We start from the raw sequence: 423,414 nt of genomic DNA on the forward strand, positions 1-423,414 counted from the left end.
ATATTTCATTTTTGATTATATCTTTCCATCAGAATCCTTTTTAAAAAATGTACGACCGCAATTCCGAATGTTGTTAGCTTTCAACAGAAAATACATTTGGCTGTAGTTACCAGCTCTGAGAAAAGTGAGCAGTTTAACGAAATTTTCATAAACTGCTCACGTTTCTCAGAGCTGGTCACACTGCTTCAACCAAATGTATTTTCTGTTGAAAGCTACCACATTCATGGTCAGAATTGCGGTCGAACATTTTTCGAAAAGGATTCTGATGGAAAGATATCGTCAAAAGTAAACTAAAATCCAGTATTTAAAAATCGCCCTAATGTATGCTTTTCAGCAAAGTACTGATGCCTCAAGGGGAGGTTAAAGAGATTGACAGTTCACAGATCAAAACTATGCCATCTGTCGAGGGGGCGTAATACTAATGTCACAACCAAATTCCTAAAATCTACACAACAGATATGTAAATTACTATTTTTAGTGTGGACAAAGTTGTGTGTCTTTGGAAACGAGTCTGTTTTTCCTTCGAAGAAACATTTTTATTGACCAATGTTTCGGTTAAAATAAACGAAAACAACTTACTTTTGAATTGCCGAAATTATTTATAGTAATATAGAGGGATCGTTGGTAACTTTCAAAACTATTTTCGGAGCAGACTGTAATTGGTCTCACATCACTTCTATATATTTTTACAACTTACAGTAACATTAAAACATTTTGTTTCCTTTTCCCAAACAACGTAACAGCAAACCAATATTTGCATGCAACGAAACCATATTGCGCATCGCTAAATTAATTATCGATCTAAAACATCTCAAATCATCACAACTTGTGCATTGAGAGAAGACGGCTCGCCTCCTATTATGACAATAACACAACGTATGCTCCATTGTGAGATGTGTTATTGGGATAATTCGAGACTATAACCATTTTTCTTCTTCATAATTTCTAAATTTCGCTAGACCTTATCATATCTTCAATAACTAAGTCGTTTGATGTTTGCATGCAAATGTAGCGAGTTCAAAAAATTCGGTCAAAATGCTGCCCGTGGGCAATATATTTTGATACTATTTTACAAGTGTGCTGACACCTTACAGTGTCAGCATACGCAAAATTTTTGTAACTAATATAGAAAAAGAACAGACAAGGCTGCCTGATGTAAAAATATTTTACCATGAAATTATTGGAGAGACCACTATTTCGACACATCGAGCCTTTTCGAGCTCTAGGAGTTGGAATATTGGAGGTATACTAGTGCGAAAGTTTTTTTTAAATTAGCAATGATCACCTCTACATCACAAATATTTTCTAATTGAAATCCTACATTAGTAGTAAACAAACCAGCTCCTTTGAAATAACACTATATCAACAATGTTTGCAATTAAAAAGTATGTAATTCGTTAGCCATTAGATACAACATTGTCTCACACTAAAAAAATCATACTACGAAGCAATGCAATTCGAAATTTAATTTCATATTTGCAAAAATTCGCTAGACTCTTTGTAGGTTCATACAGTAAAAGGGGTACAGATCATTCGTTTAATTACGTCAAAACGACTTGCCGTCGGTGCAAGCATTTTGACCGAATTTTTTGAAATCGTTTCCATTCTGGGAACACCGAACACATGAAAAATTTGAAATGCTCGTTGGTATGTGTGTGTTTGTTTGCATAGAGGCTATTTAGTCCTGATGAATGATTATGATGTGTGAGCGAAATCTCGTTTTTTACAGGTGACGATTGTGACACCGATGCCGATGTTGAATAAGCAATCCACACGTTTAGAGCGACGTCAATGTGTGTGAAGTTATACTTAATTTCATGATGGTGCGCATTTCGTAGAATATTGTGCATGTACAAAATGATGCACCACATCGTGAAAAAAGATATGTTTTCGTACATATTGACGTCGCTCTAAACGCGTGGATTTCGTTATTTGAAATACGGTGATAATAAAAATTAGATTTTACTTTTGACAATGATAATGTGTGTAATTGTAGATGTAATTATTTACTGTTTTGTTTACATTCCTGGACAATGGAATCCAAAAAGCGGTTTGGTTTGTTCTCTCAAATTAGTGTCAAATTTCATCCAGCTAATATCAAAGCCCGGATATTGCATACAAATTTTTCGAACTTGGAGGTTAGCCCGATGAAATTTGACATCTCAATATATCTCTTTACAGCTACAGCGTTTCAATACGTACCAGTACGTTTCAATACTTACCAGTACGTTTCAATATGTTTCGACACGAGCCGGAACGTTTCAACACGAACCGGAACGTTTCAATACGAACCGGAACGTTTCCGGTACCAGCTCGTTTTGAACCAGGGCCTAATTTGATTCAAATTGGATTCAAACCAAGGCCTAATTTGATTCAAGTTTGATTCAATCTCAGCCGATTCTGAACAGAATCTCAGCCGTAATCTCTGCCGATTTCGAGCAGAATCGTTATCGATTATGAGCAGAGTCTCAATTGATTCCGAGCGCAATAGTAAACGATTCTGACCGTAACCGTAAACGATTCTGAAGAGAATCTCAGCAGATTCTGAAGAGAATCTCAGCAGATTCTGAAGAGAATCTCAGCAGATTCTGAAGAGAATCTCAGCAGATTCTGAAGAGAATCTCAGCAGATTCTGAAGAGAATCTCAGCAGATTCTGAAGAGAATCTCAGCCGATTCTGAAGAGAATCTCAACCGATTCATTGGTGTCTTTTCGTTTCAACACGTACCAGTACGTTTCAACACGTACCAGTACGTTTCAACACGTACCAGTACGTTTCAATACGTACCAGTACGTTTCAATACGTACCAGTACGTTTCAACACGTACCAGTACGTTTCAACACGTACCAGTACGTTTCGACACGTACCAGTACGTTTCGACACGTACCAGTACGTTTCGACACGTACCAGTACGTTTCAACACGTACCAGTACGTTTCTATGTAATACGAACAGAATCGGATGAGATTCTGTTCAGAATAGGTTGAGATTCTGTTCAGTATCGGCTGAGTTTCCGGTCTGAATCGGCTGAAATTACGGTCAGAATCGTTTACGATTACGGTCAGAATCGTTTACTATTCCTCTCGGAATCAATTGAGACTCTGCTCATAATCGATAACGATTCTGCTCGAAATCGGCAGCGATTACACTCATAATCGGCTGCGATTCCACTTAGAATTAGGCCCTGGTTTGATTTAAACTAATATCAAATTAGGCCCTGGGTTCAATCAAACTTTAATCAAATTAGGCCCAGGTTTGAATCAAACTTGAATCAAATTTGAATCAAATTAGGCGCTGGTTTGATTCAAATTTGACCAGCAGAATATTTCAAGTTATGAATCTACTACATTTTTCAATTTTGTTCCTAATCATAGAAGTCTTGATTTCAAGAAATAAATCAATGTCGCCTTTTGTTTTCAGTCAATTTGTTTGTGTAAAAACCGAGTTGTTTGTTTCGATTCGTAATCGAATCTGTTGTAAATATAAACGATTTCAAAAGATTTGGTCAAATTTGTGTCGTATATACATACGTATATTGTAATTATGTGAATGTGGATCTCCTGCAAATGGAATAGTTTTATAGTCAATGTGTACAAAATCAGACCAAATTGTGTGCTGTTTCAAAATTTTTGGAATGCAATGAAGAAGGTAACGAGTAGAGTAATTGCGCAGGTATGGCCAATGAAAAATTCCGACGCTTATTGTTTAGCGAAACGAGAAATCAAGGTTATTAATTGATTTGATTTGGTTGTGACATTAGTATTACGCCCCCTCGACAGATGGCGTAGTTTTGAGTTGTGAACTGTCAATCTCTTTAACCATCCCTTAAGGGATGCAAACCGCGATGGCCCGTTGAATTTCCAATTTGAATTTCTTGGAATTTAAAAAATCGGTCAGAAATGCTGTCGCTAAGTTATTATATTGGCAAATGTTTGACAAGGATCCAACCAGCCAGCGTACAATTAAAAGTTTAAAATTCTACCGGATTTCGATGTAAAAACTGTCTATGTAATCTCATAATCAAAAACGGTGACAAATCGATAAAATGTAAATTAAAATTTTGGAAAGCAATTACAGGTTACATGCTGTGTGTCTGGATAGACAAACGCGTATATACCGTCGAACATTGTCCAACCAACTATAATATATGTATGACACATTAAATACAATTTTTAATTAATTATTTTTATTTATTTTCTGGTCGAATGACCAATACTACTGCCACACCATATTGCGTTTAAATACAACGAACTCTGGTTTTTTATTTTTGCACGCAAAATAATAATAAAAAAATCCATTCCCATACAGCAACATATTTTGTCTGGTGTTTGCTTTTGTAAAACCAAATTTATTTAATTACGAAAAATTATTTTATAGTATCCCATATAGCGTTAAAATTAAATGCCTAGGGTAAAGATAAAACTAATGCTTCTGGTTAATCGGCAATTATGCTTTTGACCATCTCGATTTTATATAATTTTTTGTAGCCCATTTGGGTATTATTGCACACCATCACATCCTATTTAGAATGAGGATAGTCATTTTTTTATTCTCTCTCTCTCCCAACGCTTATGCTGGTAAACGCTTTTTTAATTAAGCAGAAATGTGTTTGCTTTTTGAATGGAAATATTAACTAGCTTATCGCTATCACCATCGTGGCTTACCAATTGATGTTTAAAACTGGTGCAAAATTGTGTGTGTGCTTCGTGGGATGGCACATTGGTTCGTATAAATACATTTTGCCATATTCGATGGAAACTCATTTTATTTTTTATTTTTAAACGATCGACACTTATTACCGAGTAACAAAATAGCTCTGAAAGCTTTTCTAAAACACACAAGCACACCACACATAGTACAAATAAAGAAAACCTTTTAGATCTTACTCGTAAACTCACTCCGTACACAGCAGAGTTTACCTCCGACAAGAAATGAACATATATCTAATCCGACATGAAAAATTCTTAAAGCAAACACATCAAAGCTACCTTTTATGACAATTTCCTTTTCCATATTTTATATTTAGACAGCCAAGGAGTGAATCAAATATTTGTATCAAAGTTTATCTGTTTCTGATAGACATAAGTATATACAAGATGGCAAGAAAAAGAAGAAGGCGAAGAAAATATAAAAAAAATGAACCAAAAGAAAGATTTTTCGTAGAAATGTGCTACAAATGACAACCACATCAGTTGGCGGATTCAATATTATATATAATACCCGCGGAACAGTAAATTGATTTCCAAATAAAATCCAAAACAGGCTTTTACATATACCGGATTTACAATTTAAGGACAAGGTAATTAATGATTCAGTAAGTAGAATAACAAATACAAATCAACTCAATATACAAGTAGGAAGACGTTTGTGATAACAGTAGGAAACATTATTAAGAGGTTACAGTCGTTTGAGCAACACATCGCTCCATGATGGGTTGGTTTAGGTATATAACGTTGCTAAATTGCCCATTTTCTAAGTATACATGTGCGATACTAAATTTGTCCAGCTTAGTGGAACCACACGCCATGCGCCATCGACATGTGTGATGAAGTTCATTTCAATTATGATTCACTAGACTTTTCCCTGTGCAAAATGGTATAGTGGTATCAGGGTACTGTACTTGCACCACTGTGGAATTTTCGGTCTTGAAGTATGCCAGTACTCTCAAAGTTAGGTACTTAAGGCCCGTCATAGGGAAATGACAGGGCAGTTTCCCGAAAATGTGTGGAAAATTCACGGAAACTCACCTCTTATGCTTTCCATTGTATTCGGGCATAGTCTCTTTAGATTGCCAAGGCATTTTTGAACACTAAATACTTTTTACTAGATGCAAAAACAAAAAGTTTCAAAAAGTTATTTCAACATAACTGTGACACTCCGTTATTATAAGTACTAGAATGAATGTTTGCTGCAATTCGGCGGATCTGCTGATGCTTATTGAGTGTTCGCTTAGCTTCATTACCTCACAACGTGTTAAGGCCTGACGGACTCTTACTGAAGCCGAGCGGAGAATTATTAGAGCTCATGAGAGTTTTGTCAAGGCTCAGCGGAGAATTATTAGATCTCAGCGGAGGTTTTTTAAAGCTCAGCGGAGAATTATTCGACCTCAGCCGATATTTTTGTTCGAAGAGATGGCATAATTAGACTCAGCGAAGTCTTGTTAGCTGACTAAAGAAGTGGGAGAGGTTACAATTTTAATAAATGTCTACCATCGTTGAAGTGTCGGACACTTTTTTGAATGAAAATATTTTACCGCCGAAGTGAACACAGCAAACATTCATTCTAGTATTTATAATAGCGGAGTGTCACAGTTGAGTCGATATATTTTCTGTGTTTTTGTCGCGACAAAACAAAAAAGACTTTTTGTTTTTGCATCGAGTAAAAAGTGTTCAGTGTTCAAATATGCCTTGGTGATTTAAAGAGACTATGCCCGAATACAATGGAAAGCATAAGAGGTGAGTTTCTTTGAATTTTTGTGATAAAATTTTCCATACAGTCTCGGGAAACTGTCCTGTCATTTTCCTATGACGGGCCTTAATTGACATCTTGCCTTAATATAGGTTAGATATTATGCACACAACTCATCGTATTTGGGTTACGTCATACGAGTCATTCAGTATGTAACATCGTTGCAGCCACCAAACACATTGCAACTACTCAAATTATGAAGCTAGAAAAATCGCTAGAATTGTCTGACACGGGATTCGAATCCGGATCATTTTGACGGAAGGATAGTACGTAGCCACTGAGCCATCCCGTCCGTAATAATTGTGGCTTTGTCATCTTTTGCGTAAAAATTCAATAATATAAGATACATTGCACTTCGCATCTATAAAATAGTCACCACCGTCCTATTGGCTTTCGTACGTATATATATGTTCGGTACTTGATTTTCCAATTTTTCTAAGGGCATTTCCCAGGCAGGTGCATTTATTCCTTGTTATTTTACATAAGCCGAGAGTTAGACTGGACTAACAATTTTAGAAATTCACATTTTTGGTTGCATCTACCGACTGACAAGAAACTATGCAATCTCCTTTTTTTTGTCGTTAGTAAAGGACAAGGGAAGACACATATTGGCTAGGCTAGAAATTTTGCCACTGCAATATGTTTGTCAGCGCAATTTAGAGAAAAGAGAACACCCTGTCCTGTCACGCAAATTTTTATATATTCTACCACCAATCCTTGAAGCACTGAGATCTTGAAATTTTTGCTAATTTTTAAATCAGCTCACTGAACCGTTATTTGTGCTGATTTGTAATACTTAATGTCGGTTACTGAATGGATGTAATTACTTTTATAATTGTCAAGTCTATTACTTCATTTGATCACATTTTGATTTCAACACGTCTATTGATTCATTAGTCTTAACATATATTTTGCTATATAGAAATACTGTAGCCAGACTGCCAGGCGTTAGCATCTGCAGTGCTGTTGCTGTGGATAGTGCCAGATAATATTGAGCTAAGATCGTTGTCTTTTGCTTGCGGTTTTTTAGTGAGTTGTAGCACCTGTTAGCTTAACACAAAACTTTACATGTACTTGTTCGTCTTTATATAACTTGTTTTACTTACACCGACAAGAATTAGTCAAAGTCGTAAGTCTTTGCACAGCTATACCAACAATTTTCAAAGTCTTGAAACTAAAAGGTGGTGTGAAAGGTCATGCACTCACCAACTATATCCTTCGAGTAATTCCATTCCCACCTCTTGCATAATATGCATCAGCATACTGTTCTCTCTCCTCACACTCCTCACATGAAAAATGGTTCAATTCCATTATGATAATTAAAAGCTTCTTCGCCTCATATTGCATAGTTTGCGTCTGATTTATTATTTTCCAGCATTGATCGTTGCCTTTGTTTTCCGATTATGAGTGTACGAGAATGAAATTTATGTTTATTTTTCTTCTCTTTACCTTAATCTAATGTTATCTTCTCAATAAATCAGATCTGGAAACGGTGTTCCATACACAACACATGTGAACACTAAAAGCTCATTACGACGTAAAAAAAGAATTTTCTTCTTGTCCTTTTTTCGTCTTTACCGAGTTATTAAGGTTAAACAGAGGTGTTTGGTTTTGGTGGCTGTGAAGATGTTTGCAATTTTTGTCAGATATAGTTTACTACTAGTTAACCTGCTAAACGAACGATAATTGTGAAGACCATTTTCTCGGCAAAAATAAATTGAGTCAAACATTAGTGGAAAGCAAAATCCACACCGCCTGAAAGAACAAAGTAAATTTATATTCCGGAGCTTTTCTCATTCTTTTGCTTACCGTTGCGTTGTGTATTCGTAACAAAAGTATACCTCGTTTTCCACGTAGTTATGGAGGGAAAATTGTTAAGACGGTAGAGGAATGATGTATAAATCAGCAGCTGAATGTGTATAAATATTATACCAAACAAAAGTGTGTTCGTACAAATGTGGCAGAGTCAGGAAGTGTATTGAGAAAACCCAGTTTTTGCAGGTACAAAGTAAACCGCTTTGTCAATTAAATGTGAATGATTAGTCAAAGGAATGGAAATACAAATAGAAATGTGGGCTAATAATAAATACGAAAAGGAAATTTAATTATTTATTATAATTAGATGTTAATTGGATAACATGGTTTTAATGTCTGCAGAATGTTTTTTTTTATTTCGCTATCCATAAAAGACACTTGTTTGTTGCGAATCGTACGATCCAAATAAAAATCATTAGAATAATTTTGGCTAAAACATTGCTGTTGTACAATGTCCGAGTGCCATAGTCTCGAGGCAGTTGATTTACGTCGAATGTAGTGCTACTTCAATTCATAATTTCGTTTAGAACGACTCTCTTCCACAGAGATTCACTTCAAAACATAAATTTTAAAGTTATATATTGTACGTATCTTCTCGTAGCATTGTAAATAAGTAGTCATTGGGGTCATGTGAAACTATTTTACGAACACCTGTAATCTATTCCCGTCATTACTGAGATTTTAAACGTTACACCTCAGTCTGCAGTCTCAGGAACAATCTGCAGAAATAAGAAGCAGGAAGAAAATGTGTACGAATGTCATCTGTACAAGTAGTCTTTGAACTATTATAATCTATTACATCTTTTGTTTAAAGTAATCACCTAATATTTAGTCAAATTCTTCTGTTTCGATTGTTGAAGCACATACTTTTCTATATAGGAGAGAATCAGATAGAAGTGTTCATTTGGTACTGTCGTCATTATCGTCAACAAATGAAACAGCGATTGCTGATATATTCAGAGATGAAAAAGTGCCTGATTCTTAGTGGCGTTACAGATGTTAAATTAAAAAGCAACATGACGTCGACTAACTCATTAATGATGCGTTTATCGTCGGCATTTGCAATTAAAGTACGGATTTAGCGTTAGCGTTAGTGTGTGGCATTTAGCGTCAAAAAAATCTGACGTTCTTTATTTAAAAAAAAATTCGGTCCTGAAGTTCAGATCGTTGAACGCTTGCTTCATACGCAAGATAATTTAATTTGGGTGCGTACAACAGAAATTTTATTTCCGAATTTCAATTTGATTTCTCATATCTTGCATTCTTCATTTTCAAAAATTAAAATTAGTCTTACGATCGGTGTGTCCGAAGCAATACAACGTTCAAAAAACAATTTATAACGCTTATTCTAATCTTGGTATCTTATACTAAATGGGTTGACTTTCGACTAAATGGATTTGAACTCATCATGGCCCTACGTTAGTGAAGGGCCGTGACGCAAGTCCGTTCACACTGAAAAATTTGTCAAACAATTTTTCCGGAGAACTAAGGAACATATACACAACTTTTTTGACTTTTCCCCCTCCGCTCCTACTACCCCCTACTTATTTTATTCGTAATCTGGGCGTCCATACGAGTTCAACGAGCTATCACACGCCTCATAAAGTTCAGATTTGGCCGAGATATTAATTTTCAAACTTTGGAAAATCGTATGAAGAAATTCATTTTCATAGATTTTGAAATTGATGAATTTTACCAACCTTTGTTACTCTGTTAATTTGTTACCGCGAAACTTTTTAATTTACCGGTGGATTTGGCTAAAATTTTCAGGGTATGTTAAGGACGTAATTCTAAGAAACTAATTTGAAGGAATTTTTATAAAAGCTTATAATTTCGGAGCTATGAGCGTGTTAAGCTATTGAGCTATGGAACCTATAACTCGGAAAATATGGTAGATAAAAAGTTCGTTTAAAAGACAAATTTATTGAGTTTCAGATTTCAATCGACATGTGTTTCATGGTTTTCCTAAAAAGTCGTCTATTTGGGAGCTATGAGCGTTTTAAGTGCGAGCTATGTCAGCCATAACTCGGAAAATATAGCAGATAGAAAGTTCGTTTAAAAGACAAAGTTATAGAGTTTTAGATTCTAGTCGATACGTGTTTCATGGTTTTTCTAAAAAGTCGCTTATTTGGGAGCTATTAGCGTTTTAAGTGCGAGCTATGTCAGCCATAACTCGGAAAATACAGTAGATTTTAAAAATTTTCCTTCGTCAACATCTGCCATTTTTTGACGCAAACTTTTTTATAATAATTTTCTTCCTAAAATTTTTCTGGTAAGATTTTTGTTGATAAAACTTTCGTGTACTTTCCTTATCAGCTGCCATTTGTGACGTATACCTTTTTGCGTGTCGAATCTGTAAGCGTCACCTACACCGATATCAGTTCTTTTGTAAGTGGATAACAGGACTTGCGTCACACCTCCACTGTAAGTGGTTTTGGGCGATCTCTAACACTCGCTTAATTTGACCAATTTTCGTTTTCGTGTTCCATACAGATCTGGAACTTCAATTTATCCACGTTCAAAAGGACTTTTTTATCACTTCACGTTTTATTTATGCGCATGAATATCAGTCTACGCACTGATCTCCCGTTAGCGTCTAGAATGATGATGATTGGATCGATATGGATAATGCAATCCCACGTGGCGGAATATTTGCTATCCGTATTGCCTGACGAAATTGTTGTGCAATCCAATCATTTCTCAGCCAGGACCGAAATGAAACCACTTTTGATCGTCCAGAAGACTTTATGGAACCTTTATATCTCACTGAAGTGCAAATGTTTAACTTTTCACTGTTTTGTTTTTGGGAATTTTGCATGCATTTTTATATGGAGAAATCAAAAACTCAACAGAAACATAAAATGTGTGTGTTTTCAAAATTATGTGGGTGTAATTCGCGAAATATTACAGTAATTGGAAGGATAAACTTGGTCTTTCGTTTGTGTGTATTCGATTCCTTGATTTAGATATTTAGATATTTTTCATGAGTCGGGGCCGAAAATGAGGGAGTTTTGAGATTTTTCTCGGGTTTTCGACCCCTAACATGAAAAATTTTTTGAGTATCTATTTTGGACGATTGATTTTAGGCACTTTCGCATGTAGCCCTCACTTCGTTCGTGCTACAACTCGCGAAATTGCCTAAAAACAATCGTCCAAAACAGATACACAAATAACTATTTATTGCCTATCCACCCGGAATATTGTTGTTACAAGTACATTTCCCACCCGCGGAAAGCGGTCGTTACATATGGGAACTTTTTCATTACATCACAAGTGAAGGAATATTCATATGAAAATTCATTACATATCAGGAGATTTTCATTACATACCAGCAGATTTTTATTACTTGTCAGTAAAAATGTATCACTTGTCAGTAAAAATGTATCACATGAAATATTCTTTAACACTGAAATGTTATTGCGATGTTATTTTAGTTTTGATATCACAAACTTTGTCACTTGAATTAAGTGCACACCAATCTAAGCAAACTCATTAAAACTTTCGAAAAAAAAAATGAATTTAAAAATACAAAAATAAAAGGGACGGCCATTTTGTCTATAGCCATAATTTCAATTTTTTCAACTTCGACGAACACCAATGACCGCACAATTTTATTTTTGCATTTTTCACTTATTTTCAAAAACACCTAACACTTTTACTTTTATTATCATCTATTCACTTCACTTCACAGCAAAATTTATTGAAACACCACCAAAATCGACAAATATTACGCAAAATATTAATCTAGCACTTCACAAAAACAAAACAGTCGAAGTAGTTGGTCAACATGTCACCAAAACAGTAGTGTTGCCAGTTATGCTTTCGGGATTAATATAATGAAGAAGTGTGAGCCGATTTCATCAGCAGACTAGATTCGTTTTTAAACGTTTCAATGCAACAACAGATATTTTTGTTGTATCGGTAGTATTTATGTTTAGTCTGGCAGTGAATGAAATAGCGCGACATAAATGTTGTGAAATTGTGCATTAATTTAGAATAATCTTTTGATATTCAAGAGTCTGCCAGTTGTCTACTGGAACAGTGTTCCAGGAACACTTTTGGTTTTGAACTCTCAGGTCCTTGGGTGGGAAAATGTACTCGTAGAGATTTATCAGTTTGGGACGATCATTTAAGATCTCGAAACACAGATCTGTTGATCCTTTGTTTCCATTCCCGGTCATCATGTAAATCATGGTAGCCTTCCTGTTGCCGATAGGAACCTGTCTAAGATGTCAGGTCCTATTGCAGCAATTTCCGAAGGAACCACCTCGTAGTCTCCGAGCATCCTGCGTCTTAGTTGAAGAAATTTGGGGCAGTCACATATCAAGTGTGCACCCGTTTCTTCTTCTAGGTCGCAGGAACATCTCGGAGTGTCCGAAAGCCTCAACTTATGCATGTGCCGATTCAGCCCGCAATGTCCCGTAGTCGCTCCTACTACTCTTCTAATGCGATTTCGGTCCATTTTGAGCAAATCTTTGGCCCATTTTTTGTTAGGCTTAGGGAAGAAGCATTTCGTGTGAACGCCTCCGTTATACGCTTCCCAGCGTTCTGCGTGTTTACGCTTAACCCAGTCTTCCAGTGCTCTTTTACACTCTGACTGGGGAATCGGAAGGTACGGTTCTGGCCCGTTTGCCTGAGTCGCCGAGCCTTCTTTGGCCAGCTTATCTGCTTCCTCATTTCCCTCCACGCCGGAATGTCCTGGTACCCAGACCAAATTGATCCGATTGCTCAGACCAAGAAGGTTCAGGTATTCCTTACATTCCTTCACCAGCTTGGAGGTGACTACGGGCGATACGAGTGCCTTGATCATTCCTATATTGTCAAGACATATAAGGACCTCTTCGCCTTGCGTCCCTATAGGCAGAGTTTCATGTGCTCCCATGAGTGCCGCCATGAGGTACGCTGGCGATCTCTCCCAGGTGGAAGGAATTGCCTAGCCCCGTCTCGGGGGCATACACTCCAGCTCCTGTTCCATTTGGAGTTTTCGAACCGTCAGTGAATCTGACTTTACTTCCCCTTGATAGGCCAGTAGGCCAGCCGTTAAGCCAGTCTGCTCTGCCTAAGAAGGTAGCGTCGAATCGCCTCGTGAAGTCAATCACCGGTGTCATCCGGTCTCTGGGCATACCGAAAACTGGGCTTTCTACCACGCCACATATTTTCCCATGCCCTGCCCGGAAGTTAGAAGTCCACAAGCCATTTTGCACCAACCGATCCGCCGTGGCGAAGGCTCTAGCCTGAATTATCAGGTCGAGCGGTGGTACATTCAGCAGTGTCTCCATGGCCGCGGTAGCTGTGGTCTTCATAGCTCCAGTTATGCAAATGCACACTAGCCTTTGAATTTCCCCTAGCTCTTTCCGCGCTCTCTCTATGTCTAGTCTCGGCCACCACACCACCGACCCATGACATATCATGGGTCTTATGACGGCCTCATAGAGCCACAGAATAGCCTTCGACGGCAGACCCCAATTCCTCCCGAAGGAGTTCTTACAGATCCAAAAAGCCGTCAAAGCCTTCTGCGTTTTGTCCTTGACGTGAGCAATCCAGTTAAGTTTGCTATCAAGCGTCACTCCCAGGTATTTAACCTGGGGCGAGAGTTCCACGTTGACGTCGAATAGCCTGATCCTACCCACAAGTTCCGATCCAGTGCGTCTTCTGCTGAAGAGCACCAGGTCGGTCTTTCTAGGATTCACTCTCAGGCCCTTCTCGTGGCACCACTTTTCCACAATCTTCAACGCAGCCCTCACACGGTCTCCCAATGTACTCTCAAAATGTACTCGTAACAACAATATTCCGGGTGGATAGGCAATAAAACAGCATACATTGGATGCTGCTTGGTAGTTCATTACATTCGGAATCAATTTTGTGAACTCGCGAACTCACTCGTGTGGTATTAAGCAACTCGCTTTGGAAACGGTTATTTTGACTCGTCTACACTTGTCAAAATAACCGTTTCCAAAGCTTGTTGCTTATAACCACACTTGTGAGTTCGGCTCGTATCACAAAATTGATCCCTCATGTAATGAACTACCTCCGCAGCATCCAATGTAATCTACTATTATCGTCTTATGCATAAAGAAGTATTTTTGGTTTCACTTTTATGACCGTTCAGCTTAGTAGTCGATAGAAAAAAAGAATAACGATTTTGATAACATCGGATCTGACAATCATTTAGCGTCTTTTTCATTTCCGTTTTATCATTTAATTACCCGCACTTCAGGTGTCCCTCTAACAGAATTTGGATCGTGAATGCTTCATTTAGGTAATTTCGTATTTTATTTTTACCGCTTCAATTCAAATTGTTTGAATTGTTTTTGTCGCTTTAAATTCTTTAACTTTTCATTTTTTCATAAACGTTCTAAAGGTTATTTTTAGGACTAAATCGTGCACCTAAATCTAATTTACAAACTTTAAAACTAATCAGCAAGCTTAAACTAAGAATGACATTAGATTTTTCTAATGGTTACTACGTTCACGATTATTAACATGGTTAGGGATGTAAATATTGCTATATTATAAAGGGAGTAGATGCGACTCTTTATAAAATGAGTCCTTAAAGCATCAAAATTGAATGTGAAAATCTATTTTGATTGACCAACGCAGCCAAAACAAAAAATTTAACAATACCATCAGCACAAGGGTCCGTGCTGTCATTTGTTTTCCAATCTCTACATTCACGATCTGCCCCGGTCAAAGTCATTTAAGAAGATCGACCAACTATTGCAAAACCTTCTCAGCCTCATTTTCCCTCCTTCAACATGTTCAACATTGTCATTGACTGAACGTCGTTACACTAATATCGTATCATGCTTACGCGATATGATTATCAATAAATCGTTTTCACATTCCAATCAAAAATTTGCAAATTTTCATCCAATTAAAATGTAATGTGATTGAAAATGCCACACACACACAATGAAGTTCAATAATTTAATGAAAAAAAAAAACTATCCGCAGATTGATAATGTTGCATACACTGGAAAACTTTTATTTACTCGTTTGTTCGTTCCCCGTTTCCATTGTAATGTGTATTCCGAAATGACAGGGACCTTTCGGAGGGAAAAAATAAATATAAAAAAAAAACAATTTGAAAACTTTCTTCTAAATGACTAAAAACTTTTAATTACAAACATTTTCGAAAACTTTATGGTATATACCGAATACAAAAGTTCCAACAGTCTGTTAAAATTATTTCTTCTGGGAATGATAAGCTTCAGCACATAATAGACCGACATAACTTCCCTCCGTAACTCCCACCACCGTCAGCCAGTGTGCCATTCGCCCCATTCAATATGTGTGTACCTACATAGACAATGACAATTACGTTGACATGATTGGCCTTGTTCGGTCTATTTTCTTTCATTTTATATTATTTCTTGACTTGGTATTTCTCTTATTTCATTATGCTCCGTTCGAATGTGTTTTAATACGAGGACAACACAATGCGATTTTTCATATTATCTAGTGGAAGAATTTCGTCCTACACATTAATACTTTTGAGAAATTTGCCAAATCTGCGAATTTGAGATAAAAGTTTTAAATTAATGCTTGAAATTATTGGATAAGCTTTCGATCAATATATTTTTGAGGGGGGTGTTTTAATGGTTACTTATTTCAGACATGAGCTGATTTCTTTTTCATATTTTTTTCGGTGTCATTTCTGTAGGCAGTATATGACGGCAAGGTGATAGAAAATCTCTTGCTTGGTGACATTAAAAAAATAATGTTACATCCATACCATTCTTGGCTCTTGGGATAATGCTATTTAATGGAAGTCCATTCGGTGAAAATCAGAATATTAAGGGATGTTATTCGTATGTTTGATATTTCCTAAATTTATGTAGAACACAAGGAATGAAGGAATGTCTGAAGAGTGAAATGTGTTTGAAAGCAACGAATCTGCTGAACAGAACGGACGAATGTCTCATTGGGGAATTGTGCGAACGAGAGCTTTTTCCTTTCGGAATAATTATTTCTATTAAAAGCAGAGATTATTGTGAACTTTCCGGTTTATGAGAGAATCAGTCAAAGTAAAATAAACTTTTACTCGAAACACATCACGGAAAGTCGTCAAAACTCATTGACATACTAATAAGACTCATTTCCGTGTAACAGTGTAACTGTTTGAATATTGTTGGTTTGCCAATGTGGTCAGTTTTGTGGAGATTTTACCATATAGTCGCTTGTGGCATGTAGCGGAATGTGTGGCTATCAAACTGCATGAAAATTTACTTTCATTTCGTTTATGATTCAACAAATTTGTACATATAAAAACCGCATTAATACCCTCCTCGTCTAGAAGTTGATTATTTCTTTGCAACTGTTGGGTTGGTCGGATGTGTTAGCTATTTTGGAATTATTTTTTTCGTTAACCCTACATAAACTCACTATATTATCCGAGGGTTGGTCAAATGCTTTGATTTAATATTTACATTTGCAGGGTATGCGAAATATTCGTTCAATTGAAATGCAAAAAAAGAGAATAACGCAAATTTATTCTACGGCCGGTGTATAATCCAATCGAATTGGATTAATGCATCACAGATAAAATCTCGTTTCAAACGGATTCATGAAGGGAATGGGGTACTAGTGGCAAATTAGGGTTGCAATTAAATTGTTGACGTCGCATGGTATACTAAAACTATATATGTTTCGGGCTTAAATATTTTCCACGATTATCTATTTGCTATGTTTGCTATGTATATGTCATTTGATATGATGGTATGCGATGTGATATATGTTTATAACATACGTTGTGTGTATGTATTGCCATGAATATAGTTATTTACATACAAAAGTCGGTTGATATTAGGTCAATAATCACATATTCCTACGGTCTTCGATTCACAATTATACATCTTGTGCCATCACCGAGATCCATATAAAATTTTTCTCAATAAATGCAACTAAAGTTTTGATTTTCGTCACTGAGTTGAGAAAAATGATTTTTTACCCCAGAGTTGTAATAGTTATTTATGCAATTGAGGTGCAAAGTAATTTTTTAAGCTCTAGATGTGTAATATGAGGCCGCAGACCGTGTGTCATAATATACATCGTGAGCCTAAAAAAGCACTTTGCATCGAGTTGCATAGAACGTCTTATGCTACATAGGCATCTAAAGTTTGCAAATTTTGAATATTATGAAGATGAGTGGCATAAAATATACACCACGGTAGAAGTGCACACAATACAAGCAATATTACATTCCCAGATGATATTGGGGTGTTTGCCACACTGCGTATCATATTTGACACTGTTACTACACACGCAAGCACTCCGATATACGTACACATCTTATAAAACCAACGGTGAGTGGTAATGTACTATAATTCAGTATTTACTGATTTAAATACATTTTTCTGTTTTTATTTTAATGGGTTAAGACCCTCTAATCTTGTGTGTCAGTTTTATTTAATTATTTATCGTACGTAAACGAAATGATTTGATTTTGCTTGATATACCCGAACATACATACGTATAATGAATCTCGTATGGAATCGTAAATAAATGTTTTGTAGGGATTTTGTTATACACAACTTTTTGATGGAGGATGACAATTTAAAAACAAAATTATTATAACTTCTTCCAAACGTAAAGACGCTGACGTGGATTAAATGGAATAGCAGCAACGAACGAAATCACAATTCCTAGCTTTCTTCTGGTGATAGAAGGTTTAGCTTGGTAGACGGGACTGCAATGCTCATTTTATTTGATTGCCCGAAACTTGATCTCGTATTTTGTGCTTATGCGAAAAAGAAAAACATTTCCTTATAGCAAACGAAATAATCTCTTTGAGAAAAACCTTATATATATCTCGGTAATAAATGCTTTCGAAATTCCGGTCCATAATCATCACCTTTCCATGCATCCATTTAATGTCGTTTTGAAGGTATTTATTTCACTGTATTCCCGGACACAGTGCAATATGATTTTTTTTTTGGCACGCTAAAGAACCTATTACCTTCAACGAAGGCTAAATTTTTATAAATAAAAATCTTGCATTGACCAGAAATCGAACCATCGTCACCAAAAGGTTTTTGAACACAAAGCAGCGACTATAACCATTCGGCTATAGAGTCACACAATTATACCGAACGTATTGTTGAAGCGTATATACTAAGCATTGACTACTCGCTTTCATTCAACGCGTATTGTCTCGGCCTCGCCTCGGGTCGACAATCGACATCTAGTGCAAACAAAAATACCTACCTTGGTAGATAAATAACTACTAGGCACAAGATGTGCGAAGTGTTGTCACACTCGGTCTGCGGCCTCCCGAGTAAAAAAAAAGTTCTCACAATCGTCTAAATCTGGCGAAATCAGATATCTCAAATCTAGTTGAGTTTTGAAAGACAATAGATTTTGAGACTTGAGATATCTGATTTCGACAGATTTAGACTTTGAGATATCTCACTTCAAAAATTTTTTTTCACTTGGACTTAAGTGACAATCTAGACATCTATTGCATAAAATTATTATTTTACATGATTAGGGATAAAAAGATAAAAAGTAGAGTTTTCGTGTGAATTTTGTTGATCTGAGGCGTAGCCGCGGCCAATTAACTACACGAAAAACAGACTTTGTGCCACCGAGAATTGAAATACGACGGATTTCAATATCGATAACTAGATTGAAATGTCCAAAATTACAACACCCGTTTTCATGGCTTATTACAACACTCAAACCAGTGTTGAAATGAAATTCGTATGAGTTATTACAGCATTCGTTTTAAAAAAATGCAAAGCAACGTGATCGATCAAATTCGAAGAGTGATTGTTTACAGGTACTCAATTATATTATGACTATGGGATTGTATGATTCATTCCTCTTACATCCTACACACTTCCCACATTCAATTGAACCAACGAATTCAATTTCATTTTTGATTTTGTCGATTGGCACCATTGACATACAAGTGGTTAGTTCTCATTATCTGCTTGTGGTGGCACCATATACTTTGCGTGTCCAAGCAGTTAAAGAAGTACTAGGTAGCGTCAATCAAAATTCTGAAAGAACAGTTTAGATCAAATCTGATTTGATCGCAAAGGCAGTAAGCAATTTAGAAGGTTTTTTTTTGTGCATTATATTTTACATACTACATGCGTCAAAAACGGTACTTTTCATGTTTCACGTACTAATTTCGACTTCCAAAGCATGCAAAAACCACTCGGGATAAAAAGATGAAATGTCTCGTTTTCGCGTGTTTATTGACCTCGGCTACGACTCGGATCAACAAAATTCACACGAAAACTCTACTTTTCATCCCAAGAAATGTAAAATACAAATGCTTTTCTGATCTTTCAAACGTGAGAAGCAGAAGCAAGTTCGTGTGAAATGGGAGAAATCAGAAATGTAAAACGCTAATGAAATACATGTATAGAATGAATGGAATGAATTGGATGAAAAAAACCAACAAAAGCGGTAAAAACGTATGTTGATTGTTGAGTTTAAATTGGACAAAATAGCAAAATTCTAATCATAAGATGTTGTGCAACAAAATGACGATCGGCTGTACCTCCACCGTTTTTGATATCCGCCTTCTTGGTACATGACATATGCAAGATTCTTTTCATAACATTTTCATTGTTCATTTGTCAACAGATTGCGAAGTGACATTTCAGTTATTTTTAAGCTTTTCGTGATATCGCAAAAACTGCAGGTTATTTCATTATCTTTGGGAACACGGGTTCTCCAATTCAAATGAGTGATAGATCGTTGGATTCATCTTTGAATTCTAGAGAAGTCACATCTCAAATTTTTTCGATTAATTTTGTTTGTTTTCGGTGCAAAGTGTTCAAAAGTGAAGGCTCGTGAACAGTTTTTCAGCAATAACTCAAGAAATAATTATTTAAAATCATTGTTATGCTGTACTAATGTCGGTCATGGGAAGACGTACTGGTGGAGTGTATGCACTGGTTGGTGCAAGTATACATCCACAAAAGTTATGACAAAAACATTTTTTTTGGACCTAATAACGTTTTACCGTTTTATTTCTTTTTATTGACAAGCGAAAAAAAAAGACTGCTCACCAAATATATAGTGTTCAGAGAGTCCACCTTCTCTGCAAAATTGATGTTCCAAGGGACTGACTGTGTAGTGTTGTAGCTTGCCTCACCCACTATTGTTCCACATATATAAGATCCCAGTACTTCTGTGTTGCAAGCCTACAAAACCTGCAAGTCTTCGGAAAAAGGTTACTGTAAAGTTGAAAATTTTAACTTTCTTTCTAGGGGCTCTGCTACTGAAACAGCGTCTGGAAGTGCAGTCATTTTTATCTACTTTTTTCCTTTTTCCGAAGACTTACAATTTCTGTAGGCTTGCCACACAGAAGACCTGGGATCTTATATATGTGAAACAATAGTGGGTGAGGCAGGCTAGAACACTACACAGTCAGTCCCGTGAAGCATCAATTTTGCAGAGAAGGCGAACACTATATTTTTGGTCATAAATCTTGTGGAGGTATACTTGCACCAACCAGTGCATACACTCCACCTGTAGTACGTCCTCCCAAGACCGTCATTAGTACAGCATAACAATGATTTTAAATAATTTTTCCTAGAGTTATTGCTGAAAAACTGTTCACGAGCCTTCACTTTTGAACACTTTGCACCGAAAACAAACAAAATTAATCGAAAAATCGAAATTTAAGATGTGACTTCTCTAGAATTCAAAGATGAATCCAACGATCTATCACTTATTTGAATTGGAGAACCAGTGTTCCCAAAGATAATGAAATAACCTGCAGTTTTTGCGATATCACGAAAAGCTTAAAAATAACTGAAATGTCACTTCGCAATCTGTTGACAAATGAACAATGAAATAGTATGTTGTGTTACAAGTATTGTAATGTTGATTTTTTCAGCACTAGACCCAAGTTTTCCGAGCGGAGCGAGTAAGGAAAATTGGGTCGTGTGCTGAAAAAATCTCATTACAATACGTGTAACACATCATGCTTTGTGCCAACCGAGAATTGAAATAGACAAACGCACAAAAATTCAGAATTTTCATTGTAAACAATCACTCTTCGAATTTGATCGATCACGTTGCTTTGCATTTTTTTTAAACGAATGCTGTAATAACTCATACGAATTTCATTTCAACACTGGTTTGAGTGTTGTAATAAGCCATGAAAACGGGTGTTGTAATTTTGGACATTTCAATCTAGTTATCGATATTGAAATCCGTCGTATTTCAATTCTCGGTGGCACAAATGTTATGAAAAGAATCTTGCATATGTCATGTATTAAGAAGGCGGATATCAAAAACGGTGGAGGTACAGCCGATCGTCATTTTGTTGCACAACATCTTATGATTAGAATTTTGCTATTTTGTCCAATTTAAACTCAACAATCAACATACGTTTTTACCGCTTTTGTTGGTTTTTTTCATCCAATTCATTCCATTCATTCTATACATGTATTTCATTAGCGTTTTACATTTCTCCCATTTCACACGAACTTGCTTCTCACGTTTGAAAGATCAGAAAAGCATTTGTATTTTACATTTCTTGGGATGAAAAGTAGAGTTTTCGTGTGAATTTTGTTGATCCGAGGCGTAGCCGAGGTCAATAAACACGCGAAAACGAGACATTTCATCTTTTTATCCCGAGTGGTTTTTGCATGCTTTGGAAGTCGAAATTAGTGCGTGAAACATGAAAAGTACCGTTTTCGACGCATGTAGCATGTAAAATACATATAATCCACAAAAAAAACCTTCTAAATTGCTTACTGCCTTTGCGATCAAATCAGATGTGATCTAAACTGTTCTTTCAGAATTTTGATTGACGCTACCTAGTACTTCTTTAACTGCTTGGACACGCAAAGTATATGGTGCCACCACAAGCAGATAATGAGAACTAACCACTTGTATGTCAATGGTGCCAATCGACAAAATCAAAAATGAAATTGAATTCGTTGGTTCAATTGAATGTGGGAAGTATGTAGGATGTAAAAGGAATGAATCCCACAACCGTAGTCTAAATGGCATAAACTATGGTATGCACCTGCACGTCCTAGATCTAGAAGAATTGGACCTAGCTGCCATCCACGACCCCTGGTTTTTTTTTCTGTTATAAAAAGTCGCGCGCTTCATTTGTTTTTAAATATGTTTTTCTACATAAGATAAAACTATCCAGAGGCCATCGCTTGTAAAATGAGATTTGTGTTAATCTGTTGAAAATACAACGCTCATTGGCCAACGAGAGTCGATCATTTAGCCCAACAAATGCGTCACCACTCTGCCCTCATAACCAACCCCGTTGACCGATGCGGTTCATAATGCAAATTCTCAACGTAAAATCGAAATGAAATTCATGCGAAAGATGTCTGAAGTGTTTAGAAAAGCTTTCTTCACTTGAGCATTTACTACAAATGTAGCATAGGATCAAAAGCAATAAATCTTCTTCGTTATTGTGGAAAAATTGTAAAACCACATTTCCTTCTGCAAAGATGACCAGCACAACAGATCGGAAAATTTCGAATGAAAAATCTTTTTATCAAATTCAACGATTCAAATTACATCATCGCCCACTAAAGAAAGATTTCCATTTACCATATTCCATAAGCTTGTGTGTGCATATTCGTTTAGTGTAGAAATATTTCACTTCCTTCAACGCCGGATGTATTGAAATCTGTTCAGCTATAGAATACATTTTTCTGTATGGTGTATATATGCATGGAACGTTACATGTACTTCGGTCAGAACTTTTCAAGTTGTTTAAGTTTTTAAAAGACACACCAGAGAAGAGAGTGCGAGAGAGAGAGGGAGGGAGGTCTTCTTGTGGTGTTTAAATTTTCTTATTTCACACCATAATGGTTAAATTTGTATATAAAATGAATCCACTCGATCATAAAATGGTGTAAAGAGACTGCATTGTGCTTCTATTGTAATGACAATTATTCTGTTATCTGCACGAACTAAAATCAACTCTTCAGACAAAACCTATGGTTGAATGGTGAAGTTTAATACAAAGACGGCGATAAAATCACTTTCGTCTCTGTTCGACTTTCTGTTCAACAATTTTCGTACACAACCTGAATTCGGAGCATCTCGTAATTCCTTTCTGGATTTATTTTCTGAAATTGATCTAAATTGTTTGAATCAGGTGTACTCTCACATATTGCAACGGGTTCATTTAGACTAATGTACAGAAGTGGAATTTGTTTTGCACTGCGATTTTCTAAGATTCGAGACTCAAAGGCAAAAGTTGTAAAGTGCTTGTCTTGTAAATGAAGTCATTACTTAATTTAGGCAACATGTTCTTTCAAGTTCTCAAGTTGCAAGCATAAATAAAACATGAGCGTCTTTACAATTACACAACTGCTGGAACCGTTAATGTTGAAAGGTTGTTTTTGTGTGTATCAGAACGCATCCTCGGCAAAGAGAAAATAAACAACTTTTTTCGGTGAGATTTTCATGTGCATACAAACTATAAATTACATTCTCTCGTCTTTGACATATGAACCTCCCCGGAATGTGTTACATCTACACAGTCTAGCATTTTCGTTTTTTTTCCCTGGTATACAGACGCCGAAGTTCAGTACATAGCTCTGAATGTTTTGATACATGCAGAGAACTCATATACTACAAAGAGATGCTTTTTTCTCGATAAAAAATATTCAGTTCCAACTTCTATTAGAGATGCAGCTACCGGAATGATGCATTATATACATTGACAACACAAAACCGTATTTTTATTTATGTCATTGTTGTTCTTTTTGTAGTTCTTTCTGACTCTCTTCCCAACAAAAATGGTTCCTAGAAAGGATCTTGTAAGTAATCCAATTTCGTTGTAAATGTACTTCCAATGTATTGTTGAAGGAACTGTATACAAAACTTGGAACCAGTTGCGGCTTATTTCGAATAAACATCAACTCTAAGAAAAATATTATTATCCGAGGAATGAATAATGCAGCAGCCACGGAAGTGCCCGTGTCCATTAAAGGTGCACGGGATGTCTTGGATGATTTTCCATAAAACTGACGGGATTTCAGCTTGGCACCCGAACTTTTATTTTTCAGGGTACCAAGGCTTGGATTCAACTTGGATTCAATTTACTTTCCAAATCACCCAAGACATCCCGTGCACCTTTCATAGACAACGGCACTTCCGTGGCTACTGGATTAGAAGATTTTCATCGTTATTGTGGAAAAATAGGCCGATTCCAGTTACACCTTCTTTCGCCGTATTCAAAATAACAATGACTGGTTCTCTATTTCCATTGTTATAGCGCATACGGTGAGTAAACGGAGTGTAGTGTGTTTCGTGCTTTAGTTAACTATCATTGTTAAGAAGCTTTCAGGAATGGCAAGATCTACTACTTCATTTAAGAAAAGTATCTTTAATGATTTGATGCAAAATCTTTTACTTCAATTTTTATAACCCATTGTCACATTTCAGATAACACCTTCCGTTTCTGTTATGCAATGAGATGGTTGTATGAAATTAATTCAGCCGGATTTGTTCCGAAGCTTTTCATTTTCCGCTCATTTCAAAAGCTTACAAATCTCAAAAATCTCTCCGTCAGCGGAAGATTGAGTTTCCCTGGCATACAACGGCAATTTGTGAGATGTAGCGTGCAAGCCTTTAGAACAGATCGGGTGTTGCCTATAATGGGGAATAGTAGATCATACACAACTATCCGAAATATTTGTTTCAAGGGATAAATGTTAACTTATCATTCTAGTCAGATAAAATAGCAGAACATTCATTGAAAATGCAGACCCCCACCTCTCACAATATAATTCCAAGACTCAGATCAAAGCGAATAAACAACAAGTTAGATCACGAGTTCTTACCGCTCTACTATACTGGGAAGCAGCATGGATGCGTTATTGCAGTAAATTTACTTTACCTTTTCCATCATTTCAAATACAAATTAAAATAGAAACTTGTTACTGTAAATTATTATAAAATTAACTCATTCCGTACCATATCATTCCAATGATTGCATTAAATACGTGTAAATTTCGATTGCTGTAAATAGACTTGTGTAAACAGACTTTATGTCTCTTGTTTTCAGAATTTTCACCATGTCGAAAGTTGGTGTAGGTACGTTGTAGCTAAATTTATTTATTTTAAACTTTGTCTTAAAATATATCGAAAACACAAATCGGGATAGGAAAATTGCATCCGAAGTTTGGTTTAAGTTACATCAATTAATTTTAATTTTTGTTTTTCATATTTGTTTTTCTCTGAAAGCAAGATGCTGACGTGATGATTGGAGCATGTCTTAACACTTTTAAATTGCATTCTTCACATGAATGAGCTTACCTTAAGTTTTCATTAGAAAATAGCTACAGTGTCGAGGGGTAACAACAAAAGCGAATGGTGTGACAGGCTGCATTCACCATTGGAGCGAATGAAGGGAAATATGAGCGAATGGGTGGAACAAGCGCCAATTATGAGCAAATGACCGGAAAAATGTAGTTGAATGAAGGGAAATTAGAGCGAATGCAAGAAAATATGAGCGAATGAACGGTAAATATGTGCGAATGAGTGGATAATATGGGCGAATGGCATTCGAATGCGAATGTTGGGACAGGATTTCCCGTTGTTGTTTCCCCTCGTACAGTGTAATTTGTGACTATTCAGTATTCATGTCCCATTATTTTCAAAACTGAAAGTGCCCAAGTAAACAACTCGAATGTTATTAGAGTGTTGATGTTAACCAAAATTTGTAAACAAAATTACAAACTTACTTGACACATAAGACAAGCACTTCACCAATATCTTAATCGAACCTGTTACTTCTGCCTCAAACAAAAATCTTTTACTTCATTTGTTCTAACAAATATTTTACTATAAAAGACCAGAATGGTCAGAACTCATTGCTTAGTTTTGTTCTCGCTGTCCATAACAGATTAAGATTGCACTGTACATGTAATAATGGTACTGGTACACCTGTTTAAGCATACATATCAAAGCATGCCAATTAATTTCTAATTGTTGTATTGCTGGTCTGGTAATATTAAATTACTAAGCTGTTCCGACCAATGTTGAAAAATTTGTATTTCAAGGTAAAAAATGAAACGTATTACCGTTTACATTAAGAATAGACGAATACAAGGATAAACGATGCTGATTTCGGCGTATCACGCCTCATCAGTACACCTATGTCTTGCCAGGACAATGTGTATGTTAGCACGGCACAAACTAGAGTGACATGGTCACGTTGGTTGCATCGGCAAACACACTTTTCGTCACCTGTTTAAAACTTGTTTTTCGCTTTGCTGCTATATCTGCCACATATAGCATTGTTGGATCTCTCACATCCAAACGATTGCGGAGTAATACCTGACCATCTGATGCTGAAATCTGCTACATCAATTTATGGTCAAATTTTACAGCTGACTAATTGTATACTGGTATGCTTCTCAATCAATGCACCAAACAATGAGCTGTCGATAAACTGCTATTTTACCTTCTATTTACACTTTCGTTTAAGCTATAACGCACTTGTTGTAGTGATTAATCATATCCCACAAACTTTCCCTTCACAACGCACATTGAACTTTCCACGGTGGGGCTGAACGAACTTTAAATAAACATGTCGACTTCCATCTCGGTTCTTTTCATAGCTGAGTTAGGGGAGACGTGTACTATCCAACGGCACATGTTGCGGGTGCAACCGCTGAGCCGTTTCTGAGAACTAGGAATATCGTCGCCTGGCTCCGTGGAAGTAGCTGGACCAGTGTTTGAAACTAGAATCGGTAGAGGGACAAATTCTAAGAACAACCATGTAAAAATTATTGCTCTCGGTCATTTGGTCGCAGAGCAATAGAAGCTGAAAGTCGAAAATTCCACCTCTTCAAGGCGTGATGCCACCTCGACGAAGTTCTCGATCAAGCACTTTATTAGCGTTTCTAGACAAGGTTAATGTGCTCTTTCGAATGGCAATAAAAATTTTTTGAAAGTGGTCTCTTTTGGTACATTTTCAGAAAAGTCACTTTTTCTATTTTTCTAAATTTCTATTTTTATGTTTATTATGGTAAAATAAGCAGATATTAAACAATGGATAACTCACGTAAGTCGATGAGACATAACTCAAAGACATTAATTTGTAATATTTGTAAATTTCGTTTTCAATGACCCTAAATTTGCTAGTAGCCCGACCTCGATGCAAAATCTTTATCATAAACAGTTCTTGCTGAGAATCATACATGGCATATTTGGTATCATTGGAAAGCTTAGACTTCAGGCTAACTACTACAAGGTATGTCGTGTTGAAATATTTTAACCGGCAAGGTATGGGAGTAGCCAAAGTTCACCGAGAAAAAAGTGACTTTTCTGAAAATGTACCAAAAGAGACCACTTTCAAAAAAATTTTATTGTCATTCGAAAGAGCACATTAACCTTGTCTAGAAACGCTAATAAAGTGCTTGATCGAGAACTTTGTCGAGGTGGCATCACCCCTTGAAGAGGAAAAATTTTCGACTTTCAGCTTCTATTGCTCTGCGACCAAATGACCGAAAGCAATAATTTTTACATGGTTGTTCTTAGAATTTGTCCCTCTACCGATTCCAGTTTCAAACACTGGTCCAGCTACTTCCGCGGAGCCAGGCGACGATATTCCTAGTTCTCAGAAACGGCTTAGCGGTTGCACCCGCAACATGTGCCGTTGGATAGTACACGCCTCCCCTAACTCAGCTATGAAAAGAACCGAGGTGGAAGTCGACATGTTTATTTAAAGTTCGTTCAGCCCCACCGTGTTTCGTTCTTCATTTTAATCGCAAACATGACATGGATTTCTTTCTTTTCACATTGTTTTCCTTATCGTCAAATAAAAGGCAGTCTCCTTTAAGAAAAAAAAATTTGCATCGTATACTCGATGGCATACATAAAGCAAGAGAGATTTTTTTTTGAAATACTATCTTAATGTAAAACGTTTTAAAATGTTATGCTGTGAGTTTCGGATGTATGCGGATAGAAGGATGGATATTAATGTATAAATTCAACTAGAAGCATTAATTTGAAAAGGCAATGGAAGTTTAAATGCTTGAAGTCATTTTATGATAAGACGCGAAAAAGTTTAAATTTTTTTTTTTCGGCTTTGGTTTATGATGTTGCGATGTGTATCTTTTCGAAAAAAGGATAATATGTTCTTTGACTTTGTTTATGTTCTTGGAAAGTCGAGATATGCGAAATGAACATTTTCTGGTATTGTTTTCATTTTCTTTTCAAGTTTTTTTTCTTCGCCTTTTTTGTTGCTGAATTTTTTTTTTTTGCTTTAATAAAAAATGACACTCGAAATAAATTTGTGAGGAGGTTGTTCATCATGTTTGTTAAAGATTGGGCGGAAGATTGCAACAGGGAAAATGGATATAGTATATTCAGAAAAAATGTAGCATGAAAATAAAGTAATTGAGAAAATCCCTTTTTAACGAAGAAATCCATGAATCCTTACACGTAAGTGCGCTTCAGAATTTGAATTTTAAGTGAACGAATGAATAAAAAATGAACCAAAAAATAAAATTTACTTTTATTGATATGAATAGTTTTTTGGGATTTTTATCCCATTAAACTGGTCGTTATACGTGTGAGACAAAAATTTCGACTGGAAAAAAAATTAAAAAATGTTATTCAATAACAGCTGTTAACAGCTGACAGTGTGGGACAAGAAATATCAGATCCTACATAAAACAAAAATTTGATAATTCCTAATTTTTCATAGTTGTAAGGTATAGACGAACTTTTAAGTGACTTAGACAACATTTATTGTTATGTGGCTTAATAGAATCTATTGGACAAACTATATTAAATTGAACTGATGACGTTAATGATGACGTCATCGGTTATTGACACAACAAAAATTGCTTTTTGAAATGGTTATCTGTCTGTTAAAACTGCTAGAATAAAACGAAGTAAATGATTAGATAACTATCCTAAAAAGAAAAAGTTTCCGTCACATGATCGAGATTGACAAATGATCGATGTTTCTGAGAGTACTGCCAATTATGAAGAGATTGTTCTTACATGCACTCATAATATTCGGGATATTGAATTGAATTCGCTTTGTTTCTGTGCACATTAAAATTGTATTTACTATAGTCAAGCTGTGCTACATTAACCTACTTTTTGATTTACAAAGCCCACACACGAACGTAATCAACTTGCAAATGACTGTGATCGGTATCCATTCTCCATCTCGGCAGCCATTGCGATTTTCCTATCCAGAAATCAGCCATCGATCTTCCGGAATTGTTAACCCATGGCTTGGCACCATTTCCATTAACATAACTATCACGGAAAACTGCGTTCCCTCCAACACCAAGGCTCAAAATTATACCGAACTCATTGTCGAAAGGAGCCATTATAGTTGCATTGGCCCACGGATTAGGTAGTCCAGTCCATCCGAATCCTCCTCTTGCCCAAAATCCACCTGGTCCTGGTGTAACGCTTCCCAAATGAATGCCATCAACGTAGAATTGGAAAAATTCTTTTGTCCATACGAGCTTATAAACATGGAAGTCATCGTCGAAACCGGGATGTTGATTTTTCGAATAAGTTGCACTAGCCCAGCCATCGTGAACCGATGACGGACCAAAGTGTAATGTTGAGCCCATGTGTTCAACTCCAACATGCTTATTGTCCTTAGCTGGATCCCAATAGTCAGTATTTCCTTTCATTTCCATTAAATCCTATTGACGGAAATAAGAATGACGAATAATGGAACAATTTATGACTGACTTTGGATGATGAAGGGAAAATCTTAAGAACTGACTATTTCTCCTGATGCCGGCCAACCACCGTAAATTTTTTCAATTGGAAGGAGCCATAATGAGGAACCAATCCAGTCACCAGTAGGGCCTTTAGCTCTGATTTCTAATGTTCCGTATTTAAATCCGAACGAGTTGAAAGTGTTGATTCGGGCGCTTCTGATGGGTGGAATTGGATTGCTTGGTGTTCCAGTTTTCTTGCATCCCCAATTATTAGCATCCGTACTGAATTTTACAAAAAAAACGGTTAAGATATTCATCCTTTGTCGGATAAATCTATAAAGCTTACCATTCCGATTCTGGAATTTCGACAGTCCCCGATGTAACGAAATTCTCACCAAACTTGTCATCAGTCAAAGTAGGTCTGATGTGAAGGTTTCCATTATTGACGTACGAGTTATTTCGATCATTTACAATCCAATTGAACTGATAGTTTCCCAGTCCAGACATTGTTACGCCATGCTGCCATTTATTCACATCGAAAGTGTCAAAAGTTTCCTGGAATATCAAATCACCCGAACAGAAAGTGGAAGGTGCATGTGTGCCCACTACTGTAGTTGGTGTCGGATTGCAAGCATTTGTCGACGAAAGTGCAATACAAAGCACCACAAAGATTAGTCTTTTCATTTCGTTGTTGTCCAACACTGCAGAAATTTTTCGATTGGAGCGAGTTATTATACACACGAACTTTTAATTATCGATGAAGATTTCATTGTTTCGAAAATATCTTGGCGTAAATGATAAAAAATGGAATATCATGGCGATAACTAAGTGTATTATTATAAAGCAAGGGGCAAACAACGCGGATCCGGTTGTCTGTGCATCAATTTAAAAATATCCGTTCCGATGAAAGCATAACGCGATAATGTTACCTTTTTCTTGGAAAACGAGGCCAAATTACTGGATGCAAGGAACTTTTACATCAAAGAAGCACCACGTCATTCGCATTATCTGTTGAATTATACACATGTCTTTCACCTGGACTGGACTGGGGGACTGGACGACATGTCTACAGGATCGTTTTAGTGTTGTTAATATACAACGGACCAAATTTTCAGCGAAACGCAATATTCAGAAACTCAAACGTGGGAAGGCAGCCTCACAAAGACAGAAAAAACGAAAATCATAAGTCAGAACCCAATTCAAAGTTCACATAGTGAATTGAATAATAAAATGATATGAGAAGCATCAAAGGAATGCTGTTTCGGCTGTAGGTTACATTAGTGGTAAATATCTCAGGGTTTGCATAGCGGAACTGAAAACAAATTCAGAGGGTTTTTTAGCATTACAATTTGGCAACGGGCTGAGGATACATACATAACGCTCGGGGACGAGGACAACTACGAATAAATCATCAAAAACTCCTTTTGAAACTTTAATTTTGGGCAACAGCTGAGATAATAAAACAAAATTGATTTCGTCTTTATTGTTGATTGAAGATCGCGTGTAGATAAAACGTTGCGTCCTTAACCAGGACGTTTGGGATTACTAAAAATACCCCCACCTGAAATGCCTAAATGAACACAAGAAAAATGACGAAAACAAACAGAGAAATCGATTCTCTTCCCTCCCACGGTTCACGTTAAGTGAATTTTGAGACAGAATTGCTGTTTCGACCTCAGGTACTGACTGGCCAGCGTGGTCTGACCATCTTCAGTTGCTATGTCAATACCCTTCACAAGACAGCATAAAATCGCTAAGTTGAACAAGTTGTTGACGATTTTATTTTGGAAAGTTGCCATTCAAAATGGATATTCGGATCAGAGGGATGGCTACTTTGAAAACTTCACGATAGCAAAACTGAAAACAAATTCAGAGGGTTTTTAGCGTTACAATTTGGCAACGTATCCGGTCGATCAAACACACTAAACGGTCGATGAAAAAGATTTCTGACCGGAAGTTTTACTATTTTAGTCGATCTTTCGTTTTATTGGTCGGTAATTTTTCATTTTTTGTCGATCTACTTCTGTCGGTAAATTTGATTTTATTTTCGGTGAAATTGAATAAATGGATGGTAAATTATAATTTCAGTCGATCAAATCAATGTCCGATACTTCCGATTTATTGTACTTGGCCAATATAATGTCCCTTAGAAAAGCGATGGGAAGGCCGTTTTTGACACGATTAAATAATGTTTTAAACTGCAATAGGTGTAACAAGCTTTCCGATTCAACAAAAGCGCTGAACAATTGTTTTTCCACTCGCTGCGCTCGGTATCGTTTTTCTGTGTTAATGAATGTAGAGAGCATTTGATACTAAATAGAACTTTAACACACGTGTTTGCATCCACCATGAAATGGTTGGGTTGTAGACGAGGTAGTAACGAAAATAAACTCTAAGAGAAACGTTCTAATTCTCAATTTAAATGAATGCGGCGAACAGTGGAATTATACACGTCTATATAATATATTATAAAAGCTTCACAATAAAAAGCTTTTGTTATTGATGGATGAAGGGAATCAATCATTTTCTTATAAATTAAATTACCTACTTTCCCCGATTTCTTTATGATGATTTTCCTTTTTCATAGATATTTTTATGTATTTGTATACTTAATATCACTTCTATTTATCTCTCAAAAATATCGTAATGTACGCGATGGTATAATAGACCTTTATAATAAATTCTGATGTGTATAAGTATACATCTCTATCAAAATGGCGCTTTGAAAATGCTTTCGAACAAAGTAAGAGTCATTTGTGCGTGTGTCGTGTGTATACGTTCGTAAGCTCGTAAGATAAAAATATTTTACTTTAATAGACGAAATCAAAATAGATAATAAAAGCAGTTCGTTCATCTTCTTCTGCTCTTATGAATTTTTTTTTTGTGCTAAGGTTTGGATTTTATTTTTATGTCTTATGATTGTGCCATATAAGAATTTTCTTTGGAATAAATAATACATAAAAGAGTTCGCTTATAGTTCGTAAATGGACTTAATACTTAATTTTCTTTAGACTATTCTACAAACTTACGAAAGTCTTCTTTTCATTGAAAACAAAAAGTTAAATTTTCTACGATCATTTCCTGACGAATTTAAATCAATAGGTCACCTTTTGATGATGATGCTGATGAAAAGCAGGTGAAGGCTTCGTTTGAATTAATTTGATTATGCTTTGCAGGCAGTCTACGATATATATATACCTCTGGTTCTTTATATGCCCCAAATTTTCTTCGAAAATCTGTGCGAATAATCGAATCAAAGAATTAAAGTTTTGTAAAGTCACTATAAGATTGTTGAAATCCAAAACGAAATACGGTCTTAGGAATGGAAAGTTGATGAAATGGTTTTAACTTTTTAGAGACGGAAGATCGTTATATGATTATGGCATAAAACTCGAACTTATCTGTTACTTCTGCTGATCTAAAATTATTTCCAACAAATTGATAAAAAGTCTTGTACTTCATTAATGTTAAACACATGTCATTGATGCAATAACAATACTTTCTTAGATAGAGCTCTAAATGGCACCTCACTGTTCCTCAACCCTAGCTCAAAGCTAGCATTGACATAAATAATTAAAATGTAACCGTTGATGCTTCGTATTATGTTTTGACATAATCACCATCTTCTACAAACTTTTTGTAGATTTAGAGTCACTCTCTTCTTCAAATACTTTGTAAAAGGCAGCATGATTGTCTTCTAAAAACACTTTGTAAAAGTAAGCGACACTATACTCTACAAACACCTTGTAAAAGGAAGCAATCACTTTCAATTCCAGATCCAGATTCAATCATTAACTTGCAAATTTTTGATTTGATTTGATTTGAAACATTTTATTTATCAAAAGATTACAGAATTTACAAAACCAAGCAATCAGACTGATAAAATCATTACGGTGCCAACATCGATTAACTTTGATGTAGCACGGAGAAGCAAACCGGAAGTGGAAGCAACCCAGTCGACCCGTCAAAATTGCAATCCACCTTATGCTTGTAGTACGAATGAATTGTGTGTCATGAGTTGCTGCAACGACGAGAATAGCCAGTAACGATCCTTCATCGTGAGGAGGACTTCACCCTGGAACGAAAAATCTCACGAGAATCACTGCTTCTAAAAACGTCTATAAATCTTTCAAATTCTCTACATGCCTCAGCAATCGGCTCATGATAGCCATAAAGCGTTCTTTGTCGAGGAGGACGAAAAACATTAAAGTGACGCAAACCGTAAGGGTGGTCAGGCATATGACGATACGAATCAAATATCGTAGTCAACTTCGGCTAGTTCACTCTGGCCTTCAGCACATCATACAAGAAAAACACACGCGCGTTCCTTCTCCTAGTGGACAGCCGCTCAAGACCCAAAACCCTCCGACGCTCGTCATACGGGGGAAGCTCATAGTTCCGATTTCTCCTTACCGAGTGCCTTAGAGCATACAAAACAAACCTCTTTTGTACAGACTCAATGGTGTCGCTGAGCTCAACACCAGAAGGGGTTAAATAAGTTATGTTTCCCGCCCTGTGACAATAGATTTCCTTCGTCATGCAACATATTGACAATTTTCGATGATTTATGGTTTCTGGGTTAGAAGATTAAAAGCTACAACGCCGTTAACCCGAAGTAGTAAACGCATGTGGTCCAGAACTTCGTTTGTACGTTTTATAAAGATAGATTATGCACTTTCCTAGGAATTATGGGTACGTATTATAAACGTTGTACACTAAAAATTACTTATTATGTTGTGTTGCTTTAGAGAATTTTTCAAATGAATAAACAAAATTTTAATGAGGAGATTTTTGACCAGATTTTTCTCGAATTAATTGCACAGAATTTAAATAATTGGTTTGACCTTTTCTCTGAAATCTAAATTCGACCTATTGCGTCTTTCTGTTACTAGTCAATAATGCTGCCATTTGCTGTATCCGTGCTGTATCCATGGCTTTTGTCAATGCATAAAATAAAATATGTGGGAATGTGGTGGCATTTTTTTCGGCATGATATGGGTCCATAAATATTTGCAAAGTACATTATAGGTTTTGACCGTTTAAAATGATTAATTGGTAGTTTAATTATTATCCAACATTAACTGTACGTATTACGTAAACTAAAACCTTAATTTTATACCAATTTTTATTGGTTTCATGATTACAGTATAGCAACCACTTTTGCAATTAGTATAATAACCCACATTGTTTGAAAATTTTGTTTCGCATTATTATGAATGTATAAATTTGTGTGGTCATAACAAAGCTATAATGTTTTTATAAAGCTTAAATTTCAAACATAAATTTTACCAATAAAAGGTTTGGTCTTTAATGTTTTGCAAAATGTAAATAAATTTTACAGAAAATAGTCACATCAGTGTCTAGATTCACCATATGACCAATTCTATGACAAATAGTGGAAAATTAATTCACCTTGACAGTTCTATTTTGCATTTTGTTTGCACCTAGCACCGTTCGATAATTGATTATGTCAAATCGAATCTTCCGTTTAGATTTAATTTGTACAATAAAGTCGTATGGCGGTACAGTACACCATATACCTAGTGAAAATTAGTACTCGGTAGTATATTTCTGCAGAGGTTCACAGAGGTAGGTGTTAAAAATACGGATCACTACGTCACATATGGTGCATACCTCGTACGTAGCAGTTACGAGTTCGAAACCCTACGGGCAGTTTCTCGTCCTGATTGTAAATAACCAATAAAATAGTTTCTGGGACGTCGGGATCCGGAGATATCCCAATTTTAAGTTAAATGGGAAATGCGTTAGTGTGAGCGAGATAAACCTATGTGACATCATTGCATCTCGCTCGCACCAAGGCATTTCCAATTTAACTTAAAATTAGGATAGCTCCGGATCCTGACGTCCTGGAAACTATTTTATTGGCGATTTACATTCAGGACGAAAAACTACCCATAGGTTTTCGAACTCGTAACTGTTACATCCGAGGTGTTATGTTTGGGATATTTGTCCACTTCCTGCGATTTTATCGCCGATGGTTTGTTTTCAAGTTGTTCGAAGCTTTCGCAAATTCCACCCACATTCACTTAGAGCTAATGTAGAGAAGTAGGAAATTGGTTTTATTTTGGACTTGAAACTTCCAATTTTAACAAGACATGGTTTACGTTTACGTTTACGTTTACGCAAAATCCTATGTCGATAGAACGTCACGTGATCGTGGCTTTGCAGCCAAACAAGCGGAAGACAAGAAATTTGACCACTACAGGCACTTAATGGATCAATTTATTTTCGTCCCAATTGCATCAGAAACGGTGTCGGGGAATCTCGCACACGCGATCATAGTATGCGTCCTTTTACGACATGTAACGACAAGTCATGACTGTGCGAGATTCACCACTTAGATGTGAATCTCGCACACCATGAATTTGTGTGGTGTGCGAGATTACCCTACCCCTCAGAAACATCAGGAGTCATTGGTAAAGTGGGTTTTCAATTATTGAAACAAATCGGAAGCAAAATCAAACAGGTCACTAACGAACGTCGAGCAACAAGTTATTTGATTCAACGAATTTCTGTTGCAATTCAACGAGGAAACGTTGCCTCGATTCTTGGAACTCTTCCTCCATCAAAGAATCTTGGTGAAATTTTTTATTTATAATTTATAAATTGTTGAATTTATTTTGAAAATAAACTAATACAAGTAATTAGAAGCAAGATCGCTGAAGTTACTGTTTACGTTTGTGGTTCTTTGTTCTGTATAAGAAAAGTCAAAGTTGAGGGATTTGGTAGTTCGACTTACTGTGTGTAAAAAAATGTCCAAGTACATCAAAAATGATCAAAATATGGAATTTGGGTCATCAAGTGCATTTTGATTCTGATATTCTTCAATTCTTAACTGTTTTTCATCTTAAATCATCACGAACAAATCAAATATTACATTCTCAGTCTGACTACCGCCTGCACCTAGACAAATTTCCGATTGGCACATTATCCCAATTTCCAGATTCGAAAGAAAATGTCAATCCACCCATCATATCCACCTCTTATTTCATTTCAATAATATAAAGACCCCGACCAAAACGTAGAAGTAAAGAAAAAACTATAAAACTGTTTTTGGCACAGAAAATTTGCCGCACGTTCTTTCTTCTACCGAAATGGAAATCAAATTCAATATTCTCTTTGTGTCCGGGAGGAAGACTATTGCAGATATCTCTCTGCGTTGCGATTTCAATTGTACGAAACTATCCAATAAAAGTTTCTTGTGCATTTTAACAGTTTTTCTCGGCGAATAATGTAACTTTTCCGTAAACTGAAAAATTCAAGCATTTTTATTGTCCTTGAGTATTCCGAACGCATATTTCAAAAAGTTTAAAAGGAAAATAATTTTTTTTTCATCTGATTTTTCTACATTTTCCATATTACGTACAACAATTTCTATATAATACACATTAGAGATCTTCGCCTTTACTCTACCTCCACCTAGAAACACACATATTTTGCATATTTGAATAGGAAATTCAGCATTACAATACCGACTCTTTTTTTTGTATTTTATTCAGTACAACCAACCATACAATATTTCTCTGGAGAGGATGACGAGAGTAAAAAAAACGTAATAATTCAATAAATTTTGCGACAGAGCACGTTAGTCTGGAAAACATTTTCAATTTAACTGTCCCATAAATAATCCTTGCTTTTCGCTCATCCTCAAATGGTTTACACTGTATGTAATACATTGTTGAAAAGTGACAGGCTTCGTGATATATCCAAACAATACAAACAAGATTGAGTTGAAATATCCAAATTTATGTGGAGCACACACCGCGGATCTTTCCTGTACAATACAATATTTTACCATATACACATGCCATGCCGGTAGCCATAATATTAACTTTTTATTATGGATAAAAGTTTAAAGAAAAATATTTCCCATTTTTGTCGACTTCAATGACAATAAAATTTCGATAAATAAACAAATGATGTTGTCTCAGACGTTCATCGGCTCCTAAGTAGACGTATACAAATAGGCGGCATTATAAGAAATAAATGCGACATCGTCCCACTCACACCCGTCGTCGTATATATTATATAGTATAGGACCCACCGATAGCAGTGCGTGAACTTTGATTGATTTTATTTTGTTCGCTGGGGGTGTGATGGAAATTATTTACGGCCAATGGAAAATATAAAGTGTCTAGACTTTCCATGGATCATACACGTAAAATGGTTGTATTTTTGCAATTTGTCTTTATGTAGCGCTAAACAGCTTCATGATGCCTACTAATAGAGACTCATACTCGCATTTTTTCCATTTTCTTTTTTTTTGGTTTGGAGACCATCCGTCTCTTTGCTAAAATGTAATAGGATTGTGTTCTGCCGCGGTAATTTAATTTTGTTTAAAAAACAGATTTATTGTCATTTAAGCCTCGTCGTCTTTTATTTCAGTTATTTTATGGCTCAGCGGTCTAGGAAAAATATGACAATGGGGTGGCTCGACAGACAATTCAATTGGGTCTGTGACACCTTTATTATTAGATCATCAAAACACTCGGATTATAAGTGGGACAATATGACCAAATTTTAGAAGCTGACGATGTAAGTGCACTGAACATTCAAAATTAAAAGTGTCAGACCCAAATCAAACGCAGCGTCGTACATCGGTAGGTCGCGATATTCTCATATCAGAGTGCCTTGATGTTTATTTTTCAATTCATTTGTTCCAAAATGCAAATTTTGAAGCGCACTCACAGTCTAGTTCACTTACAATCCAAATGTTCCCGCTATTGACAGAGATTTTTCAGTTTTTAGTTCATTTAGCAATATTCTAGAAAGTGGGGGAAATAACGATAGGTTCGTAGAATAGTGCCACCGATGAATAGATGCTCTGTCGATAATAGTGAGACTTTTCTGATCAGTTTGAACCAATTATTCGACACAATTTTTGGAACTTGCATAGTTTTGGCTTTTCGTGTCTCATACGATGTACAAACTTCCATAAGCCGTATATGTATGTGACGACGGTGTTTTGAATCTTCTATAGATACGAAGTGCAATGTATCTATATATCTGTTGAACTTGTATCGAAAATTTCGACTCGAAATGGTGACATACTTCATCGTAGTGCACGACCGTTCCGTTTATATGAACTATTACACATTCGCCTTAGTTATACAAAAGATTGAGAGTACGTTTAACAGAGAAACTGTGTACCCGTCTACATCTTTTATGTTTGCGTTAGACTCTACTACCTACATCTATTCCACAACCATTTACTTTCGTGATTCAACTGATTCAACTTAAACCTTTCGGTATAAATGAATAATTTTTCCGATGGCATATGATAGAAAGCTTCAAAAGCACATACTGCTTCCTGTTCGATACAAGTATACTTCCTTCTTATTTGTTATGCATGGCTTTTTTTATATTTCAAATAACTATAAATTCATCCGATTCAGCTAGAGACGTCATCTAAAGGGAAAATTCAAGGAAAAAATATTATTACACCAGAAAAAAACTCTTTTTTTACGGAAAAGGTGATACATAAATTGAAGGCTGTGGTGCAAGTTTTTATGCTGTGTTCTTTTGCGTATAGTTTCGCAAATAATAAAATTCTGGTGGAGAAAGTTGAGGAATGATATTTACGTAAAACGTCACAAATGTCATATTGCGCCTTTTAAAACATTGAACAAAAACGTTGCTCGCGCGATGACAACTTTAAGCTATGGGTTCTGGATAATACAATCTTATATAGTCAAATGTACGTTAAAACAAAAGAAGTAGAAGATTTTTCCAAGCGAAAATTGTGATTTTCACGAGAGGTAACCGACAGGCCGAAATGGTGGCAAATCAATTGCTAATTCCTTTTAATTGCTTTCAATTCCTTGTATTACTTCAATCACCGGATTAACACCTATACTTGCCAGATTCGCCATTCAATTCCTATAATTCCAATTAATCTCTACAATTCCACGAATTTTCGAAATAATTCCACCACAACAGAATAAAGTTAACCAGGCAGGCAGGCTATATTTTTTGCGAATAAAATTTTTCAATTTATGTCAGTGTTCATTTGAGTTCATTATCATACAATGTTCCTGCCTGGTTTATTTTACTCTGCCGTGATTCCAAGTTATTATTCAATTCCATTGCGACATACTTTTTATAAATATAGTTGTCAAATAGAGACTAAAGTCAAAGTTAAAGGAGCGTTTTGTAATGAACAAATTATTTTGAAACGCTTTCGGCGAAACTAAAATTTGGAACAGCTATGTTGCAGCTTCCCGGATACTCTGGTAAATAATTGTAATTGATGGAAATACAAGAAATTGATGGAGTTATAAGGAATTGACTGGGAATACGTAGAATTGATGACGTTAAAAGGAATTGACTGGAAATACGAGAAATTGATGAAATTATGAGGAATTGACCGGTATTGACTGGAAATACGTGAAATTGATGGAATTATAAGTAATTGACTGGAAATACATTAATACATTGTAAGGGAATTGAAAGTAAATTAGACTAAATACATCTCAGTATGATGATCGGAACAAAGGAGAATTTCCGATCATCATACGTATACTTAGTTACTTTCAATTCCTCACAATTTAACGTATTTCCTAGGGATGAGCGGGTTGACCCGAAGATTCGGGTAACCCGCAAACCCGACCCGGCCCGTCGGGTTTTGGGCGGGCGGGTTGTGAGTAGTTCGGGTTGGCTCTGAGTCGGGTTTCAAAAAATGAATTTCGGGTTGGGCCGGGTATTTGAAATCAAAGCCCGAATTAACCCGACGTATTTAAAATGACTATAAAAATGATTCGTTCAGTCATATTAGTTCACTTAGAACTCTCAACAGAGTTTTTCTTAAGTCGACTCGATTGTCGTTCGTTAAATTCTTTGTCATACAGAGTATAAAAGATTAAAAAAAAATTAAAAGTGTAAGATACTGACAGATGTGTCACTGAATGGTATTAGTATATCACGAGTTAAGTAAATTTAAATTTTTCAATCGTAGTTTGCGTGTCGAATCCGTCGAATTTCAGTCTTCAAGCACAAAAATTAATCAAATTACGTTTATCACTAGTATAAGTCCGATTGAAAAATTAATTCACGCCATAAGTGCGCCTTCCATTTCAAAACATAGTGCATATCGGCAATGGAAGTATACACTATGTACATTCATTGCATATCAGGACTTTTTAAAGCACAGTTTTTGACATTAGTTACATGAAGTCAGCAGTATTTTGTCCAACTGTCAGTTGCCAAAATTTAAATTTTTGGAGGACCTATGGCGTGAATTACCTCTCACCGAAGTCCTGAGATCCCGCGCTAAAAAGTAGCAGTTTGTTTTCGGTGACAGTCGACAAGTGATTCTTGCTTGTATGGAAAAAAGTTTTCTCGATATTTGGAAATTCCATACCCTACAAAATATTGTGTTGGTAAATGGAACATTTTTCTCTATGGACTACTAAGTTTGTATTGCTTACTATGGGAAAAAAAATTCCAGACAAACTTGTGAGATTTTTAGTGAACACTAGAAATTTTTTAAAAAAATCGCGTCCATGTTCCATTTACCAACACAATATTTCGTAGGGTATGGAATTTCCAAATATCGAGAAATTTTTTTTCTATTCAAGCAAGAATCACACCGGCGGCGGCGGACACATTCGCCAAATTCTTAAAATTTCATTTTTTAGCCTTTTTAGCCTCGAGTATAAAAACTAAACTCGGTTCGGGAATACCCTTATTATCCCAGTAGTGCGCTAAAAATGTAAATAATTACAAGTGACGTTTGGACGATGTTACGCTGATGTCTTGTAATAAATGTCAAACACTAAGCGTTAAAATGACCCGCTATACTGTATGTTTTAAATAGAAGGCGCACTTACGGCGTGAATATTTATTAAAGTTAGGTGTAATCCTGGTGTTTATGATACTCATAAATTTGTCACTGATCAATTGGCGAAAAACTAACCCCAAAACTGAGTCGTTAATACGTTCAGCGATTTAACTTTATTTAACAATAGTTTGAAATATGTCAGCGCAGCTAGAATTTTCTATACAGATTTTACTGGGCGGGCCGGTTTTTGGACGGGTTTCATATATCTTTAACGGGTTGGGCCGGGTTCGGGCGGGTTAAAAATTTGTCGGGTTTCAAAAGTGTCGCGTTTCAGAAACGGATAACAGGCCGGGTCGGGTTAGGGCGGGTTTTGAAAAAACCTCAACCCGCTCATCCCTAGTATTTCCAGCCCATTCCGGTCAATTCCTTATAATTCCATCAATTTCTCGTATTTCCATCAATAACAATTATTTATCGAAACCGGATACTCCGGCAATTCCTTTAAGAGTGTGTAGTCATTTACCCGAGTCGGTTACCCCTCGACTTTTCATAATTAGTGCACTTCTTTCGACAACCTCAGCATGTAATATATATTATGTATCTGTTGCCAAGATTGTTATTTTGACGTGTAGGACATTTTCGCCAGAGCCGAAGGGGTGGGCAATAATGCCTACACTCCAAAATAACAGTCTGGCAATAGATGCATACCATAAGAGATAAGTAAAAACTCCCTAGAGAGATAAGTTCGAGATTATCGTTTTAGACAGACAATATATATTATGCACCTGTTGCCAAGATTGGTATTTTGATGTGTAGGACATTATTGCCCTAGCCGAAGGCGTGGGTCATAATGCCTACACGTCAAAATAACAGTCTGGCAATAGGTGCATATCATATTTTATCTGTCGAGAACAGATATATCGAGATAAACAAAAACTCCCTAGAGGGATAAGCTCGAGATTACCGATCTAGACATATAATATATATTACACACTTGTTACGAAGTAGTCGAGGCTTGTCGAGACTGATAGTGACAAGTGTGTTTTATCACATAAGCGAAAACGAGACAACAACATAGACCTGAAGTGTAATTTTTGAATTATTCTTCTAGTTCTACGTTTTCGTAGTAGAAAGTTGCTCTTTGTAGATTGAGAGTGGAATCTATCTATAGATTGAGTTTCTACGACGTGTTGTTAACTGTGAACCAATTGGTTTTTCACTAGCCTGGTTATTCAAAAAATTCTGGTAATCCTGGCAGTTTTGAGAGAAGTTGATCTTTGTAGATTGCGTCTGGTCGGTACATTCTCTATAAATAGATTTTAAACGACGGATAATTATGGTTTCAAAAACAATTATCAATCAATCAGGCATTTCGTTCATTGGTCGAACTTGGTGATTGTTCTAATGATGTTCGTTCGATGTTTTTTCATCCGATGATTTGTGTAGAAGGCTGAAAAATGGTTTTGCAAGAAAATTTGTTTCTGATTTGAGAGTCATGTAAGCAGGACGTCTTGTAAATGATTTTTCTGATTTGGAGGTTGGAGCAACTGAATTTCTTCTTCTGGATGGTTGTGAACAAGAACAGGAATAGACTCACGTGTGTGGGCTAGTTACTTCGGACTTGAGTGGTGTTATCACAGTGCGTCTTTTATGAGTCGATTGCGGGCATGTTCTTTTGATTGCTTTATTGTGTGTTGTTGTGCCTTTACAGCCTTCAGAGGGCAATTATACCTTATTTTTCATCCTACTTCCCTGTGGTTCCGTGAATTGACCGCTTGGTTAAAATGTCCTATTTATCTATGACACTAACACGAACACCAGTTCACGTAGCGATCATAGCATGTACTGTGAAGAGGTGAGTTATGGAAACAGCTGTTGAGCACCGTTCTCAGTGGTCAGTGGCCGTCATAACTCAGTTCCTCGAGGCCTAAACAGCTCTGATATCCGGTTAGATGTCACATCATGTGGCTTAACGTCAACTAGCGTTACGATTCTTGTCGTTATTTTCGTTGTAGTTAATGTGCTCGTTGCGGCTTGTCTCGTGTTCACTGTGGGTTTTGTCTTCGGGCAAAGAGCAGTATAACTTCAAAGTATAACAAAATGCATTGCATAACTCGCGTGTATCCACTGACCTCAATTTTCCCTGGGATCAACACAATTTCCACGATAACTCGAATTTTCAACTTTAAATCCCTTGTTTTTAATAACTAGTTCCTCTATGCTTATCGTCTATAATTTTATTCTAAGTCTATAACAGGGTAACAGGGTTACAAACTGTATCGACACTCGTCTGTGGAAAATAAAGCGATCGACAGGAAGGCATAGACAAGAATGAATCAAAGCATGACATATCAGAAATGCTCTTCCCAATTTTATCTTAGAGAAGTCATCTGTTGTCGATGATGATGACAAAAATAAGCGATGTGCTTTGAGTAGTGACTTCATCTATATAGCAATATGTAATGTATGGATGAACTAATGAAGTAAAAGATTTGACATCAAACTTTGAGCTATTTTAACAAAAGAACTTACAGATTTAATAGTCATGCCGAGATACGTTTGCTGTTTCTGAAAGGTTCAGATTTATCAAATGAATCTTACAACATTACACGATTAAGGATGTTTTACACGTAGACAAATAGTTAATCAGGCATCGGATGCTGAAACTATATAAAAGACAAATGTGATCATTTTCCACGTTGTCTACTTTTTATAAAGTTCGCCTTTCATAAGTATAATATCACACAAAGACAGAATCACACTTGTGACCAATTACTGGTAATATTTTCCGACAGTCGGTCTCATTCACTCTCTAATATATGTACCCAATATGGCCGTCATTATGCGGTGCAAGTACAGCGATTTTCAATAACAAATTTAATTTAATTTCCTTTTGGACATGTCGGACACATAAAAGCCATAAACGAAACCATATTAAAAGTCCATCAAATACATATTGTCACATAGTACAAGTAAATTCAATCACTTGGCCATTCATACTCTGCTATCCCAAACGCTAAACCTACACCTCGAAACGTATCACTAGAGAACAAAACTTCGACCCTCAACTCATTATATATCACCCCTCGATTTATGATAGCTCACCGTCACACAAATTACAATTTTGGGACAAATACTGGGAAATTGATTACGAATCGATTGACTGGTGTTTATGCTATCTCTTCCGCTGCGTTTCGCTTAAACTGTATTATATGTGTACACCTCGATGATGAGACTGCATATCTAATTGGAAACTGAATTTATCGGGGTTGATACCCATGGTTCTTTGTTCGAGATATTCGGGCTATACGACGAGTGTGTCTGCCGTAAATTAAGGATATATGGGTAAAAACAATCTAATATGTAACCTCCACATAGAAGGTAACGTTGTAGGATAAATTATGCTATAAGCTACTTTCACATATTTGCCCATCGTACATATTCATGCAAAGCGAGAGAGAGAGAGAGAGAGAGAGATAGAGGGAAAGAGATTGTATCGGAGGAAAATGCACAAAGCCAAACCAAAATCATAATGTAACGTAATCAATTTGATTTGGCTTTTGGCTATTTAGCTAGTCCATCGTTTAAATAGAGATCGGTTGTGTGTACCACCTAAAAGCTAAGTGCTGTATACGCCAAGGTATTCCGATGCCATTGTCAAGTGTAAATTAACCAAATAGGTAGAAATTTCGACAGAACGTTTATCAAAGCGAAATTTCGATACGATGCTGTGGAGAATGCTGTGAGAATAACTGGAATTTTGTAGATGAAACCGTGAATAAGTTGTGCAACACGGAATTGTTGGGTGCTTTGTTTTTTCAAATAAAAAGTGAAATATGGTACGAGGAGCAACAAGTATCAACGTTCAAAACACTAATTTGCAATTATTATTTACAGTCATTATATTTGTAACTGTATGTGTATAATGAGCTTTTGAGGTAAAAGTATGTTGGATAGCTACCCTGAAAAATGGACTTAAGGTGGACGTATCAGGAATGATTCTCTAGACACAAAATTTGAAGAAAAAACTTCACATTCCAATTGGAATCTATTGAAATATTCACACATCTGACACATATGGATTATAGATTTTTGATGTCGGAATCTCTGCTGGATCAGCTGATGAACAATAAATTTTCACATACAATTACACTATCAACTATCACATCACTACTTCTAGCATGAACATAGAAAATATTCGGAGGCTGATGAAATCACCTTCGACACTGCGCTTCTTTTGTAGAGATAGATGACTTGTTTTCGTTGTATGAGTTAAAACATACAATCCTAAGCGGTAGCTCTTGTCACCAAAGCCTCCAAATTTGACACTCGTCAACTCAGTGTTCATGCTATGTACCACGATACAAGCTGCCTTCTTTTTATTTATTTTAGGTTAAAATTTAGCCGCCAATGACTAAGTCCAATTTCATGAAGTCTATTGCTGTTTAGCTTAGAGAAACGCTAATCAATTTATTACTTTTCTCTTTCGAACTATTTTCAACAGTTTAAAAGCAAATCTTTTACTTCAGTTTAAAAAAAATAGATTTTGCTATATAAAGTTGCAATATCCAGAGGTCTATCGCTTATGTTTGTCATCATCGTCGATAACAGATAAATTTTATATTAATCTAGAATGGACGTATGGAGCTCGCGTTAGTTATGTCATGACGTGACGGATGTTTGTAACAAAATTTCAGTTCGAAATTTCTAGTTCTAGTTACTTTAACTAACCATTAGTCTAAATTCGAAATTTCCTTCGAATTGTTAAATCCATCCTCGTATTCTCGTATTCATCCCGCTGTTTGTCTCCTCCTTTACCCCAACTACCACCAAATAATTCTATTCGTAATCTCTATTCGCTTATGATTTTGCCGAGATATTAAATTTAAAATTTTGGAAATTTGTGAAGAAAAAGATTTTCATACAAGGATAGGCAAAAGACGTTATTCTATAAAAATATTTGATAGGGTTTTTAAATGAATCAGTCAATGTTTTGGAGCTACTTGACTGGATTTAGTCGTATTAGTCTGCAAAATCCTATGTTTAAATGAATATTTTATCGAAAAGATGACAGAATATTTACAAAAGAACTGATATCGCCCAGAAACCACTTACGCTGGAAGTGTGACGCAAGTCCCTTTATCCACTTACAAAAGAACTGATATCGGTTGGGGTGACGCAATAAGGAAGGTGCGTCACAAGTGGAAGATGTTGAGGAAATCACTGTCAAGATAAATGAAGAAAACAATAATGGGCCCATAACCTGTTAGATTCGATGATTCCCAGGATCAATTGATAAACCAGACAGATACTCAATATGTAGAACTTTAATGTGAAACTTGTCTTATCCTTTTAGAATCTTACAATTCGACTGACTGAAGAATTTGTAAAACTTTTTGTTTTATTTGAAATTCTGCAAAACGTTGAACATGCTATAAGCGGAGTTCATAATCTGTAAGTGAACGGAATCTAAGTGCAAATAGAAAAAATTTTGATTTGATAAGCATTTTACCCGTTTGAATGTTTCCAGAGTGAGTGGGTAAATTTTTAAAATAACCAGTTGACGTGGTTCATTAAGAAATTCGGCGAACAATAAAACTATTTTTTTCGTTGACAGTTGTTGATTAACCCATTCTGATTCAAACAGATAGTAAGATAGTCTTTCACTTTCAGACAATATGTGGTTCCCAAAGTACGTGATCATAAAGATGTCAAAAATGCTGTAAACGAGTACAACGATTTGAATTATTTGCTCCAACCAATTCAGACCTCGATTCTGTAAATAAAAGAACTCACCACTTCCAGGTGAACACTGAAAGGCAAATACAAAAAAATTTACTTACGAATACGATACAGAAAATCGAACAACAAATACAAAAGCCACTGGTGGCAAATTGTACCCCGAAAAACTTAGATAAAAACGAATCCAACTGTGTTGTCAAGCTGGTCAATGAGAAATTTAGAAAATTTTTATTCAACTCTCCCACTAGAATGCATACTCCTCCAAAGTTTGATGTTTTGCAATTGCATTTTTCAAGTCTTGCCGATACAAGCTGTCTGATGTTTGTCGCTTATCTCCCGATCGTCCTTTAACTGTTTTAATTCCTGTATATTTGATTTGCTGTCCCAGTAATTTGTATCGTAACCCACAGTTTGCCATTAAATACCAAACAATTACGGAGAAAAACAATGCAATTGTCACGAAAATCATTCCGGTAGCTAAGTATAAATCGGCTAACCAATACGCTAAATCACTATTTTTGTAATCCAATGGAAACCCAATATTGAAAAATAATTGTCTCTCATTGTGTGCACTAATGGGCACAATAACGACCGAACTAAATTCAGCAAAATTCACCGAACCGAAAACAAAAACGGAGAATGTTAACAAGTTGTTCAACTTATCGTTGACTAGTGTGAGCTCCTCGCGATCATCGACATAAAATGTGCATACTTGATGCATCAGTTCCAATATATCTGATTTCCTCCAAATTAAATACACCAGCTTTACCAGCAAAACCGTACAATTTATGGAAATTTGTGTGAGAAATATGGTCTCATCTTTGTTATCGCTTAGAAACGCTCCACTTATCACTGATATAACTGCAAGTGAAAAATAAAGCGAATAAAATATCTTCAGTATCGTTCCACGACCAGTTTCCTCATTTTCTCCACTCCAAACACCAATTCGATAAAAAAAGGAAATTAATTTTTCAATTTTTGGATGTATTTGAACCGGATACATTTTCAACGTCTTGTTACCCTGACGATTGGCCCACAAATGGGACTCAGTTACACTCACAAAATGCATTCAATCAATCCATAATTTATTTTCATTGGTGTCGGGTTCAAAGTTTTTTTATTGTACATAAAGTTGCATTTTTTAAAAAAATAAATCCTTTATTCTTCATTCCAATAAATTTCTGTGTGTAGTACAATATATCAACTTATTAAGAATTTCTTTTTAATGAGTAGCTTGAAGGAAATTATAACTACCGCAGCAGTAAAGACCTTTAATTATGCTGTTCGGATTGATATTGACTTCTCGACACTGTTGCATAAATTATTATTTTTCTTATATTGTACACTACCAGTTGAGCGTTTTATTTCAGGAACAACAGGTGAGGAAACACTTATCTTTTCTCACGGTCGTACACAAAAAAATGACTTCTGTACACACCGTACGGCCGAGTACCCGGATATGAGCTCACTCCAAGAGACCTAGTTGACGCTCCTGTGAACCAAATTTCATTAAAAAAAATTCCTGATTGGTACGGTCAATACCTATCTAATAAAGCAAAACAGTCGAAAGCTGACCTACAAGCAAACACTTCTTCACGCCTTATACCTGGTTCACATCAAGGGCTCACGAGTCGGTCATCCAATTTCCATACACTATTTTTTGTCAATCGGTATTGTAAATCCCTTTCACTTGACGTATCACTTACAAGAATACCGTTTAAATTTCCGTAGATTTCTTCGAAAAACCCTAAAACACTTATTGAGCCTCAGGAGGGGTCGACCCACATATGCCCATTTCCCGTTGTGTTTTACTCAAGTTATCGTGTACACAAATTTGGGTTCCTAAAATTACTTCGTAAATTTTTGTTTTATTTGAATGGTATTTCGCACGGGCTTTCGTAATTGTCACTATGTTCAATTTTTATGATGAATATGAATACTTTCATTAAAATTACACGTGCCATACTTGGGCTAGGTGGGCAATAATGTCAAGTACGCAATAGGAAGCATTATGGTAACGGGCGCATAAGCGTAATAGGTGTATCAATGTTACGGACGTCATAGTGCTACGAAAGGATTAGGGTAACGGATGAATTAGGGTTACGTACGCAATAGGTTTACGGGTCGTACTGAGCTCAGTCGCAGCAAACGCTCCGACTGTTCTGACAGCTTGTTTTTTTTAGTACACAGAAGTTATTGAAATTTCAAAACCCCCTGTGAAACACTTCTCCACAAAGTATTCAACGAAGTTAAATATAATTCTCAAAATTAAACGTTATATTTATTGCGTATGACATCACAATCTTCCTTTCTTGATACATTCCGTTAAAGAAAATTGGATTTTTAGACGTGCAAATATGGTACTCAATGCCTAAAAAATGGATTCGATTGCATTCGCAATAAAACCAAACCTACCAACTGGCAACTCAATAATTCAGTGCGAGTCCTCGGTCAACGCACTGTGCTATTGACTTGTGAATGTAAAACTTCCTGTAAGGTGAAAAATATCAACAAAATCTTTTAAAATTTGCTAAACGAAGATGATCCACCTAAGTAACAAATTTATCCATCATTTTGTTATCCATAAATTGGATCTCACGTCGTTTATTATTTTAGAAAAATTTCCACTTTTCAATTACATTGCCTGATTGCCTTTATCTCATAGCAGCCAAACCATACAACATTTCGTTATTATACTCATGTCGAAGGGAGTGAGTTATACTCGTAATAATCGAAATCGCAACCTTAAAACGAATATGAATACATAATTTACAATTTCGTTACCTTACCCATGGCATACGGCGCGGCACATATTGCCGATGATCAAAATATTATGTTTACGTTAAAACAACTCAAACAGGAGAAAGGCAGAAAAAAAACTTTTTTTTGTATATTTTGTTATCAAAAGCTCTATATGATGATGCATGATTTAGGCTTAAAAGCATCCATCAATAGAAATGTATAACATGCACACGCGGGTCTCGCCCCCTATGGAGTTACGATAGGAAGTTGTGTGTTAGAATTCCTCATGTAGAAATAAAGTTTCTTTTTTTATTTTCAACTTTTTAACTTTTTTTTCTTCTCTCTGTGTGTGTGTTGATATTGTCAGAAATTTCGGGTATTTTTTATCGAAAGTAAAATATTTTGTTTATGGGATTATTTTGTGGCCAAATGTTGTTTGGCATTTTTGGGGGGAGGAAATAGAAAGTTTTGTTGGAGGATAATGGTTTGATAATTTTTGATGATTTTTTTAGGTAGATGCTAGTCGCCCGTACGGGCGAATAGCGTCAGTAGTATAAGTAGACTATTCGCCCGTACGTGCGAATAGTTTTAGTATTATAGGCATACTAATCGACCGTACGGACGAATAGTCTCAGTATTATAAGAATGCTAATCGACCGTACGGGCAAATAGTGTCAGTATTATAAGGATGCTAATCGCGCGTACAGCCACCTGCCACAGTGATGATGTTTGGCCGGCCGGCCAAACATCATCACTGTGGCAGGTGGCTGTACGCGCGATTAGCATCCTTATAATACTGACACTATTTCATTGAAAAAAATTATACTTAAATAAAGTTGAATTAAGCGAAATGATATATGTATCGCCACCGTTTACAAACATGATCGTCACCACAGCCAAAAAGTACGTGCCCAGAAGATATAGGAAGGAATTCAAATGAATGAGTTGGAATTTACTATATTTTTCGATGAAAGAGAATCAACAGGCACACATAGCTTAAGAGAAATTTTAATAGGAAGGAATACATTCCGTGCTGGTGCGAAGAGAGCAACCGTCTGTACTGCTGCACAATGAGATTAAGGAAAATTAAAGTCCCGGAGCAGCTAAGGAGCTTCTAAAATAATTGGATGAAACGAGGAAGAAAAAGTTGACTCAAACGGTTGAAAGCATGGACATGCAGATCGAGCAGAATAGCATGAGCTTTGATTCGAAAAAAAAAACGAAAATGAAACCGAATAGAATCGCACGATTGGTACAAACGTTAAAAGCTCCGCACGACAGCGATTTCCTGAGCCGGATAACCAAAAAAATCGTGATTTCCGAAAAAAGACAAAAAAGAGTAGCGAAATCTCCAGATGTTTCTCCACGACGAAGCTCTAAATATCATGAAAAAAGGACGAGCTAGTGGATCTGGATCCGATTCGATCCACCCAGAATTTCTGAAGAATTCTGGACCCAGATGCAGAACATAGCTTGCAGGCTTCTTCACGAACATAATCAAGACGAACATCCCACCACGAGCATTCAAAATAACAAAAGTAATGGCACTTCTAAAACCGAACAAGAACGAAGAAAAACCAGAAACGCTAAAATTAATGGTACGTGTCCTGTACAACCGAATGGAAATTGAAAAAATCCTGCTAGATGACCAAGATGGTTTCCGTACCGGACATAGATCCGATGACCAGGTCCTTTCACTCACCAATTACATCCAAACTGCACACGCAAATTTCGCAAGTTTTTGTACGCCGATGACAAAGCATATGCGTTCCACCACAAAAACAAGGCATCAGAACAGTCGGAGCGTTTGCTGCGACTTAGCCCCGTACAACCCGTAATCCTATTTCGTCCGCAACCATTATACGTCCGTAGCCCTAATAAGCCCGGAACCCTAATACGTCTACAACCCTCTAATGCGTCTGTTACCAAAATGCAAGTCAAGTTGCGCATTGTCAAATTTACTGAAAGTGTTCATTTTTAAAATTGCGCATAGCGCAATTACGAAAGCCCGTACGAAGTACCTTTCAAATAAAACCAACAATTTACGATATTATTTTAGAAACCCAAAATTTTTTGCCAACTTTCCATAGGGTATTCAATTACCTCTCAAATGAAACAAAAACTATCAAAATCGGTTGAGATTTACTCGATTTATGTGCAAAAAGCACTTAGGGCCGAGTAGCGGCCTTAGTGCAAGGGCCCAAATTTGAAACTTTTTTTGCCATCATTCTATTCGTCATTCAATTATCTCGCAAATGAAACAAAAACTAGCAAAATCGGATGAGATTTACTCGATTTATGAGCAAAAAACACTTATGGCCGAGTAGCGGCCTTAGTCCAAGGGCCCTAATTTGAAACTTTTTTCGCCACGTTCTTTTCGGTATTCAATTACCTTCCATAAAAAAATAAATCTAGCAAAATCGGATGAGATTTACTCGATTTATGTGCAAAAAACACTTAGGGCCGAGTAGCGGCCTTAGTCCAAGGGCCCAAATTTGAAACTTTTTTCGCCACGTTCTTTTCGGTATTCAATTACCTTCCATAAAAAACTAAATCTAGCAAAATCGGATGAGATTTACTCGATTTATGTGCAAAAAACACTTAGGGCCGAGTAGCGGCCTTAGTCCAAGGGCCCAAATTTGAAACTTTTTTCGCCATCATTCTATTCGGCATTCAATTATCTCTCAAATGAAACAAAAACTAGCAAAATCGGATGAGATTTACTCGATTTATGTGCAAAAAACACTTAGGGCCGAGTAGCGGCCTTAGTCCAAGGGCCCTAATTTGAAACTTTTTTCGCCACGTTCTTTTCGGTATTCAATTACCTTCCATAAAAAATTAAAACTAGCAAAATCGGATGAGATTTACTCGATTTATGTGCAAAAAACACTTAGGGCCGAGTAACGACCTTTGAGCCCTCCCAACAAGCCCACGTTGCATCTTACCCAAAAACAATGTTCAGCAACTTTGTTCTACTCGTCAATACCTTTCATTTGATATATCACAAGCAGCTATTGCGTGCGTATTTCGGTAGATATCGTCGAAAGACTGAAAAACACCTATAGGGCCCTAGCTCTGGAAGGGCCGACCCTACCATGCCCATTTTCGAACTTGACCTTACTTTTGTCGATACCAATCGGGGAAAAAAAGAATTTTGAAAAAAGGTTGTGATTTACTCTAGCTAGAGGGGTCACGGACGGACGGACGGACGGACGGACGGACGGACGGACGGACGGACGGACATTTTTTTTATTGCGGATTCGTCATCTATGAACATAACCAAATGCTTTGCCCTTACTGTCTGCTTCCAATTCGACGTGTTACAAACGGCATATTAATCTTATAAGCCCCCAGTACTTCGTACGGGGCTAAAAATCCAAGAATTGAACAAAACATTGAACGAAGACATGGTAAATTACGTTTAATACTGCCGGAAGTGGAGATTAATTCCAAACGCATTGAAAACCGTCGCATCGGCCTTTCACCTGAACAACCACGCAGACTCCTTTGAGCTAAGAATCTGGTTCAACGTCTCGTGTCTAAAACATGAATTCAATCCAGCCTATTTGGGAGTCACGCTCGACCGTTCGCTAACTTTGAAACAAGAAGAAAATCAGCACAAGAAAAAACTTGCTGAACAAATTAACCGGCACCACTTGGGGTGTATCCGCATCGTGCCAACAAACAATGAATACGATGAATACTGCTGCTCCTCGTGGATAAACAGCGCACACACACAAAAAGTAGACACACAACTCAACGAAACCATTGAATCGTAACTGGTACGGTCGGATCCAAACCTCTGCCATGGCTCTACGCTCTCTGTGATAAAGCACCACCAGAAGTAAGAAGGCAACACGCTTTTCTAGAGAATACCAAAAAGTCCTGTCGATTCCCAACATACATCTCGGCTGTAATTCCGGAAACCGTCTATCGCCACAGCAACGCAAGTACACGAACACATCTTCGACACCAAAGATTCATGGAAAGTGACATGGGAAGACTCTGGTATGCAAATAGTATTTTTCGTATTTGCCTCGTTAGGACAAGCTTAAGACGTGTCCTGAAAATATTCTGCTTTCGTCACAAGTCACGAACTACGTTTTCTGTGCCGTATGGATCATAATGAGACGAAAAACAAAACAAAAACATTACAACAATTTCAGCTTTTCTTAGCAATCACTTTTCGATCGTAGGTGCAGTGACGAAATACGTGGAATTATGATTCTAAGGCCCAGAAACTCACACTGGTGCAATTTAAACAGAATTCGCACGGGCGAATAGTCGTAGTATTATAAAAGTACTATTCGTCCGTACGGGCGAATAGTGTCAGTATTATAAGAATATTACTCGCCCGTACGGGCGAATAGTCTTAGTATTATAAGAATACTATTCGCCCGTACGGACGAATAGTGTTAGTATTATAAGAATGCTATTCGCCCGTACGGGCGAATAGTCACTACGATTTTTTTATACGTAAGCCAAAATATAATATTTTCCACCGATATTTATTTTGATATTTTGGTAAAGTCGCTTAGTGCATTAAATGGGTCTATTATTACATTTCTGTCAAAAGAATTGATTTCGACCAATTTTATTTTTATTGAATCTATCGCTACAGATGCTTCTCAATAAACAGTAAAATCTATCGCAATTAGCGGATAGTACAAATTGACGTAAAAAAGTGGTACAGTTTGTTCATGTCATGTTTACACAGTTTTAGATATGTCAGAGTTTTAAATGTACCCAGTCAATTAAGTTCTTCCCAAATTATGAATTTTTGGCGCAAAATTTAAAATTTCTATCGCGAATTCAAATATTGCGCAATTTGGGAAGAACTTAATTGACTGGGTACATTAAAAACTCTGACATATCGACAATCTTTAGAAACTGTGTAAAAATGAAATGAACAAACTGTATGTGTTATTCGCACATTGTGCGATCAGTCTTATCTTCACTATTCGCATATTCTGAAGAAAATATTATTTTCTCAAGGTAAAAGGGGTGTCCATAAACGATGCTCACTGTTTTCAGTAGCGCAATCAGTTCTAAATCTTTGATACCTCAATAACTTTATGAATGGGAGTGTATGTCCGACCCCCCCAAAACACCCCTAGTAGTGATAGAACCCATAATGAACGCACAATGTGCGAATAGCACTTTCGGCGCCCGAGTGCAAATAGTCAATATGAACTCGAATGCACCCGAATTATAAAAACTCTCGAAAATGATTAAAAGATCGTTGCTCGCAAGCCGTGTGAATTTCTGCAAGCAATTTCTGAGAACTGGTTGGTTATCGAGTTTTCGACTTCTTTTGATGCAAGTATTTTCACAAAATCCTTTACTTCATTAATTTTTACGTACATTTTGCTATTATAATACCTTAAGACATAAAAATCCCAACTGTAATGTCATTGATAATACCCGATTAGCTAGAGGTCAACACCTATTTTCTACCCCGGGTAAAAATTTCAGTCTCAGTGAGACCGAAAAATACGTAGTCTCAAGGGTCTCATTTCGGTCTCATTGACTTTTTCAGTTTGCGAGAAGTCTCAATTTTAATTTATTTTATGTAAATGAATAAGAATGAACGAGAGAAGCTGAGTGGTCTCGTTTCGACTACTTTTCGAGAATGTTTGAGAATGAATGAGTAGTCTTTTTTGACATTTATTTGTTAGGCGTGATGAGACTGTCCGAGTGGTCTCGGATTTAATACTTTCCGAGACTGGACAAGTGGTCTCTTTTCGAATAATTTTTCCTTACACTTTCCGAGACTGACCGAGTGGTCTCGTTTCGACTACTTTTCGAGAATGTTTGAGGATGAATGAGTAGTCTTTTTAGACTTTCATTTGTTAGACGTGATGAGGCTGTCCGAGTGGTCTCGGATTTAATACTTTCCAAGACTTACCGAGTAGTCTCATTTAAAAAAAAAAAAATCAAATTTTGAGAACGGAAAAGTGTTCTCATTTCGAGAAAATATTTTATTCGAATTTTGAGAACGGAAAAGTGTTCTCATTTCGAGAAAATATTTTATTCGAATTTTGAGAACGGAAAAGTGTTCTCATTTCGAGAAAATATTTTATTCGAATTTTGAGAACGGAAAAGTGTTCTCATTTCGAGAAAATATTTTCTTTCAATTTTGAGAACGGAAAAGTGTTCTCATTTCGAGAAAATATTTTCTTCCAATTTTGAGAACGGAAAAGAGTTCTCAATTCGAGAAAATATTTTCTTTCAATTTTGAGAACGGAAAAGTGTTCTCATTTCGAGAAAATATTTTATTCGAATTTTGAGAACGGAAAAGTGTTCTCATTTCGAGAAAACATTTTCTTCCAATTTTGAGAACGGAAAAGTGGTCTCATTTCGAGAAAATATTTTATTCGAATTTTGAGAACGGAAAAGTGTTCTCATTTCGAGAAAATATTTTCTTCCAATTTTGAGAACGGAAAAGTGTTCTCATTTCGAGAAAATATTTTCTTCCAATTTTGATAACGGAAAAGTGTTCTCATTTCGAGAAAATATTTTATTCGAATTTTGAGAACGGAAAAGTGTTCTCATTTCGAGAAAATATTTTCTTCCAATTTTGAGAACGGAAAAGTGGTCTCATTTCGAGAAAATATTTTATTCGAATTTTGAGAACGGAAAAGTGTTCTCATTTCGAGAAAATATTTTCTTCCAATTTTGAGAACGGAAAAGTGTTCTCATTTCGAGAAAGTATTTTATTCGAATTTTGAGAACGAAAAAGTGTTCTCATTTCGAGAAAATATTTTCTTCCAATTTTGAGAACGGAAAAGAGTTCTCAATTCGAGAAAATATTTTCTTTCAATTTTGAGAACGGAAAAGTGTTCTCATTTCGAGAAAATATTTTATTCGAATTTTGAGAACGGAAAAGTGTTCTCATTTCGAGAAAATATTTTCTTCCAATTTTGAGAACGGAAAAGTGTTCTCATTTCGAGAAAATATTTTCGGAGTTATTTTGTCCGGGGTTAATAAGTCCTAGAGCCGTAGTGCACTACTGTACATAAATAACTATTATTTCTTGTCAAAATAATGCTTAAAAGTCGTCCTGAGGTATTACACTATTCGATGTATAGCAGCACAATGTTTCAATCGTATCTCTTCGAACTATTTTACCATCATCAGAAAGACATTCAAGTACAAATCTCGACTTATGGTTACATATTTTCCGTCGTATTTTGATAATAAGGGGTTTCCTGAATTGTGAACAGCTAGCAGCATATCAAAGCTAATGTTCAAATATTGATAGTTTAGATTACGGTTAGGTAGACCACATTTGCACTAGCATTTACAGCATTTGTTCGATATATATGTTTGAAGATAAGTAAAATAGCATCGTGTGTTATACATCATGCCCAACATCAGATATGAATATTGGCATAATATTTCAAATTAAAAGACGTTGACAGTGAGTGGGGAGGTAAGTGGGGGTAATTATTACGTTTTTGATTGGTAGTCATGGTAACAAATCTGCTCTGACGACCCCGGAGATTATTTATTATTAAATGAAGCCTTTAGACAACAACTTGAAAGCAATTCAATGTTTTTTCTATTTAGTTAAATTTATGTACTGACCTTTGTACATTCGACGGATGGTACTTTGGCAATAGTCGACCTTTGTTTTATTCAGCACAACCAATAATTAATTGCTTTAGATTGAACATTTTGTGTTTACCAATTGAGTTGTTCTTTTAATAAGGTTCTGTTTTCGAGCGTATTATGCAATATATTAAATGCTCTTACTCTATTGATAGAGAATTGATTTTAACATATTTTAGCAATTATTCCTGTCTGCTATTTTAACAAATAGAAATTCCTATTTTCAATATTTAGCTATGAAGTCTCTAGAAAAGACGAAACTTAATGATAATGATTTATAATTAGAAGGACATGTCGGGTGGGTCGAAAGAAATTCAGATTTTTGCCCGAAAACACTGACCTCACATTTTGGGAATAATCACCCAACTAACAAACTACGAATTACCAACGTTACAATAGGAGAATGGAGTTTAGAAATTAAGAGTAATATATATTACACACTTGTCACGAAGAAGTCGAGGCTTGCCGAGTGTGTACTCTATTTTATCACATAAGCGAAAACGAGACAACAACAGACACCTGAAGTGTAATTTTTGAATTAAACTTCTAGTTAAGTAATTTTGACATCCGAACACCGCGCGTATGTGATAAAATCTATTACAATTTAGTACCTTTCGTCATTAAAAGACTGCTGTTACTGAATTATTTTTTCATGAACAAACTTCACTGCTGTGACATTTCATGGGAATAAATCAATGTGAAGTTGTTACACAAAAAAACAGTCCAGTGAGATTGAAGTACTATAAAAAAAAATGTGGCACCTCTACAGGTCAACCGACTAGGCGAATAGTACTATTCAAAAGTAAAAAGTGGAACTATCTTAACGCCGCACATATACAAATAGTTCCACTTTTTTTAGTTCCACTCCTTTTACGAGTGGAACTATTGTAACGCTGCATAATGCGATGATACAATAGTTACAATTTTTTCCTTTTACGAACAAAAGTGGAACGAAAAGAGTGCAAAACAAAAGTAAACAGATTTTTTTAAAAGAGTGGTACTATTGTGGTCGACCAATTCAGTTAGCACCAACAACATTTGTGACGTAATCTACTTGATCTGTTTTTTAGATGGTCCACTCATCGGTAGCGGTAAGCCTGTATAAATGCTTTTAACACAGTGAAGTTGTATGAGTGGATCAGCTGAAAAGCAGCTGAAGCAAAGTATGCCACAGATTTGTTTGAGTTTAACTTTAACATCTTACGTGCGAGGAAAAGGGAGCTGTTTTTAACTTACTTTTTGACTCATTCAATCCTAGCAGTATTAAGAACAATTAGACAGTATTTCAAACTTCCCAAAACGGTTTTTCTGAACATTTTCCATCGACATTATGCGTAAGATTGCTGTGACGTCATCCATAAAACCAGCAACAAAACATTCTTCAGCTTAATGTTCTCATATTAACGAAGTTAATATAAACAAAACTCGAATAAAGTTGTTACATGGTTTACGTTCTACAATTTTTTCCCACATCGTTCAACGGTTCATCATGTTGTCAACAAAATAAATTGAAGAGATGGAAGAAATGTAAAGAGAGTGCCACTTCTATGTCATGAATTTCATGTGGAACGATTGAAACAAACAAAATCCACAAACAGTAGTGGTAGGTTACATTGGATGCTGCGAAAGTAATTCATTACATAGGGCAAGAATTTTGTGATAAAAGCAAACACTCGACTGAGTTTGCGAGTATCACAAAGTTGTTTCTGAAGTAATTAAGTATGTAGCAGCATCCACTGTATTCTGGTTTACTACCTGTCCTAATGTAAGTTGATTTTGGCATTGGAAAATGAAAAAAATTGACCGAAAATAGTCCGATTGTAATGGTCAACTTTTACATGGGGCAGGTAGTAATAGTAGATTATATGGGAGAAATTATGGAAAATTGATATTCACCCGAGACGATTCATTTTACCTTATGATCGCCTACGCTATTTTACATGTTTTTGTTTTCCCTATGGCTTTATTATTATCTCGATTGCTATTTTTGTAAAATTTCGTTAATTTCTCAATTGGAAAAAAAATCGTTTACGATCGATATTCCTGCGAAAACGACGCTCAAAAACGTTATTTGCTGCAAAAGACTCATATTGGTAAGCCCAGAGCAGCCGTTGCTGGAACTTTTTTTCTCAAATTCAACCTGAACGGCGCTACCAGCAAAATTTCCACGAGGTAATTCGAAATCGAGCACAATCGGATCAGCCACATTTGACAAAGTAACATTAACTTGTACTGAGTTTAACAAATGACTAGGGTCTGCAACAGCTACCTTCCAATCATAGTTAACATTGTTTGAGCGCTGGAATTGCAATACAATTGGAGCATTGGTAGCAACAGCTGTTATATCTTCCAGTTGCGTTAAAAATTCACCCGCAGTCAAAAATGCTAGACCTATGTATCTGTCTGATAATAATTCTTGTGGATCTCCAAACGCGGCTCCTCTAACATTCGCTTGTGTCGCAGTTCCAACCGAGTTTCCCTGTTCGATCATTTGAACTGGAGAAAACTGTTTTGCGTCGATATTAAACCTCTCAACGTCGACGTCGATAAACGCAAAGTAATCGAAACGACTTTCGTTTCCTGAATCAACGATGTGGGTGAAAAAAGCAGCAAAAATCGAATGCATTTCATTGCCCAACGAAATACCGATAGCAGGCCAATCTGCTTGTCTTTCGTTTGTGTCTACGGTCAAATTTACCGGTCGAACAAATTCATAGCCCACTCTATCATGCCACAATCTTCTAGCAATTGTATTTACTCTTGTCCCCGTCATTAGTACACCATCAATATATACAGGCCCGGACAATTGACGTTGGTCCAGAGTGGTATAGATCGGCGATGTAGGTGTTGTGGAAATAACATCGCCCACAAACTGCACGATGTATGCATTCGGGAAGAAAAAGTAGGATTTCAACCACCGTAATGATTCAGTCTGAGGGTTTGTATAGTTCATGACAGCAACTCCAGCATTTCCCAACGCAACACCTCCGACAAAATTTTCTTTTCCTTTAAATTGTACTCGATTACATGCTAACGGAGTAGCTCCATAGTTCACGGTTGAACCAGGAGTCAAATACCAATCCCATGCTCCGTAGATGTCGGTATATTCGTGTCCATTCTTGTACGTGTATATAACACCGTCGCTTAAATGAAATCCATACGGATTTTGGGAATTATTGCATTCGGAGTTGGTTGTTCGCCTCGAAAACATTTTTAGAGTAACAATGTAGGTCGAGCCCCGGTGTACCATGTAATCAGAGACAGGGAAAAATCTTGTACCCACCAAACCACCAGGATTCACATTCGTACCGCTATTCAAGCGACCGACAATCTCTTGGAAACCAGCCCGATTTCCCCATGTTTCAGTTCCAGAAAGTAGAATGTCAAAATCGAATCTGATTCCACGCCAATCGGAATACCTATGAGAAATCATTCGACCCATGACACTGTACTGCCACGACAATATAGGAGAGTATGGATCATCTTCGGAATTTTTACGGTAGATAAGCCATTCACTGCCATTGATCACTGTTAGGAACGCTTCTTGTACCGACTGGGGCGGATAAAACGAAGTGCCCTTAGTTTGGTAGAACATCGTCATCATGGTTCGCATAAAATCTGCTCCATAATTTCCGGTATAGACTTGAGCATCGTGCTGCATAAATGTGCCATCGACTTTTATGCCGTCTTCACTTCCCGATGTGTACTGGCATTCATTAAAATATCTATTTATTGCGTCATTTAGTAAATCGGTGTCATTGGATAGTATAGCCAGGTTTATTCCACGCGACGACACATCAAGCATATTGGCACCTTTGTATTAACAAATCATCAATGTGACAAATCATCTCTTTAACATAACATTAAAGCAAAAAACCTGTCATTGCACCCATGCTGCCATTGGGATCTCCATCGATCCGAGCATATGCTCGAGCAATAATTGTACGACAAGCTTCAAGTTGATAGCTCGTCAAATGGGTTCTCATTATAATGCAGGCATTGCTCACCAATCCCGGTATCAAAATCATCTACAGCCGCAAAAGTACTGACATTTTTCAAAGGCACTTATTCACAAACGATATAGCAATGCACTTCACCTGTCCGTACCAGTTTGTATTCCACATACCAGGAGTACCACATGGACAATTCAGATGACCTTGACCGCCACCATTGACACAATCAGTTTCCGTAAAATCTCTATCGAACCACCAATTCAATCCCGAGTTTATTTTGTCGAAAAGGTCTCTATCGTCTTGGTTATAATGCCAAGCGCTGGCCATTGTTACTGTTTTTAAAATTTGGTCAGAACATTCAAACAATTTATATTTAATGTCCCAGACTTACTGATTTTATGCCAATGTTGTTGAGCTGGCCAAGTAGCTCGTCTGAATAAAGCATTGTTAACAAAATTGAAATCCAAACTAAATTTTTATTGTACCTTGCAGGACATCCGGATGTGTAGTCCACATCACTCCAAGTTCCTTCCCCTGTTATCTGATCTCGCCTACGAGAATTATGAGGAACTTTTATTTTAGCAGTTTAAATCCGACCCCAATAGTATTAGGTCTAACTTTCAAGAATTTTTTTTTCGAGCTTCTTGAATTCCTTGAAGAATTTGTGGAAAACTTGACGCAATTTAAAGAAAAACTCCTAAAAGACGACCCTCATTTTCACAACTCTGATCGATCGTATACATACAATTGTTCTGCCAAAGTCAAGTTGTAATTATCAGTGACCAGCTCGTCCAACCTCCTTTGGTATATAAGCTCTAAGTCATCGTACAGATCACTTGCTAATAAGCCCGACAGAAATAACAGAACTATAAAATGCTTCATTGCTGATTCCCGATTGACTTTAGCATCGAAATTAAATTGAAACTTTATGATTGTGCTCGTCGATGAAGAGAAACATTCGATAAGATTTATCGCAGCAGGAAAGCAATAATTGTTATTGTAATTATCTCAACGTGAGAGATAAATTATTTTCGGTAAAGATTCTGACGAGTAAACTGACCGAATAATCGAAGCCCAAGAGTAATACGATGCACACCACGATGTATTAAGTAGACAATATGCTTCGGCGACAGCCGTAACAAATTATTGTCAAAACGTAAGGTTATATGTTGGAAAATTATAATGAGTCAAAGTGATACAAACCTACACACTTCACCTGTAGGAAGATAAGTAGTTATCGGATGGATGACCATTCAAGTTTTATGGTTTTAAACTGAATGAATTTGATAAGAAATGTTACGGTTTCAGGCATATGTCTATGTGGATTGACTAAAAATTTAACATTATGAACAACGACAGTCTGTTTGACTGTCAAACGTTTTCATTCCAACAAGTTGTGGGCTCTCTCTGCAGTGGTCTTGTGAAAGTTTATGATTCGAGAGATACAGAAATTTGCATGCTAAGTCCAATGAAGTAAAAGATTTTGTACAATCTGACCAAAATTACTTCAATCAAAATGACGTACTAAAATCGATGACAATGGTGGTTATATAAGAAAAATGGTGTATTACAGTGTCCTACTTTTCTACTTTGTCCTACCTTTTCAAAATTTGTCCTACTGTACTACGTAGGACACTTCATGAACTTCAATTAAGTAACTTCAAGCGGATTTTGAGCTCTAAAAAATAGTTAAAGTAATTTGCGACCTAAATTCATATTCATATTCGCTTAGATTTTATCAGAGATGAAAGATATTCATGGACATTTTAAATATCCGGTTATTTCCCGACTACAGTGGTTAGCGTGTTTTTGTTTGAACCACGCAAATGCTGTACATGACCATGTATTCAGCACAAGCCTTCTGCAAGATAAAGAGTCGATACAAGGAACAACATCTGGTCAAGGATGGCCATTGACGAGAATGTTATGAATATTCCCATAACTGATCGTCTTCTGTCACTTTCTCACAAATTATCACACTTATTTAGACCTTCAAAAATTAGAAACTGCAGCAGGACGAAAAATTAGAAAAAAGCAGCTAGGACGAGAGAGCTGATCGTAAACATATGGACAAAATATCGAAGAACGACAAGATCATGTCCGGAGCGATAGCGGAGGACTTGACGCAGTCTAACTTCCAAAAAAAGAACGAAGAAAATTTTTTGAGACGCGGCAACTATATATAGGCGAGAATTTAAGTTTCTTTCCTTTGGCCTGTATCACCACAAATCCTATTCTATCTTATTCGCGCTTCAAATACGAGCAAAACGAGCTATCACTCGACTATGTAACTTTAAAATTGCCTGAGATACATCGTTTTGAAGTTGGTCATTTTGATAGAAAATGCACCAAATTAACGTTTTTCAAACAATCAAAATCTTTCAACTTACTCTGTATGTTTCTATCTGTCTATCTGTCTATCTGTCTATCTGTCTATCTGTCTATCTGTCTATCTGTCTATCTGTCTATCTGTCTATCTATCGACGGTCGATCTCGGAAACTAGTCAGCCAATCTCCATGAAATTTTGCAGGAACCTCAGGGTGGGCATAAAAATGAAAATGTGATACGCCATTACCCCAGGAAAAACCAGAATTTTGTTTTATTGGCCTCGAAGTGGTTTCTGAGTGTGGTTTTCGAGGGTCGGGAACGCGTTTTCGGCTGTAGCTTAGCTGTATTGAAACCCTTCAGAGGCGTGTGACCCATCAAATGAAAGGTATTCGTAACACGATTCAAACAAAAAAATAATTAAAAAAATCGGGTCAGATTCGTTTGAGCTAGAGTGATTAGAGTGACCAAATTTTGAGCTACTCGAGCGTAGGATGAAAGGACTAATATTTTTGCGATTATGAGAGATAGAGAGTTACTTTCTTCGGCAAAGTCTCAGAGTTTTACGAGTAGAACAGAGGGGCATATGTGAAAAATGTCGAAAGTTGGAAATGGGTGGGTCAATTATGTTTTTAGCGGTATTTCTTGAATGGTGGCAGATAGAGAGTTACTTTCTTCGGCAAAGTCTCAGAGTTTTACGAGTAGAAAAGAAGGGCATTTGCGAAAAATGTCGAAAGTTGGAAATGGGTGGGTCAATTGGGGTTTTGGAGATATTTCTTGAATGGTGGCAGATAGAGAATTACTTTCTTCGTCAAATTTTCGAATTTCGTCAAATTTTCGATTTTCGTTAAATTTCGTCAAATTTTCGAATTTCGTCAAATTTTCAAATTTCGTCAAATTTTCAAATTTCGTCAAATTTTCAAATTTCGTCAAATTTTCAAATTTCGTCAAATTTTCAAATTTCGTCAAATTTTCAAATTTCGTCAAATTTTCGATTTTCGTCAAATTTTCGATTTTCGTCAAATTGTCGATTTTCGTCAAATTTTCGAATTTCGTCGAATTTTCGAATTTCGTCAAATTTTCGATTTTCGTCAAATTTTCGAATTTCGTCAAATTTTCGAATTTTGTCAAATTTTCCAATTTCGTCAAATTTTCGAATTTCGTCAAATTTTCGATTTTCGTCAAATTTTCGATTTTCGTCAAATTTTCGAATTTCGTCAAATTTTCGATTTTCGTCAAATTTTCGAATTTCGTCAAATTTTCAAATTTAAAAAGCAGTGTTCTAAAACTTCTAAAACGACTGATATCCCAACAAAAATCTCTTCGAGAAAAGTGTGACGCAGTCTTTGAAATACAATTTCTAAAATGAATGATATCGCTAGAGTTGACGCTTTCAGCTTCGTTACGCAAAAATTAAATTTTACACCCAATTTTAGTTCAAACAAGCTGGCTTAGGTTTTCTCATCATCTGCCAAATAATTTTTACAAAAAAAAATTTTGACTGGAAACAACCAAAATTTTACCAAAAAAATCTGCGTCGCAAAGTGGCATATGTTCAGGAACAGACCAGCAAGAAAATTTATCTGCCACATGCGACGCAGATTTTTTTGGTAAAATTTTGGTTGTTTCCAGTCAAAATTTTTTTTTGTAAAAATTATTTGGCAGATGATGAGAAAACCTAAGCCAGCTTGTTTGAACTAATTGGGTGTAAAATTTAATTTTTGCGTAACGAAGCTGAAAGCGTCAACTCTAGCGATATCATTCATTTTAGAAATTGTATTTCAAAGACTGCGTCACACTTTTCTCGAAGAGATTTTTGTTGGGATAAGGGAAATCGATTAGTCAGGAATTGGCAACGTTGCATTTGGCGGAAAAGTTGTTGATCGACAGTAACAAATGTTTGAGCTTTGAGCAAAGCTGTAAATTCCAAAGGAACAGTGAAAATATGTGAACAAGCAGTTGTAACAGCTGCAATTGAGCGAACAAAGACGAAAACCGAAGATTTGACAAAAACAGAAATCGTCAATAGAAAACAAATAAATTTTTGAACCTTAGTTAGAATGTCTGTTATTTTCTTAAATAAATCACAAAAAATGTCCTACGTGTCCTGCTGCAGAACACGATAGTTTTAGTGGTTTTAGTGGCTGGTGCAGGCAATCCACAATATCGGTCCTCATACAAAAAATGCAGAAAAAAACATAGCTAACTCCGACCCGTACGAAACACCTATTCGTATCAAAAGCCTTTAATGTGAAACTCTTCATTTCTCTTACTTCATTTTCTTCTCTGCTGAAAAACTATTCTCCCTTTAAAATCACTTACATTATCCACTCTTTGCCTTGTTATCATATACAACTAAATTGCCGGAGGCAATATAGACAGCCCCGTACGAAGACAAATTTCATAAATTCCTATTTAAACAGCTATATACCGCTATATTTAACTATATTTCACTATAAATAAACATTTCACAGATAAATATATGCTATTATATAGCTCTATATGCCTGTATATAGCTCAATATAGCTGTATATAGGTATATATAGATGTCCGTATATGGAATCCCTGAAACCCCACACACATAACAAATTATTTCCATGTTAACAGAAACTCTCTAAGTATCATTTTTCCCAAGATATTTCTATTTTACTAAAATCCAATATGGCCGCCGGCAGCCATTTTGTTAGGAGACCGGAAATAGTACCGACGCTTTACATTCGTTAATACCTTTCAAACAAAAAAAAATTCATGAAATTCGGTCAAAATTTACTCGAGATATTGTCAAAATACACCACGTTCACTGTACTTCCGAGTAGCCAGATAAGAGCTCACTCCAAGAGACCTAGCTCACGCTCCGGAGAACATAATTTCATAAATTTTTTTTTCCCTGATTGGTACGGTCAATACCTATCTAATAAAGCTAAAACAGACGAAATATGTTCAAATGTGGCCGACCTACAAGCAAAAACTGCTTGCCGCCCTGTGCCTGTTCCACACCAAGGGGTCTAACTCACGAGTCGGTCATCCGATTTCCATAAACTTATTTATAAACTTTTTATCGATCGGTATTGTAAATACCTTTTATTTGACGTATCACTTACATGTTTAACGTTTAAATGTCCGGAGATATCTTCGAAAAACCGTAAAGCACTTATTGGGCCACAGCTCGGGAGGGGTCGATCCAAAATCACTCATCTTCGAACTTAGCCTGTCTTTTGACATTACCAAACGGGAAAAAAAATAATTTTCAAAATCGGATGCGTTCTACTCAAGTTATCGTGCATACAGACGGACAGACGGACAGACGGACAGACGGACATTTTTTTTTCGCGGATTTGGCATCTCTAGACAACCACAATAGGTTTCCCCTTACTCAGGGAGTCCAATTCGACGTGTTACAAACGTATGCGTAAACCCATAAGACCCCAGTACTTCGTACGGGTCTAAAAATCAGGGGAAAAGTATACTGCACTCACAGTTTATACATAAAATACACTCCTCTTCGCTATAAACTGTATACGATCGCTGCTTTGCTTGGCAATAGTATATTTCATTATGTGCGGCGAAAAGTATGCATATCATGAGGGATCAATTTTGTGATGCGAGCCGAACTCACGAGGTATGCAACTACCCGTGTCAAAATAACAGTTTTCAAACCGAGGCGCTTAAATACACACAAGTGAGTTCGCGAGTGAACAAAATTGATCCTGAATGATATGCATACTTTTCGCCGCACATAATGAAAGTTATTTTTTTGCCAATCCCCCCCGGAAAGTGAGAATAACACGTATGTTTGCCCCCTCAGGACAAAACATCAAATTCATTTAACGATTTGTACTTTTACCTCGCATTTACAATTTGCATGTTTTGTTATTGTAGTCTATAATTCTACATTTATAAAATTATTTATCGACATACGGAAAACAAATAAAATGTGAAACAATTTACTTAGAATTGTGTTGAACTTCTCATCACTTTGTTCTAATTTCAAAATTCGCGCGAAATTCGAGGTTAAATTGGCTCACACAACACGAAACATGGGATTTCATATACATTGTCACCATTGTCACAATGCAATGCTCACAATATAAAAGGGATATTTTTGTATGAACTACCACTTGCAAAACCATTGTCTAATAGTCGCAGTGTGCGTGTAACGTGTTTCTCTCTTTTAATTGAAAAATATCGTACAACAATTATCGTTTTGTGGCTGATTTATGAAATTTAATTGAAAAAATTTTGTGTGTGCGAAAAATGGCGAATTCTTCGTCTTTCAACAATATACATGCTGACGAAATCAGCATGGATTCAAATTTGGACGAAAGACCGAATACACCGGACGAGCTTGTTGAAATGGCAGATTCAGCAATGAAGGATCTGTTGTCATCAAAATTAAAAGGTCGATACGAGCAAACACTACGCGAATTCCAAAAATGGCAACAAAAGAATAATACTTCATCCACGTCCGAACGCGTGATTTTATCGTATTTCAATGAACTGAAACAAACATTGTCGGCTGGTATGTTGTGGTCGCGATATTCAATGTTGAAGTCAACATTGAATATATACGAACACGTCGACATTGGAACGTACCCGTCATTAGCTCCTTTCCTAAAAAAACAGTCAAAGGGATACACTCCGAAGAAAGCGAAAATTTTAAGCGAAATGGAGTTGCGCCGATTCATTGACAAGGCCCCTGATGTTGCATGGCTTGATGTGAAGGTACCTAATCTCACTTTTATTTCACTTTTTTTGCAGAAGTGAAAAAGATTTCTGGTTTTTCGCAGGTTGCTTGTATATTGGCTATATTCGGTGCTTGCAGAAGCCACGAGTTCACGGAAATTCTCACCAGTGACATCACCCGATACCCTGATATGTACTACTTCAATTTGCGAAATACTAAAACTCTGGAACCGAACAATTTTGGTGTAGTTGAGCCATTGCTTAGTGTCGTAAAGAACAGAAGTACGAGAATCTTCGGCCGGAACATGCAACGTCAAATCGCTTCTTCCTAAACTACCAAACTGGGAAGTGCAGCACCCAAGTGATCAGCAAAAATAAATTTTACAAGATGCCAAGACGAATCGCAGAATTTTTGGGTTTACCGGAACTTGATCGGTATACAGGTAACCTTTCAAGTTGAATGAAATTTTCGCAAAATCACTCAAGGCAGATTTTTCAGGTCATCCATTTCGTCGGTCCTCCGCGACTTTGTATGCCAACACAGACGCGAGCATTGAGGCGGTGAAACGTCATACGGGACACAAATCTTCTAAGACAATCAATTTTAACCGTTAATTCAATACGATTGAATAAATAAACTTGTTCCTTCTCATCTTTAATTATGCATTTGCGTTTTTCTTATAGCAAAACTTTCCGTCCCTAGAGAAGCAAACCATTTTCCCGCTCTAGGTAAGGAATGATCTTTCCCTCCCTAGGTAGGGAATGAACTTTCCCGAAAGGACACAAATTACCAAAATATCCCTACATGATATACGCACTTTCCGTGGGGGGCAAACATACGTGTTATTCTCACTTTCCGGGGGGGATAGGCAAAAAAATTCGAAATAATAGAATGCCCGCTACAGATGAGATTTCCAACTCTTTCCTTGTCAGTGTTTGAAATGCTCAAATGTAATTCGTTTAATTCTATTATATTTTTAGTTCATTTCGTCATTAAGATAACTAATATCAGCGCTCTATTTTCCTGTGAACCAACTTCATTTCTATATGACATTTCGTGGACATAGGGAAATGCTGTTTGGAGACTAAAGCTCAAATTTAATTGATTTTCTTAGAATTCTATTACATTTCTAGTATATTTTAAAATTACTAACGTCAGCGATCCGTTTTTTTTTTTTGTGAACCAACTTCACAGCTATGACATTTTATGAATACTTTTCCAGAGTCAAGGTATCACCTGAAAATAGAGCCCAAAGAATAAAGTACTGAAAAAAGTGGCGACTCTGCAGACCATCAGAGGTTTCCTATCTATGCTTGTCGTCTGTGAAAGGTTAAACAATGTCTATGATACACAATTACAATAAACGTATCTTGCCTGCTGTAGCAGACAACGTTCCCTTCTCTTAACACTTATCTCCTCTTTTTTTTACAACAATTGCACACCATTTTTCTCGGTAGCCCTTTTATCAATTCATTGACCCTTACATGAATAGCACTTAAAAGACAATCAAAAAAATATATAATTACGAACCTTGCTGCATAGCATCCATAAATTAAAACATTTCCAACGATTTTCACAGAGCCATAAACAATTATCACGAAATTATTTCGTCCTTAAATTACCTTTCTGTCGGCGAACACAATCAAATTGAACTATTTAATTCTTTTAAAGCTTTGAGTCTTCAGTCTACAATGCTTTATGAGTTTAATGAAAAAAAAAACTGATTGACATGACACACATTAGGTGTCGAGTCTCTTTTTTTTGTTTTTATAGAGGAAAAAAAGCTTCTCTTCTCCTCATATATATTAAAAATGATGCAAACACATTGGACATTATTTACGAGACAGTTAAATTGAAAATGTTTGCTGAATTGTTTTGTGTCGTAATTTTGTTGATTTATTGCATTTTAGAAAATGGTGTAGTAGAGATATGTTTTATTACTTCCTTTCATATATTGTGTTATACAGGGTTTTCCATATGAAAGACCCCTAATGTATATTATTTTTCTCGACCTCGTTTACGGCCATTTCCGTTCCGTAGAACAAGAAGAACGCGGTGTTCTTTATTGAGTTAATCTTTCTTTTTCGGTCGCTGGAATGCCTCGTCTTTGTTGAATTCAATGGGGAGACAATCGTTGTATTGGCACAGACCCAACTGCATTATATTGCGTGCTGCGTTGCCGTCTCGGTTCCAATACAAATGCTTTAGCGTTGCCGTTGCATTAACTGTGTAGGTGGTTGATTTTAGTTTAATACGCGCAGCCATTCTCATCTTATCGCCAAACGACCATCGTTTTGTTCGTTCCATTGCAACTCGTTGCGCCCTCTCGAACTGTGTCGGTTTGGGATAATCTTCTGTGATCGGAATCATTGCTTCTGCGATAACTTTTTTCCGTTGGTATGTCGATACTAGATTCGTTGACGTGGAATTCTCAGCCAGCTTACAATTATGGCATAATTTAAGCCGTTCTTTAGAAAACTCTACATCGTCGAGCGTTTCGTAGCATCGACTACACTTCTTCGTTGTACAATATTCATCGATGGTGGCGTCAACATACGTTTGCGGGATCTGCTTCAAATAACGGACGATTGGTGCATTTCCGGGTGACCGCCTATGACCTTTGATTGTTGAATTTGCCGGTGTTGAACAGTTGCCCACGAAGACTACACGTATTTTGCTCGGTTGTGTCGTTGCTTTGTCGTGAACGTTTATGTCGCCAACAATCTCCTTTGCCATTGCCATCATTTGCTTTTGCGTCGAACGAAACTTATCGAACTTTACGTTTGTTACCACTCGTTGCATATATGTGGCTGTGCCCTCGTTGAACCATTTCAGTCTGGAATCCAGAAATTTGATATAATCAGGTGATCGTTGCGATGGCTCTATGGGTTGGCTTTGTCTATCCTTCTGGTAACGTTCATCGAATTCTCCATGCAGTTTCTTGCCTTTTCGTTGACGTCTAGCGAATCCTGTAGTCAAATTTCATAATGTTAAAACCAATTGAAGATAATCAAAAAATCAGGAGAAGGTCTGAAGATGCTTACCTGCTTTATAGTGGTAATCTTTCGATTTGTGCAACACATTGGACTCATGAACTTCGTAGCCGTCGGATGATTTGCTCCATTTCCGTATTACTGTCGCGGCAACATTGCGGACGCCTAAGTCGACACCAGAAACACTCAAATCTTCCATATTGGTGATGTTCGTCAAAGCGGAGACAATTGCTGGATCGGTTCTGGTTGAAACAGAAAATCATTTTGTGAGTATTTCGGCGATTTCATAGACTAAATGTGGTAAACTTACTTTATGGTCTTTGCGTTATCATCATCATCATCATCATCGTCTTCCGATTCAGACTCTGAATCTGAATCAATCACATCGTGTTTCCGTTTCCTATTGCTTGCCATTTCGAGAATTTCAGCTTTGGTGAGTTCTTTTTCTTTCCGTAGCTTGCAATATTGGATTGACACGTCGCTGCCGTTGGTCGTAATCCTTCCTCCAAATTTCTTCGTTGCCGTTTCCATTTTCTGAATGTTGAACAGGAAATACCAGAACGGATTCGTGGTTTTTCTATTTGGATCGTCGTCGATTTGGAGTTCCAAAAATTCGGCCTGATTCAGGATAGCCTTGAATTGTGGAAGGTTTTTCAGGATGTCGAACAATGCTTTCGTGTCAATTGGAAAGTGCATAGTGTGGAAGCTGTTTTGTGGCACGACTATGAAATTAGGTAGCTTTGCATAATGTGTTGCCTCTGGATCGATTTCACGTTTCTTTTTCGTCCCACCAGCCTGACGTTTGTTTTCAGTAGAAGATGGTTCTGGTTTCGACTCGTTTTTTCTTTTTCGTTTGCGTTTCCGTTTCTTTTTTTCCTTTATTATGCCGGCATCAATCAAAGTTTGTTTTCGTGACAAATTGATCTCGTATATACGACGTTGCAACCTTACCATTGCTGGAACCATTTGAAACCAGTTAAGACGTGGGCCATTGTTTTGTGTCTTCTTTTTCTTTTTCTTCGATTTCTTTGTGGTTTTCTTTGGAGCTGCACATTTCCGTTTCCGTTTCTGTTTTCCTAAGTCGTCATCACCATCCTCTTTAAAATCGTATCGAAGTCGTTCAAAATACGATCTGCCGCCATGATTGAAATTGGGAAATTGGCAAATTTTCTGCAATTCGCATATTAGCTCGTGCTGCACTTCCTCTGCTTGAGTGCATTTTTCCGAATCGAATAGGAATTTGATGGTGTGGTAGATTTTGTTGTTGATATCCTTTCGATTCTCTTTGCCACATACGTCCTTCTTCTTTTTCCCATCTCGTAGCTTGAAAGCTAACCATTTCCTTATTCGTGAATATAAATGAGTGGTTATATTCGTTTTGAAATTGGTCGCAAATGTATCCACAATCGAGTTCCACGCATTTTGGGACGTTTCCGTGAAATACGTTTCCACATCGTACTTTCTGCAGAGATCGAAGAACGTATTGTGTTTATCCGGTCGAGGTTTCTTTGCTTTAGCAGTATTTCTTTGAAATTGCTTAAATTCCAAAATCATTTCTTTCCAATTGAACTCTTCTTCGAATATACGATCGATTTCGTTGCCGTTTTCTGGGTCGCTGATTGTGTTGTAGACGTCGAAGTAAACGAGGCTGGAAAACAAAATTGCCAGTTTGGACAATTCTACAGCCTGTTTGTTCATTATATCGAACACTTTCGTCGCAACTTCCGTCTTTTCCGTCGCTAGTGGTTCCAGTACTCTTTGCTTCTTAATTATCGTTTCACCGTCGATAATTAAAGGACGCAGTTTTTGCTTGACCGTAGTGATGTCGAATCTGTTGTTTGCATTCTGTATTCGTCGCCAATTGTTCGTGTCCGTCTCGATGGGTTTTTGCAAAGTTTCTTCGTGAGTCTTCTTGACGTGATTCTTTAGATTGAGGAACGTTGAATAATTGACGTTACAAGTGGCAAATGGACACGTAAATCGGCGTATCGATTTATCGAAAACGTTTCCGAGAAAAATGATTTCTTCGAGTTGCGTTTGTATCACGGCCCGGTTGCCATTTTCATCGTCGTCTTTTCTTTGCTGAGCTTTCGATGCCTTTGACCGTTTCGTTGACGTTGACCGTTTCGTAGTTGCTTCATCAGCATCACCAGCCTCATCAGCACTGTCTTGCTGCGTTTTCGTTACCTTTGACCGCTTCGATGCCTTTGACCGTTTTGTTGACGTTGACCGTTTCGTAGTTTCTTCATCAGCATCACCAGCCTCATCTGCACTGTCTTGCTGCGTTTTCGTTGCCTTTGACCGTTTCGATGCCTTTGACCGTTTCGTTGACGTTGACCGTTTCGTAGTGGCTTCAACAGCATCACTAGCCTCATCAGTGGATGCAGCACGTTTACGGTTGGACTGAACTGGCGTCTGCTTCACTTCAGGTTTCGTTGAAGTGGAGTGAGCCTTTTTGCTCGGTCGTTTCCGTTGCATCTGTTTTAGTTGCGCAATAGTTGCTTCTCCATCCGTGTCCCATTCGGATCCGTATTCCATAGGGGGAGGCGACTGTCGAATGGGTAATGGATGTGCCACTTCTTGCGTACTACCTGTTCGACCGCTACCAATGATGCTGGACGTGGTATTTCGGTGAGAGGTAATATTGATGGCTGGATTAGATGCAGCTGTAGCATTACTTGGCGATGAGGAGCGATCTTTTGTCGTTGCATTTAGGAGAGCGGCATTTATGGCAGCACTACTGACGGGTGGTTTCTTCGGAGCTGCAGCCACATTCGGAAGCTTCGGCGGCGAATCTAGAACGTTAACGTTAACGTTGCTACTGACGGGTGGTTTCTTCGGAATGACGTTCTTTCGTCGGCCTACTGCAGCCACATTCGGAAGCTTTGGCGGCGAATCTAGAATGTTAAATGGTTTTTGTTAGTTTTCGGATTTGCATTATCAAGATTATTTCCAATTACTGTAAACTTTTTTCGTTGACACGAAATCATCGTCTGAATCTTTGCCGTTACCGTTACCGTTGCTTTGACCTGATAAGAAAAAGTTACGAATTTTTAGCAATTTCAATTGCACATTGTGAACAGATTTTCTTACCTCGTTTCTTCGGTTTTTTATTGCCTTTTTGCTGGCGTTGATGTTGCCATTTTCTTTGCCGTTTCTCAATGTCTGTGTCCGAGTCCGAACTTAATTCCTTTGTGTTTTTCATGTTAATTTATTTCTGTAAACATAGACACAATTATTAAATTAAGCGATGAATTTGAGGTTTATTGTTTAGGCTATAGTTTTTTGCCTAATATTTTTGGCTGGCTGTTTTTTATGCCTTTTTTTATACGGCTACAGTTTTTTGCCTAATATTTTTGGCTGGCTGTTTTTTATGCCTTTTTTTTCGGCTAAAGTTTTTTGCCTAATATTTTTGGCTGGCTGTTTTTTATGCCTTTTTTATACGGCTACAGTATTTTGCCGATAATTTCTTTTTTTTGCTTTTTTATTAGTTTTTTCATTATATTGATGTTATATTCAATATTCAGTTTCAAACTTTCCAAACTTTTACAAAGTATCAATTAGATCAATGACTTAATTCACTTTTGCCGAAAAATTGACAATTATTGTTAATTTAAAGCCAATAGAAAATCTATGGCACAATGTTTTAGATACTTTGTAAAAGTTGAAGACTGTAAGAAACTGAATATGATCACTTCACAAACACTTTTTCACACTTAGTCGAGACTTTCAACTGCCTTAACATGTAATAATTGTTTTTTTTACGAAACCAGTCATCACTAGTTTGGTAAATAACTATTGTGCCACCGAGAATTGAAATACGACGGATTTCCACGTCGATAACTAGATTGAAAAGTGCACAATAAGTGATTGTTTATAATGAAAATTAAGATTTTTGTGCATTTGCCTACTTCAATTCTCGGTTGACACAAAACATGATGTGTTATACGTCCACGAACCAATTTTCGGTCGTCAAAAGACTTTGGTCAACAGTAGAACACAACATACTATTGTTACATGCTAATGCACTACTCAAATGCTGGGACATTATACGGAATTTCATATTTTTTGATTTTAACTGTAATAATCCGAATTTATAAGTTGTAAGTCAGTCACTTATAAGTTATAAGTCACATTATTATAAGTCATAAGTTATAAGTCGACTACTTATAAAGTAAAAGTTATAAGTTCATAAGTTTATAGGTCAAAAGTTTACAAGTCGTAAGTTTATAAGTTATATGTCCCAAAGTGTGATGCATTTATAAGTGATTAGTAAGACAAAATTTAAAGTTCAAATACATCATTTTAATTTTTGCGCTAATTGAATACGTAACAGATTTTGGTAGGTAACTTGACCAATGTTAGTGTTAATAAAAAAAATTGTCGCAGAAGACATGTGATTGACGCCATGTTGTCAAAATAAATTCTGGACCTGACATACAAACTGAGTATACCACGTGACATCCCAAGTATACAGCTTTAAGGTATACAACTCCAACCGATACTCTCTCTAGCAAACAAACCCTCAATTCTCTGTGTCAAATACACACATTATTTCTTTGTATTTTACAAACACAGTTTTACATTTTGACTGACTACGCTGTAGTTTACATGTAAATTCCATAGATTACTTGATTCTTTTACCACCTTAATGAAAGTAGTTTGTTTGGCAGAAGAACACTAACATGATTGTACATTGGCAAAGTTACCTACCAAAATCTGTTACGTTTTCAATTGGTTTCTTCCTCCAAGCAACGGTTAAGCCGAACAAAATGACATGTCTATCCATAGAACCATAACCACAACTTATTTTTCTTTGTTATTTTGACAATTGCATTGTTAATAGTGTTGAGGTTATGATTCTATGAATGACAGTTTGATATTTCATTTCACCTATTAGCGCGCAAAAATTAAAAATTTAGAGATGTAGGGTACGGACCCCAGTATTCGGCATAGTTTAGAATATCGGCCACAACAATGGGTTTCATTGGGTTTCATTGTTCTAAACAATAGATGGCCGATATTCTAAACTATGCCGAATACTGGGGTCCGTACCCTATTCGAAATTTATATTTTGATTTTTGTCTCACTAATAGAAGGTTTGCGCACTGTGACATATCTCACTTATAACTTATAATTATAAGTCATGTTCCCATATACAACACATGTAAACATGACTTATAATTATAAGTTATAAGTGAGATATGTCACAGTGCGCAAACTCTCTAATCACTTATAAACGCATCACACTTTGGAACGTATTAACTTATAAACTTACGACCTATAAACTTTTACTTTATAAGTAGTCGACTGATAACTTATGACTTATAGCCATGTGACTTATAACTTATAAGTGACTGACCTATAACTGAAATCGATTGCGTCACGAATACTTTTTCACACTAGAAAATGCGTTAAATTTGGGATGAATGTGGATTACGCGCTCGAACCATATAGATGGCGAAATTAGCTACAACATTCACCACAAATTTTTGTCACATTTTGTATGGAATTAGATGTTTGGACGCCGATTCTTGAAACTTTAAGAATTCGTAACTTGACAAAAAGTATTGGATGACGTGATTTGTTTTTGTTTTTATCAATGCATTTTATCAAATTTATGCTTACCTTCTTTGACCATATTCAATCCTAATTCCCTGAATCGCTAACAATAAAGTGACAAATGAACCATCCAGTCAATGGAACGTTAAATGAAATAAATTTTACTCAATCAAAATGTGTGTACTGTTCATTTATGGAATGATTTGGTTTTGTCTTATTATTGTTAGCGATACGCCTAACGCTATCACTATAAGGTAATGTAGGAGGTACGATGTTCAATTCAATATTATTTACAAATGAAAGCTACACACGTTCGTATTCCGTTTTTGTTTCAGTGTGAAGCTAAAACTTGAAATCAGTTCACTATGAACTACTGAAACTGAGATTGAATTTAGAAATTGGAAAAAAAAAATTGAAGGCAGTACCTCCTACTTCTTTTACCTTGCCTAGCATACCCTACAGGTAAATTGCATTTGATTTAGCAATGTCAATATGTTCCATTACCACACACTAATGAAACATATTTACATCACCAAATCGAATGCAATTTACATCCCTAATACCCTAATGTATGCGTGGCATACATGGAATTTGCTAAATGGGGAAAACTGTAATGTGCATGTTTCCCTGCCCTGCTCTGCTTCCACCTAAAGGCGGTGGAAACTTCAGAATTGGTTTCCTGAAACCAATGATTTGAGATATGGCAGCCTCCACCGTAACGGTAGCCAAGGTTAAAAACCTTGACCATTGTTCCGCCGGTGCAGGTGGAGGGGAGCTAGTGGTCGCCCTAAAGATCGGTCGGGTGCACATTTAGGCCATGAGTTTAAAAGGGAATGAAAAAGAGTTGGGGGGGTAACTAAAAGGAATGAGGCGGTTAATCTCTTAGACTAACACCGTTGGCGCATACCTTCATCATGTCGGGTATGCACATGGAAGGGAAAATCAATCTTAATTCAAAAACATTGTTCTCGTTGTGATCAGTTACCGTAAGGAAAAATTGAAGACAACGAGAACAAAGTTTTTGAATTAAAATTGATTTTCCATTCGAAATGTGAAAATATAAATCGAAGAAATTCTCAAATAGAATTTTTTGGAACGCGTCGAAAATGGCCGATTGAAACGAAAAATTTCTTCTTTTTTTTTAAACCGTTGTCTTCGATTCATATTTTCACAATTTTGCAATAAATTCACTGAATTCAATGAATTTATTGCAAAAATTCGTTCGCCAGACCTGAAAAAGAAAAGAAAAATTAAATTAAAAGTTGATACAAACCTCCGATCGTATTTGATGTTTCCTCCTTTACAAATCAATATGAAATGGCCGAGTCACCTACAAAAGTTGCTAAAAAAACATTCGAAGAATGCAGGGTTGCATCAATAATTTCGATTATGAAATCGAATCAAACGCTACTGCTTGAGTACATGTACATGTTAGAAGAGAAATTTAGAATCCAGAGAGATTCAATCATTTTTGATTGTAACTAGTTAACTACAATAAGACTTTGTTTATCGGAAATATAATGTTCGACGCAAATATCAATTATTTTGCAATTGAAATCGCGTGTTTCTTTCATATCGTTCCATTGTTTCGTTAGGTAATTTGGTTCAAGGAGTACGGAAATGTACATTGTTGAGCTGTATTATTTACAGATTGATTGCCAATACGTTGACAAACAATCAGTTATCGTTCATTTGGACAGCCCCAACCTTCATGCTGCTAATGTGTTGCATGGCAATTATTCAATTGTACATGCACACACACACGTGTGAGTCAAAGTGTCAAAAGTTTCAACTTTTCCATATAAACAATTGCTGGGTGACTGCATTTCAGTGGATCATTTTAATATTGCTCTGGTCAGAGAACCGGAGAAATTGCGTCAATTGGACTGTTTTGTGTTATAGACAATTTGATTTCCTAAAAAACGTTTGGCAGTACATCGTACAGGAGGAACAGAAACAGCAGGCTGTTGGCATTGAAAATCCCGTCACGAATCTTAAGGATCAATGGAGTGCGCGCTGTAAGAGATTATTTACTGTCTGACGAGGTGTTGGCAAACGTTTCCCGACATATTGGCACCAAGGATCTTATTTTAACAGCGGTAAGCTTTATCCGTAAATGAACATCCATCTCAGAAGTTGGACATGTAACTGGTGTTCAAGTTGAATTCACAAAGTATCTTCTGGTCATACAGGAATTCCCACCAGACAAATCAACTCTTGCCAACACGTTCAAAGCTGTCGTCGGTGCATTAAACAAATCATCCGGAAACGAAAAATCGTTTGAATTCGTTCGCGATTTTCTTTTCACACAACTGAATCAGAAGGACATCGAAAGTATGTGGGACATTGAACGACCAATCGAATTGTTGCAATAGTATTGTAGGGCGAACAAATTCGCCGAACCGGAACCGCAATTACTGAACGATGCCGGTAAAAATACAATTCTCGCAGTGTACCATGTCGGCATCTACTGTGATCGCAAAATGTTAGCGGCTGGATTTTGCTTTAACAGATTCTACGACATTGAGAATCCACGGCCGTACAATTTCAAAATAACGCTATGTTCGACTAAATATGTATATGTATATAGTAAAATGGAAACAATTTTCGACAATTCACTCGATTGTACATACGTTGGAGACAAATATCAATTTTTGATTTTTCCTTCGACTTAACAACACGAGAAAAGCTTTTACCGTTGAAGAGACGTGCTGTCTATTCTTGCTCTTCGTAATATAATACACACAACTTTCTTTCTATATATTATTACGAATAAAACGATATTTCGTGATTTATTGTATATTTATTGTATGAAAAGAATCCATGGCAGAACAGAGAAAAAAAACTATTCCACACGTGTCATACCGTGATGATTGATTGAGATTTTTTGTGATCTTTAGAAGATTACATTCTTGTATTTGTACAATACACAGGCACACAACACAATTTCGAATTTACCGGTAGAGATAAAACACCGGTTACGTTTATGTCGTAAATAAATTAATTATTTTTTATAACATTTGATGATTGGGTTAGGATGTTTTTTATGTATTGATCCAGTCAGTACACACGCGGGGCATTTCCTTGCTGATCGATGTTTATACTTTTTACTAATTCGTTGGGTTCGAATTTCATCCGTGCGTCAAAAATCGTTCCTCTGATTGCATAGACGAATGCGAAATAGAATTTTGTTCAGTTAAATGTCTCATTACAGAGAACAAATATACTAGCATAACCATCTATTACTTCATTCTATCCCTGTTTATTAAACATACTGATAAATAGTACATTAATGTCCCAGTGATACAGCACGGTGCTTTGTTGTCTTGCAAGACAGTAGTATACTGGTACTACTACCCCATGCGTAAGTTGACCATTACACAGCAATTTACACCCAGCGAAAATTTTTATTTAATTATATTGTGTTATATAGTGACTCAATATATATATATATGTGTATATGTGAGATGAAATAACTTGTGCAAAAGTTAGCAGGATTATTTTACTGGAAGAGCAAAATGCCTTTATCAATTTTCCTTTTCCAAACGGTATACCATATACCACCCGTACCACATACTTATTCATATATATGTTACGACATTTTCGCTATATATATCCATCCATACATAAATAACAAAAATAGAAAGTTTTTGTACTTCTTCAATGTTATGTATAATTGAAAATTCGGTATGAATGGTCCCTCATAAAATAAGAAAAGTTCCACATATTAAAAGTTTTCAATTATCATAAGAAAAGTTTTCAGTCACACTCCAGCTTTTGTTATATATACGGAACCAACTTCCGAGTTCCGATCAGAAATAATGCCAAAACCACAATTGTCTTCCAATATTCATTGCAATTTTGTTTTCTCGCGCCAAGAAGTACGTTAATAAATTACCACGGAAAACAAACTTGAAAAAACAAAATTGGTCAAACCACATTCTCGTCTAGCGACAACGTAGAATTTTCATTATAGCAGTGCTGTAAAAGTCTTACATACAAAATGACAACGGAAAAATGTTATTTCTTTCGACCACCGTACATTTGGTACATTATACAACACCCATCCATACAAAACACAGCAACAAATCAGCACATACATATATAATATTCGGAAAAGTTCACCCGAAAAAAAGTATCTTTTTATTCACTTACGCTTTGTAAGTAACAATGAAAAGTACTTTGTTTTGGTCAAGAAAAGTTCTTCAAATGTTATGCTTTGTAAGCAACCGGAAATATGACGACGGCCATATGTTCATTTGGGACATTCACCATGTATGTACGTACGTATGTATAAATGATAGAGAATCGAGAAAAATAACATAAAGTAGAAATATACTGGTAATACAGTGGTTGGAAGGATAGAGAACGGCAGAGAAAAAAAAATGTAATTTTGCTAGTTGTGCAGAAATATGTGAGGATTTTTGCTCGTTTTTTTTCTTTCTTTCTTAGTTTATATGGTGCGATTGCCATAACGGCGTTGTGTAATAGAAAATTCTTGAAAAGTATTTGAAATTTCATAAATTTTTGCACAGACTGGAAGTGTTAAAAAATTGTTTTTTGAAGCGAAACAAAAAGCTATGTTAACTCAAAATTCAGCTAAGAAAAACGACAATTGTACAATTCAAATCGACAATATTTTAGGGTTTTTTGGTGCCTGTAGATGCAAGCATTTTAGGTACTGTCGGATTGGACTGACCCTGCCAGCTCTAGCCAACGTTTATCGGCACTGAAAAATTTAAATTAAATTTAAAAATGTATCTTAATAGGGAACCACCGTTGGCCTCTAGCGACACCACAATTTTGTTTTCAGTACGTCATTATTTGCGCTCTATTTTCTGGTTAAATGCCTTCACTCTGGTCATAGCACAAGTCATTTAAATGATGAAATGATCGATTACATTTGAGCTTTAGTTTCCAAACAACATTTCCCTATATACTTATACCTCTGGTTTTTGGCAAATCCACCATCAGCAACTTGTCAGCCATTTCCGTATTAACAGAAGTTAGCATCTCCTTATTCCAAGAGAGAGATTACGGCTGTCGTTCTCTTTCCCCTATTTTTTATCTCAATTTCACCTTATAGAGTCAGAAAAATAATTAATTTTTTACTCGATGGATTTCAGACCAATAAAATACTCCGGAACTCCCGAACAGTAATCGGTTTTTCAATCGGACCTTTATCGGCCGAGCGATAAGGGTTTGAAAAAACGTTTACTATCGTTGTATAATATCCTATTTTAACCCTTTTTAAAGACAATAATAAATACAGTTGTTTTGGTATATTTAACTTTACATACTACTTTCCTACATTCTTCTTCAACTTTCTGTATGATGTTATAATTCTTTTAATTTGATTTTAAAAAAAATAATTAAAATTAGTAGAAAATGCAGATCCCGCGTAAAATATTTAAAAAAATGAACGTATTTTACGTATATATAACGAAAAGTGAACTTCATTGACAAGTTTTGTACGTATGATACACGTAATGTTGTCATTGGCTAGTGTATAGTAAAAGTTAACATATTTAACTTGTGCCGGCTGATATTATAAACTCGAAAGAAATTTTGCTATGGATGAACTTACCGTTATGTTTCTTCAGTAAATAAAAGAAATTTACCTTTTTCTTTGGCGGCATCAAACGGAGATTACATCAAGTGATGAAAAAATGAAACGATTTGCTTTATCGGACATTAATTTTTATTGTGGAATTTTGCAAAACAAGGCACCGTGCATAACGGAACATCACAGTGGCTGCATAACAAACGGGTTCGCTTTTCTTTGGCCTTTGTGCTACACAGCTTGCACCGACGAGATGTTAAACTTTGTTTTGGAAGGTGAATTCCTACGTTGTCGAAACGCACTTCATCAGGTACTGTTTTGGTTTTGTTGTGGAAATTTATTGGTTTTCCTCGACGTTTTCTGGTTGAAAAACCTTGAATCAATTGTTTGGCAAGATTCAAACGAAACGAGAACTGATTCTGAGTGCACTGTACACCTTTCGAAACTTTGTACGCAATGTAGCTGTTGACAATTGCTAGGTCTATAAGGAAGTACAGGATTCTAGGCCACCATTTGACAGATCGACGTCCAACTCCGTAACATTGTTTTAGTTGATCAAATCGATCAACTCCTCCCATGAGAGCATTGTATTCAGAGACCACTTGCGGACAAGGCACCGTAGCTTTCGATCCATCCGATTGTTTCCGTTGCACCGTTGATGTCTCTCTAGGATTATGTAAGGTCGATAACATGCAAACTGCTTTCTTGTCCATCCACTTTGTGGCCGATACATGATTCTTAGTTGCGAATTGAAACTCGCCTCGCTGCATGTTTTTCTCAAATTTTTGATTCTTTTTCATAAATTCAGGCAAGTTTTTTCGAGTTCCTTTGACAGTTCCACAGGAGTAAATTTCGCGCTCCAATAATTTTTCCATCAAACCAACACTCGTAAAAAAATTGTCGAAAGTTACCACACTTTCTTTCTCGACTTTGCTTGTCAGATCGAGCACCACTTTTTCCCCCAGCAGATCGCCTTTCGAATCATTTTTTCCGGTGTATATCATGAAATTGACAATGTATCCAGTGCGAGAGTCGGCGAGGCACCAGACTTTGTACCCTCGCTTTATTGGTTTATATGGTTGATATTGTTTCATAGATGACCTTCCCTTGAAGGCAATCATCGACTCATCCACTGTAAAATATGACGACGGTTGATAAAATGCATTGTTAGAAATGTTTGTCCGTATCATTTCTATTAGCGGTCGTAACTTGAACAATTTGTCGTAAGCTGGATCGGTGCGAGGAAGTTGTGCTTCATTGTTGTTGAGGTGAATGTTTTCTAAAATTTTCTTAAAACGTTTTGACGTCATAACTCGCGCAATAGCTTCTACTCTCAATACAGGATCAGAAGACCAGTAATGGTCTATTGATGGAAGCCGATGAATTGCCATTAGAATTAAGCATCCCACAAAAGCTTTAATTTCTTGATTCGTAGTTTCTATCCAATGTTTTGAAGCGTTTTGTTGAGCGTAGAGGTTTGTTTGGTGTACGATGTGCGTAAGAACGCCTTCATTAAAAAGTTTCAAAAAGAAATCAATTTCTTTCCCAGTTTCGTTCGAGAAAGGAGTTGCATTGAATTGGGCTGATATGTTTTCAAAACACATTGTCTCGGTACCCCAAACGCCATCAAAAAAAGTGCCGATTCCATCCGATTCAAGGTCGGACATTGATTCTGCGTCGGAATACTCACCATCGTCACTGGATACATCGGCATTTCTTGGGAATGAATAAAGACATTGGTCCTCGTCGTCAGAATATTCACCATCGTCACTGGATATATCACCAATTTTTGGAAACGAATAAAAATATTTGTCCTCTTCGTCAGTATCTTCAAAATAGTATGAACAAGCATTTTCGACGCGTCTGCATTCGCTAACGGATGTATCGTCGATGAAGTCGCTAACAGATGTATCGTCGCTGAAGTCGCTAACAGATGCATCATCTTTCTGGATTTGCGTAGTCACTGACACGCTTGGATGCCGACATTTTTATTTTAAGGTTATGTTGTTGCGTTAATTCAACTCTGATTTTTACAACCGAACCATTTTGATCAATGAATTAAAACCACAATTATATTTAGATTATTGTCACTGGATTAGATGTTTAATCAAATTCTTCTCTGTAATTATCATTGTCTAAACCGAAAACGATGCACAGTGTTTATATTTTGTATCCGATCTTTTCTTCGCTGTAATTATCATTGTCTATACCGAAAACGACGCACAGTTTTTGTATTTTGTATCCGATTTTTTAAAAAGCAGTTTTCGTTGTTTTTTCTGAAATTGTCGCACAATTTTTTTTTATTTTTGTAAGTATCAGAGTTCGTTTATAATCACCCGTCATTCGTATACGTCTTTTTTTAAATATAAGACTTTTAACGTATGAGGTTACTATGATGTCGCATTTTATTCAAGCGTAGTGATTTACGTTTTTCGTATTTTGGAGGTGGGAAGTATACATCCCATGGCCTTTTAAAGGGTTAAGATAAGACTCTTATCGCCAAGACGATGTGGGGCAGTTTATTTGACTAAAATCCGTCGAAAACTAATTATTTTTCTGTTGACATTGACATTGTTGCAGCTACATCTTTCAGTGAAATGGCGAACCGTACACTATCAGGTAGAATTGATATAGAATAGATGGTAGAGAAGAACATCAGCCAGCAATATCTCTTCAAACAGCTATCATCTGTCATCAGTCATCTGTTATCGACAGCAACAACATGAAAAAGCGAAAATCATAGCTAGCAAGGCCTTATATAGCCAAAAAGAACGTTGAAATTAACGAAGTAAAAGACTTTCTTTCAATCTTCTAAAATTACTCAAATGAAAGGAAGTACCAGACTCGGTTATTAGACAAACAAGTTCTTTAGTCTCTACTATATACTATCTCATGATATATTCTAACAAATGTCTCTAATTATATTATTGAGGATGTCTAATACAGTTTATTCAATTTACAGCTGCCATTGTCGTTCGTTGTCGTCCACTCAAAAAAAGAAATTGCACTGTAACGTCAACACACACACACACACATTGCTGTTATATTGGCTTCCTCCAGATTTAAATCAGCATTTCTCTTGTCCACAATTAAATTAATTATCTTTATCCCTTGGAACAATCAAAACATGTACAACTGTCTTTTGACCATAACACATCCTACGAACAACTATACTATGCAGTACTTTCCTTGTAATTTTCTCACATGTGTATGTGGTGAAACCCTTGTTTTGTTTAGGCAAGCATGAATAGCCAGAGAATATTACTGGCATGTAACGTGCAGTGTTGAAAAATGCTTTGTGGATTGTGTTTGATATTCGCAATACGGCTATATAAACTAAAAGGCAATAATAGATTTTAGATATTCAAGCAAATCACTGTGTGTGAATGAAATAAAGAGAAAACAACTTTTTGTTCGCATGGATGCTGATTTCTGTCCGACAGAATTGAAACGAAAGACAAAAAAAAATTGACTGAATTATCAATCTCAGCCGAATACATTTGCTGAACTATAAAATCTTGTTATGACTTAGAACAGAATGAAAAAAGAACGTTTTTCTACATACGGCAAGCATAATCATTAGAACTGTCATCGAATATATTACTTTATTAATTTGATGTAAGCATTTTCTAAGTATTGCTGTGTAGGATAGGACTATCTGGAGCTCGATATTTATTCAGTGTTGGCGATACCAACGTCCGTAAGAGGTCAAATGTTAAACAGAATCAGGTCTTACTAAGATTGTCACAGTTTTCGTAGACATTCAAAATATCCACGAAACTCCCACCAGAAACCCTATACAAATTTTTGAGACCAGACGTCTTTTAATAAATACGCCCCGAAATACTAGATGCATAGCACATGATATGCTCGATGTCATTATTTCTCAAAAATCCGATTCACCGTAACTATCCAACCCATTCTCGAATATTGGAACCAAATTCAAAATCATTAGAAATTAATAATGGAAACCTCACGACCAGATTTATGTGAAAAATAAAAATATTTTTCCACTGAAATTGTGTTAGTATCTTGAATTCGCATAGACGACTTCTTCTTTCAGCACAAAGGCAATAAAATTTTCCTCGAACAACTGCATGTGAACAATACGACTAACGCTATTTGTTGAAGGAAATTGAAAACGTCTCTAAATAAATGTGACATTAATTTCCACCGAAGCTTATATCGCAAGCAAACGTTTCTGTGTGGACTGGAAAGCGTAATATAAAATCTGTATGGTTGGGTTTCTATTAGATATAATTCGTCCTATACTATACTATACATTACAATTATTCCATTTTGCCGCACACACATCTATATAATAGACATAATACATGGATGTCATTAGTTCCGATATGTATGTTGAAATAGATTTTCAAGCACTTGAATAGATTGGGAAAAGTATAATGCTTTGAACATTAAATAAATTAAATTAATTTTAATTTATCCGATATCCGATTATCCGATAATGTCCATTCCATTGAGAATGCTAACATCTGACATTATATTCTCCTTGTGGAACATTAAAACTTTTTTTGCAAGCAAATAGAGGAAGAGATTTTTTATGAATGAAATTTTTGTGTTTACTTTTTGTTGAATAAAATAGTCCCATTGAGGTGCATACTTTCTTACAAAATTTTTAAGATGAGGTGTCAAAAATGAGGCGTAAACTCTCAGAATTCTACGAAATTCCACTGAATATTAGGAGAAATCAAATGAATTTCTATTGAATTTTGTAGAATTCTGAGAATGCAATGAAGGTAATACTGCTAAAAGTGATGAAGTAATAGATTCGATAATCTGTTGACGTCTGATGTTTGACTTCCGTTGAATGTTAGCTGTATGTTCTTTGTCAGACATTCGTCGCTCAAATCATTGTTTAGAAAATTAAAGATTTGTTTAACAGTTAATGTCAATGTTGTATGAGTGGATCAGCAGTTTAAACAGCTGATGAAGCTTACTTAGACACAAGTTTGTTGATGTTAAGCAATAAGAAAGCTGTCTAAGTATATGAATTGGTTTGAAATATAAAATCGAAACGCTGTAATCATCTGTTATCGACAGAGACAAATAGCCTACATCGAACTCGATGAAATCTGGTCTTAAGTAGCATTTAATGTGTAAAATAAACGAAGTAAAAGATTCTGTTTAAATCTGTTGAAGTTGTGGTGGTCACAATCCGAGTATGCCGAGTGTGCCATTGAATCAAATCACATCACAGCAAGCAATGAAGTTCCTTTACAAAATGTTTTTTTTGTTTTCATCAAAAAATTGTATCCGGTTGTATCAGAAGAAACGCTGGAGCAACTATCCAAACTAACGTCCGAATCAATTGACAGAAATGATAGCGGATCTGGTGGGCTAGTGAGTGGCACGTGTACACTAGGCCTAACAGCAGCTGTTGTATTCGAAGAAACGCTGGAGCTACTTTGTGCTGTTGATGTTCTGTTCAGCTCGTCTTCATCAAATCACATCAAAGTTAAAGAAAAGGAAGTGGTAAATTCGATTCAATAATCGCATTATTCATATTCTTCCCGCTCGGTTTTCTGCTTTTCTGTTAACAGTCGGAACCACATTTAAAATTCCATTTAAGAAACGATTCTTTTGACTGTAAGTCTATGTTCGTATCTCAGTTCCAACTGGCGAATTAATTGTGATTCCTTTCGTAAGGCGTATGCCACTCAAATAGACAATTAAGATTATCTGAATTATATTTATTTTGAGTTTTATCAATTAGATTTAAGTATTACCCCCACTCATGGAGCTCATGAAGCAGCATAATTTTTCTCAGACAGAGCCAGCAAATTCAAGTGTACAAAATACTTCATAAATAATCAAAAACGACCCAACTAATCCAAGACAATCAAGATAATTGTTACACAAAGCAATTAGTTTTCAAAAACGGAACAAAAAACACCACAACTCAAAAAAGACGTTCATTTATAAAATGTTCATCCGTTAATGTCTTCGGCAATAAAAAACACAAATCCCAAAGACGAAGTTGTCGTGAATTAACGTAGCTATGTGCGAATTTAATAAACTTTTAGATTTGAATGACAAAAAACTTGGGGATATAAATTTCAACTCCAGGAAGGATATAAATATTGTGCCCAATAAAATTTATGGCTATTGGCGTGTACGACATAGGCCTATACAAATCTAACGCCCTTTGACTTAATCTTTTGTAATTTTTTTTTGACTCGCATGATATAATGTCAATCGTCGAAGTCTCTGTGTTTTGTCTTCCATCGTGTAAGATAGCGGAACGTAAGACGATTGCACAGTGTCAACAGTTTATGCCGGGCATAACAAGAGCAAGGGTATATTAGTACTTAACCTGTTGCCCGCGGCAGCATGGGACCAGTATTGTTATTGGGCTTATTACTTCCATCGATCAAAGCATTTTTAATCTCTTGATTTCAAATCTTGTACTTCAATTATTTTAACATGCATCTTACAATATAAAAGACCATATTACCCAGCGCTTAACATTATTTTTGTCATCGTTATCGATAATGTTTGCGGCTGTTGCAAACACTCAAATTTGAGGATAAGTTTCCTCTTACTTGTAGACTGCGACGAACGGTAAATACAAAGACCGGACTTTCTTTACACTTCACATCAATTTATTGAGTCTTGTTCGTTCGGACGGTAATTAACAAGTGCTGCGGTACATAAAAATGTTCTAAACAATGCAAATTTCTACGTACAAGAATGTGTGAGTGTATTATGGCTAGGCAACATAAATTTCAATCTGTAGCAGATAAATATGGATAAAGGATAAATATGCTAGGATCTGTCAAGTAAACCTCTCTGTACAACGTTAAGGGACTGTAAAAAAATACAATCGAAGGAGATAATGTCGCAGGAAGCAGACAAACATCCAAAAATCGTCGGTATTTTTAACATATCTATTAAATTCACTGCAGTTAAGACTTATACGAATCCTTGCCGATTTGTAATCAATCTTCTTCCTACCCTTTTCGCAGATGAATACCAAAAATATAAATGTTGATGTGGAATCAGTTACTTCATGCGATTAAGTATTTCCTTTAATGTAGCCTTAAAAAATCTTTTACTTCATTAGTTTTGACAAAGATTTTGCTATTATAAGATCAAATTAGACAGCCCACATCGATTATTCTTGTCTATCAATGACAGAAGAAGTAGCCGAAAAACGTATAATTGTAGGTTCTTTGTTGCTGTATTCAAGGCTATAACACTGATTGTGAAGGTCATGTAGATACAAGGTTGATGTTGACATATCATTTTCTGTGTTTTAAACTTTAAAAGTAAAGGCTTTGGACTATGAAAATATCAATTTTTTGACATCCAATGACTACCTGATTTTTAAAGTTTAAAATTAAAATTTCCTAGTTCAAAAAAGAAAAGAAACAAGAACCAATGACACCGTAACATTGAATGGAAGTGACATCTCAAATTGCTGCTAAAATCTGTTGACATTCCCAAAACTGGGTTATCCGAACTTTCTTTTTCGAATCTACAACAATTTAGAAAATACATTTGACCCAATTTAGATTCACTCCCCCAATATACCAATTTCTTTACGTTGCACAACGAAAACGTATATGGTTAAGATAGATGTGTCTATATAATTTGGGAAGTTTTTTTTTAAATATCCTCCGAAAATCGATTATATAGATTCCCTTTTCCGTATAAATATCATGCGAGATTATATATTGTACGCGGGCACCCGAGCAAAGCATTTCATTTCGAACAATCGTAAATAATAAACTTACAACAGGGAAAATATTGCCTATGGTACCATCTTATGACTCGCACGATCAGAAAATATATTCGTAATTCAGTGAACAAGGAATTTCATAGTTTTATTGCACCTAGGCACTAAAGTAAATGATCAATTTGCTTCATTACGAAAGACGTAATGCATGTTGTACTATTAGTAATGCAACCTTTTTCATAATGGTTATTCATGCAACTCAGCATCATAATGTCCGAAAATTGCGAATTTTAGGTTACTCTGTTGCATAACACGTTGTATGAATCTCGGTGCAAAGTATTTGTATCATCACTGAATTGCATAAAGTACAATTATGCAACTGAGTACGGGAATGAAATGAACTGATCGTTACCTGGTTTAATCGTATAACGTTCTGGAATATTTCATCCAAGAAAGGAGTGCAGCAAATAAAATTCTCTAACTAGCGCAAGCATTGATATTTTGCCGAGCCGAGGCCGAGATTGACAGCACATCTTATGCGCAAAGATCCGTTTAAGACACAAGTTATGAACCATATTTTATGTACGGCAGTGGGATCACCGATTTAACAAACGTCACTTTTACGCACTAGTGCGTAAATATGATAATCCAAGCACTACATCGATCACACTGCAGCATACACTCGTTATATATTATATGATATTAAGTGCAAAGTACTTTCACCGAGATTCAAACAAAGATTTATGCAACGAGGGCTTCTTAAGTTTGCAGTTTCCAACATTATCGAGCGTGGATTGTGTAGATGTATGCACCAACACAAGACATGATTTTATGGACACTTATATGAAATTTGATATTATACAGACCGACTTGACGGCAGCGCTCGCTGTACTAAAATGCAGCCAAGTATTGAATAAATTCAACAATCTTATCAAATCAAGGACAACACATTTTTATTTGATACATACACGATGTTTTGTCAATCTCGTCCTGCGGACTCGAATAAACCTGACATCTAGTGCGATATAACCTTCGTATGGTTCTTGATGCGGAAATATTGAACTAAATATAGAAAAAGAAAAGCATTATTGATGTAACGTCACTGTTCGATTCAGCATAAATCTTATGTTTTGAAAACAATAACGGAAAATCAACAGGAAGCTTCTCAGTTAAATATGTCCGAATACATTCGTGTTGATTTGAATAAATGTTTATCAAAACTCTACCCAATTCAAAATACGTACCAGACTAAAAATTCATTTCTGCGCTCTACAGCATAAAAATGTTCTTATTTTCCTATACATAGTTTGTTATCATTTTACGACTTCAACGTTTCATCTATTTTTCCAATATATAATTCGATTTCACCAGTGTTCCACCAATCGTTTTATCTTAAACATCTAGTGAGAGATGTAATATTGTACAACTATATGTATGGTATAGTATATACGCTCCATGCCAACAAATAGTAACATCAGAAATGGCTAGATATACTTATATATTCCCGTTGTTGAATTATTCGCGCTGAGAAACCGTTTTCCGTAGCAGTTGAGGGATCATAGAAAAATTAAATTTTTGAAAAGTGATACAATGGATGTATTCAATATTGTTTTATTATTGACGTTCGTTGTTGATTATTTTCTTTGGGATGTTCCTTATAAGTTTTGCTTCGACGGTCTGAGTTCTGTTCTGAGTGTGCAATACGAGGAAAAGGTGATTTAAAAAATAAAATAAGCTATCGCCCTGAAGAGAATTCTTTAGATGTGTATATTGGTGTGTATTAAAGAAATAAACAGAACAAACAACAAAGACATAAATATGAGGGGAGAGAGAGGTTTGGAATTGAACCGTTGTTATTGGTATTAAATCTTTGGAATTGATGAAATGTTGTATAAGAAAAATGAAATTTATTTAAGATTGATATAAAGTTTATTGTAAGGGGTTTATTGGAACGTTTCAACTGTGGAGTTGGATTTGATAAATTCATTATGTTTGCGAAAATGGTTGAGCGGTATATTACACAATGTTCAGGTAAATTATTTATCTATTTCTTCAATCGAGCACCAATCATTGTTCGAGTAAAATGTCGGTAGATAAATAGGGCTCAGCACAACGTACAACAGTATAAGTGGTATATATAGAGTGCAGTGCAGGCGTTTATGGCTCTTTATGGCTGAGTCAGGGCCTATTATAGGGATTTTTTGTCACTAATTTTGGTAATTTTTGTCAGTAATATCTAGATATCTTTCACTTCAGTATTGTTGTCAGTAATTAATTACCTGTAATAGGCGCTCCTCTGACTGTGCGATACAGATATGCTGAGTAGACATTTTGTATTTTGACCTTTGACAGACGGCAAGCATATCAGCACTTTTACTGTAGGATCTATTTCTTGATATGATGTCGTATTTCTGAGAATTTGTTTCAAATCTACTACTTCTTTTGCTTAAACATTTTTGAAAGACCAGGTCTATATCTATAAAAGATTATTGATTTCTGTAAAACAGATTAAGAGAGGATTTGTATTATGTTATCAGGTATGTCCTTTTTATGTAAATTCAGAAAAGGGCACATTTGCTGGACTTAAATTTTCTCACTTACTCATAAGAATATTTTTATCTTGTGTGCGGCGTCAGTAATATTCCCCCATTACTCAGTTTGGAACTGCATGTGCATATTAATTACAAACTCGATTCCATATGTCCTGTATTTTGCACAACTCAGGTACATTCTTTTTGAGGATTCATGAAGTCAAAATTATACCCAAGTCCCTCACTATTGAGAGCCCTGTACCGCCCTGAATTGATCACTTAACAACTTTTTTTTTCTTACAGCCTAATCCATTTCCTTCAAAACAATACAAAGCTGCACATTTTTGAACAGTAATTGCGTCTTCAGCGAGTATTATTATTAAGGTGCCTACTCCTTTCGAGTAGCACGACTCTGGGCCGTGTCAGGCTTAGCCAAAAATCCTTGCAAAGGTGATGAAATACAGTTTCAGATAAAAATAAAATTTGGACAGTAAAGTGAATTGAGTGCTCCACAGGGTGGTTCAAAATTCTCCGAGATAATTCGGTTTTTTCGTATTCTGAACACCTATTTTTTTTTCAAAATTAAAAAGTGTGTAGGGTTTACTTAATTTACCAGTACACGTCATTTAAAAACGAAATAATGAAGAAATTGACAAATTATTTTTGACACTTTTGAAGTATGCTATGAAAAAGAGAACTCTTGCCGGGATATTTATTGACGTTTTTGGACGATTCAAATTGTTTAAAAGCATAAAGTATAGGATTTCGAATTGGCTACAAACTTCCCGAAGAAAGTTTTCTGGATTTTTTAGTATTTTGATCGGATTTCAAGGATTTTAAGCAGAAAAAAAATGAACCTTCAAATCAATTTTACCTCAATTTGCACAATCTTTTGCCTTAGCGGGACGTATCTGTGTTGTATCGTAATGTGTTGTATCTATAATATAAAACACAAACACGGTGCACCTCATCTCACCGCGGTGCACCACGCTTCACCTCGGTGCACCACGCTTCACCTCGGTGCACCACGCTTCACCTCGGTGCACCACGCTTCACCTCGGTGCACCACGCTTCACCTCGGTGCACCACGCTTCACCTCGGTGCACCACGCTTCACCTCGGTGCACCACGCTTCACCTCGGTGCACCACGCTTCACCTCTATGCACCACGTTTCACCTCGGTGCACCACGGTTTACCTCGGTGCACCAAGGACTACCCGATGAATCAGTTGACCGAGCCGGCTAGGGTGTCTTTCTAAAACGACGCGTCAGCGAAAAAGTTCTTCTAATGCGCCCCAAGATACGGTGTGGCAGACTTCACAGTGGTACCTCGGCCTGCGGTTGGTCAGTGGGCCACACCTCCGAGGATGTCTTTCAAAAACAACACAGCCGTCGAACAGTAAGGAGCCGTCCACGCCAAAGACAAAAAATTGCATAATATAAAACACAAAGACGGTGCACCTCATCTCACCTCTGTGCACCACGCTTCACCTCGGTGCACCAAGGACTACCCGATGAATCAGTGAACCGAGCCCGTTAGGGTGTCTTTCTAAAACGACGGGTCAGCGAAAAAGGTCTTCTAATGCGCCCCAAGATACGGTGTGGCAGACTTCACAGTGGTACCTCCGATTGGTCAGTGGGCCACACCTCCGAGGATGTCTTTCAAAAACAACACAGCCGTCGAACAGTAGGGAGCCGTCCACGCCAAAGACAAAAAATTGTTTACTCACAAGTCTTGCTTCATCTAAGTAAAACGAAGCTTAACTTACGTATTTGAAATTTCACAGTGGAGTAACAGATATTCCAAGCGATTTTCTGATATTGTATCAATTGAATTGTACAGTTAAAGTCACTCATACCTCTTCAATTTGCTTGAGTTGTTTTTTGGGTACTCATACCAATATCATACGTGTCCACAAAAAACTAACCACGGGTTAATAAATATCGGACTTACCTTAGCTTATTTATCATGTAGGCGACCCAAACTTCTCAGACGTAAATTTGCACAGATGACACGCATTAGAAAAATCAAAGTATGTTGTTAAATATTATTAGTTTTCAAAAAGATTTACTTTCGATTCAGCTGTCGAAAATACAAGATAATTTAAAAAAATAAAATAAAATTGGGTCGCGTGGACAGAAACTTTTTAGAAAACTAACAGGTATCCGGCGGGCGCTGAAGATTTTTTATAGAAACTGACAGTAATTCAGCCATCGCGTCGTGCAGACGACCTTTTTTGTATAAAAGTAGCCTTTGACTTGGGTGGGCCAGCACAAAATTTTTCTTCCACGCACGCCTATGCGCTGATATATGGCCATGGAAGTGTTAGTATACATAGGGAATTCAAAAAGTATTCCTTAGAAAACTGACTCCCGATGTTTATTATGTTTAAATCACGATTGTTATATTTAATGCAATGGGATGCAATATCGAAGAACATATCAAACCTAACGTCACCTTGCGAGTTCAAACTTATATAAAATCATATCTTTGGTAAAAGCTACAAGATACATATGAAAAGTCCTTATTTAGATTGAGAATATTTTTCACATACTACCTATGATAACGTCTTTTTTTATTGATAGACTAGACAATCAGACAGTAGAGGTCAAAAGAAGGATTGGTCTTGGATGGGCAACGTTCGGAAAACTTAGGATTATTTTTAAAGGCAAAATGAACAACAGTGGTGAACAGGAAAATTGTTGATTCGTGTGTCCTACCGACGCTGACGTATAGAGCAGAAACGTTAACACTAACGAAAGCATCCGAAAAGCTCAAAGCGCAATGGAATATAGTATGCTTGGGATTTCCCTTAGAGATAAAATCGCGAATCAGTCGATTCGGCAACAAATGAAAGTCGTAGACGTGATGGAATCGATAGCATCACTGAAGTGGAATTGGGCAGGACACATTGCGAGAATGACAGCTGACCGTTGGACCAAAACCATAATGAATTGGAGACCACCAATGACACAACCAATATGCAGGCCACGAGAAAGATGGACGAACTCCGATCAAGCTAATGGTGGGGACAAACTGGCAGTAAATGGTAATGGATCGTTCAGAATGGAAAACAAAAAAGGGAGCCAACATTCAGCAGTGAATATCAACGTGATGATTAAGAAGAAAACGAAGACGAACTTATTCGCAAATCATGTCAGAGGCCTTAGAAGGAAAATCTATCAAATTCTATCTATATAAAAAGGCATTATCATAGTTAGTATGTGAAAAATATTCTAAATAAGGACTTTTAATATGTATTTTGTAGCTCTTACCAAAGAGATTATTAGCCCCGTACGAAGTACTGGGGGCTTATAAGATTAATATGCCGTTTGTAACACGTCGAATTGGAAGCAGACAGTAAGGGCAAAGCATTTGGTTATGTTCATAGATGACGAATCCGCAATAAAAAAAATGTCCGTCCGTCCGTCCGTCCGTCCGTCCGTCCGTCCGTCCGTCCATCCGTCCATCCGTCCGTCCGTCCGTCCGTCCGTGACCCCTATAACTTGAGTAAAAAGTGTCCGATCTTAAAAATTTTTTTTTTCCCTGATTGGTATGGACAAAAGTAAGGTCAAGTTCGAAAATGGGCATGGTAGGGCCGGCCCTTCCAGGGCTAGGGCCTTATAGGTGTTTTTCAGTCTTTTGACGATATCTACAGAAATACGCACGCAGTAGCTGCTTGTGATATATCAAATGAAAGGTATTGACGAGTAGAACAAAGTTGCTGAACATTGTTTTTGGGTAGGATGCAACGTGGGCTTGCTGGGAGGGCTCAAAGGGCGTTACTCGGCCCTAAGTGATTCACTATAAATTATCTCATGACATATGACAGATGGAATATTGGTTTCTTCGGCAAAGTCTTAGAGTTTTGAGAGTAGAAGACGGCTGTATTCATGAAAATGTCGAAAAGTTGGACCTTGGTGTTTCAATCAGGTTTTTAGAATTATCTCATGACATATGACAGATGGAATATTGGTTTCTTCGGCAAAGTCTTAGAGTTTTGAGAGTAGAAGACGGCTGTATTCATGAAAATGTCGAAAAGTTGGACATTGGTGTTTCAATCAGGTTTTTAGAATTATCTCATGACATATGACAGATGGAATATTGGTTTCTTCGGCAAAGTCTTAGAGTTTTGAGAGTAGAAGACGGCTGTATTCATGAAAATGTCGAAAAGTTGGACATTGGTGTTTCAATCAGGTTTTTAGAATTATCTCATGACATATGACAGATGGAATATTGGTTTCTTCGGCAAAGTCTTAGAGTTTTGAGAGTAGAAGACGGCTGCATTCATGAAAAAGTCGGGAATTTGGAATTGGCTGTTTCAATTATGTTTTTGGGGTTATCTCTGAACCTACAGGAGTTATATTGCTACTTTTTGTTTCGTTTGTCAGATTATTCAATACCGAAAGAAAGTTGATAAAAAAAGTTGCAAATACGGGTTCCTAAAATTACATCGTAAACTTTTGTTTTACTTGAGAAGTACTTCGTACGGGCTTTTGTAATTGCGCTATGCGCAATTTTAAAGATGAACACTTTCAAAAATGGGCAATAATGTCAAGTACGCAATAAGGTTACAGAAGCATTTTGGTAACGGACGAATATGGGTTACGGGCTTATTAGGGGCTACGGACGTATTATGGTTGCGGACGAAATAGGATTACGGGTCGTACGGGGCTAAGTCGCAGCAAACGCTCCGACTGTTCTGATGCCTTGTTTTATATAAGTTTGAACTCGCAAGGTGACGTAAGGTGTGAGTTAGTTGTGACCGTTATTAAATAAAATTAAAATTAATATTATCAGTACAGCCCGGCCGAAGGCCGGTAATCAGTGCTAGTTTGTGTATAATTTTCCCATTATACTGTGGTAAATCAGAACAATGCATATCAAAAAGCACAGTGCTTTCCATGAAAACTTCAAGAAAATTTGAAAGCTCAAAGCTTTTAACTTAGTGGTAGTTCTGATTTAACACGACAGTACTGTGCTTGAGATGAAAAACTACAACAATTTCTAGTTAACTAAATTTATTTATTAGTTCACAAGTCCACACAAAACATAATCCGAATTAAACAACAAGCTTATAAATATTAAGTTACATTAACTGTGTATGCAACAAATCATTTCAATTATAAAGGTAGGAAGCAACCATAAAAGTAATTTTCATTATAGAAAAAAAAAGTTAACAAATTCAACAAACATATCCAAGTTTTTTTTTATATTTCCAAACATCATTGTGTGGATGCTAGTTCACCCAACTCCTTTTTTTTAAATAAAACTTTTATTTTTCATAAACTCATATCGATCTTCACAATTCTATTTTTCCATTAAAAACAAAGTTTGAATAAAAATTTCTGTTCCGAATAGCGTTATAGCAGTAGAAATTTATGAACCAACCGGTTATAATTTCGGTATTTATTAGTTTTATTTAGTTCTGTCTTTTGAATTGCAGTTACGTGCCTCGAATTTCATTAAATATTATGATGTATTTTTCGGATGGAATGAAAAAACCGAGAAATTGGAAATGAATTTTCCATTATTAAGTTATGTTATTTGTGTATTTTTACCGAATGGGACGTTATACCTATGGTATTCTTAGATGGATGGTGTGGTGCAACACAATGGTGAAACTTATTGGAATTTTTATAGTTCATATTTAGAATGTTTGGATTTAATTTCGTAAATTTAATTGAGCTCACATTAGTTGATTGGATTAAAATGTTTAAGGACATTTGTTAAACATAGCCTAAATCGACCAAATTAATTCCATGTTTTATTAATCGTCCGCAGAATGCCTTAGCTTTACTTTTATTTGAATCATACACATATTAGGGTGTGCCTTTTTTTCCAAAATGTCAAGCCATGCCTGAGGACCCACCTAGTCCGAGTCAGCAAGTTATCTAGAGGATTTTAGTATAGTTTTGACCTAATAGATCCTAATAGTTTTAAATAGGAGTTTTAAAGCATTCTTGTAATAGCTCAGGGTGCCGATTCTCATGAATTTAAGAATTCGGAACTTGACAGTACACGCAAAAAAAGGAAATTTCGGATGTACGTTCAAGACGTACAAAATCTACATTTTAGACGTACATTCTACGTACTAGACGTAGTGATGTACGCATAAAACGAAAAATGTACAAATAATACGTTAAATGTACTGATAACTCAACCATTGGTCTCATCGTCGAAATGTACGTTTTAGCCGTAGCATGATTTACGTTTAAGACGTAGGATGGTGTACATGTAAGACGTACAATAATATTATGTTTGGTGTTGATGTCAAAAGTTATATCTGAATTGTTTCACAAATTATTTAAAAGAACAATTCGATTTAAATATTCATTTCAATTAATTGTTGCATTGTCGTATTGCTCGTTTGGTTTCTAAGCTGTTGGATTGCTTTGAAACGACCAATGTTTTAAAAAAATTCGACGTAAAGATGTAACACGATTTTAACGTTCATTTTAATATTACCGCGGAAAATCAATTTCTTGCCAATAGAACCATGAGAGTTCATCCAAGAAAAAGAGGTTCTTATAATGCGTAGGAAATGGAATTCTATTATTTAATTTTATCACGCGTATTTAATTTTGAACTCTGGCCTTTGATGAGACCATTATACTTTCACAAGTTTCTGATCGGATTCGGAGTTGCCATTGCCAATCAACAAGCCCAAATCCGACATCTAAAAAAAGTGATGATTGAATTCCGACTTGACAAATGGATGCGTTGCGGCTAAAAAATCGGATCTATTTTTGATTAAAACCTTCAATCTCTTGGAGCCTAAAAAAATATAATTACTGCAACAACAACAACATCCGACCTTAACAACTCTAACTTACTCGAAAATTTCAGAACAAGAATACATATTTGGATTCGGTCTCACCAGTCATTATATTGGCTTAAAAGTACTCAGATTTTCTAGCTCAATAGGTTTGTTCCAAATAACTGTAAACGCGAACTTTGACAACCCGAACCACGACGATTTCATCCATAGACGACATAACCTTGGCTTTTCGCTGAAATTTTAAGGCCCCGTATATATAGTGACAGCTCATTTTTCATGAGCAATTGTTTAGGTTCTGTTGTCTATGGATGAAATTTGACAATTCGTATGGCCTTGGAACAGATCTATAGCTACAATTGCATAATAAAATGTACAAATCTACCGAGAATCCTATGATCATGTGTTCTAGATGAACTGTACATTATATTTTTAAAGGAACATGTGGCGAAAATTTCATAAATTATCAATAATAATTATTTTTTAAAGTTTGAAAACTCGACTTCTTTTGGGAGCCTGAAATTTAATGTTTAATCATCAGAAAATATTTGCCTGAATGTTGCTAAACTCAACTCAATTTAAGTTTGCAATTGGTTAGCATTCTACAATTTTAATTGTTCCACAGCGTTCCACATGTTGTCAACAAAAGAAGCGTAAAGAGTGTCGTTTCACTCACAAACGTGTGGAATTGAAGAAGCGTAAAGGCAAACGCTACTTCTATGTGGTGGAACACGCGTGGAACAAATAAAACGAAAGAAACAAACGAAACCCACCAAAATTGCATTCTTAGTGCACCTTAGTGCTAAGAGCGGTCCATCCGATTCGTAACGATTAAGGTGACAACGGTGACAACTGTCAAGTTACGAATTCCTAAATTCATGAGAATTGTCGCTCATTGTTAAGGGATTTTGGTATAAATTCAAGACACAAAAAAGTTTTGGAAAACGAAATTTGCTTATCCAACGGGACATTAGCGAATCTTAATAAAAATGAAATTTAATTGATTTAGCTCTGCTAAAATTGGCTGACCGTGTCAATAGAAGTTTTTTTTTTAAATTGTTTTAAAGTCTGTTTGAATCGAAATTAATTTTTCTTATTATTCGCTAATGTTACATGTCCCGTTTCTGCATTTAACTTTTCATATGTACACTTTGTCAAAACTAGTGGACTGAGTTGACCTACACTGTCAAGAATGACTGTTCCCACGCGACGCTAATTATCTAATTCCACCACGTTTCTCCTAAAGTTGTGAATTAATTTTTTTCTGTCAACTCCACATCGTTTTCTTCCGACACGTCAATTACGCTCAACTTCTTGAACTGAACGGATGAATGAAGTTTATTTGATGCCTATGATTGTTAATGGATCTTTGAATTTGGTGTTTCAAATAATGAATAGAAAAATTAGTCTCCTTTCTTCAGATTTTTTCGTGTATTGCATTTGTTACAGGTGATATGTACCCGATTCCAAAAGCTCAATATTAAAATTCCTATTCCATATTTCATCGAGATTTGGAAATATAGCATTTTACCTGCTACTGACTGATACACAGGACAGACCGAAAATTCCGAAAATCTATTTTAAAGACATGTGCTGATTTGCTGTAACTTCTATAGATTTGCGAACTAGAACTTCATTGTGATATAACAGAATTTGTAGTATTCGATTGCTGAAGGTATTGCCATATGTTTCTGAAGCTAAGGACAACGTATGCCCTTCACAAGAAATAAATGATATAAAGACAATGAAATTGTATTGTAAGTATTACAGACAAATATAATGGACTGTTGCATAGCGTATAAATGGTCATGCAATTGTCTGAAGTAGAACCATTATCAACATTCTCTGTATCAAGTGTATATAGAAATAAAACAAAAAAAGAAAGGATTTTGCTGGAACTGTTAGAATTGGAAAATGAAAAAGGTATCCAATACTCAACTTGCTGAAGACGCATTAATATTAAAAATTACCCGAGAATTTCAGTCACATCCGAGACGTTTGTTTTCACATGGTTTCACAAATGGTGTGTAGTGTATTGGTCGATTGAAGCTTTCGTCCCACTATCAAAGAAAATCAAAATCGATTAGCCTGTAAATGACAGCTAACTAAGAAATTGCATTCAGACAATGCATCATTTTTGAGTGTCGGTTCGTAGCTTTCGGAAAAACTATCCAACTGGCTTTCAATAGTAGTTTGTGTCAACTGAAATCAGTTCCCATTTTTTTTTTCTAAGAAAAAGAAATGCTACATCGTTTTCAATGTTGATAGATTGCCTCAGAGAGTTGGACTGTAACAAGGCTATTATTTATATATGTGTACGTGTATTACAAAGTGTACGAATTAGGTCGATATATATCTGGAATATATGGGGTCAAAGGTTCCAGACATATTGGTCAATGGAAGTGGTACAAGTTCACAATGTCTTCAAACATATATCTAATACGAATGCGTGCCTATGTAAGTATTTTATACGTATCTACACAAGCAGTCGACTTGATTTGTGCGCAACGAGAAAGAGAATAATGTATTTATATTGACAGATGACTTAATTGAAATGTTGTCCAAAAGGACATGGAAAATGTTTAATGATAAATGAATCTAATTAATAACTCCGTTTGGCATTTATTGTGTTCTGATATATGATAGTGAGTGTGCCTTTGTATTTTGCATGGCAATTCATTGGGCATATTTATGGTTTTATATTACTGCTGACAAATCCAATTTTATGTTCCATCCGGTATTAATGTGGGTCCACACATTACCCTATCATGGGGTTATGATCAATGCATTGTACAGTCGATGGGAAAATCACTAGTGCACTGTATGGATAGATATGTAATGCACATGAGTGTGTATAGTGTTATATGTATATGACTCTTGTTCGATTTGAAGTTATGAGTTGGATGATACATAAATTTATGATTATGAATACTCATGTTATCGATGCGTAGTGTTGCGTTGTTTTTTTTCGCGAATTTTCATATTGGTTTACATGCAGTTGGATAAATGTTTTTTTTTTTTTTTGAGATATCTTTTTTAATTGGAAGCGGGAAAATGCATTTCTATCATCGAACAAAATTAATTGGCTCATTTTTGTGGTTGGTTTTATTACTGCAACAAAATCAAACTAATTGAATTCAATGTTTTTGTTTCAAAATACCATAAAAAAGGCACCGCACACCTTTGGCATGTGTTAACTGAATTGGTGAAAGAGCAAATTCGAAACAAATTAAAAACTTTTCTGTGTGATTTTCATTTCAGTTATTACTCGTTAGTAACTGACGTCAATGGAACTAAAATTAAATTGAAAATTTTCCTTTTTTCGATGAAAATTCGTTTTTATGTGAAACTTCTTTAACCCGCTACAGATGTTTACTGTCTACTGTGAAGTACTAGATTTAGGTGTTTTCAAGTGAAATTATGCCAAATTTGTTCAGTTCAAATAAATATTGTTGAATTATTCTCTTGACTGAAAGTCATGGGTCTAACGGATGATAAACACTTTAAAATGTTTGTCACAAAATGTTGACTATGATCATGTTAGCGGGCGTGACGCAAGTCCATTACCAAAAATGTTTTGAAAAATTTCTTTTGAGGACGACGAAGCATATTTACAGCAACTTTTTGACTTCTCCCCTTAACTCCAACGACCTCCAAACTCAGATATCTAGAATCTAAGAATCCATACGAGTTCAACGAGCTATCACACGTTACTGTGTTGTGTTCTCGGATACAAATAAACGAAGTGCAGTTTCGGTAAAAATAATTCATTTATTAATCGATCAAATGACATATTCGATTTTAGTTTGACTTCATGCGATTGCTCGATAACGACTAACGACTTTTGCATATTCTGATAACATTGACATATCGGGCAATCATCTTACATACACATTTGCATGTATGCGTGTATCCAACAACTGCAGCTTCAAAATTAGCCGAGATATTGAACTTCGAAATATTGATGTTTGTTCTTATCGATTGATAACACTTTCTTCCCAGTCACTACGTCAGAGCCGGATTAAATAAGAAAAATCTGGAATTTTCAGATAATGCAAATCGCCTACGTTAGTTAGTTAGTCACGTTTCTATAGATTCCTGAAATTTTGGTTATAGGCTAATAATGACCCAAAAATAAGAATGGAATTTTCAAAAGTTGGAAAAAACCAATATCTTGGGAGCTGGAGCTACTCAAATTCTCCATACAAATGCCATATAAAAGCCAATGTGTGTGTTGTATATTTTAGTGCATGATTCATATCATGTGGTGAAAGGTGGGTGTTGTTTTGGGATGTGTTTCTTGTTGGAAATTGTGTGGATCATTAGGTATTAATTTTCACTAGGTTGGTTCCTAAAATTTGGGTTGACAGATGATTCCTCTGGCACTTCCAAACTTCCATCTTTTTTCGTAGGATTTGTGTTATTTTCGACATAAGTGAGGTGTTCCAACGCTGGTTCCTAAATTTTGGGATGAGAGATGTTTTCTCTGGCACTACCTGACTTCTATCGGATTTTTCGATGGATAAATGTTATTTTCGATATAAGTGAGGTGGTCCAACGTTGGTTCCTAAATTTTGGTATGACAGATGATTCCTCTTGCACTTCCTAACTTAAATGGGATTTTTTGATGGATTTGTGTTATTTTCAATAGAAGTGAGGTATTCCAACGTTGTTTCATAAATTTTGGGATGACAGATGATTCCTTTGGCACTACCTAACTTCCATCGGTTTTTAGCCCCGTACGAAGTGAAGTACTGGGGGCTTATAAGATTAATATGCCGTTTGTAACACGTCGAATTGGAAGCACACAGTAAGGGCAAAGCATTTGGTTATGTTCATAGATGACGAATCCGTAATAAAAAAAATGTCCGTCCGTCCGTCCGTCCGTCCGTGACCCCTCTAGCTTGAGCAAATCACAACCTTTTTTCAAAATTCTTTTTTTCCCCGATTGGTATCGACAAAAGTAAGGTCAAGTTCGAAAATGGGCATGGTAGGGTCGGCCCTTCCAGAGCTAGGGCCCTATAGGTGTTTTTCAGTCTTTCGACGATATCTACCGAAATACGCACGCAATAGCTGCTTGTGATATATCAAATGAAAGGTATTGACGAGTAGAACAAAGTTGCTGAACGTTGTTTTTGGGTAAGATGCAACGCGAGCTTGTTGGGAGGGCTCAAAGGTCGTTACTCGGCCCTAAGTGTTTTTTGCGCATAAATCGAGCAAATCTTATCCGATTTTGCTAGATTTTGTTTCATTTGAGAGATAATTGAATGCCGAATAGAATGATGGCAACAAAAGTTTCAAATTTGGGCCCTTGGACTAAGGCCGCTACTCGGCCCTAAGTGTTTTTTGCACATAAATCGAGTAAATCTCATCCGATTTTGCTAGATTTTGTTTCATTTGAGAGATAATTGAATGCCGAATAGAATGATGGCAAAAAAAGTTTCAAATTTGGGCCCTTGGACTAAGGCCGCTACTCGGCCCTAATTGTTTTTTTGCACATAAATCGAGTAAATCTCATCTGACTTTGCTAGATTTAGTTTTTTATGGAAGGTAATTGAATACCGAAAATAACGTGGCAAAAAAGTTTCAAATTTGGGCCCTTGGACTAAGGCCGCCACTCGGCCCTAAGTGTTTTTTGCACATAAATCGAGTAAATCTCATCCGATTTTGCTAGTTTTTGTTTCATTTGAGAGATAATTGAATACCCAATAAAAAGTTGGCAAAAAATTTTGGGTTTCTAAAATAATGTCGTAATTGTTGGCTTTATTTGAGAGGTACTTCGTACGGGCTTTCGTAATTGCGCTATGCGCAATTTTAAAAATTAACACTTTCAGTAAATTTGACCATGCCCAACTTGACTTGCATTTTGGTAACAGACGCATTAGAGGGTTGTAGACGTATTAGGGTTCCGGGCGTATTATGGTTACGGACGAAATGGGATTACGGATCGTACGGGGCTAAGTCGCAGCAGACGCTCCGACTGTTCTGATGCTTTGTTTTAATGGATTTTGGTTATTTTCGACAAGAGTGAGGTGTTCCATGGTTGGTTCCTAAATTTTGGGATGACAGATGATTCCTCTGGCACTACTTAACTTCCATCGGACTTTTTGATGGATTTGGGTTATTTTCGATATAAGCGAGGTGTTCCAAGGTTCCTCAACATCTGCGCACAATGCGACACCCTCAGCGATATCAGTTATTTTGTAAATAAGATAAAGGACTTGCGTCACATTTACCCTATTAGGGTTTTTTGACTGATTAGAAATAGACTGATTAGAATTTTACATTCTGAGCTTTCGTAACATGGTGTTACACTGTTTCATCGTCTACGCAACAATATCGAATACACATTCAACCATATGATAAAAATGGATCACTAAAAGTAAGTACTGCAACAAACTGCACCTTGCTGTATATATGAATTAAAGAAAAGAAACTTTTTATATCATCAATCACAAATTCTAATTATTAATGTGTGCTGATGCTGAAACAACCAACTGTAGAACGATGTTCCATTTTCAGGGATATGTAGCACTTGATATGAAATGTAACCTTCTTAAATAAGTAAATTGTGTTGGGAAAAACTTTGTTTGAATAGCTCGACATACGATTAAGTGTCATGCAGAAATACTTGGCAAAGTTGTGTGCATGTTTGTGAGTAATGGAATTCACTTTGTATTTGTACGTATGTATAACTCTTGCAGAAAATGTGCAAAATTTCTGTTTCACTAAACTTTTACATTTGTCGTTTTTTAAATTATGGAAACAGCCTCTGAACTATTTCTATGCGCGACATTAATCCGACCGAATTACTTTCCCAGGTGCGAAATGTCACTTTTATTTACATTAACAATTTATTACCCATTTACCCTTGATAACAACCGAAAAAGAGAATTGTAAATGGCCATTTCGACTCGAATAAATATTATCGAAAATTTCGAGAGCGACGTATAGTATCAAAATTGACATTAGGACAATTGAATTCTGTCAATTCTGTCGCCCATACAGCGCTCTCTAAATGACCAGTAATAGTCTAGAAATAGTTACGTTAGAACAAGCCTGATCCATCAGCATAAATGACTAAAGTAAGGCTCATGTTTGTGGTATAAAAAAGTCGACAAAAGGCGGAAAGACATCCGCTATCGATAACGACGACAAAGTTAATCGTTAAGCGAAGACTGGAGATTTCTGAAATTAATTAAGTAAAAGATTTTATATCAAATGGTATGTGATAGGATAGAATAAGATGGGCATGAAAGCTGATGCTTCCCAAGCACCTACGTTGCAAATGTATGTGCATACATATGTTTTAGAGATATTTTACAATTGTAAATCGCAAATGACGTATAATTTATAAGTCAACTTATAAGTTGAAAATTATAAGTCACATCTTCATACGAGAAGTTCTGGAAGGCTACTTATAATTTCCAACTTATAAGATTACTTATAAATTATACGTCATTTGCTCAAAGTGTCGATTAGAACAGAGTGGTAATCGTTAGTATTTGACATTTTAGAATCTCGATTGTGACTTATGTGACGAATGACGGTGTGACAACGGGATTTAGAATCTTGGTTTTTCTGAGAGACCCCTTACGGTCGATAGAGCTATAACTAGTGTTAACTAACAGCAGAGTAATCATTTACGATTAGGCATGCTATGTGATACTTAAAACAAAGGAAGTAGCAGATCTAATCGATATTATGTGGACACGCTTTCCACATGTTATTAAAATCAACAAAACCTCTGCACAAATCAATTCATTACATGGTACAGCAGTGCGAAGATACACAACATTCGTAATGAGAAAAGTAATGTAATTTCGATTTGAATGTGTCCATTGCACATTCAATACCTAAATTTATTGAGAAATAGATTAAGTAGTCAATGGAATTAATCAGTTCAATGAGTACAAAGTGTAATGTAAAATACCCTTTACGGTGAAACGGAAGTTCAAAACTTTTTTTTTCGATTGAATTCCATTTGACATCAACAAACCCAACTAACTGAAGTCACAAAATTAATCTCTTAACGACGCAAGAGAATACACTACCCAAAACTAATTTTCTTTAATTTCATTAAAATTCCATATAAAAACTAAATTCCACCACTGAATGGAAACAAATTCAAAAGAAAAGTGGAAATATAGTACAGCATTATAACGAACCGCATCGTGCATACAATTTACATCAAAACGAAATTTTTTGCAATTACTTTAGAAAATGGTTCATCCATCATTGGTGTTAAAATCATCTTCAATAAAGTATGAAAAACTTCCATCCCAAGCACACACAGAGAGCGGTTTTTTTTGTATTTGTATCAACAAGAAAATAATTGGAGTCATTCTGAAAATTGTACAAACCCGAAAAAGCAACACATATACGACTCGGCAGTGGCATATAATATCCTCTGTTAGATAAGCAAAAAGCTCTTAAAGCTTGAGAACTGTATGTTCCAGACCGTATTTATATACATGTATACACCCGAATGTTATGCTAACAGCAACAACAAAATTCACATAAGAAATGAGATGTAGCAGCCAGAGTACAGAAGTACACTGAATTTTCAGTACAAAAATTTGTTGGCTGCATTCCAATTATGTGCAGAAAAGATATCCATTCTGTGTTTGAATCCTTATTCCTCATCTAAAAAGTCTTCAGGGCTTTGCAATTCGTCGCGTAGACGCCGTTGAAACAACTGCATGTAATCTTTAAATATTATTTTTAAGGATTTTCCTTAACTCTTGCGTTTGAAAGTATATATTTGCTTTTGTTTAAGCTGACGATATCGTTTGAGTTGCTTTGTTTGGATTTTGCAACAAAGAAAATGCAAATATTACTACAAATTCGTATGTACAATTTTTCCTTTTTTTCCATTCTTTTCTCTGAGACACAAGGCAATGCATATAATGCACACATGAAATTTTGAATGTGGTGTATTTTGCAATGTTGCCTCCCTCTCTTTCTCTCTCTCTCTCTGGTAGATAGGCGGCTAGTGTTTCATTCAAAGATAATAAGGCATTCGCATGAAAAAACCCTCTGTTCATATTTTCTCCATGTTATAACACTGTGAATAAATAAAGTTTTTCAAATGAAAAATTGTTAGGATTTTTTGTGATGAGCACGCGAAATTCAAAACGAAGACATAATAATGATATTGTTGATGACAATGGCAACTGTATGTTTGCCTAATGCAGACTAGAGTTACATTATGTGTGTAGAGCTGCATAACATAGAAAAGCTTGTGTCTATTTATTAAAAACAAGGCATCAGAACAGTCGGAGCGTTTGCTGCGACTTAGCCCCGTACAACCCGTAATTCTATTTCGTTCGCAACCATTATACGTCCGTAGCCCTAATAAGCCCGGAACCCTAATACGTCTACAACCCTCTAATGCGTCTGTTACCAAAATGCAAGTCAAGTTGCGCATTGTCAAATTTACTGAAACTGTTCATTTTTTAAATTGCGCATAGCGCAATTACGAAAGCCCGTACGAAGTACCTTTCAAATAAAACCAACAATTTACGACATTATTTTAGAAACCCAAAATTTTTTGCCAACTTTCCATTGGGTATTCAATTACCTCTCAAATGAAACAAAAACTATCAAAATCGGTTGAGATTTACTCGATTTATGTGCAAAAAGCACTTAGGGCCGAGTAGCGGCCTTAGTGCAAGGGCCCAAATTTGAAACTTTTTTTGCCATCATTCTATTCGTCATTCAATTATCTCTCAAATGAAACAAAAACTAGCAAAATCGGATGAGATTTACTCGATTTATGTGCAAAAAACACTTAGGGCCGAGTAGCAACCTTAGTCCAAGGGCCCAAATTTGAAACTTTTTTCGCCATCATTCTATTCGGCATTCAATTATCTCTCAAATGAAACAAAAACTAGCAAAATCGGATGAGATTTACTCGATTTATGTGCAAAAAACACTTAGGGCCGAGTAGCGGCCTTAGTCCAAGGGCCCTAATTTGAAACCTTTTTCGTCACGTTCTTTTCGGTATTCAATTACCTTCCATAAAAAACTAAAACTAGCAAAATCGGATGAGATTTACTCGATTTATGTGCAAAAAACACTTAGGGCCGAGTAACGACCTTTGAGCCCTCCCAACAAGCCCACGTTGCATCTTACCCAAAAACAATGTTCAGCAACTTTGTTCTACTCGTCAATACCTTTCATTTGATATATCACAAGCAGCTATTGCGTGCGCATTTCGGTAGATATCGTCGAAAGACTGAAAAACACCTATAGGGCCCTAGCTCTGGAAGGGCCGACCCTACCATGCCCATTTTCGAACTTGACCTTACTTTTGTCGATACCAATTGGGAAAAAAAAGAATTTTGAAAAAAGGTTGTGATTTACTCTAGCTAGAGGGGTCACGGACGGACGGACGGACGGACGGACGGACGGACGGACGGACGGACGGACGGACGGACGGACGGACGGACGGACATTTTTTTTATTGCGGATTCGTCATCTATGAACATAACCAAATGCTTTGCCCTTACTGTCTGCTTCCAATTCGACGTGTTACAAACGGCATATTAATCTTATAAGCCCCCAGTACTTCGTACGGGGCTAAAAAGAAGAAGAAAAGGTTGTAAAACGAAAAATCCGCGTAGCTCCAATTTGATCTAATCAATTCGAAGGAGCTACTAAAACATTTTACGTGTTACGGCATGTTTCATTTTCATTTACATTGCCTAATCACGTAAAGCATTGTACTTCCGAGGTTCCAAGTTGTGTATTTGATAAGTGGGGTGTTACAGCCCGACCCGAAGGGTAATATACTGTTACATAAAAAACAAGTGTAATTGAAAAATCAAGAAATATTTACACAAAAAAAGCAAGGGTTGAGGGTAAAAGACGAATTTAACATTGTAAAGATATCGTAATTCAATTCGGAAATAAAACAGAAATTGGAAATCATACAACGCTCAGCCATTATTCAATCGTGGTAGAATCAATTTTGGAATAGGAATTGTTAGACTTTAAGCTCAAGAAGAAAACAAATTAAAAATTTGTCAAGTTTGGATAAACCGAGATTAAGAGATTTTAATTCAGAGAAATCATCAAAAAGCGAATATTTTTGCGCACAAATGTAGGCTAGAAATTTGTCAAGGGGTGAGCGCTCTTAACTAATTAAAGGCAACAATCGCTCCAATGCAATAAATGAGTCTTTAGTTCGTGAGAAAGTCTTTCAAGTCGCGTCAAATTTCTCAATGTATAAGGCAAAGCGTTAATGTAGGACCTGCGTATTGCAAGCTACGCTTGCCATAATTGAACAGAACGCTAAGCTTTCTTAGTAGGTACGAAAACCTTGTGTCATATCGGTTGCGGTTGCCCAGAAAATCAATCGAATGATGCGTCAGGTCATGATGCAGCAAAATACATACTTGCACAGACAATGCATGTTTATACATCTTGGGGACATTTAACATGAACGAAAATTCCTCAACGAAAAGAAGACTAATGAGAAAACACATTGGAAGCTTGTGCGTAGCTTTACGAGCCTTTATGTGCAAGGATTGCAGCTGGTCGATCATAGTCTTGTTTGCGGAACCCCACACGCCAACGCAATACGTTAAAATGGGATGTACCGTCGAAAAAAAAAATTCTAAGAGAGAGAGAGATGGTGTTGATGACATCAAAGATCTTGGTCTAACGTACAAGAACGACTTCACCTTCAACATGCACCATGAGCTAGCTTCAAAGAAGGGTCACTCAATGCTGTCATTTATCAAGTGACAATGTTTCGGCCGGTTTGATGTCGACACAGCCAAGATGCTTTACAATTCTGTCGTTCGATCTCATCTAGAATTTGCATCCTCGGTCTGGACTCCACATCATGACACCCACGTTCAGACATTCGAAAGTGTTCAGAGGCAATTCGTCCTATATGCGAACCACGATCGACACATCGACCCAAACGATAGAAGCTATCGCCTCCGTCCATACATCGACAGGTGTACCGAATTGAATTTGCAGACGCTAGTTAGACGGAGAGCAAACGCAGCAGTATTCTTTGTACACGACGTGTTAACCGGGAAAGTGAACTCTCAGGCACTACGTGATAGGATAACCTTGAACGATGAATCAAGAACGCTGCGAAATTCGTCGCTAATCCGGATTAATGCATACCAACGGGAATACCAGACATATTCGCCATTCAATTTTGCCTGTCGTTTGTTCAACTTGGCGGCGACTCATGTGGATCCGACTCTACTATCCCGCGAATTTCGACGCTTTGTAACAGAACTCGATGATTCGACGTTCGGCACATTTGCTACCTGTTAGGTGTTATATTGAGTTTGTTTGAGTTATTTTTTTCTGTTAAACTTCCATTTTCTTTCTTTAAGAAATTTACGTTTTCGTTTTAGCTTAGACAGTGCCATTTCTGGCTAACTTTGATTATTTTTTACTTTTTGAATTTAGACGATGCCATTTTTGGCTATTTTTCTTATTATTTGTGATACAGTGAACGACATCTCAAATGTCTCACTGTCATTTTTTTCAGAGAATGTCATTGTGAATATGCAATGACACAATAAAATTCTCAGAAAAATTTGACAGTGAGACATTTGAGATGTCGTTCACTGTATTCCTTTTTTGCTATTTTTTCGTTTTTTTTTTGTTCTTTCTACCAGCCGGCTAACGGTATAGCTGTTATTTTTGATTTACTTGTTTGTCTTTGGATTGCTCTTTTTTGTACTCTTTTTGATTTTGTATTCAATGTCGGCTAGAAGATAGTAGACATCAATAAAAGGAAATTCATTCATTCATTCAAGTGAACTAGAGTAGTAAATAGTTTAGAAACTTTTAATCCCTGTACTTGAATAGCACAGGTTCTCAATCCACATAAAAGACTTCGTAGCTATGCACGTAAGTGTATGTGTAATCGAGCTAGTTTCGATGTGATTTCATATGGATTGTATTTGTGGATTGAATAACGTTGAAAACAGAAAAAATATTCTAAGCTAAGTTCATCGGGTGTAGCTTACCTAAATGCAAAGTCAGCTTATTGACACAAAAATACTCCGAAACAATCTTGAGATTATGCCTGATATATTTGTATGTTTATATTTATGATAAAACCAGTTTGGGGGTAGTTCACAAAGGACATCGACATGAGGAAAACAAGAGTGAAGATGGGTTAAGTTGTCTTTATAGTGCAGGCAGAATTCCTTGTCATTCTGAATTTAGTAATATAATACATCGTTCACTTAAAAATTTTCCATCGATGAGAGAACCACCTGTAATGTTCAGAGATGATAAGAAAAGAGTGGACGGAGTCACATTGATACCATGGTGTAATGGTCAATTGTTGGTCTGGGATGCAACATGATCCGACAACTTAGCTCCATTATACTTAGGTTTTAAGGTTCAAAAAAGGCTGGTTCAGTCGCGAGAAAAGCAGCAGACGTCAAATTAAACCGTTACAAAGAGCTTTCCGACCAAGGTTATTTCATTTTACCATCCTCAAAAAATTGACCAATATCAATAAAAAAATTTCATGTGCACGACATATCAGGTATGAACATTTTCAAGCTCACCGTGATAATTTTCATTTTTCATTCATGACGTTACACCCGAAACTTGGGTTCCGTATTTTTTGTGATCCACTGAAGATTTGAATTGCATTCAGTATTTTGGTGTGGACTGTCCCATATGGATATGTACCCATCAGCCGAAACCGACACCGAAAAGGTTCTGAAAGGTGTGGTGCGTGTTGAGCTGGTCACAAATCCAGAGGACTACATCGTAACGGTTTTGGAACGGTTGAGGCCTGAATACGTTAAGAAAACGTACAAAATGGAGAAATGGAACGATGCGACGGATTTCCTCGAACAGCTGGCCAAAACATAGCTAACGCCGACCCGTACGAAACACCTATTCGTATCAAAAGCCTTTATTGTGAAACTCTTCATTTCTCTTACTTCATTTTCTTCTCTGCTGAAAAGCTATTCGCGCTTTAAAATCACTTGAATTATCCACTCTTTGCCTTGCAAATAAATTGCCGGAGGCAATATAGACAGCCCCGTACGAAGTCAAATTTCATAAATTCCTATTTAAACAGCTATATTTACCTATATTTTCCTATAAATAAACATTCCACAAATGAATTTGCTATTATATAGCTCTACATGCCTGTATATTGCTCAATATAGCTGTATATAGATATATATAGAAGTCCACATATGGGATTCCTAAAACCTCCCACATATAACCAATTACTTCTCTGTTAACAAAAACTATCTAAGTACAAATTTTACCACTTTATATCGTTTTACTAAAATCCAATATGGCCGCCGGCAGCCATTTTGTTAGGAGACCGGAAATAGTACCGACGCTTTACATTCGTTAATACCTTTCAAACAAAAAAAAAATTCATGAAATTCGGTCAAAATTTACTCGAGATATTGTCAAAATACACCACGTTCACTGTACTTCCGAGTAGCCAGATAAGAGCTCACTCCAAGAGACCTAGCTCACGCTCCGGAGAACATAATTTCATTTTCCCTGATTGGTACGGTCAATACCTATCTAATAAAGCTAAAACAGACGAAATATGTTCAAATGTGGCCGACCTACAAGCAAAAACTGCTTGCCGCCCTGTGCCTGTTCCACACCAAGGGGTCTAACTCACGAGTCGGTCATCCGATTTCCATAAACTTTTTTTTTGTCGATCGGTATTGTAAATACCTTTTATTTGACGTATCACTTACAAGTTTAACGTTTAAATGTCCGGAGATATCTTCGAAAAACCGTAAAGCACTTATTGGGCCACAGCTCGGGAGGGGTCGATCTAAAATCACTCATCTTCGAACTTAGCCTGTCTTTTGACATTACCAAACGGGAAAAAAAAGAATTTTCAAAATCGGATGCGTTTTACTCAAGTTATCGTGCAGACAGACAGACGGACAGACAGACGGACATTTTTTTTCGCGGATTAGGCATCTCTAGACAACCACAATAGGTTTCCCCTTACTCAGGGAGTCCAATTCGACGTGTTACAAACGTATGCGTAAACCTATAAGACCCCAGTACTTCGTACGGGTCTAAAAAAGTTGAAAATTATTCAAAGGATTTGCTGTTGTAACCAAAGCCATTCGGTTTGTTGAAATAAATTTTGTTTTATTCGGAAACTATCGGAAATCACTTCTGGCAAAAATTTACTATTTTCAATAAGGTTTACAAGAAGGCTTTCTACAAACTTACTTACAAATTACAAATTAAATTTCAAAATGAGACATCGATTTTCGATTAGCTGACGGCAGATTCGGATCAACTCTTAAAACATTCAATATCATTTGAATGTGTGCTTCGAAGACGAATTCCGCCGAAATAGATTTCACATGTCCGTAAGTGTTGAGAACTCGTCTGACTAAGTTTTTTAATTTGTCGATCGCTTTGAAACTGCCTCCCGGCAACTCAAAAAAGTATGCACGTTCAGGAAGTGGCACATAATCATTCGTGTAGAATAAATCAATAAGAGAAGTGCAGCCTTTTGATATGCCTTGATTGTTTAAGAATTTTTTTGTTTTAAACTTCGCACACGCATTCAAACGATCGGTTGCACCCTGCATTGCTGTTTTTTTCGACGTTTTCCCTACCCATATCACCACATCGCCGCTAGGTGTAGTAAGTGGTAGAACAAATGCTCGATATTTTGTGTTCGTTTTTGTAATTACCGCCACTCGGGCTTGCATGGTGAAACCTACACCAAAACTACAATTGTGGTAGCGATAAGTATTGAAAGTAAAATACGTCGAGAAACATCGGTCACATGTCCTTCCACCGTGGTGAGTAAATGTCTTATGAAATTCAGCCAGACTCTTTCGAACAACGAGATGACAGACGCTGCATTGCATTACGTATCGATTGTATATGTGTACTTCTTTGAATGTTACTACGACGTCGTCGTCGACGAAAATGATCGGATTGCCACCTTGCATGTGGAACGTCTTACCGAATCTTGTCCCATGACAACTTTAAGTTTTGCTGTTTTAACGACTTCAGCATCAAATTCTTCGTCTGATCCCGAATCATCGTAGAGATCGTCACCTGATTCACTTTCCATTGCTGTTTCATCTTCATCCTCTGCATCGCAATCGTCACCGGATTCACTTTCAGTATCTGAGTTCGATTGCATTTCGGCCAATGCAGTTTCATTATTTTCGGTACAGATTTCCATTGCTGTTTCATCTTCATCCTCTGCATCGCAATCGGCACCGGATTCACTTTCAGTATCTGAGTTCGATTGCATTTCGGCCAATGCAGTTTCATTATTTTCGGTACAGATTTCCATTGCTGTTTCATCTTGATGCATTGGATTAGGTTATTCTTGGTTTTTTTACATGAAATGTTCACTTCAAAATTAGGTCGTGAAACATTCGGCATTTCCGTAATTTTAATGCCTCCGTGCAACAGTTTTTCCTCCAGAAATTTAAGCTCGTTTTCAATCTTTGTGAAGGACATTGTGGTTTTGACTATTTCAGTGTTACGTTTTTGTGACATAATGTTAGGGAATCCAACCTGTTCTTTCAAAACCGGTAATAGGGCAATTGGAGACCCATTTCACTGCTAAATTCAATCTCAAAGGTCTACGAAATTATCTTGAAGAGGAGAATACGTAAACACTTTAATTGCATCGATTTCTTCTCCAACGATCAGTACGGTTTCCGTCCGAAGCGGTCAACTTTGCATGCCCTTGCAAAATTCAATGATAAAGTCAAGGCCGGTCTGAATAACAACCAAATAACCACAGCCATCCTTCTGGACATTCGCGCAGCTTTTGACACAGTTTGGCATAACGGATTAGTGCACAAACTATTGAGCTGCGGACTATCACCGCTTTTATGCAAAATCGTCCAAAGTTTTTTGACCAACCGATCCATGTCGATTAAAATGAATGGAGCCTTTTCACAAAGACAACGCATTCCTGCAGGTGTACCACAAGGTAGCTGTGTCTCGGATATTCTGTTCCTGGCCTATATAAACGATATGCCATCTCATCCGGGCATAACCAAATCTCAATTCGCTGATGATTCTTTGTTCTACCGTACACACCGTCAGTGCCAACTAGCAAAGCAAACCTTCAACTCATACCTCCGTCGCATCGCCGATTATTTCAAATGCTGGAAATTAAACATATGTGAACAGAAGAGTCAAATGCTAAATATTATCGGTCGATGTTCAGATACAAATCGGAAGCTTAGATCAGATGCCAAAATGATGGAAGTTAGCATCAATGGATTGATCATAGAAAAAGTCGACTCTCTACGCTATTTAGGAGAATGGTTCAGCAAAAATGGATCAGCGAAAATCCATATCGACAACGCTATTAAAAAATCCAACATCGTGACCAGTAAGCTTAGACATCTCCTAAGAAGTTCCCGAATATCAAGCAATGTGAAATCCAATTTCTACAAATCAATTATACGACCGATTTTATGCTATGCTTCACCGATTTGGGCAAACCCATCGACTACTTCGTCATCACAAATGGAACGCATCCGGTTAGCCGAAAGGAAAATACTACGGTCTACCACTAACACTAAACGCGAACGAGGCAGCTTCATGTACGCTAACAACTCGACGCTATATAGAAAAGCAAAGACAGTACGAGTGGATCGACACATAGCGAATCAAGCGTTGAATTTTATGGACCGCTGCACTGAAAGTACGGAACCAAGCATCAGCAACATTAGCACTTTTCGCCATGGCAACGATCCCAAATATTTACCAACATCCTTCTGGTCGAAATGGCGTTCAAATGGTACACTATTTGACAACGATAGCTTTCTTGTATTCAACAAGAGTCAACGTGGAGTGGCCCGTCAACTGTACAACACGAACCAATAATCGTAAAAATCGTAAAAAACGGAAATCGTTTGGCCTATGCAAGTTTCGGATTCAGTGTCTCCCGAACATTGCTTGTATGAGCGGTTGGTGAAAAGAAGAGTTTTTCTTACTTGAGTGTGACAGTTTTCTCCTTCTGAGTTTCCTTACATTTTTGCTTTCCTTTAGTATTCAGAAGATTTCTGCTCTTTAATTTTTCCTATTTAATTTTCATGTGCGATACTTTAAAATGAGTCAAGTTCAACGTAAAGTAGAAGGGTTTCCTTTGCCCACAATGATATGTTTTAGATTGTATTTGTTCTATTTAAACAAATAAAAAAAAAAAAAAAAAAAAAAAACCGGTAATAGGGTTCCCAGACGGTTTTTTTTGGGCAGAGATTCACACAATCTGGAAAGGTTTCTCTAAGTGGGCAGTTATCACTCACAAACCAATTTTTACTTCAGTTGTAACACAAATTTTTGCGTGATCAAGTGGCCAGACGGTCAATAATGGAAAACTTAAGTGACAACCTTACCCTAGATGTTCTGGCATCATTGAACAAGATTGACGAAGAATTGGATCAGTTGGATAATCAATTGGTAATTTAAAAAAACGTTAAATTACGAGCGTTCGTCCTCGCTTATATATTGTTTACTTTAGCAGGCATCGCCACCAGTAGCTTAGGCATCTAAGAGGCGAAAATCGTCAACCAATAAGCAATCCAATGGCGTCAATCAAGAAGCGGGTCCAACTAAGCGACGGCGGCGGCTCGGTATGTCAGGACAAGGTGAGATTTTACAACTTTTTGCAATTGAATTTTCTGTAACCGACGAATCGGATCCTGACTCAGTCATTGATATCGATCGATAATTTCCTAGACAGAAACCCCTTAATACCAACCAAAATTGTAACAATAACATGTCTGCCTATGTATCAAATCTGCCTCTACATCTCCTTAAAATATGTCGTCTCTGGACTGGCGCATTTGATTATTTTTTTTTGTGCTTTGCGTAATCGCTATATTACGTCCCCATATCAAAGGGAAATTCACTGCGAACATATAGTAAAAATGTCATTTCTTCATTTATCTAGCTGCATTGCATGCCACCGAACAAGGACCGACTGTACAAGGACTGACTGTACAAGGACCGCCTGTGCAAGGAACGACTGTACAAGGACCGACTGTACAAGGACCGACTGTACAAGGACCGCCTGTACAAGGACCGCCTGTACAAGGACCGCCTGTACAAGGACCGCCTGTACAAGGACTGCCTGTACAAGGACTGCCTGTACAAGGACCGACTGTACAAGGACCGACTGTACAAGGACCGACTGTACAAGGACCGACTGTACAAGGACCGCCTGTACAAGGACCGCCTGTACAAGGACCGCCTGTACAAGGACCGCCTGTACAAGGACCGACTGTACAAGGACCGACTGTACAAGGACCGCCTGTACAAGGACCGCCTGTACAAGGACCGCCTGTACAAGGACCGCCTGTACAAGGACCGCCTGTACAAGGACCGACTGTACAAGGACCGCCTGTACAAGGACCGACTGTACAAGGACCGCCTGTACAAGGGCCGTCTGAAGAAGAGTTAAGAAACCAATTAAGAAAGTAAAAAGTTAACCTATGAGTTCCACCATAGTTATCATCCGTAACTATCATGTGTTAATTAATATTTTACAGCTGTCCTGCTAAAAACATTATCCAAAGCGCAGCTGTGGCTGCTCATGAAAAATCTAGGTCTGTGTTATGGTCAAGGAAACACAACTGTCGCAAGAATGATAACCGAAATTGTAACAACACCGGTTCCAGCCAAATATCACAGCAACAAAGAGTTGCAACTCATGTATTTAGCTCGGACGAACGTCCGGCTGGGAAATTCAAAGACTCAGTCTCTGATCGCTTCAATGCGTCGGATCCATCCGGGTTTTGATGGCATCAAACGACCGGCAATGGATGGAATAATGTGGTTATCTTATGTGCGAGCAATGTTAGATTTTCAAAGTAACAATTACGATGTCATGGAAGACAAATTTCAGTATCTGTATCTCGCGTGGAAAACTGATAAGGAAACCTCCGATAAGCGGGAAGAAATCCTTATCAGATGGAGAATGCTGCAATTATTACCGCAGTTTCGATACTACCTATCCGTAAGAGAGAGAGAGCCAACCATCAGGAAGAAATGGAATCACTCACCGCCCAGCCAGTCTCACAATAATTACGACTTATTTCGTATAGGGCTACGCATTATTCCCTTGACTGTAAGTCAGGGTCTTATGCCGGAAAATACCCTAGAATGTTGTATGAAATGTTATGAAAAACGGAATTGTTTGTCCCAATATTTTGCTTGTATACACGATAACTTGAGTAATTATCAACCAATTACCAATTTTATTTTTTTAATCGACGCAGAATTGAATTCCTGAGGTTATGTTCGAAGATGGGATATGTGGGATTAAGGATCTGGAAGTTATTCCAGGAAAATAGTGTTTTCCACTGTTGGAAATTCAATCAATCGAAAAAGATTACTTTGATGAAATTTGATTTTGTCGGTTATATTATCGCGCATGTTAGTTGGCTATCATGGTGCAGTCAGCTATCACGGTGATAGTCAGCTATCACGGTGATAGTCAGCTATCACGGTGATAGTCAGCTATCACGGTGATAGTCAGCTATCGCGGTGATAGTCAGCTATCACGGTGATAGTCAGCTATCGCGGTGATAGTCAGCTATCGCGGTGATAGTCAGCTATCACGGTTATAGTCAGCTATCACGGTGATAGTCAGCTATCACGGTGATAGTCAGCTATCACGGTGATAGTCAGCTATCACGGTGATAGTCAGCTATCACGGTGATAGTATAGTCAGCTATCACGGTGATAGTCAGCTATCACGGTGATAGTCAGCTATCACGGTGATAGTCAGCTATCACGGTGATAGTCAGCTATCACGGTGATAGTCAGCTATCACGGTGATAGTCAGCTATCACGGTGATAGTCAGCTATCACGGTGATAGTCAGCTATCACGGTGATAGTCAGCTATCACGGTGATAGTCAGCTATCACGGTGATAGTCAGCTATCACGGTGATAGTCAGCTATCACGGTGATAGTCAGCTATCACGGTGATAGTCAGCTATCACGGTGATAGTCAGCTATCACGGTGATAGTCAGCTATCACGGTGATAGTCAGCTATCACGGTGATAGTCAGCTATCACGGTGATAGTCAGCTATCACGGTGATAGTCAGCTATCACGGTGATAGTCAGCTATCACGGTGATAGTCAGCTATCACGGTGATAGTCAGCTATCACGGTGATAGTCAGCTATCACGGTGATAGTCAGCTATCACGGTGATAGTCAGCTATCACGGTGATAGTCAGCTATCACGGTGATATTCAGCTATCACGGTGATAGTCAGCTATCACGGTGAAAGTCAGCTATCACGGTGAAAGTCAGCTATCACTCATGATAGTTTTCTACAACGGTGATAGTCAGCTCTTACAGGCAAAATTAGCATATTTCACGCCATGACATAAAATATTTATAAAATTTTATGAAAAACCAATTTCTGAATCGTTATTCAAATGTATGGAATGACTAGAAAAACAATCAAACAGAAAACTTTAAAACTCCCACGAGTGTGAAGTTTGCGGGCAGAGCGAAGCGAGGGCCGTAATTCGCACGAGTCGTGCTATTTTATTCATGATTAAAGGTTTTGTGAATGTAGAAAGTACCGGGGGGTACATAAGTGTAAGGGAAGAACGACTGCTAGGAATTTCGCGCCGCGCCTTATATTTTGTATAAGGAAAATGTCACTTTGTGGGTTATTGTGAATGACACGGCGCGAAATTCCTCAACACCGGAAGAACGTCTACCGTCCTATTTTATATTGTACCAAAGTGATAGAGTCCTCTAATCGTTCCAAATTCGCATCTTTTACTTTTGTTTAACAATAAGACTAAAACTGAATAATAGACGACTTATACGAGTGGGAAGTTTGCGGGCAGAGCGGAGCGAGGGCCGTAATTCACACGAGTCTCTGTCTATTTATGTATTGTTGATTAAAAGTCTGGCCGCAAATTTACAAGAAAATAGAGAACAGAAAAAGTGGTTTTCCAAAAAACTTGTACTCAAGCGAAGGTTTTATATCAGTTATTTGTGATGTTTCGGAAGATTAACAACGGAAAATAAAATGAAATTGATTAAAAATATATTGAAAAAATTGTCAGTCAAGGGACCTGACCCGCCCAAAAGGTGGGACCTAGTTTATTGGATAGTCCAGTTTTGTTAATATTGTTAATATTTTCATTCGATAAGTCGATTGTTTTCGATAACTCATTAACTCTCATTGGTTTGACGGTGATCATTGCGAATTTAGAGTAAGAGAACAATGTTTCCGATAATATTTAGGTCGAATTAAGTTTTTTTTTGTTGGTGAATTGAAAGAATATTCGTGTTATCTATTTGCATATTGATTCCTGTGAATATTTGACAGGTTTTACAGGCAGGTAGACACAACCAGAGTCAAGAAAGAATAATATATTCTCAGTCTAGCATATAGCAAAAAGAATCGTTTACTCTATGAACAATGGATAAATTTCCATATTAGATATTACCTACTGCTTGCATACTCCTCAAAATAAATCGCCCATAAATTTACAAAATGTACACACACGTACCATTTTATCCACCACATATCTTAAAAGATTCATCGAAGCACGTAATTGCTATTTCAAGCAAATAAATGCTAATAATCATAGTGCACAAAGTACTATGAAAATGAAAAATTAGTGGTGATGCTTAGTATATGGTCGGACAATGCTTTTGCATAAGCAATTTTTCATATCTACACCTGTGATTCATATTCCATTATATTATTCATAGTTAAGTGAATGTAATGAAAACCGCGGACCAGTGGCTATGAAATCGTCTGATTAACAGTCCATGTGTTATATTGTGCTTATATCCATTATGAAGGTTTAAAGTTTAAGTCATATGATTAGTGCAATTATCTCGTTGCATTTAGCAAGTACATGCAGGTATTCATATACCAACTAGAACGTATAGTTAGAATTGTCTATTGGTAGAATATGCAACACAGGAAATTTATGCACATATCCAAATGGTGACTTACTCACTTAAAACACTTCTTTCGTATAATTTGAGGCAACTTGGTATTAGTTTTCTCAATGCGGGAATGGAATGCGCCAGACATCTAATAGTATTTTTTGTTCAAAAAATAATAGTTTGGGTCACAGTGTGTTTCAGAATCACAGTTAAGTACGCGTCTCCCAAAATCCTCGTAAAAAAGATGAAATCCTAAAATTTTGAGGCCGCTAAAAAGCAAAATGCAGTCGAAAATAAAGGGCCAAATGAGAGTTAATAAAATCTGTTTTTCTTTGCCTATTCTTGGAGTGCGTTGAGCTCTGAGATCATTATATACGGCATAATTGTTTTCTTTGTTTGGAACATGGTTACATCTCAGTTTCTATAAGACATCCGATTGAAAAATTTTGAATCGCGAAGTCCGGCATCTAAATGAGCAGATTTTTGACATACAAAGAAGAACAACCAAAATGTAGGAACATGTTCGTTTAGAACCTTGGCCGAAGCTTCGTTAAGTAGGAATACTTTTTTGTGAAGTCACATTTTATGGGATAGAGATTACGATCGTCCGTAGGCTCATTCGGTATGTGTTTTTTAAGTAGGTGGAAGCATATGGTCTTCGGAGCGTTTTGAAAATAGGTTCCCTTTGAAAATGTCAAATATATCTCCAAGGTGTTTAATTTATACTAGGTGAAGTCCTAGCAGTCTACGCAGCCTTCTAATTAAATAGTTATTTATACAACCGAGTGATAAATGCTTTTTTAGGCACTAGATGTGAAGATTGACACTAGAGGCCGTATACAACGTTTTTCGCAATAAAGGCAACGGAAAGTCCTACTTTTCGTCACTTGTTGCGAAAACAACTATTACATGCTTTTGAAACTTAAACCAATTAACTTGTTTTCCCTAGATGTGTTACAAGCCACTTTCGACCCTAGGGAAAACCAAAGCATGTAATAGTATTTTATCACTATTTATTTATTTAGTTGGGAGGTCAAAATTACTTAACTAGAAGAATAATTCAAAAATTACACTTCAGTTTTATGTTGTTGTCTCGTTTTCGCTTATGTGATAAAATAGAGTACACACTTGTCACTATCAGTCTCGGTAATATATATTACACCCAACAAAAATCTCTTCGAGAAAAGTGTGACGCAGTCTTTGAAATACAATTTCTAAAATGAATGATATCGCTAGAGTTGACGCTTTCAGCTTCGTTACGCAAAAATTAAATTTTACACCCAATTAGTTCAAACAAGCTGGCTTAGGTTTTCTCATCATCTGCCAAATAACTTTTACAAAAAAAATTAGACTGGAAACAACCAAAATTTTACCAAAAAAATCTGCGTCGCAAAATGTTCAGGAACAGACCAGCAAGAAAATTTATCTGCCACATGCGACGCAGATTTTTTTGGTAAAATTTTGGTGGTCTAAATTTTTTTTTGTAAAAATTATTTGGCAGATGATGAGAAAACCTAAGCCAGCTTGTTTTAACTAATTGGGTGTAAAATTTAATTTTTGCGTAACGAAGCTGAAAGCGTCAACTCTAGCGATATCATTCATTTTAGAAATTGTATTTCAAAGACTACGTCACACTTTTCTCGAAGAGATTTTTGTTGGGATATCAGTCGTTTTAGAAGTGTAGTCAACACTGCTTTTTATAACAGTTTACAGTTTTAATTCAAAAATTTTACGAAAATCGAAAATTTGACGAGATTCGAAAATTTGACGAAATTTGAAAATTTGATGAAATTCGAAAATTTGACGAAATTCGAAAATTTGACGAAATTTGACGACATTCGAAAATTTGACGAAATTCGAAAATTTGACGAAATTCGAAAATTTGACGAAATTCGAAAATTTGACGAAAATCGAAAATTTGACGAAATTCCAAAATCTGACGAAATTCCAAAATCTGACGAAATTCCAAAATCTGACGAAATTCCAAAATCTGACGAAATTCCAAAATCTGACGAAATTCAGAAAATTTGACGAAAATCGAAAATTTGACGAAAGTAATTCTCTATCTGCCACCATTCAAGAAATATCTCTAAAACCCTAATTGACCCACCCATTTCCAACTTTCGACATTTTTCACATATGCCCCTCTGTTCTACTCGTAAAACTCTGAGACTTTGCCGAAGAAAGTAACTCTCTATCTGTCACCATTCAAGAAATACCTCTAAAACCATAATTGACCCACCCATTTCCAACTTTCGACATTTTTCACATATGCCCCTCTGTTATACTCGTAAAACTCTGAGACTTTGCCGAAGAAAGTAATTCTCTATCTCTCATAACCCAAAAAAATATTAGTCCTTTCATCCTACGCTCGAGTAGCTCAAAATTTGGTCACTCTAATCACTCTAGCTCAAACGAATCTGCCCCGATTTTTTTAATTATTTTTTTGTTCGAATCGTGTTACGAATACCTTTCATTTGATGGCTCGCACGCCTCTGTAGGTTTCAATACAGCTAAGCTACAGCCGAAAACGCGTTCCCGACCCTCGAAAACCACACTCAGAAACCACTTCGAGGCCAATAAAACAAAATTCTGGTTTTTCCTGGGGTAATGGCGTATCACATTTTCATTTTTATGCCCACCCTGAGGTTCCTGCAAAATTTCATGGAGATTGGCTGACTAGTTTCCGAGATCGACCGTCGGTAGATAGACATATAGATAGACAGATAGATAGAAACATACAGAGTAAGTTGAAAGATTTTGATTGTTTGGAAAACGTTTGGTGCATTTTCTATCAAAATGGCCAACTTCAAAACGATGTATCTCCGGCAATTTTAAAGTTACATAGTCAAGTGATAGCTCGTTTTGCTCGTATTTGAAGCGCGAATAAGATAGAATAGGATTTGTGGTGATACAGGCCGAAGGAAAGAAACTTAAATTCTCGCCTATATATAGTTGCCGCGTCTCAAAAAAATTTCTTCGTTCTTTTTTTGGAAGTTAGACTGCGTCAAGTCCTCCGCTAACGCTCCGGACATGATAGACAGATGGATAGAAACATACAGAGTAAGTTGAAAGATTTTGATTTTTTGGAAAACGTTAATTTGGTGCATTTTCTATCAAAATGACCAACTTCAAAACGATGTATCTCCGGCAATTTTAAAGTTACATAGTCGAGTGATAGCTCGTTTTGCTCGTATTTGAAGCGCGAATAAGATAGAATAGGATTGTGGTGATACAGGCCAAAGGAAAGAAACTTAAATTCTCGCCTATATATAGTTGCCGCGTCTCAAAAAAATTTCTTCGTTCTTTTTTTGGAAGTTAGACTGCGTCAAGTCCTCCGCTATCGCTCCGGACATGATAACTAGGGATAAAAAGATGAAAAGTAGAGTGTTCGTGTGTTGATCCGAGGCGAAGCCGAGGTCAATAAACACACGAAAACGAGTAATGGATATTTTTGAGAAATATTTTGAGAATTTTTTGAGAAAATTTGAGAAATAATTCTTTTTTCTCAAAATTTTACAAAATATTTTTCTTGTTTTTCTGAATAAAATTTAGGAAAATTAACTTTGTTAAGGCCATTGGGAAATGACAGGACAGTTTCCCGGACAAGGCATATTTGAACACTAAACACTTTTTACTCGATGCAAAAACAAAAAGTTTTTTTTTGTTTTGTCGCAACAAAAACACAGAAAATATTTCGACCCAACTGTGACACTCCGCTACTATAAGTACTGGAATGAATGTTTGCTGAGTTCACTTCGGCGGTAAAATATCTTCATTCAAAAAAGTGTCGGACATACAGTTATGAAAAGATACGTAATAGCACAATTTTGTTTTCACATCTTTTATTCAATCCACAAAATTTCCCAGCAATGATTTTGAATAAAAATTCGGTCAAATTCAAAAACTCAAGCTCAAATTACATTTAATCACACCACAATTTGATTGACAAAGTTACAGATGCACAAGAGAACAATAAAATTATGTCATACACCAAGGCTGATGCGTAGGTTAAAAGGTGAGGGTAGACCCGATCGGTTTATAAGATGTTTTCAAGTCTCAGTAATTACTTTGCTATATTGTCTACAAGAATGTTTCATGTGTGTATCATAAAACAACCCCGAGTTTCTATGCAAAATTTTGTTTTTAATGAAAGAAAGAGGTGGCATGGTGTTTGTATCGACCGCACATCTGATTATGATATTACATCTCCATTATATCTACCTTATCCTTTATGAGTTTGTTGCAATAATGTCGTCTGGGACAATATCGAAATTTGTGGATTGTGAAGTTTCTTTAAAAAAAAACAAAATTGTGTCACTACCTTCGTTTTGATAAGTGTATTATAAAAATCATGAAACAGATGACAAAGGGTAGCGTATACAGTTAATAATGCTCATCGACCATTTTTTAAAGCTTTACAAGAGCTCAGCGGACATTCTTTCAACGATGGGAGAGCATTTATTAAAAATTAAGCCTCTCGTAAGACTGCACTGAGCGTAAATAAATGTTCGTTTCTCTTTAGTAAGCTAAGAAGACTTCGCGAAGTCTAATTATGCCACCTCTTTGAATAAAAATATCGGCTGAGGTCGAATAATTCTCCGCTGAGCTCTAATAATTCTTCGCTGAGCTTTAACAAACCTCCGCTGAGCTCTAATAATTCTCCGATAGGCTTCAGGAAGTGTCCGTTAGGCCTAAGGAAGTTTCAGGAAGGCTTAATGGAGCTAATCGGACACTCAGCGGAGATCTGCCAAAGCTAAGTGGAGTCTTATTAAATCATTAGGCATCCGCTGATGCTTATTGAGTGTTGGCTTAGCTTCATTGCCTTACTACTACGTGCTAAGGTCTGACGGACTCTTACTGAAGCCTAGCGGAGAATTATTAGAGCTCATTAGAGGTTTGTCAAAGCTCAGCGGAGAATTATTAGAGCTCAGCGGAGGTTTCTTACAGCTCAGCGGACAATTATTCGGCCTCAGCCGATATTTTTATTCAAATAGTTGGCATAATTAGACTCAGCGAAGTCTTGTTAGCTTACTAAAGAAGTGGGAGATGTTACAATTTTAATAAATGTCTACCTTCGTTGAAGGGTCGGACACTTTTTTGAATGAAAATATTTTACCGCCGAAGTGAACACAGCAAACATTCATTCTAGTACTTATAATAGCGAAGTGTCACAATTCACGCCGTATGTGCTTAAAATTTGAATTTTAAGTGAACGATTCGATGAAAAAGTGAACCGAAATAGTATGTTACATACCAAGGATCAAAAAGGTGTGTTTTAGACCCAGGTCCTTAGTCTCCGCTCCGCTTCGCGTCGCTCCATCCCTGGACGTTTTCACCACCGTGGTCTAAAACACACCTTTTTGATCCGTGGTTTGTATACTATTTTTCTTCCTGGAGTACCAAAGTCACATTCCGAACAAAACATAACAACAAAACTGAACAACATACCGGTGCAAAAGCATTCCATATTAATGCCAAAAGTAATCCGTATGAATGCCTAAAGAAGTCCGTTCCGTGTGCATGTATAAATTAAGATTGGCTCACCTAGTTTGTGTATATTACGTAGGTGGAAGCACGGGGTTTCAGGGGGTTTCGAACATTTAGTTTTTTCATGTTGCAGATATTGCAGTGTCAAATTCTGTCCAAGATGTGACATATTTGCAAGGTATTGGCCTTTTTCACAAAGTATAATCAGCGTAACCTTCGTAAAAAGAATCTTGAATCTGACAAGAGCACGTGTGCCAACGTGTAAAAAACAAATGTTCAAAAACCCCTGCTGAACCGTGGCGATCCTCTTGTCAAACGGACAGTACATAAACAAATTCCATCATTTATTCTCACAAATGTCGAAAAATAAGCAATCTGTAGGAATGCCGAAAGACATCCGAATGAATGCCGAAAGCAGTCCGTATGAATGCTGAAAGCAATCCTTATGAATGCATTGTCACAAAACACTAAAAACATTACATTCGCGTACATACAACAACTTGACACATTTGGGAAAGAATAAAGATAGGATCGAAAATGACATAAAATAGTAGGGGAGAATGTTGCTCTTTCGGTACTAAATTTGGTGAGTGAATGTGACGGTTTTGGTACTACAGGAAGAAAAATACATTTCAACGCTTCATTGTATGAAAATGACGCTACGTTAGATAGACCTCCGCACTTTCCATTTTGAATTTGGACCGCACTTACGGCGTGAATTGTGTCGAAATATTTTCTGTGTTTTGGTCGCGACAAAACAAAAAAAAACTTTTTGTTTTTTCATCGAGTAAAAAGTGTTTTAGTGTTCAAATATGCCTTGGCGATCTAAAGAGCCCGAATACAATGGAAAGCATAAGAGGTGAGTTTCTTTGAATTTTTTCGGTGAATTTTTGTGATAAAATTTTCGATACATTTTCGGGAAACTGTCCTGTCATTTCCCAATGACGGGCCTTGTGTCTAACGATGTTGATAATATATTAAACGTTTTTGCTCTCTGGTGACTTTTATGTCTGCATATAGAAACGTTGTTAAAACATGTTTTATGGTTTTAAAAAATTTGAGAAATTTTCAAGAAAGTTGAGAATTTTGAGAATACCGATTTCTCAAAAATAGTCCCTGGCTGAGGGCGTCGAAAAACGTGCTTCAAACATGAAAAGTACGGTTTTCGACGCATGTAGTATGTAAAAAAACTTGAATTTGTCAACAAAAACAAAAATCAAAACCCATTTTGAAACGGGAAATTATATTCGAGGGATTATTTTTTCTGGGTTTACCAATTGGAGTACTTTTTCCAAAAACTTTTTTACCAATATTTTTTCGGATATTACCGTTATAGGTGCATTTTATACGCTTACACGTTTGTATGTGGTAGTGTATAACGATCATTTAATTTTTTTCAATTGGTAATTCCAATACATGGCCATGGTAGAACTGATTTTTTTTAAATGGTAAACTTGGCATAAAATAGCGGTGATTAAATATTTATTCAAAAAATTAACTGATATTGATCATTTTCCTAAGAAATGTTGGTCGTCTTGCATTTATTTAATGGTAATTTGAATAAAACATATTATTGGTAGTAAAAAAAACCAAATAACGATCATCAGAGTCACAATAACTGTTAAAAAAATAAATAAAATTGGTAAATTAAACACTTTATAACGGAAAATTTAGGTTTATTATAGTGGTAAATCGTTATTGGTAAAAACATATTATTTTCATTGGTAGCTTCAAATTGGTAAATCGAAATGAAAATAACGTTTTTTGAATTAAAAATAACGGTGTCTGATCAAGTTTAAAGAAGTAAGTTTAAAGGTCATGTCGAAATTGATAATGGTCGTGTCAGAAAAGATAATGGTAATTCAGAAAAAATATTGGTATTCATATTATAAATAATCTAACAATTAATAAAATCTTAATGTTATTTTAATATCCAGCTCATTTTGCTTTATTTAACGTATTGGTAATGTAGCCGAAAATCATTTTCTTCAAATGGTAGTTCCAAATTTTTTAGAGTTTTCTTTTAGTTAATTTAATGACTTTCCCAAAGTTTATATTGTTCTTCTAGATTTTTCAATCGGTAGGTTAGAAGTAATATATGGTGCGTAACGCAATTGGTATTTTAATTGGAAAATATCGGTAATATTGGTTCGTTATATCGGTCAAAATAATTTTTAATATTGGTCGTGTATCATTTTTCTGTGTTTCGTATTGGTAAATTATACATATTAAAGTGGTCGTGCCTTCCATAGCCATTGGTAATCAACAAATATAATTGGTATTTCAATATAATTTATCAGTAAACTGAAGATTGGTAAATTCCATTTTAATATATTGGTATTTTCAGAATTGGTATTCGTGGTTAAATCAAGCGATATTTTAGGAAAAAATAACGGTATTAACGATTTGTCCGTAAAAAATAGTGGTATTTCGATAAAATTATTGGTAAACGGATAAAATATAACGAACAACTCGAGTTATAGTGTAAAATATTGGTAATGTATCACAAATTTCCTTTTTCGGCAATTGGTATTTAATTATTTTTCACTTAGTGGTAACTACTAAAAATAACATGAAAACTACGTAGAAAACAATGGTAGATTAAGAAAAAATATTGGTATCTTGATATTGGTTCACCGTATTAAGCTTAATGGTAATCTGTAAATATAATTGGTATTTGAATATATTTTGATGGTAAATCAGCCATCAAAAATATTGGTAGATAATCAATATTCATTCTTTTGCTGCTTTTATGTTAATTATTGATAGTATTGCATTAAGCAATCAAATTCTAAATAGAGAGTGAAATCGGATGGATAAATGTTCGTTTGAATTATTAAGCATCCAGCTTTTATACTCTCGTCTGTTGTGTAATAGGTAATCAACTTTCGGCACCCTGGACTTTACTTAATTAGTCGAGGAATGCCTCCAAATAAATTTCTAAAAATCCAAAACTGAATTCTAGATTTTTAGAAATTTATTTGGAGGCATTCCACGACTATTTAAGTAAAGTCCAGGGCGCCGAAAGTTGACAGGCCCAATTATTTTGAATGTGTTAATATTGTTTCACGTTATTAAACGTTTAAACGTAATGGTAATCTGAAAATATTAGAGGTATTGAGTATAATTTTGTGGTAAATCGTACATCAAAACTATCGACATTATCAAATTAAGGTGAAATCGTGATGGATAGTGTTAGAAATAAATAATAACCTATTGTAAAAGTAGCGAACGGTGTTCGGAAATAAGTTGGTCACTATCGGACAGTCATTATCAATTTTTTATGCCGGTCTCATCCGTTGTATCAGTGCTGTACTATAGCTAATAAAGCCATTGAAGTCAAAAATCAAAACTTAAAAATCTATAAAAAATCTATGGACTGTCGACGAAGCCTAGTCATGGACATTTTTTTTCTATCTAATCGTTTACTATAACTCTTACGAAGAATAAATACCGATCTAACGACCCTTGCGGCACTGTGCAAGGTCTAAAGAGCCAGCGAAATAGCATCTGGAATTTTCCTAATTTTCGCGTATCGTCCTGATTCGCATATGCTTATTTTTTTAGTGTAATTCAACTCAACTCAATTCCTAATTTGCGTTTCGCCGTAAAGGCGTTTACTTCATTCCTGGGGAATTCAACCTTTTACGAAATGTAACGTAAAGGAGTTTGGCTCAGAACTCATCTTTTTACGAAATGAATACAAACTTTCATTGTATATAAAAAGCGTTGCACCACACCGAGCGATCCGGCCCATTGCCCCGGAGCGAAGCGGAGGGCCGCAATGCGAGCCGGGCGCCGGAACGGTGTCGGTAACTTAGGAGTTAATTTTTTTTTCTCTCGCATCGTCTAATAATTAGTCTGTGTAACTTTTTTATACATCAAATTTAAATTTTTGCCGTCTATAATTTGGTTCTGTATTTGGATTTTCACGCAAAACATTGATCGACTTTTTTAATTCCTAAATTTCAGTTTGGATTTTTTTTGCTTCGATTTGAATTTGCACACATGACCAATACACACAGATTCAAAAAATATACCGATTGCTTTCATCGACTTACCAATTTAAAATTCGAATCTAACACTTCCTTTGCCCACCTGACCAATTCAACACACATTTGATATATTCAAAAAATATAACGGTACAGCCAATAAAAAGTAAATGGTAAAGCCAACTAAAAATTACGATTTCCCACATTACCAATTACACACACATATACAAGTCAATGGTAATTCCTCACATTTTATCGGTATTTACTTTTATAATAACGGTAGTTATCATAAGAAATGGTATTTTGAATTTTTTATATTGGTAAAAAAAAACAGTTATAACGGTCGACAGCTAACTAATATTGGTACAAAAAATTTGTTATAACGTTCAACCCAACAAAATAAATGGTCGTTTATTACCATCCATTTTGAAACTGGTGGCAGACAATCCATGAACAAATTACACATTCTATTAGTAAAAATGTCATCTAAACGCATGAATTGCAAATCAAAGTTTGTATTCTCACCTTGTCTTTAAAATGTCTATAGCTAGGCATGTTCACTGAAAAATATCATCAATCGATGATAAAATTTTCAAATAATCGATACTATATCAATCGAATGTTTTATCGATAATCGATAAATATCGACTGATAATCAAGAAATATCCACTGAAAATCGAATTATCAGTCTATATTTGCCGATTATCAGTCGTTATGTACCGAATGTCAGGCGATATTTATCGATTTTCAGTCGATATTTATCGATTATCGATAAAACGTTCGATTGATATTGATTTTCTGAAAATATGGATAATCGATTCCAGGGAAATAATCGATATTTTATCAATCGAATGAATTATCGAACATGCCTATCTATAGCACTACTCCTAGCATTAGATCTAAATAAACAAGCGTCAAATTTGGAGGTTTTAGTGCTAAGAGCAACTCCTTAAAGTTGTTTTTATTGTTTTGATTTGACGCATAAAACGACAACAGTCATTTTTTTCAACCTCCTCAATATGTAATGCTAGGAGCAGTGTCGTACCTACGCTTGGAGCAGTGCTATGATATGACACAAAAATGATTGCTTACAGGAAATCTCCGTTGGCCTGTAAACTCTTAGAGTATTTCATTCTTTGCTCTCTATTTTCAGGTGATATAACTTCACTCTGGTAAAATATCCATGAAATGTCCAATGTCCCATATATTACGGGAGGAGGTAATGCCATTCAGACGCGCGGCTTAGCACATTACTTCGATGCTAATGACACCTTCTTTCAAAATGGTTAACTATATGGGACGAGTGGGTTGGCCTGTAGAGGCGCCACATTTTTTTCATATGACTTCATTCTCTGCCGCTTATTTTCATGTGAACCAACTTCACGTTTGCCATTACAGAACAAATGTCACCATATGAAGTTGGTTCACATTCAAAAAAGCACAGTGACAGCAGTAATTTTATATGACAGAATGTACTAAAATATGGGACTACTTCTTAGTTTCTAAACCTCATTCTACTCAAAACATTTTAAAATCGCTGCTGTTTTGTACCCAAAATTTCAATTGACAGCTCCAAAGCTCAAAAACAGCTGAACGTGAAACAACTTGTTCTTTTCAATAGGTTGAAAATTCCAGTTATACTACTGTGCAATGCATGTCCACAAGTGTACGCTGTGCGAGTGACGTTTCCAGATAAATTCCAAAAACATTTCCTTTTCATCAAGATCAGATTTTGATTTCAAAATGACCAATGTGACGACCACAATTCAGCGGATAAATTTTCATTTCAAGGTGACCAATGTGAGCAAGCTGGAAGCAGCCTTTTCGCCAGAAATGACCGTACAAGGAATCCCGTGGAAAGTTCGAGTTTGTAAGAAAACAAATGACAAAGTTATGGGATAATTTGATGGACATTGGAAAGGGTTATGTGAAGGACGATGCAATAGTACTGAATGTCGAAATCGAGGCAGCTGACCCAAACGAAATAAACCAGACCCACATGCTTTGTGCCAATGTTGACAAATGCTGCGATGAACTCTGTTGGTCAACACACCGATTAACCATTGGAAACATCAGTAATTTGATGGCCGTTCGATCGCAACAGTTCCAAATTCGAAACCTTCCATTCCGATTCATTGTCTTGAAGGATGGCATGAAAAATCTCGGCTTTGACCTGCATTCCGAATGGAATTCGAATGCCTCGTGTAAAATTCAAATGACTGTGAAACTGATTTCGTCACGTGCCGACAAAAAGATCGAACAGGTTCGGAACCGAACTATTCCCTCGTTTGGGGTGCTCGGTGTCTCAAATATTATATCATGGAAAGAACTGACGCTGCCACAAAATGGATTCATCCAAAATGACGTCATTTTCATCGAGGTTGATATCAAAGCCTCCCGACCAGACGGTTTCCATCCAAACGATGAGAGAAATTCAACGCCCGACGTGAAGCGGGCAAAAATGGAATGTCCGATCTGTTTTGAGAGTTTCCACCAAAAGAAAATCTCATTTGTTCCGTGCGGTCATATTTTTTGTACAGCCTGCATCACCAAGGTCATCGAAACAAACAACAAATGTCCGACGTGCAGCAAGATGGTCAAGCTGGACGAGGTGCGGTTGGCTTACTTGCCCATGTAGGTTCCGTGTAAATGACATCCAGTCCAAATTTAATGTTTCTTTCGCACTCTTTTTACTTGACAGCTCCGAGTGGGTCTAATGCAACGATATCAACCTAAATTCTTGCAGACAGAATTCTCTAAGATGCTCTTAGAGACTCAGCAATAAAACATTGATTGAACTTGAATTAACCATTAGTATAAGCATATAACTAACCTCATCTACCAACGAATTAATTAGCTGTAAGTGCCCTTTGGATTTAATTTTACTTTCATGATCTAAAAATGAATTGTCGATGGCATACGAATTTGTTATGTTTTTAATCTTTAATCTCTATATGAACTCTAATCAATAAAGCTAACATCTTACAGCTAAGGTGGAACAATCCTATTCTTGTGTACTTGAAGTCATTCAATTTGGTTCATCGATAGCAATCAATTCACATTCAGAAGTTTTCGTAGCAAGCTAACATCTTGTTCGTTTTTTTGAAGCTATCAATATACTCTCAGAAAGCAGTCGAGAGAAAGAAATTGTTTTTACTATACTACTATACTAGGGATGTAAGGTGGCGTTTCCCTCTCTAGGGAAAAGTCTTTACATCGCTCGTAAATTATAAACGTCATACTACACTCGGGAAATAATGTGATATTTCGCATCACGATGAGTAATCGTACATCGGACTGAAGGCCTCTGACATTTTTACTCATCTGGATACAAAATATCAAATTACTTCCCTGGTATAGTAATGTACTATTGTATTATTCGAATAACCCTGAAACCTCGATGAGAACACTATGAATGACATTTAACAAATGGCAACAAACGTAACGCGAACAATCACTAAATCTATTACTTCTGTTACTAATGGGTCAACAAAAGACATAGGGAGAATGGTGAGGTTTCAGAATACGACCAAAAGACATTTGGAAAAGTATCAAGCGCAGACATAATTCTGTTAATTTGAGAACGTACAACCTTCGTCATTGTCAAGTGCATGGTGCAGTGAATTTGAACTGTCAAAAAGTGTCATTTTCATCATTTTCAAAGTCCGAAAAATTTATATGAAATTTTTATAATTTTTTTAGTTTAGCTGGATGAAATTGATACATTTTTGGCATATCGAATGTACTTCCCAGTTTACACAAATCCAAATGCACATGACAATGATCTATTGCAACTTTCGTCCTTAATATTTTTTCTGGTGTTCGGATTTACAAAACCATCATACGTGTAGTGTATCTACACTGAGTAACACATTTTCGGAAAATTACTATGAACCTATGTGCATTGTAATAATGTTTATCTGTCTAGAACGATAATCTCGAGATTATCCCTCTAGGGAGTTTTTGTTTATCTCGATATATCTGTTCTCGACAGATAAAATATGATATGCACCTATTGCCAGACTGTTATTTTGTCGTGTAGGCATTATGACCCACGCCTTCGGCTAGGGCAATAATGTCCTACACGTCAAAATACCAATCTTGGCAACAGGTGCATAATATATATTATCACATACGCGCGGTGTTCGGATGTCAAAATTACTTCACTAGAAGTTTAATTCAAACATTACACTTCAGGTCTATGTTGTTGTCTCGTTTTCGCTTATGTGATAAAATAGAGTACACACTTGTCACCATCAGTCTCGGCAAGCCTCGACTTCTTCGTGACAAGTGTGTAATATATATTACATGCTACATGAGTCGTAAACCATAATTCATAATTCTGATGCACTTCTTTCGTCTTAACTTATAGAATGAATGAAATAAAAATAAAAAGTCACATTTTCGTGTGTTCATTATTGAACTCGCTTTCACCTCGGATCAACGAAATTCACACGAAAACTCGACTTTTCAACTTTTGTTCCCTTGTTATGTAACTGAGTATTATTGCCTGCCCCATGAGAAAGTTTACCATTACAAATTACGCCCCGTGCGAAAATGATCCATTACATGAAGAATATTTTCGGTTCGTTGTACATCGATACATTGGGTGTTGCTGCGGAATTCACTAATTCGGAAACAACTTTGTGACACTCGCAAAAAATACTCGTGTGTTTTGAGCAGCTGGCCTAGGTAACTGCCTAACTATTATCTTTTCGTCAAGTGTGGTTGTATATCCGAGCCGGCGGTGAACTCTAGGCGTTTCTAAGCAGTGAAATGCTTTGGAACTTGTCTTTGTCTTCGTTATAGGAAATGGTATAGTATAACTAAACTATAATCGAAATTATTTTCAATATTTTGGTATGTTGGTGTCATGTTTCTTTATTAGTTTGCAAGCTTTCGTACCAAACGTAACATTTTTGTTCTATCATAATCCAAATGCCGAAACATTAAACTACACGCTATAAAAAGAATGCTCAGAAATTAAGATGAATAGGACGGATCAATCTCGTTATTTAATGAGCCGACGCACAATTTTTCAACTTGAAGGCTTTCTTTTCGTTTAATGTAAACACATATTTAAGTTATGCTGTACCCTTCATAGTAGAAGAATGCTAAAAAATGGAATTGGAAAAATAGACGAAGAAAAAACATGAACATATAGCAGATCGGACAGGGACACAACGAAGTATTTTTTAAACACAAGAGTGATATTGTGGAAGATTAATTCAAATTGAAGCTAACGTTTTGCAATGGCATGGCGATCCGTTTGTACAATCTATAATGCGGGAATATAAATGGAGATTGAATCCGTAATAAATCGTTAATACACAGGAGCACCCTATAAGAAGAATGCTGAAAAAATACGGTTCTTGTGTGCTTTATGTAGCGAGAAAAACTAATTTAAAATTTCAGTTTGTTCCGGCGAATGAAATTCAAAAGTCCTCCTGGGCGTTTTTCAACAAATGTGTAGCCATAATCACGAGGAAAAAAATAGTTGTGTATACATACCTTCGATGTTCATCTAGCAGCTGAATTTTTTGTTCGGAGTGTTTTAGGATGTAATCATGAGATTTGAACCAAAAAATTGTGATGAGATGTACAACAAGACTAAAAGTACTAGTCTGTTGCATTTAGATTGATGTGCATGTTGTAGATATATAACGCGTAAGGGAGTGACATTAATTCAGGACAGCAACGCAGTACATTGTTTGTGATATCCAATGACGTGTCTTCTCGAGGACCAATTGGACCGTGGTTCAGGGAGCTGGAAAAGATAGCCAATTTTTCAGAATATTTCAACGAACACAAATTCTACCAATATTTGAAAGCACTGTTACCACTATAAAGTCGAAATTGGCTAGGTTCTGAACCTTGGAAATTGGTACCGGTTTGATGAAAATATTGGTAAATAGTTATTTATGCAACGTGTTCTTCGACAAGCACGAAAAGTGAACTTTTGAAATGCAAAACATTACTCTGCCTTCAGCTTCTACCTGCTTTCGTAAGATTTTTCATTATGCCAATCATTTGAATGGCATAATGTAATTATTTCGCAACAAGTTTCATAATAATTTCAAAATCCCACTCAAATGTGTGTTGATATATAATCTAGTTTCTTGTGTCAATCCACTCGCATTACGTTTTATTTCTTTATTTTATATGATTGCCGCATGTTAAACTATTGAAAAATTTGAGGTAACCTGATGGGACAAGTGGGTTGGCCTGTAGAGGCGCCACATTTTTTTCATAGTACTTCATTCTCTGCGGCTTATTTTCATGTGAACCAACTTCTCATTTGTCATTACAGAACAAATGTCACCATATGAAGTTGGTTCACATGGATATAAGCGCAGTGACAGCAGTAATTTTATGACAGAATGTACTAAAATATGGAAAAACTCTATTACATTTCTTCTTAGTTTCTAAACATCATTCTCCTATAACACCAATTCGAAATCAATTTCATCAAGTGAGGGCTCTTTGTCTTTACAAAGGTTCCAGAGGTCTGAAAGTCGCCATTGTTGAACGCTCTATAAATGGTCTTGAAATAAGAAAAACCGAAAAATCCACTAAACAACATAGTAAATTCCAAAAAATTCCAAAAATAGAAAATATCTGAGAATCAGATAAAAAACTACGATCCTGGTGTTTTTTTCTTCTGTATATTAAGTCTTACAGTTATGCTCAAAACGTTTGGTGCCTAAGGTATATCTACCTGAATATAAAAATGATCTGCTTGATCGGAGATTTACCTGACGCTCATTTATTTTGTTAGTAAAAGTAAATTACCAGTCGTATCAAACTCCTCTGACAAAAACGATATTTTCCCGAATTGAATTTTACCATCTTCTTAACAACTTCTCGCTAGTAATATTTTTATAAAATAAATCATTTAGCAATTCTGAAAACTCTACCTCTCGCCAGCAGCGCTATTATTTCCAGTTTCTGTTAACGCTCGTTATACGAATTCCTCCGTACACCCTGCAATTTACATTATTCCTTGGATTAATAATGCATTGTTTTCACAATCACTTTGCGCGGTATAATTCAAAGATTTTGTTTTTTTTTTATTTACAATACCGAGAAGTGATAAATTTATGGTAAAATATATAATCCTCATAGTCACCGATAAGTTGTGAAGAGACGAAAATGATGTCACCTATAAGTAACCCAGTCGAAGAGAGATTAAAAACACCACATCATTTACGTTTCATAGCAATGCAATCTAAAAACTTTTGTGGTTGATATTAATTGCTTTCATTCAGTTGTTATGGAACCTTTGGATTTATTTTTGAGTATTAAAAATTATCATAAAATTTAAAGAATTCTTCTGAAATAAATGAATAGATTACTGGTTTTCGGATTTAATGTTGCAGTAATGCCCTTGCCTTTGCCGATACCGTGCCAATATCGTGAGTTAAAATGGAAACGTAAAACTAATAAACAAATCAATCTAAATGTGTAACAACTGACCTATTGCTTTTCATGCCTTTGTTTCTTCTTTCTTGAATTGATTTAAGCGAGTACTTCCACTCTATTCATAGAACGAGAATAATTCAATTTTATAATACCGTACGTGATATTATGATTAAAAATTGTAATAAATAAACAACGCTAACATCAACGAAATGAGGACAAACTGAATCTCAGAAGACAAACGAGTAAATACGGTTCTGCAAAGTATAAAGCATGTTGATGCAATGATTAGCAAATGTTCTATGTTAAGTAAACACCTCGCCCCCCAGTCATACCATTATTTAAGTTAAACATTCGAATTAAAGATCTGGCGAATGTCATCTTATTTTAGGAAAATTGATGATTAAACCAATGAAGTAGTTGACATTGTTTCATCCCATTGAAAGTACTTTGATCAAAAGAAGTAACGAATTGCTTTTGTTGAGGCTGCCAATCAATAATATCATTGACCTAGCCATCTAAAAGGCTGGCTGTAAAGAATCAATCGGGGTGCACTCATCAGTATTTTTATGTCTTTTCTTTCAGAAAAAAACCCTATTGTAGACACTTCATCTGTCTGTCTGTCGGTCCGTCAATGTGTCTGTGTCACAAATCAAAAATGAGACGATAACAGCCTGGACTCAAAATTGCAATTATTTGTTATCTGATAACCGATAGCTCAGAGTTGACACTGCAATTCAAACATTTTGTAGTTGGTAGCAGACTACCAATATTATAATTAACTCCCAAACGTAATTTTCGGCAGATATGTGTACTATTGGAGAGCTGCGCACCAGCTGACGAAATTATTCTTCCTGCTAGCCTATTTAAACCTTGAATTTTTGGTAGTTAACTACCAAACTGGTAGTTGACCACCTTGCTGATAGAGAGGTGGTAGAGATGTTAACTGTTTGAGAGCTGCACACCGACTGATGAAATTATTTGGGCTGCTTGCCTATTTATAATTTGATAATTTAGTAGTTGACTACCAAACTGGTAGTTGAATAATAAATTGTTAGTTGACTACGAAACTGATAGAAATTTGGTGGAGATATTTACTGTTCACAAGCTGGATATCGACTGAAGAAATTATTCTTCTTGCTTGCCTTTTTATAGCTCACGTATTTGGTAGTTGGTATCGAGAAGTCAGAAAATTGAGAGAAAGAAATAAGACCTCACTAGGCTTATAGCCGGTCTTAGTACGAGTCCATGTCTTTGTAAAGACATAAAAATAGTGCAAATTATAGTAGAATGGTGTGCTTTGGACCAGTGATTAATATTGAAACGTAGATTTAAAAACAATTACTATCCCTTGAAAAACCCACCCTTAACACCTCCACCCCTTTTCAAAGTTTTCTGTGCAGAGGCAACTTTAATGAATTAGTGTGAACTGATTTATTCACCTACTGTAGTGATATATAGCTCAAATGAAAGATGAAAGTCCAAGATTTTTTTCAGGATCCTAAAATTTTCCAAAATTTTCCGATTTTCCACAGATTTTCCAATTTTTCTTCGGTGTAGTTTTTAATTTGAAGGTTTAATTTAAAATATCTTCAAAATTTTGTTCTGAAAATGAAAATTTCTTTTTGAGTATTGTTTAGTATTTAATTTGCCACCACTTTCCAGAAGAGACCACTCTTAGATTTTTACAAACGTAGCGGCCAGCTGTTATTTTCGTGTTAAATTTGAGCCATTTTAAATTATTTTTTTTTTGGTAAAAAAAACTTATTTTTTTTAAGCAGATTATTTGTTAAAACTGCTGCAAATAACTAAAACATACGAAAAAAGATGGTTTTTAAACCGTTTCAAAATTTGAACGAAATTAATCACTGGTCCAAAGCACACCATTCTACTATAATTTGCACTATTTTTATGCTATGGAGCCGCACTATCTATTCTTGTTTATATTATACGGAAATGGTATATCTTAAATCTCGGCCGATGCGGTCGAAAAATAACTCAAAATAACTCTTAGAATTCACAAAGATTATCTTCAGGTTTCAGGTTAATTCACGGCAGGTCGAAATTGATTACATCAAGATCAAATCAAAACAGGTTTCAGGTAACTCAGACGATATTCAGGTTAAACCTGACCTGTTTCGAGCCTTACTTACTGCATGAGTAATTGTGGTTTTTCATATTTTTATTAAAAAATAAGTTAACTTTACTTAACAGCGCCAAAACTTTACCTCGGCTACGAAGTACAATTTCCATTATTTGACACATTGGTAAGTAATGTACGGTTATCATACAGTAGCAGTGAAATTTGTTATTTTCATTACCTCCCGGGTGAAATAATATTTTCGATCCACACCAAGTCTATCGATTTAATCTGAAAAACGTATATAAATACAGACTTTTCGATATGAAAAAAAGTGTCCCAATTTTATCATGCGACAATAATGTTACAACGATCGATGTTCCATAGCCGGTTTATACACGTAACACAGCCAGCTCGAAAAAGAAAATCCACCTCAATAAACTATCCAAAATCCGCTGTTCATATCAAAATTGCCCGAGATTAGTGGAATACAATGACCAACTTAGACAATTTCAGTACATAAATCTTCTTCAAACGACCATAAAAATGCTAAAAATTAATTGTTTTTTACGTGATAGCATACAGCTAACGTATGTAATATCACATTTGAAGGCTATTCCGTCCACCATCCATGCATGGGGAAGACAAAATATAAAAGGTCTTGGAATTTGGTCGGTTTTTTTATATCCTGCGAAGTGATATCTACAATTTAATATAGCTCAATCAATGCTCCAAACAAATAATGCCGACATAAATGGAATTAGGGGTAAAACTCCGTACACAGATTAAAAAGCTATATATAGGATGCTTGAAGGATTTATGGACCACGAAGTGGCGTTCGGGAAAACAAAATCGATATTCTAAAAGACAAAATTGATAGACATTTAGAGTAGGAACGATTTATTAATTTGATGGGTGTTCTCTTATTTTTGGTGTGGTAAGTGTGCCTTGTGCACCATATACATGTATATATATGGATATAGATTGTGTATGGTATATTCAACCGATGTGGATCAGATAGATACAATGTTGAATGTATGTTCGGATGAAATACGTGAGAGGATGGCAGTCGTGGTTGTAATTTAAATTTTCTGGGTATAAATTTGGGAGATTAATTCGATTTTGTCGCATGGAACATCATTTTTGGTATATTGAGTTTGTCGTGTGTTTAAGAATGGAAAAGTGTCTCGGGTGCGAGATCTGGTGGATGTTTGCGGAGTAGTATTCATGCCACATCATTAGTTTAAATTCATTTTCTTGACGTTTTCGGTAGAAAATCGTATTATGGGAGGCATATAGATGTGTGTAGAATCGTTTGGCTTTGAAATTGTAATCCATTTTTCACATTGTTTAAGTGACCTATTTAGTAGCAAAAGCTTTTGTATTGTTTCTGTCAATGGATATTTGATATGGATGATGATGCACTTCTCGAGCACGATTGTGTGCTAATGCATTAATTAAAGGTGAATGCTTTAAGCAATGGACCAACATGTCGAAAGTAGATAGCCTGTGTGATCCCATAAATTTCACAGCATCACAACTAATGCATGTTTCTGTATTATCAACGTTGATTTTATTCAAATACAATTTCTGATTCATAGACTTTTCTGGTTTTTATTCAAGTTAAGTTTCTTACATATTTAAAAAGTATTATTCCATCTTAAACTCAAGAGTCAGCCTGCCGGGGCCAAGTAAAATCATGTCCACAATATAGCTTTTACGAATAGACACGCCACGCCTGGTGATAAAATAATGTTGGCTTTCTAAAAGAACAAACGACTTTACATTCAGAATACTGTTTTCGGTGGTGGATCAATTGAGGACAGATATGCATGAACCGAAAAAAAATTATTTGGGAAATGTCTTTTTGTGACGGTTAGTGCATAACTCTTGTCAATTCATATCCCAGGTGAGAGATCAGCGTAAGAAGTGAAGTCGCCCATTCGAAATGATCATTTTACTTTACACCACAAGAACTGCAACAGAGGAATGTAGATTATATTCGATGCTGTGAAAGTAAGTCATTACAATTTTGTGATAAGCTGTCTTTTTGACGAGTAGAGTTCTCTATCCCAAGCCAAAGGCGAATATACAAAGACACTTGTCGAAAAACAGTTACTTAAGCAAGTTGCTCAAAAACACAACTTACTCATGGGGCAGGCAACAAACTTCTTTACAATTACGAAGCCTGCGAATAGTCACATTATTATTGAAAATGCCATTCGCAGGCGCCTGCTAATTGTCACATTATTATTGAAAATGCTATTTGTATGCTTGCTAAGAGGACCGAAAGTAAAGCTGTCAATTCGCGGGGCGAAAGCTTTCGCTTTCGCCCCTTGAATTGACATTTCTTTACTTTCGGTCCTCTTAGCAAGCATACAATAGTACATTGAATGACAAGGGGCGAAAGTAAAAAAATTCAACCGTGTGCGAGAGTTGATGCCCGCGCCGAAGGCAAGGGCCTCAATCGCACAGGTTGAATTTTTTTACTTTTGCCCCGAGTCGTTCATACTATTTTTTTTGATACCAACATCGAAAGTTGATACGTATCGCAAACATCAGAACAAAATGTTGAAATATGAAGGCATTTAGCCAGAAAATGCGGGGGTCCAGGGGGCGGCAGCCCCCTTGGTATATCAAAAATTTAATTATTTTGCCATCACAACAACAACACACAGAAAAATTAACAAATAACTAACAAATCATTCAGCAACAAAAAGTATCAACTTCGTATGTTAATTTCAATAAGAGCACTGGCGCACGCTTTATTTCAATTTTGATCGCAGTACACTTATTGACAAGAGTCGACTGTTACATTATGTAGTCGACTTTCGCATTATGTATATTGACTTTCGCTTTATGTATTCTTTCTTTCTCCCCGCTCAAACACATAACTTGCATTTTTTTACTTTCGCCCCGGATTTCGAGGGCGAAAGTATCAACTTTCGATGTTGGTATCTAAAAAAACTTAATACGTAACTCTTTCGGCCTACTCAATCGATACGTAAATAACTATTGCAGGCGCCTGCTAATAGTCACATTATTATTGAAAATGCTATTTGCAGGCGCCTTACAATTATTGGATTGTGGGATTTATTGAAATCCATTACACCCAGATACGAATTAAAGTCAGCTTTCCAAAGTCTAACGTTGTCGTAGTTTTCATCTTCTTTCATTTCGTTAAAAATTTCTTCGCGAACTTTGAGCTGAACCTGCAGCAATTTAACTATTTGTGTAAACCATATCAAGCAACAAACGGAACTCAATTAAGCTGAACAAAATATTTTATACCTATAATAGAATGTTATTGCTACGATCACACAACAATCTTGTTATCATTACAATTCAACCAAAATTTACCCAATCTAATTTCAAGGATTCAACAAAGAAAATATGCTAATTAATACGACTAACTATTACCAATGCACTGAATTTATATAGACGATAATTACAGCCAATAGTGTAGGTTGATCTGAATTGTAATAAATTTATCGTAAGTAACTAATACCCTTGTGACCAATCAATTGTATATTGCATAAACCATTAAATTAATTAGTGGTAGACTTTGTGGTTGTCGATATTTCCCATCGAAGTCTCTGCAGCTGAAATCATTGAAAATTGAAACGCGTCTCGCAATATTGAGAAGATTCGCCCGTATTCTATTACACATATTACGAGAGGAGAAGCATGAGGACATGAGTAAAAAAACGAATTACGTTCCCATGAATGCAAGATTTTTTTTATTTTTTTTCTCAGCATAATGTTATGTAATTTCGTTCTACGTGGAATATAGTTGTTTTCATTTGAATTAGTACTCCTAATAAAATTCTTTATAGCAATGGTTGCGCGACTGTCATAATGAAAGGATGAATTCAAAAATATTTCATCAAAAAAATGGTTTTCTGGCAACCTGATAGTTTTGCGAAATGAAATACCCTCCAAGTCTAATTTTAAACATTTTATTGGTGTCACAGTGCTTTACGATTTTTTACAACAATATTTCATCTATTCACGACATCGACGAAAACAGTAATCAACAAGCTTAGGCTAATGTTTCTTTATGCTTGCTTAAACTGTTGAAGTAAAAGATTTTGCATGAATCTGTTGAAAATACTTTGACCTACGAAGTAACCATTCTATTGTGATTCTATTGTGATACATTTTCCGTCCATTGAAAGTTGAGGGTAAACTGAAGAAATACTTGAGTTGAATATGACATTCTGTGACATTCAAAGTGTGTACGGGCGCGTTATAAAATGAATTTGGAGAACTGTTCTTCATTCGTAATAGATTTTTGCTTCCTTTGGCAATCAACATGGCTCTAATCAAAGTGTGAGGTCTTCTTCAACACTTTTGCACTTGTGCAATAATTCACCTCTGCTCTGTGGATCAGAAGGAATAAATCCAGTGAAAAATGCAATGAAGGAAAAATGATATTTAAACGAACGAGAAAACTGAGGAAAACAAATTCTATACTCAATACCCGTTGGCTGCTAACACAAACATTATAAGCTTATTCGAAGCTCACGATGGACTTCCGAGATGAGAGGTATGTACGAGCTTTTAAATCAAAATCTTTAGATAAAGCGAAGAGTTTCATTTTGCATAAGTATTACTAGTTCATGCATGTCTCAGGTGCTTCGAATAGTGTTGCGTAAATAAGTAAAGTGAGTAAAGTTTTCAAACTTTTCATTCGAAAAAGCTAATTTCGCTTCCGCAAATACCACAGAATTTCATTATTTTCCCCCCGAGAATATCATGTACCTAATATCGTTGTTTTACTACATCAAAGCAAAATGAACGCATAAACTACAATAAATTCCATTACGACAAGAAAAAAAAAATTCTTTCAATTCAACAGATTTTTGTCCATTTTTAATATCCAAGATGCTGAAAATGTTGGCTGGTATCAAACCCAGAGAAACTATTTGCATCGTAAATATGCTGACAATTTGTGTAATGTAAAACTTTTACAGGGAAATAAGGAAAGAATTTCCAGTGAATTGTATGTTTTCTGAAAATAGAAAGCAATGCCTTGAGAAAAGGAGAAAAAGGTAGAAAACAGTTATGTTCGATGATACGAAATATCACATATCACTTTTGCAATTTATACTTTTTTATTATACTGCTGTCGAGTCAGTATCACAGTAAATATGCTTTGAGTATTGTCAAACAAACATTTAAGTAGAGCGTTTGCAAGCGATCGATTGAACAATCTTTCCTCAATTTTCTAATAGTTTTCTTCCGAACAATGTACATACATCTGGTCAGGAAATAGTGTGATTTATGTAGCTTCTTAGAATTGTTCAACATGCTAGAGGTTCGCGGTTCATCTGGAGAAGGATTACATCATCAGTTCTCTTTTCTCAATTATGTCTTATCTATACCGATAGAATATGTCAACAGAAAAATAATTAATTTTTTAGTCTACGTCCTTTAGTCAAACAAAATGCCATTGTAAAGCATATGACCTCAAGAATCAGGAACAGTGATCAGTGTTTCAATCGGCCTTACATCGGCTTGGCGATAGTGAATCTATCTGTAGAGGTTACATAAAATTGAGAAACGAGAACTGATGCCGTAATCGCATTCCGGTTAAGAGTCCTTTTTAGCCCCGTACGAAGTACAAAGGGGCTTATAGGATTACGATGCTGTGTGTAATTGATGGAATTCAAGGCCGACGGTAAAGGCAAAGTGTTTACCTATGTTCACAGATAACGAATCCGCAATAAAAATTTTCTATGTCCGTCACGTCGATATCTTGAGTAAATCAAATCCGACTTCCAAAAAAAAATTCCCCTGAAAGGTAGTTGAAATAGTGAGGCTAAGTTCGAAGATGGGCATATTCTTTTGGGGATATCTACGGGACAATAAACGATGGAAATGTAAATGAAACGGCAAACGATAGGTATTGTCGATACCAATTCAGGAAAAAAGATTCATTAAAATCGGTTGAAGGGATCGTGAGTTATGGCCCTAGAAGTAAAAGGTTACTCGGCCCTATGTGTATTTTACATAGAACTCGAGTAAATTTGATTCGTTTTTCCTAATTTTTGTTTCATTTAAAAAAGGTAATCGAACACCGAGAATGTTGTTGAAATAAATTAAATTTGGGTCCTTGGACTAAGGCCGCTAATAGGGCCCTATGTGTATTTTACATATAACACGAGCAAATTTCATCCGTTTTTCGTAATTTTTGTTTCATTTAGAAGGTAATCAAAGGCCGAATAGAATGTAGTTGAAAAATTTTTTAAATTTGGGTCCTCGGACTGAGGCCAATACTAGGCCCTATGTGTATTTATACTCAATAAATTAAAATTTTAGGGCTAATTGAAATTTTTGTTTCTTTTGAAAGGAACGTCGTACGGGGCTTCGTAATTGCGCTATGTGCAATTTCTAAGATGTACACGTTACATAATAATTTTACTTTCACTATATTAACGGGCGCAATAGGCTTACGATCAAAGTAGGGTTCGTACGGGGCTCAGTCGCAGCAAACGTCTCCGACTGTTCTGATGGCTCGTTTGTTAAAGTAATGATTATTTATGGCATCGAGTGTAAAGTATTTTATTAGGCTATAGAGCGGTATTACGTAGCAAGAAGCATGTTCAAAAAAATGAAGTACAAGATTTAAAACCAATCTCCTATAACTACTTAAGTCTAAAATGAAGTGATAGATCCGACAGTTAAACTGTTGTTATCCTTGCCGTCTGCGAGGGTAAGGCAGAGGCTAGACAAAAAAGTAGAATTGAATGTAGAGAAAACCATAAAAAATATCCACGCAAAGTGTGTATGGTATCGTTAACATTGCTTAAATCAATGATGAATGCCAATGCCATAGTTGTACAATACAGTCAATAGTTAATTTAGGTTAACTATAAATAGGCTATGGGTGGCTCGCTCAAATAATCAAGTAATTGCTGTAATAAATACACAGGCTGCACTTGGTGCTTGCCAATCTTACTGGTACTGAATTAAATTATCATTTGTAAACACTTGCAATCGCTTCCCAAAATCTAAGCTTTGCTTATGAGGTAAAGGTGCCTCGTCAGATCATGACTGTGTATATTTACTATGCTGTAAGATATTTCGTGCTCACTGTTTGATGTCAGAAGTCAAAAGACTACAATCTATTTCAATGAGGCGCCGCACCACTAAATGATCTATAAACCAGCATGACCTTCTGACGGATGTTCACCTGAAACTGAACATACCGAATCCTTGAAACAAAATTACGAAATTGCTTTCTTTAATATCCTGAAAACATCGAAACAACAGTACATCAACATGCAACAGAGCGAACAGAGCAGAAAATATTTCTTATTGAAGATGTAAAAATCGTTTTATGACTCCTTTATCACTGATGCACTCTATAACCATCAACTGATTTTCATATTATTATATACACATAGTGCCACTTGAAATATATTATAAAGGACACAGTGCTGGGAACCCTTAAAAATGATTCATTTTTGTGTAATAAACACTCAAAATAACAACAACACAGACCGAGAAAAGAACTCATAAAATGTGAAACCAATAAAAAACAACAAAATTTTGTCACACACTGAGTTCGTGCAATTTCATTTTGTTTCCATTAGTCGCGGTCTATCACAGAACAACAAAAATATTTCAAATTCCTTTTTAACTTTTTAAAAACAATCTCAACCTCTCCTTATCGCCACAAAACTGAAAATGGTTGCAAGAATATCTAATTGCCTCACGCATTGAGTTTCGTCTCTCGTTTCTTTTTTTTTGTTACTTCTCTGACAGACAATTTTTCGGTTTATCTATTTATGTTGTAGGTCTTCTTGTTAACCTATTGAGTTGTTTTGAGATTTATATGCGTTCGAATTCATAGAAGGTTTTTTTTTCGTTCTCCAGTTGGAGGTAATAATGTGGATATTATTTGTTGACAACAACGGTGTGTTGAATCTTATATAGAATTTTGTTAAGGTATGACCGAAATCCGTATATAAATAGTATGAAGACACCTAAAATGGGTTATAGACTAGTGGAGACCACCATGAGCCTTTACTGTTAATAGATGTCTTCCTACTTTTTTATTATTAAAAACATTGATGGAGACCATTTTCACAGAAGTATATGGCGGCAGTGTTATCAATTGATTTTTTTGTTGTTTCGGATCGTCGGGACAATTTCTTTAAATCGACTGAGTGAATTGAAAATTTATTGACTGGCTAATAGTCCAGTTCAGACAAAAAAAAAGTTTCAAGTTGTATCGAGGCACATCATCTAATTGTTTCCTATGATCTAGTAGAACAATTTTGTAAAAGAAACTGTGTAAAAATTTTCACTCTCCGAGCTGCGCAAAGAAATTACATTTTCTTAGAATTCGCTAAAAATGTTCACTTTTAGCGAATTATAAGAAAATGAAAATTCTTTGCGCAGTCCGGAGAGTGAAATTTTTTTAATACTATCTTCTACAAAATTGTTCTACTAGATCATAGGAAACAATTAGATGATGTGCCTCGATACAACTCGAAACTTTTTTTTTGTCTGAACTGGACTACTGGCTAATGTCATGACAAAATCATTAAATTACAAATAAAAACGAACCGGCGTCCAGGAAATGAGTCAGATTTATATGAACCTTTATAGATGAATGGAAATGAATTATAATGTGCACAAACCGGAGTATATAGCGCAGTGCATTTATAATGACCGGTTGTTGGTTTTGTTTTTCTTTCATTATAACATGCAATTGAAATTTTTAACATTTCTTTTGGCACAACGAATCTTCGTTCGAACTCGTATTGGGCGCTCGTTTCGCGTGCCACAATTCGTTTTATCCATTGATGACCGGGTATATAATGCTAACACAAACGTTAATCACTGTGTGTTTCTTACCGAGTTCATTCGTTTTTCTTTGTATATATTTATATCAAAAAGTGTACAAGTACACTGTGTGTTTCACTTGACTTAACTTCTTGTACCATCTACACTTCATGATGCTCTTTTCTCAATTTACCTGTTCTATTTTCGCGTGATGATCATGATGATACATTTGTTTTTTTGTTCACACAATCAACATACAAAGGGAAAACTGGTTCTCAAGAGATGCGAGTTTTGTGAATGGAGTTCTTATTTAAGCTGCGTTTGTTGTTGTTCGTTTTTTTTTATTAAGTTTCATATTATTTCTTTTCCTTTTGCTTTACATATTAATAATTTCAAAAACTCGTTTTAGTATTATAGCATGTCGATGTTCGGCGTTTTTTTTATATTAGGTTCAGTTTTATTGGAGCAAATGTAACGTCGTTCGGTACACATAGGCCTGACTTATTCGTATTCTTATGTCTCTTTTATTTCATGCATTTGATTTAAATTCAAATTTGATTTTAAATTGATATTCTCATTTTTCAATTTATGAATGTGAACAATCTAGAATCTACAATCTGAAAGGCAGTCGTTGACTAATTGTATGAAAACCGAAATCCTTTGATTTTTTTCAAGCTTCATTCTAAATGATTAACGTTTGGTATACGTTACGATGCCACTGGGACTGGGTGATTAGTTTTACACATTTCGGTGGAGGAGGGGTCATATCTTGCATACCATCAAATGCTGCAACACTTTGTTACATCATGCATTTTTTCTCACACTCTCAGAAATACTAGAAACTTTTCTCCTATATTTTCTAGTTCAACAGTCCATCTGAAGTGTTGCAGCTGGAAAGGAGCTATTGCTCGAGAAAACAGGAATGTTCGAGTTATTGTAATGATGTTCCGGAGATGAAACGAATCATCTGTGACAAATCTAAATAAAACTTCCACACAAGTTCGAGAATAGTTCTTAGACTTTGAGGTACAAGATTTGGAACTTGACTGGACAAATCTAAGAGGCCAGAGACCACTCATGCTTCTTATACTTTGAAGTACTAGATTTGGCACTTGACTTGAGAAGTCTAAAAAAATTAATACAAGTTAACGAATGGTTCTTAGACTTTGAAGTACTAGATCTGTCATTTGGTTTGAGAGGTCTAAAACATCCATTCAAGTTAACGAATAGTTCTTAGAGTTTGAAGTACTAGATCTAAAATTTACTTAAATTAAAACGGGCACATAGAGCTATACATCCATCTTAGTCTTGTACTTCGAGGCCAATACTTATTAAGTGAATGATATTTGTGCGTTAAAGAAAGAGAAACAATATTCTCTAACCACATCCTTTAACTACTGCAAATTTTTGAAGATAGGTAGCTAGCTCTCACTACTTCTGTACACCGACCTATTCACCGTTCAGTTCAAACAATAATTTTAAACGATGACGAAATAATTTAATTAGATCTCATTAAGGCAGGAAGCAACTTAAACACCAGTCAAAAGAAATAATTCTTATTAAAAATTCATTGCACGCCATTTCAAAGAATTTGAGCTGCTCAAAATTGAAATAATTACAATTAAGGAAATCGCACTTCTACGCTGCTATTAAGTTGGAATGCGAGTGTATCTTTGTCCTCACTTTTAATATAATTTTGTTTGATAAAATAATTTGTCTGGTAATATAGAGGCAGGGCATGGAACTATGGTTAATTTGTTTCATTTTATATATAAACCGGCAAATCTAAACGATTTTATGTTGAATTTGTTTTGGTTTGCGATAAGTTAATTTTCTGATTTTTTAAAAGGTTCGACTTACAAAAGATCTGATTTTAAAATTTTACTGATTATCAGTAGATTACAGCAGAGCCTATGTAAATGAGTATGTACATGTATTGTTTGCGATGTTTGCGGCGTGTGAGCCGAAGGCGAACCGCCTAATTTCGCACACATGTATTACTCATTCACATAGGCTCTTCTGTACTGTTCTTTAATGTGTAGGCATCCTGTGCGTAACAATTTTGCATAAAACAGCATTTCGGAACCTTTCCACTTCTAACCATTTTGAACTAAAATTTCATTTTCATTTAGTAGGCATCGGTTGTGCACGCCATTTCGGCTATATTTAGTTGACTTCTTTGTTGTTGTCATTCTCAGTTTCAGTGCAAAATTTTTGATTTTGTTGTTTTAAACTATAAATTCAGTGTGAAACAAGATCATCGAAAAATTTCCGACCATGTAAATGATCGCGCGTAGCATGTAAATCATCGAAAAACCTAACATGTAAGTTTCATTTACATTCTCATCGCAGACAATGTAAATACAACGTACAGGATGCATACACATTAAAATAACTTTACGTGTTACGGCATGTTTCATTTTCATTTACATTGCCTAATCACGTAAAGCATTGTACTTAGGAGGTTCCAAGTTGTGTATTTGATAAGTGGGGTGTTACAGCCCAACCCGAAGGAAATAAGTAATATACTAATAATTATAATATATTTTCAATGTAGCGTGTTGCTATTACAGCCAGTAAATCTGTTACTTCTGAGGCTAATGTTTGATGTAAAGTCATGTACTTCCTCAGTTTTAACAAAAAGTTTTGCTATATCAGAAGGCATGAGTCTCGGCTCATCGTTGTCGATATTGTCGATCACAGATGGCGAGTCGCCTCGAAAATATTTGAAAAGTTTTGCTTTGATGTTGTATGATTAAACTTTTGGAAACGGCAAGCGAAAACCAAATCTTTGAATCTATTACTTCATTTGTGTAAAGTATCTCTAAATGTTGAAATCTCTCACTTGATGTTGTATGATTAAACTTTTGGAAACGGCAAGCGAAAACCAAATCTTTGAATCTATTACTTGTGTAAAGTATCTCCAAATGTTGAAATCTCTCACTTCAAGATTTTCGTCACACACCCGACTATATAAAAGAACACCTCGATGCAAATTATTGTAAACGGTTTTATTCAGTCAATTGATCTTTCTTGTCACTACACTTACCGCCATTACAACATGAAAGCAAGCTCTGCAGGAATCATCTTTCAAAATTCTTGTAGATTCTTCAAAAGTGAATCACTAGTATCACAATACAGATAGCCAAGTCTCTTTAATTTAAAACTAATCTGATTTTAAATTCCCGCATCTTCCTCAACTCAACTCAGCACTGAGGCCATCCCGAGGGGTAACCGACTGGCCAAAATGGTGGCAAATCAATTTCTAATTCCTTTCAGTTCCGTTTAATTACCTCAATTACCGGACCAACTCGTCTAATTGCCGGATTCGCTCTATTTCCTTTCAATTTCTTTGAATTCCCTTTCAATTCCCTTTCAATACCCTTTCAATTTCTAAAGGTACTTCCTGTCAATTCCTTTTATTTCTTTAATTAACGGATTAACACCACTACTTGCCGGATTCGCCCTTCAATTCCTATAATTCCAATCAATTCCTTCAATTCCACGAATTTTCGAAATAATTGCTCGATATTTTCAAATAGATATAAATTTAAAGTCAAAGTTAAACCCTTAAGCATTTTGGAAAAAGAATCATCAGACTATATCAAGAAAAAATTTGGAACAACTATGTTGTCCTACATTTGTGACTCATTTTGTTAGAATCTTTAATTTTTACTCATACTTTTAGAAGAGATTTTTCAATTTCAATTTAGATTAAACCGTCCAATTGACTGCAGTTTTGTTTAAAATGATTTCACATCGCACATCATTGTTTATTTTAGATAAATAGTATTTTTCGTACCAAGTCAGGAAATGACGAAAAACTTTTGTACCGACAACTGAAATACGACATATTTTGCCATGATTTTTCATTAAGAAATGTCAGTTTTTCCCGAACTATATATCGTGCAGGAATAGTTATTTACGTATATGTTGTGGACGGTATATTTTAAGCAATTTCGCGGATTGTAGCGCGAACGAAGTGAGGGCGACAAGCGAAAGTGCCTAAAATAAACCGTCCACAACAGATGCGTATACAACTTTTCATGCTGAGGACCTAAGTTACGAGAAAAATTCCGTAATTTATGACCAAGGCATGAAAAAAACTTCATTTCTTTACGATTTATTGTGCGGGAAAGAAATTACATGAATTTTTCCATGACTATACGATTGATTAATATGGTGAATGTGAAGTTGCTGTCAAGTAAGTTGCTGTGTTTTGTCTATTTCAGTTGTCCGATGCACAAAACGTTGTTCGTACCTCGACAGGAAATGGATTTGTTCAGCACACGTCAGCAAAAGCCAAAGCACTCAATTTTTTGTTTCGCTCAAGTGATCGACATCGTAAGATTTTAGGCTTTTGAAAAGTTGATGGAATAGATGATATTGTCGGTGATACATTTTTTTGTAAATTTGGTTTGAAACTGGAGTTTTCGCATCGGCAATGCCCCAGCCTAACAGTCCCCCGACGAATATTCACTTGTTTGTTGCGGCTCAAACTCTTCCGTATCTGACTCACAAGAATCCTCTGAAGAAGAATCCTTCAGTGTGCATATTTTGAACATAAAAGGACGTTGGACCTGTTCTAAAATGGAACTGATCAACACTGTACACTGTTATTTAAAATTAAAACAAAAAGGAAATAATGTGGTTTTGCATTCGCTGGTCCTTCTTTCCGATAATCACACTTATCAGCATTTACTCTCATTTACTTTCACAATTCAATTACAATTCTCAATTCCATACAATTCCACATATTTCCAGTCAATTCCTATCAATTCCGATCAATTCCATCAATTCCAATTATTTACCGGATACTCCGGCAATTCCTTTGAGGGTGTGTAGTCAATTACCCGAGTCGGTTACCCCTCGGGCCATCCTTTGTTGGATCCATTGTACTTTTCCTCAACCATTACTCATCTATCATTCTTACACCTAATCGTGTAGTTAGCCAGCAGATCACTTTACTTAAATGTTCTATTTACTCAAAAATGGTTTTTTGTAGACTAGGGCAATTGCCTTTTTTGCCCTTACTGAATTTACTGAGAGGTCAACGCCCTACAGCTGGAAATTAAAATTAATCGAAAGATATTGTTTGGTCATTGCTCTGGACACACTCAAAATAATAAATTCATCCACATGAAAAAATGTCAAATTGCAAAAGAACAGCACCAAAGTTTATATTTTTCCAATACCCTCCCTAGCAACCAAACTACAATTATTAAGGTGGTAGATACGTTTATGAATCACTGCTACTTTGTTCGCTCGTGTTGTTGTTGTTGTGTTTAAGCCATATTAAAAATCAGCGTTTCTCAAACTTATTTTCCCCCCTAAGTCGATTTTTTGAGAGAGTTTGGATGCTAGAGAGAGTATTGATTTTTCTCAATCTCCAACTGCTAAGCCTGACTGAAGATTTAATCATCCCTCTACGAAAGTAACAAAATACCGAGAGGAGAAAAAAAAATCTTATCGTAAACAGAAGTCAATAAACCTTCGACCTGTCAATATTCTCATTCGATCGCCGTAAATTTAATTTCAAAATATTTTTTCACAAACGCAATTAGTCAACGTCATTGTGTCACGAAGGATGTTGACTTAATAAAAATTGTACGTAAATAATAATTTGATGACTGGAGAACATGCGAGAGTCACGTTACCAAATTGAATTCAGCAATTTATCTACTTTATCAGTGCATTGACATATTAAATGGTACACACCATCTAAACCATCATCAATCACTTTTCAATGGTAAACATATAATTATAACCCAGACACACTACTGTGTATAAGCATCGCAGAGAGAAGCAGAGCTTGATACATAAATTTAAACACTCCAATGTTGGACGTGATGCATTTAAAACCATACTTTGGGTAGTAAAAACATCACATTGCAAAACATAGCACAATAATATTGGTTTAGTTTGAACAACACCTCAAAATGAATTGGACTCCACGTAAACGTATTATATATGTATATATGAAATGCAGCTCGATTCAACACCCACACTATCCGACACTCACTTGAATCATTCGATTTAATTTGATCGGAAAAAATAGACAGTGTTGTTGTCGGTTTTATTATACCACCAATCCAATCTATATATTATACACTCCTCTCTTGCCCAAAAAGTCTTGAAAATTCGACAAGTCATTACACGTAAGTCAAACGTACAGTGTTATTGATGAGGTATTGAATGTGCATTTGAGATACGGAACTACCACAAGCATTTTCACATTGCTCTTTATATGTCGGTTCATTTAATGGAATAGGAAATGTAAACTGCAGATTGAACGTCTTGTATAAAATTCCATCTTTCCTACATATATCGAATATACATAGCCATCATTCAACATCCCCAAACTGCACTTATGAACAATGTTATACACTGTCTTAACATGCGTATTTATTTCAATACCATTCTGCTTGCATAACAGATTTTTTTTTTCGGGTAAAATCTGTAGAAGTCAATAATTCTCATGTTGTTGTTGTTGCCGTCGATCTACTTACTTAATGTTACACACTGTATGCGCGTATACATACGCTTGAACATTACAGATGTGGATACACATATTCACAACGAGAAAGGAAAGATGAAAAAAAGAAGAAAAGAAGAAAAAAAATTGTCTCCACTTTATTGCAATATACTCGTAATAACGTCGACGTCATAGTTTCTTTGGAGATAGCCAGGTCGCGTACGCCCGGTACGCCAGGCACACGACCCGAACTCAAAACAGAGTATATATACGCTTAAACCCATGCACAAATCCCGAATCCCTACCATCGATGTCCATTCTCATCGTTCGTGTATATGCGCACCATACGGCCTCGGTAAACGTTCTACACTCGCATTCGATTTAGTTCGTGTTACGCTCTATAGTGATGATGACGTTCGTACCATCGTGTAATCGCGCGTGATTCTCATATGTGTTTTAATAGTAGAATTGAAATTCCTTTTTGGATTTTAAATTATTCAAAACAAAAACCGAAAAAAAACGTTGAATTGAATTGGAAGTGTAATTTGATGTGAACTTATAATCTCATGACGGACTTTGATTGAACTGTAATGGACATGAGCTTAAGACCGAATTAAAACAACGGAAAACCCGAATGGAACTTATAGCAGATGAATGAATTGTTCGAACGCGAAAAGTTTAAAATCGAAATAAACAATATTACACAAGCATATCCTAAACAACTACATAATATATGAGTTCTTGGTTGTTCTGAAAACGAGGAAAATTTGAGGATATATAATTCTGTACGTCGGTGTGTGATATGTCATTTATTTGGATTACCAGTGATGAAAATTAATGTTAATTCCTATTTAGTTGTTTGTGCTAATTAAGGATTAAAGCGAAAGTGATCCTTTTCATTGTTCGGCTCAACGATACACATAAACATTCAATGTGCGTGTATAAATACGCATTATGTCTTTCATACCGAAAAGAAAATGATGACAAGAGATTTTTATTTTATTTTATTTTTTTTTCGTTTTTTTCGGTCTTCTATAACACAGTCATGAGTCGTGGGGTGGATGAATAAAATAGAAGAAAAATACTGAAACCGAAGAAATAAATATATAGAACGGCACATTGAGGAACTTATGATTTTCGGGAGAGCTATAAAAGAAAGTTTCTAATAATAAAACGAAAGAAAAAAAAAATTCGAGACGATGATTCTTAACACAGTATTGATGTTGTTAAGGGTTAGGTTTGCGAGGGATGTTATTATTGCAAACCAAACCGAGTGATTAATGGATTGTTTACATTATCAGAACCAGTGAAATGAAAATCATTATGAACGAACAAATTTTACAATTTTTTTTATATTTTCTAAAAATTTAAAAACGGAACTTTCGCTAACATTTTCGTTTTCCTTTTCTCCGAGCAAATAGAACATTTTTAAAGAGAAATTACAAAAAACTGTTGAGTTATGCTGTTATGTTTGATTCTGTGTAATTAGTGAGTCTACTGATAAAACTCTTGTTCTGCTACAATTAAACTTTCAACGAAAAGAAAACTAGCAAAAAAAAGGAAGAAGAAAAACAATCGGCACCTAACTTTCTATCCGGAAAGGTTGCGATTCTATAAGTACAATCCAAACATTTTTTTTTTCATTCAAAAGCTTTTTGAAGTAAAAATCAAAAAAAAAGAAAATAAATTTTTTGCTGTCCGTTTTGTGCGGTGTATGTTGTTATGTGTTGGCTGTGTGGAACATAAATTTCCTCTCATCTGCTATGCGCTTTTATTGTTGGCGCAGTGTCTGATATTTGGAGATAATACTTTTTTTTGTCCATATATTTGTACTATCCTCGAACTGGCCAGTGTACAACTGTGTTGTTATTTTCATTTGTGTTGTTGTAATAAATTTTCTTATTCACTTTTTGTTGTGTTATTTTCTGGGTGAATATAATTTTAGTGCAAAAAAAAACAACAACCAAACGTTGAACAAAAAAGAGAATATAGAACCGGAGAAGATTTATCTGTGATTTATAACCAGGCTCACTGTTCTCGACTTTAACTTGTGTACATTTCTGTGTGTGTGTTATCAAATCCGGAGTGTTTTACAAATTTTCCGGCGAAATATTTGAGAAAATAAAAAATAAAAGAACGAAGAAGAGTTAAACGTGCTTGGATATTTGTCAAACAAACGATCAACAAAATCAATGTACCATTCACAAGTAGACGAGAAAAACGAGATATATAAGTTGCAAATCGTATTGTGAAAGATAGAAAACGCAACGGGATAAACAAAAGACTTTTTTTTAAAAAAAGCATGAAGCTAAACATGTGGAACGTGCCAAAGCTTACATGTTCTGATATTTGTGATAAATTTTTCTCGTAGTTTCCGAAAGAACTTTTTTTTCTTGCTTTTCTGCTGTTGCAAAGATTAAACCGTTCTCTATTACAATCCGACTGATATACCAGAACGTATATGTATGTCACATAAATCGTGTATCTTCATATAGAGACGTGGATTTGTCATAGAATTATTTATGTTTTTATTTTTTTCACATAATTCAAAAACCATAAAACGGATATATAGCTCAATATAAACTCAACTTTGTGTTGCCGTTGTTTTTTTTTACATTTAAAACAAAAAAGGATATTGTGTGTAAAACATAATAAAATATATTTTTTATGTGCAGTGTGTGCGTTGGGGATTCATTTATCATAACGAAAAATTTGTGAAAAGTATTTTATTCCCCGGGATACCCGAATAAAAATAAAAATTTATTTATTACAAAACGAAAGAAAAAATACGACAGAAAATCGATGATAAACAACCACATTCTGATGGATAACAAACGGATTAAATATCAATTCAAAGGTAAATACAGCATTTAGAGGTTAACCACAATTAATAATATTATAAATTTGATATAGAAGGCAATGTGTCCAAGACCATCCGATCCAATAAGCTAACCCACAATTATAGGGTTGTAATAAAATACGAAATCTTTAACTGACCGTAGACGATTTCTCTGCCATACCGCACACTTGACTGCTACCATTTATATGTATTATAATCCTTTGACCATATATGAGACACAAATTAAGAAAGGACGTGTTAAAGGGTTAACTATCCTCGTATACCGGCCCCATCATACATCATGTCCCAAACTAAATGTAATTAAGCAATAAAATCGTTATTATCACACCAACCCCGACACAAAAATTAACGTTTCACTGGAGAGATAATCGAATTTGAAACTCCTACGCCAAGTTAAATATTTATCAGAACACGCAATCTGTCCAAAAAAAAAATTTTCTTCTGAAAAATGTGGAAAATGTTGGAAGATTTTGTGTAATGTTTCTGAAGGACAATTAGTCATTATAAATATAATACTTGGAAAGTATTTTGTAATCTTCCTATACACCAATTTCGCACCATATAGTCAAAACATCGAAAACTGCTACCCGAAACACAATTCAGCGTATCTCTAGATGTTGTGTACATATATAATACGAGAGAAACGAAAATAAGGTCATGAACTTTAGCGAAACTTATCCATTGTTCGTAATTTTGTGATGAATTCCATCTAATCACCGACACATTGGTTCGCCGTCTCGGGAGGGGTGATGATGACTCTTCTGATAAATGAAGATGTTGTGATGACTGTAATTGAAACAGGAAGGGATGTGATCCCCCAGTACATAAACCGAAAATATAGACTTTCTTGAACGTAATATTAACCTGCATAAAGGTGGGTATACGTATATCTATGTATACACAAAGCAGACCTACTCCAGTAAAATAAATTGAAAATTTAAAAATCAATTTCGTTCAAAAACATTCCTGTGTGTGTTTTCAGGCCAAAGCATAAAGAAAGACGAGGGAGTGAAAAAGAGAGGGAAAATGGGTTTGTGATATTGGCATTGAACATTCAGACTGATCTTATCTTTTGATAACACGTTTTTTTTTTGCCCTTCCTTCTGCGTGGAATGGCTTATGAGTGTGTTCTTGTGCAGCATGAAAAAATATATATTCCGATCGGGAGGGTTAGAAAAGTTAAGGAATATAAATTGATTGTGCCCTCTTCCTTTTTCTCGGATTCAACTGACACAATAATGCTGTAATATAACAACGCCGTTTATATCTGTACGGTCTGTTGTGTGTGTACCATACCATACACGGGACCCATACGAAGTGAGGATATCCGATATTCTAAATGGAATATTTTTTTGTTGTTGTTGGACATAGATGTGTTCGTATGTAAGCATAGGCATTTTTATTTGACATTCGTTCAATTTATTTAATGGCTTTGCACACCCTATCCCAACATTAGTTTGTTTAATAGGTTATTTGCTTTTGACCTTGACAAATATGTTGTGTAGGAAAAGAATAGGACACATTTTCCTCGCTACTAATTATTATTGCTTCGGTTTAATTAAATGTTATGTGGTTGGAAGGTTCTGTACCCGAAAATAATTAACGAAAAAGTTTGGATATTGGAAGAGCAGTCCATGGGTGAATTAATGGATTATGTTGATGCAGTTTCGTTGATTTTATTCCATTAATTATCACTAGGCGACACCTTACCGTTTTTTTCACTGATGATGGTGGCATAGTCGGTCAGATAGTACTCGATGTCCTGAGCATCCAAAACACACATTCACAATCACTTCACTTCAATTCTTCTTAACGGCAATCGTATCACGGAAAATCACGTGAAATCTGTTACTTCCATTGTTTGAAGCAAATCGAGAGTTTGATACAAAATCTTTTACTTCAATTTGCTTAACATTCAATTTGCTGTATAACAACACACCAGCCAGAGCTCATTGCTCTTTGAAATTAGAAAATCGATGTTCGAATCTATGATCGAATTATAAAATCTGTTTGGTCAGCCCTTCCAACCGGACTTTGTCGAAAACCTGATTAGGACCAACGGATATATGTGTTTTATACTCAGAACACCGACCCCTCATCTAGGGCACCATCAGTTCGAAAAGTTTAAAATTGTTGCCAAGTGTGTTTTTGTGCAGGTAATCAAATAAGGTTGATTTCATTCAAAAATTGACAAAGCCTCACACATGCGTTAGATGTGCACTGTACCATCGAATAAGCGACCCTTGTACAAATTACGAATGGAAACTTCAATGAATTGAGTTATTTTTACGTGGCTGAAGCCTTTCAACTAGAGTGTCAATTAAATTCATTACCACGTTGCTATTCAAATTCGCAACATTAATTAACACATATGCAGCTGGGTGCATTGCGTTACAGAATGTAGACGAGGAAAAAAAATATTCTGTTCGATGCAAACATGTATACAACATAATACCCGTCTGTTGTAATACTCTCTTTTTTTGCACCATATCCATTAGAAGATCATTACAAGTGCACTTAGACCTGCGTTATAATGTTAAGTGAGGTACTCAATATTTTGCTATTTATTATACGCGTTGGTAAATTGAAAATGTAATGAGTACGTTTTGAACGTTATATACGATCCTTTAGAGAGCATCCAGCTTCCATTTTATACGTCTATCTTACTTTATTAATTTCGTAATTAAACTTTGGAAGTTCATTGACTGCAACTGGTTATGTGCTTGTTCGTTGATTGTAACTATTCGTGCATTCATCGTAAATTGTTCTGAACAGTTTCCTAATGCGTTGTTGTTGTGTTATTAATGCTAAACATGTCCATTGCACAATTTACTCACAAATAATAATTGGCGGAATATTTTTGCCGAACATTTTATCGATACGTTTAAATACACCATCCGCAGAATTATTCTCAATTTAATTGAAACGCAGCCAAAAACTAGGATTATACACTCGCTAGAAAGTTGTGTCATAGATTTTCCGATTTCGTATCCATAATATGCAATGCAGTCCCGCACAAACGTAGTGTCAATGACCGAATAATTTTGCCACTTATTTATCTCGGGACTACCTAAATAATCATTGTGTGTATGCTAATGCAATTTCAAGAATTCCCCCATGGATTTGGCTTCGGGCCATAATTATGCTCAATTCTATGTGGACCGCAACGGATCCGTTAATTAAGTTGGGGAATGTGTAAAATTTCCGCTCATCATCTCATCGTGCCATTTTATCGTGTCGAATGTCTGTACACAGTCGAATAATAACGAAATTTCCGAATGATTTCATTTTAAGTGCATCCTTATGTCATACACTCTTTTACTCGTGTTCTTCCATTTTATATCAAACTAAAAGCAATATAAACTTCCAGACGCCAACTTTGACACGAAATCCCATTGTCTTTTCCACTTCCATTATTATACATTTTGAATATGCCTTCTCGCTGGCTGACATCAAAAATTGTCCCATTCTCCGAACACACAATTTCATTACGAACACCATATCATCATTATTTTATGCTTCTCTCTGTCCCTCAACTTCTTAAATAAAAGTTTGCTGTTGTGTTTCCTCAATTCCCCGACACTGTTATGTTCGGTATGATGTTTTGTTTACAAAATTTCAACTTTAAATTTCGCATACTTTTTTCCATCTCAAAATTGAATTCGTCGCGATCAGGTTATGATGTCGTATACGAACGGTTTTCCTCATAACTGGAGGGTGGCAGTTTTTGGTATGGTCGGTTTTTATTTTTGTGTTATGCATTCATTCCACTGCGAAAAGACGAGATAAAAAAAATTGGCTAAATTATTTACCAGTGACGCCAAAGTTTTAATTGCATTCTCTCCCTTCCATTCATTCGGGAACTTATATAAATTTCAAACGACTTGGTGTTTAGTTTTTGTGTCGAAAAGAAACTTAAAATTTTTTTCTTTACAAAAATACGACCATCCGTGTTATTAATGCCTTGACTTGAGTTCTCCATAGCTTTATACTTACTTACTAATGAATAATTTATATTCTATTGGGTGAAATAAATTTTCCAGGTTATTGTATGACTCCTTGTTCGTAAGGTGTATTCTATCTCACGTCAGCTTACCTAACCGTGGGTATCGTTACGCCAAATACAAATTTATTTATTTTTTCCCCGTTACACTCGTCTGATGCTGTTCAAAGTATCTTACTTTCAACACAATTCTTCATGGTAGAAAATGAAGCAAATGTGAATTATTAGAGCATTGTATGGTAGTTTTATATATGCATCCATCCACTGACTCTGTGAGGATAAATTCTTATTCACCTTAGTTAAGAGCACAAGCGAAAAGATGAGATAGAAATTCAAATTTCCGTCTGATTTTCTAAATGTTTTATTCATATTTATTTACCTTTTTCCCCGAAAAAGAAGAAGAAGTAAATTCCCCATCTGAACGGCTGAGATATGGCGTTACATCGACCGAACGAACAGTCTTCTATGGATTCTATTGTTTTTTTTTTCCTTCAACTTGAAATAGAGATGTATATAATAATAGAAACACATCGAAAAAGCGGAGTGAAATAGGTTTTCTATTTCCATTTTCGGTTTGGAGTTCTTCTTCTTCTTCTTTTGTATTTATTTTTTTCCACCCCATTCAGAAAGGATTGTGTTTGTAAATGAATTCGGAAGAAGATCCTTCCGGAACGTTGAGGAATGGGCTTACGAAACATCTTCTCATTTGAGATTAGATTTTGATATCTCCAGAAAGGTATCATTCAAATTAGTTGGAGAGTAAATTCAAAACGAATATTGTTAGTGTGGGGATGTTGGGAATTAAAATGTTATTTTTGAGACGATAAAGTCAGATTTTTGCATTATGAGAGTAAGAGAAAAATACGCCTGTCACTTCTGAGAGTGACTACAGTCGGACGGAAAATCTTCGATATATAAATTTAATTGGAAGTCAAAAGAGAACCGTAATCACGAAAGCAATTTCAAACTCGTATTATGTTCGACCACACTCTTGAAAACATTCTTTCAGAGCTCATTTATTTTCTCCACTTTTCTGGTTTTCCATTGCATTTTGATGGGATCTAAACGTTTATTTTTATTGGCACGTGTAATGGAAATTCATGACTTGAATATTTTCCACGATGGTTCGTTTAAAGTTAAGCATGTCCATGGCATTGATATACTCTCCTGTGTGTAGTGATATTTATGTAGTTATTGTTGGTGGCCCTAATGTCTTTTTTTCCACCCTCTCTACAGCCACTACTTGTGAATCAAACCTTTCAGTTCTTTTCGTTTGGCAATCCTTGAAACTTCTTGTTAAACACTTATTGGTGATGTGATGAATACTAACTGATGATAAACTATTTTGTATGAAATATACGTATAGCCGATACAGAAAGAACATTCTCACTTCTTGATGGCTTTAGTTTCTTTCAACAGAAAATTCTTTATATCTTAAAGTCTCTTTCATTCAGTGGCAGCATTTGCTGTAGGTATAGAATTTGGCACAACAAAAATTGTAACGAAATTTTTTGTTGTTGTAGCATCCGATGCAATTTATGGATGTTGATATCGCAAACAAGCCAGCCCCATAGAGCAGAATTTAACCTACTTACATTCACGTATTTCATTGTTTCATTCAATATTTATTCGATTCATACTATTCGTGAATCGACACATAAACATTGTATTGCATTGGGTGTGATACAGAAAATAATAAAAAAAAAAAAAAATTGTAAAATCGTCAAATACTCAAACGTATAATATATACAATAAAATACCCTGCTGACATGGTGTTTTTCCTCTCGCTTCTCCAATAAAGCGCCATTGAGTTATTTAAATAAAATAAAATTTATTGGCTAATATATCAAGTAACGGCAATAAGCTAAGCGTTTTCACGTTTTAAGGGGTAGCAGCGCTTAGCAGAATATATATATGTGTTTTCTAAATAAATTGTGTTCTTGTTGCGATTTGCTCTTTTTTGCGTTAGGATGGAGCGTTGGATATATATTATGTTACTGTATTGTGAAGGGAAAGAGAATTTGCGGTAGTGATACACATTACACCTTGCTGAATGGGGTAACCATGTACGGTAAAAAGTTTTGTTTGCTTGCGGCTAGAAAACGTCTCATTACTGTCTCGTCCAAATCATGTTTTTTTAACATTTTCTGGCCGCAAGCAATACCTCACTGTCTTGCTTGGATTTGTTTTGTTCGACGTGTGAGATGTATTAATTGCCTTCGACTCGAAATACAAATTTCCTCAACAAAAAATATCCCAGCAAGACAGTATGTATTGTAGTAAATATCTAAATGCAGAAAGAAGACGTGAGTAATTAACGAATTATACGAAAAATGAAATTTCATTGATTTAACGTCATTTTGAGCAGTCTATGTAATATAATGGGGATGATCGAATGACTGAACCAATATCTGCCTTAATATTGTAATCAGGGCAAGAATCAGGAACTATCTTTGGGAAAGTATTTCCTAAATTTTCCTACATTCTACTGAATTTTCCTGTATTTTACGGAAATAATTCTTGGTGAAAATTCAGGAAATTGTAGCAAAATGCTTTTTCAAAAATTAGTCTCCGATTCTAATTGAATCAAAATTTCCAATTTATTAATTGTTGATAGCCGTAACCACATTAATTATAATGCCTTCCCGTATCGTTTAACAACGAAACGCTGTCTTATCATTAGTTAAAGCCAAACATTTTCCAAACCTAATTTCTATTTTAACGCTTCAATAAATTATCGTTTAATGACCCCACGAGAGTCCCTAATAAACAAACATTTCCACTTAAGCTCGCATCCAAAAAGTAAAATATAGTTACTCAATTATATTTTTATGTCAACAGAATGCCATTACGTAATTCTCTCTACCTGTTGTTCACTTATATATATTTGTATATATACACATCGAGCCTACACACAACTTTCGATCCCCCTCTATATTAAAACAAGAACAGGTAGAAGAAAATTAATGTTAGGAAGTCGTTTATTAGATGAAGTTTAATCGCAAAACATTGCTGACACATAAAGCGGATATATTCTAACATAAATGTTGATTTTCTTTATCGACATTATGTGTCCATATCATGCGCCAATAATTATATAACAACATAAACAATCATTTCAAATTAATTGTGTATAGTCACCAAGGGTAAAAGGTAACATAGAGAGACGCACAGTGGAAACAATGGGGCAGATGTGTATACTTAAACGGCACGTGTTGCACTGTTTTAAACTATAAACTGTTTGCGTAGTTTATATAATAAGATCAAGCAACAACAACATCATAATTGTTAAAGATATAGTCGCAACCCTTTTATTACCGACGTTAATGTAATAATAGCCAAGTCTTTTAATGATACCATGTAAACCGCTTCATTATAGCATCCTTCAATTACCAATAATTATGTTCAATACGACCAACAAGAAAAACGCCAGAGAAAAAATTCATTTCGTAATTGAACGTCGAAAACAAGAGAGACAATGTATTTGCATACATACTCATGAACACGACGCTATTATTTTAATTACTGGTCATTTGGTCAACCAATCCGTCGATCAATCAATTTTCATGTGAAATGTGTTCATATATGTAATTACACGATGTGATAATTGTTATTGAGCAGCCATGAGCTAATACACATTTTCATAATCCGATTAGCACGCTTCCTTCAATACCTGTCCAGTCGTCGCTTTTTATTTTATTTCATTAATAAAAAGGTCCTTCACAAAAGTTATTCTTTGTCCATCCAGACGATTTGGAGTGTGGATGGAGTTAACTGACCGAACAAAACCCATTATGTACCAGTTGTCTTAAAATCGTTGTGCAATATCACCATTCAATAAACATTAGTAAATGACACCTACTGTTGGTCTCTCTATTGAATTTAATTATTTTCGATTTGAATAATTGCTAAGAGTTAGTGTGGGTAGTTTGAGGTTAAATGCATGTAAGTAACGGAAACGATATGCAATCCAACTTCTGTGCGTTGGATGAAAACAAATTTGAAGTTCCTTTTAACAATGTACAATACAGATAGACAACTCGAACAAAATCAGCAAAATACGGTGAAAACGTTTCACAAAATTTAAAAAAAAATCGTTCGGATACTTGACGATCGAACCTACTACTTCATTTGTTCTAAGTATTTTCAAACAGATTTAAATAAAATCTTTCACTTTATTTGCTTCAACATTTACTTTGTTATCACTCGAATCTACTACTTCAGTGGATACTTACAACCAGATTGAAACAAAATCTTTTACTTCATTTGTTTCAACATTTACTTTGGTATAATAAGGAGACCGACGTTAGTTAGATCTTTTTCCTCATTGTCGATAACAGATGCAATGATTGATGAAATTGACATAGATTCGTATATACGTTGCTTGGAGAACATAAAACTTATTCTAGACGTTGCACGAATTCGGTAAATTGGTCAATTTCAATAGTAATGTTACCGCAATATACACAACATTTTATTGTTGCAAAAAATCATTGGTCCTCTAGCCGGTGACAATAAGTAATAAAAGAAAATAAACAAAAAGTACAAATGAAACCTACCACCAACTGCTGTATTTGTTTATATTCAAAATACGAGTCAATAATATGCCGGTATTATTACACTTGGTCTCATGCGACGATATTTCTTTCCCTTCTTATACATAAGAGATACATGCCTGCTAACAGCAATGAAAAAAAACCCAAGGAATACTCAAAATAATTATCCGTTTGCATGGGTATGGGATTATAAATATATTAGAAAAAAGAACAAAAACTAAAAATAACCTTCGTTCATCGTGGGTATGTGTTATACATATAGCTCTTCACTGCGTTGGGTTATTTGTATTTATTATATCGGTTGGCTGCAGTAATTTGACTCGGAAGAAGGTCAAATAGCATATCGACATGCGATCTTTGCCGTTTTGTTTCGTTTCTTTCGCTGTGTAAACATAGCATATATAATAACGATGCAACTTCTTTTATTTCAACTTTTTTTTTTCTTTATAAATGTTTCATTACGTTACTTGGCTAGCAAGCGTACACCTGTTAAAGGATTTTAGCGAGAATATTGTAGTGGCTTGTCTACACTACTGTTTTGAACACGTTAATTGAATGATTTTTTTTTGTTAATACAGAGAAGGAATTATCAGATCCATCAATTACAATCCAAATAATTCGTTCCACATGCGTTATCAGATGAGTGAAATATTACTATACGTACGCATGTGTATGTATGGTAGCTGTGGAACGAATAATATGAATTGGAATTGAAATTGTTGGATTTAATATGTCCATGGGCGTATTAATTAGCAAAGAACTGTCTTCAGTATACAAAATGTTCGATTTTAACGACTCAATTTTCGTAATTTTAATTGTGAAAAGATTTTTTTTATCGACCAATAAATCACTTAAATAAAATCTCAACTGAAATAACATCAATTAATATCTTCAAACATAAAATTTGCCCGTCTAGACCAGTCTGCAGTAATGTTTTAATTGTCGAATTAATTCTTTGTTTAAAGGTCACCAAAATTTTATATTGTTGTCTTTAATTGAAACGCTGTAAATACCAGAGATATAAAGATTTGTAAAAGGATTATTTAACCTTGATATCAACAAAATTGTATTTTAAAATTGTCACTTTCGTAAATTGAATTATGTAGACAATTTGTTAATCGAATATAATACGCTTGACAAGCCCAATATGAATATTATACCGAAACGCACTAAAAGAGAGAGAGAGACATTAATCCATTCCATAAAATGTATTGATCACCGTCTTAATGTAATAAATCATAAAAATGTATATGACTCCTACTTCTCATAATTCAATTACAAAATCGGTTGCGAAACGAATAAAAAGAAGGGAAAAAAACAGTGCGCTCTGTATACCCATACCCATGAATCAGCTTGAATTTTTTTTTTTTAACTCAGCACTTATGTCAATTACTAGAATTGGCTTTGAAAAATTGTAATGTTGTTCTATCCTATATTCGGATAGGTCAGATTTCAAATCATTTCGGAAACAATTAAATGAAGAGCGAGCTTAATTGAAGAGGATTAAATTTCTGCGGTTACATTCGTAGCATATGACGTTGAGGTAGACAAAATTGCTAAATCACTTACCTTAAACTTCGTCCAACCACTGTAAATATTCCATTGAAATCATCGTAAAACATCAACAGTGAATAAGACTGTTAAGTGGAATGGTAGCTACCAAAATATTGACCTCACAGAAAGCATATCATCGAAAGTAAAGTCCTTGGTTACATCCACTTCCATATGAATTTATTGTATGAGCTAACATAAATCAAAATGCATACAGATGCGACCGAGCGAACGACTACAATATATTTCTCGAGTGAAGTTTCCATTCGATCATATTTGGCTTGTGCTATTCATTACAATCACTTCCAAACACTCGGTAATGCACACTGATTTTGTAAATAAACGTGACAAAGTGTTCAAAGTGAAATTGCAAATTAATTTTCATTTCAATTCAATGTTATTTACATATTCTGTGCGACCGAGCCATACACAATGCATCGTGCACTGTACACCTTATAAAACATTTGAATATTATGCTGTTAAATTGCGGACTGGGTATAGGTGCTTCCATACATGCCAGAGTAAAGTTAGGAAAACAACTGCTAATGCAGTTTGATATGGATTGAAAATGTGGAACACTGAAATACACTTCATTTTGGTGTTGTTTTCCGAAACTGAATGTCATTTCGGTGGAGGCTGATATAATAAGCATTAGATACAATTAACCATTCTATTTCGTTGCTCAAGTGTAAATAACATTCTTCACACTAGTACCATATTTCTAACCGTATTTATTAGACGAGTAACTTTAGTCAATTGTCGTATGTAAAATATGACTGAGATTTTCCGAGTGCAGTGCTGAATATGCAGTGAAGATGCAATCAATCATTCAGTCAGATTGAAAATTTTAATTTATTTTCCAACATTTGTAAGTGCATTTCACCTAAAATATAGAACGGGAGAATGTTTTCAATGTAACTGCATCGCACAGCAATATTGCTTGCATTAAGAACAAATTTAATTTATTTTACCTCTCTTATGCCTCTAGAACTATATAAATTTCGATTAATTTCTTGTTACGTAATAGAGAATATTCACAAAATTCCATACTTTAAATGCAACATTGCAAATACGCTAAAGCAATTTTGTAAATTGAAATACTCCTAAGTACCTAGTGGTAGTACCTTCTCAGTCTCGTGTATAATATAACGAAAATTCTGAAAATTATACTCTTTCACTTAACCGATAATCCTTCGATTTTCGATTGAATTTAATGATATTGGAACTTGAACATTTCTTGTGCTGCTATTCCATGCACCACACTATGCGCCATAAAGCTATACTTGACTATTATTCTGTGTTTTTGAATCTGTGAACACATTATATTTTCTCAGTAAATATTCTAAAGACATAGAGACCAAGATTGCATAGATAAAATCCTTTTAGTGTACGGTTGGAGTATAGAGATTTTTGGAAATAACCATTACGAAGCAAGATAATATTTGATGAATGTTGCTATCACTGAATTTTAATATCTTTCAATTATGCATAAACAATAGAGTAATAACGTAAGAATCCCACTTGCAACCCGATGACTGATGTCGGTTACACGAGCCAAATATTCTATGAATGGTGTCATTCTTTCCATAACAATGGACATCGTTAGAAAGATTCTTTTGCAAAAAATTCTTCGAAGCTTGTGTGGCTGGTGGAAGGTGATCGAAAACCAAAAACAAGCACTTTTCTAACGGAAATTTTTCCGGCTACACGAAATGTACAAGGTCGTGTGAGGTGTCATTAGAAAGGTAATTGCATGTATTTTCGGGACAAATAGTCGTTAGTAGTCATAGAATACAAAGGAACCGTCAGAAAATCCGCCGAAATAATCAAAATTTTACCCATACTTCCAACTACTCATAACTCGTCGTGAATGAACTTTATACCCATATAAGACTATTTGCCCCGAAAGTACATTCAATTACCTTTCTAATGACACCTCACACGACCTTGTATGTTTCGTATAGCCGGAATAATTTCCAGAAGAAAAGTGCTTGTTTTTAGCTTTCACAGCCAGCACCACAAACATCGTCGAAGTTTTTTGAACATGGTTTTTGCTTCTAGGGACCAATATCTATCTACGCGCAAGAATTTGTTTTTCTCAACGAATGTGTTCGATTTCCATAGGTCGTTTTTCAAAAGAATACCTCCATGTTTCAAGAACATTCGATGTTTCATTCGATGTTAGACCTCTTACATCGGTTTATGTAAGCTATCAGTGATAACAGTAATATTCTACTGCACTCATATGTTATCGACGAAGACGTAAAAGATAAACATTGAGCTCTGGCTTGTGTTCTCTTATAGCAAATTGTGCGCGAAATCGGATGAAGTAAAAGAGTTTGTGGCAACTTCAGAAAATATCCAAAACAATCAAGGAGTAGATTTCAACTCATCATCAAGTTCAAAGTAAACATATTCTAAAAGTCTCGCTCTAAAATTCATAGACACAGAACAAATGCGTTCAAAGTGTCTTGTGGCTTCCGGTGGGTCGCCTTTAAACATCGAAGTCGTTAAAATGTTCATTTTGTTGATTGTTTCTAAAGTTATCACGAACACCGTACAAATCAGTAAATCTGCTGCTTCATTCTGATATTTTCTTCGATTTACTACAAAATCTTTTATTTCATTTGATTTAACATAATATTTGCTATAATAGAACACACGCCTGATCTAAATTATCATTTTTGTGTTGTTGTTGATAACAGATGACATTATTATTTATTTACTCGTACGGGTTTTCGATTTACAAACGTTAATAATTTCTACACTCGGTTGCAAACCAAATTGCACTTAGTCAATTAGAAAACAATAACGGCCAGTGATCCTTTGGAAAGGTTCGATGTGACATCGGGAGTTCCATTGAACAGGAAACTTGGCATGTTGTTCTTATTGTCGTTGCATTCCATACCAATTGATTGTAGGCGATGACAAATGTAGCCAAGGGATCCTTTGGAAAGGTTCGATGCGATATCGAGAGTTCCGTTAAATAGGAAGGTTGACTATCATCTGTACTGCACGCTACATCATTTGATTTCGTTTGTAATCGTCGCCGGGAGATCCAATGGATAAGTTCGGCGCCTTGGTGATGATTTTTCCAACAGATGACATAACATATTATAGATATTTAAGACAATGTTGATCAAGTCTTAAACCTGGAGAGTGATTACGGAATCAGTTCTCTTTCCTCTATTCTATGTCAACTCTACCGATAGAGTAAAATTCATTATTTCACTGATAGATGTCGCTACAACAGAAACATAATTAATTTTTTACTCGACGGATTTTAATCAAATAAAAATATCCGGAACAGTAATCAGGTTTTCATACGATGGCATTTTATTTGACTAAAATCAGTCGAGTAAAAAATTAATTATTTTTCTGTTGACATTAGTTTGGTTGCAACGACATCTTTCAGTGAAAAAGTGAAAAGTACTCTATCGGTAGACTTGACACATTATAGAAGAAATAAAATTGATGCCGTAATTCATCTCAAAATTTAAAACATCTATTTATATCGAAGACTGTGGCGCTGGTACACCATTCAGCTGTTTGAAACTTTGCCATTCGTTATGAATCCTGGGCTGACACTCTTCCATTAGTCGTTAAATGACTATAATCCCATGCTTCATGGGACACTTTAAAACTAACACATAAATAATTGATCCTACTCGTTTTATTAAAGAAAAAAAATGTTTTTCTCGTCTTTTTCAGGATTATCACCGAAACTCAACGAAATGACGGAATTAAAGAGCTTAATGTGGACTTTAACATTCATTTGTACAGGTGAGTTTTAAATTACTTTTTTTTCTTCCTTTTCTTTCTTTTTAACCTGTCGTCGCGTAAATATGTTTCTAATCGGATTTCACACAATTTCCTCGTTTCGGTTAAAGGAAAAAGTATGGAAAAAGTTTTCCCTTGCTCGCGTCACTGTGTATGACTCTGTATACATTTGGCTATTTTTTCTTTTCAAAAGAACTCTCTCTGTATTTCATTTCTTGCATTTAACTTTTATATAAAATACTTAAAAACTTTAACCTTTTTTGAGAATGTTTGAACTTTGTGTTAAAACGCTAAAAAGCCGAGAAAGTTTAAATGAAATATAAAAAATGAAAAATTGGAGAAAAATAATACCGCTCCGTAGCCGCTTTATAATCAAACCATTACGCTCATTGTACAATGCATTTAAAAAAAATGAAATTAAATTTTCCACCGACTTAGTGCTCCTAATTTTTCTTGTCATTTTCGAAAGCGTTTAACAGCGACCATTTTCTCCGAGACTACACGCTCGCTGACATTTGCCTTAACCCAGAAAATATATGAAATAATAATAAGAAAGATGTTATTCATAACGCCATTATCAAAGGCCATAAATTTCCCGAAATAACATGTTTTGCCGGACAGGAATAGGGGGATCTAAAACCGCACAACAAAGCAGGAATAATTCAAAATGGTATTAAATTATGAAATTTATGTTGTATATGGGAGTTTAGCTATGAAGATGTATGTTATGTATGCTATGTGTGTATGCTGTGGTGGTACGGTGTTTCTGGTTCATCATAAAATATTCCTCAGTCTCCATAGTCTACTTACATTTATGCTGGTTTTCCATACGTGTGTGTATGTGGAGGGTGTTTCGGTTTTAGTAAAGTTTTTATTTACCGATTCCAGTTATTTAGCTCTCTTCAAACAGTTTCTGTGGACTTTACTACCTAATATATAACTCAAGATTTATACAAAGTCAACTGGTTAACAGCGTTTTAAGTATTTGCACTTCACAGTCTCCCGTAATGAACTGTAAACATAATAAAATAAATTTTATCTCAACTCCAGTCATTTTACATGATTTCATATCGGATGATGGTGCCTCCGTTCCGAAAGTGGAAGCACGCCGACCTCTTGCTGCTTTCGACACCACATTCCATAAATTTTAACTTCTCTCAGTTTGAGTTTAAACGTGACATGTTTCGTCCCTTCGGACTCATCGTCACCTTACGCTGCAGAGCTGTAAAGAAAAATACGCCAAGCTCGCTTTTTTTTCCTTTAAAACTTAAATACCGTAATTTGTGAAGAAGAGGAGCTTTTGCAAAACGTGTCTCCCATTTCACATTTTCGAGAGTTTTGCGTGTTTGTACGGCGATAAGTAAATGTCGATAGCATATAAAAAGAGGAAGAATGATACACGTGCGGTATTTCCGTCTAAATATATTCGAAGTAGCAACGCCCGATGGAAGCGCATATCACAAATCTAATTTGTTATTCGATAACTCACATCATCGTTTTTATTTTGTCATATCAAAACTTCAAACATATGAGATGAAATTTGATGAACACCTTGTGCGTGGAGGTAGTACTCCAAATACACACAATTCTCCGTATTTTGTTCCAATGAGACTGTATGTACCAGCGTACCTAAAAAAAATGAAAATATAAATGAACATTATGATTTCCTTGATATGTCAACTATATGCCAGAAGTTGTGCCAGATGAATAATATATAAGCCGAAAAAGTGTATTAACGTATTTCGTTTGTGTATAACAACGGTACGTTCATCTATATAACTGTTCTCAGATTCTTCCTGCCTATATACTTGTGTCGTTAGTGATTCAGTTCCTATACAACTCTAATGTCGTCGAGGAGATATTTCTGAAAATATCGAGTTACGTGGTCGCCTTGTATGTCCAACATAACATTAAACGGACATCTCTCCTATATGTATGGGGAAAAAAGGAAAACTTGAATAACGTGATTCCAATTGATATTTTCTGCAAATCTGAGGATTACTGCATGAATAGTGGCGCATTCAGTAAATGGATCTTTATCGATGAATGGGAAAACGTTTTCAAATTTGTTATTTTTATTGAATATAAATATTTAATTTTTTTTTCTTGTTGCCTCTGCCTCTCTCTCTGCTTGTTTTTTTATTCTACTTCTTCTTCCTTTCTGGATCTCTCGTTTATTTATTATTGTGTTCATTTGAATATGTCGTTTAATATGAACGAGATTTATTTGCTATTCATATGATGGGAAATTCAAATAAAATCTTGAGATGATGTAAAAAATGTTTACGGGGTTTTGTGTGAGACATTTTCATTTATGATTTTCATGGATTGAATGGATTGGCTTCTCCTATGTGTGTATGTCTATGTGTGTACATGCGATTGAGTTGAATAAGAAGCTAAGAAGCTATTTGAAATTGATGAGTTCTTATTGTTGAAGATGAAGCGCGTGGTTGATGTGTATGTGTTATTGAAAAATTGGTGCGTTTTTTGTGTGTTATATTCCGCTGGATGTGGCGTCTCACATAGTTATGAATGCTTGAATCATTTCATGGAAAATCAAGAAATAGTATTTTACATGCCACAATCGTCGAAAACATGCTACATGCGTTGAAAATTGCACTTTCCATGTTTCAAGCACGTCTTTCGACACCCCTATCCATTAACTTGGGATAAAAATGAAAAGTCTCGTTTTCGTGTTTATTGATCTCGGCTTCGCCTCGGATCAACAAAATTCACACGAAAACTCCACTTTCATCTTTTTATAACTTGTTATGTAATAGTATTTTACATAACTAGTGATAAAAAGATGAAAAGTAGAGTGTGAATTTTGTTGATCCGAGGCGAAACCGAGGTCAATAAACACACGAAAACGAGACTTTTCATTTTTATCCCGAGTTATGTAATGGATTTTGCATGCTGAGGGCTTCGAAAGAAGTGCTTGAAACATGAAAAGTACGGTTTTCGACGCATGTAGCATGTAAAATATTATTACATAACTGGGGATAAAAAATGGCAAAACGTGTTTTTGTGTAAATTGTTTTGATCCGAGGCGAAGCCGAGGTCAATAAAACCACGAAAACGAGACGTTTAATTTTATCCCGCGGTCTGTAAAGAATTTTACATGCTGAGCGCGTAGGCAGCTGTGCTTGATACATGAAAAGTACTATTTTCGACGCATGAAAGAATACACTTCTTTTCTCATCCATCATCATCTGGTGCCGTTGTGCACCGATTTGAATTATTCAAGTCCGCGTCGATTTTTATTGCTTTCGATATCTTGTATGCTTATTAGACTATGCTTCAATCTGCCTCGTGTAATTACACTGTCAATGATCACTCCGTTCAGAAATGCAACCGTGTCTATGATATTATATCAGTTTCCTTTGGCAGCTAGAATGTGTTTTACCTCCCATACGCTATATCTTGTACTGCATTTCCATCGAGTTCACTTTTCTATTCCCTTGCACACAATATCATTTCATCTTAATCACATGCATTATGGCAACAAACGATATCTCTTTAAACTTGATGTAATAAGTATTTGCGCTTTTAAACTTTTATATTATAATATGAAGTTTATGTGTTTTGTGCATGTACGAAATAAATACCTTCTGGCGTGTTGTACTTTACGTACACATTTTCCAACGAAAGCACTATTACAATATAATTTGTTTTCCACTCTTTTTGTTGTTTAAAAACTGTCTCACAGATCTGGTGTGCTTTTTTGTGTTTCTTACGCTTTTATGTCGAACAGAAATGAAACCATTACAATGTAAAAGTGTAAATAATCTAACGTCTCTTTCAATTTTAATTGTATTTTACGTCAAAGTTTTATAATGTTTTGGTGTTTGCTTAATGTAAACTTAAAGATGAACAAACAAGCAGCATTAAATGAACTAAGTTTTATAAAAAGGGAAGAAAACACTGATAATAATCGACATTCAGTTAGTGCGATTTATTAACAGAAGTTGAGAAAGTCGGTTTTTGGTATAGAATTCTGTAAAAGACAAGATTTCAATGATGATTCACCGGGTGAATTTCACCCATAAATAGTTTCAATTCTTATGAAGGTCTCAGAATAAAAGAGATTGTACAGTAGGGTGGGTCGATTTTCCCAATTTTAAAATCCACAACCAGTGGGGTGTGTGGCTTGAAGAGACGAATCGATCTGCATCATTAGTTTTTGATGTCCGATTACTTTTGAATATCCCATGACAACTTTTACGAGTTCAGCGCCTTACTTAATTTTGAGATTTTTGTACATTTTTTTTTTCGTTGGATTCTGTTCAAATAAGTAAGTTGAAGACTTGTAATGATAAAAAGAAGCTTTTTGGAAAAAAATGTGCGAAATTGGCACACTTGTTCCACAATTTTCACATATAAGTTCAAAATTTTCACACAAAAAATCCATTTCGATTCATAGTCTCGGTTTTTGTTGCTATCTTGCAAAGAAAAAATAAAGTAAATAACAGAAATCAACAAATAGTGTGAGTGAGGAGAGTGAGTGGTCCCACTTGATCACATCGTTTATCGAAACTCCTGTCGCGTAGCAAATATTGGTCCGATTGAAAAACTAATTGCTGTTCCGGAGTTCTGAAGTCATGTGCTAGACGCTAACACTTTATTTGCCTAAAATCCTCCGAGGAAAATTTAATAATTTTTCTCTTGATATTCCTAACATTGGATCTATTGTGACGACATTGTAGCGAAGCATTTTCCTATTGATAAGGTAAAAGAATAGTAGACGATAGGCAATGACTGCCGCAGTACCGTTCCAGATGATGTTCCACCTGTAGAGCCCCCAGAAAGACGGAAAAAATCTGCATTTTAGCACCAACACAAAAGTACTGGGTTCATTTATATGTGGAGCGATAGTGGATGAGGCCAGCTACAACACCACATACTCAGTTCCGTGGAACACCGAGGAAGGCGGACTACGAACATCTGCTATATTTTAGTCATAACTATCGTAGATCTACTCGCACCAAGCAGTGCGTATACTCTACCTGTAGGTCTTTCCAAGGCCGATATTCGTACAACATTACAATAATTTAATATAATCTTTTCTTGAGTTATTTCCGAAAAACTGTTTTCGGTACCCTCTGACATGTCTTTAGTTTTGAACGCTTTTCACAGAAAATGTTTTCTTTTTTTTTCAAAAAAGTGAAAGATACTAGCATTTTAATTTTATGTCTGTCTGTATAAAAGTAACCAACGAACTTCTACAGTCGAAAAAGTAATTCAAGCTCTCTAAATCAGTTCCAGAAATTTTTAATTTATTATCAACATCGTTAGACACTTAACAAAGTTAATTTTCTTACATTTTATTCACAAAAACAACAAAAACATTTTGTAAAATTTTGAGAAATTTAAAGAAATATTTCTTAAATTTCTCAAAAAAATTCTCGAAAATAGTCCTTGATTATACGTGAGAAGATATCTATCTTTGTCGGTAGCTTCTCTTCGTTGAACACACGTGAACGAATAAAAAAACAAGCTTGAGCATGTATTGACCCCTCAGCGTCGCTACTTTCCATTTCTGCCATTATAACTACTCTTACTCACTAAGAGTAACCAAATGTGACGATTGTTCATTGTTAGCAATGTAATACAGAACAATCAGAATGTTAAGTTTAATTGTCGGAAGTAATCGAATGAAAGACAAAAAACATTAAATCGATAGTACTATTTGTTGATTTCTGTTATTTACTTTATTTTTTCTTTGGAAGATAGCAACAAAAACCGAGACTATGAATCGAAATAGATTTTTTGTGTGAAAATTTTACCAAAAAGCTTCTTTTTATCATTACAAGTCTTCAACTTACTTATTTGAAGAGAATCCAACGAAAAAAAAAATGTACAAAAATCTCAAAATTAAGTAAGGCGCTGAACTCGTAAAAGTTGTCATGGGATATTCAAAAGTAATCGGACATCAAAAACTAATGATGCAGATCGATTCGTCTCTTCAAGCCACACACCCTACTGGTTGTGGATTTTAAAATTGGGAAAATCGACCCACCCTATTGTACAGGTTGTTTAAATGGTACGTAGGGGTACGTATTTGTAAGAATTTGTAAAAAAAAATTTTAGCACTTTTTTTAGAAAGGCATTCATTAAAATATACGTACACGTTGGTTAACTCTAACCAACGTAAATATTAAAAAAAAAACGTTTTTCTCGGAGTTGCTAAAATATTTTTTTAAATTAAAAAAAAGCCAGCTGCCTATTTTTGCCCTCCTCATCATTCAAACACAATGTCAGGAACAATTTTTTAATTTCGCAACGAAGAAAAACTAACTAGACTTAAGAGGACAGAGCAATATATCGCAGTAATCAATTGCACCGCATGAGCATAGATCACTATACCGAAAGAAAAGTGTCATTAAATCTGTTACTTCTTTTGTTTACAGTATCACATCGTACCTGATACAAAATCTATTACTTCATTTGTTTTAACATAGATGTTGCAATATAAGACCACATGACAGCGCAGATCATCGCTTCTTTTGATTTTTACTGTCGATAACGCATGATAACACAAAATTGTGAAATTTTACTACACATGAACCATTGCATGTGTACATCGATTAAGTGTGATTTTGTTAATTGAGTAGGGAACGCATTAAATGACTAATGTATAATTTGTAAAACCAAATTTTTGATTTATAAAACACTCTCGTTATAGTCGCTATTAACGGGTTATAAAAATAAAAATAAAAAAAATTTCGGGTAAACTTTCGCCTTCAAACTCAACACTGAAATGGATCCGATTGTTACAATTTTCTTTCAACCACAACAGAAATGTTGAAGGTTAGCTCTGGCATATTAAATTCTGTTTCATTTTTCGTGTTGTAGTTTCAAAGCTGAAAGCATTATTATTTTATTCATAAATTCATCATTAAAAGCCGAAGAAGAACATTATGTTAACAGGTGCTACACAATGGGAATTAAGTTGCAGCTGTTAAAAAAATCGTGCGCCAAAGATCGCCGTTTTTGGAAATATATAATTTGCCGGCTGCTACTTACTCTTAAAAATTATTACCGCCATTAAGTTTTATGTACCAAAATGTTAGCTTAAAAACAGACGAAAATCTACCTTTTCATGTTTGATGCATCAAATGGAGCCATCATCCAATGAAAAGAGTTCAAAAATTTCGGCAAATTTAATGAATATCCATGAGCTTATAACATTCGTCCATCACATTTAAAAACATATTGCATGTAATACCACTCAACGTGTTCATTCCTTTAATATATTTCTGTCTGTCCAATTATCCTGAAGCAAAATAACTGAAACTTTCATGGAGTATCCCGTGCAACGATGTATACACACACAGTTCACATCCAACACTATTTATGTCATGATGATGTCGTAGTTGATTACGTAAATGATGATGCTCTCATAGCTGGTATGTTACACGCGCGGATTAATGAAAAAGAACACTTCTTGCACATCTATGCGATCTGTCTGTATAAACATCGTAGCTCTTTCATCTACAGTAAACATACAAAATGACTCTATGTCTATGGCTGTGATTTGATGAGAACTGAAACTGATTGACATTTTATTTGGTCGAGAATGTAGAGTGGTCGAATCGCAGCATAGAATAAGTTATTCAGTACAATAAACTGCATCGGACATTATTTATTGAATTGTACAATTATTTGAACGAATCATGATAGACATTTGTGGCAAAACTGTGACATCCCCATAAATTCATATGAGTCGGAGTTTATTGGTAAATACGTGTCTACGTGTCTCTCTACCCGACGACCGACGTGACTCTGCCGAAAATCTTCAAACCAATTTGAAAACCATAGTGTCCTACGGGAACTACCTATTGCTTCGGTAACACTAGCAAAATATATTCCAAGTTGGGAATTATATACTGGAATGCACAATTTCGTACAAATTTGCGACGATTTTTCATTCGAATTGACTTTTATTCAATTGCAACTTTACGAAATTATATTTTATTCTCCACTCCGAAATGTGTCTCAACTGGTGTGCACATTTCTTATCAATGTTTCTTCTTTCCAACGTGCCTTGCATCCAATGGCACAAGCTGATTTTCGTTTATAATGTGCTCGAGCATATAAATGAAAATTTGAGCTCAATTATCTCTTGAAAAATTAATTAAATTCTCGTTTATATTGATGACGAGCAGGTGATGCTTTTTTTCATTAAATCCAATTGAATCAAATTTTTCCACCTGATTACAATCAGCAGCCAATTGAATAGACTTGCTGGGCTAACAAAAAAAAAATTCAAGGTAAATTTTTAACGCAATCTTATTAAATTCTGGACTCAGGGAATGGGGACCAGAATGTTCACTGCTGACCAATTTTATTGTTATACTCAAAAAATAAAAAATTGTGAGAAGACAATGCATATAATAAAATGTAATTTACGGAGTAGACGACAGATGTACGCAAGGTGAAGCCGATTGAAAAGAGAATAATATTTCATATTTCTGGTGTTTCGTAATATATACGCAGGGTAATCCTTGAATTTAATTAAATTTTATGGAAACACATCAAAAATATCGTATGGCGTTTAAATGACTTCGGATTCGTATTATAATAATCTACGCACACGATTCGAATCTCTTAACATTATTGTCGCACATAATATAGAAATCAGACACCCTGTACACTAAGCGTTCCGGTGCGACGAATTCTCTATCTCTCTCTTATAAAATGTGATAGACTACAATTATTCACATTACTTAAGGTAATATTACAAAATAATGTAATTATGTTACCTTATTATATTTGTAAGAGGGAAAAAAGGGTGAAGTTCTTGATAAACGTTTAGGTTTTGGGTTCTTTCTTAATTAACATTATAATTGAGCTGTTACCGGCAGTCAAAGTGTACCAGCCGGCGGAAGGTTGGGGGAGTTTTGTGTGTGTGTTTTCTATGAGCATTTCTTTTTTATGTTTCTTGTTGCTTATGAAAGAAAAAAAAAAGATTATTTAGCGGGGAAAATGACTATTTAATCGATGATGATGTCGCCCATAATTGGAGTGTGTTTACTTCATGTTTGTGGGGTTGTTTAAGAATTATTTTTGTTTGCCTATCAATTAAAATGTTTTGAGTCTGGTTTCCTAGGACGTTCTGTACGAGTGCATATGTTTCAATTGAGAGTTGAGGAACATCCTTAAGGTCCTTTAGCAGTTTTTAACGATTGTTCCATCTCCATCTTATCGCTAGTGAGCTTGTGGCCCACTTAATCGAACCTCTATCACACAGTGAACAGGAGTTTTCCGAATTCTAAAGATTTTCTTTACCTTAGGAGGTTTTTTTTCGAAAATTCTCTGTTTTTAATTAACGATATTTTAGGGGATTTTTGGTTTTGTTTCTCATCTCTCGATAAGAGCCAGAAATAGTTTTTTGTTCACAGAGGGGGGGGGGGTGGAAATTGGAAATTTCCTACTTTTTCCCCGAGGTCAACACAATGTTTTTCACAACAAGAGCTCCCGAAATTTCAGTTGAGGTGCGAAAATGACTGTTTTCTCGCCGGCCTTGTGAAAAATATATTTTCAAATGGGCGATATGACCTTTTTCTCAACTGAAAAGGCCATGAGAAAATAACGTTTTGTTGACGCTTTGTCTGATGACAGTAGTCCTTTCATGTTTTGACAGGGAAGAAAATAGGTATTTTTTCCCCGATCTGTCAACTTTGTTTTTAAAAATAGTGTACCAGGTTAATGTTTTTATTTCGTGGAGAAAAACGGTTAATCATACGTCGTGAAGACACCATGAATTTCCAACTCGAGTGATGGTTGGTTCTCGCTCTGCTCTAGCCGCAAAACTTCACTTTTGTTGGAATTTTCTATTTTCTTCCCTCTGTAAACAAATAACCATTGGCAAACTAAGGAAATTATAAAAAATGTATCCCGTTCAATTTGTGAACGTCTCAGCTTAACATTTGAGGATGACCATTTACTGACATGTTCAGAAATCGGGTGAATCGAAAAAAGAAAAGATTTTTGAGTGTATGTTCAGTGTAACTTGTTACTTTCAACTTCACCACTTCAATTTGTTTTCCGAAACATTAAAAGATTTCGCAAACGTAAACACTTTTCAAAACTTTTTCTTCGCTAAATACGAAAAATATAATTAAAATTGTTGGTTAAAAAAAGAATTTTAATATTAATCTCAATTTTCATCGTTATTTTCACTGAATACTTTTTTTTAAACAATGCAAAAAGTAAATGTTCGATTAATATGCAAAGTACAAACAATAAAGTTTCACTACAAAATATTAGTTGTGCGCGAAGTTTTCCTCGTTTTCTCTCTCGTCTCAAAAAAAAATTTCTCTTCACACAAACATACAACGCAAACTTTTTGCCTTTTTTTTTCATTTTTCTGAAATTGAAATATTGCAAAAACCAACGATTGTACACATAAAAAAAAACTATTCACCGAAAACTTTTCGGCTTCACTTAACCAAGAAAATGTTTTTTGATTACGGGCCACCTATATATACATACATAGTGTTCCGGGTGTCACATCTACATAAAGAGGATGAGCTCTCTATATATGTACCATACGTATAATAAGCGGCAGCTTTAAAGATTTACCGTATAGTAATGTACAATCTCAAGCCATACATTTCAGCCATAAGCATCACACATGTCCTCTATGTTCTACAAACAGACGACATATACAAATAAAATATCGAAGAAACAACTAAATAAGCATCTCGTGATGTATGAAGAGAGCAGAAGAAACATGAAAGTTTGATCCAAAATAAAATCTTATTTTACAAATACAGACAGAAAAGGGAAACGTATGTACATATATTCAACCCTCACAGTCGTGATACTCCTTTTCTTCTTCTTCTTCTTTTATTTTTCAAATGTTGAACATTCCACTCTCTAACTTGAATTATATATAGACGTGAAAGCTTACGCTTAGTACATAAGTATTAACACTAACCGTATATACAATGTACATCTTTCACATAAGGTGTAGCACTTTTCATATAAGTTATGTATAATGCACGTATCCATATTCACATATAGCATAACGATGTATATATACGGGAGTAGCAACAAAAAAAGATAAAATGAAAATGTTGAGCTACAGAGGAAAAGAAAAACAAAGGCCAAACAAAGGTATAACAATCTATGGTTGCTGTGGGGCTGTTTGTCGCTATGTTGTGACTATACAATTTTGTTAGAAGAAAATCAAAAGCTCATTAGGGGCTTATGTTTACTCATAATTTTGTTCATTGTATTTCGCTCTTAATTTTCATTATAAAATGGGGCTTTTACGTGATGTACGTTAGATATCGTTGGCTTTATTATTTCGAGATCAATGGAAAACCAATTATAAGCGAGTTCAATTACAAAATGTTAAGTACAAAACGATAATGATTTGGTGGAAACGATTTTTCTTTTATTTTTCGTTAACAGTATAATTGCCAGACAAAATTTATGAAATTAAAAAAAAATGTTTAACCAGCAATCCACCCGACAAGCGAGCCAAGTATCATAGACAGCTTTTCATCACTAATTTTCAACATTCATTTTTTTCGTCGTAGCCAAAAAAAACTGCTGATCATAAAACAACGGCAAAAATGTTTGTTTTACATGTTTATGAATAATTTACCAACATTTTACTGAAATTTTGTGTATATTCCGTTTCTGAGGCTCTGTGTAAACATCCACCAAGAGAAAATCGGGTCATTTTCCATAAATATATCTTTAAGGATTTATACACTACGAACACATTGCATGAAGAAAAAAAACCCCGAGACAAGAACTACGTTCTATATAAATTGGAAAATGGAAGACAATTTCGGGGGTATATATTATGTACACATAATGATGGGGTGTCTGTTTTGTTTGACTTGCCTAAACTATTGTTTGGCAGTTAATTCACTGTGACAGTGTCTGCTACATTTTTTTTCGCCCGCTGTTGTTGATTCTTTTGGTGTTTTGTTATTTTTATTACATCAAACAAATAAAATAATATTTTCTCTTTGCTAGTATGAGTTATGTCTGTATATAAAAGGGGGTAGGCGGTAGGAGGACGATGTTATTGGTAAAGATGATAAACATAAGGTGACCTTAATCTCTCGCCTGTGACTTTAAATAAAAATTATTGCACAAAGTTTGCTCTTATCTGTTTCATAATTTTTGATATTTTATGCACAAAGTTTTCCCTGCTTCTTTTGTTAATTTGCTGGAATTGGTACAATGGGAGACATGGCAAATAGCATTCGAAGGTTAAAAGGTTTTCCATTTTATTTCGTTTCACTTACAAATAATCTTAAGCTTTCAATGTTTTCCGTCTAACGTTCTATTGAATGTTCGGAAAGTTTTTCGGAAATCAGCACACCAGCGACATGGTACACTTGAGTACACGATTAATATTGTCATAGTTACAGGGAGAGATTACACTCTTAACGATTGTCCATTGTTCCCATTTTATGCAGTTGTAAGTCTTTGAAAGGCAATAAGTCAATTGTGATTTTGTATATGTCCCAAAATCGTCCGGACCATGAACAAAGAAAAAAAGAAAAGGAACGCACACGCCCAAAGAAGAAAATGGAAATTGTAGACATTTTGTCAAAGTACGACTCCAAAATATAATATCACTCAAACAAAACCATCTACTCCGAACATTATTAAACAACAATTGTAAACAAAAGATCAAATGTTGAGGGTGACCTTTTCGAAGCAAGAATGCTGTATGGAAAATTTATTTTGTTTGATACACACATAATAATAAGGCAGGCAGTATTGTCAGAATGGAGTATACACACCAACCAACAACTATTGTTTTTGCACAAACCTTTTCTTGTTAGGAAATCTGACTTTGTTCTCAATCAAGTTTTAGACTTTGTATCAAATTTCTGTGTGTAATCAAATTTCTGTTTGTGTTGTGTGAAAGCACGTAACATTGTTGTCCCATGTATATTTACGTATAGATTTAACTAACATGCATAAATAGACTTAAACAGTAAGATGTGGAAAGTGTCACAATCATACATTTATAATACCTTTTGTTCCAAATTACAAACCCTCCTCTCCCAACATATTATATAATTTCTCTTTTCGAAAGATTGGACCAATACTTTGTGAATAATACTCTGTTTTGCTGATGACAGAGGAACAGTAGATAAAGGACCATATCGATGCTGGGGCAAATATATATACGTGTAAATGGAAAGGATAACGAATGAACCGTTTTCTCTTCATTGCTATAATACTCTTACACGACAATGCATAGTATGTATTTATAGACGAGTGACTGGATGCTTCGTGACTGTAAAACAATACATGGGATTTGGCCATTGAATGTCCATTTTGTTGAACTTTGACATATTAGATTATTGTTTGTTTGACGGTTTCCATTCAAGAAAATATAATGAAAAATGAAATATCACAGCATAGAGAGGTCGGATGCTTTAACAAATAACATAATGGCCCTTTGATGACATAATACCCGATATTGCAGTTGATTTGATACAAATTATTATCTAAATTAATTATTATATTTCAGTCGAATGTATTTCAGAAGAAAATAATAGCAAAACTCTCACGACAGGATACGTTGACTTCGTTAAAAAATTATCTGTTCCATCACAGTCACCTCAAACCAACGGGTTATTTTTTGTAAGGTGGATTTTTGTTTCTCTTTTAACCATATAACCCAACCGTGAGGCCATATGATGGACAGGAAATAACAAGAAAAAAAATTTATTTCAAACTGGTTTCACGTCCTCTCAAGTATACTGTGAATTAAAAGTTTTTTTTTTCCTCTAAAGTAATTCAGAACCAGCACAGCGAATTACTTTTTCATAAATTGTATCACTAACTGTGTTTCTGTGTTGCCTAAAAATATTCGTTGAGCTCCGTTTGTAATTCAATATCATGAATGACTTTTATTTTTAACATTTTTTTTTGCTGTTGGTTGGTTGTACTCTTGAACTCATGGGGATGTTTCTGTGTTGATAATATTTGTGTTGAAAAGGTGCTATAAGGAATATTTCATGTGAAAATGCTGAAACGAAATATATTTTTTTTATTATTTAAAATGGAGTGGGAGAGAAAAACACAGCGAACGTAATAGCAACATCGCTTCATGAATATTATTTTCTTCATTTCATTTCAAAATTGATTTTTGTGATTTACAATGTAATGCCACCATCCGAAAATGTAAACACTTTTCTTCTCGGGGTATTCGAATCTAGATTATATTCTCCTGCGGTTAGGAGGTGGCTGTAATGTTACCAGAGTGTAACAGCAAGAGAAGAAAAAAAAAGAAAATATTTTATTTCCGTTTTCCGGTGCACGTGTTGTTTCCAAAAAAAAACAACGGTTTGTTTCGAATTTAATTCCGACCGATTAAACGGGTTAAAATTGATTGAAAATACATAAATTTCCCGAAAAGGTTTTTTTTTATTTTTCGGTTTGATATTTTATTTGCTCCCCGGATATATAGTTAATTGTGTGATTTCGAACTGAATTTAATTTCAATTAAAAGTTTAAATAGCGAAAAACGTTTGACAAATACGGTAATCAATTGATTGAAAAAGGATTTTTGTTATGCCAACAATGGTCCCGTTTTTTTTTTCTCTCACGGTATACCTATCGAGATTATATTATTTCAAAAAATGTCAATTTGATGCCTAGTGTACTCTAACTCCTCAAATCATTTTTTTTTCTTCAAAACTTCGCAGTAGTTTCTGTAAACTTTCCATAAGTCAATTTTCTTCTTACTGTCTAAGTTATTGCCGATCAAGTACTTCTCTGACAAGCATCGGATTTAACTTTCGCAGCACTTATCAATTTAACTTGAAAATTATCCACGCCTGTTATTCGTGATTCGTTTTTGGTGGCGTCGATTTTAGTTGGATGACTTGACTTTGACTAATCAATCATGAACGCAGCGATATAATATTTTATCTGTGCAAGTGCAGACGATTCCTTTGCGTTCAACGTCACAAAGTACCTGTACTTGACTGATTATGCATTAGGGTATAACGATCGTAAAGTGAACGAAGAGAGATTGGTGTATTTTAAAGCCATTCGGTTATACACATATCGTTTGTCGTTTGGCTTTGTTATTGTGGGTTTGATGTTCTATATCAAAATTGTTTGAACACAATTGAACGATAGTTCAAAATCCTCTGAAAAGGGGAGTGGATGCAACAGTTTAGAACTAAAATTATTGCCGAAAAAACTTCTTTGTTCACTTAGCGTGTCGATAACTTTGAAGTGTTTTGAATAGTTTGTCTTCTATAAGTTCGGGTTTTCAGAGTTTAGCAGACGTTAGAAAGATTTTTGAATTTTAATCTGACTACTAATCTACTAATCTGATTCAGAAATTCCATCTACGCACTTTTCAGCCATGATTGCGTACTCTCTGATTTTATAAAAATCGCCAAATCCATTCTCGCTTAAAAAAAGAAAATTTTCTCTGAAATTTAAGTTTATTTTACATAAATGAAGAAATCAAGGGCGGCATCAGTTGAAAGCTATTGTCAAACCTAGGGGCGTATAGGTGGCCAGGTGGGAATTTTCTCACACAGACGATCTTTCGTCATGCGGTATCCTTCAACACAAATGCATGAATGAATCATGATCCCTCCAACGAATGGCATATCACAGACACCGTTCTCCACACAGAACAAAGAAAATGGTGCTGTAGTTTCATGGCTGCAAGTGTATCCTACTCGTGATACGCAGGTTTCACGTGCCGGGTCGTACACCTGTCGGTCTGGTCGAAACAAATTGTTCCGTGATTGACACAAGAGTTTTGACATTTTATGTTAGCTTACCTGGTTGTTGACAATCGCATGTGTTCGTCGTGTCATTACATTTCAGGAATGTATGCACGTTGCAATCCAAAATCCATTCGCACGGTTCACCATGAGCTCTCCAGCATGTATCAAACATGTTTCGCGTGAAGCCACTCTGACAACTGCATTGATTGTTTATGCATTGCAGATTTCCCGTCGCGTCACAGCCAGAATTCTCTTCGCACGGATAGCCGTATAATCCAACGGTAAGAACAGCGGAAGCCAACGATCCGATTACAAGAAATTGAATTAAAACTTTCATTTTCAAAAATCACAATAAAATCAAACGGATTCCTTTGAATGCTAAAGGTTTCTTTTGAAGTATGAATGAAATTGAACTGCAGACAAATAAATGTCTCCTGATACACGATAGCTTCTTATATTTATCAGGTACGACAGATAAGTTCGCCTTACACGAATCTTGACTGACTAGATAGTAGCCAATAAGATAATTTAGCATGCTTCACCTACCTCAAATTGTTTCGCCGTTTTATTGTGCAATTATTTCTCTGTGATAGTAGGACCTCTCGGTTCTTTATCTGATCTTGTCTTATCGAGGTTGTGTGCTGGCATTTTTCGTTTTACTTTTATCAGTCTGAGAGTGCGGAATCTCCGTCGTTCTAAGGTTAAAAAAAAACATTTTTTGATGAAAGACCACCATGGTTGTCTGATAACGCAACTTCACAGCGAAACAAATTGTAAATAACTGTAAATGTAGGAAAAGGTGAAATTGGTATGGGACCAATTGAGTACGAAATGTGTGTAATAGAGAAGTGATAGGTACTTCCATTACCATTTTATCTTCGGAATAATCACATAAGTTCGGATATTACATTCTTAATTTTAAACGAATATGTAGAGAAATCCAATTTTTTGATTGTGTACTGCGGGCTCTATAGGAAATAAAAATTCGTTTTTTTTCGTCTATAATATAAAACATCTCAAATTCCGGTAAGTTAAGTACAGTATCTCAATATCATCTTACTTGCCTATAGTCACAAAGAAATGGCATTTTTACAGCGCACCCTCCTCTCCAATGAAAGTCTTCATATTACCTTTTATTTAAAAGAAAAGACGAAAAAAAGACGAATAAAAACAAATTAAATTTCCTCACTTTTGACATACGAATTTTCTTTTATGAATCTCGAGCCGTGTAATTGCGTTTCATTTACCTATACACATTCAAATGTATATTATACACCCAGCAAGCATATCTAGATTTTGTATATATATATTCACTCCAAACGCCCAACACTTTCCACGACGAATAAAATTTTCTTCCATTTTTCAGTGGATTTTCCTTTGTATTTTTTTTTTCTTCTTTCTTTTCTTTTCTTATTTTTACTTCTTCAGCCATAATATTCTACCTTAAGATTCAGTCGACAATTTCACGACGATTCGGAAACAAAAGGAAAATCGTAATGAAATTTTAATTTCTTTTCAGTGAGGAGCTCATTGTTTAGCGAATATTAGCAGCATTTTCTCTCTGTGTATAGCCCACTCATTTTCTAGTATCCAGTAATGTAATACCGTATAAATACATGAACGAAAGTCCCAAGGTTTCTCTATTTATTTTTTACTTTCTTCTTCTGCTTCCTTTATTCAGATTTTGAGAATTTGCTCTATTCTAAGATTAAACAGCTTGAGGCGCATCTCTATACATTACTATCATCCACCCAGCAGACATTCTTTTCAATTTCATTAAATACCTTTTATATTGCAATTATAAATTTAATTCGGAAGAGTGTTTTGTTGCGCTTAAAATTCGATACAGGTGTTCATTTAATGGTGAATTAGATGGATTGCTGGAAATTTATTAGCTCGAATTATTGTTCGGTTTCTTTTCATTTTCATTTAGATGAAGATTTTTTAATCTTTTTTTAATTGGAACGGATGGCTCTTACAGCCAGTTATTGATCTCGTATTTTTCCTTTGTGCGAACGGTTAATGGATTCACCATCGAATAATTTTGCGAGCTCTACACGTTTCGGTAATTTGTCAAGTCTGGCTTCTGTATTTTGTGTAAAGGGAATTGGTTGAAAAAATTGGTGTCAGGTCGAACTTTTCAAACAAATACCATGCTTGTTGAAAAGCATATCAAAACCAGGGCCTATTTTTAGGAGTTTATATTCATGAAATTCTTAAAAAGTTGCTAATTGCTCAATTTTCAAATTTAGGAACTTCTACAGTCAGGAGCAGTGAAATTTGAGCATAAATTTGATTCAACTATTTTTCACTTGATCCACACATTCAATTGAAACTGTTAATACTATTTTATTTATACCGTTGAAACTGCTACACGCATGCGAATATAAACAATTTTGACGATTTCTGAAAACAGCTGAAGCAATATTTTGTTAACAAAGGATTTCAAAAAGACAATCCTCTGAGGATTTTCAGGAATTTTCCAAGGATTTCAGAGGATCGTTTACTGATTCCAGATGGATTTTCAAAGGATTTTTTTTAATTTTCAAGGATTTTCTACTTTTTATTTGATTTTCTTGAGCCTTTTAAAAGATGTTCTATGATGTTCTATGATTTTGTGGATTTTCTACTTTCAGGATTTTCGTTCGTAAAATTTTGGTTAATTTTGTAAGGATTTTCTTTTGGCTAACAAAAGCATTTTCTATGAACATTTGCCCATCGATTAAATTTCTAAAAATGTTCCCTGATTCGAAACCGTCGATGTTTCGATTTTTTTTTTGTTTTGTTTTTATTTTCACCGATTCACAATTTTCTACTTTAACGAGCTATCTCCTGTGCTCTGTCACACATATATCCTAAAATAAATTTTTGTTTGTTCGTCATTCGAAAACCCATTTTCAACAATATATTGTCATTCTGCTGAAAATGTGATTTATGCCATCAGAAACCTAAAATAATGTTCGCGTGCATATATCGTACATACGAATGTTAAATATTTAAATAATACAAAATGTTAACGCAGCGACTACACACACTATACATTTATATATGTGTGTGAAATCACAAATCCGCTCATAAATAGGATTATAATTGTTGTCCCATTTTGTACGAAAACGGAATTCAAGCAGCTTAATCCTTGATTATAATTTATAGAAAAATAAAAATTTTGTCTCCATTTTACACTTATAAACGCATGTGTAGCCCCATGAATTGTAAGCGTGTATCAACTAATCTTGCAATTAAAATCTTTGTTATCATTAAGCATACGCTAACTCATAGTTAGGTTGGTATTAAATGGTTTTTAGTGTAAAATGTTTTAATGCTATCACCATGGTTTTAAATAAATAATCTTTAGTAATGAAATTTATACCAGTAAAATTAGCATTAATATTTTAACAGTTAAATGAAATCGTGTATCGATGGTAGATACTAGGTGCATCATTATCAATATATAATGTTGCATTAGGAATTGAAATGAAAACATCAAAAACAAATAAATGTTAACTTGCAATCATATTGTAATGAATGGGTGGAATTATTTTAGTTCGGTTCACTGAATTTAACCAATATTGTTCATATAATAATTCATGGAATCGATATTACCCAAAAAAAATATTTTTCGATGACCAAACGACCATAAATAAATTATAATGTGAACGAGCACAATGTAGTAGAGGTACGAATTAATACAAAATCAATGTTGCCATTCCATTTAACAAAATACATACTTATAATGAGCTGATGGCAATGTTTTTTGAAAGGCTTTTCGGGGAGTAGTCAAAACCTTTTACAAACTGTGTTGTGGAGGAATTTAGTTTTTTTTTGTGAAAGTAACAACGGATGAGGAAGTAGGACGTTCTTGGCCACACCACTTTATCAGGAGATTAAGTAGATTACGTATAATATTCACCCGAGTAAATACATTTTGCTTCATTTCTCCCATGGACATGGAAACTATATTACTCAACTACGCTAAGCGAATTTTGACAGCTTGTCCCATTAATCTCCCTAGGGAAACACTGAGTTGATCAAAATCTACTACTTTAATGTAATATCTATGTTCACACACCACACTTACACAACAGTACACATTCAATCCTTTTGTCTGAACCTGTGGCTTTAGCGCTAGAGCTCTCGACTCATAATCGACAGGTCCTGTGTTCAAATCCGCGGCTGGGCAAGATGATTTTTCCTTCATTCGCTTTCTATGTAACACCTACTCGTAGATATTCTAATAGTCCGTTGCCAATTCGCAACGTTAAAAATATCGAATGTCCTACTTCAAGCATTTTAATATAAACTTTTCATTATAAGACCACAATAAGCAGTCGTTGCTGTTCCACAACAAAGCAAAGGATTCATCTTGTTTGAGTAGACAGACAGGTTGAGGAGTGTCGACCAGTCCCATAATGGGCAATCTGATAAATTTTGAGTGGAATTGATGTATAATTGTTGTATTTTTGATGTAAAAGTGTTGTACAAGAGTGGTGTTGGGTTGTATTGGAGTGGTGTTAGTGTTGTCTTACTGATGTAAAATCGAGTGAAAACTAATGTGTGGGTGGTAAGGTTGTTGCATAAATTTTAAAATATTCGACCATCGTTTTTACATCACTTATACCACTATTCTCCACCTTAATACCACACTTTTCCACTTTGTTACCACACTTGTTGGTGTATTAGTGTGTTTTAGTGTTGGGTTGGTGTTGTCTAACTGATGTAAAGTAGATGGATTATTGTTGTAAGAATGGTGTGGTTGTTTCATAAAATGTTGCGTTTTAGTCCATCATTATACATTCCCCATACCACATTTTTCCACCTCAATACCACACTTTTCCACTAAAATATCACACTTTTCCACATTAATCTCATTACAAGGTGTTGTGTCCATGTGGTGTAAGTGATGTAAAAGCGTGGATTATTGTTGAGTTCGTGGTGTAAAAAAGTGTTTGTCTGATCTGAATCTACTTGTCCTCAATGTCGTCAGTTCTCTTTTCTTCTTCTCTTTCGATTTAACTTTAACAACAAATACACCACGAACTCAACAATAATCCACGCTTTTACATCACTTACACCACATGGACACAACATTGATACAACACCTTGTAATGAGATTAATGTGGAAAAGATATCACAGATTTAGTGGAAAAGTGTGGTATTGAGGTGGAAAAATGTGGTATGGGGAATGTATAATGATGGACTAAAACGCAACATTTTATGCAACAACCACACCATTCTTGCAACAATAATCCATCTACTTTACATCAGTTAGACAACACCAACCCAACACTAAAACACACTAATACACCAACAAGTGTGGTAACAAAGTGGAAAAGTGTGGTATTAAGGTGGAGAATAGTGGTATAAGTGATGTAAAAACGATGGTCGGATATTTTAAAATTTATGCATCAACTTTACCACCCACAAATCAGTTTTCCCTCGATTTTACATCAGTAAGACAACACTGACACCACTCCAATACAACCTAACACCTCTCTTGTACAACACTTGTACATCAAAAATACAACAATTATACATCAATTCCACTCAAAATTTATCAGATTGACCATTATGGGACTGCTCGAAACTCAGGTTGAGGAAGATAAATCTGAACATGAATTGACCAGAAACCTGAACATTGTGATAAGGCCGGCTATAAACTGATAAAATTGGGATTAGATATCTTTCTGCAAAACAGCGATCGTATCTGTCACTTCTTTTATCTACAAACTCTTGTACTTCATTTGTTTTAACATACGTTTTGCTAAATAACCGAACCCTAACCAGGATTCATAAGTTATTTTGGTCGTCGGTGTCGACAATAGATGACTACATAGTATCTGTAGTAGATACGCTCCAACTCAATTTCAACGTGATATCTACAGTTACATCACAAGAGGTAGAAAGACACATTTACTGAGAATTTCAAAACAGTGCTCTCTTACGATGTTCTTTTGTTTTAAGCAAATGTCTTAACTAAACAAACGATTCAAATGCAAGTGACAACAATGTCCAATACCCTGATTGATAATTATAATTGTAACACTTCCAATTCCAGTTTTGTTAACTTTGTAAATGAACCAGCAGTTCGATTTTATTGTCATTCCAAAGTAGTAGACCGTCTGATTGTTCATTATAATAACGATGTTTCCGAGAAGAATTTGCATGCAGTCAGAGTTATTGAGAAAATTTTCAATATAATTCCAGCTTTTGTTGAATTTAGTGCTGGATTTCAATTTCAGAATAACTAAACTCATTGCTGCTTTTCAATCGATCTGACATGTAATACTTATTGTTTGTCTATATTGGTATAGGATATCGAAATGTTTTCGGAAAAATCCATTTTCATTTCGGATCATATTATCCTACTCTCTGCGTAGACAATAAATGAAATATTAAACATTATTTGTTCAATTAATGCTAATTTCGAAACTCTGATTAAATAGTTGGTGGGTTAATATCGATGCCGAATTGTTGAATTTTGTGTTTTACATTTCCTATTATTAATATTTGAATGAAAATTTTGCCGCAAATGTCTAACGTTTACTAATTATTGAAATTTTCATTTAAATAAAATTGTGGGCACTGGTTGCATACCTTCCTTTCCATTGATTGAATTTTTGAATGCACAATGCACACACATTGGAAATTTGTTAATTTGTTTCCACATAAAATACACGTCTATCGAACTATGTGTGTCCTACTCACTCCTAATAAAACAGTAATAATTTCTGTTTTAATTAAATAAATTTTATATGATCTCAAATGTTACAATTATGCTATTTACCTTGTCACCAGTTACAAATATTGCAATCCACAGTGAAAATTAATAATCAGACAAAAAAAAACATTTTTTTTTTTCAAATCGAACAATTTTATAAAACGTTTTAAACATTAATTTTACTTAATGACCTGAACGAATTATTGATAATAAAAATTTAATGAGCAACAGTAGGTACACACCGAGCAAATAACTTATGAAATTTGAACATACGGTGATTTATATTGTGCTCTCATTTTGTAAATAGAGACATGCCTTTAATTATTATTCGATGTTTAAATAAAATAAACTCTCTTCGCAATTGTTAAACTTTTTTTTTTTGGTGCACGAACTCGCCTTAGCTTTTTGGTTATACGAATACGGGCTTACGTAACGAAAATATTTTGCAATTAAATATTTCGGCGTACAGTGCTGAAAGTGATCGACATTTTTTTACAAAACAAAATTATAGTTTTTTCTCGGACGTGTAATTATATTCTTATGTTCGAAGATATTGCAAAATTTGCAATTCAATTGATGCTGAAAGATTTAACCGAAAATTTTGATTCAAATCAAAATTTCTTTGAATTGAGAAACAACCACAGACAACCATTTTTTTGACGCAAAATGTTAATCTGTAATATTGGAATGTTTCCGAGTCATTCCAATTCAAATTTGTCATTGAGCCTTTCAATCTCAGATTTGAACGTGTCATTTATAACTGCCGCACGACTTCAGAATCCTCTACGTCTCTACATTATTTACTCCATCATCCAAGAATGACTATCAAATCTATTACTTCATTTGATAAAATATGTTTTCAGCGAACTTATACGAAAATCTTTTACTTCATTTGTTGCACATGTACTTTGCTATATAAAGCTATGTTAGATAAACTTGTTATTTATTGTCGTCGTCGTTGTCGATAACAAATGACATGTCAACGTGCTTCTGGGGTGCAATTACAGCTGCAGTTTTTTATATAAGTGGTTTTAACTTATTTTAATATGAAAACACTAACAAATAATTGTGGAATTTCAATAAAATTTTGGGTTCGGCTCGGGAAGTTTAAGCAAACTCTAAGTGCAATTTAGAGTAATTGATAGCTGAATATATTCTTCCTGATCCTGATCCCCTAATCTATTAGCTTTTGATTGATAACAAAGATGAGAAATTTGAACAAAATATGTATTTTTGGCGACTCTTTATCCATTGGATAGTGTTTCAATGCTAACGACTCCATTTCAAAAAAAAATCCTAATTCCACCCCTCTCTCTGTTATTATTTCTTTCTATGAACAAGTGGAAACATTAACTAACAGGTGGGCAAAATCTGTAAAATGCCCAACTCAATTCTACTTCGATTCTTATTATTACTTGAATGACCTATATCTTATAAGAGCAAAGCAGAAAATAATCCACTGCAAAGGGGCCGGTTTATTCCAATGTTTCCATACCATATTTATCCCGTTTACAAATTTCACTTGTTTATTTGACCCGAAAGAAAAACCACCTTTTCATATATATATGCAGTTAATACCGACATGTCCTATTATTATTATTTCATTCACTTTGTGCAAAGCCCTTCGATTCTTTTCATAACCGAATGTTATACAAGCCAAACTTCTTGATCCACTTTCCTTGGAAGAAAAAAAAATTTGTAACAAAAGGAAATACACACATGGTTCAGGTGTATAAGATAACGACAGGTGTCTTAAGGCATAGCCTTAGCCAAAAAAATATTGTGAATATATACACACACCACACATCTTTTACCAAACAAACATTCTCATGCACGTAAGGAATGGTATACATACACAATAAAAGAAGAGCAGACAAGCATTTTATGTATATTATATGTTAGGTTAAGTCAAGCGGCAGGTGATTCTTATTTTTTACTTGCTTTTTAGAATTTCGGTTAGACGAAAAGAAGCAAAAATTTGTTTTGAAACAGAGAACGGTAGAAGGAGATATTATACACCGCAAACACACACAGGTCTGATTTCAAATTCAAAGCCAAATGTTATTTGCTTGAATGCAATGATACCATCAAATTTAAATGTTAAACATAAAGATAATACAACAAAAATAAAATAACAGAAAATGTTTCCATTCAAAAAGAATGGAAAACTAAAGTTTGATTCAAGTCACTTCTTTTCCATTCTTTTGGCTGATTTTTTTAAATTCGTTTACAAGTTGAGTTTAATGTGCGTGGTTAATTGAGCAAACATATACACATCGCAAAGTTGTTCGTGTACCTGTATTGTTTTGTCGAATTTCATTCTGTTTGGTTTTTCTTTCACTTGCAACTATATATATGATCAGGCAAGGACAATTTATCAATCTGTCTGTGTGTATGTCTGCTGCTGGATTTTATTTGAAGACACAAAGGTACAAACAGAAGGGTGTATAGCATGCAACAAACTTTTTTTTGAAATATATTTAATTCACGTGCGGTAGCAGTCCGTGACTGTTTTTCAATAGTCAATTTTTTTTTAAACTCTGTAGAGTGATGCGAGCAAATCAATTTTATTTTGCTTGTTTATGAAACATATATATGCGACGATATGTGGAGGTGGTTTATATGGTGCATACACGTATTATTGTCATGAATTGGCTCAATAATATAAATTTGAATAGAGACAAGGGGCACCATTTTGGAAAATTTATTCGCTTTTCAGTTTTTCGGTTTTTTTAAGGATTTTAAGGGAGGTATCCTGTGTATGTGTTTCCGACTAAACAATTTTTTTTGAATGAATAAATAAATGTGAATAAAGAAGCCGAGTTAAAAATATGGAAATAAAAATTCAAATTTTCATTTTGAATTTCATTTACGAATTTTCCGAACGAATTCATCTATTGGACCAAATTTTAATTTGGCATGTTGTTGCTCATGAAAAGTCAAACTGATGAACAATTGTTTTTTAACTTCAGTTGCATGATGTACGGTGTGTATTCACTAAAATAGTTTCGACAAAAAATTAAAAAAACGGTAAATGCATACCAACAAAATCAACAACAACAAATTTAATTGAAACTTCATGAACCGGTCCATTGTTAATATTCAGTGTTAATTGCGTGGACCCATTAAACATTTAGATTACAGTAGAGGGTTTATGTAGAGTAGAGGACATGGACGATCAATGCCTCAAAATGAGGTTGGCTGTTGAAAATTGGGAAGGGTTTAAAATGATAATTCTATAAAGAAAATGATCGCAAAAAAGTAGAAAAAACTGCAGAAAAGATAGAAATAATCGCAGCGATACACTTTTCTTGTATAAAATCAGAAAAAAAGTAATGTCGTGAATATACAGAATAATATCTCTAGATTAACGAGATAACCCACCCGAAGGCATAACATCTCGTCCTCTCTAAGAGGAGTAGATTGAGATCCACTCAATCAGCGCGTCAGATGACTACCTTTTTATGCCAGTGTTTCATGCACCGCATACCAAAGGTGAGGCCAGAACCTAACTTCATTCTTACTACAATTCCTTCGGGAGTAGTACCCCAACGGTGCTTCCCACAGCCACCACGTTTCAGCCAAGAAGAGGCTCCTCAACCATCGCTGGGCCCGGTACCGATAAAAACCCTCGGGTTGGGTACGTGAGACGTGGGTCTCGCAACTCTCAGAGAGACATCCTGGAATTGGCATTCACCGTTCAGCCAGTAGTACTCATTTTGCGCATGGTTGATTGGTTGGACTTAACGAACTTTGGGCCAGACACCCCGGTCAATAGCAACTGTTCAATCCACCCTACCTACCTACGAGGTCTTATAGAGGCGAGCTCAGGCCAAGGGACTAGAGACGGAGCTCAGGCCGAAAAACATGAGTAAGCTTCTCGTCAGGTGGACCAATAGTCAAAATGTTTGGTACCCATCCGCTCTTAATAAAACAAAAAAAAAATTTAATTGCCGATCGATTTCTTGAAACTTGCTATCGATTTTTTCACTTATTAAATTACCCATTAAGGAAGCAATTCAAGATCTAAAATTGCATTTGAAAAACGATTCAACTAAATCTAAAAACAAAATGTAATCTTCTCATGTTGTATTCATTAGTGCCATCAATGCTTTGTGTGCTCCACCACTTCTTTTCCAATTTAATAAAATTCGTTATTTTCTCACGAAACATTTATCTTTTTCCCTTCGCTATATTATACTGCAGTACAGTCTCTGCTAAATCGATTCACAATGGCTTTAGTGATAGAGCAATTGCATATCAATTGCAATTTGCCAAAGAAAATCGAAAATAGAACAAAAAAAAAGCGAACCATTGAAACCCTTTAAATCGTCTCCGAGAGCACATTATACCGATCAACGACATATGTATACAACATAATATAATTTAACATAAATTGCTGCACATTATTTCCCACACAAAGAAGAAGAAAAAAAATTGTTTGTGTTAAAATTAAATGGAGAAGAGACTTTCCTTAAAATTGATGGGACAGATTACGTAGGGAATTGAATTTCTCTTTCCAGGTTTATGTCTTCGGCTCGTTCGTTTTTTATATATTTCCCTTCCCCTGGCTCTAACTATGTGAAAATGTTTATATTTATTTATGTTGCACATTTTGTCTTTTCAAGCTAAATTTTCATTTCATTCCATACACACTAAACAGAAATGAATAAACAAATTGGTTGGCAAATTGATTTTTGGAGAACAGGAAAATATATTTACGAAAGGAGAGACCAGATAAATTATTGGATAGAAATACAAAGAAAAATCCACTCATTTCCGTCTGGCAGTCTGGCATAGTCATTGAAATGTTTATACAGTCGTGTCTTTTTTGCTGAGACGTGAAACAGGGAGTTCAAATGGAAATCTAATAGGCTAATCATCTTCGTTTAACGTTCATGGGTAATATCAAATCGTATATAGGTCTGTGCGTTGACATATTATTAAAGTCAACGTAAATATTTACGTTACGACGATTATGTCTCGAAAAACAAACACAGGACGACATAAATAACTATATTACACAGTAGCAACTATGTTTATGCGGATTATTATGAGAAATGTGCATAAAGAGAAAAGAAATGGTCTGTCTGCTACGGTGTCTTCCACTTTCTGTCTTCTTTCTTATATTCATAAGTGTTTTGTACAAATTTTTAAATTACAAAACGACAAGAATCGCTTCTATTACACAGTGCATTAGCTTATGAAATGTATCCGACATATGAACCCGTTTCGAATAGATTTTTCATTTTCAGAATAAAAACATTCGACAAAACACAGAAATTGCTCCATAATTATCCGAACCACAAAAACATCCATCTCGTGGTCGTTCCTGAAACAGTTTTTCGTCTCAATAAAAATAAAAATGTTAAAATCAACTCGACAATAGTCAAACAATGAAATGAATCACCTAAGTGGATATCTTTTTTCCATTTATTTTTTTTTTCGCGGACTTTTGGCTTAGGAATAATGTGCAGATGTAGAATCACAAGAAGCAAACACACTTGGTGCTTCTTGTGACTCGATTGTTTTGTTCTTCTCTTCAGTTCTTCGCTGAAGACAAAACAGTAAGCGAAAAAGTAATTTTGACGTGAGACCGGAAATCAATTGTTTAAACAAAGAAACATTATTTTTCATTTCTATATGTTTTATGGGGTCATGACGGTATTAATGAAACATATATTATAGCAGTGGAGGTACATTTAGTTTCGTTGGTTTTTTTCTCTCTCTTATTCTGCTTTTAGTGCTCAAAATTATTGTACACATCGAACAAAGGTATCGACGTTTCGGCTGATTCAGCAAAATTATGAATCAAATCGTCAATTTCGGATTTACGGCAACTGAAAAATTGTCGAAATGTAGAGAACAGTAAAAAGTTTCGGTTTTTATGATTTTGTATTTGTCTTAGAAATTGCTTTTACAAAAACTTTCCGTTCGCTCTGTTATATTTACTTTACAAAATGTTTTACATTTGATTTCAAACTGATGAAAGTCTATAGACATTTTGTATTTTATTAACGATTAACGACTGTGTGCTTTATCTACTGAATGTTATACTATATTACCCGATGATGGGTACAATTAAAGTTGACAAATAACTCTCTCTCACTCCCTGTGTCTAGATTACATTCGAGGGAACGAGTGTTGCGTTGACGGAAAAATAAACAATAAAATTTGTCAAATCTGGTTGTTTTTACTTCGATTTTTATTAGATTTTTACGGCTGGCTTTAAAAGGATTTAAAAATAAAATATGACAACCAATGTAATACATAAACAAGTCATAAAATAGTGGATTCGTGTTAGGTGCCAGCAGGATGTGACAGATTCTCACCAACAAAAATAATAGGTCGAGAGCCAGTGTGCATATCCATCCTTCATATGGCTACACTCTGCAACCCATGCCAAAATTTGTACTTCATTTGTTCTTGTTCGTGCACTTCTTTCGTTTTCAAACATCTTTGTGGTAGCCATGAACATGTGTTGGTGACAGTTCACTTTCATTTTCATTTATGATTCGCCAGATGTGTACATGCATAAAGTACTGACTAACTTCATCGAAATTTTGGCTTGATGACTTGATGATAGCATGTCTAGCACAGTTTTCAAACCATGTAGCCTTACTAGACACTAATATACACACAGGCTCTCGGTCTGATAACGCTACCAGAACAAATTTTCCACCGATCCGACTATACATTATTCCACTGAGCGTTAGAAGGATATACATACCCACATCAACCGAATCGAAAGTTAAAATATGTTTCATTTTTAAGAAAATAAATGAATTTCCTAATTTATTTACCCATCCTGTCAACGTAAAAATCAATGATGTATAATCCATTAGCATATCCTACCAAGCTGTGCAACCATCCATCCACTTGACCCGATGACACAAGTCAACTATATATATAAACAGAAACCATCTATCCTTTCATAATATACGGTTTTCGTTTAAGAGTTGGTATAGCCTAACCATCGCCATTCAAAAGTCATATATAATGTATACAGGCAGCGCCAATATGTGTACGTATATTATGTCTCTGAAATGTACATATAGATGTGTGTCTATACGGATATATAGAGTTCATATTAGTCAGGGGTTTCATATAAATGGTATATATAATGTGGATATAAATGTGTAGACCGGAGAGGGCATTGGTGCAATTTAACTTGACAGCTAAACTGATGAGGATAGCACCATGGTACATTACGGCACAAATTGAATTGGTACGAGGAGGATAAAAGAATATATAGACGGTCGGGGGGAACTAATGAAAAGTACATGTAATTGGTCACACTTCACAGCCCAATATTTTTTTTTTCTTATTGCTTTTCGTACAAGTTCCTCACACAGGCTAACTATACAACAGTTGATATTGAGTCGTACAGTTTTTATTTTAAATTTTATTATTACGTTATTTTGAAGTCAGTGCATGGTATAATGATACAATGACTAAAACGAATAAGGTGGAAAACTAAAAAAGTTCTCACGATTTCTTTGAATAAATGTTATTAAAATGAAATTCATGAAATTATGTTAAATAGGAGAAGGAAAAAAAAAACGAGATCGCGAGCTGATTCAATAAATATTTAAATGGGAGTAGTAGGGAAAAGAAACAAATTTTTTGTTTTCGTTTATTTTTATAATGAAACCCAGGAAGCTCATAAATAGATTCAGAAATCATTTTCGTTTTTGATGAGGACTGTGATTAATGATATTTCGTTGCTACTTTTTTGATAAGATACCGTGAAATGTATAATGTTACAGATGAATTAATGACACAAATAATAGACTTAGAGAGCTTACCGTGCGTCTAAGTTGATACAATAAACCGTACTTAATAGACTCAAAACAGAAAAAGGAAAATCCAACTTGTTTTTTACACTTAATTTGTAGTTCTATTTATTCAATGAAAGAGGTCAATATTTGGAATATTATGTGAGAATAGTTTGGACGATGATGATGAAAAATGTGCTTGTGAATGGGTTCATTTGCATATTTTTTTGATAAATTATTACAAAAATTATTCAATTTTAATTAGAACTGACACATAATTAGCTCAATTAAAAACCATATTTTAATGATGTTTTATTTGCATATTTTATGATTTATATTGATGGACCTTCTGGGAATGTAATTAAAAGTTGCGTGTTCGAATGAAAAACGATTTTTTTTAAATTTATTACAATTTCGAACCAATTAATATATCGGACTGTGACAACAATTTTTTTTGCCTCTGTCAATCACCATTCCACCAGTCAGTCGAATAAAAAATAATTTGATTGCCCAAATTTATCAACCATAAAAAATACATTAGTTTTACATCAGAACGTCCTCCCAAACCAAATACTTCATGCCGATCGTATGATAAACAGTTTTTCTGTTTTGTATATTCCACTTCTAAAGCTTACCGTATTGGCGTAAGAATTAGTGAAACATTTTGCTTTAAATTAAAAAAGTTTAGATAAAATCACGATTTATGACGGGGAAAATACCTGAAAAGGGAACAAAAAAAAATATATAAATTGTTCGGGTTTCCTTAAAATGATAACGTATTCAGAAATAGGAAAGGGACGTGATAATGGTGCAAATACACCAGAGACACTTTTCACTGATAGCAGGCAGATTCATATAAGAAAAGAAGGGAAACATAATTTTTACATTTTAATTATACAAAAAAATCGCATTGGTTTGTGGGACGAGAGTCTGTGTGTTTCTCTGTCACACATTGAATCATTATTGAATCATTATAATTTGTTCTACGACTTTTATTTTTGAACGCTTGAAGAACAGGCCTAGAATATTTCCCACTTAGATCCAAGCTAAGGTATAATTTAGTCCAAAATGATGGATGAAATTTAAAAAAACAAGGCATCAGAACAGTCGGAGCGTCCCGTAACCCTAATACGTCTACAACCCTCTAATGCGTCTGTTACCAAAATGCTAGTCAAGTTGGGCATGGTCAAATTTACTGAAAGTGTTCATTTTTAAAATTGCGCATAGCGCAATTACGAAAGCCCGTACGAAGTACCTCTCAAAAAAAACCAACAATTCACGACATTATTTTAGAAACCCAAACTTTTTTGCCAACTTTCCATTGGGTACTCAATTACCTCTCAAACGAAACAAAAACTAGCAAAATCGGTTGAGATTTACTCGATTTATGTGCAAAAAATATTTAGGGCCGAGTAGCGGCCTTAGTCCAAGGGCCCAAATTTGAAACTTTTTTCGCCACGTTCTTTTCGGTATTCAATTATCTCTCAAACGAAACAAAAACTAGCAAAATCGGATGAGATTTACTCGATTTATGTGCAAAAAACACTTAGGGCCGAGTAATGACCTTTCAGCCCTTCCAACAAGCCCACGTTGCATCTTACTCAAAAACAATGTTCAGCAACTTTGTTCTACTCGTCAATACCTTTCATTTGATATATCACAAGCAGCTATTGCGCGCGTATTTCGGTAGATATCGTCGAAAGACTGAAAAACACCTATAGAGCCCTAGCTCTTGAAGGGCAGACCCTAACATGCCCATTTTCGAACTTGACCTTACTTTTGTACCAATCGGGGAAAAAAAGAATTTTGAAAAAAGGTTGTGATTTACTCAAGCTAGAGGAGTCACGGACGGACGGACGGACGGACATTTTTTTTATTGCTGATTCGTCATCTATGAACATAACCAAATGCTTTGCCCTTACTGTCTGCTTCCAATTCGACGTGTTACAAACGGCATATTAATCTTATAAGCCCCCAGTACTTCGTACGGGGCTAAAAATTGTTGGAAGCCTGAAGCTCTGCTAACAGAAGCTATTCTTAGGAAAACGTTTTCCAATGTTTCCTTGAATTTTTCTGCATTTTACCAAATTTTCTTTTAAAAAAATTCTGTGAAAATTCGAGGGAAAATTAAGGAAAATGTGGAAAAATTCAAGAAAATGTGGAAAAATGTTGTCCCTAAAATAGTCTTTGAGTGTTAGACAAGAGGACAATCCGAAAATTGTATTTTCACTCAAAGACTTTCAATTAAAATTTTGTTTTGGAAGTTCATCCAAATCGAAATGTTTTCCATTTCGCGTAGTGTAATATAAAAGGACTGATACGTATACATAGGCTCTCTGTCTATCACTTTATGTTGGTATTGTAGTGGTGATTATACCGACAATTTTCCGGAACATCAAAACTAACAGAACTTCATAATTGATACTACTCGTCTCTGTTCGAGAATGCCATTATCAATTTATTTTATCCATTTAATTTACCTGCACTTACGCTCTTGTGAGTCCTGTATGTACAATCCAATTTGCGCAAACTTTATTAGATACGTCTTATAAACTGTGAATTTAATTTCGCTATTCTGCTGTGTTCTGTTTTATTTTAACGATTCATCGTGTGGTAGTTTATGAGTATTTTCTGTTATAAAAACTGCTTTTGTCTTGCCTCCAGTCTTTTATTTCCTTTAGTTTTTAATAGCATAATTGCTTTCTTGATTTTGTTAACTCGCTTTTAAGCATCGAAATCGTAAATTTAATTATTTTTTTGATCCGAAAACCTGATGGATTATGCTCTTGTATTAATTTTTATTGCATTAATAAAAACCGAAATGTAACTAATGTCGGGTCGCGGGAACAAGTTTTTATGGTTGTCTTATTTGTCATCTATCTTTTAACGATCGGAATACTTTGCAGGCTTAGTGAAATCCAATAAATCAATAATCAAAAGAAAGAGTCAAAAGAACTATGAATACCCGAAGAAACTCCGAAAATTTCTCCTTCCAATAAATCAAAACGTATTATTCAAACACTAAATTAATCTTAACCTACAAAATTTGATATACGATCACGCCCACCATTCACCATATTAGATCATTACTCATAAACCCGAAAAATTAATAGGAGGTTGTGTATGGTCTAGTACCTAATTTGATGCGATAAAATTGAATGAGAAACGAGAAGTTGAAAAAAACTTAATGTTTTCTTTCCAACTATTAATGTACATGTAAAATAATATAAGAAACACAAAAGCCTCTTCTCAGATGTTGTCATCACAAAACTCAAATCCAAAATGTATTTAAGCAAACGAAAAAAAAACGAGTGTAATCAGATACTCTTTGGAAGATTACACTCACCATCGGTTTTGGGTTCATTTTGGTTCATAATATAATACGTATTTTATCATCTCTTAAATTTATATTCATAGCCATAAAAAGCGGATTCCATAACCATAACACAAAAATAATTGATAGAGACAATCACAAACCGAATTATTATTCATTGTAATTGTCTAAACTGAATTTCGATTACGACGATTTATGTTTCAATGTGAACTAAAAAAACCGTATCTTAACAATTCAGCAATATAGCATGGCACTCCGTCCGATAGACACGTTAAAAAATAATATCTAAAATATACAACAACAAAAAATTAATAGAGAAAAAAAACGCCTCCGCCTTTTTATTGAAAACATTCACAATAATAATAATAATAAATGATTGAGTGACTTGTTTCAATGAATAGATTTTATGAATGAAACTCTGTATTGCCCATAATTTGTATTTTGTAGATGGAGAGAGAGAGATCATTTAAACATTAAGGTGTACAAAATGTTGTTTAAACAGAAAAAAACTCTATATACAAATCGAATGAGGAGATGAAATAAGAAAAACCGGTTGAAATTAAAAAGTAGTTTTATTGCTCCGATGAACGTATATAAAATAAACTTCTTATGTGTTCAATGTTCTGGCAGGAAAGAACGGCGCAGTAAGAAAGTCAAATGCATAGAAACTTAGTAGTTACAAGATTCTACAAACGGAAAGCGTATCATCAATTAATCATTGAATCTATTACTTCTTTTGTTTAAAGTAATGCCTAATGTTTGATACAAAATACTTAGAGTCTACGTGCATGTCAATACTACTCATAAGACCACGGTTTGAAAACTTTGCCACAATAACACCAACACATACAAAGAAAAAGATTTTTTCCACGATTCGTTTTTAACAAAGGTAGTTCTAAAGTATATTAAAACCAAGATGACACCGACTACTCAGAATTGCATAGCCTGTCTTATGAATTAAATTATTTGAAATTCTTCAAAACTCCTAAAAAATTTAAAATTGACAATTTTAAGAAATAGTTTTTAAGAATTTTTAATAATAGGCTGAAGCGGTTTACAATCGCGCTCTAACCTGGCCTTAAATTCTAATAATTCTTGAAACTCTTTGAATATCTTTAAAATCTATTTAGGAATTTTTGAGAATTACGTGCAAATTATTGAAGTTCCTTACCCAAAATAGATTATGTTGCAGCCCGCGATTTGTTCACGAATGACGGTTTGTCATCTGTTATCGACAGCGGCGCCAAATTGAAACGATTAGCTCTGACTTATGTTGCTTTATTATAGCCGATTGTATGATTAAACAAATGAAGTAAAAGATTTCCCATCAATGTACTTAGATTAAATGAAGTAATAGACACGCTAATTATACTAGTGAAATGTTTGCCGCCCGTAAAAGGTGAAGACAAAAAATAAATTAACAACCAAATAACGCGGCCAATGATCATGTTACAAAATAGTCGATCTAGAAGCAATAAAATGTATTTTATATGTGTTTGTCTCTGCCAGAATGTTTTCACTATATGATCCCTTTCGGTTCAAATCTTTTGTCAGACGATAATTAGTTCTTTTATTACTCGTTCCATATTATTTTTTTAGATTTTTTTTCCTTAATTAAAGCTTCAATAAAAAAAGTCTTTTTTAAAAGTCTGTTTGGTGTCCCATTGTTACCGCAGTGAACCGTAGAAACACTAAAAATATTGTAAAAAAGAGTCAATTTACACCAAAATTAGGAGAAAAAAAAACTATTTCGAGATTTTCTTTATTATTTTTCAATATAGAAAGGCATATAATTGAGTCGATGTGGAACTTGGAAAGAAAAAACAATAAAGCGATGTCGTGCAGAGTTTTTTTTTCTAAAAAAAATTATTGTTATGGATGTGCAATGTGGGTTGGATGTGGAAAAGTTGTTAATTCTCATATTAAACAGTCAATTAAAGTCATGCATTGTTTTAATTCAAAACATTGTCCTACTCAACGATCAATGTATAACATTATTGAAAAAAATATCCCATCAAGCCCGGGAACAAAAAACCGGCACTTGATAATTGTAATTTTACAATAAACAACATCATCCAAAACAATATTCTATTATCATAAAAATCCAGCATACGGTTTATCATCCAACATTTTCGTACATATAATTTCGTCTACGGGCAATTATATCCCAACAATCGACAATGAACAATTTTTTTTATTTGCTTACATGATTACAATGTTCCGTCAACAGTGATCCAACGCAGAATAATGAAATGTAACAAAAGTGCAGACGTAGGAGAACCTAATTATGTCTTTGAATGTTTACAACAGTTCTTGTTTGTGGTATCGTCAAATTGCTTATACACAATAACGGTATGTCGCATGCTGTTCCCTGTGATGAAAACCTGTCTTCAATTTTGATTGGCAGATGTTAAAAGGTTTTTTTCTGTATTATTGAAGAAAAAGAAAAAAAAATTGGAATAACAATTTTCAAGTTATAGTTTTTAGTGGCGATGAACATTGGCTGAACATTGGTTATATTATTGACAGAACGTTCAGTGTTTTTCTTATTATCCGATTATAATGTTGCAATATTGAAGAAAAAAATATCCTCTCCGCCAACAATGGAAATTGGATTTCAAAAGAAAAACCACAACAATTTCCTTTCCTAACCGTATTATGTGCTTTTAATTTCATATACACCTAATTACCCGCATGAATAAGTTAATTCATGGGCAACATGCTCTCTCTTTGACGTCGAACATATATATTCCCCTTAGGTTAGATAGATTGGTTAAACAACAAAATGAACAGAAGAGGTACGTTGTGTTTTAATACGGTCGTCGGATAATGCAAATCGATTTTTATAAAAGTTTCTTTTGCCTCAATAGTGAGTAAATTGTATTGCAGGAATTAAACTTATTTTATAAAGGGAGGAAAAAACTGATCAAAATTGCATCTCCCTCATTCGCAGTAAACAAGAAACTTTGGCATTTTATATTTTCCCGTAGAGTTCCGTCGATTAAAACTTTTCTTTCCATACTTTATTATAAACACAAATCCTTCCGAAGGATTCCGTCGACGTTTTGTTAGTTCCTTTTATCCTTGAGCATAACTAACTGTATCAAACCAATTTTTCTTGCATTTCTCGTGGTATTCGATTTTTGTCTCAACCTTGTAAGTGTGGTGATTCAGTGTTTCCATTTTGCAAACGATGCTGCGGAAGACATATCTTTAACATTAATATTATTATGGAAAGCATACCGACCACGAGTGGTGTAATAAAAACAAAAAATTTTCGTTATGGTCTACTGTTTTCGAAATGAAACTCCAGAGAGGATTGATGATGATAATCTCAACGTATACCATTAAATTGGACATGCAGATGTAGAGATGTGCATTTTTTGTATATTCTATATCTCGAAGAAGGTCACGTTAGTCAGAGTCGACTTCGTTATATCAAAGCGAACAGTTTATTATGTGTTGGATCGCTTGACTACTCACTTCCAATAGTATAACTTAAGATTGCCAATTTTGCGGTGTCTTGAGTCCTTTCGATGGACAGTAAAAAGAACCTAGAAAAAAGACCTCAAGTTCGAGATATTTTATTTTCTCCGATTTCGTTTCCTTTCACTACTTTAATACGGACGATTTGTAAAATTCAACTGGATTTTCTTCTGAAATAATTTAATTTATCGAACAAACCAACATTTCTTTACAATATCATGCCATACCCAGACAGAGGCTTATTATATACCGTTGGTATACATATACTATACTTCTTGCCCAACCAATCTACGAAATCCAACATTTCAAATATAGAAACCACATGGAATGGCCAATGCAGACCCACTTCTCACAGATAGTCAAAATGAATTGATCAAATATATGAAACACTTCTTACCAGAAGTCTGAAATATCAAGGTTTGTGTTTGTAACGTACTCATTCCGAAAAGCTAGTACAAAATGATTAAATCAAGCAAACCACACTCTCTGTATAATACTATTTCACATCAGCCAAATATCGCCATTGAAAGTACTGAGAATTCATTCATCGATTTCTATACGTATTTCAACAAACATTTAGCAGATATCTCTCTACTCTCTACCTTTAAACTTACATTTCTGAGTTTCCGTTCGCCGTTCATGTACTTAAATAAATCTTTTATCGAAAAATCACATACACCGAGATTTAATTATATAATTGAGTGAAGTGCTTTGACTTAATCAATGGAGTCAACGAAACACGTAAAATTGCATTAATTTTTTTGTTATTTACGTTATGAATGAACGTATATACATACGGACAGCGAGCTGTAGCACAAGTGCAATGCAACCGTCAATAAATTGTAATTTTCGAAATTTAGTTGTCGAAAACCGGATCGCATAAGAAAATATTAATTGTTTATCGCGACGTTTTCTTGTACGTTAGTTGTATCTTGTATGAAAAGAGTGAACGCATAAATTGGAATAATTCCCAGGAGACTCGGCCGAGGATTCATTAATGCTAAGCAGAACGCAAAATTCAAGTTTGAGTAAATCTGAAAAGTTGAATTTGCAATTTTTTTTTTGTTGCTTCTTCTCATTTATTAATGATATGGTCGGACGCAATATAACGAAAAATCCCATTACATTTGCGATAAAATGGAAAATGTAATAAAAATGTAAAGAGGAGGAGAAAAAAAAATATTAATTCTCCGCATCGTCTTGCATCCGGTGTGAAATCGTTAAATTGGTATAAAATGTATAGTCAAATGGGAAACTATCTAATTGCCTGTCGCTTCAACTGCAAGTGAATTTGTTTGTTTACAATTTTTTTTTTATTACCGCATGTCCAGTGGTGTTCGAACATGCAACGATATCATGGAATTGAAAACATATAGTTAGCTCTTTGCGAAATATTTCATTCATAAAAGTTTTCTCTTTCACCTTCGGAACTGCGGGTAACTTTTATAAATGAGAATTCGATGCTATATCTATTGAATGGTAGTTTTATATTATACAGGATGCATCGGCCGATACAAGACATTGTGTTGCTTCTTCTATTGTTTAACAAAGTGAACACATTCATCTTTCAACTTATCCATTGACTTTATTTGAACTTTACCAAAGAACTAAAAAAAAACTTTATTTGACGGATCAGCAATTATAAATCAGTCCTTAAAACTGTCGCTGCTGGCAGATCGATACACAATTTTGAAATTCACTTGAAATCTGCTTGATGCATTCAGTAGCCAGCTTTATATCAATTATCCCATCGCACAATTATACCATCGTCTCGGTATTTTGAAGTCAATTATATTGCGACCGACACATTTCAACATTGTAAAATAAATGGAATATTATTAATACAAAACTAATTATTCGACAGCGTCGTTCAGAGACCGCAACATTTCAGCAGAAGGTACTATAATGCATAATCGATTGCACTTATATTATAGATACGAAATTACTTATCATAAATCCATCGAAGATATGCTCTTTCAGCGAGCAACTGTTAACAATAAGATTTATAGAAACTAGTGGCTCAATGCTAAATCTACCAACTGTTCTTGTACGTGTTGGTGGGTAGTTGCAGAGTATTATTATATACTTGTTGGATGTGGTTTAAAAAAAATAAAATAACAAAAAGCAAAAACATTATGTGTAGCGCATGATTTTGTGCGGATAAAAGAAATTGATTTTTCTCGTTCAGTTTAACGTTTTTGTTTTGTTTGTTCGTTGCTGCTGTTGTTGCAGCCTAGAATCGTTTTTTGTATTTTATTCAGCATCGAACACGGGAAATTGCCTTTCGGATTTGATATTAAAAATGTATAAACATGTGCTATGAAAAACCGAAGAATCACGGTGAGCTTGAAAAAAGGTTTCACATACTTCTCCACCGAAACCCGTTCATTTCATCAATGAAACACTTTTTCGGTGCTCTCAGACTGAGAGTCTCAGTATCTAATACATTGTTTTCGCGTGGACATTGACCTCGGATTCGGCTGGGATCACCAAATTCTACTTTATTTTTTTGGTTACCTTCTGATCTCGGTGAACTTCCAAAGATTCTCCTGCTGCCAAAAAAGCGAATAAAAGATGAAAGCATATTGGTCGTCGCAATGAAAAGGTGAGAATTGCAGCAGCAATGGATACGTTTTTCGTCTTTCATTCGCTTTTTGGCAGAGGAGTATTTAGCAGTTCACATTGGTCTGAAAATAAGTTTAAAAAAAAAGTCGATGAACTTTCCTCCGACAAATTTTGAGCTGAATATTCCGTGTACCAATCGTACGAAAACTTTTTTCAAGCTCACCGTGTATAACCAATAACCATGCAGCAGCCTTACATCCATTTACCTTTAATCATATATGGATTTACGAAGCGCTTTTAGTTAGTTTTTCCTCTCTTTTTAAACGAAGGTAAAATTAGTATTTGCATGCAGTTTAATGAAGTATAATACGACTTTTCAATTTGTGGCTTCTGATTTATTCATCGCCGCGAATTATTTTTCCACAATATATCCGATACCATCTTGGGTAAGACTTCAACGAACCGTATACCATTTTGTCTGCAGACCATGGTTAATAACAAAGTTGAACGGAAAACGTTTCTATATGCAACCCATACGTGTGTGTATACCAAAAATTTTCATCTTGCATAATTTACCTGAGATGAATTTTATGTTGTATGTATGTACAGCCGGGGTGGTTTAATTACATACATGTATATCTATGTGGGTATAATCGGTTCGCACACCTGTATCATGTTTCCTATCTATTTTTAATGAATCCAAAAATATATTTTTCCAACATTGCCGGGTGCTTACCAGTAGATGAAGATGCAATTTTATTATTCATAAAACTAATAAAAAATTTATTCAAATGGATGTTCTTCTTGTAGTGTACAAACACACACCGCATTCAAGACAACAAAAACAGAGAAAAAAAAGAATTAATTTTGAACATTCCGTAAAAATTGTGGAGAAGACGACGAAAAAAAAAGATGTAAAGGAAGTGTTGGAATGCCAATAACTGTTATGAATAATAAAACCATTTCTATTTAAGTTCATCGTGTTTTAAAACATAAAATGCTTACCATTACCATAAGCAATAAACATAATCCACTACCGATGGATAGTAATGTACATAGGCACAGCTAACAGTTTTTCTTTGGTGTAGCTGGTATAGCCCAATAAATTTCACTTTATTAGTGAAAATATTGAATGAAGTAGCAATTAAGTACTTCGGTACAAATTTGGAGATTTTCGAACAGGAAAAAAAACGCGTATTGTCACCAACGTAATAAATCCAAACGTAGAAGTGAAAAAAATAACATCAACTGAAACGTGGGACGGAACTCGTCTTATAACGAACAAATATATATATTCTTAACACCTTTGAACATGAAACACCAATAATTCGATGGATTAAATGTGTCCAAGTTTTTTCGAAAAACAATAAATTAATCACAAAATGCGCGCATACACAATAAAATCGTCAATTTATTATGGATGATAATCCATTGATGTTGAATCTATACATAAACGTATCTATAAAATTGTACAATGGATGAATGATAGATTTTTTTTCTCTCTCGTCTCTCGTTCCTCCGCTCGGTGTGTATTTTTTATTCATTTTAATGGCATTTCTTGGATCAATAATAATATTCCTCGTCTTCAGTGTTTGTTTGTTTCCATATTCATTCTATTTTTCACGAGTACCAAGTGGGAATTTTTCTAAGGCGATGAAAAATAGAAGGTCAAAAGAACGTCACGTACATTAAAGTTTTCGAATACTCTCGAAAATCCAGCATGTTCAGATAATAATTTGTTGGGAGCTGCGGGAATGGTTCAAGAAAACTACTTTCTAGACCATTATTTTGATGTTTTCGTAATTTATTATAATTTCTTCAACTTAAAGTGTACTGGAGGAATATCCAGCGAATGTTGAAGGTTGGAGTCATCAAAGTAGTAGTAGAATTCAAAGACCAGAGCAATATTGGAATGTCTTATGTAGATTTTCGCTGAAAATTCAAGAGGGAAATGAATAGTTTGGAGGAGATTTGTGTATGCCTATGCCAAATTTGAACCTTTTTCCCAATATTAATCGAGTATTAGGAAATAAGATGAAATTTGGTGTCAATTGGACCACTCGAAATTTCTGTTTTTACCGAATGAACCAGGAGTGTCAACGGTCAACTCTGTATCTATTAAATGGATGAGTTAACCGTCTTTACTCTATCATAAAATCATTGTAAAAAAATATGACCGCAAACGAGTATAAAGGTGAATCGCCAAGTGTAACAGCAACAAAAAACCGGAAAATGAAAACGAAACTACTCTTCCATCTATTTAACACCTTTTACTGACCGTTTTAGTCACCGTTTTATAATTAACTTAATTTATATTCAATATAATTTATGTGCAACTTCCTTCTTACCGTTTAGCTGCGGTCGACATTATAATACATTTTCTTCTCAGACAATTTTGTGTCTTTTGTTTACGATCCCTAATGAATTGCGATGATGACTATGTGATAACGAGAATATTACTTTTTCACGTCTTCAAGCAATGCACAATTTTATATTACATTGAATAATAAGCGTCAAATGAATGAGGAATAAGAAAGAAAAAATATTGAGATAGATAGATAGATATAAACAGCACACAGACACACACACACACAATTTTTAAATCGACATCAACAGCAGAGACCAGTTACTAACTAGTTTCAGATTTTATCTTGTCACATTTATTCCATCAAAATCTCTTGAAATATTAATCGATCAATCTCATCCGCCCGGAGGAAGAGGATATTTATACAAAATTTATTTATACATCTTTCAACATCTTGCGGATGAAATTCTATTTGTACCGGGTCGGGGTTTTTTTTCGGGATAGAAGTTTTAGATTGTCGAATGAATAAACGAGGGCATTTCCCACCATATAGTCTCACCATATTCTACGTTTTAAAACCATTGAGTGTCAGTATACACACACAGCGTATATATGTGTATAGAGACATCATCGCACAGTATTGCCGGAGATGTAAGATGGGAAATGTTTTATGTACAAGACGGAATTGCGAAAATTTTATAAAATTTAATTCAAAAATGTCTGTACAGTTAAATCATTTTAACTGCTAATATAAGGTGATGTATAGCATAGGTAGGTAGCGCATACATGTATAAATTTCGAGCATTAAATGGGGGATAGGAAAAGGATATTATAGATGGATGTCACAAAACTCAATTACCTTAAATTCAATATACTTCCATCAGGTCTGTATGTATCTCTATATGTATATTCGATAGTCTTTAGGTAAACTCGGATAAACTTGACATATCAACGACAAAAATGTTGAAGTATACATGGTATGTACCTGAGCTATATAAATATAAACGCTACATATACCATACAGTTAACGAGGGGATGGTCTCGGCTCGGCTACATTATTGTGGTGGAGTAACATATAGGTATATAGAAGCGGAATAAACATTACAAACTTCCGCCATTGTTGAAATATAACCCATCATCAAATCGGCGTATATATTTCTCTAAACAAAAAGTGATGATGGCTTTTCTGTCAAAACTTATATATACACGAGCAATGGCACCCCATCGAAAAATAGAGGGGTGTCATGACGAATTGATAACAATTAATCAACACAGGTTTCGCATTGATTTATAATTAAGCACACACACAGGAAGAGATTTTTTTTTACTCTATCCCTTGCTCCGACAAGACAAAGTTTGACAGTTTTGGGTATCAATCGATATTGATATGGAAGAACTATTAAAGTGCAAAAAAAAGAAGAACGACGAGTAACACCAAAAAAAAAATCTCATAAAAGGAACAGCCACGCAGCACACATTGTGATGGTCATTTGATGATAGTAGGTTAGGCAGGAAATAGATTTTTTTTTCTTTTTCGGGAGGCCAAAAACCCTTAGTGTAACACCTTCTTTTCTATCCATCTATCTATATGCTTTCGGGTGTATTTAGGCAATTTATACGGACGCTTCGCATGGGGGTAGTATTTAGAAGAGATACGGAATCATGTTAGCAGCATCGATATAAATTATATATGAATTTTGTATAAAAGAAAACATATAAAAAAAACGTATACCGAACGGAACGCGTATTATAAGTGAAAGGGGTTGACAGAGGACGCTTTTATAAAAAATGCAGGATATTTTTTCCAGCTTTTCAAATGGTTTTTAAATTTCATCTAAAATGTGTTTCGCATGAAGATTCAATGTGTGTGTGTATATGGATGTGTGTGGCGTCTATATACACATTCTGTATTACGTAACATGATTTTGATCAAGTTAATGTACAAATTTTGTAATAGTCGGAAAAAAACACACTTTGATATGCGCTGCATAGGACAGACTATCTGGTACATTATACAGTTTCAAGGCTCTGCTAATGAAAATTGATTGATGTACATACATACAGAGAGAGTCAATGTACAGTCGGTTATAATGTGCAAATGAAATGTTCCATTTCATCCTGCTTCGATCTATATTCTAATTCGTTTGATTAATCATTCTAACGACATTAAATTATTAATTGAAAACTAGTTCCACTATACCATCATCCTATTCATAATACCAATCCATAAATTGAATTGAATTATAATCTTTTTTTTCTCTTTCTCGTTTCAGGTAATTATAACATTATTCCGATTGATTCTGAATATGAATTTGCCACTTCAATATGGGGTACGCTTAAAGGTATTATTTTACAAACTATTTGGATTAATTTAATCGTGTTTACTAGGCCGTTTATTAACAATTTTGAATTATTGAGAGTGATGCAATAGGTGCACGGATTAGAGCCTGCTGAATCAATGCGCACGTATAATCAGCGAATTAATTGTAACGAAATTTTATTTGCAAACGGAAGTGATCATTAGAGGTGTGCGGGTGGAAGAGGGGTCGGAAAATGTAGTTATTTGATCACAGAGAGAAAAAAATATTTGCAATTCGAGGGTAAAGTCACCCCAGAAAATGCAATTTCCAACTTTTTTTTCTGTTTCTCGCAATAAAAATTTTCAAAGTTTTAGCAGAGGGAAGAAAATCACTATTTTCTCGCCTGCGTTGTGAAAATTCATTTGCCATGTGTGTGCATCTGGAATTTCTTTGTATAATTTCCTGCAGTGAACGGTCGGACAAACACTGGACGTCCAACAAAACTAATTCATTTTTTAAGAGTAAATTTTGTTACTAAGAAATTGAAGTGTGAAACTACCAAATCCTACCATACTGTAAAACGGTTGAACGAACAGTAGAAAAGACAATAGAAGGCCCGTTTTACAGCAAAGGCTCGTATTTGTATTTGGTAGTTTTACCCTACCTACGTAACAATAGAAAAGCATTTTATATTGAAAAGCGCAAGCACTTCAATATGTTGCATATTAGGGAGATTATTTTGCTCGCTGTAAGAAGTGGACCTTTCCGCCGCTCATCTCAAGTTCACAGAAATATTGAAGCTATAAATTGTCGAGTCATATTCGCAAAGTTTCAATGTCTCATAACCCATAAGTTCAGATGATCTTTCCATAAGATTATGACTTTGATATTCTTTTCGCTATATCAATTCCTCGATAGCCATTGATGGATTGTTTACATTTTTGCTGGCGTAACGGACGTCATTTCAATGTCATTATTATTATTTCTTTTCTTTTTTTGCAGTCAAGTTGGAAAAACAATTTTTAAAATCATTCCGAATCAATATTACCATTTTCTCAATTCATCGTTCCATTTTCTTATGAAAATTTATTTTTCCTTTTTACAAATTTCTTCCGACCATAAATGTGTTCTTCCACAATAGTCAGTAGAGTGATAGGACATGTGGGTGCCGTTGCAAATTATATATTTTTTTTAAAAAGAGGAAAAAATAAAATCTGTCGTCTCATGTGCGAACTGTATATGGACATTTTGTTAAATTTAAGCAAGTCACATTATGGTGAACTCATGAATAAAATAAACCAATCTCGTCGGTCGTATTCTTCTCAGCTTTGCAGATAATATGTAGGTAGAGCCAATTATTATACTGTACTTCACATCATTTTCTTCCAATATCACTCTGAAATCCGATGGAGTATCAGTTAAGAAACTCTACATTTTCCCGATGTTGTATTTTCTATACGATTTGGTACGAAATCTATTACTTCTTTTGTTCAATGCAAAATCTTTTACTTCATAGGGTTAGACATACATTTACAGTTACTTTCTTGTGCGCTCTTCTCCAGGACCTACAGATCCAAATGACAACATTTCACACAAATCATGATATACGCTGTTACGCTTATAACATCAGTAGTAATCAGACTATTTGTTTTCCAGCATTTTATATATAATTTATAGAATCAGACGTTGGAATGGCACTGACAGTTTCGAAACAGTCAGATGTTAAAAACACTCCAGTATCGCTTCATCGAAAAGTTTTCCATTGAATTTCAATATGTCTGCACTAGATTTGTTAAATAAATAAGTTGTTTGATCATCAGTTCAAATATCTTTGCGGAGAACGTCTTCCATAATTCAATTCGATAAAAACGAATCCTTCATCCACAATACGGTGTGTGTGTTTACTGTGTGTATACCGTCAATTATACCACAATATTCAGGTCTTAACCGATTTTTTTTCCCTCCATAAAACCAAGCGATGTATGAGAACTGTTATAATCTATAATAACGTTAAGGAGCATAATTTTTCATTCAATAAGCAAAAACAATCCATACAACAATCCGTACAAATATATTTTACCAACCAAACGTTTCTATATATTATATGACTACCCAGCTTGTGTATAGTTGGAAATATTCCGACGAAAATGGGGAAAGATTGGAACTTCTTTTTGATTGAAACAAGATACAAAAGAGAACATTCCTTCAGCCATAAATAACTCCACATATTTCGATTTTTGTGTGTGAGATGTGAGCGTGTGCATATATACATATATAGATAGATATATTGAATTGATATTACGTATTTTGTGTGAATAAAATGTTTTGTGGCTTTACGATTGAGGGGGAGGAGATATGGAGGACGAGAGGCTGTGTGTTCAGACACACCGAAAGTACCGTGTATACGGTACAGGTGCTGCATCTATGTATATACAATCATTTCGTATGTAATAGTGTGTGTTCTCACAAACTGAAAACGTTTAAAATATTTTCGCCTTTGTGAGTTGTGATATTCTTATGTATCGTTCTCTGTGTGGAAAATTTTTATTTGAAGATTTCCGGGAATATTGTTGAAATATGCAAAGTGGTTTTTCACACCTTTCGTATATATCAATAGAAAATTAAATATATTCGAGCTATTCGAGCTTTTTCGTTTATACATATCAGAGTAAGTATATATTTTCGTAGAAGATCGATTGGAATTTGAGGTGTTAAAGATAAATCTTTTAAAACAATGAGAATTTGATGATTTATATAAAATGCGAAATGATATATACAGATGTGATATGTGTATAACGACGAATATACAGCATCGCATGTTTAAAAATGATATTGGATATGCTGCTTTTAGTTTGATGTCAGTTTTGTATGTGCATTCTACCGCCCGTTTTCTTGTATCTTTTCCTTTGACAACGTCAAATGTTATTTCAAGAAAATGGAATTTATGAAAAATGCTTTGAAGGGAGTTTATAATCTTGAATACTTGAACATTCAATTATGCCAAACTAGAAAAGTATATCGTGTAACAGCAGACTGAGAGCCTGTGTGCATATCGGTCCCTCATTAGGCTAAAAACCGTCTGATACGAAAAACACATGTTCTCGAGCCGAGCGCTACTACATTGTAAATATCAAGTCCATATGGCTGACGAACGAACGACATGGTAGTCACGACAGACGTTTTTTTATTACGATATTTACATTGTTGTCAAAACATTGCCAATGCCCAATTTTCGACTTTGATTTTCTTCGGTTTGTGACTCCTAAGATTGCACACTAAAGAGCACATCCTATTCATGAGAACATATTCTCAAAAACTTTGGCGAGATTTTCTTGAAAATTTATTTCAAGCAACCAAGAGCTTCCTAAGAGCACCTAAAAAACAGCCTTTCAGAACAGTACATCTGTAGGAAACGATGAAGTGATGTGAAATACAAGTGTTGTCGTTTCTACGTTTCGCCTACGACTAACTACTCTTAGCTTCATTATTTGAGAGAACGATGACCAACATCGTTCGACATGTTAATGACAAATTCGCTTTACCGGTACCTCACTTCCACACATCTTGTGTCGACAAAAAAGACAGAAATAAGCGATGACATGACCTACGATTAATGTGGTTTTATATTGTAAAATGAATTATCAACAAATGAAGTAAAAGATTTTGTAGTCAACACAAACGAAATTGCGGCGTTTCTGTAATCAAAATTGGCATTCATTTTAAACCGTGAACTTATGAGACTGATCCCCACATAGACTCTCCGTCTACAATATATATTAGTTTCACTGAGCAATATTTTCTCAATATAATTTTCACACATCTTCGTATATGCGTAACTCTGCATTGAACCCATAAAAATGATGGCAAAAAAATCACTGAACCATATTTGGTATTTTACTTCGTCTAGTTCACCTTCTTCTTCGTGTTACACATCATATTGGTAACAATAACAATTCAATTTTTTTGTTGTTGTTGTTTTTGTTTCATTTAATAAATATGTATCGTACACAGCCTTTTTTCTTCTTTACTCTGAATCTCGTGTGAACACAGGTGAACGTAAATTACACGCGGAACCAAAATAATATAAAACTCTTATAAGATGTAACGTGAGAGCTACCAGACAATATATTGTTACATTTATGTAATCTATTTTTGTCGATAGAATAATAGGATTTTTTTGAGATATTTTTTATTTCTTGAGAGACATGGTCGGTAGAAGTAGGTGTGTATTCGTTTCGATGACTTAAATTTCACAAAAACAAACTGAAACAAATGAGGGTATCCACTGGTTTTTTTGCAGCATGTTTTTGTTTCGGATCCATATAATCCGGTAATAGACATCTTTACCTACAATAAATGGTTTGTGGAATTTTTGTTTTGTTGTTGTTGTTGTTGTGGATCTTTCTCTGTATTTATTTTGATAGGGAAAGTGGAATTAGCCGAATCGGCTATTGTGATACGATAATATAAAGGCGAAATGAATCACCGTACGATTGAATATGTTAATGTTCGCCATGTTCGCCCAACAGAATGAACATTTTGTTCTGTGATTATATTTTCCAGACACAATGACTACGTTATACGCTGTACTAGGATCAAATTTAACCGCACAAGTCCTACAAAAGGCATCCACTATTATTCTTATTATATGGAAAACTCTAATATTAAAACCACATTCTTGAATTTAATAATAATATGGTTTATGGGCTGCCATAATATTCCATATCTTGTACATTGTTAAATACAATACCTCGCTCCCTCTCCCCGTATACACTATTCTAATATTGCCAACTTTTCGCTTGATGTTTATAGTGCATACAGTAAATCCCTGGTGGTTTGAATAACTAAAATGAAAAGTAGTTACTGTGTGGATCATTATATATGTCTATGTAGAGTACGGATTCAAAACACTGAGCGAGAGCATATATCCAGCAAAGCGAAAGAGGTTTTAGGCTGGAGGGATAATGAAAATTCACAAAGGATTTGAATTGTACGTTTCCACAGCGCTAGTTTACATAATTTTATTTAATTAATAACCTCGTTAGTAATTTACTGTAAAATTTGTTTATCTTAATGCTATTTCGTTTCCTTGCAGCACAAAAACTCTGTACTGCGATTGTATATTCGGTACAACAATGCCAGAATGTTTGTTAAACATTTTGCCTTCTGTAGCTTTTTCGCTATAAACATAGCCGATTTTGCTGGATCGCCAAACAGAATGGTTTTCCATTGACGAAATCAAACAAATAAATATCTGGTGGCAATTCTGATTTGATGTTGACATACATTGATTTTAATGAACTCTCGAAACCGGAGGATAAGTAGGATAAAATGAAGAAATAAATTAAATTAAATCGTCGTCGTCTACACATCATGTTCTCAGTATAATCAATTTACGACCATTTAATATAAAAATGTCTTAAATATTAATTAGTTGTGAGATCACTTACATTCAATCCAATAAATTTATTTCGTCATTTTTCAACTTCGTTTTTTTATGGGATTAAGTCAAACCTATCAATTCTATCAGAAACAGGTTATTCATATAAATGTATCGCAGCAAAACGAAGAAAAAAAATTATTTAAAACGCTAACCGTAATTTGTATATTCATGGAACATGTGTCCATTTTTATATATTAGCTTTATTGCAAGCCCAAATTAAATATTCAGAATAAAATAGAGAAAGAAAACCGAGAATAACGTAGCTTAAGACACATTAACATTATATGTATAGTCGAGAAGTCGTTTTATCATAGAATATGTTGGAACAATAACTGAATAAGCCTAGGAACCAGTATAATTAATACACTTTGGATTGGTAGCGCAGAGCTAGAATTAATTTTATCGATTAGATGATTTTTTCATTCTTTCTTTCTCTTCAAAATAAAAATCTTTTTCGATTGTTTTTTGTCTGGGTCTTTTCGGTTTTGTGTTAAACAAAAACTAAATAAACCCTAGACGCTGAGAGTATGTACGTGCAGCTAAAAGACAGAAAATAGGTTCCATTTAAAGCAATTCTCTCTCCCGAATGGACAATAGTCAACATTTTGTTTATATATAACGAACGACGTTGATGGTTGTATGGCTATTAAGAGAAAATTGGATGATATTTTAATGCATTAAATCCATTCGATGTTTAAGTGAATTGTCAGACAAATAATTTTGTTGTACAATCTCTTAAATGTGGCACCTCGACAAAGTTCTGATGCAACTTGGTAATAATTATTGCAATACATGGCCAATTTTTCCGATAAGGATTGATTGATCAAGGTATTTTTACCAGATTTTTACCTGGCTCTGTTTATTGTTAACAATATAAATATACAAAGTGGCATGCCATTCTAATTTTTATTGACGAATGCCTGTCATCAAATCTACTACTTCTGCTGTTAAATCTTTGGTATATTAGGCACGGTATGCATCACGATGTCTATTTGTATACCTGACGAAGTGTGGTCTAAACGTAAAAGTGAAAACAGAAATGAATCAAAATACTTACCCTTACCCGTACCGTACCTACCATCCGGGCTTAATGTAATATAAGTGAAAACTAACCTAGTTTTTGCTGTTTTTTTTGTCGTCGCTCTCGATAACAGCTGCGAGGATTCGTCTTCAGAAGACATTGCACGCAGGCGGCGTAAGTTACTAAAACCATCGCTCATAAAAATCTTTTACTTCATTTGTTCATCCATTCATTTCACTCTATAAGACCACATTAATCGTCGGTCTTTAATTATTTTTGTGGTTACTGTTGATAACAGATGATTAGCCGTTCAGGTTTAACCCTTCAGGTTTCCCAGATACTTAGCGCTACGATTCAATACCGCCCGACAATCGCATAAACATTGTCTTGCAGTTTTCTGTTCTGAACCACTCGGTCAGGTAGATACTAAATTATTCAAACTTTCGACTGTTATGGAGGTAATTGATAAAAAAAATGTATTCGTCCAAAACTATTGGCAATGTTTCTCCTCAATCAGCACTATTTTGCGACACATTTATTTACACACAATCCCCGGTATAAATTTCAATCACACCTCACCTTCATCTTCATTCACTGTAAATTATGATAATTTGTGTATTTCTGTGCACCCTTTTCAATCGCTCCTCAAAAGATTATTACTTTAACACTTTCAACCCATTTGTAGGCAAACAAGTTAATAGATTCATTTACTTACGATACACACCATACATACCTTTATCAGCCCTATTCTGCATAAAGTGTCTGTATAATACTTTCGTATTTCAATAATCTTAAATCTATGCATCCACACATAAAGTATCCACCAGAATGTGTATCGAGCATGCCACACTCACTCCTTCTTTTAAACTGCCCCCCATACATATACATAAAATTACATAACATTATTGAATGTTCTAGTCGGGCCTGGTGGAATAATCGTTCAGATGAAACCATCGTTTTCAGAATATAAGTTTATGGAAGACATAAAATTTACAGGTTGATTTATACATGGGATATACGTTCCACAGCATTACACAAACATATATTATTTATATGTTATAGTAACCACTTATATAAAACATTGTTTTGTTATTCTAATATTTTGAATAAATACATTCAGATAGGCTTTGCATTAATTTTCCCCCGAATATCCATCAGAATAATGATACACGAGAAAACATTCAAACATCTCCAATGAATTTGTAATTAAGCAACCAAAATTTACGTGGATGTCAAGTTTTCGAAACTATATTAATGCCATGGCATTGTCGCTTTGGCGATGGGTTTATAAAGATATTAATTTTGAATTTATTGATATAAAATATTGTCAAGGGTCTCTCTCTCGGATGCAAATAATAATCATGTTTCGCTTAAATTCTCCGAATCGAGCGAGGGAAGCATTATTTATGGGCTTATCTTTTTCGGAATATTAGTGTGAAGCGATAGTAAACAACATTTTGTGTTTGTTTTACCTAATAGGCCGATAAATATTGAAAGGCCTATCCGTATACGAATAAAATTGAACGGAAAGCATAAATAGTTTACTCTACACAGCAAGTGAATAATGGTAATATTTCACACGAGACATGGCCACTACAACTAAGTTGCAATTCGATGATCATTTATCATTTGAATAGTAAACTGAACAATTACTTTGGAATTGTATGATGAATGGGTATCTTGTCTTCTTCATTAGTGAATAGTAAATTACATATCAATGGGACGAATGATGGAATTGGTGGTTATTGTGTGAAATTTGTTGATCCGAGCGGAAGGCGAGGTCAATAAGAACAAAAGAAGGCATTTCCAACATTCGTCCTATTGAAATGTGGTGTTCACAAGGGGGGTTTATTTATTAATGAAACAAATTATGGAAATTGTAGTTCTTTCCCCACAGGGCTTTATTTTGGGGGCTCATAAAAAACTAAGAAAATTCTTAGAAATTAAAATCTCAAAAATTAGCCCTGGTTAATCTATAAAAAATCAACAAAAAACAGTGCCGCTTTTAGCTTTTGGGCGCCATCGGGCAATTGGAAAAATAGGCGTCAATTTAGTAAAGCTAAATTTTTTTTAAGGACCTCTGGCGCCATGTTCTCCTGCTCCACTTCGGGCGCCACGGGCATTTGCCCATTTGGCCCATATGGAAAAGGCGGCACTGACAAAAAACTATTGCCATAGTTTCGGTTTCGACCGAAAAATAAAATCTCACTCACTCTGGCAGCTGCACCCTTACTTAGAAATCAGTCTGTAGTTTTTTACGTTTTTGTTTGTTTGTGTAGATACCTCACAGCCTTTAATTGTCAATAATAAATGAAGTCTGGACCACCGGCTTATCGTGACTTCTGAACCACGCCTCGAAGTATGCAAATACTATCTGAGGAAAATTAGCTGCTTTATTGATATCTCGCCTAAATGTAGGCTAGATATATGTATACAAACTCATCATACTTGAGTTACGTCATTCAGTGTGTACATCCGTTGCAAACTATTTTTTGCTACTAAATTTCCAACACAGGAATCGAACCCGGATCATTTTGGTGGAAGGCTAGTACTTAACCACTGAACCATCCCGTCCGTTGAACGTCCAAAGCTAAAGACAAACAGGACAACTATGCAAACAAGACAGTAACGTACCCTGACATGATTCAGTATGTATTTCTCTGCCATCATTTTTTGTCGTGCAACACAAGCTCAGGATATAACCTTTTCACTGGTCACAGCATGCTCGTTCAACACTGTCATGGTAAGTGGACAGTAAATGTCTCAGATGGCTGTTGAAGTGTGGCTGGTAAACTTTTAAAAGACAAAAAAAAAACATCAGATAATTCAACATCCAACACAAATTTCGTAAAACTTCGTAATAAATTAAAATTTACCAAGGACATTAATTATCTTAAAAACTTTTTTTTTCTCTCGTCATAATTTAAAAGTCATTAAGAAGCATAACAAAATTTCGTAAAAATAAAGATGTAGTTGAAATCAATAAATTCACTCTGTGACAGAAAAAAAAATTGACCAAAAAAAATTCATCGGTTTAATGACGTCAATTTTCATATACCTAACGCTTACAAGACCATCACAGTGCATCCAGTTCCTCTACATGTATAATATAATGTCTAACCATATTAGGATTGTCGAAGGTGAATCACAGCTATAATTGTATTTATTATGGTCAATTTTCGGAAACATCGGATGATGACTCTTTTTTTCCGTTTCTCTCGACTTGGTGTGTGCGGATACGATGGTGTATCTATACGTTCAATCTTCATGATTTTCACATTCAACTAACTCATTTTCGGTCGTTGTTTTGCTGATGTATGGAATGGATTTACGTATAATATGTCTAATATGTTTAGTGATAACATCCAGAAAACTTTATATTATATTAGGCTTGGTGTACTATTGATGAATAATGTGATAAGCATTATATGAACCATGTAACAGATAATATTATGTATGAGTGTCGTCTCTCGAAAGGATCAAAAAAATATATTTCTTCGAAAGATTTTTTCTCTAAAAAAAAATATACGAAGAAGACACCAGACACAGTATCTCTGGTTGGATGAGGATGACATTTTGTTGCGAATTAGTACGTAATAAGTTAATGGAATTTATCTTATGTGACAGGTAGTGTGTTGTCTTTTTTTGTATTAAAGAAGTTTGAAGAGAGTTGTAATGGCATTACTTTCAGAATAAATAAGTTAATCTCTTTCAAGATCAAGAGTTTATATTACATTTTCTTATTCGGTTTTGATAAGTTTCTGTTTTTTTTTATCATTCGGTGTGTCGGTTCTTTCGATAAATCGAATACTATTAATGAATTTATCATCATTCGACATGATATTAAAATGTTCCGAATGGGAATGAATACAAAAATATATCCCGTACCGCGATACGAAATTACTCTTCTATGACATGACATTTTTTCGAAATTGAAATATTCATGATTTTATTGTTATTATTAATTGACTAAATTGAATGGAAATATTTGAATGTAACCCAAAAAAAAATTCTTCGATATCTAAGTCGGTTTTTTTATATATTCGTCTTCTACTTCTCTATGTTGAACAAAATATATTCATTCGGAATGTCAAACGATGTTCTATTACAATGTTAATGTTCTTGTTCATCTCATATATAATAATAATACACAATCCGCACCGGGATACATTCAACGTTTTTTATTAATTGTAACCAAATCGTCTCGGTTGGGGGTAATAAACAACCGAACGATGGTAGAGAAGAACCAAAAAAAAATCCATTTTATATTTCGTTTTTATTATGAATATGAGACGAGGATATACAATAAAATGCGACAAACAAACAACACATGTGGTCGGTAACTGTGTACATATATAAATGCTTGGCATCACATGGACGTGAAAAATAATTCTAATACACGAAAATTTATTCTGAGTACATTTTTGGCACAAACATACGCCCGTATGACTATACGCTATGTCGATTTGCATTACGAACAGTGAGATCTAAATTGAATATTTTGTTCAGTGAATATTATCCAGGACCTGTTATACACTGAGATGTATAGACAGATACTGATTTCTAAAATGAATGAACATCGACCATAATGTCAGTCAATCAAATTGTGACATACTTTATCCTAACAGAATGAGTGAATCTGTTTCTTCTGCAAATGACAAACGTGTCTCTCAAGTCATTGAATCTATTTGTTCTTGTGTTTAAAGTATCGATAATCTAGAACTTCATTAGTTTGACCACATTGATATATAAGAACAGACTAGAGCTAGTTTATCGCTTATTATCGTTCTTGTTGACAGCAGGACAGGAATTACGACATCAGTTATCTTTTCTCTATTCAATCAAAACACTACAGATAGACAACTATTCGCCATTTCACTGAAAGATGTCGCTGTAACAAAAACAATGTCAACAGAAAAATAATTAATTTTTTACTCGACAGATTTTAGTCAAATAAAATGCCTTCGTGTATCACATGATCTCAGGACTCCGGAACAGTAATCAGTTTTTCAATCGGCCCTACATCGACTTGGGGATAAGGGTTTGAAAAAACGTTTGCTGCCGTTTCATCAAATCCTTTTTAAAGACTCTTATCGCCAAGCCGATATAGGACCGATTTAAAAAATAATTGCTGTTCCAGAGTCCTGAGGTCATGTGCTACACGACGACAGTTTATTTGACAAAAATCCGTCGAGCAAAAAATTAATTATTTTTCTGATGACATTGGTTTTGTTGCAGCGACATCTTTCAATGAGATAGTGAATTGTTATCTATCGGTAGAGTTTTGATTGAAAAGAGAAAAGAGAACTGATGTCGTAATCCCCCTCCTGATGACTGTTCGTTTAAATTATAAGATTGATCCAATTGTGATGTTATTTCAACGCCACAAAGCCACAATTTGTTAGTATTTTTTTGAATCTTTCGCATAAAAACCAGTCCTATTTTAGCGATAGCGCTTAACCTGTTACACATGGCAAGCATATAACAAGTATTATTATCAGGTCTATTACTTCTATCGATTAAAGTATTTTAAATCGACTGATTTGAAATCTTGTACTTCAATTTTTTAACATGCATTTTACTGTATAAAGGACCATATTACCCAGAGTTTGTCGTTTTTTTTTGTCGTCATTATCAATAACAGATGAACAGACGTTTGTGACAGGTTAAGATACGTTCCAAATTTCTGATAATTCTTCTACAAATTACATGAAGGAACAACTTATAGCTTTCAAGTTCTACGTCAACATTGAAAATCGTAGTCTCACTAATGAAACTTCGTCCTTACGACTCAATAATTTAAAGTTTATGCTATGGATTCTGCTTTATTCATCCAAATAACGACACGCAGCCGACACGAACTTTGAATCCATTCATTGTAATTTAACATTCTTGGCCACCCATGCTTCAACAACTGAAATACAACTAAAAAACAAATTAACAAATCAATTGACAGTTAAACAGTCGCATTCAAAGCGTAGCCATAAACCGTCTTAATGCTAAAATTAATTGATTAGCTACAGTGGAATTCATGTAAATCCATTTTTTATGGAAAGCAACTGTAACCAAAAATGCTTTAAAATGCTCGAAAATGTACAATATTTTGCTACAAAATCACACCCCAAAATGATGATATGAAACTGAAAGAAAATGACAATCCTTAAGTATTCAAATAACAATAAAAGAAGACATTAAATCCTTTTTAAGTATACCATCTAGGACACCGTCGCCATTGTCGCGCAAAACCATTTTTCCTTTCTCTTTCAGTTATAACATTTTTTTGGTGTGTGTGTGTGTGTCTGTTGATCACCATTGTTTCTACATGAAATGGCGAAGGATAAAATTCTTTTTATACTTTTCGGGGTATTTACTTTACGTAAAAAGAAAAGTAAGAAATTGCTAAGGACAGTAAATGTTTTTGGTTGGAAAATGTGAGTAGGTGGGTGGGTATTAAAAACGTAAAACAATAAATGTACTGAATTCGCATGAATATCGTTGATAATGCTGGATGAGTATACAAGAGAGAATATCAACAATGGTTCTGATAATGAATGGAATAATTAGGGTGAATGACTTTGACTCGTTAATTGAAGAATTTTTTTTTCTTCGTCTTCGAGATGTTGGTTTATTTCTCTGTATTTAATTTATTTCATTTGTTTTGGGCCATTATCAAAGAGAGTTACGGATGAGCATTTTGGTATTAATGGTAGCCGACTGAATGATAAACTGATTTTCTAATTGCTAATCTCAGCTTCATTATATGCCTACAAAGCGTCGGTAATTAATTTTCATTTATTTCTAGTTCCTATTTGGATTAATAAAATATAATTTGTTGAGTGGAAACTACCTGCTAACCGATTCTAAATAATTGAATCAGAGCCAGATATTTAATTTTGTTCGTAAAATCGTAGAGCATCGCTTTCGCCCACTACAAAAACTTCGAGTTTTTTGTTTAATTTATTGAATTTCATGGAAATTTAAATTTTGTTGAAAAAATAATAATTTTGGTCGAACAAAAAAATCACGGTAAAAATCCACAATTACAAATATGAATATTTAATTTGGATTTATTATTTCATTCCATTTCCTATACTGGAACCAATCAGATGCATTCCGAATCGGTTTTCGATATTTATGATCCTCAGTAAATTACCGAAACGACCAGGAGGACGAACCAAATCAATGCAACTCCAATATATTATCCGTATACTTTGTCAAGAATTAACAACTTTCCGATTACTTCCAACAAAATGCCCACAAAAAATGGCATACATAAATCGCATGCAAAAGAGTCAACCACTTACGTATAACATCTCTTCAGCTTTTTTTCACGAAACAATAAAATTTTATTTTATTTTCTTCAAACCACAAAATTTCCATATAGAAGACGTTTACGATTTCTTTTATTGCACATCTGGCTTTAATAAGGCATTTTAATGAGTGCATGAAATTAAATCAATTTAATAAAAAAAAAGAATTGAAAAAGTTTTGTCTATATTCCTGTATACCATTGCCTGTGTACCCCATAAGACGTTGTTGATTGCCATGCGACGAATAATATAGCACAGTGTGCACGATAAAGTTTATCGACTTTTCGGCAAAACATTTTTTTTTCTGGTAAATCACCAACATGTTAACTGTGTGCGTTACTCTCGCAACGAAAGATGATCTCAAAACCACTATTAAAAGTTGAGTTTTTTTTTATCTTCAGAATATCACGAAATAAAAACGAATTAATTGCGAGATGACAGAATTTTGATTGCTCTTTTTGGTCTGAAAGTGTTTTAAAAAACCATTATAATTTGGCGAAGAACAGACGAGCTCAACCAGTCAGTTTAAAAGAAAAAACTAAAGAAATAATCTCCAAAATATGACGTTGATAATTAAAGTTTGCGATATTTTTTTTAATGGAAACAACAGTCTTAACCTTTTGCAGACGGCAAACGTACGATCAGTATAATTATCAACTTCTTTTCATCTAATTACCTTCAACAGATTGGTGCAAAATCTAGTACTTCGTTAGGTTTAACGTACATTTTGTTTTATATGTCATTAGTTAGAGCTTATCGTTTACTTTTGTCGTCGCTGTTGATAACAAATGAATTTTGGTTTCTCTTAAATGACACCCAAACATAATCAATGGTGGCACTTCGATCTATTGCAGAGAATATTAATTCTGAAAATTACGAAAAATTCTTAAGAAGGATTCTTTTGAAAAACAGCCTGCCGAAATCGGACGCATTTTCTAGTCGATTTTTTGATATGTGCCTAAATAGGTATTGGTCCCTAGATGCCAAAACCACTTTCAAAAAAATTCGTCTAAGCTTGTGTGGCTAGTGAGAGGTCACCAAAAACTGAAAACATGCACTTTTCTTATGGAAATTTCTCGTAGGCTAGTAGTTATGAGCAGTTGAAAGTATGGGTGAAAAATGTATAATTTCGGCGAACTTCTCTACATTTTTCACCCATACTTTCAACTGATCATAACTCAGTGAGGATGAATTTTAAACCCAACAAGACCCAATCTGCCCCGAAAGTACATGCAATTACCTTTCTAATGACACCCCACACGACCTTGTAGGTTTCGTAGAATTCTGAATTATTTTTCATTATTTCGGAATTCTTCGGATATTTAAGAATTGAAGATTTCCAAAATAAGCTTTGATCTATTCTTATCGTAGAGAAACAGATAAACGTAAAAGAGAAAAAGCAAATTTTCGGGAATTTAATTCCCCTAAATTAGGCCCTGACTAATACTCCGCGATAATAATGGGTACATTTTGAGTTACTGAACCAATTGAACATCTAGTCATAATCATTTATGAAACAAACAATTAAAAATTTTCCAACGAATTGTATTATTTCCTGTATTTTTAGTCTCAGTGTTCACTCCTAATGATCTGAATTGTTTAACGATGTGAATACCAGAGATACTCTATAGATAATACGTTGTATGGCGCTTATCATTTCTCAATGTAAAGAGCACCGTGTATACACAGCCCAACATTTCATTCGAATTAATTAAAAAAATATCTTCTCGTCCTTTTCATGTTCTTCATTTTATCGCTAGTTTTATGTAATTTCTTTTGAATGCGAAACTTTTCTTTTGTTTGAATTATTTTTTGTTCAAATGGTAAGTTTAACTTAATGATGTGATGCGTTTTATGTTCATTGATATATACTGTACTCTGTGTGTATAACGCTAATGGCATCGAAACGAGAATTAATAAAAATAACCAACATTATAACAACCGAGTCATGTCATAAATTATCATAACATACGGAGAGAGATAAATTAATTGTATTATATGAGACGAAAGTGTACATTTCGTTAGTTAAGTGAATGAGCATTTAAATGTGGCATAAGATTAAAACCAAAATTGATATATTTTTGTTAAATGAAACAGAGGCGGCATCCATTACAACCGCCCACATTTTCCCTTTCAATGATAATCAACAAATTGGATAAGCGACTGGTAATATCTGCATTTTAGTGAATATCTCTTTGGATGTTTCTCTTGTTTTTTCCAAACGATTTTCTTCTATCACATTCACTGATTAAAGAATTATGCGTTAAAGCATAGTACAGGTGGTTCAGGTATATGAGCATTGATCAACCGTGTTAATAAAATACTTAAATCGAATCGTAATGTTATGTTAATACGAATTTATGGTGATAGATTTCAGATATATTACTGCCCGTCAGTTGCTGCTAAATTAGATCAGAACTATTCCCAAATATGTGCACTTCTCAGACTCAATTCAAATCAACGACAATAACATATCCGAGATGGTAGGACGATTTTAAATTTTGCCAATTAAATTTTCTCTTTGCCAGCAAGCGTCTGTAACAAACTAAATTTCAAAATCAATTGCCGTTCGTCAATTTCTATTTGTTCGGGTGATATTCTCTGTAAATTAGTTGTTGCTCATATTGTGCGGGGATGTAATAAATATAATCTTCAAAGCCACAACCACTACTTGTGTACATGTTACGCTACAGTTTAATTATAATATGGCATCGAACCCTCTGTGTGTTGTCGTTGTTCTGTTCGTTGTATAATAATGGCATTTGACGCACTCAACACGCTCGTTTTAATTAAAAAGTGTATTTTAATAAAGACGACGAGACATCCAACCTAAATTTCAGCATCATTTACACCGATCTTTGTTTTCAAAACTATGCTGCATTGTTCGGTTTATATAAAAGAACAACAAAATAAAACAAAACAAAAAAAAACGAAATTGTGTTTAACGTGCGATGCATTTTTAAATGGTGTTAATTAACAAGAGGGCAACAATATGCGGGTCAAGGTGTCAATCAATGCCACACAATAAAAAAGGAACATTTTTTGTTGTTGTTGTTGGTGGTTCATGCGTTTACTGAGTCGTTCGTTTTAATTAAATTTCATGAAAGATTAAGCACTTACTTTAGCTGAACTTAATTGATGACATATCTGCGTTTAGTAAAATTCTAGACGAAGTGTTAATTGCGTGATGACCACTTCACGCCATCAAGAACTGCTTTATTGCATGCATAACAGAGAAAACAGAAATTGATTTAATTTCATGGCTTTGTAACGTAGATGAAAATATGTAATAGATAGCAATGGGTGTGTAAGTGTAAAACCTAAGGGGATGACGAACAAACGGAGCACCTGTTTGTAACCGTTTTTCCGTCACACGCGATAACTTCAATTATGGAGTGCAAAGAAATGCTACAACACTTTCAAAACACTAAAAATTCTATTATGACATACCCGGTGTCGCATTTAAATAATTTCAACGGACGATTCAACATTTATTTCACAAATTTTTAAGCTGCATCGTTTCATACGGCAAACATACGTCCAGTATTATTATCAGGTCTACTACATCCTTCGATCAAAGTTTTTTTAAATTTAAAGTCACATCTTGTACTTCATTTTTTTTTAACATGCATTTTATTGTATAAAGTACCATATTACCCAGGGCTGGTCATTATTTTTGTCGTCTTTATCGATAACAGATGAATAGCCGTACGTGACAGGTTAAAATATGGCCAGCCATTACTTCTAGAGACATACTTTTGTGCTTCCTGGTCTTTCTTTTACATTCAAAATTGATTCTAATACTTCTATTGATCGAAGTATTTGCAGCATCTTTTAGACTTAAAGACCATATTAACCAAATATCATCGCTTATTCTTCTCATCGTTGTCGATAGCAGATGACATCGTCCCATCATCGTCCGCAAAAGGTGAGAAAAATAATTCACAAAATGATAAATCAGCAGACAATTTAAAATCGCGAAAAAATTATAATAAATTCACCCCCGATATTGAACTGAAAACAATTGCTTGTTTACAGATATTTTTTCTCGAATCGTTAAAGTCACAAAATGCAGAGAATTTTATTAGTTTTTGATGTTACCTTTATTGATATTTAATGTGCTTCTGCATTTTATATACATCCAAATGAATGGAAAAAATCGGATTTGTTTTTTTTCCTTCCTGTTCTGTTCTGTGTTGAGTACTCGTACAAAAAAAAAACACATCGAAATAATTCCAAGTGTATATACATAGGATAGATGTTCGCATCAATCCAATGAGAGAACATTGTCGAAAAGCATTATCCACAAACTAAATGGAATTCCATTGGATTCGATTTAAATAACTGAACAAGAAAACGAACAAGGAAAAAAATACGTATTTTTGATTTGAATGCGGATTGGTGTAATGTCAGTATATAATGCATACAACCGACATAGCAGTATCTATAGATCCCACTCTCTGTGCTAGAGATAGAACGAAATCAATCATTGATTGAAATTGGTATTGACATGATGGAGTGTTATAAGATATTGTCTCGTCTAATCATGTTGAAATGTCGCTTATAAATGAAGTTTCGAATTGATCTTGATTTAAATGTCTTCAGCAAAAATGTTATTTTTAGGCAGTTTGGAGAAAATTGAAAAAAAAAAACGAAAATCCACTTATCGAAAATTATTATTATGAAGATATCACACGAACTTATTTGCTGCGTTTGATGCCTTCAGTGCATTCTCAATTAAAATTAATTGCAATTTCATGTAGTAATAAGTTAAAAACTAATAAACTGAGGTGCAAAAAAAACTGCCTTTTTCCGTAGTTCTGTAGATACAGACATTGTGTAAATTAGCGGTAAAACGATATTAAACGACTAATGGTGTTATTTTCGCCATATGTGAAACAATTTCCCCTGAATAAAACATCCGATTTGTTCTACTTTAATGTAATATCTTGAGCGACAACTTCGTTACGTTTTATATGTGCCATAAACATGAATATAATTAGTTTACATACTTAATTAGTCGTTATGTGTTTAGATGAAAATTTTCTCAACGCTGTTGTACACTTGATTATGTTTTATACATATATCAAATAGATCGATTCATGATGTGCTCGTTCATGTATAAAATTCTCTCCGTTAGTATATCATGTTATACCTAAACATTATTCGAGTGGTTAAGTTTATTTGATATCCATTGGAGTAGTTTCCAATAGCTGCAGGAATTATTTTGAGGAAATAACTGAGAGGCGTACACATGTATTGCTTCACTATTCCACTTGCGAATTCCACAGGCAGACGAACGTCAGGTGGTCATCCGGATGGCAAAGCATCTGAGTCAGATTTGTTTGCTAAATTGAATCATGTTTAGTTTTGAGCTTATAATATTAATAAAGTTCCAAGAGCCTAACTGTAGGTGCTGACCCCAGGTCATTTTTATGTTTGGAGGCACATATGTGTATTATGCACGATATGCATAATCATTATTTGATTAAAGAATTTAGTATTAACTACAAAATCTTTTACTTCGTTTGTTTAAACATCGTTTTGCTACTCATAAGAGGGCACTAAAAATTATTGCTTAGTTTTTGTAGTCGGTGTTGTAAGCAGATCCCTTAAAATATTTAGCGGAAGTCTGTTTCCATTTTGCGTTTAAATTAAAGTACTAAAAATTCAAACCATTGGAAACAATCTTCAATGATCATTATGAACAACCCTGACAAAACATTTTTCCAACCTTTTTTCGCACAACCACGAACCATTCATTTCCACTATATTGACGTTACATAATAATATGTAAGACCAGCCGAACCATATTAAAACATAAAAATTTTTATACGCTTTAAAAGCTCTTCCGGCTTCCGAAAAAGTTAAAATTTAATTAGTCATTAAAGACATTGTATACTTCAACTGTTGGTTCGTGCAAACCAAATGCAAACCCAAGGAAAAAGTCATAAAGATCTTGAAATTATTTTCTATATATAGATGTTGCTGTGGCAATGAAAGTACCCCCAGAGAATATTATAGTTAAGTTGAATTAAAGGCGAATAGGCGAAAATTTTCATGCGGTTTGGACCGAAACACAGCAACATTGTTTTAATTCCCCTTTTTTATTGTCATTTCTCTGTGCGAATTGTATTATATATTACACACGGTTCAGTTTGATGGATATTATGCTGTAGACGACGATATTGAAGACGTTTTTATTTATGGATTTTTTTCAGTATATTTACATGCTTATATGACTTTTGGCATAGATCTCTTCTTTATGCTAATGTGAACATCACTGAACCATTTTTGAAATTATCTTAAAACATAAATGGGGACGACGTCTTCGCCGTGCAGCTATTATGTTAAATTTAATATATTACCATAATTTGATCGTAAAAACCTTATTCCAATCTCGGAAAAAAAAAGTTCTCACGCAAATAATTTTCGATAATTTTTTTTTTCCACTTCCATCATTCACCGAAAACCAAAAAATGTTTATAAAAATACGTATAAATCAGGACACAGAATGGAAACTCTTTAATAAAAACTCTTTCGTTTAGCCATTAAAGCGACAACAACACCGATAAGAAGAGAAAAAAAAGAACCACTCATCTAACCAGTCTTTATTGAATTTAAACGAAGCACTGCTGCCCTTTACATGTACAAAATCTCATCATATTACGAGTATATTGGACGTAAACACAAATTTCTTTTTTGAACCTCTTTAAAAAAAATGTATAACAAGAAACACGCAGCAAGATTTGAATGAAGAGAAGGAAGAAGTAAAAAAAAACCAACACAACCCGATTCCATTAACCGAAAGCAAAGAGTAGAAAAAGAGTATCAAAGAAGTCTTTCGGTGGGTTTTCTTTTCTATTACATTATAAGCCATCATCATCATCAATGGTGCTTTAGGTTTTATAGTAAAACCTGATTTTCTCGATAAAATTTCGTACCGAGTGTGTATACGTTTTCATTTTTGTTTTCTCGAACAAGTGTTCGAAGTGTACATTTTCCAAACGGAGAAAAACACACACATGACGAACATGTGTGTTTATGTAGCGTCGCAGAGGCCCCGAAGAAGGACATGAAACACATTTTATTATTTACTCACAATGGAATGAAATCGTTCACAATAATTAGTAACATTGCTGATACATCAAATCGTGACATCTATATATCACATGCAAGGCTTTCATTTTTCTCGGTTTGAAGGATTCGAGACAGAGACAGAGGGTAACAGTTGTACAAGATGTATTTGACCCGCTGTATATACTTACTGATAAAATGCCATCGTCTTGCTAGTTCATATGTTAGCTCATTTAATGTATGAGAAACCATGTTTTCGCTTCGGTTGTTTATTATTTCAACATTCAACGTTGTTGTTTTATTTTGAAAAATTGCACACAGCGTGGCATGCAATATATGTATACGTATATTTTCGGTCGCACTTAAGGCGTGTGTGAACTGAATTATATCTTAACACAAAGAATACAGTGAGAAGGAGAGAAAGATGTTAATAAGAGAAGATCTTGGAATATATTAATTCGAAAAAATCGTTTTTTTTTTCTTCCTTTTCATCTAATGCAGATGATGTTAGTATAATGGTAACTGTTATTTCACGTTTTCTTATCTTCTTTCTTATACATGTTTTGCGCACAACGAGTTAGATATATAAATATAACGTAGAGCAACATTAAGACTAGAATAAAAAGTCAGTGAGCGCTTGTTTGTTTGATAAATGACTATCGATCGATCGACATTGTAGATATCTCTATATGTACGTGCAGAAAAAAAAGGTTTTTTTTTTAAAGAAGAAAAAGTTTTGTAAGGAAATTGGAATTAAAGTTGGTTAAAAAGCAAATTTATTGTGTGGTTGTGAAGAGGATAAGAGAGATTTGAAAAAGTTTTTCATTCTGACCCTTGGCGTTTTGTTGTAAATTGGTGGAAATTTGTGATTATCTTGTTGGTGTATCGGTTTTTTTTTCTTCTGAAATGTTGTTCAGTTGTTCATTTTTCTAAACGCAGAAAAAAAACCGTTTACCTCCAAACAACAATAACCCCAGCTAACATTATATTCGGAAATAATCTTCCATTTTTCTTTCGTCCAAACTTCGTTGCCGTAGACGTAAAATAAAGCTGTTCCTGTGATAATATGACAGGAATATCAATTTATATCCCTCTTCCCTTTTGTAAAAATAAAGGGAGTGACTTTTTGTCTGTCATTTCATAAAAATATAGCGAAAAAGTTTCCGCAATCCTAAACTTCTTCTGTATTAGAAACCCAATAATACCCATACGCAATGGTATATATAGTTTTCCTCGGTTCCCTCTCTCACTCACATGCATCCCCTTTTTAAAACCCTTATCAATTTCCCAGCAACAAATAATAAGTATTTGTAACCCCCGTCCTCTAAATTTATATCCAAACAGGGGCGAAAAAAGTATAGAAATATTCAATAGCAAATAGCTTTTTGCCTTTTTGCCGTATTTTATTTGGTCACTTTAGAGTTAAAGACTTGCGACTATTTATAAGTTGGGTAGATATTTAATATATTGGTCGAGTAGAGGTTGGCATAATTTCGCTTTTGGTTAAATCTCCTTGAATCAGTCAATCCGAATATATCAATTCGACCGATTGAATTTGTATTAATAGAACATCGGAATTGGTTAATTTATTTGTTGTGGGAAGTTTGACCAAATGTTTGTTTGGTAATATTGTTTCGGTTGTGACGCATTTTATCTGATATTTGAGAATTCATTCCACGTATTCTAAAATTATCTTCTAAAATTATCTTAGATGTCCAGGGTATTAATTCCAAAAAAATATTAGATCTCGGTGACAATATCTCGTTAGTACAACCAATGAGCTATCATCTGCATTAAAATGAAAGCCTACGAAGTAAATCGTTTGTGAATTCAACAGTCTTCATTCTATTTAAGTAAACAAATTAGCCACGAGAATGATTGTTTGCCAAGAAATCAGGTAAAAAATAGTTAAATAAATAGAAAAAGCTTTACGTCCAAATCTACCAGATCTTTTCAAACTAACCGTCGTTAATTGAAGATGAAACAAATTTTAGATCATTAGCTTGTTTATCAAGAAGATTTGAAAATTGGTTTAATTGGCTTATCGAGTTTGTCATCAACTTTTAGATGAGTCAAACACACACACAAAAATTGGAGAAATTTACACAAATTAACTCAACTGCAAAATCTTACTGACTAATATGAATATTCATGGTGCCATAAAATTTGCCTAATCGTCTGCGATTCAAAATCGACATTAACGAGTTAACAAGTTCTGTAAAGCAGAATGGAAAGGTAACCTTTTACAAACGTCTAGTAATCTGTTGTAGTAATTTTATGATATTTCTTGTGACTGTTGAAATGAAGTCTAAAGATGTTGATCTAGTATTCAGTTGGTCAATTTTTTTTTTATTTAAAAGAAAATCTGGTGCACAGCTGAAACCACGAACCCATATTTTTCAACTACTCTAACAAAAAATTATGTTTTGTCCATGTAATACGTAAAAGAAGTGATTTGTTATCGACAACGACGGCAAAAAAAGTACAGACTAGCTCTACAAGTTGTTGTCTAATATAGCAGTGAGTATACGATAACTAATGAAGTAATAGTATGTTGTGTTACAAGTATTGTAATGTTGATTTTTTCAGCACTAGACCCAAGTTTTCCTTACGAGCGGAGCGAGTAAGGAAAATAGGGTCGTGTGCTGAAAAAATCTCATTACAATACGTGTAACACATCATGCTTTGTGCCAACCGAGAATTGAAATAGACAAATGCACAAAAATTCAGAATTTTCATTGTAAACAATCACTCTTCGAATTTGATCGATCACGTTGCTTTGCATTTTTTAAAACGAATGCTGTAATAACTCATACGAATTTCATTTCAACACTGGTTTGAGTGTGGTTGGCACAAAGCATGTTGTGTTACAAGTATTGTAATGTTGATTTTTTCAGCACTAGACCCAAGTTTTCCTTACGAGCGGAGCGATACTTGTAACACAACATACTATTCTAACAAACGCTAAGCGATACGGTAAAGAAAAGAAGTAGTAGATTTAATGATATATTATCGACACGTTTACTGTTTGTCAAATGTTAATTAAGATTATGGAATATCTATGCAAAGATAATTTTGACTTCTGTAATTGGCCGTGTAATCGAAACTCTGCTTGTCTGCAGACTGATTAAAACAATCATCGGATTCCTCTAACAACAAATTGCGCAATCAACAACACTGACTCTAAATTATCAATTAAAATAGTTGCGGATGGAAGAGAATCCAAAAACGAACAACAAGTCATTATCAATGTTTAAATGTTGCACTCAAAATAAAATACAAACGGGTTGACAAACATAAACTGCAAACCTATAATGATGGTTACGACGGCAATTACCAACAAAACGGTCAGACTAAAACCAATTCAATCATTAAAAAAACTCCGGTGAAATCTGTTTTATTTTCCATTTAAACCGAAAATCATAAATTGTATTGACCTCAGAGAGGCCGAAATTTTTCAATAACTGTAATTTCATATTTACTTTGTTTGGCTGGTCGGTATACAATCGGTGTATACAACAAAAATTGATCGATTGATATCAATTAATGTATTGTTTCTTGTCACTTTTATGATTTTTTTTTTCGTTCGTTCGCCAATACAATTCCGATGGACGTCGGACACTTTGGTGTGATTGATTGCTTTATAATTTGTTGTGTTGGACGCATATCGGACGAACATTTAATATTGTATGTTTTTGCGAATGTTGTTAGTCAAACACAAAAATGAAAATAAATACAACAATAAAAAAAAACCTCCGAAACAATTGAAATTAATCACAATAAACAATTAATTTGTACAAAAGGTAAATTGCATTCAATTAATTTAATTCACATAATAACATGATGTTGCCAGTTTCCATTGAAATTAATTTAATATTTTTATCGAGCATTAATTTTTGATTAGCCATATATTCCACATCTATGGCATCTATGTAACCAGTTGTTCCATATATTTATTTATAAACATGTTCTGTTAATGGTCCATTTTACAGCTGTATACGTACGAACATTAAATTTAATAAGAGAAAACATTCAATTATGCTATTTATTTAACTAATCTAATAAACTACCGCCGTTGGAACAGCAAAAACAATGCGGATGATGATGGTTCGTTGAAAATAAAATAAAATTCTCATTAAATAATTTGAAATATTTTCGAACGAACAATCTCTCAAGAGCTTAAAACACAATTATTAATCTTAAAGTCAGGCAGCCGCCTCATTCGCTTTTGATATTCCGTCAAACGTTCTCCCACGCTACTTCAAAACAAATCCAGTTTATATGCACTTTTAATTACAAACAAATAATTAAACTAAATTTTTCTCTTCTCCCGATTCATTGTACACAGTCATTAGACGCATATCATTACACACAGTTTTCATGTCTTCAAGTGCATGTTCATTGCTGATGTTGCTGCAAAAAAAAATGTTTTTCCCTTATATTCACTCTGCCATATGCAGACAGAAAAACTTATGTTTTTTTATATAAACATAAACAACAATGGGTGAATATAACCATGTCGAATTTCCCATTCTCACACATCCAGTTTATATAATTTATTAGATGTATAATATGATGAAAGCTATGATAATGAAATCAGTTCAATTATGCATGAATTTTGGTGCTTGTCAAAATTGTATAATTCACCGAATCTTTTCCATGAGTATATTATGTGGAAGCTCTTGTAACTCAAGTTTCTTCGAATCACATACTATTCGTCACGAAATTAATTTGATTATGAATGTGACTAGTAGCTTCGTATTATCTTTAATTGACGATGCTGAGCAATTGAGCTACATATATATGTTTGCAATGGGGCTAATTTTGCCAATCATTACATGAGAGAGATGACACATTTACTAAATTCGAAGTTTGAGATGTAATGTGCATTGAAGCTAATTTTGCCAGTCATTTGCGGAGATAGATGACACATTTAGCATTCTAATTTTCTTTGATAAAATTAATTTAAATTTTCTGGAAGCAATTATTATGTCGTAGTTTCTCTAGAACAAAAGTTTTGTCCAGTGTCTTGTGCCAGTGTTTTGCTGGCTTTTAGGCGAATGACATTTTATCATTTGCTATAAAGTGTCTCAAAAATAAGAGAACAAACGTGGAACCGTTTATAATCACACCATGCACGCATCAAAAACGTTGTGTTCGAACAAATAGACAATTTCCTATATTGTCTCCTCTCAATAAACACATAACTATTTCCTTCTACAAATTGGCTTAACGCTTTCATGTTGCACTAGAGGCGGATTGATTTTTCCTTCTACAAGTTCGCCTGAAAATTTGGTGTTACGACAAGGACAAATTGATTTTTCCTACTACAAATTGGCTTAACGATTTGTTGTTGCACTAGAGCTAAATTGATTTTCCCTTCTTCAAGTCAGTCTGACACTCGCTAAATCAATTTTGATCCAAACGTTGAAAAACCTTACACGGGAAAATCTGTTAGGATTCATCCATGAATGACATCTACGATTCAGTGTTGCCAGACACATTTAAAATCATTTTTTTAATATTTTTTCATACTTTCGAGTTATTGATGATTTTAAATGTTTCTAGCAGCACTGAATCTTGGACGTCATTTATGGATGATTCCTTAAATAAAGTGATTATTTTCCTGTGGCTGCGATACGTGGTACTTTAGAGTAAAACAAACCAAACTAGACAAAAAACTCTCCTAGCTGGAGATGACTGTTTCATATCAGAAATTCCACCGCGTGCAAATAGTGTATTAAAGACTATTGGCACCCGGGTGCAAATAGCATCTACCAGTAATATTGGAAAATGCAGATAGCGCAGAGTAACAATAGAATGCAATTGAATTATTTAAAACATTCAGATTTATTGCCAGACAGAGAGAGAGATAGTTATTTTGCAGTCAGATCGTATAGAACTCATTTGATGTGGAAATTACTAACCATCTCATAAAAGTTTACGTAACATCTTTTTCTCTTGCATCAAAGAACAAAAAACATCTTTTCAACTAATTATAACTTCTCACCATATGCCACGGTTCACTAAACAATCTTTCATTTAAGTATAAAAAAATAATTCAAAATCAGAATTATCCATTGTTATTATAAATTTTCCCTCCCCCCCAAAAAACTTTCGGAAATTATGACTGCAAATTCTTCAAATTCTATGTTCCATAGAACATGTTACATGCACCGGGAAATTCTTAAATTGAAGAAAACTAACTGGAACACATAATACTCTGCATATACGACATATATTTATGTATAGCGAAACCGTTACCCATAACCATCAACAAACATTTTAAAAAGTTCATATTATTTTCTAATTTTATACATTCAACAAACAACGAAACCCCGACATAGCTTCAGAAAATGCATTGTTTTCACAAAAGCCAAGTACCTCATTCATCTCAACATCATCAGCATACAGCTTATGTTTGAATGATAGATGAGCTCGTATTTATATTTCTGTTACGGGGTGGATTTTCCACCATATATAACATAGTTTGTGTATTGTATACGCTATACGAATATTGAAATGTTGATACACATATATACATACTGTACAGGCACACATAACCGTATAATATTGTTTTGTGACGACTAAAGTATGTTTCATGTGATTTTTGTGAAGCTTTTCGTGAAGGGGTGCTCTTATTATAATGTACATGTGTTGTGGACCAAGGACCATATATACGCTTCTATGGATGCTATATAATGTATGGTACATATGTACGACGAAACAAGGAATGTGCTCGAGAATGTGTCTTCTTTTGTTTCTTTTGTATGATGCGATTATATTCTTATAAAATATTCAGAAAGCATTTTCGTTATCAAAATAAGACTCTGTTTAAACTAACATTAAACAAACATTGGTGTACATGGTACCATTCAGCCAATTGGTTTTAGTCTGATTTTCTGAAATCAGCTTTCGCCTAAAGAGGTTTCTCATTAATAATGTAGAACAGAACAGTTGCTACCGAGTATTCATAACAACAGGGAACATTTCTTTTTTACTTCTCCTTCTACTCGTCTGTATACTCTCATTACGTTGATTGCAATCAAACCAACGTCATATTGCATTGGAGATTTTTTTTGTCGACCGCCGACTATTGATTTATCCGAGTTATTTATCTTAAGTTTCATTGATTTGCTCTTAAATGAGATCCCCATAATGTTTACATTCTACGAGACATTTCTGTTCTGTATTGTTGCTGCTATTTGCCGGAGTAAATTAAAATGAAACAGCCAATGGTATGTTCCGTTCAATCTTAGTTGGAAGAAAGTTTTTCTTCTCTTCCTTTTTCGTTTACTTCAAAATAAAGTTTTAGAATCACATACCGCTCGTCGAGCTCGTCGATTCATTTGCAAGGAACCGTCATGGAAGCGATGAAAAAGTGGAAAAACTTTTCAAATTGTTCTGTATTCAGTGAAGAGTAGGTCTTTGTACATCTTGTTGACACATTAACACTACTATTTAAACCAATTATAATTTATAATTTACTTGTCGCATAACTGTTTTTTCTTCGTGGTCTGCGTCTCTAAGTCATCAAATAATAATTCAGTCGGTTAACAGAAAAAAATTGGAATGGAAAAAAAGCGAACTGGAACTCAAATCATTTTATTGAGATACCAATTGAATGCTAATTCGTTTCGTTCGGATACCATAATACAATTATGAACGAAAAATACTCGGTTGAATGAATATTATTGAATAAGACTGTGTGGGAAATAATGTTATAAATGTTCAAACACGACAAAGACTTGTCTACTTATAATAAAAAAAAGAGTGGTGGGTGGACTTTACACAGACTGGTTTTTCTGTTATTATTTCAAATGTAATGTTGAGTAATACAAGCGGTTGTATTTTCCTGAAAAATTGTTATCAAGTTCCGTAGCAGGTTGGTAATTTATATACTGACTGATGATACTGTTGGCTTTGTAGCCAAGTTACAGAACAAAAAATCATCTTCTCCTAGTAACATCATCCTACTCAACCGAATCTGTCACCATTTAAAAGTTATTTTTAAAATCAAGAATTTAATCTGTTTATTCGTGTAGTATACTATAAGCATCAATGTTTAATGCTGTGCAAAATCAATTGTGCAAAATATTTCCGTCGACAGTATCATTTTTAATAAGCATTACCTATGTACGCACGATATAACGTCTTTCGCCATGGCGCGTAATTAATCCTTCCCGATCGCTTACACTAATTTTATTAATGAGAACAATTTTCCCTTTGAACTCTCATTGTACTTAGCCTCGAACAATTCAAAAGAAAAAAGGGTTGACGATACGCTATCGCAGAGTTGCTATACACAGTATCTATTGTATATAGACGGAGCATTATATTTTTTCCCATAATTTTTCCATTAAATATCAACGTAATTTGTTTTGATCTCTTTCTGGAATAGGAAATCATTTAGTAAAAATTTTCCAGCGCGTCATTGAACGTTGTAATTTAATGTTAAATATTTTGAACTTTTGTTCACAAAAGATTACAATGATGGCGTCGTAGTGGGTACAGAATTTCGGGGATTATTTTTTTTGTTGTTTTGTTTTTCGGCTGTTTAAGTTATAATTGGAGAATGTAAATGATTCATTCATGGAAATGATAATTTTCTATCTCTCTCTTTTAATTTGATGCTTGAGTCAATGAAAAAACAAAAGTCAATGAAAATAGAATCAGAATGAGTGATATTGTTGTTTACGTATACAAACATCTTGTCCTGAAAAAAATATTTGATTTTGATGAAAAACGTTGTTCAGCTTTCAGAAACATATTCTCGCAACATTATCCGCTTTGCAAATGAACGTATTTTCTTCGACACAATTAGAGATCTTACTTCATACTAAAAACATGTTTAAGGCATTAGAAATATCACGGACCAACAAAAAATCACAGCGTTTCTCAACTTCAAAGAGATTAATTCGAAACGATTCTATGCCAACGTCTATTTTCAGTTTAAATTCTCAAATCTATCCAATTAATCAGTTTCGTAAAATTTATTTGTTGATAAAGCCTTTAAAATGATTGAGCTTATCTGTGTGTTTTTCGGTGCAACCTACAACAATATGTTAACCAGCATGTAGTAACACGGTGAATGTAAACAAAAGTTAAAATGAAAATGAAAACAAAACAAAAAAAAATTAAACCAAAACCCCACGATGAGATTAACTAATATTTTTTTATCTATTGAATGTGGACGGATGGTATAAGAGACCTCAGGAGATTCTATTAAACATATGACTCAATTTCAATAATAATTTGTCCGCCCATGCTTTAGGAAATATAAAAAATAATTTCGAACATCCATTACCCAACGAAACAACACACAACTGAAATTATTTGCTTTTCTAATGTTACGGTCGCATAGCCTTAATTTGGTCGCCTTTGTACCACTTTTTTTTTCGTCTTCTCTCTTCTGGAAATATTTGTTGTTGGTTTTTTTTATATTCATTTTATAAATTGAAAAAAGAAATAAAATAAAAATGTGTCTTAGACGTGAACGTATTTATTTATGCCTTTTTTTGTACCTACTAAACGTCTGTGTGTTTGCTTCCATTGCGCCGTTGAAAATGGCCCACGCAGTGTTTATACTTAATGAAAAAAAAAATGAGAGTCCAAAAGAGACATGTGTTATATTCCGAATCAAAATGTTACGCGTGTTTTCATGAAACTTCCAAGATAATTTAATTAGAAAACAAATTTATTTCAAATTGTTTTTTGTTGTTGTTTTGTTTCGGTAGATATGTGTCGGTCATTTTCTATGTCAAATATCATTTGGCATTGCGGCTAAGTGTTTAAGTGTCGCATAAAATTGCATGCCTTTGTCAATTATTACCATGAAAATGTAAAAGCTGCAATGCGCGACAATTTTTTTTTGTTTTTATTTTATTTTTTATTAGAAAGTATATGAACCTTAGAGAAACACTCAAATTTCAATTAAATTGTTTTATGTCTTTCGATGTTTTTTTTTCTCTTCTTGCTGTACACACCACGATCTGTGTCGCTTCAAGGAAATATCAATTATTACCGGAAATTTATGGTCAAGTTTAAATGACCCATTAACTATGAAATATATTTTTTTGTTGAGAGAAACCGATTTCAATTAAACTGTAGAATGGAAACATTTAGAGAAAAAAATTAATTAAATTAAGAAGACTTAACTGTTTTCGATCAATTAATTTGAGTAAATTGTTTTACATAATAGCTGTAAAATGTTGAATGTTGAGGTGATTTTTATATGTTTCTCAAAAAAAAATTGGAATTCATTTTTACGATGACGAATATTTTAAATTAAAATGTCATTTATGCATTGTTCCGCTTTCAATGAGCGCTGGCAACCTCTTAACACAATTTTAAAAGAAAATATATTTTGTTATAATTACGGGGCGTGGTCGATAAGAATTTAAATAATTATTTTCCTAACGCATATTAAAATGCTTTTTTTAGCGAATGAGAGGTTTTTACCTCGAGCCGGAGGCGAGTGCTGGAATCGAATTCGTTAAAAAAGCCTTTTAGCATAAGTCAGCAACAAAGTTTTTCCTAAACGACATGGGAAATAAGGGACGAATCAGCGACATTTTAACACTAGTTAGTAAAATGGATTTGATACAACGCCGTTTTGAAAATTAAACCTTTTCATGCGTCGTTTGGGTGACGTAAGATAGGTCTTTCCATTGCTGGTTTACGTTTTACTATTTTCATTTAATTAAAATCAGCCTCGGTTTCAGTTTATACATCAATCTCCTTTTTGAACTCAGCTGTCGGTCTACAATGGCCTGGTGTAGCCAAAACAGCCGAAAAATTGCAGAAAAATTTACCAAAATTTACCAAAAAAGATTTTCTATGAATTTCAGAATGTTTTCAGTTGATTTTGATATTTTTAATTGAATTTCTAATAAAAGGTCCTGAGTGAAAATCTATATGTCTATACCCTCCGAAAAAAGGTGTTTTTCAGCTATGTCTCGTTTATTACCTTCACAATCTACTGATAAAAACAACAACGATTTCGATACATGTATGGAAAAGCTAATTTCATTTTGTATTATGTTTAGGACAGGCAAATATAATTGCTTCAAACAATGCAGGAAAATAATTTCCAAAATTTTAGCCTTTTAATTATTCTCAAAAACATTGCAACAAAGCCCATCAAAAATACGATCCCGCTAATTGGTTAAAGCTAAACAGTACACGATGCAACGTTTTAGCATTTTAAGATTAACAACATAAAACATGTAACAGAAAATCAATTTTCATTTTAAATGATTTCCACCAAAATTTAATATCTCATTGCATTTTACACGAATAGCATAGTCATAGTATGCATCATAAACATTTGCACTGTTAGCCACAATTATAATATTCCTACCGAATTCGCTTCGATTATTCATAGTTTCAAAGCCGATAACCCGTCGGAGTGAGGTGAACGGAGTAAAATTGAGGTAGACAAAAAATGATTTAAAATAAAATTATGGACAATCTGTTACCGTCAGCAACGACCAAAATAAGCAATGACCTCCGGCTCATTCGATCTGATATAATAAATCCAATGTTAAAATATATGAAGTACAAGATTTTGTAGCTAAAAGTAGATGATACTTTCAACAACAGATGTAACAGATTCCAACAATATAAGAGCTACTAACCCGAGTCAATTTTAGTATCTTTTTTTGGCTCCAAATTTTCTCACCTTGGGGCTTAAGTATAAGATAGGGTTATTGTTACTCATATGATACGGTGAAGATTCTCAATTCAATTTATGATTTGAGTGAAGCTGACCATTGCCCGCAGTTCAACCAGATACGATTGTCAATTGTCCTCAAGTTATTCGCTGTCACTCAAATGTCAGGAACTAGTTTTATCCATTCTTATAATTAAATTGTATCAAGTTGTTGTTATTCATTCCGCCAATAAACGAGAAAACTTTGTATTTATTTTGCTTCTCAACTTTTCAACAAACATTTTTATTAAAACTCAAACAATAAATTCACCCAATATTGTAATAAAAACCTATGCACATGAGAGGTACACAACCTCCCTCGGGGGAAGAATATGTCTGCTTTTTAGCTTGCACACTTTTCCATCATTTTTCCTCTTTGAATATTTCATACTTTATTTGACTATGTGTTTACTATGTGCAAAGGAAACCTTGCATACTTAAAGGAAACACATAACTTAAAATGGTATGCATTTCATGTACGTTACCTATGTGATATGCAGCCATAAATATGGTATCCAATTCGCTGGTATATTAGTTGGTAGTAGACGGGTAGAATTCATATATGCTGCAAAGCTCCAGGTGGTAGATAATAATGATATTCAAAGGAACTTGAAATTTGCTTCTGAGCTGCGATTTTTCTTTTCCAATAAAAAAAATGATCAGAAATCTTACTGTATGACGCGGATAATATCTATTTTTTTGGTAAATATAACTGCAACTAATTTATAATCAAATATTACTTCGGGGACGTGACGTCACGTTGTTTCGATTGGAAAATAAATTGTTATACGCGAATGATGCCCAAGCATTGCAGCACGTATTTTCTAAGAAACATTTATGTGACATCGATTTTATATTTTTGTAGAACAATTTTTTTTTAAAGTTAAGTGAAGCTGTCGACAATGTTATACATTTTATGTACCCGAGGTGATGAAAGCGTCGTATTAACACTATTTCATGGAATTACATGGTTGTTAGAACCATATACCACTTCATTTCGTCTATCATTATTCAGGTGAAAGCGTCTGTGCATTTGATATTACCGTTTCTAGAAGATATACACAGACGTATCCTAGTAAATTAGATGCACAAATTGGTTGCAGCTTATTTGTGATTCTAACAAAAGAGAAAATGATAGCAAAAAAACGATGGAACTACATGAACCTTTTCTGTTAAATTCCTTTTAAGCTGCATTGTTGTTAGTGTTAGTTTTGGTTTTTGTGGTTCGATCTGTTGAAGTTTCATTACAAAGGAATGAATTCGGAGAAGATAATAGAAATGTTGGGTGTTTTATATGAGATCTTGCAGATTAATCACATTTATAAACAGCAAGCTTAGTATAATTAGTAAATCTACGGCTTCTGTTCATTGAGTCCTGCTTTAGTGGTCAATGCAAAATCTTTTACTTCATTTGTTTTAACATTGGCCTTGTTATTAAGAGAACATAAATCAAAGCTAATTACTCAGTTTTTGCCATTTTTGTTGTCGATAACAGATTATGATGACTCATTGAGTAATTATATTCATACAATGACTTTACATGGTTCAGTGACAATATAGACTGTGTCTCTATCGAGTCTATAACGTTGATTTTTCAGCACTATAGGTTTGTCTAACAAGTGTTGAAAAAAATCCGAAACCAATGTCACAACATCTCGTATTCTGATTGTAAACTTCTGAAAGATTTCTTAGAATCGAGAATTGATCACATAGAACTTCATACGATTTTGTTCTTAATCTTCGAACCATCTCTTGACTAAAATGTTAATCCAGTGATCGTGATAAAATGTAATCTACTTACCATCCACCAGAAAACATTTCTACAAGTTTAGGCTTTAGATGGATAATTACGTACATAAATACCATATCATCACGGCCACAACAAAAAAAAAATATTTTTCTTAATTGAAAATTACTAACCAATTTACGTTATAATAAATACAAATCAACGTCACTACAGTTTTTGTACAGCCATAGCCGGTCGTATAAACATTTATCGTGATGTGTTACTTTAAGAAATAAATACGAATTATAGAGATAAGGTCTTGGATGAGGTGAAAAAACGAATAAATATTTCGTTGAGGATGCTATAAAAAAAACAAAAGAAATTCGTAATTACCATTGTGTGCTGTACGGATGATATAATAAAAAGTGAACATCAAAAATGAGAAATAAAACTTTCTTTATGTAAACAAAAAATTAAAAAAATTTCTTTCTTCGTCCGAAAAATTCGTTGGTAGACACGAAATTATTATTTCGAAAATGAAATTAAAATTATTATTACCATTTGCTGTAACAACAGCTCTTTTATCACAACACATGGAAAGCGTGCAACATACCAATTATGTAAATAAATAAATAAAAAAAGTTCTTTTAAGTAAAAGACATCCATCGCATCCATATACGCTACGTACATATGTAACGAATGTAAATATAAATTACGTTCAGAATGATACTTTAAGGAGAAACGTTCGCATACAGTGTGCTGATGGTTGTGTGTGGTTTTTCAAAACGATATCAAGTTTGACATGAAAAACGGGAGTAAAATAATGAGCAGTTCTTCTGCTTCGCACAAAGTGTTTTTGCAGCTAAAAACCCATTGTTGACAATAATTAAACTCTGTGCTTCGTAAGTATGCGAATACGAGTACAAAAGTTTCGTCACGGACTCTATACTAACGTGGGATTGTGATGTGAATAAAAAATTATACACAACCGACGACATTATTATCCTGAGACGTCTTTCTCCCGTCTACTGCACGAAATCAATTTTTCCGCATTTTATTTCCATACCTAATTTCTTTATTATTATAAATATACAATGTCCCGCCAGAGTCAAGGCCGATGGCTGAGAAAAAATATGAAAATATAATTAAATTTGTATTAAGTCGCAAGACGGTTCTTTAAAGACTTAATCTTGTGCAGCACGGCATTTGTGTGAAAAATACGGACGAGTACAATTTTGCTGATAAAACCAACTCAAAATGAACAAATAGATCGTGTCTTGTTCAGTTACACCTACCCACAACCGTGAAATTGAAGGAATAAAAATTGTTTTAATTACATACTAATTGTACCTCCTACTTCAATTTTAAAAATTGTGATGCTTTATTAACAACAAAGTAAAGAAGAAGCAGAAGAGAAGAGAAAAAAAAACGTAACATCCGGCGCTTATACAACCGAACAGAATGTGTTCACAAAGTCATCAAAAGAATACTAATTTATCCTTGCATGTATAGTCTCTGAAACAAAATAATTTTTTTTTATTCCATAAAAGAAGAGAAAAATGGAAATTATTATTAAAAACTCCCGACGTATATTTCCCATTATGCTTAATTTCTACTTTATACGAATAATTTCTGTATTAAATGAATTTCTTCTCTTTTGTATATAAAATATATAAATATCCTCCGCAGAACAATAGTGATTGCTCAGAGCATGTTTTCGACATACATACGTAATTAATTCATTCTATTTTCTTACACATAAAATTAATTATAAGGTGGAAATGCAAATGTCTATTTCTTTAAATACCACGTTGGGCTGTCGAATGGGTTCTTCTTCTTTTTTTTCTCTCTTGAAATGCAAACAAAAATTATTTCCATGAAAATATTATTCAACGGTTTTAAGACACTTAAAGAACATTCAACCCTTAACAACATAAAAGTTAAAACGTGACATATGTGATGCGTATGGTGGATATAAATGTAAACACTTGAAGATGGAATTTATTCACTTGAAGGAAAATTTAATTCTTTTTTCCTTCTCACTTTGTAACCATTTTAAATCTTCCAAATCTAATTTCTTCATCCGTTATTTTGACATTACACTTATATTTTCTCCATTCTCTTCTCCCCAGTTTGTATATATTATGTAACGTTCAGGTGTACTATGTATACATACACAGACACATCATATAACTTTATAAAAATTATGTTCCATTCTAAATCAGGATTTAAATGATAATTAATGTAATTAATGAGGAAATTTCAAAGCTCTCAAAAAAACATACTTAAAAGCTCAAGGTCAGAATAAACATTTTCTCTTTCAAGCGAAAAATGTATTTTCTACAGCATGGATAAGTGGCACCATTTTTTTCGGTTATACTTCTATAAAACAGTCAAAATTGTGTACATGCTGGTATTTCCGAGGGTATATTTGGAAAACATTATAAATGCTAATTAATGGATTTTTGCATGGTAAAAGCGAAACAAAACAGAAAGCGTGTACCATATTGAATAAAAAATGATAGAAAAGCCCGTGGGGGTCGTTAATATGGTTCTTCTTCTATGTTTACTTTCGGTTAATGTTGATTGACAGGGTGACACACACATACACATATAATATACATTGGCACAAGATTCCTTATTCGATAATGTCTTTGATGATAATGAAATTGAATTTTTTAGGAAATTACAGATTATCGATTTTATAGGGACAAAAAAAAGAAGATTCATCTCAAAATGAATGCCAATTTTAAATTTTGTGACTTAATATTTTTTGCTCGGTCATTAGTCATTACTACAGCCTCGCACAGAAAGAGATCAATAAAATTTTAGGCAAGGAACAGATCAATTTCCTGGTCTTAAAAATGAAAGAAATTGAATTGTCTCGGAAAAGGGCACGATACTGGAGGGACGTGAAATGGTTCTCAGTCAGTATGATTGGCTTTCCCTTGCATATATCTCTCTCTCTCTCTCTGGTCATGAAGACTATCTGTGAGGCAAAGACCAGGTACTTAAGTGGTGTCAGTGGCTTTCCATTAAATATGTCTCTGTTACGGTATGATATGAAAATTCAGGTTAAGCTTGAAGTTTATGTGTTTTCAGTTTAAGCATTACTGTGGTATATTCATCAGAAAGTCACGTGCACCGATTGAAAACAATGTTGTTTCGATTCATTGCCGTACCCTTTCAAGAGACAATTAAACTTCAGTTGAGTAATTATTTCCTAAGACCTGAAACGGCCTATTCCGAACCCTAATAAAATTCCACGAAATAGCCCACAAAACGACTGAGTAATCAAGCTGAGTAGTAAATTAATTCACCATTAAATGAGATCCGTTTTGCATAAAATTCGAAAAAAAAATAATTAAATTCTTATACGCTCAGCAAAAATGTCCACTTGAAATAAAATCGACAATTTTATCGCACATCATTATAAATGCACTTTTCAGGGTCACGAGTTTTATATAATTTGTGTACATAAAATTGCAAATTTCCATTTCATTTTTTAATGGTAGCTGTGAAAAATGACAATTTATTATTCAAATTAATGTGTCAAATTGGTCGTTTTGTGTCGGTTATTTTTTTTTTGTAACTTCCACAAATATTGAACCAAACTGCAGCGACTGCATTTTATGAATCAATAAATTTCTCGGTTCATACTTAATGAATTGACTTCGTGCTAAATTACTACTCGAGCCTCATTTCACTAGTAACGAAAAATAAATCACCCTGTGCCCCAGTTAAAGTCTATTGATGTTGCGTTCACACTGTCTCTTATCGTATATAAAATACACTATAGCATTACACAGAAAAAAAAATTAATTTAATTTAAAACAACACCTTTCGCAGTACGTCACATTGAAAATTTGTTCAAAACGCGAACAACGTACTTCTCTCATGAATATTCATAGCCGGATTCCGCTCATCCGTGAAACCACCCTAAGGGAGACAATTTTTTTTCATGCGCCATACCCATTTTAACACACTTATTGTACCTATATATACGAATGGTTGATATAAAATAATCGTAGCCATTTGCAACGTAGCAATGTTGTCATTTAACTTTCTTTTTAAAATTGTTTTTAAATGAAATTTTTTCCTGTTTTTCGCGAATATTATCGGATTATGTGTGTTCAACAATTTATATTTAATTGCAAAAACATTATCCTGAATTCAGGGTAGGGGATGTACAAACACAAACAAAACAAAACGAACTCGTATCCAATACCACCGTCTAATTACCGAAAAATTCTCCAACCAAAATATTCTTTTTCATTTCAGTTCTAACAACAATACAACCCTCGAGCGCCCAACAACAAAAGTTTCGAACAACACCGCACGACTTGCAAGTGCTTGAAGGTTCAGAAGCACTTCTACGATGTGAAGTTTCAAATTTGGCCGGACAAGTACAATGGACAAAGGATGGTTTTGCTTTGGGTAAGTTGACTCAAAAATGTTGCTTGTAATACCCTCAAACTATGTAAAATGGACATCTATATCCATTATGTGTGCACAACATTGTAGTATACACATATACACGAATGTATGGGTGATACATTATACAAAAACTTTTGCCTCGCATCATTATCCATTCGCCCTCACCCCACCCACCGATTTGCTTTAAAGGGAAAATTTTCCTTTTTCGTATAGACAATAGTTTTAACTTTTGAAGTTTTCAGATTAGATATGTCGAACGTACGAATGCCATAAAGTCACTTGAAATATGTTCCAGCACACAAATATGTTTTTCGTGCAAAAAGGTCAAAGTGAAATCCGTGTGTGTGTCTTTACATGTTTATACACATTTTCCCATCGAAATCTATAAAACGTAAACTTGATAAGATTTAGTCGAAAAACGGGCAATTTGCATCGACATTGTATGCCATCATATTACTATGATAGTGTTGAGAATACACGTTTCGTTTGATCGTTTACCATCAACGAAATGTTTCGAATAGTTTTCGATATAAAGTAACTTGAACAAAATTTTGGAACTATGTAAACGGTTCAAACTATCTCGAATTTCGGTTGTATGCTATCTATGTGTGCTACTACTTCATTCGCAATAGACGTAAATATTCAGTTTATTTTCCGTCCAATTCTTGAAGTGCCAAGGTAATAATAATTTTCTCTTTTGGTAAAAAAAAATTCGTCAGATTTTCCCACCAAATTCAAATTCTCAAAGTCCAACTGATGTATTCATGTTGCATAACAAGTACGTATACATGTTTCAAAAATATCTGCCTCATTTAACTCAGTTATCCAAATAGAATTTTTGACAGCAAAAGCTTCACATTTGAATACTTTATTCGGCGAAACTTTTTTTTATTGTGACAAAGCTAACTTAACTGCTTTATGGTACTTTTTTTCACTCTCGTATGTCCATTGCCTCAAGTGGATGACACAAACCAAAAATATTCATACTGACAACCGAAAATTTTATCAACTTCATAACATCGCTCACTCGCTATGTTGTTAAGTTAATTTTCGTTGCGATTTTTATTCCATTTTTTTTCCGGTAGAGAAATGTTTTTTTTGCCTTCATTTTCATACCAATGGATCAGTTAGTCGAATAGGAACAAAAACACATATTATGAAGATGAGAGATGAAACATCAACATGATATTTACTGTTCTATGAAAAATATATAAAAATGTTGTAAAGGTTGTCGTCATGTCGTCGTAACAGACACGAGGGTTGTTAAACTTCCATTGTAATGAATTTTGAAATTTAAATATTTTTTTTTTGCTTGAGAAAGTTTCTCACACAGTTTTAATAAACAGAAAAATGTATAAGCCGAACTCACTGAAATGTGAAATCAAATCAAAAAGTCAAGATAACTTTTTGTTATGTGATATAGTTAAGTTTGTCGGGGTGCTGTTGTATTATTATTCTGCCGCCTTCTGTATGTTTATGTTATAGACGAAAAATGTTTATGAAAATTAGTTATAGAGTGGAGATTATCTTGGAAATTAAATTGAGACTAGGCTTATGGAGATGGAAAAGAGCTTTTCGGAAACGGTTTGCAGGAAATGCGAATCAAGTTTTGTTAAATAGTTCGTACAGTTTACAGCTATTTGCATTCACTGTGTATCGTAAGATTTTACACGCCTTTGGTATAATGCCAGTCGAACTTTTGCTACTCAGTTTAGTTACTTACATTTTCACACATGGTAGCCGTGCCGCAATGTGATCATTAATCTGTTTTTTTTTTTGAAGTATCTCAAATACTGCTTAATTTGAAGTCTGCTACTTCATTTGTTTAAGCGTACATTTTGCTATACATACGTAAATTTTTTTCGGTTGTCTTGTCGATAACTGATGACAAGCAGTTTCATTGTCTTGTTTCAGTGTTGTAAAAGTTGCGCTATTAAATAATTTGATTCTTCACAATCGTCACGCGTTCGGTGTAATCGTAAAATCTTGTACTTTATTTGCTTAAAGTACAGACTCTGTGCAGCATTGTGTTTCATGCGAATTCCTCTACTTCATTTGATTAAGGTTAGATTTTACTCTTTAAGAGATTATCAGTATCATATAATCGCTTATTTTTGTCATTGTCATTGTCGGTGACAGATGATTTTAACAGAGATCAGCTCTGACGTTGCAAAAATGTCGGCCAAAGATAATACGGAAATATAACCAAAGCGATCTAAGGCATAAAATGGCGATTTAGTTACAGAATTATGAAAAAGTGGCTATTTACGAAGATGTGCAACTAGGCTCTTACTTTAAATCTAGCTCCGGAAAGGCATCTTCGGGTTAACGAACTGACTCATCGTAATAACTGCAATGTGATAAAAGGATGACCAGTTTGGAATTACGATAGTTTCTAAGTTGAGACCAGCCTATGATCTATCTGTTAAGAAGTCTACTAGGCAGTGCCGGACTGGCTCAAAAAGGCCCTTCGGGCGTTGTATGAAGAAATTTTTCCAAAGAACCTTCGTTGCCATTTCTTCATACAAAAATCAAAAGGCCATTCGGGAATCGCCCGAACGCCCATAGGGCCAGTCCAGCACTGCTACTAGGCTGATGTCTGGTGTTAAGTTGAAATTAGTGTAGCGCAAATTATAATGTACAAGAACCACTTTAGTGAAATCAGACTTTCTACACCAGGCTGCCCTCTTATATGTAGAAGTAAACAAGGCAGTTTCGTAACATGTTGCAGAGTATTGGGAATTGATGTATGTGCTACCTACATTGGCGAAAGCGAATTCTGTCCCCAGAACCCGCCTCCGGATTTTGTAAAAAAGGAGTGCCCGCAATTCAAACAATAAAACTTAGTCACAAACTTAAATAGCGAAATTTTAATTAATTTGCTACTTTCTATAAGATGTCTTTTTCGACCTGTTCAAGACGATTTACTTCCAATTAACCGAGTAATTGATTAAAAACTTTCAGTGGCTCACAAACTTACCATGCTAAATTAAATTTTCCCAATTTATGGCTGGCATAAAATATCCTATGCAAATTTGATAAGTTAACTCCATTATCTCACTCGCCTCCACATATATTTATACACACACACACACACAACACTTCATGGAAAAGTATCCGGGGTAAAATTTACGATATGTGCTTTTAAGATGACGGCGTCAATGAAATAAAACTTACACACGGCTGTTTTCGTAAATAAAATTTAACATTTTACCCACAAATGCAAGCGGAAAATTTTCATTTCAAAGAAGTTGTACTATTTCGCACAGTACATATAATTTTATTGAAAATTTCCTTTTAACAGTTTTGCATGAAGCACACAGCGTGTAAATGAGAACATAAAATATATAGAAATGGTGGTGGTGTTTGCTTAGTCTCTTTCTATATACATAAATTTGTACCAAATACAGCCGCGAACTTTAACACTGCCACACTAAAAACGTACATTCGCAATCTAATGAAAAGAACTTGGTATAAGGTGAATGTGCTTGCAAGAGCTTGTAGAGTATAAGGTTATGCTGTAACAATAACTTCCCTCATACCGTCGTCGTCTTCATCCTCCACTCATTTCTTGCTACACCGACATTATATTGTTATCTTGAAAACAGTGAATAAATTTCCCCGGTTTTATATAATACAACTGTGTGTATAGTACTAACTACTGTTTAAATAAAATTAGCGTCTAAACGCCGTCATAAATTTCGTGTTCCTTTTAAACTTTTACAACCGCACCGACACACCCAAAAATTTGCTCGACATAAATTTTATACGAGTCATAATACAACCAAACACCACCATACACCATCCAACCAGCAAATGGTTGAACGGCGCGCGGTAGAGGGTCAATTTACTCAATTCGGTTAAGTAAAGAAAAATGCCTTTTCCATCTTGAAATTCGGTCATAAATTCAAATTATTTTCCAATATTATCTTTTATGCTCGGTTATGGGAATTATCCGATCAAATTTATTTATTTTTATGTATTTACCCTTTCTAGTTGGATGTGTTTTTTTTCTCTTCTCCTTCGCTTATACTTCTTTTCGGGTGTGTAACCACCCTTAAAAATGAAATTGCTTTTTTCTTGTTACACTTTTCGTCGTTTCTTTCCTTATTCATATAACGAAATCTTACATTACATATTTCGTACATTATTACTTCAATATTGTTGGTACAATCTTGGAATATGCTACTCGACATACACAACATATTACATTTGATTTTGCTATATTTCTATGGACCAGAAGAAAAAAAATGAAAAAAAAAATGTTTTCCTCTACTTACAGGATTTTCAGCTGTGATACCAGGATTTCCGAGATACTCTGTGTTGGGTGATCGAACACAGGGTGTTTACAATTTACGAATATCGAACGCTTCGTTGGATGATGATGCTGAATATCAATGTCAAGTTGGCCCCGCTAAATTGAATTCGGCTATACGAGCCAACGCAAAACTAACAGTGATATGTGAGTATACTGCCTGTTTACAATCGTCTGTTTTTTTTAATGGTTCTCGATAGTTTAGCGAAATAAAATAAAAATTGAAATTAATTCATTTTACCAAAATTCAACTTGAAACTCGACGGCAAACCATTCTAGTCGAAAAATAAAAAAAATTGGCACCCTAACACACAGACGTGCCATATTTGTTTTTGTTTGTTGAACTGGTTCGTAGCTTGATAAGCAAAGTTTGATTCGTATAAAAAAAAAAATTGCATAGCGCGTCAGGCAGGTATGTGTAATTTTCTGTTTGTTAGATGAAAAATATACAAAAAAAAATTAAATTCAATAAGTGTCACAGATTTTCTAGTCACGAAACGTAAATAGACTTGGAATTGACAATTTTTCTTCTTTTTCCATTTTGTTGGAAACGAAACGAGAAGTTTTAATGATTTCGTTTCCGCGGAATTTCCACTGTACTCGAAAACTGTTTCTATGAAATTGTTATATTTTAATGTTATAACACCCCTAGCAACGTTTTGAGTATTTCGTCAAAGAAATGTGAAGAATGTTTGTTGATTCTTTGTCACCGTTTTGTAATTTTAAGCGAACAATAAATTAGTTTCGTTACACTAACTGATCTGATCATCATGGCTATACTACATCCTTCTGCGAAACAGTCAAATTCTGGGAGATTTTTCACGGGCAAACTCTTTACAAATACAAAAACTTTTTTGCAAGCAGTTGAAATTATGCGAAGTGGCGAAGACGTCTCTTCAAACATTTCGATGGTCACTTATGTATCCATTCTCTGTGTGATAGTTTTAACAAACACCAACGGTTTATCCATTTTACATCTAAACCACACGCTCTTCAATTGGAGAAAAAAAAACAAATGATGAAGTGGAAAATCAATTCGATAAAGATACTAGAAAAGCCACTTAAATTGAAAGAGAAAAATATTATCGTTTTTCTCTCGGTCGGTATTACGGTGGTAAATTGTTAACAGACAAATAAATGAAAATCCTTTATAAGATTTCTTGCAATTTGTAAGACATTTTTTTTATCGCATTTTCTTCTTTGTGTATGTTTGCTTATTGAGCATTTTATAGATTCGTTCATTAGCTTGAAGTCTTCTTCGATTTATATTAAATTTTGTGGTACGTATCTGCCTCAGACTTGCCGCTTTAGGGAAACATTCCATTATTATTGCTATCCCAACATGCTGTTTTTCCAGTTGTTCGTTTTGTGGATACGTACATAACATACTTGTGCGATTGTTTATGTGTCATTATTGTATGCCTTTTTGTCTATGCGTGACTGTAATTAGCAAAATAAATTCAAGGTTTCTTCTGGGCATAGATTTTTCTTTTGTCAGAGCTTCCCCTATCGCCTTAGTTTTCTTGTCAACAAAACACATTGGTCTATTGAACACTGGAATAGTGATAATATAGAAAGGTATCTGTTATGCTAACGACGGCAAAAAGAGATACATGTAAAAACAAATGAAGTAAAAGATTTTACTTTCAATCTTTCGAAAATATTTCTATTAAATCTTACTTTATTTAATAAGAATATTTTACTTCATTTTACTGCATTACTGCATTTGATTCGATAATAATACTGGTAATACCATAACCGCGGAGCAGTCATAAATTTCGTTATAATTCCAAAATTTTTGAATGCCTAAGCTTAGGAATTCTTTCGGAATTTTTAGGGACTTTTAGGACATAATTCATAAAAATCGGCACTACGTCAAGTTATGAAAACTTTGGGATTCTGATAACGAACTTCACTAACATGTTCCAATGTTGCGATTTAAAAACTAAATTTTCTAACAAAAAAAAACATTTGACACAACGCCATGTTATTTGGGCATGAAATTCGTGAGGGTGACTCCAGGTCGTTCCTGAAAAACTATTTTTAGACCCGTACGAAGTACTGGGGTCTTATAGGTTTACGCATACGTTTGTAACACGTCGAATTGGACTCCCTGAGTAAGGGGAAACCTATTGTGGTTGTCTAGAGATGCCAAATCCGCGAAAAAAAAAATGTCCGTCTGTCCGTCTGTCCGTCTGTCCGTCTGTCTGTCTGCACGATAACTTGAGTAAAACGCATCCGATTTTGAAAATTCTTTTTTTCCCCGTTTGGTAATGTCAAAAGACAGGCTAAGTTCGAAGATGAGTGATTTTGGAGCGACCCCTCCCGAGCTGTGGCCCAATAAGTGCTTTACGGTTTTTCGAAGATATCTCCGGACATTTAATAGGGTTCCCATTCGTCCTCTTTTTAGAGGACATGTCCTCTTTTTTCATCTTGTTCTTCTTTTTTACAAAAATTCTAAGAACATCACTTTTTTGAAGAAGACGTCGTCTTTGTCCTCTTTTTTCAGCTCTTCTTCTTATTTAAGTAAATTTGATGCTGCTCATACCTAAAGAACCTCTGTCAGAGAATCTCTGAACGGTAATACAACGAAATCTTCATCACAAAAAAAAAAATCGCTCGCTCCGCTCGCATTCTTTGCCACCTCATTTTTTTATACATTAAAATAAAAGTTAGTCATTTTACAAGAACAGCGTAGCGTTGTGTGAGATACCAAAGATCACGCAAGGATAAGGTAAAACGAAGTCTGTAATATGAAGTGGAACTGAGAAGGAATCCAAAAGAATATCAGGAAGATTTCAATGCATATTGTACACAGAATTTTTTGTTTTTAGCATGAACTGGTGTAATGCTCAAAACAAACGAGGCATTGAAAACGTGTTTTGGTCCTATTTTTCATGACGAAATTTTCGAAACTGTCAAATGAAGTTAGAACTTTTTCTATTCAAAATTGCGACTGCTGCATCTGTCAATGAAAACTAGGACCAAAACACGTTTTCAATGCCTCGTTTGTTTTGAGCATAAATTACACAATAGTTGCACAAAGAACATGTACGTACAGTTGCTGTAATTCCGTGTCAGAAATTCACTTTTCGTCCTCTTTTTTGAATGTCAAGGCGTCCTCTTTTTGTCCTCTTTTTAGATGCCGAAATGTCATCTTTTTCAAAATTGAAAAATGGGAACCCTACATTTAAACGTTAAACTTGTAAGTGATACGTCAAATAAAAGGTATTTACAATACCGATCGACAGAAAAAAAGTTTATGGAAATCGGATGACCGACTCGTGAGTTAGACCCCTTGGTGTGGAACAGGCACAGGGCGGCAAGCAGTTTTTGCTTGTAGGTCGGCCACATTTGAACATATTTCGTCTGTTTTAGCTTTATTAGATAGGTATTGACCGTACCAATCAGGGAAAAAAAAATTTATGAAATTATGTTCTCCGGAGCGTGAGCTAGGTCTCTTGGAGTGAGTTCTTATCTGGCTACTCGGAAGTTCAGTGAACGTGGTGTATTTTGACAATATCTCGAGTAAATTTTGACCAAATTTCATGAATTTTTTTTTGTTTGAAAGGTATTAACGAATGTAAAGCGTCGGTACTATTTCCGGTCTCCTAACAAAATGGCTGCCGGCGGCCATATTGAATTTTAGTAAAATAGAAATATCTTGGGAAAAATGATACTTAGAGAGTTTCTGTTAACATGGAAATAATTTGTTATGTGTGTGGGGTTTCAGGGATTCCATATACGGACATCTATATATACCTATATACAGCTATATTGAGCTATATACAGGCATATAGAGCTATATAATAGCATATATTTATCTGTGAAATGTTTATTTATATTGAAATATAGTTAAATATAGCGGTATATAGCTGTTTAAATAGGAATTTATGAAATTTGTCTTCGTACGGGGCTGTCTATATTGCCTCCGGCAATTTAGTTGTATATGATAACAAGGCAAAGAGTGGATAATGTAAGTGATTTTAAAGGGAGAATAGTTTTTCAGCAGAGAAGAAAATGAAGTAAGAGAAATGAAGAGTTTCACATTAAAGGCTTTTGATACGAATAGGTGTTTCGTACGGGTCGGCGTTAGCTATGTTTATTTTATCGGAAACGCGCAAACATTTCCGTAGAAGTCGTTTCAGGTTCAACCACTGAATTTACTTCAAATTTATTCGTGGCTCTTCCTATGACAAAGTTAAACAGAAAAGTGGACAATATTTGTTCACCTGATAGAGAATTCACAAACCGGAAATATTGCGAAATTATCAAACATTTTGCGAAAAAAAAGATGAGATACGGGTCGCTCTATTTTTGCTTTTATTGGGATAAATTCAGGGAAAAAAACAGAATTTTTAGCTTTGTGGCGTTCTCTATTGACTTTGTATTTGTTTATATTTTTGTGCAATAGCACCCAACAATCACATCAGAAAGATACGAATTTCATCCATCAAAGAGTATGTGATATGTAGCGTTGGTTCGGATTACACAGCAACTGTTGCGAATTCCGCATTAGTATGCATCGCTTAGCAAATACCGAAAATAGAAACACTTTAGTGAATTTTTAATTACGACTTTTTTCTCCTATCATTCATTTTTTCCAACTATTTACCAACCATGTCCATTTTTTCGTTTGGTATATCATGGATAAATATGTAAAAAATTCTCTTTGATTCTCGTTTCTAATTTTTTTGTAAAAATTTTGTTCATGGAGTAGCTAGTGTCTAGTGTACTACACCATGAAAAATATTGTAAAAAATTTCATATAACGACATAACAGCACAATTCGGTTGAGTGAAAATGCAGGTTTAGCGACAGTATGTGGAGTATTATGAAATGTTTGCCAAAAAGTATGATCGGGTCCACAATAACTTTTTTAGCAATTGCGTAAAAGACCTTATTATGCAAAGACAACGGAGCGAGCGGAGCGAGCGCGACAATTTTGCAAAATAGCTATCTTCCAGCGCTCGTCGATCTATTTTCTTAGCGCCTTGGGCTAAGCCCATATCCTAATCCCAACCTGGGATTTCCCACTTGTTACCATTAACACTTCGATTCATAAAATGCATAATACATCGCAACACATCTAAAGGTAACTTCGATTTCACTTCAACGTTATTTACATCAAAATTAGCCGAGAATAATTGATGAGACTGCTAGACGATAACTGATTCCAAAGTTCGTCTTACATGTTGTGCAACTATATTTGAGTTTACACTATGTTGCTCTGATACCAACGGAAAGTTGGTTCTTCAATGTTCAAATCTGTTGACTTATATGCTGTCGATTTGTTTTGCTAAAACACTTAATTTCAACCACGTAACTTCGAACCCGATCCTATCTCTACAAACGTAACATGTTCCCTTCGATGGTAATTTTCGGTGTTTGCCAACCAACGCGACTATCGTAATTCAATTGTGATGCGGTTCTGTGATCACAAAATGATTTATTTGCATTGTAATTTTCTCCATTAAAATGTCTCGGAAAATATAAAAATATTCTGAAAAGAATTGAATCTAATATCTCCTCGCTGAAGTAATGCCAAAAGACCAATACTGCATTCAAACTGTTCGCTTCGTTTTCTTTCCCATCCGATGTACATAATAAACGAAAAGAAGAAGTCGGAGTAACGATATACATAGCATAACGTTCGGGAGCAAGAAGAAAATACACGAGAATACATATAATTCACTTAATCTTTCAATAAATTATGTTTCCTAAGTACTTTCAATTTATGTCTTTGCATTTTAAATCCAGTTCTATATGATTTTTTATTACAAAAAAAGAACTCATGCTTCGCGTTGTTGTACTATTTCTGGCTATGATGATTCTGCTGCTGCTACTGTTACACATTACATAACAATTCTTCTATCAAATATATCTACTCCCGCAATGGATTTTCGGGTTTTAGTCTATGTATTTATAAACTCCAATCCGATGTGGAATACACACAGTTGGGAAAAATGGGTATTGTGTATTACTGTACAACAAAACCTCCGAAAATGGTACTGTGTGTTTTGCGAGGAGTACAAGGCGCATGATAAAATATTATTCTCTGGCATGTTAAATTTAAATGTTCATTTGTTATTTATAATATTGCATTCGAAAAGCTCTATGTGCTCTGTGTGCAGCTGTAATGCAAATAATATACTCGTACAATGGAAAATGTATAGAGAGGGGATAAAAAACGGTCTGCAGAGGAAACACTTAAGCTAAATTAGGTCGAAAAGTGTATTCAAGACGTCTAAACATAAATTGCGAAAGTCATGTGAGTTGATATCCAATTTCTATAATGAATAATTTCAGTTATTGCAATGATATAACTTTCAGTCAGACTAGATCTCTCAACAAAGCATTATCATTGCGCTAAAGCTGACGTTTTTTTTAGATACCCTACACCTCTATCACCGAGTGTGTCACTCATAATTGTCTAAATTCTTCAAAAAACGACATGGTCTGTCACTCTCCTTAGAGCTTGACATGCTAAAGTATGAATGACCCTTTAGTATCCTCCGTACCAATAGAATCACGTGCCATCTTTCGTGTGAATCCGACAGTGATTACTTAAAGCTTTTCATGTATGTAAAAGTCTGAAACTTTTAATTACGTTGATAAGTTGGAGTGTAAATATACGAAACTATTAAAAACTCGGGGAAAACAATTTCCGAGACACGATTTTATTACCATACTCGAAAACTATTTCACTTTGGATGGGACGTAACATTAGTTCCTGGAGACGTTTTTTTTTTGAATGAAAGTGACATTAACTTCAATTAAAATTTGCGTTACAAATTTCCTTCCATTTGAATTAATCAGATCTCTCTGTCATCGCATCGAACGGAAAAAATGTAATCTCGAAGTGGAATCTATATAACCAGTAATAATGGCATGAAAATAATAATTTTTCCGTTGACATATCACTTTGCATTGTGTTTCATACCCGGGGAGAATATCATCTTCCCCAGAAAGAAAGAAAAAAAACAAGATTTATACATTTTCAATTCAATGTTAGTAAACTTATTCTATCGCATATTGCTTGTTATTGACCAAATTATATTCATGGGAGGAATTCATTGAATATCAATGAAGTTTTGGCTGGCTGTTGGCATTGATTTGAAAATATGATAAATGATAATGAGAAATGACTGCTGTTAATGCTATCGATGGGCATAACCGTTCCGAAGTTGTAATACTTTTTGAAGTTTGATTTTGAGTGATTTGTTTTATTATTAGTTCGTTGTGTAACATGTAAACATCAAACTAGGGCTGAGTGGTTTCGGTATATATGCTCATCCAATTCGCAAAAAAACAAATCTTCATCGGTAACATCGCGTGATATATTCTAAGATATAGAAATTCGTGTGTTGCTTATTTTTTTTCTCTGGCAAATTCGGTTGGGTAGCCACTCTTTTAATAAGAGTTCACCCTTATTACGTTTATCGTTGCTATCAATTTTCGTTTGTCTGTTGATTTGTACTCATAAACTACATTTATAACAATGTGTTTCTCAACCATGAGGGTTTGTTCCCATATATATATATAAAGGGTGCACACACACTCAGTTGGGCAATGCTGCTATTTTCCAGCATTTCGTGGATCCGTTCATACATGAAACTTTATTATTGTTTCTTTTTGTGGCCATGAACCCGATTAATTCAGTATTTATAATATTGTTTTCGGTCACAATAAACGGAGAATGAGGTTTTTTTTGGTAGTAGTTGTTGTTGTTGCTGTGTCTTGAATACATTATAACAGAGATCGACAAATCTGTAAAACATGGTGTCATTTCCTTTCTTTATTTCGGTTTTGTCTTAATCATTAGTTTCTTACTGACACAATGCTTTTATGTATATGGAAGTGTGAGACTTCGAAAAAGTTTATAATTTAAATTGCTATATTAGACGGTCAAACAACCATAAACACATTGTTAACGACCACATGAATTAAAGTTGTTTTTTTTGGTTTTCCTCTGCTATTTTAAACAATTTTTATTCCAATTTGTCAGGTCTAATCAAATTAAAATAATGTGCAGGTTCGTCGAACTTCAACACGAAGCTTAGTCTATACTTTGAAGGTTACACCAAAAGCTCTTATCTTCTGCGTTTCAATTTTAGTAATCGTTTGCCATTATAAACCTACCAACGTTTTCTTAATTTTCAATTGGGATAATGGTTATGGTAATCAAGCCGTTTAAGTTATTGGTAATAATTTGCATACCGAAAATGATCCCCAAAACAGGCATGAAATCCAAGTGAATTTTCTGAATGGTCTTGACTATTCATCATGTTAGTATAGGTAGTAACTAGACAACTAATTTTTAAAGCTGATATCAACCGAATGAAGCGAATTCTCGAAGGGGCGTTCTTTGCATGTACAGAGAACGATTATGTTGTATATTGGTATTGGGTTCGGGTCAACGAATTTGCGATTGATCGGGGAAAAATTTCGGGTTATCCGAACTCGACTTAATCCATTTTGAAAATTTCCGGTTCAAGTCAGGTTCGGGTCAAACCTGAAACTGAAAGTTTAGGTTCGGGGCTGATTCGGGACGAACCAATTCAGCTTCGGGTTCGGATGAAGTTCTGACGAACCAGAAATCTTAGTTTAGAATCCGTTTCGGGCCAACCTGAATAGAAACAGGCCAACCTGAATCCGATTACAGCCTTACGTTTAAGCGATATCAAATATCATATGGCTCTTGTCTTAAAGTTTACTTTAGCCCAGAATTTCGTGTGTTCCCAAACTCATATTCGAAATCAAATGATTTCACTCATAGCCACAAGACTTTAATTAATAGGAAGCTGTTTTATTGCAATATTTTATAATGACACCGAAAACAATCCATCTTATCAGCGCAAAGCAAAACCGTATAATAAAAAGTTTATTTGCACAAAACTTCCGGACAACATATTATAGTGAGTTAAATAAAATATTTGAATGAAATATTCAGACCGACCTCTCTCTGTGCATAGCATACAATGTGTTTGCTCAACATTTGACCGAAAATATTTACCCATTTAAAGCACAGTTCTTTCACAAAATGTACATAAAATTTTGTTTCAGCATAGTTTCGCCCGTTCCCCAGATTCAAATTATATAAATTATTATTCCCCCAAGTAGTGCACAACTACAAATAACTCAAAACACCTATACGAAATGTCCGTCGAGGCGACCAACATAACTTGTTTTTGAGGGAAAATTTTGTTGTACATTACGTGTCCCCCAAAACCATTTAGTTTTCGTTGGTTTTAAATTATCCACCCGAATACCATTGAATCCGCGCTGAGTGCATAAATTTATAAAATATTTTCTTGCTTATTTGCCGGATGGTTAACTAGTTCGTCTCTACATCGGTATACACGATTTACATCAACTGCATTTCTGGTATGAAATAGACTAAAACAACTGAAAATAATAATTTCAATTAGTTGTTCGGAAAATACGCCACAGAACCGCATACATATAGACCTCTCGACATATTTAGTTCAGTATGGATTCCATATTATGTCTATACACCATAGGTATGCATACCCGCCTTAATTTGGATACAAAAGCTACGAATGTTTCGTTCAATTTGCTTCAGCGACCCAATTACGATACTATTGTCAAGCTTTTAATTTTCAACGGTGTTCAATAATTTATTTCATGCTCAATACGGCCAAATTGCGCTTTCGTGGACGTGGGGATAGGGTTTGTATATTGTGGAATTGCATTGTAAATATGAACCACACAAATTGTATATTATAAATGCGAATGTTCAAGCTATTCACTTGCAATCCGAATTAATTATTCCAATTATTTTGCATGCTAACATGCACTAAAAAATTAAAAAAATTTACAACGTGTAACAACATTAACAAAAGAGCACACTAATTAGAGAAGAAGATTTATACATTTTTAATGGACAGAAATAAGCGTTTGTATGGCAGCCTAATGCCCAGCACTTGTTTATTGCCCTTTGATCATAATGTACAGAAATTAGTTTATAGAACATGTTATAGTGTATGGCAGTGTACATCTTTAGAAAAATATGTTTTTGCTTTGAAATATGTTGCAATTTCATTATAAAAACTACCCAAGGCACCACCCAAGATCAGGAATTTAATTTCTGTTTTAGATTTTGAAATAAATTTCATTTCAATATTAGAGGAAATTTAGTCGGTTTGCCTTGGGCTTCGTGAAATTCATCTTTGTTTCGCTTAGACTTTTCGAGTACGGTTAATATAATGCATGTGTGCATCGTGTTGAATGATTGTAAAATGTACAATACAAACTAATCGGCCTCAAATTTTGGCAACTTAAAAAGTTCCTTATTCTAGAATCTCACGAGCTATGGTTCTATGGTAAGAGCACGATATGAGATGACAGCAATTAGTGCCAAAACTTATTTTTCCGTAATTTTCTTTACAAACTCCCTTCAGTAGCGTAATGGTCTAAATTACTTAACTAGAAGTTTAATTCAAACATTACACTTCAGGTCTATGTTGTTGTCTCGTTTTCGCTGATGTGATAAAATAGAGTACACACTTGTCACTATCAGTCTCGGCAAGCCTCGACTTCTTCGTGACAAGTGTGTAATGTATATTACTTTACTAGGGAGGTAATAGGGCCATTCACTCCCTATGGAAAACCCTTTACCTCGATCGTAAAGTAAAATAGCATACTGCACACGGGAAATAATTTGATATCTCGTATCAAGATGAGTAAAAGTAAATCATGCTGAAGCACGTGTTTCTGCATCGAAAATCGTTCATTGCATGACTGAAGCTTTTTTTTCGATACTCTCGGTTTCGCCTCGGATCAACAAACTTCACGCAAAAACTCGACTTTCCAACTTTACCACACTTGTGACGTAATTTTCCTAATTTGCCTTTTTTAGCGAGTTAACCTGTCACATACGGCCATCTGTTATCGATAACGACGACGAAAATAATGACAAGCTCTGGGTAACATGGTCCTTCATAAAGTAATGTCCATGTTAAAAACATTGAAGTACAAGATTTGAAATCAACAGATTGAAAATACTTTGATCGATTGAAGTAATAGACCAGAAAATAGAAATGGTCATATGCTTGGGCAATTGCCGTCTGTAACAGGTTAAAGGTTTCCAACACAAGCGGCAGGCGAGTCGAGTTCTGGAATTAAATTATCTTAAGAAGCCCTTTAGCATAAATTTGGAACGACACAAAAAATTTTTTTTTTGTATCTCGTGTATCTTTGGTTATCATTGATCCTGGCCTCGCTTGATATCAACAAAGATCAACGTTCAAAACCTCCCTGCCTAAACATTTATTGAAATTTGTAAATTATTTTAGCACTTTCTAAGTGCGACGTACCTAACCTATCCGATTCCGAACACTCAGATTTTTACCTCATTTTATATTTATGAGAATCTGTTTATAATAAAATAATGAATTCGAAGAAACGAACTGACGTGCACCTATAATAATATTAGCACACGTCACATGCCGATAATTTGGTAAAAGAAATCAAATTATTTAAAAATAAACCACCGGAAAACCACATAACCGGATATAACCACTTCAAAAGATAGTAAAACGAAAAAATAAATTCAATAATTTTAACAACTGCAAATTGATTAACTCAAATTAATTTAAATCGATTCGAATGATTGGAAAAATTGTGTGCATGATTGAATGAAATTAATCACAAATTCGAAAATATGTTCGGATAAATCTCACCTACCAACTACTTCATTAAAATTGGCAAATCGACATTCACCGCAAGGTATATCTGTATACATAGAGCGATTAGTGCTTAAGACTAAAATCTAATTTTTCATATACGAGTCGGTGTGGAAGTGACACTTTCGTAGCAAATTTTTCTCATTTTTTTTTCTTCTTTCGTACATTTCCATTGATATAATCGATCTACTAACTATAGTACGAAGTATAAGCTCCCGTGGTATATATGAGCATTTTTATTCCATCGTATTCCGACAGAAAATCCTCAATCCTTGCGTATATATATGTGCAAAACGTATGGATATGAAAAGAGTTACTCTTCCGACTACAAACTCTATTTTAAATTCAAAATGAAGAAATCCATTTCACGTATCTATCTATATATTCAGGACGTATAAATATACGGTGTCGTTGCATATCGCCGGGAAATAAAAAGAAATTTAAAGTTCATTTTTTTCCTGCGAATAGTAAATGTGCGACAAACGAGGATATGAGGCTGCCTGCCAGTGTGGCATGTTGATGGTGGATGAATATACTTCGTTTTGGCGTAATTAATTTGTAGTCGTTACATGGAACAACCGAAGCTGTGTGTCGATGAATGGCTGGCAGTGCTGGGGCGATGAACTGAAATGTAACGAACGAAAATGATGCAACGCGATTACTGCTATGAGTTGATGAATTGCATTATTTTTTGTTGTTGTATCGTTCGGTGTGTGTGGCGCTCGAGAATCCTGAATATAACGACACACACGATATGCATATATAAGTGCAAGTTGTGTCGCTTTTATTTAATTTGGTGTGTTGTGCTGGTGTGTACCTGAAAGGTTGAAAAAAAAAAAAACAACAACGCAGCGAAAGATTAACTGGCTGGTTTAAGGAAATATCGCTATGAAAAATCGTTTCGAATGGAAATTTATCGTGACTATCTTTCATTGCGCATATTCGTTTTATCAAACTGAATTTATTACGCCGGAAAAATGGCAAGGTATTAAGTGGCTTTTGCATGGAACATAAAAAAACGTAGAAAAAATCATAAATTTCATTGCAACACGACTATCAATTATCTCTCGGAAAGTTTGGGCTGAAAAAAGTCTGGTTTCCATATATATAGCAAATGTTTGCTGTGTAACATACACACCCAGCGCGAGAGCGAATGATACCATAAATTCATTCTAATCGTCTCTATATTTTCCAATAAATTTTAAGTATTTTTATACCGAGAAGGAAAATTTATTTTCAATTGAAAGCTTGGTAGAGTCGGCAATTAAAGCAGTTCCGAAATGCTTACGGTGGTGTATGTTACTGAAAGTCAATTCAAATGATGTTCAATAATTTATATCAAATAAAGGGATTTCGTTCGGAGAGTTGAACGATAATTGAAAAAGAAGAAGTTTGAAATCGAAACGATGATTTAGGTATTTGCCGTTACCATGACGAATTCATAAATTGACGATAAGTCGTTCTTTCATCGGCATATGGCTCTGGGAAAGAATCCTAAATATTTTCTTTTATTTCATTCCAACTGCATCGCGAAATCAGGAGAGGGATTTTTTTCAGACAATTGAATTTGTAGAAAACCGTTATTATTGTCAACAATGAGCTTTATGCCTTTTATTCCAATATTGAAAGTTCAGTGGTCCCTTGAGACGATATCTAAATGAACCAATTAAAAGCGTATCGTTAGGTCGAGTACCAGAAAGTTCAGTCGATGTATCTAAACACACTCGAAATTTTTACACTTATTAACCACTTTGTATTGTAATTCCTAAAAAGTATGCATAATCTCTGAAGGACTTTGATCTTTACAGACAAAAAAAAAAACAACAAATTGTAATTCGGAGTTTAAAAGATAATTGTTCCGCGCTGTTTCTTAAATAATTTTTCTCGGAAATGTTTTAACAGTGCTCTTCGGAAACCCTACACACGAACATTTTAACTTTGGACATTTTCGTCTCCCTTCTAATATTTAATCGCAAATTTATCTTGAAACACAGCAATTCTTTTCAATTTCATATTTTCAATGTTAAAAAGATAAAAGTTTAATAACAAAACCGTCTGACGATTATTTTATTTTTTCTAAGCGTTGACGATGACAAACATGTTTTTGCATTTTATTTTCGTTGTCACATATAAGTCTTGGGGTGAAAAAAAAACGAAAAAAGAAAAGAAGCAAAAAAATGATGACAAAAATAAGACGTATGGTAGATAGAAAAAAAAAACATGCTAAATGTATGAGCAAACCATTAGGGTAGAAGTAGCAGCATAGCGTTAATTTAAAAGACGACACGAAGGAATATTTCTTAAAGCCAAAAGCTTTATAGCGATAAGACAAGCTTATTTAAGAGAATTTTGTATTATGAAGTGATGTCTATCTCCCATTCCAAGTGTCGTACGTAACAGATTTGTATGTTACATACTCCACCATCGGTATATATATGTGTACACTTATAAATTGTGGATAAGGGATGGTAAGGTGCAAATATAATCCGCTTTACATATATTTAAACCACGTGAAATGCCGGCACATATATGTGTATTGTAAACGCTGGGTAATACGTAACCAGAAGATATATTTATTCCAGTCTTCTTGTTCTAAAGTTTCTGCAATGGCGGTGTAAATATAATTTTATGTGGCAAAACGAAAGAGATACGTACGACCTGAGGCGAATATAAAGTTGGATGGATATTTTATCAGTGGCGGTGATATACATACTTAACGGTTTAATACGCGAACAGTGAGAAAGAAGAAAAGACATAGAATATGGACTCGCTGTGTGTGTGTTATGATATCTTGTATGTACCGCGCACAAACATGGCCTGAATGTACAAATATTTATAACATTCGCGGCATAAGAACGACGAGAATTTGTATCTAGATATATGTTGCCAAATGAAAATTAGATGTGTCGGTATGGTGTCGGTATGAAAACGTATATATATGTGCATAGGATACAAGTCGATCTGGAAAAAGGGATACGACTTTTATTTGTACAGTGTTATTCGGGGTTCATGATAATAACATTTTAAAACATATTTACGAGCATAACTGTGATAAAATTAAGGGCGAAATTATTATGGCTTATTGTTGGTATGGGCGACGACGGCAGCAAAGTAAGATGAGCTTTGTGTAACATCCGTAGGTAAATAAAACATAGAATTCCACTATAGAACACGCATAAAATTTTAGCAGCTAAAATTTTATAAAATATCTTCGACATGATACATAAATAATGCTAGACACACCATCCAATCTAGAAATGTATTTTAACATAAATGCTAACAGCTTTGAATAAATAAAGTTAATTAAGCGTAGCAAAACAGTGTAAATATTCACTTTTTAAATTGAAAGTGAAAGCTTTCCCATTTTATAATGTTCTTACAGTACAAACGAATCATGTAACACATATGAACACGAAGAGTTCTCTTAGTTAAATATTGAACACATACACACACACCAAACGAAAAACGCAAACAGAAAAACTCTTTTGTACTTTAATCCTAGTCACACAGCCCCAAAGGCATATGAGATACAGACGAGAATATATTCATTAAAAATGTTTTATTGCAAGAACACATTTACCATCCCTGAACCTGAATCTATTTGATGAATTTTTATTTTCTTTTTTCATTAAAACATAAACACCAAAGTTTCAAGTGGTTTTACCCCATCACAATTCTTCCTCCTACGGAACATAATCCAATATTTTTACTCACCCATCTTAAGCATGTTCAGATCCACAACACATACAATCAAGGCCGACTTATTGTGTTCGTGTATATTATACACGTTCACCGAAAGCCAATCTAAAATACAAGTACGTAGTGTTAAGTGTCAAAGTTTAGTAATTTCTATTACCCATAAGAGACTGACCTTGCTTAACTAGCTGGTAGAGGGAAAGCTTCACAAAACTCCAAAACACCATCCATAAACTTTTCTAATATCCAAACACAACGGCTGTTTTGAGTCAATATTATATGGCGTTTTGAAGGATAGTAAGATGCGAAGGAGAACAATATAGACTTATAGCCAGTCGTTAAATCTGTAATCCTATAGATAGGACAACATCATCCCCCATCGTCCCTTCCAATGCTGAAAACCATCGCATAAGTACGAACTATATCACACTATTATTTATATCGATGTAATGCCATTTGCTATATTTACACACAGATTGATGTATTCCCACACATTGTAAGATGGACAATGGTGAAATTAAATTGCAAACGAAGGATTATGTGGGAGGATGGTTATGGACTGTCCGTATATATCAAAAGATATTCATTATGAAATATGTCTGGTAAAATATTAACAAATTTTAAACAATAGAAAGGACTTAAGTCCTACCGATTTATATACGCTTTAAACTCAGTCTGGGTGAGAATATTTTCACAAGAGATGGTTACGACGGATATTAAATTAAACACCATCCTTTCGGCTGAAATCATAGATCTTAGTTGAAGCAAATCTCTTGAGTTCCGGTATAATGCATTGTAATGCGAACAGATAGTATAATAATGTGCTGGGGGATTATATGTACGGGGAATCCTCCACACATAAAAAAAAATTGAAGACGAAAAAAATAAAGTCAGACGATTAGAACGTAACAAGAAAATGATTAATTATTTTCGAAATGAAATCTATTTTTTATAAACTCATGCCACCGACGTCGTTGAGCATTTTGACTTCATATAAGAATGTATTGAACAGGAAAACATTTCTATAAAAGGCAAGTGTACCGCGGTATATTTATCAAATCTATTACTTCTTTTCCTCAACGTATCGTCTAAGTATTTGCTTAACGCAAAATCTTTTATCGCATTTGTTTAACCAATAATTTTACTATGTAATACCATAACAGCCGCAGGTCATAGATTTCTCTTGTTCTTGCTATCAATAACAAATGATTAGCCGGTAGTGGAAAATGTGATACCAATACTCACCAACACTTAGATCTATCAAACAAACTCTCTTAAAAAATTGAATTTGGGTTTAAAATAAGTTTGAGAAACTATGCTTCAAGTAGCAAACAAGTAGCAGAGTTTCACAAACGACTTTACCACCTTAAAAAATTTAGTTTGTTTGCTAGAGAGGGTATTGGTATTGCTCAATCATGTCTCCAATTTAGAAAGAAGCATCTGTCTCCCACACTCTAACTCACGCATTTCTATTTGTGTATGAAAACAGCTTTTGCGACCACTAGATCCTTGTTAAAATTTTTGAAAATAGTATTGTTCGTACCTAGGACTAAAAGTCTTTTTTTAGCGTGTGAGAGGTTTCCAGACAGAGCCGAAGACGGGGTGTGGAATCGAATACGCTAAAGAAGACTTTTAGTCCGTGCCTCGGATCTGTCTGGAAACTTCTCATCACGCTTAAAAAGACTTATAGTCCTAGGTACGAAATGTACTATTTCTGAATATGATCTGAGAGTCACTGTGAAGGTTTGAGAATTTCATAAGGGAAAAAAATCACTCTAGGCTGGACCCATAACTAAATTTTTAAGTTCGTACCGTTGCGTACACTGTAGATAAAATGTTAAATTTAGGAAAATTTGGAAATTAATTCTATCCGAAAATAGTGCCTGGATGAAAGTGATGATATAACAATAGATGTTATACGAAATCTACCCTGGAAAATAGTTGAAATTTTCAAATAAATTTTTTTGGCATATTTTCCCTTTCCCCCCAAAAAAAACTTATTTTCATTACAAAGTGCACCGCACACATTCACTTCACATTGTCAGATAAATAACATGTGGTCGGGACATCTCGTCGCAAAGTGCTGACTCATTTGTTCGGTAAATATTACAATACTTTACTAGCGAGAAGGAAAAGGGAACAAAAAAAAATTCAGAAATACATGTTAAGGGGGAGGCGAAATTAATAACGAAAATCTGTAATGCTTTTATTACGTAAATGGACAGATTTTATCGTCTTTCGGTTTTCGTTTATTATTATCGAAAGTATAAATGGTTGTGTTTTTATGACATCAATAAAAGCAAATCTGGAAATGACGAACTGAAGTGAGCGAGAACAAATAAAAATATTTATATTTCGGCTATCATTTCAGAGGTAATGAGAATTTGTCGCCAGTCTTATCAGTTATTATACTTTCCCTTGTGACATTCGAAGGTATTCAGAAAAGCCATTTTGAGAGCAGGGGAAATCTATTTTTATTCGGCAAACTTAAAGCAAACCACGATTTCTCAGCGATATCATTCCGGCAATGGCACTTTGAAATCCAGCATTGTAGTCCAATGCGACTTCGTTTTTTACATAATCCTGTCTATCGTCCACATAGGAATCATCCAATCCAGGTCCACCAACTAAAGCACCGAATAATGTCTGTGGATTCGGACCCGGATTATTTAGTGCTTCGTCTCCAATACAAGGCAATGGAAGGGAGGGACAAGAACTGCAATTGCAATTAATTGTTGAATAAAATAACTCTATCAAAACTTAGATTAATTACCTCGCTCTGTGATGAGGTCTGGAAGGAGGATCTACGCCGAATCCAACAACAAAACTTCGTCCAGTATCACCAAGTGCGTATCCAATTTGAGACACAGCCATCGCTCTATTGGCTTCAGCGTCAATATTAATTTCTGCAGCTTGTAAGCAAGCAAAAACTACGGTCGAGATGGTTCGTAGTGAACCCCATTCGCTTAGAAAGATTAGGCCCAGTGGCGTTTTCCTAGCATCGTTTCTAACCCATCTGCAGAAATTTTCAGCAGCTGTGACATATTCCGGCTCACTACGTCCAGCAAACCTATTTTTAAAAATTCCGTTTGGCATACATACTTATCAACTGTTCTTTACTGTCAGGTACCTTGCCAATAGTATTTGAGCTCCGGCTAATTTATTATCCCAATCAAAGCTTTGGGGTGTGTAGCCAAAATAGTGTTCATCCCAAAGACTTCTCGCATTTGTCAAATACACAGGGTTGGTTGTGGCTCGGTATAACCACACTGATGCCCACAATAGCTCGTCAGCATATGCCCAAGAGCCATATTCAGGCGACTGTTTAAATTATCATATTTGCAGTAGTACAACAGGAAAATTCAAGTTCTTTTTCTGTGATACGTGATACGTACTTTGTACACATTGTCAGAATACCTTCCTCTATAGTTAAATGCGAAATCGTAGCATTCTATCGCGTGCCGTAGCAGAACTTTCGAGTAGGTAGTATTGACAGAACGGAATACTAGTGAGCTAGCAGCAAATGCTGCAGCGTATTCGCCAGCAAGGTCAGATCCTAGGAAGTAATTCATTAGGAAATAAATTGTCAGAGTCTCTTCGGTCTCTTTTATTCTTGTACCTGGATTTGTAATGTTGATAGGTCCAACAGATGGACGAGCAAGATTTCGGGGCCATTCTTCAGGTCGACCTGACATAATTACATTCGTAACAAAATACTTTCTTAAATCATTCAAGCATTTACCCCAAAAACTGTGATCGACAGTTCCGTTACCAACATTAACCCATATAACATTCGGTTCTGGATGAGTCTTTATCATATAATCCAGTCCCCATTGGAGCATGTCTAACCCATTTTCATATTCTCCAGCTGCCAAATAACCATCTACGTAGTCTAATACACCCCATGCTAGGATAGTAATAGATCCAGCGAGTGGAAAACCAAACTTAACGTGATCGCCAGCATCAAAATATCCACCTTCGAGGTCAATACCTACATCCGAACCGTCGTCAACAAAAGAATCCCATCTCCAGTCCACTCTATTTGTATTCGGAAGTTTACCACACCGTTGTGCTTCGTAGAACCATATTGATAAGCCGAGAACTTCCTCGTAATCGTACTCTTGTTGAGCGGACACTGATGATGTAAAGGCAATAACAATTATTAGAATTAAGAAAGCGCACGAACCCTTCATTTTTAACACTATGCACAAGAGCTTGGCACACTAAATTATCATTTGGTCTCTATAAACGTTTTTGTGTTATTTATCAAATCTTGTCTTGTCAGTGTTATCAACTATTATGCTTCGGTCACATAAATATCTTGGCCAAATGATAGAGTAGCAGGAAACGTAAAATTGTAACAAAATTTCCATTTTTTTTTGATTTTTCAGAAATGCCAAGTGTATTGCGATATAATTATTAGATCTGTTACTTCTATTATTCAAATTATTCGGTAATGGTGTGATACACAATCTTTTACTTCATTTGTATAACATTCATTCGTGTTTCTATTTAAGACGTCACTAGCCCTAGGTCATTGCTTATTTTTGCCATTGTTGTCAATAATGTAGCCGCTTCTGAAAGGTTAACATCTAAATAGATAATATTGGATATTTTAAAAAAATAACTCAAAGTTCAAATAAACACAGCTTCCCTCAGCTCGAGCAGTAACTAATAGATGAATGCGAAATTCATTTTTAAATATCAAACCACACACTTGAAGCGTGTAACTGATAATCAATGATAATAATCGACCTGCTGGCGTACACCAAAGTAGTGATATGAGGAATTTGTTTTTTGGCTATAGGGTACCTACAAAAGAAGTCTCGTAAAAGAAATTGTAATAGATTTGGTCCCGTTATCGTTAAAAGATAAGCTTAACTTAGAGCTTTTGGACCTGATCGTTTCTAAAGCAATTTAGGTGAGGCACTCAGTCATTTGTATTTAGTCACCGATAGGTGGTGCAGAATCAAAAAGAAGGACAAACTGTTTTTCGGTACATTTCCATTGATACTGTGCAATGAAATAATTTTGTTTGTGATGTTACTTTCATTTCAATTTAGTGCAGATTGTAGTTCACGTGGGTATATCTTCTTATCTATTATATGCTCCACTGTTACATTTGGAGGCATACAATAATAATGGGCGTGAATTTTTTCAGCTGCCACGTTCCGCAATTATTTGCTATACTCCAACACTCCGACTGCTATTATTCTAATAATCAAGCAGCGAAACTGTTATGTAATATCATTTTCATTGTAAATGTTGTTCTTTATTTGAAAAACGCCTTTCTTTTGTGGTTGCAAGAGAAATATTGTGTCTGAATAAAATAATGAAAAAATATGGACAGATTTGCATGCAGCTGTTTGTTGATAATTGTATAATAAAAGAAATATACAAAAATGATTCGTTTTGGTTGATTCTTTCATCGACAATTTCAAACAATGAGACAGACTTTCAATTCTACGAAATTGGGAAAGAAACTTTCTTTTCAAAATTTAATTTCTTTCTCTCAAAACGAATCGATCGAATAGTTCTAATAGAGAACTGAATCGGGTTATGCATGCATCACCAACACCATTCCACTTCTAAACAATCGTCATCATTTCCTCATTTCGTTTCGATTCTGTTTCCGAACCAATAAATTTACTTAGAACTAGGCAAAGAGGATTTGAACACACAAACCATACCCAGATTTACATACGAACTTGCTAGGCTAGAAGAAAATCCATATACCAGAAGAAAATGTAGCACAAACAAGTTTTCTGTAACTTTAACGAAAGTGCTAAAGTTTTTCCACATAAATAAAATAATCAAACATTGTCTCTCTCTCTCAATAGATATGTGAAGAAAATAAAAGTCCGGGTGCAACTTCTGACGAGAATGACATACAATTTTCCCTGTGCTAGAAACGAAAGTTCTACAAATTTGACACTTAATCACAATCCAGTGCACACACATTTGAAAATACTATTAACGACTGTTTAACTTTACCAGCTTTGTTGTTGTTGTTGTTGTTGACGCTATATATAGGTCTGTATCGTTTTATAACGAAATCCATGAATAAAACACTTCTTTGAAGTTCCTTCTTAACAAAATGTGTTTGAAAGAACTTTTCGTTTTCGCTCTAATTTTACGAATATACATTACATAATACCGAATGAAATAGCAGTTTATATGGTAAAAAGCCATTCCATTTTATATTGGAGACGTATGCTCGGAGATAGAGAACGAAGTGGTGCTGGATTGTGGTTGATTCTTAGTAGGATATAATATCCTTACGACACACAAAATTATGGTGCTTTGTCTGTGAATCTAACCACTTCTACACATACTTACCATGCACACACAAGATTCAATTAAATTATACGAAAATTTTGACGGTTTATATCATTTCGATCCATTCCTTTATTACAACTCTACGAATCGTATGTTGGAGAAGTGTTGTAAAATTGTTATGGAAAAGTTGGCTACGAAATTATTAAATGGTTCAACGGGAGGAAACTTTTGGTCGGGATGGTTGGGATACATGTTTTTTTTTCTATATTCATATTTAAACTTCCCATATATCACATAAAAGCAAGAAGTATATCATTTCAATTGTCTAAATCGACCCCGAAGAAATAACTTTCACACAGAGAGACGATAAGTCAGCAGAAAAATTTTTGTGTGTAGAGAAGCATTTCAGTTTTCAGTGAATCAGTAGACAATCGGGAACGTTTTATATGGTTATTTTCAAACCATTTATTCAGTGTTCCGCTGTTGAGCAATGTGACATCAACATGGAATTATATGTTTTAAACATTAATATGTATGAGGAAAATGAAGTTTGGGGAGGAAAAAGGAGGAGGAAAAGCGCTCAACACATAATCTCTGAGTGTGTGTACTGCAATGTGTGTAATCCACTGTGGAGTGGATGTATGAAAACATTCCAGTATAGTTGGAGTAGAAGCGAAGTTTCAAGTGCCGTATCATTTATCTTTTGAATATATTTGTTTCTTTTTAATTTCTCTGCCGAACATCTCCGCTGTTATCCAGGAAAAAAAAATTTTAAGGGAATGTCAAGTCGAATATTCAACATGCTTAACAATGTATTTATGTAAAGTTGATAAGCAGAAGTACATATATCTGCATGGCATCCTGATGAATAAATAGAATGCTATTTCTATGCGAAGTATTTATGCAGCAAGTTTTCTCGAGAGTTTCCATTTTTTTCTTTTTCTATTCGCCGCTTCTCTTTCTCTCTGTTCTTCTTTCTTTTTGTGTGATAATGCACAAAATGAAGTTCAAAAAGTTTTGCATTATAAATAAGAAACGTTTGGATGCAATATTTCATTGCAGATGACACCATTGAGTTATTACATGGAATGTTCATAGCAATGGGGGTATGTAGAGTTTTGTTTTATAAAAATTTATGAAAAAACGAGGAAAATTTTAACATTTTTCTTATTTTGCTGTAAAGAAAAAGCAGCACAAAAATGCTTTCTCTGAGAATCGTTTAATTTAAAGTTGTTTAATGATGACCTTTACTTTACCCCATAATAGTTTTGCAGTTTTGTGAGATCCTTAGGAACACTACAGGCTATATATATGTATTATGTACGTCATAACATTGTGGACGATTGTATGGATAGATATTATATTTGTGTTATAATATACACACCACACTCAAGGTTGTTATCCTGTTATTAAAGGCGAAAAAAAGTTTATAGCTCATAAATTATCCTTTAAATGGTGGCGCGCAAAGAAAACAAATGAAAAATTTTCTCAATTTTTTTTCTGTGTGTGTAATGAGTCGGTATAAAAATATTTTATTTTATGGTTAAAGTTTTTTTTTGTGCTGTTGTGCTCGGTGGCCGAAGTGAATAATGCTGTTCTTTTGATAGGAATAATTTTGTTTACGAGCGCGTGTCTAGAAAATATTGTGAAGCTTTTTTGAGAAATGCCTTCGACTTTTATGTCAGATGAAAAAAAAAATTCTGCTCTGAATGTGTTTGCTGAGGAAGGTCGTTATATTCACGATGCAAGAAACCTATGAAGAAAAAAAGCGACTTACTCCGTCCAAAAATTTACAACGTATACAAACATAAACGGTTGGGTCGTTATAATATATATTCCGACGGAGCAATAAACTACCCGAAACACACACACACATTTTGCTATTTTAATAATTCATAATCATGTCGGAAACCTAGTCTCTTGAACAAAACTTAGTTTGATAATTACCCGGCCTAGAATTTCCTTTGTGCACTCCAAACTTATACCGTCAATAACTTAGCGTACATGGAACTAATATAGAACTTCCTCGGAAATTGTTGTTTTCACCTCAATCCGCTTTTAATTATCTTTTGTTGGATTTACTATTACATTTCATAAATATAGATCCTCTTTTCGATAAGTCATCAACCATCGAAACCAATAGTTCTCTCTTCATTAAACCGTCGCCCTCACGAAGTTCACGGAAAAATAGCCAAGTTTTCGTCTATCGTAAAATTCGATGTATTTACGTTACTAGGGAGGTAATGTGGCCTTTCTCTCACTAGGGAAAACCCTTTACCTATCTCGTAAAGTAAAATAGCATACTGCACACCAGAAGTAACTTGATATCTCGTACCCAGATTTGTAAAAGTATCGACTTCAGCCCTTGGATCCTTTTACTCATCTGTATACGAGATATCAAATTACTTCCCTGGTACAGTAATCTACTAAGGCAGTACATGTGTTTTACATTACGAAAGATCGTTCTGTTTATGTAATGTAGGGCTGTGCGTATAATATATTACATCCATTTCGGATGTGCTAAGATATGGGTGTTCAGCACGCATAAAAGCTTTTTATGAAAATTTATGCGAAAAATAATGCTAGGGAAAGCCGGTTTATTAAAATTCGTGTGTATAATATGGGAATCAACAAGTCGAATATTAAAATACAATTTATTTTTTTTTGCTTCGTTGTGATGTTTTACCATTTCACAAAAGCCTAGATTTTTTCTTCAATTTTTTTTTCTTGCTTTTTTTTTGACTGAACACATTTCGTATTCGGCGTTTAATATTAGACTTCTGTAGCGGACATAAATAATACACTCACGACTCACAACATTTTACATTTAACATTCCAGCATCGCATTGTAATTCGTAATCCTTCTGGAAGTTCTTGTTGGTTATGTAATTTTCGCATTTAGTCACTGCGACTGTAAGCCACATTCCATTGAAAGTTAAGTCGACAAAACCATCAGTTGAATGGTTTATAGAGCAAAAAATGATGGGTTTTTGCAGCACTGTGTTTGCAATTAATGAAAATCCCCTTTTCATCAGATTTGTACGAACGCACGGTCGGAGCTCTGACTAACGACCAAAGAAAATCGATAATTCCAATTCCAAAACTCATGTTTGCTGATTTTGTGTGTTCAGCCAACAACATCGTGTAAAATTATATTCACAAATATTACGATTGGCTTTAATCCCATGGGAAAGTGCTGGGAACGACAAGCTACATGATTCAAATTTTCCAAGAAAAAGGCGAGAATCAGAATAGCAACACTTCGCGCAAAATGAAGTGAATTAATACGAAAAAAAATTGTTTAGCGCAATTTTGGCGTTTCTCATCGCATTTTTCGTTTCAATCACAATTTGAAAGAGTGAAAATAATCAAAAAGTAAACGAAGGCAAAAATATGGAATATTTCGGTTTGTTTCTCCATCTCGCCCGAATTCACTGTCAGAAAAAAGCGGTAGTAATCAGAAAAGGAATTCTTCCTCCTCATCGTCGTCGTCTGGGTTTGTGGTGGTGATGGTGCTACTTGAGCATACATAACGAATACAAATATTATGCTATCCACTTGAGGAAACGCATTTATTTTCTCGGATTTACTTGAATTATTGCGTATTTCCAATGATTGTATGAATATTTTTCCTTCTGCGTGAAATATTCCCTTTATTCGCCTTTCTATTTCTAATCGTAATCGAAAAAAGGATTCCTTTCGAATCAATTGTATAACATAAAATGTACGGCAAAAGACGGTACGAACGCTCAATGCATGGCAACTTAAGATTTAGGAGTCTGTTTGTTATCAATGTTAGCGCCATTCAATCGTGAAATTAATGCATGCACGCTTGAAGAGTTTGGTGATTATTTTTATTGTCTGCTAAATGTCTTATAAATTTAAACCCATTGTCGATGTTGTTTATGAGACACATTTATTATCTCCACCTTTTTTTCTTGCAGTCTCTTGACTCTGTTCCACCAGCGGTGTTATATTGCATGGCTGCGGTTGTGACTGGTATATGTACCAACACCACCCAGTCCATGAAAGTGTAAACGTTATCAATCATTTCAAAATTGATTTAGCTCGCTAATTTTCTGTTTTACGAGAAAACTTTCCGACCAGACCAGGTACCCTGTGTGTGTAAGGGGGTTTAACAACTTTTGAGTTTTAATTGATTAACAGCAAGAAATGGGTACGTATTTACATATCCATTCATGCATGCAAGCATAGAGTTGCAAGAGTATTCAAATACATATTTTACAATTTTATGCAAATTCTTCTCATTTATGCAATTTCGTATACGAGCAGAACCCCATAAAATGGCAATGGGTAAATGGAATTTAATGTTTATTATACTAAACTTGTTTGTCGTGCAATACTTTTGCTTCATTCCACTTATACATTATTATATCTACAAAGTTAAATGCTTTAGCTGTAAAGGCATACGGTGCCGAGATATATTTAATGCTCCATCTTTGAGATGATTTGCGAAAACTTGACAAACAAAACAAAAAAATAGTTGAACTTTCGAAAGTCTGAAAGTCTGACGATTACGAATGCTTTCACGACCACACTCTGAGTTTGGGTGGTAAATTCTTTCACTTTGCAAATTCAAACCTTTACCAACTGTCCGACCGCAAAGCCCAACATTCGTCATATATATAAACTTATTATAATAAAACGTTTCGAACGGGAATAGATATTATCTTTGAAGGTAAGACTTAAATTTCACCGAACCGAAATATCTTGGAAAATTGAATTGGAAAATGAAATCGGTACTGTGGCGTTGGCGTACTAGGGATAAAATTATTAAATTCGAGATTCGATTCTATAAATAACTAGAGAAATTTCCATAGAAAATTCACACCCACACAACTTACTATGTGGAAATTTGAAAAATTATACCGACGAGAAAAGACTATTTCAATTTCCACCTTCAACAACCAAATATTTTGGAGTATTTTTGGCTTCCCTTTTGTTCGGAAGTTCAAACAATATTCGGTCCGTTACTTTACCAACATCCTATTACACCCGTACACTTATTCTATTTAAGTTGTGTGCAGACAGTCCCTCTACTAAATACCTAGGATTGTGTTTTACTGAGACACAAGACGGAAAATTATTTTCACTTCTACGCAAGTTTTTATTTTTATTTTTATTGGTGAAAATTATCTTCCATTTTCCGCTTGTGTGACTTAAATAAATTGGTTGTGTTGATTAAAATGGAGATGTGTTGGCAAATGTCAGCTGTAATTTTAGAATACACAACCTAGTTAGTTGATTGTTGTATGTTTTTTCCCCGGATTTGCTATGGATCAGTAAATAGCGTAAAATAAAAGTTAACTGCAGCCCGCCATTACATAACATATAAAAGTAAATCGTCGAATGGATCCAAAACTTTTCGTTTTAATTAATTCGACAAAAGCTTGATTTCAAATTTTAAAGTAAAACTCTATCGTAAAGTGCCTTCAAAACTATCTATTTACACAACTAAATGGTGACTGTTCGTTTGAGTTACAAATTCGAACTGGGAAAACTAAAATTTTCTATCTCTCTCCTCTATAAAATGTTCGAATAAAAAAGTTTTTCATTTAAATTGGACTATATCTCGAATTGCAAAACCTTTGATTTTAATCAAACAAAAACCCAACCAAACCATACAAATGAGCGACTAATTGTAGCTACGACTTTTTGTTTAACAGCTTATCGAAGAGTTCTGCTTTAGTTAAATTGGTTACACAACACAGAGGTAATGCCCTTTTCGAGAGAGAGAAAAAAAACGAGTATATTTTATCGTTTCGACTGTTAGCGAAGCGCTGGTAACAATTTCTCTGCATCGACCGGAAGCAATCGTACAAGTTAACAAAAGACAAATTTAAATGATTGTAATCAACAACCACCAGAAATGCAATAAAAAGTTGTGTTTTTTTATGGATGTGTATACAATGGAGAGATAGGTGGGAAAAGTAAGTGAGAAAACTTTTCTGCAGCGTCTGATAATAAGAATTGTATATGTGGACCCATGGCGGAGAGTATGATAGTGGTTTGTGATGTGGGATACGATGAACTGCAAAAACTTTTCTATCAATTTTTAGCTTAGACACGACGAGGAAGGAATATAAGTATTTTTAACTATAAACACCTTTGTTTGTGTGGAGCAGAAAAAAAATCAAGTTTTCAGCGGTACGTGTGGTATCGAAATAACCCCAAGGGTGCGGTTGTTACAGTAAAACTGTAAGATTGAGCATGTCATACATTTTCATATGCTTGCCACAGTGGCTTTTTTTTACTACAGCTCAAGTGACTGAATATATCCACTTGGAAACGTGGTTAGAACCGCGGAAAGAAAGGAAGAAAAAAAAATGTATAAAGAAACGTATTAAATACATATTTTCCTGTGTATAGTATCCAACGAGCAAAGCCACTGAGACTTTTCATATTCAATGTGGTACGTGTTTTAAAGTGGATGAAATTCCGTTACGAAAAGATCACATAAATTGCTTTTGTTTGTTGCTTACATGTATCGTTCAGACATCTTGTATGCGGCTTTACATTGTAGAGAGCGGGGTAAAAAAAAAAGTGAGAGTATTTCATGTATGCAAATAGCGAAAAATTGCGCTTAAAGGAGGCAAAGGAGGTCTTGTTTAGAATCTTCAAGTCTGCATTTTTTCTGACGACAATGATGCTCGAGAAATTTAACCATGCACATGAATATTATATGTCGAGAAATGTGAAGTAATTGCGAAGTTATACACATGTTATGAATTGCTATGACGTGACGTAGAAATAGTTTCTTTTTTCCTCTGCCGATAATATTGCAAGGGAACGGGAAAATACTTGTACTGAGTACAAAGGCAAACAGAAAATCTACTTCGGATCCTGCCTTCAAACACTGGTGGAGTGAAGGTAATTTGTTCCTTTGGAACATTGGTTCGAGGTTACCGTGCGCTTTAGTTCATTTGATATTCATGTAAACACTTGCCGTCAGAGTTTCAAACGTTAATTAAACAACTACATTAATTTATGCTGTGTTGATGTACAACATAAACAGCGAATTTTATACAGACACACACGCATATAAATGCAAGTTTATTAATAAACAATCCCTGGGCGAATCAAAATTTAAATTTTATTTTCCATTTATTTCGTTTCAGCACCTCCATCAACCATTGAAATCCAAGGATATCAACACAACTCTAAAGTCGAGGTCCGTGAAAATCAGGATCTAACACTCACGTGCATTGTGGCTGATGCAAAACCAGCAGCTCAAATTCAATGGTTCCGCAGTAATGTCGAATACAAACCAGGTATGCAATTTATATATATACTGGATTTTACGGATTTCTGGGAATGAAAGCCGATAGACTGGAAAGGGTGAAGGTGTTTCGTGTGTATGTGGATCAGTAGTATATATAGTACTTGAAAAATTTCTGCGCTTTTATCTTTGCGAAAATTTATTTCTCATGCAATGGTTGAAAATGATGTTGTTGGTGCGCTGTTTCAATTCACCGTAATACACATGATATTGGTTGGGATTGGTTTTGGTTTTCGATTGAAAAGTGTAATGTTGAATGGATTTGACAGGATTAAATTTTCAACAACAAAAACCGACTTATATAATCTTATAATGTGTTTTACTGTGCTGTTACAGATAAAATATATAATCGCATTACTTCAGCTGTATCACAAAGTATCGTATTTGCGCTTCTACGTCTCACTTTTCCTTCATATTTTCTTAGTGAAAATATATTTTTAAGTTGACATTGTGTGGAATAAATGATGGAATCGTAGATATATAGTGCGGTTGCTTGCTGTCACTCCGGTCGCAATGAACCTTGATTCAAATTCTTGTTAGTTTCCTTATTATACGGTAGCTCAAGTTACGGGACAAAATGTTTGTCAGCTATCAAAAACCGTTGTACGGTAAAAAAAAAACAGTTTTTCCTGGTGCTATCTTTCTTCTCAAGGACAAACAAACGCTCAACTTGCTTGAATAAAGGAAACTTTCTTTTGCGAAAGTTCCCTGAGCAGCCGCAACTCCTTCACTAATACTAACTCATTTTTTTGATGAGAGTAAATTATGATTTGCGGAACCTTTCCGAATAAAAAGTCTTACTTCTCATAGCCTTAATTATTTAAAGAGCCTCATATATTGGGTGGAAGAACAAAATTCGAGAAAATGCAAATAACCTTACTTTCGACACTCAATATGCAGTGAGAAAATGGCCTTTTGTTGCCTCTATCTGATGACAGTTCAATAGCACCAATAGCACCAGGCACGGGCGGGCCTAAATTTTCCGGACATGACATCGGGCAACTATATCTCGGGCGGGCATCGAAAGTTAATCGGGCGTCGGTCTAGAGCGGGCTCAATAAATTTCTCAAAAACAACATCTTGTTTGGATAAAATTCATACAAAGAAGGAGCAAGCAAATTAAGTTCGACGAAATACTGGGTAATGAAATCGACCAATAGCTATAGAACATTGCATAATCGGCAGTTGTGTTTTAATTTGATTCTGTTGATTTGATAATATCATCAGGCGGGCGTCAAAAAATTGTCAGGCATGAACTCTGAACTCTTGTTTTCCCATGGGACAGAGTTCTTTCCAACTGTCACTTTCTTTTGAATTTATAAATTGTGTTTTGTGGATAAAAACGGTTATTTACGCTACGCACGGATGAAAAATAATGCGTTCACCTCGAAGAGAAATAGTAAATTCCTACATCACATTTCGCTCTTGTTGGAATTTCCTATTTTCTTCCTTGGTAAACAAATAACTTTTGTCTATCTGAGTCGAGTTTGTAACAAAAATTTTCGCCCTTTGTCTCATGCCTGAGTATAAATTTAGAGCTACATCATATGGAGCTCATACCACTCTGAACAGAGTGCAAGTACGAAATCATTTCGGTTTTCAATTACCTCATCACTTTTTCTCACACAAGCACCCGCACTAATAACTGTAAGATGTTGCTCATAAAATAGTGTTTCGCCGGAATATGAAAATAATAAAAAGTAACCGTGTCACCATTTCGTCGCAAAAAAAAGTATTTATGGACTATTCGGATATATAATGTGGCATATACACATTTTACGATCAGGATATTAACATGACATATACTGCCAGGACATGTACCTGTTTCCTTCCACGAAAAAAAAAATAAACCGAATATATACGTTCGATCTTCCGTCATCAAAATTTCAAGAAAACTTCAGTTTTCTGGCATAGCTTTTTGAGTCGAGCCATAAGGTGTATAATAAAATTCGCTTATAAAAAGAAACAAGATTTTCGCATTACATGTAAGAGCCTTTTTATTGATCGATGAAAAATAGCAAAAAAAAATTGAGTATAAGCACCACCGCAACATATACCTTCATTTCATAATACACCAAACGGAGCTCTGCTTCATATTATATGAATCTGTATTTCTTAGCAAAAGAAAAACGCAACATCAAATCCGGATATTTGTTTCGTTATAATCGTTTTAGATTAATTAAAAAATAAAATTATTCGCATCAACTCAACAGCACCGGATATTACATGTATAAATAATGAATTGTTTTTCTGGTTTGTTATATTCTAAAAAGAAATCGTTCAAACAGATAAATGAAGACGAGTTTTAACTTTGCGTTATTTTATTATGTTGTTCAATTATCCGGTCCAATGTACAGTGTTTATTTTTCAACTGTAAAGCTTGCATCCACCAATTAAATTACATCCTATCGAATAGATTTTTCTAAACACAAGTAAATATGAAATAAGGTTGTGTGGTAATATGACCCGTAATTAGTCAAATCTGAGTTCAGCAACACTCACCGTATGCGGAGTCAAAGAACTCCGAAACACTCGGCAATTTTTTTATTTTTTTTAAACGCTTTTCAACATTTTCCCGAATTTTCCTTCATTTTTCCAAATTTTTTGCAATATTTTTTGGGAAAATCTTTTCTTAAATATGAGAAAATGCTTTCACAAAAAATAGTTCCTGAATAGCACCTACCTTGTAATAACGTGTATCGACAAAGTGAACATCTAATCACAGCAATAGTGTCGAAAAGTAATCACATTTCAGCACAAGGATGGAAATGAATTTCATTGTAGCACCAACCCTATTTTCATAAGAAAACGTTTGACTTTCTTTAAATTCTTGAAAAAAATTTCAGGAAAATTGACGAGCCCTCAGAAATAAACCCTGTCAAGTGTGCCAAAAAGCGAATTACTACAGCACTGCTCGTAGCATGAACACTGACCAATGAATAGACTAGTGTCAAATTTAAAGATTTTGGTGATAAGAGCTACCGCTCATGTTTGCTTGTATTGTATGCTATAACTCATACAACGAAAAAAGATCATCTATTTTTACAAAATAAACGCAGTGCCTACGGTGATTTCATCAGCCTCCGAATATTTTTTATGTTCATGCTAGAAGCAGTGCTGTGGAATTACGCATCACAAAAAAATCTCTATTTATCCCTTAAATGCCACGTTGATTAAAGGTCGCAGTAACTAATGTCGCACACAGAACCACGAGCCCTCACATTCTACTCTATATCGATTTGAACGAATAAATTACAACACTGTAACTGGAATACTCTTAACAAGCGGATAACTTTTCGCATGCAATGCAATCAATATAATTGAGGAGTACGACGCATACTGCCATAATACGATTGTCTATGCCAAAATGATGGTTAGGCTATTTGAATTCGGTGCGGACACTCAGTGCAGATTCGGTTGCAAATTACATTGAATAATTTAAGTTCATCGGTTGATTTTGTCATTGTTTCCAGTCCACGTAATTGTCCAAATTAATAGCCTGTTCCCGTATTTCCCATTACAATTGCAATTGCAATTATATTTACAAATTTACTTTGTAAAACAGACCCACACCGCCTGCAAATCCTTTATAATTCGACATAGAGAGTTGCGTATGCATAATACGGTTATTCCATTTTCTTAATCAATATTTGCTTCTGCCGGCAACGTAAACAATTATTATCTTTGCAATTCCGAAATTCCGTTGTTTTGGTCCATGTTTCGTGATATTCATTATTGCTATCTAAATATATGATTGTTCAAAGATTGCAGTGACGCATAAATTCTGCTTTCCAATGTGTGCAGCAGTCACTTCATTTCTATAACATCAGTATTTTCTGAGAATTCGAAACTCTATTAAACAATTAATTGTTTACGTTCAAATGCAAATGCACGTCGTTTAAACCATCTTCAAACCGAAATAGTCAGGGAAACATTAGCGAAACTACCAGAAAAAAAGTGGAATGCCACGAATATAATTCACTTATTACATCGTTATGAATGCATGATGATATATAGAACCGTTCACAAGAAACGTATAATCTAATTAAATTGTGCTCAACTAACTGGTTTTGTTGGTAATTTAAAATTATTAAATTTTCAACATGTTTGTTGGTCGTGTGTTACAGCTAAATAGATTTAATAATACAAAACGAACATGGTCGGAATAAAACTGTAATATTTTTCGGTTCAAACGTATATTATATCGTGTGTGTGTACGCTGGACTCCGGTGTTGAAGATAAATCCAGACACCGTGTACCCAGTTTCCCTGTGTTTCCACATTCATTTTAAATAACGTTTACGTTCGAAATTTGTTATTTAAATTAAGCTAATTTCTGTATCTAAGTTGTTCTAAACTTGAAATTTGAATAAATTTGCTCGATGTGTATACGATTTGGGCTAAGACTATTTTGCATAATATAGTTTATTGCCCTGTAACTACAACTCCACCAACACCACGAACATGAGTTTTAAATCCTTTCTTTCTTTAGTAGCCAGACACAATATTTATCTATAGATAGTACACCCGACACCATCATCATGTTAATCATTTATTCAAAATACATTCTATTCCAATAGAAAATCGTGAGGATAAGGTGACCGACACAAATGGCAGACGATTTACAACAACATCACGTATTCGGTTGAGTCCCACCTCTAGTGACGATTACACTGAATATTCGTGTCAAGCCAAACACAAAGCACTGCAACCCGACATGCCAATGAGAGCTACCGTACAGTTGTCTGTATTATGTAAGTATATATTTTATGTTTTGTCGTATATATATACCGGTGTCTTTCTACCATATTGTTTTGATTATAATTATTATTAAATTCAATAAATCCACGTAATTATAGATCTTGCGCGACACTTGTAATGCCAGCATCTAGACTTCCATTTAATTACTGAATAGAATCATGTTCAATGAATGAAAATTTTAAGTGGTTTTATGTTCAATGGGTTCATTTATGTGTATCTGAATAACATGTGGTTTTGATGAAATTTTATAGATTACTAAAGGATTAAATTTGTGATCTTGTTAAAATTGTAGGAGAGCATACCTATTTGGAACTAAAAAGCTCTAAATTAAATTTACGCCAGCCACATTGTTACCGCACTAAAACTGTTTATGGGGCGTAGATCCGTTAAAAACGGATTAAACTGAAAAAAAATCTTTCTCGACTTTAATCTCTTTGGAGTGTGAAATATGCTGGGTGTGAATTCGTATAGAATTCAGTAACATTGATAACATAAGAGCATCAAAAGAAAGTGACGATTTCTTTTCAATGTGTACAGAATTGGGTTTCTTGTTCAAAGTCAATCCTGTGCAAAAATTCTAAAGTCATTATCGCCCTAAAGCCAATACGAATTTCACTCAAAACCATACAAGTGATTTAAATACGGCGATCTTATCTGTTATCAACAACGACCACAAAAAATAAGCAATGAGCTTTTGGTAATGTGTCTAATTTATATGAAAATACATGCTAAACATGCTAAAACAAATGAAGTAACAGATTTTTCGCATCATACTAGACGAAAATTCAAATAAATAAAGTTAGAAAACTACTGATACGATGTCCGTTAGCAAAAGAGCTTTTTGTATTCAATGTCTCACAGAAGATGTTTTCTTAGATGTCGACACTCAGAAAATTTCTCTGTTAATTAACCTTCCGATTCCACTAATCAAAGATCAATTGATAAACCTGCCTTACCGCCATTTTCTTATTAATCTTAGCATTTCTTATCATCAATCACTGTGGAACAACGTTACAAATTTTTATTACCCTTACTCGCAGCAAAAATGTACATCGAAACGAAATTGATAAAGATCTTTGCTCATTCGATATTATACGCAATAAGTCAAGTTCTCCATGTATAAGTTTACTTAAGAACAGAAAGCTTAACTCGTTACATCTATTAAATGTTTTAAGTCTACACGTACAGAATATCCCTCACACAGATCGAAACTGTTGTGGAATAGGCAAAGAAAATCGAGCAAATTATAGCACATAAACTATACGAACCACCCTATAAGCCCATATTGCTGAGAACGTTTAATCGGTTCAACATATGTAATCGTTTTATGTGAGAGAAAACATAAATTTAATAATGTTTTACGTGTTTGTATATTAGTATTTTATGTGATGCGTCCATATTGTCGGCGTACAAGTAATGCCATTGAGGAGAACCGTAAAATGTAATGTATAATTTATAAGGACATTTCAGCGCTGACAATGCGTTCGGTTCGCATTCATAGTGATAACACATAGTTTTTGAGTTGAAGAGTTTTTCGAATTGTGAATGAGAAACTGCAAGAGATTCGATTAGGAACATCAAAATGCGAAATGAACAATTGAATTACGAAATCTGGTACTTCTGCTGTTTAAAAGTTCTTGTTTACTATTACATACAAATCTTTTACTTCATTTGTTTTAATTCCTTTTATGCCCTCTGATCGAGGTAAAGTCAATTTGCTGGTCACCAGCTCATAGATGCCATTTATCGAACGTCTGAAAATTCACTGACTCTACTGTAAAACTCATTTAACAGGTGAAAGGTATACAAATTACCAGGTCATTCTCCTGTATGTCTCGCATAATATACTACGACAGTTTACACCTAGAAGAAAATTCGGTTACCGAATCGAATGAAATTGCATGACACATTAAGGAAAATGAATTTCGTTGATCATCCACCGTAAATATGCGTACACTAAGTTAAACAAATTTCCTTGTTACCCGTAAAAACAGCAGTTCCATCAAAATTTAATTTCAAATGATGACACAACCAACTGTTAATGATTCTAAAATAAACCGCATTCGAATCCATATTACTCGGTTTTTCGCAAAACTACCAACACCGAAAACAAAATAGACGAGAATCCATACGTTTATATACAAAAGTGTTGAGCTGGAGCGCACATAAATAAAATATTAAAATGAAGTTAATAAGATCCTACGATCGTACACGTTTTACAAAACTACATATGCAAAACGTGAAGTCGAAATTTTATATAATACAACTGTACGAACGTGTACATGTTGCGTTCCAGGAAGGATATGATAGAAATTCAAACTCTATTCGGTTATTGAATTTAATTATGTGCTACTGACTTTGAATATTAATATCTACCATTTTGCTGGCGGAACAAAATTACATATTTTGTCTTTGTAACATATAAATTTCGAAATACACCACACGTACAGCATACAGTCGTACCATATGTACGAGTTAATATAAAGCAAATTACTCATATTTAATTTAAAATACGTATTTGAATGACATCTGAAAATTCTATTCTGATTTACCTAATTAAATACTCGTTAAAATTTGATATTGCTTAGATGAATGGCATCGGTGCTCCTACATAGGGTATTATATTCCACATAATAGATTGGTTACATTCATGTCCTTGTTTGCTGCTTGTAACTATTTAATAATGGTTGAACGCATACATTGTTTTGGATCCACCTTGTTTTCATTAATCAGTGTGCTTTGAATATGTCTAGTGTTGTCGAATAAAGTTCAAGAAAGCATATACCATAACAACAGATGGCGGTTTACCCCTAATATATCAATCGTCAATGGGTTACGTTATTTTACAAAATGTTGACTCACTTTTCGAGTCAAACCATTGTCGTTTTTTTAGAGTAGTTTGAGAATTGATTAAGTTGTGAATTGCAATTAATTACAATGGCTGACAGTAATAGGGTTCGCATACCCAAAGAGTGTTGCAGTTCGTTTTGAGACAATAGTGTCTCGCAGCCTCAAAATTTGAAATGATTTCGAAAACTGTGCTAAACTATGCAATAGAATATTGTGTACCAGCAGCTCCTACTGTTCGAAAACTGTGCTGACTATTCGATCTAGAACACTCGATACCTCTGCCTTTTGCAAAAGGTAGGTCCTATTGGCAGGCGCCTGCCAATAGCCAGATATTATTATAATGACTATTGGCAGGCGCCTGCCAATAGTCAAAATATTATTAAAATGACTATTGGCAGGCGCCTGCCAATAGTGAAAGTATTATTAAAGTGACTATTGGCAGGCGCCTGCCAATAGCGAGATATTATTATAATGACTATTGGCAGGCGCCTGCGAGTAGTCCAGAATATTAAAATACACTATTCGCAGCGAATAGTGTATTTTAATATTCTGGACTATTCAAATTTACAGCTCAATAATTTCTAATATTTCTCAGTAATCCATATGTTAATTAGCTTTTGAGAATTGCATAGGAAAGTTTATTAAATAAATTTTCTCCAGATGTAATCGCCTATTCTATGAAATGATGTGGACATTACAAAAAGGTAGCAAACAGATAATGACAATCTGCTTATGCTAACCTTGTTGCTTAAATACACACTTGTGAGTTCGTCTCGTAACACAAAATTGGTACTTCATGTAGTGTATGACTTTCGCAGCACCCAATGTAATATACTATTTGTACTAGATTAATGAAGACGACACAGCATATGCTGTGATCAGTTTAGAGATGACCCATTGGAACCTTGAATTTTTCTGCTAGTACTTTTTGTCTATGTATCGCTTTCGCGTTATTCGTCATCTCATCATATTATGAAGTGACTATTCGCACAATGTACATACAAATAGCCTCTTCTTCGCTATTCCAACATTCCAACATTCCAATATTCTTCGCAAGGTCCAACAAAATGACGAAATGAGGCGTATTTCGTCAAAGGATAAATTCAGTAAAAAAAACCGAACACCTTCATCATTCAATTTGTAGAAGGATGAATTCAGTTGATCAATCAGAATACAGAAACCTTCCTTATTCAAGTTGAAAAAGTATGAATTCAGTACCAGACTCGTTCTGTACACAGTTTGTAAACGGATGAGTAAATTTGGAACAAACCAAACTCTTACCTTTTACAGTTAGTAGAAGGATGAATTCAGTTGAAACAAATCAAACTCTTCCCTTACACAGTTTGTAGGAGAATGAAAAACCAAACTCTTTATTTACACTGTGTGTAGAAGGATGGATTCAGTAGAAACAAGCCAAACTCCTTCCTCACACAAATTGTAGAAGGATGAATTCAGTAGTAGGAAACCAAACTCCTTCCTCACACAAATTGTAGAAGGATGGATTCAGTTGGAACAAATCAAACTCGTTCCTTACACAGTTTGTAGGAGAATGAAAAAAACCAAACTCTTTATTTACACTGTTTGTAGAAGGATGGATTCAGTAGGAACAAACCAAACTCCTTCCTCACACAAATTGTAGAGGGACGAATTTAGTAGGAACAAACCAAACTCCTTCCTCACACAAATTGTAGAGGGACGAATTTAGTAGGAACAAACCAAAGTCCTTCCTTACACAGTTTGTAGAAGGATGAATTCAGTTGGAACAAACCGAACAACACCTTTACTCAGTATGTAGAGAAATGAATTCGGTAGGAACAAACAAAACTCTTTCATTGCAAAGTTTGTAGAACGATGAATTCTGTAGGAACAAACCAAAATCTGTACTCCTACAAAGTGTAGAAATGAATTTAGTTGTATCAGACTAAACTTCTCCCTCACATAATCTGTAGAAGGATTAAGTAGGAACAAAACACACGCCTGAACCATATGATTCATAAAAGGTTAATATAGCTGACTATTTGATCTAATTAATATTCTGTTATAAAGTCCTTAAAAATATTTGGTTTCGAAAGCTCTAGAATACGTAATGCGAATAGCATTTTCCTTTTCAAATTATCGTCTGTGCCAATAGTCAAAATTCTATAAGAAAAACTATTGATAGGCGCCTGCCAATAGTCATTTTAATAATATTTTGGCTATTGGCAGGCGCCTGCCAATAGTCATTTTAATCGAAGTGACTATTGGCAGGCGCCTGCCAATAGTCATATTAATAATATTTTCACTATTGGCAGGTGCCTGCCAATAGTCACTTCGTTTGCAAAATTTAATATAGATATTTTGGATAGAATTATAAATGCTGTGCTGCTTCAGGAATACACTAAGCGATAGTTGTTTCTCCCTAGTATGTCTACGTCGGTGGGTATATCGAGATAACGATAGTTCATTAGTAAAGACTATGTTTCTCAATTAATAATGATTCTATTTCGATGGCATCGGGTTACTAGGACTTACTAGTTCCTAAAAAAATGCAAATAGTTAAACAAGAAACGTTGTCCCTTTTTATACAGACTAAATGTCTGAGACCATTTTAAAAATGACTCGTTGGGTGGAACATTCACATAGAACTATTAATCTTAATTACATAGTCCACCGGAACATAACTTTTTTTTGATTTATTTTTAAAATCCATTTAATTGTCTGCTAACACAGGTCTGAAAGCATCGTACAAAGCAATTTTGTCAATCAATTAAATAATTTTTTTTAAAATAAAACTCTTGCAGACGGTGTCGGAGCACCATATATCGAAGGATATACGACTGGAGAAACATTACGACGAGGACAAACTGTTGAATTATCGTGTCGCAGTCGTGGTGGGAAGTTAGTATTTTGTCTTAAATTTCATTTTAATTTCGATAAAACCAAACAAAATACAGTTAAAGTCAACCAAATCTGTGTGTAACTTTGCTCCGACTGTTTTATCAGGTAGTTTACTCATCCAATCATAATGCGTTTACGTTAGGCTGTTACACATGTAAGCATGTGTGACAGTATGAGTGGGACTGCTGGTAAAACAGCAGACGCAAATTAAGGCACATATTTGTTGATTTTAATTGTATATTGATAATTGAATACTGAAGTGAATCCGGTACAAAATTTGAACGGTGCATTTTTTTCAGCCCTCCTGCACAACTAATTTGGTACAAAAACGGTGCACAGGTTAGGATGGCGTACAGGTAAGATCATTTTTACTTACACTTAAAATGTGGTTCCATTAAAGTTTTTACTAATGCTTCTTGGGCTAAACTTAACTGAAGCTCAGCATGCCTTTTAAGTTACTTTGTTGCAACACCATAACGTTCAAGAATCCATTATTCTAAGATAAATTTATTCATATAACGTGCAACAGAATAATAATTTCCTAATGTACATACTAGTTAGTAACAAGCAACACAGATCAGTGAGGTTTTTCATCGATTTTTCTTTTCCTAAAAAAAAATGTTACTTTTCAAACCGACTTAGGCTCTTAGCTTACCGAAGCACCGAAAAACTATGCATAATGTTTGCATTCTCTCACTATCTTGCGCGTTTCATCGGCACACATTACAGCGGTGGATGTGTATTTATGCCCGATTATATACAACACCAAATACACAAGGATCTTTGTGTCGATAATATCCTTTATTTAAATTCAATGTAATTGAAATTTGAGATTCTTCGAATTTACATTCTCGAAAAGCTAACACAATTTAAATGCTAATTTTCCATCCACAAGCTCTAAAAGCAATTCGGAATAGAAAGGCTCACACACATACATATATAAGCAAAAAAGCATACCACACACATACCGTACATACAAACGGTATAATAAACAATTAACAACAAAATATACCAACCATCAATGCCAAGAAAACTCCTCTTTCGGATATCCGGATGGTGCCTGGCTCGAATGTATACGTATTGTAAATTAACTTCTTCTTTTTTTCTTTGGTGGGTAAATACAAAATATGCTTTTGATTTCATCCATAAAGGACTAATTAAGTCCAAAGTACTCATTAAATATTTAGACAAAAATTTATTTTACCATCACCCATAGAAGTGAAAACCACCAACCCCCACCCGAAAACTCGGGCATAATCAAATGCAAAATCCGAAACAAGAATTTTCTATAACCACGAAATTATAACAAAACTACATCAAATATTAAAAACATTTTCCCGGCCAAAATTAAAATGTGTTGAAGATTGGGAAACATGAAAAGTTTTTTTTTCCTCTGTTGCCTTCTTGAACCAAAAATCCGAAAAAAAAAGTTTTTACTATTCTTCGGAAAAAGTGTACTGTGTGGCAAAGCATACACTGGATAGTACTAAAAGTTGAAATTAAAATTGCTTGTACACAAGAACTTTAATTAGTACGGAAACGCTGTACTGTAAATGAAAATATCTGTATGGTGTTGTACTCAAAGGCATGACATCTTTTTTTCCGCATTTTTGTACCTAAACATTTTATATATTATACGGCATTACGGCGAAGTTATACTTCGGTGAAATGCCAAAAATTATTAAATTTGCTCTGTGTATTTCACGTCATCTAAAATTCCTTTTTTTTATTTAACTTTAGAACGGCCGGAAGGCTCTCGGAAAACATCTACACATTTACGGCCGAAGCAAATGACAACAAAGCTCGTTTTCGATGTGAAGCTAGCAACATTATGTCACAGACACCCCTAAAGGTTGAAGTGGATTTAACTGTTTTGTGTAAGTAATTAAGTCCTCATTTCCACAATTTTTTTTTTCCATTTTCATTTTTCCTTGTGTGTAAATTTCGTAGAGATTTTGTATGGAACATGATAAAAATCTAATGTTTCCTTAAGTACGTTGATTTGATACACAGTGAAAGAACTCGTTAGATATAAATATATTAAGTCACTTGTGTAGCTTCATAAAATTGCCGAAACTAATTAAAAGCACTTTACAATGCTGCTATAATAAAGAGAAAACGATTTTTGATTTAATTTTCGATTGTATTACACCCCCACGCCCATACAGTTGCACCTACACATGTATCAATATCCGGACCGTCGGAAGCAAGAGTTGGCGATCCCGTTCCATTACAATGTACCACGGCACCGTCCAATCCGCCAGCTGAAATCAAATGGATGGTAAGCGGGCGGCAAGTACGAAATGCGACATCTAGAACGTCAGTTTCACCCGAAGGTAATATTATTTCCAGTGTGCCGTTGTTGTTGTTGTTCTCGTTTTTTTTTTCTCGTTCAGGGAAACCTTTTGTTGTTGGTTCGGGTAATTTTACTTTGAGATATTTAACGTCTCTTTTTATTATAATAGTAGATTGTACCGCATGTTTCGTTATTTTTTTTTCCTACCTACAATAATATATAAACGTATACACATCCACTCACCATCATGTAATAAACATTAGAAAGGAAACGACTTGGTAGGAAAAGAAGAAAGGATCCAGCTAACACACACAAAAAAAATGTTTGAATAATTTACTTGAAAATAGGTTGTTTAGATAATGAAACGTCCTATTTTTCAAGTGAATTATTTTAAGAGCGTTTCCTTTTTGCTCGCTCGTTTATATATTCTTGTTCTTCTGATTGAGTGGAGTGGAAAGAAATTTTCTTTTTTTTTGTTTAGTAGGAAAATTCACTTCGACAATATTTTATAATTAAGTAGTTTTATTTCGACGTTGTTTCCTTTCGTTTCCGGTGTATAAATGGAAATACACGTTGATGTTAGGAACACATTTTCCGCGAATAAAAGTGGAACACTATAGTAGCAAAGTAAAGACTCTCGAAACGAAAATTTATCTACACATCAGTGGGAATTGCTTGTGAACATTCCTACCTTTTTAAAAATTAATTGGCATTTTTGGCGTTATATACATAATGTAATGCATATCATTACGCTGAGGGTAAATTCCATTGTAGTCCGATCCTGAATGGAAATTCAACATTAACGTTTGGATATTTTCCCGACTTTTGAATTGAGTTGGTTTCGTTTGCTACTTTACGCTTTTCATTTCTTGGATTTTTCTTTAAATATTTTAAAAAGAAATTATTCGAGAAGGTAAGCATACCCCCAATGCAATTTTTTGATAGGAGAAAGGGAATGGCAAATGGTATTTTGCAACTGTTTTGATGGCTACGATGCGGATGGATCTGACGATCTTCGGTGCTTTCCATTTTACAGTGCAGTTCAACTACGTCTCATCAGATGTTGGAGATACCCCCTTTTGAAGTAGTTGTTGCATTAAATCCTCAGAGAAACTTTCCTTGTACGACTTTTGGAACTACTTCAGGGCAAAGTTGACTTTCGAAGTAGATGTCAAAGTTTGTTGCGAAAAATCATCGGGAAAATTTTCCTTTTCCGAATCTTACAACTACGTCAGCCGGTCACCAGACTTCTCTTTTTGGATCTAAAATTTTGTCTCAGTAGGAAGCCGGGTGTCAAAAATCTGTTTTTGCCGAAGTGGTCAATCACTTAAGGAAGCAGGAATGTTATTTGGTAACAGTGCTTCTTCCTCCATATTGACTAACTCTTTAAATCGAAGCTGCCTCTGGAATTTAAGGAATTCGATGCACTGGGAGTGGATGCAGTCGGTGGTGATTCCACTTTCGTACAGATTTTTAGACATGTTATTCCCGCATGAATCGAACACCTTTACTTATTAATACTTGGGACCAAGGACGTCAGCACTTCACTAGGATCATTCTTGTTCGCGAAAATCTAATTCTACTTGGAATATTTTGTTTTCGTTTAAAAGGTAGTAACGCAAAGTAGGTAAACAGACCCGTAAACTGAGCAAATGTCAACGAAAACCTTAGTCAGCGCTCCAAAAATGTACCAAATGTTTAGCGAACACAGTCGTGTGGAATTCCTATTTACGGAATTTAATTTTAAAGAAATAAAGGTGCGAAAATAGGTATGCCAGCACTCGAGGCACATAAATATTGTTTAAACGAGGACAATTTGTTTTTGCTAATCGTTAAACCTTACTCTCGATTACATTCCATTATTAATTTTCCCGTCTCTCTTTCCATATTTGGGGTGAGTAGAATTTCTAATTTTACGCTGTTGCAAAACCGTACACAATAAAATGCTCAAATTGTTCAATATAAAATAACCAAACCAACATATAATCCTTGTTGAAAATTGAATCATCTGATGTGTTTGTTTTTAATTTTACAGGAGGTTGGATTACAACATCTAACATAACAGCTGTGGTTGAACCGAATAAACGATCATTAGTCGTAATATGCCATGGCCTTAATATGCAACTAACTGAAAACGTAGTTTCAACAACAAACGTCAATATACTATGTAAGTTTTAAAACCATTTTCCTTTTCCATTTCTACAGATCTATGTATTTTATGAACGAACATATTATATTACCGCATTTGGAACGTCTCATTTCTAAAGTCGAAATTAATTAAATCGCTTTAATGACGCTATTACACTTGAAGGGTTTACTATATGTTTAAAATGGAAATATGTTTGTATGTATGCGCTTGATGGTTTGATCTATCCTACGCTTTCGGATATAATACAACCTAGATGTTTTATAACACAATTTAAGTGTAATATTTTCTGTATATGTTCGTATGTAGTGTACGTGAACATTTAAAGAAATATAAGTAGACGACATTATGTAAAAATAAAACGAAGTTTTCCCAGAAATGGCTTGAGCATGTGAAGCTGGATGAAGTTGATAAAGAAATATATATACGTACGCATTGTTCGTTGATAGGTTCTATTTTTTGCTTACTTCAATTATTCAAGTTATTCAATACATTAAGGGATCATTCATAAATCCCGTCCTCGTTTTTCCAGAACTAGATCCCTTTTGTTATGATTTTTCCGACATTTTCCGTATACTATCAACGTATGAGCTCCTACTCCCTACAAAGAACCGACGAGATTTATGGATGTCGCCCAAAAAAAAAACGTTTTTATTCAGAAATGAAACATTTACTGGAAATATTTTGATTTTCATAATGATCCTTCAAAATTCCATTATTTCGTTAATTTAACCCGCAGTACAAATACAGAAAAGAGTAATTTATGTAATTTTAAATGGAGACAAGTCAACAATTTCCACCGAATTTATACTCAATAAATACACTCATTGAGTTTACATTATTAATTTTTTTTAAATGAATTCATAATAAAAATTCGTCGAAACGCTTTTATGGTTTGATGAGTTTTAAGCGAATGAAAAAAATGATTCAAGTCAAAAGCACGAATTCATATTTGGATCGATTCGTGAGAATGGAAAGCATTTACAAACATGACAAGTACATAAATGTTAGTATTAATCAGTAAAGTTAACATCTTTGTACAACAATTATAGATTCGCGAATGATACCAAATCTACTACTTCGTTAGTTTAAACAAACATCTTTCGTTTTAAAAGTATAGTTTTTTGTCGAAGCTTTTCGCTTAGTATTGTTGTCATTTAGCCTTTTAGAAAAGAAGAGAAATAGGCTGAAAAATGGAGAAAATTGATCAAATAATGGGAGATCAACAGCGATTTTTGACAGTCAACGAAATAAATCGATATAACCAGACTACTTTGGCTATCTTCGATGCATACATTTATAAGATTTTAGACCATTAAAATGGTGGATTTTGCTGAAATTAAAAAAGTTAAGGCAGCCAAGATCGCTCAGGAAGACTGCATATTCCAATTTATCTCGATGACTATCAGTCTATATAAGTTCTGGGTTTGTACAGTTGTTAATTCATTCGCCGTAAATATATATTTACAACGGTGAGAGTTTCGTTATCTCGTTGTGAGGGATTTTTTTTGAAAGTTGACCAGACTCCGTCGGAGCTATTTTTAGCGTTGCTTTATTTACATGCCCAGATAGCCCTTGGCCCCAAGGGTCTAAAACCGCAGTCTTTTAATTTTAATATTCTTTTATTGGCTAGTGAACTTCCCAAGGAACTTCCACTAAAAGTCGAAAAGGATGTTTTTGGTGCGTGATTTACTGCCGCTATCGACATATATGTGTGGGGTTAATTGGATAGGTATTGTCCAGTAGATTCGGGGCAAGCACAGATATCTTACATGTCCTGCACCATTGTTCGAAAATAGCAAACATATTAATAACCGAGTTTTTTCTAAAATTAATAACTTGCTTTCGTTAATACACATTCACTTCTTACCCAAAAAGTAAGTATCCTAAACCTGTCACTACTCTGGCAAGTATGGTATCATTGTGAAGCTAGAAGCCTGTATTTGGGAAATTCCTTTTATTCTTCGTGCTAAAGTGGAAATTACAGCGCAGGTAATGAAACATTTTCGTGGAGTGCTACTACGAGAAAATGCTTGATAAAGACTCCATTATATTGCATCATTATCTGCATCTGATAATGTTTCGGTCATTTATTAAATCCTAATTATTTAAATGACATAAAATTCTTCAACTTGATGCAGTTAGTAGTTTGCTTAGTAAAATTTATTTCATTTTGTAGTTTTTAAATAGTTCAACTCTCATAATTATATTATCGCTTCCGAACGCTTTTCAGCTGCAGCAAAAAAGTTTATTTTTCTCTAATTTTCAGACAAAAGTAAACTGAATTTCGTTTCTAATTAAAAATTCTTCCTTGGTACAGAAAAAAGTTTTCCGTTTTTTTTTTTTATTATTAATAAACTACATTAGCATTTCCCTCCATTGTTTCACTGTAAATTGCAACAGGACAGAACAATTTGTGATATTGATTTATGATGAAAGTAAATAAGGCTCAGCCCCGCAGGTCTTGCAAAAAGTTGCTCATCCAAATATTCGTTCTTTTATGGAACAAATTAAATTATTCATCGCAAACTATTGTGTATACCGTAAGTACACATTGTCTACTTACAGGTTGAATAACTTTCAAAACCATTACACCGACTATTAAGGGAAAAGCTCATCTCATTCTTTTCCGTTCTTCTTTTTTTTTTCATCCGATTTTCTTTAATCAATTCCATGGAACTTTCAGTCAATCTAATGTTTACCAAAGTTTTTAAGAGAACATGAACGAAAAGTGTAGTTATTAAACATTTCATATTAAAAAACGCTTCCAGGGAGAAAAGGATTTAACTTTTTCAATATTTTCCACTAAACATTTCCAACAAACGAACCATATCAAAAGATGTTTTTCGTATACGACACAGTATTTTGTTGGTTATAGACGTTTTCATCTATTGTATGTTCTCTATCGCCACCATTGAACCCATCGCAGACGCTTTCTGTATTTTAAGGAAATTGTGTATATGCAATGCATACACACGTTTATGTATATATAGCGAGAGTACACGGTACAGAGTACCATTTAAACGCTTTACAACAAAAAAAAAAACCTTTCCTCATGCCAATCTTTTCGATTCATGTCATAATACCTCACAGATAATTATCTTTCGATTTTCTTTCATACAGCATTACATAACACACTTACATTCAATTTGTGTTTAATGTTCTTTCAATATGCGGCTAGGATTTATATTTAATTTACCTAAAAGGCTTATTTATATACACATAATAAAAAACATACACCATCCGTGGAGGACGAGGACGATGGGGTGTATGCGGTGACAGTAATGGGAAAAACGAAGTTGTTGAGAGTTTGCGATGTTCTATCACTGTGCTTCAAACGTATATCTATGTATAATTTGGTACAGAATTGGATAGGATGGGACCGGAGTTTGTGGGGTACATGGAAAATAAACGATTTGTTTCAGGGACGGAAAGTGAGGGAAAGATTTCTGATGATAAGGATGGGATTGTTAGGAAGCTTCAACTTTATTGAGTTTTTTTTCTGTTCGATTATTCTTACATTACATTGTTATAACCAGAATTTAAGTCTCGTCATAATCTACTTTGTTCAATCTACAGGGCATACTCACTGAATGAACTTTGTAATTGAATTGAATACACAATCTTCATTAAAGATACCATAGATACCAACCCTTTTACCATTGAAAATTTTTTGTGGAAAGTAAAATTACTCCAACATGTTTGATGTACAGTCGATGAATGGCTTAGTAATATGAATGTATTGAAACTATTCATCATTATCGTTTTGAGTAAAGCCCATTGAAACACCTATACATATGGTCTAGAGTTTGTCAGACGACTCTGAACATTGATTTCTACTTACAATTCAAGAAATTTCGTCTCATTCCAATCAACTCCTTGAACTCCACATGCTGATCTTAATTTTGATTTTCTAATTAATTTTTTTTTACAAAAATTGAATTGAAACCTGAGAACTTTTGAGAGAACAAATTACAGAAAGCATTGCAAAATCATTCACTACTTTCACATCTAGACATTCATTGTGTGAAAATGGTTTGGTGTTAATTACGTGTGCACTTTCAAACATTGCAGTGTTTTGACATTTTATTTTTCGTTCATTGCTCACCTGCTGTGTATAGTAAGCATAAATAAGCTTCACAGACAACGTGTGTGTTGTGTAATATACAAAATATGAAACGAAACCAAAGTAATTTCACGTGTCTAGCATTATGGAGGTTATCTTGCCTTCCCGGTTATTTGTTTTTACTGAAGGTGTTGTTTTTCGGACGTGTTAACTTCATGTTTTGTTCCAGCTATGAGATTAATTATTAGATAAATGTTCCGAGAAGAGAACGGATCGCTTCGAATGTTTATTTATTCGAATCGTTTCAATCAATTTAATTGTTTTCGATTACCCTTTTTTCGCATCGTTCGTTAACCTTTTTTTACGAAACGTTTGGTGATTTACAATAGAGAGAAAATTCAATTAATTTGCATTTACACAATATCTGAGATACTACTAATTCGACTTTAAATGACCATCACACGCAATGACTAAATTCGATTGTATGTCGACGTTTGAAATCAAATTCTTTGGTTTTGTGTAATTTTCCTATCTCTCACCATATTGACATTAAATTGTAGACAGGAAATTCCCGGAATTGATGATACAGAATCTTGAGTGCAGTATTCCCATGACATCACAAGCTTCGTTTACGGTTTACCGTTACGAGTGTCTATGTGTTTTCAATCCCATTAGTGCTTAATCATTTTATCTTTGCTTCGGTTTGGAAGGATCTCTTAACTTTCTGTAAATGTCTGATGTGATTCATCAATTAGCCTTTTTACTTCAACACTGGTCCCACACAGACCCACACATTTTATAATAAAAAAAGCGAAGACATTATGTGTAGCTTATTTTTTACTGTACAAAGAGATTTGTTTGTGAAACCAGCTGGAGAAAACAACCTACACATCTCAATATGAACATGCACCACTTCATTTGTGATAACATTTTGTACACCTGTCCACTCATCAGAAATTTCGCAATATTCCAAACAGATTCACCACCGCCCATTGAAAATTGTATATGATTTCCGCAGAGGGTCGAGTTATTTTTAAAAAAATGCAGATCTCCACTTCTGACTTTATCAAAAAACCATGCAACGAATGTTAAATCGTTAATTAGTTGCTGAACTAGAGCGAAGATTAATCTAGTTGCACAGCGGTTTCCACACTGTTGATTCATCACATTATGGTTCAAATAGAGTTTGGAAAGAGTTATCATTATACGATCATGAATTTATTGAATGCGCACTTCAAATGATTATCAAATATGTTCTGCTCTCATTTATCTCTTAAAAGTGGAAATATGCTTTAGAACGATTTATAGGTCAAAGAACGCATCAGTATTTTCATAGAAATAGAACTAACTCTTTGCATTCTGCATTTTGCGGAATTCAATAAACATTCGTTTTCCAATAAATTTTTTGTTCCCTCTGTGTGTATATGCATACCGTCCAGTGTGTGTTCGACTGCAAACATATTACTTTGAAGCTATAACTGGCAATATAATGAACAGATTTAAATTTTTAATTTTCAATATTTTCCCGAAACAGCATCAATTCATACAATGTATGGATAGAACGTGCAAAACATAAAATTGATTCAATATGTTGTGCATGTTCATTTCGTATTTGATTTAACACTAAAGTCGATGATTGTTTTGATTTACGTATGTACGTGCATTTATCATCGAATGTGGAGCTGTTTTAATTTAAAAAAATATTTACTAAATCATCACGAACCAATAACATTTTTAATATTAAGTTTGTGTCGATTTTCCAAAACACAAAAAAAAACGCAAAACAAAAAATCAGTAACACGAAACACGAAACCAAATTTTAAATATTTAAAGACAACACAAAATTTTACCCGCAATTTTTCCATGGAATTTCCCAAATAGATTTCCTCCTTAAAATACCGAACCGTGATTAATAACCAACAAAATTGATTTAATCCAAAACATCCATCAAAGTAAAATTAATGTTCAAACAAAGAAAATTTCAAAAATCAAATTTTCCCTAATTTACTCAATCCTGATGGTTATAAATTTTCCGACATAACCATGAACCGTCGCGCATATTTTATATTTTATATACACCCCACCGTCCCCACCCCCATCTCAACCATAACACATTTCAATTCATCGACAGCAGCAGTGTCGAGGCAGTGGGTATAAGGAAAATGTATATTGCTATAGCTATGTACGCTCACTCTCTGTTACGTATATAAAAATAGTTACACGAAAAGCTCATAATATCGTTCGTTCTCTTCCACTTCCGTTCATTTTACATCATTAAAATAAAGCACAGAATTATCCTTCTGTTCCTTTCATTGTTTTATTCTGCTCATTACAAACTCATAGCACTTGAAAAATGCTTCAAACTTGCTTACGTCTGCATTGGCCATATTGTAAAATGGAAACCGCGTTAGTCCCATGACTGTATGTAGTAAGTGTAACTGTAACTGTTGGAGTGCATAATGTCAAATCGGATTGGTCTGAATTAAAAAAGCTGGAAATTTATTAAGATTCGATGTTTTCTTGCTGTTTATCGCAATCGGAATTAATAAAGTTGGTTCTGATTCGTTCTGTTATTATTCGAATTCTTTTAACGTAACATTTTACGGAGAGGTATCATCTGTTATATGGATATGGAATTCAGGAATAAGCAAGCAGCTCTAACTGATGCGGTCTTTTAAGCCAAAGCACATGTTCAAAAAATGAAGTAAACGATTCGAAATCAATCTCTAGAAAATAATTGTAAATCAAATGAAGTAATAGATTCGATTTTAAAACTATTGATATGTTTGTTGTCTTTGAAAGGTTAACCCATCAATTACAGCACCAATGTATCATGATCCTCACTTTCCGTAACAGACGAAATGGGAGCCTGCGAAGATTGCATTAGCTGAGATTATTCTGTTTGACAATAGACAAGCAAGACATATTCGTAGAGTATTCCATTACCCAAATCTCTTTAGGTTATACTGGAACGTCTACAGTTTTAATCGAGGTTGTCTTAATGAATAGGTTTCCGTAATAGGATGAATGATAATTATGCAAATCAAAGATTAATTTGAGAAATATTTGAGAATATTTTCGAATGTGTGTCTGTTGTTAGAACGGCTGCGTTTTTTAAGGAATATACTTTTTAGAGGTAACATGCTTAGAAGGTCAAGCGATAGTTTTTTTGAGGCCTATACGTTGAAAAGAACTGTGCCGAGCACGCCTCAATTAAACAAAGTTTCCATTCCGATGGAATCACTTTATTAGCACTCCGACCAAAAAGTTTCACATAGTTACACCCAGAACGGTTTCTCTCCATGTACGCTGATTAAACATCTAATTAAATGTCTGAGAGCATTTTTAAATGCCTGTTCAGGGTGGAGCATTCACACAGAACTATTAATCTTAACGTAATTACTTGGTCCGGAAATATATTTTTTTTTGTTTTATTTTTAAAATCCAATTAATTATCTTCTACATGAATTTGTAAACATCGTACAAAGCCATTTTGCACATCAATAAAATAATGTTTTTTTAATACAACTCTTGCAGATCCACCGTCTCCACCAATTATTTCCGGCTATGTGGAAGGTTCAATTATACCCGCGGGATCAGTTCAAAAACTGCTTTGTGTATCATCAGGAGGGGTATGTACAATGTCTTTTGACAAGGCATAGCAATATGGTTTGAGAATATTTTGCAACGGTTTTTTTCCTTCTCCGTTTACAGAATCCCCTCGCAACATTGGTGTGGTACAAGAACGACAAAAAGGTAATGTTTATTTGGTACACAATTACATAAATGTATATATAAAGCACACATAATGTTGTATAAACAGAGAGGGAGGGTGAGAGAGAGAAATAGAGAGAAAGTACTTTGATGGGTGAATGCGGGGAGGGAATTTGTTCGACTAACATAAACACAAACGAAATTACAAAACCATTCTATTTTGTGTTGGGATATCTCGTCAATTATTTTCTGTTTGTGTAGTAAAACCCTTTTAGTGTTGTTGCCCTGACTCGGAATTTACTTTTTTTGGTTTGGTATTGGGGGAGAGATTTTTTTCTCTAATTTTTTTATGTTTAAAATTCCATTCATGTTGCATACAAAATTTATTTATTTTCGCGCTCAATTTAATTCTTCCAAAATATTTGCTTCATTCATACATATTCATATAACTCGCAACATTATTTATACACAATTTTGTTGGTCTTGCATCTATAAATGTGTAATGTGTACTATATAGGGCATCTATAGATAGGAAAATATATTTTTTTTAAATTTTATTTTCATTCTCTCTCCTTGATGCAGATAAATTCGGTACCGAAAACAGCCGATAAATCCGTTACGGCTGAGTTAACAATTTTGGCAAATGTCACAGACAATCAGGCGAGGTATAGATGTGAGGCTCACAACAGTGCCACCGAAATACCATTATTTGAAACAAAAACATTGAGTGTACATTGTAAGTATTGCCGTACAGAAAAAACAAACAATTTCTGTTATCTATCGCCTTTTTTGCCGGTTTCGTTTTTTTTTATTTTAAATTAAATTTATTTGATTCGACGTGAAGATGTGCAGACATCGACTCAAATTTAATTACATTTTCAATTTCCATTTTTTTTCGCTACATAGTTGCACCAGAAACGGTGAAAATACGCGTAGAGCCCGAGGAATTGGTACCTGGCATTGAGGCAACGTTGATTTGTGATTCCAGTTCAAGTAATTGCATTTTTTTGCCTATCAATTCAAATCGAAATTTCACGTTTCCAATTTTGTACCCAGGCAATCCACCAGCAAAAATCACTTGGTGGAAGGATGGGATACCCGTTGAAGGAGTTAACGGTACATCAAAATCTGGACTATGGGGTGGAACTGTATCGTCATTGGATTTGAGAATCAATGTTACTCAGGACATGAATGAAGTGGTCTACACCTGCCAAAGCAACAATGAAGCTTTACAGCGAAGCGTTCACGAAGCCATCACTTTGCAAGTCTTATGTAAGTCATACTTTCACGAGAAATTGCAATGCTTAGGTGTACTGACACTATCATTCCGTAACAGATCCACCAAAGTTCGTACCACCACCATCGTCGACAGTCGTAGGAGTTGAAGGTGAACCACTTCAAGTGGCAATGATGGCCAACGCAAATCCCATATCCATTGCATATACTTGGACCAAAGACGGTCTACCGATTCTTGCTTCGGGTAATGGTGTCGAGCGAATCGTATCTGAGGGACCTATCTTAAACATTACCAAACTAACGCGAAATGATGCCGGTATCTACACGTGTGAGGCGGTTAATTCGCAGGGATCGGCAATGATCAATATTTCTGTCATTGTTGAATGTAAGCATAACGGATCTGTGATTCCCGTTGCAGAATTGGATTCAAAAAATTTCATTTATTCGACAGACGGAGCAACGATAAAATCAATATCGGAAAATGTCATTGTTAATCCGGGCGATGAGGCAATGCTATCATGTTCGGTTGAAGGAAAACCATTGACTGAGGAGCACGTGCGATGGGAACGATTGGGCTACGATATGACGGTGAAAACTACTACAACATTTGCGAATGGAACGTCCTTCTTGCATGTTAAGGATCCACAACGGGACGATGTTGGTAATTTCCGTTGTGTTGCTGATAATCGAGTGGCCAATCCTACCAGTCGAGATGTCTTGTTGATTGTAAAATGTAAGCGGAAAGGTTGTGAATGTGTTCCCCTCGAACGATAAATTTAATAAATTCCCTTCCAGTCGCACCTGAAATCGACAAGTCTCTGTTGAGAGCTGCAACTGGTGCAGGTGAAAAGGGTCGTTTACCTTGTCGCGCTCAATCGGCTCCAGCACCGAAATTCTCGTGGAACCGAAACGGTCAGCACTTAAACGTTAATAAAACGTGGAAATTCAGCGTTGAGGTGAAACAGATCGACTCCCTGACATACGAATCGATGCTGGTCATTGACAAAGTTGCCCCAGCTGACTATGGTCTATACGAATGCATAGCACGAAATGACTTGGGGCAAAGCAAAGAGAACGTCCGACTAGACATAACATCGAAACCAGACATTCCGATCAGTTTAAATATTTTGAACACGACACACGATTCTGTAACAGTAGCATGGACACCAGGATTTGACGGTGGCATGAAAGCCAGTTATCGTGTACGATATCGAGAAGCCAACAGCGAACATTATAAATACGAAGACGGATTGCCGAACACGCACAAACTTACCATTACTGGTCTTCGAATGAATACGCTGTATCTGTTCTCCGTGATGGCATCGAATCCATTAGGCAACAGTAAATTTTTACCCGATTTGGCGAGTGCTCAGACAAAAGGTAATTGTTAGTTGTGCTGCACGTTTCACAATAACCAGACGCAAAACTTTTTACTAACATTTTTCTTCGAAACAAAATTTTCTTGTCTTCTTGCTGCCTGTCTGCACGGATACACTTAAAATTCCCGTGTCTCCGTCGCGTTCCAAAATTTCGAACACTCCTAACAAATGACACACATTCCAACTGAACACATGGGAATAACAAAACAAAAAATTGAATTGTGAATGCAAACATTTTATCCATCGCAACGTTAACCAGACGCTCCTCCACCCTCTCAGCCGGCATCATCACTGGGTGGTCCTCCAACAACTAGTGTAACACCTGCTGGCAGCACGTCTGGCATGCTGTTGTTAGTTGGTGTTGCTTCTGGTACAGCATTAGTTTTGTTAAATGTCCTCTTGATTGGTTGTTGTCTGCATAGACGTACACAGAATAGAATCAAGAGAGGTAATTTTCCGTTGCGATAAATAAAACACAATTTATCTGAGAATTTCCTGCCCGGAATTTTCACTTAACGTGTGTGTGTGTGTCTTAGTTATAATGTTAGTTATGTGACGGAGTGGTGATGATGGTATTTTATTCGTTTTGCATTAACCAACCTTTTATGCCCTCTTTGTTTTCTGCCCAATGACAAAGTTTAATTGGTTTTTTGATTAATTTTCAATTTTCATTATGGATTTTAAGTTTTAATTTAATTTTTTTTTCCTTGTGTTAACAGCAAGTCTTTTCAACGTTAAATTTGTTTTAATTTGTTCATTTTTCTATTTTCGTTGTTTTTTTTCTAAAGGGGTAGATAACGTTCCCGCTGAACTATTAGAGAAGGCTGAAATTCCAACGCTTGTTATCGTTGCTATAGCAATGGCAGCATTGGGAGTTCTAGTAGCTAATGTAGCGCTCATTGTTTGGTTTATTATTCGTAAACGTAACAAAGGTTTGTTTTTTTGTTTTTATTTTTATTTTATTTTTGGTTCAAAATCGCCACTCTTTCATTTCATTAATTCGATGGAAATTGTAGAATCAAACGAATAAATGCGTGAGTTGCTCAGAGTCTTATAGCAACAGTTTTGAAATAATTTAATTGGATGCCGGTCAGGTAGTACATACGACAAACGGTGGTAAGGGTAATAGTTATTTACATAGCTAGCGTCGCAACTTCGCCTCGGATCAACAAACGTCATATGAAAACTGGACTGTTCAACTACTCATTTTACATACTTTTGAGTCAATTTTCTTTTCATCGCTAGGGGTGTAATGGGCCACTAGGGATAGCAAAACTATGCAAAATTGATTTTCAAAGAAAGAATCAATTTCGATTGTATGTTGAGGTTACTCCGATTCAGGGTCTGGTTTTAGGAATTCTTTAAAATTCCATAAAATTGTTAAAAAGTCTTTTAATTGGAAATCTATGATTTTTAAGATTTTTTTAAAATTTGTCTTAAAAACAGGCCCTGCTAAGGTTGCTAAATTTGAAACTTGGACACCTGTACCGTGATTTCGTTAAGATCAGGCTATGGTAAAAATTCCCTCACATTTTCATGAATTGTTTTTTAATTAAACCTGAGGCCCGACCTAGCTTGATGTAAATTGGTGACTAAACTGCTGAAAGATTCTTCAGGGCAATTCAGGTCAGATCAAAATTAAATTAATGAGCCTCCGATGAGATCAGGCTCAGGTTAGCCTGATTTGACTTCAATTTGTGGTCAAATTGATTCCATTTTTGATTAAAGTGATTTTTGAACAAACTCACTCTGGATAATATCCTCTAACTCATTAGTATCGACCACTTTAGTATCGAAAAAAAAGAGTATCGACTACGAGTTTACTACTTCATTTAATCAAATTATTTTTGGTAGAATCTTGTACTTCGCTAATTGTAACATTAATCTTGAAATATAAGACTAGACATTCAGAGATTGTCGCTTATTTTTGTCGTTGTTGTTTTTAACATATGACTTGGCTTTAGGTGACAGTAAGAAAAGTGCTAAGGTAAAATTGTGAAAAGGGGTCGTACAAAAGAAAAAAAAGTATCGCTGGTACTACATGTACTGCTCTTAAAGTATCTTATCTTATCGTTATTTTCTTGCAAATTCAAAATTTATGAGAACCACGACGAGCGATTCTACAATTTCTGTCTCTTTACTACATCTTCTAATTAAAATCTAATTTTTTCTTCTCTTCCACCACCAAAAAAAATATCTAGAAGCGTCAAATCAAAACAGCAAATCAGCCACAATAGAAATGTATGCACCAAGTTCATACAACGACACTGTGACAGGCGAAACTTTGTCTAGTGTATCCGAGAAGAGTGATTCATATTCAAATGAGGGCAGTCAACCAGATTATATGGTAATTATTAGCAATGTATAATGAATGTGTGTGAATATACACGAAGTGTGTGTGTGTCGTATGGATATGGTTATACAAAGAAGCGATCTAAAAGGATGTGTATATTATATATGCGAGTCAACCATACCCATAACAAGAAAACTTTCATCTTTCATCATTTGTGCCTTTGATTTATTTTCGGTTCTGATATGGAGATACAATCTCTACATTCCCGACTGTTTTGTTGGACAAGAAGTTGTGTATGCTGGAGTTGACTTTATTCTAGATGCTTTTGATTATTATAAATCCATTGTATCGCTGGATATGTACGGCACAAAGTCCGCATTTGTTTGGAGTCGTCCGTTTGCTATTTAAGTTTTAACGGCGAAATGTATTATCATGTTGACTATATACACATTGCGACACATTTCAATTAATTTTAAAATAAACTCCGAAAGCACTGTTTAAATGCAGCAATGTGACATAATTAGTTTGTGTTCATTAAGAGCTAGTTTCTTAATTCAACTGGCGAATATAAGGATTTGTTTAACGACATTTCAATATATGCATACAGAACACAGCGGAACCTTAATTATTGTAAATACAACGGAGTTTTGAACACCGTCCCGTTACGCTGGAAAAGTTAAATTAGTTTTCATTACACATGGAAAATGTATATATTCAATTAACAACAAAAGGAACTAGGATATTATTCAATTTCTTTGAGTTTCGAGAGCATTTGTGCAAAAGTATTATACTAATAGTATTGATTTTCCGGCTGAGTCTTCAAAAGACTTTCATTCTTTCGTTGTTTCCCTTTTCATTTCTTTTTTTTTGGAAAGTTCAGACCTCCTCTTTATCGGTGAAAATACACAACATGTTTTCAAGTGATATATCAAATATGTCCTTGAACTGAGTGGGTTGAGGTTTTGTTAATACAGCAGACCTTAAGAAAACAGTTGAAGACTTATAAGACTGTATAGCACTGACTAGTACAATAATTCCACTCCGATTTATTGGAAAATAAATTTTGTGGCAAATGGCTCAATCAAAGGGTAATTTGTTCTTTCTACTTATATGGTAGTGTCTACCATAAGAACAAAAAGGGAAGCTTCAGGCTGTTGAAAAGACAAGGAGCTACTCGATATTCCACTTGAAAAAAATTTACGGCTGAGTCCGTACCGGCCATCAGGAATTATTATCTAGTAAACGATAGTTATGACGGTAAATAGATTGATGTTTCGATGTGTCAAGCACAACGTTTCTGACAAAAACAGCTCAGGGATAATAAAAGCTGTAAGAAACCTGCTGTAAGCCAAATCAGATGCAAATAAATTCCTAAGGGAACATCCATCAATTCCGTCTTTCATTTTCATTATTTTCATTGATCCTCTCGCCCGTTTCTTCATACAGAAATGTAAATATTGCGTGAAGAGACAGACCCACTTTCTCACCTTTTCAAAGGGGAATTGAATTTATGGAAGAAAACTCGAAGGAAATGCAAGCACCAACTAATTCTTCCCGAAATGGTATGGGAGTTTCTATCATATTATTCACTAGTGGGAAGAACCGAGAGCAAACAAACTACTAAAAAAATTGACTAAACGTTGTAAGGCTTGGAAAGACTTCAACGTAGTTTTATGATAAACTTTGCTAGCTACAGTTTACGTTCATTTTCTCTACTATGAGGGACAAGAGAGAGAAAAGTTGCTGCTTTAGCTCATTGTCATGTAAAAGTAAAGAATTGTAAGAAACGACGCAATAGTTTGTCCGTTGCCATTGGTATAATTTATTCATATTATACTGAGTTTCAACGACCCTTATTGCGCCTTTACATGTGAATGCATTATTTAAATAACAAAAAAAAATTCTTTCAGGACGAAACAAGAAAGAAAGCTGCATCAACATATCTGGTAGAAAATCCGGACATTCCTCCGCCTCGTTATCAAAAAGATGGGACACTGCCAAATCATCACTATCCCAACAATACTGCAAATTCAGGTAAAATATTTTTATTTCTCTCGGATCCGAACCGAAACTTTGTATTTTGTTGTGTGCCGCTTTTATACTTATCGTCGAAGTAAACGCCAAAATATCGCAAAAGTGTTTCCTGTCAATATATATTTTTGAAGGAAAAAATATTTTTTTCCCTCTCAATCTAATCCAAAGGAAAATTTTTGTCCATGGAATCGCATTGGCAATAATTCAAAGTTTCTAATGTCACATTGATACAGCCTGGAATTGTACATTAAAAGTGTGCTCATTCGATATGGGCATACGTCCAAAAAGTTTCAAAACAATAAATCGCTTGAAGTTTATTTTTGTATCCATCCATCGTAAGCTTTTCGTTTGCTACACATATCTTCGATACTTAAGAGAATACGAAATAAAAACGTATGAAGACGAGACACCAAAGCAGAATGGTTGTTGTATATACATATTAAGTTCGCAGAATTATATCGCTGCTGTGCATTATAATAGTTTTTATGTCACAAGTTTCACGCGGAAAAAAAGTTTCATTTACTTTAACTTAAATACAATAATACCTCCAGGGTGTATCCGTGTGTTTCTATAGTTGGTGTTTGTTGTGGAAGAATACAAAAACGAAAAGAAGAAGAAAAAATATTGGTACAGAACTAAATGGAAAGATTTTCCATCGTCTCTATCATCATTATTGAAGAGTTTTATATTTTCTTGCAACTTTTCTTATTACCACGAATTGCCGTATAAAAATAATTAAAAGTTTCCACTGTAAAACTGAAGCGCACTTGTTGCCGGGGCAGAATAAATATCAGAAATTTTGTTGTTTATGGAATTTTAGTTTCTAGTTTACTGGAGAGACGAAGAGAGAGACATGGAGTGTGCAGTACAGATTGAAATTAGCGTTAAGTGAAATAAGTTGTCTTTATACATTTTCGTAGATAATTACATGTCGGTATTTAGAGTTGGTGAACTGATGGAACGATGAGTTATAAGAAGATAAAATGAATTTCTGTTCGGTTTAATTTTATTTACAACTCCCTCGCTGATGGTGATGATGATAATGTTGTTGCTGTTGTTTATATATACTTTCAGTATTATATATGTCTGCCGCCGTAGCAAAACGTTAATTAACTCATCTGAAGTTACAATTGAATATGGAACATTCTCTATAACAATTTGCACGTAGTTTTATGGAGGAAGAAAATTTATTTGGAATTAAACATTTTAGTTTCGAAATTTTTCGCATATTTTTGCTGCACAAATTTTTTGGTGCAGTGAAAATTTGGAATATTTCGCAAAATATTTCCATGAAATGTGTTTAACTTAACAAGTTATGATGATTTCAATCAACTGAAACTCAATATCAAAAATGTTTTTAAATATAAATATTCCATGCACTAACGCCAGACTCTTATGCACAACGCTTGCGGGTATATTATGTGTGTGTGTTTAGATAAACCGGTACAATGTTGTACGGGGTACATAGATAAATGAATTTTCCCAGATTTTAAACAGTTGCATATGAGTTACTTTATATTAGCTATATGTTAAACTATACGAGGCGGTTTCCATTACATACATATTTCGGTGGAGTGTTTGGTGCGGTTATGCAAATAGATTCAAGCGAAACAATTTTTTTTTGGCTACCACACAGTATTGAGGTCTGACCAATAACATTTCCATTACTTTTTTCAGTGCACACCCGAACATTACCTCATCCACGTCATAACAATCACATAATGGATTCAAGATCCAGAGACGACCAAATGATCGGCAAAGGGTACATGCCTTCGCCATCGCCCGCACCACCATTAGATGGTTCATATTACAATATGAACAGTGATAGATATCTATCATACCCACCAATGGTAAGTTTATCTGTAAGTTGAGTCAATAGGAATAACAACATAATAAGCAATGGGTTCTGTCAGTCCTTTGTAGAAAGGAGATTTAGTGTTAATCTTCTGAACATACTCTTCTGAAGGGAGAGTAAGGGTTTTGAAACGTGTGCTGGTGATGTGTTTGCTGTCAGTGAAGGGTTAATGACAATCGAGATTTCCAATGAGCAATGTTTAATCTTGTACCATGCACTGTGTTAGGTTCATTCTTTCTTTCTTTATTTATTTATTTAATTCATCGAATCGATATAGTAATGTAATAGAGCACAGCATAGCTCCAGTTAACTCAAAATTATAATTTAACGCAAAACAACTCAATCTTAAGTCTTTGTAGACAGTGCCGGACTGGCCCTATGGGCGTTCGGGCGTTTCCCGAAGGGCCTTCTGATTTTTGTATGGATAAATGACGACGAAGGGCTTTTTGAGAAATTTCGCCATACAACGCCCGAAGGGCTTTCTTGAGCCAGTCCGGCACTGTTTGTAGATGGTTAGAGATGCCAGTTTAAGTTATTTTTACCTGTGAGGACAATCACAGGAGAATAATTCTCTGGGGTTATTTGATAGATTTCGTCAGTTAGCACTTATCACTGCTGATCAATGCACACAGAACTTGTACTGCTGTGTCATTATTAAAATCTAAAGCCCTTTTTAGGACCTCCTCTTCATCTTTTATTTCTTTTTACGTTCCAAACAAACTGATCCTTATTATGTTAGCTAATCATGTTAACATTGGAGCTAATTTTAGCTAATCTCTAGCATCAGAACCAAGTTTGATTTGCGTTGATTCTCTATGGTTTGAATAAGTCTTGAGGGTTTTGACTAAGCCGTCCTCCTTCCAACCTTTACCTTTACATTAATCTTACAACAATTCTTAAAAATAAAAATTAAAAATCAATTTCCTTGTAGGACTACCCGCCAATGGAATTTTCAACACCACCATTAGCTATGACCCACATTATGGCACCGAACGGCGGCGGCACATTACGTCGTGGTATGCGCGTACCGCCACCGGACGTCACCCATCATACGAACCATTCGAAAGCACCGCATGAAATGCACAATAATAGCAGCCAAAACGGATCACAGGGGATTAATAATTTAAGTAATTTGTCACAGCTATCGAATTCGGTACCGGTCAAACCGCCCGGCATCCTCAAAGATCCGAACCGGAAGCAGCACAACAATATGCAAATATTGAATGTGCAAAATGCGCCGGGCATCGGTAATAGTTTGCTGGTCGGCGGTTACGATCCGAGCACACACAATTTGAGTTCGTTTAATGCATCGATGGGGTATACGGACGCTGACGGTCATTTAGTGTAGGGCGGTAGATTAGTTTTTGTTTATGTTTTAAATGAGAGATGAGAGAAAAAAAAAGATTTCTGTGAATATATTGAGACGGGGGAGAAATAATTTTCGTATTAAAAATATAAACTTAGATTAGCCGGTAAAAATCAATACGATATCCCAAATAATATTTTTAATAATTAAAATGGAAAATAAATTTAAAAAAACAAAAAAAAAACAAGAAAACTGAACGAGTGAAAAATGTTAAAGATTAATTTTTGATTTTTATTAAAAACGATTGAATTACAAAAAGAACAAAAAAAAAATGTTTATAAAATAAAGTGGATAAAGGAGAAGGCGCCTTTACTGTTGTGTTTTCTTTTTTATATTTATGTAAATGAAACAAATAAAATTTAATGGAATGCAGAGAAACCGAATCTAGACAATTTTTAAGAAACAGAACAAAAAATGGGTAATTCATTGTAAATGATCTCAATATTAAGAAGAAGAAAGAAGATAATAAATCAGCCTCACCTTGGCATCTTAAAAATCGTGAGAGAATTAAATGTGTTAAAAATAAATGAAAAAAAAAATTAAAAAATTAATTTTTGCTGGGATGTGATCTAATTGCTAAAACAAAACAAAAAATTATTAGAAATTGTAAATAAATAAAAATTGCGAATTCAAAAAAACTTAAATAATTAAAATTAATTAACAAAAAAATGGAACGTAAAGAGTATAAGAAATCATTAATGTAATTTGTAATATAAAAAAAAAAAATTTTTGTTCTTTGGTTTATAACACGAATTCAAACCAAATGATTATAAAACAAAATGAAAGAACTCCATCCCTCCTCCCGGCATCACATCAGTTCATCCAATAAAAATTTCAAAGAATTTTTACGAGCTTACAGCTCGAAAGTTTAACGGAATAAAAGTCAAATTGAAATATCTGGTCGTTTTATATCAATTAAACTAAGAATTTAAATAGCTACACACAGTAGACCGAGAGCCGGTGTGCATTTCAGTCTCTTATAAGACCACAGTTTTGAAACCGCTGTCATATTGTTGAACTACGGCGATACGAACGTAGTATATTGTGCAGAGTCAATTTTTGTAGCGCTAGAACGCATGCTACAATAGACAACAATTGAAATCATTTTGCGGAACTGTTGACTTCTAGAACTTCTTGGTTTATTTAAAAGAAAATCCAACATGTCCAAAATTGTGTAAGTTGACAGTTCGCGAAGTGCTGTGATTGTCAATTGTAACAAAACTTATTCTCAGGCGTCATTATATAGTTGAAATTTGGGTCAAAATGAAGGCCATCTGTACCAATTGAAGAATGAAATTCGAAGATACAAATTTTATAGACAGTCGTCGTGCCTGACAGATCAAAAATTTGAATTTTATACTTACCAGGCACGGCGTACTTTTCAATAAAACAAATTATTGTCAGTTGGGATCAATACATTCATTTTGACATCAATTTGGATTTTCTACGATGTGTTGATTGCCGAGATAAATAGATCCACTAGAACTAGCAACTAGCGCTCCGGAATGAAAGTCTTTGAACAAATGTCTCTCGTACTGCGTGTAGTACAATAATATGGTTCCAATGGTTCCAATCCGTGACCATATAACGGACTGATATGCACCCAGGCTTTCGGTCTACAATAAAACACAATGGAATGGATGAAAAGAAAATCTTTTTTCTGTTAAACAAAATATTAAATGTTAAGGTAATTAATGTCAGGGATTGATTTTATAATTCATTTTTTTTATTGCTACGATTGAACCATGTAATTCCATTGTCTCGGGTTTGTTAAAGAAGGGAAACATATTTACGAATTAAGAATTTCAATTACATTTTCCCCCTTTTTTCCATTAAAATTACCGATCCGAATTCAATCAATTACAGTGCAAGCATTGCACCTACATAGAGATTGACGATTGAATCAATTAGTTTGGACTGATTCTGTTGGAAATTAAAAAAATTCTATTCATTGCCATCATATACACAGCTCAATTTCTTGCTGCGATTTGAAGTGAAATGTTTAAGAGACACTTGGAGACTTAATGACACAAATGATTTCTTTTTTTAAATGAACGAAATTGCAGAAAGGTTTCAATCATTCGTTTCGTTGCATTTGTAATAGTCAAACGAGGGATTAATTTAATCGAATTTTGAAAGAGCGAATGTTAAATTGGAACGAAAATTATTTTTGCAGAATAATTAAACCCTCGCTGCTGCTGTTTGGTGAAAATTAGTCTCTTCCACGCTCACACAGATCCGCAACCAAATATTTACAAAGTTCCACTCACAGACTAGGCTTTGGTATTGGTCTTCGACCTACTCCATTCTCGATTTTCTTGCGATGACGGGTCACTTTATAGACGATGTGGCCTAACTGCGGATCCATGGTGGCACCATTACTCTTCAATGAACATTTCAGACTTCTGAATTTTCATACCACCACCCAGCGCTGTAAAAATTCCTTGTCTTCAACTCATCAATATCATTGAATATTCAGTTCACCGATCATCCATAAAACGGGTACAAAGTCGACAAAAACTCATCTCAATCTCTCAAGTCTGTAATGGTTAAAAACAATAATTTTACATCTGATACACCGCGAGGAATTGAAAAGCCAATGTTAAATAAACGGTAGAGTCGTCTCAGCGTATTTACACAATGCCGAGATACTTTTTTCGCTTTGCCGTTTTGTCAAAACGATGCACACACAGTTTCATGGTGGAAGGAGGAATGTAAACAGAAGAGAAAGAAGCTCAATAAAATATGCCAATATTGATTGGTAAGTGCGGTCAAACGATTCGTATTGATAATATGCAACAATAACAGTTTTAAGCGAGTGGATTTATGGTAGAGAAAAATGAAGAAAAGAAGTCAATAAAGTTCAACAGAAAGTTCACTTGAAAGTTTGAAGAAACAGAAACCAACCAACCAAACTGAAACAAATATTTAAATAATTTTAACCTGTCACAGACGGCAAGCATATTAACAGTTTTACTATCTGGTCTACTACTTCATTTGATCAAAGATTTTCAAAGATTGATTTCGGAAATCTTTTACTTCATTTGTTTAGAACACGCTTTTTGATATATAAGACCTTATTTGCTGAAGCCTGTCGTTTATTATTGCTGTCGTTGTCGATAGCAGATGACAGCCGTATGTAACAGGTTGAATAATTTTTAAAAATTTAGTTTCAAACGAGTTACGATTATTGATAGATTTCGTTTAAATAGGCTTAAATTATAAAATGGGAAGAAGTATTTAAACAATAAAATTAAAAACTACAATTGCCAAAGACCTCAGAAATAAGAATAAATTTCTTTTAATTTAACAATTTAGTTTTAAGGAGTTTTTGTTTCGCAATTTAATTTAAAAAATTTTTTTTTTGAACAAAAATTTATTTTTAAACTTAAAAGCTAGTGCATTTTGGTTGACTTAAGTTACACCATTGCGAATATTAATTCAAATAATACTCACTAATCGAACAAAGACTTTTTTTTGTATATTTAATGAAATGAAAACATAGTTTTATCATCCGTTCTACATATTGTTCTTTTATACGATGTATTTTTTTGCCATCGGGAAATGGTTTACATAAATTCAGAGACGCAGAAGACAAACAAATCTTCAACAATTGAAAATAAAATCAAATGGCCAAATTTTGTACAATAAAACAACCAACAACTGAGAGTTTAACAAATTTCAAATCAACATTTTACTCAATTTTGCCAAAAAGAATTTTTATAAAAAAAGTAGCAAATCGAATACGAAAACAGAATTTAAATTTGTAGGACTGCTTGCTGGACTAATATTTTTCAAAAAATAATCCTCAAATTTTGATTTTTTTTACGTTCAATCTCTTTTCCTTTGAATGACAAAGTGCCTTAAAATCCCTGATAAAATCTTTTTTGTTTTATAATCAAAATCCTTGAGTTACAAATCTATAGAACTGTTCATGATAGGTTGATAAATAAAATGTTGTTGAAAGATTGGTGTAAACAACGAAGAAGGAAACCGTAGAAAGTATATTGTTACACCTTTGGAATGTTTTCGAAAAGTTCTTCCTGTTCCTGTTCGTGTTTTTCCCTACATAAATGCCGATTTACCTACTAAACGATGCCAAATTTATGACGATTATGCAGAATTAAAGTTTTTTCTTTTCTTTTTCTTTTGTATTAACGAAATATGTGAAGTCCAGAATTTCGATGGTCACACTGCTTTTAATTATCCAACCGTTTCACTGTCACTCAGCGCCTAATGCGACTCACAAACCTGAATGAATCAATCCTACATAGCTCTGCTCCGGAGTTCAAATCTTTGGGTTAGAATCGCACAGACTATTGTAGCTTTGAAGGGCTTAAGGGAGCTTTGAGATTACTTTGAAATCCAAAAATAATTTACGGTAGGATTCTAAAGCAAGGATAACCTTCGGAGAAATGATTCCCAAAAGATTCGCTAAATTATTTTGAATCTTTAGAGAATTTTAGGGATTCTTTGTGAATTCATTGTCAAACATTAGGCTTCCTGTAGAAGCTCAAAGCTTGAAAGGACCTTTTCAAGCGGCAGTGTAGCAGTTGACAAAAAAGATAATTGAATCAAGGCGAAAATAGTCAAGGACCATCTTTTGCACAACGTTCTCTATAAATGATTTTCTTTCTACAACCAACTACAATGGTGGACGAGTAAACAGAAAACAGTTTAATATGTCATTCACTCTTTTAGAAACGGCCAGTCATCTGTTATCGGTAACAACGACACAAATAAACGTTGAGCTATGGCTGATGTTTAATTTAGCAGAATGTATGACGAAACAAAAGTGGTAACAGATTTTGTGCCGGTCAATAGGCCATAACAAAAAGAGTGACAGATTATCAAGATTTATGTCGCAGACGCTTCCCATTTGTAAAAGAGGAAACGGCTACAAATTAGTGCAGAAGAAGTAATCCATGAAGTAGTACTGCCAGTTACATAACAAACTGAAGAAACTAAATGTGACATTTTGTGAGAATTAGAAGATATAACCTCAAATTTGGCTTTGCACTTCTTTTTCATAACAGAAAGTGAATTAAAATTAGAATTTAGTGCCAATAAATATTTATCGTGTGTCTGAGTCTTTATATTTTCGAACAACGGTCTGACTGTTCTAAATTTCAAAATCAAGGAAAAGAACAACTTACACAAGAACAACGATTAGAATAGAAATGTTTTTTTTTTATTTCTTTTTTTTTTTAGTAAAAAACGATTGAATTTCCAAGGTATAATTGTGATTTGAATGACTATAAGATAAAAAAAATATAGAATTCATTCAGTAAGACATTGTTGATATTAAAAGAAGAAGGGAAAAAATTGAAAATTAAAAGAAAAATTAGAATCCGAACTGAAAATAAAATTTAAAGAAAGAAAATTCATTTTATTATACATTAAACGATAAAATCATCACAAGAAATTTCAATAAATGTGTGCTCTGTATAAATACGTCGTGCAATAAAACATTAAAAAATTAAAATTAAAAATGAAGAAGGACAAGAAGAAGAAAGATCTGTAAATAATCTCTTAGATAAAAAATCCTGTTAAATATTTAATATTTTATAAAAATAATTAAATACAAAAAATAGAAATTATAAATAAAATAAAAAGCAGAAAAAAATTATATTAAAAAAGGTAAACTTTTTAGATAGATATTGTAATAAATAAATTAAAACAAAAAGAAACAGAAAATTAAATTTAATAATTGAAAAAGTCCATCCTTAAAGAAAAGAGTTGCGAATAAATATTTTCGTAAATCGTAAAGTGAAAGAAAAAATTGCTTGTCTTCAATTCCCCCAAAAAATATATTAATCCCCAGATCAATATGTCTTTTGAACTGTGACAGAATTGAATTGTTCCGTTTATGATCAACATTTGATTAACCAAACAATTCACCAATTTGGGCTCACGAAAGCACAGCAAGCAATTATATACTTTGACTTGACGATATAATTTTGTGAAAACATCATAAAATATTGTAAATAATGAAAATCATTTTTAAAAAATTGTTTTTTTTTTGTAACTCCCTATTGAAATTGTTTCCGTTTTTAATTTACTTCTCTAACTTTAATTATTACAAAAAAAAATTCGTTTTTAATTTTATGACAAAGAACAAAAGTAAAATGCAGAAAAAATTGCGAAAAAAAATTATTGTTGAAATCGAGATGTAACACAAAAGTATAGATCTAAATGTAAATTGTTAACTCAATAATGTCTTATGAATTCATATTATTGTAGTACTCTAAGAGCCAAGGAAATACATCTGAGATCTTAATAAACAAAAAAATTACTCTGTCATTAATAAAGAACATTGCATTTTCATTCATTCGAACGACGTGCCTTGCGACATGTCTTTCGATATGAACACGCAATAGAAAATTCCGTATCCTCTTTTATACATAAATGTTCCCAATTCTCAAGAGTTATGATTCCTCGATCATAAGGTGTCGAAAGTATCAAATTTTTCCGTAGTTAGAGATTCACGTCGGTTTTGAATCTCCAAAAATTACAAATGCTCGAAATCAAAAATCGAAAGTCAATGATGTCCTTTTTGCAAATACTCCAGTGATGATTTTATGAATTCAGTTAATACATTATTACGCATTATTCTGCTCACAGTAATTGATCTTATACTCAGACTAAGATAGAATGGAAGATCAAAGTCGAAGGAAAGAAACAACTGCCATTTTCTTTTACCTTTACCGAGACCTTTACAATGGTTTCTTATTGGTAAGTATGACCATGATGAAACAGAGGTTACTTACTAGGGCCGCATCCCACCAAGTCTCTATCGTCATCTTTCACAAGTGTTTAGTCTGTCTTGGTATAACAGGAGGTGGCGATTCAAACGATGGTCTATCAGCAATTCAGCTTATATCAGCTTATGAGCGAAGCGAGAATGAGTCGGATTGGTACTTCAACGTACTTCAAGCATGAGTGGTACTCTAAATAGAGTACTGAAACGGTACATTGTATCAAACAAATTTTGACAGTGTAAAAAAATTTGGAAACATTTTTCATAGAATATGGTACTGTATTTGGAAGCTGTCACTCAAAGGACCTTTGCTTGAAGTGCGTTGATAAAATACAACAGCTGTCAGAACATGTGAGTGCGTTGGTGCCATTCATGAATAAACACAAAAACTCTTCCATATGTTTGAAGAGAATTGAAAAGGTACTACATGAAGTTCGTGCTGTCCATAATTGATCCAAACGTACGCACCCCCTACAAATCCATTATTCCAACCGGTACTCCTTCTAGTAGAACAAATGGTTATACGTTACATACTAATCGTCTGACAATTGTTTCACATTTTACTTTCAACAAAGCACGGCAGAGTAAAATAAACCAGGCAAGAGCGGTTCATTTTCGAAACGTCAAATAAGGGACCTAATTGTTGAAACTCTAACCTAGTCTCGTTTTCGGTGGCCTTTGGCTGAGCAACTTTCCTTTTTACTTTCCTAGAATGTGGTGGTTTTATTAGCACCGACGATTCTAATTCGACTTACACAAAGAAATGGGGTGAATTTATTAGCACCGCCGATTTCTAACTACAAATTGAAACTAGAGATGTTACTCGTCTGAGTGTTCAAAATGTTCTGATCTACAATTATTAAAACCCGGAGATGTTGCTCGCTAGAGGTCTTTCTTTATTGTGATGAATTTTTCTTACAAACTAACGCATTTATACCCTTGTTCAACGGTTACTCGATATGATTTAATTTAAATGACAAAGAAAAGTGACTTAGATTGTAGACAAAAAGTAGAGTGATTTGACGCAGGATTAAATTAAGTAGAAATTATAAATCTTAGATAAAACATTTCATTCCAATTTCAACACTAATACACTGGATGAAAATGAACTCAAATGAACACTGACATAAATTGAAAGATTTTATTCTCAAAAAATATAGGGCTACTAGATTATTCAGGTCACTAGTCAAATCAGCGCTACTGCCTGGTTAACTTTACTATGTCGTGAACAAAGTTATATTGTTAAACTGTTTATTTACAAAATCTGCCGTCTAGAGTAGATTTTAAAGGCGTAAGGTGTACATATAAAGTCTTGAGTCAAGACTCTTGACACACATTCAGAAATCGATGAATAATTTCAGTAATTTCAAATGAATGGGCAACATTTTATATACTTTCAGAATAGAAGGTGTATGACAATGCAGTCAGTGGATCTATTACTTCAATTGTGTAAAGTATGTCCTAGTATTTGTTACAAAATCTATCGCTTCAATATTTAAATCAATCATTTCGTTATGAAATAGAACACTAGTCGTATCTCATCTATTATTCTTGACGCTGGCATCGATAACAGATGACAACAGAACGTATAACAACCAGCAACTGTCTTCTCTCAGATTCAATCAGATTGGTTGGTTAGAATGACCTTAATGAGCATACTCCTCCACATAATATATTCGATTATGTTACAACAACAACTCTCGTACTTAACTACCAAACACAACGAAAAATGTACAGACAGGCGTAATTTCCATATTAAATTTTGTTCTATCAAAGCTTGAAGTGCGTTGTTCTTTCAATGAAAGGAACGGTGGTACTAAATAGCCTCAATACGAACAACACACACTCTACGGATAATAGCGGCAGAGTCAAAATGACCCAAAACTATATCGGCTAAATTTGAAGTTTTTGGACAAAATGATGTATGGACGATTTGTACATTATCAAAAATAAGGGGCACCTTCCATACATTACTTTTCGATTGGACCACAGGTACCACCCGGAACCACCTGGAACCACTTGCAAAAATCAAGCAAAATTTCGACTCTGCCGCTATTATCCGTAGAGTGTGTGTTGTTCGTATTGAGGCTATTTAGGTGGTACTATCTACATATTATTTTTGTAGTCGGTACAAGAAACCTTCTTGAACTCACACCCTGAAAATAGCAATTGCAACAATTGCAAGAGAAAATGACGAGGGTTTCTTGGGACCGTCACGAGAATAGATCACAGGAATTTCTAAAAGAAAATCCCATTTTTCGAAATAAACCAATAATTACGATTAGCAGTATAACACCACATTCAATCCAATGCAATTCCCTCAGGTCATAGACACTAAGCCCGATGTATAAATAGTTTCATTTTCAGAAAAATCGCTAGACACAACAACGCCTGCGGTCTTCTAATTTAGAACGTCAACCACGTGCAATAGCTCATATTCAAAAGCATGACAATGAATGTATTACGTAAGTAATTGGTAAACAAAATCGCTAAAACATTGATTCGATGCCAGATTTGAAGAAAACACGACAGAAACATGAATGACCTTGAATTACTGTTGATAAACAAACTGGCGCAAGTGAGGAACTACGTTAACAGCGCTATCTCATTCTCGTTATATTCCGTCTAGCACATTTGAACGGTTAATTTTTAACATTAAACATTTCAATAATTAAACGCTAAAATCAAAATCTTTTTGGTTCACTTACTTCATTCGTCGACTTTTTTGAAAATAAGAAAAAATTTCAGTTTATTGTCTCACAGTAATTGAACTGGAAATGGGCCAACACGTGAGCGTTCGTCCACCGGAATGTCAACATTTCCCCTTAAATTTGCCCATCTCACGTCGCAACAATATTTGTATCGCTTGCACAATGCAGTTAGACATACGTTCTATCGTTCCTGTCTGTTTTTTCCAACTAACAATTCGGAAAATTCAAATCATCGTATGTTAACCGTATGATTTCGTAGGAAATGGGGAAGGAAAATTTGCTAGTACGAAAATACCGTTGCACTGTTAGCAAATATTGGCAAATTTCGTATTTATTTTCGTCATCAGGGGAATGATTTTATTGTATCAATTAACTGTTAATTTTCAATTCTAACAGTAAAATGTGGAAAGCTGGTCAATCGTAAACTCTTTTACTGTTGATGTTAAACTTACTGCAAACGGTAATCACAATATAATCCGGAAATCTATTTAAAATTTACTTCGTTTCCTACTGTAAAGTCTACATGTCTCGTACATCATCTCATTTTCAAAAGTTCGGAGAGTAATTTTACACATTTTGTAATTGTATAGCAGTCTTCTGTAGTAAAACATACCAATACGAGTGAACTTACGGGCCATATTTTTCTCTCCCACCATTATGTCAAAAACAGATAGAAAAATTTGGGCAGTTTCACGCCAGTATACTAGTCAAAGCACATCGAATGATTAATTGTAAGATCAAAAATTACAACAAAATAATCTAAAAATAAGTTTCTAAAGCACAATGTGAGCACAGTAAGTGTTGCTTTAGTGCAGTTTATGTAATAAATTGAAGAACTCTTACAGGCCCGGACTGGCCATACGGTGAATTCGGGGGATTCCCGATGGGCCTTTTGGATTTTTGTATGAGAATTTTTAATTTGTGGGTCATTTTAAATTGAGTTGCATGGAGGCCCCGATGGGCTTTTTCGAGCCAGTGCGGTATATAATGTGTAAACCCAAAAGTTAAGCCACATCAGGCCCGTAGCTAGGGGTGGGCTAGGGTGCTCTGAGCCTCTTTTGACATTTCGAAAAAAAGAAGATTTTTATTAAATTTCTCCAAACAAAAATATTTCTTTTCGTTCTGAAATGAGCAAAAATGAATTTCTGCAAAGGCTCTATACCAGGCAAAAGTTGACCGATTTTTAAACGTCGGATTCGTTCCTTACATCCGCCGTTTATACAATGACAACAAATGAATGAGGGTGATATGGATTTTTATTATGCGCGAAATTTTTGAAAACGCAAATGATTTTTGTGGATTTTTTTTTATTTTTATTTTTTTTAAGGTATTTCAGGTTTTAGGTATTTAGAGTGATATATATTTGATCACCCTAAATACCTAAAACCTAAAATACCTTAAAAAAAATAAAAATAAAAAAATTTCCACAAAAATCATTTGCGTTTTCAAAAATTTCGCGCACAATAAAAATCCATATCACCCTCATTCATTTGTTGTCATTGTATAAACGGCGAATGTAAGGAACGAATCCAACGTTTAAAAATCGGTCAACTTTTGCCTGGTATAGAGCCTTTGATTTCTGGCAACGGGCCTGAGCCTCATAACAGAAATTGTGCTAGCGTTCACTTTCCTCCCAATAATAACTTTAGTTTTTCAATATTTACAAACAAATTTGTAGTACAGAAAAAACCGCAACTAATTGACAGTGTACTACATGCGCTAGAGTGGAACGAATTTTCTTGCGAACACAGGAAATTTATTGAAACTATCGCTTTAAATTTGACTACATGAAAATCTGTAACCTAGCTAAAATGCATCTTTAGATGCTTGATTCAAAGGCCGTCGCATACCTTTAGTTTCGCTATGTGGTGAGGTTACAGTCATTCATTTCAACCAGTCATAGACTCTGACTCAGAGTGAGTCTGTAGAAATCTCATTAGTTAATTTTTAATGCAAGCTCAATCTTTTCTTGTGAAATACTAATTTTTACGTTAATTTGGACCTCTCAAGGAGTCTGAACGAAAAACTTAAAGCTCATGGCTTAAATAAAACTCAGATAAACTTTTTACGTTTTTAACGTCTTTTATATTCCACATCGTACCGCAACCTAAAGAAAATATTTTCGCTCACGTGGAACGAAGGAAACAAGCAAAACCTACAAAAAGTCAAAACTTTTAGTTCAAATTGAAACTATTAAAAGTAAAACTTTGTTTTTTCAAACATCTACTCCTTGTTTAAGCTTTATGAAACTGAGGCATAAATATCGATTCTATTACTTCGTTCGTTTCAAGAATTTTCAACTGATTGACGAAAAATCTATTACTTCATTGGTATTACATTCAACATGAATTTTTCTGTATAAAACCACATTACTAATCGTTTATTGCTCATTTTTGTCGACATATCGATAGCAAATGAGATGATGTCCAAAAGAGACTAGTGGCTTATGGCTAGTTGACTGTCACTCCTTTTAAAGAAAGTTTGGATACTGAAGAAGGATGACTGGGATTGAAATATCAAATTTTAATTCTGAACCTTTTAGTATTTACTTTTGAAACAAACATTATCGTTCACGTTGCAACATATTGAACCGGCCAAATCGATTCACCCTAATTCTGCACGACTCTCTTTTAACTTTAGTTTGATCTAGGCTGCGACGGAATCAACACGAAGTAAGTTAACGCTCCCGCAAAGTATTTATACGGAAAATTATGAAAAATCATAAATTTCAATAAAATCTCAACCGTCGTCCGCATAAATTTTCCGAAATCATTTTGGTGTTGTGTTTAACGTTTATGAATGAAATGCATAAAAATTAATTGTGAATCGATGGATTTTTTTCGGTTCGCCGGGCCTCGAATATATTTTTGAGCACAGCTCGTATGCCAAAAATAAATTTTTCAGTGGAGAATAATTTTTTACCTTCCAATTAACCGAGCTATGGATAACGGTTTTTTTGGAAAGGTATTAAGTTATTGTTTGTGGTGAATTAATTGTGAAATTAAAAAATAAATAAATTAAATTGCAAGAAAAAGGGAAATTAAGTTGAAATGTGTATGAGGAGAGACGGTCAATAGAAGTGTCCCGGCTTCCGAAAATTTAAATAATTAAACAACGTAACCCTCTCCATTCAGTGAGAAAACATAAAAATGAAAATGAAATTAATTTCTTAAAACGAAAAGAAAAAAATCATAAATTGCAAACCCCTGCAACCTAAAAATATAAAATTTGTAGTTTTAAAATCATCAGTTATGTTTGAGCGACCGTTTATGCGGCATCCAAAAATAAAGTGTACAACAATTCGGTGTGTTCTTGAGACACTATAGCTAACAAAACCATACATACATGTTGGTTGTGTAATGTGGAAATGTGAAAAATATCCGCAGGCCAGACAGGGAAAGCGAATAATACAAAATTCAAAAATTGTTGAATATTTATACACACAGAGAGTTCAGACTGAGTGTGGTTTTTCACAGGATTTTCAATTTTAAATAATTTAAAATTTCTTTTTTTCTGGTTTTTCGTGAATCCAATCTCTAATTTAAGTTTGTTTAGTCTAAAACAACGCATATGAACGTATAGAACACAAGAAATTGTGTATAATTTGAGATAAATAAAATTTAGAAAACCATTAGGTTAAAAATAATGCAAAGCGGATGTGTTACGAGTACACGAAAGTCATTTCAGCAAAAAATATTCTAGAATGTAGAATGTTTATTTAAAGATTTCGATGTTTCTTCTTTCCTTCATATTGCACGACAAAAATCAACCGGTTCAGTGTGACATTATCTGTTTATTTTCTGTGTAAAATCATTCAAGACTAGCATCAAAATGTTATTGATTTAGAAACGAAACTCACGTCACAATATAATGTTTTCAAGGAATCTGTCGATTTGTCAGAACCGCATGAGACCAGTGGGTTTTAAGTGACGATTCATTGGGAACTTGAATATTGATTACACATTTGTCGGATTAGATTTGTTGCCTCGATAAACCGATTTGAGTTTGAAGATAAACATTGATCGATTTTGCTTGCTTGATTCGTTTTACCTGCAAATACGTTTTGTGAATATTTACTCGAATTCACTTCATTTGATTGGCGCCCTGACTAATACAATAGACACTTTTTATACAGATTACTAGTCTACAACATCTTACATTGAATTTCGATTGAATTTATCGTGCTTTGCAGTCTCCATGTACACAAATTTTCCCAAATAAAAATCTTACATTAGATTAACAGAAATGAAGACTAGAATTTAAGGACTTTAACACTTTCGGGTTCACAATCATCAAGTATAACAGCGATGTCATGATTCGGTCAGATATATCTTTGATCTTCAATATTCAGGGGATTGATGTGATTCGAATCTATTACTTCAATAATTTTAGTAACATTTTGCGTTGACAATAGGCTCATTACTTTTTACTACTCTACAGGAAAAAAAGTTTATCAAAATCGGTTTACTAGTTCCTGAGATATCGGAGATAAAGGGCGTGATGTTGCCCTCGATATAATTCCACAGTTCTGTGCGTATGTAAATTTTACATAGTAAAAGTCCTAGATGTTTGTTCGTAAGTCTTTCATAATTATAAGAAGGACTTTTAACGAATTTTGACGAAATGTCAACAGTTTTCTTAAACCTTGAGCTTTATAAATAAGAATTTGAACCTGTCACAGACGGCAAGCATATTAACAGTTTTACTATCTGATCTATTACTTCATTTGTTTTGAACATGTTTTTTGCTGTATAAGAACTCATTAGTCAGAGCTTGTAATAGTTTTTCGTAGAACGATAAAAGTTTTTCAATCTCAAGGGTCATGACGACGCTGTGCTTTGAACATGCACCTTAGTATTATTACATATGTCATTTAGCTCTTCAAGATAACGCAATTTCATAAATAAAATGAAGGGAATAGTCCTTTTAATTCAAATATTGCTTCAAGTTTGACAGTATAACAAAATAAAATGTTTAATTACGTCTTCACTTCGCTATGTAAGGATATCCTAAACAACATAAGAAATACAGGTAGTCATAAACAAGAGGTACAGCCATTAGAATATGATTAACAGCCACACCAAGCCCACCAAAAACCTAAAATCAAATTGAATTTCATAATAGTGAATAATGTGATTAATACGATTCTGTGTGGGTAGTGTGCGCACTGACCGTTTTTTTATTACTTAATCTAGAAAGCATATTCTAAGTACACCTCTGAAGTGAATTCATGTTCACCCAAATGTATCATAAACACTCAAATTTTGAATAATGAAGGACGAAGAGTTTGATTGCACACTAAATTATTTTACGAGCGTAGAGCTCGGTCCTTAATAAACATTCGAGTTGCTTATATTCGAGCATAAACATCTTCTGAAATACGGTTCTTCTTTGCACAAATTTGTGAATGCAAAATTCAGAGAAATAAATTTTTATGTGATTCGAGAACCAAAAGCTTGGGGCTATGCGGGTATAAACAGTATTCACAAGTGAAAAAAATGAAATTCGCCATTGACCTACATAGAGAGTTCCGAAATGAATAAATTTTCGTTGAGGGTTTTTCGAACGATTTGTGAATTTACTTTGCGAAATTTAAAAGCTTTTCTGCTCGTTTCTAATCGTTATCTACCACTCATTTGCCACATTCAAGGTTATTTTATTTGTGTGTTCGTGCTCATAACATTTGGTTGCAACATTATCGATTGAACAAGATTTTATCAAACCCACCGTGTACCGTCGTGTCATGTAAATTAGATTCATGATTCGTATTTCGCATGGCGCTATTTAACCCAGCTCTTATTCAGCAGTCAATTCAAAACTATCGTACGTTCTTATTGTTGACCTCGGAATTTGTATATTCACATCTAATAGAATGAAGTACCTAACTCTTAGAGGGTCGATTCGAATGTAGGTGAAGCTACACAGAAAGACACCAAATCCAAACTTTGCTCTTGTTCTTTAACAGCAGATAAAAAGGTTTGGATTAGATACCAGGGGTGATGAAGAGCTCTAGGGCAGAGTTCTGCCTAATTTTGTATTGTGAAATTAGTAAGAACTCTCCATTTCGATTAAAATTTTTGGCCTTTTTCACCTTTAAATTAATTTAAAAAAAGACTTGCATTTTTAGGACATTTGTGGGTTTTCTGGATCAGAATAACAATCTTGAAAACCTAATTGAAGTAAGAGATTTTGCTATAACTCGGAATCGCTCAGTAACTCTACTTTATTTTGCAGCTACTTTCGAAGATTCTCAGATCAAACGAAGTAACAGTTAGGCATGTTTGATATTTCATTCCATTGATAAAATACAATTACTAAAAGTTTCCTATGTGCAGAATGAGCACCAGCTGAATATCACCAGCTGGTGTACAAACAAAAACACTTTATATTGTAAACAATTCAAAGACAACCTACACACAGTGCATTTCTACGTTAACGTCATCTATGCGCGCACATAACACGAATGAATGATGAATGAAGTAAACACGTTGTTAAGAATGTGTTTTAATTGTTTATCATACAATAAGCGTGTGTTAGTAGATCCAGCTGGTGATATTCAGCTGGTGCTCATTCTGCACATAGGAAACTTTTAACAATTGTATCAATTATTTCCCTAGAACCCGAATCTTGATCAGGGTTTATATTAGGAACTTGATTTACTAAAAAAAAAATCAGGTAAAATTTAGGTAAATCTGTAGATCTAGTCAATTTTTAGTAGCTTTAAAGTCGGGAACATTTCCATTTAAAAAGGTTTTCTTGTTGTGTCGAAAGGCACACGTATTTATGCTCCTAATTTTTATCGCATTGGTTTAGTAGTACAGTTAGAGACAGTGAAGTTTCAGCATGAGTTTGCTTCAGATGTATTTCAGTTCGTTGATCCACACAAACAATCAAAACTGTTTCAGACAGTCTGTTTGTACGTCTTCATACGGTTTTACCGTACTGCCACGCGCGTGCGTGCAGCAGCTTCAACAGTATAAACAAGGATAAACAGTTTTGATTGTATCGGTTGATCAGCTGAAAAACAGCTGCAGCAAATTCGTATTTTTCTTTCCAATGCTTTTATTTGTCAAAACTAAAATCCGTGTGTACAATGTCTACTGTAGACAGTCTACATACCAATAAATGTCGTTGAATTACTCATTCATTATCTTATCTCAATCCTCCTGAAGTCGCAAAAGAAGTTGCAAAATTCGTAAAAGGGAAATGTTTTTTGCAACTACTTCAAAAGGCTGTTCTCTCCCTTATTAGCAGTATAGCTCTGCATAACTTTCATGCTGAAACACTGCCTCTATTTGTAGTTCAGCTACAACTACGAAATTTCACCGCGGTCCATTTAGCATATTAAACGCTTAATTTACATTTTTGCACATTCTCATCAAATTTTGAAGCAAGTTTAAAGTCTCAAAATCACCATCGGGGAACTTTGACAATCAGTCACGAACTCAAAAAATATTTTTTAGACCTGATCTTTTTTGTAAAATAATCTGTGAAGTCTGGAGATAAGATTACCATATGGACCCAACTTTTTATGTACACTGAGCCGACCGTAAAAAATCGATATATGTGATGAAGACCGAAAACGACGAAATTTTCAAAAATCGATCTGGTGGCAGCAGAAAATGAAAGTTTGAAAAAAAAAATTTCTTCCATAAAATGATCAGAGGGACCAGCTGAGTGGATTTCCGGCTGAGCCTTAAAAGAACTAAGACATTTTTAAAAACCGCTACACCCTGACCAGCAGCCCCTTTCAGAAGCATTTTTTATTAAAATATTTATCAAGACCAATGCATGTATTAGGAGCGGACCATTTGCTGCGGCACAAATGAAACTGGTCCACAAAAAACAGCTTACAGCCCATAGTATGGTCCGCAACAATTTCTTAGGGCGAAAAATCAAAAACTGTAGATTTTCGAGTACATTGTACTTCATATATAAAGAACAATCGATAGAAATTCGAATTTTGGTTGAAAAAAATCGATAGATAGTATGAAACGGCCTTAGCTCACGAACTGTTTATTTATTTATTTATTTCATCAATGGCATAGGCCCCCTGACTACTTTCGGTATAATAAAATTGACAATTTGCAAATAACAATTAAAATAATTTAAATAAATTCATTAATAATGACGATATGCTTATAACGTGGTTGAGGAGTACAGCGGCGACTGTTAAGTTCGTTTGCGTTGTTTAATTTTACTGACTGGATGTACTCAATGGCCCATCTGAAAGAGAAATGATTAGCAACAGCCAGTCGACTAGACCAGCAGATATTTGCACAGGTCGAGTAGACCTGGAGTTCGTTTTTTTAAAGTCGTGAGACTCGATTTGGCTAATCATATTCTGATTAGAGTTAGAACCATTCAGTACAATCAACATTTAGTTTAATCGGAGGTTAGGTTTAGGCTGAGTTAAAATTATGACAATAAGTTAGTTCTTGAAAAAAGACGAAATTAAAGTTCAAAATGAAAGTTCAAAATTCACTGGTTATTTAACGTTTCATAAATTCACGAACTACAACGTCGTCGGGCCACAGTTTACTATTGACTATTGAGTGAAAAATGTTAGAGTCAACTGTGATCCGAAACGATACAAAGGAAACGCTGTTTATATCTGCATAGGATGAGAGCAATATCTTGCATGACACGTCTTCAGCCGATGATATTACGTTCTTCTGCAATAGATACTTAACAACGTCCTTCTCGGTAACAGACGGATGAAAATTGGAAACATAGACAACCCTTTGTCTCTCGGACGACATTGAAATATTTGGTGAGCCCATTGAATCGTATCGCGGTCGTACTGTAGGGTTTTCGACTTCATCGGATACCTGTGCAGAAACAGACGGTTTGGTCGGTACATCGGCCGAGGGACTAGAGCCGGCGGTTGGAGTTCCTAGTTCAGTGAGATTGACTTTAAAATCGGTGTTACTTCGCTGCGCCGTGGATAGATTGGTATCAGGCTGAGTGGTCATAGACAGTGGATTTGTTCTACATACACTAGGAGACTTGATAAAAAGAAGACTTTCAGGTTGCATTTCGTTTGCCGACGAAGAATTACTCACTGAGTCGTTTGACTTTGTAACTTCATTTACAACGTTAGCTGATCGGGTTACCAAAAATACGGAACTGTTATTACTCGACGACTTAGCGTTTAGAATCTGATTTCGATTACGATTACGCATATTTTTGGCAGCGATTAGCGTTCGTTGGAGATAAGATGATGACGAGGTGGAATTAAAGTTATTGAATCGAGGAGAAGAAACGTTGCACGAGCGTGTCTGAATTATGCAACCGTCACAGAACCATTGAAGATTCGGCATTTCACGATAGCACAATAAAGCATCTTTACTAAAGTTAACACACTCAGCGTGAAAGGATTGACGACATACTCCATCACAAATAATTTTATTTGGATTGCCATTCCGGAAACAGCCGTCACACACAGCACAATTATTCATTTTCTTGATTGAACGTTAAAACTCAATTGGAATGGAAAAAATATGAAACGTTTTGTGACGATGCAAAATGCAAAATTTAAAACAAAAAACAAAACAGAAGCGACGGGAATCCACTAGTTAGAAAAGCAAAAAAAAAATTGACAAACAAACAAAGGCGGTATTTGTCATCAGCTGGATATGTGAGCGCGCGAATCAAATAAATGACGTTGCACAGGCGTAAACAATTACGTTACAATAAATTATCCGTAGCAAAATTGAAAAAATAGCACTAATAACAATCCACACACGAAAAATCCGATAATTTACAATACAGGACGACCTTATGAATCAAATAAAAAGAAATAAAATTTCAATTAAGAGAATTAAACGAGAAATAAACGAAATAAACAAGGGCGTATGTAAAGCACGTCCAAAGCGTTCAACACTCACACTCACGTTTATTGAGTATTAATATTAAAAAACTGGTTATTGGTTATGTTAAAAAATTCTCTTAAAAAAAATTGCAGAGGTGATTGAATGGTGTCGTAAAGTTGCTGTAAATCTTACTACAGCCTGTAAATACTTTTCATATGCAGATTTAGCAACAGCTGGTGATGAAGACACATAAATGAAAAGATTTGTTATTGAATCCCATAGGTTTGTTCCAAATAACTGTAAACGCGAATTTTGACACCCCAAACCACGACGATTTCATCCATAGACGACACAACCTTTGAATTTTGCTGAAATTTTGAGGCGCCGTATACTTATAATGACAGATTTCAAAAAATTTTACGTATTGAAGTTGCTTCACGCTAATTTCGGCAGCTAATTTTTCATGAGCAATTGTTTAGGTTATGTTGTCTATGGATGAAATTTGACAATTCGTATGGCCTTGGAACAGACCTATTGTATATTGTGAAAATAGAGTTATTGTTTTGTATCTCCAAGTAAATTTACTGCCATCTGTATGCGAATCTTGTTATCATGTACATTTTAGAATTCAAAATTTAAATTTTAAATTCAAATAAATCAGTCTAACATCTAAAATCTTTGACTATGGAAAGAAAAACATTTCACAATCATTATCGAAGCAGCTCTATAGCAACCGCATATTGTACATAACGAAATTTGTCATTACATTTTGATGAATTAATTTTAATCATAAATTATGACAATCTTAGACATTTGTCAATTTTCATGTAGAGGTATCGTTTCGGCACTTCAAAGTTGACACTAATGTCACTTTTTATCAATTCATTGGTATTTCAAAATGGGCAAACTGACCGAAAATAAAAATAACTGAATTGCACATCAGGGGGTTTTATGAATAATTTGATTTGTGACCGGTTCAATTTGCATCGGAATACTGTGTCGTCAGTTATCAATAATTGTAGCAAAGGAAGTAGGAAAATTTCAAATCTTGTACTTCAATTTTTTTAACACGGATTTTACTATATTAAGAATTACATTACTCAGAGCTTGTCATTATTTTTGTCGTCGTTATCGATAACAGATGAATGGCCATGTGTGACAGATTAATTATCAGTATCGTGAACGTTAAAAAACTGAGAAAGATAGCTTACCGCATCTTTTCCAATTTATTTTTATGATTCGAAATCCAAATTTAGGGAATTTAACTAAATTGCGGATATTTCAATTTCGATAATATCTCGTAATATCTATGATACCTCTACATTCCATCGACGTAGGTGAAAGATCAAATTCACACGATGGCATTCATTCTTCATTTGGTTTGGTACATGTACTCTAAAATCAATATTCTGTTTCACATTCCACAAAAAGGGCATGAAAATTGTTAAGGATAAATTGACCCAGTTTTGTCAACCACCTAAGGCAACCAGCAACCATACAATATACAATCATTCATTATGCATGGTATAGTGCCATGAATGTGTCTTTTGAATCGCACAACACTACACAAATATAATTATCGCGTCCGTTTCGAGAATTAACTTCCGTCACCCATTTTACCACCTCTGCTGAAACGATGTATATTTAGCGAGGACGACTAGATTAGATTAGATTAGATGGGAGGGTGTAAGCCCAGCACCTAAGCCTCAGATGGGCCTGTTGTGCTATTGTACAAGTCTCTTGATCATATGGACTGTGATTTTACATCATATCTCTCCCGACTTAGATTGTTCACAAATCGACCGTGTGTTAACGTCCCATACGTTGTGAATTCTCCAAGCCGTGGGTGGTATGCGAATACCACAACCATCACTAATTGACCTGTACATTTTCCCAAAGATGGCGCTATCAACATTGTCATGTTGTAGCTCTTTCTACTATTGACATTATGTCGATATGGTTTCTTTTATGGAGAAAGCGAATGTTGGGTTTTTTGATATTTCCGACTTTGTTACGGTTACGGCTATTAGTTTTAGGTAATAGCAAGTGTCTAATCACCATAGGCCATGAGTTGCCTCTTCGTATAAATCGCCATGCCACCATGTGACTGAACTCGTTCTGGCGTTGCAGGTTGTAGCGTCTGAATGATTCGTATTTCGTCATATCCCTTGACATCCATACAACGTATCAATCAATAGATCTGTTAAACCTCGCGGTCATTTTGGAGTACAAGATAGTTTCTGTATCTTGGGATTGTACCACAGCAAATTTGTAAAAATTTGCTATGTGGTTTTGGGGTGTCAAATGAGAACCCGAAGCGTTTGTACCTTACCTGCACTAAAATTGACTGCCAGATGCCATACGGCAATGTGTCATTTTCGTACATTAATCGAGCACGTAATTTAGCATTAGCTTCTGGTAGAGTCGATTGTTAATCCGTAAACCGACGCCACGAAGCACATGTTAAATAACAAAGGAAATAACACAATTGTTGATATCGCACAATGAGGCGAGAACGACTTTATTGATCAAAGAGAAAATGACCTACGAGAACAACACTTTGACTTCGTTAATAAAACCTTTAAAATAATTTCACCATTTAAACATTACAGCAAAATAAAAACACCAAAGCCGTAAAAGTTGGCACAGAAATTAGACAAAATCGAAAATGAATTCACACACAGCCACACAAAAGAAACACTTTTAGAGAGCAACGCATAAACACGTCCGTTCTCTGTGACTGCCGTTGTCCAAACCGTAGCGAGGACGACATGGTGTACATAAAAATGGATCTATATTTGTTTGCAAGCTGTAAAAACCATTTTTACTGCGATGATTCATAAATGTATACTAAGCCAGATACTGATGATGTTTAACCCAAATTTTGCCCATTCAATCAATTTCTACTAATATGAACCACTGTAGTCAGTTGGAGTATAGACAGTACACATGGTATGTATATACGTTATGCAACATTTTGTATATGCAACGACTTTCTCGGTTTCCCCGATGTCAATGTCTTACTATGCTTCGTATAGATTTAAACTGTGTTTCATAACCGATTTATTACACCGTCTCATTCAGTCAATTCCGCAATTTTCCGTTTCACTTCAGCCAAGTGGAAATTTTATCTTCTGTTTTCCACACACAATCCGATCTGATTTTCTCTTTCGGTTTTGTTTGCTTTCATTCGAACGAAACACACTTCGTCAGCGGCAAATATGTAAACAATTTTCACGTTTTCTTATTTTTATGTACGGTGTGTCAGAGTGTGTGGATTAACTGTAGTTGGAAAACTTGGCAACGATCATTATCCGTTATTTACAAACGAAAAGTTACTTAATCGTTTTATTATATATAAATGCAACACATAATAATACACTTGTTGTATAGTCAACAGCACGCACATGTTATTTTGCGGTTTTATTAGGTGAATAAACCTTGGGGTGAATATTTTCATTTTAATTCGAATATATTTGTTGAATGAAAAATTCAAAACACATTCGCTTCTCTTTTGTGTTTTGCATTCGGTAAGGGTAAGGTGTCGTCGGCATAGCTTAAAAAAATCCTTTCGTTGAAAATCATGTTTTAAAGTGAATATCGATGTCGATAAATGAAGGTATCTACTGGTTATTATTTGCTTTTCAGTGAAGTGATAAGTGGAAGTAAAATTATGGAAAAAATAAATTTGTTTTTAATGGCACAATCTGTGTAACAGGAAGCGATAGTGTAAACGAGAAAATATTTGTGTAGATAGACAACTTGGGTGACGTCTATTGTGACGTCCCTCAAGTAATCGAACAGAAAATTAAGAAAATAAACGAAAATGGCTGAAGCGGAAGGAGGATCGGAGCAGGATGATGTTTCATTCTTAAGAACGGTAAGTTGGTCATTATTTGTTTTGTAGTATTTAAGTTAACGGCAAGCGTAACTTCATTAACCCTTTAGGCATTTGACTTTGACTCGAAGTCTTTTATCATACATTTTGCTATATAAAACCATAATAACGAGAGTTCCTCATTTATTTTTTCTCTGGGACATAAACCAAAAAACCATTTAATATCAAGGCTGTCAAATTTGTCAAGACCCACAAATTATGTAGAATCTATTGAAAACGAAAATGTGATAATTTCTTAATTTTTTTCAGAGTGAATGGAGTAATAGTAGATTACATTGGATGCTGCGGAGGTAGTTCATTACATGAGGGATCAATTTTGTGATACGAGCCGAACTCACAAGTGTGGTTATAAGTAACAAGCTTTGGAAACGGTTATTTTGACAAGTGTAGAGTTTGCATATCCGAGCCGAAGGCGAGGTATGCAACTACACGAGTCAAAATAACCGTTTCCAAAGCGAGTTGCTTAAAACCACACGAGTGAGCTCGCGAGTTCACAAAATTGATTCCGAGTGTAATGAACTACCAAGCAGCATCCAATGTATGCTGTTTTATTGCCTATCCACCCGGAATATTGTTGTTACGAGTACATTTTCCCACCCAATGACCTGACAGTTCAAAACCAAAAGTGTTCAAAAAACACTAGCAGATTCTTGAATACCAAAATATTATTCTAAATTAATGTACAATTTCACAACATTTATGTCGCGCTATTTCATTCACTGCCAGACTAATACTAATAAACATAAACTATAAACATAAAAACTACCGATACAACAAAACAAACAAAAATATCTGTTGTTGCATTGAAACGTAAAAAAACGAATCTAGTCTGCTGATGAAATCGGCTCACACTTCTTCATAATATTAATCCCGAAAGCATCACTGGCAACACTACTGTTTTGGTGACATGTTGACAAACTACTTCGACTGTTTTGTTTTTGTGAAGTGCTAGATTCATATTTTGCGTAATATTTGTCGATTTTGGTGGTGCTACAATAAATTTTGCTGTGAAGTGAACTGAATATATTTTTGTGTTTTTTATTTAATTTTTTTCGAAAGTTTTTAATGAATTTACTTAGATTGGTGTGCACTTAATTCAAGTGACAAAGTTTGTGATATCAAAACTAAAATAACATCGCGAGTATTGTTTCGATTTCAGTCTTAAAGAATATTTCATGTGACACATTTTTGCTGTTAAGTAATGAAAATCTGTTGATAAGTAATGAAAATCTCCTGGTATGTAATGAATTTTCATATGAATATTCCCTCACTTGTGATGTAATGAAAAAGTTCCCATATGTAACGACCGCTTTCCGCGGGTGGGAAATGTACGTGTAACAACAATATTCCGGGTGGATAGGCAATAATAGTACATTACTATGCAAGGGAAGTAAAGTGATATCTCGTATCCAGATGAGAAAAAGTATCCGAGGGCGGCAGCCCGAGGTACTTTTACTCATCGTGATACGAGATATCACTTTATTTTCCGTGTGTAGTACGACGTTTTACTATGCGAGTGATGTAAAGGTTATTGCCTATATATGTAATAGCCTTATTACATGCACCAGCATAGTAAAAGCTTATTCGATTCGTTTTGTCAATCTAGAGAAGACCTTTCATTTAGTTTTTCGATTTGTTTTCAACTGTTGGTGAAAATTGCTCAAAATTAACCTCATGTCAGAGGGTCATGAAAATAGTCTATCGATTATAACTCAAGAAGATAGCATTTTAAAATTTTGAAAAATTGTTGGAATGATACACTTTGAAAGACCTATATATAGAGTATGCACATTTTCCTACTGAGCTGCCGGCTTGCAGTGAGACCTTTCAATGAAACGTCTGCCTGGTGTTAGAGCTGACCTTATTGCAGACCAAACCCTCTAAAAAACTCTTTAAGTTCCACGGCTAGGGTCCCTACCGTGAAAATGCCAAAAATGGCTTTCCAGCGGCGGTTTAAACATCGTAATGTGATGTCAGTGATTGCTGAAACCAATACACAACTTACAGACAGTAATTTGAACTTTTGTTGTAAGTTTTATCATGATGTCCCAAGATGTTTCATTTTGTTCGACGTTTTCGCCATATCGCTTTTAAGAGCCACTTTGCGAAGACGCCGAAGACCAATTGAAATTCAAGGGGGCTCCGGATATAGCTTTTTTTGGTATGGATGGATTCGTTGGACTATAAGTCACTTGTTGAATTTTTTTTTCAAACACTTTTACCTCTGAGAAAAATGTACTATACCGGATGGTGCAAAAGTGTATTTAGGCAATATTCTAACTACAACTAATCGGATAAATGTAAAATTATGGTCATATACTAGTGTCAACAAGGTATAGCAATATCGATATGTTCGAAAATATTCTACTGAGTGGCTGCAGCAGCAATTTTACCTAAAAAATTGACGATTTTCAAAAGAGTCCGTCGGACGGCGTGTAAAAAATTTTGTTCGAAAATTTGTGTCTTATATTCTTCCCTGAACTCTAACCTTAACCTTTCGATTGGCACCTTAAATGAAATGGTCCGACCGCGAAAGTGTGATCTGTTGTCACATTTTTGCACTAAAGTTGGCCTAAGGTCAAAGTTTTTGTGGAAAAAAATTCTTCTACAAGTTACACAGTCTGGAGAAAGCTTTTGAACTGTCTTATACGAGTGGACCAGTTGAACTGAAAAACAGCTGAAGCAATACCCTCTCAGCAACCAAACTACTTTTATTAAGGTGGTGAAAGAATCAAGGTAAATATAGTGAGGAGGTAATGCCATTCAGACACGCGGGCTAGCTCATAAGTTCGATGCCACTGACATCTTTTTTTTTAATGGTTGACCACGATTTACTTGTATTTCACAAAAATATTTTCACTGTCTCACATCAGATGGCCGAATTTCTATTCCATTTTTTGCTTTCAACGAAGGTATGAGATGGCGTTTGTACCGAACTTTCGTACCACCGCACATCTGATTCGGTTATATATGGCATTACCTCCTCACTATATTTACCTTGGAAAGTACCAAGTAGCCTTTGTAATTTACATATAATTACATCGCAGTCAGTCAAAATGTGGAAGAGTGTTTGTAGAATACAAAGAAATAAGGTGTGAATTTGACACAGAGAGCTGAGAGTTTCTTTGCTAGAGAGAGTACTGGCTGAAGAAAACTGCGTCACAAATTATGTTGGTGCTAACTGTACTGTACGTACATATAGATGCTAAAATTGAGTTTACGGAGTGACGAGTTAACAAAAATAGTTACTTATAAATGGCAAAATTGAGTGTGTGGAGTGATGAGCTACTGTTGTACTAAAACTCCTACGCCACATTGTGGTGACCACAAACTTCAAGTCTTGATTTACATTTATCCATAAATGATGTATATGACGACGCCTAGACAACTGAAACTACTTAATAAATAGTCTTCTTCCGAAGACATAAATCATTCCAACATGTCGAATTATAAAAGAATACATAAATTCCAGCGAAAATGGAATTACACAAGAAAAACAAGGTTGACATGCCAGACAGACATAACGATTGTTTTTTTGCCGGTTCCAATTTTCTTAATAGAATTGCGAAGCATAAAAGACAGCAGAAATTCACCAAGAAATATGAGAAAACGAAACAATATTACGATAAGGTGGCCTTGAATAGTTGAATAGTTCAAGGACTAATAATACCAGGCATATGTTGTTTGTAATACAAAAAGCTATATTACGAAAACCTTTACACTACGGAAATATGATGAAGCATTATATTTCCCGGGGGTGAAGGAAATGTTTAATAGAGCGCACACACATTGTTCCTGTGTTAGGATGATGTATGTAAGGTTTCGTTATTGTTTTATTTAAGTAAAGAAAATATTAGGTTCTTGAGATTGCTTTGAATAATTTGTAAAATATGATGTTGGAAGAGGAAGCTTTATTGTTGTCGTTGTTAATGAGACTAGTTTTGAAAGGTGCGTAGCTTCTCTTACATATAAATTACTATTTGTGTAGGTACATTTAACTGTGTCCGGTTCATAGATGGAAAGACAATAAATATCTGTATCGTAGTCAGACACTATAAAAAGTAAAGTTATGGTCAGGGCCACGGCATGGCATGGCCGATAATTAAAATGAGAGTTTAAATGGATAAAGGATAGCATCGATACTCCATCTCAACCAATTTTCCTCGCCAACAAACAAAATTAATGAAACATTCAGGACAATTCGATAGTTCCAGTGTTTGTAAAGTCAAGGGTCTTACGTCTGAAAATATGTCCTTAAGTTCACCATGATTGGTTTTTATGTGAAATGTGTTAAATGTTAGCTAAAATGGAAAATGCTGAGAAAATGACGAGGAAAAAAATTCCTGAAGTTCGTAGATGGAGAATATCGACCGAAAGATCTGGGAGCAAAAAATTTTTTTGACTGGTTTTTTGATGACTTAAATAAATCTGAGTCCCTTTTAGAAATTTTGGGTCGAACAAAATCAATCCAATGTTCAAGGGAGGAATTCATCAGTTCACTTTTTTCAATTCTATTTGAAATATTACAGTTCGCCATTTTTCGAAGGATGTCGCTGCAACAAGCCCGATGTCAACAGAAAATATAATTAATTTTTTACTCGACGGATTTTAGTCAAATAAAGTGCCATCGTATAGCACTGCACCTGACCTCGGGCCTCTGGAACAGTACTTAGTTTTTAAATGGACTAAAATCCGTGGGGTGAAAAATAAATTGGCTTTGTTGCAGCGACATCTTTCAATGAAATGGTAGAACAGAGGAAAGGGAATTGAAGCCACATTCCGTCTACTGGGTGTTATTGCCGAAAGACTATTTCCCTAAATTTTTGTTATGTCCCATAATAATGCATTTCGGTATGCCGATACCTGTCATACCTGTAACCTTACAGAAATATTTCTGACGAACGTGTACCTATTTCTAACGGGAAATTTGATCGATTTGAACTCAAGTTAAGCTGAAGATGGATACAAATAAAAAAAAAAGTTTTTTTAATGTAAAACCCAATCAAATCTCGCAACGAATACGAGGAAAGCTAATTTACATTCTTTTGGTTAAAGTACCGAAAACTAATAAAAATTGATGATTACCTGCAACTCAACAGGTATACTTTTTTAGTCCTCAAATTCAAATCAAGAGGCACAATGCATCAATTTCTGTTTTACAAGAGAGGTAAAGATTCCAAGTATTTTTGGATGGTAGCCCACTTCCTGTGGTATTAGCTGCTAAGCTAAGTCTTCGATTTTATTGTTTCTCTTTCCACAGTGGAAATTCAACTGGAAGTTTTCCAGTCGTTTTTAATTCATTGCACTCGGCCTTTGAAATGTTTTGGTCTTAATCTAGAGAATGGACTTTGAAGTTAAAATGAAATAATGTTTCAATAACTTTTATTAACTTCATCAGTCAAGAGACCACCCATAAGATGGACTTTGTTTTTTGGTTTAAACACAGGAAAATCAAATATCAGAAACGTGATATACTGGGTCACAGTACACTTTATACCCATTCTCCGTTGTCAAAGCACAAACAATTTTTTTTGTCTTCTATTTAATTTAATTAATTATTTACAATTACAGGAAGACATGGTTTGCCTATCATGTACAGCAACAGGCGAACGTGTATGTTTAGCAGCTGAAGGATTTGGCAATCGTCACTGTTTCCTCGAAAATATTGCCGATAAGAATATTCCACCGGATCTATCGCAATGTGTTTTCGTAATCGAACAGGCACTGTCAGTGCGTGCCTTGCAGGAATTGGTTACAGCCTCTGGTTCGGAAACGGTGAGTTGTTGTAAAATTATTTTAAATAAAATTTTATGGGAAAAGAAGTGCGTAAAGTATGTGGTCTAATCGATCGGACGTTTTCTTCTTTTTTTGTTATTTTTTGTTATTTTGCGAAAATAAATTGGGCCGGCGGTTTAATTTTAGTGTAGTAATAGATTTTTCAAAATTGATTTTATTTGTAATTTATTATTTCGGTTAATTTTACAGGAAGGAGATTCATTAGTGAGTATCTAAGGTCATAATCATTTTCCACTTAGTTTTTCTTTTTAAATCGGAAATTGTGACTTTACAACGTGAAGCTGTTTCAAGTCAAGTATTGACGGAAAAAATAACACAATGTTTGCCTTTGAAAGCATTGAGCCGTCCTTATCCCCAGTTGCTTTCTTTGCATTGTTCTCTTCACAGACCACTGAATGTATAATGTTAACCTTCCACATACGACTTGAATATCATCAGGATAATTATTGTCGAATCTGTTACTACTTTTGATTCAAATATTGTCAATCAAAATCTTGTACTTCATTAGTTGCAACAAACATTTTGAAATAAATATTAATGTTAGGCTGATCACATTGCTGGCTTTCTCGTTGTTGTCGATAACAGATGGATTTCCGATAAAATCACTATTTCAGTTATGATGGCTATTACCCATTGCGTATAACCAAGCATATCCTGTATATTGCCTGTATATTGCGAATAAACGGTATAAGTTTTACAAACAAGTTAAGGTGAAACATTGAGGTAATTCAAAAACTAGCACAGTCCACGCTTTAATCCGTAAAGGATTTCGTTAGCTTTCCCTAGATTTTAGTATTATCGAGACTTATAAATCCTCTAAGGCAGCTAATTCAACAAATACCCCAAAGTTCATTATAATGTCAAAGTACGTAACGAAGATATCGCATGGAACGAACCAATCAGTCTCACTTCCACTTACCACTAGGATTGGTAGGAAAACTCACTAAACGTTACCGAAAAACGAATCAAAGCTTTTTATTCAACAATTGAGAATATATTCGATTTCAATAATCTTCATCGTCTCCCTCCAACGTCCAGTGGACACTGTCATAATTTTCTGCATTCAACTCTCTGACTAAAATTACGCTGCTCTGATTGTTGTTCATGCTAACACCAAGATACGATTTTGAAAGATCATTTTTGATGCGGAAGCGATCGCTACCAATATCATCAACTTCAATACTCCATGCGTTATTAATCATGTTATCGTCGTAATATTTGCTATTTTCCATTCGTACAACAAATTCATCATCGTGAACTAGACAAGGTAAAGCACGTAAAGAGTTTCGCTCAAAATTTTCATTTTTTATTGTTAACACAATGCGATCGCTACGAAAATCTTCGTACGATCCGAATTTCCAATTTATTTTATCCGAATCGATTTCGGACACAGTTTTTATGATAAACGAACTCTTCCCACTAGACGAAACGCGTTTGTTTTGTTTACTGTACAAATACTGGTTGTTGTACACGTTTTTCAAATGAAAATAATTTTCCGAGAAAATCCGTTGAAAGACTGAGCCATCCTTTAATTTCCAGTTTTCAAGACAAAACGACGACGTGTGCTTCATTATTGGCATCAACTGGAAGGTTCTGTTCGCATTTTCGCTATTTTCGATCAAATTATACAGTGCGGTAATCGACCAACACATCGCAAGGCCAGAGGATGGGAACAATTTTTCCAAATGTTCAACAATATTTGCAATGGTCGTCCCGTTGTTGTAGTAAATTTTGATTATGAAAAATATGTGTTCCGAACCAAAATTGACATTAAATCGATTGTTGTAGCTGAAGTCCAAGAATGTTTTTAGCGATTTTTTTAACACTGCACTCTTCGCTTTATCTTGCACTTCCCTTAAAAGTGCAACAGCCTCTGTCGATATGTCGGTATTGTTAACTTGTTCATCCACAAAGTACCGTGTAAAATACTCCAAATCCAACCAGTTCAAAACAGTTTTCATTCCAGAGCCAAAGTTATGGCTGAATCGATCCGGCTTTTCTTCGGTATTATTCACATGAGCAAACATATCCAACAAACCATTCAACTTTGTCGCTGGCAATTTTGTTTGATTGAGAAATTCCAGTAACGGTAACAACTTGAGATCGGGTTGCTTTAGTGCTTCTTTTAAAATGTCCTGAACGAAACGGTCATCGTCAGGTGAAATTCTAACTAGTATTTCCATTGCATCACTCGAATGGTTTAGTTGAATTTCCTTCGCCGTTTGTTTAATGAATGAATCGATCAACATGTTGTATTCAAAGTGAGAGACACATTTCAAATCATCATAGCTTTGAGTTGTTTCACTTAGTAGCGTCGTGGATTGCGTGGTATCGGAAAGTACGGAATCGATTAGAAACGAAAGCACCAATGTAATCGACAACACACCAAATGAATTTAATTTCATTTTTGAAAAAACTAAGTGAATGCAAGTCAAACTAGCTGCAAATGTTCGATTAGACTGAGTTAAAAATTCTAATTTTACTGTCGATTAGACAATCTACGTTTTATCAAAGGTCATAACTCCTCTACCTATTTTCGTCTGGAACTTTTTCATTGGTGGTGCTCTTTCATTCTTGTACGATACGATTTTAATGGTAACAAATTAATGTTACAAGTTCTTATTCATCACTACAATTTCATTCGATATGCGGAACAGACTTACAATTTTCATACCCGTCTGCGTCCTTTACCGATTGACTTTTTACTTTTACTTTTTTCCCTCGATGTTCATATGTGCGGTGTGACTAACCTTATTTTCTCCACTCAACGACTTGTCATCTGATGACAGTTCGGGAAAGAAATTATTTATTTTCTCCCCTCTTTATTTGACAGTGAAGAAAAACATTAAATTTTCTTCCCCGAACTGTCACATTCGTTTTTGTTTGTAGAAATTGTGTAATATATTGATGTTTTTGCTTTCGTGGAGAAAAACGGTTAATCACACCTTGAGCTTCAAAGTTGAGCAATTCGCGGCACTTGCTTCACTCTGGCTGTAAAACAACGCCTAAACAATGTTGAATTTATTGAATTGATTTGGTCTAACGTCGAAGAACAATGCAAGAAAGTTCCGTTGATTTATTGATTTTATTTTAATTCCTCGTGTTGAAAGTCTTTCCTTCCAATTCCCTCAATGTTTGTATTCCTCAGATGTGAATTCTTTTTGATATAAATTAGGCAGTTTAATGTTTAAGCATTTGTAACCATCTAAAATTGCCGAAAAATGCTTCATGAGCGATAGTTATTAGCATATTAACACTGACAGACGCCCATGGGCACAGCGCAATCAAGCTCGATTACCGTCAGAGTTTATCAGAGCTGATCGATTTAACCATTAACGAAGTACCTCGATAAATTAACTGCTGCATCGAGGCTACTATTTTGTGGAAAGAGTTAATTTTATCAACCTGAATAAGCTCTGACTTTAATGCATATAGAGTATCAGCATCAGCTAGAAATACGAGTTACATTTTAACCAACAATTAAGTTAGTGAAAATAGAAATCCAGATTTGATGGTGATACGTATGAGGAAGAAAACTTTTCAACAAGCTCAAAAGGCACGAGGATTAAACAACAATGATAAATCTTGTCCCACCGTTCGACCATTCACTCATTATTTCCCCATTATTCGCCCGAATGCTGTCACACCGTCCGCTAGTGTTGTTTTCCTCTCAGCACCATATATTTGAAAGCGACAATGCATTGTCGAATAACGTTATCGTTACAAATTATCCTCAATCAGTGTCAACCTTTTGTGTGCTGAACAGAAGTTCAATCCCCGAATGGAGCAGTTTATTCATAATATTCTAGTTAGACACATTCCAAAACACTTGTTCAAACTATTACTTCATTTGATCAAAGATTTTCAGAGATTGATCAAAAATTTTCAGAGATTGATTTCAAAAATCTTTTACTTCATTTGTTTTGAACATGCTTTTTGCTATGTAAGACCTAATCAGCCAGAGCTTGTCTTGTATTGTTGCTGTCGTTGTCGACAACAGATGACAGGTTTGGCTCTCTGAATTCTTTGGGCAAATGACCTTTTCCATGAACATCGCAATACAAATAAAGAATTCTCTCTTTTATTCGTCATGTTATGCAATCGAACGTCTTATCTACACTTTCTATGTTTTTGAGTTTATTTTTGAGTGGCGCCTAAATATACTCCGTTACAACCGCAATAAACAAACAGATTACATAATGTACATCTATCTTCAATAAACGAACATTCCAACACACTCACTAAAGTAGTCTCGTGCTGAATAAAACAGTCGAAAGCTTAAAATAACAAATTTTGTATTTAAATAGCGCGAATGCTAGCAGATATAAACAAGATTTTGAATTTGGATATCGAAACCATTGACTATCAAGAAATTAATTTTACTATTTTCCACCAGGGAAAAGGAACGGGTTCAGGTCACAGAACTCTACTGTATGGTAATGCCATTCTTTTACGCCATCAAAACAGTGATATGGTAGGACTATTCCTCCTTCCTCGGAAAGCTTTTTTATTTTAAATTTGTTCATTTCCATAACCAAAGTACTTAGCATGCTTATCAACATCATCGTCCAACGACAAATTGTCTTTCGATGTTGGTCTGCAAGAACACAGCCAAGGTGAAGCGTGCTGGTGGACGGTACATCCGGCCAGTAAACAGAGATCAGAAGGTGAAAAAGTACGAGTGGGAGATGATTTAATTTTGGTGTCTGTTGCAACTGAACGTTATTTGGTAAGATTTCATATTCGTTGGATGGATGGACGACGGCTCTAAATCAATTGTATCCATTTAGCACACAACCAAAGAGAATGATTTATCCATTGTGAATGCCAGCTTTCACGTAACACATTGGTCGGTACAACCTTTCGGCACGGGTATATCTCGTATGAAATATGTGGGCTTCGTATTCGGTGGAGATGTGTGTAGATTTCTGCATGGCGGTGACGAGTGTTTGACTATACCAGGAACGTGGAGTCCAGAACCTGAACAGAAGTAAAATAATTTTGCTAATATTTGTTCTGTCTGTTTAACTTAAAGTCCGAATGGAAATTTAGTATCGTCATATATGAAGGTGGTTCGGTAATGGCACAGGCCAGATCACTGTGGCGATTAGAGTTAGCAAGAACAAAATGGTCTGGAGGTTTTATTAACTGGAGTCATCCGATGCGAATTCGTCATATCACCACAGGAAGATATCTGGGTGTGAACGATAGCAAAGAACTTGTTTTGGTATGTCGAGTGAATTGACCGATGAAGGAGTGAAGAAAATTGTTAACGAAAATTCGACTCCCCTAGTTTCGTCATACAGAAGCCAATCTTCAGAAAACAACATTTTGTCTCCGGCAAGAAAAGGACGATCAAAAAATTGTACTCGAAGATAAGGATCTGGAAATAATCGGTGCACCAATCATCAAATATGGTGATTCGACTGTTATACTACAGCATTCAGAAACGGGATTTTGGGTCAGTTACAAGTGAGTTGAAAATTGTCCTTCCTTGTTTCGTGCAAACTTCAGGTCCATTCACAATTTTTTCCAGATCTTACGAAACGAAGAAAAAAGGAGTGGGAAAAGTCGAAGAGAAACAGGCAATCCTTCACGAAGAAGGTAAAATGGATGACGGCCTGGACTTCTCCCGGTCCCAAGAAGAAGAATCGAAGACTGCTCGCGTCATTCGAAAGTGTAGCAGTCTATTTACGAAATTCATTAAGTAAATCAAATTTAAGACCATCAACGCCGTGAAGAGCATTAACAATTCAATTTAAAAATTTCAGTGGCCTCGAAACGTTAACACAAAATCGTAGACATTCGATGTTCTTCCTCACAGTCAACCTAGCCGAATTGGTTGCGTGTTTGGAAGATTTGATAAATTATTTCACACAACCTCCCGATGATATGGGTATAGGACTGAATGGGTACAATAAAACGGCTGACTGATACTCATGACAAAATTTTCCAATTTTTAGAGCACGAAGAGAAACAAAATCGTTTCCGGGCACTGCGCAATCGTCAAGATTTGTTCCAGGAGGAGGGTGTTCTCAATTTGATCTTGGAAGGCATTGACAAGATCAATGTCATTACATCACAAGGATTTCTAGCTGGATTCTTGGTGAACGAAGAAACCGCCACCAACTGGGAATTGATTTCCGGTTATCTGTACCAACTCTTAGCCGCCATCATTAAGGGAAATCACACCAATTGTGCACAGTTCGCCAATTCGAATCGATTGAATTGGTTGTTCTCGCGGTTAGGTTCGCAGGCGTCCAGTGAGGGATCTGGCATGTTAGACGTGCTACATTGTGTGCTCATCGATTCGCCGGAAGCGTTGAATATGATGCGAGATGAGCACATTAAAGTTATCATCAGTTTGTTGGAAAAGCATGGCCGCGATCCCAAAGTTCTGGATGTTTTGTGTTCACTATGCGTGGGTAACGGGGTTGCGGTTCGATCGTCGCAGAACAATATTTGCGATTATTTGTTACCTGGCAAAAATCTCTTGTTGCAAACCCAATTGGTCGATCATGTGGCCAGGTACTGTTTTTCAAAATTTTGTCGATGCTTGCCCGGTTCACTTAATTTTCATCCACAGCATTCGTCCAAATATATTTGTCGGTCGTGTAGAAGGATCGTCCATGTACCAAAAGTGGTACTTTGAAATCACCGTTGATCATATCGAGCAAACCACTCACATGACGCCGCATTTACGTATCGGATGGGCGAATACAGCCGGGTAAAAGCAACACAACGAATAGCATCCTTAGTGAGTACTAAAAGTTTCCTTTGTCCGTAGGTACATTCCCTATCCAGGCGGAGGAAAAAAATGGGGTGGAAATGGTGTAGGAGATGATTTATACTCGTTCGGTTTCGATGGTGCATTTCTATGGACAGGCGGTAAGAGCACAGCTGTCCTTTCAGATCTACCGTTGGAACCGTACATACGTAAAAATGACGTAGTCGGTGTAGCACTCGATTTGAGTGTTCCAATTATTTATTTCACATTTAACGGAGCGAGGGTTCGTTCCAACTTTAGAGATTTCAATCTCGACGGAATGTTCTTTCCAGTCATGAGTTGTTCATCGAAACTGAGGTATGAAATCGGCATTTCCGCAACTCTTTGTCATTCCAAATATTTTTACGGATTTTAGCTGTCGATTTTTACTTGGAGGAGATCACGGTCGCCTGAAATATGTTCCACCAATGGGATTCTCGCCACTTGTACAATGCCTAATGCCTCATCAGATTCTCAGTCTCGATCCCTGTTTTTACTTCGGCAATTTGAACAAGAATGTTTTGGCGGGGCCATTTTTAATTGAAGACGATACACCGTTTGTGCCAAATCCAGTCGATACTGCAACCGTAGCATTGCCGAGCTCTGTCGATTCGATCAAAGAAAAATTAGCGGAAAATATCCACGAAATGTGGGCGTTGAATAAAATTGAGGCTGGATGGACCTGGGGCGAACGTAGAGATGATTTGCACAGAATACATCCTTGCTTGACGCAATTCGAGAAACTTCCGCATGCAGAAAAACGTTACGATTCACAGTTGGCCGTACAAACGTTGAAGTTAGTCGGAGCGATTCGTTCTGTTTTCCGTTTACTCAATTTGTCCTTTCAGAACGATTATCGCTCTCGGTTACTACATAACAATGGACAAACCACCAGCGAGAATTCGTCCCATTCGTTTACCGAACGAGCCGTTTATGCAAGCAAACGGTTACAAGCCCGCCCCGCTAGATCTGAGTGCCGTATCCTTAACACCGAAATTGGAAGATCTTGTCGATCAACTGGCCGAAAACACACACAATCTATGGGCCAAGGAGCGAATACAACAAGGATGGACGTATGGACTGAACGAAGACTCAGATAATCATCGCAGTCCACATCTGGTACCGTATGCTAAAGTTGACGAGGCAATCAAAAAAGCAAACAGAGATACAGCCTCCGAGACTGTACGAACGCTATTGGTGTACGGCTACAATTTGGATCCACCAACTGGCGAAGGGAACGAGGCCTTATTGGCAGAAGCTTTAAGACTAAAGTTTGCAGCGTTTCGTACATATCGCGTTGAACGTAACTATGCTGTAACGTCGGGCAAATGGTACTTCGAATTTGAAGTTCTGACAGCAGGTCCGATGAGAGTAAGTACCGATCTTCGAGTTTTTTTTTTCTAGTAGCTCCGATCACTTCCATTTTTCTGTACGTAGGTCGGATGGGCTAAAGCAGATTGTAGTCCTGGAGCAATGTTAGGTGCTGACGAAACCACTTGGGCATTTGACGGTTATAATGTGAGTAGCGTAGCTAGAGCCATTTTCGTGTGAATGATAGCCATGAAAGTTTAAATTTCAATGAGGATTGAGTAATTGTCAAAATCAGAACTTGAAACACATAAATTTTGTAAAGGAAAATTCCCCGCAATTATTTAGAGACATAAAATTCATGGCGGAACCGCAGAAACTTTTGGGCTGCATTACGATGTAAACGACGTCATTGGTTGTTTCATTGATGTTGCTGAACAGTCGATTAGTAAGAGTCTACTCGTTGAAAAATTGTGTCGTCGATCTGTACCTCACAAATGCTAATTATTGCAAGAAAGTACTTACCACTATGTCGTAGAGCTACAGACAGTACTCAAAATTTTGTGTTTTTAACCCAATTAAGATATTCGGATCAATTTAGAAGCTAACACTTTGTATGTCAGTGAGTCAGTGTGACAATATGGTTGTATATTTAAACGTAACTGCGGCAAATCGACTGTCGTCAAACACTGAACACCAACAGTATTTATGTACACAGTGTGTGACTACACACTTTCTCCTCTTCATTTGCATTAAAATTGTGGTAAATCTGTTAATCTGTCCAACTACTACCAACGGGAAGATCCTAATAATCAATATTAAGGAATCTTCCACAAATGGCAATCGTACGACCAGTTACAACTATCGAATCTGTTACTTCTTTTGTTCTAAGTAAATCACTTGCAACGGCTTGATACAAAATCTTTTACTGCGTTCGTTTTAACGTTCATTTCGGTATAAAAGAACACGTTCAATGTAGCTCTTCGCTTATTTTTGTCGTCGTGTCTGCAGCAGATGATGAGTAACATATCTAAAATTTCTGGAGCAACGTTATTTTTCAATGATAACACTTAACGTATAGATGGTAAATTCGGGTAGATTTACAACGGGATAGAGAGTATTGATAAAATCGAATAGAAAAGGGTTTCAATAACTAACTACATATTGATATCGCTGTAAAGCTGAGGTCCTCCACATTCACAATAAATAATAATTTAATCAAATAATTGCATTAGAGAGGTTACAGCCCTCGTTAAAGTTCACCGAGGTTCCATCGATTCTGAAAAATTTTCCGGATGTCATATTTTCGGCCGTTTTTCATCTAATTTTTTGAAGTTTTTGCCCCGGGAGTACTCGACCTCAGCTTTCCCACAGCTTTCTCGTCACCTTACGGAAATGAAATCCGGACTAAAAAACCCCATTTATCGACTTTTGACTACTTACCACCAGCTTGGTATGGAAGATCCAAAATATCTGACACTGGTTTTGGGGCCTAGGCACCAACGCCTAACTCGGCTTCTTTAAAAAAAAATATCGAAAAAAGCGTCCTCTACATCTTTGTTCGTCTTTTCCCTGGCATATTTCAAATTCATTTAGAAACAACAAAACTCAGCGAATGAATGAAAATTTGAATGCATGAATCAACGAAAGAATGAATAGACAAAAGAATGAATCGGTAATACTTTCAACAGTCTGTACACAATACCGTACGAGATTTGTTACGCTCGTGTTGATTGAACGTGTGCACTTAATTACCGATGAACTGTAGAAATAATATTTTCTGTAGACCAATACACTCAACACATCCATTCCATAGAAAAAAAAAACGTTTAAAAAATAAACATTTGAATGAAAATAAACTTTGTAGGAAGAAAAAGTTTATGGAGGCTCGACCGAGTCTTTCGGAAAGCAATGGGGTCCCGGTGATGTTGTCGGTGTCTTCTTAGACTTGGTTGATCATACCATCAGTAAGATTAAATGAATTTTTGAACAGTCAAACAAACATTATAACGCTTTGCATAGTTTTTTCTTCTTTTAATTTTTAATTTAATAATCTGAGAAAATGCGAGTTTTTTCCGAATAGAAACGATTGTGTTGAGCGAATGGACTAAGTATCCGAAAATGTCACTGAAGACACACATTTTTTATTCTAATTTTTAATATAAAATCGCATTAAGCTTACATGGAATAAAATAGGCCGAGCCACACTTTAGTGAAGGGTGCAGCGCATGTCGTTCAGATTTTATCTTATTTGCATGCTTTTTGTATATCGTTTGCCAAATTTCGTTATATGATTTTACGAATTTTTAATTTAAAAAAAAGAGATTCGAATGCTACTAAAGACAACTAGCTTTGATTAGTTTATGGATCGATCAAGGACCATGATTGCATTCCATGAATAATTTTTGGAACTTGTTTTTATTTTGGGTCGTTGGAAGATGATTTCTTGTCACAAATGCTTCGTTCGATTTTCATAAAAAGAATTTGTTACAGTGGACGTCAGTGAAATTCAGACATGACTTTACTTGAGCGATCTACCAGCTGGTCCATTCATGCAAACATGCCTGACTTCTTTATACGAGTAAAATAATTTCACACATACCAGTACCACCGTAATACAGTGTAAAGACGTATCAGAAGTTTTGTTTGTATGAGTGGACCAGCTGAAGCAAATTCATGTCTAAATTTCACTGACATCGACTGTAATTTAGTCGCTTAAAAATTACTTTAGATATGTCTTCAGTTGTAAATGATTATATTAACGACTAACACAGCGAACTACAGGCATTGCTTATTTTCTTTTAACTTGAGTAACACAAAATAATTCGGAATTTCGTTTAACCGAAATAAAGTTTCTCGTCAGATCTTTGAAAGTCTGTGTCTTATTGCACCATTTAAATTTCAAGGTTTTTCACTGAATGGTGAGCTGTTAATGGACGCATTGGGTGGTGAAACGACATTCGCTGATGTTACCGCCGAAGATGTAGGATTTGTACCGGCTTGTACATTAGGAGTCGGCCAAAAGGCTAGACTAACATACGGACAAAATGTCGATTTACTGAAATATTTCACAACGTGCGGTCTACAAGAGGGATATGAACCGTTTTGTGTGTAAGTTTTGAATCCCTAATAATAATGAAGAGACTTCATATGAAGGTAAGTCTCTCCCCATGCCTTGAGAATCAAATTCATCCAGGGCGTTGAAAGGCGTACCTTTATTTGTCGCTATCGAAAAGACAATAATTAAACGACATTTTTACTGAAACAGAAATATGCGACGACCTGTTACCCACTGGTACACTAAAGATCAACCAATTTTCGAAAATACTGATGACATGATGGACTGTCGAATCGACGTAGCTAGAATACCTGGAGGTGATGAGATAATTCAATTAAATTCATTTTCTCTGCCATAACCAAAGTGCATTTTAGGATCCGATACACCTCCGTGCTTGAAAATTTCTCACAACACTTTCGAAACAATGGAGAAGGCAAATTGGGAGTTCTTAAGATTGTCACTGCCAGTCACTTGCCTGTCTGACTTTATTAGGTAACTTGTTACTGTGTAAGACAAAGAATGCCCCGGTTAATTCAATGAATTTAGTGAACAAGAAAAACGTCGTCGATGGGACGAAATTAAGATAAGACAACACCGATTGCAGTCAGAAATGAATGAGTCTCAGGCAGAAGCGCCAGCGCACATCGATCATATTATGAAAAGTGGTTTTACCATGAACGACCTTAAAGGATTGAACAGAAATTTTGGAGACGATGCAGCCGAAGCTGATGATATGTTGAGATCAAATCCCCAAAGACCACCACGGAAATTGTCGTTAACTCAGAACGGATATGACAGTGCAGAGATGAATGTTCAAATGCAACGTTCGGCCAGCGCGTTAAACATAGAACCATTTCAGCCAGAAGATGGTGCCGCACTGGAAGAGGGTGTTGACAAAAAGAGAAGCCGAAGTCCGTTTAAATTTTTCAAAAAGAATCGTTCACAGAGCAAGGATAAATTTAAGTCGAAGTCAAAGTCTCCAGACGCAGTGAATAGGCGCGGTAATTGTTCTACGATCATTAGTTGTAAAGATTCCTAATAAAATGTTTGCGTTTCAGTAATGGGCCGAAATGTCGGTCCACCTCAAATGGCGGGCAAATCCCCAAAAGTCAAAGCATCGGATGTAAGTGTTAACCGTTCCAATTTTGATCAACCCTTTCATGTTCGCATTTTGTGTTATAGACTGACCTAAAAAATCACGCACATTCGGAACGGCCATCAAACGGCAAGACGACAATGACAGTGAGTGCATTGGGCACTCATATCGAATCAAGTGGAAACGAGGTCTATGACGCTGAATGCATGAAGTTAATAAACGAATACTTTTATGGCGTTCGTATTAATCCTGGTCAGGATCCTACGCATGTAAGAGTTTTTCAGGCAGACACTTCCACATCTTTCTCATATTTCCTAACAATTAGGTTTACGTCGGTTGGGTAACAACTCAGTACCACTTGCATAGCCGAGAATTTAATAGTAAGAAAGTAAGGAAAGGTTCAGTGTTTATCGAAGACGACTATCAGCAAGTGATCGATCGTATAGACCGTCAAAGTTGCTACGTTGTTCGAGCAGATGAACTGTATAACGAAGTGACACAAGATGCTACCGGTAAAGGGGCAACACAGGGCATGTTTGTTGGATGCTTTGTCGATACGGCAATGGGCGTCATAAGATTCACATGCGAAGGAAAGGAAACGTCACATCGCTGGCAAATGGAGCCGGAAACTAAACTCTTTCCAGCTATTTTCGTAGAAGCAACGAGCAAGGAAATCTTACAGATTGAGTTGGGTAGAACGCCAACAACTTTACCGCTATCCGCTGCTGTTTTACCAACCAGCGATAAGCACGTCAATCCACAGTTTCCACCTCGTCTAAAGGTGCAATGTCTCAAACCTCACCAGTGGGCTAGAGTACCGAATCAGTTCTTGCAAGTGCATGCACTGAAGTTATCGGATATTCGAGGATGGTAAGCGTATTTAGCCCGATTCTTCAGCATAGCAAGGCTGAAACTAAATACTTGATTTCCATATCTTAGGTCTATGTTATGCGAAGATCCCGTATCAATGCTGGCATTACATATTCCAGAGGAAGATCGCTGTGTAGACATCTTGGAATCAATTGAAATGGACAAATTATTGGTAAGTCCACTCTTCACGTCAGCCCGTATCATTTCCCTAACTTTCATATTGTCTTACAGTCGTTCCATTCCCATACCCTAACATTGTACGCTGCACTCTGCTACCAATCGAATTATCGAGCAGCTCATGCATTGTGCCTTCACGTCGATCAAAAGCAACTGCTGTATGCTATCAAATCGGAGTATATGTGTGGACCGTTGCGGCAAGGATTCTACGATTTATTGATTGCCCTGCATTTGGAGTCGCATGCTACAACAATGTAATGATGAATTACGCTTAGATTGACTTGAATGCAAACTTTAAAAAATCGTATTTTCAGGGAGGTGTGCAAGAATGAGTTCATCGTGCCACTGGGACCAGGATTGAAAGAGCTGTACCGAGACACTGAAATGTGTCATTCATTGCGATCGTTGCAAACCGAGTCCGTGAGACCCATACTAAGGATGACCGATATAGCGTACGTGAATTCGTGTTTGTTACCTCATTTTAGTCCTGTGTTCGATGATGTTTCCACTTTACAATTTTTTGTCTCTTTGAGTTCGACATGGACCAACAAAAAATTTCATTTTTCTTTCGATCAGTTAAAGTTTTCGAGACATCAAACCATGAATCACACAAGACAAACAATCTTTCATATTCGTTGCGTTAATTTATTTCTCTTTTTTTACGTTTCATTTATGCATCTACACCAACCTCCTCAACCAACTTTGCCAACACGATTATTTCGACTTTGTTTTCGAATTTTTGTCTATTCAACTACACAACAAATTGTTTTGATGAAATTGTACGCATGCATTGCACCCGATATCCGATCTATGTGTACTGTTGTGTTCCCTTGTTAATGAGTTCAGTGAGCCACATTTCCTGCCCCACTATACATCCAATTTAGCACCGGCTGTTTCTAGTGACCAAATACCGACGATTGACTCACTCTATTCGCCGAAATTTGCGCTCGAAGTGGTCAGAACGTTTGTGATGGAAGCGCTCGCCGAGGCCGTCGAAGTTAATCAGGTCCACAATCGTGATCCGATCGGTGGCAGTAACGAAAATCTTTTACTGTGAGTCTTGTGGCAGACACCGTTGCTGTTGATTCGCCTTTGACCGAAATTCCCTTGCTCTTTCAGACCGTTACTCAAACTGACCGACAGACTGTTGTTGGTTGGAATTTTAACCGACGAAGACATACAGAAACTTCTGATCATGATCGATCCAGAAACGTGGGACTCTACGTTCGACAGAGGTAATGAAACATTTCTTTTTGTTGCCACAGTCAGCGAAAATGTTTTTTGTCGTTTCAAATCCACAGAAGGTAAAGACGAACATCGCAAAGGTCTTCTCACTATGAAAATGGCTGAAGGAGCCAAACTGCAGATGTGCTACCTTTTACATCATCTTAGCGATGTACAATTACGTCATCGTGTCGAAAGCATTGTTGCCTTCTCGCATGATTTTGTCGGTGATCTCCAGGCCGATCAACTGCGTCGTTATATCGAAATTAAAGCTTCCGATTTGCCGAGTGCTGTTGCAGCTAAAAAGACGCGTGAATACCGTTGCCCACCGCGTGAACAGATGAATGCCATTTTGGGATTCAAAGACATGGATTCAACTGATGTTGAGAATTGCGTAATGACCATACCGCAACCGTGACTGCTATGGATTTCCGGTTAATTTGATTTTCTCTTATTACAGCCATGTGGTGTGGATTTACGCGACAATTTCATGACTTTCCATGAGCAATTTTTGAGTAAAATTTCGTTGAACGCTCTGGAAGAGCCCGAACCGGAAGAAGAAGTCGAAGAAGTTCCCCAGCCCGGACCATTCACTAAGTTCTACAACTTCATTAATGTCAAAGAAGAGGAACCTGTTGTCGAGCCAGAAGAACCGGAAATAAAGACTCCGGAGGAATTGTTCCGAAAAGTATTAATCAAAACGATTATTGGTTGGGCGAAGGAATCACAGATTGAAATGCCGAAACTAGTCAGGGAAATGTTCAGTTTATTGGTGCGACAGTATGATACCGTTGGTGAAATGATCCGAGCATTGGAGAGGACCTACGTCATCAACACTAAAACCAAAGCTGATGTTGCTGGTATGTGGGTCGGTTTGAGTCAAATAAGAGCATTACTGCCGGTACAGATGAGTCAGGAAGAAGAAGAATTGATGCGAACCAGACTGTGGAGGTACTTAATCGACTTTGAATCGTTTGATTAATTCCATTCGATTCTTCTAACGGAAATACTTTCTTGTAGGCTTGTCAACAACCACACATTTTTCCAACATCCAGACTTGATTCGTATATTGCGCGTCCACGAAAACGTTATGGCTGTAATGATGAACACTTTGGGAAGACGAGCTCAGTCCATCGGTGATGCACCGGTTCAAAGTGAAGGAGGTGAAGCGCCAGTGAAAGAGAAAGATACGTCACACGAGATGGTGGTGGCTTGTTGTCGCTTCCTTTGTTACTTCTGTCGTACAAGTCGTCAGAACCAAAAGGCTATGTTCGATCACTTTGATTTCTTATTAGAAAATTCGAACATCTTACTGTCACGTCCCAGTCTGCGTGGATCAACGCCGTTAGATGTTGCCTATTCGAGTTTGATGGAAAATACCGAATTGGCACTTGCACTGCGTGAACATTATTTGGAAAAAATTGCCGTTTACCTTTCCCGGTGCGGTCTTCAAAGTAACTCAGAACTGGTAGAGAAAGGTTATCCCGATCTCGGATGGGATCCAGTTGAAGGTGAACGATATCTAGATTTTCTACGGTTCTGCGTGTGGGTGAACGGTGAATCAGTGGAAGAGAATGCCAATTTAGTAATTCGATTGCTAATCCGTCGCCCAGAATGTCTGGGACCAGCACTGCGCGGTGAAGGTGAAGGCTTACTTCGTGCTATCATTGACGCAAATAAAATGTCCGAGAGAATCTCCGAACGACGCAAATATCACGAGGAACCAGAAAGTGAAATGGATGCAGATTTCGTACATCCACTGCCCGAAGGTGAAGAAGACGAAGATTACATTGACACGGGAGCGGCAATACTTGGTTTCTATTGTACTCTTGTTGATTTATTGGGACGATGTGCACCGGAACCCTCAGTTATCGATCTGGGAAAGAACGAATCGTTGAGAGCGCGTGCCATTTTAAGGTCTTTAGTACCACTTGAAGATTTACAAGGAGTGTTGGGCTTGAAATTTACTCTGCAACAACAAGCACCAGGGGAAGAAAGACCCAAGTCAGATGTGCCGTCTGGTTTACTTCCGGGACACAAGCAAAGTATTGTGTTGTTCTTGGAACGTGTCTATGGCATTGAGACCCATGAGCTATTCTTTAAGATTTTGGAAGAAGCATTTTTGCCAGACTTGAGGGCGGCCACAATGCTCGATAAAGTGAGTTGCATGCGACCGACGATGTCTGTTGTCAAATTCATTCACTGATTTCTGTTTTCAGAACGACGGCAGTGAGAGTGACATGGCTTTGTCCATGAATCGTTACATTGGTATCTCCATTCTGCCATTGCTCATAAAACACTCTAGGTTCTACAGCGAAGCTGATAACTACGCCAGCTTATTAGATGCTGCACTGCACACTGTCTATCGTTTGTCCAAGAATCGAATGTTAACAAAAGGACAGAGAGAAGCCGTTTCTGACTTCTTAGTTGCCCTAACATCACAAATGCAACCTGCTATGCTGTTGAAGCTATTACGGAAGTTAACTGTTGATGTGTCCAAGCTATCAGAGTATACAACTGTGGCATTGAGGGTTCGTTTTCCTCTCAAGTTTTCGTAACAAAATTTGGTACATCTCTTTCCTCCGTAGCTCTTAACTTTGCATTATGAACGCTGTGCCAAATACTACGGGTCGAGCCAGGCCCAAACCACATACGGTGCCTCGTCTGACGAAGAAAAACGTCTGACAATGATGCTCTTCTCGAACATCTTTGACTCGTTGAGCAACATGGAATACGATCCGGAATTGTTCGGAAAAGCGTTACCATGTTTAATAGCCATTGGCTGTGCTCTGCCACCAGACTATTCATTGCCACAGAAAAACGATGACGATCCTTACGACAACGCTACAGGAAACCCTGATAATCCACAATACAACCCGCAGCCAATCAACACCAGCAACATTACGTTGGACAATGACCTAAATTCGATTGTGCAGAAATTCAGCGAGCATTACCACGATGCTTGGGCCAGTAGAAAGATGGAGGCACAGTGGCAGTTTGGCGATTCATGGTCGGATTCAAGTAAAACACATCCGCGATTGAAACCGTACGGCATGCTGAATGATTATGTGAGTATAAATGACTGTCGTGGCGCGAATAGAATCGCAATTAACGTCGTTACCATCCACTTGCCAGGAGCGAGAACGATACAAGGAACCGGTTCGTGACTGTTTGAAAGCTCTATTGGCTTTGAATTGGTCCGTTGAACATTCAGATGCTGATGCTCCACTATCCCATCGTGGATCAACCAGACGACAATCGAAACCAACTGTTGTAAGTCTTATTTTTTGTTGTACCGATCGTGTCTAATCTATAGTGACAACCTCGACAAAGAACTTACCGAATTACCTTCTCTTTCCAAAAAAATTATTTTCATCCACGCACACGTTGGTAAATACACAAAATGCATGGTATCCAACCACTGTCTTAAAATCCAACCCGGTTAATCCAATGAACGAAAAAATTCCTCAAAAAAGGATTTTCAGGCGGAAGGTAGTAACGCCTTCGATTACAATCCACATCCGGTGGATATGACTAATTTGACACTCAGTCGAGAGATGCAAAATATGGCCGAGAGATTGGCGGAAAATTCACACGACATATGGGCGAAAAAGAAACGCGAAGAAATCGACACATCCGGTGGCATAATTCATCCTCAATTAGTTCCCTACGACTTGTTAACGGACAAAGAGAAAAAGAAAGATCGTGAAAGATCGCAGGAGTTCCTTAAGTATATGCAGTACCAGGGACTCAAGTTGCACAGGTAGTTCGATTACAATTTTATCTGATAAAAGTCGGTCGTTACAAGTGCATTCGTCTCCTCATTAGACCATCCAAAGCAGGCGTGGGTTCAGTCGAAGGTGAACCTGGTGTGATTCAAGCATCCATTGAATTGCGCTTCGCCTATTCTCTGCTGGAGAAATTAATTGCGTACTTGGATCGAGCCACAATCAACATGAAAATGTTACGACCATCAGCAACGTTCAGCAGACGAACGTCGTACAAAACGGCCTCACGCGACATCAAATTCTTTTCCAAAGTCGTTCTACCTCTGATGGAAAAGTATTTCTCGACCAATCGAGGTTATTTCATTGCGGTCGCAACGGCCACGAACAACATTGGTGCTGCCTCTCTGAAAGAGAAGGAAATGGTGGCCGCGATATTCTGTAAATTAGCTAGTCTTCTCAGGCATCGATTATCGGCATTTGGGCCCGATGTCCGTGTAACAGTGCGCTGTCTTCAAGTATTAGTGAAAGCTATCGATGCGAAATCATTAACTAAGAATTGCCCGGAATTCATTCGAACTTCTATGCTGACCTATTTCAACAACACTGCCGACGATTTGGGACAGACGATTGTTAATCTACAGGATGTAAGTGACCTTAAACTTTTGTATGGCAAGCCTCTGTTCCTAATTTTGCACAATTATTTTGAAGGGTAAATTTAGTCATCTCCGCGGCACCCACTTAAAAACCTCTACGTCATTGACGTATGTGAACCAGGTGATATTGCCGGTTCTTACGGCTATGTTTGATCACTTAGCATCATGTGATTATGGTAGCGACATGCTCTTGGATGAAATTCAAGTAGCTTCCTATAAGATCTTAGCGGCTCTGTACACTCTGGGAATAGATCCAACACTGACCAATGATCGCAAATACTTAAAAACAGAAATCGAGCGGAATAAACCGGTGAGTTACTCGGAAAATCTTTTTTTCGTTGGTTTTTCCATCTAATTCAATGTCTCCAATCAGAGTCTCGGCTCCTGTCTGGGATCGTTCAGTTCAACATTTCCAGTTGCCTATTTGGAACCTCATCTAAACAAACACAATCCATTTTCACTGCTGAATCGCATTGCTGATCATTCCCTAGAAGCTCAGGATATAATGGTCAAAATGGAAAGTTCCATGCCAAATCTGGAAACGATCATGGCCGAAGTCGATCAGTTTGTTGATTCCGATAAAACGTACAACGACTCACCGCACATCATCGACGTTATATTGCCGCTACTGTGTTCATATCTACCGTTTTGGTGGTCACAAGGTCCAGACAACGTATCGCCAACGAACGACAACCACGTTACGATGGTAACAGCCGACCATATGAACCATTTGCTGACCAACGTTTTGAAATTAATCAAAAAAAATATCGGCAACGAAAATGCCCCATGGATGACTAGAATTGCAGCGTACACGCAACAGATCATCATCAATAGTTCCGAGGAATTGTTGGTGGACGTGTTTCTGCCGTTAGCCGAACGGATGAAGAAACGGACGGAAAATATGTTCCACAAAGAGGAAAGTATGCGAGGATTTATCAAGTCAGCTGCAGACGATACGTCACAGGTGGAAGGTCAAATACAGACCGATTGGCAACTGCTGGTTCGAGACATATACTCGTTCTATCCGTTGCTGATCAAATATGTTGACTTGCAACGTAATCACTGGCTGAAAAACAATATTCACGAGGCTGAAGGTACGGATCGATTTTCGTGTATTTCAGAATTATGATGCCAATAATTGTGTCCTTGCAGAACTGTACAATCATGTCGCTGAAATATTCAACATCTGGTCAAAGAGTCAATACTTCCTGAAGGAAGAGCAAAACTTCATTTCGGCCAACGAAATCGACAATATGGCGCTGATCATGCCAACGGCCACAAGACGTGGTGCTAATGTGAATGAAGGCGCGCCCGTAACTGGAGGTAAGGTCAAAAAGAAGAAAAAGAATCGTGACAAGAAACGCGACAAGAGTAAGGAAGTGCAGGCTAGCTTAATGGTTGCCTGTCTGAAACGTTTACTTCCTGTCGGTTTGAATTTGTTCGCTGGAAGAGAACAGGAATTGGTTCAACACTGTAAGGATCGCTACTTAAAGGTTTGTCTCGAATCTCATACAAAATTGATGACCAAAACTGATTCGACGATTGTACGCAGAAAATGCTTGAAACGGACGTCATTGAATTTGCCAGAACTCAATTAACACTGCCGGACAAACTCGATCCTGCGGATGAAATGTCGTGGCAACATTATTTGTACTCGAAGTTGGGTAAGAAGGAATCAGAGCCTGACGATACAAGTGAAAAACTACCAACACCAGCAACAGCGATTGAGAAAACTAAAGAGAAAATAATTGAGGAAACGGCCGACCGAATTGTGGCTATGGCGAAAGTATTATTCGGACTGCATATGGTAAGTAATAGTGTAAGAGGTGGAGTATATCATTTCATTTCTGTAATTTTATTTGAGATTTTAAAGTTATCGGCAATCTTAAGAGTAATTGATTCTAGGGATTCCTCTATTTAAAAAGAACAACCTTAGGTTTAAATGTTGCTCTACATCTTCGTTATACTATTAAATGGCCACAGCATCATGAAATGCAATAAATTCTTCATTCTTTCGATCAAATTTTTGTAAGAAAAGGATGGACACGAAATCCAATATTTCAGAAACGGCAAGCGGATCGAGTAATGATCATTAAATCTACTACTTCTTTAGAAAGAAAGTATCGCCTGGTATTTGATACTAAATGTTTTACTTCGTTTGTTTGAACAATACATTTTGAAGCAAAAATTTTGCTATAATATGAGCACTCTAATGAGAGCTAATGGCTTAACTTTGTTGTTGTGGTTGTCGATAACACATGATCCTGCCGTTTCTAAAATGAGCATTTTCAATCCGGTTTACTTTTAATTAAACAAAACATTTTTGTACACGGCGTCCAAACCATTAATTTTCGTTCAAACTGTTGTTACAAACACAAACCGAAAAAAGTGATCCATCGTTTGTCTAACCAATTGAACGTTGTGTCAATTTCAATTCAGATTGATCATCCTCAACAACAAAGCAAAAATGTTTATCGCAGTGTCGTATCGATTCAGAGAAAACGAGCAGTTATTGCTTGCTTCCGACAGGCAACACTTCATTCACTGCCCAGGTTTAGTTCATTGATTTTTTTGTTTTGTTTTGTTTTGTTTTGTCATCGAATTTTTCATTAATTTTTATTCGCACGACTTGATTCCATACATCTTTTAAGGCCAAATCTAACTTATCAATGAACCAAACAAACTAGCTGTGTTTTTTTAGCCCCTCACGAAGTACAGTGGTGCCTTATTTATATTTATGTGCAATTCGCGTCATATCAGATCCTTGGGTTGGACGAAACATTTTGTTTATGTTAAAAAAATAACCATCCGTACCGTCACATCGTATTTTTCCTGTGAAAGGAAATTGGAGATTTACCTGTACAAACAGCAAGCATATGACCAGCATTATTATCGGTTCCATTACTTCCATTGATCAAAGTATTTTTAATCGGATGATTTCAAATCTTGTACTTCAATTTTTTTAACTTTTATTTTACTGTATAAAGAGCCATATTACCCAGAGCTTGTCATTATTTTTGTCGTCGTTGTAGATAACAGATCAATAGACGTATGTGACAGTGACAGATTAAGTTCGACGATGATTTGACTCGGTCAATTGGAATCAGCCTTTTTATAAACTCGACCCAACCCGATCTAAAGGTGTATTGGCCAGTAATTGTTAAAATAACTCGCACTATGATCACGTTTATGTGGTGACTATTCATTTGAAATATTTTAAAGTAATCAGTTAAGGATGCGTCCATTGTCTTCCATTTTCCATGAGTAAACAGTAACCGTTGGTAAACTCAACTTAAAAATTCATCCACGGTCATGGGTACCTGTGTATTGAATTGCAGTATATTCCGGAGAAGTGAAAACTTGTTTACGCGATTTTTGTATTCCGATTCTTATTTTCTTGCCCGTCGAGATGTTACCCACGGTAACTTACCGTACTTGACCCTAGAATTTTTGTTTTCATACTATTTAAGACTACAGTGTTTTATGAGCCTAAAATTCATGTGTTGCGAGTCAATTGTAGATCGAAAACCGTCAAGCTGAACGATATCGCTTGAAATGCCCCATTCTAGCAACGTTTCCTTATCGCTCTAACGATTTCGAAATCTAGTTGCCTGGCTAATTCTACGATCTAAGATAAATTCGTAGCCAGGGAGAATAGTCTTTTCAAGGATCTTGAGGCATTTATTGTATTGCTACAACTTCGTTGGGGGCTTTGTTCATCGATCCAGTTTGTCTGTTTTTTTAGCTTTTCAGTGTTTTATCTACTAATACTTTGACTAAGATTTGTTTTTCTAACATCCTCTGTTTAACAATTCTTCACTGCATACGTAGGCATGTCGTCCTAAGCCTAAACGAGGTAGCTGGAAACGAACACTAACACTTGCCAGAAAGAATGCCGCCATAGCATGTTTGCGTGTTAAACAACTTTATAGGCTTAGCAGGTTAATGTTTCTTTTACTAACAATTTTACCTTGAATGACTATTTTGGGCTTGACTAATTGACAACAAAATTGAAAATGAAAATTTCATTGAGAAAATCCTTACTTCCGAATAGACATCGAGCCTGTAATATATTCGCTCGGACATACTTTGAAATTTGGTTGGGAGCAGAAAATGTCGGACAAGAGGTTATGATTAACGATCTAACAGTAAGTGATGACTGACACACAATTGTCCGGAAAAATTTACACATTTTCTGTCATCCACTAGCAATCATTTGAAGAAGCTGAAAAGCAGAGAAAGCTGGGTGATGAACCAGTTGCGAAACCGGATCCATTGTCGCAATTGGTCGTAACATTTTGCCGTGGAGCAATGACAGAACGAAGTGGTGCTTTACAGGAAGATCCGTTGTACATGTCCTATGCTCACATTGTAGCTAAATCGTGTGGCGAAGAAGCAGAGGAAGAAGAAGAGGAAGAGAGCGAAGAAGGAGAGAGAAGTGCCATTCATGTAAGTTGTTTCTTATCATTTGTACGCATAACAAAAAACATTTCGTTTAACTAACACCTTCTCACTAATCAAGTTTTCTATGGAAATATTCTGGGTAAATTCCTCACTGTTACATTTGATAAACAATGTCATCACCACCCAAACAGCATTCTAAAATTTTTTCGTTTTTTAGCGACAAGAAATGGAAAAACAGAAACTTCTTTACGCTCAAAAGCGCCTAAACAAACGAGGTGTCTCCGAAATGGTGCTGTTGCATATATCTGCCTCTAAGGGCATACCATCAGAAATGGTAATGACAACGCTACAGCTTGGTATCTCTATATTACGCGGTGGTAACATCGACAACCAAATGGTACATTCTGCATGGAAATTACTAATTGTAATTACCAAACGAAACTTCATAAACTTCTCATCCACTTAGGGTATGCTCAACCACCTCAAAGACAAGAAAGATGTAGGCTTTTTCACAGCAATTGCTGGATTGATGAACTCTTGTAGTGTGCTTGACTTGGACGCGTTTGAACGAAATACCAAAGCAGAAGGTAAGTGTGACGATTCGGCGAACACAATTCGCTTCTCTATGTACATACTCATGAAGCATGTGGAAACATAACAAGTGGAGAACTAGTCCGATCATTTTCATTTCTCATTTTCATTCATTCGATCCCGTTCATGTCGTTACAATAATTGACCTTAACGTTTTTTTGTAAATAAGACAATCACAAGAGAGCGAACACTCTTTGTTGATTGTGGTTTTAAAGTTTAAATCTGAAGCGAAAAGTGCAATGATGAACATTGAGAGCTTAGGAGCTTGTTGTGAACTTGGTTGTTGATCGTAATGGTCTCAAAGACCTTAAGCTAAGAGGCAATGAAGCGGAAAAGAAAATACATTCCAGGACTAACGGTAAAGACAAAGAACGTATTTAAACTAAACGACCACTTTGAGTAAAAAAGTCGAAACTTTGTTTAATCAGTCGACATAAATCAGTTTTATTATTTTTGGTAAAAAATAGCCGTTTTCGATACAAGTGAGTTGTGAGATTGCCAATAAACGTCGCATGTACGACAAACTCAATTTTGGGGTCATACAATAATGATATCTACACTACAGTTAAATGATTGGGCAGTTAGGCAGACGGAGACATGACGTGTTGCAAATAGAGTAAATATGTTGAATGATTGATCCAGCAAAACGTGTAGACTTTATTATTGGATGAGTCCCTTACTTACATGTATCGAGGTAATTTGGTTACGAAAAGACAAAACACACCGATTCGGCTTTTCATTTTAACTTTTGTGCGGTTTGTATATAATTATAGTACTAGCGTCCAAACTATTCCATTACGATACTAAAATGACACACTAAATGAACTCTTTTCGTAACCGAATCAATTTGACCTTTCACGGACGACCATCATTATCATCTTTTACAAAATCTTCAAAATCTTTGACTTCGTTTGTTACTTTAAAAGACTGTAAAAGCCAGGCTCATTCGTTAACTTCGTCGTCGATGTCGATAACTCATGACAAAGTCGTTCGTAAAAGGTTAACTACTTGTACTATTGTTCACCAAAAATTCTTTTTTTTTCAAAATTATTTTAAGGTTGGTTTCTTTTTGTCTACACTCTCATGTAGTTTTGCCGCGTTAATTGTTCGTATTGTAGAGTAGAATGTTTATTTTAGTTAGGCTGTTATACACATTCACGCTTTCGTTGGTCGATCACTTTCTTAACAAATCCGCGTCTATTATCCGTTTCCTTTTTCCCATATCCATTAACATGAATCCCATGATTTTTGGCGTTTATTAACAACTTAATAATAAATAAATATTAATTGTTTAGAAACTGTATTGTTGCACAGCGTTAATATTTATATGTTAAACTCAATATATAAAAAAATACACGGAAACTGTGACTGAATTAAATGCGATCGATTTAGAATGAGAAATTTCAATAAAATTGGTGTTATCATCAGGTATTTGGACTGTTCTTGCAACCTTGTCTAATCAAGAAGCACATGAAAACAAATTCCATGATTGTTTATTTATTCAAAGCGAAAAAAAAGACTGCTCGCATACATGAAAACAATTTTTTAGAAATAAGAATTCACTCATTAATGGTACGATCTGTCGTGGTCGATCGGTTATTATCTATCATGCCCGCACGTTAGTTAGCGGGCGTGACGCAAGTCCACTACCAAAAATATTTTAACAAAAATTTTTTGAGGACGGCGGAGCATATTTACAGCAACTTTTTGACTTCTCCCCCTTAACTCCAACTACCCCCAAACTAGGATATCGGGAATCTTCGAATCCATACGAGTTCAACGAGCTATCACACGTTACTGCAGCTTCAAAATTGGCCGATATATTGAACTTCGAAATATTGATGTTTGTTTGAAAATAAGCAAAATTTCATATTTTCAGATAACTCAAATTGCCTACGTTATTAGTTAGTTAGTTAGTTAGTTAGTTCCTATGAAAAAGGACGATTTCGTAACTCCTAAACGTTTCTTACGATTTTCCTGAAATTTTGGTTATAGGTCAATCTCGGGCCCTAGATCAAAATAAGATTTTAAAAAATGGGGGTATGCAAGCGTTTTTGGGAGCTAGGACTCCCGGAAGTTTCCATACAATGCCATATAACAGCGTGTGTTGTCTGTGTGTGTGTGAAAAGAAATAATTTTTTTTCAGCAAGTAATTATGAATTATGATTGGTAAATGTTGGAAAAAGTGTTTTGATGGATTTGCGCTATTTTCGTCATGATTGATGTGTTCCGAGGATGGTTCCTAAATTTTGGGATGACAGATGATTTCTCTAGCACTTCCTAACTTCCAACGGATTTTTCGATAGATTTTGGTTATTTTCGATATAAGTGAGGTGTTCCAAGGTTGGTTCCTAAATTTAGGGATGACAGATGATTCCCCTGGCACTTCTTAACTTCCATCGGATTTTTCGATGGATTTGGGTTATTTTCGATATAAGTGAGGTGTTTCGAGGTTGGTTCCTAAATTTTAGGATGACAGATGATTCCTCTGGCACTTCCTAACTTAAATCGGATTTTTCGATGGATTTGGGTTATTTTCGATATGGATGAGGTGTTACAAGTTTGGTTCCTAAATTTTGGGATGACAGATGATTCCTCTGGCACTTCCTAACTTCCATCAGATTTTTCGATAGATTTTGGTTATTTTCGATATAAGTGAGGTGTTCCAGGGTTGGTTCCTAAATTTTGGGATGACAGATGATTCCCCTGGCACTTCCTAACTTCCATCGGATTTTTCGATGGATTTAAGTTATTTTCGATATAAGTGAGGTGTTCCAAGGTTGGTTCCTAAATTTTGGGATGACAGATGGTTCCTCTGTTACTTCCTAACTTCCAATGGATTTTTCGATAGATTTTGGTTATTTTCGATATAAGTGAGGTGTTCCAAGGTTGGTTCCTAAATTTTGGGATGACAGATGATTCCCCTGGCACTTCCTAACTTCCATCGGATTTTTCGATGGATTTGAGTTATTTTCGATATAAGTGAGGTGTTCCGAGGTTGGTTCCTAAATTTTGGGATGACAGATGATTCCTCTGGCACTTCCTAACTTCCATCGGATTTTTCGATGGATTTGGGTTATTTTCGATATAAGTAAGGTGTTCCAAGGTTGGTTCCTAAATTTTGGGATGACAGATGATTCCTCTGGCACTTCCTAACTTCCATCGGATTTTTCGATAGATTTTGGTTATTTTCGATATGAGTAAGGTGTTCCAAGGTTGGTTCCTAAATTTTGGGATGACAGATGATTGCTCTGGCACTTCCTAACTTCCATCGGATTTTTTGATGAATTTGGGTTATTTTCGATATAAGTGAGGTGTTCCGAGGTTGGTTCCTAAATTTTAGGACGACAGATGATTCCTCTGGCACTTCTTAACTTCCATCGGATTTTTCGATGGATTTGGGTTATTTTCGATATAAGTGAGGTGTTCCGAGGTTGGTTCCTAAATTTTGGGATGACAGATGATTCCTCTGGCACGACCTAACATCCATAGGATTTTTTGATGGATTTGGGTTATTTTCGATATAAGTGAGGTGTTCCAAGGTTGGTTCCTAAATTTTGGGATGACAGATGATTCCTCTGGCACTTCCTAACTTCCATCGGATTTTTTGATGAATTTGGGTTATTTTCGATATAAGTGGGGTGTTCCGAGGTTGGTTCCTAAATTTTGGGATGACAGATGATTTCTCTGGCACTTCCTAACTTCCATCGGATTTTTCGATGGGTTTGAGTTATTTTCGATATAAGTGAGGTGTTACAATGGTTCCTAAATTTTGGGATGACAGATGATTCCTCTGGCACTACCTAACTTCCATCGGATTTTTTGATGAATTTGGGTTATTTTCGATATGGATGAGGTGTTCCAAGGTTGGTTCCTAAATTTTGGGATGACAGATGATTCCTCTGGCACTTCCTAACTTCCATCGGATTTTTTGATGAATTTGGGTTATTTTCGATATAAGTGGGGTGTTCCGAGGTTGGTTCCTAAATTTTGGGATGACAGATGATTCCTCTGGCACTTCCTAACTTCCATCGGATTTTTCGATGGGTTTGAGTTATTTTCGATATAAGTGAGGTGTTTCGAGGTTGGTTCCTAAATTTTAGGACGACAGATGATTCCTCTGGCACTTCTTAACTTCCATCGGATTTTTCGATGGATTTGGGTTATTTTCGATATAAGTGAGGTGTTCCGAGGTTGGTTCCTAAATTTTGGGATGACAGATGATTCCTCTGGCACTACCTAACTTCCATAGGATTTTTTGATGGATTTGGGTTATTTTCGATATAAGTGAGGTGTTCCAAGGTTGGTTCCTAAATTTTGGGATGACAGATGATTCCTCTGGCACTTCCTAACTTCCATCGGATTTTTTGATGAATTTGGGTTATTTTCGATATAAGTGGGGTGTTCCGAGGTTGGTTCCTAAATTTTGGGATGACAGATGATTCCTCTGGCACTTCCTAACTTCCATCGGATTTTTCGATGGGTTTGAGTTATTTTCGATATAAGTGAGGTGTTTCGAGGTTGGTTCCTAAATTTTAGGACGACAGATGATTCCTCTGGCACTTCTTAACTTCCATCGGATTTTTCGATGGATTTGGGTTATTTTCGATATAAGTGAGGTGTTCCGAGGTTGGTTCCTAAATTTTGGGATGACAGATGATTCCTCTGGCACTACCTAACTTCCATAGGATTTTTTGATGGATTTGGGTTATTTTCGATATAAGTGAGGTGTTCCAAGGTTGGTTCCTAAATTTTGGGATGACAGATGATTCCTCTGGCACTTCCTAACTTCCATCGGATTTTTTGATGAATTTGGGTTATTTTCGATATAAGTGGGGTGTTCCGAGGTTGGTTCCTAAATTTTGGGATGACAGATGATTCCTCTGGCACTTCCTAACTTCCATCGGATTTTTCGATGGGTTTGAGTTATTTTCGATATAAGTGAGGTGTTTCGAGGTTGGTTCCTAAATTTTAGGACGACAGATGATTCCTCTGGCACTTCTTAACTTCCATCGGATTTTTCGATGGATTTGGGTTATTTTCGATATAAGTGAGGTGTTCCGAGGTTGGTTCCTAAATTTTGGGATGACAGATGATTCCTCTGGCACTACCTAACTTCCATAGGATTTTTTGATGGATTTGGGTTATTTTCGATATAAGTGAGGTGTTCCAAGGTTGGTTCCTAAATTTTGGGATGACAGATGATTCCTCTGGCACTTCCTAACTTCCATCGGATTTTTTGATGAATTTGGGTTATTTTCGATATAAGTGGGGTGTTCCGAGGTTGGTTCCTAAATTTTGGGATGACAGATGATTCCTCTGGCACTTCCTAACTTCCATCGGATTTTTCGATGGATTTGGGTTATTTTCGATATAAGTGAGGTGTTTCGAGGTTGGTTCCTAAATTTTAGGACGACAGATGATTCCTCTGGCACTTCTTAACTTCCATCGGATTTTTCGATGGATTTGGGTTATTTTCGATATAAGTGAGGTGTTCCGAGGTTGGTTCCTAAATTTTGGGATGACAGATGATTCCTCTGGCACTACCTAACTTCCATAGGATTTTTTGATGGATTTGGGTTATTTTCGATATAAGTGAGGTGTTCCAAGGTTGGTTCCTAAATTTTGGGATGACAGATGATTCCTCTGGCACTTCCTAACTTCCATCGGATTTTTTGATGAATTTGGGTTATTTTCGATATAAGTGGGGTGTTCCGAGGTTGGTTCCTAAATTTTGGGATGACAGATGATTCCTCTGGCACTTCCTAACTTCCATCGGATTTTTCGATGGGTTTGAGTTATTTTCGATATAAGTGAGGTGTTACAATGGTTCCTAAATTTTGGGATGACAGATGATTCCTCTGGCACTACCTAACTTCCATCGGATTTTTTGATGAATTTGGGTTATTTTCGATATGGATGAGGTGTTCCAAGGTTGGTTCCTAAATTTTGGGATGACAGATGATTTCTCTGGCACTTCCTAACTTCCATCGGATTTTTCGATGGATTTGAGTTATTTTCGATATAAGTGAGGTGTTTCAAGATTGGTTTCTAGATTTTGGGATTCAGATTGATTTCTCTAAAAAAAATTAATTTACATAAGGTTTTGTGATGTTGTCGAAATGACATACTTACAAAAGTGGTGATATCAGTCAAAAAACCCTTAAAGGGTAAATGTGACGCAAGTCCTTTATCTTACTTACAAAATAACTGATATCGCTGAGGGTGACGCATTGTGTGCCGTACGCAAAGGTTTCATCAACAAAAAATTGACCCAAAAAATTTGTGAAAGAAAATTTTACAAAAATAAATTTGCGTCACAAGTGGCAGATGTTGAGGAAAATGGTTAAAAAATGTACTGAAAGAATTTAAACGGAAAAAACCGACTAATCTGCCACTTGTGACGCAAATTTATTTTTGTAAAATTTTCTTTCACAAATAGTTTTACTTTAAAAAAAAAAGATTTTGGTTCAAAGAAATCATCAAAAAACGAATATTTTCCCGCCAAACTGTAGGCTACAAATTTGCAAAGGGTCCATTGCTCTTAAAAGGATTTTTTGAGGATTTTCAACGAATTTGAGGTTTGAGGATTTTCTTATTGAGTGATGATTTTCTCTTGAGTGTAGAGGGATTTTTTATCTTTATCTGACCCTCACTTCATTCTAACAAATTCTTTAATTTACTTAAAATGTTTTTCCGTTCTTTTAAATTGAATTTCCAGGTTAATATAAGACCTTGATTTTCAATGTAGCAATAGATTTTTTCCGAACACAGATCCTTAGATCAACATATGTTTTATTTAACGAACCTTTCGCAGATGCTATATCACATTTCACATCAAACGTCTATTAATTGTTCTGATCCACAAAAGATTGATACAAAAACTTTTACCTCGTTAGTTTTGTCATATATTTTGGTATAAAAGCCAAATAAGCTAGTCCTCATCGCTCACTTTTATCGTCGTTACTGGTAGCAGATGGTGTAACTGTCCGTAACACATCAATTACTGTTGATGAAGAATTATTCTTTATCGTGTGTGTAAAGTTTCGAACGGTATTGGCATTAGCCGGTTACAGACAATCAAGGCTTCCCTCAATAGTACAAAATGACAAGTTAAAATGAAAAATCTCCTCTCTAATGGGTGTGTCGTCTCTGTTGCATTTTTTTTGCCTGTTATTCAAACATGTGAAGTTGCATGTACGATAGCATTCATCATTCATATCCGTTTGTAAACAGTTAAACTAGATGAGAGTCTTTCTTTGGGAATTATTTTTTAAATATTAGGCCTAACTGTGGTATTAAAGACATTCCCTTTCGAGTTTTTGTGTCTTCGTCGATTGTATTGTATGGATTAGCTGTTGTCTATAGATTGGAAAAATCAATTTAACTGTATTTGTAACGCTTTGAAGTCAATTTTAGACAAGCTTAGTCATAACAGTTTTTCGAACTATATTTCTTTGAAAACAATAGGTTGGACTGGTGTGTTGGTGTTAATTTTGAGTCGAGTGAGATAATGAATAAATTGTCTTTTCTTTCGTTTATTTATCAAATGAAAAATTATTATTTTGTTGATTAGATATCGACTTGACTATAAAATGACTAAAACTAGAAATCACAAAAAATCAATACTTTTATCGAGCAGTTGCTCGTAGTATCACATTTGTTTTCGGTGTTAATATGAATTGATCCGCATCGAATTTCATTTCTGTACGCATCAGACTCTGATCAACGAGTTCATATCGGAATTTCAGCAAAATGGCTGCAAGACCAATTTTCGTCTGTAATTTTCCCATACGAGCGCCTATGCAATTGCGAGGACCATCTCCGAACGGCCTTGAGAATGGGACACAATTAAATTTCAAGCATAACACCTCCCATTGAAAATAAATATTTACATGTAACACACTCCCTTCACGTTCGGACTACCGGTCGGCGAGTTCTCGAATCTTTCTGGCCGGAATTCCATCGGATTAGAGTAAATTTCCGGATCGCGTTGTATGCCCAACACTGGAATCGTAATGGGAATTCCTTTTTCGATTTTCAAATTGATTCCGGCGAAGGTGTGGTCTCTGCTACTTTCACGATTCAGGATCGGTACAATCGGATATTTGCGCAGAGTTTCGTCAATACACCAATCGAGATACTTCATTGAACCGAGGACATCATATGTAAGGTCATTGACGTCGCCCGACTTCCAGAGATTGTCGAGTTCCTCATGGACCTTTTTCTGAATGTGCGGATTTTTGCTGAGTTCGTACATGCAGAAATTCATCGTTGAACTTGACGTTTCAAATCCGGCCGCAAAGAACACGAAAGCTGAACAAATAAACTAATTAGAAGATTCAGTTGATGGACAATGGACAATATGAATTTACCTTGGGCAGCGATTTCGTCGATTGTTAGTTTCTTTGTTTCACCTGCTTTTTGCTTCTCAACTTCCTGCTCATCGTTCTTGTCCACCGACACATAGCCTTGGTTTTTCAACTGAATCATCAATTGCATGAAATCCTTACGTTCTGCCGCACTTCCACCCTTTTCGCGGAAGTTGATAGTTTGCTTCACAAGCGAGTAAATGAAATCGTCGACGTCTTTATTGATCTGTTTCATCTTTAGCTTTTCGGCAATTTTTGGCACGAAGAATGTAAAAATTTGGAATATTTTTTCTTTCAAATTGACTTCGAATATCTTCGCTCCCATTTTGCGGAAAATGTTTTTCCGATCATTGATGCAATCGTTTTCAACTCCGAAAGCTACGGACGAAATTACGTTGGTAGTGAACCGTGCAAACAGGTCTCTTGAATCAAATTCAAACTTTTTCGCGTTCTGCGTATTTTTCATCATATAATCTTGTAACGTTTTCGCACAATCTCTGATGATCGGATACATGACCTTCAATTTTCCAGATGTAAAGGTGGGTGATAATTTCACTCTCAGATCCCTCCATTTCTGACCACCCAACAAGAAAAGGTGTGCACCAAGTGGATCAACATCTGTGTCGACGAATAGTCCTCGGTCATGGAAGCTCGTAAAGTCTTTAATCATCACTTCCTGAATGACTTCAGGGTCATTTACGATTAGCGATGGCCGATACGAAAAGTACAATCCATGGATTTTGTTGTGCTTGAATCGATTGTAGAAATCGGAGAACGTCTCTCCGATTGATATTTTACTTCCGAAAAATTGACTAGCTATGTCACCGAACAAAAATGTCGGTGCATCGCGTTGTGGTACACCCAACCGTTTCCAATAGTTTAAGTAATACTGATTTGCGTAATAAATTACAGCTACTAAAAGCACTGCTAACACCCAGAACACCATGTTGACTCTTTCTTTGATGTTGACTCTCAGAGAAATTTCAACTGACTGATGTAGAAGAGAAACGTAGTAAATAATTTAAAGCAAAAAAAAGCCTGAGATTTGTCAACAATTTTATTAATTACGAAGAATAAAAATCAACCGACTAAAAGCCTAGTGAGGTCTTTTTTCGATTTTCTTTTCATGGAGTAAAAATATGAAAGTGGTTCTCCCATGTAAGAATACAAAGCTTTGAAGAATTCCTACTACCAAATATTCGAAATATAAAGCAGCCCGAAAATTTTCATCAATCGGTGTCTCTCGCACAGTGAATATCTCTGCCAAATCTTTATCAGCTTAGCAATCAACTACCAATTTGGTAGTCAACTATGTAGTTCATTCAAGATATAAATAGACAAGCAGGCAGCATAATTTCATCAGTCTAGCCGTAGCTCTCAATCAGTGACATTCTTTGTTCATTATCTAAAAGTCGACCAACTAGTCGGTCAACTACAATAACTACCAGCTACCAAATTTGCGAGTTATAAATACACGAGACATGCGCAATTCTAGAATAGTAAACATCTCTGCCGAAAATTACGTTTGGTAGTCAATTATCTTGGTAGTCAGCTACCAAATTTTCGAATTGCAATGTACACTTTGAGCCATCATTTATAATTAAAGTATGTTTGGTGGTGTTGATTTGCTCATAATGGCTTTGCAATTTTGAATTTCAATCCAACTACCAAAACTACCGACTACCAAACTACCAGCTACCAAATTTGTGGAACAGACATACAAAGCAACCATAAAAGGTCTTTTCACTTTAAAGAAAAAATACCTACATACAATCTTGCGCAACAACATGCTCCATATGTTTGATCCACAACAAAATTTATTTGTTTGGCACAAGTAGATTCGTGATAACGGTTTTAAGTGGTTGATCGTTATCTTGCATTTACTTTGTCTTGTTTATAGTGACCTAAAATGAGTTTAGATGAACATTACTAGGACCTCAGTAATCCCTATGTAGCAATGCAATCCTAAGAAACATGCATACTGCGAGCTAAGAAATACCCAGAGGCAATCCTTAGGAAGCTTGGTGAATTCGTCTATTTATGCAAACTATAACTCCATGTATAGTTTGCATAAATAGTTTCTTGTCAAACAAATGATTTTTTCCGGGTATCTATACATCAGTTACTTCGCAAAAAACTAATTTTATATAATCGTCGATTCATCAATATCGCTCAAACAAAAATCGACAAGTCATCATGACTCCAAAATCACAATGTATGATGAAAAAACAACTTTTATCGAGTAACTACAAAAAATATTGAAGTGATTATATGACTTTCGGTATAACACTCGGAGATAAACAAAAATATTTTGCTTTTCATTTTGCGCATTGACAACAACAAATTTTTGAGAGAAGACTTGTAGATAAAGAGCTTTACGGTTGTAGCTGGAGTTCGTGCACACTTGAGTAGCTTTTACACAGAGAAAAAGTTGGATTTCATGTCGAACGATTAAGTTAAAAAATTCATGGAATATAAAACATCGACGAATAAGCATACCGTAAACCGTATCCATTTGTAACAGCCCAGAGCTATAAATTTACAAGATAGAGGTGATTAAACAACTCATATCCCAGATTTTCTGAAATTCTCGTTAGGGCAATAGCTGAAGATCAAAAACACTATGTAACATTGGACGTCATTGGAGACTCTCCAATGAAGAGTGCGTGGGAAGATAAAAAGCCTAATATATTCAGGTTACCAGCACACCACTTCAATTTCTTTAAAAAATTTAAAATTCTAGGAATAAGATAGTACTCATTATTAAAGGCTTTCACTGCATTTTAACACATGCACCGCTATAAATTTTAAAAATGGAGCCGGTTGCCGGTTTTCGAAATTTACAAAAATTCTGTACCGAAAAATGCAGATAGTATGTGTTTGCCCTCTTTATTAAGTGGGCAAATTGAACTATCAAAGCGTCAACGCGAGCATATATTGGTGTAAAATCGTACGAACTGTGCATCTTATACAAACTGATGTTGAGGACACATTTTATCGTACGAAATACCAGTCTAGGTATAATTTGTCTATGCTTCACATCACCAAAAAGTGCTTCGCAAAAGCTACAAATAACGATCAGTTATGACCAGTTCGGACCTGGTGACACCTTTTCCACTTGCTACCAACTTGTTAGAAGTCAGGTTTGAGATATTTCCTGCCTGTTCATTTTAACTTAATTTAATTGGAATGCTGATTCCAATGCAATTTTGTTGAATTTTGGAAAGGAATATTTTTTGGTACAAAAGTTCGTTGAATAGGAAGATTTTCAAAGATTTGGAATCAATTTCTTGAAATTTCCTACTTCCGGATTCTCTTGAGTTTAGGAGAATAAACTATAAAGCACCATCTTGTTGCCAGAATCTGTGCGAAATGAAAAGAATTTGTACTCCACCACTGAACTATCGCACCACCCGTACAGTAAGTAAAGTAATAGCGGTTCGCAAAATAAGTAACTTTGAGCGCAGATCGTTTAATTCAGTCACATTAAATTACAACAAATTTTACAGACAAATTTGTTTAAAACAAAATTTTTCACTCCCATTAATTGTACCCAAACAAACAAAATTTTTTTCTACTCGGTTAATTTGATTCGTGAACCCTCCTTCAACATCCCCTTGCACGTCTGTTCTCTAAATCCACCTCATCAAACATAAAAAAAATATGAAAACGGAAAAGTGTATACGTCGAGTATGGGTTCAGGTTTAGGCTGTGGGTCGGAAGGAGCCGCTGGCGAGAAGAATATGCACGATGCTGAATTTACTTGCGCTCTATTTCGTTTCATTCAATTGACGTGCGAAGGACACAATTTAGGTAAGAATTTTGCGCAATTAATTGAGATCCGGATGCGTACTGACTGAGTATTGTGTTATTTACACAGAATGGCAAAACTATTTACGAACACAGGCCGGTAACACAACCACAGTGAATGTTGTTATTTGCACGGTCGATTACTTGCTACGTTTACAGGAGTCTATCATGGATTTCTATTGGCATTATTCAAGCAAGGTCAGTGTTATTTTGAATACTGATGAAGCGATGGCTCATTGGAATAATGATTTTTCAGGAAGTAATTGATACAGCTGGTAAAGCGAATTTCTTCAAAGCAATTGGTGTAGCAAGTCAAGTCTTTAACACGTTGACTGAAGTCATCCAAGGTCCTTGTTTACTGAATCAACAAGCATTGGCACATTCCAGATTGTGGGATGCTGTACTATACCTAAGTCAATTAATCGAATAGTTTCCCGTTTTAATGTTGTCGTTTCCTTCACTAGGTCTGTGGTTTCCTGTTCTTGTTCTCACATATGCAAAACAAACTATCGAGACATTCTAGTCAAAATGACTTATTGACTGAGTTGAATAACTTACAGAAAGACATGATTACCATGATGTTGTCTATGCTAGAAGGAAATGTTATCAATGGTAAGATCGATTCCAAAGGAATCTGATAAAACGGTTCAAGGTTGTGTAAACTCATAAATTTTGTCAACTCAGGTACCATTGGTAAACAGATGGTCGACACATTGGTCGAGTCCGCCTCGAATGTGGAACTAATTCTGAAATATTTCGACATGTTTTTGAAGCTCAAAGACTTGATTTCATCACCATCGTTCCTTGAGATCGATCACAATATGGATGGTTGGGTGTTCCCCAAAGATCTTAAAGAAAAAATGGAGCTGACAAAGAATTATACACCGTAGGGACAACGGTTCTTCTGATTAGATTTCCTAATTTTTTAACTCATATTTCTATTTATAGGGAAGAAATCGAGTTCATTCTCGTTTGCATGGAAGTGAATCATGAAGGTAAAGTGGACTACGAAACGTTCAGCGATCGATTCCATGAATCAGCCAAAGACATTGGCTTCAATTTAGCGATGCTGTTGACGAATCTGTCGGAGCATATGCCCAATGAACCAAGAATTGCACGGTTCCTTGAAACAGCTGGTTCAGTTTTGAGCTATTTTGAACCGTTCATGGGACGTATCGAAATTATGGGCGGCTCCAAACGCATCGAAAGAGTCTACTTCGAAATAAAGGAATCGAACATTGATCAGTGGGAGAAACCGCAAATCAAAGAGTCGAAGCGAGCCTTTTTCTACTCGATGGTGACTGAGGGCGGTGACAAAGAAAAACTGGAGTCATTCGTCAATTTTTGTGAAGATGCGGTCTTTGAAATGCAACACGCGTCTGGTTTAATGTCCACTGATGATGGCAGCAGTACCACAAGGAAAGAAGCTCAGTATACCTTCATGAGTGAGGAAGACGAGGAACGGTAATGAAGTTCAACCGAAGTGTCCTCAAATTACCAATTTCAAATTGTTTTCGTTTCAGAGCCGCTAAGGACCCGATTCGACGTAGTGTACAGGCAGTCAAAGATGGATTCCATTATGCTATTCATATGTTCAGTCCTGCTAATATCAAATATCAAATAGGCGTCATGCAGACGATGTCCATACCCGAATTGATAATTGGCTTCTTCAAAACATTTTTCTACGCCTTTTACTATTCGGGTTTCGGTGTTTCACAGGTCATAAAATACATCTTCGGCATTCTTATGTCGTTGATGCGTGGCCCGGCTGAAGAATATGTTCAAATAGTGCCGATTGAAGAAGAGAAAACGATGAGAGCTCTGCCAGCCCTACCATCCGAAGAGACAACGGGAACGGTGTCAGCATTTGGTTTAGATATAAGTAAAGAAGACACTGGTCAATACAGAATCGCTCCGCATGAATCCAATCAACCGAGTCCAACGTCATCTATGGAAGAAACCGGTGAAAGTGGTCCGGATGATGCTTCGCCGACTGGTGAACTGAAAGCCGACGGAGAACCAGTTGAACAGCCAATGACTTTAGTAGATTTATTGGGAGGTGACGCAGCGAAACGTGCCGATCAAGAACGCAGTGAAGCTCAGAAAATACAGGAAGCTGCTATGGCCTCAATCGAAGCTGAAGCCAAAAGATCGACTGAGACCCAAGCTGAACCAGCAGCTGTGGCACAAATCGACGTTTCGCATTATACACATAAAGTAGTGAGCTTCTTAGCCAGAAACTTTTACAATCTCAAATATGTTGCGTTGATTTTGGCCTTCTGCATCAACTTCATGCTACTGTTCTATAAAGTCAATGTATTTGGTGAGGACGGCGACGGTGATGGTGATGACGATTTGATTGGATTTGGTTCGGGATCTGGAAGTGGTTTTGGTGGCTCAGGTTCAGGAAGCGGCGATGGCGATGATGAAGACGAGGATGCACTGGAAACTGTTATAGTTAATGAGGACTTCTTTTACATGGAACATGTTATACGTTTGGCTGCGTTCCTGCACAGCTTATGTTCGTTGGCCATGCTTATTGCCTACTATCATCTCAAAGTTCCGTTGGCCATTTTCAAGAGAGAAAAGGAAATCGCTCGTCGGTTAGAGTTCGACGGTCTCTTCATAGCCGAACAGCCTGAGGACGACGATATTAAATCGCATTGGGATAAGTTGGTGATATCAACGAAAAGTTTCCCAGTCAATTATTGGGACAAATTTGTGAAAAAGAAGGTGCGGCAGAAGTACTGTGAGACGTACGACTATGATTCGATATCAAATCTGCTTGGAATGGAAAAGAATGTGTATAAGACCGGTCCCGAAGTAGAGGAACAAACCGGTCTGATTGCCTACATTTTGAATATTGATTGGCGCTACAATGTCTGGAAGGCTGGTGTAACCATTACCGACAATGCGTTCTTGTACGCTCTGTGGTACTTCTGCTTTTCACTACTCGGAAATTTCAACAATTTCTTCTTTGCCGCCCATTTGCTCGATATTGCCGTGGTAATTCCGTCGTTGAAAACCATTTTGCAATCAGTAACGCACAACGGAAAACAGCTAATGTTAACGGTGATGCTGTTAACCATCATCGTCTACATTTACACGGTCATCGCGTTCAATTTCTTCCGCAAATTCTACATCCAAGAGGAGGACGACGAAGTGGACAAAAAATGCCACGACATGATGACCTGTTTCGTGTTCCATCTGTACAAAGGTGTACGAGCCGGCGGTGGCATCGGTGACGAAATCGGCGATCCCGTCGGCGATGACTACGAAGTGTATCGAATCCTATTCGACATAACATTCTTCTTCTTTGTCATTGTCATTCTGCTGGCCATCATTCAAGGTTTGATTATCGACGCGTTCGGCGAACTGCGTGACCAATTGGAAAGTGTCAAGGAGGACATGGAGTCGAATTGCTTCATTTGCGGCATCGGGAAGGATTACTTTGATAAAGTGCCGCACGGATTCGATACGCATGTGCAGCAAGAGCACAATCTGGCCAATTACATGTTCTTCTTGATGCATTTGATTAACAAACCGGATACGGAGTTTACGGGCCAAGAGACGTACGTGTGGAATATGTATCAGCAACGATGTTGGGACTTCTTTCCGGTCGGTGATTGTTTCAGGAAACAGTATGAAGACGAACTGGGTATTGGTGGCGGTGGTTAAGGATTATGACTCTCTGTTCGGTGTTTTATTATTATTTTGTAAAATGACAATGTTAAACGAACGTTACAGATTAGGAAGTAATTTTACGGATTTGTGGTAAGTTTTGAGAAAATTTTTACGACATATTTTCTACTCCTGACAATTCAAATATTGAGCAATTTTATTGAAATGGAATTGAATAAAATGGGATGTTGAAACGATATTACTTTTATCCGAACGATCGATTTCGTATGTTTTTAAATTATTTAAGAAAATTATATTTATTCTGTCACCCGTCCCTCATTGAACTTAGAATTTAAACAAATGAAAAAAGTTAAATTCTTTAAATTTTAGTGTAAATAAAATTTAAATAAAAAAAAAGATCTAGCAACAAAAATATAGTTCCAAAAATATTCTAATTACACATTTGTGATCAATCGAATGCCTTTACAACCAGAAAAATAAATAAATTTAAATTTTTGTCAATGTTTCTTCAATAAACAGCTGTTTTAATGTAAGTGTACCTTTCTTATATGAGTCTATCTATATACAACAATACCATTTCGCATTAAAAATAAATAAATAAAAAAAAAACTTTTAAATTTTAATCAAATTATTAAAACATTTATTTAAATCATAAAACAAAACGTAAAATCAAAAGACCAAACGCAACATTAACGTTAGGGACGGTTTATAACAATTAATGAGTTTCAAAATAAAAAATAAATTGAAAAAGCCAAAAACAAATCTTTGCTATCAATAACCGCTATCCGCGTTCTGTGTTCGTTTGTTGATCGGCGTTGTGCTTTTTGATCAGTGGCGGATAAGGCTATGGGAAATTCAATACCGTGCGCATGACGCTGGAAAAGTTTGGCGCTGGAGTGGTCAATTATTGTTTTAAGAGAAAATTACAGTTAAACAAGGCATCAGAACAGTCGGAGCGTTTGCTGCGACTTAGCCCCGTACAACCCGTAATCCAATTTCGTCCGCAACCATAATACGTCCGTAGCCCTAATAAGCCCGGAACCCTAATACGTCTACAACCCTCTAATGCGTCTGTTACCAAAATGCAAGTCAAGTTGGGCATTGTCAAATTTACTGAAACTGTTCATTTTTAAAATTGCGCATAGCGCAATTACGAAAGCCCGTACGAAGTACCTTTCAAATAAAACCAACAATTTACGACATTATTTTAGAAACCCAAAATTTTTTGCCAACTTTCCATTGGGTATTCAATTACCTCTCAAATGAAACAAAAACTAGCAAAATCGGTTGAGATTTACTCGATTTATGTGCAAAAAGCACTTAGGGCCGAGTAGCGGCCTTAGTGCAAGGGCACAAATTTGAAACTTTTTTTGCCATCATTCTATTCGGCATTCAATTATCTCTCAAATGAAACAAAAACTAGCAAAATCGGATGGGATTTACTCGATTTATGTGCAAAAAACACTTAGGGCCGAGTAGCGGCCTTAGTCCAAGGGCCCAAATTTGAAACTTTTTTCGCCACGTTCTTTTCGGTATTCAATTACCTTCCATAAAAAACTAAATCTAGCAAAATCGGATGAGATTTACTCGATTTATGTGCAAAAAACACTTAGGGCCGAGTAACGACCTTTGAGCCCTCCCAACAAGCCCACGTTGCATCTTACCCAAAAACAATGTTCAGCAACTTTGTTCGACTCGTCAATACCTTTCATTTGATATATCACAAGCAGCTATTGCGTGCGTATTTCGGTAGATATCGTCGAAAGACTGAAAAACACCTATAGGGCCCTAGCTCTGGAGGGGCCAACCCTACCATGCCCATTTTCGAACTTGACCTTACTTTTGTCGATACCAATCGGGGAAAAAAAGAATTTTGAAAAAAGGTTGTGATTTACTCAAGCTAGAGGGGTCACGGACGGACGGACGGACGGACGGACGGACGGACGGACGGACGGATGGACGGACGGACGGACGGACGGATGGACGGACGGACGGACGGACATTTTTTATTGCGGATTCGTCATCTATGAACATAACCAAATGCTTTGCCCTTACTGTCTGCTTCCAATTCGACGTGTTACAAACGGCATATTAATCTTATAAGCCCCCAGTACTTCGTACGGGGCTAAAAACGCAGTCATCGATACAGGCCTCCTATAAACTCTTATAACTTAGGATCAAGATCAATACAATCAGTGGATGAGTCCACCCTAAATACTTGTTATATGAGTATGCTACAACGTGAGTTTAATTTTGCTACATAATGAAACGAACAAGACAATACTAAAGAATGAATAAATCTTCTTAAAACATGTATTTTTCCCAGCTAACGAAAGCTCCTAAAAATCTCCTAAAACCTAAATGTTAAAACCTCTGAAAACTTCTAAAATAGGAAAACTTTTGTGGGAGGTCAATACGATGTTCCCAGTTAATTAAGTGCTTCCACTCTATGATATTTTGGCGCGAAATTTGCTTACGCTTTAGTAAACAGCCTCGAAGAAGCGGGGCTGTTTACGCTTTAGCGGTTTTCGTAATTAATCATAAAACCACATAAGTATAAAAATTATTTGCAAATAACGGCCCACTCGTTAAAAACAAAATCTGGAATTACTGTCGTAAAGTACTATTTAAAACATAGCTAACGCCGACCCGTACGAAACACCTATTCGTATCAAAAGACTTTACTGTGAAACTCTTTATTTCTCTTACTTCATACTCTTATATACTGAAACGCTAGTCGCCTTTTAAAATCACTCACAGTTGAAGAAGAATAAGAAACTGGCAATACAATCCAATCAATGCTACTTATCCCACATGCATTACCCAGGCCCGGACTAGCTCAAAAAAGCTCTTCGGGGGAAAAGCCCTTATTTTCGGGAGACTCTTTCCAATTAGGCCCTCGATTCGTATTACTGATTGTGTAACAATTGTGTAACTTACACACAGTGCCGCTACATCACACGGACAATTGCGACATTTGCCTAGGACACAACGATCTGGGGCGCAAAATTTGAAAAGAAAAATTGGAAATAGCTCAGGTAAATATTCGCTAGTGGAACATAAAAATGTTACAACTAACGAACAATTTATTAAGAAAATTGCGCTCACTTCGCTCGCTAGTGAAAGCAGGGCTTAGTATTGAGAATTTTTTTCTGAATTTTCCGAGTTTTTTCATAATTTTTTCGGAAAATCCAATAATTAAAATTCCCAATAAGCCCTGTTCTATGACCGTTAGAAAATTCCCATTTTTTGTAAATTTTCTGGGAATTTTATCTAAAACCGGTAGAAAATTCCTATTTTTTGAACAATATCTGGGAATTTTATCTAAAACCGCTAGAAAATTCCCATTTTTTGGTAACTTTATCTAAAGCCGGTAGAAAATTCCCATTTTTGGCACAATTTCTGGGAATTTTTTCTAAAACCACTAGAAAATTTCTATTTTTAGTACATTTTCTGGAAACTTTCTGGAAGCCGCTAGAAAATTCCAATTTTTTGCACATTTTCTGGGAATTTTCTCTAAAACCGCTAGAAAATTCGAATTTTTGGTACGTTTTCTGGGAACTTTATCTAAAGCCGCTAGAAAATTCCCATTTTTTGCACATTTTCTGGGAATTTTATCTAAAGCCGATTGAAAATTCCCATTTTTTGCACATTTTCTAGGAATTTATTCTATTGCAACGCTTATTATTGAGAATCTTTTTGAGAATTTTTTTTTTTGGAATTAAAATTCTCAGCAATAAGCCCTGAGTGAAAGTATACAAGTGTTGATTAGGAGAGGAAAGAATTTCGGTGTTTTCGGCAATTTGTACAATAAATGAGCCAATGAATCAGCAAGGAGAATGCTGTAAAATAATACAATTATATTCGAACCAAAAATGGTAAAAATTTGGTTCGAATACATAAATCGAATAAAAAATTAACTGAAAGGCCTCAGTAGGAAATCGAAGAAAATATTGAGAGAATTGACTCAGTACGAAATCGAATAATAAATTGAGAGAAAGGCCAAATTTCTATTGGTAATTAAAGATTTTGCCTATGTTCGCTGAAATTGGCTACATTTGTTTAAAATTTTAAAAACCCTTGTCCTCTGTCCCCTGTCAGGGAATTCGCCTGACTGAAGCATTGCTGAATCGCCCGAATGCTCAATATGGCCAGTCCGGGTCTGGCATTACCAATGTTACCATATTTACGTATGTGTATATGTATGTATTATAACGTGTAACTCGCATGTGGTTTAAATAACATCGTTTGGATTGTATTCGTTGAAAAAACCGAAATCTATTTTTCTTCGACTGTATATTATCCACTCTTTGCCTTGTTATCATATATAAATGATTGCCGGAGGCAATATCGACAACCCCGTCCGAAGTCAAATTTCATAAATTTATATTTAAACAGATATATACCTCTGTATTTACCTATATTTTCATATAAATAAACATTTCACAGATGAATTTGTTACTATATAGCTTTATATGCCTGTATATAGCTTAATATAGCTGTATATAGTTATATATACACATATAACCAATTACTTCTATGTTAACAGAAACTCTCTAAGTACAATTTTTCCCACTTTATATCACTTTTACTAAAATCCAATATGGCCGTCGGCAGCCATTTTGTTAGGAGACCGGAAATAGTATTGACGCTTTACATTCGTAAATACCTTTCAAACAAAAAAAAATCATGAAATTCAAAATTTACTCGAGATGCTGACAAAATATTCCCGGTTCACTGTTAGGCCGAGTTGCCGGATAAGAGCTCACTCCAAGAGACCTAGCTCATGCTCCGGTGAACCTAATTTCATAAACTTTTTTTTCCCTGATTGGTACAAGCAATACCTATCTAATAAAGCGAAAGAAGACGAAATATGTTCAAATTTGGGCGCCCTACAAGCAAAAACTGCTTGGCGCCCTGTACCTAGTTCACACCAAGGGGTCTAACTCACGAGTCGGTTTCTATAAACTTTTTTTTTGTCGATTGGTATTGTAAATACCTTTCATTTGACAAGTGTAACGTTTAAATTTCCGGAGATAACTTCGAAAAACCCAAAGGCACTTGTTGGGCCCCAACTCGGGAGGGTTTGATCTAAAATCACCCATCTTCGAACTTAGCCTGTCTTTTGACATTACCAAACGGGGAAAAAAATTCATTTTAACCTTTTACAGACGGCAAGCATATGACCAGTATTATTATCTGGTCTATTACTTACATTGATCAAAGTATTTTTAATCTGTTGATTGCAAATCTTGTACTTCAATTTTGTAACATGTATTTTTCATAATAAGGGACAATATTACCCAGAACTTATCATTATTTTTGTCGTCGTTATCGACAACAGATGAATAGCCGCATGTGATCAAGATCAAGATCAAGATTTTCCTTTCCTAATCCAAAACCCTTTAAGGATTGTTAAGGCAGATTATTCTAAAATGGTCGAAAGCTAGGATATATTAGAAAGATTCGAGTTTATGGGTCTTGGCCATTATCTCCTCAAATGGATTGTATTGTATGGACAAGCTATTGCCTATAGATTGGAAAAATCAATTTACCTGAATTGGTAACACTTTGAAGTCAATTTAAAACAAACTTAGTCATATCATGGCTAAAACCGGTGCGTCGGTATTAATTTTGGATCGATACGAATGAGATAATGAATGAATTGTCTTTTCTTTCGTTATAAACAAATGTATTTCGTTTATTTATCAAATGAAAAATTATTATTTTGTTGATTAGATATCGACTTGACTATAAAATGACTAAAACTAGAAATCACAAAAAATCAATACTTTTATCGAGCAGTTGCTCGTAGTATCACATTTGTTTTCGGTGTTAATATGAATTGATCCGCATCGAATTTCATTTCTGTACGCATCAGACTCTGATCAACGAGTTCATATCGGAATTTCAGCAAAATGGCTGCAAGACCAATTTTCGTCTGTAATTTTCCCATACGAGCGCCTATGCAATTGCGAGGACCATCTCCGAACGGCCTTGAGAACGGGACACAATTAAATTTCAAGCAAAACATTCTCCATATTGAAAATAAATATTTACATGTAACACACTCCCTTCACGTTCGGACTACCGGTCGGCGAGTTCTCGAATCTTTCTGGCCGGAATTCCATCGGATTAGAGTAAATTTCCGGATCGCGTTGTATGCCCAGCACTGGAATCGTAATGGGAATTCCTTTTTCGATTTTCAAATTGGTTCCGGCGAAGGTGTGGTCTCTGCTACTTTCACGATTCAGGATCGGCACGATTGGATATTTGCGCAGAGTTTCGTCAATACACCAATCGAGATACTTCATTGAACCGAGGACATCATATGTAAGGTCATTGACGTCGCCCGACTTCCAGAGATTGTCGAGTTCCTCATGGACCTTTTTCTGAATGTGCGGATTTTTGCTGAGTTCGTACATGCAGAAATTCATCGTTGAACTTGACGTTTCAAATCCGGCGACAAAGAATACGAAAGCTGAACAAATAAACTAATTAGAAGGTTCAGTTGATGGACAAGGGACAATGTGAATTTACCTTGGGCAGCGATTTCGTCGATTGTTAACTTCTTTGTTTCACCTGATTTTTGCTTCTCAACTTCCTGCTCTTCGCTCTTGTCCACCGACACGTAGCCTTGGTTTTTCAACTGAATCATCAACTGCATGAAATCCTTTCGTTCGGCCGCACTTCCACCCGTTTCGCGGAAGTTGATGGTCTGTTTCACCACCGAGTAAATGAAATCGTCGACTTCAGTTTTGATCTGTTTCATCTTTAGCTTTTCAGCAATTTTTGGCACGAAGAATGCAAAGATCTGGAATATTCTGTCTCTCAAATTGACTTCGAAGATCTTTGCGCCCATTTTACGGAAAATATTTTCCCGATTGTTGATGCAATCGTTTTCAATCCCAAAAGCTACGGACGAAATTACGTTGGTGGTAAACCGTGCGAACAGGTCTCTCGAATCGAACTCAAACTGCTTCGCGTTCTGCGTATTTTTCACCATATAATCTTGTAACGTTTTCGCACAATCTCGGATGATGGGATACATGACCTTCAACTTGCCAGATGTAAAGGTGGGCGACAGTTTCACTCTCAGATCCCTCCATTTCTGACCACCCAACAAGAAAAGGTGTGCACCAAGTGGATCAACATCTGTGTCGACGAATAGTCCACGATCATGGAAGCTCGTGAAGTCTTTAATCATCACTTCCTGAATGACCTCGGGGTCATTTACGATTAGCGATGGCCGATACGAAAAGTACAATCCATGGATTTTGTTGTGCTTGAATCGGTAGTAGAAATCGGAGAACGTCTCTCCGATTGATATTCTAGTTCCGAAAAATTGACTAGCTATGTCACCGAACAAAAATGTCGGTGCATCACGTTGTGGTACACCCAACCGCTTCCAATAGTTTAAGTAATACTGATTTCCGTAATAAATTACAGCTACTAAAAGCACTGCTAACACCCAGAACACCATGTTGACTCTCAGAGAACTCTCAGCTGACTGATGTAGAAGAGAAACGTTGCGAATAATTTAAACTTAAAAAAAAACCTAATTGAAATTTGTCACCAATTTGGTTATTATAAAAAAAATCTTGCGCAACTCCATGCTATGTATATGCTATGTGTTTGACCCAACAAAGTGTATTTGCTCGGTACAAGTAGATTCGTGATATCAGATTTAAGTGTTTTATTGCATTGTCGGTCGTTATCTTACAATTAGTCTGTATTGTTTAGAGATAGAATGACCTGAAATGAGTTTAGATTAAGGTTACTAAGGCATCTAAGTGATCCCTGTGTAGCAATGTAATCCTTAGAGACCATAATACTTAGCCAGATGGGCTGCGAGCTAAGAAACACCTACAAATTGAGTTAATTTTTAGGAAGCAAGGTGATTTGTCTACTTGTGTAAACTATACACGGAGTTAACCTAAATAAATTCTTGTCAAACGAATGAGTTTTTCCGGGTATCTTTACATCAGTTACCTCGCAAAAAAACTGATCTTATCTAACCGGCGATTCATCAATAAATATCTGCCAGTCAGCATGACTCCCAAATATCACGATGTATGGTGAAAAAACAACTTTTATCGAACAACTACAAAAATACCTTTGTTCAAGTGATTATATATGACTTTCGTGAGTATAATGGTCGGGAGATAAACAAAAATATTTTGCTTTTCATTTTGCGTATTAAATTTGGACAACAACAAATTTTGGAGAGAAGACTTGTAGATAAAGTGCTTTACGATTGTTGGTGGATTTGAAGCATACAGAGAAAAAGCTGTATTTCATGTCGAAAGATTAAGTTAAAAAATTCATGGAATATAAAGCATCGAAACCTTAACCATAACACTGTTAAACAAGAGTGATATGCCTTCTTAACACATTGATGTCGTTTCGGATGCAATATTTCGATAAATAGTTATTTAAGTTTGCGTGGTAGCTGGTAGACGGTATATTTTGGGCAATTTCACGAGTTCGCGACGTTCGAGCTACAACTCGCGAAATTGCCGAAAATATACCGTCCACCACATACGTATAATAGATAATAGATATTTCTTCTTCAAATTATAGAATCAACGATTGGCTCAATTAAATGGAATATCTGATCTCCCACAACCACTTACAGTGGAGGTGTGACTCAAGTCCTTTTACCAAAAAAAAATTGCGTCAGTTCTTTTGAAAGTTCTTCTCACGTAATTTTAGTGGATTCTCTCACGAAAAAGACTTTTTTCAGTTGTGCAGCAGTTGTGTATAAAAAACATCAAAATGAAAAATGTACTGAACACTTTTCCAACTAAGATATAAAAACAACCAAAAAGTTTCGGACATGTCGTAGAACAATTTTTTGTTAGGAATATAATTTTGCATCGTTTAAAAATAACTTGCATTCATAACCTAACTCTGTGAAGTAATTAGTGAAGTAATTTGATATCTCATATCCAGATGAGTAAAAGTATCCGAGGGCTTCAGCCCGAGGTACTTTTACTCATCGTGACACGAGACATCAGATTATTTCACGTGTAAAGTATAGCGTTTTACTTTACGAGCGAGGGAAAGGGTCTTCACTAGTGAGGGAAAGGCCATATTACCTCACTAGTAAAGTAAAATCCATTTCTTCATACAAATTTCCAAGTTTTGAAATTTAATATCTCTTAACCTTATGTGGCGTGTTATAGCTCGTTGGACTCGTATAGACGCCCAGATTATGAAAAAATGGGGATAGTGGCCTACTACTAGTAGGAGCAAAGTAGTAAAAGTCAAAAAGTTCGTGTGTATATATGTTCCTCAGTCCTTCGGAATTTTTGTTTTGTCAAATTTTTCAGTGTGAACGGACTGCGTCACGGTCCTTCACTAACGTAGGGCCATGACAGTCCTGCGGAATTTTTTTCTTCTTCAAATTTTTCAGTGTAAACGGACTTGCGTCACGGTCCTAACGTAGGGTCATGATATCACTTGAAAATTGATTTAAAGTTTGCTTGCTGTAGCATGTGCTGCGTGTTTGACCAATCAGATTTCTTTCACTTCCTTCAGACTTTCTCGAATTGTTGGAATTAGGTTGGGATACATTATTGTTACTGATTTTATACTTATCATCGTCCCAGTTTTAAGATACAATTTGACAAGCTGCATCATGTCCGGAGCGATAGCGGAGGACTTGACGCAGTCTAACTTCCAAAAAAAGAACGAAGAAATTTTTTTGAGACGCGGCAACTATATATAGGCGAGAATTTAAGTTTCTTTCCTTTGGCCTGTATCACCACAAATCCTATTCTATCTTATTCGCGCTTCAAATACGAGCAAAACGAGCTATCACTCGACTATGTAACTTTAAAATTGCCGTAGATACATCGTTTTGAAGTTGGTCATTTTGATAGAAAATGCACCAAATTAACGTTTTGCAAACAATCAAAATCTTTCAACTTTTTCTGTATGTTTCTGTCTATCTGTCTATCTGTCTATCTGTCTATCTGTCTATCTATCGACGGTCGATCTCGAAGTGGTTTCTGAATGTGGTTTTCGAGGGTCGGGAACGCGTTTTCGGCTGTAGCTTAGCTATATTGAAACCTACAGAGGCGTGCGACCCATCAAATGAAAGGTATTCGTAACACGATTCGAACAAAAAAATAATTAAAAAAATCGGGGCAGATTCGTTTGAGCTAGAGTGATTAGAGTGACCAAATTTTGAGCTACTCGAGCGTAGGATGAAAGGACTAATATTTTTTTTGGGTTATGAGAGATAGAGAATTACTTTCTTCGGCAAAGTCTCAGAGTTTTACGAGTAGAACAGAGGGTCATATGTAAAAAATGTCGAAAGTTGGAAATGGGTGGGTCAATTAGGGTTTTAGAGGTATTTCTTGAATGGTGACAGATAGAGAGTTACTTTCTTCGACAAAGTCTCAGAGTTTTACGAGTAGAACAGAGGGGCATATGTGAAAAATGTCGAAAGTTGGAAATGGGTGGGTCTGGGTCAATTAGGGTTTTAGAGGTATTTCTTGAATGGTGACAGATAGATAGTTACTTTCGTCAAATTTTCGATTTTCGTCAAATTTTCGATTTTCGTCAAATTTTCGAATTTCGTCAAATTTTCGAATTTCGTCAAATTTCGTCAAATTTTCGAATTTCGTCAAATTTCTTTAAATTTTCGAATTTCTTTAAATTTTCGAATTTCGTCAAATTTTCGAATTTCGTGAAATTTCGTCAAATTTCGTCAAATTTCGTCAAATTTTCGAATTTCGTCAAATTTCGTCAAATTTTCGAATTTCGTCAAATTTTCGAATTTCGTCAAATTTCGTCAAATTTTTGACTTTCGTTAAATTTTCGAATTTCGTCAAATTTTCGAATTTCGTCAAATTTTCGAATTTCCTCAAATTTCGTCAAATTTTCGAATTTCGTCAAATTTTCGAATTTCGTCAAATTTTCGAATTTCGTCAAATTTTCGAATTTCGTCAAATTTCGTCAAATTTCGTCAAATTTTCGAATTTCGTCAAATTTTGTAAAATTTTCGAATTTCGTCAAATTTCGTCAAATTTTCGAATTTAGTCAAATTTTCGATTTTCGTCAAATTTTCGAATTTCGTCAAATTTCGTCAAATTTTCGAATTTCGTCAAATTTCGTCAAATTTTCGAATTTCGTCAAATTTCGTCAAATTTTCGAATTTCGTCAAATTTCGTCAAATTTTCGAATTTCGTCAAATTTTAGAATTTCGTCAAATTTCGTCAAATTTTCGAATTTCGTCAAATTTTCGAATTTCGTCAAATTTTTGAATTTCGTCAAATTTTCGATTTTCGTAAAATTTTTGAATTAAAACTGTAAACTGTTATAAAAAGCAGTGTTGACTACACTTCTAAAACGACTGATATCCCAATAGAGGTGTGCACCGCCGATTTTACGCCGGCGCGCCGCCGCTGAAAAATAATAGCTCACGCCGCCGCCGCCGCCGATTGTATTTTCGTCGCGCCCAATAGAGGTGTGCACCGTCGATTTTACGCCGGCGCGCCGCCGATTTTTTGCTAATTTTTCGGCGCGCCGCCGCTGAAAAATAATAGCTCACGCCGCCGCCGCCGCCGATTGTATTTTCGTCGCGCCGAAATTTTATACGTTTAGTGCTTTCAGCCATTTTAATTAACAAGGTTTTAGCAAATGTTTATCTCTCTTAATTTATAAGTCAGTTTTCTATATGCTGCTATGTTTCTATATGCGTAGAAAGGAGTTTTTTGTTAATTTTTTTTGTTGGAACTTTGGGTTTTTCTTCTTACTTGCACTGTACGACGGTGATTTTGTTTCTGATGCTACGATAGGGTTATCTTCGAAGTAGCTTTCTATAACGTATCCTATTTCCATCAGTAGATGGCAAGTGTTTTATGCAAATTTTTAAATACTAGTCCAAAGAAAAAGTTTGCTGCTGTCTTGGGAAGGGTATCGATGGATACAACTAAGGATGATCAGATCACGCTGGCCTGGGACCGCCATCAATACCCGAGGTCGAAACAGCATTTGTATTTTCTGTATCCTCACTTAACGTGAACCCTTGGGTACGTTACTCTATTTTCTGTGCAATGGAATGGAGCGCGGCAGACGGCAGACGAAGTTTCTTTTATTGTCTGTTGATGCAGATAAGAGGAAGAAGAAAGGGAACAAAATACAGTGAATCAGTCAAAACTGGGTGAATACTACTGTAATTGTAAAGTGGCAAACTTAAGACCTTATGTGGAATTTGGGTGGAAAATGGCGCAAATCACATGTTTCAGGAATTTATAAAGTGGAAAATCTTTCCGGTTTCAAGTTTTTTCGTCAAAAGACGAGACACTGGTATCTTTGTTTTCAATTTTATGTACAAAATTTGGGAAAAAAATAATTTTGGCGTAGTCTATACTTACTACTTATAAATTTAAGTTTATCTAAATCTCTTATTTGCGAAAACCTTCTACTACGATCTCACTCCTACATCGAAGATGGACTAAAGGCAATGGGAACGGTTATTGCATAAATCAAAAGATAATAGTAGTGAGTTTGCGTAAATGACATAAATTATAAGTTGGAAATAAGAAACCTGCAGAACATCTAGTATGAAGATGTGACTTAAAATTTCCAACTTATAAGTTGACTTATAGCTTATATGTCATTTACGCAAACTCACTAATCATTCTTGGATTCATTAAATTAGATGTTTTTAAAATAATAGGTCAGTGATTGTACTAACAAAATATAAAAGGTGAGATACGTCTCAGTTGATTCCCCAGTGGTTGATACTTCAGATCGCAAGATAGTAAGAATTCAGTGTTCGGAAAAAGGATTGCGCACGCTTTTTCAAATGTTTTTGCATTATTTTCGAAAGTTTAGATTTTTTGTAAATTTATTGGCGCGCCGATCGGCGCACCGCCGCCGACTATAAATAGCTGCCGGCGCGCCACCGCCGATCCCTTACCAGTCGGCGCACCGCCGCCGACTATTTTAAGATCGGCGCACACCTCTATATCCCAACAAAAATCTCTTCGAGAAAAGTGTGACGCAGTCTTTGAAATACAATTTCTAAAATGAATGATATCGCTAGAGTTGACGCTTTCAGCTTCGTTACGCAAAAATTAAATTTTACACCCAATTAGTTCAAACAAGCTGGCTTAGGTTTTCTCATCATCTGCCAAATAATTTTTACAAAAAAAAATTTTGACTGGAAACAACCAAAATTTTACCAAAAAAATCTGCGTCGCATGTGGCAGATAAATTTTCTTGCTGGTCTGTTCCTGAACATTTGCCACTTTGCGACGCAGATTTTTTTGGTAAAATTTTGGTTGTTTCCAGTCAAAAATTTTTTTTGTAAAAATTATTTGGCAGATGATGAGAAAACCTAAGCCAGCTTGTTTGAACTAATTGGGTGTAAAATTTAATTTTTGCGTAACGAAGCTGAAAGCGTCAACTCTAGCGATATCATTCATTTTAGAAATTGTATTTCAAAGACTGCGTCACACTTTTCTCGAAGAGATTTTTGTTGGGATATCAAATGCCCAATCGAGTCGGAAAGGTCAGGCTAGGCTTAGGAGGCTACATTTAAACTCAATGTTGTTGAAACCACCCAGCCGATTTTAGTCGCTGTTGATTTGTAGTAGGATGCTGCGAAAGTAATTCATTACATGAGGTTACAATTTTGTGAGACAACCAAAATTTCAAGTCCACATGTAATGGATTATTTTCGCAGCGGGCGAATTGCTATGTAACGGCCAACTTTCGCACATGACATGTAGCAAAAACTATACATTAGACACCTTTTGCACTTGCTTCATACGAAATTACCAACTTATTAGAAGTCAGGTTTTAGAGATTTCCTGTCTGTTCCTTCATGATAAATAAATATTTTTTACAGTTGCAAAATTTGTTTGATGCACTGCCCAGTTTCAGTACTCTATTTAGAGTATGTACTAATCATGCTTGAAGCGCGTTGACTGTACCAAACATATGCTTATCGCATTAGGAATGATTAAATAATAAATTGGGATCCATGTAGGGGCTCGCTTAAAAAACTTAAAATTTCTGTTACGATGTTACCGCATTTGCTGACTACGGTAACGATGTCTGTTGTCAATTTTATCGGAGATATATAAATCGGAATCCAGGTATTATTACTGAAAACTAGTATCTGAGCCTGCTGATTTTCTTTACCATAGCCTCAAACTCTTTCAGAATTGTTAAGACAGATTATTCTAAAATGGTCAAAAGACAGGAATATTTCACGATCATTGAGAAAAACAAAATAGGATAAAAACGGAGAACTTAACGGTCTGACACTTTGTAGTAGGTTTTCCTGAGAATGTAATAAATGAATATTTTCGATGAGCTTCTGCGACCGCCCATCCGTGTCGGAATTTTTTTTTCGTAGTTTTCACTCTTATTTCGATGAGTAAGCACCAATTCAAATGAAAGTTTTTCAAAATTATTGCGTTGATACAAAAAAATTTATTTCAATTAAATGTCGTGAAGTTTTACAGTTTTTTTTGTAACATTTTTACTTGTAAAGTGTCTGTTTCAATGTATTTATGTATAATTCAAAGTCTCAATCTTCCTTTGCAGTTAGAAAAAAATAATTTTTAAAAAATAAAATAATAATTCAAAGGATTTGAGTCTTTTCTTTTCAGTTTGAAAGGTTTTCTTCCGATTCAATAAAATTGAATTAATTCAATGGACTCGGTCGTGGCCGTTATAAATGCAAAATCCAAAATAAAAAATAACAAAAAAAAAATCAATTTTCAATTTAAAGAAAATACAACTGCTTCTCAAGCAGATGCGATGGTGTTTGATGGATAAAATTACCCACCAGGAAGGCCAGCTTGTGAGCGTATTGACAAACAGCGGGTATGGCAAGCGTACCTGGAAATAACCACAAAAAAAATCAAATAATGAAAACGAGTCGCATTCACTGAATAAACGGTCTATTCTTCGTTACAGTCGGCAACTTTGAAATGAATGGCGCATTTCGCTTCAGACGATACACCCATGCAAACAATAGTGTTTTTGCGTCTTTAAATGGTTTTATCACTACCATGCAGGAGCATTTAACTATTTCATCGGTATAAAAAAGAACTTTTGTTCGTATGAGTGGATTAGCTGAACAACCGATGATCAAAATATCAGGTTTAAGGCGTTATAAATCGTAAATTAATTGCTGTTAAAATACGCCGACTGAGAATTGTATTCTCAACAAATGCGATGAATTGTAGAAGCATAAAATCAATCAAGGGAAGTGATGATCAAAAAGTATTATTTGAGAGGGAAAAAAAAAGTTTTTCACATACTGCAGCACAAGAATTTATCAGACCTTCTTGTAATACTTTGGCAAAAGCGTTATAATGAAATCGTTGTTTGTTTACCATGGGGAGAAAATAAGCACATCCAATGAGAGCTCGAGTTTAATTTTCCTATTTTATCCGAGGACAACTCAACGAAGATCTGATGATTTTAGTCATTTGAGAGAATTTGACAATTCGGGTGAGAAAAATGTTGTTTTTCTCATTGCTACCCCGCTCTCTTACGGTCAATTATATATCGAGGAAAACGTCATTTCTCATTTAAGTGGACAAAATAGTTGTTTATATAAAAAGTTGAAAAGTCGAGTTTTCGTGTAAATTTTATTGATCCAAGGCGTATCCGAGCACAATGAACACACTAAAATGTGACTTTTCATTTTTACTCCGAGGTATGTAATGCATTTTCGATGCTGAGGGTTTCGTAAGAATTATGAAAAATACCGTTCTCCAGCTGATAATGTTGGCAAGGTTATCACCATGGAGAGAGTTATTTTTAAACCAGAAAGTATTCCAACATATTGATGCGAACATGACTTTCGCATATTGTCTCATAAGATGCTAGAACTGATTTGCGAAAACCTTAGAAATGCAAATGATCCGTGTTTACTAAAGGTAAGGAACGTGTGACAAGTGTAATTAGAGCTCTCCATAAGCCCGTGCTTGTTACAAACTAATAAAATTTAATTCAAAAATCATCGGTAAAGTTCATCAGGAACTTTTTCCTCCTTGCCCAATAGTTTCATCAAGCCCGATGGGGCACGAATCTACCAACATGGCGGCTGAAGAAATTGCAATCTGTTGATGATTAATACGAATCGATTAACAGTATTTGTGGACAGGAGCAGTTTTAGTGAACGGTCAGGCTTTAGGTTCGAGAATTTAAATTGTTGAAATTCATCAAATTTATTGAAAATTCATTTCGAGAACTTTAAGAACTTCCGAGAAATTTTCACGAATTTTCGAGAATTTTCAAAAATTTCAACTCTCGAAAATTGATCCTGATGCTCTTGACACCTATTGTTTATTGGATAGGCGTTTGCACGAATACAAGGAGAACTTATTGCTTCAAGTGTCCTTCAGAAATGACTAATCGAATCAATACAATCAGAGAACACATACCCGACCAATTGTAGTAAAGATGAGTCATTTTGTATGAAAGTCTCTGCATTTGATCGGGTGTCAAAGCACTTGTCGGCGTTTCGTAGATAACGTTGTAATTGGTCGGAGAGACGGTGCCATTTCGTACAAATTGCGAGTTCAAAAAGAAGTCATATCTGCGGTTGAAAAATTAATTTTTGAAAAAAATGGTTTTTGAACGAAATCAAATGAAATCACCTTTCCGGCAGTGTAACGACATCATCAACAACTGTGCCCGGATTCGGATTGACGGCACCTCTAAAGAATCTGGTGTTGATACGTTTCGACACGACGACAAAGTGAAACTTCAACTGAGCCCCGGCGTTCGCGTAAATATCGTTGAGTCTTTCGAGCATGTTTTTCACTTCGTGTTCCAGCACGTAGTTCGTTTGTCCCTCGCCAACGCCATCGCGATAGAAAACAATACGATCCGGTAAGGCGTTGTGCTGACCTTTGAAGCAGTTCAACGCCTTGACCATATTCAAAAGAAGTTGATTACTCAATTCCTCGCCATTTGTGTGGGCCGTCACGGCCGAGAAATAATTCTGCGACACTTTCATATCCATTGTGGCTACGATGGCCCCATATGATTTTGACTTATCCTTGGCGTCGTGGCACACATCATAGCCGACGACCATTAGACCAGCTTTTGGTATTTCGACCATCCATGGTGCACCGCCAAGCTTGCTGTTAATTTGAATAACAACTTTCGTTCCGACCGACATCAATGAGCCAATATCTTTGCCCTGTTTGGGCGTGATCGTTTTGAGAACCATCACTTGCGACGGAATAACACGTTCCACACAACATTTCTTTTTGATTAGGCCATACTTGTCCGCATTGTTGTTCAGCACGATGCACATGATCAGCTGAGGCGAGTCCCGGAACGCTTGATCTAACGCGCTGGCATAGGCCTGGCCACGATCGTCGGGAATGTCGATACTGAAACGGAAGAGCAAATCAATTATCCAATAATTCCCTTTTCCGTCCATCTGAATTCACTCACATCGTTGGTTTTGCAATTTCGTATCGCATTCCAACTCCCGCTTTCTGCAAAATTCCGATGAAGTCTTCGGCTTCGCGTCGTTTACGCTGTGGCACAATTACCACCCATTTTTTCAGATGCATAGCGGTGTACATCGAAATGTTTCGGAATTCACGGGACCAATCCGCTTCTTGGTTAGTTACCGCCCTGTGTAACAGAAAACGAAAAGATTTTTTTGAGGGATGCTCACGTCTCCGTCATATAAGTCTTAGTCATTGCAAGGTCTCCTGTACTCATTCCCGGACACTTACATTTTGTTGCCTCCAAAAAGAATTTTCTCATTTGGCAACTGTCGACCGTTGACCTGAACCATATCCTTGTCCAAAACGAAATTCCACTCCTTAAAGTTGTTCACACTTTCAGTGGTATTCTGAAGACGCTGATTGAACGCATTGAGTCTCTCAACACGTGCTTTCGGCGCTAGTCTTGTATAAATCGCTACGGCCGACATAAGTCTAAAATCAAAGTCACGAATGAGAAGAAGTCCGGACCTCTATATGTGTCCGAAAATCTATGCCATTCGAAACTTACCGGTGGTCACTTCGCATATTGTCCGTCAATCCTGTAGCACGGCATAATTCCGGTATCAATAAAATGTTCTCGGTTTGTCCACCGCGAAGATCACGTTCTTTCAACTTAGAAATGAGCAACGGCTGACCTAATGACACAAAATCTTGATGAATTCGGACAAAGTGGCGGAAAATATCAATTTACCTGGATCTCGAATCGTCAATTGGTACTTGTCTCGGTAGTACTGCATAAAGGTTATATCCCCTTCGCGTGTCGCAAATGTGTCGCTCGGCGACTTATCAAAATCCACATCGTCAATGCAATAAGTCTTATTATTATAGGCCGTCAGCACCGTCATACCAAGAACAACATTTTTAAACGGATCCTTGTAGTTCGTTCGCTCATTCTGGACGCAATTCTGCAGGATATCGTACAATGTCTCAGTACGCATCACTTTGTTCGTTATTTCGGCACACAGCATGATGTCACTTTCGTGCTGGCGAATGGAAGTCAGATAGCCCGGCCACAGTTGCAGCTGATGCTGAGGTATATCAATCTGAATGGTGTCGGGAAAACAGAATAACAAATAAATAAATTTTCATCAAACTCAACTGACCAGTTCCTCGATTTTACAATTTTACCTTAGCAATTGCGTCGAAGAAGTTTCGTCCAACCAATTGGAGCTTCAACGCTTCCATGCTACGCCGCAATATCAAATTCAATATTTGCACCGAAATGGCAGTGGTCATGTCCACTCGATTGGTAAATTTGACCGTCGTCTGAATGAGATGTCCATCTCGATCGCTGGACATAAATTGGGTCGTCTCTTCTGGCAGTTTTACCGAAAGGAACAACAACGTTCCGTCGAACAAATACCCTCCAAGCACTGCTTTTTGCTCGAAGATCAACCGATTTCGCAGTCCTCGCAACTCAACCGGAGGACTGAAGTCCACACGGTATTGGTATAGCTGCCAGTCGGGCTGCTTCAACAGGCGAAAATAGTTCGTCAGTAAAGTGACTGGTTGACCGGATGTGCCTTTTTTCGACTGAACGTTTTGGGGCTTTGTTCTGATTATGTCCGTTATGAAAGTTCGTCCTCGAACAGATCCACGATCCCTCTTTGCGGCACCATTTCCACCGTTTCCACCGCTGTATCCACCTAAAAGCGTCAAAATTCATTCGGATTATTAAGAGTAAGGTGGAAAGGGAAAGACTTCCGGTAAAAGTGAAATGGATTGGGCAGTCATCATAATGCTACTTACGTGATTCAGTTGGTTGCAGCGGTTGCTGAAACTGCGGCTGTTGTTGCTGAAATTCTGGTTGCACTGGTCTGCCTCTATCGGCTGATTCCCCAACAGCTTCCGAAGGTTGCTGAGTCGATTGGGACTATGTGGACAAGAAAATGATTTCATTTTCAACAACAAAAACAAACCAGAAAAATACCGGTGCAGGAGCCAATGGTGTATTCGGCAATCCACGACCTCGACCAACACCAGTACGAGGCTGCGTTTCAGGTGTTGGTGGTGCTCCTTGAGTTCGTCCACGTCCTCTCATGTTATCTTGTTGTCTTGAAATTTATTTTATTCTAAAAGAAACCAACACTATGAATGACTTACAGTCAATGGATCAAGCTCAAGAAAAATAGAATTAACAGTTATTAGGCTTGCGTAAAAGGAAAACGTTAAGGGCTACAAGTTGTGTATCGCATCTGAATGTATAGCACTCCAACTTCCAAGCATCAACACAAATACAATTTGCAGAAGATCTGTTCCATCGTACTGTAAAACAAACGAGAGCTTCCACAGAGCCATAACCTTAACGCTTTTGACATCTGTGTATGACTCTTTCTTATATAGAGTGTGCCCCCATCGAGCTCAGTTAAATTAACTGGTTTGTTCCTATTCAACTGGATTTTTAAATAGAAATTTTGACATATCGAGACCAGTCGAATAATTGTTTTTTTTTCCTATCTTTTAACACTCTCCAGGAGTCTTTGTGTGTGAGTTAAAACTAACAAAAACATGCAATTTTGTATGCATAAAATAGACTCCAAATTTGACATTAACATTTGAATGTTCTTGCTTGGACCTAGAGTGCTATGCTTGAGCCCATTAGCTCAAAATATTGTTACTTCTTCTGATCATGTATAGCGATTTTAATAATTTTGACTCAAGAAAATGAAATTAAATTGACATTCTAGTCGCGCTCTATTTGTTCTTCAATGGAAATTATCTCTTCAACTTTGAATTGCGGTTAGGTTTTATGCCGCACATTGCCTTTTGTTTTCAAAAGAAGTTCGCTTTACCTATTTCACGCAAAGAGGATTCAAATCTTTGTTTTTACTTAAAATCCACATTTTTTGTATGTATTTTGATCGCTAAGGACGTGATTATTTACCATAAAAAACGAATTCGGAAAAAAATCCTACTCACCTCTCGAAAGTTGAACTGTCCTGCTTGCTGTTTAGATAACAATTAAAAGTAAAATGATGGTCGTCACACACGTGAACAAATATATCCAATCAAAAACGTGCTTGCGACAACCATACGACCGATCGATGTCGAACGTTGTTCCGTTACTTTATTTTCAAGAGCGAACGGAGCGACGTAACTCGGGTAGAAAATTAGTTATTTGCATATCTGCTTTTGGGCGACTGATTTTATGCAAATGTAATTATGTGTTGGCTGATTGGACTGGATTTGTAGAAGTAGAATAAGCCAACCATTAAATAATATGTAAATTAGATATTAACAAAACTCTATTCTCACGTATACTGCGTAATTGAGTCAGACATCACTTTATCTCAACTCAACTTGAATTCCCTTATTATGGTGAGGTACTGACAAATGTGAACTTTAGAGTCTCCGTCTGCTTCCGCTATCGCCATCTTTTAACGGGCGGAAAAGTATTTGTTAGACCCGTAGGAAGTACTGGGGTCTTATAGGTTTACGCATACGTTTGTAACACGTCGAATTGGACTCCCTGAGTAAGGGAAAACCTATTGTGGTTGTATAGAGATGCCAAATCCGCGAAAAACAAATGTCCGTCTGTCCGTCCGTCTGTGGGTTCTCTAACTTGAGTAAAACGCATCCGATTTTGATTTTTTTTCCCCGTTTGGTAATGTTAAAAGACAGGCTAAGTTTGAAGATGGGTGATTTCGGATCTACCTCTACGGAACTGGGGCCCAATAAGTGCCTAAGTGTTTTTCGACGATATCTCCAGACATTTAAGCACTACACTTGTCAGTGATACGCCAAATAAATGGTATTTACAATACCGATCGACAAAAAAAAGTTTATATAAATCGGATGACCGACTCGTGAGTTAGACCCCTTTGTGTGAACTGGGCGGCAAGGTGAGCTGGTTCTCTTGGAGTGAGCTCTTATCTGGCTACTCGGCCGTACAGTGAATGTGGAGTATTTTCTCAATATCTCGAGTAAATTTTGACCGAATATCATGCATTTTTTTTTGTTTGAAAGGTATTAACGAATGTAAAGCGTCGGTACTATTTCCGGTCTCCTAACAAATTGGCCGGCGGCCATATTGGATTTTAATAAAAGTGATATATATTGGGAAAAATGGTACTTAGAGAGTTTCTGTTAACATGGAAATAATTTGTTATGTGTGTGGGGTGTTTCAGGCATTACATATATGGACATCTATATATACCGATATACAGCTATATTGAGCTATATACAGGCATATAGAGCTATATAATAGCATATTCATCTGTGGAATGTTTATTTATAGTGAAATATAGGTAAATATAGCGGTATATAGCTGTTTAAATAGGAATTTATAAAAGTTGACTTCGTACGGGGCTGTCTATATTGCCTCCGGCAATTTATTTGTATATGATAACAAGGCAAAGAGTGGATAATGTAAGTTATTTTAAAGCGCGAATAGCTTTGCAGTAAAGAAGAGTATGAAGTAAGAGAAATAAAGAGTTTCACATTAAAGGCTTTTGATACGAATAGGTGTTTCGTACGGGTCGGCGTTAGCTATGTTTCTACAGGCACTCATGCTCTATCCATCCCCCAAAAGTTTTAGTGTCCGTAATGCATCCGTGAAAGAATGAAGACCTAGGATCAGACAACACACTTTATTCTTTAATTTTGTAAAAGGATGAAGTCTAGGATCAAGTATGGATTTCACTTTTTTTTTTCTCGAATACAGTGCTACTACTATCTCCTGGTCATTTATTTTGACATTTTACGCGACGACCGCCTCGACAGCCCCGTACGAAGTCAAATTTCATAAATTCCTATTTAAACAGCTATATACCGCTTTATTTACCTATATTTCACTATAAATAAACATTCCACAAATGAATTTGCTATTATATAGCTCTACATGCCTGTATATTGCTCAATATAGCTGTATATAGATATATATAGAAGTCCACATATGGGATTCCTAAAACCCCCCACACATAACCAAATACTTCTCTGTTAACAGAAACTCTCTAAGTACCATTTTTCACAATATATATCACTTTTAATAAAATCCAATATGGCCGCCGGCAGCCATTTTATTAGGAGACCGGAAATAGTACAGACGCTTTGCATTCGTTAATACCTTTCAAACAAAAAAAAATTCATGAAATTCGGTCAAAATTTACTCGAGATATTGACAAAATACTCCACGTTCACTGACGGCCGAGTAGCCAGATAAGAGCTCACTCCAAGAGACCTAGCTCACGCTCCGGTGAACATAATTTCATAAACTTTTTTTCCCTGATTGGTACGGTCAATACCTATCTAATAAAGCGAAAACAGACGAAATATGTTCAAATGCCTGGTTCACACTAAGGGGTCTAACTCACGAGTCGGTCCCCCGATTTACTTAAACTTTTTTTTTGTCGATCGGTATTGTAAAAACCTTTCATTTAACGTGTCACTTACAAGTGTAACGTTTCAATGTCCGGAGATATCTTCGAAAAACCGTAAAGCACTTATTGGGCCCCAGCTCGGGAGGGGTCGATCCAAAATCACTCATCTTCGAACTTAGCCTGTCTTTTGACATAACCAAACGGGAAATTTGTTTTTTCAAAATCGGATGCGTTTTACTCAAGTAATCGTGCAGACAGACGGACAGACGGACGGACTTTTTTTCGCTGATTGGCATCTCTGGACAACCACAATAGGTTTCTCCTTACTCAGGGAGTCCAATTCGACGTGTTACAAACGTATGCGTAAACCTATAAGACCCCAGTACTTCGTACGGGTCTAAAAATAGGCGTCCGTACGAGTTCAACTTGAATTTTTTCCCAGTCGAATTTTTTGTCGAACATGTATAACGACCAGTTTACTGGGATAAAACCCAAAAAAACATTCAATATCAAGACGATCAAGACTGTCTTTGTGGATCAAGAAATTATGTAGAATCTATTGAAAACGAAAATGTGATAATTCGTTAATTTTGTTAAGTGTAAGAATAATATCTTTCATATCCGACAGAGAAAAAGTGCGCGGAAGTTCACTCAAAATTTAAATTCTGAGGAGCACGAGGATAATAATAAGAGCAATCAAATAGTGTTGAAATTTATTTTTGAATTCATTTGTTCATCGGTTCATCCTGTGATTCGCCCAAAATTCAAACTCTGCAGTAAACATCACAGTATAAATTAAATCCTGATTCTTGCATTAAAGCCAGAGATCGAGAGATCTTTCTAAGTACTTGTCGGTATTTGTCTCCAAATACACCCCACCCCATATACAATCATTAAAGTTTATTTAATATAAAAAAGTTTAAAATGAAATTTTCCATGGGTAAATCCACGTATTTTGTGACAGAAATTTTTCTCTTTCACTCTCACAACATCCCCATTGTATTGTAGCGATGGCGCTCTACAATATGCATAGTCACATTTGGTAACATGAGTTACGGTATGTTTTTTCGCATCTTCTTTGGTGCGTATTCGTACATCAAAAAGAGACAAAATTTGATTTGGTAACATGACTTACGCTGGAATTTCCCACTATTTAGTGAATATTTTTAATTTTCGCGCTTTGAGTTTGAAAAAACAACCATTTATGACAGCTCTACTTGACGGAATCGATTATAGATGTCGCATCATGACGAACCGATTTCATGCATTTCATTTTTCTTAGTTTGGTCACATACATCATATACCACCATTGTTGAAAAGAAAAAGGTTCTCAATTCTCAAGTTTTTTTCACTGCTGACAACTTTTTTTGACAAAATCTTCAAAAATTAAAAGACCTTTTGCACCGATGAAATGGTAGTTTTGTGCGGTGGATTTTCGGTTAATTGATCATAGTGAATATAAACTGATCGCATAAGCAAAATGTTTGTGGCCGTGAAAATTGTGTGTTGCTATTGAGATTTTATGCCACATAATAATGGCGACGTATAAAATATCGTCTATCCTACTAAATGAGTGTTAATATTCGGAGAATAAAATTTTCATTTTTGATAAGTTGGCGATTGTTTACGTTCAGTAAATTGTAAACAAGATTTTTGTACTTTCTAATAAAGATTCCGAAAGAAATAAAATTATCACGAAAAATGACTTCAACACTGCGTACCAATTTGCTGGTCAGAAAAGTGCAAAATTGTATAGTTTGTAATGCGGAACCCACAGCCGGACAATTAACGAATGTTTTCGTCAAAGAAGAGGTAAATTTTGGTTTATTCATGTTCTCAACTGGTTCCTGTTAATCAATTTTGTCTCATATATTCGATTAGACCGCCGCTCCACTGGCATCAACTCTGTCAGCTATTCTGAGTAGAACAATCGATCAAGAGACAATTCATTCAAGTTACATCTGTAAAAATTGTCGACAATTGTGCACCGAATATGAAGCGATGCAAAACCGTTTGGCCTCTATCAAGAAAGTCATTTCGCATGATTTCAACGAAACGGCCAAACTTCTTGATCCGACCACATCCAAGGCGACCGACACCGATTTCTGTGTCATGGAAAATCTACTGCCTGAAGAGTCTTTGGATGAACAGGACGACCTGGTAATTTTCAATACAAAAATCGACCGTTTAGGGTCATTACATAGCTTGGCTCCTACACTAATATTAGTGTAGAACCCAAGGTACGTAATGACGCTGGCAAATTCAGTTGAGAGAGAAATGAGCTATGAAACTGCATGGAATTTGTCCAAATTAAGAAGAACCTTTTTCTACAGGATCCGCTAAACGAAAAACCGAATGTTGCGTCACTGAAGCAAGTAGAGGCAACGAATAGATACCGTTTGGTTTCAATAAGGAACGACGGAAATTACATCGTCAATGTGGACAGTGGAGAAGAGTTATTAGACCAAAGCATCGCTCAGGAATACTTCGACGAGAGTGATGGCAATATGGTGGAAATCAGTACGGAAATGGATGCAGACGAACTGACTGAAATATTCGAGGATCACGGATACAGTGATGAGAACAGCAGCTTACACTATCAAAATTCCATATCGGATCTATCGCAAGATGTCAAGGATGCGAACAAAATTGTCACCGGCACCGAAATGCTCGATTCCCATCTGACAAACGATGTGACCATGAAGCCGATTTTCATGCGTGAGGGTCTCAAATTTAAATGCTGCCTGTGCACCGACAACGAAACGGTGTTCGATGTACGAACCATCGCAACCCACCTGAAACGTGAGCATGACGAGAAGGTGTACATCTGTGATGTTTGCGGCCACGACTTCCGCAAACGAAGTGAATTGAGCCATCACTTGGTGGACCATGCTCCCACTGCCAGTAACGGTGAAGAGTACCAGTGCGAAGAGTGTCCGAAGAAATTCACGAACCTACGACTGTTCCGAATCCATCGACGTGGTCATTACACCATTCAGAAGTTGTGGGAATGTAAGGATTGCAACAAGAAGTACAGTTCGAAGAATTTGCTGGAGGAACACACGAATATGCACACCGGAGAGAGGTAAATTCGGACTCATTTCGACGCTGATTTTCCGATGGTTCTAATTCATCGTCTCATTTTTAGGCCGTACAAATGTACTACGTGTGGCAAAGACTTTGCCAGCAAGTACACATTGACCGCGCATATGAAAATTCATTCGGAACGTAGACGACCGTTCGAGTGTGATCAGTGCAACAAGTCATTTTTCAGTCAACAAAATCTCACCCAACATCAACGTACGCATTCCGGCATCAAGGAGTTTGTCTGTGATGTGTGCAACAAGGCATTTGGAACGGCACACAACTTGGACGTACATCGCATCGTTCACACTGGCTACAAGGTTCGTTTTCTTATTTCAATTCCGTAGCGTTCATCCGATCTAATCGCTTGTTTGTCTTCGACAGCCATTCATCTGCCGGATATGTAAGAAGGCATTCGCTCGACGAGCCGAAATCAAGGACCATGAAAGGACACACACCGGCGAGGTAAAATCAGATTGTTACAGATGTCCCTATAGTGCAGATGTGGTAATACTTCTCCTTTTTTTAGCGTCCCTATGTCTGTGAAATTTGTAATGCCAGCTTTGCGCAACGATCCAACTTAATGTCACACAAACGGGCTACGCATCTCAACGATAAACGCCATAAATGTACCACATGCGATCGCAGTTTCAAGCGTAAACGTCTGTTAGACTATCATGTAAAGGCGCAACATACCGGCGAGCGTCCTTATACGTGTGAGGTATGGATCAATTGTTACATTTACTCCCAAGCACTATGATCCAATTCTGATCAATTTCACAGATTTGCGAATCGACATTCGTCTATCCGGAACACTACAAAAAGCATCTGCGCATTCACTCTGGTGATAAGGTAAGACCTCACCACTGAATTCCATCAAATCTGTTGTCCGATCAATAAATCCGTTTCTCTTACAGCCGTACAGCTGTGAAGTATGCGGAAAGGCGTTCAACAGCCGTGATAACCGAAATGCGCATCGATTTGTGCATAGCAATAAGAAGCCGTACGAATGTTTGGTTTGCGGAGCAGGCTTTATGCGAAAGCCATTGCTCTTGGCGCATATGACATCGATGAACCACGAAAACGATCGAATTGTTTTGAATCAACCGAACATCGAACCAATGAAACCAAAAACGGAACTGGTGTTTATGTCAGACGAATACGAGGACATCGAAGAATTAACGGAAGAGGTTCGTTGGAAGCGTTAACGGGAATTTGCAAAACTTTTTCATTTTCAATTTACTTTCGCAGCGACTCGATGAAGATGATATGCTGGACACGAAAACCGAACACTTGATAATCGATGGACAAGTTCAATTCGGCGACGATGACGAGAAACCGTCCGCCATGTCAGCGACCAATTCCAATCAGAGCGATGAATTCGAAATCATTTCACCGGACCAGATTTATGTATCGGGCGGAACGGAATTTAGTAACGATGACGAATTCGTGGACAGTGATGGCGTTAAATTGGTTCGCATTCGAATAGCTGATGAGGACGGCAAAGAACAAATGGCATGGGTAAATGTTGTGTCACAGGAGGAATAGACTAATTAGGTCAAAGAAGAAAATGCTGACACGTAGCTTCAATTAAAGATAATCTGTAAGACAGCATGTAGCCGATTTCCATGGAGTGATGAAATGGGCAGACTACTCTCAATCTATATAATAAATTGTATAAGAAACAAAAAGTCCTTGCGCTCTTACGGTTTATTGTGCCGAGCTGAATGTCTTTATCACATTTACATCCACCCACATTCACATTCTGTCGAATCTTCCTTCACATCTGTAGCCATTTCTGCAGATGATGACTCGGAACCCCGAGAATCCCGGTAAGTAATCTTATGATTGCACTTAACGTTGATGAGAGCCTGATTTGCATCTTTAAAAAAATCTCCCAGGTAGGCGGCCGGTGGCAGAACCATCAGTTGATCATTTAATTTGGTTATTGCTTGCCACAGCCACAGTTATTTCGTGCTCCCATCGGTGTTATTTACCTTACCAATACCCATAAATCGTTGTGTGAATCTCGATGCAACGTACTTTATTAGGCTCATGATGTGTGATATACGGCCTGGGGCCTCGTTGCATAATCACACATCTATAGGATAATAAAGCATAGAAATGATAAGTTGGTACGTCTGTGTTCCATCTATCTCGCCACAGGCGTACCAACTTATCATTTCTCTGTAATAAGGTACTTTGCAATCGATGTCATAAATAATCATTTCGCCAGCTCCAGCTTCAGTTCGTCGCTCATATTGAACATTACCGTTCGATGTATCGGCGACGCGAGCCTAAATCATGAAAGAACCATAAAAGATAGTTTCAGAGAATGCACAAGATTCTATAGTGACGGTCCCCTATCTTACAGTCGTTTCTTTCTTCAACCTTCTTCGAGCTTCAACGACACGGTTGTTAGGTAAAGTGCACTGAAAATTTATCACTGCTTCTGTCGTTGCACTGGCATATTCAGCCATAAGATTCTTAGTTTTGTGACACTCGTCAGACCCCGTCGAAGCCTTTTCGCCACATCAATAGGCAATTTTTTTCCACTCTTGAACTAATTCGCGAGCCTTCTGACTTACATAGGACTTTCGATATTTTTAACGTTGCGAATTGGCAACGGACTATTAGAATATCTACGAGTAAGTGTTACATAGAAGGCGAATGAAGGAAACATCATCTTGCCCAGCCGGGGATTTGAACACGCGACCTCTCGATTATGAGTCTGAGAGCTCTAGAGACAAAGCCATTATAGCAGAAATTATACTCCGCTATTAGAGTGGAGTACGTCGTTAACAGAACACATGAGTGTCTGCTTCGATTGATTTGCATTCCTACATTACATTACATTGCCTTACTTACATTACTTAATGATTGTATCAGCGGCACACCGATGTCAGTAATGTCTCGCAGGGCGTCTTGGGTAGCTGAGTAGAAAAGTCGTTTCATTCATTGACTATGTCTAGTCTATGTAAGCAGTTATATATCAATAACAGTGTTGGTGACGAATGGCGAAAGAAGCAAACGAAAAAAACTCAATAAGGTACGGTACCAGGTAAGACATTAACTTTTTCCAGATTTAGTCTTTAGTCGACCATTGATACGTTAAGTAAACTCGATTGTCCTAAATTTCGACCCCTTTTTTCGAGTTTTTATTTTACATCCAACCTCCTGTCTTCATTCAGAAAATTTTATGCGGAAATTCAAACTCCCTTCTCTATCGAATGTAAAGGGAACTAATGGACAAAGCTCACTGTTTTCCGTTCAGTGTTATTGAATGTTAGATTTTGTTGTTGCGAATTTAGTTTGCTTTTCTAATATTCTTTTTCATTTAAGTTAGAAGTAAAATTAAATAAAATTGCTCTCGTCGAAAACAAGTCCTTCCCGTCTTCATTCCACGTGATAGACATGAACGACATTCGATTGTAAAAGTCGTAATCTTTCCGACAAATTAACTGTTCCAATTTAGAGAAGCGTATAATAAAGACAGACGTTTTGCGTTAGATTTGAATGGTAGACGACGACCATATAGTTTGGTGACATAATTTTTCCAATAATTGTAATGCAATTTATCGCATGACATCAATTCGTTGCTCATCTCGTGCTTGTGTTCACACAAACGATTTCAATAATAAAATTGCATACGAAATCGCAGTCATTTAACAAAATAGAAAAGATACTTGGAAGCGGCGTCAACTACAGTGATCAAACCCTTTGAATCAGAACTCATCATCAAGAGTCCGATGACAAAGTTAATTTCATTCATTTATCTTAACTCGAACATGTCAAGCGTTAACAGCGTTAAAGGTCACGGAAGTGTGTTGTGAAGAGTTGCTCACAATATAAATTATGGCATGCTCCATGGACTGTCAATGCGATTCGTATGAATTGAACAAAGCACAGAGAGAGTTATAAAGCGCACTCGTGGAAACCTTGGTTAAATTTCATTTTTCGATAAAAACTGCAATTAAATTCAAATTAACATTCAAATGCATGCAGTGCTTTGCTCGCATAAATCAACACCTTCACACACTTGTTGGCGATATAATGGACAAAAAAACAAATAAATTCTTATACTTGCGGAGAAGATAGTTGATGAGTAACTTTGCATTTCATAGTCTGACTTCGAGTCAAGTCAAGTGTGACTCCGACCCGACAAGCACGTTCCTGTACCTTAGGATGAAGTACCATGGGCCATTAAGTTTAATGTTTTCATGCACCGTAAGGAAAATCGTTTTCCAATAGAGGTGATAAATGGGCTTCAAAATCGGGGACAATTTCTTCAAATATGGGGTTAATACTTTTCGTGAAACCTACAAGGGACTTGGTTTCAGAGACAGATACTTCGCTCAAATTAAAGGCTACATTTGTTCGTTTCGTCCTGTATTTTCGCTGATATCTTGTTACGAAAAATGTAAGACGACAATAGATTTATTTCAATAAAAAATTGATTTGGTTGTGCCACTTTGACTAGTTCTGACTAAAGTCAACAGTTTGCCTAAATTTGCATAAGCTGAGTTGTGTTAGAACTGATGAAACTGTTTCAATCAAATCTATTTTTTATTAACAGCTAACATTTTTCGATGGAAGCGATGAAAGTTCGTTCCACCTTTCAACCAGTTGACCAAAGTGGAACCTAACCCTTTTCTATATGCTTTGAGTCAAGTGTATTGTACAAGTATTTGTCAACATTTGTAAATGTCTTGCTAAAATTCATCATTATTGCCATCGGTCTGGAAGATTATCTTTTGTCGGTTTATCTTTACAATCGTTTTGTTTTGCTCAATATTTTTGTGAGAATTGTGCTAATTCAATACAATTGTGTAGTGTCTTAAAATCCTGCGTTATCGCAGTGAATCATAAACTATTATTGTTATTAAACATATTTAGCTAAATATTAATTGGAGGTTGTCGACTATTAATTCAGACAGTATGCCAAACCTCTAACTTATTCGAATTAGATTTAAAATTCTGTTTAAAATATATAGGATGGTGCTAATTTAATAGAGGTGAGCGGGCCGAGGTTTTTTCAAAGCCCGACCCGACCCGAATCGATTTTTAAAACCCGAAAACCCGAAACCCGACAGATACTGAAACCCGACCCGACCCGCATTAAATTTTTGAGACCTGATAACCCGAAACTTGACAGATACTGAGACCCGAAAGATACTGAAACGCGCTCAAATCGAAAATTATTTAGAAAACGCAAAAAAAAATCATGTTGAAACAGTTTCTTGACTTTCTTCCAAGAAAAACGAAATTGCTTAAGTTAGATCCACATATAAGTGTCCAACGCTGTGACTTTACATAGAAAACTTTAATTCGGGTCAGTTTCGAATTTAAAATTTAAAACCCGGCCCGACCCGAATTGAATTTTGGGAGCCCAAACAACCCGAAGCCTGTTAAAATTGAATCGGGTTGGGGTTCGGGCCGGTTCGGGTCGGGCCGGGTTTTTGGCCGACTTCGGGTAGCCCGCTCACCTCTAGTGCTAATGAGAAAACTAGGAAAAAAGACAAAAAAAATGGCGAAAATGTCATGACGCAACGATAAGAAGTTAGGCCAACAACCCCCCAATGGGATCAATTAAAATAACAGTATCGACGATACTCTCTCTAGCAAACAAAATTTACTTTTAAAAGTGTAAAATTTTCTATGACAGCATACACTGCACATTTCTACCACCTAAATTTCCTAGGTATTCCATTTCGTTTTCTCAGCTATGATGTCTTCTGTTTATCGTCGATAACTTATCGACACTTACGAGACACTGTTTATTGTCCTGAAATATGAAAATATGAAAGGACTGCTATATTCCTTAGTAATAGTTCCT

At 35.4% G+C, this 423,414-nt stretch overlaps 14 protein-coding genes and 5 long non-coding RNA genes across 27 annotated transcripts; 9 read left to right on the forward strand and 10 right to left on the reverse strand.

The window, feature by feature from the left end:
* The first annotated feature begins 3,892 nt into the window (after nt 1-3,892).
* On the forward strand, nt 3,893-12,653 carry LOC119072175. Its single transcript, XR_005086802.1, has 3 exons — nt 3,893-3,903; nt 4,601-4,606; nt 12,387-12,653. It is a non-coding gene; the product is annotated as an uncharacterized LOC119072175 (long non-coding RNA).
* Nucleotides 12,654-26,214: 13,561 nt separating this feature from the next.
* On the forward strand, nt 26,215-44,398 carry LOC119072174. The gene is made up of 3 exons (XR_005086801.1): nt 26,215-26,445; nt 29,799-29,803; nt 44,389-44,398. It is a non-coding gene; the product is annotated as an uncharacterized LOC119072174 (long non-coding RNA).
* LOC119072167 (beta-1,3-glucan-binding protein-like) lies at nt 29,303-30,627 on the reverse strand. The gene is made up of 3 exons (XM_037177328.1): nt 30,285-30,627; nt 30,001-30,220; nt 29,303-29,917 (listed from the first exon to the last, which is right to left on the reverse strand). The coding sequence occupies exons 1-3, from the start codon at nt 30,620-30,622 to the stop codon at nt 29,360-29,362; spliced, it is 1,116 nt and encodes a 371-aa protein (XP_037033223.1). The 5' UTR covers nt 30,623-30,627; the 3' UTR covers nt 29,303-29,359.
* Nucleotides 44,399-47,139: 2,741 nt separating the features above from the next.
* On the reverse strand, nt 47,140-48,511 carry LOC119072120 (putative odorant receptor 71a). The gene is made up of 4 exons (XM_037177260.1): nt 47,738-48,511; nt 47,582-47,681; nt 47,251-47,514; nt 47,140-47,190 (listed from the first exon to the last, which is right to left on the reverse strand). The coding sequence occupies exons 1-4, from the start codon at nt 48,481-48,483 to the stop codon at nt 47,140-47,142; spliced, it is 1,161 nt and encodes a 386-aa protein (XP_037033155.1). The 5' UTR covers nt 48,484-48,511.
* An 11,265-nt stretch (nt 48,512-59,776) lies between these two features.
* Nucleotides 59,777-62,732, reverse strand: LOC119072160. The gene is made up of 6 exons (XM_037177318.1): nt 62,535-62,732; nt 62,275-62,340; nt 62,181-62,221; nt 61,934-62,121; nt 61,714-61,864; nt 59,777-61,649 (listed from the first exon to the last, which is right to left on the reverse strand). The coding sequence occupies exons 1-6, from the start codon at nt 62,669-62,671 to the stop codon at nt 59,845-59,847; spliced, it is 2,388 nt and encodes a 795-aa protein (XP_037033213.1). The 5' UTR covers nt 62,672-62,732; the 3' UTR covers nt 59,777-59,844.
* An 8,137-nt stretch (nt 62,733-70,869) lies between these two features.
* Nucleotides 70,870-75,049, reverse strand: LOC119072121. Its single transcript, XM_037177261.1, has 5 exons — nt 74,886-75,049; nt 74,753-74,821; nt 72,103-74,689; nt 71,844-72,034; nt 70,870-71,768 (listed from the first exon to the last, which is right to left on the reverse strand). The coding sequence occupies exons 1-5, from the start codon at nt 74,995-74,997 to the stop codon at nt 70,870-70,872; spliced, it is 3,858 nt and encodes a 1,285-aa protein (XP_037033156.1). The 5' UTR covers nt 74,998-75,049.
* A 1,419-nt stretch (nt 75,050-76,468) lies between these two features.
* On the forward strand, nt 76,469-94,528 carry LOC119072172. Its single transcript, XR_005086799.1, has 3 exons — nt 76,469-76,529; nt 80,391-80,393; nt 94,516-94,528. It is a non-coding gene; the product is annotated as an uncharacterized LOC119072172 (long non-coding RNA).
* Nucleotides 79,299-79,707, forward strand: LOC119072170. Its single transcript, XR_005086797.1, has 2 exons — nt 79,299-79,453; nt 79,547-79,707. It is a non-coding gene; the product is annotated as an uncharacterized LOC119072170 (long non-coding RNA).
* Nucleotides 94,529-117,439: 22,911 nt separating the features above from the next.
* LOC119072122 (repetitive proline-rich cell wall protein 2-like) lies at nt 117,440-119,398 on the forward strand. Its single transcript, XM_037177262.1, has 2 exons — nt 117,440-117,617; nt 118,869-119,398. Exons 1-2 carry the CDS (start codon nt 117,440-117,442, stop codon nt 119,396-119,398), a joined length of 708 nt encoding a protein of 235 aa, XP_037033157.1.
* Nucleotides 119,399-134,002: 14,604 nt separating this feature from the next.
* Nucleotides 134,003-135,199, forward strand: LOC119072168 (ubiquitin carboxyl-terminal hydrolase 7-like). The gene is made up of 2 exons (XM_037177329.1): nt 134,003-134,966; nt 135,034-135,199. Exons 1-2 carry the CDS (start codon nt 134,215-134,217, stop codon nt 135,047-135,049), a joined length of 768 nt encoding a protein of 255 aa, XP_037033224.1. The 5' UTR covers nt 134,003-134,214; the 3' UTR covers nt 135,050-135,199.
* On the reverse strand, nt 134,875-141,966 carry LOC119072173. Its single transcript, XR_005086800.1, has 3 exons — nt 141,954-141,966; nt 135,420-135,421; nt 134,875-135,008 (listed from the first exon to the last, which is right to left on the reverse strand). It is a non-coding gene; the product is annotated as an uncharacterized LOC119072173 (long non-coding RNA).
* A 17,802-nt stretch (nt 141,967-159,768) lies between these two features.
* Nucleotides 159,769-328,300, forward strand: LOC119072157 (nephrin). Of its 3 annotated transcripts, XM_037177315.1 has the most exons (25): nt 159,769-159,962; nt 173,787-173,858; nt 256,659-256,814; nt 261,097-261,276; nt 289,952-290,104; nt 294,692-294,865; nt 300,503-300,599; nt 300,899-300,955; nt 302,340-302,476; nt 302,768-302,935; nt 304,931-305,062; nt 312,645-312,739; nt 312,822-312,863; nt 313,404-313,557; nt 313,728-313,814; nt 313,878-314,093; nt 314,158-314,442; nt 314,509-314,790; nt 314,853-315,437; nt 315,696-315,884; nt 316,225-316,368; nt 317,638-317,783; nt 319,640-319,763; nt 321,441-321,613; nt 322,550-323,136. In XM_037177315.1, the coding sequence occupies exons 1-25, from the start codon at nt 159,908-159,910 to the stop codon at nt 322,964-322,966; spliced, it is 4,320 nt and encodes a 1,439-aa protein (XP_037033210.1). In that variant the 5' UTR covers nt 159,769-159,907; the 3' UTR covers nt 322,967-323,136. The 3 variants fall into 3 exon arrangements, with proteins under 3 accessions (XP_037033210.1, XP_037033208.1, XP_037033209.1); XM_037177313.1 differs by lacking the exon at nt 316,225-316,368 and having other exon boundaries at nt 159,770-159,962; XM_037177314.1 differs by lacking the exon at nt 315,696-315,884 and having other exon boundaries at nt 159,771-159,962; nt 322,550-328,300.
* On the reverse strand, nt 189,289-190,077 carry LOC119072169 (multiple epidermal growth factor-like domains protein 10). Its single transcript, XM_037177330.1, has 2 exons — nt 189,656-190,077; nt 189,289-189,594 (listed from the first exon to the last, which is right to left on the reverse strand). Exons 1-2 carry the CDS (start codon nt 189,936-189,938, stop codon nt 189,365-189,367), a joined length of 513 nt encoding a protein of 170 aa, XP_037033225.1. The 5' UTR covers nt 189,939-190,077; the 3' UTR covers nt 189,289-189,364.
* On the reverse strand, nt 278,752-280,782 carry LOC119072165 (endoglucanase E-4-like). The gene is made up of 6 exons (XM_037177327.1): nt 280,276-280,782; nt 280,153-280,221; nt 279,929-280,089; nt 279,664-279,854; nt 279,307-279,603; nt 278,752-279,249 (listed from the first exon to the last, which is right to left on the reverse strand). The coding sequence occupies exons 1-6, from the start codon at nt 280,724-280,726 to the stop codon at nt 279,021-279,023; spliced, it is 1,398 nt and encodes a 465-aa protein (XP_037033222.1). The 5' UTR covers nt 280,727-280,782; the 3' UTR covers nt 278,752-279,020.
* Nucleotides 328,301-335,093: 6,793 nt separating the features above from the next.
* Nucleotides 335,094-392,179, forward strand: LOC119072156 (ryanodine receptor). 5 transcript variants are annotated; one of them, XM_037177308.1, is made up of 55 exons: nt 335,094-335,127; nt 345,919-346,150; nt 351,740-351,943; nt 352,154-352,168; nt 356,361-356,438; nt 356,505-356,693; nt 356,755-356,954; nt 357,017-357,191; nt 357,258-357,436; nt 357,501-357,671; nt 357,736-357,860; nt 357,928-358,492; nt 358,551-358,691; nt 358,752-359,048; nt 359,107-359,526; nt 359,579-360,101; nt 360,168-360,248; nt 361,906-362,005; nt 362,945-363,149; nt 363,307-363,413; nt 363,471-363,588; nt 363,643-364,097; nt 364,155-364,219; nt 364,279-364,461; nt 364,518-365,062; nt 365,132-365,234; nt 365,294-365,493; nt 365,554-365,691; nt 366,086-366,292; nt 366,359-366,474; nt 366,541-366,857; nt 366,924-367,414; nt 367,484-368,621; nt 368,683-368,994; nt 369,052-369,531; nt 369,599-369,736; nt 369,940-370,226; nt 370,292-370,835; nt 370,900-371,154; nt 371,218-371,938; nt 371,997-372,337; nt 372,397-372,651; nt 373,284-373,396; nt 374,899-374,992; nt 375,054-375,293; nt 375,367-375,387; nt 375,466-375,645; nt 375,715-375,835; nt 387,890-388,024; nt 388,092-388,219; nt 388,278-388,421; nt 388,486-388,633; nt 388,706-388,907; nt 388,970-389,485; nt 389,545-392,179. In XM_037177308.1, exons 2-55 carry the CDS (start codon nt 346,097-346,099, stop codon nt 391,697-391,699), a joined length of 15,435 nt encoding a protein of 5,144 aa, XP_037033203.1. In that variant the 5' UTR covers nt 335,094-335,127; nt 345,919-346,096; the 3' UTR covers nt 391,700-392,179. The 5 variants fall into 5 exon arrangements, with proteins under 5 accessions (XP_037033203.1, XP_037033207.1, XP_037033204.1 ...); XM_037177312.1 differs by lacking the exon at nt 375,367-375,387 and having other exon boundaries at nt 387,914-388,024; XM_037177309.1 differs by lacking the exons at nt 352,154-352,168; nt 375,367-375,387 and having other exon boundaries at nt 335,102-335,127.
* LOC119072164 (probable cytochrome P450 6a14) lies at nt 383,449-399,216 on the reverse strand. Of its 2 annotated transcripts, none has more exons than XM_037177325.1 (4): nt 399,147-399,216; nt 384,215-385,157; nt 383,735-384,155; nt 383,449-383,672 (listed from the first exon to the last, which is right to left on the reverse strand). In XM_037177325.1, the coding sequence occupies exons 2-4, from the start codon at nt 385,155-385,157 to the stop codon at nt 383,471-383,473; spliced, it is 1,566 nt and encodes a 521-aa protein (XP_037033220.1). In that variant the 5' UTR covers nt 399,147-399,216; the 3' UTR covers nt 383,449-383,470. The 2 variants fall into 2 exon arrangements, with proteins under 2 accessions (XP_037033220.1, XP_037033221.1); XM_037177326.1 differs by having other exon boundaries at nt 384,215-385,154; nt 399,144-399,200.
* Nucleotides 397,436-399,295, reverse strand: LOC119072163 (probable cytochrome P450 6a14). The gene is made up of 3 exons (XM_037177324.1): nt 398,204-399,295; nt 397,724-398,144; nt 397,436-397,659 (listed from the first exon to the last, which is right to left on the reverse strand). Exons 1-3 carry the CDS (start codon nt 399,144-399,146, stop codon nt 397,458-397,460), a joined length of 1,566 nt encoding a protein of 521 aa, XP_037033219.1. The 5' UTR covers nt 399,147-399,295; the 3' UTR covers nt 397,436-397,457.
* A 6,805-nt stretch (nt 399,296-406,100) lies between these two features.
* On the reverse strand, nt 406,101-412,240 carry LOC119072159 (protein aubergine-like). Of its 2 annotated transcripts, none has more exons than XM_037177316.1 (11): nt 412,096-412,240; nt 411,107-411,248; nt 410,926-411,049; nt 410,305-410,822; nt 409,868-410,219; nt 409,685-409,811; nt 409,405-409,608; nt 409,115-409,300; nt 408,307-409,050; nt 408,091-408,245; nt 406,101-406,534 (listed from the first exon to the last, which is right to left on the reverse strand). In XM_037177316.1, the coding sequence occupies exons 2-11, from the start codon at nt 411,215-411,217 to the stop codon at nt 406,419-406,421; spliced, it is 2,637 nt and encodes an 878-aa protein (XP_037033211.1). In that variant the 5' UTR covers nt 411,218-411,248; nt 412,096-412,240; the 3' UTR covers nt 406,101-406,418. The 2 variants fall into 2 exon arrangements, with proteins under 2 accessions (XP_037033211.1, XP_037033212.1); XM_037177317.1 differs by having other exon boundaries at nt 406,104-406,534; nt 408,307-408,795.
* A 3,531-nt stretch (nt 412,241-415,771) lies between these two features.
* Nucleotides 415,772-419,259, forward strand: LOC119072161 (zinc finger protein 2 homolog). Its single transcript, XM_037177320.1, has 9 exons — nt 415,772-416,306; nt 416,376-416,654; nt 416,828-417,579; nt 417,643-417,898; nt 417,963-418,043; nt 418,108-418,299; nt 418,362-418,430; nt 418,496-418,768; nt 418,830-419,259. The coding sequence occupies exons 1-9, from the start codon at nt 416,196-416,198 to the stop codon at nt 419,124-419,126; spliced, it is 2,310 nt and encodes a 769-aa protein (XP_037033215.1). The 5' UTR covers nt 415,772-416,195; the 3' UTR covers nt 419,127-419,259.
* Nucleotides 419,260-423,414: the final 4,155 nt, after the last annotated feature.

The sequence above is a fragment of the Bradysia coprophila genome, assembly GCF_014529535.1.
Source record: "Bradysia coprophila strain Holo2 chromosome IV unlocalized genomic scaffold, BU_Bcop_v1 contig_81, whole genome shotgun sequence".
NCBI lineage: Eukaryota > Metazoa > Arthropoda > Insecta > Diptera > Sciaridae > Bradysia > Bradysia coprophila.

Excerpts from the sequence above, each read along its gene's own strand:
- LOC119072167 (XM_037177328.1), bottom strand. The coding sequence starts at position 30,622 with ATGAAAAGACTAATCTTTGTGGTGCTTTGTATTGCACTTTCGTCGACA. Across the intron at positions 30,221-30,284 it reads GAAATTCCAGAATCGGAATG|TACGGATGCTAATAATTGGG; the intron begins GTAAGCTTTATA and ends TGTAAAATTCAG. Across the intron at positions 29,918-30,000 it reads GGCCGGCATCAGGAGAAATA|GATTTAATGGAAATGAAAGG; the intron begins GTCAGTTCTTAA and ends TTCCGTCAATAG.
- LOC119072120 (XM_037177260.1), bottom strand. The coding sequence starts at position 48,483 with ATGTATCCGGTTCAAATACATCCAAAAATTGAAAAATTAATTTCCTTT. Across the intron at positions 47,682-47,737 it reads AAACATCAAACTTTGGAGGA|CTTGACAACACAGTTGGATT; the intron begins GTATGCATTCTA and ends CTCATTGACCAG. Across the intron at positions 47,191-47,250 it reads CTCTGGAAACATTCAAACGG|ATTATGAACTCCGCTTATAG; the intron begins GTAAAATGCTTA and ends GTTCACTTACAG.
- LOC119072160 (XM_037177318.1), bottom strand. The coding sequence starts at position 62,671 with ATGAAGCATTTTATAGTTCTGTTATTTCTGTCGGGCTTATTAGCAAGT. Across the intron at positions 62,222-62,274 it reads ACATCCGGATGTCCTGCAAG|ACGAGCTACTTGGCCAGCTC; the intron begins GTACAATAAAAA and ends TGCTTTATTCAG. Across the intron at positions 61,650-61,713 it reads CAGCATGGGTGCAATGACAG|GTGCCAATATGCTTGATGTG; the intron begins GTTTTTTGCTTT and ends GTTAATACAAAG.
- LOC119072121 (XM_037177261.1), bottom strand. The coding sequence starts at position 74,997 with ATGAAAAACACAAAGGAATTAAGTTCGGACTCGGACACAGACATTGAG. Across the intron at positions 74,822-74,885 it reads TAAAAAACCGAAGAAACGAG|GTCAAAGCAACGGTAACGGT; the intron begins GTAAGAAAATCT and ends TTTTCTTATCAG. Across the intron at positions 71,769-71,843 it reads AGATTACCACTATAAAGCAG|GATTCGCTAGACGTCAACGA; the intron begins GTAAGCATCTTC and ends ATTTGACTACAG.
- LOC119072122 (XM_037177262.1), top strand. The coding sequence starts at position 117,440 with ATGGAACGCATCCGGTTAGCCGAAAGGAAAATACTACGGTCTACCACT. Across the intron at positions 117,618-118,868 it reads TATGGACCGCTGCACTGAAA|CTGCATTGCATGCCACCGAA; the intron begins GTACGGAACCAA and ends TCATTTATCTAG.
- LOC119072168 (XM_037177329.1), top strand. The coding sequence starts at position 134,215 with ATGACAAAGTTATGGGATAATTTGATGGACATTGGAAAGGGTTATGTG.
- LOC119072157 (XM_037177315.1), top strand. The coding sequence starts at position 159,908 with ATGATAAACAACCACATTCTGATGGATAACAAACGGATTAAATATCAA. Across the intron at positions 261,277-289,951 it reads CGCAAAACTAACAGTGATAT|CACCTCCATCAACCATTGAA; the intron begins GTGAGTATACTG and ends ATTTCGTTTCAG. Across the intron at positions 305,063-312,644 it reads AACAAACGTCAATATACTAT|ATCCACCGTCTCCACCAATT; the intron begins GTAAGTTTTAAA and ends CAACTCTTGCAG.
- LOC119072169 (XM_037177330.1), bottom strand. The coding sequence starts at position 189,938 with ATGAAAGTTTTAATTCAATTTCTTGTAATCGGATCGTTGGCTTCCGCT. Across the intron at positions 189,595-189,655 it reads ATGCGATTGTCAACAACCAG|ACCGACAGGTGTACGACCCG; the intron begins GTAAGCTAACAT and ends TGTTTCGACCAG.
- LOC119072165 (XM_037177327.1), bottom strand. The coding sequence starts at position 280,726 with ATGAAGGGTTCGTGCGCTTTCTTAATTCTAATAATTGTTATTGCCTTT. Across the intron at positions 280,090-280,152 it reads TATCAACATTACAAATCCAG|GATCTGACCTTGCTGGCGAA; the intron begins GTACAAGAATAA and ends ATTACTTCCTAG. Across the intron at positions 279,855-279,928 it reads ATTCTGACAATGTGTACAAA|TCGCCTGAATATGGCTCTTG; the intron begins GTACGTATCACG and ends TAATTTAAACAG.
- LOC119072156 (XM_037177308.1), top strand. The coding sequence starts at position 346,097 with ATGGCTGAAGCGGAAGGAGGATCGGAGCAGGATGATGTTTCATTCTTA. Across the intron at positions 362,006-362,944 it reads CTTGGTTGATCATACCATCA|GTTTTTCACTGAATGGTGAG; the intron begins GTAAGATTAAAT and ends TTAAATTTCAAG. Across the intron at positions 371,155-371,217 it reads AAATCGAGCGGAATAAACCG|AGTCTCGGCTCCTGTCTGGG; the intron begins GTGAGTTACTCG and ends GTCTCCAATCAG.
- LOC119072164 (XM_037177325.1), bottom strand. The coding sequence starts at position 385,157 with ATGGTGTTCTGGGTGTTAGCAGTGCTTTTAGTAGCTGTAATTTATTAC. Across the intron at positions 384,156-384,214 it reads CGACGAAATCGCTGCCCAAG|CTTTCGTGTTCTTTGCGGCC; the intron begins GTAAATTCATAT and ends TTATTTGTTCAG. Across the intron at positions 383,673-383,734 it reads GTGAAGGGAGTGTGTTACAT|GCCGTTCGGAGATGGTCCTC; the intron begins GTAAATATTTAT and ends CCCATTCTCAAG.
- LOC119072163 (XM_037177324.1), bottom strand. The coding sequence starts at position 399,146 with ATGGTGTTCTGGGTGTTAGCAGTGCTTTTAGTAGCTGTAATTTATTAC. Across the intron at positions 398,145-398,203 it reads CGACGAAATCGCTGCCCAAG|CTTTCGTATTCTTTGTCGCC; the intron begins GTAAATTCACAT and ends TTATTTGTTCAG. Across the intron at positions 397,660-397,723 it reads GTGAAGGGAGTGTGTTACAT|GCCGTTCGGAGATGGTCCTC; the intron begins GTAAATATTTAT and ends CCCGTTCTCAAG.
- LOC119072159 (XM_037177316.1), bottom strand. The coding sequence starts at position 411,217 with ATGAGAGGACGTGGACGAACTCAAGGAGCACCACCAACACCTGAAACG. Across the intron at positions 409,812-409,867 it reads ATTGACGATTCGAGATCCAG|GTCAGCCGTTGCTCATTTCT; the intron begins GTAAATTGATAT and ends TTGTGTCATTAG. Across the intron at positions 409,609-409,684 it reads AATATGCGAAGTGACCACCG|ACTTATGTCGGCCGTAGCGA; the intron begins GTAAGTTTCGAA and ends CTTTGATTTTAG.
- LOC119072161 (XM_037177320.1), top strand. The coding sequence starts at position 416,196 with ATGACTTCAACACTGCGTACCAATTTGCTGGTCAGAAAAGTGCAAAAT. Across the intron at positions 416,655-416,827 it reads TGGATGAACAGGACGACCTG|GATCCGCTAAACGAAAAACC; the intron begins GTAATTTTCAAT and ends CTTTTTCTACAG. Across the intron at positions 418,044-418,107 it reads AAAGGACACACACCGGCGAG|CGTCCCTATGTCTGTGAAAT; the intron begins GTAAAATCAGAT and ends TCCTTTTTTTAG.